A 569,454-nucleotide genomic window follows, 5' to 3' on the forward strand; every position below is an offset into this window, starting at 1 on the left:
AGCAACTAACTGGATTCAGGTCCCACTTGGTTGGAAACACTTTTCAGCGAAAAGAAAAAGAGCCAGGGTTGACATTTGGTATTTGGAGCGGGGAAGGAGGAGGCGAGCTCACGTCTTGAGCCTGCGAGGGGCCAGAGCGCCGATAGTCCGGCCTTTCCGTTCCAGAGCCTCCACCTTCTCCGGAATCCGGACAGAAGGGAGTGAGGACCCTGGAGACTGCCTGGGGCGGGAACCGCCTGGGGGAATTTAGGACTGTGCGACAGCACCCTGTCTTCCGCCTTCCGCCCCCCTTCCCCTGCAGGGCACAGCCTGATGATAAGGGATATCCTAAACTACCCTCTTCTTGCGGGGCTCTATAACTGTGCCTTCCCTGGTGGGGGATGCACTCGCCGCCGGTAAGAACTCTGGGTGCCAGAACCGACTCGGGCCCCTGGGCCTCCCAGTTGTTGGGGGCAGTAAGGCGGCGCGGGTGGGTCACTCCTTCGGAAAATGCTCCCCCCCCCGTCCCGCCCCCGCATCCCCGGAGCGAGGTAGAATCTGTAGGCGGGGCAGGTGTTACGCACTGGTCACTAGAGCCGGTCTTTTTGAAGGAGGGTGGGATCAGCCTGGTGCATTTCGGAGCTGAATGCATGGAAAGTGTGGAGCCTGGACGGAAACGAATAAATACAATAGATGAGTAACCTCAACCAATATTGCTCAAAGTTGCTGAAAATAATGTCTCTGGGCTGAAGCCAGATATGAGCGTCTTCTTCGCAAGAATTTGAAGACATTGTTGTTGACCTAAAAGGTAGACTCATTTTGGAAGCTTTTAATCTGGGACTTTCCACGGGCGAGCCCTGCAGAGAGATGTTGCTGGAGGGAGTGGGAGGAAGAACAGTCCATCCCTCAAGTGTGACCCTCCAGGACTTTCCCAGACTCCCCTTCCTCTTCCTGGGGTGGGTCAGAGGGCAGGACTTTGAGGGTCAGGAAGGCGGAGAGGGGCCCAACCTGAGCCTCCAACGGAAAGCTCCCAGCCTGGGTGTAGGGAAAGCAGGGGGACCCACCTGAAGAACTCTGGGAGTACATATTTTGCAATAGTTCTTTAAATAGGGTGGGTCAGGTTTAAACAAACAAGGTTACGCTACTGCAGTTGCTGATGTTTGACAATTCGAATGCAGTGAATGAATTTGGGTGTGGACACACTTTCCTGAAATAAGACACCTGCGGGCTGGAAGGTAACTGGCAGAGACTGCCCTGGGCCACTTCCTAGTGTGTGTTGGGGGGGGGGGGGGGAGAAGAAAAGGGAAGGGGCAAGAGGAAAGGGGACTGGGGAGGGGGGCTGAGGGGGACAGGGACAGATCTCCCCAACACTAACAGGATGTCCAGCAAAAAGGCAGGGAGATAAATGATGGTCCCATTCACACATCAGTCAGAAGTAGGTCCAACTCCACACGAAGATGGGGTAAGTTTGAGAGAAGCAAGGAGATGATATGAGCGTGGTCAGGAGAGGGCCGGGGAGCAGGCATCGTCCACTTGTTGACCTGAGGGTTAGCGGAGTGTCAGCTCTGTGCTCTTGCATTGACCTCTGCATCTGTGCCTTCTGCTCTCTTCCACGGGCATGCACCATTGAAAGGGGGGGAGGGCGTCCAGAAACAGGGCCATCCTGTGGCTTCAGCAGAACAATAATTATCAGTTTGAGATGGCTGGGGCCTTCCAGGGATCAAGTATCAATTCTGCCAGTAACTAGCTCACTGTGTGACCTTCGATAGGCCCTAACTCTTTATTCTAACGGGGGATAACAATAGTCTAGCTTCCTAGCCTTCTTGGGGGACTGATGACATCACCTGTGTAATGAGGCTGTCACAGGCCTGGCTCAGGTACCGACTTACTAGGGCTATGCTTTACTGTAGTGTGTCCTTGTCACCGAGCATGGGATCACCACCGTCTCCAGGTCATGGTTGAAATTGTGGGTTAAATGGTGCATGCACACATTCGAGCTCATGGAGAGGCAGGGACTGTAGCTTTCATCCGATATCCCAAGGGGACCTGGGCTCCACCACTGATCCAGTCTACCCACGGTGTTCACAGAAGGTGAGCTGAGGCCCAGGAGGGGAATGCATGTGGCCGGGGCTTCAGGAAGGAGCTCAGGGTGTTAGGTGGCCTGGCCAACACCACCTGAGAGGCTGTGTCCCGCTCAACTGCCCTTCCGCCTTGGGGGTGGCTGGAAGCAACAAAGTGGCCTCTCCTCCCACTCATTGACTCTCGGGACCCCTCCTAGGGTCCCATGGAGGAGAGGGGCTTGGAGGTTAGCAGCGGCATGGTCCCCTGAGAGAGCTGCTGGCCAGAAGAGGACCCAGAGCCCGCTGAATGCAGCTGCCACCGCTCCGCGAGTTCAGTGAACCATAATTGATGTTTATATTTTATACTCACCCCCTCAGGTGTTGCACATGAAGTGAGCACTTTAAAAAAATTAAAAAAAAATAAAGACACTAGAAGCCATGGATTTCTAGTGTTGTACATGTTCCAAACGGCAGCTCAAAGCACTTTTTTTTCTTTTTTTGCCAGAGGCCTGGACCAGAACTCACATGAATTCTGGAATCTATTCCTCACACAGTAAATTCCTGGGCCCGATCTTTGAACAGCGAGGCCCTGAAAGGAGTATCCCACCCAGTGGGAGCCGGGAAGCAAGTCTGGACCAGGCCTCACTTCTCCCTTTTTTTTTTTTTTTTTTTGGAATTCAGAGGAAAACACCTCTTGGTTTGAACAGGGCTCATCGGTCTCCCCTCCCCAGGACCCCTAACACTCAGTGAAGTTTGATTCCGGGAATATAGGGATGGTCCCAACATGGAATGAAAGCGGGGACCTTGACTTCAGTTAGAATGTCCGCAAAGGCAGGGAAGGGATGAAGAGAATTTCGAGTCCAGTCACGCATTGTTCTGTGTAGTCACGCTTCCCAGAAAGGCCCCAGATAACATTCTGACAAAACAAAGTTGTTTTTCTGCTTGGAAGTTGCCAGAGCCTTCAGAATGCAAATGCAAGAGTTTTATCTCAGGGTCCTTGGACCAAGGTATGTGGTCTCGGGGACCCCTTGGGTGAAGTCCCTTCTGGAGAGCTTCACTCCCTCAGGTGCTTCCTGAGAGGCCAGCACCTGAGCGACCTGCGCCCGCCCCTCCCCTGGACAGAGATCAGCTCCAGGAAAGTTCTAGAAGCTGGTATGTGCAGGGCTTGCATCCCCAATCGCTGGACAGACTGGAGCACTGTGGACATGGGGTGGCGGGCACAGGTCTCATGCTCAGTGCTGCCACTTTATGTTTGGAAAGCTGAGGATTATGGAAACAAGGCACCAGGACCCCAACCTTGTCCCAGGAACACCCGACCAGTCCCAGGCAGGTCCCCTGGTCCCAACTCAGGCTGCACTGCCCTCTAGTGGCCGAGCACGTCACTGACCCACCAGAGACACCAGATGCCCGCCTTCCTCCCCGCACAAGCACATCAAATCCTGTGCCTGAGCAGGTGGCAGAGACAGCAACAGGACCCAGCATGGGCAGGGAGGCCCCCCCTGCTGCTCACACTGCCACTCTGGGCGCCTGGGGCTCTGCAGCGTAGGGAGCCCTGCTCCTTTGCACACATAGCAAACAGACTCAGAGCTCACAACATGAGGGTAGGGGCCGCTGGGACTCAGACTCAGTACTCTCACCCCAGGTCCAGTCACCCGCCAGGGAAGAATGGCCTGCACTGGCGGGAAAAGAAGGGCCAACTCCAGTCCCTGGGCACCTGGAGCCACAGGGGCTGCGTTTGGGTAGGCGGCTGGGCCAGAGGCGCTCCCAAGGACCAAAGAAAGTCACCCATGGCAGGAATAGAGTCAAGCAGGAGATTGCATCCGTGCTGGAAAGGAAAACACAGGTGCCACCAGGAAGACTCAGCATGTCACCGTAGTCCCAGTGGAAAATAGCCTGCTTCTGTCATTACTGTTATTGCCACTATTGTTGACATTGTCATCCCCCCCTCACATCATCATGAAGCCAATGTGGGGAGCACTGCATTGTTTTTCTCCATATAACTTCCTCCTTTTTCTTTTCTTTTTTCTTCTTTTTTAAATGAAAGGAAGGGAGATAGAGAGACAGACTCCCTCATGTGCATGTCCTACATGCATGGGATCCACCCATCAACCGCTGTCTGGGACTGATGCTGCTCTCAGTGGAGCTATTTTTAGCTCCTGAGGCAGAGGCTTCATGGAGCCATCCATCCTCAGTGCCTGGGACCGATGTATTTGAACCAATCAAGCCATGGCTGCGGGAGAAAAAGAGAGTGGGGGAGAAAGGGGAGGGGGTGGGTTGGAGAAGCAAAGGGTCACTTCTCCTGTGTCCCCTGACTGGGAATTGAACCTGGGACATCCACATACCAGGCTGACACTACACCACTGAGCCAACCAGCCAAGGCCCTTCCTTTTCTTTAGAAATATATTTCACAAGCAGTAAAATTCCTCCTTTTTAAACTATTCAACTCCATGTTTTTTAGTATATTCACAAAGTTGTATAACCATCACCATGGTCTAATTCCAGAACATTTTCATCACCCTGAAAAATCAACCTGTATCCACTAGTGATCATCTCCACCCTTCCCCCCACCCGGTCCCTGGCTCAATGGGTTTGCCTGTTCTGACGTCTCATACCAGCGGATTACACATTGTGTGGCCTTTGTCCCCCGCTTCTTCCACTCAGCACAATGTTTCCAGACTCGCCCCGGCTGTAGCATGTGTCGGAGCCTCCCTCCTTCTTCCAGCTGAGTGACAGTCTCCGGCCTCAATCTGCCATGTTCATCCAGCTATCTGCCGATGAATATTTGGGTTGTTTCCACGTTTTGACTATTTTGAATACCCTTTAATTTTGAGTGGAGGGAAAAAGCGGGGAGGAGGCACTTCTCTCTTCAAAATTATACACGTTTTTGAAATTTTTCTTTATTTTTATATTTTTGATATTGTGACCACAACCATGCTGTCATTGATAGCTTATGGGGGCTTCCCTTAGGGACTTTCCTCGGTTCCTACTGAGTACAGGGAGGGGCAGTAAAGCTGCTTGAGGCAGGACTGGTGGAGTGCAGCAGGAAACCAGTGACCTCTGCCTTCCTGCCCCCTCTCAGACAGCACCACCCGCCCCCCTGATGCCGTGACTGGACGGGAGGGCCTCTGCTCCCAGAAGCCATTCAGCAGGGGTGCTCCAGCTGGGTGGTACCCTGCCCCTGCTTCTCCTTGTGACCATTCACGCATCCACGCATGCACCCATGCGTGCACTATCCAGTCAATACCGTGGTGAGCACGACAGGCAACGCCTGTGCTTGTGGAGAGATTATTCTCATGGGAGAACATAGACAGTAAACACCAGGAAATATTCCACTTCAGGTGAAGGAAATAAAGTAGAATAATGGGGAAGAGAGTGGCAGGTTGGCTACTGGTGTGACAAAGGGGCAGAGACAGAAGGGACGAGGAGTGGACCCTGGGGACATCTTAGGGAACAGGGAAGAGCCAGTGTAGACAGCCCAAGGCAGAAGTGTGTGCGTGTGTGTGTGGGGGGGGTGGCAGTAAGTGGGGAGGGTCATGAGGACCATGGCCAGGACTTGGGGTTTTCGTGGGCATCTGATGGGAAGGGGTCAGGCAGCTGAGGTGACTTAGGCTGCCAAACCATCACTGTGGCTGATTGGCAGTGACAGGGGAGAATCTGGAAGGCCACGCCTACCGCAGGCCTCCAGTGGAGGCTTACCGGGCTGCGGAGGGGGAGAATGGTGAGTCTGGGCTGGGCGTTGGAGGGGAGTCATGGACCCACCCATGGAGTGGAAGTGGATGAGACAAGAAATAGAAAAACTAAGGTTCCCCGGAGGTCTGGGCTCGATGATGAGTACTCTCTGATCCAGTTCCTCCCCTCTACTCCCCCACCTCCATGCCTTCTTTTTTTTTTTTTTAAGTGTTTTTTTTTTTAATTTATTCATTTTAGAGGAGAGAGAGAGAGAGAGAGAAGGGGGGAGGAGCAGGAAGCATCAACTCCCATATGTGCCTTGACCAGGCAAGCCCAGGGTTTTGAACCGGCAACCTCAGCATTCCAGGTCGACGCTTTATCCACTGCGCCACCACAGGTCAGGCCATGCCTTCTTCATATGACACACCGTGGGGTTCCCACACTTCTTCCGCTAGGGAGCCTTCCTGTGCACCTGGTCATTCTGGGATGACGTTTAGTGAGAAGCACTGCGTTAGGCCCTGCTGGGGGCTACTGGCAGGCAGAGATGGAAAAGCACACCCCACCCCCCGCCCCGTGTCTTCCTCAGGAGGCTCCCACCTCCCCAGGACTCCCTTGTTTATTTCTCTTACCAACTTGAAAATCATTTTGGGAATATGGGGGGAGGGGCACATTTATGTGGGCGAAAATTTTCATTGGTGATTTTGTGGGAACAAAAGAAACCCAGATAAGGCACAGGCTGTCCCCACGTCCTAATTATATTATATTTTGAAAATAAAAAGGTACAGAGAAGGCTCGATCTTTGTACCATGGTCACAAAGCCTGGAAACCAACCCTGTCCCTCCTCCTTGTCCTCTGTGTGAGTCCCCTTCCCCAGAGAGACCTCGGTGCCCCCATCTGGGGGACAAAGCATGGTGCAGGGAGGAAAAACTGCCCGTGAAGGCCCCAGCTCCAGTGAGTCGTGGCTGAAAGATCATGGCTATTTTTGCCATTGTTGTGATGGAATGTCCGCTGGCCCCAGCCCCTTAGCAACACTCAACGCCGGAGTCCAGCTACCCATTACCTGGACGTGTTGGGAACACAGCACAGGCCTCCAGGCCAGGCCTCTGGTCACCCAGAGGCAGTGGGGAGGGGCAGCTGCTCAGAGAACAGGGGAGGGAGCCAGCTAGTGGAGGGTGCTGGGGCAGGACATGGGGTGGAGAGCAGCCCCACCCCCAGGAGAAGCCTGACTCTGAGCTTGGAGGCCTTGCTCCCTCTGGGCTTCAACCCAAGGGCCAGGGGACAGGGCCATCTGGCATCGAAGGGAATCCCAAATCTCAGGGAACATGGGCTCTTCCTTGCAGGGACCAGCAGAGATCCCCAGGGGGGAAGCTGGCCTGATGCGGTCTGGCGAGGGCTCTTGGAGTCACCTGGAAGGTGCAGGGACAGTTCACTGCCCTGACACTGGCTCCCTCCCAGGCAGCAGGGGAGCCCGGGCAACACCACCCTGGGGGGAGGAGGGCCCGTACAGGGCAGGGTGATGAGTCACACCTGCTGAGGCCTGGCGAGCGTGCTGGGATGTGCAGCTCCCCGAGGACAGCAGACCTGCCCTGATCAAAAGGAACGAAGATGGATGAGGACACTGTCAATAGGCCAGTGCCACCTGGCTGGCCTTTGGGGCCCAGAGCCGGGAGTGGGAGGTGTGAGTTCTGGGTGCCCACGAAGCTAAGAAACTCCAGATTCAGTTGACATCCATGGCATGCTGCCATCTACGTCAGGGGACGGAGGACAGGAGGGGCTGCTGGCAGAGCACTCAGTTCCTGCAAGTCCCAACTCCCGTCAAAATTGGTTAATTGGATGCTTTCATGACTCAGGGTACATGTGCTTCCCTATCCACAAAATCTACTCGTTTGATGGTGCACCCGGAAAAATAGACCTGGCTTGCTTTGCCACCCTTTTACCTCTGCAGGACTGACAGTGCGTGTTTGCTGGGAATTCTGTCCCCGCCATCCGAGGAGAGTGGGAAGGCCGGGGCACGCCATTGGCTGTGGGCTTGGGCAAGTCCTTTCTCCTCTCGGGACCTTGGTCTCCTCCTCCGTGAAATGGGGTGAATTTGTTTCCTGTGGCTGATGTAACAACATCCCACAAACTTAGTGGCTTAAAAAACACACACTTGGCCCTGACCAGTTGGCTCAGTGGTAGAACATTGGTGAGGCGTGTGGATGTCCTGGGTTCAATTCCCAGTCAGGACACACAGGAGAATCGACCATCTGCTTCTTCACCCCCTTCCCCTCTCGCTTCTCTCTCTCCTCCTCCCCCCCCTCCTCCTCCTCCTCCTCCTCTCCGCAGCCATGGCTCAATTGGTTTCAGCAGATCGACCCCATGTGCTGATGATGGCTCTGTGGAGCCTGTGCCTCAGGCACTAAAAATAGCTCAGTTACAATCTTGGCTCCAGATGGGTAGAGTGTTGGCCCCAGACGGGAGTTACCAGGTGGATCCTGGTTGGGGCACATGTGGGAATCTTTCTATCTCTCCTTCTGTCACTTGGAAAAGAAGAAGAAGAAGAAAGAAGAAAGAAGGAAGAAGGAAGAAGAAGAAGAAGAAGTAGAAGAAGAAGAAGAAGAAGAAGGAAGAAGAAGGAAGAAGAAGAAGAAGAAGAAGAAGAAGAAGAAGAAGAAGAAGAAGAAGAAGAAGAAGAAGAAGAAGAAGGAAGAAGAAGAAGAAGAAGAAGAAGAAGAAGAAGAAGAAGAAGAAGAAGAAGAAGACAACTCTGCTGGGTAGTCCAGTTGGTAAGAACATCATCCAGATAAGCCAAGGCTGTGGGGTTTGATCTCCAGTCAAGGCACAACAAATCGATGTTTCCCTGTGTGTCTGTCTCTCTCCCTTCCTCACTATCTAAAATCAATCAATAAAATTTTTTTACACAACCTTATTTTTTATCCTACGGTTCTGAGGTCAGGATACCAAAGTGGGTCTCACAGGCTTTAGTACAACATCAGTAGCGCAGCATCCTCTCTGGAGGCACCAGAGAAAACCTGGCTTCCTTTCCTGTTCCGGCTTCTCAGACTCACACCTTGGCTGGTGGCCCCGTCCTCCTCCTTCAAAGCCCAGCGGCCAGCACCGTTGCCTTTCTCACTCCGTGTCACACTGAAGTGGAGGCTCTGCCTCCTGCGTCTATGGTTAAGGGTCCTCCTGAGTTTATTGGACCCACCCGGGTCATTGGGACTGTCTCCCATCTCAAGGCCAGCTGATCGGCAGCCTCAATTCCATCCGCATGCCCATTGTGAGGTGGTGCCAGAGAGCACAGGAGTAGGTACTGCTGTCCACCCTGAAGGGGCGTCTGCCCATGATGACACCTGAGGCACTAGGCTGCAGTGGGAAGTGGGCTATCCCAGCGTCCAGCCAGGAGTTTCCGTGGAGAAGAGAGGAGGCTGTGTGGCGTGGGACAGCCAGTCCCCAAGAACTCTGCTCTCTTGTTTACCATAGACTGAAATTCGGCATTTGAGAACTACTGCTTGGACTAGCACCTGGCTGGCCGGTGCGGTGTGACATCCACTGTGCTGGGTGGAGAGCCGGAGGGGCGGAAGCAGCCTGGAGCAAGTTCCAGGCCTGAGCGCTGCTGGCTGTTTGCCCAGGGAAGTGCGTGCGCTGTGTGTTTCTCCTCCTGCAGAGGGGAGGAAGGCATGGGATTTGGCTTTTGTCAACCCTCAGTGAGAACTCGCCGCTGCCCAGCTCCATCACCAGGAAGATAACCGCCTGTTGGAGAGCTTCACCGTGTGGAAAAGGCTCTCAGAGCAGGGGGCGGTTTACCAAGGATCTTGCAGCAGGAACTGGCTCAGAGCCCCTCTCTTGTCCCGCTGCAGAACCCAGGGCACCCTCAGAGAGCTTGCAGATGGCCCTGCCCGAGTGGTAAGGGGCCCCACCTGCTGCTCACCGCTGTGACCCTGTATGAGCCAGGTTCTGCCTCCAGTTTGGTTAATCTCTGGTTTTCCCCAGGGGAGGTGGGGAAGCTGTGGAACAGCGAACTGCAGCAGCTGGAAGCCCTCACTCCCATGCAGCGAGGTGAAGATGACCGTGTCGTCTAGTGGAGCAGGGAGCTAGCATCCTGTCTGTGACCAGTGAGGACGAGCAGCATTAATCGGAGGAGCCAGGATGCACCCAGGTCCCTCAAGCCACCTTCCTTCCACCCACTCGGAACTCCTGAGCCACAGCCTAATGCCAGTGATGGGGGCACCAAAGAGAAGGAGGATCCGGCTGTGGTGGGGGCAGCCAGAGGGCTAGGGCGTGCACAGAGGGAGGGCACAGAGGTCACCTGACCCTCCCATCATGAGTGCGCACACACACACACATACACAAAAACACACAGGTATGCAGATGCACACATAAATACATACACACGCGTGTGCAAATACACACAAGAAGTACAAACACACAGGCACAGATGCACACATATAAACACAAAGCACACACAGATGTACACATACAAGCACACACATACACAAACACACTTGCTTGCTACTAAGCACCGGGCCAATGCTGACCTAGGCTCCTCCAAGGTCAGAATTAAGACATATAGGACCTGTCACTTATCTATGAACTCTGAGAAGGCTGGCCTTCTTCAAGATGTCACACTGCGGTCAAGCATGGCTGTGGCACAGGATCGCAGAGAGACCCACAGCCCCAGGCACACCAGCCCGGCCCACTGGATCGAGCTCGGGCTATAGTTAGAACCTAGACCTCCCTTCTGCTACTGCAGGAAGGGTGCACATGGTAACACCCTAGACATGCTTGCCTAAGACAGGAGAGGGGGTTTGAGAACTCTAATACCGTCTACACCTCACGGGCCTGGAGGTCATGTTTATTTTTAGCTCAGCCCGAGCACCTCCATGTATCCTCTGTAGCAGGCTCAGAACAGGAACCACAAGAAACAGTACTGAGTGCTGTTTGAGGACCCCAAGTTTGGGGAGGTTATTATGCAGCCATAAGTAGCTGACACACCCCTCTTCCCAGCCTAGTCGTTACGTGAACTCTACTGCCCTTCACAGTCTGGGATCCTGGTGAACCAGCCTGGGAGGGCTACCGGCCACCCTGAGCACCAGGAAGGGCAGCTTTGGAGTAAAGCTTTGTCCCTCCAGCCACAGGTGTCAGAAACATGGGTCCCGTCTCAGAGGACTCCATGACATATCTTCAAGAATCCAACTCTGAGCCCTGGCCGGTTGGCTCAGTGGTAGAGCGTCGACCTGGCGTGCAGGAGTCCCGGGTTCGATTCCTGGCCAGGGCACACAGGAGAAGAGCCCATCTGCTTCTCCACCCCTCCCCTCTCCTTCCTCTCTGTCTCTCTCTTCCCCTCCCGCAGCCAGGGCTCCACTGGAGCAAAGATGGCCCGGGCGCTGAGGATGGCTCTGTGGCCTCTGCCTCAGGCGCTAGGATGGCTCTGGATGCAACAGAGCGATGCCCCAGAGGGGCAGAGCATCGCCCCCTGGTGGGCATGCCAGGTGGATCCCAGTCGGGCGCATGCGGGAGTCTGTCTGACTGCCTCCCCGTTTCCAGCTTCGGAAAAGTGCAAAAAAAAAAAAAGAATCCAACTCTGAGGTCACTCCCCTCCCGGCTGAAGGGTCTTCCGGGTTCCTTGTCTCTGGGCCTCTCAGGCCTGCCCTGCCCCGCAGGCCGGACTCTCCTCCACCCCCACTGCCTCCTCCCCCTCTGGGCAATTGGCAAGGTATGGCTCCTGGTCTAGTCATAGCTCATGGTCTAGTCATAGCTTGAAAGCTACTTCCTCTGACTCCACCCTGACACCTTCCCTGGCCTCTGGGCAGGCCAGGGTGCTGCTCCTATGTTCCTACTGCCCTCAGCATCTTTCCGTTAGAGCTGTCACTGTCCTATAGTGGGGTCCGTCCCCCAAAGATGACCCCTGAAGGCCAAGACCAGCTCTGACCATCGTGTAACATCAAGCAGAGCAGAGAGGGCCTGGTACAGAGGGGACCACCAATAGATACCCTGAGATGAATGAGGCTGGGGGCTGGCCTTCAGGGGAGGGGCATCTCCCCGGAGGCCAGACTCTCCAGGGACAGAGGTCCAAGCAGGGTTGGGCTGGGAACAGTGTTGTGGGCAGTGTTGGACAGTGTGTCTGGATGACAGAAGGAAAGCAGGAGAGGAGCCCTTAGGATAATGGAACCCAGACCTGTTTCTGGGGATGGGATTCTGTCACCATTATAGAGGTTCTTTTTTATTTATTTTTTTAACTTTAAAATTTTTTAATTTATTGACTTTAGAGAGAGAGGAAGGGGAGAGAGTGAGAGACAGAAATACCAATCTGTTTCTGTATGTGCCCTGACCGGGGATTGAACCAGCCACCTCTGTATATCGGGATGATGCTCTAACAGACTGAGCTATCCAGACAGGGTATAGAGGTTCGTTTAATGACGGCCAGCTTCTGAGGAGCTCAGTTAGGTCGTATCCATGCTACCTAAACAAAAGGGAACCTGGAGGGTTTCTAACTGGTGTCCCACCCAGATGGCCAACTCATACAATTCTAGGTCTGTTCCCACCACGAACACCCACAGTGTCGTCTTCCCCCCCTTCAGGACCCTCGGCACACACACACACAGGCACATTCACTGCTCTTTCTCCCGTGCATCCTCAGTGACTGTCACCAGGTCACCAGGGGGAGAGGAGCAGCCCCCACTCCATGGGTGAGCCACAACAACGGGCACTCCACTCTCTCTAAATACCACTCAGAAGCATGGGAATGGCTATGTTGGAGACCAAGGACACAACACCCAGAATCAGCTGATGACTTAACTTGACTCCTTGTCAGGAGTCGTGGTGGTCAGTTCCCCTAACATGCCAGAATGCTACCAGATTCTGGATATTGTTTGCACACATAACGTCATGGCCCCACCAAGGTCCTAAGAAAGACCACCCCCAAAAAAAGAAACAAACAAGCCTGACCAGGCGGTGGCGCAGTGGATAGAGCGTCGGACTGGGATGTGGAGGACCCAGGTTTGAGACCCCGAGGTCGCCAGCTTGAGTGCGGGCTCATCTGCTTTGAGCAAAGCTCACCAGCTTGGACCCAAGGTCACTGGCTTGAGCAAGGGGTTACTCAATCTGCTGAGGGCCCGCGGTCAAGGCACATATGAGAAAGCAATCAATGAACAACTAAGGTGTCGCAACAAAAAACTTACTAGGAAAGGTGGGTGTCTCCTGCGGGACTCCAAGCAGAAAATGAAGAGCAACCCCGATAATTTCCCTTGAGAACTTACAACCACGTCATGCTGGAGTTAGATCTCCCAGATGACCATCGCAAATCAAGGAATTAAGCGAACAGCCTTACGTTGGGAGGACCTCATCATGACTGTCAGAAGCCAATGGAAGTCCTTTCTGTAAGCCTCCTAACTTAGATCGTCAATTCCTGGAGACGACATGCCACCCTGTGTAAACTCAATCAAAAACAAAATCAAAATCCATGATGAAACGTAGAAAAACAAGCCCTCATGAGGTGAACATCAATGGAAATAGCAAAGATGGAGCTGCTCCCGAACTTTGGATGTTTAAATCTTTGAAAGAGAGGAAGCGACAACAGATGGAATAAGGAAAAATGTCCAAAAGGAACAAGTCTGTTAGAGAGGAAGACCAGACCGATTTGAAAAACAAAACAAAACAGAAAAACCCCAAGGAGCACTTTTCCAAGTGAAAATATAGATGCTGACACTTTAATCCCCATGGCTTAAACAGCTAAAGGGAGAAGCAGTGGGTCGGAGCATAGATCTGAAGAGACTTCCCGGGATGCACCAAAGAAAAGTGAGAAGACAGACACTAGGAAGAGAGGTAAGGAGGCCAGGAGGGCAGAGTGGGCGAGTCTACTGTGCACCAGACTGGAGGTGCAGACCTGCGGGGTGAGGAGGTCCTGACTGGAGAGGAAGGGAGGGAGGTACTTGGCTGTTCCAGGCAAAGGGAACAGCATGTGCCAAGGCCCTGGGGAACCTACCCTTGCTCTGTTGCCAGCCTTGTGCAGGGCAATGCTGGGGTGTGGGTGCTTCAGACACTGCTCCTGCCTAAGCAGCAGGTGCCCTGGTGGGGAGCCAGCTGCCATGAGCTGGCCATGTGGCTGTCCAGGCAGCTCATTTCCCCTTTGACTGTATGCTGCTCCCCCTCTCCGCTCCCACTCTGAAACCATGTGGTCCAGCAAACCCCAGTCCCTCAGGTTTGAAGGATTTCAGCCAGGTCAACCACAGTGGGTGAGCAACCCCCCCCCCACACACACACACACACCACTCCCTGTTCTGAAACTGTTTTTAGAATAGCCAGACAGTAGAAATATCTGGTTCTGCCAGAGCTGCTGACGAGGTAGAGGATGGGGGGGAGGGGTTGGCCTGGAACGGCCTGAGAGAAAGCCAATGTGAAAAGACACAGAGCGCTCTAGCCATGCCTGAGGGATGCTCGGGACTGGCAGGGGCAGGTGTCCCTGCGTTTCCTCTTCTGTGTGAGCTGGTCTGAGCTGTTCCTCCTGTCACACATAGCTCTGCACTCCCTCCATGTCACACAGGGAAGCCCCGAGGCCAGAGACCCCATGGAGACTGCTGGCCCAGCCTGTGCGTTGGGAATGCTTCCCAGAAGAGGCAACAGCTGCTCTTGGCCTCGATGGCTGCCTCACGGTTAGCTGGGGGAAAGGGTGTGCCCAGGCAGGCTAGAGCGGGCCGTGACTGTGTTCCTGGGAGTCAGTGCAGCTGGCTGGCCCCTGGGCACCAGCTCTGCCCAGGCAGGCTCCAGGCTCCCAGGCTGCCTGTCACCGCACCTGACGATGGCCTTGGGCCTTGGCAAGGGATGGAGGCCTGCAGGGGGCGACATCTCAGAAGTATTGCGTGGGGGTGGGGCAGACCAGAACCCAGGGGTATTGCCTCATGAGTCAGTCATGTTAGTGTCAGGACCTCAACCTCAGGATTCAACTAAAGTACGTGAGGAGAGTGGTGCTGGGTGGCTATCAGTCCATACCTGCCCCTCTCCAGCCTTCAGCCTGTCCCGGCCAGCCCAGGCCTCCATACCCAGCTTAAATGCCCCTCCTCTGAGAAGCCTTCCCTGACCACACCAGGCAGAACTATTCCTTCCTGCCTCTCATGTCCCTTGGAACCCAGGACCTCTTCCAGCTCACATGTCCCAGGCTGTCATGGGATGAGGTTACGTGTGTGAGTAGTGTATTTCCCTTGGGTTCATCTCTGTCAATCCAGGGCACAGCCAGGACCTGCAAGAGCACACGGTGGGGAAACGTTCGCTGAGTGAATAATGAATGGTTGGATGAAATGTCGGGTTCTGGTTACATTGCATGTACTGTGTGCTGGGCGCTGTTTCAAATGCTGTGTCAGTACTAACTCTCTGACTCCACCTAATGACCCTTGGTGGTATGTTCTGTTGGATCCTTACTTAACAGGCGAGGATACTTGGGCACAGAGAGGCTCAGTAACTTGCCTGGTCACACAGCCTGTCCACAGCAGAGCCAGGGGCAAGCCTAGGCAGTCCCTCTCGAGTCTGTGCTCTTAGCTCCCGGGCCACTACATATCATCACCCACATGATCAGTGATGGGCACCAGGGACCAGCGAGGCCAAGCCAGTGGCCAAGCCAAACCTTCCTCCTTCCTTGTCTGTCTCTCCCCTTCCTGAAACTGGAACCCCAGGGCCTCTCAGGTCTTGAAGGTTGCTCACCTATTCCCCAGGCTTCTTTGGAGGCTGCAGGCAAGTTTTTTTCCTCAATGTGGCAGAGCTGGTCTGGGCCCATCCTCCCTTCTCCCGGTGCTAGTTTTGCCCGTGGGACTCATGTGAGCAAAGGGGAGGCTGAGTGTGTGGTAGAGGGTGGGTGTTGGCTGATGGGTTTGCCTGTGTAGATAGAGGCCGGCAGGGTGAGTGCCCTGGGCCTCCTGGCTCCCCACTGATGGCAGGGCTGGCTGCGGAGCAGGGCTCTGGGAGGGCCAGGTTCTGTGCAGGGACAGGGAGCCAGACCTGCCTCCGGCCCTTGAGTTAGGCCCTGGCCCAGGGTTCCCAGGGCAGCAGGCAGCTCCCTGACCACCAGGCCTCCTTGGGGCCCGGCAGGAGAGCTGATTTGTTTGACTCTGCCTGGATGTCACATGGCCCTGAGACAGCTCTCGATAGGTCAGCCAGGACTAATAGCTGACCACAGGAAGCAAGGCCCTGACCCATTGGATTCATGCCCTGGGGACTGGATATCCCGGGAAAAGTACCCATGTGGAGGAAGTTTCTGGAGGGTTGAGGATGCAGAGGGAGAGTCACAGGGAGCCTGGACGTCTTAAAGGGGTTAGGGGACTTGGGTGGACCCTGGGGGTCTAGGACCCTTGGGGAGTCTGGGGTACCTTGGGAGGCCTGCAGCACCTTGGGACGCTTTGAGGAGCCTTGGGGGGCCTGGGTGTTTTAGGGGAACTTGAAGGGCCCGGGGACTTTTGTCAAGCCTGGGGTAGTTAGGGGGCCAATGTGTCCTCCTAGATATTTCCATCTATACTCTGTTTTTCTAGCCTGTTTTTTTTGTTGTTGTTGTTGTTTTTAGCAATGAGGCCCCCTGTCCTGGCAGTTGCCCGCTGTCTCTCTCACCAGGCTTAGGCTATGGAAGGACGGACCATGCTCTGGTGTGCTGTGAAGTAGCAGCTTGACCTGAAGAGCATTGTCCAGCCAGATGTCTATGGTGACGGGCCGATCCTGGGCCACGCTGGCCGACCCACAGACACTGGCCACACATGGCCACGGAGTGCTTGGGATGGAGCTAGTTCAACGGATGGACTGAATTCTTCATTTTGTTTCATCTTACTTAATTTCAATATAACTGTAAACAGCCGTGTGAGGGGCAGTGGCCACCCTATAAGGGCAGATACAGTGGCTGATTGGAGTTGGGTTCAGCATTTCTGAACAGATGACTCCATGGGTGCAGTGAGTTTTCCGTGAGGAGTCACCGCCATGTCGTGCTCTGTCCCTGTTTGTGGGTTAGGACCGACCACTGGTGGTCATTGCCCATCCTTGCCCTGGATCCTTTAAGCCACCAGGAGGCACAAAGTGATGCTACTCAAACCCTATCACTGCTTCTTCACACACTGGCCGGAATCCCACAGAGAGATAGTCCCCCTCATCAACTGTGTGGTCACCCTAAGTTATAGAATGGACAGGAAGGAGAAGATGAACGCTTGTCTTCTTGTGCTGTGCAAGTTTCAAGCTAGTGAGTTGACTCCCTGGTTTCCTGTAAATGTGAGTGTCTTCTTGGCATCATTCCAAAGGCACGAGTTCGAGCGTGTCTGATGGGTTTCTGTCCAGTTATTGTCCTTGTCACTGCTCCAGTGGCCCTTGCCCTGCTCTGTGATGTGAGAGATTGTGCTGTGGGGTCATTTTGATGTGACCCCGATGGTTCTGATTCACAGCGTCTTGCTTTCTTGGTGTGATGAGATGTTTCAGGCTCATCTTGTACACTCCCTGTCTCAGACCTGGAATTGGCCCATTCTCCAATAGGCTCTGGTTCCTTTTATGGGAAATTAGAGAACACGGTCTCCTGCTAAGGGTGCTGATGGCTACAGGGGTGGCCCTTGTTTCTCAGGCATTTTTATTGGACAAGAAAGGCAAATGTTTGTTTTGAAAGACACCACGAATCCACGCTGACATTTCCTATCCTGGGCAAATGGATTTAAAACTCATCCACCTGGCCTGACCAGGCGGTGGCACAGTGGATGGAGCATCGGACTGGTGTGCAGAAGACCCGGGTTCGAGACCCCGAGGTCGCCAGCTTGAGCGCAGGCTCATCTGGTTTGAGGAAAAGCTCACCAGCTTGGACCCAAGGTCGCTGGCTCCAGCAAGGGGTTACTCGGTCTGCTGAAGGCCCGCGGTCAAGGCACATATGAGAAAGCAATCAATGAACAACTAAGGTGTTGCAACGCGCAATGAAAAACTAATGATTGATGCTTCTCGTCTCTCTCCGTTCCTGTCTGTCTGTCTCTGTCTATCCCTCTCTCTGACTCACTCTCTGTCTCTGTAAAAAAAAAATAAATAAATAAAAAACCCAAAAACTCATCCACCTGAATCTCTTTTCTCCTACCCTACAGACCCCTGTTCTCCCAGAACACAGAGAAAATAATCTCTCGTGGGCTGCATCCCACATGGCATACACAGCCATCTCAGAAGAGCAGCCCCAACAGCAGCACCAGCACAATGGTGGAAAAGAGTCAAGTTTTTTGCATTTCTTTTGTCCTTGGGTTATATTACCTAGAGATGTGCAAGTGATTGGAATTAAAAAAACTGTATTTATTTATTAATTTTTAGAGAGAGAAGAGAGACAAGAAAGAAAGAGGGTAGAGAAGCATAAAGCTGCAGTAGTTGCTTCCCACATGTGCCGTAACTGGGCAAGCCCAGGGCTTCAAACCGGCGACCTCCGTGTCCCACCCAGGTTGACACTTTATCCACTGTGCCACCACAAGTCAGGCAAGTGATTGTACTTTAAGGTCACTTGAAAGACTTCTGTGCAGCTCTGTCACCAACAAAATGTGCAATTAGGTTATTTTATTTTACTCCATTTCACTTTTTGTTTTTTTTTAGGGTTTTTACAAATTCACTGTTTCACTAATTAGTCGATGAAAAGGGCATTTTTCAAAGACATACTTCCTACCCTGTTTCATGCTTCCTTGAGGTAATCATTTTATCATTTTTTTTAAATTTTATAAATTATTCTCTACATCTTTTTTTTTTTTTTTTTTTTTTATAGAGAGAGAGTCAGAGAGAGGAACAGATAGGGACAGACAGACAGGAATGGAGAGAGATGAGAAGCATCAATCATTAGTTTTTCGTTGACACACCTTAGTTGTTCATTGATCGCTTTCTTATATGTGTCTTGACCGGGTGCTACAGCAGACCGAGTAACCCCTTGATCGAGCCAGTGACCTTGGGTCCAAGCTGGTGAGCCTTGCTCAAACCAGATGAGTCACCCTGGCTGGTTGGCTCAGTGGTAGAGCGTCGGCCTGGCATGCAGGAGTCCCGGGTTCGATTCCTGGCCGGGGCACACAGGAGAAGCGCCCATCTGCTTCTCCACCCCCCCCCCTCTCCTTCCTCTCTATCTCTCTCTTCCCCTCCTGCAGCCAAGGCTCCATTGGAGCAAACTTGGCCCAGGCGCTGAGGATGGCTCCATGGCCTCTGCCTCAGGTGCTAGAATGGCCCTGGTTGCAACAGAGCAACGCCCCAGATGGGCAGAGCATCGCCCTGTGGTGGGCATGCCGGGTGGATCCCGGTTGGGCACATGCAGGAGTCTGTCTGACTGCCTCCCTGTTTCCAACTTTGGAAAAATACAAAAACAAACAAACAACAACAACACAAAACCCGATGAGCCCACGCTCAAGCTGGTGACCTCGGAGTCTCGAACCTGGTTCTCCGCATCCCAGTCCGACGCTCTATCCACTGCTCCACTGCCTGGTCAAGCTGTCCTCTACATTTTTAAGACTATGAAAAATGAATTCATATTCCTCCCTTTTTAAGATGAAGAATTGTTTTTCCTTAGGTGTCCTGTTTTAGTTACTCTCCATCTTTTTATTATATCTTTACAAGTGTTGTATTGGTTACTGTATATTAATATATTTATTCAGTATCTTTCGTCCACTCTGCCTGCCTGCATGCCTTCCTTCTTCCTCTTGCCTCCCCTTCCTTCCTCCTTCTTCCCTCTATTCCCCCCTCCCTCTCTCCTCCTCCTCCCTCCCTTTCTTCCTCCCTTCCTTTTTCTTCAGTTGCCTCTTGGATCCCTAGCTGGTAACCTTTGTTCCTCTTGTCCTCTTCCCCTCTCCCACCATCTGATAGAAATCATATCTTACGTCCAGTGGACACCCATCAGGCAAACAGCGAGCTGACCCTACTTTTCACACACCTTGTTCTTCCTCCCAGGTCTACATCACGGTGGTGTTCACTGCTAAGGATGAAAAGCTCTTAACGGCTCACATCATCCTTGTCTTGCTGTCTCTCCATCTTCATTCCCTGAAGTTCACTGTCTTGCAGACTTATTTCAGAAACGGCCCCTGGAAGCAATAACCCTGACCGGGAACAACTTCTCTGCAGCCTTTTCCGCCAGAGGTTGGTTTGATGTTGACCAGGTAGAACATTCTGGGCTCATGTTTTCTTTTCTTGGCTATTTGGAATATGTCTTCTGGGATAAAGATGGCTGCCAACAGTCCAGTGGTGGTCTGGTGTTTTTCCTTGTGAATAACATGACTATTTTTTCAACCATGGTGTCCAAAGGATGTTCTTTCTTTTTTCTTTGAAGCTCAATCGCTTCATTCAACTCAGTCTCAGCATTTATCACACCGAGTCAATTTTCCTCCTACGGGGTGTGTTCCTCCAATACGTGACTTCAGGGTTGTTCGTTCGTTTTAAAATACAAGAACACTTTTTTTTTTTTTGTATTTTTCTGAAGTTGGAAATGGGGAGGCAGTCAGACAGACTCCCGCATGCGCCCGACCAGGATCCACCCTGCATGCCCACCAGGGGGCAATGCTCTGCCCATCTGGGGCGTTGCTCTGTTGCAACCAGGGCCATTCTAGCACCTGAGGCAGAGGCCATGGAGCCATCCTCAGCGACCGGGCCAAGTTTGCTCCAATGGAGCCTCGGCTGCGGGAGGGGAAGAGAGAGACAGAGAGGAAGGAGAGGGGGAGGAGTGGCGAAGCAGATGGGCACTTCTCCTGTGTGCCCTGGCCGGGAATCGAACCCGAGACTCCTGCATGCCAGGCCAACGCTCTACCACTGAGCCAACCGGCCAGGACCCAAGAATACTTTTTTTGAATTATAGCTTCAACATTTGTGTGTTCCCATAATGAGTTGTATGTTAGAAGTTCCTACCTGTCTTCCAGATCTCCTGTTCTCTCTTAAATCTTGTGTGTGTGTGTGTGTGTGTGTGTGTGTGTGTGTGTGTGTGTGACAGAGACAGAGAGAGACAGAGAGAGGGACAGATAGGGACAAGAAGACAGGAAGGGCGATAGATGAGAAGCATCAATTCTTTGTTGTGGCACTTTAGTTGTTCACTGATTGCTTTATCATATGTGCCTTGATGGGGGGGAGGGGCTACAGCAGAGCAAGTGACCCCTTGCTCAAGCCAGCAATCTTGGGCTCAAGCTGGTAAACCTTGCTCAAACTAGATGAGCTTGTGCTCAAGCTGGTGACCTCAGGGTTTCAAACCTGGGTCCTCCGCATCCCAGTTCGATGCTCTATCCACTGCGCCACCACCTGCTCTGGCTCTTTCTTTTTAAAAAAGCTTTATTTATTGATTTTACAGAGAGAGCAGGGATGGAAGAGCGAGAGGTGTCACCCCATAGTTGTTTCACTTTAATTGTTCATTGACTGCTTGTCGTATGTGCCTTGACCAGACAAGCCCAGGGTTTTGAACCAGTGACCTCAGCATTCCAGGTCGATGCTTCATCCACTGTGACACCACAGGTCAGGCTCAAATCTTTTTCATGTCTCTCTCTTTCTGTTTCTCTCTCTTTTAGCAAGAGAGAGAGAGAGAGAGAGAGAGAGAGGAAGGGAGAGAGACATGAAAAGCATCAACTCGTAGTTGCATCACTTTTAGTTGTTCATTGATTGCTTTCTCATTATATGCCCTGACCGGGGGGAGGGGGGAGGCTCCAGCCAAGCCAGTGACCCCTTGCTCAAGTCAGATGACCTTAGGCTCAAGCCAGAGACCATGTCTATAATCCCACACTCAAGCCGGGAACCCCACACTGCAGCTGGATGAGCCCATGCTCAAGTCTGAGACCTTGGGTTTTGAACCTGGGTTCTCAGTGTCCCAGGTCAATGCTCTATTCACTGTGCCACCATCTGGTCAGGTAATTTCTCATTTCTTTTAGTTGAAAAACAAAACCAAACCAGACCAAATAAAAACTCCCGCTTTCTATCTTCCATTTGCCTCAAGGTGTCACCTGCTGTGTCTGTTCCTCCTTGTGTCCCCTTGAGTCCCCTCTTTGTTTCTGGGGTGATTTTTGCTTTTTCCTCTAGTTATTCCCTGATCTCAACTCTCAGATTTCTGTTTTCTCCAATTACCTATTTTCTTAGTTTTTCTAATCCTGAATCATGTTGTTCTTTCACAATTCCTATTGTTTTCCTAATTTTCTGGCCTCTATATTTTCTGTGTTGGGCGGGCAAGGTTGTCTGATGTGCTGTGATATCCCATAGCGGGCCGTGCGTATTGTGGGGCCACCGGCCACTCGTGGCTGTTTACATCTGAATTAAAATTAAAATGAAGAAGCACAATCACAAGTGCAATTTCTCATCTGCACTAACCACATTTCAAGTGCCCAACAGCCACATGAGGCCACTGCACTGGGCTGCGCAGATGTAAGAGATTTCCATAATTCTAGAAAGTTCTATGGGACAGAGCTGGTCCACAGGTCATAATTCTTACTCTCTCTTTCTTGTCATGACTTTGTGTGCTGCATCCTCCAGCCTGCCCCGTTACAATCCCTCTGGGCTTCCCCCACAGCGGCCACCTCTGCTCCCAAGCACCCCAGTTTCCCCCTCACCTACTGTGCTCACTTAGCCCCTCAGGCCGAAGGACACAGAGAGCTTCTCCTCTCCACAGTGTCCTTTCTCTGGCCTCTGCCAGGCATGCCCTCCTCCAACAAGCTTCCAGACCCCAGGCTGGGGCAGGCACTCTCTCTGCTTCCCTGCCTCACTCACCACCTGGGCAGGTGAATCACTCAGCCCTTCTGCCTCACAGTAAGGTCACTGAGGGCCAAGTCTGGCTACTGGTCGCCATGCATGTTGTGGAGCAAATGAGGGGTGAGAAGGAAGGAGGTCCCGGCCACCACCCTGCCAAATGGAGAAACAGAGGCTCAGAGAGGTGGAGGGATTCGCCAGGGTCACACAGCAGGTAAGACATAGAGCCTAGATCCAAGCCAGCAGCGGCTTAGTTCCTGTTCTCTCCTCTGGGGAGCAAAGACAGAATTGCTAAGGAGGGTGACCTTATTTGTATAGCCCTAAATGGTGCTTGAACCTTGTCTGCTATAGCACAAGGATTGGGTAGGGGACAGAGGCTGATAAGGTCTCCAACCAGCTAGCTCGGGGGTGTGGCGCTGGCCCATGCACTTGCGCATGTAACCACGAGATGGCGCACTCCATTAAGCTCAGAAGCCAGAACCAAAGTTTGTGGGGCAAGCCCCTGCCCCAGGTCTGCAGGCTGGGAGTCTGTGCTTTGCTGCCTCTCTGGGCAGGGGCTGAGTCCTGCTGAGGAGGTGCTCACTTGGTCCACCTCAACCTCTCTGAGAAGCTGATGCACCTACAACTCAGGAGAGTGGCTGATACAGCGGTGGGGGGTGAGGGGGGTGTGTGTGTCAGTTTTTCCTGAAAAGCTGTCATGAAATTGGAGCATCTTGCCAATGGCATTATAACATCAAGAACTTATGGAAATGATGTTCCTGGGTGTCATTTGCTGAGTGCCTACTATGGACATGGCACTCACAGGTACTGAAGTACAAACGTGTTGATTTACACAGAATATGGAGACTAGCACGCTTCCAGCCCCCTGGGTGGCAGGCAGGCAGGCACTGCACACTATTCTAGACCCCTCCTCGGAGGTCTCGCACACGCTTGGCCTCCCCTACAGGCTGTGCCCACCTTCTCAGTGGGAACCACGTGGCCCTTGGTAGACAGAGACCACAGTCCCGGCCTGGCTCTGAGCGTCTCACTCATTCACTTTACAGATGAGGAAATGAAGGTTCAGAGGGTTAGGTGGGTTGAGACAGCCTGGACCAGCAGCTGGAAAGAGCAGGTCCCTGAAATGTCTGAGGACTGTGGCCAGGGCTCAGAATTCAAGGTGGGACAGTAGCTCTGAGGCCCATGTCCAAGCCCAAAGGGTGGAATGGCTGGGGTAGGGGTGCCGAGAGGAAGGGAACAAACAGGGGCTTTGGCCCAGGGCCAGGGTAAATAACAAAGACCTGTGCCAGTGGCTCCTGGCTGGGAGTGGCCTGTGGGCAGGCTGGCTCTTTTGAAAGAGTCCAGGATGGACAGAATGGCCCTTGGGAAACTTAGAGAAAATGGGCAGTCTGGGAAGGCTTCCTGGAAGAGTGGGCACTTAAGGATGTGTGTGCCTGAAAAGAGCAGAAATGGGTGAGATGGTTAGAGATGAAAACCCATCCCTGGGCTTACAGAGAGGGACGGTACACCGAGCATCTGCTGTGGCCCTGGGCTAGGAGGCTGGAGACAAATGTGGCCCCTGACCTCAGGCAGAGCATGGGTTGATGAGAAAGACAGGTTCAAAGGCAAAGGCTACCCATTGGTCTTGGTGCTGGGATGGAAGATGGTGGGAAGCCCAGGCTGGCAGCTCAGAGAGGAAAGTGCCCAACTGGAGCCAGTGAAGGCTGATGGAGAGCGCTCCAGGCACAGTCTGCAGCCTGTGCAAAGGCCCTGAGGTTAGAAATGGTCATTTGACACATTTGTGTGCAACCCAAGGCCAGGCACTGCTCTAGCTTCTGAGGAGCCAGCAGGAAGGAAACAGGAGGTGCCCCTGCCCTACGGAGCTGAATGCTATTTGGGAGACAGAAAATGCACAGAATAAGTTAAGGCATTAAATACAATATGTGTAAGTTTCCTACTGTTTGTATCATGAATTGCCACAAACTTAGTGGCTTGAAATAACACACGTTTAATTCTCTAAAGTTAGGGGTCAGCAGGGCTGGTTCCCCCAGACACCCTAGAAGGGGAAGCCATTTCCCACTTTTTCCAGCTTCTGGAGGCACACCTGCAATCCTGTCTTCAAGGATAGCAGTGCAGCATCTTCAGGTCTATCTCTGGCTCTCTCTGACCTCTTGCTCCATAGTCGCATCTCCTCAAATTCCGACCCTCCTGTCTCCCTCTTGTAAATGGGGATCTTTATGAGGACATTAGACCCACCTAGATAACCTAGGATATCCTCTCCATCTCTAGATCCCTTACATAATCACATTTGCAAAGTCCCTTTTTGTCAGGTAAGGTAACATAACATATTCACAGGTTCTGGTGACTGGGCATGGATGTCTTGGGGGACTTTATTCTGCTTAGCCCAGTGTATTACAAAGTCTCGATGCCTGAACAAAAAATATAGCCAGAGAGGGGGAAAGGAGTGGTGGGTATGCAGCAATTTTTAAAAAGTGTTTTTAAATTTTATTTTATTGATCTTAGAGAGAGGAAGGGAGAGAGTGAGAGAGAGACAGGAACATCAATCTGTTCCTTGACTGGGAATGGAACCAGCAACCTCTGTTCTTCGGGATGATGCTCTAACCAGCTGAGCCATCGGGCCAGGGCTGGAGCAACTTTTTTAACTTTTTTTTTTTTTTTACAGAGACAGAGAGAGAGTCAGAGAGAGGGATAGTTAGGGACAGACAGACAGAAATGGAGAGAAATGAGAAGCATCAATCATTAGTTTTTTGTTGCGACACCTTAGTTGTTCATTGATTGCTTTCTCATATGTGCTTTGACCCTGGGGCTACAGCAGACCGAGTAACCCCTTGCTGGAGCCAGCAACCTTGGGTCCAAGCTGGTGAGCTTTGCTCAAACTAGATGAGCCCGCACTCAAGCTGGCGACCTCAGGGTCTCGAACCAGGGTCCTCCGCATCCCAGTCCAACACTCTATCCACTGCGCCAATGCCTGGTCAGGCTGGAGCAACTTTTAAATAGGGTGGTCAGGGTGGACCTCAGGAGAAGGTGGCCCTTTGAGCAAAGATAGAAGAGGGTGAGGGTGGAGCTGTGTAGAGTTTGGCTCTGGAGAATAGGGCCGCAGGGAGCAGCAAAACCTGAAGTAGTCCAGGTGTCCCTGGAGGTGGCTCAGCAGAAGGTAGACAGTAGGGCCTGTAGTCAGAGAAGCTGGTGGGCATGTGGACGAGGTGAGGACTGTGCAGGTCCCACCTGCTTTCTTGTGGAGGTAGGGGTGGGGTGAGACGGCTCTCAAAGAGAACTCTGGCTTCACCTGCATGCCCAGGGGTGACGGGGCTTTCACTGGAGATTGCTGCTCTGGGCAGAATGAGAACAAGGACCTCAGGTGTCTGAATGATTCCACCCTTGGCCATGTGGGAAGGCTGGGCAGGGGTCTCCTGTGCAGGGAGGTCACTAACCCCCCTAGTGGGCACTGAGATCATTCCTGAAATTTTGCCCTCCCACGTGATCACTGCCAAGCTGATGTGCTGGGCAGGTTCGCCCCTGATGGGCGGGCTGCGGGCCAGGTGACAGCATCATGCGTGCTTGTACGTAGCTTCTGCCGAGCCAGGCCCTCGGGACCGCGAAGCGCCGACCGCGACTGACGGGAGGACACGCTGGAGCCACCGCGCGTGCACGTGGGTGCGAGTGGCGGGGACGCACGTGGGCCACCCAAACAAAGGCTTTGCCGCGTGACCTAATGCGCGCACGCGTGCAGATCCGCTAGGGCAGGCGCGCTCCCGCGGGCCCCAGAGCTGGCCGCGCTAGGAGGGGCGGGGCGGGGGCGGGGCGCGCGGTGGGGCGGCCTCTTTAAGGCGCGGCTTGGGGCGGCTGTGCGGCGCGCAAAGGGGCGAGTGGTAGTGCGTGGGGCGGGGCGGCGGCTGCGCAGGCCGGGCCGGGGGCGCGCAGACTCCGCGCAGCGGGACGCGAGCGCGCGACTAGGCGCCGCCGCCGCCTCCGCGCTCGTGGCCGGGACCCGCGGGGCCGCCTCCTCCGCGCTCCCCGGCGCCGCTGGGCTCCCGGGCGGGCGGCAGGTGCAGCGCGGCCGGGCGGCCGGCGACGGGAGCGCCGCGGCGGCGGGTGGATGAGAGTTGGCCCCGATCTCCGCGCAGGGTAAGCGGCGCGCGCGCGCGGACGCCCACACGGACCTCGGTGGATACACGGGCACGCTCCCGGCACTAGCCGGCCGGGCCTCGACCCGACGCGCTCGGTCACGTTCTCCCCTAGCCGGGATCCAGCGGCCCTCTGAGCAGGGCCCAACGGGGGCGCGCCCCGTACACACGCCCCCGGGGCCCTCGCGGGCCGGGAGCACGTCCCGTTACCCCCCTTGTCACCTGGTCTACCGGGCTCGCCAGGGAAGGAAGGACATTGAGGGGGCCGGGCTGGGGTGGTGGTGGTGGTCGCGGGATTGGGGTGGGGTGTCACCGAGGCCAGATGGAGGCGTGGACGCGATGAATGTCTTTTTCCCAGCCCACACTTTGGGAGTGGAGAAAGGACCCTCCCGGCCCTGCGACTTCCGAGATCTCCACCAAAAAGTTGTGGGCCTTCGCCCACTCTCTGCACCCCTTTTTCTGCCGCCTCCTTTCTCTTTGGGACTGTTGACTAGTGGGGTTCTTCTGGGGCTCAGGTCCGTGTGCAGAATAGGAGGTGGGGTGTAGTGTGGCAGCCCCCAAGCCTTGGCCCTCACTTGCCCAGAGCAGGCCCAATACCCCTGTCAAGGAGGGTAGGAGAGCCAAGGATGGGTGGGCTCTGTGGGAAAAGAAGCAGTGACCCCAGGGCTGGAGACCTGGTGTGGGGAGCCTTCCTGGAAGCTAGGTCCACCCAGCAGCCTTACAGTTCCAGAGGCAGGGACGATTGCTTTTGGGGGACACTTTTGCAACATGGGGTTCCCTCCTTGCCTTCCTTGTGTCGGTTGGGGAGGAAATCCAGAGTTCTGAGCCTCTCCCACCAACATTCCACCCAGCCCTGGGGTTTGTTTTGCAGATCAGCTTGGCAGGACAGCAGGGGCAGGTCTGGGCTGTAGTTGAGAGAGGAATTTGGAGGCTTGCCTCCATCACGCACCTGCTCTGACCTTGGGCAAGAAGGCATGCCTCCCTCTGCCTCAGTTTCCTCCAGTAAATGGGAAGGCGGGATGATGAGAGGATTATTAGATGAGGTGTTGCAGACTCTACTGACTGGGCACACCCAGTGCAGAGATCAAACACACTGGCCAGGCTATAGAAGTGCCCTTTGCCCCCTCCCCAGGTGGCTATTGTTTCTTTGACTTTGCCCCTCATGTGGTCCTTTGCCCCTTTGGGGACATGCAGTTGGCTGGGCGAGTGTATTCCAGTTAATGTTCCTGCTCACCTCCCACAGTTGGTAGTAGGGACAGCTTGGATCAGAGGCCTCACTAAACCTACTCCTCCTTCCTGTTACAGACTCCCCTGAAAACCCTCTGCCTGGTCCAGGTAAGGGGCCTTGGCTGCCTGTCCTCCCTGCCTGGAACACAACATCAGTTCTTTAGCAAGTGTGACACGGCCAGGGGCTGTGAACCTCCCCCACCTCCTTTCCTGGCACCAGTCTAGACAGTGCTGGACCCTTAGTGGTGAGTTGCTGGTTTGGGCCTGGGGACTGGAAGCAGGGGAGTCCCCTGGGCTTCTAGATGGGTGCCACCCCCTTCTTTGCACCTCTGGGGTGTGGGAGGTGGTGGTGCCAGTTATGTGGCCTGGGCACGGGCAGGGTCTGTCCCTGCGCTATCTGCCCACTTGCACTCAGGAAAGGCGTTTCCTGGAAACGCAGGGGAAACTCTCAGAAAGTTGTGGTCTGCTTGGCCCTGGCCTTGGCAGTGGTTTATTCTGTTTCTAGCAGTGCGGGTGGGGGCCCTTGATGAAGGCAGAACCAGGTGGTCTGACTCCAAACTGCCCACCTGCCAGGTCCCCCTTGGCACCCTTGGCACTCTCCGCTTATCTGCCGAGTCCATCCTGGAGTTGGTGTCAGGAGATGGACTGGCCGCCAGCTCCTGTGACCTCCACTTTCCTCTCTCTCCCTGGGCCTCACCTTCACCAGCTAGAGATCAAGAGGAGGGCCAGACGTTTTCCCTGAATCACCATTTTTGCTGTGTGATAGGAGTAGTTCAGGCACAATGAAAGCAAAATGTTACTAGTTTCCAGTGCCAAGGGAGGCCTCCAGCCTGAAGCCCGTTTTCTCTTTGTAACAGTATCTGAGTGATGTTACATTGGAACAGGCAGCCAAACACAGACCTTGGCATTCTTTCCTGACGTTTCCATAATCCTGATCCGTGGTGGTGGCTGTGCCATGGGTACACCGGCCATCTCATGGACACCAGTGAACCCCTTCCAGTTCCCCACACTTCATGGTTTGGGAGTTCCCCTCTGGAAGCCGGATCTTACCTGAGCTTTGTGAGAGAATGGGGTTCCCATTCGGGAGTGCCCAGGCTCCAGCCAAGTTCTTATTTTGGAAGGGGGACTCTGTGCCTTAAGGGAGCTAGGGCAGTTTTCCCTGGTGCAAGCCTCTGGCCCCTCATCTCTGGTGTTTGGCCCTCTATGTGTGTGAGGATGGTGGGGGCTGCTGCCTAGTGGCTGTGGTGGGGACTTGAGCGTCTCCAGAGCGAGCATTAGTGCTAGGTGGGGAGGAAGACACTGGTGGTGGCCTAGTGGCCAGGTTACTTCCCTTTCTGAGTTTCTGCCTCCTTCCCTGCAAGGCGGGGCTGGGAGGCTGCTGCACCTGTTGTCAGGAGTAAAAGAGACTTTTTGTCAAGAGCTGAGAGTGTGTGCGGGCTGCCTAGTGGGGGCTGCTGCCAGTGTTGCGGTGGCAGCAGAGCATTCCTGCGCTTAAAGAAGTTGGAAATGAATTGGGGAGAATGAGACATGGGTCGTGAGGAGTGAGAGGAGGAATACAGAGGTGCTTGCCGGGGAAGCCGCCAAGGGGAATGTGACCACTCAGGTGGCGCTTGGAAGGCCTTCTTCGCTTGGGGAGACTGAAAGCTGGCTTGGGGGGGTGCTCTTTGGCACTGCAGAAGCCATCGATCTGTTTTTTCCTTGGCTTTGGTGGCATGGCAGTGGGAACCCTTCTTGGGTTTTTATCTTATTTGGCAGAATCTAGAGAACGCCCCTCATAGAAGGGGTGAGTTGAACACTCTGGTCCTGTGACCACAGGCAGAGGCCCGGGTCCTTGAAGGTGATGCTCATTTGATGACTGGAGTGGTTCTAAGGATGCCTAGCCCTTGGCGTGGGGCAGGCAGCCCAGTCTCTGCTTGGAGCTGCCGCCGACTGGGAAATATAATCGGTTCAGTTGAGAACTTCAAGGCAGGCTGCTGACTGCTGTCACAGACAGAGGTAGTGGAGGAAAGCAAGGTTCCCTAATTAAGAGAAAACTCTGGGATCTGCCTGTGGCCTGTACGCAGGGGCTGGCCAGAGACCTGGGGCGGTAATTTACCCTAATGATAGTCGCCATTGGAGGCCTATTGTGTGGCATTTGAGTGATGACCAGGGTTGTGATTACGTTTAAGCCCTGTGATTAAAGTCCTCTGTGGGTGCACAGGAAGACAGGCAGTATTGGCCTATTAACTAAATTAATAATAGTTACTAGAAATCACTCAGGATCACCCCAGACTTGTGCTAAATGTTTCTTAAGCATTGTCCCTTATGGTCCTCATGATGCACACGTTCACCCCATTCTGCATTTTAAGAAAATGAGGCAGAGAGAGATGGGGCAGCTTGCGTAAGTGCCCAGTTAGTTAAGTGCAGAGCCAGGATTGGAACTTGGGTTGTTTGGCTCCAAAGGCTGGGCTTCCTCCTTAGTAATCCCTTTGTAAAGTTTCTGGGGGTTCATGAGAGAAATTACGTGAATCTCAAGTCAGGATGAGAAGAAGCGTCTCCCCGCTTTCAAACATACTATGACAGCCAGAGGGCCCCTTCCCTGGGCCTGCGCCATCCTAACCACTTTAGATGATTGAATTCTGTGGCAACTGGAGTAGGTGCTAAGGTAGCTGCTATTATTAGCTTCACAGATGAGGAAGCCTGGCACAGAGAAGGGAAGTAAATTTCCCCGAGGCCACAAGCTGGGCAGTGGCAGAGCCTGGTTGGAACCTGGTAGTCTCGCTCTCTCTCTCTTTTTCTTTTTTTTTAAAGATTTTATTTATTGATTTGCAAGAGAGGAGAGAGAGAGAGAGGCAGAGAGGAGGGAAGAATGGGAAACAACAAAGTTTCAGTTCCTTCTTGTATGTGCCTTGACCAGGTTTTGAACCAGCAACCTCAGAATTCCAGGCTGACACTCTATCCACTGCATCACCCCAGGTCAGGTGGTAGTCTCTGTTTTTAGTGTGGGTGCTGTGCTCAGGGAGATTAGGCAGAGAAAACTCTTGGTCTTGCCGCTGTCTTCATGGGCAAGATGCTTAACATCTCTGGGCCTCAGTGCAGTCACCTGTGAACAAGGATCTTCTTGGTCTAAAACAGTGGTTTTCAACCTTCTTACACTTGGGCACAGGTGAAAATAGGAGAATTTTTTTTTTGTGCATTATCTTTTCATTAAAATGCCATAAAATGAAAATTCTCTAACCAGAGAAACAGTAAAAAAAAAATATGTATTTTAATAGAATACAGCTGAAATTTCTAGAGAGCAATATTTAATTGAAATAAAGTGAGTGCAAAAGCTGCTGTTGTTTCTTTGCAAGAATACTTGATACACGAGGCTGCAGTTTTATTTCCGGGAGATGGAGTGTTACATTGACATCCAGTCGGTTTCTCTGTTTGGTTTTTATTAGTGATAGAGCCAAAAGAGTCTCCTCACACAAGTAGGTAGTAGAAAGCATGATTAAAATTTAATAGCTTGGTAACTAGGAGATGGGTGTGCTTCTTCCAGCAATATCCAACATTGTGACCATGATTGCATTTTATGTTTGGGCACCAGAGTGACATCAGACAATAAATCTGTCAGTTTTTCTTTCTCACAATGATCAAAGGAGCGGGAGTTGATATTGTCCATGAATGGGTTATTGACCCAGAGGTTACCTTTATGGGGATTCTCATTTTTAGGATGATAATGGTCAAAGTTTTGAACTAATGCTTTTGAATGTTGATTTATTATATTAAATACAAATTTCTGGTTGAGGTCTGCAGCAATCAAAAAGTCTTGGGTGGCCCTAGCCGGTTGGCTCAGTGGTGGAGCGTCGGCCTGGTGTGCAGGAGTCCCGGGTTCAATTCCCGGCCAGGGCACACTGGAGAAGCGCCCATCTGCTTCTCCACCCCTTCCCCTCTCCTTCCTCTCTGTCTCTCTCTTCCCCTCCCGCAGCCAAGGTTCCATTGGAGCAAAGATGGCCCCGGGCACTGAGGATGGCTCTGTGGCCTCTGCCTCAGGCGCTAGGATGGCTCTGGATGCAACAGAGCGACGCCCCAGATGGGCAGAGTATCGCCCCTTGGTGGGCATGCCGGGTGGATCCTGGTCGGGCGCATGCGGGAGTCTGTCTGACTGCCTCCCCATTTCCAGCTTCGGAAAAATGCAAAAAAAAAAAAAGTCTCGGGAGCCTGACCAGGCAGTGGCGCAGTGGATAGAGCGTTGGACTGGGATGCAGAGGACCCAGGTTTGAGACCCCGAGGTCGCCAGCTTGAGCGTGGGCTCATCTGGTTTGAGTAAAAGCCCACCAGCTTGGACCCAAGGTCGCTGACTCCAACAAGGGGTTACTCGGTCTGCTGAAGGCCCGTGGTCAAGGCACATATGAGAAAGCAATCAATGAACAACTAAGGTGTTGCATGCGCAATGAAAAACTAATGATTGATGCTTCTCATCTCTCTCCATTCCTGTCTGTTTTTCCCTGTCTATCCCTCTCTCTGACTCACTCTCTGTCTCTGTAAAAAATAAATTAAAAAAAAAAAAAGTCTCGGGAAAGTGGAAACATTTTTACATCTTCTTCCTGTATGCAACCTTTCCAAAGAACAAGTTTAAATAAAATGCATCTATTTTATTTCTTTATGTAAAAATGTTTGTGTTAAACTCCTGAAGAGAAATACTTAATTTGTTGAAGAGGTTAAATGTATCTGCTATATACTCAAGCTTAGCCGTCCATTCTTCATCCAACAAAAGCTCTACTAATGCTCTCTTGCTCTTACAGAAACTGTTTCTCTTAGCCTGAAAAGGCATGAAAAGAACCTTTCCTCTGGAGAGCCACCTCATCTCTGTATAGAGAAGGAGATGTTGGTGTTGTGACTCCGTTCTTTCCCATAGTGTCATGAATAAGTTCAAACCTCAACTATGAATATCATTAACAATCTTCATTGCGTCATTCATCACTGCGTTCAATTCAGGGGAAAGGTTTTTTTGTAATTAAATGTTGCCAGTGAATCATACAGTTCTTGGACAGCATCTCTGGATGTGCAATGTACTTTATTTTCACAGTTACCCCTCAGGGATGTCCAGTCATGCTCACAGCCCTGTCTGTACACACTCCGATGCGCTTTCTCCAGTCTCAGCCCTCCGCTTGAAAGTGCTCATTAAGAGCATTAAGTATCTCTGCACTAGGGGTCTGCCAGATAGATCAAGACAACAGAGCAGTTCTTCCATAAAGTCTTTATCGTCAGTATACCTCATGAAGCAAAGTAGAATAGCATGGTTACTCATGTCAGCTAAATGAGACTCATCAAGTCTAATGGCAAAACATTTTGACTTCTTTGTCCCCTCTACAGTTTGCTCTCCATGTCAGTGATTCTTCTCTGAACAGTATTGTCTGAAAGTGGTGTAGTCTCAAATGTATTTGTGTGGCCTGAGGACCCCAAATTTCCCAAGTGACATCTAAGATGCAAAGCTTTACTAATTCTTCACCAATAGTGAATGTTGTGTGTGTGTGTGTGTGTGTGTTTGGTATTTGAAGGGAAGGTTAATGAGACTCTCAGAAGCAATGATTTGTCACGAGTCATCATTTTCTTCGTTTGAATTTTCTGACTTTTCATTTGGTTGTGTAATCTTTTGGAGAAAACCAGCAGCTTCTCAATGAGATCGCTATGCTTTGAATGCAAATGACCAGTAAGTTTGGAAAGTTTCATTGCATCATTTGACAGAATTTCAGAACATGTAACACTCAAGGGCTGTGGCAATAATTCAGTACCAGGTGCTACAGTGAAACCAAGTTTTAAATATAACTCCTTATGGTACTGCCTAACAGTGTTTCCTTTCTTTTTCTCTTCCTTTTCTTTTCTTTTTTTTGTTTCTGTTGCACCTTCCAAATTATCAGCACATTTCATTTTCACTGTTTCTTTTGAACTTGAAGCACTAATAATTGGTTTACTTTCCCTGTCATCATGACTTTTTTTTTTTCATCATGACTTTTGACTGTTGCTTTCACTTTTGAAGAAGGTTGAAATGTTTGGTTGTTTTTTCCTTTCCATTTTATAGGGTTTAAAATTTACAGCACAATGATATTAAGACACATGATAATTTATTTGCAAACAATGTGGACACATTCCGAACAGGCAAGTACATGCATGTACTGCTGAGGGGGGAACAAATGGAAACATGCAACAGATAAAGTTTTATTTACTTTTTAAAAAGATTTTTAAAATTTATTTTTAGAGAGAAAGGCAGAGGAGAGGAACAGGAAGCAGTTCATAGTTGCTTCTCACATGTGCCCCGACTGGGCAAGCTTGGGGTTTTGAATCATCAATCTTAGCATTCCAGGTCAACGCTTTATCCACTGCACCACCTCAGGTCAGGCTAGATAAAGTTTTATCATACTGCGCATGATAGTGCAGTACAGCGCTAGCTGGTACTTGGTTTCCGAACACCATGTGTACAATGCATTGAGCACTATATAAGTTTGTCTGAATGTGTTTTATCTGTTGTGCATGATTTGTAGATGCTCTGCCTGGCACAAAAGGTTGTTTGAAGGAGCCTACAACTTCTAAAGATATCTAACCTCAGTAGTATTTTCATTGATGATACAGGCTGACAAGTAGCAATCATCTTGAACACAAGCAAAGTCGACTAAGATCATTGGGTCTATAACCTTCATACAACATCAGGGTGGTTAACTCTTGTGGACTGGCACAAAATTCCTGCAGACTGGTCCACAGACCAGTGGTTGTAGAATACTGGTTTAGGGTACAGAAGCCAGAGAGGTGTGGGAGGTGACTGTGGCTTGTGCTTCCCTAAGAGGGGGGAGGGAGGAGGAAGAGGGTGGGAGTGGTGGTGGGATCCGCCCTGTCCACAGCCCTGGCTGGTGTTGGGCGGAGCAGCCGTGGTTGTCTAGGGGTGAGGGCCTCTGGAAAGATCTGAGACACTGGGCTCTGCCACGTTGCTCAATTCTGTGAAGCGGTGTTGCCCAAAAAGTACTTTGCTCTGAGTTTGTTACCTGTCTCTTGGGAATGCGGGGAAGGGTGGCTCTACCCCAGTACCTCAGAAGCTGCCATTCTCACGATAAGCTGTGGGTTGGAGAAACCAGAAGCTCAGGGTGCCGTGAAGGGCCGCAGGGGTTGGGGACCCTGGGGAAACAGCTCACCCCCTCTCTGGTGGGTTCCCATATTCAGTGAAGAGGGCTGGAGCTGTCTAGGTGGGTGGGCTCATGAGACAAGGAGTGTGACCCCAGTTTTTGCCCCAGACACCACCCAGGATAGAGGCAAGGTTTCCTTTCCCAGCCCTGCCCCCCCACCTCCTCTTGTCCAGGGACAGCAGACCCCTGTGTCTGCCATATCCCTGTTCCTTTCCCTGGCAGGGTGCCTCCTGCGGTGCCCGGTTTAGAGAAACACCTCCTCACTTGCTGTTTCCTTCCTGCTTTGTTCCCTGGAGGTGGGGGAACCCTTTCTCCTCTGTTGTTGAGCACTGTCCCCCGTGTGTCCAGAGCAGGAGCTCCCGGGAACATTTGGGGAATGAATGGACACGGACACACTCCCTGAGGGGCGTGATCCTGGAGCATCGCTATAGCTGTGGGCTCCTTGCTCTGCCTGGCCCCTCTGCAGCCTGACCTCCGAGGACCAGCAGCTTCAGGCCCTGAGAGCCAGGCTGTGTGGGTGGGGAGGGGTCAAGACAGGGCAGTTAAGGGGTGTGTGTTTGCTTTTTAAACACCTTTATCGAGGTATATAATTCATATACCATACGACCTACCTATCAGAAGTGTGGCATTCACTGATGTTTATTGTGTTCACAAAGTTGTGCAGCCGTCACCGCAGTCTTAATTTTAGAGTATTTCCATCACTCCCAAAAGAAAGCCATACCCTGTAGCAGTTACTCTGTGTTCCCCACCCCCATCCCGGCTCCGGGCTCTGATCTACTCTGTGGATTTGCCTCTTTGGGACATTTCATGTGAATGGAACATACACTATGAGGCTTTTGGGGTCTGTGCCCTTCATTTAGCACGATGCGTTTCCATCCGCGTGACAGTGTGTAGTGCAGGAGTTGTGCTTTGTGCCTCTTTCCTGCTACCAGGTGGTCCTGGAGCATCTCTTGTGTGTGTCGAAGTGGGCGTGCTTGGCCTCACCAGGCACCAGGGGTCAGCCTTCATTCATAACGGCCCCTTCTGTTGCTACAAGCTATCCAGGGACTCTTTTTTTTTTTTTTTTAATTTTTTTTTTATTTGTTCATTTTAGAGAGGAGAGGGAGAGACAGAAAGAGAGACAGACAGAGAGAGAGAAGGGGGGAGGAGCTGGAAGCATCAACTCCCATAATGTGCCTTGACCAGGCAAGCCCAGGGTTTCGAACCGGCAACCTTCAGCATTTCCAGGTCGACGCTTTATCCACTGTGCCACCACAGGTCAGGCTATCCAGGGACTCTTGATGTTCACCCACTGTGTGCAGGGACCCCCCCCCCCCAAGGCATTTCACATGTCCATTCTCATTTTCAGTGACCATTCGTGGGAGCTGTACACAAGCCACCTCCTCCAGGAAATCTTCCTGGCCTTTCCACTCCCACAGGGTGAGGGCGCCTGTGCTGGTCTGCCTGTGTGTGGCTGTCTGTTTACCTGCCTGCCTTCTAGTTCCTGGAGGGCAGGGACCCTGGTTTTCATCTGATGCCTCATGGGGACAGTGGCAAGTGTGTGGGGAGTGAATTCTTGCAGGTGGGGGGAGGGATAGTGAAGGGGTGGAGCTTCTCTCTCACTGACTGCCTCACTATTTCTGTCCCTTGATAATCTTTCTATTAAGTGTACATATCACCTCATATCACCTCACTGGGTCCTCAGAGGCTAGGTCTGGCTGTCGGTGTTGTGGACACTCAGGCAGAGCTGCTGAGTGAGCCTGGAGCCCAGCCACTCCTCCTCCACTGGGTGGCGTGCTGTTTTTTGTTTATTTCTTTGTTTTAGTAATAGACTATTGTTTTAGTACAGTGTGAGAACGACAAAAATATTATACATACTATAAGGAGTTCCCATAGACCAGGGGTCAGGAACCTATGGCTTGCGAGCCAGATGTGGCTCTTTTGATGGCTGCATCTGGCTCACAGACAAATCTTTAATAAAGAAAAAATAGTCATGTTAAAAACATAAAACATTCTCATGTATTACAATCCATTCATTTCCTACCGCTCAGGTTCATGGTTACGGGTGGCTGGAGCCAATCACAGCTGTCCTCCGGGACAACACCAAATTTTTATTGGATAATGTGTAATGTACACAGGTCATTGTATGGCTCTCATGGAATTACATTTTAAAATATGTGGCGTTCATGGCTGTCTCAGCCAAAAAGGTTCCCGACCCCTGCCATAGACCTACCTGCCTCTCCCCCTAGTTTCTCCTGTTATTCACATTGGGACATTGTTACCATCAATGACCCTATATTGATACATTGTTACCAAGTAAAGCCTGTCTTTTATTTAGATTTCCTTCCTTTTCACCTGGTGTCATTTTTCTGTCCCAGGACCCCATCCAGCCTCCTTAGGCTCCTCTGGGATGGGACACTTTTATAGTATTTTGATGACTTTGACAGCCCCGAGAAGTTTTAGGTACATTGCAGGATCTCTCTCTATTGGAATTTGTTTGGACAATTGGAATTTGTCTGTTGGAATTTGGATGTTTTTCTCAGGGTTAGACTGCGGCCATGGGTTTGGGGAGGAGAACCAACCACAGAGGGAAGAGCCTTCTCCTCACATCCTGTCAAGGGCACATACCGTCTACCTGACTGATCTCTGTGATGTTGACCTTGGTCTCCTGGCTGAGGTTTGTCCACTGCACTGGGACCTGACCCCGGCCATCCTGTCCTCTTTGGAAGGAGTTCACCATAAATGGCCCAGATTACAGGGGTGGGAGTCGGGTTCCACCTCTTGAGGGCGGAGCATCTGTCAGAACAACTTGGAATTCTGGGAGGTCCTCCGGTTGCCACACCCCCATCATGGTGGGGTGAGGGGAGTGCATCCTCCCTGTCTGGCCTGCAGGTCCTCCAGGCTCACAGTGTGTATTTCCTGCCCAGCCCTAGAATCAGCCAGGTCTCCAAGGAATCCTCTGTTGGAGAATGGTTTTAGAAGCCAAGGTCTGGGTGCTGGGTATGCCTATTGCTACTGGGGCTTTGTTGCTCTGGGCCATCTCAGTAACAACAGGGACACACACACACACACACACACACCTCTGTACCTGCGGTGTGTAGCCCTCTGTGTGTATCACCCAAATTCATCTGGGTGATATGGGCGTAGTCTCATCTTCACCACGTGGGTCCTCTGGCCTCCTTCCCTTGCTGATCAATAACTTTCCTATTTGCCGTCCGCTTATGTAATCGTTTGGTTCTAGTGTAGCTGCTCTACAGGGTCAGAATTGATACCCCGGCCTCGGGAAGTGGCTTTGTGGGCCAGAGTGCAGTGCCCATGGGCAGTTCCTTCTGCTCCCCTAGGAGCATGGGCCGGGCGGGGGTTGCTGGCAGGGTCCTCTGCAAGACCCTGCAGAGACGGGGGGGAGGGGTGCACCTGCTCTCTGAGGAGGTCCCTGACCTGCAGGGAGAGGCATAGAGGATAATGGGGGTCCCCACTGAGCCTAGGCAGCCCGGCCTGTGTGGATGGGCTCACTCTTGACATCCTTTGAAATCTCAAGTGGCGCTGACTTTGAACACAGCCTGGAGGCCTGGCCTCAGCGGGAGCCTGGAGCTCAGACTCATCACTGACTCAGATGTCTGCTGGGACTTTGCTGCTCCCTGCCTTGCTTCTGAATTTGTGCCGTTGGGTTGGGTGGGGGCGGCCTTTGGAGGGAGAGCACCCATCAGTGCGTGGCTGTGCGGAGGAGCAGCAGTGGGGCATCAAGATCACTTTCTACTCCGGAAGGGACAGCTGGGCGAATCCTGCACCTCCTTGCTGGGAGCTCCGCGTGGGCTCCCGCCTTGTGCAGGGCTGTCTGCTGCAGGTGCGGCTCCTGTTGGCTGGGAGGGGGACTGCGGTGGGAGCTCTGAGCAGACTCTTTGAGCCAGGTGGGAGGGGAGAGGTGGAGAAGGGTACGCACACTCTGTGCAGGGCTCAGAGGGTGGGCAGGGAGCCTGAGAGCAGCCACAGGTGGGGAGTTTTGCTGGGTTTGTGTTTGGGGAGCAAGTAGTGGCCATCTGGGCAGGCTCAGAAGGTACCAGGCACAGCAGTCGACCCTTTGTGCTCCTGTCCTTTTAGAGTTAAAATGGGAGGACAGTGGAGTGGAGGCTGGAATGACCAGTAAAGGCTGAGGAGGAAGGGAGTGAGGGCCCTGCAGCTTGGAGGGCACTCGGGACGGCAGAGACAGGCAGAGGTATGTCGTGTCAGTCTTGGCCTCCAGCTGGGCAGTTTAGCCACTTGAGTAGCTGAAAGAATACATGGACCTTCAATATCATAAAAACCAGAATCTAGCTTTGTGTGTGTGTGTGTGTGTGTGTGTGTGTGTGTGTGTGTGTGTGACAGAGACAGAGAGAGGGACAGATAGGGACAGACAGGCAGGAAGGGAGAGAGATGAGAAGCATCAATTCTTCATTGCAGCACCTTAGTTGTTCAGTGATTGCTTTCTCATATGTACCTTGACCCAGGGACTACAGCAGAGTGAATGACCGCTTGCTCAAGCCAGCGACCTTGAACCTTGCTCAAACCAGATGAGCCCATGCTCAAGCTGGTGACCTCAGGGTTTCGAACCTGGGTCCTCTGAGTCCGAATCTGAATCTTCATCCACTGTGCCACCTCCTGGTCAGGCAGAATCACACTCTTAAAAGAGCCGACTATAACTAGCTGCCCACAGGGCTGCCACAGAGCCCAGGGTCCCGAGTTGTCCCTGTGCCCCAGGCACTGCTGAGAAGTTGGTAGGGTGCTGTATTCTAGCAATGGCACCATGAGGTTCATGGGTGTGGGACAGGGCTGGGAGGAGAGCCCAGTCGTCCGAGTGACCCTGCCCATCGGCTCTGACAGCTCGAGGCTGTGCTGTATGCTCCTTCAAGACCTCTCTAGCCTGACTGGTGGTGGCACAGTGGATAAAGCATCGACCTGGAACACTGAGGTCACAGATTCGAAACCCTGAGATCACTGGCTCTGAGCATGGGCTCATCAGCATGGGGTTATTGGCTTGAGTAAGGGAATCGTCTATATGACCCCAAAGCTCAGCAGCTTGAGCCCAAAGATTGCTGGCATGAAAAGCCCAAGGTTGCTGGCTTAAGCAAGGGGACACTGGCTCAGCCCCAGTCAAGGCATGTACGAGAAGCAATCAATGAACAACTAAAATGAAAGCAACAATGAGCTGATGCTTCTCACTCTCTCCCTTCCTGTCTCTCTCTCTCTCACAATCTCTCTGGAAATATAAAGAGAAGACCTCTCTCGGCATGTCCTTGGTTCCTGTGCTGGCTCCAGTGCCCAGGGTTGTGTCCAGGGGCTAGTTTCTGTTCCATCCAAAGAGGAGGGTCAGAGACAGAGAGGTGGACTGGATGGGAGGTCACTCTGAGGGTCTGTGGCCTGTGGTGCCTGCTGAGTTGAAGGGAGCGGTCATTGCTGGCACACCACCAGGCCGTGCTCTGCCCTGTCGTATTGGGTGAGCATACAGCGTGCTGAACCCATCGGGATCAGGAGGAAAAGCAATATTTTGTTCAACAGCCATTGCTTTAGAATGCAGGGAGATGTGGGTCATGTCTAAGGTCACCCATCAGAGTTAAGGTGAGGTATAAGCATCTAAGGGCGTGTGGGTGAAAGGGGAGAAGTGGGGAGAATGGCAGTAGGGACCTGAAGGTGGAATTTTAAGGAGTGAGGTGTGCTGGTGGTCATCCCAGTCCTTAGGGCCCTGCCCGCTGCTGCTGCAGGTGGGACCTAGGTGGGCACGTTGGTGGAAAGGAAGTGAAATATGAGTCACCTGCCTCAAAGGCCAGGCATGTGGGGTGGTTGGACGGGTAGAGCCGTGGGCAGGATGGGAGTGTGGACTGGGAGGGAAACACAGGGCCGGGGCGTCCTATTCCTGGTGCCCTGTCTTCCACCCTGTGTCCAGGAGTCACACCCTGCAGGGAGGGCCCGGGGACAAGGGGTCAGTGCCCATATGGAGGGGCATAGGCTGCCTGGCGGGGTCGGCAGACTGGCAGTGGCGGCTCTCCCTGGGATGCCCAAGTGGCGCATTCTAAGCTGAACATCTAGAATTGTGACTCTCGGAGTGGACAAGCCCTGGGAGAACAGCCCAGCAACCCCCACCTGGTGCCAGAGAGGGTGCCCTGTGGGGAGGGCGGGAGGGGCAGACCCGGAGCCCTCTGACTGTCTAGCATCAGCACCCCCGCCTGACAGGCTAGGAGCCTGAGGGAAGGAGGGAGGGCCACTGGGAAAGCACCTTGGCGGCAGCAGTGTCCAGGATGGACGTGCCTGGCTCGGCCACCTGCGGAGTGAGTTCTGCTCCGCCTTCGCCTTCCTGAGAGGCGGTCCTGGCTGATTGGACCCAGGATTTGGGGTTCATGCTGATGACTGAGGGCTAGGCAGAATGGGGACAGAAAGGGGAGGCGTGGCCTCTCACCAGCAGCCATTCTAAGCTTAGAAAAGCCCCCACTGATCGTTTGTGGTCACGCAGCTGCCTGCTGCGTGGAGAACTGACCATCTTAAGATGAGCCCATGGGTGTTTGTGTGGGGGGAGGTGAGCCCTGGATATCGGGGACCCCTGTCTTATGTGACCCAAGGGTGGTTGGTTAGGCTGAGTGGGGGCAGTGGGAGGACTGCCTGAGGCTGCCCAGGGAGAGAGTGATTGGGTGGTTGTGGGTGTCTCAACACCTACTGGATACCAGGGGATGTATGTGGGTGGCAGCCCCCTCACCTCCCCACCCCCCCAGAAGGGGCCACACTGTCTCCATTTGCAGATGAGTGTGTGGAGGTTGCCGAGGGCCTAGCGAGTGGCTGAAGCAGCTCTGCTGCCTGGGGGCCCATACCCTCCTTCGCATCCCACTGCCCACTGCCCACTTCTTTTGGGTTCAAGTGTTTTAAGAGATTGACGCTGTCCTGTCTGTTACCCACGTGTGGACCTCATGTGAACCCTTAACTCCTCTCTCCTGGCTGGCCTGTGCTCTGCATGGACCACCTCCGCAGCCACCTCAAGAGAGGCTGCCATGTACACACCCGTTCTGCAACTGACCCCTTAGCTAGTCCCCGAGGGCCCTCCTTGCCACCTGGCACAAGATGTGTGGGGCTGGGTCCCCCCACTGGCCTGAGCCCCCTCAGGGTGGGCCTGGGTTGTGAGGCTGGGGGATTCCAAAGACCACCGTCACCCACTTGCTGTGGCCTGGGTGGCTGAGCCCCTTGGTGGTTGGTCATCAAGGTCTGTACCACTGTTGGTGGCCTGGACAGGCCTCGGGCATTGGTCCTTCCCTAGGGCAGGAGGAGTCAGGCTGGGGTCTGGTCAGTACAGCTCTGGGGGGCTGTTGTCTCTGTGTCCCCCTCTCCCCCAGGAACTGCAGGATACCTAGTCCTCTGACAGAGAGCTGAGAAAGTGATGGGGGTGGTGGGGAGGGGACTGCTTAACCCCGGGCTGGTATCCGATTGCTGACGCCTGGCCTGGCTTGGGTGGCTTGTTGTGGGGAGAGGAGAAGCCAGGGCTTGGACCACGTGCTATGTCCAGGGCAGGCTAGCAAGTTGGAGAGGCTGGGATGGAGATCCCACAGTGTCTGTCCGAGGACAGCGGAGGATGGCAAGGTTTCCAGTTTGGAGGAGCAGCTGGAGAAGGCTGGGGCCTTGGGAGGCAGCCAGGCGCCCAGAGCTGCCAGCCTGAAGCAGGTAGCCGCTTCCCTGGAGAGGGACTGTGTCCCCCTCTGCCTGCACTCTACTCAGCCATGGCCACGAGGGACAGGAAGGGTCAGGTGGCATTGATGGGTCATTGGACCTTCCTGTTCCTGCAGGATGGTCAGGCAGGGACCGTCTCACTCATCCCGACACCAGCGCTGGGCCAAGGGCATCGAGGTTCTTTGAGGCAAGGTCACTGATGGCTGACTCCCACTCTCCCCCCAGGCTGCCCTGCACATGAGGCCGACCCCAGCCTCCTGCACGCAGCTGACTTAGTTCACAGATCCAGCTTCTTTATAAGTTAGGCAAGTGTGTATTTCATAATTGACTGCTCAATTGTATGATTAAAACTAGTTAAGTGTGCTGTTTGCACTGTCATAGTGAGAAAGCTCAGTGTGGCTAATTTAGTCACTCATTCCTGGGCACGGGCTGGGTCAGTTTCTCTCCTGAATGTTTTCTCCATTCAGATCCGATCGGGGAGGAACCTCCGGCTCCCACACCTGCAGGAGACTCTGAGTTCTTTTTTCTTTTCTTCACTGTTTTAACAACTGGGTTTTTTTTTGTTTGTTTGTTTTGTTTTTTTACTTTTGACTTTTTATTAATATTAATGGGATGACATCAATAAATCGGGGTACATATATTCAAAGAAAACATGTCCAGGTTATCTTGTCATTCAGTTATGTTGCATACCCATCGCCCAGAATCAGATTGTCCTCCGTCACCTTCTGCCCACAGGGCAGTTTTCTTTGTGCCCCTCCTCCTCCCCCCTCCCCTCTCCCTCCTTCTCTCCCACGCCCCCCTCCCTCCCACCCCCGGTAACCACCACACTCTTGTCCATGTCTCTTAGTCTCGTTTTTATGTCCCACCAATGTATGGAATCATGTAGTTCTTGTTTTTTTTTCTGATTTACTTATTTCACTCCGTATAATGTTATCAAGATCCCACCATTTTGTTGTAAATGATCCGATGTCATCATTTCTTATGGCTGAGTAGTATTCCATAGTGTATATGTGCCACATCTTCTTTATCCAGTCTTCTATTGAAGGGCTTTTTGGTTGTTTCCATGTCTTGGCCACTGTGAACAATGCTGCAATGAACATGGGGCTACTTGTGTCTTTACGTATCAATGTTTCTGAGTTTTTGGGGTATATATACCCAGTAGAGGGATTGCTGGGTCATAAGGTAGTTCTATTTTCAGTTTTTTGAGGAACCACCATACTTTCTTCCATAATGCCTGTACTACTTTACAGTCCCACCAACAGTGAATGAGGGTTCCTTTTTCTCCACAGCCTCTCCAGCATTTGCTATTACCTGTCTTGTTGATAATAGCTAATCTAACAGGTGTGAGGTGGTATCTCATTGCAGTTTTTATTTGCATTTCTCTAATAACTAATGAAGATGAGCATCTTTTCATATATCTGTTGGCCATTTGTATTTCTTCCTAGGAGAAGTGTCTGTTCATGTCCTCTTCCCCTTTTTTTATTGGATTTTTTTTGTTTGTTGTTGAGTTTTATGAGTTCTTTGTAAATTTTGGATATTAGGCCCTTATCTGAGCTGTTGTTTGAAAATATCATTTCCCATTTAGTTGGCTGTTTATTTTGTTGTCAGTTTCTCTTGCTGAGCAAAAACTTTTTAGTCTGATGTAGTCCCATTCATTTATCTTTGCCTTCACTTCTCTTGCCTTTGGAGTCAAATTCATAAAATGCTCTTTAAAACCCAGGTCCAGTCCTGACCTGTGTTGGCGCAGTGGATAAAGCATTGACTTGGAAATGCTGAGGTCGCCGGTTCAAAAAACCCTGGGCTTGCCTGGTCAAGGCACATATGGGAGTTGATACTTCCAGCTCCTCCCCCCTTCTCTCTCTCTGTCTCTCCTTCTCCTCTCTAAAATGAATAAATTAAAAAAAAATAAAATAAAAAAAATAAAACCCAGGTCCATGAGTTTAGTACCTATGTCTTCTTCTATGTACTTTATTGTTTCAGGTCTTATATTTAGGTCTTTGAGGCATTACAATACCTGACTTCAAACTATATTATAGGGCCACGACAATCAAAACTGCATGGTATTGGCAGAAAAATAGACACTCAGACCAATGGAACAGAATAGAAAGTCCAGAAATAAAACCACATATATATGGTCAAATATTTGATAAAGGGGCCAACAACACACAATGGAGAAAAGACAGCCTTCAACAAATGGTGCTGGGAAAACTGGAAAGCCACATGCAAAAGAATGAAACTCGACTACAGCTTGTCCCCTTGTACTAAAATTGACTCTGAGTTCAAAGCAGGATTTTCATCCTGAGAGTCTGAATTCTGTGGCGCACATCTGCGGGCGGTGGGGGTGGGGGTGGGGGTGGGGGTGGGAGGGTAGACCCCCGATTGGCTTTCACAGGCTCCCGTGTCACTCGGCTGTCTCACCCAACCCCATGCTTCCAGGAGGGCACGGTGGCATCACGGAGGTAACGCTGGCTTCCTGCCTGTTGCTGGTTCCTCCAGACAGGCTGGCCGGCCCTGCTGTGTGGAGTTTTTAAAACCTTGGCAATAAAAAGAGCCTATTATGACCTATTTATAAAGTATTTCAGAATCCCTTCCATGAATGTTGTCCTAAATTCTGTGTAATTAGAAGGTATAAAACCTATTCCGTGATTATTTTTGTGTGCCAGTATAACCTAAATTAGAACACTGTGTAGTTTTTTCGTGTTTTTTTTTTTTAAGAAACCATTTTAACAAAAACTTAAAAGGGATTGGTTTTTACCTACAGGGTAAACGCTTGATAGTAATGTGTCTGTGTGACATGGGAACCTTGGTGACTATTTGGTCTGTAGACCCTTTCTTCTCACCAGTAGCAGAAAGGGGGCCTCGCGTAAATGTTTAAAAGCTCATGGATTCTGACTAGGGGGATCATTAGCATCCTCCCCGCCCAGCGCCTCCCCCCACAGCCACCCCTGAACCTCTGGCTCAGCCGGAAGCCGGCCAGCGGATGAGCCTGGTTCTTCAGGAGTGGTCCTCACATGGGTGCCGCTGGATGTGGATGATGGATTTGTTGCTCTTGCCCACTTAGCAAATGTTCTTCAAGCGCCTGTGAGCTGTGCAGTGGGAGGGTGGCTGTAGGAGCAGGAACGGGCCCGTGTTGCCTTGAGCAGCCTAGTTTCCGTAGCAGCTGTAGTGGGTTTGGGGGGACTTTGAGGGGTGAGATCATGGACTGAATCTTTTTCTTTCTTTTCATTTGTTTGGACCTCAAGTGCTTTGGATTGGATAAGTTGTAGCTCCTTGCTATATCACTGGTCATGCAGGACCCTGTTGTCTGTTGGCTTAATTAATTTTTAACAGAATAGGCACCTTGAGCTCCCCACCTCCAGTGGCCGTTGGAGGGGGCCCAGCTCTTTGTTTTCCTGTGAGTGTCTTTCCTGGGCCGACATCACCCTGTTTTGTTACCATGGCTTCATCCATCTGCTCAGGCGGGTCCCTCCCCTCTGTCCCCTTAGTGTGATTGCATCTTGAAGGACTGGTAGAAGTGGGTGGGGTAGAGGGGGGGCAGAGACAATGAGGGACATTCTAGGCCAGGGCAGGTATGATAGCAGACAGATGAGGGACCAGGTGTGTTCTGGGGATGGGTGGGGTGTTCAGGAGAGACCAGGAGTGGCCAGAGGAGTGTCGGGCTGAGGCTCCTGGCCCTCTTAGAGGCCGTGGGCAGAGGATGCTGGTGGCAAGGAAACTGAGCCACCAGGGTAGTCAGGTGTTTCCACAAGTTTCAGGTAGAGAAATGACCCTGGGGTGTGGGGCGTACTGGGATATGGTCAGGGCTGGTGATGGAGGCTGGGGCCGTCCTGGTCCTGGGCGAGGGGCATCTTCTAGCGATTGAAGGGGGAGGTGGAAGCCCCCCTAAAACCTGGGGGGTTTGAGAGGCAGCACGGAGAGTCCCAGAGACTGGAAGGGGACGCCTTGAGGCAAAGCACTGACAGAGCAGGTTCAGTGCCCTTCCACGTGGGGCCCACACACCAGGCCCTGAAAACTGCCCTTTAGCCCGGAGATGTGGCATTTGGAGGGCGCCCGGGAAGTGAGGAGGCTGCAGGCGCACAGGGTGTGTATTCAGATGTTGGCAAGCTTGGAAACCAACCAGAGACTGCGTGTCCCGGGTCCTGTGGAGAATCTGCCTCTGGTTTCCAGAACGACCCAGGAGGAAAATTGGATGTTGGGACAGATTTTTCATAGGGCTGCCTGCCCTTAGTGAGAGGCCGCCTCACCCTCGGGACCCTCCTCTTATGGCTGCTTTTCTGGAAAAGGGAGGTGGTGACTTGACGAGCCTGGTAGCTGCGCTGGGTCCCCGAGCGGAAAACGGGCTGTCAGGCGGCTCAGCCCTCAGCCAGGGTTGGCCTGGGCACAGTTGTGAATGCCCCCCAACTCCCCTGACCCTGGCCCAGCCCCAGCCGTCCTGTGCTGTTGCCAGGAGAGCAGCTTTCCTGGCTAAGTCCCCCAACGCATCGAGGGTCCCCTTGCTCTTGCCAGGGGTCGAGGTGTGAATTCACAGAGAACCCCTGATCCCTCGCTACACTGGCAGGTGCCACCCCATCCCGTGGAGGTGCCAGGCTCGCCAGGTCTCTGGCCTTAGATCTGGCACTTTTCCCTCTGCCCCTTCTTGGTTTGGCCAGGGAGCCGAGGGGGGGCGGTGTCGGGGTGGAGCCAGACCTGGCAAGGCCCTCGCAGCAGGTAAGTGAGCCTGCCCTCCTGGAGATGGGCAGCGCCCCCACTGTCCTTGCTGCAAGTACTGTCCTGGCACCAGGCGGACGCTGTTGGAATCATTTGAGCTTGGGGGGCGTCTCCAAGGGGGTCAGGGCTGTGGACCTGCAGGCTCCTCTCTGCTGCTGCCCTGACTGGGCCGGGAGGACTCGGCGTGTGGGGCCCAGCTCCCTGCCATGAGCATCATCCAGGCTTGGAGACTAACCTGGTTAAATCTCACTGATGAGGCCAGAGTTCACTGCTCTCCCAGTGAGAGTGTGCTTGGGACGGCCAAGGTCAGGACAGCCTTTTTGGCAGGGTCAAAGGCCATAGCACCTGTGTAATAACTGGAGGATGCATTATCATCTCCTGTGTGGGTGCAACTAGGGCCTCCTGGGGCGTGTCTGGGGTGTGCGTGCTTATCAGAGGCTTCAGATGGTCTTTCTCTTCAGCAGAAGCAGTTGACAGAATCTCATTTTCTTTTGGAATGGGGCGGTTAGCCCCCCCCCCCCCCCCCGGCAGCAGTCTTGTCTCTGTGGGGACTTTCCCAGGCCACGGGGGTCTTGCGCTGTAGACCTTTGTCTGCGATCTGCTCAGCTGCCCTCTCCAGGCGGGGTAGGAAACCGCCCTTCTCTCAGCTTGCCAACCTGTTAGTCTGGCTAAGCCGGGTCTCCACGCCTGCGTTCAGGAATCCTGCCCTCCCCGGGAAGCCACACCAGACTTCAGGCCACAGCCTGGACGTGGACAGCTGCCTAGCATTGCAGGACTTGGCCTGGCCCTAGAGGCCGGAGCAGAGCCGTCCCTCAGCCCAGCCAGGTGCGGGTGCTGGAGGCAGCCTCGCAGCCTGGCCTTCCCTCAGCTGTGGGTGGGGGTCCTGGCAGGAGGCCCACACACCGCCAGGCCCCATTAGAGAGTTTCTTCCGTTCCATGTTGGGCTTTCCCCGGGAGAAGAGGACCTGAGGCCTCAGGCGTGCGTGGCTGCGATGGTGTGAAGACAGGACCCCAGATCTAGAGGAACCCACTGAGATGTCTCTCTCCTGTTGCAGGTGACTTCAGTAGGGCTTTAGCCAGGACTGGACCAAGGGCTGCTTTGCCATTGCTGTTCTGGGGGCAAGTTTGTATAAAATGTAGGTTTTTGCCCACCACCTGGCTGCACACTTGGCCTGTCGTGTGCAGGGGGAGGTCTCATACTCTGAGTAGTTTGGGCTTTTAGTTTGTTAGGGGTTGGCAGGGGTGGCCTCTTTCTGGCCAAACTTTGATGAAAGCTCTGGTGGGGTGTTGGGTCTCCTGCTCTGGAGAGTGGGGTCCAGGACATGGCAGTGGGAGGGAGGGAGGGAGAGAGGGAGGAGAGGGGGGGGGAGGGAGGGAGGGAGGGAGGAGAGGGGGGGAGGGAGGGAGGGAGGGAGGGAGGGAGGGCCGGCCTCCTGGCCACTGGGTGTTGGCGCCTGAGGATTCTGATGATGGAAAGCATAGGACGCTGCTCACGCATCCCGACGGGCCCTCTCAGGGGCTCCTCTTACTTCTCAAGGGAGGAAACGCCCGATACTGGTCTGATTTCCTATGATGTGCTGAGGCTGGATTCTGGCCACTCGGAGGTCCAGGTCATTGGGTTCTGGTCCGCTGGCTATGGGGGGGGGGCTGGGGGCAGGAGGCTGTGCCCTCAGCTGTGGAGTGGAAGCCCCTCTGTGAGGGCAGGTGTACCAGATTCCAGAACCAGGAGCTGCTGCTCAAAGATGGGTCCTTCACCCAAACTGGCACAGGAGGTGAACACGGTGGGCCTGGTCGGGAGGGCGGTGCTGTCAGCCGCACTGGCCATTCCAGGCCCTGAGGGAAAGAGGAGCAGACGGGGCCGAGACATGGAGGCGTGTATCCGCACGCTGACCGCCACACACAGGCTTGGCCTCACTGGACGGCCCCGCGGGGAGGGGCTGGGGCCTGCAGTGCCCACTGTCCAGTGCAGCCCCCTGCTGTCGGGAAGGATGGGAGTCCCGGGAGACTGTCACAGGAAGTGTGGGAACAAAGCCAACCGAGATGTGGGGTCAAGTCAGGATGTTAAGAGACTTTGGGAGGATCCTAGCACACAGGAAGTAGATTCTGGGGACCTGGGACTGGGGACTAGATCGCTGTGGAGCTGGCTGCCTGATCGTAGGTGGGGGGACCTCCGTGTGTTAGCGGTGCTTTTGGTTATTAGTTGTGTTTTTTTAAGAGTTACTGTCACCTAGTGCCTTCACCCGCACTTAACATGTCCGCTCAGTTCTCTGGGGAGATGAAGACAGAAATGTGTGCACGCCAGCCCCAGAAGCTTCAGAGCCACCCCGGTGGACTCTGCCGGGTGTTCTAGCTGCAGCAAATCTGGCATTGTCTCTAATTACCTTTGCAGAAAAGTGACCTCTGCAGGCTTCCCGCCTGGGGACCTCGTCTGGAGAGTCCCTTAGGAGACTCCCTACTCCCCTGTGTTATCTTGCTTTCTCCCTGTGGACTGTCCAATAAACTGGGTGGTTGTGAATTAGCTGTCCCTGAAGGCAAGCTTGCTGTTTACAAATGCTTTGTCACAGCATCCTGCAGAGAGGAGTCCTTTAGTCGTAATGTTATTGTTCCCCAACTATCTGTTTTAGAAATGGACTACTTTACCCTTGATTTCTAATTTTGTTTTGTTTTTTTTGAGAGGGGGAGGAGAGAGAGAGACAGAGACACAGATAGGAAGGGAGAGAGATGAGAAGCATCAGTTCTTTGTTGTGGCTCCTTAGTTGTTCACTGATTGCTTTCTCATAGTGCCTTGACCGGGGGGCTACAGCATAGTGAGTGACCCCTTGCTCAAGCCAGTGACCTTGAGCTTCAAGCCAGTGACCTTTGCGCTCAAGCCAGCGACCTTTGGGTCATGTCTATGATCCCACGTTCAAGGCTGGTGATTTCAGGGTTTCAAATCTGGACTCTTAGCATCCCAGGTTGATGCTCTATCCACTGCACCACCACCTAGTAAGGCTACCATTGATTTCCTAAGGTCAGCGGTGCTTGTGCTCTCCTGAGAGTGCCCTTGGCTTGTCACTGATTCCTACAGGTGTCACCGGGCGCTGTCACCCTCCTTCCGTTTTGCAGGGGAGGATGTAGGCCAGTCAAGGATCTCCCCAAAGTACAGGCTTACCTTGTCCTCCCAGCACAGAGGGGCCACCCCCGGCTTTCTTAAGCAGACTGGCCTTTGTAGGCTCAGGTCCTGGGTATAGGGTCGTGGGGGCATGGAGCTGCCTGCATGGGTGCCCAGGCTGGTGTCTCTGGTTCCCCATTTTCTGAGTGTTCCTCTTTGGCTTACCCTGTGTTCATTCGTTTTCAGGCAGATTCTCTCCCTGGATGGCAGCACGCAAGTCTCATTACTAAAAAAGGCTTAGATTTGCTGCACCTCCCCCTGTGAAGCTGAGGGTGCGATTGATACCTCCTCACAGTGGGCTACTGGATTGCAGAACCACAGTCCTCAGGCACAGGGAAGGCCATGGTGCAAGGTGGTATGTGCATCCTGCACACACAGGTGTGTGAGCCCAGGTGCCCTGGTGCAGGGATATTCATGGATGGAGACATTCCTGTTTAAGTGGGCATCTGGGAGGACTTCCTGGAGGTGGCTTCTGGGGCCCTTGAAAGGTGCATAAGATCTGAAGGCAAGGAGGGCTTTTATAAACATACGGGGTAGGGAAATGATTGTGTGCCTGGGAGATGGCCATGGGACTGGCCTTGAGGAGGAAGCATGTGCTGTTGGGGCTCCTCCTCTGGCCTGAGCAAACCCCCTGAGTGAGGTGGGAAGGGAGGGAGGACGCACCTCTGTGAGGTGGGGTGTGCGGGTTTGGTGTGGTACAGCTGCGAGGCTTCCTGGGGTAGGTGCTGAGGAGGCTGTGGAGCCTGGCCAGTGTGGGAAGGGGGCTGTCCAGGTCTGGCCCTGCCCTCCAGCCCCATAGCCCATGGGGACACGGGGGCTGCTTCTCTACCTGTCCCTTTCCATCCCCAACCCTAAGAGGGCGTGCCAGGGTGTGCTGCATATGTGTGCATGAGGACCCTGGGCTGTGAGCCACCTGTCGGTGCCCGGTGCCAGGTGCCCGATGAGTGTCTCAGTGAGGTGAAGGGGAGTGATGCAGACAGGCGATCCTGCTGCAGGCCCAAGCGACTTACTTTCTCCCCATCTAGCATCTCAGGTTGCATCTGTGGGACACAGCTGCAGCTGCTGAGGTCTGGACCTGGATCAAATGGGGTCGTGGGCTCGCCTTGGGGCACAGTGTCACAGCCTGTCCCTGCACCCTCTCTGGGAATCACTGAGGTAGACCTCCGTTCTCAGGCTTTCTGGTCTGGGAGCCCCTTTCCAGTCCTGAGTTCATGAGGCCCCAGAGAGCCTCTGTGTGGTATAGCCACTGCTCCTTAGCATTATAAATTAAGTTTATTAATTTACCCCAAACTGCCAACTATAAACCCCTTCTGTGTTTACATATATAGCGTATTTTTATTTTTTTAGAAATCTATTTATTCCCCCCACCAAAAAACGAACAAAACAGGAACATTTAGTGAACGGGGCATTGGCTGTTGTGCAGCCTTGCGGGGTCCGGTTTAATCGAAGACAGATGGGTCTCTGGGCTTCTGTATCACCCAGGGGATGCCCTAGAACCAGCGCAGAAAAGCAGATGACGTCTAAGGGTTGTTGTTAAGCAGACCCAATCCTGTGGGTCACCCAGAGGGCTCTTGGTTCAGCATTGGGAGAGATTTTCCTGTAGTCGTGTCTGGGGATGGTTTTCAGGGTTAGTTTTTTTTAAAAAAAATTTATTTGAATCCTTCTTCTTTTATTTTACAATTTAGTTTTAAAACTTTGTTTACTGTGATGTATTCAGCGTATTCAGGATTTGGTGTGCAAAGGCGTCCAAGCCTGTGATGGTTCCCCAGTGCCCTCCGCCCCCTCCTCTCTCTCCTCCCTGCCTCCCTTCCTCCGTCCCTCCGTGCTCCCCTGCTCCTTCCCTTCTGCTCCCTGGCTGATGGCAGCACACACTGTCACACCTTTCTTGCTCTTGGCAGGTGCAGCGTGTGGGGGCTCCCTTGTGTGGCTGTCCCCATGGGGTGGACAGGAAGGTGCATTCAGCCTCTTTTTTTTTACTATTACAAAAACACCACCATGACAAAACAACCTCGCCCACACGTCATTCTGCGTGTGTGAGGAGGAGAGATTCCTGGAGAGGAGATCGTCGTCCTTTCAGAGGATGCTGCAAGCTGCTCCCCCACTCTGCAGATGGGGACACTTCGGCTTCCCCACCCAGCACCTACACACCGTGTCTTCACCAGTCTGTCAGGAAAAGGGTTTCTCGGTGTAATTTTCATTTGTGCTCTTCTCTTTGTAAGTGAAGGTTAATTGTCATATAGTCAAGGAATACTTATTTTTCCCTTTTTTTGTGAATTGTCTATGGCTCTTGCCCCATCTTCTCCTGACCTGTATTTATCCCTGTTAGACAAAGTAGTCCTGTGTTGCAAGTGTTTCTCTCTGTTTCTAGAGGCTCTTGCTTCACAGAAGCTTGTAATCCATCTTCTCCTTCACTATGCTTCACTCTTGTGGGGAGGCCCTGTTCAGTCCCAAGGTGCCAAGTACCCCTCCACGGTCCCTTGGCCACTTGAATGCTTTCCTCATTTTACACTGGAGTCCTTAGTCCGTTTAGAAGTCATTTTGGGAAGGCCCACGGTGAGGCTCCAACATTGTCCCCTGCACACAGCCACCTGGGTGTCCCGCCATTGTTTGTTGAATGATGTATCTCCTCACACCCTCCCCCCCAATTTAACCCTTTGAGTAGTACAAATATTCATGTATGTCCTCCTGCCTCCTGACCATTCAGAGCAGAGGTCGGTAACCTATGGCTCGTGAGCCAGATGTGGCTCTTTTGATGGCTGCATCTGGCTCGCAGATAAATCCTTAATAAAAAAAATAATAACGTTAAAAATATAAAACATTCTCATGTATTACAATCCATTCATTTCCTACCGCTCATGTTCATGGTTGCAGGTGGCTGGAGCCAATCACAGCTATCCTCTGGGACGACACCAAATTTTTATTGGATAATGCGTAAGGTACACAGGTCGTTGTATGGCTCTCACAGAATTACATTTTAAAATATGTGGCGTTCATGGCTCTCTCAGCCAAAAAGGTTCCCGACCCCAATCCAGAGTGCGATCGATTTATTTTAAAAATGTGTAAGGTAACATTAAAAAAATGCAAATGTATGTTCTTCCTGTTTCCATAAATTGGTTATCAAACAAACATGATTTTGTTAATAAAACTGTAACTGGAACTAATTTCACTTTTTGGAAAAAATAAAAGTCACTCTCGGGGATCAGCGAGCATGAAAAAAACTCACTACTCAAAGGTTAAAGTGCCACCTCAGCCACACTCGGCCCTGGGTCTGTTTCTGTGCCTTCAGGTTGTCCTGTGGCTCTGCTGTCTGCTCACACGCTGTCCCCACACTTCTGAAATGACTGGCTGTGTCATATCTGTGAGGTGGCAGGGTTGGTCTTCCTCCTCAGTCTTGCTTTTCAGAATTTTCCCAACTATTTAGCTTGTTTATTTTTCCTTACAGTCCTTAGACTCAGCTTGTCTTGCTTCTTATGAAATCTTTTCTTTTTAATGGAATCCCATTAAAGTTGTAGATGATTTCAGACGGAATTATAACATGCCACCCCACCCCCACCCTGTATGTAAATACAGTAAAGTACTGGAGATGTAACACTAAACGGATCATTTCGGCCATTTCTGAGTGGGCAGTTCAGGGACATTGATCACATTCACATCATTGTGCAGCCACCACCCCCATCCTCTCCAGAACTTGCTCATCTTCCCAAACTGAAACTGTGTTCCCTTGTAGACTCCCCAGCCCCTGGCGTCCACCATCCACTTTTTTTTAAATTCATTGAGAGGAGGGGAGGCAGAGACAGACTCCCACATGCACCCCAACCAAGATCCACCCGGCAAGCCCACTAGGGGGCGATGCTCTGCCCCTCTGGGGCTTTGCTCCATTGCTCAGCAACCAAATACTTCCTAGTGCCTGAGGCGGAGGCCATGGAGCCATCCTCAGTGCACAGGGCCAACTTGCTCCAGTTGAGCCATGGCTGCAGGAGGGGGAGGGGTAGAGGAGCAGATGGGTGCCTCTCCTGTGTGCCCTGACTGGGAATCAAACCCAGGACTTCCACACACCAGGCTGACGAGGCCACCCACCATCTACTTTCTGTCTGTAGGAATGGGACTGCATGTCTCATAAAAGTAGAATCCCACACTGTTCATCCTTTTGTGACTGGCTCACCTCACTGAGCATTGTCTTTGATATTCATCTATATTGTGGTGTGAGCAGAATGTCCTCTCTAAGGCTAAGCACTGTTTCCTTGTAATCGTTGATGATTTATTTATCTGTTCATCTGTTGCCAGATACTTGGGTTGCTTCTACCTCTTGGCTGTTCTGAATGTGGAACATGTGTGCACAATCATGTTTGTGACTCTCAGTGCTGCGGGGTGTATACCCAGAATGGGATGGCTGGGTTCTATGGCGATCTCATGTTTATTTACAATATTTGAGGGGCCATGATCTTTTCCACGCCCCATGGCTATGGTGTCTGCTCCCCTGCTGTAGGTGCTGGATGTCAGGCCCAAGTCTTTGCTTGAGAACACAGTACCCCCACTGCTTTGCTGCTGAGCAAGCCGGACCTCTGAGAGCCTGGTTCCTCTGAGCCCCCAGGCAGGCCTGTGGGCTGGTCCTGGGGGGCGAGCAGGAGTGACGAGGCCCTGGACTCCGTCTTCCACCTGGTGATGGCTGCAGCTTCCCCCTCTAAACCTTCTCTTTCAGAAGGGGAGGGCTACCAGCACAGCAGCTGATACTTAAGTTCTTAGCAAAAGCCAGGCCCAGTGGTGAGGGGCGGGAGGAGGCGCCTGGAATCCAGCCTCCTGTGGGCAGGTGCGGAAGGACTGAAGGAGGGGAGGCTGGAAACCCGCGGCACGTGCTTGTTCTCGGTAAGCATGGCCGTTTAGTAAAACTACTGCAGGTGGGGACCAGCTAACCCAGCTGCTCCTTGTGCGTGCTCTTCCCATTGGCATCAGCATGTCCTGCGTGGACCGAGACTTCCCTTGCCTGCCCCAGCAGCCAGCACCCAGCACCCCACACTGTGACCCGGGATGGACCCAAGCCCCTCACCATGGTCTCAGCTGCTCCCACTCCTCTCCACCTTTTCCTTCTGGCTGACTCTGGTGTAAGGACTGTGTCCTGAGTGCCTTCCTCTACAGCCTGTCGCATAGCCTTCACCCTCTCAGCAGGCCTCCCCCGGCCCATCGCTGTCTGTCCCCACCCACTGAGGCACAGTCTTTTTTTTTTTTAGAGACAGAGAGAGAGTTAGACAGGGACATACAGACAAGAACGGAGAGATGAGAAGCATCAATCATTAGTTTTTCGTTGCGCATTGCGACACCTTAGTTGTTCATTGATTGCTTTCTCATATGTGCCTTGACCGCGGGCCTTCAGCAGACCAAGTAACCCCTTGCTCGAGCCAGCAACCTTGGGTCCAAGCTGGTGAGCTTTGCTCAAGCCAGATGAGCCCGCGCTCAAGCTGGCGACCTTGGGGTCTCAAACCTGGGTCTTCGGCATCCCAGTCCGACGCTCTATCCACTGCGCCACCGCCTGGTCAGGCAGAGGCACAGTCTTTTTTTCAGAGCTCAGGGCAGTGCCTCCTCTGCATCCCAGCCAGAAATGGTGTCTTGAACGTAGCACGTGCTCATTAAACACCGGATGAAGATCTGAATCACTGTTACTCCTGAATGTCTAGGACTCCAAATAAGACTTGCATGCCGCCACCCAGCCCCCGCCCCGTATTATTCTGTTACTTAATCCCTGCTGGACCTGAGCCGTGTCTGGTAGCCCCGAGCACCAGAGGACAGGGCTGTGCCTTACGGGGCACTCAGACACAGCTCGTCCCTCATCCCGTGCTGTTGGCCCAGCCAGGAGACTTGTGTAGGACTTAGCAGTCACCACACTGGAGCTTGGCGGTGACTTGGGTGACAGGTGCAAAGAGGACTTTGAGGCTTTTGGGGTTTTTTTAATGCTTCATTGGACATGAGTTTCATAGCAGAGGCTGAAATCAAGGGCCCCTTTTCTCTGTCAGACCCTACCCTGGGCCGCATTCTTTTCTTGACCTGCTGAGCAGGAAATGTGAGCTCCAGCTTGTAAAATGGAAAGCTTTTGGTGGCATGAGTGACCATTCCATTTTGGTGGCAGAGCTGGGTCTACTGACAGAGTCCTGGCTGGCCCTGTGGGAGCTCTTGGCTTCAGCTGGGCCAGGTTAGAAAAGACAGGTGCTTTCTGATTCCATACATAGATGGGACATAAAAATGAGACTCAGAGACATGGACAAGAGTGTGGTGGTTACCGGGCAGGGGGCGGGGGGAGGAAGGAGAGAGGGGGGGTGGGGGAGGGGCGGGGCACAAAGAAAACCAGATAGAAGGTGACAGAAGACAATTCGACTTTGGGTGAGGGTCATGCAACATATGTCAAAATAACCTGGAGATGTTTTCTCTGAACATATGTATTCTGATTTATCAATGTCACCCCATTAAAATTAATAAAAAAAAAATAGAAAAGACAGGTGCTTGAAGGACAGTTGTCTGGGAGGCACAAAGAATCCTCTCACCTGATGGGCTGTTCAAGGCTGCCAGTTCTTTACAATGCACCTGGCCCACCCATTCCCACTGGGCGGGGGGTAGGGGCACACAGTGATAGCAGCATTGAGTGGGAGTGCTCTGGGGACTCGCCTGGGAGGGGGTGCAGGGTAGGAAAGCCTTCATGGGGGAGGGGCCTGAGGTCTTCGTGTATGAGGTCTTGGGTAGCTGTGCTGTTTGCTTGTTACTGGAGAGTACAGGCCTGCCCTGAGGCTGAGGGAGGCCACAGAAGGGCGGGTAGTGCTATTCAGAGCTGGTCTCCTTGCAGCCGGCCCCTCTGCTTCAGGTGGGATACAGGGCGGGACGCAGTGGGAGAGCCCCTGACACACGCCTAGGTGGACAGTGATGTGTGGGTGTCCTCACCGAGATCCTTCTGAGCCCAGGGAGCCGGCCCAGCCTCGCCACTGGTGACGCCTTGCCCCTCACCCCTTTCCTTAGGAAAACTGGGTGGTGGCGAGGCCCCCTGCATAAGGTGCGATGCTCAGGCCACTGGATGTAGGACCCGACTGCTTAAAGAGGGCCCAGGTTCCTGCTGGCCGGCTGGTTCCCTGTGAGTGGGCCAGTTCTTGTTCTGTTCGGTATTTATCACCTTAAGACAGGGACAGTGGCCGAGTGGGCCTTGGCCATTTGTGTTGTAAGTCATGTTTTGGCCCTCAGCCACACTGATTACAGCAGAGCTAAGTTGTGACAGAGGCTGTGGCCACCAGGCCTAAGACCTTTACGGCCTGGCCCTTTACAGTGCCAGTTCTCTGGGTCCCACAGAGGCTGCCCCTGTGCCTGCAGTAGACGCAGCATCTGGTGCTGCGGTGCGTTTGGACGGCAGCCTGTTTTCAGGCAGCTGCTGGTGGCTCCTTTCTGCTTACAGGAACTTGGGCCGGGGCCATGGCAGGAAGTCGTGAAGAATACCGGAATCTGGAAGGTGTTTTCTACCAGCTGTCTCATTGGCAGGGTCTTCCCAAGTCCTGGTTGCTAAGAGGGATGGAGAGAGCTGGGAAGTAATGAATTCCTGGGTACGGTCTCGTTCTTCGAGTATTTGCTTATCTGACAGAGGTTTGTCTGCCTGCTCCAAAACTAGGATTCCCTGCTAGCTTTGTTTTGTCCAAGTAAACATCTGTGTAACCCCTCTGCCGGTCTCCCCACTCAGTCTCCAGGGCAGAGGGGCAATGCGCTGTCATGTGGTATGATGGATATATTACTAGAGGCCAGTGCCAGGAAGGACAGGTAGTTGGGTGGCCTGAGGTTCTGAATAAGCTGTCATGTGGTGTGATGGATATATTACTAGAACCTGTGCCGGGAAGGGCAGGTGGTTGGGGTGCAGAGGCTCTGGAGTTTAGTGAGGTTGGTGTATGATCCTATCTCCCTGAGCCTCAGTTTCCCCATCTGTCAATTGGTTTCACAGAAGTTCTCCCTCAGTGTTGTGACCAGGACATACGACACCTGGGGTGGGGAGAAGAACATTTGAGGGAGCTTGTCACTCTTGCCTGAGATCTGGGGCCCTGTGTAGGTCTGGGGGACAGTGAACCCACAGTCCCCTCCTGTCCAGTCCTTAGATCCCGGGTTTGGGTCCCTTCCTGTTATGAGCTGAGCTCGCAATGATTGGGATTTTTAGGGTATCCTGGAATCTCTTACCCTTTCTGCCCTCACCCGTCACACATGCCCCAAAGGGAGAGTGACAATGGGCAGGGGCGACCACTCACATCCTTTCATAGCTGGAGAAACGGGCACTGAGAAGAGTCGTGGAACGCACCCACGGTCATGCAGCAGTGGCGGCCACGTCTGGCTTCAGCTAACCCCTGGGCCAGGGCCTGGTGACAGGCAGGAGTGATGCATGGGCGGAGCTGGGCACAGAACCTGCCACTCCCCGTGGGGTCTCCACGCATGGAGGGATTTAGCAGAATTGGAACCCACTTTGGACAGGCAGGGAGCCCCTCCCCCACGTAGTGTGTGATGATATGATGATGCTGTGGGTGGGGGCAGTGTGCCAGGTGGGCAGGAGGTGCAGAACTAGAGGTGGGAAGAAGGAGGTAGTTACTGGTGGCTGGAAAGGCCTCGGGCAGTGGGAATGGTCAGGGCAGGGTCACAGAGGCCAGGGAGATCCTGGGGCCTCATAGGGGACCCGTGGGGGGCTGGATGGTGATAAGCAGGATGTGAGGATGGCGGTAAGGGTCTGACCTCTTTGCTGCTGGCATTGGGGTCCGGAAGGGCAGCTTCAACCTAGGTGTTTAGGTACGGCATTACTCCCGTACCCCACTGTCCTCCCTGCCTGGCCCCATGAGCGTGGCTGTCTGGGTCTTGACTCCCTGGGCTGGCTTGGGCCCTCTGGTCCTCTCAGGGACTCTCATTCTGTATTTTGACCTCTGTCCCCAGAGCCGTGCCAGGAAAGGAGGAGAGTGAGTCAGGGCCCAGGTGGAGTCAGGGCCCTGAGCCCTGCTCCCTACATGGTCTTGGCAGCTTAGCCAAGAGGGGTCAGGACCAGGTGGACTGGGCCAGCTCATCCTGGCTGGCAGGAGCCATTCTGACAGTATCAGGAATTTTGTGAACTGGCCATTGATAAAAAATGAAAACATAAACTTATAATTAGATAAGTTATATTGAAAACACGTATGAGGCCCTATTGGCTCAGTGGTGGAGCATCGGCCTGGCATGTGGATGTCTTGGGTTTGATTCCTGGTCAGGGCACACAGGAGAAGTGACCATCTGCTTCTCCATCCCTCCCCTTTCTATTTCTCTCTCTCTCTCTTCCTCTCTCACAGCCATGGTTTGAGCAAATTGGCCTCGGGCGTTGAGGATGGCTCAGGGGCCTCTGCCTCAGGCACTCAAAAGATAAAAAAGGCTCCAGCTGGGCAGAGCATTGCCCCCTAGTGGGCTTGCCAGGTGGATCTCAGTCTGTGTGCATGGGCAGTCTGTCTCTGCCTCCCTTCCTCTCACTTAAAAAACAAACAAACAGGTATGAAATTCTTGGAAATTCCTTGTTTCTGATTTATTTCACTGTGTACCACTCCTGGGTTTCATCCTGGGTGATTTGCATCTCTCCTGTCATTCTGTGTGATGGTGGCCATAGGCATGTCTTTCAGCAAGGCGTGGACGTCACTTCGGCCACAGGAGTGTGACACCACAGAAATGGGCAAGTGCAGCCACCCAGGGCTTCACCCCTTGTTGTTGTTGATGGCCTAGACTGAAGAAGTGAAGCTGCTCCCGTGCAGCTCAGGCCTGCCGTTCCCTTGGAGTGGCACTGAAAACTGGGGGACGTCCTTCTGCTGTCAGCGTTGACTTCAGCAGGGAGACTCATCATGTGCTAGTCGCAAGGAGGGTTCTGATGGATGCCTCCCATTGCCACCTTGGTTCTGTCCTCTTCACGTAAATAGACGTCCACCGATACCCCTTGGAACCAGACCTGTGGGTTGCCGTCACGGCTGCCTGGGAGCGTGGCATCCGGTGGCGGTTGGTGAGGGCTCTCTGTGGGCACCCGCTGGCAGTGTGGAGTCCACATGCAAGAGTGATGTGTGCTTTATTTTTATTTGTTAAACGTGGGCTGTGCATCTTTCTATCAGTGAAGTTTATAATAAGTGACACGTAGGTTCCCCGAGAGCTCATCCCCCTAGAGTGTCACGAGCTCTCTAGGCCATGAGCAGGATTCCAGTTCACAGAGGAAGAGGTAGCGGCTCAAACAGGACCCTCCCAGTCTCCCTGGTGCGCCGTCCCAGGCCACCCTGGCCATTGATGGGGTCCCTGTGCCGGCATTCTCTCTCCAGCACCTGCTTTCCCATTATAGTATAGAACAATTCAGCCTGCACACAAGGCCGCTTTGCCTGACTTCTGCAGGACCGAGGGTCCCCGAAGACGATTCCCCGAGGAAGAGAGTCAGGCCTTCTCCTGGGGGAACCCCGCCTGCCAGGTTGTTGTAGCCTTGGAGTTAACTTTTCACAGATCAGGGGCTGGATGCTTCGGCAGGGTTCGAGGGCAGCGACCGTGGACAGTGCTTTGTTCTGAGGTCTCTGCTGGAGGAAGGCTTCCTGTAGTGCTGGCTGGGGGACCGTGGGGCCCTGGCTTTGCGGGCACTCAGCATGGTCACCTTTGTGCCTCCTTCCTTCATTCACTGACCGAAGGTTTGTGTTGCCCAGCATGTGCCGCCTGGCATTTGCAACCACAGCTGGAGAGTCACCAGAGGGCTGTGCCCACCCTCTCCACCCCCCAACCTCAGGGGCATGTGTCCTAACAGGGTGGGGCTGGGGGCATAGACCCCAAACAAGAGAGCCTAGTTGGACGTTCCAGACTCCAAACAAAACAGGACAGTGGAAGTTAATGGGGGGGTACCTGGAGGAGAAGGAGCTGGGATGGGAGACTGGAGGTGTTGGGCCCTGCAGCAGGGCTGGAGCCCAGGGTGGGGGAGGCAGGGAAGCCCCGGGCGGGGGTCTGGTTGGCGAAGGAGCTCTGTGGGGTGCTGTGGCCACCTGGGCTGGTCTGGCAGGGGCTGGGGTAGAGTGGGCAGCTGAGCTGCTTGTGGGGGCTGTGGCATGATCACGTGATTAAGGGCTCCTTAGAGGGTGATGCTGGAGCAGCTGGTGGACATGGATGCCATCAAATGGGTGGACACTGAGCCCAAAGCTCTGTGCTCAGTGTGGCGAAGTTGAGCCACCAGCAAGATGTCTGGCAGGATGAGCAAAGCGAGCTCACGGGAGGCAAGCAGGCGTGGGGGTGAGAGTCAGCAGAACCTCTGTGTTGACATCGGGAGCATTTGGGGTTCTACTGACTGTGCCCAGCCCAGAAGGACTGAGGCGGGAGTCCAGGGTGATGGAGGTGACTCCCCAACAAGCCTCAAGTTTGGGGAAACCTGTGGGTCATCAGGTGTGAGGCAGGGACAGGGTAGCAGTCTAGAGGGCCTTGTGGTTCTCAGGCTTCTAGACTGGTCCCAGGAAGCACCCAGCACAGGGGTCCTTCGTGGCCAGCCAGGGTTCTGGGGAGACGGCTCGCAGGGGTGGAGGCCTTGGGGTGCTGATTAGGACTGGGTCTTAGTGCCTCCTCTCTGGCCCTGCTGCTCCTCCTGAAAAGCCTTGGAATTTGCGGGGGCCAGTGCAGGCTGCTCTGACCTCAGAGTTTGGGGCCATCTTCCCTGAGGACAGGGGCCTGGCAGTTGTCCATGCAGCCAGCTGGGACCAGGTTGGGGGTGGAGAGCAGGGAGGCACTCAGTTCTCTCTCAACATCTGTGACTCCCCAGGAACGTGGTTTAGGAACAGGGCTGCTTCCCGTGGGAGAACAGGCGTTGTTTATCCTGGGATCAGCAGGAGAGCCACCAGATCTCAGGCAGTGAGGCCAGACCCCGGCTGAGCACTTGTTGGCATGCAGACGGGAGCTCAGCCGGGAGCAGTGTGCGCCTCCCGTCAAGAGAGGACGGCTGGGACGTGGCAGGCTCAGAGACCAGGAACCACTTTTTTTTTTTTTTTTTAAACCTTGAGCTGGGAGGGGAAATAAAGTCCTTTGTGGTTTCCAAGTCCAGTGTTCCCTAGACACTGCTGCCTTTGTCCAAAGCCATTCAGCGGGTTTCCAGAGCAGAGTGCTTATGTCCCTGGGCCAGCTCTGCTGGACTCGAGCCCAGGCGCGAAGGGCCCGGAGCCCGGTGGGTGCTGCCTTGAGCTGGGGAGCCCTGGTGCCCTCGCTGTGCACATTCCCGTCTCCTCCACTCTCTGGCAGAGTCTCGGGTTCCTTGCAGAATGCCGTGGCTTTGAGCAGGGGTCTGGCACAGCCTCAGCCGGGAAGCGTTTCCAACGTGTCTGCTTCCGTCTAGAGGTACAGGACAGGTAGCCCTCCAGGGGCTGCAGGGGCGCCAGGGCAGCAGGTCCTGCTCTGAGCTCTGGGGCGGAGGTCTGAGGAGGTGGGCTTCCTCCTGTGGGCCTTGGGAGTGAGGGGTGGTATGCAGGTTGGGGGGGCTGGTTAGAAAAAGGGGGAGTTAGGTGGGAGAATGTTGGCAGCAACCCCAATGCAGGTTCAGGTCGGGTTTGTCAATCTGACACTCAGTCGGCACTGGCCTCGTGTGGGAGCTTCTCTCTGGGTCTTGGCTGGGGTCTGAGATACGGCCCCCTCTCCCTCTCTGTGGACAACAGCCCATGTCCGTCCTCCATCTTCATCTGAAAGTTGGGGGTGCACTGTATGGAATGGTATGCACTGTATTGAACAGTGTCGCCAAAATTCATGTGTAGCCTGAACCTGTGAATGTGACCTTACTGGGAAAGGGGAACTTTGCAGGTGTAATTCAGATGAGGTCATCCTGGGGGGGGTGACGTGGAGGGCTCCCCAGGCAGCCTGGACCCATCCCGGTGGGCTCGGGAGGTGGTATGGGGTCTAGTCCTGACACGACGGCACGCTGCACTGTCCCTGCATCTGAGAGCCTAAGGCCTCTGGGAGAGGAGGGTGGTGGGGATGGGAGCTGGCCCCCTGGGAGCCCCTCACTCGAGCAGGCTGTGTGTTTGGACCCCTCAATGTGGGCTGATATGAGCAGACAGCAGGAGGAGCCCGGGGCTGGGGTGACCTAGTGGCTGGAAGGATGTCCCGCATTGGGTAGCCGAGTGCATGTGGGCCCAGTCCCGGGTGCCAGGCTGAGGCATGCACGACATTCTGATGGTGGTGGAACTGGACGCTTGGTGCTTTGTCCCCTCTCCCGGTATGGCCACCGCATTGCTTGCAGGAGCTGGATTGGGAGGGAGGGCAGCCCCAGACTCGGGAAGTGTGAGAATCCCAGACAGCACCCCTAAGCAGAGGCCTGCGGGCAGAGAAGCACTTGACCACTTTCCTCGGGGTGTGCGGCAGCCAGGGGCTCCTGCCCTGGGGTGGGAGCCCCGGGGCCTGCCCATCTGATGCTGGATGACAAGGAATCTCTTGGCCTTTCTGAAAACAAAAGGAAGTGGTTTTACATGCCTGCATTTTCTCTATCCAGTGTATTTTAATTATTATTATTTTAGTTTAGAAAGCAATAGGAAAGCATTGTAAGGTATTTTGAGAGAGAAGTGTTACCCATCAGCCTACAACCCTAATATAACACAGGGTCCTGTTACCTGTGGTCTTTTTAGACACCTGTTTGCTGTAACAGTGACCCCCATTTTATAGCTGCCCTTGCCACTCACAGGGGTATGAGTCCAGCATGATGTTCCAGAGCTCCTTGCCCTGTCCCATAGGGGACATGGGGTGGGGGTGGGGGTGTGCGGGAGAGGATGATTCATAGCACTGCTGCATAGTCTCACTGTGGGGGCGGGGCCTTCTACACCTGTTGGATTTGCTCCTGGGCAGCAGTTCGGTAGGCGGAATCCTGGCTCAGAGGGCGCCCGGGTTCCCAGGTCCTGCTGCCTCTACTACGTGGCTGGCCCGTGTCCTCTGCAGTGGGAGGTTTCCACACGGGCCATGGGCCCCCCTGCTCAGGGAGTTTGCTTGTCTGGGTGGGTACCAGGGTCTCATCATTTTTACCAGTTTATTCAGTCTGTTTTGTAACAGAGATCTCAACCCTTCACATACTATAGTTCCTGTTATGCATAACCCTGGTTTCTTTGCATCTTTTTTTTTTTTTCTTTTAAGAAATGAAAGTTTACTTTTGTTCAGTTGACCGTTAGACCTTTTTAACTTTGTACTTATTTTTTTCAGGCTCTTACGTAGACTATTACCCTCTCTCTAGGGACCTGATAAGCACTAAGTTCTCTTTTGTGTGTGTGTTTTAAGTTTACTTAACCTTTTAGTCCATCTGGAGTTCAGTGCTCCTTTGCACACATTTTTCCAGATGGCTGGCCACATGCCCCACGCCACTGAGTGCAGGGGTGCCACCTCCCCTACCCCGTTCCTGCACAGCGTTCTGCACCCCTGGACTCTCCTGAGTTCCCGGGGGCATTGAGTTTCCTTTGGTTTCCGCACCAGGGCCACTTCAGGCCCCTTGTCATGTCCTGAGAGAGCTCTGAGGCGTGCCCGCCCCAGGGGCACCTTCCCCTGCCTGACATGCCGCACACCTCACCTGTTCTCACAGACCAGAGCGAGTTCTGGTACATTCTGAGTGGGCTTCTTTCCGTGAACAGTGATGCTAAGGGAAGCAAGCCCCCTGGAGTGCAGGGCAGGCACATCAGGGGTGCAGATGGCACCCCCTGGGCATGATTAACGGTCATTGGGGAGCCTCTGTGCGCCAACAGTCGGAAACAGGAAGTGCTTTCCCCGCCTTCCTGGTTCTTCGAGAAATACCCCAACGGGGGCGGTCGGGGCTGGGCTCATGAATTCCATCGTGCTCACCCACTTCCTGCCTGCCTTGTGTAGAAATACTCGTATCATTTATTGGGTCCCAGCCCAGTGTCAGGTCGACGTGCGTCATCTGGAATTCTCAGGGTACTTCAGTCTTACTGGTAATATTCCCATTTCAGAGGGGAAGGCGAGGCTCAAGGTGGTCAAGCAGCAGAGCAGGCTTCGAGCCTTGGTTTGTCCAGAGCCCCAACTTCTATGAGGACCCAGGGCCTCTTGGAGAAACCAGGGGTGTGGGATGTGTGGGAGGTCTGACCTGTAGCCCCAGGAGAGGAGCTGTGTGTGACCAGCACTAATGTGGTGGCTGCATGGCCCCTGCTGTGAGCTTGAGTGAGGCTGACCAGACCTGCAGAGGAAGGGCCATTCACCCCCTGCCTCCTGGGCTTTGTGGGGGGGGTCACCTAGGTTTTCCTGGCTGAGCTTGGGACAGAGAAGGGGGGACTGGGCACTCCGTGGCATGTGCATTTCTGGGTGTGCACGCGTGTTTGAACTTATATGTGTCTTCCATGTGGCCACAGTGTGGCTTCCACAGTGTGACTCCCTCCAGGGCAAGGGGACGGGCTGGCAGCCACTGTGCCTGCCGTCTTGGGCCGATCAGGGACGCAGGCAGGTACCTGGCCAGCCCGTGTGCCTGAAGGCATCGCAGAGCAAGGAGGCTCTGACAGTCTTGAAGCCTAGCCCTGGCCGCCTGGGTGGGCAGGACGGAACAGCCTGGACCCTGTATTTGAGAGTGAGGGAACATGAGGCCAGAGCCTCACTGAGACTCTAGTGCCGAGTGTCTGGGTGGTTTCTGGGTGTTTGTGACTGTCCCCAGGCAGTACGTGTAGCCACAGCTTTGGCCACTGTCTTGACAGTTTGTTACGAGAACTTCTGAGGCACGTCAGCACCCTTCCTGTCCCTTGCAGAGTTCTTCCCCTGCCCTTCCCAGGGTCTCCAGCCACCCCTGAGCACCAGCTGGCCCTGTCTTTCTGGTTGGAAGGTCCCGCGGAGACACTTGGCTCCCTTCTGCCCTGTGGGGTGCACGGTGGGCTGACTTTTGTGCACAGAGGTGGCAGGAAGCCGGCTGCTGGCCCAGCCGGGTGGGTGCACGGTGGGAGCCATGTCCCAGAACTGGCTGCCCCCTGAGGGCAGGTCTTGGTCACAGCTGCCTCGTCCTTGAGGCTGGTGGGTACTCCGTACTGGGCAGGTGGCCAGCAGGCAAGTGACCCAACTGACCGTGTCTCCCATTCTTCTCTTGCAGGGACCCCGACCGTCATGTTAAGCTAAAGCAGAGGGGCTCAGTGCTGAACATGCTAAGGAGGCTGGACAAAATCAGGTTCAGAGGTCACAAAAGAGATGACTTCCTCGACCTGGCGGAATCTCCCAATGCCTCAGACACTGAATGTGGAGACGAAGTCCCCCTGAAAATACCTCGGACCTCAACCCGGGACAGCGAGGAGCTCAGGGACCCTGTGAGTGTGCCATGCTGGCCTCCTGGGCCGGAATGTCCTCCCTTCTGCTTGGCCTCGGACCCCAGGGCCCTTGGTGTGTGGGGTGCCCCATCCTCTCAGGTGGCCACGCTGAGGGTGGACTTGGGCAGAACGTGACCTGCCTGGCTGGTCAGAGACAAGCTAGGCTTGCTCTTTGTCCTCGTCTTGCTCTGGCTGTCACCTGCCCTGCTTCGTCCCCTCCCCTCACGTCACTGCTGGGGCTTTCCTTTGCCAAGGGTTTGTCCGCCAGCTGGATGTCCTTCCTCGTTGGTGTTCTGGGGGGTTAGCAGACTTCTCATGCAGAAGAGATGCTGAGGCCCCAGCCTGACTCCTGGGAGTGTGTACCTAGGGAATGGGGTGGAAAGGGCACTGTCTGGGAGATGCTAGCACCTGGCTGGTCTGCCTAGATGCGCCACGGTATGTATCCCTAACCCCCAGCAGCTGGCAATTTCCCCTCAGGCCACGTGGAGCCAATGGCCCTTGTGGGCCAATCGGTGAGGCCCTCTTCACCAGGGCAGCAAGTATCCTATGGGCACCTCAGCTGGGTACTGCGGTTCCCATGGGAGCCTGACACCAGTGGGCCCGGCCTTCTGGTTTTCTGTGGCCATCTCTTTGGCTAGGTGTTATTCCTGGGCTCATCTTGTGGTCACAGCTACCTGAGTCCTCCCACTGCCAGTAAAGAAGCCCAGAGCCATCTCACGCCACTTGCGGGTGACCTCCTGGCATGGATGCCAAATGTGGTAGCCATCGGTTTCCTCTCCAAGCACCTGAGCAAGGTTTTCTCTGCCGCTGTGGCCTGAGCACTCCCCTCCCTGGCTCCCTGTATTATTGATGCTTGGTCTGAGCGGGCCTGCGCAGTGGCTCCGGGCGGGATGAATAATTCACTGGCACTGCCTGAGAGCCGGCCACTCCCCTGCAGGCTGCTCCCCCGGGTCCCCACAGAGGCGGTGGTGGGTCCCGGGCCAGGGCCCTGCTGTTGTCTTCTGGAGCAGTCCTTTCATAGAGCCACACAGGCTCGTCCTGCAGGGAAAGTGGTGTTTTCTGTTTGGCTGGCGCCAGTCGGGGGCTGGGGCTGGGATTCTCTGATGTTCTTTGGGCTGAGGGTGCACCTCTCAGGAGCAAGACTCCCCACATGTGGTCCCAAGCTCTGTGTGTGTGTGCATTGTGTGTGTGTGCGTGTGCGTGTGTATATAACAGGGATTTCACACAGAGACTAGAATTGTATTGTTTTCTTGACTCTGTGCTCTGTCCATCTGTCCAGCCAGGGCCAGTGGCAGCTGCCTGGCTCTAGGAGCTGTCTTGGTGAAGAGCCAGACTCGACCTAGAGCGTGGCCCTCCTGTGTGCATGTGTGTCTGCGTATGGATGGTGGTGACAGCACAGAGGGTCTGCAGGCCTGGGGTCGGATCCTGGGTTTGGATCCTCACTTGGCTGTGAGGCTGTGGGCTGGTGACGCAGGCTCTCGTCTGGGTGCTGTGGAGGTCAGGTGCTGTCCTAAGAGCACTGTGTGCTGTGAGCCAGGCCCTCATCATTTTCCTCCTGATATTTCTTGGGGCTTTCTCCAGGGCGGGGGTGGCTGGGCACAGGGACCCACTGAGGGACACTCAGTGACTTCAGGCGTCTGTCAGTCCCATGAGCCATGTACCCATGTGGCCTGTGTGACCCCAGGTGGCTGCTCTGTGGACGGTGTCTGTCATCCTGGTGGCTGTTACCTGATTGCCTTCCTGTGAGGTGCCGTGTGTCCTCCCCAGCCACCGAGAGGGCCCATGTCCCACGCCCTTGCCTCTGGCACTGGTGTCCTTTCCTGTTTCCTGACCTGGCGGGGGGACTGGTGGCTCTTAGTGGTTTCAGTGTATTAGGAGGGAGGTTGGTTGGTCACCTCTGTGTGTGTGGGTAGGCTTCCTTCTTTTTATTTTATATTTTTGTTGGGGTGAAATATACATAACATAAAATTCACCACTTTAACCATTCCTAATTGTACCATTCAGAGGTGTTAAGAATATTCCCGTTAGTGTGTGGCCACCCTCTTGCCCACCGAGGTGGAGAATGGGCAGCAGAGAGACAGACTGGCTTGCAGGCAGCCATGCGCCCTGTTCCCCGGGGTCGGGCCTTCCCTCAACTCCTCCAGGCTGCTGAGGGGGCAGCAGGTGGACACGGCCTATTCCTGCTCTCTGTGAACTCATGCCCCAGTAGACAGAGCAACTGAAAAGCTAAGAGGTCAATGCCAGGACAGAGCAGCCTCAGACCAGAGGGTCTCCTTGACCTGCAGGTTCTCCAGCATCTGCTCCCGTATGGGTGGACCCGTCCAGGCTGCCTGTCTCCTTCCACCCTCACCCACCCTGGAGGGGGTCGTGGAGACTAAAGCCTGGGACTGCCGCTTTTCATCTGGTCAGTGGCAGGATGCAGTTGTGAGTGACCATGGACGTGTCCAGAGTGTAGTCGAGTGGCCCTGTCTGTGCTCCTTTCCCCGCTGTCAGCAGGACGGGGCGTGGCTGCCTCGGCCCAGGGGGCCGTGAGGTGCTGGTTTTAGTTAGACCTCTGTGGATTAGGACAGGGCTTCTGTTGGGGTTTGCTCACTCAGGGAGCTGTTGTCCTCTCAGCAGCTGGCATCACAGCCTGGCAGTGGATGCGGCCTCCCACTTTCTCGGGGCACTGCCGCTGTAACTACTGGGTTGTGGCCGGCTCCCTGGGCCCGAGTCAGAGGTCTCATGGCTGGACTCATGCTCCGGGAGGTCAGCTCAAGTTTCCATGGTTTCCTGCCCTCTGCAGCCTGGGGGCAGTATTGTGATCATCACGAGGCTTAGTGTCACGCATCTGGTTTTAATTTTCTTTATTATTTCTAAAAGTTGGCCTCGTTGGGGCTTGGAGAATATACATCTGAGATGTCCCTTCCACCTGCTTAAAAAACCAAGGTGAACTGGTGCAGGTTTTAAGGCCGAGCCCTGGCCTGCCTTCTCTGTGGGGTTCTGGCAGGCAGGGGCTCTCGGCCCAGCCCTTCCCGAGGCAGGGTCTTTGGGATCCTCGGGCCTCTTAGGGACTGCGGGTGTGGACACAGGATGCTTCGAGGCAGCTCTCCTGAGCTCGGTGTTTCCCTTCTAGGCTGGTCCAGGGACCCTCATCATGGCTGCAGGCGTCCAGGACTTTAACCGGACAGAGTCTGATCGATTAAATGAGATCAAAGGTCACCTGGAAATCGCCTTACTGGAAAAACACTTCTTACGTGAGTACCAGCCGGGGAGGGAGGGGCAGAGGGTTCGCCGTTGTCAGACGTTCAGCTGGTCACGACAGCTCCACTGGACTTGTGGGGACAGGTGTGGCCCCATGTGGACATCCCCACTGGCCTTTTGCCTCCCGAGTCTGAGTGTCTGCCCCCCCACCCCCACCCCCGCTGCTCCACCAAGCCCAGCGCTGTAGTCCACTTGGCGGCGATATGTTGGCTCTCTGGGGCAAAGGCGAATCTCACGGGGCAGGAATAAAACGTTCTTGGGAAATCTGATTATTGTTGTGAATTTGGTGCTTGGTTTCCCCAGCAGTGAACTTGGAACATAGGGGCTCCGCTGAGGAACTGAGACGCCGTGTTTGTTCTGTTCTGTTTAGTCAGTGCGTTGCGCTGGGGACTTCATTGTTTGTGTTGGCCGCACGTGTTGGAATCCGGGCTGGTCTGTTGACGCTGCTTAACCACACGTTCCTGCTGCGGGGTTTGGGTGGTGATGATAGCAGAGCTTGTTCGGGGCGGGGGCTGTGTGTGCCTTACAGACTCTGTCTCATTCCATGTGTTGCCTTCAATCCGCTCACTGCCCCTCTGTATCCCCTTAGCTTTGCAGGTGAGGACACCGAGGCGTAGAGGGCCAAGTGAATAAAGTGATCCTTGGGTAATGTCCTAAACCGGGTAGACTAGCTCCGAAGCCCACGCACATGGTCCCACTGTGTGACTCAGCCCTTCACAGCTTACACCAGGGTGTGAGCAATACTATGGGGGAAATGTGGGGACAAATCAGCAGCTATTCCCATGTGCCTAGCAAGTCACACCTGAGCCACACAGAGACCTTCCCAGGCCCAGGAGGAAGGGACACAGGCAGGTCACCTCCCTGCAGCTGTCACACCCAGCTGAGGTCTCCCTTTGATGTCCCCACTGGAGCTGTCTCCCTCCTTCTGTCCGTATCTCCCTAGTTGGTCAAGCAGTAAGTGTTGTCTGAGTGACGGTTGTGGGCACCCCAGCTCTGCAGCCACACTGGGCCCTCACCTGCTGGTGAAGGCGGGAAGCCTAAGGGTGCCTGCTTTCTTCTCCTGGGAAGTGGGCAGCGCGGCTTTCCCTGCATGTCTGCACATTGTCCCTCCACCCAGGTGCTGCGGCCCCGACTTCCCTTAAAACGCCTTTTCCTGGTCAGCAGTGCCCTCAGCAGGCGCATGTGTGCACGTGTGTGGGGAAGTTAACTGTGGTTGTGCAGGTGTGTATGTGTCTCCTGCACAGCCTCCATCTCCCCGCGAGTCCGAGGTTGTCGCCAGGCTGGCTGGGGGAGGCAGCCTGCTGGGTCTGCCCTGGGCTGCCTGCCTGATGAGGTCCTTTGGCCTGGTCAGTGCCTGTGACCTCGGCTTGTGCTGAGCTCACAGGGAGACTCGTGTGCCATCCTGCCAGCTCCTTGGCCAGCGCTGATGGTGGCCGCGTGTAAAGGATGTTCTGGGTGGCTGAGCAGCAGAGCTGGACCAGTTCTGCGCTGAATGCGGAGAGAATGCCGCCGCATCAGCAGACGGAGCCTCACGAACTTGGCTTTTGTGGGTTAGATGGCCGAATACAGACCATGTCATGAATCTCAGGGAGCCAGCAGAGCCGGGGGCTATCAACAAAAGAGAAAGGGTCTATGAGAGCATCTAACAGGGGAGCCCCGCCGGGGAGGGGTTACCAGGTGGAGGTGGGGGCGGGTGGGGAGTGAGTGTCCATCAGGTGGGCTGACCCAGTCTGTGTTGAAAAGAAGAAAGAGGCTCCAGTCCACATAGCAGCATCGCTGGCATACTTGGACCAGCCCTCACAGCCTGTCCTCAGTGTCCGGTCAAATGAGGGTGTCATTCTATTCCTGGGGCACTCATGTCATTAAAGTGGAGAGTTCAGCTTGCACAACCTTGGGGTGGCACTGACGGGCATTCTTTTTTTAATAACGGAAAATTTCAGAGAGAGATAAAGAGTGAGCAATATCTGTCCCCTCACACACACTGGCCCCCAGCTTCTGCAAAAGGGTGGGTTCACATTGCTCTGTCCCCCACGCCTACCAGGGTCCCCACCCCCTGGCAGTCCCTGCTGGCACCCTATCATTTTATCTGTAAATATTTCAGTAGGCAGCTCATTATGTTTTAGAAACGAAAGCCACGTGTCTAATGTCACAACTAAGAAAAAAATCCAAGGTTTTCTTGAATACCATCAGACATCCAACTTAAGCTCAAATCCCCCCCTCCCCCATGGTCTCATCCTGCATTTTCGGCAGGCCCCCCACAGGTGATGGCAGGTGAGGGGGGAGTGGGAGGGGAAGAGAAGCAGATGGTCGCCTCTCACATGTACCCTGACTGGGAATAGAACTCTGGACGTTCACACACCAGGCCAGTGCTCTATCCACTGAACCAACCAGCCAGGGCCTGCAAATGATGAGTTCTTTACTTAACCTCATCTGACCTTTCTCTGAATCTCTCTTTCATCCTGAAGATGCTGTTTCTCAGCAAGTTGCACCAGCAGTTACCACCACAACACATGCAGCAGTCTCAGAATAAAACACCAGCACTGCCACAGCTTGGGTTTACTTTCTGCTTCTGGTCCTCAGAGTGTGTCCCGTAGGGATGCACAGTCACATTACTGGAAAGTTACCGGGAAAATTTACTTCCCTCTTTGCGGCTGTCATCGACTCAATACAGAGTTTAATTCATTTGCTTCTTTCTACTTTAGATATTTAGCGATTGTTTTTTATAACTTAAAAATATTTTTTTAATTCAGTGAGACAGGGATGGGGGGTGGGGGGAGACAGAGAGACAGACTCCCATATGTGCTCTGATTGGGATCCACCCAGCAAGCCCAATAGGGGGCGATGCTCTGGCCATCTAGGGTGTTGGTCTGTTGTTGAGCAACCGAGTTCTTCTTAGTGCCTGAGGTGGAGGCCATGGAGCCATTCTCAGTGCCTGGGGCCAACTCGCTCCAATAGAGCTATGGCTACAGGAGAGGAAGAGAGAGAGAGAGAGAGAGAGAGAGAGAGAGAGAGGGAACGAGAGAAGAGCAAAAGAGGGAGAGGGAGAGAAGCATATAGGTGCTTGTCCTGTGTGCCCTGACCAGTAATTGAATCCGGGAGACATTCACATGCCTTGCCGATGCTCCACCACTGAGTCAACCGGCCAGGGCCTAAACACTTTTTTATTGATTTTGAGAGAGAAATATCGATTTCTTCTTCCACTCATTTATGCATTCATCGGTGATTCTTGTATGTGCCCTGACTCAGGATCAAACCCAAAGCCTTGGTGTAGCAAGATGGTGCTCTAACCAACTGAGCTACTCAGCCCATGGCCTTGACCTTCTTATTTGATGCAATTTCAGACGTCTGGGAAAGTCACAAAGAATTCCTGTATAGATTTTAGCCAGTTTATTCCCTGAAGGTTAACATTTTGCCACATTTGTCTATGCCTCTCTCTTTCATCCATCCGTCTGTCTGTACACTCAGCCCTCAGCCTTCCTTCCAGCCGGGTATTTTATTTTCTGTACTGTGTGATGGTCCTCTGCGGGTGTGATGTCTCTTGTGCTCTAAATACCTCTATTTTCTCAAAGCAAGCATATTCTCTTATCTACACACAGCCCAATCATCAAAATCAGGAAACTAGCATTTATCAGATACTGGGATCTAATCTAAGATCATATTCTAACGTCTCTATTTGCTCCAATAACGTCCTTTATGGCAAAAGAAAGTCCAGAGCACACGTTACACGCGGCTGTCATGACTCTTTGGTCTTCCCTGCCCTGACGCAGCGATTCAGCCTGTCTTTGTGCTGCTTGTCTGACATTCTGCAGAATGCAGCTCAGTAATTTTGTGGACGGTCCCTCAGTGTGGGTCTGTCTGATGTTCCTCATGATGCGATCCTGGTCAGGAGTGTCTGTCACAGGGGTGATGCCGTGTCCTTTGAGCATCATGTCAGCAGGTCTGTGATGTCATTTTGTCCCACTGTAGAGACTCTTTCCAATTAAATTTGTGTTTGTAGTTATTTACGATTGTTCACATGATCTCGAAGTCCAGGTATAGTCAGAGAAAGCAGGTTTCCCTTCCTGTCCCCCCTCCTGCTTTCCCTCCCTTTTCCCTAGAGATAATGAATTGTCTCATACAGTTTATCCTTCTGTTGACTTTTTTTCCCCCAGATTCTGTCTTTATTTACAATATACTTAAACCGCAGTGATGTGCTGGCCTTGTTAGCAATGGGACAGCCGATGGCAGGGCCGACCCCGAGGCTGGTGGGTGCATCTCCCAACCAGGACCTGGGGCCAAGCAGCGCGCTGTGACTTTTTTTTAATAGAAGCAAATGTGTGTATTGTTTTTACTGCTTCCCTCACATAACTGTCAGCACCTTCTCACTTTCTTCACACTTACGCTGTGTCCTGGAGGTCCCTCCAAAGTGGTAACTAGAGATGGTCCTCGTTCCATGTTCCCTCTGCATCGCTGTGCGGTTGTGGCCTGGTGTGACTCCGGGGCGGCTGCACCACCTCTGGCTTGTTTTGTGGTCGCTGGTGCTCACCAGGTTGTCTGTGCCTGGTTTCTATACCCTGAGCACCCAGCAGGAGCTCCGTGCATGGAGGAATGAGTTGCAGAAAGACCCAGAGTTGGAATCTGCATGGGAGAGCTGCCTTCCTCCAGTGTCCCCTGTCTCAGAGCCTGGGGAGCGTGCTGTGTACAAAGAGATGTATAATACCTTGGGGGCCCATAGAGATATGTTTCTGTTGCCGCTAAACCTGCATCCGTGTACTGGTGGGGCCCACCCCCACTCCTCCTGGTCTGTAGGAGGGACAGCGGACAGGGACAAGAAAGGCGCCTTGGCCTGGGGTTGGGACCCTGGCTCCTCGTTCTCGACTCGGCCACCAGCGAGCGGCTGGCGGCGAGGGCCCTGGCTCCCATATGTAAGACTCCTCAGTGGTCAGTGCTGGCATTCCATTTGCCTATCCATGGTGCTCCCTCTCAGAAAGCAGACTATCACTCCTCTCAGAGAAGGGGAAGTGGCCAAGCACGCAGCGGCGTTATTAAATATTGAAGGGGACAAATGTTCCTGGGAGAGAGTGACACGGGATGAAGGATGAGGGTTTGAACGGCACTCTGGCTCGTGACTGGAGGCAGGATCCTAAATTTGTTCAAGAAGCCCATGAATTAGTGAACAGCAGCAGCACACATTCTTGTGTAACCCGGAGTGCATTTCAATGGTCACAGCCCCCTTAGCGCAGGTGCAGAGACAGACGTCCACCATTTCTGGCAGGAGCATCCGTTTACTGACCACCTGCTGGGTACGGGCTCTGGGAGAGGGTTCTCCACCATAGGGAGGTGCGCGCATGGGCTCTCCCCAGAAGCAGCGTGGTATGGAATTTGGATTTTGGGGAGAAATGCTCATGGGGGCTTCAGGGGTGTATGCGCTTCCCGGCTGCTAGACCAAGCCTGGGGCCTCCTTACCCATCTTGTGTGGGTTCCATGTTGCTGATCTGTTTCTTCTCCTGTGCTGATGTGAAGGCCTGTGGCGTCCTCCCCGGGATGTGCTGGAGGGTGCCCCCCTAGGGTCCCACGTCCTGGGGTCTTCAGCCCTCATGAAGGGACTCCGTCATCTCTGGGCCACTGACACCCACTCAGTTCCGGGGACACATGGGCTCCCAGTGGATGTAGACACGTAGGCTGTGGTGAAGGTTACTGCAGTGTGTGACTCAAGGAGAGGGTCACCATAGCTGGCTGTGACACTGTGAGGAGGCTTCTCAGAGAAGCTGGGTCAGAGATGCAAACAGAAGGGCATCCAGCTACCTCCTGCGGCCTGAAGGGCCCACCTCTGGATGCCTACACTTCACAGAGGGCCCTGCATGGGAAGGAAGGCTCTGGGGTCAGTTTGCGTGACTCAGAGCAAGGAACACCTTCCTCAGCAGTGAAGTCCTGTGAAGACAGGCGGGCCTTGGGAGCTGCCTGCTGCTGCAGGTGTCCCAATGAGACTAGGCAGCCCCTGGAGGCCTGCTGGGGACCTGGTTAGGTGAGGGATTGACCAGATGCCTGTGGACCCACCCCTTTGGACTTGGGCCTAGAGATGTCCCTCTGGGGGTCTGGATTTTTATAATTTTTTTAAAAACTCTTATCCTGTTTATTCAGTTGAGCTGAGGAGATAAACTCCCCGTGTTCAAGATGGGATCAAACAGTTCTCCCCACAGTGAGGTGGTTCTGCCATTTGGGGGGAGGGTGGCAGAAGGAAGGATGACCCAGACAGACAGGAAGGGCATAAACAGATCGGATAAGCAGAGATGAGGATAGATAACAGAGATGAGGCTGGAGGTCCATATCATAGAGAATTCATCTGGAGAAAACATGCAAGTGACCCCTAAGAAAGTTACTTGTCTGACCTGCGGGTCTGGCTAGAATTTCATTTTTCTAGATCACTTCTCCTGTCTGGTGAGAACCTGCTCTTTCATTCTTCATTGCGCATGTCCGGCCTCAACTCCTTGTTGTTCAGGGCCAATCTCGCAGCACAGAGGCCCACTGATCCCACTGGGCAGTGCTGGCTCAGCATCCACTGAGCACCTCCACTGCCCTGTTTCTTCAGCTCACTGTTCAGAGGGGAGACCCCTGGTCCTATGGGTACTGGGCCTCCTCCCTGCTGCTCCCAGGGACTCGGGGCTCTGGGAGTCCTGGACGAGGGTGAAGTCAGAGAGGAAGGTGGCACATACCTGTCTGTGAGTATTATTGTTGTGGCTATGTGTCCAGGGCCATTATTGTCATCTGACAGGTGCTTTGGAGGGTGACAGACTCAAGTTCCGTGGAGAGTGTTAAGTCAGAGCTCTTTGACTCTCTCATTGTTTCCACTCATGTCTTGCCCCACTGAACACCTCATAAGCTCCCTGGGCTGTGAGAAAGATAGGTGTGATCCCCACTTCCAGGTGGCGCCCTGAGCTCCTGTGTGGGCAGTGGGCAGAGAAGCTGCCAAGCCAGCATGCCACTCTACCCTCTGCCACCTCCTGGAGTTGTCCGCTCCTGCTAAAACCCTCATTTGCATGACAAGGCTGGCCTAGTGGAGATGGGCTGTCTAGTGGCATGTGAAGAGTGCCCTAACATTCTAGCTCTGTAAAGGACTCTTCTTCATCCACATTTTGTCGCCCACACTAAGCTGGACCCCAGTGAGAGGGAGTGAAAGTAGCTGCTGCCTTATCTGTAAACTCCTGCTGCTTGGGTCCAGGGCCTAGTAGCTATGGGTTGCTCAACGCACATCTGGATGTATAGATCAATTGATAGTTGTTTTTTTTATTCAGTATGAGGTGGGGAGGCAGAGAGACAGACTCCTGCATGCGTCTGACCGGGATCCATCCAGCAAACCCACTAGGGGGCAATGCTCTGCCCATCTGGGGTGTTGCTCTGTTGCTTAGCAACCAAGCTCTTCTTAGCACCTAAGGCAGAGGCCATAGAGCTATCCTCAGTGCCTGGGGTCAACTTGCTCCAATCGAGCCATGGCTGCAAGAGAGGAAGAGAGAGAGAGAGAGAGAGGGAGAGAGAGAGAGAAGCGAGAGGGGGAAGGGTGGAGAAGCAGATAGACGCTTTTTCTGTGTGCCCTGACCGGGAATCAAACCCAGGACATTCACACGCCAGGCTGATGCTCTACCACTGAGCCAACTGGCCAGGGCCCAAGCAATAGATTAACAAGTGGGTGAGTGGATGGATGGATGGATGGATGGATCAATGAATGGGTAAGTGGATGGATAGATAGATGGATAGATGATGGATGGATGGATCAGTGGGTAGATGAGTCAATGGGTGAATGGGTCCACAGGTAGGTGAGCAAATGGATAGGTTGATGGATAAGTGAGTGGATAGATGGATGGATCAATCAATGAGTGGGTGAGTAGGTGGATAGATGGATGAATAGATGGACGATGAAGGATGGATGGATGGTTTGGTGGGTCAATGGGTGGATGGGTCCATGGGTAGGTGAGTGGACGGGTAGAAGGATGAATAGGTGAATGGATGGATGGACCAATGATTGGTAAGTAGATGGATGGGTAAAGGATGGATGGATGGATCAATGGGTCAGTGAGTAGGTGAGTGGATAGATGGGTGGACAGGTGGACAGATAGACTTGTTACCTCCACTGGGCACCCCCTTCTGTACATCCTTCAAGGACCCACTGGGTACCTCCCAGAGCTCTGATTCTCCAGATACAGCCTTCCTTGCTCCCATCCCCTCTGGGGTTTTGTCCCAAGGCACAGGTTTTATCTGTGTCACTTTTGCTTCCTAATGGGCTCACCCACTCAGTGACTTGGAGCCTGGTTAGCAAGTAGCTCGTGGGTAAAGACTGAGGCCCAGAGGGTTCCACTGCTGGGCACTAAATGCTTGGCTGAGAAGAGAGAGGGAGCAGGGATGGGGGGATGGCTGCACACACATTTCATTTCCCGTTTCAGCACTGGGCCCAGGGCCCCGAAGCCCAGACCTCGGGTGGTGAGACGCAGCACACAAGCTCTGCTGAAAGGCAGTCATCGGTTCCTGAAAGCCAGCTCTCTGCGTGACAGGCTGGCTGGGATCCCACTTCTTATTGTTTTACTTGGGGAAAATTGTAATGCACTACTGTGTACCCCACACCCCCAACCCGTTTCCTAAAATTTGCCTAAAGCACAGTGATGTGCCTTTGTGCAAGTGACAGCTGGTCGTGTGAGAATGCCAGGTGCTTACAACATCGCCGCTTCCCGGTGACCCTTCAGTGTGGTTATTGACATTTGTCCATTCCATAAACGTCACCTCTGCGTGTAGCAGCAAATAACAAGCAGCCAAGTAAACGTTACAGGGAAGATGAGAAGGAAGTTTACAATAAACGTGACTCATTTCCTGTAATGAACTGTTTTTCCCCAGTTTGGGTGGGGGGGGGACAGTTGGGGCAGAGAGATGCGGTGGGTCCGTCTTCACTGATGCTGAGAGTGAAGGTGTGTGCCCTGCTTGGGACCTGACATCTGGTCCTTTGCAGAGGGTGTGGCTCTCTGCCTTCTGGGAAGGTCCACAGTGATGGCAGGAGGGGGTGGGTCTGGCTGGGAGGCTGGAGGCTGGGAGGGTTGTGGTGAGAGTAGAGGAGGGCGGTGAAGGGGCTGAGCCCAGGGCCTCCAGGTGTGCAGGCCTCCCACGGGGCTTTTTGAGGGGTCCCTGTGTTTCCACCACTCCTGGCCGGTGGGGAGGAGTTTTATTTAAGGATTATCACTTGGTTTTTATTCTTGGCTGTGCCTGGGCCTTTTGAATCGTGTGCCAAGAGGACTCCTGTTTGAGAGTTCTAGTTTTACAGGTTTAAAAATAGGCTTGAAGCTGAGTTCCTTCCTCCCTGTGACTGACTTCCCTGGAGGCTGGGCGGTGGGCCGGGCTGTGGTCCGTGCAGCCCCGGGTGTGTGTATTCGGCATGAGCTGAGTTCTGGCCTCTGTCTCCCTCCATGTCTGGGTGCCGTGGGCTGGTGTTGAGGGTCCACAGTCACCGGTCAGCTTGCTGACTCTGCCTTTCTCCCTGACCCGGAGGCCCGATGGCTGGAGCAGGTGGGTGGGCCAGCCCCTCGTGGGAACAGCCGTCTAAAGTCCTCTGCCACAGGGTGCTGGTTTCCTGTTTTGGGGGCTCTGTGTCACTTTGTCTCGTTCCCCTGATAGCAGTGACCTCGGGCTGGATAAGGAAGTGGGACTGCAGGCAGGACCAGACGTCTTTTCTCCGATAGTATCCCCGAAAACTGCCAGAGCGTGACCTCGCTTGTTTAGACCCCGGGCCATGAGAGGGGGGCATTAGGATGAAGAAACCAAGCTTTAGAAAGTCAAGTGGAGATCTCAGTGTGTGGGTTCTCAGGGTTCCCCAACTCCCCATCCCATTCTGTTGCTGATTGTTCTCATGCAAGGTGGGCGGGCACAGGCTGGGTTCCTGGGGAGCCATCCCCGGTCTCCCTTTGGTGCCACAACCCCCACGGGTTGTGTTGAGTGGGAATGCTGCAAGGGGATTCATGCATTCCAGCACAAACTTCTCTCCCAGGTGCACCCTTGGGTCCTAGAAGGTTTGGAAGCCCCTGCTCATTCCTTGGGTAAGCATTTTGGCTCTTCTGGCCTCCCACAGGCTACCTTTTACCCGAGCTGCCCCTGTTGTCTGAGACGGGTCAGCAGAGGCCGCAGAGCCCTGAGCCCATTGTGGCCAACACCAGACCTTGAAAAAGAGCCAATCATCGGGCACTGTCCCAAGTGACCGGGCCAGCCCCACAGCCTCTAGATGTGGTTCTTCCCACCCTGCAGAGCTGGGATTTTGTGGCACAGAGGTGTGACCCCTCCTTGTGGGGACCCCGCTTGTGACTTAGCCATGGCGGGTATGAGATAACATGCATCCTGGCCCACCTGTGAGGGCGGCGGGCCGGGCATAGGGTGTCCCAAGACGAAGTGCAGAGGGGCTCAGGAGAGCAGTCAAGTGCACGTGGCCATCAGGGACATGCTGCGTAAGGTCACAGACTCGTGGCAGTGTCCTCTCACAGGTCCTTCTCACTGTGAGAGTTGAGACCTGTGAAGGCTGTCTGGATCAGGGCACTGTCCACAGAGGCATCGGTGGGGGCGTGGTGTGAATTCTGCCTAAGGGGCCTTTGGGGCACAGCTAGATTTTTTATTTTTTTTTATTTTTTTTTAAAGATTTTTAATTCATTATAGAGAGGGGAGAGAGAGAGAGAGAGAAAGAGAGAGAAAATGGGGGAGGAGCAGGAAGCATCAACTCCCATATGTGCCTTGACCAGGCAAGCCCAGGGTTTTGAACCGGCAACCTCAGCGTTTCCAGGTTGACACTTTATCCACTGTGCCACCACAGGTCAGACTCTAGATGTTTTGTGACCTGTGAATTCCTGGGCCAGGCAGAAGGATGTCATCCCTCCCCCTTACAGGGCCACTTCCCAAGAGTTTCATCTCGGGAAGTGTGGTGGCCAGAATATTGCCCCCACAAAGGGTCCACATCCTAATCACTGGAACCTGTGAGCATGTCACCTTGCGTGGCAGAAGGGACTTGGCAGATATGATTGAGTTAAAGATCGGAGATGGGAGATAATCCAGGATACCTGGTGGGTAGAAGGAGGACATTGTCATCACAAGGGTCTTTGTGAGAGGGTGGAGGAGAGTCAGAGTCAAGGAGATGTGATGATGGAGTCAGAGGTCGGAGGGATGTTACGCTGGCTGGGTCACCAGGCAAGGGATTCGTGCGCCTCTAGAAGTTGGAAACTGGCAGGAAACATTCTCCCGTAGAACTTCCCGAGGGAGCCAGCCCTGCCTACACCTTGACTTTGGCCCCAGGGACCCATCGTGGACTCTGGCCTCCAAAGCTGTGAGAGTATAATCTGTGTTTATTTGAACCACTGTGTTTGTGGTCACGTCTGACAGCAGCAACAGGAAGTTAATACAGGGCTCCCTTGGGCCTTCATCACCGGCCCTGTGTGTGGCATCACATGCCCACGCCTCACCCTGCAGGAAACCCTCTCCGCTCCCCACCTGATGGAGCGGGTCATGTCTGTGGTCCAGGCAGGCTGCCCGTGGCGGGGGTCGTGGGGTGCTGAGGATGAGCGTTGATGCGCCTGGCGTCTGCAAGCCGCTCAAGATACAGGCGGCCCCATGGTCTCAGTACGTCTCTGCAGAGAGAAGGCCGTGTGCCTGCTGGAAAGGCCTGAGCAGAGAGTGTGGGTCAGAGTCCTGCTGCCATGGCCCTCTCAGCTTCTAGAGGACAGAGTCCCAGTGGGGAGGCTGGAGAGATGAGGTCACCTCTTGAAGGACCAGCTCAGCACTTTCAGGCAGGAAATTGGCCCCTTTTTCTTTCCTTACCCAGAGGGGAGAGAAAAATCGATGTTGGGGACTCATAGCGCCTCTGTCCTGGGCGAGGAGCTGGCTGTGGTCTGCGCACTGCTGTTGACCTAAATATGTCACCGCTGGGAGGGAGCACGCCGTACGATCTGCCGTTGTGGCTGAAACCATTACTTAAGGCTCAGGGAGAGGGTTGCTCAGAGGACTGTGGGAGAGAATCTGGTCACTAAATGCCGGTCGGTTTTATTTATTTAGCTGCTTTTGTGCCCCCCATGAAAGGAGGCACTTGGAAAAGGCAGGACGCCTTGTCATGGCACTGAGATGAGCGCTTGTCAGGTTGTATCTGGAGGCCACTGTCCCCGCATTGGCTGCAGAGGGCCTGCCCTGCTGCCACTGAGGCAGGGGGCTTTGAGGAGTGCGGGGCTTCGGGACCCGGGGCAGGAAGGAGCATGTTTGTCTCTGCTCTGCAGAGCCTTGACCCCTGGAAAGCGAGCAGGGGCAGCAACTAAAGGGTTAGGGGGCTCGGGTTGTAAGGACATGACCCCTTGGGCGACCTGAGGCCCTTTGTCTCTGAACACCCCCCCTCCCCCCATGATGTGAGCTGTCTGCACACTCAAAAGCAGGCATAGTGCATCACACAGGTCTCGGGAAGGGATCGTGGGTCCACACATGTTCACATCCAGCCTGTGGTCAGCCTGGCTGATGGTGGCCACGTGGTGGAAACTGGCTGCACGTTGACCTTTCACAGGTTAGTGACACGGTGAGGGGAGTTCAGGGACAGATGCCTTAAGGGAAATGTGGTTTCCTGTCAACGATGCTGGAGGGGCCTAAATGCCTGATGTCTGTGGATGGAGGAGGCTGCTGTGACCTTCAGATGGGGCGGATACCCACGAAGGTGATAGAGTGTATGTGGGTGTTGGGGTTCAGAGGAGCAGATGGGAAAGCACCTTGACCTTGACTAGAGCACCCTGCCCTTGGCTCCCAGGAGCAAGGCTGTGAGGACATGAACCGCTCACTCTGCTTTCCCACAAGGGCCGTCTTTGTCCCCATGTGAAGCCAGTGCAGGAGATGGAAAGCTCCCTGACTCTTGAGGAATCCATCCACGGCCTGGTCCTTGTGGGCTGGGCACACAGACCCATCCTGCAGACACTGCCGAGCCAGTGGACTTTCCCCTTGGGTGACGGGTGCTTCTACCTCTGAGGGGGAATCACCTGGAGGGCTGGTTGACAGGTTTCTACGGAGACTCACTGCGAGGTTCACCCGCTTATGCATCCAGTGAGCCTCTATTGAGTACCAACTGTGTGCCGGGCTCACTGCTTGTGGGGCCCTGTGTGCAGAGGTGGGTCCTGAGGAGGAGGCCACAGGTCTCTGCAGGCACACAGGAGGGCAGAGGATGTCTGTGTCCGCTTGAGGCCCTGGCTGTCCTTACTGGATTCAAGTCTTTTCAGAGGAAGCCACTCCAGGCAGGGTGTGGTTGCCTTGTCACAGTGCTCCTTCTACTTTGACAGTGAATATTATAGGCCAGGCTTAGCATGAGGCTGAGTGGGGGTCACCATGGAACCTGGAGCTCCTGGTCTGATCACCTGTTAGGGCTGTGGACAAGGTGAATGGGCATCAGCACGTGCAAAGGCCCTGGGGCAGGATCAGACCATGGGCATTTGAAGACCTAAAGAAGGGTCCCTGTGGCTTGAACCCAGAGAGCAAAGATGAGAGAGAGTGGGAAACAAAGCCAAAGATCAGGGTGGGGCCTCCATGGAAGGGCTCACTGGCTGGGCGCATTCTATCTCAAGTCCCGGGAGAAGCCCCTGCCAAGTTTTAAGCAGAACAACAGCAAGTTCTGACTTGGGCTTCTGGAGGTCCCTCTGACTGCTGCTTGGAGCCAAAATTGGAGGGTGTGTGGGGATCTGGGGGTCTAGTTAGGATCAAGCTGAGGGACAAAAGTAGATGGATGGATTTGGGGTGCCTGCAGGAGTAATCCCAGCTGTGTGTCGGTGAGGCCCGGCCCACCCATGTCTGGTACCCTTCCCTCTGCTGTAAAGGAGCTGGGCTGTGAGGGTGAGGGTGAGGGTGGGGGTGCGGCTCTTGGCAAGGCGAGGTGGGGGGGACGCGTTGTAGCTTCCCACAGTCTGGGGCAGGGACTCTCTGCGCCCCTGTCACCTGCTTTCTAGGCCGCACTGTACTCTTTGCCTGGACCAGTCTGAAGCCTGCTTCTAAGTCTAACTCAGTGTCTTCAAGTCCCTAGACAGAGGCCACTCCTTCTCTCTGATCTCCCCTTTGTGCGACCCCTAAACAAAGCTGATTCTGTGTCCTTGGGAAGCACCAAGTTCACTGTGTTGGGAGCCCTTGGTCCTCAGGACACTTAGCCGTGAGAGGACAACACTGCTTCACCCTCAGGACCGAAGGGGTATCTGCAGGAAATTGAGGCCAACGGGAGCCAGGTGCGACCGCTTCCTGTGAGATTGTGTGGTGGTATCTCAGCCCCCCTGTGGGGAGGAGCTTCTCCCAAGGGGCCCAGTGGGAGCCAGCAGGGTGTGGAGGAGGCAGAGACACAGGTGCCCAGAGCAGGGCCCAGCAGGTGAGGATGCAGGACTCAAGCACTCCAAATATTTACTGAGTGAGCGTCTTGGCACTCAGCAAATCTAAATATTTGTTCTCGGTTAGTGACAAAATCCAGCCAGTCACGAACTCTCCAGGTGCAGACACCTCCCTTTCCTCCTCGGGCACCCACCCAGGCAGGAGTCTTCCCACCACAGGCCTGTCTCGGTCTGGTCCACCCGTGTGCTGTCGGACAAGATCCTGCCGTTCACACATGGCCGCTTCTGCAGACTGGCCTGTGTCTGGGGCCTGGGGCTGCTGTAGAGACCTTGGTCTGAATGTCATGGTCTTGGGCTTGGCCCTGTGTCCCAGGTCTGGTGAGGCAGCCAGGCCAGGAAGGGAAGCTGCTGGGTTGCCCTGAGCACCTCGCTGTCTTACCCAGGATGGCGAGAGTGTCATCGAGACCCGTGGTGAGGGGAGGTAGAGGCCTGCCTCTAGCCACTGGTCAGACCTCGAGGCAAAGTCCTGGCTCCCACCTGGGCCCAGTCCTCACCCAATTTTGGTCACATTGATCTGTCTCAGGAATGCCTTTCAGGACTTGAGCAGACATGTCTTTTAATATAGGAATTTCCATTTGCAAGGTCTCAGCCTGTCAATCCCATGATCGAGGGGTCTGTGACCCATCACCTGGACCGTGGCTACCAGAGTCCACGGTCAGCCAGATTCTACATAGAAACAGTACTTAGATGACCCTCAGCCACACTTGACGCCACCGCTGCCCAGTAACCAGCCTCACTCCCACCTGGGCAGGTGCTGACCCTGACCCTGACCCTGACACTGGGGCTCTCATGTTTGCGTGGCCGTTTGCCGCTTCCCGGGCTGGTGAGTGCTGTCCTGCCCTCACAGTTGCCACCTCCCTGCTGTAGGCTCATGGGGAGAGTTGTTCCTTGCCTGCTCCGCCTTCCACAGGAGCCTCTGTTCTTCAGCTCCTGCCCCCTCCCTCTGACTTCAGAGTCCACAGGAGACATCTTCCAGTCCCCCTCCTCTCTCAGACCCCTGACCCTCCTCCCTCCTCTTATGAATTTACATGCATGATCCTGATAATCCAGGATACTCTCCTGTCTCCAGGTCCTGAACTTCATCACGTCTGCAAGGTCCTTTTGTCCCTGTCAGGTTAGGATGTGGACCTCTTTGGGGCCACTGCTCAGCTCACCACACACTCCCATTAAAACAACTACGTACTCAGTATTGGTGTCCATCACTGCCAGAATAAATGTCAGGTCCTCCTCCTGGCCTCCACAGCTCTACGTGGTCCCCACCCCATCTCATCTGTAACTGCCCCCAGCCCTGCGGGCCCCTCCAGCCTCAGGCCCTCTGGGAGGCTGTTCCCTCTGTGCACCCATGCTGTTCCCCAGGATCCGGCCTTGCTCTTCATTTCAGCTCGCACCTTCTTGGTGAGGCTTTTCATGAGCCCTTTTCTCCTGCTGTGCTGGTCTGAGGTCATCACACCGCAGCTGGCAGGAGCTGTCTGTCTGCCCCTCCCAGGGCCAGATGTCTGGTGCACGTGCATGTTGGCGATGTGGGGTCCCTTCCTCCGGGGCATCCTGCTGGGTGGTGTGGTTGGTGAGGTGCTGTTTGAGTGTCTACTTTGCACCTGTTTTATTTGGTAAAGGAATCCTTGACCCTGCTTCACCCCAGATCCCATAACTATGTGAGAAACCCCAATTAGTAGTCCTGCCTATGGGGGTCCCCCCAGGAGAAGAGCAGCACAACTGCCATCTCCTGTCAAACCGTGCCTTTTGTTGGCACTTGCACAGGCAGAGGGGCAGGTGGCCCTGAGTGGTCACCTGGCAGTCGGTCCTCTTCCCCACAGAGGAGGAGCTCCGGAAGCTGCGAGAAGAAACCAACGCTGAGATGCTGCGGCAGGAGCTGGACCGGGAGCGGCAACGGCGCATCGAGCTGGAGCAGAAGGTCCAGGAAGTGCTGAAGGCCAGGTGAGGAGGCGTGGGGCCGGGAGAGGAGGCGTGGGGGCCGGGTGAGGAGGCGTGGGGCCGGGAGAGGAGGCGAGGGGCCGGGAGAGGAGGCGTGGGGCCGGGAGAGGAGGCGAGGGGCCGGGAGAGGAGGCGTGGGGCCGGGAGAGGAGGCGTGGGGCGTGGGGGCCGGGAGAGGAGGCGTGGGGCCGGGAGAGGAGGCGAGGGGCCGGGAGAGGAGGCGTGGGGCGTGGGGGCCGGGAGAGGAGGCGTGGGGCCGGGTGAGGAGGCGTGGGGCCTGGAGAGGAGGCGTGGGGGCCGGGTGAGGAGGCGTGGGACCGGGTGAGGAGGCGTGGGGCCGGGAGAGGAGGCGTGGGGGCCTGGTGAGGAGGCGTGGGGCCGGGAGAGGAGGCGTGGGGCCGGGAGAGGAGGCGTGGGGGCCTGGTGAGGAGGCGTGGGGCCGGGAGAGGAGGCGTGGGGCCGGGTGAGGAGGCGTGGGGCCGGGTGAGGAGGCGTGGGGCCGGGAGAGGAGGCGTGGGGCCGGGTGAGGAGGCGTGGGGCCGGGAGAGGAGGCGTGGGGCCGGGTGAGGAGGCGTGGGGCGTGGGGGCCGGGAGAGGAGGCGTGGGGCCGGGAGAGGAGGCGAGGGGCCAGGTGGGACCAGGAGAGGAGGCGTGGGACCCGGAGAGGAGGCATGGGACCGGGAGAGGAGGCGTGGGGCTGGATGAGAAGGCGTGGGGCCAGTGAGGAGGCGTGATGTGTTCTCAATGCATTGGCCATGGCTGGTGTCTTACAGCGTGCCGTCGCCCACAAGCGCGCCCTGTCTGGTGCACGCATATGTTTACATCTAGCCTTCCCTGGGGACCCTGATAGTATTGGTGGCCCTGTATGCCTACTTTCTACAGAATCTGTCTTCTGTTTCTAACCCCAGCCTTGTTCCATCGGTTTAATCTTTCCTTTCACCAGAGCCCCTGGGTGTCTGGCCCTCAGTCAGTTCTGAGGACACAGGGTCCCGTCTCCCGTGGGTCAGCTTGGGGACTGGCTGGGGTTATAGGAAAGGAGCATCCAGGCTAAGACCAAGGAAGCCAAGGGTCCCAGAAGCATCGAGGGCACTCCGTGCTCTACCTGGGATAGGATTCAGGAACCTGGAAACAGACCCGAGAAGAGAGGTATAGGGAGAAGCAGGTTCCAGGCAAGTGACCTTCAATTTCCTGGTCATTCTGGTGCCGTCTGGGATGGCTGAGGGCTGTCCAGGGTGGGTAAGCCTGTGGAGGACCCCTTCACACAGGCATGCATGCATGGACGCATGCGCACGCTTCACACACATGCACACACATGCGCACCCCACCCCAAGCTGCAGGTGAGCTGCAGGATTAGAACAAGAGAATTATGTTTACACAAACCTCTACTTTGGTTTTTAAGAAAATTTGCTGGACAGTCACCTCAGTTTAAGCTTACTTTGTAAGGCAGAAGCCTTCTCCCATTATGGATTCAAGAGCTATGGAGGAACAGAGTGCCTCTGTGACTTCCATGGCTAGTGGTCGGCCCCTCCCTTGCGTTTTCCTCTTGGTGTCACTTTTCCCCCAACGCCTGCGGCTGTGTTGAGGGCCACCACCTCCTGCTGCACCAGCCCACAGTGTTGTGGCTGTGGCCGGAGGTGCTCTGCAGGAATGCAGCAGACCCTGGTGACTGACCATCCAGCGCCCCCAGCGTGGGGAGTGGTCAGCGGCAGAGTGGGCCTGACCTGGACCCTGGCGTGGACTCCTCAGTGGCTTTGGTGTCTGCCCTTGGGTCTCGTCATTGCAGGTCAGGGACAGTTAGATTTAAATGATTAAAAAATATTCTTTTAGAATTGATTTTAGAGTGAAGAAGGGGGGGAGAGAGAGAGAGAGAAACATCGGTTTGTTGTTTTATGCATTCCTTGGTTGACTCTTGTGTGTGCTCTGACCAGGGGTCAAACCTGCAACTTCAGCATGTCAGGATGATGTTCTAACCTACTGAGCTACCCAGCCAGGGCTGGAGAAAGGTGGACTTCAAACAATCGAGGCACATTCCCCTCCAGACTATTTGGTGGATCATTGTTGGCACAGGTTGTTTAGAAACACTTTGCAGCCTCCCAGTTATTAGGATTGCAGGCAGGGAGGGCCCCTCGTTGATCCGAGGTCCCTGTGGAGATTGTGTTGCTCTGAGACCCTCCGGGAGCTGCGGTGGGACCGCCTGCAGAACAGATAGGCTGGGACATCCTGACCCAGCCGCTGACCTGTCTTCCTTTTCATTTTCAAATGACCCTGCCTGGAGCCCTGTGCTGTCACTGTCCCCTGCGTTCAGGGCACATCACTAGCCATTCTAATAGTCTGTGTTTGATGTGAGGGGAAGAAGGTGAACTCCCTGCCACAGGAACAGCCAGGCTCCATCTCCAGCCTTCCCTCCCTGAAGGCAGCCTGCTCCGTTAGTATCTTAGTACCTGTTGGTTTCTAGCAAGTCATTGTGTTGGGATGAACACACCACCAATGACTGTGCGGTACTATTATTGTGCAAACAAGCGGTAACAAGCGCGGAACCCAGGCAGCCCCTGCTGGCCACTCGGAGCAGGGCTCACCCTTGGCTTAGGCGAGACCTGCCCTGCAGGCCCCGAGTCCTCACGTTGCACACCTGGGCCTGGCTCTGCGAGGAGCCAGCCTGTCAGTGCTTCCTGGGTGAGCCGCTTCTTGCAGAACCCCCAGGCTTGCTCTGGGAACATCCTGGTCCAGAGGCCCCACACCTGCCCAGGAGCAGAGGGAACCCAGCAAGGGTCCTGGAGTCTCCTGTGTGCTCTAGGCTCCCGTTCTGTTTCCACTAAGTCCCCATTTACTTAGTAGCTGCAGGTGTAGACCCAGCCACAGGGAAGGGTGGTGTGGAGGCTGGGCTCCTCCTCCCTGAACAGGGCTTTCTTCCCAGGGACCCCGCCTCTGTCTCATCTTCTGTCTGTCACTTTGTGCTCACCCTACTCATCTCTGGTCTAGCTTGTCCTCTATGCCTTCTGCTTCAGGTTACAGTTTGGGGGTTACAATCCTGCAGACCAGGTTGGCTCCCAGAGATGTGGGCGTGAACCGCATTGTGTGAACAAAGCAGAAAACCACACCTTCCTCCTCACCAAAGCTGAGGGTGTGCACGTTCTCAGGGTCTCTTGGCCCAACGGTCCCTTTCCTGTGGGCCATTCTGTACCCCTAGGCCCCGACAGGGTTTGCCCACGGTGCCACCTTTCCCACATCCTGGGGTCCCTGCCAGACTGGGGGCTCTGGGAGCCACAGGAACAGTGACCCAGGCCAGTGCAGAGTCAGGTGGCCAGGAGGCCAGGCCAGCTCCATCGGGGACTGCAGCTGAAAGTCAGGTCGGTAGGATCCTGTAAGTCCCAGAGACGGCTCTTAGGCTGGGGGACTGCTGAGGTCAGAGGTGGTTGGGCTGCAGGGACAGGAAGCGAGATAGGTGGCTTGGCAGGGGCCGAGCTGGGACTCGGGCACAGCCAGCCAGGGGAGGGATCAGCCTATGGCCTTGCATGGTGGCCGATAATTCCGTGTTGAGTTCCTTTTTTTTTTAATAGGCGGTTTATTAGCAATATGGAGCTATTATATATTCTGAGATTAACAGTAAAGAAAGAAGCAAATGTGTGAAAACTAACAAGAAAGAAAAGAGGTTTATGTTTACGAGGCACACATTTAACTAGCCAATGAAACACAAAAAGCTATGCCTGTTATGACCAGTGCTTTTGAGCAGTAAGGGTCCCAGCGGGAGCCCACTGTGGGGCGAACCCCGTGGTGCGCAGTACGGTTCCTTCCGAACGCCGGAACACAACCCCAGGTTCGCCCGCGTTTTGAACTAACAGAGGTGTTGCTCCTTCTCCCCTCTTCAAGAACCGAGGAGCAGACGGCTCAGCAGCCTCCGAGAAGCCAGGCCCAGGTGGCCAATGGAGCAGGTAGGCCCCAGCAGGCTCCCGGCTGGGTGGGGGTGGGTGGGTGTCAACCTGTTCCCTGGGCACAAATGCTCATGGCCGGGGTCTCCGCCCGTCAGACCTGGCTTAGTGTCTGATTGTGAACTGGTGAGTCGTTACAGCAAATGCAAGTCATTCAGTCAAAACGTGGCTGTGTTTCTTGTGGACATACAGCCCAGCATGTATTTCAGTCCCTCCCTCAGAGAAGTGCTGTCCTCATCACAGTGGCTATGTGGCCACTGGCCTGGCAGCTGTTTCCTGTGGCTGGTTGTCCCGTCTAGGGGATGAGCGAGCAGAGGGGGCGGCCGTGGTCGGCATGTGTCCTGCACTCCCCAAGTCAGGATCCAGATCAGGGGTCCCCAAACTTTTTACACAGGGGACCAGTTCATTGTCCCTCAGACCGTTGGAGGGCCGGACTATAAAAAAAACTATGAACAAATCCCTGTGCACACTGCACATATCTTATTTTAAAGTAAAAAAACAAAATAGGAACAAATACCATATTTAAAATAAAGAACAAGTAAATTTAAATCAACAAACTGACCAGTATTTCAATGGGAACTATAGGCCTGCTTTTGGCTAATGAGATGGTCAATGTGCTCCTCTCACTGACCACCAATGAAAGAGGTGCCCCTTCTGGAAGTGCGGTGGGGCCGGATAAATGCCCTCAGGGGGCCACATGCGGCCCGTGGGCCGTAGTTTGGGGACCCCTGATCCAGATCCTGTTCTCTCCGCATCTCTCCTCCTACCACAGCTCACGTTCTGTAGCTCATCCCACACCTCACACTTTCTAAATCATTCTCCGGAAGGTGGTGAGGGAGTTCACCGGGTTTTCCACTTGGCTGTTGAGGGGCTGTACCGTGAAAAGTTGTGGCCTCTTGCTCGGACCTAGAACTCATTCCTGCAGGCCGACTATTCATGGGAAGCCCCCTGCCTGTGCTAGTTGAACTCTGAGAATTCCACTGGAAGGGCCTTAGGTGGTGGGGGTAGGGGGAGCCTTTTCCCAGGGGCAGCCACCAGGTTGAGGCTGAGCTTGGACCAGAGCCGGTCCCATCTCTCCCCTGCCCAGGTCAGGGCCTGCCCTGCTTGCCTTCAGCGGGAAGGTGGAGCATGCTTCTTTCTTGGGGTCCCTGGTGCTGGACTCGCAGGCCGTCTGGCCCAGGTGCAGAATTGGCCATTATCCCTAGAACCATGGTCTCCCTGGGTTCTCAGGCTTCATGTCCAGTGACCAGGTTCTAAGCCAGGAGTAGCACAGGAGACCCCTGGGGCCCCTGCTGTGCATAGCAACAGTGAACCTCCTCTGGGCATGGACATGTCAGAGAAGTGCATGGTGCAAGACCCCAATTCTGTGGGTCCCCTGTGGCTCTGGCTCCTGCCCCTCATTTCCAGGGCCCAGCCTCGAGCCAAGTCCATTGTGATAGCTGTGGTCACAGGAGCAGGGTCTCGGTGAGAGAACTAGGGTGAGGGAGGGACCCCACCAAATGCAGCCCCAGCATGAGGGAGGTGGGGACAGGTGCTCTGTGTGCAGGGCTTGTCCTACAGCCAGGGCAGAGGAGCTCAGGACCCCCAAAACCCATCTGCTCAGAGCAGGCCTGACTGATACCTGGGGGTCGGTACACTACAGCCTGTTAGCATCTACATTTTTAATATTTTTACATTTTTTTAATGGTTGAAAAAATCAGAAGACCATTTCATGACATGTGAACATTTGGTCCATAACTGCTTTTGAGAGGACAAAGCTGACCCTGCCTGCCCCTCACTGTAAAAACCCTGTCTTGCCAAGAACTCAAGGCCCTCAGCACCCCTCCTCTGCCTGGGTGGCCCCAGTGGTCCTTTCACTGGTCAGTACATGACCACCTTTTCACCCTTCTAATGGTGGTGGACAGTGCCCCCTGCAGGCGACTCAGAGACCTGCCTGCCAATGAGCTCAAAGTGCTCCCGTTCTGTGGGATGCGTCCTGGTCTGAGTCTGCAATGGGGTGGCTTTCTAAATCCTTGGCTGTGGGTGAGCAGGGTCACCTAGCTCACTGGGGATCCCACCAGGACACCATACCCAACACACATGCCCACTGGCAGGGGCACAAGGTCCTAGGGAGTGAGCCTGCCCAGCCACTTCCCAGGTGGACGCATGCGCCCAGGATCAAGGCAGTCAGGCTGGTGCAGACCCACACCTGGACAGTGCCTGTGCTGGGGGCAGCCTCCAAGCAGCTGGGGGCCGGGTGTGAGACGCACGGAGGCCCCAAGTGTGCTGGCATGCGCCTTATGGCGGAATTGGGTCCGGCTCTGGTTTCAGTGGGACCGAGCTCTTCACAGCCTGCCCTGGACCGGCACCCCTCCTCGGGGCTTCCTTGAGCCCCCACCCTGCCCTCTGCAGGCCCCCTTGGCCCCGTGCCCTCACTAGACTCCTGCCTGTCCCAGCAGACCGGCGGGGCCAGGGGCTGTGCCCCCGCGTGCAGAAGTGGTTCTACGAGAAGTTTGGGGAGTACGTGGAGGACTTCCGGTTCCAGCCTGAGGAGAGCACCGTGGAGACGGAGGAGCCCCTCAGTGCCCGCAGGTGGGGGCCTCAGGGAGGCGGGGCGCTCGCCTCAAGTGGGCCAGGCCAGCATCTCAGTGAAACCATGATACAGGGCTGCCCCGTGGCTACGGGGCCCCCCTGACCTGGCTGTGCCACCCTCTAAGGGACAGGCCTTTGGCCAATGAGCAAAGGCCACACCGATGTTCAGGATGGCCACTGTACTGCCATGTTCTCCACTCAGTGGTCTCATTCGTGCTTTCTGACAAACCTGGGCACAGTGGGCTCAGGGAGGAGTGCCCACTGCCTGGGCCTTGTGGGGTCATGTGCCCCTTGGTAAACGTGTCCTGTGCCAGGTGCTGTTGTAGTTCTCTGCGGCTCCAAGGGCACTCTGTGAGCCAGCCCCTGTTCTTTCAGACTGAGGTTCCTGGGGAGCGAGGGCAGAAAGTGAGGAATGGTTCCACAGGCCAGACCCCCCCCCCCCCAGCGCAGGGAGCATCAGTGGGGCTGATCACGGCCCGTGGCTCCCTGCATGCCAGGAGAGCCCTCAGACGGGGTGTTGGGGCGCAGTCACAGCTGAGTCTATACTGGCCCTCACCTCACTCTCCCTGTCTTTCAGGTTAACCGAGAACATGCGTCGACTGAGTAAGTGCTGAGCCAGTGGGGGTTGAGCTCTGGCGGGTGAGGGCTGGTTGAGCAGGGGTTCTGCAGTCTTGCGCTAAACTGGATATCTTCCTAGAAAAACATTCTTCAGGCATTTGCACCCCAGCCTTCCCAAAGCTGTTGGAAGTATGTTTCAGGCTCACCCCGTCTGTCCATCCCTCCAGGCTTGGAGGCCCCCTCTAGAAAGATGGTGCTTTCCCAGACACCTGCAGTTGAGCCTCCCAGCCCCTCCTGCTGTCCGTGGGCACAGACGTGGGGGTTGGGGACAGACAGCTGGCAGTCCCCCATGAGGACACCAGACAGCTCCCAGGAGGGCAGAGCCCGTGCCGGCCCAGGGGCCAGACGCACAAAGAGCCTGTGGTTGCTTTGTTTGGTTCTTCCTCAGCTGGTGTGGCCAGCCTGACCCCGCCAGGTGTCCCTGAGGGCTGACCGACACTGGCCTGACCTTGCCATCTGTTCTGTCCCCAGAGCGTGGCGCCAAGCCTGTCACCAGCTTTGTGAAGAACCTCTCTGCCTTATCCGACTGGTACTCTGTCTACACGTCCGCCATCGCCTTCACTGTGAGTGCCCCTTGGGCAGATGGGTGTGTGCCTGCCCTGAGGTCTTCCAAGGGGCCCACCTTGGCTGTGCAGGACAGTGCAGGAATGAGAGCAGCCTTAGTTTCTCCATCTGTAAAGTGGGCATGGCGACGCCACCCCACCGTGGGGTTGTTGAGAAGATCAAAGGCTTTGTGTGCTTCCTAGGGCCAGCCCGCCGGGCTCCCTGTCAGCCTAGAGGGTCTTGTAACAGCGTTCTTGAAAAGGACTCTGGCCATGCTTTGGTCTGATTTCCCAGGTGGTCAGAGGAGACGATGGGGGGGGGCTTGTGTTCCCCCATGGAACCCTGAGGTCCCTTCCAATGGGTACCAGGGACTGGGGAAGGCTTTGGGCAAACACATAGTGACCCAGGGGGCCGAGCTAGGCCTGGGAGCCACCAGTCCTGGGAAAGGGTGGGGATGTCACCCAGAGTTGAGGGGATGCTTTGGGGGAAATAAGCCTGGCTGCCTGCCTGAATTGTCCTGTGGCCACCTGTCTTCCTGTCTTACAGGGGCTGGTGGTTCTGGTGCGGGGCCCAAGCGCTATCTGCCTGGCTGGGGGAGGAGAGGGAGGTGGCCAGCCCAGCAGGACTGTCGGGGCCCCTGACCAGCTCCCTGTTGCCTCCTCTCCCACCCGCAGGTCTACATGAATGCTGTGTGGCATGGCTGGGCCATCCCCATGTTCTTGTTCCTAGCAATTTTGAGGTTGTCCCTCAATTACCTCATAGCCAGGTAGGTGAGCTGGTCTGATATATGCATATGACTGTGCTGTCTGGCTGTGTGTGTGTGTGTGTGTGTGTCTCTCTCTCTCTCTCTCTCTCACACACACACACACACACACACACACATGCCCAGCCGGCTCTGCCTGGTGCACTGGCATTTGGGAGGAGTCCTCTGAGAGGCTGTGAACCCCCAGGTTTGCTGGAGCCGCTATGGTTGATACCCAAACTCCTCTGTAGCCAGCGGGTGCCAGCTGCAGGGTCACCGCAGCCCCTTCTCCAGTGGGCTCCATTTTGGCAGGAAATCTGCCCGCAGACCTCAGCAGGGACGTGGAGCCGCGGAGGCTCTGGGCTCTGGCTGCTCCTTGTGGCGTTTGGGGGACAGGAAGGGATTCAGAGCTCCACACTGTCTTCCTCATGTTCTTTGAGCGCCCTCTTAAGGCCGTGGGGGCTCTGCTAGGTGGCCAGTGCAGAGCCCCCACATCCCCGGGTCTGTCTGGACCTGTGGCCACCCAGGGACCATGGACCTGACCCACGCTGGGCCTGAGAGCCCAGCACTCCGCACTGGACATGACCGTTCAGAATGCACTTTCACACTCATTTTCCCAGAGGCTTCCTGAGGTTGGTCCCTTTGAAATGTTTTGTGTAGAAGAAGAAACATTTAAATATTCGTGAGGGGACCGCCATGCTACTCCCAAAGGATGTGCTGCTCTCTCCCTTGTTTGAAAGGCTTCTTGTCCCATGACCTCGGGAGCTTTTAAATGTGTTCCCCCCTGGCAGGGGCCGGTGATGACCACCTAAATTATCTGCACCAGGGGGTGGCCCTGGCGGTCTCAGAGGTGAAAAGCAGGGGCTTCCAAAGGCCCTCTGTTCACATCTGAGGATGCTCCTCCCTGGCGGGTACTCGGCGTGGGCACTGGGTGTCGTCCCTGTGACCGTGTGCTGTCTCCTGTTTGCCAGGGGCTGGAGGATACAGTGGAGCATCGTGCCTGAAGTATCTGAAGTGGTGGTAAGTCCTGGGGGGTAAGGATCTTGCCTGTCTCTGCCAGGTCAGGCCTCGACCTGGGTACTTTTCAGGTCGCCCATAGGTCCCCGAGGCCTCCAGGTGCAGCTCTGTGGATGCCCACGGGAGCCCTGCCTGCCCAAGAGTGGCCAAGAGGAGACCAGCTGTCCCTAACCTGGAGCCCTGGACAGCTGGTGCCCCCAGTCTCTCCTCGCTGCTCAGGCTTGGCAGCTCAGGGAGAGGTTGCCCTGCCCCGACCTCTCCTACTGACCCTTCCCAGCTGGGATGTGATATGGTGGAGGGGATGCAGTGAGGGGGCCCTGTAGCCCCCACAGCCTCCTCTGGAGGGAAGGGAGCAGTGGGCTGAACTGGCGACGTTCTGATGGCATCCCATCTCCGGCCTGCAGCTTGACTTTGTAAATAAGGTGGCATGCAGCCATGCCTGTTCGTTGGCGCGTGCTATGGCTACTTTGAGGCTGGACCAGCTGAGTTGAGTGGCTGTGACTGACTGGGTATTCCTCAGAGCCACACCTGTTTACTGTCTGTCCCTGTATAGAGAAAATCTGACATCGCTCTGGAGGGGACTCTGGTTCTGGGGAAGGAGGGAGCCCTCAGTGCCTCCACGGGCCTTGTCGGATGTTTGAGCACCCACTGTGTGCACAGAGCACGTAGCAGGGTTGCTGAGTGCAGTGGTGCTTATAGGGCCCCCTTAAGCGGGGTCAGAGAGGATGTCTAGGGGCAGGCATATGCCTGCCAGCCCGGGCCCAGGAGGCTCTCAGGAGGGTGATGTTGAATAAACTTAGACAAGCAGGGCGAGATCAGGCCCCCCGTTGCCTCAGTTTCCCTGCCTGTAAAATGAGGTCGGGGGACTGCTTGATCTCATAGGCGCCTTCAGCGGTGAGCTGTTTCCATGTGAATCGGGGCCTCAACCCTGCCGACTGTGGGGCGTGCCCACTGCGCACCCACCCACCCTCTCAAGTGCCAGGGAGGAGGGTCCTTCTGAGCAGCCACCTTGTGCTAGCCCCTCAGCTGGGTCCTCTGGGGACATCGTGGCCCTGGCTGTAGGGGCAGCAAAGGGACCAGATCCCGGGCTGGGGAGACTGTGCCGTTTTTGTCAGTAATTTCTCTGAACTGTCAAATTTCAGTGGACATTCTCTTTCCCCTTTGACTGAAGGAGCCTCCAAAGGAAGACCTGACTGTGTCCGAGAAGTTCCAGCTGGTACTGGATGTTGCCCAGAAGGCCCAGGTACTGCCCTAGGTTCCAGCCTCGTCCAGTGAGGGGCCCTAGCACCCGAATTTCTAGGCCTGATGTGTCTGTTAGCAGCTAACCTGTCGTTGGCCTGCCTGCGATCCTCTACCCCAACCAGAAACAGCCCCGAGGTGTGGGGAGTGTCCCCTAGTTTGGTCTGACAGGGGTGCCTGTTGGAGCCCCTTTCAGCCAGGCCCAGCCAGCTCCTGGGAGGGATACAGGATTGGGTCCAACATCATGATCACTGTGTTAACCCACGATTCAGACCTGACCCAGCACCCACTGCTCAGCCTGGAGTGGCGGGGCAGGACCACTGGCTCGTGGCACCTGGCTGTGGTCTCTCAGGGACCGCCGTGAACTTGCGGCCCTCCTGGCACCGCTGTCTGAACCGGTGGCCCTGGGGTCTGCCCTAACTGTAGTTGCTTCTCCATGCAGAACCTCTTTGGCAAGATGGCTGACATCCTGGAAAAGATCAAGAAGTAAGTCGTCACCCCCGCCCGCCGTGTCTGGGGCGCCACCCTGTGCCCAGCTGAGCCCCATTTCCCTTGCAGCCTGTTCATGTGGGTGCAGCCCGAGACCACACAGAAGCTGTACATCGCGCTGTGGGCCGCCTTCCTGGCTTCCTGCTTCTTCCCCTACCGCCTGGTGGGGCTCGCCATGGGTGAGCAGACGTGTGCTGTCCGTGTGACTCGGAGCGATTGGGCTTCTGCTTCCCCCTGGGTTGCGGCGTGGGACCGCAGCCTCCAGGAAGGAGGACAGCCATGAACTCACTGTGTCCCTTCCTCTGCACCTTGGTCAATGGCTTATAAAAATGCTTAAGTTTGGGAGAAATGAAACTCATCCAAGACCCAGAGACCTTGCAGGGTCGGGGGGAAGAGGGCAGCCTCAGACAGGGTGGTCCTGCTCAGGGGTCAGCAGGTGGAGAGCCTGCCCCAAGGCTGAGGTCTTGTCCTGAGGCTGTGCCAACTCAGCTCCACTCCCCCAGGATTGGAAGCTGTACCCTCCTCCCCCAGCCAGACCGGGATCCCCTCCTGCCTCAGTGTCCCCAGCCAGGCCAGCGTCTGGCACAGGGCTGTGGTAGCAGCTGATCCGAGTTGGGGCATTGAGCACCGTGGCCGTGCAGTTCAGGCGTCTCACAGTCTGGGCACTGCTCCCCACCCCCACCCACCGCCACCCCCAATTTCAGCTGGGTCTTCGGTCCTTGTTGGCTCCCTGTCTGCACCTGTCACCAGGTGAACCAGGGCTGGCAAGCATGTGGCCTTGGGGAAATGACAAAAGCCAACATTCATAAAATGTCCCTGGGGGAGTGGAGGCTGTACAGTTTCATGGATGTCTCTCTGGGGACCTGGGCTGGCACACGAGCCCTCTGACCTGAGGGAGTCCTATCAGAGGGCAGACTGGGGACACATCCCCCAGTTTCCCTTTATGTCACCCTCAGGGGATGGGGATAATGAGAGAACCTTGTGGTGTTGGAGACAGTTTTACTGTTCATCCTGAGCCACCACTGGGTTTGCAGAAACACAGAAATGGATGCTCCCTCAGCAGGGGTCACCTTGCCTGTCCCCACTGGGGCCACTGTCCCAGGCCTAACGGGGGTGCAGGCTGCCATACTGAGCCAATGGTTTCAGTGGCCGGTCCTCGGTGAAGTGGGACTGTGTTCTCCCCCTAGGACTCTATGCCGGAATCAAATTTTTCCTCATCGATTTTATCTTCAAACGCTGCCCAAGGCTGCGAGCCAAGTACGACACCCCCTACATCATCTGGAAGAGCCTCCCCACCGACCCCCAGCTCAAAGAGCGCTCCAGCGCCGCCGTGGCCCGCAGGGTAAGCCTTCCTCCAGCTGGAGGGCACGGGGTCCCAGGGAGCCGCCTGCTGTTCTGCATTCACACGTGGTCCCCTTGAGGGGCCAGCCATCCCTGGGTGGGCGCCATGCAGCACTTGGAGACCCCTCACACAGACTCACTGGAGATGGGTCCCACTGAGCCAGGCTGGCTCCAGGGCCAGGCCGCAGGCTGTGGGATATTCGTCATGGCAACAAGAGCGTGGGGGCCTTGGGAAGAGGGAGCCCTGACACTGACCACTCTGTGGGTGGTCCCCAGCTCTGAGGCTCAGCAGTACGGCCAAGCAGCACCTGAGATGGGTCCACCTTGGGCTCACAGGCTGGTACTAGGTCCACATTTCATTCACAGTAGATAGTCATATGACACTGTGCCCCGAACCAGCCTTGGTGCTACCCTCAGGGTCTCAGATAAGTGGGGAAGTTCTGGGCCTAGTAGAACTCCCAGGAGTGTCTAGGAGGGCTTCCTGAAAGAGGTGACATTGGATTGCAGAGGCGTGCGTGCACGTGCATGTGTGTGTGCGCGTGTGCATGCTGAGGAGAGGATGTTCAAGGACCTACTGATGCTTCTGTTAGTGGGAGTAGAGCTCTTCTGGGTCAAGAGTGGGTCCACACTCCCCAGATCTGGGACGATAAAGCCTGCTGGGAGCCTGGACTCACCAGCTGCGTGTGCAGCCGGGCATGCACGAGGCAGCAGATGGGCTCTGGGCACACAGATAGAGGTGGACCCAAGGGGAGAGGCACAGAGGCAGGCAGCTGGGCTCCCTGACAGCGCGGGAGGAGCCCTGGGCTGGCTTCGACAGGGCCTTCTTGGGGACCACTTTGTGCTGGCCACCCTCAGGAGACAGTGAGGGAGCAAGGAAGTGGGCCTCCTGGGTGGCAAGTAACCCCGCCGAAGCTTCACAGAGGCCTGGGTCTGTGCTTGCAGCTTGCTAAGCTGGTGTATTTATGACCTCGTGTCACATGGACCCGTTTTTCTTTTATCATGGTCACACGTGTGTTGTCTCCTTTCCGGCCAGCTGTCAGGGCATGACAAGGTACAGTGTCCGTGTGGAACCCGCTGTGACCTAATGCTGTGCATTGCTGTGTTGTAACTCTTGGGTTTTTTAACATTGTTTTTGGTGGCCTGTTCCATGAGCAGTTCTGGTTCTGAAAATCCATCTGAAGTGCCTTGGCGCTGAGCACCAGCAGCACAGGGACTGCGTGTGCTGGGGTGCAGGCTCCGTGTGGCATTTTGAGGTGGGGACATCGCCGGGGGGAAGGGAGGGTGCCCACACTGAAGCAGGGATTCTTGCCTAGCAGGAGAGGGCTCCTAGGACAAGGACCAGGTACTGGCCCCTAGGGGAGTCTGCGCCCCACATCTGGGCATACTTGCCTGTTCGCATGTCTGCAGCTGGCCTGGGGAGGGAGGCCGTGCATGTCCGGCCCCTTTCCCCTCTCTGCGCTGGCATGGCTGACGGACGGGTGCTGTTGGCAGCTGCAGACAACCTCCTCGCGGAGCTACGTGTCCAGTGCACCCACCAGCCTGAGCAAGGACGAAGACGCTGGTCGCTTCCACGGCACCAAGAAGGGCAATTTCCACGAGATCTTTAACCTGTCAGAAAATGAGCGGCCTCTGGCAGGTATGTGGAGCGTGAGCCCGTGACCAGCCTGGCCAGGTGGGGGGATCCCGCTCCTCTGTGGGAGGTTGATGGACGGACGGCTGCTATAGGCTCCTGGCCCAGGGCCCAGTGGAGAGGGTCCTGCAGTAAACGGCTGCCCAGCAGGAACCCGCTGGGCCTGCTCCTAGCAGAAGAGAGTCCCCACAGCTGGTGCTCCCGCAGCTGGTGCTCCCGCAGCTCCCTCCACGTGCAGGCACTGCCCAGAAGTCCTCCCAGCCCGGGCACTGCGGACCATGGCCTGTGTGTAGCCTGTCTGACTCTGGGGCCCAGGCCCCTGCCTGCCTCCCAGAAAGGCTCCCCCATAAAACTGCTGAGCTCTCAGGGAATTGGACTCTTAACAATTTTTGTTGTCTTTAGTGCGATGCCAACCACGGAAAGAAAATCCTGGAGGATTTAAGTTCTGACCTCCTAGACTCACGTCCCTCTAACCTCGAACGTGTCCTCCGAGAGTCTGATTTCTGTCACTTGGCTGTTCAGCCAGTGTCCTTTTCCTCTAGAAAAAAAAAATACATAACACAAACCCCCATGTTCACATGAAAAAGGAACTCAGTGCCACTTCGTTCTCCGTGTGCCACTGTCCCCTCTCAGGTGGCGGAGGACGGGTGTTGGCACACCTCTGGGTAACCATGGCTGGTGGGTCCCCGAGGCAGGCGGTTCGGTGGGAAAACCACGCTTGGTTTTGTTCCCTCAGTGTGCGAGAATGGCTGGCGCTGCTGCCTCATCAACAGGGACCGGAAGATGCCCACGGACTACATCAGGAATGGGGTGTTGTATGTGACGGAGAAGTGAGTGAGGCCATGGTGGTGGGCGGGGCCGCCGAGGGCCTGGGGCGCTCCCCGTGGTGCAGCGGGTCCCAGCCAGGGAATAGCGTCCAGGCTCAGCCAGTCCTCGTTGCTCCCCTTTTGGGGCGCAGCAGCCCGAGGATGGCTTTGCCGTCTCTCTCCTAGGGTGAGACTGTGCAGACAGCTCAGTGTGGGGGGTTGGGGAGCCAGTCCCCGGGTGGGAGCTGTTCTCAGCTTTGGGGGCCCCCAGCCAACTGTCCCCATACTCACAGCAGTGGCCAAGGGCCCAGGCTTTCCTTTCTACTCTTTACTGAAGGATCTGGCCACAGAGACCCCTGGCCGGGCCTCAGGGACACTCTTGGATGTCCCAGGATTCTAACGACTTGGGAATATATATATTAGATTCAGTGCAGAGCAGTGGGTTTTAATCTTTAAAAGCTATGAGGCTCTCTCTAAAAGTGAAATCTTTTGTAAAAAGCCAGGACACCTTAACAGGTGAGAGGGGCTGTGTGCTCAGGATCACCCTTCCTCTCCTCGGGGGCTATGGTGGCAGCAGCCAGGTGGCCCCTGTGGTTCACTGGCTGGATTTTGCCCCTGTCCATCCCCCGGGTAGTTACTTGTGCTTCGAGAGCTCCAAGTCCGGCTCTTCCAAGAGGAACAAAGTCATCAAGCTTGTGGACATCACAGACATCCAGAAGGTCAGTGTGGGCACTCCCCACCCCAGTTTTTTGTTTTCCCCTCCTGGTTCAGGGAAAGAGAAGCCGCAGGGCCACCAGTCTGGCAGGGTTTTCTTAGAACTTTGGCACATTTTCAAGGAGGCAGGTGTCACCTGGAGACTGCAGCAGGCATGGCTTCTGCCCACATCAGGGCTCCCTTGTGGAAGGCATCCATGCAGAGCCCCTCGGCTCTTGTCAGAGTGTGTGTGCACCCAGGCCTTTCTTCCCCCACCTCCATGCGGATTGGCACCTGGCGTCCTCACACACATGGGGGCAGCACAGCAAGGTGGGTCCAGCCAGTCAGGTCCTGAGCTCCTCAGACCACTGTGCTGTCTGCCCCTCATCCTTGAGACCCCCCCACACACACCTCAGGGTAGGTTTTAGGTGAGGGCACAGATTACTGTCCCCATGTGGGCACAGGTGTGCCCAGTGCCTGGAGGAGGGGTCTGCATGCACACTTGTAGGGGTGGCTGGGCCTCCTGCAGTCACAGAGCCAGTCCTTGTCCCCTGTGGCTGGGAAGCCCAGGCCCCTGTGGATCTTGTTGCTATGGGCTCCATGGAGAACACCCTGGGTGTGGGGAGGGTGTCATGGCCCTGCCCCCCCCCCCAAACCCCAAGAGAGGCCTGTTGTGACGACACATTCTTGTCTTCCAGTACAAGGTCCTCTCTGTCCTCCCGGGGTCGGGCATGGGAATCGCCGTGTCCACGCCATCGACCCAGAAAGTAAGTGGACAGGCGGGGTGCCCGGGAGCGTAGCTGAGATCCCTGGGGCGAGCTCAGAACCACCGACCTGCCAGGCTTCCAACTGGGCAGAGATGACCCATGAAATGCCCTCCCTCCCCCCACCCCTTGTGGCCACAGGAGCCTCCTGCTACATCGAGTTGGGGTCAGGAAGCTGAGGCCCACGGGGGACGACCCAGCACAGTTACTCAGGGAGGGAGGGTGGTTCTGGGGGCCCATCTCTGGGCTTCTCGCCTCAGTTTCTCTGACATTGGTTTCTGGGTGGGAGGGTGATCTGCCCTTGAGCACCCCGATGCCATGTCTCCCCACTCGGACCTGGCCCGGGGCCAGGCGAGGCCTCGGGGCGGGTGGCCTTGTCCTGCGCCAGCCTGGCCACCAGGCTCAGTGAGGGCGTTTCTCCCACCAGCCGCTGGTGTTTGGTGCCATGGTTCACAGAGATGAGGCCTTCGAGACCATTTTCAACCAGTACATGAAAATCACGGCGGCCGCAGCGTCCGGCGGTGACAGCTAGTGCTGTCCTCCCAGGACACTTTGACAGTTTCCTTAACCGTTTGGTAGTGGGGAAAAGTTGGATGTCTTTATGATCTTTTGCAATAATCCCCCTCGACCTGTGGCTTCTGTTGTGCTGACCTGCGTGACCCCTCACGCAGGGGTTGGATCGCTCAGATGGACAGTGCCAGCCCGCCTGCGGGTGAGGCATTTCTCAGACTGTGAACACAGGGCGGAGGATCCTCGGAGGCCACTGGAAAGGATGACATGCAGGACACTGTCCCAGCCTCTGCCAAGCACATCTGCTCCTCCTCTGTCCCCACCTGGGCAGAGACCCGGCACCAGCCACGCAGCCTGGCGCTCTGGGGGCTGGAAGCGCTTCCACACCAAAGCCATAGCTGAAGGACATTGATGACAAGAGACGGGCCCCTTCACCAACTTCCATAAACAGCCAGGAGGACCTGCTCTTCCTTCAGCGGGACCCCTGCTGCGTGTCCTCAGAACATCAGCCGGCTTGTGCTCTGCCCAGCCTTTATGGGGGAGCAAGGGCTGGTGGGCGCCCTCGTGCCTCAGGCCAGGGTCTGGCCCACTGTCTGTTCTGCCGTCTTGGCCTGACAAGCCGGCCAGGGGGCCTTAACTGGCATCTGGTGTGGATACGGAGTGGCATGTCGCTAGAAGCACATTTTTTAACACTTTGTTCTTTGGAAAGGCCCGGGAGAGCATCCACCCAGCAGAGCGTCTGCCCAGGTGCTGGTGGCTCTCAGATGGAAGTCAGCTGCTGTGTAGCTAGTATTGGCCTCCAGGCTGAGCCACCAGGGTCAGTGAGGGAGGGGCTCTGGGGCTGGGGGGGGGGACAGACAGAAGTGTCCTGGGCCCGTGGTGGTGGGTCAGGCTGTGCAGGGATGCTTGGGAGGACATTTTGGGGAATGACCATGAGCAGAGCCTAGATGTTTGGGGCCAGCAGTCACGCCCGTGGCGTCTGACAGTATTCCTGGCCATCATGCACATGGCGGGAGTGAGCCCGCCCTCCCCGCGGGCATGGGCCCATCCCGCACAGGAGGCTGCGGCTCTGGTGGAGGTGGCCATGCTCGGCCTGTTCTAGATCAGCCCGAAGCCAGGTTGGCGATGAATGCGCTGGTGGGACTAGAGCGGCGGGCACGAGCACCCTCAGATCAGCGCACCTCCCACTGGGATTGCCCCAGGTCTTTGGCTTGTCCCGGATCCCTTGGGTGTCACTGAGATTGTTGTTTTTTGAAGAAACAGATTATATTTTTTACAGAGAGCAAGCTGTTTTTCTTATTTTTATATCATTTTTCAGATGTAATTTTTATCTTTGCTCTGACCCTCATTTGCTGGTGTGGGTGAAAGGTTGGTGGCATTGCCCTCATCACCCCCTTGTGGAGGGGCTGCAGGGCCACCTGCTGGGGCCTGGGGAGCCCTTCCAGGGGGCAGCCACGCTAACCAGCCAGATCAAGCACACACCCTGCCCAGTCGGTGAAGTCCGAGGGGACTGCAGCGCCCACAGGCTCTTGGGCACGCCAGCGTTGGCCTTCATGTGATTCGGCAGGTCAGCCTTTTGACAATGAGGGCAGAACCCACTCTAAACCTTGGCTTTATAGCTCCCACAGTGCGTGCAGGTGGACCAGCTCTTGTGGACTCCAGGGAACACACCCCAGAGGGAACCCGCCTTGGGGTCCAAGGCAAGGCATAGTGGGTCCTGGGCTGCCTCCAGGGACAGGCTGTGGGGGGTGACCGCCATGGGTGCTGCTCCAGCCCGACCCCTCCCCGCCGTTGCAGGGGTGGGCACGTGCTTTCTTGTCAGCAAAGATGGGATTCTGTCCCCAAGCTCAGTGGGGGGCTGTCCCTGCAGTTGCATAGGACTGTGGCCTTCAGCAGTGGGGTGGTTTAGTTTGAGTCCCTTCCAAGAAGAAAGGGAGATGAAAACTCACCACGTGACCAGGGGTGGTCACCTGGCCCCACCTCTGGAGGGCTGAGGGGTGCCGGGGTGCTGGGGTTCAGGGTGGGCCGCTAGCAGGACGAGCCCGGACCTATGCCAGCTCTGGGCTCCTGTCGAGAGAACCTGCAGTTTTATTGAATCGTGTAAATCTGAGCAGATATGTAACTTCCACAGCTAATCACTGAACTAGAACGGATGAATGTTAAATTTTTTATGTCTGAAGCTCGACTCTATTTTGTATCTGTAAATAGTCATTGCCATTGTAACTCTGTTCAGTGAAAGGATTGTCCTATATGAAGAACATGAAAAATACCCCCCTGTAACTTTTTAAAAAAACAACAAAAAACCTTGTTTGTTTAAAGGAAAAGACTTGTATAAATTATAATTTTTATTTAAATAAACCTGAAATGCTTTGTGTTAAGGCAGGGGGCCCTGTGCATTGTGGGCAGCTGTGGGGGCACCGGCTGGCACCACTGTTGTCCCCTCGGATGGACCGGGGTCCCTGCAGCCCAGAACAGGCTGTGGGGGGTGACCGCCGTGGGTGCTGCTCCAACCCATGGCCCGTCGGCTGTAGCAGGGGTCAGCACGTGCTTCTTTGTCATGGACTGGGGGCCCTGCAGGAGCACGGTGGGGATTTTGGCGCCCGGGCCACCTGGGGGAAGGCCATGCGGAGAGGTGGGCAGTGGGGTGGGGCCCATGCACAGCAGGACGATAGGAGCCAGTTTCTAGAAGACAGGAGGCTAATGACAGTGGCTGCTTGCAGAGAGGGGCACCCAGAGCCTGGCAGCGGGGAGTGTTGTCATCACCCTGAGGGGGCATGGGGAGACACAGGGCCCTGAGTTTGGGGTGCTGGTCCTACCCTACCCAGAGGTGCCTTCCCTGGGGGGCCATGGGCATCTCTGCGTGAGGGCTGGGAGGCCTTACAGGCCTTGAGCAGAGGGGTCACCAGTGGCGCTCATGGCTCAGCCTGACCCTGGACACGGACCCTGATACCACTGGTGTCTCATACTGACCTGTGCTGGACACACCCAAGGTGCCCAGCCTTCTGCACCCTGAGCCCCCCGGAAGCCAATGCCCGCTGAGGTTGTTCAGGGAGTGGACCAGGTCCCATGGGCTAGCTCCACTCGGGGATGTGGCCTGCCTACTCTGTTGTGGGCGCTGTCCTGGGGCTGGGGCACAGCCGTGACCTGACAATGGTCCCTGGGAGCCTGGCGCACGATGAGCATCCTCAGGACCACCGGCCCCTCCCTGGATGATACTCCTGACAAGACACCCAGGTTGTGATTTCCTAGCCTAAATATACTTCCTGACCCCCACCCCATGGCTCCCATTCACCCCTCGGCCATTTTTGGCAGCAGCAGATCCCAACCCTCTCCTCCACTTGGCCTTTTGTCGCTTGCTGGTGGACACAGACCTTCCACAAGGGGGATGCCCGCTCCCTGGAGAACCCTGGGTGAGGAGGGAGCTGGCTGCGTGGTACCGTGAACCTGAGCTTGCCTGTTTTGTGTGTATATTCATAACTTAATCTCTCAATAAAGTAGTACACGTATGCCTAATCACTATTTTAAAAATGATTTGATGACCACGTTTCAGTGTTAACAGGCTTCCTTTGCAGGCCTACGTGTTTTAATTTGTGCATTTGACAGCCGTATGGTCAAGCCCTACTTGCAATGGTTCAACTTACGACTGCTTGACCTGGCAATGGTGCGAAAGCCATCTGTCTTCAACAGACACCGTAATTAAAAATTTGAATTCTGGCCCTGGCCAGTTGGCTCAGTGGTACAGTGTTGGCCTGGCGTGCAGGAGTCCCGGCCTGCATTCCTGGCCAGGGCACACAGGAGAAGCGCCCATCTGCTTCTCCACCCCTCCCCCTCTCCTTCCTCTCTGTCTCTCTCTTCCCCTCCTGCAGCCAAGGCTCCATTGGAACAAAGTTGGCCCCGGGCGCTGAGGATGGCTCCATGGCCTCTGTCTGCCTCAGGCGCTAGAATGGCTCTGGTTGCAATAGAGCAACGCCCCAGATGGGCAGAGCATTGCCCCCTGGTGGGCATGCCGGGTAGATCCCAGTTGGACGCATGTGGGAGTCTATCTGACTGCCTCCTCATCTCCAACTTCAGAAAAATGCAAAAAAAAATTGAATTCTGATCTTTCCCTAGGCCTGTGAGCGACATGTGTAGCACTGTGACACTGGGCCACGGCAGCGGGATGGTTTTGTCCAGTGTTGCTCATGTGCCTGAGTGCGTGTAAGGTGGGCTGGGCTGAGCTTTGGGGTTGTAGTTAGGTGTGTTAAATGTGTTTTCGACTTAGGGTATTCTCAACTGACGCTGGGTTTGTCGGGGTGTGAGCCCACTGACAGTCGAGGAGCCTCTGCGTTCTGAGACCACCTCTGGGCTTTTCTTGGAGGGTTCAGGGGACAAGAAAAGGCAGCACGGTGCCCCTGGAGTATTTAGGTCTTTCTCCTTGGGGACACAGAGCCTTTGCAAGGTTTCCAGCAGAAGCCGTCAGTCTGGCTACAAATCACCAGGGTGGGAGTCTGGGGAACTCGGGGACAGATAGGAACACAGGGGGATGTGAAATTACTAAAAATGTTTCTGTTCTCGAAACCAAGTTCTCTTCCGACATACTTACCATTTAATTTATAACACATTTTTCCCAAAGTAACTTTATTTTTGTCTTCTCAAACACATCAGAGAAAATGGCCATTTTCTAATCTTGAAACCAGCAAGATTAGTGAGCAAATTAAGCCACCGTTTCCAGCCATACTTCCCAGCTGCACACGGTAGGAAGGACAGTCAGTGCCCATCGTGGGGCGGGTGTTAGAAGAAGCAGGAATAGGCCAAAGCGTAGCTGCTGCGGCTCTATGCCAGTGCCACGAGGAAGTTACCACACAGAGCTGCCTTCTAAATGTGCCCGTTTTCACTGACATTGGTTCTTTTTTCCTTAAAATCCCAAAGTTGCTCCATCTAGAGTCTCTGTGGAGGTCAGAAGCCCCTGTGTGGGGGTGTCTGAGAGGCCCTATGCACAGCCTATCAGGGTTTTCAGTCAGTCACACCATACCCCCCAAAAAAAAGTTCCAAGGTTTATGGTTTTGAATGTCGGCATGCAGAGGCCATCTTGAAACCACGTGGCACGGCTGGGAAACCACGTGGCACGGCTGGGTTTCTTGCTCACATAAAATGCTCTCTGGCCCGGACCATTTTCTAGAACTGGCAGTGGGTTTCAGGGCAGACCAGGGTACTGGAAACATTTCCCAGGGGCCGCAGACGGAAGACTGCTTGGGAGACCTTGTGAGTGGCAGGATTCCACTGGGCGGTCGGTCAGGAGGTGTGGAGGCCTGGCTGGGGGTCCTGCTGGGAGACCTTGTGAGTGGCAGGATTCCACTGGGCGGTCGGTCAGGAGGTGTGGAGGCCTGGCTGGGGGTCCTGCTGGGAGACCTTGTGAGTGGCAGGATTCCACTGGGCGGTCGGTCAGGAGGCGTGGAGGCCTGGCTGGGGGTCCTGCTTGGGAGACCTTGTGAGTGGCAGGATTCCACTGGGCGGTCGGTCAGGAGGTGTGGAGGCCTGGCTGGGGGTCCTGCTGGGGAGACCCTCTGAAGCTTTGTTGGGGTGCACCGTGCCCCGCAGGTGTGCCAGCTGCCCCGCACAGAGCTGCCAGTCTCGCATCTTTGTTTCCTTCCCAACCGAGGAGCAAACAGTAAGAACAGAAACAGCCAGGGTATATTTACTTCTTTAACCAGATTTCCTCCACCCACCAATCGTTAAACCACTTGAGCTGGCACAGTTACCTTAATAACGTGGTCTGTCTAAAAACAAACAAAAAACACTGTTAGAGCCGCTCTTTTGTCTGACCTGGGAGGGAGTGGGGGAAATGAAATGATGAAACAAGGAAATTTCACGTAAACTTCAAAATACAAGTCACTACAAGTGAATTCTAAACATACACGAGATATGAGGTCTGTCACATGCTAACATAATTGGCTGAACCTATTCCTGCGTCCGGTGACTGTCCAGCGTCCCCTCTGGCGCAAACCGAAGCTCAAGCTCACCGTCCCTGTCCTTGAAACAGAGCTGGTTTACACGAATCTTTGCTGTCCGTAAGCCGAGTGCAAAGCACAAGGCCACAGCACAGACAAGACCCGGGCGCGGGGATACTCGGGGAGTCCATCGGGCGGCGGCCTGCAGCAAGTTAGAGCTAACAATGAAGACACCCAACTGCTCTTCTTGTTTTTAAAGGACAAAACTGAATAAATATGTAGAAATAAATGAGAAAATAAAAAAAATCTGGACTGTGTGCACCAAATAAACCCCTGGAACGTGGGACCCCTCCCCAACCCCAGGGTAGGGTCTGAAGTTAACAAAGAATCCACAGAGTGACTTTCTCACCTACTGCACGCTGCCTCCCTCCGCTCGTGCAACCTGTCCACTCTGTAGCTACAAAGCATGGGTGTTCTAACCTTCAGCAGTACAGCCCCTGCCAGCCAGTGCTCTAATGTGGCCCCAGCTGCTGGCCGGATTGTCTCGGGAACCTACGACGACGATGGATGCAAGCTGAGGTCGTCAAGATAAAGCGTTGCTACTTGTCGTGGCTGCCCCACTAAAGTGGTCCACGGGGGCAGGCGCTGCCTGAAGCGGGGCTCAGTTGTGCTGCAGGTGCACGGCAGAAAGGGCCCAGGAATCATGCCCTAATCGGGAGCTTGGGTGAGTCATCGAGGGCAGAGCACTCCCACTACCTTCCAAAACTTGACCACGCGCAACTACAGGTTAAGTCTTGCAAAGCGGATTGGAGTGACCGGCAGATACCTTGTGTCTGGATGGTGCAGCTTTGATGGAGGGCGCTTCTATTATACTGTCCCTAAAATTATTGTGATAGAGCCACTAGTTGGCCATTTTAAAATGGGCGCTGTCCACGTTGCTGAAATCTAAGAAGCCGGCGCCCCTAATCAGCAGTTACTGTTTGCTGAGGGTGAGTTACGTGAAACGCAACCCAGAGCTTCACGTAGAGCTGAAGATGCCCGTTGCGCTCAAAGAATTGTTGACAAAAGGTACTTTTTTCCTAAAATCAAGATTCAGCTATCAAAAATAAATTTCTAAATTTGAATGTATGTATCCACGTAATTGGTCTGTAACTTCCGAGCACGGCAAGAAGGCGGGCGATGGGAGTTGGTATCTCAGCTGCGTGGTTCCTGTTTGAGGTTCTCCTCGATGCCTCGTGCGAAGAGCCGGACCAGCTGGCAGTGGACCCTGCAGGGATGGACAAAAGGCCATCCTGAAACCCGTATCCCGACTCCTGGCCCCAAAGGTGGGGCCACAGTCAACCCAGACAGTGGGCCGCAGCATGGTTGACTTTGGGTCTAGCCCCATAATGATGGGTCAGGGTACATGGTGATTTAGTTACATTCCCAGGAGACCTGCTTTGTAACAAAGGGCAGCTGTCGGCCATGGGGACATCAGCGATCAGAAGACTGGATTCTAATTCCAGCACTCCCCTCATCAGCAGAGTGACTGCAGGAATCACTGTCCCCCTTCCTGGGTCTCGTCAGCTCACTGGACCCCGTGCATGTGAGGGAGGGCCAGGCAACGCGGTCACCCAGCTGGTGGAGTTCAGGTCTGAGGAGCGGGCGAAGGCCCCCTGGACACTCCCGACTCCCACAACAGGCTCCAGGACGTGAGCCAGAGGGTCCCCGCTGGCAGGACACCGCCCAGTTCATGAACGGCATCATAGCCTCCCCAGAGACGTTCAGTAATAAACCACTTTGCTGAGTGACTGCTGTTCAGGGCTTAGTAACATTTATCACAAAATACCCGGTCCTCCGTTAACTGGATTCTACATTTCACAAAGGAATGCCTTTCCTAATTTTCAAACTCTCTTGGTTCTCTAGTAAATTAGTAAGCTAGCATTTACAAAAATTCCATCTCTTTAACTTGGAGGATGAGTCTACAGAAGATGCCTCTACACGGCTGACCAGCTTGGTGGGGTGTCCTGCAGCCCTGTGGCCACTGCTCAGCGGCAGATGTGAGCTGGGCAGTCACTGCCACATCAGGCATGTCCTGACCACAGACGGGGGTGCTTGGATGGGACTGGGGAAGACTGAAGAGCCCACCCCTGTCTGGCAGCTGATCTGGATGATGGTCCAGGCTGCACCAGGATCTAGCAGCTCGATGGCTGAAAAGTCATATAAAGTGGTGAATCACAAAGAGGCCATATGCGCTCCCTTAAACATCATGCGGGGGCACACCCATCACCCTGCTGTCCTCCACACAGCAGGCGTGTGCGTGCCAACACACTCAGCACCCATCTCATGTGATCTGCACTGGTATCGTCAACAAAGGTCCAGTTTGGTTCCCTTAGAGCAGACTGAGGTCTCAAAGACCTTTGCAAACAGCCCCAGTCCTCCCCCATCTTGTGTGACTTTTACACCCACACCTAATTTAATAGCCTTTTTTTTTTTTTAATTTTTCTGAAGCTGGAAACGGGGAGAGACAGTCAGACAGACCCCCGCATGCGCCCAACCGGGATCCACCCGGCATGCCCACCAGGGGCAACGCTCTGCCCACCAGGGGGCGATGCTCTGCCCCTCCGGGGCGTCGCTCTGTCGCGACCAGAGCCACTCTAGCACCTGGGGCAGAGGCCAAGGAGCCATCCCCAGTGCCCGGGCCATCTTTGCTCCAATGGAGCCTCGGCTGCAGGAGGGGAAGAGAGAGACAGAGAGGAAGGAGAGGGGGAGGGGTGGAGAAGCAGATAGGCGCTTCTCCTGTGTGCCCTGGCTGGGAATCGAACCCAGGACTTCTGCACGCCAGGCCGATGCTCTACCACTGAGCCAACCGGCCAGGGCCTTAATAGCCTTTTAAGGGAGGAAAAAAAGCTCCTTATATTGTGTCTTTCCATGGGAAAAACACCTTCTTTGCATTCACATTTCATCTGGTTATGTGGCACACATCACATATACACGTATGACCTATGAGACAGAATTACAGAATTCTAATACCAAATACGATGGCCCCAAGAGGTTGAGGAGGCCCCATGTCCCACCTTCCACCATCTGGAGGAGCCCCTCACCGCAAGGCTGAGAGCCTGGGCACCACCAGGATGACCCAAGGCAGCCAGCTGGGCAGCTGGAGGCCGGAGCACCTCCTGGTGGGTGCTGTGAACTCAGGACTCAGTGCCGTGAAGGCTGTTTGCAGAATGAGGAAAAGAGCATGCCAGGGAAAGAGGCCACAGCCAGCATTGGCCACGGGCTGTGGGGGAGAGAACTTCAGACCCTGCAACAGCGGTCAACATCCACATGTTCCTGAAATGAAGAGAACGGCACCCACTGGGTGTGTGACACGTGGAAACACAGCGCCTTGGCAATGCGCTCTCCCAGCTGCGGTTCCGAGTGGCAGGACGCTGAGCTCACGGTCCCTGAGAGCACCTGCGGGCGCTCTCCGGCCGCTCACACCCACCTGACCTCAATGGCAGGACTGTTGAGAACCTCCCCGTCACAGTTCCAGGAACTGCCGGAGACGGCGCAGCAGCAGGAGGAGTGGTGACTGCAGATCGGGCCGAGCCCCTTCTTCCCCTGCTCACCGGGGTCGCCGTCCTCGTCCTCCAGGTGCTTCGACACAAACTGGAACCTCTTAATGCGATAAACTTCCACAAAAGTGAAGTCGAACTGGAGAGAGAGGGGAAAGGTGTTCCCAACGTCACTGTGGGGAGGGCGGGGTCGGCCTGCACCAGCTCCAGCACATCCCTGCCCGTGTGTGCGGCCCCCTCGAGGACGCGGCCAGCTCACTGGACAGAGCTGGAAGTCTGGGACCTGCCTGCCAGGCACCTGGCAAAACACTCTGAAAAACTCTGGAAAACCACATTGCCTGTCATGACAACCTTATGAAGAATTCTGGGAGTTCCTTAGCAGTGACTTAGAAAATTCTTTATTTTTTATCCACAAGAACTTTTAAAGAGCCACAAAAAAACAAACAAACAAAAAACAAACAAAAAAAACCTGTAGTATTTTTAATGCTACAAATTAAAAAAAAAAGCAAATTTCACTAAAATCAGAGACTGACCCTCCCCCATAGTTCTCTGCACATGGTCAGATTGGGGGTCTATCTGCCCTAACTGCAAGGACACTGGTGACCAGGGCAGGGTTGCAGGAGGGTGTTCCCAGGCTCAGCTCTGGGCACTTAAAAGGTTGATTGTAAGTGACCTGCAAGGGCCACACAGTTACTCTGTTTAAACAGGGAGGGAGAAACAGGACGGCATCAACATTCACATCTCCTACTTGCTGTGCTCAAAGAGTTAATGTTTTTAAGTGAGATTTTACAAGTTTGGGTACACAACCCCCATCTTCTTAGATTGCCAGCCACTTGACTAAAACACCCATAAAGATTTGGAAAATAGAAATAAAAATAAAATAAACAAATGAGATTTTATGAGGAGTAACTGTGACTAAAGTTTAAAGAGGGTGAGACGCAAACAAATCCGTCCTTCCCTCCCACGAGCTCAGTGGCGGGTTCCCGAGGGGACACCGAGGAGACGCGGCACCGCACCCCTCAGGAGAGAGCCCCGCACCCACCTGGTCGCATGGGTTGGTGTGCCGGACAAGGAACCTCAGGAAGTTGAACCTGGAGCACTTCCGGACGAGGATCAGATCAGAAGACCCATCTCCCAGGTGGGCAGCCGGAGACAGGCCACTGGGGCACCGGGGACAAGCACAGGACATGTTGACGGCATTGATGGCCAGGAACTTGCCGCAGATGACCTTCCACTCCTCCACCTCCTCTGGAGCAGAAGCACCGGGAAGGCACGTGAGAGGCAGGGCCAGCGGGCAGGAGGGCATCCTGGGGCAGGCGGGATGGGACTGTCCTCTGCTCCCTCCCTCCCTCCAGTTTGGACATTTCTCCGGTTTCGTTCTGGCCACACATTCAGTGCAAACACTAGTGCCCTCTAAGAACACCCACCGTGGGAGCTGTGCTCTCGCCCCAGGAAGCTGACACTGGTCCCCCCGTGGGGACTTCTGAACAACGATTTGTTGTTCAGTTGTTCTGGCCTGCCCTCTGATTCTGTGTGGCCCGTGAGCTAAGAAAATACTGACTGCCTGACTTGTGGTGGCGCAGTGGATAAAGCGTCGACCTGGAAATGCTGAGGTCGCCGGTTCAAAACCCTGGGCTTGCCTGGTCAAGGCACATATGGGAGTTGATGCTTCCAGTTCCTCCCCCCTGTCTCTCTCTCTCTCTCTCTCTCTCTCTCTCTCTCCTCTCTAAAATGAATAAATAATAATAAAAAAAAAAAGACTACTAACTACCGCATTTTTAGAGATCTAAAGAGTGATACTTGATGAAACACGCAAATTACATGAAACTCAAATTGCAGCTTCTGTCTGTGGATACCAGCTGCGCCATTCCTTCCCGAGGGGCTGGCAAAACCCAGAAAGTTCCCTACAGCCCTCAACAGCAACACTGCTGACCGCTGACCTGCTTCCTGAGTGTTCTAAGCCAGAAGCACGTGGCTGGCACCACGACAGTGACACAGAGGAGGACAGCAGACGCAGCATCCAAACCTCTGCTCCTCTCTTGAACCCGGCCCAGAGGGCCACCGCTGAAGCTAAAGGGAAGGGACGCAGGAGCGCAGGAGGGCGTGGGGCAGAGGGCAAGCAGGCTCCAGCCCTTGACCTTCAAGCACACATAGGACAGAGAGTCCTCTCTACCCCGGAGACGTTACCCGTGCTCTCCAGGCCGTACAGCGACCTCTTCTGCTCTTCCTCCAGCTGCTGCCTGCTCTGCCTGCACACAAAGCACCTGAGAGAGAGACAGGAACACCCCTTCACTGCGGACGTCCAACAGCGCGGTGGACGTGCATGCCACATACAAGGGCATTTCAACTCTTCTCAAGTTACAGAAAGTTCAACCTCAGAGGCTTCATTAAAAATACTTTTATGGGCAGTTGGCTCAGTGGTAGAGCATCAGCCTAGCGTGTGGATGTCCTCGGTTCAATTCCCGGTCAGAGTGCACGGGAAAAGCAACCATCTGCTCCTCCACCCCTTCCCATCTCCTGCCTCTTCTCCTCCCACAGCCATGGCTTGGATGGTTCAAGCAAGTTGGCCCCTGGAGCTGAGGATGGCTCCATAGCCTTGCCTCAGGTGCCAAAATAGCTCGGTTGCCAAGCAATGGAGCAGTGGCTCCAGATGGGCAGAGCATTGCCCCCTAGTGGGCTTTCTGGATAGATTCTGGTTGGGGTGCATGCAGGCATCTGTCTGCCTCCCCCCTCTCATATAATAATAATAAAAAAAACTTTTATGTGTCCATTTGAATTCTCAAAATTAGATTTACTTTTAAAAATTTTATGTCAGCACGTCCTTCTCTAATATTGATAAACGCTATCAAGGCAAAGCACACCCCACGAGGCCCCAGTTCTGGCCCCTGGGCGTGGCCATCTCGGCTTTACTCGGTATAGTGCTGGCTGGAAAACCGGACACTAAGAGCGCCATTCCACCAGCGCGTTTCCGCTGAGCCCAAGTCACCGTCACAGTCAGAGGACGTCACAGTAACTTGTTCCAGCCAGTTCCAAGCAAGTGAGTAACTCGAAACTTAACTCCTTAGTCTAGAACACCTTCGCCGTCTCGGGTACCCCTGCACTCATGCCACCAAACAGGATGAGCGCTTATGCTGGCAAAGTCAGCTCACTAAGTTTAGTGACACAATTCAAATAATGTCTACCTCTGACTGTGCTGAGTTCACGGTCTGAAATTCTCCACTCAAAGGCGGATAGGACCGAGGGAAGGAGGTAAATGTCTGAATGACTTCAAGCAAAGCCCACACACCAGATGGACAAACACATCTGGTTGCAGGATCCACGTGTTCAGACCACACACGGAGCAGGGACAGACGCTCTGTGTCTCCATCGGGCCCCTGGGCCACATGACTGATCTGAGGATTATTTCAGGAACTGCTTTAAACTAGCACACTTGTTGGATATACTGGGGGTGCAGAAGCTGTGGCTCTGAGTCACATGGGAACGTGCTCCAGAGACCGACGGCTGCTCAGTGGACAGGCTCTCGGCTGCCACCAACCTCATCTCCCTCTCAGGGGTCGGCCCTCTCCTCTGCGCCCGTTTGCTCCCTGGGTGGGAACATCTGGGGGCTGCTCTGCGTGACTTCACACCAGGAGCAGACCCCCGCGTCCTGCTCTCTCCCTGCAGTCACCACAGACACGGCAGTGAGGTGCTCTGGGGGCTGCTCTGCGTGACTTCACACCAGGAGCAGACCCCCGCGGCCCGCTCTCTCCCCGCAGTCACCACAGACACGGCAGTGAGGTGCTCACCCGGCCCGGCAGGGCTTCCCGTCCCGTGGAGACCCCACCGTGTGCTGTGCAGGGAGGAAGGACACGGTTCCTTCGTAGCAGTGATGCGACAGAAAGGTCTTCAAACCTGAGGACAGGGAGTGACAAGGAGGGAGTGACAGGGAGTGATCAGCCACAAGGTCATCCCTCAGTCACAACAGTGTGATCATCAGCTTAGAAACCCTAGTGAGAGCACGTCCCTTCAAAAGGCGTTCTAACCGTAGAGCCCCCGCAGGAGGGGCCACGCAGGCCACCATCAGGGGACTGAGGTCCTGTCTGCCTGCTCACACTGGACAACACGTGTGGGTGCAGGGCCAGTGTGACCGAGAAGGAAGGAAGCTGCCACAGTGGGTGTCTTTCAACACAGGCAAGAGGGCTACCTTCGTCACCAGTGACCCCTCATGGTCTTACCAGTGTGGGTGGCCTGTGCGTTCTGACGGATTCTACCCACAGTCACTGCGGCACTGGGGACCCTGAAGGCCCGATGTTGGCATGACTCTGAGACACATTTCAGGGCAGACCCATCAGGTCCCTCTGCTCCTCTAAGAGAGTCAGTGTTCCCCCCGCAGCCCCCAGGCTTGGCCCCCACGCTCATCACGACAACTTGGCATCTTGTCAGAACTCAGGACAAACACCGAGGCAGCAATGCCACCAAAAGCCCCCTCTGGCAAACTGCCTGTGCTCAGAGCACACGGGCTGGGCAAAGCCACCTTGAGCTGGCCGGGCCTTCCATGTTCCCACCCAGAGAGCACGGCGTGACTCTGACCAGCTGTCTGGAGAAAGTCAGACACAGGGGAATGGACCTCAGGGCCACAGCGGAGTCCACGCAGGGTCCTGCGAGTCAGATGCTGGGCTGGCTTCAGTTGTGGTCACATCTGATGTGATGGGGAGGCCACCATATCCCCCCACACTGAGGTCACCCTCCTTCAACATGGTGCCCAGGCCCTACCTGTCACATGTTGTTACTACAGGGTGACCAATACTCGGCCCACTGACAGCTCCCCCAGCCTCGACGGGTCTGCCATCAGACCTGGACTTGCCCGGTGTTCTCTACAGCACCCAGCACATGGCCGGGCACCTGGCCGATGTCCAGTCACTCCCTGTCCTCCGGAAAAACAGCTTCCAATTGTCCTCTGCTGCCCTCCCACCCCACAGTGGGACAACTTGCAACTCAGTTCCTTCTGAAAGTGAAGGTAGGAGGGTATGGCTGCTCTATCCCCAGCTTTGAGCTCCAGGTGGCCTCTGGAGTCCAATGTCCCCATTTCTGTGTCCTTAGATGGGGCCACCTGCATGTCCTGCTGCACCTACAATGCCACGTCCTCTTTCCGTCACTCTGCCTCTGAGCATTTGCTCTACAACTAAACCCGGAGCCCACCTTCGGGAGAACATCTCACACTGCTGCAGGTCCCGCAGCGGATGGGGACACGGGGACGGGGATGGGGACGGGGACGGGGATGGGGACGGGGATGGAGACGGGGACGGGGACGGGGACGGGGACAGGGATGGAGACGGGGATGGGGACAGGGATGGAGACGGGGATGGGGACCGGGACGGGGACGGGGATGGAGACGGGGACGGGGATGGGGAAGGGAAGGAGACGGGGACGGGGACGGGGACAGGGATGGAGACGGGGATGGGGACAGGGATGGAGACGGGGATGGGGACAGGGATGGAGACGGGGACGGGGACGGGACGGAGGAGTGAGACGGGAACACGCCCCTGCTGGGGCACCTGCAGAGGGCTGCCCAGGCTCGTGAGCACAGCCCCCGCTGTACAACAACAGGTCATCAGGAAGATGGCACTCGCCTCCAGCCACTGGAATTTGGGGGCTTTTCTAATTTCCTCATGATTTCTTTTCCTAATTAGAGTTTTAATGGGGCATTTTTTTTCATGTTTTAATTTTAAAGCCACACTGTAGTTTTAAGTTAAGTGGATCTTTTCAGTGAGTTAAAATCACCAAGTTGCTATTTGTTTTCTCCCAAGAAAATGGTTTCGATTTAAGTACTTGGAACTACTCAATTTAATTTCATACAGATTTACCCAGAAGCACCGGAGAGGGCAGTGCCCCAGGTCAGTGTGTTCACCTGAGTGACAAGGGAGCCAGACCCTGACCTCTGTGCCCTCCCCGACCCTTTCCCCTGCAGACTGTCACCTCTGTGCAGCCTGGAAGCGACTGCGGTTTCCGGCGGCTCTGGCTCCGTGGTCAGACATGGGGAGACAGGCCTGTGACCGAGGGCAGCTCTCAGGACGCCAGGGGTCTGCAGCTACAGGGGAGCCGGTCCTCGGTTTCCGTTATGGGGGCACCTTCCTCTCGGGGCGCCATGCAGACGAGATCACCGAGGGGTGTGAACACACTTAGTTTCCCGCAGGCTGTTCAGACTTACCCGAGAAGTCGTATCTGGCGAGCCCCATCCAACGCTTCTTCTCGCTGTCCTTGATGATGTCCCCATAGAAGCCGTAGCCCAGCAGGGACACTGAGTATCGCAGCAGCTCGCCATTGTGATGCACGGAGGACACGTCCACGGGCAGTGAGTCCCCTGCAGAGAGAAGCCACGGGGTGGAAGCCGCTTCCCTCCTGCCCGTGCAGGGTGCCCTGTCTGCCCTGCAGGAGGCTTCACTGAAATGCAAGCCACCCAGACGGCATCCACGAGACTGTTCTCTGGGTGTCCAGTTCTTGAGTCAAATGACAACACTTGACTTAAATTTACAAAACAGGCTTGGAGAGCGGCTATGTGGAGACAAGTGAGGACACGCCAGTGAAGCTCGTTAGTGTCACCTATAGGAAGGGGGTGGATTTGACGATGAAGGAAATGTGAATCTGAAAATACACAGTCATAAATGGCATCTCTGCAGACACAGCATGTCCGTGGCTGTGGGGGACAGTGAGCAGCACTGTCCTCGGGGACCAGGGAGGGAGAGGCAGCCACACACCTGTCATGCACGTGCTGTGACACACCTGAACGTGTCAGCAGCCCCCGTGTCTCTGGTCCACTGATCAGTAAACCAGGGAGTTTCCTGGCCTTGGGGACGCTCGTGAGGGAGGAGGAGGAGCAGAGGAAACAGGGCGTGGAGAGAGTGTGGAAGGCAGGCAGGGACTGTGGCCTGGGAAGGCCGTGTGCCGTCTGCGCGGGTGGCAAGGGGTCACGCCGTGAATGCAGAGAAGGTGAAATGCAAGGCACCAGACAAGTGTGGGACAGTCTGGGATAGGGGCAGCCTGGCCACGCCTGGGGACACCAAGGAGCATCCACAAGGTCACAGGGTGCCTGGTGCCCAAGGCTCTGGAAGATTCTGAGCAGATTTTGTGTTTTCAAAGGGTCCCTCTGCTGGCGGGAAGACAGGACTTGATGACAGGTGGAGGGAAAGCACATGGACACTGAGGACAGTGAGTGTCATGAGTCTCTTTGTGCCTGCAGCTGCTCACTGGGTCTGTGATGGCTGACAGGGACCTACCCACGATGATGTGCAGAGCTGATGTTTCTGGGTCGTTGGTGCCAACCGTTGAGTAACACACACAATCTGTTGACCCTAGTAAGGGAAAGAGAAGGCCCTTAAAAGCATTATAGTAACTTTAGAAAACTGGGGTACATTTCCAGTCCAGGGTGCAGTGAGCCCTTCCTTTTCCTCCACAGCACAGAGTAAACAAGGAATAAATGCACTTTATCTACATAATGCATACTGGAAACATTGAGGTGAATTCAACAATAGCACTGCAATTGGAGTGTGCAGCAATGTCAATGGGCTCTTCACATGGTCCCCGAAAGTGACGCCCCGAGTGACACCAGCCGGGGTGGCTGTCAGGGCACACAGCTCAGCACCCTGCATGGTGTTCCCTCCTGGCGGCCGCAAAGACGGGCAGTAGCGGCGTCTCCAATTTGGAAAGCGCATGACAAGTGCAGGCGGCTTGTGAAGGTCACAGAGAAGCATACGGAGGTCCAAGCTCACAGACACGTCACTCAGCTTCTCCTCCCTGTGCCTGGTGAGAGAGCCAGAGTCCTGGCCCATGCCCAGGTCACGGTGCAGCAGCGCCAGCGCACAGCCGTGCGGGGTCCGGCTGGACCGGCTCTGAACCGCACTCAGCACGGTGAACACACCTCCTCCTCCTGCTGCATCCTCATCTGTAAAGTGGGGGAGACCTCAGAGCACCCAGGTGCACCTGGGCCTCAGGGTGTGGCCGTGATACTCCCGGTCCTCCCTAGGCCTGTCCTGCTTCTAACTGGGTCAGAATGCGGGTTGTTGTTCTCAGCTTGAGTGGGCAGAGGTTTATAGCAGGAGGCACTGGTTTACAGCAGATTCCTGAACCCCACGCTCCAAGGTTCTGACTTAACAGGTTTGAGATGGGGCTGAGGAACCAGAATTTTAATAAGACGTGCTGAACGTCTTATTAAATCTGGACCAGCTAGAAACTCTGGTCCAGATTTCCCAAGAACCAACCATGTGACAGTGTCTACAACTGCACAGGACTGCCGTGGACCACAGTCAGCCAGGGATGACCTGGGGTGAATAGGCAAGGCCTCTCTGGGGCAGAGGCCGTGGGCTAGGAATAACCTGCAAGTCCCATCACCAGTGACATCCAGCCTCAGTGCCCAGGACCAACTTGCTTGAACCAATCAAGTCATGGCTGTGGGAGGGGAAGAGAGAGAGATGGAGAGAGAGAAAAGGGGTAGGGGGAGGACTGGAAAAGCAGATAGTTGCTTCTCCTGTGTGCCCTGACTGGGAATCGACCCTGGGACACCCACACGCCGGGCCAACACTCTACCACTAAGCCACCCAGCCAGGGCCTAAACTGAATTTCTAATAGGTTCCAGGCATTATTTTGCTGAAAAAAATCAGATTTCTAAGGAAGGTAATCTGCTCAGCTCACTTCTGCTCAGAGTCCTTTCTGGGGCCATGGCCCTGTCCCTGCACCTCCCACCTCTACTCTGCCTCTTACTCACATGACTCACACCACCTGAGCTGCCACAGCACCTCCCACGGCCAAGCCTGCTCCTACCTCAGGGCCTTTGCACGTGCCAATCCTGCCTAAACTGCCTGCCCCAGACATAGGGTGCTATCCTCCCCTGTCTGGCCCCAGGTCAGTATCATACCAGGCCTCCCTGAGCACCCTGTCTGGACCCGTGTGCTCCCCATGCTCCGCCGTGCTGCCCTGTCATTTCTTATTTATTCTGTGTCTCTACCCAGGCTCCGTGTCTTCCCTGCGTTGTTCATTCCTGGGTCACACAGCAGGAGCTGGCCCACAGAGACGTGAAGAACTCTCTTGAGTGAACGCTTGATGATTGAGTGGACAGATGAATGGTCGGGGCTCTGGGGATGGTCAGGGCGCAGATTCCTTGTGTTTTCAGTTTAAAGAGCTCGGTCTGCTGGCACTCGGGGAACAGACCACTGCTTCCAGTCCACTCCAATGTCCTGATCGTGGGTTGTTCCCCCAAAACACCATTTCTCCCTTGTCCCTCTCGGATATAACGCCACTCCCCAATGACTTTCCCAGACATCAGTTGGAGAAGACTTGATCAAAGAGGAAGAGCCAGCTCTAGAGGCAAGGAGATCGGGTTGATCCGGCCGTCACACCTCGGTTCTGGCGTTCACTCCTCAGAAGCCTCGTGACGCCCCAGGCCCAGTTGTTGAAAAGTCAACAGGGTCTTTGCAGTTTAGATTTTTGGGGGATAGAGATGTGGGGAACTGGCAGTAAGCTGACAGTCTGCCCAACTCCCCATCTCATTTGTTTTGTGAAGTTGCTAAAGGTTATTTTGCTATGGTGCTGGATTGTTTATACTCGTCCTGTCCCGCATGTCCCTCAGAAAGACTCAGCTCACTTCTGCTCAGAGTCCTTTCTGGGGCCACAGCCCTGTCCCTGCACCTCCCTCCTCCACTCTACTAAAAGAAACTTGGAGGCAAGTTTCTTTTTACCCTTTGTTTTGTGAAGTTAAGATGTTGTGTATGGTGGGAGTTTTCTACACTTGGGAGAATTCTTGGGACGACTTGGAAATATGACTTTGTTTTAATGATCTCTTTGATTTGCTAATGGCCTCTCTTTGCCCTATAAATAAAGCAGGCTGGGGAATGGAGCTTTGCTTTTTGCAAGCTATCTCTTGCATTGTAAAGAAACCTCCCGTGCCCATCCTTTTTCTAAGCCTATTTTCTTAATTCCGCGCTGTTCCCACTCAGGACCTGGAATTACTAGCCACGCTGGTTTGTGGCACCCAGTGACATGTCTCCTGTGCTCTCAGTCCCCGTGTGGCCCAGAACATTGCCCTCACACGTGACCGAGTCAGCTGCATGGCCATCCGTCCTGGCACAGGCCGCATGTGCATGCCCCTGTCCAAAGCTGAGTCAACCAGGACGGAGCAGGCAGCAGCGCTCTTGCAAGAAATGCCTGGCACACTGCTGCCTTTCTGCCTCATCCTGGGCAGGACACAGCCCTTCAGAAGCAGAAGCGACAAAGGTGGCTCCTGAGTGGAGCCAGTCCAGTTCAGAACCCCAGGACAGTTTCCTTCTGTTCAAAATAGGGTATTTCTGATAAGCCAGCACGTGTGGCTCTTCCCACTCAGCTCGGGGCCTGGAGGCTACTGCAGTCCTGTGGGGGTGGCTGCTGTGCTTGTCTGCGTCACGAGTCTGCAGCCGGAAGATGGGGGCCGCCAGGGTGTCTCAGGAGCCCGGTGACGGCCCGTGGTGGAAGCACACTGAACTTTCCTCACTAGTCTCACATGCCGAGAGCTGACCCACGGTACAAAGACCCTCCCTAATGTTGGCTTTGTTCCTGGAAAGCTTCCACGGAGCCACGGGCACAAAGCACACAACACAAAGGCTCCTACGGGCCCCCTCTCCAGGACACACGCCCACCAGCACGGAATCCAGACTGGGACTCAGTCCCGGGCAGACAAAGAGTGAAGACGTCCCAGATGGTGTGCTCTGGTCCCTAAGTACATCTGTGTGAGGACACTCAACACCACCTCGATCCTGGGACCCTAACACACCACCCGTGGCTCCTCCAGGACACTAGACACCCACTTCAATCTCTGCTTTGGGGCCTCCTCTAGGCGCCACATCTCGAGGTCTCCATTAGAACTCGGGTCCTCTCCTGATTCCTCGTTGCATTCCCACTGGGTCGTCCCTGCTGCTTCCTGCACTCTCACTCCGCCATCCCATTCCTGCTGACTCTGCTCCAAAGCTATGCCCTAGTTACAGCCAACCACTGCCTCCACCCCCACCCCACCCACCCACTGGCCAAGTCACCAGTGTCCTCCCTGGGACTCAGGCAACTGTTTCCAGCTGCTCCTAGAACAGAACATAGGGCCTGGTCCTCAAGCCCGGTCAGAGGTCACTCTCCTGCTGACCTAAGACTTCTTCCCACCGTATTTCCTGGGATGGCTTTCTGGACGTGAGCCCTGCCTCTGTCCAGTCCCCTCTGTAACCCCACCCCTGGCATCGTTCAGCCACATGGCCTCTTGTACTGAGAGCACAGCCTGTTCCTACCACCATCCTGTGTCAGCTGACCCTCAGCGTGGCCCATGTCCATGCCCGCTGGACCTCACCTGTCACCTCTCAGGAAGGCCTCCTGGCCCCTTACCAGAACCACCACTCAGAGGCTCCTTCTCTGAGGTAGCCTGCTAGGGGAGACCCTGCACGCCTGCCTTGGGCACAGGCCACACCGTGCTCTGCGGAACCCCAAGGCCCAGAGTGCACAGCCCTCAGTCCAGGGCAGGGCCCTCCAAACACAGGGCAGATGTGAGCAGTTACGCTCTTTTCAAAGTTTAATAGCTTAGGGTTTTAGGTATTGCCGCTACCATCAGCAAATAGTGATAAAAGGCATAAAGGAAAACCGGATTACAATGTAAAAAGTAGCCCAAGCAGTCCAGAACATACCACACACAAAAGCCTAACTTGGAAAAAAGCTGTAAACCAACAACAACCAGGAATAAATACACTGAACAAACAACACTACTGCCAGTCAGAAAGGGACTTCCGGCCAGCGGCCGGGTAGAGTGGTCTCTGCTCCCTGGCCATCCACGCCCTTCTGGGTGACCCTGTGGCCTCACCCTCGTGCCTCGCTTCATCCATGAAATGGGACGATTATGGCACTGACCCCTCGGAACTGTCATGAGAACAGAAGTCCATGATGCATGTCTAGTGATGTTTGTTTACCCAGAGCCTAACCTGCAGCTGCGGGCTGGGCCTAGACACCAGGTCAGACAGAGACACCTCACCCCTGCTGAGTTGTCTGCAGAACTCTGAACCAATGAGAGGGCCCCTCCCTTTAGCTTAACACTCTCGTTTGTGAAAGGCCCGGGTGCTTCATGCAAAATACAGAGCCAGCCTTCCAGACACAGCCCCGCTGCCCAGTCAGCAGCTGCCGGACCCCAAACTGCCTGCCTGCTTAGCCCTGTCTGACACACTGCCCCCAATGCACTGAGCCCCCTCCTGTCTCTCCGCTCCTCTGGGTCTGCGCTACACAACTGCCCATGCCCCGTCTGTGTTCTGGGGGCTGGCAGTGACTTAGTGAGCTCCCCGTCCCCCACCACCAGACAGTCGGTTCCGTGAAAGCGGAGCCCGTCCCCCCACTCCCAGGCGGTCAGCATCTGGCAGGAAGCAGGACTTCCGGGAACAGGACGAGATTCCTTCCAAACATGGCTCTGTGACCCTTGGGTCAGTCACCAACCACTGCTCAAAAAAGTAGCAATAGTTGTGTAGTGATAGCAGTTTAAATAAAGAAATAAACCTGAAGAAAACGCCAAGGTAGCCCAGTGTGGGTGGCCCCATCGTGGGAAGTCGGCCAAAGGGAGAAAATCCCGACTGTCCTGAGTTCATTACAGCGGCCAGAGGGCAGGAGGGAGAGACCTGTGGGGTTAACCAGTGAACTGTGGGCCAAACCAGCACGATGCTCCCACTCCTGAGTGCACGCTGGGACGACCAGCCCCAAGGTGGCTATTTCCACAATTATCTAGAGAAGAGCCAGGCCCTCAGACCCCAGGACCCTTGCTCAGACAGGACCCTTGCTCAGACGGGAGCTCTGTGGACCCTGCTGCCTCCCCCGGAACAGCTGCTCCCTCACCTCTCAGGACATTTCCCACGTCCTCCCCATATGATGGGTAAGACCAGACCAGACTGGCTTTCCACCTGGCCCTGCAGCTGGTGCTGCAGACGCTGTGCCCCACAACCAGTCTTTCTGAAGACCCTCTCTTTTGAAAAGGCCTCCAGCCAGGAAGTGAGCACATCCGAGTCACAGGCGCCGGGGCTGCGAGGGCAGGGTCCTACCTGCGGGGATGATGCCGATGCGCAGCCGGCTGGGCACCAGCGCCGCCCGGGGCTCGTTCTGGTCCACGCCGGCACTCCTCTGCACCCCTCCTATCACGCCGTGCAGGACCTCGCTGAACATGCCGTCCCCACCAACACAGACGACTCTGCGGGAGCAAACACGGGCACGTGAGGTCCCCGCACTGCCGTCCCTGCGACCCCTTCTTTCTACGCTCCTCATGGTGTTCCTGTGAGGAGCAGCGTGTTCCTGAGCACAGGATGGCTCGGACTCCCAGGGGACAATCAGGGTGGCCCACGAGGTGGCCGACTCAGCGTCCACTCCTTCCTGAACCCTGTGCCCCCACACTCACCGCAGCTGCCTTCTGGAGCGGCCCGTTCACTGCTTCCTGCGGTCAGATCTTCCCAGACCCCAGGACGACACACTTCTAATGCCCGTCACAGCCTCCAGGAGGCTGAGGCTCCCAAAGGCCACCAGGGGCAGGACCAGGACAAGCTGCAGGCCCTGCCGTGCCCCGCGTGTCCCTTGTTGCAGAGAAAGTCTCCTTGGCCCACAGGCCTGTCCTTCCCTTCAGGCCTAGCTGCCAATACACAGCCAGACAAAGCGAAACCAAAACAGGCCTGTCTCTGCCTTGACCGAGCTCTCCAGGACCTGGGCCCCACTCCCAGCAGGCAGCCTGGAAACTGGGCCTCTGTGGCAGGTGACAGCAGCTCCTTCCCCTCCTGATGGTCTCTCCCTGTCCCCAACCACCCCAATGCCTCTGATGCTCTTTCCCATTTCTGTGGGGAACTCCACCTGCTCCTTGGCCTGTGACCCGACTCCCACTGTGTGACTCCTAAATCTATGTCCCAGAACCTCTCCTCTGGGGTCACCCCACACATTTCTGATGTCCCCAGGGACACGGGTGCAGCTTTGTTCCTCCTAGAGCCTTCCAGCACTGCTGACACGGGGGTGCAATGACACACCTGACCAGGACCCCAGCACAGAGATGGTGCAGCTGCCACAACCGCACTGCTGGGGAGGCACAGACCAGGACTGGATTCTGGCCACCCAGCCCCCTGCCGTCCCTTAACCATCTCACTGGTCAGACTAGAGCAGGTGACTCACCCTGCCAACTCCACAGCCCAGTGGACACTTTCTTCAGTGGATGTACCATCATCCTCAAAACCCTCCGCTCCTTTCTCAGCTTGACGCCCCACCTGGGCCTGAGTCAGGTTACCCTGGGCATCTTCTTCAAGAGTCAGTCACTGTGACCAGCCGCTTCTCCCCCCAGAAGTCCTGAAGACCATCCCTCTGCATGTGCCCTCTGCCACTGTCCAGCCAGCTCTTGCCCCCAACTCAGAACCTCTCAATCCCCCTGGGTCCAATCCCACTTCATTGCTACTTGCCACGGAGCTTTCAGAAATGTTACGAAACACAGACCTGATCCTTATGAGTGTTCCATGGACCTTCCTTTGCCACCTATTCCTAGGTACCACCTGCCTGCCCTGTCCACGAGGCAGAGGAAGCCAGTGCTGCAGGAGCTGACGTGCCAGCAGGTAGAGGCAACATGAACACCATCATCCACCAGGCACACTCACAACACCCCTTCTGTGTCACTGCAGCCGGACACGGCCGGTGGGGTCTGACCAAGGGGGAACATCGTACAGACTCAAACCGAGACACGCTGCAGAGTGACGGTTTGCCCTCAGCCACCCCGAGAAAGGCCAAGCTGCTCTGCCTTTCAGAAGACGGGAGAGAAAGGATGACTGATCAGAGGGCAGAGCACAGTCCTGGGTTTTCTTCTGCTATAAATATATAGTGGGACCACTGGCAGGACCTGAGGGCTGCAGATAGGTCACCATGTCAGCCCTAATTTCCTGGGCTATATCCCTGGTTCTGTAAGAGATGCCCTTATTTTTTAGGAAACATACAGTGAACTCCTGTAGGGATGACATGCGGTGAGTGTGATCACATCTGTGACATGCACTCACGAAATTCTACACGGAGTTGGGGAAGACCAAAAAGAAAACACACATGGGCGAGACAATGTTTCTCTCTGGGCCGTAGGAGAACACGGAACTCTAAATCGTCTGCTGCTTCTCATGTTCTACAAGAAGCCTGTGTACTTTTACAACCAGGGGGGAAAATGTAAGGAAAGGAGCGAACGAAACTAAGGCGGGTGGGTAAGATCTGATGAGGATGCTCTGCTCACGTATCGGGTTGGAGGACACTCACTCACCCATCATACTTGTCCATGTTCGTCTCGTACAAAGTCTCCTTGGCATGATTAGCGCTTTCCGTGACTGCGGAAGAAATAATGAGACCGTCATACAGTTTACACTAAATCTGTGACCCTACTCTTAACATGGAAGACAAGTAAATTAGTCTTTGAAAACAAGGTCCAGTAAAACCCTCAGGAGGACTTCCTGTAAGAAGCCCCTTCACAGACGGAACCTAAGGCCCCTTAGAGAAAACAGATCATGTCGACCTCAGTGCAGCACGCCCCTCTCTTAGAAGACATTCCACGGGGTGATGACAACGGCACATTCTTGGCATTTAAGTGCCAACAGAGGATGACTTTTGGGAAAGAAATTATTCTTCTATGTTACAGCTTTTCCTTACTATCCAAGTCACTCAGAAAATTTTAGAATACACCAAGATGTAGACAACATAAAATTGGTCCAGAGTCTGCATGTCCCCGCTTGAGAAACAAAACCTCTGTTGGAATTTTAGTGTGTGAACAACGCTGCATACTGTTTTCCTAACGTCACGTCACCTTCACTTCTGTACCATTAAACATTCTTTGTAAGGACCATTTGAAAGGACTATGTGCTCTTCCTTCAAGTTTGCCACATTTTTATCTGCCAGCTTCCTGTTTAAGCTGTTTCCAACGTTCTGTTATTGTAAAATGTGGCAACGGGCATCTGACTATCTCCCTAGGAAAGATGTGGAAAACTGGACTACTGGGCAGAACCCCTCATTTTAAAGCCCCTTGACCTATGTGGCCCATTGCCCAGTGCTCCTGAGTAAGTGCACAAGGGACCCTCCCCATGCGCGCCTCCCAGGGCCCGCCTCGCGGTGCCTTCCCAGCAGCAAGAACTTGCTCTGAAAACTTGGAGCCACAAATGCAACATCATGTTATGTTTCTTAAAATGTCCCTTATTGGTAAACTTATTTCTAAATACTTTTAATTGCTTGTATTGCTTTCTCGCAAGAATTTTCTGCCCGTGACTTTTATCCTTTCATCTTCAGTGTTTTTCCTGAGTGCTTTCAACACCAGGAGTTGCTAGAAAACTCTGCACTCTTTATTTGTACTGTTCTCCTGTTTTGTAAAAAAAAAAAAAATACACACGAAAAAAACCCCAAACCCATTCTATTTTGTTTAAACCAATCTTACAAAATACAAATCTCCAGTGGCCTCATTTGTGTCTTTCTCCAAGGCACTTGTGCGCCAACCCTTACCGACCACTTCGGTGGAGATGGCGGCCAGCGTGAACAGTGGTGCCACTTTCCTCTCGTAAATCCGCTTGCCTTGTCCTTTTCCCCCGAACGGGTTGATGAATACCAGTAGATGCTTCGGTCTGCAGGCTACAAGACAACAGCAATGTGTGGGTCACAGTAATACAGCAAAGGAGCAAAACCAGAAACTGTGGTACTGAGCAAAATGAAACTGCGGTGGTTTGAGAGTTCCACTCTACGTCAGCCCGCTGTGTGGAAGTCCCGGGTTTGATTCACGGTCAGGGCACACAGGAGAAGTAACCAGCACCCTTCCCTGTCCCCGTCCCCACCCCTTCCCCTCCTGCAGCCTTGGTTTGAATCATTCAAGCGAGTTGACCCCAGGCACTGAGGATGGCTCCATGGCCTCGCCTCAGGTGCTAAAAGCTTGGTTGCTGAGCAACAGAGCAGTGGCCCCAGATGGGAGAGCATCAACCAGTAGGGGGCTTGTCGGGTGGATCCCTGTCGGGGAGCATGCAGGAGTTTGCCTCTGCCTCTTCCCACTCTCACTGAATAAAAAAAAAAAATTAAGACTGTCTGTTCATCATTAAAACATGAAGACAGTGAAAATGCAAGCCATCCAGTGGGAGAAAGTATCTGTAATTCGTAAGTCCAATGAAAAGATTCAGACCCACAACAGGTAAAGCATTTCTAGGTGTGGTTAAGAAAGGCAACCCAACAGGAAAATGGACAAGAGACTTGAACTGACAGCTCAGAGGGTTTCCAAATGGCCCATAAACAGAAATGGAGATTACAGCCACAATCAAGAATACTAACAGCCACCAGAAGGGCTAAAATTTTAGGAGTGTGGTTAAGAGGCAGGGCAGCCAGAACTGATGTTCACTGATGTTCCCTGATGAACGTCAATCTACTGGGGTAGGACACACGCACCCTGTCCAATCAGCAAGCCCACGCCCAGGTAGGCTCCCATTAGAAGTGTAAATATGTTTGGCCAAAGACACACACTGGGACACTTGTGGTGGCGTTGCCTGCAGAGCCCACAACGGGAAAACATCCCAATGACTGCCAGCGGCAAAGTGGATGAATAAATGCACATCCACACCACAGAGCACCATGCGGCCACCACAGCGGCCTCTGCCGCACCCCACGCTAGGGACGAACGTCTCAAATGTCATGCTGAGCTGAATCTCCAGACAGAGCTTTTGCTGTGGGCACTATACCCAACTGGTCCTCTGATTTGAAAATGTGTAAAAGTCACAGTGATGCATCACCACCAGCATGGTTACAGGGGCTGTGACAGGAGACGGGGAGGAAAGAGCACAACAGCATGCACATGCACACGTACATGCATGCACACACACACACACATGCACGTACTCACACACACACATGTACACACGTGCACACATGTAGGTAGATACCTGGGTCTGCACATGCACACACACATACATAAACATGAGCACACTCACACACATATATAAACATGTACTCACACGCTTATGCACATGTGCATACACACCCTCACACACTCAAGCATACTGCACACCCCATGTGCGTGCGTGCACACGTGTGTGCATACTCACACATGCACTCATACTGCACACACATGCACATGTGTAGGTACGCTCACATGCATGGACTCACACATGCACACTGCACACACGTGCACACATATGCACTCACACATACACACACATGCAGGTACCGCCATCCTTGGTATTTCTGTAAATGCAAACGCTGCACATACTCAGCTCCTCCAGTTGCTCGCGGAGGGTCTGCAGCCACAGGTGGCACAGGTGCTCGTCAGCACCACAGAAAGTCAGCTGAGCACACTTCCAGCGGTGGCGCCGGGCTCTCTTCACATAGTGCACTGCATGGAAACAGGCGCATTAGTCCCTAGCCCGCAGCCTCCATGATTGACCCGCAGGAGGTAGCCACCCATGTCCACCACAGGCTCGGAGCTCCAGATGCCACACAGTTTGCCCCTGCTGACTAGTTAGGACTTCCAAGAAACACTAGGGGAAAATCCTACTTCTCAGTTCTTTTAACCCAAGTAAAAAAAATTAAGAAAAGAAAAACCAAAGCATAAATTAAAATCAAATCATGAAAATGATACAAGGAAGTATGTATAAAGATAAACCAAGGAGCCTGACCAGGCAGTGGTGCAGTGGCACAGAACCTCAGACTGGGACCCAGAGGACCCAGGTTTGAAACCCAGAGGTTGTCAGCTTGAATGCAGGCTCATCTGGCTTGAGTGCTGGCTCACCAGCTTGAGTGCGGGGTCATTGGCTTGAGCGTGGGATCACAGATGTGACCCCATGGTCATTGGCTTGAGCCCAAAGGTCGCTGGCTTGAAGCCCAAGGTTGCTGGCTTGAGCAAGGGGGTCACTCACTCTCCTCTAGCCCCCCCCCCATCAAGGCACATATGAAAAAGCAATCAGTGAACAACTAAGGAGCCACAATGAAGAATTGATGCTTCTCATCTCTCTCCCTTCCTGTCTGTCCCTATCTGTCCCTCTCTGTCTCTCTCTCTGTCACACACACACACACACACACACACACTCACCAAGGAGACACCAAGTTTGTTAAACAAGCAAAGAAGCAAAAAGAAAAGCCCTCTCTCTCATAACCTGCACAGAACTGATGAGGAGCTGTGGGCGGGAGACATCCGGGTTCTGTTACCTGTGAAAGCAAATGGTGTTTCCATTTTCTGCCATTTTCCACTGCCATAGTGTTTCCCGTGACTGTCCGTTTCCTCCACCGCGACGATCTCAGACATGGGCACCGAGTAGGCACCTGAAATGACACCGGGAACCTGCGTGTCAGACAAACTCGTCCATTCACGTGAACACAAGAAGCCCAACTCCAATATGCCGGGAACTGTCTGTTTCCATGTTCTTTAGAAACCCAAAAGTCAAAGGCAAAGTTACATGGAATTGTAAAATTCAGAGCTGAGTAAAGCTGGGGAACTCAAGTTTATCGGGAAATCGAGTGTTTTATTCAAGAGAATCATCAAACAGACAAAACTTTTCACATGATCTGCAGCCCTTCAAGTGGCATGAGCCACTGCACTCACTTTGGGGAGAGATGGTCAACAAACAGTGTCAGCCCTTAGCCTGGTTCTGAAATCCACCTGGGGCAGGGGGACATGGCAAGACCCAGATGACCAGGACCCAGGGCAGCGGGACAAAGGGGAGACTTGACTGGACCTAAGGCAGGTGACAGCACCAGACAATCTGTGCTCTGGGACACCTGTGCTCTCTGGGCATGCTTGGGGCTCACAGCTGTGATTACAGACAGGCCTTCAAACGACACCAGGTGAGGGCTCCCGGTAAAGCGGGATGGAAACCCAGCTGTGGGAGACGTTGGGGTGACAGCCTGTGACCGATACCGTGGGCCCCGAGGAGCTTGCCTCGGATTGCACAGGACTCAGGAAGCTGTGAGGACTGAAGACAAGCCTCCAAAAGCAAAGCACCCCAGAAAGGACCGAGAAGGTCGACAGCAAGTCGCTGAAGGGCACGGGAAGCACGTCTCCCACCGGGTCAGGTCCTGGGGGCAATGGTGAAGCCACCCCTGGTCCTCTGTGGACGGAATGACATGGCCTGCACTGGCCAACCTAAACGTGCGGTATGGCGAGGCACCCACTGCCCACACTGTGGGCACACATGACACGTAAATGGGAACCACAGGTTAGCGGGCGCTGGAGGGAGGTCTTGCGAAGTGCTGACCGTGGGAACGCAGGGTGCTTTCGTTTTCTACATAATACTAGCTTTTGCTTGCACTTTGCAAACTCTTGCACTGTGTGTGAGATGAGACAGAAAAGGTAAAGTTCTGTGGTAAGAGCACGTGAGGAGATGAGAGGTCATAGAGTCACCTTGAAGAAAGCTCCCTCCCGGACCAGACCGAACCTGGCAGGTGGCCGAGTCAATACCAGCAACATGCCTGAGAGAACTCCCTCGACACAAACAAAGGACCCTGAGCCCAGGCTGGTCCGGGCCATGGCCCGAGCTTCAGTGGCCTTCTCCTTATCAGCCACCCCACGTTTGGGGCCAGTATCGGCAACACTGACCCCTCCCCAGGCTGACCCCGTGCTCACCAGCTTCTACCGTGGGCGGAACTGCGCTCATGACCTCAGCTCCACTGCATTCCTGGGGCTGATCATGGCCTTGTCTGTGGAGGCTTGCGGAGTCATCTTCCTCTTTGTAAAGTAACAACCCGACACCCTCTTTTAAGCCAACTTCTGAGTCAAATAACCTGGAATGGACAGTATCTGAAGGACAGAAGGAACGGAAACTGCAGGACTCCCTGGATGCTTCCCTAGAACAGCGCCGCTCACCCAGCATCACAGGCACCTCTCTGCCAGACACTGGCCAGTGCCTCCAGCGGACGACGTCGCCCGATTGAGAACCACAGTCTCATGGGGTTAATGTGCCTCGCAACCCCTTCTAAGTTCAAAGGCAGATGAACATGGGGCCCCGCCACCGCTGTCAGGGTTACAACAGGCACTCTCCTGTGTCCCTGGTCCCCAGAAGTGCACGGGTACAGCCACAGGCATGTCCCATGAGGATTTCACACCCAACCTTCTAAATCTAAACCTATCTTTCCTACTCTGCCACCCCCATTACAGACACTCCTTCCCCTCCTCTACCCCCAGCCTGGGTAGAGTGCTCTGTCCTAGGTGCTCATTTGCTCAGCAAGCCCAGAGCCCTGACTCCCTCCCTGCCCAGCCCCTCAGGTCACCGAGGACTGGAAGACAAAAATGTGGACCTGGCATGCTCTGCCCGGATCCTTCCATGGCTGTGGCTTCTGTCCTTGCCTCCTCACGAAGGTCTGGGGCCAGGTTCCCACCCAGCCAGATCCCAGGACTAGGCTCTTCCTATTCTGCGAACAGGAGGTTCTGGGGGGAGGGGCAGAGCTGGTGCTGCTCCGTGTCCCTGGAATGTGGGTTCAGGAGACGTGCCGCACGAACTCTGGACCTGTGGACCTTGCACCAGCAGAGCCAGCGCCAGGACGAAAGCGCTGCCCCACAGGACACCCCATCTCCGATTCACACTTGCGCTCTCTCCTCTCCTCATACCACGTGCCATCCTGTGTGAGCGTTCCCATCCCAGGACCAGAGGGCACAGACAGCAGCGGGGCCTGTGTGAGCCTCACGGCAGCGGAGGGCTGGGGAATAAGCTGAATGTTGCTCTCCCCCAACCACCTGCCATGAAAGGCCAGTGGGAACTATAGAAATGATCCCCACATCCACATCCTCGAAGGGAGCGTACCCCAGGATCTCGTGTCCAACATCTAGAATGCCCCTCCCATGAGTCAAGACCTCTCTGACCCCAGAGGGCTGTCTCTGAAATGGGGACAAGAGGATCAGTCCAGGGCTGTGGTGAGGACTCTGGGGCAGGTGCAGTGCTGCAGGCATGGGACGTCAGCATAAACAAACACAGCACTGGGACTCGAGTTCCCGCCAGGCAAGGCGAGCCCATGACCACCGATCCCTCTCCCTGATCATGAAGAAGAGCTCCGGACAAGATGGAAGGGAGGCGATGAACCGAGGACTCAGAAAGCAAACAGCAGCAGGCTGCTGGCTGGAGAAGCCACCAGGGGAATGCGCAGGGTGATGCAAGGAGTCTCAAACATCTCCGTTTCCTCCTCTGTCTCCAACACTGACCCAAGGGCAGCCTGAGACCTGGAACAGCATGCTGGATGCAGATAGCAGAAACACCTGGAGAAAACCCATCACTCTGGCCAGAGGAGCCAGAGTATGGCAGGAGGGATGGAGAAGAGCGTCCTGACTGTGTGTGTGAACAGACTCACACCTAGTGGCACACTTGGTGTGTGTGAACAGACTCACACCCAGCGGCACACGTGGTGTGTGTGAACAGACTCACACCCAGCGGCACACGTGGTGTGTGTGAACAGACTCACACCCAGCGGCACACGTGCAGAACATGCCAGGAGGCACAGAGGGGCCTTGGGAGCCACGCTGCCACCTGCGCCAGCACCCGGGTTGCAGGGCAGTCCCCAGCAGGCTGGCTACGAGATAATCTGGAGTGGACCAGCACATACCCCGGGAACCCTCCCACAATATGAGATGAACTTGCCACCTGTGCCCAACCAGGCTGAGCACCTGCTAAAGAAAAGAAAATTCTCCAAAGGAATTTAACAGGACCCGGAACCTCACAACATAATATGCAAAATGTCCAGGATACAAAACTAATTAAAATACCAAGAACCAGGACACGCTGATGAACTCAAGGTAAAAACATGCTTACTGAGGTGTAGCTGAACATTATTATTTATTTATTTATTTACTTATTTTTTGCAAGAGAAAGATGGACAGACAGGGACAGACAGACAGGAAGGCAGAGAGATGAGAAGCATCAACTTGTAGTGACAGCACTTAAATTGTTTGTTGATGGCTTTCTCGTATGTGTCTTGATGGGAGGGGCTCCAGCAGAGCCAGTGACCCTTTGCTCAAGCCAGCAACCTTGGGCTTCAAGTCAGCAACCATGGGGTCACGTCTATGATCTTAGACTCAAGCCGGCAACCTCAGGGTTTCGAACCTGAGTCCTCAGGGTCCCAGGCCAATGCTCTATCCACTGCGCCACCACCTGGTCAGTCTGAACATTTTTTAATATTGATTCTAGAGAGAAACATCAACCTGTTATTTCATCCATGTATGCACTCACTGGTCTACTCTGTATGAGCCCTGACTAGGGATCAAATCCTCAACCTTGGCCTATTGGGACAATGCTCCAAACAACTGAGCTGCCCAGCCAGGACTGGCTGAATATTCTTAAAATGAATGGAAAGACAGGAGAAGAAACTATTAGAAGGAACCAAATGTAACTGAAAATTGAATGCACAGTCCACTAGGTAGGCTAAGTAGCAGAATGCGTAGGACAAAGGAGAGTCAGGGGGTTGAAAATGTGTCAATAGGAATTATCTATTCTCAAGAACAGAGAGAGAAATGACTTTCTGAAAAACGCACAGGAACCTTCCACTTCCAAGAAGGTGGACCAGATGTACGTTTCCTGGCTCCTCCCACAAGTTACATATAACACAAATATGCCAAGACTCTGAGAGGTGGAGAGAAAAAAGAGCCTGCCTACGGACCTCAGGACTTGAGGAAGAGACACCCTCTCCTGCCTCACCTATCTCAGACTGGATGTTCGAGAAGCTGTCAACCCAGAACCACCAAGGGGTAGAAGCAAAAACTCCAACAAAACCGCCTGATACCTCTGCCAGGGGACCAGCAAAGGGCAGGCCAACAAGACAGAAAATGCCTAGAGAACTAGACAAGGACTTTCTACTCCAGCAAACACACCGAAAACATGGGCCCCACCCCCACCCACCAGCAATGACCAACAGGGACCCAAGACTTCCACCCTCAGGGGTGTAATGAAACACCGCAACAGTTGTCCCCAGGGTGGTACAAGAGAAGGCCAAGTAGGAGCCAGGACTTTCCTCCCGGCCAGCTGGTAACCAGCCTCACTCCCTACAGTGCAGTGAGGGCTCAGTGGAACCAAAGAGGGACTACCAAACAGCAGGGCGACCCTCATCCTCCTTGCTGGGTGGGGTCCAGGAGCCCTAGCAGAGAGTCAGGACTTTCACCACCATCCAGCTCCGCGCACCCAGCCGTGAGAAGACCCTGAGGGGAGCAGTAGTGAGGCACACCTCCCCCTCCCAGCCAAGGAGCTTCATTCAGTGCAGGCCCAGTGGGGGGCCAGGACTCCCTGCCACCCAGCAGCAATGATGAGCCCCTTCCTGGCTGTCAACAAGCCCAGGGAGCCTGGACTTCTTCGCTCACCTGGCAATAACTAGCTCCCCTCTTCCCTGATGGAGCAGTGTCAGGGAATGTCAGCTAACAGAGAAGGTCTAAATAAGATCCAAAGTTTCATAACAATTCAAAAATGTCCAGATTTCAATCAAAACATAGTCACCACACCAAGAACCAGGAAGATCTCAAAATGAATGGGAAAAAAAAAGACAATCAATCACTAGACCAGGGGTCCCCAAACTACAGCCTGCGGGCCACATGCGGCCCCCTGAGGCCATTTATCCGGCCCCGCCGCACTTCCAGAAGGGGCACCTCTTTCATTGGTGGTCAGTGAGAGGAGCATAGTTCCCATTGAAATACTGGTCAGTTTGTTGATTTAAATTTACTTGTTCTTTATTTTAAATGTTATATTTGTTCCCGTTTTGTTTTTTTACTTTAAAATAAGATATGTGCAGTATGCATAGGGATTTGTTCATAGTTCTTTTTTATAGTCCGGCCCTCCAATGGTCTGGGGGACAGTGAACTGGCCCCCTGTGTAAAAAGTTTGGGGACCCCTGCACTAGACTAAGATGATAAAGGTGTTGGAATTATCTGACAAAGGTTTTAAAGCAACCATGATGAAATGTTTCCTGAGAAATTACACACTTAAAACAAATAAAAATATATAAAGATTCAGCAAAAAATATATATATATGAAGAACCAAATTGAAATTTTAGAATTGAAAAATACAATAACCAAAATAGAAAACAGACAGGTGGGACTCAGCAGCAGAATGGAGGGACAGAGTAAAAAATTAATGAATCAGAAGATAGAACAATAGAAATTACTCTGAATAAAAGAGAAAGATTCTGCCTGACCGGGCAGTAGCGCAGTGGATAGAGCGTCGGACTGGGATGCAGAAGACCCAGGTTCGAGACCCCAAGGTCGCCAGCTTGAGCGAGGGCTCATCTGGTTTGAGCAAAAGCTCACCAGCTTGAGCCCAAGGTCGCTGGCTCGAGCAAGGGGTTACTCAGTCTGCTGAAGGCCCACGGTTGGGCACGTATGAAAAGGCAATCAATGAACAATTAAGGTGTTGCAATGCGCAACGAAAAACTAATAGTTGATGTTTCTCATCTCTCCGTTCTCTGTCCCTCTCTCTGTCTCTGTAAAAAAAAAAAAAAGAGAGAGAAAGATTCTAAAAAGGATTAACAGGGCTTCAAGGACCCATGGGACAATAAAAATAAAAATAAAACATTTTATCACTGGACTTCCAGAGAAGAGAAAAGCTAAAAAGGTACTAAAAAGTGTGTGTGTGTGTGTGTGTGTGTATATATGTATATATATATATATATATATATATATATATATATATATATATATATGTTGAAAACATCCCAAATTTGGCTGAAGATATAACCTCAAATACAATAAACCCAAATGAATCCAAATCAAGACACATCATAGTCAAACATCTGAAAATCAAATACAAAGAAAAGAAGAAAAAAAAAGAATCTTTAAATCAGTGCAAGAGAGAAACAACTCTTTACCCAGAGGAGGAAAGAATTTGAATGAAAGTAGATTTCTCGTCAGAAACCATGGAAGCCAGAAGGAAGTGGTACAATATTTTTCCATTGCTGAAAGAAAAGAATCGTCAATGCAGAATGTTATACCCAGCAAGAATATCCTTCTGAGATAAAGGAGAAATCAAGACATTCTCGGGTGAAAGAAAATTAAGAGAATTTGTTGCCAACAGACCTGATCTAAAAGAATAGTTAAAGGTAGTAGAAAGAAGATTTCCTGGGGGGTTTGGGGGGGAGAACATGGTAAGCAAAAATATGAGACATTACAATAGAATTATCTTCCATTCTTGTCTTTTCTAAGTTATGTTTGAGGGCTAAAGACAAAAATATAAAACAAATGTGTTTCAAAATGTATGGGGAGGAAACAATTAAGATGATTACAAAACAGGGGAGAATAAGGTGATTCAGAGAGAGGTAAGGTTTTTACACTCCACTCAAACAGGTACAGTGACCATGCCAGGAGACTAAGATGGGTTATATATGTGTAAGCCAATACCTAGGGCGGCCACCCAGAGGCTATCCATAGAGGCGCACTCAAAATGACACAGATATACCACAATAAAAAAATTTAAGCCTGACCAGGTAGTGGTGCAGTGGATAGAGCATCGGATTGGGATGGGGAAGGACCCAGGTTCAAGACCCCAAGGTTGCCAGCTTGGGTGCAGGCTCAACTGGTTTGAGTAAAGCTCACCAGCTTAGACCCAAGGTCGCTGGCTCAAGCAAGGGGTTACTCAGTCTGCTGAAGGCCTGCGGTCAAGGCACATATGAGAAAGCAATCAATCAACAACTAAGGTGTCACAACGAAAAACTGATGATTGATGCTTCTCATCTCTCTCCATTCCTGTTTATCTGTCCCTATCTATCCCTCTCTCTGACTCTCTCTCTCTGTAAAAAAAAAAAAAAAGATAAAAGAATTTAAGATACATGGGTAAATCAAAATGCAATTTAAAAATTTTTTAAGAAATAAAATTTTTTTTAAGTAATCTATAGGAAGGCAGCAAAAAGAAAACAGAAATGAAAAATGGGAGAAAAACAGAAAACAAACAAAAAAATACAACGGCAGGCTTAAGCCCTAACATACCAATACTTACATTAAAAGGCAAAGACTGGTGGAGTCGATTAAAAAACGTGCCTCAACTCTATGTGGTCTACAGAAACTCACTTCAAAGAAAATAATGTAAACAAGTAGGAAGTAAAGGTACATAAAATACATGTCATGCAAACATGAATCAATAGAAAGCAGGAAAGGGCCCTGGCCGGTTGGCTCAGCGGTAGAGCGTCGGCCTAGCGTGCGGAGGACCCGGGTTCGATTCCCGGCCAGGGCACACAGGAGAAGCGCCCATTTGCTTCTCCACCCCTCCACCGCGCTTTCCTCTCTGTCTCTCTCTTCCCCTCCCGTAGCCAAGGCTCCATTGGAGCAAAGATGGCCCAGGCGCTGGGGATGGCTCTGTGGCCTCTGCCTCAGGCGCTAGAGTGGCTCTGGTCGCAATATGGCGACGCCCAGGATGGGCAGAGCATCGCCCCCTGGTGGGCAGAGCGTCGCCCCTGGTGGGCGTGCCGGGTGGATCCCGGTCGGGCGCATGCGGGAGTCTGTCTGACTGTCTCTCCCTGTTTCCAGCTTCAGAAAAATGAAAAAAAAAAAAAAAAAAGAAAGCAGGAAAGGCAATGTTAAAAGATATATGTAGTAGACTTCAGAACAAGATGATATGCTAGAGACAGAGAGGGACACTACACAATGAAAAAAAGAATCAATCAGCCCTGGCCGGTTGGCTCAGTGGTAAAGCGTCGGCCTGGCGTGCAGGAGTCCCGGGTTCGATTCCCGGCCAGGGCACACAGGAGAAGCGCCCATCTGCTTCTCCATCCCTCCCCCTCTCCTTCCTCTCTGTCTCTCTCTTCCCCTCCTGCAGCCAAGGCTCCACTGGAGCAAAGTTGGCCCGGGCGCTGAGGATGGCTCTGTGGTCTCCGCCTCAGGCGCTAGAATGGCTTGGGTTGCAACAGAGCAAAGCCCCAGATGGGCAGAGCATTGCCCCCTGGTGGGCATGCCGGGTGGATCCTGGTTGGGCGCATGCGGGAGTCTGACTGCCTCCCCATTTTCAACTTCAGAAAAATACCAAAAAGAAAAAAATAAATAAAATTCTTATCTTTCAAAAAAAAAAAAGGATCAATTCAAAATGAAGACATAGCAATCCTGAACGTGTATGTACCAAACAACAAAGCAGGAAAACATGAAGCCAAAGCTAACTGACCCACAAGGCAAAACAGACACGTGCAGTTTTGGGGGGGGGTTAGGTGAGAGGAGGGGAGATAGAGAGACCGACCCCCTGCATGTGCCCCGACTGGGATCTACCCAGCAACCCTGTCTGGGGCCAATGCTTGAGAACCAAGCTATTCTTAGCACCTGAGACTGATGCTCTCTGATCAGCTGATCTTATGCTCAGCGCCTGGGACCACCCTCGAAGCAATTGAGCCTCCCACTGCTGTGGGAGGGGAAGAGGAGAGAACGGGGAGGGGGAGGGGTAGAAGCAGATGGTTGCTTCTCCTGTGTGTCCTGACCGGGAATCGAATCTAGGATGTCCATACACCGGGCCGACACTCTACTGAGCCACCAGCCAGGGTCACAAGGGCACAGTTTTAGTTGGAGAGATCAACACCCCTCTCTCAACAGTTGGTAGAACAACTAGACAGAAGATCAGTGAGGACACGGAAGAGATCAATACCAGTGTCCATCAACAGGATCCGACCCCATTTCTACAAGGCTCCACCCAACAGCAGCAGTCTGCCCAGTCTTTTCAAGTGCCGGTGGAACATAATCCAAGACAGACCATGTCACTCCAGTATGGCTCCTTTTGTTCTTTATCACCTCACACTATGGTTGAAACAGGGAGATTTGTATGAAACTGGTTAAAGAGTTGAACCGGCCCAATTCTGGTGGTCAGTCTACAAACGTACATGCTGTTCCTCAGAGGAGGCTTAGATCTATCCTCTCCGGATGGGCTTTCTGCTACGGTCAAGTGCACAACTGCATCAGAACCCAAATGAGTGTGTTGCCCAAACTGCAGTGGCGATTTTTCCAGATGACCGGATTTGTTTGTCTGGAAGGTCAAAGTATTTTTAGCCATCTGGATTAGCTGCTCTTACATACACCTCATTGTCATTCCTCCTTCCCTAACAATGATTTAGAGGAGGGGTCAGCAAACTGCAGGCAGGATCCAGCCAGCTGCCTGTGAGTATCAGTCAAGTTTCATTGGCGGGCAGCCACATGCCTTCATTTGCATATGGTCTGCAGCTGTTTTCCCACTAAAACAGCAGGGCTGAGAAATTGTGACCCACAAAACCTAAAATATTTGCTAGCTGGCCCTTTAAGGAAATGCTGCTGACCTATTTAAGAAGAACAGATACCACTTCACCTTGGGATAATCTCAGAACAATGGCAGTTTTTCTGCTCCAGCTAAATCATGTGACCTGACAATAACTGAGGCAAGTGCCTCCAGGGAAGCTACAGGGAGGGCCACTGTTTTTCCGATATCTGCTTTGAAAACTCAAGAGCCTGTGCACTTCTCACTGCAGTGGATCACTCATGTGTGGGGTCTGGGCTTCGCCCGCTGTGTAGGAGTGTGGGGGACACACTTTATGAATACAGCTGAGACCTACCCAAGGAGTTCACCACCAGGCTTGGGAGTCCCAGGTGGGGCTGGTGGAAGGAATGGGGGTGTTCCTCCTTCAATGGTAGAGCCCCAGAAGCGCCCATGTCCCAGCCCCCACCCCTGGGGCCACACACACACACACACACACACACACACACACACACTGCTCCCAGCCCCAACTCGAAAAGAAGCCACTCCAGTCTATGTGAGTGTGTTCTGCTGCAGCTGGGGGTGTAACCCAGATATAGTTTCAGTCTGTTTCAAGTTCAACTAGCACAACAGGGCACTCTGAGAAGCCTCTGTAGGGATTTCCTGTTTTCAGTCAATCCCACTTCCCCCACCCACCCACCCACCCAGGAGCACAGGCTGGTCACTGCTTCCTTGGGAGCAGCGCAAAAGACCTTGCTCCCCTTCACACACACACACACACACACACACACACACACACATACACACTTCCCTCAAGCTCCTTTGGCTCCTGGACCCTAAGTCAAGTTCCTAGTGTGGCAACCCAGAGGACAGAGCACGTGCTGGGTCAGGAGCCAGCTCCCTGCGATGCTATGAAGAAACGGAGAGGACCAGATGAAGTTACCAATGTGGCCACATCCAGCTCGGCACACACGTAGGTCCCTGGCTCTCAGCTCCCTTCTCTGTCCTTCCAAGGGGGTCTCAATGCACCCTCCTCCACCCCAGTCACCGGAGCTGCGTGGTGGCCCTCTGCTTGGTCTCAGGGGTCCTCCTGGAGCCTGTTTTCGCACAACCTCTAGCCCTTTTCTCTCCACCAGGCCACAGTCCATCCAGGCACGTCTGGACATACCTGAGGGGGTGGAGTGGCAGGACTGAGTGCTGTATTCTACTAACTGAATTCAATGTCCGGTGAATGGGTATGTATCTGCCCTCCTGCCTTTGAGCATGAAATCATTCACAGTGGGCCTGAGGCCCTTGGGTACAGAGTTGCGAGGAAATCCAAAGAGCTGGTGTAGCTGTGTCTCCATATCAAGTTGGAGAGCAGAGGGCCCAGCCTCCCATGGAGGGGAAGACTGTCAGGAAGCACAAAAGCACCATCAGGGTTTATAAAAGTGGAGCAGCAACCGGTCCAGGAAAGAGGGCGGCAGCTGTGTGTGGGCAGCCAGCAAACGCAAGCAGACCAAAAGTGGATGCTGCCACCACACAAAGGCCAGGATCCAGTGACCAGAAGCCGTAATAACAGCTGGCCCAGGATGCCAATGCTACAAATAGGGAATGAGTGACCTCCCACTTGGACATCCCACATGGGAGGGGTGGCCTCTCAGGCCTGAGAGTGGCCACACCTCGAGCTGCTTACAAGCACAGCGCCTGGACTTGGACCCACCAAGCCTCCGGGTTCAAACACTAGTTGTGCCAGTTACTTAAGATTCTCTATAGCTCCGGTCTCTTCATTTGCAAAATCGAGGAGGTGCTGTCTTGCAGGAAGCCATCACGGCTGGCTCAGAAGTGACCCATCAAACAGAATGACAAGGGCAGTGTATGGTCACCCTTATGCCCAGAGAGGAGCGGGAAAGCTCCAAAGCCTGCGGAGGGGGCCAGTCTCCATTCACCTCAGCGTCACAGAGCAAGAACTGGATGTGGGGGCCTGGGGGGTGGGCTGTTAGGAGGCTGCAGGGTGACATTCCAGTGTGACACTTCTCCCAAAGGGGACCTCAGAAAGATCCTGTAGGAGTGAACCCTCACACAGCCAGCCACAGAGAAGCTCTCTTGGCTGATGAGACTTCTGGTGACTCCAAGGCCGGACACCAAGTGTTGGTCATTGGTCATGGGTCCAAGGCCACCCTTGACCTTGGCCCGACCTGACATTCCAGCTCTGCCTGACTTGCAGAGCCCCACCACCTCAGCATCAGAAAGCGCCTGCAGCACCTGCCCTAAAGGTATAGAAAAGACACCCCAAATTCTGACCTCCACCACCCCTACCCCAATAATTGAAACAATAAATCCCTGCTCCACCCCAGCAACTGCAGTCAGCCACAAACCTGGACCACATTCCCCTCGCTCAGCTCCTTAAGTCTATGTAGACCTAGCCCTGCTTACCATCACTCCTCCTGCCTGGACCAGGCCGAGAGCCTCCTGACTGCAGTTCCTGTCCCTCCAGGGTCTACTCTCTCCATAGGGTTCTTTATGAATGTGACACTAGATGAAGCCATCCAGGGGCTTCCATGGCACTCACGGTAAAAAAAAACAAGTCGGAGTCAAAGACCCCATTTCCCTCCCCCACCTCCCTCCTCACCCACACATCCATGCTGGCTTCCTGGCTGTTCTCAGGGCCTTGCACTTGCGGTGCAAGGACCATCTCCTTGCAAAGTGCACAGCTCTCTCCAGGTCTCTGGGCAATGTCGCCATGTAATTGAGGGTTGCTGGGACCACCTATCCCACAGTGACCTGCCTACCCTGCAGGGCTCTCCTCCTCATGCCTGTGTGCGTGCCCCTTTAGTAGAAAAAGCTCTACTAGTCTGGGAATTTTTCTTACGCACTGAGCTGGATACTGCTATGCCCTGCCCAACAGGCCTTCCATAATAACTTGAGGAAGACAAATGAATGAAGCAGAACACACCCACACTTGCCAGGCCTGGCTTTCCTGTACCTAGCCGCCTCTCTGCCTTCTCCCTGTCCAAACCTGGCCTTCTGGAATCCCTCTCTCACCCAGAGTCAAATGACATCTCGGTGACAAGCTCTGCCCATCCCTCTGCTGAGTCCCTGGGTCTCTTCCATCCATCCATTGCACAGTGTTCTCCAGGCCATTGTACACTTTCTTTTTTTCTTTTCATTTTTGTTTTAAAATCTAAATGGCACTTCCCTAAATCGGGAGGGCCTCGGGAGGCCACGCGTCCTGCCTGTCACCAGAATAACCAACCCCATCCCCCAGGACATCCGGGACAGGTCATGAACCCCTTCCTTCACTTTTCACCACAATGAACCCCCTCCCTCTGCCAGGCTGCCTCTCAGTTTTGGATCCCCTTAAAAAGATGCATCTGTCCTGGGGTTAAACTAACAACCGCAGAGCTGGTTGGGAGCCCCTTGGGATCCTAGTCAGCCTTGTCCTGATGGCGCCCTTCAGATCCTTTAGGGACTGTCCAAGGGATGCGGCCGCCACGGCTACCTCTGGCTACAGACCTCCAGGTGGTCACGACCCCTCCCTTCACCCTCCCGGGTCACATCCCGCTGCCCTCCCGTCGGCACGCCTGGCTCACTCTTTGTCACCGCGTCCCCGGAGTGAATTCACGCCTCCGGTGGGGCGTCCCCGCCACGGTGGCCCCCTCCTCCCGGCCCTCGCCCCCACCCGGCGAGCCGCGGGCCGGAGGCGACACTCACCCGCGTCCGGGACGCCGGCTCCGGGCTCCGGACTGGGCCACCAGCGAAGCAGCGCCCGCGCGGGGTCCAGGCTCACGGTGCAGCGCTGCCTCTTCACCCACAGCACCGAGCGCAGCGGTTCGGCCGCCCCCATGGCGCCAGCCCCGCGGGCGCCGGCTCGGCTGGGCGAGGGCGACCGGCGGGGCGCGGACGCCGAGGGGAGCCGGACCGTTAGCGGCCCCTGGAGCCCGGCTGGGTCGCAGCGGCGGCGGCGGCGGCGGCGACAGCAGCTCGGGGCGGGCGGGGCGCGGGGCGGCGCTGCGTCACCTCGTACGCACAGCAGGCGAGGAGGGGCCGAGGGACCCGGCAGGCATGAGGGGAGGCGCAGGGGGCCGGGCGGGGGACGAGGAGGGAGCCTCGGGAGCGCGGGCCGGGGTGGGGGGTGATGCGAGGGGCTGGGGGGTGAGGCGAGGGTCTGGGGGGAGGGATGCGAGGGGCTGGGGGGTGATGCAAGGGTCTAAGGGGAGCGATGCGAGGGGCTGGGCAGGTTCGCGCCGCGCGGACGGGGCGGGGGCGCGGGCGCGGGCCCGGGCACGTCCGGAGGGCTCAGGCTCAGCGGCGGCGGCGGCTTCCCTTCATAGGGTCCCGGCTGCAGTCGCTGTGGGCGTGGCGCTGGATAGCACCTCCCTGCCAGATCCAATGACAGGCGAGGTCCCCTGGTGCCATAGATGCTGCCTGGGCAGTAGTGCGGAGTAAGTGGGAGGCTAGGGTCCTCAGGAAGGCCTGGCCTTGCAAGTGGGCGCCAGGAGACCCACGCCAATCCAGACGCAGCGACCGTAGGTGGCATCTGACTTTGGACATCATTAGGTCCCTTCTTGGATCTTAGGCCCTTCATGGTCTGGGCTGGCCCTGCCATTGGCCCAGAAATAAGCTTGAAGGCCAGGGCAGGCACCCATGGGAAGTCTGCACCCTATAAGGCCCAGCATGGAAATAGCCACCTTCTCCCGTGCTTACAGGGCCATCCTGACGACCACCTGGGGAGGCAGGTGCTGTGGCATCCCCACTCCTCATGGGGACAGTGTTTGGCCCTGGGCAGTCAGCAGTAAGGGATGGAGCCAGCATTTGAACCAGGAGATCTGGACTCATGGGCCTGCACACTCAGGCTAAGGACAGATTCCTCCTGAGGAGGCATGTCCTGGTCACAAGTAGCAGAGGTGTGGCTCAGAAGCCTGCCAGGGTTCAGTCATCCTGTACTGCCCATTGGAGTACAGTATTTGTCCCCATCTAGGTGCGGGTGGGGGCTGCAGAGAGCCACTCGGGATCCCGCAGCCACTTCCCCAGGTGCTTGTGGCCAACCTACCACGGGGGCATGCTGGAGAGGGAGCTGCCCTGGGAGCCACCAGAGCCAAGGGGGCCTGCAGGCTGGCAGGCAGGGAAGGCTGGCTGGAAGAAAAGGTCTTCCTCCTAGGGCCCTGGGAGGGTGGAAGGCAGAGGACGGCATTCCTGGCAGCCCGTGCATGCAGCTGGTGCAGGTGTCCTCCCACCCCACCCAGCAGTGTCCTGGTGTCCAGTCTTTTGGCTGACTGAATGGGGAGGGAACCCAAACAGATACACAGGCAGCTGTCACCGTAAACAAGGCCAGGGCCTCCTGGGACAGAGAGAAAGTAGGTCAGAGAATATGGATGGGATGTGGTAGAAGGTGCTGCTGGTGCCAAGTGCCTGCTACTGCCCTGGGCTCTCTGGGCAGGAGAGGCCAGCAGGCCTCTGGCATGGAGGCCCCAGTGGGTGGCATACTTGTGGGTGTTGGAGGGCAATGCTGTATTCCTAGACAGGACCTCGGGGCCCAGGTAGCCCATGTGTGAGGTAACCTGGGTAAACAATGGGTGTTGGCCGCTGCAAGAGGATGTCTGTCTTAGACAAGCTGGCCAGACTGGGCTGCAGCCCAAGCCTGCAGACTGGACAGGGGCAGGTGGCAGGGCCTGGCTGATTGGGGCTCCCAGCTATGGTTCTGAGCCCGTACTCCCTGGCCGAGCTGGCAGCCAGGCCATGTCTAGCTCCTGCAGAGGGCTGGAGCCAGCTGTGCACTCGGCAGGCCAGTGACAGGTGGAGGCACCAGTACTGCTCTGTAGCATCACATGTAGAGGTGAGGCCACACATAGCAGCCCAGTTAGCTCCACGTGGTCAGCCCTACACCATGAACTGCCCATGGTCTCAGAGGCATGAAGGGGGAGGTGTGGGGTGAGGGGGAGGCCGAGTGGGGCTCAGTGGCAGACAGGTGGAAAGGGCACTCAGTGAGTCCCAGCATGGGCCCCATGTGAATGCCAGGGCAGAGGTGAGTGAGGTGGCATGGAAGCCATCAGGGGAGCTGGGTCTCCACAGCCTTTTGAAGGCTTATGTTGTCTGTCCGTGGGATGCTTCATAGCCAGCTCCTGGCACACAGTAGGAGCTGGCAGCTGCCTTAGGGCAAAGCTGCCTCTTCCCTTCCATGCCCCCATTGCTGTTCTCAAAGTTGTGGGCTTGACCCCTGCCCAACCCTCATCCCATCCAGCTCAACTGCAGGAAACACATCTTCTGAATACTTGGCCTTCATTTCATTCCCTTCTCTGCTGGGTAGAAGCGTAGGGTCTTGCATTGGCCAGGCCCCTCCCAACTGAGGCCAGAATTACAGCGCCTCCCCCACCCCACCCTACCCTGCCAAGATAGAAGGCCACTGTATTACTTTGTTAGTTTTACAAAATACCACAGATCGGGTGGCTTAACTATCAGAAATTGTTTCCTCATGGTTATAGTTCACAGAGGCTGCAAGTCCAAGGTCAAGGTGTTGGCAGGTTTGGTTTCCTCTAAGGCCACTCTCTTTGGCTTACGGACTACTGGCCTCTTGCTTCCTCTTCATATGGTCATCCCTCTGTGCGTGAGCACCCTGGTCTCTGCACGTCCAAATTTCCTATTATAAGGACACCAGTCAGATTGGATGAGGGCCCACCCAATATGACCTCATTTTATTGTAATCACCTCTTTGAAGTTCCCGTCTCCAAACACAGTCTTCTGAGGTGCTGGGGTTTAGGGTTTCAACATGTGAGTTTTACGGAGACACAATTCAACCCATAACAGCCACTGAGAGCCCTGGGCCTGGCCTATGAACTTGGAGTCTACTGAGTGAATAAGGGTGGGGTGGTGGGGAGCCCCACCTGGAACTTCCCCAGTGTTTTATAGTTTTGCTGTCTCCCCAACAGAGCTCCTTGAAGGTAGGGCAGGATCTGAGTCTTCTCTGGGTCTCCCACTCAGACCACAGGGTTTTAGCAGCTGACGGTGGCAACTGAAGGAGCTCGAAGTGGATAACCCAGTAAGGGTGAAGAAGCCTAGCCCAGTGAGGCTGCAAAAGAGGCCTGGCAGGGAGGCTGGTGTTCCGACTCCCTGCCCACGAGCTCTTTCCTGCCGCCCTTCACTCACAGCACCGGCTTCCAGAGAAGTTTTACATCCACATTTCCCGAGCGTCAGCAGCAGTGTGGGAGGGAGGAGGCTGGGCAGAGAGAGGAGATCAGGTATGCTTTGTCCAAGGGCGGGGCTCGGACACACATCCTACCTTCAGCCCAATCTGCGCCAGGCTCTCTGGCTCCTGCCCCAAGCCTGGAGCAGGGCTGGTCTCCCAGGGAGGAGTGAATCACAAGGTGCTGGCAGGATAAGACCTGTACCCGTGGCTACCTGGTGCCAGGCACAGGCAGCCAGGGCGTGGGCTCGCCCTTCTGCCATCTGCTGGGAAGGCTCCTGTGGGAGGACCTGAGGAGAAGCTGGGCTGAACGGAGAGAGCGGATGGGAGGCAGGCAGCTGATGGGAGAAGTCAGGCCCTTGGAGCCGGACTTCTCACCCTTCTGTGCCCTGTGGTTGTAGGCGTGTCACTCACCTCTGAGCACTTCTTCATTGATAAATCTGGGCCAGGTGTCCTCGTGTGAATAGATCCGGTGCTTGCCACGTGCTGGGACTTGCTTTGGGCACTGGGGCTGCAGGGGAAGACGTGTCATGTCCTCATGGAGCTGAGCGGGGCGGACATGCTCTGAGGGCAGGCTGGAGCCCTGCTGGGCTGCAGTGCAGCGGTGTACTTAGCTAGGTAGTCAGGGGAGTCCACCCTGCAAAGAGGGGAAGGTTGAATCTGAGTTTAGAACAGCAGCTCCCTCTCCATGGGACTGCTCAGGGGAGGAGCCTTCTGACTGCCCCCGTCAGGGCTGACTGCCTCGGAGAAATGTCCTGAGCCCGAAGAGGCCCAAACATTTGGAGAGTAAGCTAATGATTTATAAAATACCCGTCCCTACGGGGCACACATGGCCCAGATATAGGAGTTATATACCCCACTTACAGATGGGAAGACTGAGGCCGAGGAAAGTAACCTGACCTGTTCTAGTTGTGCAGAAAGGTCACTAGATGGGTGGGTGCTTCTACATCACACTGGTGTGGGAGAGTCTGCAGAGAAAAAACAGACACCCACATGAGCTGCGGCCTACACTCTCATCGGGCATTGCCCCTGGGCCCTCCAGCAAGGCCAGTCTGTTCCACCCTCCAGGCAGGGCATGCAGGACGGTCCTACCTGACCTGCTCTTGCCCCCACCCAGACTTGACTCCTGGAGGTTGGAGACCAGACCTGCCCATCTGGGAAAACCCAAGCCTAGGTTGGAGTGGAGGGTGGCCCTTGGGGTGGTGGCCAGAGGGTAAGTTTGAGCTGGAAGGGCCGATGAGGTAAGGCTATCCAAAAATAATTCCAAACATGGCCAGGAATGTGGGTTGCTGGCACACATGGGAGCCGTGAGGAGCACCACACCCAGGAGAGGCTCCCAAAGACCGCGTTTGGGTCGGGTCTGGACACTGTGGGCTCCCAGGCCCATCAGGGTGGCTGCCTCATTTGGGCCCTGACAGATACCTATCACTGTGCTTAGTACCAGCTCACTCAGTTCTCAAGGTGACTTCTCTCCAGGTGAGGTTAGGGACCTCGGTCAGGATAATCCAGTGGCAAGGGGCGACCTGGGGGCAACAAGCAGGTCTGCGGAGTTCTAGGCTGCCCTATACCAACAGGCTACCCTGTAGGCGGCATTCTGGGTTTCTTCTCCTGATGGGAGGGAGGGGACAGGCCAGTCCACGGTTCCTGGGGGCTGGCTCAGCAGTAGACGCTCCTGGGGAAAAGGCCAGCTCCTGTTGAGCGAACTTGGGGGCAACTCAGAGTGGGAGGGAGACACTTTCCGCATCCATGCAGCTGGAGGAAGCTGGACAGGGCCGGGAGGAGGGGAAGAGCAGAGCTTTGGGCTTGTTCCAGTCAGGGAGAGCTCAGGTGGGCGGGTGGGCTGTGGGGGAGTCCCCCAAGGTCCATTCTCATGGAAGCCTTACTGAGTCGGTGGTACAGTATTCACTTTGGGTTGACGCGGTGTGACTTTGACTCCTGTTAGAGGCTGGGAGCTGCTTGAGCAGGGGTCAGGAACCTTTTTGGCTGAGAGAGCCATGAACGCCACATATTTTAAAATGTAATTCCATGAGAGCCATACAACGACCCGTGTACGTTATGCATTATCCAATAAAAATTTGGTGTTGTCCCAGAGGACAGCTGTAATTGGCGCCAGCCACCTGCAACCATGAACATGAGCGGTAGGAAATGAATGGATTGTAATACATGAGAATGTTTTATATTTTTAACATTTTTTTTTTTTTTTTGTATTTTTCTGAAGCTGGAAACAGGGAGAGACAGTCAGACAGACTCCCGCATGCGCCTGACCGGGATCCACCCGGCATGCCCACCAGGGGGCGACGTTCTGCCCACCAGGGGGCGATGCTCTGCCCCTCCGGGGCATCGCTCTGTTGCGACCCCACTCTAGCGCCTGGGGCAGAGGCCACAGAGCCATCTTTGCTCCAATGGAGCCTCGGCTGCGGGAGGGGAAGAGAGAGACAGAGAGGAAGGAGAGGGGGAGGGGTGGCGAAGCAGATGGGCGCCTCTCCTGTGTGCCCTGGCTGGGAATCGAACCCGGGATTACTGCACGCCAGGCCGACGCTCTACCACTGAGCCAACCGGCCAGGGCCACATTATTATTTTTTTTTATTAAAGATTTGTCTGTGAACCAGATGCAGCCATCAAAAGAGCCATATCTGGCTCGAGAGCCATAGGTTCCTGACCCCTGTGCTAGAGTGTCCAGCTTCGGGGGTTGGAGGAGGGTCCCTGGGGTGGTCCGCATCCAGATGACATCTGTGACCCAGCCTGGAACTTGCTGAGAGGCCTTTATCCACCCAGGATAGGTTGGAGTGCGGGGTGTTGATGTGTGGAAAACCCCACCTTGTGCCCAGGGCTTCCAAGGACTCAGCAAAGGTGATCACTGCACAGGAGAGCCATAAACTCTGATTTTCAAACCGGTAGGAGGCTAGATAGCTCACCCAGCATGTTTATTTGCCTTTTTATATTTGAGGTCTATAAAAAAAATAGCGAGGAAATAGCAGAGGTCCGGAAACCAGGTGACCTGATTCAGCCAGGGTTGGGGGAGGCACCCCAGTAACTTCCCTTAACCAGGGGCGGGAGGTAGGTGAGTCTGGGGACAGTGGCAAGGGGCGGGGCGGCATGTGCAGCCTGGTGCCACTGAGAAAAGGGAGAAAACCTGCTCCAAACAAACCCACGAGGTGCAAACAACACGCTGAGGAGAAAAGACATAATAACGAGGAAGAACAAACACAGTCTGTGTTTGATTTAGAAGTTTTGCCACATAAACAAAGGATGTCGTACTGTGTCCAAAAACAACACCAAAAAAAAAAAAAAAAGGTAGGAAGAAAATTCAGTGGAATCAACCGAACCACACGCAGGAGGATCTTCGAGAACTACTGACATCAGCAGCTACTGGGAACTGAGACTATCACGCTTAGAAGGCTGCTGGGTGGCGATGGTGGTGGGTGGGGGACATGGCACGTGGGAGGACAGACGGGAAGGTTCTGAAGAAAATAAAGGACAAACTGGAGACGGGACAGAAGCATGAGAACCAGGGGAGGGGGAAGGGGAGGAGAAAGTGATTGAGCTTGAACTTGGGGCACAGAGCTTTGCCCTGAGAATAGTGCTGACAGGGAAATCCAGGAATCTAGGGCAACTTGCTCCACCCCCTTTACAGATGGGAAAACTGAGGCCAGAGAGGGGCAGTAGTCCCTGAAGAAGTACAGGAAGGCAGCCAGTTCTGCAACTCATGTTGACTGAGCTCCCCTGTGTGCCAGGTCCTGACAGGGCAGGGAGCCCACCCATGAGCAGAGCCGGAGCAGGACTCTTGCACGGAGTTGACTGTGGGCACAGGTCATCAGATGGGCCCGGGGCATTGGCTCTGAGAGTACCTAGCAGAGAGTCCGGCTGGCCTGGACCAGGTTTGGGAAGGCTTCCTGGAAAAAGGGCATGAAGTTTCTGTCTGGAAGAACTGGGGTGGGGGTGGGGGGCACTGGAAGCAGGGGTCCCCAGAGGCAATAGTTAATGTCCTCAGTCCTCACAGAGGAAGACATTTCACAGTTTGCAGAACTAGGCCAGGAAGCAAGAAATTTGTGAGGCCAGGCAGTGGCCACCGTGCCCTCCTTTAACAGACGCTCTGCTGTGTCAGTTGGGACCCAGCTCACAGAGGAAGGGAGAAAGCTGATGGTCCTCGTTTTACAGAGTAGAGACTTGAAGCTCAGAGACCCAGTCTGCTCCTACAGCAGGCTGTTGACCCCTCCCCATCTGTGTCCAAACAGACATACTTTGTGCTTCCGGGCAGACTCCCACATCCACAGGGGACAATGAGAGTGAGGTTTCTTATGATGGAAACAGCCACAAAACCCTCAAAAACAACCAAACAAAAAGAACAGTAAGAATCCTTAGGCGTCCTGACATCCCAGGGCATTCAGGGAAGGAGGGGAGGTTGACAGGAAGCTGCCCCCACCTCATTTGCATTTGCGTAAGAAACATTTAAACACGTAAGTAACATTTAAACATGTAAGAATTTTTATGAGTTTGTTTGAACCAAACTGACCACAATTGCCGGAAGCAAAATCTCTACAGGTTGAGAAAATGCTCCCGAGAATGGCGGTTTTGCACCTTATTGTACACATTACAATCAAAGAAGGAAGCGTAAAATCTACTGATGATAGATTAGGAAGCTGGAGAGAGCAGTGAGTTGGGGGTGGGGTGATCTCTGGGACTGGATAAAATGAATAGACATGTACTTCTTTTACATTTGTGGGTCCAGGATAATTGGCAGTTAACAATCAACACAGTAATAACTATAAGGGGTTTTCTGGTCCCTGCTTCCGTGCAGTAAGGAGTCTAGGAAAAGAAAGTTACCCTAACATTTGAAACATGTGATGTCCTCAATGCAGAAAGACAATAGACAGGCGCAGATAAGGGAAAGATTGACCTTTGTCAAGGAAGATACCAGCCTAGGATGTGACTACCCGCCATGACTCACTGTACTTAGAATGTTTTATTTTCAGACCATCCTATGTGGCTACTTTGTGTCTCTGAGTTTGTAAGGCGGCCGGCCATGTAGGCCACTGCTGAGGTTGTCAGATTCCGTACATGGCCCCTTTCTGGTCCGCACCAGGCTGCCATTACCAGGTGAAGGTGACCAGGGACTTAATCAGACAATCCAACTGTAGGGAAATATACATCTTGCATCATCTCCACACCTCCTATCAGGAAGCTGCTGTGGTCTAGGAGCTGAGATTCCCGATTGCATCTTGACCTGTTTACAGGGACAATTAAACAACACCAGGAAGGAAAAGGTTCCAAGGTGTTCCAACCAAACTCCCAGAACAAGTTAATCTTCCTGTTTCCCTCTGCAGCCAAAGCGATCCTTTTAACATGGAAAACAAGGTTACAGCCAAGTTCCTCCCCTCTTCCTCTAGGGCCCTCCAAATTGGCTTCCCTCCTCCTGTTTCCTGCTTTAGAACCGCCAAGCATGAGCTCACCTCAGTGCCTTTGAACTTGCCAGTTCCTCTTCTCCAAACATTCTTTCAAACCTGGATTCCTATTGGCTGTATCTCACTTCACTCCAGTCTCTGCTTAAATGACAGTGACTTTCCCATCTAACTTTCCCATCTATTCCCTCTCCCAATCACTTTTCACCCCTCCCCACTCTTTATTTTATTTATTTATTTATTTTTTAAAGTTAACAGTTTTTTATTTTATTTATTCATTTTAGAGAGGAGAGGGAGAGGGAGAGAGAGAGGAGAGAGAGAGGAGAGAGAGACAGGGGGGGAGGAGCTGGAAGCATCAACTCCCATATGTGCCTTGACCAGGCAAGCCCAGGGTTTCGAACCGGCGACCTCAGCATTTCCAGGTCGATGCTTTATCCACTGCGCCACCACAGGTCAGGCCCCACTCTTTATTTTTATAAGGGCATTTTACCACCACCTGATGCTGTTGTGGGTGTTTCTGTGTTTGTTCATTTAAGGCTCACTTATCATCCCAGAATGTGAGTTCTACAAAGGGCAGGTCTTCCTGCAGGATCCCCAGTGTTTATATAACATATACATGGACTCATGGTAACTGTGGGTTAGTGTGTCAGGGTTGTGTAATAGAATGAACCGCTTGACTTCTCTGACTCCATCTTGTTCATGGCCTCCAGGCTAATAGCTTCTTGCGTAGAGATGTGCTAATCATTAGAGAAATTCTGCTTGAGGCTTGAGTTTTACAAAAACACCCTTTAGCAGAGGAGATAAAGAAAGTATGTATTGTTTGTCAAAGATCTGCAGGACCAGACTCACATCAACTATGGTCAACAGAGTGAGCAATCTTCCTCAGACCCCTGCTGGCACCCAGAGGCCTGAGGTCAATCACCTCTTTCTCCTTCCACTTCCCCTTCCCTTGATGTAAAAGAAGTCTGAACTTTGTACTTTCTTAAGATGAATTTGAGGCACTACCAGGCCTCCCATCTTCTTGGTTGGCACCTTCCCAATCAATAAATCTTTTTTTTTATTTTTTTTTTACAGAGACAGAGAGAGAGTCAGAAATAGGGACAGATAGGAGTGGAAAGAGATGAGAAGCATCAATCATTAATTTTTTGTTGTGACACCTTAGTTGTTCATTGATTGCTTTCTCGTATGTGCCTTGATCGTGGGCCTTCAGCAGACCAAGTAACCCCTTGCTCAAGCCAGCGACCTTAGGTCCAAGCTGGCGAGCTTTGCTCAAACCAGATGAGCCCGCGCTCAAGCTGGCGACCTTGGGGTCTCGAAACTGGGTCCTTCTGCATCCCAGTCCGACCCTCTATCCACTGTGCCACCATCTGGTCAGGCAATAAACCTTTATTTACTCCAAACTCTGATGTTTGGAGTTTTGGCCTTTCTAAGTGTCAGGCACATGGAACTTTGGTTACAGTTGTACAAAGAGTTTGGGGTAGGCTAAAACACAGACCTCAAAGGTCTATTGTTATAAAGGCTGCTCTGAAAACAAAGGTTGTGAGAACAGTGAAGCAGGGTGAATTGACACCCTTCCCTCCCATGCTAGATGCCACAGGTGACCCCCTGCTTTGTGGTCTAAGATCCAGGGGGAAGATGACATCTCCCAGGACCCTCCTTCCCTGTCATCTTGCCTCAGAGGTACTTCTGCTGACACCTATGCCCCAGGCACACCCAGAAGCAAAAGCAGAGCCTAAGACCAAGTCTTTGGAGTAGGCAGTTGAGGGGGGGGGTAGCCTTCGGGGACAGGAGTAGGGACCTGGGGAGAGTGAAACAGTCCCGGAGCTGGCCAGCCCTCCTGTGGAACTGGCGCTCCCCCTGTGGGGTCCCAGGAGCCCTGTGGTTTGAGCCTTAGGCTCAGGCACTCCAGTTTCATCCTCAGCACCTCCTCCCCCACCAGCTTCCCAGATGTGAACTCCACTACAGTTCTGGGTTTTCTGTTTGCAAAGGTCTGGCCTTATATCTTGTAGATGTCACACACCTGGGGTCAGGGAAGCCTGGGCAGAACGACAGCTGAGCTTCCACTGGTAGGTTAGACCTGCAGGCAGCAGGTGACTCAGTGGCGGGAGTCAAAGGTAGGTGGTGAGGCTGTGAAGAGACGTGAGAAGTGACAGATGCAGACTGGGTAGGAGGTGTATGAGGCCTTGTCTCTTTTCATTCTTGTGTCCCTGTGGCCAATACAGAGCCTGGTAAAGTGTAGGTATTCACTAGATACCTGTCGAAGGAGGGAATGAACAAATGAATAAAAATGCAAGCACAGGGAAATTGGTAGAACAGTTTTGGGACTAAGATGAGTTTAAATGGGGGGTTGTCTATAGAAACACTGACAGGGCTATCATTAGGGCATGGTGGGGTCTGGGGCAAACCAGAGAGCACCTGCTTGTCAAAAGGTGACAAGGTTCCTGAGCCCCACACACAATCAGAGACACTTGTCAGATTGTTGGAGTTTGTGTGTGTGTGTGTGTGTGTGTATGTGTGTGTGTGTGTGTGAGAGAGAGAGAGAGAGAGAGAGAGAGAGAGAGAGAGAGAAATCTTGTGATTTAAAAATATTGGTCACTCGTTGCAATCTAAAATATAAACCACTTGGCAGGACGACAAAGCTCGGATGTAGGCCAGAGTTGGTCAGATACCAGCCCATTCATTGGTGACGTGTGGCTTCAAACCACAGGAGTAAAGCTAGATAAAAGGTTATTCTTCAAAGACAGAGATTGATGAACACATAGCAGCTATGGGGATTTTGAGATGCCCCAAACAGCACAGACACAAGATCACAAAGGGGAGGTTTCTAAAACTGCAAGGAGAAGCTAATGGACATGAATGAATTTCATGCAGGTGGATTCAGCTGGGACAGGAGCCAGAAACAGAGCGTAAGTGGCAGCCCGGAGGCCCGGGCTCAAAGTCCAGGGGACCGAGCTCACTGGGTAACAGGAGTAGGCAGTCACTACGTGGGGTGTGGGTTGAGAGAGAGTCTGAGTTGAGCCAAATAACAGGGTAACCGGGGTCCAGAAAAAGTCACTGGCCAGTAGTGGCTGGGCCAGGCCATGTGTTGCAGCCTAGCTTTTCTTTTTCATGATAGCTTTGTTGAATGAGGTACAATTTATATACCATACAATTCACTCATTTTAAGTATATAGTTCATTGGTTAGTAGTATATTTACCATAATCAATTTTAGAACATTTTCTTCCTTTTTTTTAAATGTTAAGTGAGAGGAGGGGAGATAGAGAGACTGACTCCTGCATGAGCCCTAAATTGGGATCCACCCAGTGACCCCCATCTGGGCTCATGCTTTGCCCACCTGGGGCCAATGCTTGCAACCTAGCTATTTTTAGCACCTGAGGCAGAGGCTCCATGGAGCCATCCTTAGCACCCGGGGCCAATGTTATTGGCCATGGCTGCAGGAGAAGAAATCAATCAAGCCATGGCTGCAGGAGAAGAAAAGAGAGAGAGAAGGCAAAGAAGGGGGGAAGAAACAGATGGTCACATCTCCTATGTGCCCTGACCAGGAATTGAACCTGAGACATACACATGCCAGGTTGATGCTCTACCACTGAGCCAATTGACCAGGGCCAGAAAATTTTATTATTGTAAAGAAACCTCATAGCCCTTAGAAGTCACTTCCTCTCCACCTACCCTCAGCCCTAGGCAACTACTAACCTACTTTCTGTCTATGAATTTGCTTGTTCTGGACATTTCGTATAAATGGAGTCATATAATATGTGGCTTTTTGTGACTGGTTTCTTTGATTGAGCATAATATTTCTAAGATTCACCTGTTATTATAGCATAAATTAACACTTCATTCCTTTTTTATGGCCAAATAATATTCCACTGCATGGATAGGCTACATTTGTGTTTATCAGGTGATAGACATTTGAGTGTTTTCCACTCTTTAGCTGTTGTGAGTAATGCTGCCAATGATTATCCATGGGCAAGTTTTTGTGTGATCATGTTGTCAGTCTGCTTGGGTATAGTTGCGGAACTGCTAGGTCATTGGGTAACTTTAGGCTTAATTATTTGAGGAGCTACCGGATAATTTTTGCCAGCTGCTGCAACATTTTACATCCTCAGTAGCAGGGCTCAAAGATTCCAATAACTGCCCATTCTGGTCAACACTTGTTATCACCTGCCTTTCTGATTATAGCCATCGGGTTGTATGAGGGCTTATCTCATAGTGGGTCACCCTAGTTCTATCAGCAATAAAGCTGACAATTTGTTCTGTATTTGACTTCTTTTCCTTGTCTTTCACTTGGTTCTGAATATGGAAGAGGTGTTATTTCCTAGCCCCCATATCCCAATCACTGCCTCTGTGTCCCCCTTGGATACAATTAACCCCACCCTCTTTGGGGCCACTGTCCCCAGTATAGACTTTGCCCTCAGCTCCTGGAAACCCAGGAGCAGTCATTTGTTTTCCTTCTCCTCATGAATGAACTCCTGCAAGACAGAGACCCCATCTAACAGCCCATCCAGGGGAGGGCCCGTGGATATAATCTCTGGGTTTTCGAGCTCCACAATTGATTGGTGATGTCTGCCATTGTTGGGAGCGGGGCAGATGCGCACAGGTGGACCCAGCTCCAGAATCTGAAATTGGACTCCGTAGAAAGGCTTCCACAAGATTACAATAATCACAGCAGGACTGAGACCTGAAACAGCCATCAGATAAAGAATCAAGGGTAAGATGACTATCAAATCAGTGTGACATTTTTTTCTGAAGATTTACAAGCACGTGAAAAGATGCTCAATATTGTTAGTCCTTAGGGAAATGCAAATCAAAACCACAGTGAAGTACCACTTCACACACACTCAGACTTCAATAAAAAACTGAAAACAAGTGCTGGTGTGGATGTGGGGAGATTGGGACCTCCGTGCACTGCTGCTGGGAATGTGGAATGGTGTAGCCACTGTGGACAGCAGGCTGGCATTTTCTCCAAAAGCTAGGCAGAGAGTTTCCATAGGATCTGGCAATTATAAGCATGGACTCAAATGGATATTTGTCCTAATGTTCATAGCAGCACTATCCACTAAGCCAAAATTGGCGGGGGGTGGGGAACAACCCACAGGTCCACAAGTCAGTGAATGTGCCATATACATATCATGGAATATTACACAGCTATGAAAAGGAATGAAGTGCTGACACTACATGGATGTACTTGGAAAACATTACCCTCAGTGAAAGACACACATTGTGGGGCTCATTGATTTGAAATGTCTGGAACAAGCACATCCACAGAGATAGGAGGCAGATCAGTGGTTGCCAGGGACTGGGGAGGGGCGGCTGGGAGGGACTCCTGGTGCAAACCGGACTTGGGGTGATGAGAATGTCTGAAACTAAACAGAGGTGGTGGTGGCACAACATTGTGAATGTCCTAGGGGTCACGGGCTAAAATGGTAGATTTTATGTTATGTGAATAAGACCACAATTAATACTGAATCCTGCTGTGGGCAGGTGTCCCAGAGTGACTGTGGCACTAGTAACAGAGACAGATGGCTTTGGGTCAGAGGGTCGAGAGGCAGAAATGATGGGCATAGTGATTGACAGGATGTGGGGGCAATGGAGACATTATTGCTATATATGTTGACCTATGCATATGTCATCATTATATAGGTTGACCCCCCCATCTGGGTGGATGAGCGCCTGTCACGTGGATAGGAGCACATGGGAGGGGCAGATGGACAGGCTGACTCTTAGGTGCCCGTGGGGTATCTGCAGGAAGTTGTGTGTGTGTGTGTGTGGGGGGGGGTGTGTGAGCTGGAGGTCATGTGAACAGATGGAAGTGGGTCCACTCAGAGAAGGGGACCAGGACCAGTAGCCCATGGGGACAGTCCTAGGGACAGTCCTAGACTATCCCTACCGTGCCTGCCTCATCACAGCAGGTGCCCTTTCACTGCCAGCAGGACCCCTGCTGGGTGAATAATTAGGTGCTCACCCACCACCATTTAAGGGCAGGGCAGTGGGAAGAAAACAGGGGTAAAGGGCCAAGAGAGAGTGGGAGAGGGGTGTCCCCATGCTCCCCAGCGCCACCTGGGCTAGCTCTGAGACCTTCCCTTGCCCGTGGGAGCCACAGACCTGTCTGGTTTATGTGCGTGAAAACCAAAGTGCTGATGAGAGAGCAGAGCGGCCAGAGCTCCGGGTTCCAACCGCACTCTGCCTGGAGGAGCTGAGGACCTGCCGCCAGGGCTCCTGCACCTGGGCACCAAGGACACCTGGGGCCCGAGCATTCTTCACAATGGGGGCTGTCCTGAACACTGTAGGGTGTTCAACAGTGTCTCTGGCTTCTCCCCTCCAGGGGCCAGCAGCAGCCCTTGATACAATGAAAAATGTCTTCAGACATTGCCAAATGTCCTGGGGGGGGGGGGGCGGGCAAAATCGCCTCCATTCAGAACCACGGCCTTAGAAAAAGTACATGATTTCTCAGTGTTTGGCTTAGTCCTCTGTACTAGCAGATGCTAAAGCCACCTCCAGGGATGCTATGGCGGTTAGACAGCATCACAGACGCAGAGCACTGGGCGTGTCATGAAGACTCACTGAGTGTCAGTTCATAAAATAAGAGCAAGTACCAAGCCCAGTGCAGGGACACGGTAGGTGCTCACTCAGGGGGTGTCACTTCTGGATTTGCGATGGATGGCCTGTGTCCCAGGAGGCAGCCACACACACTCGAGGTCCCAGCCTGGTGCTCAGGCAGCGTGCTTTGAGGCCCCGAGGAACAGCTCCCGTGACCGTCAGGAGTACTCCATTCTCTCTCCCTGTCAGCTCGGCCAACAACCAACTCAGCCAGGCCCTGGCCCCATGGAGCAGGCACACCAGGGTTGTCCCGTCTGTCCTTGGTGACCAGCTCCTCCTGGCCTGCTTGGGACTTCTCAGTTTTGGCACTGGAAACCCCACACCCTGGCAAATCTTTCCATTCTGATCTGGGTTCCACAGCCTTCCCCAAGCACAGAGCTGGGCAACAGAGCTCCTGGCTGCCAAGCTCTCCACTGGGCTCACCTCAGGTGACACCAGGTGGGTGACCTCATTTAGGCCTGGAGCAGAAATAGAATAGGCAGCGCCAATTAGTAGCTGCTGTGAGCTGAGGGCCAGCAAATCTGCCAGCTTCCCTGCGGGCAGACTTAGAGGGCCATGGAAAATTCCACAGCAGTGTTCCTCCACTGGTGGAGGTGGTGGGTGCGGTGTTGTGAGGGTACCCCTGAACAGCCTTTTTTTTTTTAAGCAAGTGGGAGAGGGGGGTGGAAAGGAGAGAGACGAGAAACATCAACGCATAGTTGCATCACTTTAGTTGTTCACTGATTGCTTCTCTTATGTGCCTTGACGAGGGAGGGTGGAGGGGGGTGCTCGGGCTGAGCAAGTGACCCCTTGCTTAAACCAGTTATCTTGGGCTCAAGCCAGTGACCTTGACATGGTCCCACAGTAAAGCTCGTGACTCTGTACTCAAGCTGGTGTGCCTGTGCCCAAGCTGGCAACCTCAGGGTTTCGAACCTGGAACCTCAGCATCCCAGGTTGACGGTCTGTCCACTGCACCACTACCAGTCAGACAACTTCCCAGCTTTCTTCTTGCTTGTGCATAGGCCAAGGGCAAGAGCAGTCAGGGCTGGGGATGGACACAGACCCCAGAAATCCTGAATCAGTGGGCTGGGAGCAGGGTGGGGATGAGAATCTGCAGCTTCCGCATACTCCCCTGGTTCGATGTGCTTTGCACTGTCCCGCCTAGAGTCTGGGGTCCAGACCCTGAACCTGCTCTGTACCTGGGCCTTGGACCATCTGCTCACTGCCTCTCCCTAGGGGTGGATGCCTGGGTGAGACCAGGCATAGAACCTGGCATTCTGCCACTGCTATGAGCCAGTCTCTTCCTTTCTGTCCACTTGGAACTCTGGCCTCTGGGGACACATGGACATCTGGAGTGGAAAGATAGCCTTGGCTGGGTGCTGGGGGACCCCCTTCTGGTCCTGGCTGCTCTGTTGGCCATCCAGGTGACCTTTGGGCTCTCCCACCCCCATGCTGGGCCCTTGATAGTAAGGTTGGGGGTGCAGGAGGCCAGCGGTCTATCAAATCCCAGCAGGCACCAGGGCCTTATATGTGCTCTTTGGCTCTAAGGACCCCACCTTCAAAGGAAGCTGGGGTCTCAGTGGTCAGGGCTGGGCTTCTGCATGGACAGCTGCTTGAGGACTCTGGAAAAGGAGTGGTCTTTCTTGGGACTGCCCCTCTGACCTCAGCCCCTGTGGCCCCTGCAATACCCAAGAACCAGGGTAAGAGAAAAACCTGAAAGAGGCTGCTCTTCATGGATACTTCTTCCTCCCTCGAGCAGCTGCCCTCTCAAGCTGTGCCTATCCCTCTGTCCTCTGTCCTTTGTCCCTTTGGGGGGCTGCTTCCTGTCAGAGAGGAGAGGCAGCAGACTGCACTAGCCAGGGCATCAGAAGAGCTGGGTCTGAGTGCTGGCTTTCAGTATCTCTGGTTTCTAGGCCTTGGCTTGCCCACTCACAAAATAGGGCCCCAAGGTGCCCAGTGGCCCTGGCACTCTAAGACTCTTGGGTATCTTCCTGGTCCAGGCACTCGCCTGCTTTCTCTGTATCCTTGGTGGCTTCCTTGGGAGCAGATAGGAGGGGACAAGTGTCCAGTGCACAAAGCTTGCTTTGTGTCCTGCTTCGACTCTGCAGACCAAATATCCTCCTTTAGTGACTCTTCCTCTTCTAATAAGGAATAGGCCTGAAGCCTATTCACGAGTCACAGCGTGAATACAGACACATAGGAGGACACCTGTGGATGCTCCTTTGCCAGGATATCCCCCCACCCCCAGGGGCAAACAGCCTCAGAGTCAGGTTTGCTGGTCCGGCAGACAGCCTGGACCGGAAGTCCCAGTGAACAGCAGGCCTGGTTGTAGGTTGTAGCAGGCCTAGCTGGGCTGGAGAGGAAAGTCGGGCTGTGTGTGTTGTGGTTGAGAGTGGGAAGGGCTTCAGCATTGTGCAAGCTGATTCCCAGGCACTCTGGAGGCCCTACTGCGTGCTGTGGCCCCATCCAGGCAGGCTCAGGCTGGTCGTGGGGGGAGGAGGAGAAGTTAGCAGACTTGAGTGTAGAGTCACCCAGGCCCCCAGACTAACTGAAAGAACAGTCCCTGACATTGCTGCCACACTAGTGTCTCTACAAGGCAGTTTCCCATGTGTTGCCTCATTTGAATTTTAGAAGAGCCTACGGGCTCACAGGATAGGGAAGGGGAGACCTGGAAAGGGGTTGGGCAGAGCCCAGTCCCACTCACAGCGCTGGGGCCACCTGACCCAAGCCAATTATCTGGCTGAACCTGGCATCGTCCCCATGCTTACAGTGGGGGATGTGGATCCCATGACTTGGGGGGGGGGCAGGAGTGGAGGGGTGAGGAGCCATGGGAACCACAGGCTGTGGGTCCTGGGCACCTGGCACAGTGGGTGCTAGACTGTGGACACCAGGCTTCAGAGACTCAGCCGTCCTGGGGAAACAGTGCCCAGTTCCTTTCCCTGATTTCTCTGAACCCTCAGTCCCTGACCCTCCCTGAGCCCCAGACTCGTGCCTCCAGGCTGGCCTGTGGGTGTGAGGACTCAGGGTCTCTCGGCTCATGAAGCCCACGCTATGCCACGAGCAAGCTGGCCGGCTGGTTGGACGCCAGGTGTGGCTGAGGTGGGCAGCCGTGAGGAGCGTCTGGGGTCAGCGGCTGACAGGAGTTACCGAGGAAAGGAGGAAACGGGCCGGGCAGGCAGGGCGGGGCAGCAGGTGCTGGGTGCTCGGGCCTTGGCAGGAGCCCAAGAGCCTCCAGTGACAGCTCCAGGAATGAGCCCCGGTGGAGGGCCCTCTGTCAGCTGCTCCTCTGAGGCTTGAAATGAGAGAAGTCTCCCGCCTTCCTCCTCCTCCTTCCCCTCTGCCCTGCTCCCCCTCCCCCCCTCTCTTCCTCCTTTCCCTTTCTCCCCTCCTGCTTCCTCCCTTCACCCTTGATCTTCAGATCCACATGAGACGCACAGGCTGGGGTTACAGCCTGTTTGACAGGTGGGGAAGGTGAGGCCCAGAGAGGGAGGGGATGAGACTTGCTCAGGCTGCTTCCCCATCCCGTCCGCATCCTCCCGAGCCACAGCCTGTGCCAGGCCTTCCCAAGTGCGGACACTCCTAGCCTGGACACTGGGGTTGATGGACCAAGTGGCCCAGCTGGGGAGCGAGAGCCTTCCCTCTGATGGTAAAGCCTGCCACGGCCAGTCGTCCTCTGGGCGGCAGAGCTGGGCAAAGGTCCAGAGGGGCGGAAGGGTTCCAGGCCGCTGGGGCCAGGAGAGGGTGGCCCTAGCTCTCCGCATCTCCTTTTCCTCCAGTCCTTTTATCCAGCCCACTTAACGAGTGTGCCCAGCCTGCCACTACTGACCAAGAATCACAGAGACGGCCGGGTGAGGTGGTAGGAGGTTGTTACCTACTGGAACCCCCCAAGCCAGAGCGGTGGGAACAAGTGGTGCACACGCAGCCTGCTGCAGGGACTTGCAAATTCCAGCCCAGAGCGATGCAGGAGAGGCAATGCAGGCAACGTCCGAGCCCAGCGGGTGCTGCTAGCCCTGTTGGTCGGGAAGGTTGCCTGGCATTGGCACCATGGGCCCTTGCAAGGAACCCCCTCTCTGCCTGCCTTGTCGGGCCTGGGTTTCTACCCCTGCTGGCTGCAAACCACTTCACACTGTTTGACATTCAGGCTGGGACTGTCCAGGCAAGCAGAGAGGCTGCGGGACCTGATAGACCTGGATCATTTGGGTGCCGAGTTGAGGCCTGGCTCCCACAGTCTCCTGGACCTCACTTCAAACACAGATGCATCCCTGTTGACCATACACCGCCCTAGGAAGCCTTATGGGTTCCTTACTCCTGGCCATGGCTGATCCCGGGCCTTCCTGGCCCAAATCTTCGCTTCACTGAACGCCATCTAGAGGTGGCTAGAAGGGCTGCAGGGAGGGAATCCGCCTCTGAACAGAGAGCCTCCTCTATCTCAGTGTCTGGGAAGGATCTGGCATCATGAAGGTGGATGTGGACGAGGGACAGGAGATGTGGGGCCCACGCATGAGGGGAGAGGGGTGTGGGAAGCAAGCATAGAACTGGGAAAGATTGCGCTTACTAGGAGGCTGACAGGAGCATTCCCAACAGCGGCCTCCAGAGTTGCTTCTCCAGGGCTGTCCGTGAGGCTCCTGTCCACCTCAGGCCCAGCCTGCCCCTGCCCACCCCTGCTTTGAGGCACACATTGATGGAGGGGCTAAGGCATGGCAGATGTCCCTTGGATGGTGCCCTAGGGTCATGTCATAACAGCTGCACCCTGGTTTGGTCCCTTGGTCAGATCTGTTACTGGGGAGGCTGACTCCCCCCTGAAAGGGACTTGTCCCCTGTGCCCCTGCAATGTCCCAGGGAGATGTGGTTGGGCAGCCACAGTCCTCCTTTGGAAGAACCAGTCACATCTGCTGGTCACTCAGGAAGTGGGAGGAGGAATGCACTGACCGCAAGGTATGTCCATGTGCCTCGGGGCTTGTTGCAGTGGTCGCAGGGCTGGGTGGATCCAGGTCGATTCGGAATTTTACTTTTGTTCTGTTCACGGAGCGCTGGACGGTAAAGGTCAGTGCAGACACTGGCTGGAGTCTATCAGACGCCGAGCTCGAGTGGACTCGTTCCGGCCATCACAGTCCCTCTCCTGCCTACTGCCTTTGCTTCCCATGTACCTGCTCCCACAGAAGGTTCTGGAAGGTAATGTCTGCCCAACCTTGGGACCAGGAGGCAGCCCTTCTCAGCCTGGCTGTTTCTCCCAGCCCCTGCCTCGCTCTCAGTGGAGATGGAGGAGTCTAGTGAGGGACGTTGGACATGGCAAATAGCACTTTAGGCACTGAGGAAAACTTCCTGATCTTAAATCAATCAAGCAGGCATGTTCTGAGCTACACATGCCCACTGGGCGGGGCACAGACGGCATTTGGGGTGGGGCCTGCTGGATGTTGCCTTTTCTGGAAGACTGAACAGCTCCGTGTCTAACAGGGAGGGGTCCCACTTGCTGGGACACAGGGCTTGAAGGGGCACAGTAGGACCACAGGGTGGAGGGCGGGGGATGCATTGTGCAGGTGAGCGGGAAAACAGGTGACAGTTACTTATTATTGCAATAAGACACTGAGCAGAAATAAAGAGCAGTTTTATCAGGCTCTTCTGACTTTATTGTGCATGTCTTTCAATAAAAAATAAATTTGACACACACACAAATTCCTGTATTGCACGTATTCATTTATAAATCATAAGCATGTGCCTCTATCAGTTCACATATATCCGCAAAATTGAGTTTCTTGTCCTATTTAGCTAAGAGAAAAATATAAAAGGAAGCTTGACTCTCTTTTGCCCCTCACACCCAATGACTCATCTGTGCCCTCTGTTGCACAGAGTCAGTCTGATGTGTCCCAGTCTCAAAGCTGGTCCCCTCTGAGGATGTCCAGTCCGACCTCATGTGTCCCTGCCGCCAGGCTGTTGCTGTCCCCAAGATCGCAGGAGTGGACTCCTGTGCAGTATCAGGGAGAGTTGGGCTGAGCAACTGGTTTTAGGGTCTTGAAAGCCATCCTCCATCCTCACTGCTTTTCTGTCTTTTCTCTTGCTGCTTGACCCCCCATATACACACAGCGGGGGAATGTGGCCCCTAACCTTCCCAAGTTTGTATCTTGCAGCTTCTACAGTGTGCAACCTTGGGAAGCAAAACTCTCACTCCCCTGGCTATGAGCAAGGAAGCTAGCAGCACTGGCGGCAGCTGGCAGTCATGTTGTGACCATGAGGAAAGTCATTCTGAAGACTAAGCCCCCACACAAAGGGAGACGGGATCTGGAGCCTGGATCAAACTGTGTCAGAGCCTTTCTCATACCTGACTTTTCAGTCACTGAGCCAATAAACCCTTTTCATTGTTTACGTCAGTTGAATGATGTCTTCATTTGGGAGAATCCCAACTGAGGCAATGGTCTTCTCGAGTTTTTCCGTATGTAAAACTTTTCCCCCCAACAAATGTTGTAACCTGCCTTTTTCATTTAACAATATACTGTGAACAGCTTTCTTTGTTGGGAAAAAAAAGTTAATATCGTTGTCATCATTTTTTTTTTCAACAGAGACAGAGACAGAGAGAGGGACAGATAAGGACAGACAGACAGGAAGGGAGAGAGATGAGAGGCATCAAGTCTTTGTTGCAGCACCGTAGTTGTTCATTGACTGCTTTCTCATATGAGCCTTGACTGGGAGGAGGGGGGACTCCAGCAGAACGAGTGACCCCATGCTCAAGCCAGCGACCTTGGACTTCAAGCCAGCAACCACGGGATCATGTCTATGATCCCACACTCAAGCCAACAACCTCATGCTCAAGCTGGTGAGCCCACACTCAAGCTGGACGAGCCTACGCTCAAGCCAGCAACTTTGGGATTTTGAACCTGGGTCCTCTGCTTCACAGTCCAACACTCGATCCACTGCACCAGCGCCGGGTCAGCATTGCATTACGTTGGCTTGTCTTAACCTGTTTCCTTTCCTGTTGGACAGTTACATTGTTTCCAACGTTTTACTGTTTTCAGAAATGTTAGAGAAAGCTCCTGTGGGTGTGTCTTTATTCACTCCTGTGACTGTTCTCTTGAGCATGACTCCTGGCCAAGAAACTGGAGGGTGAAAGTTTGTGTGTTTGTAGGCTTTTATCCATCTGGTCAAACTGCACTTTGCAAATATGAGCCAGTTCGTGCTCCCAGCTGAGGGTGTCCACATGCTGGCACGGTCGCCACCATAGTCCTTTGCCATTTTTGCCCATTTATTGGTAAAAAGTGGCATATCATTTATTTTTGTTATTTTAAAAATCACTAACAAGTCCCATTTTATTTGTCCACTTGTATCTCTTTGAATGTTTTCTGATCTGTTTACTCAAATATTTAAAAAATAAACTTAACAAATCAGACTGTTTCCTATTGGGGCCTTTTACTTCCTCATTTGTTAGATTTCTGTATATTAACCCTGTGTCAGACATGGTGCCTGTACATTGTTCAATTGAAAAAGATTGACAAGCAAGTTAACATTTCAGGTGGGCAACTCTGTTAGTTTTTCTCTACATGGCTCCTCCCCGGGTGATGTGGTTGACATCGGGGTTCCTCTGCCATGTCCCTGTCACCCCTTCCTGTTGATATCCTGCGACCTAAAGGTGTCGTCATCCAACAGTTGTATCAGCCCTTCTCCAAACTCAAAGTCACCTCTGGGCTTGTTCACCTAAGGCAAGCGACTCCCTTACAGTGTGACAAGAAGAAAATCCTGAGATGTCCTGGAATGACAGGGGAAGGGAGGGATAAGTTAACTGTGGGTCAAACCAACACAAGATGGCTCGCCCTCCCCCTGTGTGCGCATTGACACTGTGAATTAACTTCCAGGTGGCTGTCTCTTCCATTATTGACCTCCGGGGGCCACCACATCCTGCTTACACATGAACGTGTCAGACTACTGCCCACTAGCAATCCACAGAGCAAACAGCTCTTCCTCAGTACCCTGCCCTGCCCCACAGCTAGCTCACCTCACCTCCTCCCACCCCCTTTTCTGTAGCCAATGTCAGTTCTTTCAAAACAACTTACTTCTTTCTTCCCAAACTCATTGTAGAAAACAGCCTGTCTAGCCCTCCTGCTGGTGGTTCAGACTGCATGCCTCAGGACTTATCCTTATTCTGGCCAGCAGGCAGCTCAATAAACCCTTTACTTCAGTAGGGCTTTCCAACCTTGAAGGCCTCTGCTTAACAAGCATAAGCTGATTGGAGCTGTACCACCAACACCGTCGCTCGTGGAGAATGTAGTGCTAGGAAGTGGGTGTTGAATTGAGTTGGGAAGGGGACGTGGAGGGGGGCCCCTATCTCTCATGGGGGGAAATTGGGAACCTTGCCTCTATGCCACGAATCACTGCGGTCTGCAGAATCATGGCCCCCAAGATCTCCATGCCCTCCCTGCTGGAACCTGTGAATGCACCTTGTATGGCAAAAGAAAGCTTTCAGGTGTGGCTAAGACCTGGGCAGGCCCTCCTTGGAGAGTCCGGGAGGAAGCAGAGTGAGGAAGAGGATGGGGGGTCAGCTCTCAGGACGGAGTGAAGGGCTGCGGCTGAGGAGTGCGGGCGGCTGCTGGCGGCTGGGAAGCCATGGGAGCGGTTCTCCCTGGAGCTGTTAGAAGGAGCACAGCCTGCCCTCACCTGGACTGTAGCCTGGGGAAGCTGACTGTGGACTTGTAACCCCCAGAACAGTGAGACAATGATTTGTGGTGTTGTTTTCAGCCATTCAGTTTGGGGTGACGAGCTACAGCAACATTCGGAGACTACAGCAAACACAACATCACTTCTTTACCAGGGCACAGGCCGCGTGCCTGCAGGACTAGGAGGGGTGGCAGGGAGCTTCGCTATGCGGAGACGTGGTGCCTTCCTCACCGAGGTCCTGCTACAGACAACCGAGATGCCATAAGCCTGAAATGGGCCCATCTAAACGCGGAGAAGCCAGAAGATAACGCTTTACTAAGACCGGAATAACCTGCTGCTTAACAGAGGTGAGGAAAACAAGCCTCCATTCTGAGCAATGAGCTCCAGACCTGAGAGCACCGCAGCAGGCACAGTGGGGTGCGGCCTGCATCATGAGCAGGAAATTGGCCTGTCTCCTCCTGACTCCGTTTCCCATGTCCTCACAGCGGAAAATAGCAAACCGAGGGTGGATGGGGATGTTCAGGCAGAATGGCATGCCTATTGCTAGGAGACAGAAATTTCTAGTTTGAATTCTCCCCACTGGGTAAGGATTTGGGCTGTGGCTCCCTCAGCCCTCGGAATTGACCAGAAACTAATGGACTGAAGCTTGCTAAGATTTTAGGGTAGTTGTATTGCTAAAGAAATCCTGAGTCTGGGTGACCATAGCTCGGTCCCCCAGGGTAACCTCCAGAACCCCAGGCTTGGCCATTTGAAACTGAGCTTTAAAGTCCTTCAGCTCCCAGAGAAGATGTCCTCCCCAGTCTTATCTCAAAAGTGGCAGTGGAGGACAGGGACACAGGAGCCTTGGGGGCTGACCAGGGAGCCAGGAGGGCACCTTCTCTCTCCTCTGGTCGAGCAGAATATGACGTGTGCTCTGGGTCATTCTGCATTGGGATTTGTTTCTCGTTCCCCTCTCGCAAGCAGGAGTTTTTCTTGCTAAATGGGTGAGTCAGTCTGAGGTCATCAGACCATCTGAGAGGCTACATCTGACTTCAGCGGAGAGAGCACCACACCACCACAGCTGTGGGCATTATTACATGGCCAGCTGCGAAGGTGAAGACAGAAGGGAAGGCAGGGGTGGTGGGGGAGGGTGCATAGGGCTGGGTAACTGAGGGGTGGCAGTGCGTGGGGGCTGGGCTCCTGCTCAGCGCTCCTGTCCCTCTTTGTCTGTCAGCCTGCTCATTTGCAGCTGGTGGCCTTTCCCACCGTTATGTTTGGTTTGGCCAGATAGCGCGATGAGAGAGCCAGTGGAGAGAGATGGAAGAGGAGGCAGACAGGGCCTGGGCAATGGGGAATCCTGACTAGTGTTTCTGTGACTTTGCCCTGGCCTGTCCTCCCCTGTCTGACCCTGTTTCTCATCAGGAGGCTAATTAAGGACTCGCATCTGTGACCTCGAACCCACTGTGCCTGAAACCAATCATAAACCGAGGCTGCACACAGGCTCATGCCTTACTTCTGTGTCTCTGCTGGTGGTGCTAGTAGTCCTTTGCTCATTCTCGAAGGCTTCAAATCAGCGTTAGTCTAGGTCTCACTCCTGCCCCTAGGAGACAGCAGATTAGGAAAATTACAGGGAGCAACCCAGCTCTAGGATGTTTCAATTACATCCAACCAGTCATGACTACTGTCAAAATTTTTCTTTGTAAACACTACTTACCTGCTTCGCTTCCACCATCCTAGTCCTGCTGTGACCTCACTGATTCTTATAAGAAGCTGAACTGAACTGGAAGGACCCCCAAAGTCCCCACTGTTGTCTGTAGGGGATGCTGAGACTATTAGGAGCAGCTCTCTGGGAGGGTCTCAGGGCTGTAATCAGATTCCTGGGGTCTCCTGAGCTCCCACGAGGAGAGGATCCCAGGAGACTCCCTGAGGCTCTGTCAGGAAGGGGTCCCTAAGGATCCACCGAGGCTTGATCGGGAGGCTTTTGGAGAGTCCCTTAGGTCATGTGAAGACAGGAACCCAGCAGTGCCCATAAGGCTAAGCAGCAAAGGAGGATCTATTTAGATGTCAGCAGGGGTCACAAAGGATCTACTAAATGCAAACCACATTTGTAAGTTAACATTGTTTTCGTGGCCACGTTTAAAAAAAATGAGTAAAAAAAATAAGTGAAAATAATTTTGGCAATACAATTTATTGAACCCCAATATACCAGCCATGTAACTTCATCATGTAATCAATACAAAAATTAATACTTTCCTTCTTTGGACATCCTGCGTCCACAGCACAGGCCGTGATAGGTGGGGATCCTTCATGCCTCCAGGTACAACTGGTGTTCAGCTGAAGCCTGGCCTGACCTCCCCCTCTCCCTTCCCTCAAACAGGCTGGCGACATAGCCTCAACAGCCTCCCGCAGTGGGGTGCTTTCCGTTTTCCCTCTGTCCCAAGGGGATGCTGAGCGCAACAGCGCCGGCTGGCGGACCCAGGGCTGGCCCTCACCGCTGCAGTTCCACCGCCGCGCCGCAGGCCGTCGCTTTTTCAAATCGTCGTGCGCCCGCTCCGGCGTCACGCACGCTCCTGGGGGAGGCGGGACTTCCGGGTGCGCGGAGGCACAAACTTCCGGAGGGAGGCGGAAGAGTCTCTCGGCTCTGCGCTCGGGAGTCCCGGGACGGCCGAGGGGCTACGCAGGGTACAGGGTAGAGTCACTGGGACGGCCCGGCAGCACTCGGTGTGTCGGGGCCGCAGGCCTGAGGGATGAGGAGGGGGCCATGGCCAGCGACGGCGCCAGGAAGCAGTTCTGGAAGCGCAGCAATAGCAAGGTCCCGGGCAGGTGGGTGTGACGGGGCGCGCCGGGTCGGGGTCAGGGGTCAGAGGTCAGGTGGGCGCGTCGGGCTGCTGGGCTGTGGGTCGAGTAGGGGGTCTGGGGCGGGGTGGCCTGGGGCGAGGAGACGGCTCGGGGTGTTGGCCCTGGGTTCGGACCGCGGGGTCGAGGGCTGACAGTTCCGCCCGTCGGGGGGAGGTTGGGAGGTCAGCGGCTGGGCCGGCGGGCTTGTCCCGGGCCTGGCGGGGAGATACTGGACGGAACCGACTGGGACGAGCGGCGGAGCCAGGCGGCGACCGGACACTGGCCGGGCTCGGGGCGTGGCGGTTCGGACCCACGGGACAAGCCAGTCCGTCGGTGGCTGCCGCTGCTGCAGATGGTTTGAGACGCCTCGTGAATGACCGTGTCCCCCGGTGTGGCCTCCAGACCAGCTGCTAAATTGGCTCCGCAGCAAGAAGAAGATAAAAAATAAGAAAAATTAAGTGCCCGCAGTGAGCTGGTTGCACCCTGGATACTGTACAAAGTCTTCTTCTGACCAGGTGTCACTGAGCCGGCTATCCCGGGACACGGGGGTGGGCTTGGGGCACACCCGCCACTGGCGGGAAACAGTGGCCGTGGACGGACGCCGTGGTTCTGAACACGGCGTGTTCTGCTTAGAAGTCCAAGTCCAAGATTCTGAAAGCTGGGAATCGTGGTATCCGTGTAACTCCCGGCCCAGCCCAGCTCACGCGTGTTACATAAGGAACACCACCGTCTTGAGTGGCGGAATTGCACACTTTGGATTTCCCTGTGTCCAATGAGAGCACATGGGACGAGCAGGATTGAGCAACTGACAGCTCAGCCACAGTGACTTTGGGGGGTGGTCCCCAGAGGTCGCCAGAGACCCCCTTACTCTGTCGGATTGCGCTTGACTGAAGAGCAATGAGCTGTCATTCAAACCAACGTCAGGGTGCAGGAGGACAGTGAACATCCTGGAATGGCTGTGGACAGGAGGTCCTCCTGGTAACAGGGACAAACATCCCCAGGGCATGGACTCCTGAGCCACGCGGCATTGAAACTTGTATATTGGTTTTAGGTCTTGAGGTTTTTGGTTCCTTGTCCAAACACACCATGTTTTCACAACTGGCTGAGACATGAGAATAATCGAGCTCCTGCGTGTGTGTGGCTGTTGTGCTGAATAAAGCTTTGGACTGATGGCTGTGTCTCTGGGTAATTTATCCATGGGTCAAGTTCTGTTGTGTCCATGCCAGAATTCATGGACCTGGGAATGTGATCTTATTTGGAAATGGGGTCTTTGCAGATGCAATCAAGTTATGATGAGGTCACGTTGGATGAGGGTGAGCCCTAGTCCAGTGACCGGTGTCCTGGTAAGAATGGAAATTGGGCACGGAGGCACATACCTTGTGAAGATGGCGTTTGTTATGACCACCACGGGAGCCCACATCTTTCTTTGAGGTCCTGTGTTGCCAAAGGCAGATTTTCTTTCTCCTTTGATTTTGATGCCATGCTGTGTCCCAGGCATTTCTGAGAGCAGTTCCTGTTACAGTTCAGAGTTGGAGCGGAGCCTCGGAGAACTGTGAGGGGAAATCCCTGCAGAGTGCAGGACCAAAAGAAGGGGTTGGCTCCACCAGTGAGGCCTGCATAGCATTGGGGGTGGGACGCTTGCCTCCAGTGGTTTTGCCTTTTGCCGTGCTGCTGTTTCAAGGGACAGGAGTTGCGAAGGTTTGTCCTTTTCCTATCAGCAGATCAGTGGCAATCATTAGTCCCAGGTGCAGTCTCTCCTGCGGAAACACGGTACTGTCAGAGGTCCTTGCCAGTCCTGGGGCTTTGCCAGCCCTCTCAGGTGCTTCCCCTGATGCTTTAACTCAGAGTGAGGACCTCAACCCAGAGAAACTCAGAGGAGGAAGAAGACACTCACCGTGAAGTACAGAGCTGAACTGTCAAGGTTGTGTTTTATATGGCACAGCCCTTAATAATACTGGAATTCCCTCACTCTCCTTCCTGGGACACTAATGGCTTGGTCACTGAGCACTTGCAGTGTGCTGGCGGCCATTCTTGATGTTCTACAAGTGTCAGGGCTCCTCATGTTTTAGAGCAGGCATCCCCAAACTATGGCCCGCTGAGGCCATTTATCTGGCCCCTGCAGCACTTCCGGAAGGGGCACCTATTTCATTGGTGGTCAGTGAGAGGAGCACTGTATGTGGTGGCCCTCCAACAGTCTGAGGGACAGTGAACTGGCCCCCTGTGTAAAAAGTTTGGAGACCCCTGTTTTAGAGTTTACAGAACACATGCTCTGGTCTCCACACGATGTTCACTGAGGTCTGCTGGGTTTAGGGCCTCTGAAATGCCGTGTTGAAAAGCAGAAGTGTTTTTGCATTATTCCAAGTGTATTCCGCCATGTCTCCCAGCCTCCTTGCTGGCACTGTGCTGAGCGGTGCTGAGGGACAGTGCTGTTTGCCCTGTGTGTTTCCCTTCAATTTCATACTCATTGCAGACAAGAATGGCCTTTTTCTCCCTTTTCTCCCTCTGCCTGGTTTATTTTATTTTTTCCTTTGGAAGACAGAGAGAGGGTCTGAGAGAGGGACAGATAGGGACAGACAGGAAGGCATAGAGTTGAGAGGCATCAATTCTTCGTTGTGGCACCTTAGTTGTTCATTGATTGCTTTCTTGTATGTGCCTTGACTGGGGGGCTACAGCAGAGCGAATGACCCCTTGCTCAAGCCAGAGACCTTGGGCTTCAAGCCAGCCACCATTGGGCTCAAGCCAGCCACCATTGGGCTCAAGCCAGTGACTATGGGGTCATATCTATGATCCCACGTTCAAGCCAGCGACCTCAGAGTTTCGAACCTGGGTTCTCCCTGTCCCAGTCCAATGCTCTATCCACTGCACCTCTGCCTGGTTATGCTGCCTGGGTTATTTTTTTATGGAAATTCTGCAGCATACTTCCTTGTAAAGCTTTGCCTCTTTTTATGCATCTGGATTAACCTGCCCGTTTGCAGACTCAGTATGTTGCTTTCTGCCCATTTTCCTCATTAGACAGTGCACTCTGCAAGGTTAGGGCATGTGCCATCATCATCTTTGTGTTGTTAGGCGGTAAGTGCTAGGTGATCCTAACTGTCTTCCCAGTTAACCTAGAGTGAGTGAATGGTTTGGCTAAGGCCTCACACTGCATGAAAGTTGGTCTTGCTAGTAGACCCTGCATCTTGTTTGCATATTTGGCTGATACGATCTTAGGAATTTCTTTTCTGGACAAGGTGGGGGTATGTGGACAGTGGAAAGGCCTCTGACTAGGAGTCCATGGTCCAGGTCTTAGCATTCTTTTTATTGTCTTTGTGACCTTTGGTCATGTTGCTCCTGGCACCATCAACTTCTGCATGTGTTACTGAGGTGAGGAAGTTTCATTAGACCAGAGTGGTGTGACCTGAGGCATTAGACCAGAGTGGTGTGACCTGAGGGAGGGTGTTTGGTCCCTTTGATGAGAATGTGAGGAGTTCTGGACGTTTTGAGAGCTTGATTATTTATTCATTCATTAAATACTCTGTGCCAGTGACAGTTTCTGGAGCTGGAAATGACCATTGAATGAAACAGATCAAAGTTTGTGCTCCCCCAGAGTATGCAGTGGAGTGGGAGAGGCAGAGAGCAACTGATTAAAGCAGGGAGTTAAGTGTCAGAAGGTGGTAACTGTTGTCAAAATGTAAAGCAGGGGGTGGGATAGATAGTTCAGAGGTAGGTGTAGTGGGGAAGGGTTCATGGTGATAAGTTGGCCAGAGAACTCCTCACAGGGGAGGTGACATTTGAGCAATATTTGTAGGAGAGGAAAGGACCTGGGGGGTGGGGTGGCTGGAGAAGAGGGCTCCTGGCAGAGGCCAGCAAGTGCAAAGCCCTGGTTCAGGGTCCATGCTGGTATCTTTTTCAAGAAGAGCAAAGGAGCCATGAAGGTAGCCCAGGGCCGGAGTGAGGGGGTGGGTCGTGGAACTCGGGATTTGCCTCGTGGTCATAGTAAAGACATAGATTTCAGGCTTTTATTCTGAGTGAAGGGGGTACCTTTGGAGGATGCCTGGTGGAAGAGTGGCATGATCGCCATGGGTGTGGCGGCATTCCTTCGCTGCTGTGTTGAGGCAGATCGGGGGTTAAGAGGGCAGGAGGACCAGTCAGAGGTTGCTGCAAACATACAGGTGATGATGATGTGAAGGTGTCCCGACACATATCCACAAGTAGAGACTATGGTGTGGAAAAGGGTCTGTCTCTGGCTTCCTGGGGCCTGTTCTTTCTTGGGCCATTGACTTGCTTGGCTCCCAGGGCCTTGGCTTTCTGCCGCTGCAGTTGGCATTCTCGCCATGCTTAACTTTAGATGCAAAAACAAAACCCTGGCACCCGGGTTGGAGTCAGGAAGCCTTTCAGCACACAGCGCCCTTCCACTTGCTGTCTTCATGCGGCTCTGCCTGGCTGCGTGTTCACTGACAGAGGCTATGCAGGCAGCTGGGGCATGTGCGGGATGACACCTCTAAGTGGGATGGCAGCAGGAAAGGCCCAAATTGAGTATGGCAAGGCTGTGAGTGCTTGGGGTAGAGCTGAAGCAGAAAATGGCTCACGGTGTCATGGTTCTGACAGCTTTCAGCTTACAGCTGTCAGAGCTGCAAGAAGTCTCTGAGCAGATGAGACAGTCAGCTCAACAGTCACCTCAGCAGGCCCCCATCCCTCGTCAGTGGAAGGGAGGAATCATGGGGGGGGGGTAACTCACTAATTCAGAAACTACTTAGGAGCACCTTCCATGTGTCAGGGACCACGCTGAGTGCTGGCAAAGAGATGTGGCCTTCAGAGGCCACAGGGGTGAAGGAGGCAATAAATACATGGGTATGTAAATAGTCTGAAGTGCTCTGAAGCTTGTAATCTGGGAATGTTGGCAGAATAACTGGGCACTCATTGAGAGAAGCTCGTGTCCTCCCAGAGGAGGGCACACCTAAGCTGAGACGTGGAGTTGGAGAAGGAGCCAGCCTGCCCCAGAGCTGTGGGGTGGGGTGTCAGAGCCCTCCTGGCAGGGGAGGCGCCTGCAAGGAGACCAGTGGCCGGGGGAGAGGCCAGGCTGGTGAGCAGAGAGGGCACGCAGCTTTGAAGCCATGGAGAGGATTTGGGTCTTGGGCCTCAGAGCCATGAGACAGGACCAACAGATGGTACTACTATCCTATTCCTCCTCCTCGGAAAGCGTGAGAGAGGAAGTGGCCAGTGGGAGGTGAAGAGGAGGGCAGTGGCTGTGGGATGGGAGAGGAGTGGACAGACAGGTTCAGGGCCCACACTGCAGTCAGGACTCTTAGGATTCTCTGATGGGCTGGTGTTGGGGGGGTGAGATGACTACCAGGGTTTTGGCCCGAGAGATGGGTTGTGGTAGGTAGAATAATGGCCCCCAGAGATGTCTATGTCCTCATCCCTCGAACCTGTGAATTGTCATGTTATATGGCAAAGGGGAATTAATCTGTTGACCTTGAGATGGGAGATTGTTCTGGATTATCTGGTGGACCCAGTGGAATCACATGAACTTTTAAAGGTGGTCAGAGATATTGACGTGGCATGGATTCTATCTGATCTGTGGTTGCTGGTTCCGAGATGGAAGAGGTCCATGAGTCAGGGAATGCTGGAGGCCTCTGGAAGTTGGGAACAGCTTTCTGCTTACAGCCAGCAGGGACCTCGTTCCAACTACCAAGAGAGTGAATCCTGCCAGCAGCCTGAGTGAGCAGGAATGGATGCTCCCAGAACGGCCTCCAGAGATGAAGGCAGCTGGCTGGCACCTCGACTTCAGCTGGGTAGGAGCCAGCTTGGATTCTGATCTCTACAACGTTAATAAATGTGCCGCCAAGCTTGTGGTAATTGGTCACAGCAGCCACAGAAAGCCCACGTGGAGAGGGAAGAGGGTCAGGGAAGAAATGTGCCCGGGGGATGTCAGCTCTGCCCCTGCAGAGTTCTGCTCTTGACTGTAAACCTGGTGGTGCTTAGGTCATCCTTCACAATGCTGCTCCCTCCCTGGTGACCTCTGCATTTAGTCCTGAGGGGCTGAAATTCAGCTGGGAGGGTTTTTCCTTATCCCCTGCCTGCTAGTGTCCAGGAACCAAGTGGAGACCCTGCCTCTCTCTTAGAAGTTTGAGCTATTGCCCTCATCAGCTCTCTTGCTTGTGCTTTTATAAACCTTTTATTTCATTTCTTTTTCTTTCTTTTTTTTTTTTAAGTGAGAGGAGGGGAGATAGATTCCTGAATGTACCCCAACCAGGATCCACCCAGCAACCTTCGTCTGGGGCCAATGCTCAAATCAACCAAGTTGTTTTTAGCACCTGAAGATGATGCTCAGACCAACAAGCTATCCTTAGTGCCCAGGCTGATGCTCAAACCAATCGAGCCACTGGCTGCGGGAGGTGAAGAGGGAGGGGGAGGGGGTGGAGAAGCAGATGGTCACTTCTCCTGTGTGTCCTGACTGGGAATCAAACCTGGGACATCCATATGCCAAGCCGACGCTCTATTCACTGAGCCAACCGGCCAGAGCCACCTTTCTTGTTTTCTGAGATGGCTGTTTGCTCTTTTCTGTGTGGCAGGGAAGCAGGCACCTGTGATCTGGCAGTGGTGTGTGTTTTGTGGAGATGGGCTTCTCTGGTCGCCATCTCTACGTGGAGGTGGACTTGCTGTGCCCACTACCTCAGAAACACCAGTGGGTAGGTTTTTGCTGTATTCATAGTTCTTTTTACTTGTTTGTTTTTCAGTGGTCATATATCATGTTATTAAATACCTTTTATTTTGTCTGGAAACATTTTGAAAAATAAAGTTAACATGAATTGTACTTTTTTCCTCTTACATAGCGCTTTTGAGTGAATTTTAAGTGGGGACAAACATGAATTTTAGAAAATAAATTCACATTGATTTTAGATTTTTAAAAATTAAATATGCTTTTTAGTTTTTATATTGACTTGGAAGAGAGAGAGGGAGGGAGGGAGGGAGGGAGGGGGGGGTAAGGTGGGAGAATGGGAGAGAAAGAAAGAAAAGCATCAACTCATTGCTCCACTTAGTTCCGTAGAGTTGTGTACTCAATTAGTTGCTTCTTGTTTGTGCCCTACTGGGAATTTAAACCATGACCTCGGTGCACTGGGACAACACTTTATCCACTGAGCCAGCTGGCTAGGGCCCTTAAATATTTTTAAAATGAGAGTAGGAAGAAGCATTTCACCCCCAAGTGTTGTGAGTTCAGGAGGGGTCACAGTGGCAGTGAGTGGAGCGTGCCCTGAGCGCCCGAGTCTCTGCCTTCCTGTTGTTCCCCAGGCGGCCCTGCTCTTGCCCAGCCCTTTCGCAGCCAGGACAGGGACGGTGAGCGGCCTCGCTGCCCTCCTTGCCTCTGCTGCAGGCTCTGACCTCTGTAAGCCACTCCTCGGTTCATTCACTCCTCAGTCCAACATGAGTGGTATGAAGACAGGCCCCTGCAGGTCCTTCGGGTGTAGCTGGGGGCCTAGAAAGTGGGTCCTTGCCTGGAGGATCCTACAGACAGGCGGTGTGGGGAGTCCACTGTGCCGGCCCTGGGAATGCAGACGCCACTGACCGCCTGGTTCTGTCTGTGGAGTCTGGGGAGAGTGGCTGGGAAGAACCGTCCAGGGCAGGTGTTCATGCTGTGTGCAGATGTGGATGTGAAGCCCAGGTGGGGGTGGTGTGGGCCATGTAGTGATCCTCATACTAACGATGCTTACTGAGTGCTTTTCCTGTGCCCAGCTCTTCACCCCAGCCGCCCAGTGGTCCTCAGCCCTGGTGCTGCACAGTCCTCATTGTACAGACTGGGGACTCAGGCCTGCCTGAGGCTTTGACTGTAGCCCTCCCAGCCTACCAGCTCCTGACCTGGCCCCCTGGCTCCTCACGCTGGGCGTTAGGGACACGCTCCTGTGCACCCTGAGTTCTGCAACTCTGGGGGCTCTTCAGGGGCAGGATGGACAGCTTCTTCACAGTTCTCCCTGATGTTCTCTTGGCAGACTAGAGGCAGGGCATCAAGAGGCCCCGAGGGAGTGGGTCAGCCTGGGCCCTTCCTGTTTATGGGGCCTCGTGCCACAGGAACTCTCGTTTTGAGTGTGCCCAGTCTTTTTGTTCCCCCATTCTGATGCTGCTTCCTCCTTTCTGGGGATTTATGTGGAAATGCCAGCCTGAGTCCCAGGGTGGAGAGGCGCCTGGATCTGTCCATGAGCTCAGTTGGTCAGCAGTCATGGCTTCTGTGCACTTGTGGGAACGAGGGCTGAAAACACTGTCATGTGACCAATCTGGCCACGCACGGACTACACACAACGTGCCGGGCACTGTGGCCCACCGCACGTGTGTGCTTCTCTCTGTATGGACAGCATTTGGGAGCTTGTTTGGCTCAAGGCCCACGGCTCCTCAGAGTGAGCTGGCTTTGAGCTTGGGCTGCACTGCCCCATGCAGTTCTGGGGCCCAGCTGCCTAGGGTCTGCCAGCGGAGCAGTCCTGGCCCTGTGTATGCACTGCCCAGGCTAGTGTGGCCGTCTTCCACCTTGCTTCTCACACAGACTGTGCGCTGAGCTTGGCCCTGCTGCTGGTGGCTAGCGCTCCTTGATACAGTTCTTAAATGTGCCATGTGGCTGCTTCCCACTGGTTCTCTCAGATGCCTTGCTGCATGTTTTGCTGAGCTTTCTTTCTGTAAACATCTCTATTAAACTCACAGAATAACTTGCTGGCTCTGAGGCTCGCACCCAAATGAGACAGATGGTGTTGGGGTCCTGCCCTCTGGGTGAGCTCCTGATCCTCAGCCAAGAGCCCTCAGCAGAGTGACCAGGATTGTCAGGGTGTGGGCATGGCACATGTGGTGCAGGCAGGCGGTGGCCCCTTTGAGGGAGCTCAGTGCACTTGTTCTCGTTTCCCCGTGATTGTGTGTGCAGGTGGGACTCTTGAGTTTTGCTATTGGGGTGGGAAATAAATGGGGGTGGGTGGGAGGCTGGCCGTGATTCTCTGTGAATTCAGGTGGGGTCTGGGAGGAAGAAAGGTGGGAGATATTAGTTATTGCTTTGCAGTGTTTACAGTACAGTGATGCTATTTCCCTCCCTCGGCCAAGGTGTTGGGACTTGTTCCATTGTGGGGCGTGGGGAAGCACATGGTGCCACCTCTTCTGTTTTGAGAAGAAGCCCGCATCTGCCATGACAGCTCCAGTTTGGTGGGGAGTGCTGCGGGCTATTCTTAGGCACTGACTGACGTTTCATGGAACAGCTTATAAAACACGTCCCCTGAGGACCCATTTTGTGTCCTCTTTAGAATTAGTGTCCATCTCAGGTTAATTTTCTGTTCCAAAACCAGTCACTAGGGCCATTATAGCATTGAATGTCTCAGCCAAATGTGACTTCATAAACCATCGTGACTTTAAGTAGCTCTGACAGGATAGGTCAAGCCAGGGAAATGTAGGAGCCCTTCCTCCTGAGGACGCCTCTGGTTATGTCCAGTTGTGAGAGAACTGCTTTGTGCTTTGGCACTCCTTGCTTTAAATTTAAAATGCTCAATCATTCAAATGTTTGCATAGTAAGGAAGAGAGCATTAAGGTAGCAGGCATTGTTGGGTGCCTGGGTGTGCACAGGGCACTGATCTGATTCCTGCAGCAGAGAGACTTTCCCGTCCTCATGGGAGACATACAGCGTCCAGGGACTCCGCAGTGAGCTGTGACGTGCTCTGCAGGGGCGGGATGAGGAGGGCCCTGCGGCAGCATGGGTGGGGGGGACGGAATGCTGCTGCAGGTGGGAAGACTGACATCAGACTGGGCTCTGAGGGACCGTCCAGCCCTTTAGGTCAGCGGTTCTCAACCTGTGGGTCGTGACGCACAGGTTGAGAACTGCTGCTTTAAGTACTTACACTTACATGTAAGTGTAAGTGGCTGTGGTGGTGTTTTGTAGTCAGGGACTAGGGATGGGCCTTCTTGGCAGTGAGAATAGCCTGAACCAGGGCCGGATGAGAAGATGGACAAGAGAAGAGCCCTGCCACAGGGACCTGACCAAAAGGAGAGGATGGCCAAATGGGGTGGGCTGTAGGCCAGTGGTTAGCCACCCTCATGTTGTATGAAGGTTATGGAGTCTATAATCATTGGGTCTGTAATCTTCATACAACATCAGGGTGGTTAACTCTCCTGTGGACCAGCATGAAATTTCTGGTGGGCCCACTCTGGTCTGCGGACTAGCAATTCAAAACTACTGCTGTAGGTGACATTGTGATGAGAAGCTGGGGGGCCCATGGTTCCTGCTGTGACGGAGTGGGGGATGTGGGCCACACTCTACAGTCTTGTGCCACATAATGACATTTCGCTCAACAAGCACATAAGATGGTGGGCCCATAGATTATAATAGAGCTGAGAAATCCCCAGCGCCTGGTGAGACCATAATATTGTAACATTGCAGCACGGTGCTGTCTGCACATGCCTGTGGTGATGCTGGTGCAGACAGATGTATGGAGCAGACAGGCGTGCGGCCGCCCAGCACGTGCAGGTATGTACAGTATGTAATACTAGGTGATGGTAGCGAACGACTGTGACTGGTTTATGGGCTTACTATGTACTTACTATACTGTACTTTTTATCGTCATTTTACTCACTAAAAAGAAAGTTTGCAGTGACCCAGAGGCTGCATTATGTCAGCAGAAGCCTCACACATCCCATGGTTGTGTGTCTCCTGATGGTTGTGGTGTGTGCAGTAACCTGCCTGCTGTGCAGTCTGGCAGCCCAGCAGCCCAGCAGCCCAGTGCAGCACACAGCTGAGGGGACAGCAGAACAGGCTGCTCTGGCTCTGAGGTGAGGCGTTCATGAAGCTGACGCAGACACAGCTCCTAGAGCCCCATCTCCCTCAGCTGAGACGGTCAGAAAGTGGATGGCTGAAAACTCTGAGCCTCCCCATTCACATATGCAGTTGGCCACATGTCTCCTCCATCCAGCATAACACATAATAAACTGTTACACATACACAGTTGAACTACTGTGTTCTTTCCTGGACCCAGCTCCTTCCCAGCCCCCTTCCCCAGATCATTACTATTCTGAGCTTGTGTTTTTTTTTTTTTTTTACAGAGGCAGAGATAGGGACAGACAGACAGGAATGGAGAGAGATGAGAAGCATCAATCATTAGTTTTTCGTTGCGTTGCGACTTCTTAGTTGTTCATTGATTGCTTTCTCATATGTGCCTTGACCGCGGGCCTTTAGCAGACCGAGTAACCCCTTGCTTGAGCCAGCGACCTTGGGTCCAAGCTGGTGAGCTTTTTGCTCAAGCCAGATGAGCCCGTGCTCAAACTGGCGACCTCGGGGTCTCGAACCTGGGTCCTTCCGCATCCCAGCCCGACGCTCTATCTACTGCGCCACCACCTGGTCAGGCTGAGCTTGTGTTTCTATTGCCATGCATGCAGTAGGATTTTTGACTGCTCATGTATATCCAAAAATGACATATAGTATTCTTTTCCATTTTAAAGCTTTATATATTGATAAATGTCCGACTGTGCATATTGAGGTTACTTTCCAATGTCATGTTATAAAACTTACCAACATTCTTGTAGCTGTGGTCCTTCATGTCTTTTGTGGTTCCTATTTTATTATATGTATATATTCCTGTCTATTCATTATTCATTTGGTAAAGGACGTCTAGATATTTTTTTTCTTTTTTTTTTTATTCAGTTAGAATAGGGGAGGCAGAAAGACAGACTCCTGCATGCAGCCTGCCCGGGATCCACCTGGCAAGCCCACTAGGGGGTGATGCTCTGCCCATCTGGGGCATTGCTCTGTTGCTCAACAACTTAGCTCCTATAGCAGCTGAGGCAGAGGCCATGGAGCCATCCTCAGCACCCGGGGCTAACTCACTGCAATCTATCCATGGCTGCAGGAGGAGAAGGCGGCGGGGAGAGAGCAGCAAAGGGGGCAGGGTGGAGAAGCAGGTGGGTGCTTTTCCTGTGTGCCCTGGCTGGGAATCATACCTGGGACTTCCACACGCTGGGCCACTGCTTTTACCACTGAGCCAACTGGCCAGGGCCAGATATTTCTTAAATTAAGAAAAAAAGATTACAAACTTGCCTGGTGGCACAATGGATAGAGCATTGACCTGGAATGCTGAGATCACTGGTTGCAATCCCTGGGCTTGCCTAGTCAAGGCACATATAAGAAGCAAGCAGTGAACAACTAAAGTGAAGCAACTATGAGTTGATACTTCTTGCCCCCCATTGTAAAATCAATAAAATCTTTAAAAAAATTTACATATCTCAGTGAACCTGCCTCCTTGTGTACTTGTATGAGGGTATGTACTTAGAAGTGGAATTCTGTCATGTGTGGCTTCCTGTTGTAAGGAATGACTAAGTTTCTCTTTAAACTTGAATTACTGTCGTGCTTTAAAGCAGTATAATTTGTTAAAAAGTTTATTGGATAATATGTTTTCAAAAGAAAGATTTCATGATCTGAAATGAGGTATTTGCCATTTATTTTTCTAAAATGGCTTCAATGGAAACCTGTTTTTCTTTTTAGTGATGCAAACCCAAATAAAAATGAAATTTTAATAAGATAAAATGAGGTTCCTTTTAGTCTGAGGCTGAACTTTGTTGGAATTTTTTCTGCTCAATAAACACATGTGATGTGCCCATGAAGAATTAATGAGTTTGCTGCTGTTCTGGGAGGGAAGGGCCCGCAGTCTGTGATAAAACCGCAGCACCCGAGTGAAAACAGTGTGCAGATAGAGTCGGTACTAGACCAGACTGCCTCCCAGCTCTGAACCGTGTGAGTATCGTGAGAGGTGCTGGAAGCATGCACATGTCCCCGTGGAGATGGGCAGATAATGCTGGTCAGTGTTGTTTGTAGGTGACTTTGTAATACTCAGACTGCAGTCATGTGCGGTCCTCTCATTTCTTACACATTCTCATTCCCATTTCTGGGATGTGGAAGCTGAAGCTCAGAGGAATTGCTTGGTTAACACTATACCAGCCAGAACTTGAACCCAGGCTTTTGGATTCTTAAAATTGGGAACTGCCTGCCTTGGTCAGAGAGACCTCCCTGAAATGTCAGGTGAAGGGACCATAACAGATGAGTTGTGCTTGATCTAGGCAGGCTGACACTTTTTTTTCTTTCCCTCAAAAAAAAAAAAATGCTCATGGATTCTATGGGTCAGGAATTCAGACCTGACACAGTGGCAGTGGCTTGTCTGCTCCTTGATGTCCGGAGTGTTACTGGGAAGTCCAGAAGGCAGAGACCGCAGGGGGAAAGAAGGCTGGTTCGCTCACGTGTTTCAGTGTGGTGTGGGCTGTCAGCCAGGAGTGCAGCCCACTCTATGAGTTGTGAGGCGTGCACGCAGGCTCTCCAGTGTGGCTAGTTTGGACTTCCACAAAGCATGGTAGCTGGGTTCGGAGAGAGGACCCAAGAGAACCAGGTGAAAGTTTTTTGTTTTTTTTAAAATTTATTTATTCATTTTAGAGAAGAGGGACAGAGAGAGAGAGAGAGAGAGAGAGAGAGAGAGAGAGAGAGGGAGAGAGAGAGAGGGAAGGGGGGAGGAGCAGGAAGCATCAACTCCCATATGTGCCTTGACCAGGCAAGCCCAGGGTTTTTGAACCGGTGACCTCAGTGTTCCAGGTTGATGCTTGATTCACTGCACCACCACGAGTCAGGCTGAAAGTTTTTTTATTTTTTTAATTTTTTTTTTATTTTTACAGAGACAGAGTCAGAGAGAGGGATAGACAGGGACAGACAGGAACAGAGAGATGAGAAGCATCAATCATTAGTTTTTCATTGTGCATTGCAACACCTTAGTTGTTCATTGATTGCTTTCTCATATGTGCTTTGACCACGGACCTTCAGCAGACCGAGTAACCCCTTGCTCGAGCCAGCAACCTTGGGTCCAAGCTGGTGAGCTTTTGCTCAAACCAGATGAGCCTGCGCTCAAGCTGGTGACCTTGGGGTCTCGAACCTGGGTCCTTAGGATCCCAGTCCAACGCTCTAACCACTGCGCCACCGCCTGGTCAGGCCCAGGTGGAAGTTTTATTGCTTTAAAAAAAATTACAGCCCTGGCCAGTTGGCTCAGTGGTAGAGCGTTGGCCTGGCGTGCAGAAGTCCCGGGTTCGATTCCCAGCCAGGGCACACAGGAGAAGCGCCCATTTGCTTCTCCACCCCTCCCCCTCTCCTTCCTCTCTGTCTCTCTCTTCCCCTCCCGCAGCCAAGGCTCCACTGGAGCAAAGATGGCCCGGGCGCTGGGGATGGCTCCTCTGCCCCAAGCGCTAGAGTGGCTCTGGTTGCAACAGAGCGACGCCCCGGAGGAGCAGAGCATCGCCCCCTGGTGGGCACAGCGTCACCCCCGGGTGGGCGTGCCGGGTGGATCCGCATGCGGGAGTCTGTCTGACTGTCTCTTCCCGTTTCCGGCTTCAGAAAAATACAGAAAAAAAAAATTAAATCTGCCTGACGTGTAGTGGCACAGTGGATAAAGTGTTGACTTAGAATGCTGAGGTTGCCAGTTTGAAATGCTGGGCTTGCCTGGTCAAGGCACATATGGGAATTGATACTTCCTGCTCTTCCCCCTTCTCTCTCTTTCCCCCCTAAAATAAAATCTTAAAAAAAAATTGCATCTTTATTGAATAATTCACCCTTTTAAATTCACATACAACACCATTTAGTCAAAGTGTAATATTCAGTGGTGTATTACTACCATTTGAGCCATGGCTGTGGGAGGAGAGGGTTAGGGAGGGGAGAGGGAGAGGGAGAGGGAGAGGGACGGGTGGGGGAGGGGGAGGGAGAGGGAGAAGGAGAAGGAAAAAGGGGGAGGGGTGGAGAAGCAGATGGTTACTTCTGTGTTCCCTGACTGGGAATTGAACCAGAGACATCCACACTCTGGACTGATGTTCTGCTGAGCCAACCGGCCAGGCCAGTTTTCATTTTCTTAATGACTAAATGTTGAACATCTTTTGTATTTCTTGGCTATTTGCATATCTTCTTTGGAGAAATGTCTGTTCAAGTCCATTTTCCATTTTAAAATTAATTTATCTTTTTATTGTTGAGCTTTAAGAGTTTTTTGTATATTTCACTTGCAGTCTCGTCAGAGATGTGATTTGCAAAAATCTCCATCTTTTTTTTTTGTATTTTTTTGTATTTTTGTATTTTTCTGAAGCTGGAAACGGGGAGAGACAGTCAGACAGACTCCTGCATGCGCCCGACCAGGATCCACCCGGCGCGCCCACCAGGGGCAATTCTCTGCCCACCAGGGGGCGATGCTCTGCCCCTCCGGGGCATTGCTCTGCTGCGACCAGAGCCTCTCTAGCGCCTGGGGCAGAGGCCAAGGAGCCATCCCCAGCGCCCAGGCCATCTGCTCCAATGGAGCCTTGGCTGCGGGAGGGGAAGAGAGAGACAGGAAGCGGGGGTGGAGAAGCAAATGGACGTTTCTATGTGCCCTGGCCGGGAATCGAACCCGGGTCCCCCGCACGCCAGGCCGACGCTCTACCGCTGAGCCAACCGGCCAGGGCCTCCTCCTATTCTTGAGGGTGTCTTTTGAAGCACAAAGGTTTTAATTTTGACAGTGTCCAATGTATCTTTGTTGTAAAGTAATTTTTGCTTTTGGTGTCATTCGAAGAAGCCATTGCCTAATCTAAATTCTTTTTTTCTTTAATTAAAAAATTTTTAAAAATTATTTATTCATTTGAGAGAGGAGAGGGAGAGACAGAGAGAGAGAAGGGGGGGGAGGAGCTGGAAGCATCAACTCCCATATGTGCCTTGACCAGGCAAGCCCAGGGTTTCGAACCGGTGACCTCAGCATTTCCAGGTTGACGCTTTATCCACTGCACCACCACAGGTCAGGCATAATCTAAATCAGGAGTCCCCAAACTACGGCCCACGGGCCGCATGCGGCCCCCTGAGGCCATTTATCCGGCCCCCACCGCACTTCCGGAAGGGGCACCTCTTTCATTGGTGGTCAGTGAGAGGAGCATAGTTCTCATTGAAATACTGGTCAGTTTGTTGATTTAAATTTACTTGCTCTTTATTTTAAATATTGTATTTGTTCCCGTTTTGTTTTTTTTACTTTAAAATATGTGCGATGTGCATAGGGATTTGTTCATAGTTTTTTTATAGTCCGGCCCTCCAGCGGTCTGAGGGACAGTGAACTGGCCCCCTGTGCAAAAAGTTTGGGGACCCCTGATCTAAATTCTTAAAGATATACTCTTGTGTTTTCTGCTAAGAGTTTTGTAGTTTTAGCTCTTACATTTAAGTCTTTGATTTTGAGTTAACTTTTGTATATGTTGAGAGGCTAGTGTGCAACTTTATTTTTTTGCTTATTGATATTTCATTGTCCCTGCGTGTTTGTCGAAAGACAATTCTTTCCCTATTGAAGGGTCTCGGCATCCTTGTAAAAAATCAGTTGACTGTAAATGTAAGGAGTTTGTCTCTGGACTTTCAATTCTATTACCCTAAATGTCTGTGTTTACCATTGTGCCAGTACCTCCTGACTTGGTTTCTGAGTCTTTTAGTAAGTTTTGAAATCTGGAAATGTGAATTCTCTAACTTTGTTCTTTTTCAAGACTGTTTTGGCTATTCTAGATCCCTTGAATTTCTGTATGAATTTCAGCATAAGCTTGTCAGTTTCTTCAGAAAAGCAAGCTAGGATGTTGATAGGGATTGCGTTGAATCTGGATTGAATTTGGGGAGTGCTGCACCATGAAGTTCTGATACATTTTTTAGTGATTTCTTAAGATTTTCTGTGTCATGTCATCTTGGTCAACAGTGTTACCAATCTGGATTCTTTGTATTCTTGTTGCCTGACTTCTGTGGATGGAAGAGCTTCTGGTACAGTGTTGAACAGAGGTGGTGGGAGCCCCTCGATAGCAAGTAGACCTGAGCTGTGGGTTTTGTAGATGGGCTTGATCAGGATGAGGACAGTTCCTTCTGTCTCTGCTTTGTTGAGCCTTTTATTCATGAAAGGGGTGTTGAATTTAACACCACTTTTCTGTGATTACTTAGACTATAATGTGGTTTTTGTCCTTTTTTTCCACTACTACTATGATGTGTTGTTGTAATTGATTTTTGGTTGTTAAATTAGCCTTGCGTTCCTTGGATAAGTCCCACTTTGTCATGAGGTATAATTAAAAAAAAAAAAAAGATGTTGTATGCCTAACCAGGCGGTGGCGCAGTGGATAGAGCGTCGGACTGTGATGCTGAGGACCCAGGTTTGAGACCCCGAGGTCGCCAGCTTGAGCACGGGCTCATCTGGTTTGAGCAAAAGCCCACCAGCTTGAACCCAAGGTCACTGGCTCCAGCAAGGGGTTACTCGGTCTGCTGAAGGCCTGTGGTCAAGGCACATGTGGGAAAGCAATCAATGAACAACTAAGGTGTTGCAACGCACAACAAAAAACTAATGATTGATGTTTCTCATCTCTCTCCGTTCCTGTCTGTCCCTGTCCCTCTCTCTGACTCACTGTCTCTGTAAAATATATAAATAAAAAAATAAAATAAAAAAATGATGTTGTATTTAGTTTGCTAGTATTCTGTTGAGGATTTTTGCATGTTTATATAAGACATGTTGATCTGTCGTTTTCTTCTCTTGTGATGATGTCTTTGGTTTTGGTATCATGGTAAGGCTGGTGTCAGAGAATGTGTTGGGAAGTGTTTCCTCTGCTTTTAGATTTTAGAAGAATTTCTGAAGAATGGTATTAATTCTTCCTTAGGTATTTGTTAGAATTTACTAGTGAAACAAACACTCTGGTCCTGGTTTCTGTGGGTAGTGTTTCGATGACTAATTCAGTCTCTGTACATGTTATATGTCTATTCAGATTTTCCTTTTCTCTTTCTGGGAACTTGTCCGTTCATCTCAGTTATCTAATTTGTTGCCGTACAGTTGTTCATAGTATTCTCTCATAATAATCCTTTTTGTTTTTGAAAGGTCAGCAGTAATGTCCTCTCCTTTATTTCTGATGTTAGTAATTTCAGTCCTTTCTCTTTTTCTCTTAGTCAGTCTAGCAAAAGATTTGTCAACTTAGTTCATTTTTTCAAAGGACCACCTTTTTTATTTATTTGTACTGTTTTTCTAAAGCTATATATTTTAAAGAACTAACTAGACCAGTGGCTTTTCAGTGATTCTCCTGAACTCCTGCTGTGGTTCCTTGGAATTTCATCTTCTCTGTTTCCCTCTGAGTGGCCGGGGGCAAGCGAGTGGGTGGGCCCTGCTTCTCCTGGGCTTCCCCAGAACAGCTCTGCCTCTGTCGGAGCTGCGTTTCCACGTAAAAATTATCTTTGAAATGTTGGTTTACTCCTGAAACATCCCCCTTCGCACCCATTAACTGAAACCCCACAGGAAACAAAACTGGGCTGCGTGTATTCACACTGGCACGTAAAACAATCTCGTCAGGAAGCATAGTCACCAAAAGACATGTTACTCTATACGTCGCACACGTACAGAATAATGAGATGTGTTGCCGAGAGACCCAGAGTCTTCAGTAAAGATATACACATTTGCAGGGACTATAAATGCTAAATTCAGCGTGGTGGGACGTAGACATAGAGAGGACTGGGACGAGGTGGAGTGTCGGGTTTGATGACAGGAGCTCACAGAGAGGTGTGTAGGGGTTCCGTATGCGTTAAGCTGCCTTGTAACCTGCCAGCTGGACCAGATCTGGGACGGCTCTCCCTACTTTCTGTCCCACAGTCTCCTTCCCTGAGCACTGCTCCCTCTGACCACAGCAGGAATGTTTCCCACTTCTCAGGACAATCCAGGGTGATCCCCCAAGGTTTGTGTCCTTAAGCACATCCACAAAGTCTCTTTGCTGTGTGAGGTGGCATGACACCAGGTCTGGGATTAGGATGTGACGTCCTCAAGGGACCATTATTCTGCTGACCTCACTACCTGAATGACAGAGCTGAACTCCTTTCTTTTTAAGAAGGATCCTATAGATCAGTAAGAAAAGGGTCAACAGCCCCTTAGGAAAACGGACAACAGGTCTGAACAGGGAGTTTACGAGAGAGGTTGTACGAATGAGCAGAAGTGTTTAAAAATTGTTCCCCTTCTCTGATCCTTGAGGACATGCACAACTGGGATTAAGACCACTTTCCTCCCATCACATTTAGCAACGATTCGGCGCCTGTGGCGTGGCTGCAGACGGGGTGCCTGCTGTTGCCCGTGTGTGCCAGCAGCTCTTACAGATGTGTTCTTTATGTCCCAGCAGGGACGTAGTCTTAGGAAGCTCATAGTTGTGGATAAGTGTTTGTCCCCAGAAATGTTTATTGCTGTTTTTACAGACACGAACAGTTTCAGCAAGTCAACATTGGTTATATGAGTCATGGTGCATCCATGTGGTAGGACAGTGTGAAGTGAGAGGTGACACTGTCTAGGGACATGGCCCAGGCAGTGATGAGTCAGCTAGCTCATTCTGTTCTTACAATTTCTAAAAAGTTAAGGAATTGAGAGGTAGTGATAGGTTTACAAGGAATTGCAGAGACATGTGTGGGAAAATCCTGTGTGCCCTTCTCATTATTATGTGTTTAAATTTGTGTGGGCTGCTCGTGTTTTCTTGTAGCTATCAAATGATACACGCAAGGTAAATGTGTTTAAGTACACAGGAATGATATGGGGCAATAGATGAGACATATTGCTAAGTAAGAAGGCAGGATTTCATTCTATTCTAACAGATGAAAAGTTCATCTTTATAGCAAATAGTCTGTGTCTGTCTTTATCTGTACAGCCCACCCCCAGCTTCTGCATCAGAGTGTTCCTGTGGGTCCTTCCATGGGGACCACGTCTGCAGCTGCTCTGACTGCCAGTGCCTTAGACAGGCTTGTCTGTGCCCTGTGGTGGCATCTGAAGGGGTGTGCCCTGCCAGCTGGCAGTGGTGCAATGCCCTCAGAGACCGCATTGTTTTCCTCTTCCTACCCGCCCTCCGTTGTGGGGCTTTATTTCTCCTGCCTGTTTATCACGGTGGCACTGTGGATGAGGAGCCCCAGGCCTCACGTCTGGGTTCTAGGCAGAAGAGGGGAAAGCCAAGGGCCAGTGGGTGTGAGCTACACTGTCTCTCTCTGGGAGGCAGGAAGGACTGGCATGCATTGCTGACTGGCCTGCACTGTCACATGCTTCCCCTGTCTGGCCATCCCCAGAGGGAAGGGATGGCTGCCACATGGTTTATATTGTTTCCATCTGTGTTCCAAATTTACTCCGATGAATGTAAGACTTTTATAATAAAACCAGTGAGTGTTTAAAAAAATAGAATTTATTTTTTTTTGTACTTTTGCATTCGTCTTCAGACAGAATGGCATCTGCTAGGAGTTTCTCAATGGGCATTTCATGGTCATTGTTTATTCCTCCCTGTGACATGCAGTCCAAGTGTAGAGGCTGCTGGGAGCTTCCCTGGTGCCAGGTGGTTGTGTGCTCCCAGCAGCCCTGTCCTTGTGGCCGGTGCCTGAGGCCTTGGGCTGACGCAGCTGGGGCTGCAGCCCTGGTGCTGAGGCCCGTTTGCAGGAGGGTTTAGTGCCCCCTGGTCTGTGGGTGTGGGCTTATATGGTGCCTTCCAACCTCCCAGTCGGGCTGGAGGGCGACCGTGGCAGCTGATGGAAAGTTCCTTCCCTCAAGCATGTGGGTTTCTGGGATCTAGTATGCTCCCGAGTCTGTGGTGGGCTGGGGATGCTGCAGAGAAGCTAATGTGCTCTCCCTCTCTTTTAAAACAGCATCCAGCACGTGTATGGTGCCCAGCACCCCCCTTTTGACCCTCTGCTACATGGCACGTAAGTGCAGCGTTCACTTCCCTTTTGGGTTGGTTCTGGCGGGCTGTGGAGACCCTCCAGCTCCCGGGAATTCTTGGGGGTTGGAATGGTCTTTCATGCAGCAAATGTGTCAAGCAGTGGCTGGTGTGAGGCACTGCTGGCCTTGTCAGGCTCCTCTCTGGCTGGGGGCAGATGTGGAGGCCACAGCCACAGCCGGCTGCCTGTGCCAGGGATGTGGAGCCAGCATGCCCAGCTGTGGGCCTGGCCAGGCTCAGCCATGAAGGGTGGTTTATCTCCCTGGACCACGACCGCCCCCTGACCAGCTGCCCCAGGCTTGCTCTGCCCCGTGTCTGGCTTCTTCTGCCCCTCTCACCTTCCCTGTGAGAGGAAGGTGTGGCCCTGTTGGACTGCCTCATCCCAGAAGTTACTGGACACACGGAGAGGCTGATATTGTCTATGGTTGTACTGGGGGGGTCTCCTATTCCCATCCATACTCCAAAGGGCTGTGCTCTGTGAGCGGTTCCTCCCTCCTCACCTCCAGCACACCTCAGCTGGTTGGCAGGGATGCTGGGATGAGAGAGCATGCAGGCAAGGTGTGGGGTGGGCCTACCTACCCCAAGTGCCGCACTTGCTCCCGCACTGACCGCTCTGTGGAGCAGAGACGCTGGGCGGCTCTCCCTCCCCTTGTGCTGAGACACCACAGCTCTGCCCAGTCTTTCCAGCTGCCTCTGAGCTGTGTGCACTTCCTTGCCCCCACCCCACTCCACTGAGGCTGACAGCTGTTCCTTTTCACCCTGGGGTTCCCTTCTGACAGCTGTGGGGAGAGGCTCAGGCTCCGAGGGTCAACTAAAGACTACCTTTGCTTTGCAGCTTGCTCAAGGCCATGCCCAAGGTACCCACCACGCCTGTGAAGGCAAAGGGAGTCAGCACTTTCCAGGAGTTTGAGAGCAACACCAGTGATGCCTGGGATGCCGGCGAGGATGACGACGAGCTCCTGGCCATGGCAGCCGAGAGCCTAAACACCGAGGTGGTCATGGAGACGGCCCACCGTGTCCTGCGCGACCACAGCCAGCGGCAGGAGCAGCACAAACAGCAGGAGCCTCCAGGGCTTGGGCAGAAGCCAAAGCCTGTGGCAGAGCCCCCTCCGGTGCCCAGTGGTGACCTCCGGCTGGTCAAGTCTGTCAGCGAGAGCCACACGACCTGCCCTGCAGGTGGGATGGGGACTTGAGAGCCGATGTGCCTTCCTGCTGAAGGAGAGTCCTTCCTCTGTGGACAATGACGAGAGTCTCCTTCTGTTCAGTGGATCTCTGCCCCCAGAGGCCCTTCAGTGGCTGTCCAGGTGGTCACAGGTCTTTCTAGACAGGAGAAACAGCCACACTTACCTCTGTCTCCTGACCGAGTGCCTGTCTCCTCCAAGTGCAGTGGCAGGGCATGTGGCTTTCAGGGCCTGTTGTCAGTGGCCACAGTGAGCACAGGGCTCGGGGCCTCCTCCTCCCAAGTACACGCTGGGTGCTCTAGGGTGGCGTTTCCAGTGGGGCCCAGGCCAGCTGTACTTTCAGGGGACCTGCCTCCTTTGTCAGCTTCTGGGATGCCACCTGGGACACTTCCACGTGGGCTCTGGGTCTGTGTGGGTGGGTGTCCAACTTCGGAATTGCTGCATTCAGATTATAAAGCCCCCAAGGGCAGAGCCTGTCTGTGTTTCACACCCTCGTGCCTGACACTCAGCGCTGTCCTCGAGGCTGAGCTCACCGCTCTGCCTTTTGTGTGTCGGGTGTCCAGGTGGGGCCACCGTTCCTTCAGGAGCATCGATGAGGGTCAGTGCTGTGCTCAGGGCTGGGCACCCAGTGGACAAGCTGAGTGGAAGGCCATGCCTTGTGGTTGTCCTGTCTGGCAAGGGGCCTGTCACAGAGTCAGCTGGGGCTGCTGGAGCGGCCGTTGCGGGTTAGGCCTCATGGTCGCGGCTGGGCGTCTGAGGTCGGGGTCAGCACGGTTGGACTCTGCAAAGGCCTCTTGGGCTGCAGGTGGCTGTCTCCTCATCAAGTCCTCGCATGGTGGAGAGCGGAGCAGAGAGGGCCACAGGCCGTCTCGTGGCTCTTCCGAGGGCACTGATCCCCCTGTTGCCCCTCATGACCTCATTCAATCCTAATCACTTCCCTCAGTCCCCTCTTCCTAACATCATCACACGAGAAGGTGGGACTTCACCGTGGGAGGTTTGGGGGGACACAGCATTCAGGCCAAGGCACGTGCTGTGTGGTTGGAGGATCCTGACCAGAGGAGGCTTGGGCTGCATCCAGCCAGGGGTGGCCTCCTCCCAGAAGAGCCCTGTGAGGGCACTCCAAGCAGCTTGTGCTGGGAGAAGGGCGGTGAGTTTGCCTTTCACCCCCACTTGCCTTGGCAGTGTCGGGCATCTCCCCTTTCTTTCCGGGCACTTGCATTAATAACAGTGACAGCTGGCACTTCTTTTTTTTTTTTTTTCCGAAGCTGGAAACGGGGAGGCAGTCAGACAGACTCCCACATGCGCCTGACCAGGATCTACCTGGCATGCCCACCAGGGGGTGATGCTCTGCCCATCTGGGGCGTTGCTCTGTTGCATCCAGAGCCACTCTAGCGCCTGAGGCAGAGGCCATAGAGCCATCCTCAGCACTCGGGCCAACTTTGCTCCAATGAAGCCTTGGCTGCGGGAGGGGAAGAGAGAGAGAGGAAGGAGAGAGGGAGGGGTGGAGAAGCAGATGGGTGCTTCTCCTGTGTGCCCTGGCCGGGAATCGAACCTGAGACTCCTGCATGCCAGGCTGACGCTCTACCACTGAGCCAACCGGCCAGGGCCCAGCTGGCACTTCTTGATCCTTCACTGTGTGGCAGGTACCCGAGCAGCCCTTGTAATTCATATGCTCATTAAACTTCGCAGCAGCCCTGGGCGACGGTTTGTAGGAGAGGTGCAGAGAGGTCACGTGGCTGCCCAGGCCACACGAGCTGCGAATGGGGTCCTGTGTGGGTGCCAACTGGTGGCAGTTAGACCCCCTCTCAGGGATCCTGGAGGTGGGACGTTGCTGTGTCTTCCATTCTTGGTAACAGGGTAACCTGGTTGCCCATCTTCCTGTTTCCTAGGGGATATTGCTCTTGCTCTGCCTCCCAGATTCCACCTGCTCCATCTTAGGTGGGGCTGGAAGTGTGCCCCGCTCAGGAGCGACTGGGTCCTTGTGTGCCTTAGCAGGATTACCTGGGTAGTCTCTGTGATCGCAAATCAGTGAAACCCAACACACTCGGTCCTGCCACACAGTGTGGCCTGTGCTTCCTGCTGGACACCTGCCGTGGAACCCTGGCCTGTGGTTGAATAGTGGACTCTAAGGAGGGACAAGAGCCCTGAGGACCACAGCTGGGCTTGCCCTCTCCCCTTGGTGGGGGGGCCAGGGCGAATGGGAAGGGAGCCGAGGTGCTTTCTCCTGTATGCAGGCTTTTCTGGAAGCATATCTGGGCCAGACTCTGCCCAGAGGCGTGGATGCCCGCTCCTGGTGCCAGAGGGCTCCTGTGTTCTGGTGTAATTAGCTCGCTCTGGGGTGCAGGAGCTGGTAGGAGTGGTCTCCTTCCTGGCCTGGCAGCAGCTCCCCCTTTCCGACGGCAGTGCGTTTTCTCTGTGGGGTTTGTTCCTTATCCTGTTTCTAGAAGTTTCTTTCATTCCCCTTTAAACTTCAATTTGAAGATGAGGTAACTCAGTGGGGATCAGCCCTGGGGGTTTAGAGCCTCAGTGTCTTGTGCTGTGGGTTCCTGTTGGTCCTGTTGGCTCTTTGCTGAGTGACCAGTGGGCCTTTGGCTCTTCCCTTTGGCTATCCCTGGTCCTGGGCTACTGATGTAACACGCTGCCTTATGTCACCCCTCTGAGTCCTTGTGTACCCTCATGGGCACAGCCCTTCGACCTGTCTTGGGGAGCTCTAGATGAGGGCTGGGCTAGCTTGCACTTGGCGTCTCCCTCTTCACCTATAGTGCCTTTGGCTCTTCTTGTTTCCTAATGGGGCTCAGGATAGTCTGGGAGGTTCAGTCAGATGGTGGGGTCCTATGCGCTCACAGCATCTTGGTTACTGGTGCACCCTAGCCTTTGCCTGCTTCCTCTGTGCCTTCTTATGCCCTACCCTGATCTCTGGTGACTGGGGGCTTTCCTCCATGCTCAGGCTGGGCCGCTCCTGCAGGCACCCTTTTTCCAGCCCTACACTACAGATCCTCAGGTCGTGTCACCTGGGTAGGCCTGATGGGGAGCAAACTGGGTGCTGTTGAGCCTTCAGGTGGATGGGAGTTTTCTGGTTGTCACTGTCTTACTTTTACATGAGGACGTCTATTTTACTGATGAACACTACACCAGGGGACTGAAGGGGTAGACTCCATAGGCGTTAGCGCTCTAGCAACCAGGGTCCCACTGTCCAGTGCTGGGGGGAGGGGGCGTGGCCTTCTTAGTGCAGGGCATGGCTGTCGGCAAGGAGGCCGCCCTCACCTCTGTTCTCTCTCCCTCCACAGAAAGTGCCGACAGCGCTGTCCCTCTGCAGAGGTCCCAGTCCCTTCCACACTCGGCAACCATCGTGCTGGGTGGGACGTCTGACCCCAGTACCCTCAGCAGCTCAGCGTTAAGTGAAAGAGAGGCCTCCCGGCTTGACAAGTTCAAGCAGCTCCTTGCTGGCCCCAACACAGACCTGGGTAAGTGCACGGAGTGGAGGGCTGAGCTGTTGTATTTTTTCCAAAGGAGGTCCAGCTCTTGGAGGACCTGGTTTGTTGCCATGTGATATACTTTCTCCTCTGTGTAGTTTACCTGTTAAGACGCAATTTGTTAATCTGCTTCCAGTGCAGTTTGGTTGAGTACTTCACTCCCACATGCACCTCGACCAGGGTCTTCCCGGCAGCCCCCATCTGGGGCTGATGCTCCAACGTACCGAGCTATCCTCAGTGCTGGGCCAACGCTAGAACCAATCAAGCCACTGGCTGTGGGCAGGGAAGAAGGAGAGAAGGGGAAGAGGGAAGAGGAGAGAAGCAGATGGTCGCTTCTTGTGTGTGCCCTGACCAGGAATTGAATCCAGGACGTCTACACATTGGGCCGATGCTCTGTCCACTGAGCCACTGGCTAGGGCTTTCTTTTCTTTTTTTTTTTTCCTGCAGTGAGAAGAGGGGAGGCAGTCAGACAGACTCCTGCGTGCGCCTGACCGGGATCCACCCGGCATGCCCATTAGGGGGCAATGTTCTGCCCATCTGGGATGATGCTCTGTTGCTCTGCTGTAACCAGAGCCATTTTAGCACCTGAGGCAGAGGCTATGGAGCCATCCTCAGCGCCCGGGCCCACTTTGCTCCAATGAAGCCTTGGCTGTAGGGGGGGGAAGAGAGAGATAGAAAGGAGATAAGGAGGGGTGGAGAAGCAGATGGGCGCTTCTCCTGTATGCCCTGGCTGGGAATCGAACCCGGGACTTCCACGTGCAGGGCTCATGCTCTACCACTGAGCTAACCGGCCAGGGCCTCTTTTTTTTTTTTTTTTTTTTTTTTAAAAGCCCCAGTTGCCTTCTTGGTGTTTTGGAGCTGCCCCTGGTTAGCTCTGCGAGGCTGGGCAATGGACGTCTTGCTGTTCATAGTGTTCTGGAGTACAGCACTAGTGACTAATGTCACCTTGCTGCTGGGTCTGCCAGTCAGGGTAGAGTGTGACAGGCTGTGTGCACTGCAGGGAGCCAGGGCCGGCAGGGGCAGCATGGTCACGGGGTGATTCTGTGGGTCATGCTACCCAGTGGGTGCTCTGAGGTGCACACTCGCTGTCCTCTGCTGGAATGGCCCTTGAATGTTCATTCTTACACTGTGCATCTCCCCTTTGCAGGGTGCCTCTCTGTGTCGGGCACTTTGCTGATGCTGGAGCTCTCAGGATGGTCACCAGGTCCCACCTTGTTGGGGGGCAGGTGCCAGAGTGGAGCTCTGAGGGCTGGTTGCCCTGAGGCTGACAGTGCCCTGCTCAGCCAGCAGGTGGCGTGGGAGGCCCGTGGACAGGGCACAGAGCTGCTCCCAGTGGCTCAGCGCCAGGGCTGAGGCGGAGGCCAAGGCAGCACCTGGGCCCATAGGTCTCGTGGCTTGTGAGATACCTCTACCCTTCTCATGTGGGTTTCCCTTTTACTCTTACTTGTTTTTGCATATGTGCATGTTGATAGTTACTTTCCACTGAGGGGTACGGTGAGACCGTCCCTCTTCCTTCTCCACCCTCCCCCCCCCCCCCAAGCTCAGTCCCAGGCGTCATTGTCCGGAGGTGGCCACACATGTGCTGCAGTAAACTTGAATGTTGACGTAATTTCACACTTAAGACAATTGCATGGGTAGTGCTCTTTACCCAACGTCACATGCTTGCTCCTTGTGCTGTGTGTGCATGTGTCCCCTGAACTATTGGAGTCAGAGCTTGTCCCTCACTCCTGAGAGCCTCACTGTGTTTCCTCAGAACAAGACGTTCCCTCAGAATAGTCCCAGGGATGTCAGAGCCAGGACGCGCAGCGCTGATGCGGCTGTTCTCTGACCCTCCAGTCTATCTTCCCCATCGTGACTTTGACTTCTTCTTCCTAGTCCAGAATCCTGGTGGTCACGTGACGTGTCGGCAGGTCTCCTCTCTGTGAACCTGGAATGGTACCTCAGCCTGTGTTGTGTTCTTCCTCTGACATTTTGAAGTGCACAAGTGCCTCAGGGTGGTCTGTCTTGTGTTTCTCGTGGGACGGTGTGGTGGGCACTTGTGTTCCGGGTCTTCGTAGCAGGAGGCGCTGGTGCTGGTCTGCCCACTCTGATCATGTGGTTGAGGTGCTGTCTGCCCGTTCTTCCAGTGACAGGCTCCTCTTTCTCCTTTGTGACTCAGAAGTAATTGTAGAGACACTTTGGGGTCGGCGCCTTTCCACAATACTTTTTCTTTTTTGCACAGGAATGGTAGCACTGTTTTACGCCTCACGTTTTATAGTGTGTTTCCCGCAATGTCCTGGAGGTTGCGGCGGCCTGCCGTGCTCTGTGCGGGCCAGTCCGCGGGCCCGTCCTTACTGCTCCTGCGGCTGCGCACTCGAGGTGCTCGGACTACCTCTTGTTACAGACGACTGGTAACTGTTCTTCACATGTGTGGTCATTACCCTGTGCTGGCGACGTCCTCAGCATCCCTAGTGTGGTAGGGGAGAGGGACAGCACGGGGAACTGGGTGGACATGTCACCACAGCTAGGAAGGAAAGGTGGCCCTTGCGCAAGAGACGCAGTGCTGTGGCTTGAGCTGTGTGGCAGCCCCTTGCTTTCCCAGCCCGCTGGCACACCTCTGCCTTGGAGGTGGGGAGGTGGGGTGGGTGGAGGGTGCTGGCGAGTTGCAGTGTGGCAGCGGGAGAGGAGGTTCTGGGGACGGGCTGCTTGCTCACCATGACCTTGACCTTGAGCTGGCCTGGTGACATCCATGCCCAGTGCCCTTGTTTATCTGTAGGCATAATAGGCAAAATGATAAAAAGTACCAGATGCATAGGTAACACACACTAGGTGCTCAGAGGGCGCCCAGCTCACAGGAAACGCTCTGGAAAGTGACTCATTGTTTTCTTATGTCATTTCAATTGGCCTGTTTATCCCCAACTTGATTTCAGAATGTGGATGTACACAGTGGTGGGATTCAGCTGGTTCATACCGGTTCAGTAGAACCAATACCTAATTTTTGTTGAGTTTGGTGAACCGGTTGTTAAAATGGCACTTGTAATCAGGGTTCTCTCTAAGGTGGGTGCCTGGGCAGCCGCCCAATGTGGAAATCACAAATTTACATTCTTTACTCTATTTTAATCTTCATTTGTTCAACAGCATATTCTAAGCTCCCATAGTAATGTTCATTCTGCTCATAGGTAAAAAAAACTGTAAGTGAGGACTCCAATCAAGAAGTGGTACAGTGTCCCCTTATCTGTGGTGTCACTTCCCATGGTTTGAGTCACCTGTGGTCAGTTGTAGTTCAAAAATATGTGGAAAATGCCAGAAATAAGTCATAAGTTTTAAATTGCATGCTGCTCTGAGTAGTGTGAGGAAGTCCGTCCCTGTCCTGCTCTGTCCCTGTGAGGAAGTCCCCCCCTGTCCTGCTCTGTCCCTGTGAGGAAGTCCGTCCCTGTCCTGCTCTGTCCCTGTGAGGAAGTCCGTCCCTGTCCTGCTCTGAGTAGTGTGAGGAAGTCCCCCCCTGTCCTGCTCTGTCCCTGTGAGGAAGTCCGTCCCTGTCCTGCTCTGTCCCTGTGAGGAAGTCCCCCCCTGTCCTGCTCTGAGTAGTGTGAGGAAGTCCCCCCCTGTCCTGCTCTGTCCCTGTGAGGAAGTCCCCCCCTGTCCTGCTCTGTCCCTGTGAGGAAGTCCCCCCCTGTCCTGCTCTGTCCCTGTGAGGAAGTCCCCCCCTGTCCTGCTCTGTCCCTGTGAGGAAGTCCCCCCCTGTCCTGCTCTGTCCCTGTGAGGAAGTCCCCCCCTGTCCTGCTCTGTCCCTGTGAGGAAGTCCCCCCCTGTCCTGCTCTGTCCCTGTGAGGAAGTCCCCCCCTGTCCTGCTCTGTCCCTGTGAGGAAGTCCCCCCCTGTCCTGCTCTGTCCCTATGAGGAAGTCCGTCCCTGTCCTGCTCTGTCCCTGTGAGGAAGTCCGTCCTGTCCTGCTCTGTCCCTGTGAGGAAGTCCCCCCCTGTCCTGCTCTGTCCCTGTGAGGAAGTCCATCCTGTCCTGCTCTGTCCCTGTGAGGAAGTCCCCCCCTGTCCTGCTCTGTCCCTGTGAGGAAGTCCCCCCCTGTCCTGCTCTGTCCCTGTGAGGAAGTCCATCCTGTCCTGCTCTGTCCCTGTGAGGAAGTCCCCCCCTGTCCTGCTCTGTCCCTGTGAGGAAGTCCGTCCTGTCCTGCTCTGTCCCTGTGAGGAAGTCTGTCCCTGTCCTGCTCTGTCCCTGTGAGGAAGTCCCCCCCTGTCCTGCTCTGTCCCTGTGAGGAAGTCCATCCTGTCCTGCTCTGTCCCTGTGAGGAAGTCCCCCCTTGTCCTGCTCTGTCCCTGTGAGGAAGTCCGTCCTGTCCTGCTCTGTCCCTGTGAGGAAGTCCGTCCCTGTCCTGCTCTGTCCCTGGGCAGATGTGAGCCACCCCTTCATGTTGGCCCTGCCCTGGTGACTCAGTGCCGTCTTGGTCATTGGGTCAGCTGTCCTGGGATCTCAGGGTTTGTGTTCAGGACACCCTGATTTTACTAAACAATGGCCCCACAGTGCAAGAGCAGTGACATTGGCATTCAGATGTGTACAAAACAGTGTACACGGGGGTCGGTACTACCTGTGGTTTCAGACATGCACTGGGGGTCTTGGAACATGTGTGCCTTGTGGATAAAGGGGAGCTACTGTATGTCACAATTATTGCACAGCTGCTACTATTTTGGGTTCTTACTCTGTGCTGGGCAGTGCCACATACCCATATATTTGTATATACATACATGCACACTCTCACACAGCCCCCAAATCCAGCCTGCCAGCTGCTTGCTCCAGGCAGCAGCCTGAGCCTGTGGAGGCGGAGGGGATGAACCTCAGTCCAGTGGTTGTGCGCCCTCCAGCCTTGCAGTGAGGGCGGAGCGGGTTGTGAGCTGGTCACTCGCCCTTGGGCTTTGCTCACAGGCCCCCCACCCCCCACCCCATCACACTCATTCCTGGATAGATGGCAGGCATTCTCCACATTCTTCAGAGGACTTGAGGAAGCAGGGACGTTTTCTCCCCTTGGGGCATTGTGGGAAAACCTGGAGGAGAGGGCTTGCCTGGGGCCTTTTGCTCTCACATATCCAGGGCCCTGGCCAGCAGCGCCCAGCGTTACCCTCTGGTGGCCAGGAACCAGCGTACAGCCATAGTTGCAGTGTAGCAGGACTAAGGGGGTCTCAGGAGGGAGTAACACTTGAGGGGCCAGCCAACTCAGTCTTTCCCTCGATTCTCATTGGGGAAGGATTTCAGAAGGATAGTACGCCCCGAGTGCAGAGACCCCAGGGGAGAGGAAACACAAGGTCACTTAGTCTCAGTGGCTTACACAGTTCCTCTGTGTCAGTGCCCCACCGTGCTGAGGGAGTGGTGCTGGCCCTGGGGAGGCAGTGCCTTTCCCCAGCCCCCCACCTTGCCGCTCTGCACGCCTCTTCCCTCTCCTGCCCCTCCTGCGCCTCCCCTTCCCTCCTTCCCTCCTTTTCTCCCCCCCCGCTCTGCTCTTCCTTCCCCTGCTGCCCCCTTTTCTCCACCCACCTCCTCCTCTTGGGTCAGTACTTCCTGCCTCCCCAGTTGCTGTGTTTTGACCCACTGGCTTAGTTGCTGTTTGTATCCAGTTTCTAATCAGAGGTGTGGACAGTTTTGGTTCTTTAGTCACTGGTGCCAGTTCAGCTGCAGATGAGCTTCCTTAGATCGGCTCTGAGGACTGTGCCGATGCCAGCCGTGCCTCTGGAAAGCTGTCAGAGTGGAGGAGAAGGGCAGGAGTGGAGGCCCACTGGGTCTGTCGGGAGGCTGGGCAGGGTGCCTCTGGGCCTGCTTTTTATTTATTATTTTTAAATTTTTAAAATTCATTTTAGAGAGGAGAGAGAGTGAGGGAGAGAAAGAGAGAAGGGGGGAGGAACAGGAAGCATCAACTCCCATATGTGCCTTGACCAGGCAAGTGCAGGGTTTCAAACTGGTGACCTCAGCGTTCCAGGTTGACGCTTTATCCACTGTGCCACCACAGGTCAGGCTGGGGCCTGCTTTTATCTCAGCTCTGTGGTGTGAGGAAAAGTCCTTTTAGTGAAGCAAAGAGGGCTAATGAATGTGTGAGACAGCCTGACTTCTGTGGTCCTGCCAGCAGCTCAGCCAGAGCCCGCGCCGTGCGCGTGGCCGGGTGGCTGCTGCCCTCCGGTGCTGAGTGGGGCTCGGCACGTCGAGCGGGCATGCTCTGTGGAGTGGGCCAGTACATACATCCCCGTGTGGAGGTGCTGGGGCAGGCAGTGCTTGCATGGCACCTTACTCATGGCCTCTGCCTCTCAGTTTCCTGGTGTGAATTGGCGCAGAGCTGGCAGTGGCTCCTGCTGTGCTCATGGGACCGTCATAGACCTGATGGCGGTGGCCTGCCAGGCTGGCAGGATCAGCCCTGGTTCCTCTTGGGTCTCATCTCCTCCCTCCTCCCTCACTGTATGCTGTAGTTTCTAGAACACAGCGGCCTGCCTGTGCCCGGGGCCTCTGCCCTGCTGTCCCTCTGCCCTGGATTTCTGTATGACTCACTCCCCACAGCTCCCTGCTCTAATGTCACCTCGTTGTCAGGGTCTCCTGCCCGCCCTTCCTCCATCCTTACTCCCTGCGCAGCCTGCTTCACCGTACTTCCACCTGAGCACCTGCTCCATCTGCCTGCTTGTGCAGGGAAAGGTTCGCTTCTGCCCCGTCCTGCGGGCGGCAGGGCCTCTTCCTCCAGCACTGCTGAGTCCTCAGTGCCTGTGCAGTGAGCGGAAACCCTTCAGGTGTTTCTCCCCTTCCTTGAGGGTACACGTACCCCCTCTTGGTTTTATTTTGTTTCCTTAAAGACCATTATTCGGTGTAAATAGTAGCGGCTGATATCCAGACGGCAGCCCCGCTGCAGTGACACCCCTGTTAGCAGGGATAGCGTTTCACACTGTGGCTCTGAGTTTGCACTGTCCACTGTGTGTGGCCCCAGCGTCACTGCCACTCTGCCCTCCCCCAGGGCCGTGGCTCCGCGCATCCTCCCACTGAGGAGGGCGCTCTGTCGTTTCTCCTTTCTGCTTTCTTTTCTCACGGTGGCTTCAGTGATGTGGATGTTGGAGTGTCACTGGGATTTAGAGGATGGAAAAGGCAGTAAGAAAGCACACGTGGCAGCTGCACGGTGTCCCCATGCTGCGCTGACCACAGTCGGTTTCCTCGCCCCCTCCCCATCATTCCCTTGCAGCACCGTCTGTGGGGCTGTGGACACGTCCACTCCTCCACTCCCGCCAGCACTGCCTTGCCGCTGCCAGCATCCTTTCGTTGGGTGACACTTTCACTACTAGGTATGTGAGCTACATGTAGAGTCATGCAGCTTAAGAAAAAAAAACCCGTATGATTTGGTAGGAGTTAAGTACCATGTGTCCGTAAAGTCATGGTGCACTTTTGACCGGTCACAGGAAAGCAACAAAAGACGATAGAAATGTGAAATCTGCACCAAAAGGAAAAGTCTCCCAGTTTCATACCTATTCAATGCAGTTCGATGTGGGCTCCATTTGTTGCCCTACACACATCCAAACGATAGTGAAGTTCTTGCCACACACGGGTAAGGACGTCTGGTGTAACAGAGTGAGTAACGTCTGTGATTCTCTGTTTTTTTGTATTTTTCTGAAGCTGGAAATGGGGAGAGACAGTCAGACAGACTCCCGCATGCGCCCGACTGGGATCCACCCGGCACGCCCACCAGGGGCGATGCTCTGTCCCTCCGGGGCGTCGCTCTGCCGCGACCAGAGCCACTCTAGCGCCTGGGGCAGAGGCCAAGGAGCCATCCCCAGCGCCCGGGCCATCCTTGCTCCAATGGAGTCTTGGCTGCGGGAGGGGAAGAGAGAGACAGAGAGGAAGGAAGGGGGGGTGGAGAAGCAAATGGGCGCTTCTCCTTTGTGCCCTGGCCGGGAATCGAACCCGGTCCCCCGCATGCCAGGTCGACACTCTACCGCTGAGCCAACTGGCCAGGGCCATGTGATTCTCTGTTTTAAGTGATTAATATCGTTGATATGTTCAATGTACACATGTTGCTTCACATACCCCAAAAGTAAAAGTCTAAGGGTGTCAGATCCGGGGATCTTGGTGGCCATGGCTTGACAGAACCCATAGCTATCTACTGCTGGGGGAATGTTCTATCCAGAAACTCACGAACAATGGTGGCGTAGTGTGGAGGTACGCCATCCTATTGAAAGATGACACCTTCTGTAAATTGTGGCACTGCATACAATTCCAATATGTCAAGATAGGACTTGCTGTCACAGACTGCTCCGTGAAAAAAAATGGGCCTATCACCTTATCATGCATCAGGCCACACCACACGTTCACTTTAGGGGTGTTACATTCTTACTCAGCATAGTCATGAGGATGTTCAGTAGCCCATATTCGGACGTTATGGCGATGAACATGTCCACAGATATGGAAGGTCACCTCATCGCTAAACACAATCTTCTGCAAAAATCTTGCATTATTGTCGATCTCATGAAGCATGTAGCAAATGTGAATCGTGTGGGTCTATCCGCCGGTTTAATAGTGTACAACAGCCGTAATTTGTACCCCGTAAAACAGAGACGTTTCTTTAACACCTTATGAACTGTAGTCTTGCTTAGGTGTAATTTTCGAGCACACGCACGCACAATTTTTAGGGCTCCTTAGGTAGCTATCCCGTATAGCCTCTACAGCTTGTCACTGACTGATGGCCTACCAGAACAGGGTTTCTCCACCAAACTGCTGGTTCCCTTCAAGTGGTGGTGCTCCGTTATATTTTTACTTATTTATTTATTTTTAAATTTTTTTAAAAGACTTTATTTATTCATTTTAGAGAGGAGAGAAGGGAGAGAGAGAGAGAGAGAGAGAGAGAGAGAGGAGGGGAGGAGCAGGAAGCACCAACTCCCATATGTGCCTTGACCAGGTAATCCCAGGGTTTTGAATCGGCGACCTCAGCATTCCAGGTCCACGCTTTATCCACTGCGCCACCACAGCGCTTCGTTTTAAACACGCTGATATTCACGTTGCACTTTGGTCACAGATTCAAATTTAGCAAGCCACAGAACACACTGAACTTTCCTCTGTACCGTCCACATCTTGACTGGCATGGCTGTGGGCAGTTCCGCTGTATACATGGTGTTACGTCATCATCTGCGCATGCACACATGCTACCACATCAACCTACAGAAACTGGGAGGGTTTTTCTTTTATTTGGTGCAGATTTCACATTTTGTCTTTTGTTGCTTTCCTGTGACCGGTCAAAAGTGCACCATGACTTTATGGACATACTGTATTTCACTTAATATCTGTGGTCGAGTTGGTGGCGGTGGTGACAGCCATGGTGGTGTACATATAATTCAGTGTTGCTCTGTGTCAGGTACTTGGGAAGGAGCTCAGAGAGGGTGCGAGCACGGGCTGTCTGCGTCACGGTCACCCCCTCATGGCATCCTGTGCTCTCCAGGGCACAGGCTCCACTCACAGTGCCACTTGTCCCTGCAGTCTCTGTTTGGTTATTCACCTGTCCTAGAAATATGCACAGAAGCCAGAGCCGGCCAGGCCCCCTTGCTGCAGGGACCTTCTGTTGTCATCCGTGGTCTGCTCAGCCCAGGGGGCCCAGAGCACTTGTGAGTAGAAGGGGAAGTTGAGTATGTTAAAGATGAGAGCAAGAAAGTGGAGATGAAAAGGGGTCAGGGTGCCACGTGGGCTTTGTCACTCCCAGGCCCTGTGTGATCAGAAGGGCCAAGTTGTTCTCCTTTCCTGGAGGTCATGTGTACAGCCCCCTGGGGACTGGGGGGCAGGAGGGCCCGGTGTGGTGGGTTGCCCTCTTGAACTGCCCGGATGATGGGGGGCATGGCGGAAAAGCAGATGAAGGCTGGCAAGCCCTGGGGGCTCTGGTGACGGAGGGGTTGTGCACTGCAGCCTGACGTAGGCGGCAGTGCCGGCCGTCTGAGTGGCACTCTTTACGGGTGGAAAGAGAGCTGCTAGGGACAGTGCGTGTGTCGCCATCTGTGCTGTGCCCGGAAATGAGTTGTTGGTTTGCTTTGTCACTTAACAGGGTCCAGTGGGCTGTGGTCACTTGAACGTTGCATTCTGTTGAAAGTTCACTGTCCAGGTCCATGGGTCCATGGGTGCAGGGTTGGTGCGGCCCTCGCTGCCACCCAGGGCTGGTTGTGACTGTGGTCCCCGAGCTCTTGCTGAAGGTCTGTGTGCGCGCAGCTGGGAGGCTCAGTGCTGCTTTACTCAGCTCTTCCCGTGCCAGGTCTCTACATTCTGGTTTGCTGTGGGGAGAGAGCACAGCTTGTCCCTTGGTGTGATGACTGTTTCTTTGTCACTTCTGGTTGCCAGAACAGAATACCCAGACAGGGTGGCTTATGAGCACAGACGTGTTCTCACAGTCCTGGGGGCTGGGAGTCTAAGATCATGCTCTGCAGGATTGGCATTTGGAGAGGGCGCATGGCCTGGTTCACAAGTGGTGCTTCTGTGTCCACACATGCAGGAGGGGTGAAGGAGCTCCCTGGGCCTCTTATACAAGGGACCAGACCCCAGAGGGGGCCCTGCCCGGGTGGGAGGCAGTGTGTCACAGCTGTCCCCATGCGGCTCCGGCACAAGTTCTGCTCACTTCATGGACACAGAACTGTCACGGGAGCAGGTTGGTACAGGGCTGAGTCATACTTAGAGTGAGGGAGCAGGAAGACGTTCCTCAGGAGTGGAAACGCCAAGCCTGGGAGGTGACCAGGAACTCTTCCTGGCGTCACAGCTGCTTGTAATGCGGGCATGGAGAGCTTTGGGGAGGGCTCAGAGTCCCTGCTGGAAGCAGCGCTGGGCTTCGTCAGGAGGGACGAGGAGCTCCTCTATCCTGAGTTTACTGGAGGGAGTGAAATGTTGCCAGGTTAGGCTTTGGCTTTGTTTTTGATCCAGCTCCTGAGATATTAATATCAAGTGAAAGTTTTCTGGAGAAATATTAGACTGTTTAAATTGTTCCTAAAGGGAAAAATTCAAGTTTGCTTCAAATGCTTAAAAAAATGAATGTGATTTTTTTTTTTTTTTTGCATTTTTCTGAAGTGAGAAGTGGGGAGGCAGAGACAAGACTCCCACATGTGCCTGACTGGGATCCACCCGGCATGCCCACCAGGGGGCGATGCTCTGCCCATCTGGGCCGTTGCTCCGCTATAACCATAGCCATTCTAGTACTTGAGGCGGAGGCCATGGAGCCATCCTCAGCACCCAGGCCAACTTGCTCCATTGAAGCCTTGGCTGCAGGAGAGGAAGAGACAGAGAGAGAGAGAGAGAGAGAGAGAGAAAGGGAGAGAGGTGAGGGGAGAGGGGTGGAGAAGCAGATGGGCACTTCTTCTGTGTGTCCTGACTGGGAATAAAACCCAGAACATCCACTGCTGGGCTGATGCTCTACCACTGAGCCAACTGGCCAAGGCTGCCACCGTACGTCTTAAAACCTTGGGGGACTGCGTGGGAACAAGAGTGTGGGCTTTGGATCACACCAGGTCACAGCCACTCTTTACTGTTTCCTAACAGAGTGACTTTGAGTTTTTAAAACTTTTTTCAGCTTCTAATTTTTCATGTGTGAGATGGGCGTAGGAAGCTTGCCTGCGTCCTGTGTTGGAGACGTGATGAGGCGGCCTTGCAGTGTGCTCAGCACACGGGGGCTGCACCCAGCACAATGGGGCACCGCAGTCAGTACACAGGGGCAGGCCTGTGCGGGTGCTGCAGGTTGTCACCATCTTCCCCCTGTAGCCCTCCCCCTACCCACACACACATTATTCTCACTGAGGCAGGGAGACTGTAGATGTGATTTGTTATGTGTTTTTTTTCTAGTTAATATTATGTCGTAAGCCTTTCCCAGGCTGCTAGTCTTCATAACCATCACTTTTAATGGCTATATAATGTTTTCAAAATGATCTTTACTTAAAATCCTTATTAAAATTGTATATCTGTCTAAATCAACATTTAATTCATCCACTTAATCAAAATACAGACATATTTAATAGTATTCAAAAAATCTAATATAATCTACGCCAGGAGAAATGTTCCTTTTTGTTCTGGGGGATGGGGGGTGGAGTACACAGGTCTCGCCACTGAGAGATTGGGAACTGGCCATAGTCGTGCTGACTCTTTAATTGAAAAAGCTACATTACTCAGTGTTGAAAAGCTCGAGTGGCCCCTGAGGGCTTACATAGTGACACAGCCCTCCGGCCCCGCTACTTCGTCCCCTTTCAGAGTGTCTCTGTGTATCTAGGTGGCTCTAGGTGTGTGTATTCTCCCTTGTGACAGTGTCAGTGGAGGCCTGTGAGTCGTATGTGCCCTTTCTTCTCACTTTGCAGTATACCTATAGAAAAACGGGGACATGCAGTAGTACATTTGCACAATCATTTTATTCACAAGTGTCTAAACAGCATCACAATTACTAAATTTTCAAGTAAAATATGTGTTTTAAGTTGAGGTAAAATTCACATAACATAAAATCAAGCCTTTTTTTTTTTTTTTTCCCTGAAGCTGGAAACGGGGAGGCAGTCAGACAGACTCCCGCATGCACCCGACTGGGATCCACCCGGCACACCCACCAGGGGGCGATGCTCTGCCCATCTGGGCGTCGCTCTGTCGCGACCAGAGCCACTCTAGCGCCTGAGGCAGAGGCCAAGGAGCCATCCCCAGCGCCCGGGCCATCTTTTTGCTCCAATGGAGCCTCGGCTGCGGGAGGGGAAGAGAGAGACAGAGAGGAAGGAGGGGGGGGGGTGGAGAAGCAGATGGGCACCTCTCCTGTGTGTCCCGGCCGGGAATCGAACCCGGGACTCCTGCACGCCAGGCCGACGCTCCACCACTGAGCCAACTGGCCAGGGCCAATAAAATTAAGCATTTTAAAGTGTATAATCTGTGCAGCTGCCTAAACCAATTCTCTGTGCAAGTAGGACTGAGGTGCAATCCAGCAGGTCCACCTCTGCGTGTTTACACAAAGAAAACAAAAACACTAACTTGAAAAGGTACTTAGTGTGCATTGGGGTGAATGGAGAAAGGAAATGTACCCATGCGCACATGCAACACACACACACACACACACACGCACGCACGCACATTACTCAGCCATAAAGAATAAGGAAATCTCGCCATTTGGCACAACATGGATGGAGTTTGAGGGCATTGTACTAAGTGAAATAAGTCAGGCAGAGAAAGACACGCCATAGGACCTTGTGTGTAAAATCTGGAACAAAACCAAAGAAAAACAACCTATCTCATAGACACAGTGGAGGGAGTGGTGGTTGCCGGAAGTGGGGTCTGAGGGGAAAGAGAAATGGGTGCAGGGGGTCAAAAGGTACAAACTTCTAGTTGTAAAATAAATTAGTCCTGAGGATATGATGTACAGCATGGTGGCAATAGTTAATAACACTGTTGCGTATTTGAAAGTTGCTGAAAGAGAAAATGTTAAAAGCCCTCATCAGAAGGAAAAGAAATTTGTAATTAGGTGTGGTGATGGATGTTCACCAGGGTTATTGTGAAGGTCATTTCACAACACATAGGCATACTGAATCATGATGTTGTACACTTGAAACATATAATGGTATGTACTACATAGTTATACCTCAATGAGAATGTTCTTAATGCAAATGAGTTGTCAGAAAGTAAGTCACTAGGAGCAGTTACTTTCTGTATAACAGCAGTTACATAATTGAAGACTCTTTATTCCTGTAATTAGCGAAGAGGTAGGTAGGTCTTCCCGTGACCCCTTGGGTTGCCTGTCTTCAGGCATGCCCTATGATTAGACATTCTTCAATTAAGGATTAAATTACCTCCTGGACAATATGATGCATCAGACCTGACTTTTTGTCCATGTGTGAGTACTGTGGGACAGTTAAGGCACTCAGACTCTGTACTGCTGGTGTCAGGATCATAATGGAGGCTCGGACTCATGTGCTGCAGTGTGGTGTTATGCCCTAAGGAAGGGGCATGGTCCGGCTGGTGGGGCTGTTCCCTTCCTGGTTAGCAGGTGACTGGGGTGTATGCTCCCGGAACCAGACCTAGTATGCTGAACCCTTGGAAGTGGCCCAGGTCGGGTGGTCTTCCCATCTGACTGACGATTCCCAGGTAGGAATGGCTGAGCTGGAATTGACCCTGTCTCTGACTCCAATGTCTGTGCACCCACAGCCCCATCAAGCTGCCTCGGGGGCTCAGGACTTGCATGGTAGAGCTGGGGTTCTGCGCGAGTTCCCAAAACAGTGCATTCATTTGTTTCTGCATGATCCAGGGTCATTCTCAGGGATGTGAGACACCACCAAGTAACTCACTCTCTTCAGGGATTTAACAAGCAGTGAGAGCAGCCTTGAACCAGTCTTCAGACAATGTCTGAGGGGTGCATCTGCCGCCCACTCACTCCTCCTGACACTGTGACTCCAAGCGTTAGCCCGTCTGTCATTTCTCTGAGTTTTACACCTTTTGACCTTGTATTTGGCCAGGTTGGTGGCATTTGTGTAAGACCTGCTTGTTAAGTGTGCTCAGTGTTTGCTGGACGAAGGTCACTGTGCCAGCAGGTGTGTTGCTCTGTGGTGTGCCTTGGATGACAGGGCACACCTGATCACTCAGTCATTCCTGCTCACAGCCCTGTGTGTCCACTGCTGTAGCTGACCCCCCTGGGGCTCCTTGGTTGTCCTGTTGGGGGGACGGTTCTTAAGGAGGGGAGGCTTTATCCCCAATCTGTTGCCAAGGGTTTGGGGCTGGGCTGCTGGGATCCCCAGGTGGTGGTGCCACCTACAACCAGCCTGGGTGACTCAGCCTTGGGGGAGTATGGCCATGCTAAACTGTATGTCAGGGTTTGGTCTCTTGGCTGTGATCCAAGATGCAGCAGAGGTCTGGACGTCTTTGATGCCCCATCTTTGTCCTGTGTGTAGCCGGCAGCGGGAAAGATCAGAACTGCGCCCTGGGGAGGCCGGTCTGGCTTCTGCCCTCTATGATGATCCTGCCGCAGGGCTGCAGGCGACAGAGTGAGGGCAGCGCTGAAGTTCAGCACGACTCATTGCCAAGGTGGCCTCACGTTCCTGTGGGTGGTGTACAGTGGCATCCTGATATTCGACAAGCTTGTTTTGGCCAGATGCAGACGTGAGGCCACCGTGGAACGGCCCCGTGCCTGGCGCTGGGTTGGCCAGGAAGGTCTGCTGGGTGGAGTGGTGAGGCGATGTGGGGCACAGACTTACTGGTCGGGCCGCAGGGGGACTGCTGAGAGAGCAGGGCCCATCGATCCGTCCACTCCTCCATCCGAGGTGCTTGCTGAGGACCTAGCCCCATGCTGGCTGGTGACGTGCACTTGACATATGCCATGTATGGCTGGCGTTTGGGGTGGGGATCTTGTCCATGGGTGTGATTTTTATAGCTGGCGATGGGTCCAGCTGTGCCCTGGAGGGCTGGCGCAGGAAGGAGGCCTGAGGAGTGGAACCAGGCAGTGAGCAGCAGCGGCACACAGCGCCCCTGCACCTGTTCTGAGAGCCCTGTGCAGGTGACTGCACCCTCTCAGGGCCACCCGACCACAGAACCTGCACTTGAAGCCAGGTGTGTCCGAGGCTTCGCGGCTTCCTTCTGCCCTCTGCAGGAGTGTAGTTCTTTGAAGAGGGCATTGTCAGAGAAGCCTGAAGTGCAAGGGGCAGATTGGGAAGGCCTGCGTGCCAGCCTGAGGCCTTTGGTTTTGAGGCAGCCTTGGTGTCGGGAAAAAACACTCGTGATGGAGATGAATTCGTTCTCGGTCCTGGTCTCCCCATCGGTACAGTCAAGGGGGTGCAGACTCAGCAGAGGTCTGGACATCTTTGATGCCCCATCTTTGTCCTGTGTGTAGCCGGCAGTGGGAAAGATCAGAACTGCGCCCTGGGGAGGCCGGTCTGGCTTCTGCCCTCTATGATGATCCTGCCGCAGGGCTGCAGGCGACAGAGTGAGGGCAGCGCTGAAGTTCAGCAGCAGCTGAGTTGTCTGGAGCTCCCTGTGCCGTCTGTGGGGTGGATGGCAGCTCTGGCCCCCTGCCTGTGCTCCTCCTCCTGCCTTCTCTCTGCCGCACCAGGCCTTTCTTCTCTGTACACGCTGCGCTCACAGCGGGCTCAGGTCTAATGAGGCCATCGGAGCCGCTGGTGATGCGAATAGACATAGGAGTGTTTGTGTGCTGTGAGGATCACAGGTAGCTCCCTGTGTGGCTGGCCGTGGCGCCTGCCGGCACTGCGCTCACGTGGTCTTTGCTGGGTGCCTGGCCGTGCCTCCTCCTCCGCCACGCTGCTGGGGGCCATGCTTCTGCCTGGCATCTTACTGCGCCTGCAGCCATTCTGAAATGGGCTTTCAGGGGCTGTGGATGAGGCAGACGGCTCACTGGGTTTTAGTTCTAAAGACACACAGCCAGGTAGCTTGGGACTTTGAAATGAGTCTCTGATGTCCTTTTTATTATTGTACTGTTATCAAATTTAAGAACTAAATTTACATGAGAATTTTTCCTCATCCTTAGGAACTTGAATTTGCTTGTATCCACATACTCTTGATTAGCATTGATGTTTTTGCTGTTCTTGGCTCTCAGCAGTTTGCATTTATTAATGTTAAAGTATTAATATTATTAAATGTTAAAGTATATGATCTTATTTCGCAAAGTCACTTTCTGGTCTTTAGTACTCAGCACTTAATTCATAGTTATTTTCAGTGAGACTTCAAATTTGCTTTGGCCACTGTGGCTGCTTGTTCTTAAGGGAAAGAGAAATCTTATTTTCATTTTAACATTTTATTTTCTCTTCTGTTTTCCTTTTATTTCTGGTGATTTCATTCAGTTGCCATCCGTCATGAACCCCTAGCGGTACAGAGGCTCTGCCTCAGCAGGGGGACAGTCCAGTTGAAGACAATCATAGTTGAACAGGGGAAGGATTAGGGCTCCCACATAAACTGGTGACATTCGTGTGAAGGTAGAGGAACAAGCAGTGAGTCCCGCCTGGGGGTGGGAGCAGCGGACCCTTATGGTGGAGACACTGTGGAGATGTTCTCTCTGGGCTACCATCTCGGCCCCAGGACGGGCGGGGTGCCCCAGGGAGGAGGGGTGCCTTCTGGGAAAGGATTGAGATCTGATGACTCAAGGAGCATTGGGGACAGTGGCCTGGGTGGACTTCTGAGTTTCAGTGTGGGCAGGTGGTAGTCTGGAGGTGACCAGGGCCTCTGGGGAGCCAGGGGGGGAGTCCGGAGCGAGCCTGTACTCTCTGGGGCACCTGCATATTCAACACTGCACAGTCGTGTGGAACGTTAGGTTTGTTCATCTATGATAGTTTCAGGTATAATTAAAACTGACAATTGTGTAGTGTATACAGTTTAGCACGTACTGCAAATTATGAGAAAAATAACAGCACCACATACCTTTCGGTGCTCACCGTGTGCCAGGTGTGCTGCCGAGGGATTTCTGTGCATTTTCTGGACTCTTCGCACGATGCCCCTGGCTCTGGATGAGGAAAATGAGTCTTGGAGGGGTGGACAAACATGTCCAGGGTGTTACAAGGAGGAGTTGCAAGGCCAGGGCTCAGGTGAAGGTGTGTCAGGGGCCTCCAGGTTTGGCCTTACCTGCTGGGCTGTCCAACTTCCCAAACCCGGGTCAGGAAGGAAGAAGAAACCTCACCTGCTGTTCTGGTTGCTGCAGGGTGTAGAAAGAGCTTATCTTTGTGTCTCTTGGGGGGCCTTTAGTGCGTGTGTCTTTCTTCTGTATAGACTGGGAGCAAGTGTTTCCCTACCTGCGCATCCCTGCGTCATTTCTCTTTGACCCCGTTGGTTGCACAAAGCCCGCTGCCTGGACTTGATGTTAATGGAGCAATGTGGTTGGTCACTCGTGGTCTGTTGTCTTGTGTGGTCCTCAGTCCCTGATGGTTCTGTGAGTGTGAGCGCAGCTGTTGACCTGACCACCCTTTGCCCTTCGGTCTCACCCATGTGCGTGTTTGGATGGGAGGCCCAGGCCCAGCTCTGAGTGGATCCTCCTGACGCAGCCCTACTTTTCTCTTGTTTGCTCTGCCCAGGTTCCTGCTCCAGCCTATCTAGATCCGTCCAGGTCAGCGGGCCCTTCTCATAAGGTTGCAGCCGTTTGTTACTCTCACGATCTGTTTCCCTGAGTCAGTGCTGTACGTGCCTGTGCTGTGTGTGTGTGCGCACACACCTGTGAGAGACAGAGCTCGCTGGTGGGCCTGGCCGGAGCTGGGAGGGAGGGCTTGGCACAGTGAGGCATGGACTTTCTGAAGGTCATGCCGTTCCCCTGCTCACAGCTCTCAGTTTCTCCCCCGCTTTGGGGGAGAGTCTCAGCTCTTCATTGTCCCACTTACCGCCTCTGCACTCCTTGCTCTGAGCACCACGTTCCTGCCTCTGTGCCTGTCACTTGCCCTGTGCATGGTCATGCCACCACCCCTTTATGTGCTGCTTCCCGGCCTCCAGACCAGCCCTGTCTGGCCCTCCACCTGGCTCCCCCACACTTTGGTTGGGAGGTGTCTTAGGAGGGACGGAGCTCAGGGCTGGGCAGGGCCTCACCTTGTCATTCTCAGTGAACTGAAGGGTCATCTCTCCCTTGCCTCATGGTGTTTGCTCCTCATTCCTTGTCTCAGTCAAACTTGTTGTGAAAGAACTTCCCTTCTGTTCTCTGAGCACGGGCCATGTTGCTGTTTCCAGTAAGGCACGCCACACCTGTGGGGGACTTGAAGGAGAGTCATCATGTTAGGAACTAGTGCAGGAGTCTCACCATCATCAGCCATGTCAGATTTCCATGGCCCACTGGGTGCAGGGCTCTGTCTGCAGGCAGCCCAGTGAGGAGGCGGACAGGTGAGTCAGCGGTGTGTAGGTGATGGGACAGGGTCACGATTCCTCAGTGTCCTGAGATGAACTGAAGCGGAAAATGAGCTGGTCACAGTGGCCTGGCAGAGGATATGGGGTCCTGGAAGGGCCTTTAGGGCTGAGAGCTGTGTCATTGTGGGCATATGTACCTCTTACCTATCTCCTGGGGACCTGAAAAGAAAATACGGTGGAACGGGTCTCTGGCCTCTCTCTGCTTTAGCGCCCTGAGAACTGTGGTGTCCCCGCTGTTCTGGGGGGATATCATCAATCATGGGATTGATCATCAGTGCCTGATGTTCAGACTGTGTCCAGGGCTGTGTGGATTGGCTGCATGAGGCTCTGGGAGCCGACAGGGCCACACCAGACCTTAGTAGTTCACCCTGACCCACAGTGTCCCCAGACAGAATTAGTGAAAGGTGGGATACGGAATAGCAAACTTTGATAATACCATGTGTGTGTCAGAGAAATCTGGAAATACCCAGAACTGTCTCCGAGCCTTGCCCGGATGTCCCTGAGCTCCGGAAGTGTGTCTCTGCTCTTCCTGTGATCAGTGTCACTGCAGCCTACCAGCCCCTGAGGTTACCTGCCGATGGTGGGTCTTCTTGGAAGGTCCAGGGCCTGCAGTGAATTCTCAGGGCAGGTGGGCAGCCCCATGTGGGTATCCGGGGTGGTGTCCATGCTGGTTGGGTTCAGGACTGCAGCAGACAGCTTGGCCTCTGTCCTGGCCCCACATGTGACACATGTGGTGAGGGCTAAGTGAATTCACTGAAGGAAAGCTCTCAGCGTGGTGCATGGTGCTCAGACGGCACTCACTGCACGTGGTGGTGGCACCTGCCTTCATTCTCAGGCACTGCTGGGTGCGGTGCGTTATGGGAGCTGGGCGGCAGCTGTGCTCAGGACCATGTCCAGAACCCACCAGCACTCAGGGTGCCGTGGGACAGTGGTGCTGTGACTCAGAGGACACGGGTCCTGGTCCTGAGCAGCAGCACTGAGGGGAGGGGAGGTGTTGCTGTGAACCACGTATGGGATTCCTTTGTCCTTGTAGGCACCCTGAGAAGTGTGCAGAGATGGGAGGGCCGTTCTGTTGATGTATCTTGTTCCTCAGTCCAGCACATGCACAGTGTTACCTTAGCATGTGATAAACTCAGCATGCCCTCCATGTAAAACTGCAGACAAGGCCACACACCCTCATGCTTTGGCTGTCTTTGAGATCTGTGTATGTCACACTGGGAACATGTCTCATCTGGGCCAGATCTCAGGTGCCCAGTGGCCACCTGTGGATAGTGCAGGGACAGAGTAGAGTGGCAGAAGGGGTGCTGCCTGCGAGGGTGGTGGGGGTGGCCTCTCTGATGAGGTGACGTTTAAGGTGAGGACTCAGCGCGGCCCACTGGGGTCCTGGGAGAAGGAGCTCTGTGGGCGGTGGCCATGCACAGTGGCCCTGGCTGCCCTGGAGCAGGGAGGGAGACTGGGAGACGTGGACAGCTGCTCAAAGCCGAGTGTGCAGCCTGCCTGTGCGTGGGGCAGGGAGCCACTGGGCATTCCACGAAGACACTGACTTGTCTGAGTTTGGCTTTCCACAAACTCCCTCCGGCTTTTCTGGGGAGGCAGGAAGACTTGGAGGGGTTTTGTGGTCCAGAGAAGCTTGGTGGCATGGAGTGGGGGTGACACAGAAGATGGTGAGAGTGGGGGCTCATTTGGGGCACATTCTGAACCTCCAGGGGTGGATATACTGATGACTGGAGGTGATGTAGGGGAAGGGCCATCGGGAAGGGCCCTATAGGTTGGGGCTAGGCATCTGGGGTGGGGACCGTTTACTGTGATGGGCGGATGTGGGAGAAAGATGGGGTTGGTCTGGGGCATGTGGGACTTGAGAGATGTGAGAGGAGACCCTGGCTGTGCGGTGGGGTTGCACTGGCGAGCCTGTGGGGAGGGTAGGGGACCCTGGCTGTGCGGTGGGGTCACACTGGGGAGCCTGTGGGGAGGGGAGGGGACCCTGGCTGTGCGGTGGGGTCACACTGGCGAGCCTGTGGGGAGGGGAGGGGACCCTGGCTGTGCGGTGGGGTCACACTGGGGAGCCTGTGGGGAGGGGAGGGGACCCTGGCTGTGCGGTGGGGTCGCACTGGGGAGCCTGTGGGGAGGGGAGGGGACCTTGGCTGTGCGGTGGGGTCACACTGGGGAGCCTGTGGGGAGGGGAGGGGACCCTGGCTGTGCGGTGGGGTCACACTGGGGAGCCTGTGGGGAGGGGAGGACACCCTGGCTGTGCGGTGGGGTTGCACTGGGGAGCCTGTGGGGAGGGGAGGACACCCTGGCTGTGCGGTGGGGTCGCACTGGGGAGCCTGTGGGGAGGGGAGAGGACCCTGTCTGTGCGGTGGGGTCGCACTGGGGAGCCTGTGGGGAGGGGAGGGGACCCTGGCTGTGCGGTGGGGTCGCACTGGGGAGCCTATGGGGAGGGGAGGGGACCCTGGCTGTGCGGTGGGGTCGCACTGGGGAGCCTGTGGGAAGGGGAGGTCTCAGGGACCCTGCCCAGCTGGCCCAGTGCCCTTTTTGCTTGTGCTAACTTCCTTTGGGAACAGACTTTTTTTGCTTCAATTGTGCCTTAAAGTAAGGCATTTGAGTGTATAGCAGGCCTCACTGAAGATTTGAAGTCTCAGATGGGGTTAGCATAATAGCTGTGTAAATAATTTAAAATCAACTGCTAAACATCCATGTTACAAAAAAGAAAAAAAAATTTCCCTTTCCACCAGGACTTTCTTACAGGTACCTGGTTCTCCTGGGGGTTCCAACCTCTGGTACTGTCCCACTTGTGGTGATGCGTTGCTCTCCCCCTTCCTGGGAAGCCCAGCCCCCCTCAGTCAATGGCTCAGAGCAGCGCCTCCACCCACCCCCCAAGGCAGCGCAGAAGGGCCATGGGGCTTTGCCTTCCACCCTATCTCTTTCCCATGAGGGTGCTGAAGCGGAGCGGAGGTGTGGAGATGTTTGTTTTCTCCGTTGGTATGAGTTATGTAATGCCTCCTGCCAGCAACCATTATAATGAGTTGTTTTAAATAAAAGTTGTCCTCACATATTAAATATGCAATATGGAAAATCATTTTCAGAACAAACGTTCGTCTAGGCTGAGAGACACTTCAGTGTTCTTTCTTCTTGTAACAATAAGTTACGAGCTCTCTGCCATGATTAAGTGTTCTACGCGCAGACAGTTAATAATCGCATGTCCATCACCTGGATAGGCAGGGCTCGGTTGGCCACCCATGTTGCACACACTTGTTTATCCAGGTTTTCCCCCTTAGCACTGCCTTAAATATCCTGGGGCTCAAATGTGTGCTCTTGTCGCTGGTTATTTTCTGGGGATGATTTCTCGATATAAAAATATGGCTTCAGAGGATATGCCTCTTTCTAAGACTTGATCAGGTTTTCTCTTTTTTTTTGTATTTTTATGAAGTTGGAAACGGGGAGAGACAGTCAGACAGACTCCCGCATGCGCCCGACTGGGATCCATCCAGCGCGCCCACCAGGGGCCACGCTCTGTCCACCAGGGGGCGATGCTCTGCCCCTCCGGGGCGTCGCTCTGTTGCGACCAGAGCCACTCTAGCGCCTGGGGCAGAGGCCAAGGAGCCATCCCCAGCGCCCTGGCCATCTGCTCCAATGGAGCCTCGCTGCGGGAGGGGAAGAGAGAGACAGAGAGGAAGGAGAGGGGGAGGGGTGGAGAAGCAGATGGGCGCTTCTCCTGTGTGCCCTGGCCGGGAATTGAACCCGGGACCTCTGCACGCCAGGCCGACGCTCTACCACTGAGCCAGCCGGCCAGGGCCAGGTTTTCTCTTTTTGACATATCAGGTGCTGTGTCTCTGCTGTTGCTGTTCTCTGCCCATTTGTAATGGTGTTTGTATGTGTGAGTGGGTTCTTCCATTGTGGTGCTGGAAAGTGGATGAGGGAGGCAGGTGGGGCCCAGGGGCTGGCACACCTGGAGGGCATTTGAAGAGCCTGTGTCTGGGGCACCTGGGCGGGAGGTCCCTCTGAGAGCAGGCGTGGTTTCACCTGGATTCCCAGTTCCCACAGGCCAGAGTCCATGCCTGGTTTACACTTGAGAAAACAGGGTTCAGAGTTTACTGGTCGAAGGTCACACAGTCACTGAGGGGTGGAGTAAGGACTGGAGCCTGGGTGGGCACTCTGGGTCTCAGCCTCAGTGTGCATTCTGCTTCAGAGGAAGTGTGGACCCTGAGTCATAGCCACCCTTACGGTGAACTGCACTCACTTTTCTTTGTTTCTCTTTATTTAATGTTTCTTCATACTCCACAATGTGTTGAAGAAGAAGCAGTAACACGTTTTTATTGCTGTTTTCCTGTCTCTTTAGACTCTGAGTCTGTGCGTTGGCAAAGGATTCAGGCCCACGGTCTTGTTCTTAAAGACGTGGCTGGAGTGGCCCCTGTTAATGCTGCTTGTCAGCCTCGCTGCCGGGGCAGGGATGGTGGGGGGCGCCTGCGTCCCGGCTCCGGGCCCTGCCTCTGCTGCTGCTGGTTGTGACCATTTGCAGGTTTCCTCATCCAGTCCTGTCCTGCACGAGGTGACTGACCTGCTGCTCGTGGGGCTGCTGGATATTGCGGCAGAAAATGCGCACAGAGGCAGGAGCCACCTGGCACCAGCCAGTGGGATCTCTCATTCATCGTAAAGCCTGTGCATTGTTTGAAAAATTAAAGAGCTAATCTGCCTCATTTCAGAATTGAAATAATACAATGATCAAGTGTGTCTGGTAATGGAGTTCGCTGGAGCAGCTCAGCCGGTCACCTGGTTAATGACTTCTCTGGCACGCTGGGTGCTAATGGAAAATGCCAGCCCTCTCTGAAGTGCAGTCAGCCACACCCTCGCCACTGTCCGTTCTGGAGACTCTCCTTAGATCGCTGGCTATGGGCCTGCACAGTGGCGGCTCTCTGCTTTTCTTAGTCTCTCCCTTTGTGCGGCCACAGTGTGCTTGCAGGTTCGTCCCCTCTCCCAGCTCGGTGACACTCAGCTTTCTCCTGGAGGATGGTTCGTGACCTGCTTCCCTGAAGGTGGCAGGTGAGGGGGCTGAGGCGGCTGCTTTCTCACCACCCTGATCTGTGTGTTAGCACCAAAATGTTTTGGAGAGCCTGTGCTAATCCATCGTGTGAGATCACAGTGTGGCCCTCAGGGTGACCCTTCCTGGTCGCAGAGGGCTGCTCACACCTTCTACCCAGGTTGACAGCTGTGTGCCCGGGAGCCGTTGTTGGTCGGACCCCATAGGGTAAGCTGCGGTCGCGATGGCCAGGGCGGCTCTGACTTGTGGTTAGTACTTGGAGAGTCGCTGAATGAGTAAATGAAAACACAGATAATCTAGTTTCAACCCCCGCCCTTTCTGTGAAAGACAGATTAGCTCACTGTAAAATCTGTTTTTCTTCTTTTGCCAGAAAGCCATCAACAGAGACTCTTTACTCTGTTGGGTTGTAGGGTTGATTGACACAGTTCTTTGTGCCTGGAAAGCAAATTATGTTAAAATGTTCTTCATGATCTATTTATAAGTCACACAGTTCAGCAGTACTCTCTGGTGACAACCTGTGTCTTGCCTGTACTTAATGCCCATCGGCTGCTACTCAGGTGAGTGAGGGCTACCGGTCCAATGACCTTGTTCTTCCTGTCAGGCTCCTGACTCCAGGGAAGTGGAGGCGGCATCCCATCCCTGACCCACCTGTGCTGTCTTCCCCATCAGGCACATGCGGGCCTGTGTCCTGGGGCCGGCAGAGTCGGTGTGTGTGAACTCAGGAAGAGGAGCATGTTCTGCTGGCTCTGATGCTGTCCGTGGTCACCCTGCTGCAGGTTGTGTGTCTACAGGGTGACTCCTCACCCCCATCGCCTGTCCCCAAGACACCCCTTACCACTCCTGTTCTCCTTCCTTATGACCCACACTTTAAACATGTATATCAGGTGGCACTAATGAATGGGACCTTTCTGAGTCAAAGAGAGGCCTGGCTGCCTGCAGAATGTCTGAGCAGCGCAGGTAGCCAGCCTGCCCATGTCGCCTTGTTCTCACTGCCACTCAAAGTCAGTCATCGGCCTGGTCAGCCTGTGCAGCCTGGCCGAGCAGGTGGAGGCTCTGCTTCAAGTGGGTTGTGAGGCGTGGTCAGTGGCTTCCACACCGAGCTCCAGGCTCTCAGAGAGCCAGGTGAAATGCCCGGCTCTCCAGGATGACAGGCCATGCTGGCTGCTGGGGAAATCAGTGAGGGCTTCTCAGACCACGTGAGTAACTATAGCTGCTCTGCCGTTCTTTATGCAAATCGGGTAACATAGGCTTCTTCCTCGACCCATGACCCCTACCCTGCCCCAGACAGTCTAGCATTGGGCCAGTGTCTTCTCGTTCAGCACGCTTGGCCCAGGAGACGTCACTGTGGATCTGCTCTGTGGCTTCCATGTCTATGGTTGCCATGTGCCTTCACTGAGATTAGAAGCACCTTGAGGGGTGGGGCTGCCCTGCGCTGTTGGCCCCCCAAACCATGGCGTGGGTTCTTTTCTCGTGTGGCCAGTACTCACTTCGTCTCCTTTCTGTTTGGGAGAATGTATGAGGTGGGGCACACTTGTTCAGCAGCATCAATATATGTAAATGTGATAAAGTAAAAATATGGAAGCCTTGTGATTTCTCCAGGAAAACAGAGAAGGATTGAAAGATTAGGGGGCTGTAGCCTCTTAAAGTCCTGTCGTCCTCTTTGTTGCTCCTGTGCTGGTTTTCTTCTCAGTGCCACCCAAGCCTCTATAGAACGCGCTGTGTCCTGCGTTTCTGTCGCTCACTCTGCCTCAGTTCACATCCTGCCACTTCTGGCCTGGACTGTGAGGGAGCTCCATCTGGCTTTCTTGTGTCTTCTCCCCTCCCCCTACATCTTCCACCTGTGGTCTTGTCATACCAGTCTGCATATGTTAGCTTCCGCTCGAAGCCTGTGAGTCTCCCTGAGAATTCAAGAGTAAAATTCAGATGTTTTAGCCTGGTACACAAGGCCCAAACCCTCCCCTCTCTGGCCTTTACCTGCCCTCTTGCCTTATAATGGGCTGCTCTCTGTCACCCACCTTCACTCTGGCCACCTGGGCTTGTGTCTGCTCTTTGTACCATACACACACCTGCACACATGCATATGCATGGCATACCCGTATGCACAGACACATGCACATGCACACAGTGAAACCCTATACTGTTCTGAGGGTTTCACATCTTGTTTCATGCTCAGAACAGCTTATATGGTAGGGGCTGCTAACCCCATTTCAGATGAGGAACTGGAGACCCTGGGGTGGTGAGCAGAGTCCCCAAGGTCACATACCAAGTTCCCTGACCAGAATTAGAGTCAGGTCAGGCTCCTGCAGTGCAGTGTGCTCTTCCCCCCATACCACAAAGTCCCTGTGGTTGGGGTTCCCCTGCCTCCCTCCCTGGTGTTTCTGTGTGTTCTCCAAGTCCCAGACCAGCCAACAATCCCGTGTGTTTGTCCCAGGCTGGGAGTATGTCTTGTACATTTTCACATTCCACAGTGCTCATCGTGAGTTGGGACTTAGTAATTTAGGGGGCATTCTGAATTTCTTTCTTTCTTTCTTTCTTTCTTTCTTTCTTTCTTTCTTTCTTTCTTTCTTTCTTTCTTTCTTTCTTTCTTTCTTTCTTTCTTTCTTTCTTTCTTTCTTTCTTTTCATTTTTCTGAAGCTGGAAACAGGGAGAGACAGTCAGACAGACTCCCGCATGCGCCCGACCGGGATCCACCCAGCACGCCCACCAGGGGCTACGCTCTGCCCACCAGGGGGCGATGCTCTGCCCATCCTGGGCGTCGCCATGTTGCGACCAGAGCCACTCTAGCGCCTGAGGCAGAGGCCACAGAGCCATCCCCAGCGCCCGGGCCATCTTTGCTCCAATGGAGCCTTGGCTGCGGGAGGGGAAGAGAGAGACAGAGAGGAAAGCGTGGCGAAGGGGTGGAGAAGCAAATGGGCGCTTCTCCTGTGTGCCCTGGCCGGGAATCGAACCCGGGTCCTCCGCACGCTAGGCCGACGCTCTACCGCTGAGCCAACCGGCCAGGGCGGCATTCTGAATTTCTTAAAAGATGTGTTTCATAGTTCACTGTCCTTGATGGCCTGGCATAAGTCCAGCTCTCATGAAGAACATCCTGTGTGCCTTTTCTGTCCCCGAGCTCTGTGACTTTCATGAAGTCATCTCTGTTTTTGCTGCTGATGAGAAACAAATCTCACAGCTGACTTACTATCGTGGAGAGAATACATCTCCTTAACATCGCTGCCAAATTAATACTGCGTCTGGAAGGCCAGAGAAAAGCCAAGTTCAGAGAATCTTCCTGCATAATTTATGAACAACTGAGTCATAAAATAAGCATTTACAACGGCCTGTTTGCCCAAGGTAGAGAGCGATAATGTGGCCGTTATTCACGGCGATGAGGGCAGTGGCGTTTATATGCCTCCAAAGGTCTCTGGCTCTTAGTCCCCTCAGTGTATTGCTGAGGTTATCTCTAGCCTCTCCTTCCAGAATTGGCTTCCTTCCTGTTTGGGGATCAGAGCTTTGAAGTTCAGTGTTATGTGTTTAGATGGAAAGAACTTTATGAGAACAGAATGTGTTGGTATCTCTACACAATGAAGTCTTTGAAAACCCCCACAAATGAATAGATTAGTGCCACCTCTGCTAGGGTACCATGAGAGCAGTAGGTGCAGAAGAATGTGAGACAAGCCCCTCCCAGGGTGCTGCCAGCCACTAGAGAGGCAGGGTGTGTCCTTGACAGTGTGATGCTATGTGTTGGGCGAGGGGTGGGTCCAGTGCGGAGAGGGTGTCTGACAGCTGACGATGCAACAGGGCTTGCGGATGAGGAGCTGGGCCAGGACACCACAGGTGTCGGCACAGCTGCCCCATGGGGCAAATGTGCGGGTGCTGGGTGGGCAGTTGGGGCAGCCCTACTCCTCCTCTCCCCCACGTTGTCTCTCAGCGTCCTGCGGGCTTCCGGAGGGCAGGCCGGCCTGTCCACAGTGAATGATGGACCAGCCAGTGCAGCTTCACAGCCAGCTTTCAAGTATCTGAGGGCGAGAAGTCCCAGGGCTGCTTGCTCCATGTGGTGGGTGGGCTCTGCTCTGCTCCAGGCAGCTCTGTGTGTCCTCATTAACACAAGTCTCTATCTGGGACTGTCCTTATGACCAGGGCGGAAGCAGGGGGCTGGCGGAGCTTTGGTGCCTCTTACAGCTTTTGCCAGGATGCATTGTGTCACACCCACCTGTGTCCCGTTGGCAGAGGGTGGCATACACCCAAGGCCAGCCTCATCGGACAGGATTGTAAACCTTTAGGGGAATGCGAGTCCTTGGCAGCTGTGACAGCCCACTGGCCGGCCAGCTTGTAACTCACAGCCTGCACTGTGTGGCGGTATGGAATGCAGTGTGTAGAGGTGAGTCTGGATTCGGGGTAGTGCAGGCAGGAAGTGATGCTGCTCAAGCTGGCTGGTGCATGTGGCAAAAAGTACAAGACCTAAAGGTGTCTCTGAGGGAGATGGTGTCACCAGGATTTGGGGACCAGTGGCGTGAGGGGCCGCAGGGTCAGCAGTGAGGCTGATTTGGTAGGCGTTGGCCCTGGGTAGATGGCATGCCTCATTGGAGAAGAGGCCACCGGGGGAGGAGCAGGTGGGGCCGGGCCAGGGCACTGGGTGTGGGACACGGGGCTTGTGGCTTCATGAGAACTGAGTGTGTGGCAGGTGAGATGATCCAGAAGCTTGTGTGGGGTGGAGCAGAGAGGACTGATAGAGCCCGCCTTGACGATGTGATGGGAGGAGGGACCTCGCTGTTGAGTCCTTGTGTGGAGGATGTTCCAGGAGTCTCTGTAGACCCGCTTGCTTGTTTTTTTAGCAAATTTGCCAGCATGGATTCTCTTGGCCCCTGTTTTAAGAGTTGAGGTAACAGGCCTCTAGAGGTCAAGAGCTTGCCCCAAGGTCACCTGGCCCTCATGGCTGAGCCTGCAGTTAAGCCCTGGTGCTGGGGCACAGAGCATGTGTCCTTCCAGGAGGCCCTGTTCCTTCTAGAGTAGGCCCACTCCCACTGCCCTCTTGTTCAAGATCATATCTAGCAGATAATTTGTTTTAGGCAGTTTTTCAAGAGAGTTCACACCCATGGTGTGATTGAAACAGTAATTAGTATTCATATTGGAGCTCCCCAACAATCCCCTGGTATCTGAGCATCAGCAGAGGAACAAAGCAGCCCTGTGGTTGTGATCTTGATTTATGGCTGCTGTGCCCAGCAGGCTCTGGGCAGAAGGCTATAAATAAAATTAAAACAAATGGAAACAATGCACCTATAAATTGCGTTGCAGGAACCTCCAATTGCCTTTTAGAGGAAATCCCCAATAAAGTGCTGTCTGGCCAGGCATTTGAAGGAGAGTGGCCGTCCATCACTGTGGCACAGTCAGGAGAGTGAAGGACAGGCTGTGGGGCTGCACGGTGTGATGGGGAAGTTTGCTGGCCCCTGGAACATACTGCCAGGTGTTAGCCGTGCTGGGCAGTCCTGGGTAAGCCGGCTAACGGGACAAGGGCTGGCAGTCGGAAGAGTAGGAATAGTGGGAGGCCAGTCGGTATTTTTGCCATTCCTTTTCTTTTTCGTGTCCCTTCGTGGATTGTGCCATGGAGAACGACGGAGGCCTGTGGCCAAGTGTGAGCGGATGCCCGTGTCATCATGGCAGAGAGAGGCAAGGGATGGGGGCCCGGGCAGGAGTGGAGGAGGTGCTGTGTCCTGCACACAGAGAAGTCACTTGTCTCAGAAATCTTGCTGTGTTCCAGTGAATAGTGTCTCAGAAAGTTGTAGTGTGTGAAAAAGGGCAAGTTCCCTTAAAAACAGTTTGTCCATTTTAATAAAATGATTTCCTTTAAAAAGTTGTCTTTGCACTTAATCTGCTGAAATAGGCGATAACTGTATTGCTGGTGTGGGTACCTGGTGCTGACGAGTCACTCACCTGATTACCACAGTGACTGGGAGCCCTGCTCACTGGGCTGGCAGGCCCTTCAGCACTGTGCATTTTCTTAAGGTTTCTACGGGCTCTGTGAGGAGTGCGGCGGAGGGACGGAACATTCTGCACAGGGTCCCTGTCTTCTGCTGAGCCACATGAGGTGTCTCTTATAGAATGAGAGTGGAAATGGCCAACGAAGAGAGAACAACACAGGCCTTTTGAGACCCTTGAAATGGAGCAGGGGTCCTGGAGGGTTAGATCTCAGTGAAGGCTGTGACGGGAACTGCCAGGGCAGTGGGCAGAGTCATGTCTTTATCTCGCTGTTTATGTCTCAGCTTTAAACGTGTGCTGTCTGGGCCGTCTGTAGAAGCCCCGTTTGCAGCAGGTAAAAGCACTCATGTGACTCAGTTGTCCATACTTGTGAGAACCAAAGTGGTTTGGACTTGAAGTCCCAGCTCAGGCCCCAGTCCTGTCCCCTTGTTGAGTCCCGGTGCATTCTGTGCTGGGCAGTGCTGCACTGTCCATCTTTCTGTCCACCCAGTAAGTAACACATCTTTAAAAAAAATGAGTTTGAAAGTAAGATGCAGATATCTGTCACCCCTGAGGACCCAAGTGTGTGTGTGTCGCTCACTAGATTGATTTATTTAATTTTGGAGGTAATATTTACATTGCGACATGTATAAGTCTCTAACACAGACCTCCATGCAATGAGTCTGGACTGGACAGAGGCCTGACCTGTGAGATACAAGCTTTGCTCAAGTTGCAGAACATCGCCCTCACCCCAGAACGTTTTCCAGGTGCCTCTGGGCTGTGCACAGACTGTACAGCCATGCACAGTGGGTGGCCGGGGGCACAGCGTGGGAAGGACCGCACTTATTACAAGGCTTGAGTGGAGGGGCGCTTTCGAGAGCAAGCAGGCGGCGTGGGGTTGTCTGTGTGCCCGGGCTGGTGTCTGGACAGTGTTGCTGGTGAATCTAGCAGGGGTTGAGTCCCATGGATGAGGAGGGATCTGGATGAGGTCCGTGGTGCATGCCGTGAGAGGGTGGAAGGAGAGGCAGCGTGGCAGGGTGGGGGTGCCAGGACCACTGGAGCAGCTCTCTTTGAGCGGCCTGGGGCCTGGTGTGTGCTGTGTGTCCTGGGCTGTTGCTGGGAAATGCACACAGTCCTATCTGTTCTGTGGGGTGGCTGTGGGTTTCGGGATCTTCCTCTCCTCACCTTAATTCTGCCATTTTGAGCAAGTTCTTGCCTCTCCAAACTGTAGTGTCCTTATTTGGGAGATGGCCTGTGGGGAGTGGTGACTCAGGGCACAGTTCTGCTGCTTGTTGGCAGCGTGGGGGGTAAGACCGTTGCATCTGTGTGTCTCGGTGTCCTCATCTGTCAAGTGGGGTGATGCCACCATGTCGGTCCTGGGCTTTCAACGAGCTTGAAATGTGCAGTGTGTATAAAACCCTTTTAAACAGTCCCTGCACAGCGCAGAACTCAGGAAACGTTAGCCGGCATTCTTGTTACCACTGTGTGCATTTTTATAATAATCATGACAACCACCTCGCTGAGATAAAGGCGACAGAGATGAAGTGATGAGCCCAGATGGTTCTCTATAGGCTGCTCGCCCGATGCCAAGTGATCGAGAGGCTGTTGGCTCTGTGGTGAAGCTGACTTGCATGCTAACCGTTCCTGTGGGTGAGCTCCAAAAGGCACCCCTTGTTGCCTGTGTGCAAATGAGCGCACAGTGTGGCTGCAGCACCTGCTGGGGGAAGCCTGTGCAGCGTTCGGGAGTGAGTGGGTGCTGGAGAGGTCATTCTGTCTCTGTTTGACTCCTAGAGACTTCTGAAAAGTTCTCTGGGGAGGGGCCATGTCACTTGTCCTCTGTCTGGAGAGCGATTACTGTTAACAGGTAAAGGGGAGCAGGCGGGGAATGAGCCAGGCACCCTGGTGCTCTGGGGTGAAGGAGATCAGGCCTCCTTTGTATTAATGGAAGCAGATGACGTCTTGTTCTGGGAGAACAAATACACCATGGGTAGCACCTGTGCCGCCCTGGTCCTTGGGGTGGCTGCTGCCCAGTCTTCACGTGGATGATGCCCTTGGCAGGTTGTGCTGTGCCCAGCGAGCATTTGGGGGTGTCAGGAAATGCAGAGCCAGGTGCTTGTGGGTTTTCCAGTCACAGGTGGTTGCAGTCCCTGCTTTTGGCTGTCATTTGTAAGAGTGTGGGCACAGATTGAGCAAAAAAGAACAAAAAAATCATGGACATAGACATAGTGTGGTGACTACTGGGACTTGGAGGAGGGTGTAGGGGGACAAATGGTGGTAGACGAAGACTTGACTTGGGGGGTGAACACACAATATGGTACACAGAGATGTCTTGTAGAATTGGACACTTGAAACCTGTTTAAGTTAAACCAGTGTCATTCCAATAAAGTCAATTTAAAAAATAAAGAGTAGGCATGGACCAGGCTGGCGAGCCTTACTGTGGTGTGTGCGTGTGAGGACATGTGAGACACGCTGGGCCCTGTGCTTTTCTCACTGAGTCCCTTGAGGTGTTCGGCCAAGGGGGTGCGGCGTCTCCCCGCAGTCCTGCCCTGCTGTGCTGGGGTTTGTAGTGCTGCTTCCTCCCGTCTCTCTCCTCAGCTGGTCAGTTGATACACTGAGCTGTGACAGCATCAGAACAGCCACATCCCTCTATTCGCGTGCCCTCCAGGCATTCCTTGCACGCTTCTGTGCCAGGCCGTGCAGCTGCAAGGGTAACACTGGACAGTGAACCTGTGGCACACGGCTGCGTGGGTGTCGTCAGGGGAACCAGCCACTGTGGTCGGGTATGGAGGTAGGACAGGGGCTGGGACTGGAACTGGTGGAACTGGTGGGGGCAGTCTGGGAGAGCAGCACAGCTGGAAGGGACTGGGCAGCGTCCTGGGCAAGGATGGGCTGGGTTGGGGTTCTGCCCGGGCCCCGTGTGGTTCCCACCCCCAGTCACAGGCATGATGAGGCATGAGAGTGGTTGGCGACAGAGCATGACGGGACAGGACTGTCCGCTGGGCATAGGCAGGCTGTAGCTTCTGAGTGGAGAGCAGCAGGGAGCCCTGCATGAGGTTGGCAGGCCTGGGCAGCCTGGAGGCGTGGCACCCTTACGTGGTGAAGGAAATGTCATATGGTGGCCTGGAAGGTCCCTTCCCGCAGTTGGGCCTTGGTTCCTGGTGCTTCAGCTCTAGGCCTCTGGAGAGCAGAGCCAAGTGCTGGGAGCCTGCCGCCTCCCTGCCCCTGGCTCCTGCGCAGTCTGTGGGCCGCTTCCCGAGCAGAACACTGGGTGTTGGGGCTTCTGCGCATTGCTGAGGAGAAGCACCAGCCCCTCGTCTTCCTCATCTTGTCTGACGAGGCTCCATCTTTTCTTCAGCACACCCAGAATGTCTGTGCTCAGGCGCACGGCGGTGTCTGATGTTACTGTCAGTCTTCTGCACCCATTCCGAACAAGTCTTTTGTTCCATTGAGAAGATTAAGGGCAGTATTTGGTTGAAAAAATTTTAATGAAGCACCTAACAGAGCTATTATTCATTTTTGAAACAAGTTGCTGTGGTTACCATAGTAATATCAAACCTTCGTTAAACATTTTTCTTTCTGGGCTGTCGTCTTAGTTAAATGCTGATGGGGGAGCTGCAGGTCCATGGACTCGGCCTCGGGAAAGAAATTTCTAGCTCTGCTCAGTTAAATCATTCAAAGAATTTGTGTTGTAGGAACATAAAGCTTATAAATCTAGTTTATCATATCTATCATTTAATTGTTCATGCAAGCCAGCTCTTCATGTAGCGATTTACAGTAATCTCAGCGAAATAACAGTTTTGTGTCACAAAATGAATAATGCAGGCAGAGAAATTGTTGAGCTCCTTAAAATCATTATGCTCAAAATATTAGGATTCTTTACTTGAAAGAGAGAGAATGATGGTCGTGTGCCAGTTGTAGGCTGGGGACTTGAGGGTCTGTTGTCACTGTGTATGTTGGGTCCCCGGCTCTCAGGATGGGAATGCTGGTGACAAGGCATCTCCAGGAGGACCATGCTGCAGCAGTGACATTGCAGGCAGCAGCCCACCAGAGAGCGGGCAGCATGTCGCCAGGGGCTTGGGAGGCTTGTGGTGTTGATTTGGGGGAAAGAAAGCCATGGCTGAAGGTGGGATGCTTCTCAGACGTGCCTCTGTGTGGGACAGGAGTCAGTGTGTGCCCCTGGGTTGGTGTTGCAGCCCAGCCATGCAGGATGCCCCACGAGTGTGGAAGGTAGAATGTGCCCAGGGCTTTTTTCCTTCCTGTCATGGTGGTCTCAACAGCACACCTGTCCCATGATGTGGTGGTGGTTTTGTTTTATTTTTAACTCTTGGAGTAAGTAGTGAGTTCTTTTCATGCTCACTGACTACCCGGGAGTGAGTTTTTTCCCCAAAAAGTGAAATTAGTTCCAGTTTCAGTTTTATTAACTTAAAATCATGTTTGTTTGATAACCAATTTATAGAAACAAGAAGAACATGCATTTGTCTTTTTTTAATGTTGCCTTACACATTTTTAAAATAAAAATTTTTGTATGATTGTACTCTGGATGGTCAGGAGGCACAAAGATGTACATGAACGTTCATACTACTTGAAGGGTTAAATCCTGAGGTTAACAAGCAGTTGCTGTTGAGGTCCTCAGTGTGTGTGATCTAGCCAGCATCACCGCGCATGCGACTGTTTGTCACTGGGCATGCCGACACGGCCTCCGTGTCTCAGCTTTGGACCTCCACATAGATGCACTCCTGAACAGTAAGGTCGGAGGAGGCGGTCACAGGGCAGCGGGACACATGCATGGGGGGCCAGCGTGTGAGGGGAGGCAGCTCCTTGGCAGAGGGTGAGGGCTCTCCCCTCAGGAATTGGATGGAACTTTCCAGAAAGGAGTGTGATCCATCATTGTCACAGGTCTGTGCCGGCTTCCCCTTGGTTGCTCCAGACCAGTTGTGTGGTGAGCATTGTTGGGAGGACAGAAAAGCCAGTGTGCTTCTCGCCTGGTCCCACACTCACCAGGGCGCTGCCACGGTCGTCTCCTCAGTCCCCATTCTCTCCTCCTTTCCCACGGCTGTCGTACTTCAAAGCAAATCCCAGACATCGTGTCATTTTCATTTCACCTTCCTGCACCTCAGTATGCGTTCCAAAAAAAACACACAACAAAAAACCCTCCTGCTATTTTAAGAACATGGTGCTGATGGAGAGGCCCTTCAGGCAGACATTTTCCTTCCCAGAGTCTCATGTGGATCCTGCAGTCCGGGCTGGGGTGTCTGCCTTCCTGGGGGTCATTGACCCCCGGGGCTCATTGGGGCAGGTGGAAGGCTTTGTGGTCTGGAAAACCCACTCTGTAGTGCCCCTCCCTCATTTTTGCAGACCCTGGGTTAGGTGCGCCTGACCTGGAGGCATTTGTTGTGTTTTATGGCTAGAGTTTTGCTGTTCAGATTTCTGTTTGTGACAAATATTATAGAAGATGTTGCCACCCTAGGAGACCTGGGAGGCAGAGGGACGGGATGTCCGGTACAGTTCTAGAAATCAAAGCACAGATTCAGGAGCAGCGTACAGTGTTCAGGCTTGACACTGGCTGATGTGTGTAACAGACACACCTGGTAGTCTTCGGTAGTAAGAGGGTTGGTTGGTATTGTTTGTCATGTCCCCCATGTCTGTTTCTCAGAGCTGTTTCCGTGCACTGGGAATTCTCAGTGGTGGGCATTATGCAGCTCCTTCGCATTTTCGGAACATCCCTTTCCCCTCACAGCCTCCCTCCCCCCATGTTTATGTGACTGTGGGCAGATGTGGTATGTTGGCTATTTTCTCTTGATCTTACATTGTGCCTGCCAGATGTGCTGATGGCATCCAAGCCTCATGTTTCTCCCAAGCAGGACTTTGGAGTCCTTTTTCCCAAGATGTAGGAGAGGCGGCCAAGCTTGGCGGTGCCCTAGATCTGTAGAGAGGTGCCCCACTCATCCCAGGGAGGGAGATGGAGTTTGCAATGAGAAAAGGTTCACCTCTACGTGTAAGGCCAGGAGCCTCTGCCGTGGTTGTGGCCATTCACATGCAGGTTCTCATTGAATTCAGGCAGATGGTAAAGATACAGTGGAGTCGGAGGATGGTGGGCCGTTCTGTTTATTGGTGTCTCACCAAGACAGACAAGCCACAAGAAAAGCCACGGGAAAAGCAGAAAACCCACTTTTCCCATGGAGGGCAAGAGATCAGGGAGAAGAGAAAAAAATAAATCTTCCCACACCTCTCAGTGGTGGGACAGAATCTCCCCTCCAGTAAACATTAGCAAGACAAGGGCCCCTTCCAAGCAGGAAGGCAACCTGCAACTTCACAGACCACTATATCTGGCGTTGCCCAGCCCCCAATGCAAACTGTAAGTGAGGGAACATATACATCATATTTACAAACTTATTTGACTAACACTACGTAAACATTTATATGTGAACTTTAGAGCATGTGGAAAGGGCTGGCCCTGGCTGGGTCATTCAGTTAGTTGGTTATTGTCCCCATCATATCGTTGATCCCTAGTATGTGCACTTGTAAGAATCATCTAATGGATGTATTGATTAGTGGAAAACAAATCGATGTTTCTCTCTCTCTCAAACAAAAACACAAACACGTAAAGGGCCCATGCAGGGCCCGTAAAGGGTCACTGCACTGGCCATTCTCTTTGGGCGACGCCCCTCCTAGAGTGAAGGAGCTGGAAGCCAGAAGGAGAGTGAATTTGATCTCAGCACTTGGAGGTGGCTTTGCTGCAGGATGCCTTTGCTTATGAAGAGTGGCTTCGGGGTGGTCATTTGTGTGAGCTCCTGCAGGCGTTCCCCTCCCCCCACAGCATCCAGGGTAGTGTTAGGTTCAGAAGAGCTCTTCGAATTTTTAGTGGCACTTCCTGCCACCTCTGCACTTGTGTACAAATCTGGGTCCAGCTGGATAGTGGGGCAGGAGGGCTACAGTGGGGAGGCCGTGAGCGAAGGGCCAGCCGGAGTTGATCCGTCCCATCATTGTCAGTGCCTGACTCTGAGAGAGTAGAGCAGGTTGTGTGTGCATTCATGTGCTGCGTCATCCAGGCAGTGGCAACCTGGCCCTGGTTTCAGGCGGGCTGTGCAGAGAGCCCTCAGGGCTGGGGCAGCAGGGTTGGTCCTCTGTCTGCCACCCAGACAGACCCAGACCTGCCCATTGGTACAGGTATTTATCACTCTGCCTCAGTGACAAAGCTGAAGCTGCACGATGATGTTTCTGCTGCTATGCGTATTACCTTATCGCATACTGTTTCTGTTGCAAATAGTCATAAATATTATTACAGTCCCTGCGTTAGGTTTCCCTGAGTAGTCTGCCTTCGCACACCTTGGGTTGCAGGGCTGAGCCATTGGAATTTTCTGTGGCGTTTCTCTGAGTGTTTCAGCCTGCAGCACTGGGCCTCATCACGTCCGTTCTAGACTGGCAGACCTCCCCGATGTGGTTCCGTAACATGGGCAGCATGTCATTGTTGGTGGGGACCTCGTGGGAACCTCTGCCCACCAGCTAGACAGATGGCTTGCCCTGATCTGGAAGATGAGCGGGGTGGGCCACCTCAAATAGTGGTCACAGGGACGAATTGCTCTAATCTGTGTAACGACGAGGCAGGGCCACAGGGGAACACTCTTTCTCCCAGGAGACAGTGTCTCCCCATTGGTCTGTCTCTGGCCGCCCAGAGGTCTCTGTCCATGTGCCAGGTGTCAGCAGAGGGCAGATGATGCTGTCACTGGGATGCTGCCCTTCTCAGGCAGCTCCCTGGCCACGACCTCATGGCCCTTTGACCACCTGACTTCTCCTGGACCCGGCGTGGACAACAGTTTTTGCCCCCGGGCCAGATTAGAAAGAAAACTTTTTTCACGGGCTGGACAAAATATGAAAATTAAAAAATGTTAAATACAAAAATGATTTAAATAAACAAAATTTTATTATGTAATTTGTTTATGAATGTGAGTGAAAAAATATACAATATTACTTTAATAAAAATATAATTACATACTGTATAAATATCCAAACTGTATCGCAATCAATTGAAACAATAATTAATAGAATGAGCTTGAAGGGGTTATATTGCAAATAAAACAATTATTTTGTTTTACAAACAGCCTGGACACGTTTTCAGTTATCAACTGCAGCTATTGTCTATGCTACAGTGCCACTTGATTCAGTACATTCGACCGGAAAAATAACGAATTGTTTGACCTTGGGTGCGCGCTGGCAAACTCCGCCTAAAACAGCGGTTCTCAACCTGTGGGTCGTGACCCCGGCGGGGGTCGAACAACCAAAATACAGGGATCGCCTAAAGCCATCGTAAAATACATATTTAAAATATTAAAATATGGCTTTAGGCGACCCCTGTGTTTTGGTCGTTCGACCCCCGCCGGGGTCACGACGCACAGGTTGAGAACCGCTGGCTTAAAAGAATGTGGGTTTCACATCACCACTAAATGTCAAACAGTTCATATTGAGTACAGACAAGTACAAATGTTGTAAATCTTGTTAATGGAATTTTTTTAAAAAATAAAGAAGTATCACGAATCCATTCGACCAATTATTGGAAGTTAACCCTAGATTAGTCACACGCGGAATTCTTTTCCGCGTATCACTATCTTCTTAAATATCTCAATATCCAATAATCAAAGACACTTCCGCTTCTGAGTAGCTGAGATTTTAAAGTAGCGGAGAATATTAAATATTTAATTGTGGGCCGCATAAACTCATCACGCGGGCCGCATGTTGGCCATGCCTGTCTTAGACCCTGTGTGCATCGTGTTTCTCTAGAGTTGTGCACCGCCCCGCAGGGCAGTGTGCCTGTTTCTCCCCTGCGTGAGCTGGGGCTTGGCTCCCGTCACGCACTGGCTGCCATCCCGAGCCTGCAGTTGACTAAGCCATAGCCCCTGTCATCTTTGTTAGAGAACAGCTCAGTCAGGTCACCTGTCCTGGGCTGGATGGCCACCCGGGATCCAGCCATGAGATTCTTCCCTCATCCCGGCCCGGAAGGGCTATTGGGAATGGTTGGGCACTGGGTGGGCAGCAGAGTGACAGCCAGCACTCTGGGTCGCTGCAGCCTGTTTATGGCTGTCTCTGCCTCTGCAGTGGAGGCATCCTGGGCTGGGCCTGCAGCTCCCCTGCGCTTGTCTCCTTGGGACAGACTCACCAAGGCAACAGGAGGTGCGTGCACAGCGGCCGCCTGCGTGGTCCCTGTCACCTTGTGCCATAGGTGCAGTCCTTGTTACTCCCTCCTTTCCCTCCCTCCCCTCCCCTTCCTTTTTCTGTGGACATAGGGGCACATGACTGTGTGAACATTTGAAAAATGTCATTTCATTTCCATCAGGGTCTGAGGGCCCTGGTCCAGTGACTGCCGTGTGTGCAGCTTTGCCCTCCACCAGGTGTTTTGTCCAGCCAGCTGCAGTGCCAGTATACCACTCCTCATTTGGGGGTTTGGGTTTCATTTGCAGCTCCTTTGAGGTATAGTTTGAAACACAGAAGTATCCTATAAGTGCCTTTTTCCTGAAATCTGGATTTTACTCCCCACTTGGCTGAAATTGTCTTTCAGAAGACATCCAAGACATCACCTTTGCCAGTGGTACTTGTGAGCAGACAGAGCCGGGAAGTTAAGTAGTTCAGTTTCCTGTTTTACAGGCGGAGGCCATCGCCCCAGAGGTCCTGTTCCAGCAGATGCCATGGACTGACTTCTCTAGGCCGTTCTCTAGGCCCGAGGCCACAGTGGGCGCAGAGGTCTGCTCAGCCTGGCTGGGCCACTGCTAGGGACAGGGCAGGTGCTGTTCATTTGCCTGGTGGGTCCAGTTCTTCTGTCTGGGCTTCTGTGATACCCCGCCACCACCTTTGAACATTCCCCTGTACTCGTCCACCCTCTCCTTCTTCACACGTGTGAGCATGCCAGCGTGCATTTATCGACCTCTTTCTACCTTGCTTCGAGTCCTCCCACAGTTCTGCTCTCCTGAGCCCCAGGCCCCGTCCACTGTCGTATAGAGATGCCCACTGCACTGTCCTTGGACCTTCTCCATCTGAAACGTGTCAAGTGTGGAAGAAAGATCTGGACTTGGTTAGACTCAGGTGCTGTATGGAAAATGGGGATGAGAGTTGCCTCTTGGACAACAAGCTGTCCCTGGAGACAGACCCTGCATGTGCCTGGGCGTGGCGGTTGTGCGCAGATGACTCCTGACCCCCCGCATCTCTCTCCTCCTCCACTCTCCACAGTCATCTCCACTTATTGTCCAGCCGCGCACACAGGTCTCTTTCCCAGAGCGCAGTGTGGGGATCACTGTCAGGTCTGCACCTCTTTGTCCACATCTCGTTACTGCGGAAGCCCGTCTGTCCCATCCTCTCAGTGTCCCTATGCTGTCCCGTCCATTCTTTCCTCTCTGTCTTTGATGGGCCTGCCCTGGTGCAGACCTTTATCATCTTGGCCCGGCCATTGACTAGCTTCAGCTAGTGTCCTGGCTTCCCTCTTCTCTGGAGCCTGTCCGTGGGCTAGCAGGGGGCATCAGATGGAAACATGCCTCTCCCTTCCCCGTTCACTGCTATCCTTCTTCCAGGACAGAGATGAGATTCCTGGGGTTGGATATCCTTGGTAATCTGACCCTTAATTACTTGTTCATCTTTGCTCCATCAGAACACAGGGTCTTGCCAATTGGGGCTGTTGATTGTTAATTGTATACTAAAATATGTACTAAAATGTAAAATACTCTGCTGGCACAGTAGACAGCAATATACTACCTATTGTACTAGTTAAATAACAAGGAACAGTGTTCACATTGTCCTCCTCGCCTGCTATGCGTCTTCTTAACCGTTTTCTTTGACCTAGGAAGCTCCTCAACCTTGTGCCACCATAGTACCTAAGGCCGTGTCCTGACACAGGGTTCTGGGTGGCTGGAAGTGCTGGTGTGCTCCTGTTGTCCTGCCATGATTATTAATTATGCCCCATGTGTCTATTTTAAACAGTATATCACATGGTCCCACTATCTGCACACAATGTAGACTGGGTTCCAGTATATCCTTGGAGCTCCTTAGATTTACCTGGAGCCCTTATTTCTTGCTCATCACTTCACAGATGTAGGGTTTTGTATTATTAGTTATCTTTTCATCACCTTGTCTGCGCAGCCACAGTGCCAGGAATTAGGGGTACAGGAGTACAGTCCCTGTGCTTGGGGAGGCCATGGTTGGGGTACAGACAGACCTGAAGCCAGGCACAGCTGTGCTGGCGGGAACAGGGGAGTGCACTCAGAGGAGAAAGGTGATGGTGTTGGTGTGGTGAGGGTGTGCGGGCTGGGGGTGAGGGTGGATTAGCAGGGGACTGCTGAGTCAGCACCCAGGACGGCCGGCTCTGGACGGTGAAGCCAGCCTGACTGGCCGTATGGGTTGTGGGCCAGTGTTGCGTTTATGATCAGTCCCGGACTGTGCCTGAGTCTTTCTCACAGAGCCTTCCTGTGTGTTCACTTGTGAAAACACACTTGGGCTGTGGGATTATGTTGCTTTGCCTTTCTAACTACATTGCAACTTCCCTAAAATTAGCTGAGTTCATCACCATCAAGACTGTCCTCAGGCTTTTCCTGGGCTGTGTCCAGCTTCTTGTCTGTGGTTCCTCAGCCACGAGTGATATCTAGGAATGGCTCTGCTGGCTCTGTGTGGGCAGTGGGAGCCCCTCGGGAGAGTTGGGAGATGGCGCCTACCTTCTTCCTTCAAGAGACTTCTCCAAGGTGGTGGGTGCAGGCTGGAGAGAGCAAGTGTAGGAGGCACAGAGAATGAGAAGAGGCTGTGTGACCCTCAGGGTCCCACCAGACACACAGCCGTGGCAAAGAGCTCACTGTGGTGTCAGAAGGACTATACTTGTTGACCCCAGTCTATTATTGGCTTTGTGAAGAAGTGCGGTAGCCTGCTGCCAGGTACTGTTAGGACAAACACTGCTGACCTGAGCCTGGTGGAGCCAAGTCCCATTGCATGTGTGTGTATATTAATGCAGAAATTCTGTGTGGCTGAGGGTCTGTCTTTAGTGGCTCCTATGGGAAAGCAGAGAAGCAAACTTCAAGCTTCTAATTTGTGTGAAAGGACTTGGATTTTTAACATGAAAGAGCAGTAGCCTTTCCTTTAATTAAATGCCACATGATAGCAGCTGTGAAGTTGGTAGGATTGAAGGGAAAGCAGTGTAATGAGACCATTGGGTGAGCGACAGGTGCGGGGCTTTCTCGGTGAGGCAGGCTGCTAAGGACAGGCAGCTAGCTGCACTTTGCTTTCCTTGCTGTGGACTTTGAACTACCAATTTTCCCTTAAACATTTTGGGTGTGTTTCTCGATGATTAGACATTTAGGTTATATCTTTTTAAAAATACATAAATAATGCTGCAGTGACCATCTTTATGCATAAATATTTGCTTATGTTTGCGTTACTTCTTTGGTACACAGTCCCAGAAATGAAATGACTGGTTTTGAGGGTGTGAGCATTTGTCATTGAGGCTTGGATGTGAGCTGGGGATGCCTCCCCCACAATATCTAGTCACAGACTTGCCCTCGCCCAGCTTGCTTAGTGGAGGTTGATGTATTTCCTGAGTTCCCGTGGCCCCAGGGCCCACACACAGGCTGTGTGGACATCACTGGGTCATGGTGTTCTCCAAGCCAAAACCAGCAACACAGCCCCTTAGACAGGCCTTGCCAAGTTTGTCTCGGTGTTATGAAGGTTGGGGCCTCTGGGGGACTGTCACTGCTCTTCCACCATCCTGCCGTCTAGGGCGTGGGGCCCTCCAGATTCAGGTCTGTCCTTCCCTGTGTGGAGCCGTTTGGCACGCCTCCTCATTGTAGTCCTTATTGCCAGGAGACCTACCCCAGGTTTGCTTCCCTAGGGGCAGTGGGAGTTGTAAGTGGCCTTTAGAAAGCCCTTATCAAAGACACTTTGACATCTTTATTGAGATGGAATTCACCACTTAGATGTGCAGTTCAGTGGTCTTTAGTATGTTTGTAGAGTGTAACTGTTACTACAGTAAATTTTAGAGCTCAGAAAGGAACCCTGGACCCATCAGCAGCCATTCCCCTTCACTCCAACCTCCCTTCCCAGCCCGAGACAACCAGGAATCTACTTTCTGTCCCTGCAGATTTGCCTCTTCTGGAAATTTCCTATAAAAGGAACCAGACACAGGTCTTTTTGTGGCTGGTTTCTTTCACGTAGCGTGATGTCTTCAAGGTTCACCTATGTTGTAGCGTGCATCCTTTGGTCTTTTTTTTTTTTTTATGAATAATGTTCTATTGTTTAGATGAGTCACGTTTTATGTATCCATTTTATTAGTTTATGGGCATTTGGAACGTTTCCACTTTTTGGCTCTTATAAGTAGTGCATCATGAACAGTTGTGTACAGGTGTTTGTGTGGACATTCTTATTTCTCTTAGGTAGGTACCCAGGAATGGAATCACTGGGTCACATGGTAACTCTGTGTTTAATGTTTTGAGGACCTGCCAGGCTGCTTCATGGGGATTGCAGCCCTGGGTGAGGGTTCCAGTGTTCCACTTCTGTGGTTGGAGCCTTGTGAGTGGGTGCAAAGTGGCTCTTCCCTGTGGTTTGATTTCCCTGAAGGCTAAAGGTGTTGAACATCTTTTCAGGTGCTGACTGGCTGTTTGTGTATCTTCTTTGAAGACAGGTTAATTAAGATCATTTGGTTATTTGTCTTTTATTATTGATATCCAAGACTCTTGACACTTAATACTGGCAGCCACGAGGACCAGATTAGAGTGAGGGGCAGCAGGGAAGCTGGCTTCGGGTGGCCAGGCAGTTCCCTCACATGCTGCAGTCCCTGCGTGTCTCAGGTCTCACCCAGCTGGCTGAGCGCCGTGTGGCAGGCATGTTGTGGGAGCTCAGCCTCTGGCAAGCGCACCCCTGGTCTTCCTTCTGGGTGCCTGAGCCCTTCAAGATGCTTGCCCGCCAGGGAGCACCTGCCTTCAAGGCTGGCCTAGCCAGGTAGGGCTTCTTGGAAGAGGTAGCCTGGAACATTCCAGATAGGAGGCTGAGGAGAAGCAGGGCACCTCCCCGGTGGAGGGTGCCGTCCTTTTCCTGGCCTTGTTGACAAAGCAGCTAATATTTTAATAGGACTTGTTTTCCCCACTGTGAATGAATTCATATGTTCACTGAAATAAATTCTAAATAAAAGTAGAAGGAGGAAAAGGATTCCACTTGTGATCTAAGTTAAGTACTCTACTGAAACCAGCAAAATCAAGCAAAACAAACACTGGTGATAAGGAAAATGAGATTACCAGAACCCTTTGTGAAGTCAGTACTCAACACCATGGATCTGCACAGCCAGCCCCCTGAGCAGATACAGCGCTTCCTGGGGACGTGTTCTGAGACCACGTGAAGGAGGATCCTGCTCTGCCCGGCGAGTATCTGGGAGCACCCGCGGACTTCGTGGCCAACAGGAGGGCGTGATTGGGCTATTGTGTCGAATGTCAGTGTTCTGTGTGGCAGCGAATGGGGTGACCGAGTGCTGTGATGGGCAGCTGGGTGTAAGTCTGCCTTCTTTTGGGGCGGCATCACTGTCACAAGCTGTCTCTTTTGGTGAAGGGACATTTGGAAGCTGGTAGTGTACTTAACTTTTAGAAATCTATGTCATCTTGTTTGAATGACTTAGCAGTTCATTGTAGCACAGTTTCTAGAGTAAAATGCATTTCTGTTTTTATTTTTTTAAAACATTTGTCTTCTGGGATTGTAAACTGTAGAGGTGGACCCAGAGTCCAGAAGCTGCAGACCTTGCTGGAACTTGCAGGTTTGTGTCTGAGAAGCAGAGAGGGTACAGACTCTAGGTCCCCTTGCCCCATCCTTTTCAGAACTCAGGACTGTGGGAGCCAGTGGTCCAGCTCCTCTTGTGTGGTTATGACACCCTTCCTTTCCTGTGATGTTGCATCCTCAGATGCTGTTCCCTGCTGGGCGTCTCCTGGCCTTGTAGCCCCATCTAGACGTACCCTCTCTGATTGAACATCCCCCTCCACCCGTGCTTCCATCCTGGCTAAGGTTTAATTACAGTCCCATGAGCCCTATGAGCTCTCTTTGTACAAAAGAAAGGCATTGCCGTCATTCAGAACTGGCCTGGGTTCCTGCCTGTGTCTATCTAGGCCTTTTTCTTGAGCCTCCAGGGCTTGGATCAGATGTCCCCACAGGAGGGCCGCCTCTCCTGTCTCTGTCTGTCTGGTGGACCTCACCTCCTTTAAGGCTCCCATGCCCCTTCCGTGAGCTCTTTCCTGGCCAGCCCTCCATCCCTGAGCTCTGGCTGCCCCTCCTCGTCCCCTCCTGCTCCCGCTCAGCACTGCCCCCAGAGGAGTGTTTGTCCCTTTCTGCCATTTCTGACGCCTTTTAAAAAACACGTCTTGCTGCCTGAAGGAAAAACTTTTAGATACAAGAAACAGTTACTCTTACAGAAGTTATGCTGCAACACTTTATTAATTCTAGCGGTTAAGGGTCATCAGTTTAGAATTCCAGAGCTACTCAGAAAAGTGGTCAGGCACGGGGGCATCCTTACCTGGCCTGTCCTCTTGTAGCCAGAGCTAAGCAGCTGTTTGGAGCTGGGAGATTGCAGCAGTCACAGGAGGCAGGCTGGGAACAGGGCTCCCTGCCCCACCCTCCCGCACCCCTGCATCCTTCGAGTATTGCCTTTATACCTCTCTGCCCTCTGCACAGTCTGCAGACTTTCCCAGTCCAGCCCTGGGTATGTCCTTCTGCTCCAGGAGTGGAGGGCTTGCACTCTGGCCAGGCCCCTCCCTCTCCTCTTTCTCCACTGCTCAGCATATTAGTATCACAATTTTGGGGACTTGGGATTTGTTGTTTGTGCTGTTACAGCTGTGACTGTGGGTCACGACTGAACCACGAGTACTTGGGCGGTGTGACCTTCAGGTTGGTCCTGCAGGTGCTCACCTGGGGCGTGGTGTGCTGCCTCCAGGACCGCTGGTCCTCTGGTCTGTGCCTCCTGACCGCCCCTCCACAGGCAGTGGGTGTCACCTTCTCCTCCACTCTTCTCGTTCCTTCTGTCAGTCCTTTGGGTGTTTGTCGACACATCCTGTTGGCCCTGTCCTTGTTTGTAGTGTGTTGATGAAGTGTAGGAGAATGTCCGTTGACGAGGTGTCACTGGGCATTAGCGTGCTTCCCAAGCAGCAGATCCCTGGGACTCTTCCCTGACGTCCCTTCTTCAGAGGAGAGGCCCCGCTGCTCTGTGTGTCACCTCGCACCTTTCCCGAAGAACACTCTTCACTCGGGCTTGCACATGAACCTCGGGAGGGTAGGGGCTGGGTCTGATTGGACCTGCTGAGGCCAGCTCGTTCCTGGTCGGGGCCAGTGTGGGACCCATGTCATTGACTGGATGGACAGGTGGGTGCGATGGGCAGTGTTGAGTGGCTGCGGCTCCAGAGGCAGCCCACAGGGCGCTCAGTAATGCTGGTCCCGTGCTGATTGCGGAGACGTCCTGTGTGGGGATGAGAGATGTGCGTATTGCATAGATCCTTCCCAGGCCGCTCAGCCTTTATTTAGTTCCTGTTCTTGTGGAAGCCTAGGTGGTCGTAATGTACGTGCATTTCTTACTTTTGTTCAGTGTTTTTCTCAGGTTTTGTTGCTATAAAGTTTCAGAAGATCAGAATTAAAACCAGTTAAAAAGAGATGGAGTGTTAGAAAAAAAAAGCTTAAGTTATGGGTTGATATTTCCATTGTTCCTGGCTTTTCAGGGGGAAAAAAAAGGTGCTGCCCTGGCTGGTTGGCTCAGCAGTAGAGCGTTGGCCTGGTGTGTGGATGTCCCGGGTTTGATTCCTGGCCAGGGCACACAGGAGAAGTGCCCACCTGCTTCTCCACCCTTCCTCCTCTCCGCTTTCTCTCCTTTCTCTCTGTCTCTTTCTTCCCCTCCTGTAGCCAAGGCTCCATTGGAGCAAAAATTGGCCTGGGCCCTGAGGATGGCTCCATGGCCTCCACCTCAGGCGCTAGAATCGCTCCAGTTGCAATGGAGCAACATCTCCGATGGGCAGAGCATCGCCTCCTACTGGGCATGCTGGGTGGATCCTGATTGGGCACATGTAGGAGTCTGCCTCTCTACCTCCCCACTTCTCACTTCAGAAAAATACAAAAAAAAGTGCTTATAATTATGAGTCCTTTTTATACACCATTTTGTGTCAGATTTCTGGTTCAGTTTCAAATGTGATAATTTACATCCAATTAGGACGAATGAGTCCTACTTGCTTTACGAGTCGGGTTCACAGAGTGTGCTAATTGTACCAGTAAGCGTGACAGAGCCTTGTTCTTGCATATCATAGTGTGTCACAGTGTACAGACGCTCTGTACTATCACTTTGTTCACTGGGAAAACTCTGTGACTAAGTGAGGCAGGTGTTTTTTATTTGTCCTGTGTTTGGGGAGGAGGCGAGCTCCAGAGAGATTAAGAGGACTGTCCATGGCCATGCAGACTTTTGCTGGCTGTGCTCGGCCTCAAACCCAGGTCCAGTGTTGACTCCTCTGTCCTGTGCAGCCTCTCTGCTCCCTTTGATCACGGAGTGTCTGCTATGACTATTTCCCCAGTGGGAATTTTATTGAGAAGTTCAGCCTCCACAGTACAGATGAACATGGAATTGTGTTCTCAATATCGTTTTCATGAAAATATTTTGAAATTTTATTTTTTAGAAAACAAATCTGTCGTAGAAGAAAAGTTATTTATTTCTCATTTATTTTCAGCTTATTAAAATTTCTTTCATTTGAGTTTTGTCTCTTAGGGGATCGGTGATTCTTCTGTCTGATTCCAAGAAGAACAGGATGGGAAGCCGAAAAGGGAAGCCAAATACGAGCTTTAAACACAAAGACTCTGGCAGCTGAAATAAAAAGGGGCGAAGAGATATGCCATGCAAACATTAATCATAAGAAAACTCTCGTGCTTATAATAATGTCAGAAAAAATAAACAGCAAGACAAAGAGTTTTATTAGAGACAGTGGGATGTTTCATAATGATAAAAGGTTCAACTCATTAAGTAGATACTATCTTTTCTAAATGTGTGCACCTAGTAATATAGGTTCATAATGCATGAAGCAAACATTGACAGCAGTAAAGAGAGGAACAAACTCACAACCAGAGGCAGAAATTTGAATACCCCTCCTGAGCAGTTGATAAAATATGCATATTTAAGAATTTGTAGAGAGATGAAAGCTAGGAGCAGCACTGCCAGCCCCCTGGATCTAGGGGACTTACAGAATTCCACACCCACCACCTGAACAGTACACATTCACGTTGAGGACATAACGGCACATTCACCAGGTGAAGCACCTGCTCTGCCCAGAATAAGTCATAATAGATATCAAAGGGCTGAAATGTCACCAAGTTCATCTAAGTGCTATAAATTAGAAATCAGAGTAAAAATGAGAGCCTCAAATATTTGGAAATTTTTGTCATTGTATTTCTGTGCTGTAAATAACTTATGGAGCAAAGAAGTCACAAGGAAAATTTGAAATTACTTTGAACTGAATGATGACAACATGTCAGAATTAGTGTGATGCAACTGACACAGTACACGGAGGGAAGTTTTGTACCTTCAGTGTCTGTGTGAGAAAAGAAGAAAGGCTTCAGGTCAGTGATCAGGGGTTCCACCTTAAGCTAGAAAAGCAAGCAAAACCCTGTCAAAGAAGGGAAGTGAATAGGAATGGAAATCAGTAAACTGGAAAATGGATAATGGAGGCAAGAATCAACAAAATCTAAAATTAGTTCCCTGGAAAGATCAACAGACCTCTAGTTACACTTGTTCAATAGAAAATAAAAAAGAGAAGACAGGTTGCCAGGGCCAGAAATGAATAAGGAAGCAGTACTACAGAGCCCACAGACAGAAAGTAACAGGGATATTATTTACAATTCCATGCCAGTAAATGCAAGAACATCTGGTAGATGGATGTATACTTTGAAAGGCAGGACCTAATAAAACCATTACAAGAGGAAGCAGAAGAAGGAATAACACCCATTCTCCAAAGGCTCTTTTAGGAAAGAGAGGAGACGAAACTGCCTCTCAGCTCCTGTTATTAAGGCAACACACTCTCGATCCCCAAACCTCATAAAGAAACTAAGAAAAAGGAGCTAGAGACCAATGTCTCTAATGAAAATAGACAAAAAGTCTTTAAAAATAAGTTAGCGCATTGACTTTTGCTCCAGCCTGTGAAGGATTAACTGGCACGAGAACTGCTGTCCTATTGTGAACACCAGAAACCAGACCAAGTATGTGAAGCAGCTGCTTTCAGTCGTGGATTGCAGGCAGTGCAGGATGCGGCCCTGAGAGAAGGGAGGTGAACAGCTGAGCCCTACCTTTGCTCCCACTTACTGGTGGAGGAAGTGTCCAGGCCGCCACATAGGGAGTCTTGCTGAGTTGAGTCCAGAAAGGGGTTGGGGATGCTGAGACTGAAGGTGTGGGGCAGGGTGCTGGAGAGGAGAGCACTTGGAGACAGAGCCCAGATGTCTGCTGAGGGTCTTCTTCAGCCCTGGGCGGAGTGCCCATCTGTTCACAATGGAGAAATGCCACGAGCAGGGGAAAGACTCACCAGGAAGCAGTGAGTGGCAAGAGTTCTCAGAGCTCACACAGGCGCTGGCTGCTGGGTTTTGCTGGCCATTGGAACCGGGACCTGGAACATTACCCATTTGTGTGTAGGACACAAGCCCTGGGGAGAATGTCCTCCAGAGACCAGTGCCGAAGACAGGTGAGGACCCATGCTGGCCGAGGCCCTGAGCACTGGAGAAGCAGCACTCTGTGGGAGCCTGGTGAGGCGTATGAGAAAACCCCTTTCTCCTGGACTGTCCCTCTAGCCTCTGTTGGAAGGATCATATCATGCCAGTCGGCCAAGGAGACAGTTTAAGACCCTGTTCCCTCATCAGAGAGGCTGTAAACCGATACCCAGCACACTTGGTGTTCAGGAAAAAAGTAACCACATGCAGTGTGAAACCGGGAAATATGACCCAGAATCAGAAGCAAGATCCATCATTAGAAATGAACCCACAAATCAGTAACAACGTTATGAGCAACCTAATAAAAAGATGGGTGAAAGATTTCAATGTAAACTTCATGAAGCATGTAGAAAGCTTGCTCGCGTCCCTGGGCCTGCTGTTTTCCTGTTTTGGTTCGTCCATCTTTAAGTGAGACCTTGTTTTTTTTCCTGTGCTGTTGTCTATGTCTTGTTAAGCTTACGCCTATAGCATTTTCTGTTGACTCTTGCTGGTATAGAAAAGCTGCTGACTTTTGAATGTTCCTGTATCTAGCCATCTTGCTGAACTCAGGGCCCTGGGTCCTGCTGTTTCCTGGTTCTTCCTGCCTCTCTTTGTCAGCTTCACCTTAGGCTGGTCTGGTTCTTAATGGCTGTAGCCGCCTCCAGTCTCACATCTGACTCGAGCCCCTTTCAGAGCAAGCAGGAGAATGTTGCCTGCAAAAGAACTGAAGAGTGAGGAGGGCCTTCTCAGAAGCCCCAGCCAGTTTGCTGTCTTCTCCGCTAGTGCGGGATAGGGTCGAGGAGCGTTGTCTAATCAGTCACTGGTAGAGGCGGGGCGTAGTGCTATACCAGCCAACCAGGCCCACCGTTGCAGTGAGGTGGGCGGGTTCAGCTCTCCCTGTGCACACTGAATAGTAGTACAGAGGTGGAAGGGGGCGGGTGGCCCTTGGGCCACCATTGGGCCAGTCTGTACCTGGCACCTATCAGAATGGCCCTGCGGCTTTTGCCCCTACTAAGCTACAGGGTTGCTGATTTGGAGCCGTGTGTTTTTGCTGTGGGTTATGTCCTACTTGTTTGCTGCTCCTGGAGCACCTGCTTCTGTTTTGGATGCTGGGATCCTTTGTGGACCCTTTTGTTTGTTTTCATCAGTGAGGTTGGTCTGTACGACAAAGCCTTTTAATAATGGCAGTTTATAGAGTAGAAAGACCCTGCAATGGAAGGGCACTGTGCTGCTGTGCCACCTGGTCCAGAGACAGCTGTCCTTTCTGATTCGCTTCCCAGCTTTCCTAGTGGGGTCACAGTCCTCTGAGCTCAGGCCGCCCTGAGGACCAGAGAGACACATACAGGGAAGGTCCTGTCAGTGTCACAGCTTACGCTCAGCACTTCAGCTCTTACCACCTGTGCCGACCCAACTTGTGAGTCTCTTCCTGAGGACACAGGTCCATGGAGCATTTACACCTGAGGTTTCTCCCGGCTCTTTTCATAAACCGTACTCCAGACTCCAGCAGGACAGGCGCAGGGGTCACAGCTGGTGAACACTGAGTTCCTGGTGTTCAGATATCAGGTTCCTGCTTTTCATATGTCCTTAGGGAACTGAGGAAGATTTGATATTTTCTGAGATAGCTATAAAATGCATGTTATTGCTAGAACTGCCCAATTATTCTCTACTTATTTTGCTTAGACTTTAGTAATTGGAAAAAGATTAGATGTCAGGACTCTGTTTTTTTTTTGTTGATTATATTACCAAAGTTGCCTCTTTAATCATTTCTTTTATTCCTAGTATTAATCATCAGCTCCGAGTTGTTAGGAGAAGAACCTAATAGTAGATTCCTAACTTAAAGGAAAGAAATAATTACTCCAATTTCAGTGGGGGTGACTGGGTGTTGATATGCCTACATGCTGAAATGCATTTTCTAGCCTTTCAGGGAATGAGTGGGACACTCAAGGCAACAATGAAGGTTAGACAGGATTCAGAGGCCCTTACCTTTGTCCCTCCGTCCCCTGCTATGCCCTCTTCTGTTTCCAGGAGGCTTGGAGTTCACTTCCTCTGTCTCTGGCCAGCCCTGCCCTTGGTGACCAGGCCATCTGTTGGTACTCGCGCAGGCTGCACGGACTGGTGCGGAGAGTCTCCTTGAAGACTGTGGTCCGTGGTCTGTGTAGGTGGCCACACCCTAACCAGTGCTGTGTGCTTGCAGGCCCCTCTCCATGACATGGCTTCTCTCAGCGCCAGTCCTGACGAAACCCATCGTATAGCAGTCATGAACAGTAGTGGTGAGGGTGGGCAGGCAGAAGGATGAACATGGCTCATGAGGGTGTTCAGCTGGGGAGATGGCACTTAGGAGAGAGAAAAGCAGAGAAGGCAGGGGCAGGGAAGGGGGGACAGGGGAGGCAGTCGCACCCTCTGGTGCCCGTGTGTCCCAGGGTTGTGCTGGGGTTGCTCGGGGTGAGTGTCCAAACATGTCCTCTATGCTATTTACATATGAACAGGGGCCGTTGAGCTGTTTGAATGGGGTGGTGACATCTCTTGGATCCTGAGACATCAGTCCTGAGTTCATTGTTTAGGTTCACCAGGATTCACCCGTGGACGCCCTGCCCTGAGAGAGCTGGTGGGGATGCCAGCACACGGGGGTCTGGCTCACTGGTTGTAACCCTGTTCTCCCTGTCTCTTCTCTGCCAACAGAGGAACTGCGGAAGCTGAGCTGGTCCGGGATCCCCAAGCCGGTTCGTCCTATCACGTGGAAGCTCCTCTCAGTAAGTGTCTCATCCACCTGGGCTGCCCAGCGCTGCTCTCCTCTTGTGAGGACACCCCCGCTTCCCGACCGTCGGCCTTCCTGTGAGGACGCTTCCCTGCCCGACCGTCCGCCCTCCTGTGAGGACGCCCTTCCACCTGTCCACCCTCCTGTGAGAACAAATGCACTCGTCAGCCAGGAGTGTGTCTGGTCACCTGTGGCCCGGTGGTGCCTGGTCTTGCCATGATGCAGGCCTTTGTCTGGGCTGAGATAACACTTTCCCTCCTTTGCTTCATGTCACGCTTGGTGTGGCAAGGCTGGAGAAAGTGATAAGTAGCAATTATGGCAGTTCTATTCCTTTTCTCTGACTTTATTGTTTTAAAAAAAATCTGTGTAAGGTTTTTAAATCTGGGATGTGAAGGTCCCAGCGTAAAAGATGGTGTCAGCTCTGATGGCTCAGTGACAAGGACATGCGTTTGCGCTTTCTTTTTACTCTTAGTGACGTGTGAGGGGAGCAGACTGATGCTCTGTGGTTCGCCTCTGCGATGAGGGAGGGGTTCTGGAGGAGGGCGGTGCGTGGCAGTCTCCTACTTACCTGGCTGCTGCGGCCATGAGCGCGGCCCTGCTGGACAGGGAGCTGTTCATAGACAGCTTTCCCCTCTTCCTTTTTTATACTTTTGAAGCCAAGTCAGTAGGAGACTCTAAGTGTTTGCTCTAAATTGGTTCTGACTTTTAGTATTTAAAAGACTTTCTTGCTAACAAGTCTTAATAAATTTGCAGCTTAGTACCTACCTCGTAATCCTAAATTCAGATACAGCCTTGCACTGTGAATATTTATTGATTAAATATTCTCCTGTCTTTGAAATTAGACCTGCTGCAGTTGCTTGAGAGAGAGAGAGAGAGTGTGTATGTGTGTATGTGTTTAAGTGTTTCTGTCCAGTTTGCCAAATGTTCTCTAAGGTAGGTTGTGGGCTTTTCAGAGTGAAGTGTGGGATGTTTTGGGGAAAATACCGTTAGGACCTTCTATTGCGATTCAGTTTATTGAGGGTGTGCTCCATCCATGGGCAGGTCTCAGTGGATGACTGTCCTGTTTTTTTTCCTTCAGTGTCCAGTCTCTGTGGGTCATAGTTTAGATCCTCTAGGTGCTTTCCAGGGATCAGTTTGGGAAATGGACCATCTGGGCCTTGAGGGGCAGAGGAGCAGAGGGGGAGATGCCAGAGGTGCCACTTTGCTGCTTCGATGGGAGGGAGGGCAGCAGTGGGCAGAGCTTGTGACCAGGAGTCCTGGCAATGCAGGGGAGGACAGTCCACGTATTCTCAGCACTTGGGCTCATCTATTCTAGCTGATAACAGGGCCTTGGCCCGAGACTGACGTGAATGAGACACTAGCCCTGCCACCAGGAAGTGTCAGGTTTGGTCAGGGGTGCAGTGCAGTGGGGGCCACGTCCTTGTGGGAGGCACAGGACACAGGTAGGAGTGTGAGTGAGGGGCACAGCTGTGTGGGAAGTGGGGACAAAGCCCTAGGGAGGGAAGGTACTCCTAGGGTCTGGGATAGTGGGTCATGGGAGGGAGGGAGAGAAGTGACAGTTCTAGACATCTCCTGGGGTCGGGCTGAGAGATGAGTGAAAAACAAGTGTTAGGTCTGTGAGGGAAGCTCATCCTTCCAGAGGGGAGCACTAGGAAAGGGAGGGCGGTTCCAGACAGTGCACACTCACGTGGGCGTCAGGCCAGGCCTGTGGCGGAGCTGGGGTGCTCCTCTGCATCTTGAAGGTTGCCAGAGAAGCGATGGTGTTCCCTGGGTGCTGGAGGTGGGCGGACATATGATTGGGCACAGCGAGGAGGGTGCCTGAGCAGGAGCCATGGCTGAGTTACTACTAGATGGGGTAGGGGGTGGGAAGCCATGGGTCGCAGGGGACCGGAGAGGCCAGTGCGCAGGGGCTGGGCACGTGCTCCTGGTGCGTCCTGCACACACTGGGGGGTGAGGAGGCTGCGTTTCTGGAAGAGTAGAGCCAGGAGCCTCTTGAAAATTTCCTTGGTTGGTGTAAGGTGTTTTCTTTGCTGAGGAAGAAAGAAGGACTTAGCCACCAAATGTGGATTTAGTAAAAGCTTTATTTAGTAGAGTGCATCCTGGATGAGGTTCTCTAGTCTGCGAGATGGGGCCAGAGAAGCCTCGCGGATTCTTCCACTGGGGGGTAATTTACAGGGTCGGTAGGGTGGTCAGGTTGATATGATGTGGCGAAATTTCATTGGCTGACAGACAGTCGTTCTTTTTCAAAGGACTCCTGGGACGTTTCTTTTGGCGTGCATGGGTGTGGGCAGTTCCAGCCAAAGTTCCCGGGCGTGGTTCCTCACGTGACCTTCCCCCGTTGCCAACTGACCTCACATTTGGTTCATGTTTACTGTCATCCAGTCAGAGTTTATTGAGCCCCTTCTCTGTCTTGTACGCGGCTGGGTGCAGGGCAATAGCAGCAAAGGGGAAACGACCAAGTCCCTGTCCTGCATGGTGCCTGTAGGACAGGAAGGGGTTCCTGCCCGTCTCTGTCTCCTCAGGATGGACCTGGGGCCATACTGCACGGACGGAGCCTGTCCCTCAGGTGTCTGAGCCCCCGGTGTACTGCACACTCTGTTTTCTCTCCAGTTGCTTTTTCACTTGTTCTGTACACATTTTTTTGGCACCTCCTGTGTGCACATGTGAGAGAGCCCATGGAAGCGCTGGCCCTGGGTGCAGCGTGCATGGGCACAGAACTCAGGAGCAGGGTCCTTTGTGCCCAGGGTGCTGGGTGTGTGAGCAGGCTATGCCCTAGCATCGCTTGCAAGGACACTGGAGCTGCAACGGGGCAAGCTGGGGAGGGCAGAGGAGTCGGAGCCCACAGGTGTGGGCCTCGGACCAGCAGCTGGCACAGGATACCGGCGTGGTTCTTTGGAACCGCACTCAGTTGTCCTTCAGGGAGTGTGAGCTCATTCTGCCTTCTCTTGCTCCGGCCTGTGCTGGTGGCGGTGATGTGTCCCCGCCTTCCAAGGCTCTAGGCTGTGCAGGGACACGGCCTGTGTGCATGTGTTCTGCACCGTGGTGTATGCCACAGCATAAGGGGGCTCAGGAAGGGAACCACTGGGCTGCGGGCTGCTAGTCACATGTAGGTGTGGACAGGAGGAGGGAAGTCAGCACTGGGGCCATCCTCGCTCCTCTCATTGCTGACCCAGGGGCTTGTGCGTGGCCTCTCTCCTGGCCTCTGGTTATGCAGGCAGTCAGTGGGAGTAGCTTTCTGTCATCACTGACTGGGGAGCATAGTGAAGGATGCTGATCACGCACCTAATTGAGCAGGTGTTTCTCAGGCGTCTGCCCTCAGAGGCCCTTTGCAGGTGTGGGTCACAGGGTGTCCTAGAAAGCGGGGGGAGGAGCCCAACAGGCACTTCAGGCCCACAGGGAAGGGTCTGCCCAGTCAGCTGCCTCTCAGGCGTTCTCGGAGTAAGGGTTTCAGCAGGATCACCCTCCTCTATCCTATCTGTTGCAGCAGATTGTAGTCTCAGGTGGGCTGTGGCATCGGGGTTTCTGCCGACCACACCGTGCTGTGACATGGGCTCCTCCGTGCCCCTACCCAGGGCTGGATGGGGACGGGGCAGCAAAGAGGTGGCAGCTTCAGGGCTGCTCTTCTGACTTTGTTTTTCATTCTGAGTACCCATTTGTGTCACCTGTGGAGCTTGAGAAATATTGATGTGGGGGCTCGGTCTGCTGGGGGACCCTGCTAGGGGACTGCTGCTCAAGGCACTCGGGCTCCAGGTGGAATAGGGCGGGGTATCCCCTAGCCGTCTGGGAGACAGTGGAGGCCGCGCACCTGCACTCAGGTGCTTGGGCAGGCGGTGGGCTGGGCGTGACTCCTGGAGACCCTGTTGTCCCCGGGGCTCAGCTGTGGGTGGGTGGGGTGCTTTGTCCCACCCCTTCTGTGTCCAGGATTGTGAGCTTCAGCACTGAACCCAGGATCGAGAAGAATCTGTCATTTGTCTGTTTAAAAGGACAAATAACCAAAGCTGTACTTGAATATGAACCTATTTCGAGACCTGGAGAACTAAAACCTCTTTCCCTGATACGGTCATGATTGCCATCTACTCGGGCGGTGGTTTGTGGAAGAGACGTTCTTAATCGACGAGGAGGGGTGCTGACGGAGATGAGGGGCTGGTCTTGTTTGTGGAGCGCTAATGTGAGCTCCAGTCTAGATGTACCACTGACCCAACATCAGCTCTGCTTACATTTAAGTCCCGAGCAGGCATGGCAGGAACTTTGCAAAAATTAGCTCTGTGGAAAATCCTGTTTGTGGTTCTTTTTAAAATACTGACTTTAGAAACACCAAACAAAACCCAGTCGAACAGTTAACATTTATGCGAGTGAAGAGAATGGTTGGAACCAATAAGTGATAGTCAGTTTGTTTTCCTTCTCCCCACTTACTGAGCCGGGTCTGCGCGTGGGGCTGCGGGAGTGTTTGTGTCCCTGGGACAGTTCCCATCAGTCTGTGCACGCATTGTTTGACATTTATGATTAGTGTTTTTATAGCATGCTAATACCACAATTAAGTTTCCTGTAGTTCTGTCATTTAATATTCATCGCATACTTGGATATATCTCATTTGCATAATGCCTAGTCTTGCTTAATTATCTAAAGGCCTCAAGTTGCATGTGTGTGTTTTCCTTGGGAGCGGGAGTGTTGGGAGGATGGGGGCTTTTAGCGTGGGTGTTCCCGTTAGGACATACTTGCCTTTAGGATTTCTGTCTCAGTGAGTTAGGTTAAAATTTGGGAAACAGGGAGTTTCTGAGTGCTGTCCTGTTCACTCAGAACCCTGGTGTCACTGCGTGTGGTCAGTGCATGCTGTTCCCACCTTGCCGCTTGGTGGCCCCACCGCTCTGATGGAAGTTTGCAGCTGGAAGCTTGAGTCTGGTGCTGATCCGGGTGTGCTGCCCTGTGTGCTCTATGAGGCATGTGGCCTTCCCTAGGGCGTTCGCATTGTCTCTCCCTGCCCACCTCCACCTTCTCCACGTCAAAACCAAACCCAGCCCAGAGAAGGATGCTAACTACCACTGACGTTCCCCAGCGTAGCCCAGACCACTTCCGCCCTGGGCCGCAGGGCTGTGCCCTGCTCGGGTTCTGTCGACATCACTCTGTCCTTGAACAAGTGCTCACTGAGTCTCTGCTGAGTGTGAAGTCATGTCTGAGTCCTTGGGCGGGATCTGTGAACCGAGGGCTGAATGTCCCGCCCTCCTGGAGCTTGTGTTCCCTTGCCAGTGTGTCCTCCAGTCCCGCAGAGGTGGTAAGGGCCGCGGAAAAGACTGGGGCAGTAGGATGGATGCAGTTGCTGTTTTAAGACTGGTAGAGTGCTGACATTTGAGCAGGGACTTGGAGGAGGGGTGGGAATTGGCCATGTAGGTGTGTATGGAGGAGCATGCCAATCTCATTCCTTCTTTGATCCCAGCACCCTATGTGCCTTGGGTTGCAGTGCAGACTAGTCGCCCACCATGGAGCTGAGCTCTGCAGGGAGGGGGCTGAGCAGCAGTAACAGGCAGAAATGTTGTTTGGGTGCTGAGTGCACAGAGGAAGGGCCCTAAAGAGGGCTCTGTTGTGGAAGGGCTGCCCTGGCTCCTCATGCCCTGAGCACAGCCCTGAGGGAGAGGGGTCTGGGCAGTGACAATATTGGGCTTTTTGGCTTCAACAGTCTCTGTTGCAGCTGATCAGCTTTTCCTTTGCAGCAGGAAGAATTCCCCATATAATGACTGCTCACAGCTGTGTTCCCTTAAAACATTATGTAGACTAGCAGGCTGTGGCTGGACTCGCTGGGGGGAGTGGGTTTCCTACCTTTCACCGAGAGGAGTGAGTCTCAGCAGATGGCCAGATGAATGGAAGGGCCACGCCAGGCAGGGCCCTGAGGCCCGGGCAGGAGCGTGTAGAAGCCGCTGGAGCATTTCTGGGAGTCCTGTTAAGGTCATCTGATATTGCATGTCCATAGGGTCTCTGTCCGTAGTGTGGAGAAAGGAGGGCAGTGGGGTCTGTGTCCTCCAGCAGACAACTGTTCAGTGTCTCTGTACCCCCGGGCCGAGTCCAGGGTCTGAGATAGTCTCAGAGCGGAGTCAGTGAACACTGTGGTTGTGTGTATGTGATTTGTTCCCTGGGTTTCTGTGAACCGAATCACAGGCCCTGGAAAGGGTAGGCTCTCAGGACAGGAGCTGCGGTTGCTGTGGCCAGGCCTTGCCTTCTGTCTGCCATCAGGCCCCGTGACTCTGGGCGTGTGACTGGGTTCCCGAGCATGTCTTCTTCTGTGAGTGGGCTTGTGTCGGCCCTCTGAACTCCACGGGGCCAACTCTGTGAAGTTGGACGCCTGTGAGGGCTGTCCCTGCTCATCCTTAGCCTATGCCCGTGGCAGTTAGAACAGAGAGAAGGTATGAACACAGGTCATTTTATTGTACAGAGACCACAGAGACTTGAAATAGCAGGAGATCAAAGCTGGTGTGGTTGATGCCGTGGTCCTGCACGCTTGCCTCTGAGCCACCTCTAGCTGGAGGAAGACATGGCTTACTTGGGGACTGAGTAGCCCCTCTGCCCTCGAGACTGCGCAGGGAAGGGCTCAGGACCCAGTGGGGGCACTGCAGGCTTCAGATGGAGAGCAGAGAGCAGGAGGTGCAGGAGCCACACCTGACACACAGGGGCCCTTGGTGGGCAGTGTCCCTGCTGCCGTTAGAGCTGGGGGCAGGGCCTGCTTTGTGGAGTCCTAGCATTCTCTCATTGGGCAGAAATGAGGGCTTGGGCGGCAGCAGCCCCATCTTTCCCCTGTCTGTGGCTTTTCCAGCTGGACTGCTCTGATGGAGGGCAGCTTTCCTCCAACCTGCTGTAATTCATTGAGCGTGCTAGTGTGCGTGTTCCTCGCAGGTGGTGGTGCTATACCTGGGACAGGGCTTCTAGGCTGTACACATCTCCTGATGGAGCTGATGGGAAGTAGGCATTGGGACCCTCAAGTATATCAAGCATGCCCCTGACCTTGCACTTCACCAGCAGGACTTCCTCAGGGAAAAGTCAGACGTTGTGCCCTGTGTTTCACAGTCCTGCACAAGTGCAGGTTGTCAGTGTTCAGAAGCAGGGACGGTTGCACATGGTTCATATACACATAAATGCACGTGAGGGAAGGCTGGTAGCCTTCGGGACCAGTGTGTTAAAGCAGGGCTTCCCACACTGTATTGGGTCACAGGGTCTGCCTCATGACTGCTTGACTTGACCACTCTTGTGCACAGCAGCTGCACGAAGACAGAGACACAGGAAGTGTCCTAGCAAGATTTTATTTATACAGTGGGCGATGGGCAATGGTTTACTGACCCCTGAAGCCCATACTTAATGACTACGAGAATGTGGCCTGATTCCAAAGTGAAACCTGCAAGCACGGAATGTTGGAGAAGGGAAACTTTCTTAGAAGACACATAGAAGGGACCAGTCGCAAAGATGACTATATTGGGCTGCATTAACTTTAGGAACTTCTCTCCAACAAAGACAACATAAGTAGGGAGGAAAGGCAAACCACAGGGATTAGTAGCTAACTGTCACTGTGCCACAAGGAGGAGAAGCATTTGTAGCGGGACTCACATGCAGACTGTATAACGGGTGCCCACGAATCAGTTAGGAAAAGGGGACCTCTCTTGTTTAGAAATCTCACAGATGAGGACACATGGCAACATCCATTAGTTTTCTGGGACATTCAGTTAAAACTATGTTCTAGCCCTGGCCAGTTGGCTCAGTGGTAGAGTGTCAGCCCAGTGTGTGGATGTCCTGGGTTTGATTCCAGGTCAGGGCACACAGGAGAAGCACCTATCTGCTTCTTCACCCTCCCTCCTCTCCTTTCTCTCTATCTCTCTCTTCCCCTCCAGCAGCCAAGGCACCATTGGAACAAAGTTGGCCCAGGCGCTGAGGATGGCCCCATGGCCTTGGCCTCAGGCACTAGAATGGCTCCGATTAAAACAGAGCAACGTCCCAGATGGGCAGAGCATTGCCTCCTAGTGGGCAAGCTGGGTGGATCCTGGTTGGGCGCACACGGGAGTCTGTCTCTCTGCCTTCCTGCTTCTCACTTCAGAAAAATGAAAAAATCCCAAAACAGAACCCCCCCCCCCAAAAAAAAAACAACAACCTACGTTCTAATAGATATTGCCACTGCAAACCCCTCTCATGGGCTAAAATAAAAATGTTTGACAATGCCAAGTGTTTACAAGGATGTAGCGCATTATCAGACACTTGCTGTGGGTGTATTATTGCTTTGGGAATTTCTCCATCAGAGGTATATGTGCATAATGCTCCCAGATATGGACTCAACGAAATGCATGTCAGGTGCTAGAAAGCAGGTATGGAATGTTTCTAGTGAAAACTGCGGACAGTTCAAATGGCTGCTCACAGCAGACTGGAGTTTTTACATGGGACTGTTGTGGCACAGTGACAGTTAGCTACTATTCCATGCTACCAAGTGAATGCATTTTTCAGGTGTAGCACTGAGTCTAAACAGCCAGACAGAACACACATGTATAGCTGTGTGTGCGGCTGTAAAGACTTCTACTTCCTTTGTGGTGTGGGGGGCTTGTGAGAGGAGGCGGCTTTCTCTCTGAGCCCCCCACTTTAGGTGCATGGTGAACCTGAGCCCGCTGCGGGGTCCAGGCTGACACCTGCGGCTGCGAGGGGCCAGGGGCTGCCATGTGGCCAGTGTGCCTGTCTTTATGTCTGTCTCTCTCCTCACCGCTCACTTGTCCTCCTGTGTCATTGAAGGGGTGAGCCTTGATTACCTCTGTCTTCTCAGGGAGACTCCTTGAGTGAGCATTGACCACACCTGCTCTTTGTCTGCGTCCTCCCCATTGACCACACCTGCTCTTTGTCCGTGTCCTCCCCCCAGGGCTACCTTCCTGCCAACGTGGACCGCAGACCAGCCACCCTGCGGAGGAAACAGAAGGAGTACTTCGCTTTCGTCGAGCACTATTATGACTCCCGGAACGACGAGGTCCACCAGGACACATACAGACAGGTGGGGGCCCTTCTTCCTTCTTCTTGTGTCACTTGATGGGCTTTTACATGGTGATGACTCGTAGTGGGAAGTGTTTTCTCTTGCGTGTCCCTGATTGGGTCACAGATCTATATTTCCTAACAAATAAATGATCTTAAAAACAAATGATTGATGGATAATTCACAGTGCGCCCAGAGTTGGCTGTTAGAACAGCTCTCTGAGACTTAACTCTCAATGTCTGTGTGAGGTGAGGATACAAAGTGGCTTGTGCTGCAAACACACAAAGCACACAAAGACGTGGTTCTCAGTGGCGCCCCACTCATGTTGCTGAAGTGAAGGCCTGCTTCTCTGGACATGTGTCTGCATTGACTGTTTCCTTCCGGAAACCCTCCCTCTAGCTGGAGGAGCTTTGCCTAATTTTTCCACCCAGGTGGGCACTTTCCACACGTATCTGTCCGTTTGGTGTGGCTGTGTTTAAAAGGCCTAGAGATAGGCGCACCGGTGGTGGGTGATCAGCGGTCCTGTAAATGAACAACACCTTTCCCATGGCTGGAGTACGGCGGAGGCTCCGGAGGAAGACCTGCTCCCAGAGGGGGGAGGGGCAGGACCCTGTTTCTGTCGCCCGCCAGGGCTCTGCCACCACTTCCCTGGCTTCACAGGGCCTCCTGGCCAGGGGTGCTGCCACCTGCCACTCTGGGGAGCTGACTTGAGGAAGCATTCGCTCACCTGCTTTAGTTCCTCCGCCTCACCGGTCTTAGGGAATGGTTGAATCTGGTATTGTTTTGAATATTTTTGATGTATTTTTATTTAAGAAAGAGACTTCAAAGATGAGTAGGCATCTATCTGGAAGATTCACCAGGCTCTGTTCTCTTATGAATTTCGTAAGGGAAGGTTAATTAAAACCGGGTTGTTACATCTTTCTTCAGTTGCCATGAGAGGTAACCGTGAGCTCCCATGCTGTTGCCGTTCCTGGAGGTTTCTGTGCTCATGTGGCTGAGAGAGATGCAGCCGGCAGCCTCCTACGGCCTGCTCGCCTTGCTGCACAGTGGACCTGCCCCTGGGAGGGGACCCTGTGCTGACCTGCCGTCTGTCCGTGGCAGAACCGGCTGCATTTGGGCCTCAGGCACCTGGCCTCTCCCTGCTGCCCACTCAGGGTGCTCGACCCGTGAGCTGACCCGACTGCCTGCCTGCCCTGACACGTGTAGCCCCTCCTCCCACACCCTTGAGGCCTGTGACCCCATCCCTCTCTGTCCTCTATTCATTTGATTCTGTGTTCGCTCTGTTGCTGAAGATGTTAGGTCCAGAGAACATGGAGTCGATTGGAGAAACAGAGTCTTCCAGTGTATCCCCCTCCCCAGAGCTCTGCAGCGCCTGGCGACCCCTGCTCGCCCAGTCCTATGCATGGGGGTGGGCAGAGGCGGTCTGGTCTCTCAGTTATACGAGTGTCCAGCCTTGCCAAATGCCTCCTCCCTTGCTGCCCGTCCTCCTGATGGTGCGGATGACGTCAGGCTGAGGCTATCTGTGATGCCCATTATCCTATCTGTGCAGCAAACAGGTGTCAGCCAGCTCTTCCGGGAGATGGGCTGTGCCATCCTTGCTGTGCCAAGGACAGGTGTGTGCTCACATGAGTGAAAGTACGGGGACAGTGGTCTGAGGGTGACCCTTGAGGACACCCTGGTAAAGGGGATGAGATGTGGAGCCTGGACTGTCCCCCTCCTTGTCCTCTCCTTCCTGCAGGTTTCCCTGATTGCTCAGGGACTGGAGGAGGGGAGTCATGGTGCTTTTTTGTTGCTGTCTTATTACCTAACTTCTCCTTCCTACTTCCTTCTACTCCCACCTCAAAGCCGTGTTCCCTGGACACTTTGGCGTGCTGGCTTCTGGCCCCTGTGACAGTCCTCTCCCTGAGTGGTCTCATCCTCTCCTCCGTGCCGCCTGGCCACTGATTCCAGGTTCCCCTGAGGGAAGACTTCAGGCAGGAACCTGTCGTGTTGAGAGCAGTTCCATGTTGCAGAGCTGTAGCTGGCGGGCTCTCGAGGCTGTTGACCCACCTGATTTGGCCTTCACCAGTGCCCCTGTGAAGGGTGTGGCCGGTGTCTGGTAGATGGGGATGCTGAGCCCATAGCCTAGGGCTGTACCCACAGCCACAGTGCTGGGCTGCCAGTGAGACTTTCCCAGGTCACCTGCAAGGATGGGGGAATGAGCCTGAATTAAAATGTGTGGGTCTCAACATGGATGGATCTTGATAACATTATACTGAGTAAACTAAGTAAATCAGAAAAAACTAAGAACTATATGATTCCATACATAGGTGGGACATAAAAATGAGACTCAGAGACATGGACAAGAGTGTGGTGGTTAGGGAGGGGGGAGAGGGAGGGGGTTGGGGGAAGGGAGGGGCCTGAAGAAAACCAGTTAGAAGGTGACGGAAGACAATTGGACTTTGAGTGATGGGAATGCAGCATAATCGAATGTCAGAATAACCTAGAGATGTTTTCTCTGAATATATGTACCCTGATTTATCAATGTCACCCCATTAAAATTAATAAAAAATAAAGGTAAAAAAAATAAAAAGGTTATGAAAAACATAAAATGTGTGGGTCTTCCCTTGGCCTGTTGGGCTTTTCCTGGGTCTTCCCTTGGCCTGTTGGGCTTTTCCTGGGTGATTGGGGTGCTGAAGTGTGGGCCAGTGCGGACGTTCATGTGGTCTGTTGGGAGCCAGCAGTGAAGGCAGCCCAAGCCCGGACGTTTCCCTGGTTGCTTCTTGAACTCGCACATGTATTCCTCTGCTGTGTGGGAACTGCACTGTGACTTATATCAGGCAGAGGTTTGTAAATGCTTCCTGTGAAAAGTGCCCTGGGTCCCCCGAGGACTGTGTGAAGTGGAGATGCATGTGGCCTGGGTTCCCAGAAGGAGCTATCATAGCTGAAAACTTGGACGCTAGTGATGTACTTGAATTGCTCCCGTCAGAGGCTGGAAATTGGTGTTTACTAATTGCACAGATTGTTACTAAATCACTGAGGGCCGCTCTGCTCTGAACACACAGGCCCTGTTCATGTCAGGCTGGGAGAGCCGAGCAAGTCTAGCGTACAGGACCTGGGGGCCCTGCTCACACAGAGGCCACCCTACCTGGGTGCTCAGGGCACGGGTGCTTAGTCTCAGCCGGTTCCGATCCAGAGTGCCTTTGTTGCCGTCATTCCATGTCACTGTGTTAATTCTCATGTGTGATGTTTGTCATCTTTTGTCTCCTTCTCCTCCATCTCCAGATCCACATCGACATCCCTCGAATGAGTCCCGAAGCGTTAATTCTTCAGCCCACGGTGACGGAGGTAAGAGCGACACTTGGGAGCATCTGCCGAGGGCGCACCCTTCACTGGGGTGGGTGGCATCCCTCGCCTAGTGGGATGGTGGAAGCAGTGGAGGGGTTTGGACGCTGTCGCCCACAGCAATCACTTACTGTTGTTGTAGAAGCTGTGTTGTGTGACCCTGGTGCGTTGTGGGTGTATACTACGTGTTCATGAACCCCAGCCAAGTTGGGACTGAGACCCCTGCTCAGATCCAACGCCGGTGTGGAGGCTGCTTGGTGCCCACCATCTCGTGGAGGCCTCCAACCCCTGCACTGTCCTGACTTTGTGTTCATGATTCTTTGTGACTGGACGTGTGTCGTGCGATGCACGTGTTATGGAGAAAGTGACGGTTGGCTCTGTGGCGTCCCTGTATGGTTCGGTCTCCGCACCTCGTCTTTCTCTGCATTGTGTCTGACAGCCAGCTTGTCAGTCCAGTTGTGTCATAGCCCTGCTAAGACGTCCCACACCTTCCACTAGGGGCTTTAGGCTGTGTCTGATGTTTTGCTTTAGGGACTGGGCTGCCTGGACCCTCCCTGGGCATTGATGCAGATGCCTCAACCAGGTGTTCTCCAGGGTGTTGGCACAGGAGTGAGATTGTTGCATTGTTGGGGGTGAGCCTGTTAAACTGTCACGATGATGGTGAGCTTTCTGGACGGGTCACTAATTCAGCTCTCACCCGCAGGCCGTGGAGTTCTTGGTGCTCCACCTCCATGCCAGTTCTCAGTGTCACCAGACTTGTGGGTGAGGTTCTCTCTCCGCAGGCGTCCTCCCTGTGGTCTCCCTTGCCATTCCTCTCATCACTGAGGGAGATGCCTGTCTCTTCACGCGTTCATGGGCTCCTGTGTCCCCTCTCTGGGGAAATGCTTGGTCTCGTCTTTTGCCCATTGTTTTTTTGTGTGGGGAGTGTTGATCTAGCTGTCACTGGTTATTGATCTTTCTATGTTAGGAATTCTGTTTTTATCAGCTGTGTGCTACAAATAGCGTGTTCTGCTCTGCGGCTGGTTTCTCCCTTTCTTCTTGGTGGCTGTCAGTGGTCGGAGTTTCTGGTTTTAGTGTAGTTCAGCTTGTTCTTTCTTATGGTTGGTATCGGTGTGCTTTACCTAAAAGTCTTTCCTACACACACATCAGGAAGCCATTCTTTCATATTTTCACGTGAAAGTTTTAACAGTTGCTTTTCACACCTCTGTGTTTAATTTATCTATAGTTGATAGCTATGGTGGGAGGTGGGACCCTGACAGCTTTCCCGTAGTAGCCCTCAGCCCCTGCATTACGGCTGGGCCCCCTACTGTGTCCATACTTGTCCACGTCACACTCAGCGTGGGTCTGTTTTGTGCTCTTGGCTTTGTCCCATTGTTAGTGGTCTTCCTGACACCACATCCTGTCAGCATTCTCCTGTACAGCGAGTCTCTGGTATTTGGACGGTCCTCACACTCCCTCTCCTCCTCTTCACAGTGCGGGTGCGGTCTGAGCCCTTGGCTCCTCCGCACGCATCTCTGTGTCAGACAGCTGGTGTTTTCCCTTTGCTTTTACAGTTTGATTTATGATTGGATTGCATGGAATCTGTAGATCAATTTGGGAGAATTGACATCTTTATGAAATTTAGTCTTCGTTTTCATGAACATGCTAATTCCTCATTTTTAGGCCACTTTTAATGTCTTTCAGTGAAGTATTAAAACTTGTTTCATAGAAGGTCTTATGGATGTTTTATTAGATTTATTCTCAGTCACCATATACATATTTTGTTCCTATTATAAGTGGTATATCTTTGAAATTGAGTTTTTGTTATTGTCTGAAATATTTGTTTTAAGCCTTGACTGGAGCGGTAAATGCACTTTCAGACTGTGACGTCTCCTGTCCGTGCAGTAAGTGTGTTAGAAGAACTCGGCGTTATTAAAGCAGAAGCACCCACAGGCTGTGGAGCACAGGAGAAAACCACTTTTTAACAGAAGGAGTCATTCTGAGATAATTCTCTTTGATTGTCCTTTTCAATACCTGTGCTTATTGTATTTGGGAAACAATAGATAACCACTTTTTTAAACTTATTTTTTAAAATGGAAAATAGAGACTCTGGCTTATTTCTGTGGTTTCTTCACCTCTTGACATGTCCGTGTAGAGCCAACTCTTGGTGTCAGAGGGGAGCCCGTCACCGCCAGGTGGTGTCAGGTGGTCTGCTTATCTGTGATGTCTGGGGACCTGGATTGACCCCACTGCTGGATATGCTGTGCCCTGGCAGGGGGTCCCTCCCTCTCCTTCATGGTGGCCCCCATCCCGGCAGGGCAGTGCAACCTCAGGGCACATGGTCTTTTCATGCAGGTGGCGTCTGCAGCTGGCTGCGTGGGCAAAGCTCTGGTGAAGTCTTAAGGAGGGCTTTAGGATCAGTGTAGAAGCATGTGTTAGTTTTGTGTTAGCTAGTAGGCGAGATCAAGGTATGGTTTCTGCCTGTGGATTCCGGGCCTCAATGCGTGATGCTGCTGCAGACCCACAGTGGTGGCTGCACAAGAACTCCATTACCTCTTAGGCGCGAGTGCTCGGCCGTGAGCTGGCCGCTCCTCCGTGCAGGCTCCCACTGAGTGGTCCAGGCGGGCTGCACAGCGCCCTGCCTCATGCTTGCATTCAACCAGCAGCAATGATGCGGTTGGTACAGAGGGCACGCCTCCCTTTAGAGCGTCTCACGAAGTGGCCTGCAGTTCTGCTGTTTCCTGCACTGACATTCTAAAGGCTTTAACGTCTAAGTAGGCATTGTGCTCTGGACTTCAGGGTGGCAGCAACCTGCATATTGGTGGCAGGGATGACGGGTTAGAGGTCATTGCTGGATGCTTTGCTGCTTTGTAAACAGTGGTTTCCCAGAGCTTAATCAGCCTTAGCCCCTGCCCCCACTGCCTGCTCACCTTGTTCCCACGGTTTGCCCTGGACTACCTGCTTCACCTGCCCCGGGTGGTGCTCAGGTGAGGCCCGGGCCTTGTAGGACAGCTTGATCTCGGCTCTTCATGAGGAAAGTTAGCTCATGGAGTCTCGTGCTTGGGGACCAACCTGGGTGTTCCCTGCAGCTTTCTCAGACCTTTGGTGGCCTGGAAATCACAAAGAACAGTTCATTTTAAGAACTCTCACAGGTGGTGCACCAGTTACTCCCTTGGCATTTTTTCCTGAGTAAAGCTGGCTAGGTCATCTGTACCAAAAAGGCACTGACTGTTCTTGTGCCTTCCTGTGCCTTGGTGACCAGGCAGGCAGTGGCTGCTGCATTGTAGCCTCATGGCTGAGAGGGTTGGGGTCCAAGAGAGAGGGTTTCCTGCCGGACCTGCCTCCTTATCTGTCCTCTTGAGGCTTTTAAGGTGTTGCCCACAGTGCGGGCTCCAGGCACTTCCCCATCTTCAGCGAGGGTGACCATGCACAGTGCTGGTGCGTTGTCATCAGACACTCAGTGTCCGCACATGACAGCTATACGGTGCTGCCGGTGGTGGAAGAATTTTGGTCTTTTGGCCATATTTAAATATTCTCTTCTCTCTAGAAAGCTGTCGACTTAAAGTGAAAGATGTGTGTGAATATGTGTGCACGGATGTATTACTCGTTCAGCAAATGCTTATTAGGCGCTGCTGTTGCAGGTGCTGGTAGTGGGCCGGCTGGGTTTTGTTTCCTTGAAACAACCGCTGAGGCTGCTGTCCTCGTGTGGTACTTGGGCTGGTTGTGCCACCACGTGGCCGTGGGCCCCAGGCCCTCACTGTGCATGCTGGAGTTGGTGGGATTGGGGTGACCTAGAATGCACACATGCGCAATGACATGTAGGGATGCAGGTGATGTGGGAAGGCACTGCCTTCCTCGGGTACAAATGCAGCTGGCTTTGCAAGGTAGGCTTGCTGGGAAGGTGTGGTTCATTCAGCTTTTGAGCAGTCGTCAAGCCTGCACTGCACTGCATTGCACGCCTGGTCCTGTGAGACCGACAGCAGGGAGTGAGCCCGAGGGAGGTGGGTGACTCCGCAGAGCACTGTACCCAGGAGAGAGGCTGAGGGTCGCACAGCACAATGTGCTCCGCTCTCCCAGAAGGGGTAGGAGGAAGCTCAGCAGCTGAGTCTACACTGAGGTGCAGTGATTGAAGGGAGTCTGAAAGCCAGTTGTGTAAGGGAGGAACCGGCTTTCTGGGCAACCAGCGTGGCAGCAGGTGACAGCTGGTGGGCTTGGAGGAGCGTGCTGTCGCTCAGTGAGGCTGGAACATAGGTACTGGGTTGGGGACAAGCACGAGGTGGGTGACTAAGAGGAGGCCGGTTGCTGCGCCAAGGGCTCTGGGCTCTTGTCTGTGGGAGGCATGGAGCACATGAAGGCCTTATAGCCAGGTGTGCCTGTGAATGTGTGCACACACATGTGGTCTGGGGGTCAGGGTTGTGTGCACCTGGCTGGAATACCTGTCTGAATAAAGACAGAGGAGAGTGGTGGGCAGGAGTGATGGTGAAGAGCACGGGTCAGTTGAATGTGAGCATTGTAAAGAAAGATGAGAGACTGGGTGCTCCCACATTCACAGCCGGGACAGTGAGTGGTGGTGGGATGTGTGTGATGGGAAGGTGCTTAAGTGTGTCCGCTCGGATGGTGTTCACTTTCATGTGATTAAAGAAACATCTGCTAACAAAACCTGAGCCCAGAGATACAGAGAACAGACTGGTGGTTGTCAGGCACCAGGCACTGGGGGTTAATGAAAGGGGTAAACATAAAATAACTACCTGGGACATTGTAACTCTGCGTGATGTCTGTGGGTAATGACACTGTGCAGCGTATTGAAAGTAGCTGAGAGAGTAGGTATTAAGTCATCATCACAAGAAACAAATTTGTAACTTTGTGTAAAGATGGATGTTGCCTAGACTTACTTTGATCATTTCACAGTATAGACACATATCAAATCATTATGTTGTACATCTGAAGCTAATGTAATGTCATATCAACATTACTCAATTAAAACGGTCTATTTGCCTAATGTGGGAATTCAGAGCATTCATCCACATATTCACCCACCACCTTCCCTCCTTCCCTCCCTCCCACCTCCCCACCCACCCACCCAGCCACCCTCCCTCCCAACTCCCCATCCACCCCCTCACTCTCCCACCCGTCCATTCACCCCCACCCACTCCATCTACCCATCCCTCTGCTGACACATCCTACCCTCCGCCCAGCCCCCCCCCCCCCTTTCCGCCCCCTCTTGCCTCCTTCCCTCCCTTTCCCCCCCTCCCCCCCTTTATCCCTCAGGAGCTGTTCACTGCTAGGCCAGGTGCTGCTGCACTGCCTGAGCCGGCCCCAGGCAGTCATATGCAGATATTCCTCAGGGCATCTTTTTTGAGAGGAGGCCAGTGTGGTAGGACTGAGCCTGGGCTTGGTGAAGGACTGCATATTGCTTGTGAGTCAGTAAAAAATTAAGATACTTAGAATTTTATGAAAAAGTTTAAACAACCATTGGTATTTTGTTTATAGTTTAATGTTAGCAACAGTGAAAAAATTGATAGTATATAATTTAAGTGAAAGAACGCACTTTAAAGTTTCTGATGTGTTTACTTTTTGCTTTACCACGTGTTCTGTTTTCTTCCAGATTTTTGAAAGGATATTGTTTATATGGGCCATACGTCACCCTGCCAGTGGATATGTTCAGGGCATCAATGACCTGGTCACACCTTTCTTTGTGGTCTTCATTTGCGAGCACATAGGTAAGATCCCATCATGATGTCCTCTCTCACAAACATTAAACACGAACCTCAGTGGCCTTACTACTATTCGTAGTTATACCAATATTGAACATTGCCATGAAATTTAATGGTATTAATGATAGCTAATAATAGGAAATAAAGGTTTTCTCATTGATGCCAGCTTTTAAAAGTCTTTTAATCCATGTGCCTAACTACTGAAGTCATTGAAGTGCTGCTATTATTGAAACCTTGTTTTCAGTCATACATGAGAGGCCACGTGCATGTTTGGGGAGTGTAGTTTTGTTCTCAGCGCTTTAATGGTTTGGGTTTGAATGCTGAGGGGAAGGTGACGGGATATTAGTGGAATGTCTGGCTTACAAGGTAAGGAAGGCATCTTTTTTTATTACGTTTCTGCAGCATTTGTCACCTCTTTGCTTTTGAGGCACTAGTAACACTCATTTTCGGGAATATTAGTCACATGGACAACAGCGGGCTGTGCGGCGGTCGGGCTGGGCTCTGTGGCTGCTGTCCAGCTCCTGCATGCGTTTCCTCCCGCCTGCGTCATTCATGTCTGCCAGATGTAGGGCAGCTTTGTCTGTTTCCAGCACATCTTACGTTTTAAAAAGTCCTGATAATACAAGTAAGGGGGTCTATGTTTTAATCTCTCAATGAATAAAAATAACCAGGCAAGGCTTTGCTCTATAGGCATAATGTTCTCATTTGTAGCTGATTTTAGCTGGTCTCCAGTGACTCTGCCATTGGGGGTGTGTCTCCACCCGTCAGTGTGTGCGTGCCGTTCCAGTCTCCAGTCAGCCTGGGGTGCCGTCCCTGCGGTCCGGGGACGCCAGTGCCTCTGCCATTGGGGGTGTGTCTGCGTCCGTCAGTGTGTGCGTGCCGTTCCAGTCTCCAGTCAGCCTGGGGTGCCGTCCCTGCGGTCCGGGGACGCCAGTGCCTCTGCCATTGGGGGTGTGTCTGCGTCCGTCAGTGTGTGCGTGCGGTTCCAGTCTCCAGTCAGCCTGGGGTGCCGTCCCTGCGGTCCGGGGGCGCCAGTGCCTCTGCCATTGTGGGTGTGTCTCCACCCGTCAGTGTGTGCGTGCGGTTCCAGTCTCCAGTCAGCCTGGGGTGCCGTCCCTGCGGTCCGGGGACGCCAGTGCCTCTGCCATTGGGGGTATGTCTCCATCCGTCAGTGTGTGCATGCCGTTCCAGTCTCCAGTCAGCCTGGGGTGCCGTCCCTGCGGTCCGGGACGCAGGCCTCCTCAGGGATGGGCGATCCTCAGAGGACGAGGACATAGCAGTAGAGTGCAACCTCACACCTTGTTCCCACTTATGATGTCATAGGAGGTCTTTTCATTGCCTAGCAACTGATGAGACCACCACAGCTCACTGCTTAATGATCCCTGAGTTGGGAGAGGCCACTTGAGAGCTGCCTGCCTGCGTCCCCCCCTCTCTGACAGCTAATGGAGACGCTCCCAGTGACCCCAGAGCAGGAGGACCTCCGTCAGTTGGCTTCAGAGTTGTTAATTGAAAGAAGTTCAGCTGACATGTGATTAGAGAATTGACGTTCCATGGTAATAGACCATTTAATTGATGTAGTAAATAAGTTTGTCTTAACTGCTTTGCCATCATCCTGAGTGGTGAGACCCAGGCGATCCTGAATGCGTCTGCCTGAATCAGCGGTGGGTCAGGACGGAGGGATGTGCATGTGGCGCTAATTATGCAGAAGAGGGAACTGGAGGAGGCAGAGCTCGAGGAGGGTCTGGAGCTCTGATGGAGGTTCGTGCTGGAGGTTGCTGTAGGCCTCGGTGCCCTGAGAGTGCCGCTGAGAATTGGGTCTGGGTGAGCTTGTCTGGGTAACGCAGCGGGCGTGTGCCCCTTCCTGGATTGCCAGTGCTGTGGGGTCTGTGAGGTTTGATTTTATTTGGTTCAAATGCCTGACAGTTGTCATCCTGCCTCTAGGTTGAGGGCTTTTTCTGGGGCAGAGTCTGGGTGTCTATAGTCCAGGCTGATGCCACGGCTGAGGCGCATCACCAAGGACCCCATGGGAAGAAAGTGGGAAAGAAGGAGTTTAGAGGTAGGAAAAGGTGTTATAGAAATCAAGTGTGGGGAGACTTTTTCAGGGTGGGGAGTGGCGTTCAGTGCCACAGGCATGCAGACTGGAAACTGCTCAGAGGGTTTGGCAGGGTGTCTATTACCGTGACCTGCCAAAACCGGGCAGCGGAATGGCGGCAGGTCCTCTGTGCCGTGAGCTGAACGCCCTTCCTGAGCATGGCGGTGAGGAGTCCTACACGGATGGTGGGCGGGATGGCCCGTGGGCCCTCACAACCTCAGTGTTCGATTGAGGTGTAACTGACGTACAACATTATATTAGTTTCAGATGTACAACATAATGATTTGAGATTTGTGTATATTGCAAAATGATCACAATAGTAAGCCTACCATAGTAAAAAATTTTTTTTCTCGTGATAGGAACTTTTAGGAGCTACTCTCTCAGCAACTTTCAAACACGGAACACAGTATCATTAACTCTGGTCACCACACTGTACATTGTATCCCATGACATAGGCACTTATAACTGATGTTTGTACCTTTGACTCACTCCTCAGGTCTTTGTGGTCCCCAGCTAATCTCTGAAACGTTACCAGAGCCCTGAGCACAGGAGGTTTGAGTGGCAGTTCTGGCTTTCTGGGGGGAAGTGGAGGGCGGGGCCTGGGCATGCTGCCAGTCAGCAGCAGAGAGGGGAGGCTACTGTTTGCAGTCCCAAAGTGACAGAAGCCCGATCCCAGCATCGCCCGTGACTCAGGGGTGGTCATATTGTCTGTTTAAAAACGTTCTGAGGATGATCAAAGTAACAGATTTACTGTTAAAAAAATAAGATAATTCCATAGCAGTACAGCCCATGTGCCAGCAGCTGTCAGTAGAACGGTTTGCCAGTTTCCTTCTGGCCTTTGTCAGTGCAGTTTTTACATGGTAGCAATTATATCATGCATGCGCCTTTCTTTTCTTTTCCTTTTTTCCAGTAACTAAGCATTTTCCAAAGTCATTAAACATTTTTGAAAATATCTTTTTTAAAGTAGTGACGCACGACTTCCAGTAAGAGGAAAACTAGACAGATGACCAACCAGAAACCAGAAGGAAGAATAAGCAAAGAGAAAACCAGCTGGATCTGTGGACGTCTGCAGGGCACTGCCCTGCGTATCGAGGCACATGTCCTCTCAGGGGGTCGGACGTTACCCAGGATGGGGCACTGCCCCACGCAGCAGGGTGCACGGCCTCTCACGGGCATCAGACCTTCCCAGGATGGGAGCCTGCTGGGCCAGGAGCCCGCCTGGTGCATTGGAAAGGATGGGTGGCAAGTTAAGCATGTTCTCTGCCTACAGTGACAGGAAGTCAGGTCTGAGTCTCAGTGACAGGAAAGGTGAAGAAACGGACAAATGTGTGGAACTGTGGAACATAACCATGATCAGCCTTGTGTTAGAGAAGAAAGTAAAAGGAAAACTTAGCAATTATTTTGAATGAATGCAGATGAACACAAAACAAAACTGTTGGGGCAGCTAGAGCTGAGCTGGGAGAGAAACTTGTCATCGTGGGTGATTGTGTTCAGTAGAACAACTCAAACCATTGACTTTTCAATTTTTGGAACTAGAACAAAAACCAAACGAAAGCCAAAACAGAAGGAAGGAAGTAAAAACTAGAACAGAAATAAATGAAATAGGAAGGAGAAAAACAATACAGAAAACCGACATGACCAAAGACAGTTCTTCAGAAACATCAACAGAATTGACAAACCTTCAGCTTACTCTAATTGCCGACATCATGAGTGATTTTAGACGTGAGCAGCGTTAAGGGAGCTGTGGGAACAGCTCTCCAAGTTAGATAGTGTGGGTGCAGTAGAGTGATACCTAGTAGGACACAGTTACCTGTGATGGTTACTTTTGTATCGACTCAGCAAGGCTGTGGTGTCCACGGGTTTGGTCAAACACCAGTCTCCATACTGTGGTGAAGGAGTGTTTTAGATGGGACTGATATGTAAGTTACTAGTCTTTGAATAAGGCAAATTACCCTACAGAGTGTGGATGGCCTCATCTAATCGGCTGAAGGCCGTAAGAGCAAAGGCTGAGACTTCCTGAGGAAGAAGGAATTCTCCTTAGGTTGTGGTGGTTGTTACACAACTCAGGGAACAGACTAAAAACAGCTTTAACTGGCTGCCTGGTGTTATGTGAACTCTATCTCAGTAACACTGCTCACAAAGGAAGTAGAGGCCCTTAGTCTGCGTGGGCTGCTTGAACAAAATGCCACAGACCGTAACAGCTCACAACTGTGAAGTTTATGTCTTGCGATGTTGGAAGCTGGAAGTTTGCGACCAGGGCACTGCATAGTCATGTCCTGGTGAAGGCTTTCTTCCTGGTCTGTTGCTGGTGTCTTCTCGTTGTGTCCTCTCATGGTGGCAGGGGGTCGGGAACACCGTGGGGTCTCTTTTATTAGAGCCCTAATACTGAGGTTCCCCCTTCCCAAGACCACAGCTCCTGATGCCACCCTCTTTGGGGGTTAGAATTTCACTGTGAATTTGAGGGGACCACATTCAGGCCATGGCAGGCCCGTCGTTCCATTGTAGGATGTGTCATTAGGCAGTTTTATTGCTGAACCCATGTGTGGTCTCAGTGTTTGCACCGTCGTTGCTGATATAGGCTGTGACTCTGTAGGTAAGTCCCTGATTGTATTTAGGTTTACTTCTCTCGCAGTCTTAGAAGAGGCATTCCTGAACCAGCAGCTGGCAGTTCTAAGTGTTGATGACGTTTGCTGGGCTGTTTAGTACAAAGGTGTTTGAATGTCTGCTTTGCAGTAAGACACTACCTTCTCCCCTGGTCTTTGGATGTTCTGAACCTGAGTTGTCCCTGGGCCCTTGGTGAGACGGGACCTCTGTCTGTGTCTATGCTGATGCACTTCATTCATCTGTGGGTCCTTCAGTACTGACATGCGGGGCTGTTCCCACATAGGTCAGAGAGCAGAGAGAGTCAGTCATGTGGTGAGTTCGTTGAAGAGCCAGGAGCAATTAATACACTCTCCAGTGCTGAAATTTGGGTTTTCAACATACAGGCACCTTATCTTTGGGCCTAATGAGGAACTCAGAGAAAGCAAGGCTGTGTGTGTGTGTGTGTGTGCGCGCGCATGCAGTGAGACCCCATTCAGGTCAGAGCTGGTGACTGCAGTCCTTATGCCCGGCCTGTTGCTGTGGTGGAAGCAGTGTTTGACTAGCAGTTCCTTCCAGGTGACTGTACTCAACTCTCATTTGCTCCTGGTCTCAGAGGTATGCGTCGGCTCATTTGGAAGACTGGGGATGGGGGAGGTCCTGCATCGCAGAGAAAGATGCTGGCACATCTTATGAACAGTGAGGTAACCCCTTTCCCCCACTGCTAAAGGAAACCAGTCCTTTCTTTGGCCTTTGGGCCTAATTCGGGGACCTTGCTTTCCACTGGCATGATTCTGTGCCATCCTCACCTGGCTCCCCAGTCGGACCACACATGTCTACAGCCAGCCTTTTTCTCTGCTACCAAAAGTGATGGATTGGGTGCAGCCTCTTCTATGGCTGCGATGGTCCCTGATTGTCTTGGAGTGCTTTCCCTGGGCCGCGTGTTACACACATGGTGCTTAGGATTGCAAGGTGAGGCTACCCCAAAGTCTTTGCCATCAGGAGGACAGGGGCCTCCCATGCTCCTGTCCAGGGTTCGTCCTTCTGGTCTTGCAATCCATGCTGGCTTCCCCTCCTCACAGCCACAGCCCTTGTTGACTTTGACTGGTGTAGGGTGTGGGGGTAAAGAAGGACTCTCCCTCTTCCCTCCTCTCTCTTCCTCTCCCCTCCCCTTCCATCCTTCTCCCCCAAATCCCTGAGCTGGGTTTAGGGTTTCATTAATTTCATTGTATATTTCTTTTAATTTTAACGGCAGTCTTCTAGAGGGGACATGACTGCTTTTATAGTTTAGAGGGGGGAGCAGAGATGCACAGTCACCTGCCAGGTCCCGGTTCCGGATCTGGGATTCCCATTTGTGTGCCTGAGCCCGGCTGGCTGCCAGCCTCACGGCTGGGCATGGAGTCTTCTGGCAGCAGGCCTCACAGCCTGCAGTGGAAGCACCTGTCATTGTCCGTTCAGGCCTGCAGTTAAACCAGGGATTGGTTCTCCATTGATGGCTCTCTTACCGACCGCCTACATTCTTACCTTCCCGTCTGCTCCTTGAGCTGGGCTGCTGGGCTCTGTCCCTTGTACACACTTCTCAGAGCTGTCTTCAGAGAACACGTTCCTGTCCATTAAGATGCATTGCACAATGTCCCCCTAATTCACTTCCTTTTCTTTAAATGGTTCTCATTTCCTGTTTTAAATTGCAGTCCTTGCTCATGTGGTCTGGCTCTGGCTAAGAGGAAATTAACTGTAAGTACATTAGGGGTCATCCACCCTGTCCCCCCAGTGTTCTCCTCTGTGTTAAAAATGCTATGTAATTTTTATCCGGAAACCTCTGCACTTCAGCTCAGGGCCTTTGGAAGGAACGAATTCCTCCTGGTAGTCTGGAGCCCAGCAAAGAGGGTGAGTTTCCCGCCTCCCTGTGAGGGTGTGGAGCTGGCTGTCCTCTCCCAGGATGCCTAGCCCACACTTTGCAATGTCTCTGGAGTGTCATGGATTCTATTTCCCACATGATCATGACAGTTCCTGGAAGGTGTGGGCTCATACAGGCTCTGCCCAATACCCTTGAAGACCCTTGAAGACCCTCACCTTCCTCCTCCAAACTGGAGCTCTCTTTGGATTTTTTGTCACACACTGTTAAAATCGTGACTATTTCTTACACACACACACACACCAATGACTGTCCACATTGTTCTTGACATTGCCTTGTTTTTATATTTATCAAAGGTTAAATGTTCAAAACCATTTCCAGACCCAGTTATTTATTAATATAGCAAATCCACATGCATGTACACACATACACACACCATGCGGTTACTTGTGCTTCCAGTGCCGTGTGTTGCACGGCCTGGTGGTGAGGTGTCACGGCTCCTAAAAATGGGACTGTTGTCCATGTGTCAGTTCTGTCCTCTGCAGCCCCAGAGGGCCCTTATTATAGGTGAGGACCCCTGTGTGCAGGTGCTGGCCAAGGGGCTGGCGGAAAAGGGGATCTGGGTGTGGAAAAGTCTCCAGGTCCACGGATGTCACAGACCAGCTCACCAGCAAGGCAGGTCTGTGAGCTGTTGCCAGGGGTGTGGTCACCTGTTCCGCTGTTTAGGACTGATCATGTTACACCTTGTTTCTATTTTACCCATACAAATTTCATTGGCATTTTAAAAAAGTTGCCAGCATCTGGTTATGTATTTCTTAGGATGTATTCTGTAATCTGTTGTTTCCTTTGTATTTCCAGTTCAGTGTTAAAAATTATGGGAACAATGTCTGCTTGCAGATTGACTAATTGTTAAGGAGCCTTATCTGATGTTGTGAGGGTTCTTTCTGACTTGGGCCTGTAGCCATTGGTGAGTTTGTAGGAAGTGCGTGTGCTCTGCTGGTCACCGTGGGAGTTCATTACTAGAAGCAGCTGTGAGGGTTTGACGAGTTCTTGGCCTCAGACGCTGTGCCTGTGCTTGGACCCACTGTCACGGGTAATCTCTGCAGACCTGCAGGAGCAGTGAGCACAGGGGAGGGGACCTGCTTTCCTGGAGGTTCCTGCAAGTGCTGGCGGACTGAGATCTGCCACTCCAGAGCGCAGGTGTTTCTGCCGTTTGCCACCAGCCAGGGACAAGCCAGGCGCACCTAGGAATTCAGCTATGGGCCCACATTCTGTCGTGTTGTGCAGTGCTGTCTGTGAGTGATGCTAGTTTGCAAGATTTTTAAATTTGTTTCCCCCAGGTTTGGGTGTTAATGTCATAGTTGCTTTAGGAAAGAGTGAGGACAAGCCCTTTACTCAGTGACCCGCTCCCTGCCCTCCTTCCTCTGCCCACACTGTTTGCTTGCCAGAAAGCCTTGTGTGGGTGGGGGAGACTGTTTTTAACAGCAGTATTTTGAGGGCTGGGCATTCTTTCTTTTCAAGCCATGAGGTTGTGGTGTTAGTGTAGTTTTATTTTCCCCTCTGTTGTTGGTTTTGTTGGAGAGGAAACATGGGGGATGGCTGGTTTGGGCGGCTGCCGTTGTCTTTAGCTGCCTGCATTTCCTCCCTCCAGACATGTTTCTTTCTGGCCTAAGACCTGTCAGCCAAGCATTCCTCTCTCTGAGCTGTCAGTGTCCACCCCAGGTCTAGCAAGTGGCGTCCCTTTCAGGACCATTTTCTCCAGAGAAACACAAGTCAGGCACGATTCCAAGTCCCAGTGTCCCTCTGAGCAGCAAGCAGGGGTCAGGTGGAGGAAGGTAGGCATGGCCGCCACCTATCAGAAGGCGGGACAGAGTGCCCAGGGGCACAGCGGAGTGTTCTTCCCTTGCATACACTCTGCACAGCTCTGCACAGCCTTCCTGGCCGGGAGCTTTCCAGAGTTCTCCAAGGACAGCTCTGCACAGACAGCAGCGCCCCCTACTGTGCAGAGGGTGCCCGGGGCCAGGGCAGCCTCTGGTCCTCCTGATGGTCTCTGTTACCAAACACGGTCTGCGACAGCCTGACAAGCAGAGCGGGGACCAGGCCCACAGCGATGACTGATCTTTGGGTGTGGGAAGGGCTGTTGGTGAGCGGTTCTGAGTGAGGACGAACATGAACAGGGGCCTTGCTGGTGAGCGCACGGGTGGACGCACTACCCAGCAGAGTGGGAGGTCGGTCTGGAGCATTTACAGCTGGGCCTGAGAATCTTTTAAGTTTTAAACTTCAGGTAAATGCCAACTTGCTAACCCACAAGCAAGCTCACAGATACTGTCGTGTTGTGCAGTGCTGTCCGTGAGTGATGCTAGTTTGCGAGATTTTTAAATTTGTGGACTCATTTGGCCAGACCTGAGTGGGGGCTGCTTCACGTGCTGTGAGATGCTCTGCGTGTTTCACACCTCAGGAGCACAGCATTTGGTTTGGCGATGGGGGGACAGTAGGGCTCTTGGTGGACATGCATGAGATGAGACGGGATGCGGGTGTATCCGTGCTGCAGGCGCGTTCTCTGTTCCCTTCTGTGTGAGGATCAGCCTGTTTGACCTAGCTTTAGTTTCTGAGTTTTCCGTTTGAATATTTCAAACTATTTATAAGGGTTGATAGTGGGTGACTCTTACTCTCTTCTTCAAAGATCAGGAGGAAAGTTAACTTACTTTTGAAAAATAGAATAAAACTCATTCTGTTCTGCAACTGCCATATAATTTTATTGGACCTTTTTATAAATCTGAGCTGTATTGTCAGATCTTAATCTTAATTTTTTCTATATCTTAAAACATTTTGCTGTTTGACTTCCTAAAAATTACCATATTTTTTTGCTCCATAAGATGCAATTTTTTCCCCCCAGAAGTGGAGGGGAAAATGTCCGTGCATCTTATGGAGCAAAAAATACGGTATTTTATTAAATATTCTAACACACCATTTGGTTCAGAATATTTTTTTTCTTATTTTCCTCCTGAAAACCCTAGGTGTGTCTTATGGTCAGGTGTGTCTTATGGTCAGGTGTGTCTTATGGAGCAAAAAATACAGTATTTTTTTTTTTTCATTTTTCTGAAGTTGGAAACGGGGAGGCAGTCAGACTCCCGCATGCGCCCGACTGGGATCCACCCGGCATGCCCACCAGGGGGCGATGCTTTGCCCCTCTGGGGCATCCAGAGCCATTCTAGCGCCTGAGGCAGAGGCCACAGAGCCAACCCCAGCGCCCGGGCCATCTTTGCTTCAGTGGAGCCTTGGCTGCGGGAGGGGAAGAGAGAGACAGAGAGGAAGGAGAGGGGGAGGGGTGGAGAAGCAAATGGGCGCCTCTCCTGTGTGCCCTGGCCGGGAATCGAACCCGGGACTTCCACACGCCGGGCCGACACTCTACCGCTGAGCCAACCGGCCAGGGCAAATACAGTATTTTTATTACTCCTCAATTTTTTCTAACTTTTGTAAAAATAAAAAAAAAGACAAGAGAATTGAAGAGTAAGATCTAGAAGAATTGCCTAATGGTGAAATAAACCCTCCCTTCCATACAATTCTTTAGTTCAGGGGTCCCCAAACTTTTTACACAGGGGGCCAGTTCACTGTTCCTCAGACTGTTGGAGGGCCGGACTATTAAAATAACTATGAACAAATCCCTATGCACACTGTACATATCTTATTTTAAAGTAAAAAAACAAAATTGGAACAAATACAATATTTAAAATAAAGAACAAGTAAATTTAAATTAACAAACTGACCAATATTTCAATGGGAGCTATGCTCCTCTCACTGACCACCAATGAAAGAGGTACCCTTCCAGAAGTGCGGCGGGGGCCGGATAAATGGCCTCAGGGGGCTGCATGTGGCCCACGGGCCGTAGTTCAGGAACTTCTGCTTTAGTTCTTTTACTGTGCTTCCCAAATGAGTCCATTATCTTTTAAGAAGATATAATATGGGAACATTTTTGTTATTTTTTTAATTCATTTTTATGTACTTCTGGGTGATATATGTTATTATATTAATTTCAGGTTTATAATATAGTGATTTGATGTTTATATAACCTTACAATGTGATCACCCCACTAAGTGTAGGAATCACCCATCACCATGTAAACTTACTACAATGTTACTGACTACCGTCTTCCCCTTTCCCATCCGTCCCCTCACCCCTCCCCTCTGGTGACCAGCTCTTTCGTCCCTATTTCTGAGAGTCTGTTTGTGTTTTGTCTCTTTAAGTTCCCACATGGTATTTGTCTTTCCTTGCCTGACTTAGTTCACTTAGCCATCTTTTTTTGTTGTGGTTTTTCATTTTGTTTTGAGGTATTGTTTTCGTTTTTTATAAAGATGTCTTCTTGGCTCCCGGTGGCCAAATTTACCAGTGCTGTTGTGTCTTTAGGGCATTTCTATAAATGGTGACTCTGGTCCATTCTTTTGCTCCTAGCTAAGTCACCAATGTTAGACCTCTGAATTTTTTGCTTTAATGATCAGAATTGAATTTGTATCCAAGAAGAATTCAAAGTACATTAATATGTAAGAGCTTTCTGGATCCAGAAAGTGTCCATGTGCCCTTCTGTGTGTGATCTATAGAGCACATGGTGACAGGAAGAGGGGCATCCACCCTGGCCCACGACAGCCACCCTGTGGAAATGCGTGTCCCCTGGCACTACGTGCGGCAGCCTCTCAGGGGCATCCTGCCAGAAGCCGTGCTTTCTGCTACTCTGGTGTTCTAAATAGAGCTGTCCCGAATAGAAAGCAAAATCAATTTAATTACTTATGAAACTTTTCCTGCAGGGTGGATGAATTATGAGGAAGGAATGAAGTGTCTGTCGCCGGTGAGTGTATCTCAGGTTTGACTATGGAATTAATTCTCTTCTGAAGATTGGTGTCTGCTGGTGGAAGCAGAGGAGGCGCTCACAGGGGTGCACTTGCTTAGTCCGCTCCCAGGCCCAGTGCGTAGGGAACAGGGGTGATGGCAGCAGGAAGATGGCGCTGAACAGGAGCCAGAGGGCTTTGCAGATGTCCGAGCAGAAGAATCATGGAGGAGGAGAGAGCTAACTGCAATTAATGTAATCTGCGAAGGTGAGGGGTGCTTCCAAAGGAGCTACATGCCTGCATCTGGCTGTGCTCCTCCTGGACTCCCTGTGCTTCCTTTTTGGGTAATTGATGAGCTGGGGGGCCTGGGATCCTGGGATGGTACCTGATCCCAACTGTCCCTAGCCTGGGCAGAGAGCAGCATTGTGGTCCTCTCTACATGGCACTGTGTTATGTACTTGAACAGAAACTGGCTCAGAGGATGCAAGTTTCTTATTGTTGGAGCGTTACGTTTCTTTTTTTTTTTTTTTTGTATTTTTTTTTCTGAAGCTAGAAACCGGGAGAGAGACAGTCAGACAGACTCCCGCATGCGCCCGACCGGGATCCACCCGGCATACCCACCAGGGGGCGACACTCTGCCCACCAGGGGGCGATGCTCTGCCCCTCCGGGGCGTCGCTCTGCCGCGACCAGAGCCACTCTAGTGCCTGGGGCAGAGGCCAAGGAGCCATCCCCAGCGCCCGGGCCATCTTTGCTCCAATGGAGCCTCAGCTGCGGGAGGGGAAGAGAAAGACAGAGAGGAAGGAGGGGGGGGGGGTGGAGAAGCAAATGGGCGCTTCTCCTGTGTGCCCTGGGCGGGAATCGAACCCGGGACTCCTGCACGCCAGGCTGACGCTCTACCCCTGAGCCAACTGGCCAGGGTCACGTTTCTTAAGTATAAATAAGGAATAATGGAGCATGTGGCTGGTTGGCCCAGACCATGCAGGGGTTGTGATGGAAAGCGGAACATCAGGCAGCTCTTCCCGGCCCTGTTGCAATTTCTGTGGGGCCTGTTGACCAGTCCTTCTATGCTTGGTCATCTGTCTACCTGCCTGCCTGGCTCCAGGTGCCTTCCTCCCCTTTCACGTGTGCATGCAGCGGCTTTGGTGTGCTCCCAGAGTGCAGCCGCGTGCTTGAGCAGCTGTGCTTCTTCAGAATCTGGGGTCAGCCCAGACTTTGGTTCTTAAAAGTCATGATGGGGTCTGCCTCCTGGTCTCCTGGCAGCCGTGGTTCAGTTCTGCAGACTAAAGGCACTCAGTGTGGTAAGTTTTGGAACATGGGGATGTCTGGTCTTTGCTCTTAGGTAGCTTACATTTTGGGAGGGATCAGTGGTAACTTACTGTATTCACACATTCAGCAGTTGTGCTCCGAGCCAGAGAAACAGGTGATGCTGCTAGGTGATGGTGGGAGTGGCGGTGGCAGCTGGCCTGTATTTGTCCCTTGCTCTGTGCCGGGAGCTTTGCCCCAATGGGCTCTCATCCTGGCTGTGGACAGAACACAGGCTTCTCCTGCAGTGCTGGCGGTGGTCGGTGAGCTGGCTCGTAGGGCCTGGGTGTCCTTCTCCCTCCGCAGTGAAGTCAGGCCTGCAGCTTTGGAGAACTCTCCTTCCTGGAGGCCAGTTGTCGGGTCACAATGCTTGGAAGGTTTGAGACCATATAGTCTGATGGAGAGCAGATGATAGCGTTCGGATGCCAGGGACAGAGGAGCCATCTCACTGCATTGTCCAGAAAGCCACCCAGAGAGCTCGTGGATGGTCAGCCTGGGGCTCCCTCTGATGTGTGGAGAGTTTCACAGGTGGTTTCACTTTGGGATGAATGTGTTTTGTCTGTAAAGCCAGCACCCTGCCCCACCCATCAGTGCAACCACAGTGCCAGGGTTGAGCCTTGGGTTCTCAGAGCCGCGGGCTTGGTGGGGGAGGCGGTGTTCTCTGAGCATGTCACCAGAGGTTTTCCTACAGCATGAGCACCTCTAACCTTTGTGCTGCTGACGATGTGGCCCCAGTGGGTTCGAGAGGATCCAGTTGCCCCCTATTTCTGAGCTGTTGTGATGCAGCCTGGCTGTAGAATCATTTTCCTTGGCTGGCATTTTGAGCAATGATCTTCCCCAGGAGGAACTAATGTATTTCCCCATGTATAAGATGTTCCCATGTATAAGATGCACCTTGATTTTGGGGCCCGAAATTTGAAAAACAATGTATTACATAAAGTTATTGAACTCAAGTTATATTCATCATAAAATTCATACAACTCATCATCACTGTCAAAACTCCCATCCATTAGCTTATCCTTATCTGTGTCTGATGACAAATCACTGTCTCTTCAACAATGAGTGCAAAACAAGTGCAAAAAAGCAGGAAATGCAAGTAAAAAATCTATATAAGACGCACCCAGTTTTTAGACCCCAAATTTTTTGAAAAAGGGTGCATCTTATGCATGGGGAAATAGGGTTATTGTCAGGATTTAAACCAAAGGGGACAGTGGGGTGCTAAAGCACATACCCTGTTGTGCAGATGAGATGGTAGAGGCCTGTCCCACGAGGGGAAGGGACACCCTGTAAAGTTAGGAGGACCGCTGGTTCATGTTGAATGCATATGTCACTGCCACATGCCTTTTGTGGGTGTCAGGAGAGTGGTTTGACTTACTGTGGGACGTGCTAGTAAGTACTCAGTTTAAAGAGGGGGGCATTCGATCAGCTGATTGTCCACAAACCATCCATTTTCTTGGGGTTGCATTTGTGTGTGGATGTGGTTTCTGGGTCCTTGTCATTCCCTCTGGGCTTTAAGGATGTGTGTGAACTTGGATGGCAAATGCTAGCTGAAGTCAGTGGTCCTCCAGGTATAGCAGTTTTCGACAGTCCTTGTCTTAGTTTAAAGAGCCCCACCCATGTGGCACTCTGTATTATGGGGGTGGTCGATATTCCAGATCTCTAGCCTTCTGTATCCTTCTTTCGGGTGGGGAAGTGGGGGCATGAGGCTGCATACCCCTCCCCCTTTTCTATTTCTCTTTCTAGAGTGACACCTGAGGCTCCCAGGTCTGTCTGTGTCAGGTTGGGTGGGCGGGCTGGGTCCTGACAGCAGCCTGGCCTTCTGCACTCTCAGCCTGCATAATAGCACGGCTCTTCTCTCTGGTGACGGCACGACCTTCCCTTTGGTTGGCACTTTAGCTTTCTTCCCAAGAGAGATGCAGAAAAACCACCAAGGCCTTTAGCATCCTGCTCTTGCCTGATAAATCCACTTTCCGGGGCGGCTGTGAGTAAGGGGGGGATGGTTTTTGTGCCCTGCATCAGTGAGGTATTCAGAGCCATGGCGGGCTGTCTAGGAGACATGCCTTCGGAGGGCTGCAGGACCAAGGGCTGGAGTATCAGAGACGAGCAAGAGAGACCGACAGAACCAAGCCAATGAAACAACAAACCACATCTTCAGAAGAACGTTTTAGGTGAAAGAGAAACAAGAAATCAAAGTTCTTTAGGCAGGAGGGATTTTTCATTCCTGTTTTAGCTCTTATGTGGACAAGCAAGATGACAGCCATACATTTTCTTTCCTTTCGGTTAGTTCTATTCCAGGCAAGACTTTGATGAAGAAACAGCAGCCGTTGTTTCTAAGGAAGCCTGGAGAACCTGCGGTAAGCGTCATTCTGTACACGATCAGGACTCCAGTACGGCGCTCTGAGACCGACCCACATGCGTGGCTCCCCTGGGGCAGCCTCCCAGCGCAGCTTTGGGCACAGGCTCGGGCATCGCTCATTCCTGCCTCACCGTGAGTGCCTAACTCCTGTTGATTGCCAGCCCATAATTTGTGCAAGGCTGTTCTGTGGTGACAGTTTTGCACTGCTTGGTTTGGGAAACCTGGCGCAGCCCTGAGGGTGTCTCCTCTGTGGGTGTTGTCCTTGTGGGGCAGAAGCTGTGACTTCTCAGGTAGGGAGGAATAGTCATTTAAACTGAGCCCATCAATGCTGCTTAGGAGACAGGTAAAGCTGCCTTTTGCCACTGAAGCCATTTTGTCTTGCAGACACTACTGAATGGAGGCTAGCAGATACGGGTATAGCAGTCAGAATGTGCGGGAGACACGTAGGCTTGTCTCCTGTGTGCAGGCTCAACCCCAGGTGCCAGGCCAGTGCTCACACACGGTGTACGCACATATGCACGCACACCTGCATACACATGTATGCACACGTTCACACTCACACACAGATGTGTGTGCACATGCACACATGTACACACGTGAACACACACCCACGCAGATCAGACTGTTCAGTTAGTGTGAGCAGTTTGTCTGAGAGGACAGACCCTGGCAGGGGGCTGGGAGTCTGAGGTTCTTGCACTCGGCCCAGCTTTAAACCTCAGTGAGTGGTGAGGAGTGGAAGTCATCACTTCGTCTGATGTCCTGAGTGCAGGTGAACGCTCTGAGTTGGCCCTGAGGGTCAGTCAGCATGGGGGCCCGAGTGGAGGTTCGTGTGGCCAGAGAAGTGACGTCCAAATGGTGGTGGCCCACGTCTCGTGGAATATGTGAGCCGTTGGAAGGATGTTGGTTTTTAATGTGGAGGACAGAGGGGTCTAAAGAGAGGGCTAATGGGGCGTCAGTTGCAAAAGGTCACATGGGGAACGTGCAGAGCACAGATTTGGGGGAGAAGCCAGGTAGATTGAGGGAGACTGGTTAGGTTATTGGGTCATGGAGCCAATCCAGGTGGGACATGATGCAGGGGACTTGTAGCGGGGCAGGTGCGGTGGGTGATTGGTTTTGACTGTTTAGAAGTAGACCCCGGGAGGTGTGCTGATAGATTGGGTGAAGGTGAGAGGGAGGCTGGCAGAGGGTGACCCCAAGGTTTGCCCTCACCAACGGGAAGGATGGACTAGCACTGCCTGAGTCGCGGTGGTGGAAGGCCCTGGCTCTGCAGGGACGGCAGGAGCTCAGTCTTGGATGTGAACCCTTCAGTGGCCTTTCATTTTTTTTATTTTTATTTTTTTATTTTATTTTTATTTTATTTTTGTATTTTTCTGAAGCTGGAAACGGGGAGAGACAGTCAGACAGACTCCCGCATGCGCCCGACCAGGATCCACCCGGCACGCCCACCAGGGGCGATGCTCTGTCCACCAGGGGGCGATGCTCTGCCCCTCTGGGGCATTGCTCTGCCGCGACCAGAGCCACTCTAGCGCCTGGGGCAGAGGCCAAGGAGCCATCCCCAGCGCCCGGGCCATCTTTGCTCCAATGGAGCCTTGGCTGTGGGAGGGGAAGAGAGGGACAGAGAGGAAGGAGGGGGGTGGGGGTGGAGAAGCAAATGGGCGCTTCTCCTATGTGCCCTGGCCGGGAATTGAACCTGGGTCCCCCGCATACCAGGCCGACGCTCTACCGCTTAGCCAACCGGCCAGGGTTCAGTGGCCTTTTAGACATCCCAAGCATCCAGTGGTGCTCTTTGCTGTCTGCTCCTGAGGGGGCGGTTGATGGGGGCCCTCTTCTAAGTCCTTGTGTCCATCATGAAATGCAGGACTGTTCCCCAGAGCAGGTGACAGGGGAGGCATTGTGGCCTCCTAGTTCCCTCTTTCCTGCTCAGGGTTTGAGCTTCTGTTCTTCATTTCCTGCATGGGTTCAGTGACATGGTGGCAGGAAGCTTTGAAGACCAAGGGGACAAGAGTGGTGGCAGCTCTTCTTCACTCTAGACATGCACAGTGGCGGAGGCTATCCCTGTGAGTGCTGCTAAAGCAGAGGGGAGCACCTGCCATACCCCTGCATCTTCTGGGTGCTGCATGCACGGAAGAGCCGGAGCAGCACAGTGCCCACCTAGTTGGTCTGCATGTGGACACTTAGTTCTGCTGCTCTCTCGGGAGGCGTGTCCGGGGAGTGGGAGCCTGTGTGGATGTTGTGGCACAGACAGCCTTTCAGCACTGCCTGGATGCAGCCCGGGCCTGCCTGCCATGGGCTTCCCTGCCTTGGACTCACCATGTGCAGAACGGACAGGACTGGTAGCCCTTCATCTCTCCGCGAGGCTGCTAACTGTGCATGCACCGCTCTTTAAAGTCTTTGAGCTGAAACCACAGTGTATGCGGACTTTATTATTGCAGCTCTAACGGTATTAATATTTAAATCATCACTGTGGCAATAACAGCACATTATTTTGCCAAGACAACACAAAGCCCCTTCTGAATAACATTCTGAAATGATATCATTTTGAGGGGCTGGCTGCAATGTCTAAGTTAGGGCCTTCATAGTGGGCGTCATGGTTCATGTATTACGTATTTCCAAAGAGGAATCAAGGGGGTACTGTGTGGCCCAGGCAGAGTAGGAACAGCAGGACTGAGAGTGACTGGGTGGCAGGATTGACAGGGTTGCATTGTTCTTGGGTAGCACTGGCACCAGCCTTTGATGCTGACTTTGCACTTGCAGAGCTTGGCTTTGTGCTAACGTGTCGTCAGGGCTCTGTGCGTCCAGCTGCTGTCCGGTCGTGGCAGAGATGTGCAGTTGGTAAGCCTTTTGGTGTGATGGGTCGCCTTTCCTTTCAGGGCCACATGGAATGCATAAACCTGATCTGCAACCAGTGGAGTCTGTGTTGCTCGGGACAGAAGGCTCCATTGCGTCTTCATGCGGTGGGCAGTGTCCTTCCTCTTGGTGTCATGCTGCAGCCCTGGGGACTGCAGGTGCTGACCAGAGGCTGTGGTGTGTCTACCTGCTCATCTGTCCCATGGACACTTTCCCATGCCTTCTCTGGATGGACACAGGCTAGGCCCTGGGCTCTGGGTTCCTGGAGTGCCCCCAAGGACTCTGCTCTCTGGGAGCAGATTACAGGGCCCACCTTCACGGAGAGATGCAGTGTTTGCTGTGGGTCCATGAGTGGTGGGCCTGTGGAGGACCACAGGGGAGGAGGAGTGGGTCAGGCACGGCAGAGGGGAAGCACACTGCGAGGCCTGGCTGTGACCATGATGGGCTCATGCTGGTGAGTGGCAGGGGCTGGGTACGGACAGGCCAGAGGGACTGGGCTGGAGGGCTTGGTTTGTTGGTGGGCACTGAGGGGCACTGTGGGAGAACAGTTTTAGTTAGGCGAGCAAGAGGGTTGGAATTTTACATTGCTGTTTATCATTCAAGGCCTGTGTCATTGGATTCTTTCCTCCATGAAGCCTTCCTAAGCCTCCCGTCCAGGCCGGGTGGGCTTTCCCTCCTTGGAAGCCAGCCTGCTGTGGCCTCTGTCTCCACCCAGCCTCAGCTAGCACCTCTCAGGTGCAATGAGAGAGAGGGTGGGGAGACAGGAAAGGAGAGAGATGAGAAGCATCAACTCATAGTTGTATCACTTTAGTTTATTGATTGTGTCTCAGACATGCTTTGACTGGGGGGGCTGCAGCTGAGCCAGTGACCCCCTTGCCCAAGCCAGCGACTATGGGCTTTAAGCCAGTGACCTTGGGATCATGTTGATGATCCAACACTCAAGCTGGCAACCCTGCACTCAAGGTGGTAAGCCTACACTCAAGCCGAATGAGCTCGTGCTCAAGCCAGCGACCTCAGGATTTCGAACCTGGGACTTCACCAGTCAGGTAAAACCTCAATTCATTAATTCATTGATATGCACTGAGCACAACCCAACCAAGGAAACCTTCCGCATGCCAAGTGCAGTGCCTTGTGCCATGCAGCTCACCTGTCAGGCATCATACTACTTAACCCCACCCAAGCTGCTCTCACTGATTTTGGATGTGGAAAGATAAACCCAGCAAGGCCACAGGACATGTGCAAAGTCACACAGCCTGTGGACAGCTTGGCAGGAATGGAGCGCAGACCTGTCTGCTGGAATCTAATGCCCATCTACGCCCTACCATGGTGATGGCATTCTAACAAGACTAGGATGAGCTCAGCCTGACCCTAGAGCTTCTGCAGAGTCTGAGTCCTCTGAGCAGTGGTGAGAACGCAGACTCTGGAACCAAGCAATCGGGGCTCGGCCACTGCCTGGCTAAGTGTCATTGAGCAAATCAGTCCACGTCCTTAACCCCCAGGTTTTTCACCTGTGAACTGTGACACATAACACCATCTCTTCCTCAAGGTGACTGACAGGACTAGGCACACGCAGAACCAAGCTGAACAAAGTGCCTGATACAAGGAAAGATTCAGTACCTGTTAATATTGAAATGGGTGAACTTCTCAGGGCACTCCACCAAATTCTAAGAAGTGAAGTGAAAATAGTATGACAGCAGACTTCCCACAGAGACTACTCAGGACAGAGACGATGGAGTGACATCACTGAGAGACTAGGAAAAAAACACTGCCAACCCAAGTTCTATTGTCAGTGACAATGACTGTCGTGGAGAAAAGTGAAATAGACACTTTTTCAGACAAACAAAAGCTACATTACTAGAAATGCTAAAAAAAAAATTATTTGAGCAAAAGGAATGTATGTTCGGTAAGAAACATACATGTACACAAATGAGGAAACAGACAACATTAAAAGGGAAGGTAAATAGGAGAGGCATTTTTCCTTATTTATAATTTCTTTAAAAAATAACTATTACTGAGCAATCAGAGGAACTGGGGCTCTGGAGAAATATCCCCCCCCCCAACACATGATCTTGGGGGATGTTGGGGATCCAGATGCTGACTGATAGGGTACCTAGTGGCCACAGCTAAAACAGTTTGAGCCAGTCACCTCTGGACTGTCACCTCTGAGGTGACTTTGCATTGGGCGTCTCTCCCAGGTCTCTCAGGAAGAATGAGTGAGTGTTAACACAGTTACTTGATTATAATGTAGTTACACTTAGGCACTTGATTGTGTAACATATTGTGGTTACATAAAATACTTGGTATATTGTAGTTATACTGTATATGGCAGTATAGTGGTGTAGTTATCACAAAGGGGAAGAAAGGACTGTATGAGGAGTATTTAATAGGCTGTGGTCTGCTAGATATTCAGCAAGTCCCCCAGGCTTGCTGAGCCCCCACCCCCATATGAAATGGCACTAGTCCCATGAGAGCTGGGTGTGTCACATGCAGTCTGGCCTGTGGCATGTGGGTGGTGATGGATAAGGCAGAAGACCACAGTCAGTCTGTGGTCCTGCCTGTCATTATTACCAATTCTCAAGTGTCAGTGCCTAGGAGGCGAGCTGTCCTCTGTCATCTCTGCATCTGCCACAGCCTCAGGCTCCGGGCGGAGGGTGGGAAGGCCAGAAGCTGGGACGCTGAGCCCTGTGCTGGAGCAGGAGACAGGATTCAGAGCAACTGAATGTGGTCAGGCATTAATGTCTTCATTCATTTGGACCAGAGTGAAATGGGTCATCTACCCATTAGGGATCTAATTGAAGATAATATTGTGCAATGTAATGCAGTAGTTTCTTCACATTTTTTTGCATAAATTAGCAAAATGTTTCTGAATGTCACATGCGATTGGAGTGGAGATGACTGAAGTCCAGTGAAGGGGAAGTGGACACCACTGGAAAGCCAAGGGAGTTTCTGGTCAGCTTGGCAGTGAAGGGGTTCTCGTAGCGTCTTACTGAACCACGAAATGTTATATATAACCCATGTCAGGAGCAATTAAACTGATTGATAATTAAGAAAGTTAATAGTTGAATAATAAGATGCGGCTCTTGACGGCTATTTTTTCTCATTTTGGAAGCATATTTTACGAGTCTAATAACAGTGTGAAGGAGAGTTGTGGAGTCTGTTGTGTAATTACGTGCTGCTGGTGTGATACTCAGTCTTGTGTATGTGGTGTGTTCCTTATAAAGAATGAAAAATACCAATTACAATTTTTTGACTTATTATGGAAGTGGTTTGTTAATTTTGACTTACTCCAAGCAGGGTTAATTAGCGCATATTGATATATTTGATTCAAAGCACACTAATGTGCAGTTGAGTTAGAAAGGTCAAACAAAATGAATTATTTTCTGGCCACCCCAGAATGGAATCATGATTCCTGTTATCCCTCATGCTTATGTGAGGAGGTGGCTTCGTGCTGACCAGAGGTCAGGCTTCGACTGGCCACTCCTGCCCTTGGTGCCATTGGGGCGGCATGGACTCTGGAAATAGCTGGCGCCACTCTCATGCCACGGGCAGTGTTCATCTTTCAGGACTGTTTCTTAACATTTGTGAAGAGCAGGTAGATAGTTAAATTCTTTCTGGGAGTAAGCAGAGATGTTACAAAGTAGGGAACATAAATGACAAACTAAAAAAACAAACAAACCACTCTAGCTTCCCAAGTAATGAAAATGCAAATTAAACCAATAACACAGGTTCTATTTTTGTCTATCAAATTAGCAAAGATTAGAAAAGATAATACATACTTGCTTTTCAGGTGGGGAGAGATTGACACCTTGTGATCTCGGTGCAGCACCCTTTCTGGAAAGCACTCTGGTGCTGATGGAGAGGCGCCGTGCCTCCCGTCTTGAGGGTGTGTCACGTGGTTGGGGGGTCCTCACAGAGGCCAGCCCAGTGTCCAGCACGGGAAATTTACACCGGTGTGGTGCGTTGATTTCCAAGCAGCCTTAAACACGATTTCATAAAAAATTCTTCTCTAGTATGTGACAGTGGCCAGGCTATAAATGAGAATAATGGGATGTAAGCCTTCATCTGTAGTCTCAGTTCTGGTTTATTAAAAATTTGTGTATGAATGTGATGGGCTAAATCCCTTCTCCCCCCACACACCTAATTCAGTGTTCAGGTCTCACCCCTGTGCCTCAGAGGTGACTGTATTTGGGTCATGACAGAGATGGTTAAGTACGAGAGGTCATGAGGGTGGATCCTCATCCGGTCTGACTGGGGTGCACCTGAGAATAGGCGATCAGGACACAGACACACAGAGGGGCGGCCGTGTGAGGACACAGGAAGAACACGGCCATCCACATGCTGAGGAGAGAGGCCTCAGGAGGAGCAGTCAGTCCAGCCTCTGGACCGTGGAGAAATGCGTTTGTAGTTTCAGCCGCCACCCTGTTGGTCTACCCTGGCCCCGAGCAGCCTCATACAGTGAGGACTCCGGGATATTACTTGCGTCTTTATAGTACGTCTCTCTTCTGTACTTTCTGCCGTTCTTGTCATTTATAGGACTCTTGCCTCTCTGTCTGTAGAAAGGCTGGAATAAACAGGCAGAAGAAGGCTCTTTTCTTTGGGGATCAGCCTGTCACCCCTCCATCGAGGAGTTTGCACTGAAGTTGTTTGATTCTCAGGGTGTGACCTTGGAGAACACGTGGAGGTCGTTGTAGTCTAGGGGTGGTCCATGCAGCATTAGTGATTACAGGAGACAGTGTGGGTGGCCCAGGGGTGCAAGGGAGGGACCTGCGGCCTTGCTGAGGTGCTCCTCAGCTTTCTGATGGAACTGCGATGAGAAAACCACCTCCAGTCCTCTGTTGCTGGTGTGTCCTGGAGCAAGACCTGGCCTGTTCAAGTCCCAGAAGGTGTGAGTTGGGCGGGGCCTGCGAGGTCAGGCTGCGTGGTCAGTGGAGGCCTTGCTCTAACCCCATGGGGAACCACGAGGGCTCAGTGGTTGGTGTCATGTGGGGTCTCTGCCTTCCAGCCAGCTATCATGCCCCTGCAGGCACCAAATGCTGGGCTCGAGGGGACCCAGTCAAAGCACCCTCCTCTTCACCTGCACATAGTTTAGAGATAAAGCCTGTACATTCAGAGGCCTGAGTAGCACCTGGAATGCTGATCAGCCAGGCAGGAGAATGAGGCTCAGTAGGGACCCCAGAATGGGGACAGGCAGCCCACTGAGCTCAGCAGGTCGGTCATCCTGCAGGGAGAGGCTGCCCTGGGGGAGGCCAGAAAGGAGGCTATGTCTGGTATGAAAAGGAGCAACTGCCCGGCCCAGCACACCCCTTCCTGTGGCCCGGAGACCAGCTTGTGTCCCCCAGGAGAGGCACAGTCATCACCAGTGAGGTATGGGAAAGCAGCTCTGACCAGGGCCATGGGCGGCTCTGTTTGTAGAAGGGACTCTCTGGGCACACAGAGGATGGATTGGAGGAGGACACTCAGGACCTTGTGTCTAGCCCCTGACTATGGTAGACCTCCTGCAAAGGGCACCCACATCCCCTGCACACGGTGGGGGTGGGCCTGCATCCCAGTTTGGGGACAGTGTCCCAGAGTGGCAGAGATGAAGAAATGCTGGGCAGGAAGGGTTCAGGGGCTCCTGGAGCAGAGTGACAGCTAGGTTAGGAGCCCTGAGGCAGTGGCGCAGTGCTGTGGCTCTTCTCAGTGAGTCCTGAGAGAGTGCACAGGCCAAGGGCACTGCACTTCCCTTTCTGTTCTTGCCTGCCGCCTCCCTTGTGTGCTGGCCGCTTCCTGGGGGTGGTGTGGACTCAGCATCTCACACTGACAGGTCCCTTTGGTTCCTGTGGCTGGGGTCTAAAAGCTGGCTGCCCCATTCCCCAGTGCTAGCCTTGCAGCACAGCCCCTGCTCAGCACCTCCCTGCCCCGTGTCCCACTGCAGCAGCATCTTAGTCCGGTCCATCTTATAGTAGTGTCCCCATCTGCCATCACACGGCGGGGGACAGGGCTGCTGGTGGGCAGGGTCTCTCCACTTGGGCGGTGTTCTTGAAGGCAGAGACTGTTGTTGTTCATTCAGAATCTGTCCTTCAGCCCACCTGCTTGGTCTCTGCAGGACCCGGGATTAGCTGCACGTGTCGGCAGTGGGCTCTCTGGCCCCCAAGCCGGTGGGCTCGTCCCCAGGCTGCCAGAGCAGGTCTTCTTGGGTTCCATAATGCAGTGGGCTTTGCAGCTCCTCAACAGTTACCGCTGGGTCTTTGCCGTGTCTGTGGACACACTGAGCTTGAGGGGAGGAAGCATTTACTTCTAGAGACAAGAGCCCTCCCTGCTGGATGCCCTGCAGGTGCTGCTGCGTTCTCCTGGCTTCCTGGGAGACAGCGGGCTTTCTGGGTGTTGGAGGTCTTTCGTGAGATCCGTGGAAAAAGAATGTGTTTCACTCTATGTACCATGCCATGCTCATTCTTTTCACCTGACTGAAGTGTGGAGCTTTTCTTTTAATTAAGTATGAAATGAGATAGGTATTGGCTCCCTGAGGCCGCTTCGGGGCAAACTTGTGTCCCCACTGTCCACCCTGACAGCGCAGTGAAGCAGAGCATTTGCTGTTGTTTCTCACACTCACGTGGAGGTCCTGGCCTGAACTTGCCAGCTCCACGGCGGGAAACACAAACCACAGGCCCCGGAACTGCATGTGAGCTAGGCGTTTGTTCGGGCCCCACGGCCCCTGTGAGCTCCCAGCCAGCAGGGTGGGGGCAGCAGGAGCAGGTGGGGTATGCAGGTGGTGGGCTGGAGTGAGGGGCTGTGGGAGAGGGGCTTCCATGGAGGCCTGTCTGGACCCCGGCACAGTGCTGACAGGCTTGTGGAGGACGGGACCCGACAGCCAGACCTCTGGGGCTGGAAGATGGTGGGACTGGTCACCTCTGTCCTAGCCTTGGCCTGCTTGCCGCTTCTGTGCTGTGTGTTCTGTGGGTCCTGGGTCTGTGAGGCCTGCAGGAGCCCAGCTGTCACGCTGTTGCCACACAGTAGGCAGGGAGAGGCTAGAGGGCAAGGCCCAGGGACTCCCTCACTCCTCCCTCTGCCCTTGCCATCAGCTCTGGCATCCCTGAGCTCATTTGACACTGTCTGCTTAGGTCAGAGAGAACCAGGACTCCTCCCTGCCACTGCCCCACCTCTGTTCTGTTGAGGAAGCTAGCCGCAGTACATTTGTTCAAGTCAGTGCATTGGTTCTTTGGTGTGTTTGTATATTATGGGTTTTTTGGCACCTTTGAGTGTGAGCATGAGTTTAGGCTTGTCTGACTCCACTCATTCTAATGACTGGTGATGCTGGCTTTGATTTCAGTGGGCCCCCTAGGCCTTTGTGCTGAATTACTTGAGTTATCCTTTCAGCACTGTCCCCCACCTCCTCTGGGACCACTGAACGTCTCCAGTTTGTCAACAGGGTCCCTTTGAGGTATTCCACCCCAAACAGCCCAGCTGCTTTCACAGTGCCTAGTTCCTTAGTGGACGGTGGCCGAGCAGAAGTCTGTTCTTGCTCTGGTGCAGTGGTAGCTGGCCGCTGATGACCCTGCAGAAGAGGCTTGGGGCCTGAGCTGTCGTGTCTAGTCGAGCTGAGATTCTTCTTGCCGGCCTCCAGCAGCAAAGCCTGCTCCTTGGCTCTCCTCCTGTCAGCAGAGGCATGCTCTGTATTGTCCTTGCAAACGTCATGTGTGGGGTGCTGGGTCGATCCAGGTCTAGAAATCTGCCTGATACTTGGTTCAGTGACCTTCCACCTGACCTGAAGTGTGTAGGAGCAGCCCTGTATTGGCACCTCGTGCACAGTGTGAAGACAGAGCATATCCAGGCCTCCAAGCGTGAAGAGAACTCCATGTACCAGCCGGAGCTTTGGGCGCAGGGGCCCAGTGCAGCATGGCCTCTGCTTTGCCCTGAGGCTTCCTTCATTTCCTGCATAATTAGTGTGCGCCTGTTAGTGGTCCTTTTAATCTCAGGTAGCCTCAGTATTGACTTCTCATTTCCTGACTCCCTTTGAGTAAACACAGACATTCATTATTCCAGTGCACTGAAACAGACATTTTAAAAACTGTGAAGGATTGCAGAAAATGTGGCATATGAATGTCAAGTATCAGCTGAGGGCTTTTGAAATTCTGCTTCCAAATTCAAGTTGAACAATTACTCTGGGTTCATATTTGGGTTCTGCCACAGCCAATGCATGGAGCCCTTCAGCTCATGAAGCATTCCCGTGTGATTTTACATCTGTGTTACATTTAGCCTTTCAAGTTGCTCTAGGCCCCTGCTCAGAGCACACACCCATGTGAAACAAGTACAGAGACCTCTCAGCAGCTTGTAGTTACAGCGTCAGTGATGTTTCCGTATTTCTGCTTGCCTCAAAATATTCCATGCCCACATCCTTAACTTTGCATTTTGTAACCTCAGCACAGATGTAACAGAAAAGAAACTCAGAGTCATTTCCTTGGGTAGTTTTGTCCACAGGAACTCAGAAGACTCTCAATGGAGCCCTCCTTCAGTGACCGTTTTACACCCTGGACACTGGGGACCGCAGGCACTCTCTAGTGCTGAGCCTCCTGCAGCAGCACGTGGACTGGAGCATGTCACACGTGGCAGTGTTTGGGAGAATGTTTCCTTCAATCTGCACGAATTCTTGTTGACTGTGGCGCTGTTTGCGTTATTAGCAGAAGCCGGTTAGACTGGACATGTCTTACATTCAGCAGTAATCTGGAGAGATTGGGGCTCCATTCTTCGTTCCTCATAGAGCATCTCGGCATAATGTACACTGTGTCCTGCTTCTAATCGTTTGTGCGGCTGCTTCTCCCTCCTGGGCTGTAAGCTCTTTGACGGTGGTCTGTTCACTCCCCGGGCACTGCTGTGTGCCAGGCGTCCCGGGGTGCTGGGGACGTGGGCACTGAGGAGGGTACAGTGCTGCCCTTGGGGAACTATCATTGTAGTAGGGGCAGAGCCCTCCTGGGATGCTGGGGACGTGGGCGCTGAGGAGAGTATGTTGTTGCCCTTGGGGAGCTGTTATTGTAATGGGGGGCAGAGCCCTCCTGGGATGCTGGGGACATGGGCGCTGAGGAGAGTATGTTGTTGCCCTTGGGGAGCTGTTATTGTAATGGGGGGCAGAGCCCTCCTGGGATGCTGGGGACATGGGCACTGAGGAGGGTATGGTGTTGCCCTTGGGGAGCTGTTACTGTAATGGGGGGCAGAGCCCTCCTGGGATGCTGGGGACATGGGCGCTGAGGAGGGTATGTTGTTGCCCTTGGGGAGCTGTTATTGTAATGGGGGGCAGAGCCCTCCTGGGATGCTGGGGACATGGGCGCTGAGGAGGGTATGTTGTTGCCCTTGGGGAGCTGTTATTGTAATGGGGGGCAGAGCCCTCCTGGGATGCTGGGGACGTGGGCACTGAGGAGGGTATGTTGTTGCCCTTGGGGAGCTGTTACTGTAATGGGGGGCAGAGCCCTCCTGGGATGCTGGGGACATGGGCTCTGAGGAGGGTATGTTGTTGCCCTTGGGGAGCTGTTATTGTAATGGGGGGCAGAGCCCTCCTGGGATGCTGGGGACATGGGCACTGAGGAGGGTATGTTGCTGTCCTTGGGGAGCTCTCACTGTAATGGGGGGCAGAGCCCTCCTGGGATGCTGGGGACGTGGGCGCTGAGGAGGGTACGTTGCTGTCCTTGGGGAGCTCTCACTGTAATGGCGGGATAGAGCAGAGAAGTGAAAACATAGTATGTAGTGTCTCATCTGGTGACATGTGTTATGGAGGAAACAGTGGGACAATGTGGCACACTGGTCTTCCATCTTCCATCCTTGGCAACTCGTGGCGCAGAGCCTGGCATGTCATGGTGTGAAACTGATCTAGTCTCTGGCAGTCTTTACCAACTCAAGGAGCATCAGAGGTGGTGCCCAAACTCTGCATGTGTCCCTCGGCAGCAGTCGGGGTGTATAGACTCTTATTTGGGGGCATCTTCCCTGCCTGTCCACAGGGCCACCCCAGATCAGACTTCTCTATGTCCCTGCCTTATGCATGCAGACGCCAGTGTGATGTTACCCTGATGCACAAGTGGCCCAAGGGCTTCCTCTGTCTTCTGGAAGGGACCCAGCCCCAAACCTGGTACCCAGGCCATCATGATCCTCACGGCTTCCTCCTCCCTGAGCAGTGTGATGCCCCGTGTAGCCACCTGGATCTTGGTTTCATAGGCCTTTCCTCAGCTCATCTTCTTTCCATTGCTGTGCACTGGTTCTGCGTCCTCTGAGGCTCAACTTGAATGCTACACCTCCCATGCTCATGCCGATTGCTCTCTGAGCCTGCCCAAGTCGTCCCTTGTCACACAGCTCACGCTGCACGTGGCTGGATCTTTATTTACAGACATGGCCATGTGAGTTGCATTGCACTCTGAATAAATCTGGTCAACAAATGTTATAAATAAGCAGACCTAGAAATGGAGGGTGAATGAGTCAGTGAGACACTGGACAGGTGAGGGCACAGGTCCTCTCTCCTGTGGGACCTCATGGGTCCTTTTTCTCATCTGTGCTATTCTCCCAGCCCTACATTTTTTTTTTGCACATTAAAGTGCTTGATACATACTATTAGAATCAATCAGTTTTTCAACAAATAGCATTTCTATTAAGGAAAACTGCGGACAGCCATGTTAAACATCAAAGATCTGGTCAAGCCAAAAGAGTGTTATGAAATTAAGGTTTTTTCTTTTGCAAAAGTGACATGATAAGAACAAAGATCATTACAGATACAGAACTTTCCCTTCAGTCTGTGTAGCCTCACCCCACTGTCTGGGTGTTGGCAGAGCTCTTCTGTGTGGACTCAGACACCAGTATTATTGTACAAGCAGTGCCCCCTTCCTGCACGACTGTCCTCTTCCTGTGTGCTTTGCCTTCCCCACAAAGCACTGCGTTTTGTGAGGTTGGAGTCCCCTTGGGGTGGTGGTGGAACAGGAAGTGGCATGGGTAGTTTGTGACAGAAGTTTGGTCCTTGTCATTTGGGGTCTCATAGGATGCTGATAGTTGGGTATGGCCAAATCCTGCCATCTTGTCCGGTCGACAGAGTGCACAGTCCTGGTTTTGCCCTTGATTTGTGACTGTTGTCCGCTGACCTATCGACTGATGGAGCGCCTGTGTCTGTGGGCTTTCAACCTTGCAACAGACTCGGGAACTGTGATGGTGGTATATTCCGCAACTTTGAGTTGGACGTTATTTATATTGGAATTAAACATTCTTGCCACTAAACCAATTTGATCATCACATTAATTGTTTTTGCTGAGCCAAAGCGTCTTATGAATTTATAGTCTTGAGTTGCGCACTGCTCTCACCTGAGTAGGACTTTTTTCTCTGCGTTGGATCTGGAATCTACGTAATTAACTTCTGAGATCTCCATCACCAAACTGTCTGGGTTTCAAATTTAAGTCTCCCAAGTTGGGCAGTGCAAGAGATTAGACCATAGAGCCATTCCGGCTTGCTTACGAGGAAGAGAATACATATGATTACCAGTTAAGCTCCTAATTATGCAAAGAGGTTTATTGCTGGTTTTGTGCTGCATAGGTGATTAACATAGTCGTAACAACTGTAGTTGTTTCCTTCTCTCACCCTCCTGCTCATCAGCAAGTGCTGACTCATTTACCCACAGAGTTGTGCCCTGCAAGGTGGGCGTCTAAGTTTATGTCATGGACAGTGTCCTGGAATCCCTTAAGTCACAGGCATGTTTTACACTGGAATTCCCCCCATTCTAGTTGCCACACTGCCTGTTTGGTTCACTACAGGGGACTTTGTCTGTGTCAGGCCTCATATTTTTCAGCACCTGCGCACTCCAGGGTGCACCTCCAGCTTGGGCTGCCCTGGTGGTGGGAAATGAGCCCTTCTCAGGAGACCCAGAGCTTGGGTGGGCTTGCTCTGGTGACTGGCAGGCTCATTTGTCATATGGCGGGAGAGGGGGACACGAGCCATATTTTGTGCCTGAGGGGTTGTTGATTTCATATACAAAGTTACACTTTTCTAGAGTTGCATCTGCACAGGTAGGTTAGTAAGTGGTGGCTCATCCCTCCTGTCCTCCTGTCAGAGACCCTGGTGTCCCACCGTGTCTCAGGGTGTCAGTGAAACCCATATAGAGAGCTCAGGCTATTTTCAGATGAACCAGGTTTGCAACCTGGCCATGCCCTTCCTGGTGCAGTGCCCACCTACAGGCCCCTGCCTGTCAGATGGGGATCTTACTCTGCAGGGTTTAGGTGAAATGGGCCTGGCACAAGAGGATGCACTTGGAACCCAGAAGCTATGCTCTTGACTTCATGGTGGCAGCTGTCTGTACTGCCTGTAGCTATCCTGAGTGGGCAGCCCTCATACCACAGCATCCTTGATTTTGAGCCCATAAACATGCCCCCCCATTCACCCATCCACCTATCTACTACCTATCCACCTACCCACCTTCTTAACTACTCACCAACTCACCCACCTATTCCTCTACCTATTCATCCACCCATTCACCCTCTTGCCTATCCATCCATCCATTCATCCATCCATCCATCCATCCATCCATCCATCCATCCATCCATCCATCCATCCATCCATCCATCCACCCACCTAAACTACTCAACAACCCACCCACCTATTCCCCTACCTGTTCCTCTACCTATTCATCCAGTCACCCACCATCTGTCCTCTTAACACACTCACCTAGTCACCGACCTATCCATCTACCCTTACATCCATTTACCTCACATCATCCATCTACCAACCCATCTCTCTATCCACCCATCCATCTCTCCATGCACCCATCCATCCACCCACCCATCCATCTACCCACTTACTCATCCACCTACCTACCTACTTCTCCATCTATGTACCTGTCCATCCACCCGTCCTCATCCACTTATTCACCCAGCTACCCATCTATCCATCCATCTATTCACCCATCCAACCATTCATTCATCTACCTACTCGTTCACTCATCCATTTATCCACCCACCCACCCACATTTATCCATCTATCCATCCATCCACCCACCCATCCACCACCCACACACTCACCCATCCACCTACCCACCCACCCACCCACCTACCCACCTATTCCTTCATCTGTCCACCTACTCACATCCACTATATATCCACCCACCTCCCTATCCATTTGTCTGTTCACCTACAACCTACACATCCACTCATTTATCTGTCTACCATATTTCCCCATGTATAAGACGCACCTTAATTTTGGGGCCTGAAATTTTGGGAAAAAAATGTATTACATAAAGTTATTGAACTCAAGTTTTTTTTGTTTTTTTTTTTCCAATTTGTTTCCTCTGACAGGATGCAAGACAACCCAATTTGCTTGAGTTTTAAAAGGATTATTTCCTTTTCCCCACTTGAATGACCAATAAAGACACAAGTCCTACTGGCAAAGTGAAAAGGGGGTATTGAACTCAAGTTTTATTCACCATAAAATTCATACAACTCTTCATCACTGTCAAAACTCCCATCCATTAGCTTGACCTCATCTGTATCTGATGACGAATCACTGTCTTCATATATTGCCTCATCCTCAGTTCTATCTATGGCACTTGAAATGCCACACTTCTTAGATGACTTGACAACCACCGTATAAGACGCATCTAGGTTTTAGACCCCAAGTTCTTTGAAAAAGTGTGTGTCTTATACATGGGGACATACAGTACTTATCCATCAGCCGTCCACCTACCTACCCATCTACCCACTTACCCAACATTCCATTAATCTATCCATTTAGTCTGTTGGAGTAGTTAGACCTCTAATTGGCCAGTGTTGTTCCCACTTTGTAGGATACTCACACTGGCCCTCACCCCTGAGCTAGCAGGTGCTCTCACCCTAATCATTCTGACCCCCATATGCCCTGCAATCTTTTCACAACATTTACAAGGGCAGTACCACCAAACTTGGGAACTTTTTCTCTAGGAAGGTTTATCTGTGTTATAAACAAACTATAGTCGTATTATCTCAGTGGTTTAAACAACATTGTGTTTCTTATTGTAAATATAGATGTTCATTGTGAAAAATTCAAGGTCTCTATTTATTCTGGGCCCTTCTGCAGAAAATAAAGAGTGATAGTTTTCCACTGCATCACACACACCCTGTCCCAGGAGCGGCCACCTTTCTGAGTGATGTTCTCTCTGGGTGTGTACATACAACATGCAGTGCTGGGGCTTTTGGTGTAAATGGAATTGTTGATAAAGATGGAATTATTTTACAAATTGTTTTTTAAACAAAACATGGCAGGACAGCATTTTCAAAGAATTATTTAAATGATTCCTTAAAGCCTTTCTATTATTGAAGAAGGAAAGTCAGGTTATTTTTAATTGTCAGTTTTTATATCCCGTGCCTTCATATTCAGTTGTGGTCCACTTGGCACTTCGGTCTTCTGCCTGGGCTGTGGCATCTCTGTCTCGCCTAGGAACCCCTTGGGCTCGGCCTGTGCTCTTGTTGGCTTCCCTGCCACCCTAAGAGCTCTTTGGGATCCGGCTCATGCCTTCATATCTGTGTGTCCCCATGGTACAGGGCCTGGCGCCTGAAGGGCAGTGGGTAAGGGGCTGGTGCAGCTCCAACACGGATTGTACCTGCCAATGGTCGTGTGTGTTTGTGATTAATGGATAAAGTAAGACAGACTATACTCAAACTTCTGATGAAATGGGTTGGTTTATATTCCATTATTTGTCATAATGTGTTTGGCTGAATACCACCTTAGTGTGCCCACAGAAGCCCGTTCTGTCCTGGCTTCCAGGGCCCAGTCAGTCCTGCCTGGCTGAGGAAGGTTGTACACAGGACCAAGTCTGAGGGGCCCACATATTGCCCACCTCCTTTCGCAGCCACCTGCTTCGGGAGAGGGCGTGGAGTGTCTTCCTGGATTGAGTAGAAAAGAGCTAAGTCCATGTCCCCAAGGCTGGAGGGCAGCGCGTGAGAGCCCCTGCAATATCTTTACTTAAGCCCTGCAGGCATTGTTACTTAGATCCCTACAACATTGTTACTCAGGCCCCTGGGGCATTGTTATTTAGGTCCTTGCAACATTGTTACTTAGGCCCCTGAAAAGTTGTTACTCAGGCCCCTGAAGCATCTGTTATGTATGTCCCTGTAGTAACATACTTAAGTCCTGCCCCTTATTGACTTTTCTGTCTGCCTTTCTCTTTTCACCTGTGAATTTATCATTTTCACCTTTGAACCCTGGGATTGCCTGGAAGTCCTCAGCTTCCTTGGTTCCCTTTCACTTGTGATATTAGCTGACCAGGTTTTCTTCCTGTAGGATAGCCATCCTGTCCTCTCTCCTGTCACTTGGTGTGGCTGGTGTGTAGGGAGCTAAGTCCTATTCAGTGGAGGCTCCTTGCCCACCAGCAACAGCACCAAACTCCTCCGGCCTGCTGCCCAAGGGACTTCCCTGGAGTTCCCTCTCCAGGTGTCTTTCCCTCCTGGTGCCCTGCCTGGCCGTTTGACACATGTGTGGGCTGCGTACTCTGGTGGGAAGTGTATACCTTTGGGGTTAGATGGTCTTGAGGTAAAATCAGCTCTGGCTGTTGGCCAATCAGGGTTGTGACTCTGAGGATTCCTCCCCAGGCTGCAGTATGAGTGTCCTGGGTCCTGATGGCCGATGGCATCTAAATGGTGGAGCCTGTGCTGAACCTACTGGTTTTGCTGTTGGTTGTGCCTGGCCATGACCCTGGGGTGGGGGGTCAGCCCCAGATAGTCTGGGTGTTTTCTGCTCATGGGGACTCCCCTGGCTCTGACTCTGCCACAGCTCTGGGCTTCCAGAGTGTTCTGTGTGCTCTCTCTGTGCCAGCTTCAGGTTGGTGGATGCTTTCTCTGGCCAGATAAGTGTTTCTCTCATCCTGACAGTAAGGGTCATTCTGATTCTATCAGCTTTTCTAAGAGAAATTGATGTGTGAGGGTCTCTTGAGTTAAATGCCATTGCTTCATTACATTGAAGAGTAATGAGTGGCCTTTTGTGAGAAATGACACCTTGAACAGGCCACCCACATTTCCTGGGATGAAATATAAATAATAAGCCAGCTGAACATGAAGAGGAATCACCCAGGCTTCCTGCTGTCTGGGCTTCCTGTGGATCTGGCCTGCTGGCCCTGTTCTGTGCACAAGGGTGCTTGAGTTAAGGGATGGCTTTATTTCCCTGTTTACCTTTTATTATTGGCAAGGCAGTATCTTAGAGTGTTGAAGCCCCTTGGAAGGTCCTCTTATTGACATTGACTCAGCTCCCTGACAGTGGAAAGCCCTGGCTGTTCTTGATGGGTGGGTTGTGGGGTTCATTCTGCAGAAACTGTCTTCCCAGTGAGGTGGTTGCTGCTGTGAGGAGGCAGCCATTTATACCATGCCTGTGAACTTGATCTTGCAGCAGAAAGGCACTGTGATGGGTGGGTGAAACCTGGCACCAGGGCCTTCCCAGGATGTGCCTGGGAGATTCTGAGTTGGAGCCCACATTTGTAATCCAGGGAGATAACACCTCCCACTGAGGCTGCCTTGTTGGGCCCCCAGGCAGGGCCTGTAACCCCTTCTCACCCCCACCCTCCCCACCTTCCTATCCCAGTGACTCTCTTGACACCTTAATAGTTATGTTTTCAGTTTTAAAGATGTTTTCCTTGCAATGATGCCATGCATATTTGCAAAATAAAATGAAAGCAAATAAAATAAAAAAATAGGACACACAGTTTTTCAGACACTTATGAGTATTATGCTGGGTGACAGCAGTTCTGTGAGGACCTAAAACTGGTTTGTTCAGATGTCTGATGAGCCATTTCAATTAGGCATCTGTTTTGCACTTTAAAACTTTGAAGTTATGTTTCCTCATTTAGGTTTTTATACTTGAGGGAAGAAAAGGCTGTGGGACCCCATAGCCTACTCTTTTCTTTCAGACATCTGTGTTAACTGCTTTCTTGGGTCTTTGCTTATCATATAGGAGGGTTTACTTGCCGTGGTTTGGAACTTCTGACCTTAGAAATAGGTTTTTAGAGAAATTTTTACTAAATGGATATGTAAATATCATAGAAACAGAATTTTAAAAAAATTACAGAAAACTTTCAGATCTCTGTTAGGAATAATATGTTTTAGGTTCTCTCTTATTAGAATGTGGAATGCCTGAGAAGCAGTCATTTACAATATGTTAGGTTAATTAATTAGAGGATTCAGAATATTAATTACCTGCATCTGATTAGGTATTAAAACTGAGAACCATTAAGTGATGAGGTGGAAGAGACACGAGGCATCTCCTTAGAGCGCGAGGAGTGGGACCTGGGGCGACAGCAGAGCACAGACTGCCCCCATATCTGCCCTCCCCCGGTCGTGTCTCTGGGCTAACCTCAGTGTCTCTCCCTTGCTCCACAGAGGAGGAGGACATGGATGTCGCCGACGTGTCCTGTGTGCCCGCCGACGTGCTGCGCAATGTGGAGGCCGACACATACTGGTGCATGAGCAAGCTCCTGGACGGCATCCAGGTGAGCCCCCGAGGTCTCGGCTCAGCCACCTGTCTGCAGCTGGGGTAGTGACGCCTCTCGGGTGGTGGTGTAGGACATGCTGCATGTGTGTGTGTGAGTGTGCAGATGCCCCTGGAGACAGCTGTGGTGTCCCGCTGAGGGTTCCAGCAGAGGCCACAGTGCAGGGTGCGGTGCCCAGGGAGTAGGCTTGGCCAGGGGTCCCCAAACTTTTTACACAGAGGGCCAGTTCACTGTCCCTCAGACTGTTGGAGGGCCAGACTATAAAAAAAACTATGAACAAATCCCTATGCACACTGCACATATCTTATTTTAAAGTAAAAAAACAAAATGGGAACAAATACAATATTTAAAATAAAGAACAAGTACATTTAAATCAACAAACTGACCAGTATTTCAATGGGAACTATGCTCCTCTCACTGACCACCAATGAAAGAAGTGCCCCTTCCAAAAGTGTGGCGGGGGCCGGATAAATGGCTTCAGGGGGCCGCATGTGGCCCGCGGGCCGTAGTTTGGGGACCCCTGGGCTTGGCCCTGCGGGGTCTGGTTCCCACACTGTGCTAGGTGCTGCCTGCTGTGTGCTGGTGCTGGTCTCTGCCCTGGGGAAGGAGAGGGAAGTGAGGTGAGAGGCTTTCCTAAGGAGCGTTCTGGGGTGGAGGAAACTGGTAAGGGTGGTATTATGAGGCATGAGACATGTGCTCTTGATGTTCTATACATGGGGTAAAGTGAGGCTTGGAGAAGGGACCATTAATTTTGCTGACAGAAGATGGTTTTGGTCTGTGAAGTTTGAGGGTCCACATGTCCAAGGTTCATTCTGGTCACTCAGGAGAGGACATCTGTTGCAAGGATGGCCACTGCAGGGCTGGAGGCTGTGTGGGTTTCTGTTCTTCCAGGGCTCCTTGTCTCAGGTCAGAGAGGGCCACTTCCACCTGAAAAGAGAGATGTGAGTGGTTTCCCTTGTCACATCAGCATCTGGCTTTTTCTGACGCACTGACATAGCAGGTGCTTCTGGTGCCCCGAACAGGAGTGGTCTCAGCTCGGCGAACTTCTTGATTTGAAACCATCATAGTACAGCCATTATATGATGTAGTGTGTAGGGTTAGGCCCTGAGGTGTCATTTCAATAAATTAGCTGGGATTTTTCATAAGGAAACAGTGTAGGCTCAGTACTCTGGATAACTTAGGAACTGACAGCTACAAAGGCCTTCCTGCATGAGGGATGGAAACCTTGTATCTGAAGGCTGACCACACCTCCTCCTGGCTGCCTTTGTATCTTGTGAAGAGAAATGCACCTGCCACAGACAGGTTTTGACCTGCACATCATTTTATCATTTTCCTGGTTTGTAAATATTTTCATATTTTTAGTCTTTCTCCCAAAACTTCAGTTTTCCACCTTAGAGAAGGGATTGAATTATAACGTGAAACTCTAAATTTCACGTCACTTCTCTGATCACAAGTGATGGAACGTCTGCCATTCAGTACAAGGTTATCTGGCTTCTTGTGAACGGAATCAGCTGTGCAGTGAAATTGATGTTGGCTCTTCACTTTTTTCTGGGCTTTGTTGTCTGCTGAAGGTTTCCTGACAAGGGTGACATGTGGTGCACGTGTTTACAGCTTACAGCAGGTACGTGGCAGCCCTCTGTCTTGGTACCCGGTTACAGCTGATTTGCACGTGACCCTGATGTGAGCAGGCATTGAGGGTGCCGGCTCCCACCCTCCAGGGACATGCTCCTTGGGGGACATTGTAGCGTGGCAGGGACTATGGCCATTTAAAGTTTGGATTATGTGAGACTAGGCACTGGTTTCATATCAAGAGGACATGGACTAGGGTGTCAGCTCCCTTAGGACCGGGATGCCTGCGTCCCTGTGGCTGGCTGCTCTGCGCCTCAGCCCACGGCCCCGCTCTTGGCCTCTGCCCCCTCCTGGCCTCTCTCCTTAGAGCTAGAACCGCTTCCTTACCCACCCTTTCTGTCACATCACTGTCCTGCTTGAAGACCATGGGGAAACTCTGGTTTGGTTTTGTTTAGTGCAAACTCTCAGCCTGGCCTTCACCATTGTTCCCTGAGGTGTGTGAAGGTGAAGTGTATTATCACGTCGTGCTCTGTCCATGCTTTCCCCAGGGAGGACTCAGGAAGTTAAAGCTGCTGGGCCGTGGCTTTCCTCCTGAGCAGGGATGGGACTTCTGAGCATAACTGGTGAGCATGACGGTGACGGTGAGGACATGACACCACTGCACACGGTGTGTCTCCACTGGTGGGTGCTTCTGGCATAGGCGCAGTCCCAGGATAGCGTGGATGTCCCACCCATTCTTGTACAGAGGTGAGGCCGCTTACCCAGTGTCAAGTGGCTTGTGTTTGGACCTACACGTGAGCGCTGAAGCCTGTGGCTTCCTGCTCTGCTTTTTCTTCTCCAGCTAAAATAAGCAAAGATGACCCCACTTCTCCAGAGCAGTTGTGGATGAAAACCACCCCTCTTCCCTTTTCTCATTGTGGACACCCTGATGGGAGCAGCTGTGCTTTGGAGTTCACCTTGGGGTTTTGCTTGGAGACTACATTCTGCACTTGGCCAGATTGTGGGCAACACCCACAGTCTGCAGGTGCCAATCACAGGCTTTGGGGGCATGTGAGTCACTGTCCTCTGCTGTCCATGAGCAGCTCGCAACTTGGTGGCCAGGGTTAAGCAGAGGACACCGTTGGAGGGCAGACAGTGCTGGGGAGGAGGCTGCTGGGAGAAAGAACCCACCACTCCTCCCAAGAAATGCTGGATATGCTGGATGATGTTGGACAACAGTGGTCTAAAACGCACAGGTGAACTGTAACCAGGGGGTCCTTCAGAAACTGAGGGAGAGGATGCTGGTGGATGCCAGTACATCTGAGGGGCGTTGCCAGGCAGTGGTGGCTAGGTATTTAGGTTTTACTGCCCAAACCGGCAAGGTATAAAAATAAAATAAATGCTGGTCCTGCACAGGGAGCCCCAGATCTTCAGTTGTATCTGCAGTCCAGGTCATCCACATCAGTCTCAGCACCGCTCTGCACACTTAAAATTACCCAGGAACTCAATGAGGATGTACTTATGTGACTTAGTCCTGGCAGTATTTATTGCATTAGAAACTCCAACCGAGATAATTTAAACTTACTTAGTAATTAAAAAAAATAACATTGATAAACTGGTCATATGCTACTATAAGTAAATTTCACAATTCATTAATACGTTTTACAGCAGAAATGTTTAGTGAGAAGAAAGGCGTGGCTTTGCTTTCTCGCGAGGCTCCCGCTGTACGACTCAGTGGACGAAGCTGGGTTCTCATCCATGCGTCTGTGCGCAGTCTGCTGTGGTGTCCTACAGGGGCTGCAGCAGGAGTGGGTCTGCAGTTGGAGGAGGCACGAGCGTTCTAATCACCCCTTCACATACTTGTTAATGTTTTCTATTTAATACTGTACAACTTAACAAGTGGTAGTTTCTTAAAGGGTAGTTGCATTTTGAAACCTGAACCCGTATCAGTGAAGGTTTGCACTCAGTGACATTACAGTCCATTGGCCTGTCTGCACTTTGCCCGGGTCTCTCACCCGTGTTTGGCTCTGTGACACTGTGGTCCTCTGGCAGAGACTAGGTGTGGTGAGGCGTGCAGATCTGCGATGGGCACATTCATCACTCAGCATTAAAATCACACTGTTAGTATTTCCACCATCTCGTATAGAGAAAGTTTCTAGGCCAGATTGGCAGATAGAAGTTCTCCAAAATGTGGATTTTGGCTTAACAGCTCAAACATTGGTAACAAATACCTCCAATTGTTTTTCTGGAAGCCACAGGCCAACTTTGTCGCTGGTTAGACGATGTCTGTCAGGGACCCAGGTTTTGTGAACCAGCTTGCCTCTTGGTACCTCCTTCATACATAGGCAAGCTCACAGCCCAGACAGTGTTGTCCTGGGAGCTCGGCTTACAGAAGTCCTGTCTCTCAGTTCACATCTCAAGTGCCCTTTGTGTTCCTTCCATCTTGTCACTCAGGATATTAAAAAGATGTTTACTCAAGGTTGAGATTTAACCACAGAGTTAAGAATTTTTTCTACATCATCAAATGAAATAGCTCTTCCCCCTGCCCACCGTGAGTGCCTGGCATTAAGAAAACTGTTTGGTGGTCCTGCCTCAGTTCATGCCAACATGCCGGCATTATTGTTCACAGCCCCTTTTGTACCATGAGTACAGTTGTCAGCACGGTGACAAAAGCAGATGATATCTCAGTATTATTATGAAAGCAGTTTTGATGTCACAGATCACTCGAAAGGGTCTCAGGGACCTAGCAGTTGCTGACCACTTGGAGGACCTCTGCCCGCGAGGGAAGCTCCCACAACGCAGCCTGTGGGTTTCTCATGGAAAAGTCCCCCAAAAGACGAGCTTACTGTAGGAAAAGCATGAAACTGGGAAGCTTGTGCCAAGCAAACAACAGCTGCCACATTGGGAGTTGTACCCTGGGCTTGAGATCCTTGAACTGATGAGGATCCAGACGTATGTGGTTTCAGAGGCTTCAGGATAAAGAGTTTAATGTGAAGAATAAGACTGTGCAGAATGAGCTCACAGATTTTAAAAAATAACCAAACAGAACTTGTAGCAATCAACTTATAGCTTATAGTTGGTGGAATTTAAATTCATTAGGCATAGCAGAAGAGAGAATTAGTTAAAATAGAATGAGAAAACAACTGAGTAGGCAACACAGCGAAATGACAAAAAGAAGGAAGTGAGGTTAGGACTTGCGAGAATAAAAAATAAGTCCAGTAAGAGAAAATATTCTGGTGGAAAGCCAGTATTTATAAAGGTGGTAGCTGAGAACTTGCCAGTGCTGACAAAAGCCGTTGTTACTTATATTCACAGAGGAAAACAAGTCTCAAGAAAGAGGGATTAAGATATCACACGTAGAGAAATGAGAGGGAAACCACTAACTAGGAGAGACAAGAGGAAATCTCACAGGAAAGGCTAGTGACCTGCCAATCAGACCTTGAGATAGACGACTAGGTAACAAACAGACTGCACCGGAAACGGGGGCCAGAATAAAATGGACAATATGTTTGGTGTTCTGAAGAAAAAAGAATCATCAGGCCACATTGGATTTTTATTTTTTATTTTATTTTTTGTACTTTTTTTTCCCCTGAAGTTGGAAACAGGGAGGCAGTCAGACAGACTCCCGCATGCGCCCGACCGGGATCCACCCGGCATGCCCACCAGGGGGCGATGCTCTGCCCATCTGGGGTGTTGCTCTGTTGCAACCAGAACCATTCTAGCACCTGAGGCAGAGGCTACAGAGCCATCCTCAGCGCCCGGGCCAACTTTGCTCCAGTGGAGCCTTGGCTGCGGGAGGGGAAGAGAGAGACAGAGAGGAAGGAGAGGGAGGGGGTGGAGAAGCAAATGGGCGCTTCTCCTGTGTGCCCTGGCCGGGAATCGAACCCGGGACTCCTGCACACCAGGCCAATGCTCTACCACTGAGCCAGCCGGCCAGGGCTTTGGATTTAAAAGCAGAATTCTGTGATGTGCTACTTATAAGACTCTGGCCTCAAACATAAGATTTCAAAATGGAACAAAGAAAAAGGTTGAGGGAAATGCAACAGGGTTTGGTTGAGGGAACCAAAGTAATAATTTTGTAGCTCTCATGTAGCCAGGAGATGACATAGATTTGAAGGCAAAAGCTTCATTTGGGTTAAAGTGTATCCCTGCCTACTGGTAAGTGGCTTCATTCGTGGGAGGAGCCAATCCTGAAGTAACTCTGATGACTCATTTGTGTACGGGTACAGAGGGGTAACTCCTGAGTGTGGGATTGGTCAGGACAGAAAGGGCAAAACCTGGCTGGAATTACTAGAAGACCTTGTTAGTGCCAGACAGTAGTCTTAGTTCTTTGAACTATTAACTTGTTTCGTTGCCTCGATTTCCCCACTCCACCATACATCTTTGAGATGTGTCCCATTCTGTGACTGGTAGTTGCCGGGTTGGGATTTAGCTGCACAGGGTCAGGCTCTAACTGTCCTGCTACTCAGTAATGCGTTGGCTGCACAGATAGGAGTTGGTAAGACTCCAGGTTGTTAATGCCACAATCAGCATGGCCTGCTGGTCATCTCTAGAGCCCCACCTCCAACTCAGAGAGTATGCTGTCCTTTCCATTGTGTGTGGAACATCTATGACAACGCCCTGTCAACAGTTCCCGGGAGCCACACAGATGCAATTGGCATTCTTCTGGGTGGCAGCTCGGTGACATGGGCTCACCCCATGGTTTGGGAAGAGGAGATTGGGCTGGAGCCACTCTGTTTGGGAGGGAGTTCTGGTGTCAGTGGTTTTCAACTTTTTTACACTTGGGGACTGGTAAAAATAGAATTATTTTGGAGACTGCAAAAGACATAGATCACCCTGAGTGTAAGTGAATTTGACTAAGGTCATAGGGTCTATGATCTTCATACATCAGGTGGTAAACTCTTTCATGGACCAGCACAAAATTTCTGGTGGACTGGCTATGGACTGGTGGTTAAAAAAACACTGGTGTGGATCACAGGGGCTGGCTTTCTTCACAAAGAACTATAACTCAGACAGATGTGGGCGTTAGCTTTCCATGTGGCTTTCCACTGGGGTGTGGCCCCTGCCTCCCCCGGGTGAAGTCTCAGCAGGCAAGGCCCCTGCAACTCTTAGAGGACAGCTCCTGCTTTCGCAGTGTCTTCATTTCCCCGAGAGCACCATGCAGGGTTGTAGCTATGCAGTCGCTCCCTGAGTATCGGCTGCCACATCTGCCTGCCCTGAAGTCACACTACTGCTTTCGGATTCAGTGCTTAAGAAGACAGCCTCAGCGCTGGAAAGGAATTAGTCGTTTACATTTCCTGTCCTTGGGGAAGAATTATGCAGTCTGGAACCATTTGGTGGCACGAGAATGATGGGAAGGTTGGGGAAAGTGACTATATTATCTCAGAATTCGTGAGGGAAGGGACCAGAAATGTGGTGGTACAGTGAGTAGTAGCTCGGTTGTGGAGAGGCCAGTACACTGGGGCTGGAGTGTGGGTGCTGGGCAGGGGGAGAGTGTCCCGCAAATACAACTGTTGTGACTTCCCTATTGAACATCATGCCAGCAGGGAGAACACGGGCAGCCCGGTAACGGGAGGCCAGAGCCTGCTTGGGCTGTCCGTGGAGAAGTGTATGCTCTGAGGTGAGCTCTGTAGATGGGTGACTCAGGATCCTTAGACAAGAGCTAAGACAGCTGGACCCTGGGACAGGACCTGGTGACATTATCTCCACCTCAGCTCAAAGGGAAGGGAGGACCAGGGGCTGCTCTGGTGCTGGGAAGGTGGCAGAGGGACGGCTCAGCTGGGCAGAGAAGCAAGCCGTGGGCTGGCGCCAGGATGGACAGAGAGAGGATGGACGAAGCAGGTGTGTCCCTGCTGCACATCCGCTGAATTGTGCGCTCTGTGGGAGGAGTCTGTGAGTGACTCAGAACCCCAGTCCATAAAAATTGAACACTTGGAAACATTGTACAAAGGTTTATTACACAGGAGCGTGTCAGGTACTGGGCTGCAGCAGAAGGTTCATTAAGAATGAGTCATTGAGCAGCCATTTAAAAGTGAAAATGGCAAAAAAACTTAATTTGCAATAGCATCGAAAAACATAAAATCCATGTTGCTGCCCGAGTGAATAGTTCACTCCGTTTAATTACCAAGTAGTCCTCCTCTGTATGACTAGGTCCCCATTTGTTTGTTTGTCTTTGAGGCAGGGAGCCCAGGCTGCTCCTGGACTGTGTGCTGTTGTGAACAGAGTTTCTGTGAAGGTTCACACATGCAGTTCTTGTTGGAGTGCGCGCGCTGTATTTCCCCCATGTATAAGATGCTCCCGTGTATATGACACACACTAATTTAGGGGCCCGAGCTTTGAAAAAAAGACAAGTGTGAAAAACTGGGAAACATAAGTAAAAACATCTACATCAATGAGTGCAGAAACAAGTGTGAAAAAGCAGGAAATGCAAGTAAAAAAATCTGCAACCACTTCATAAGATGCACCCAGTTTTTAGACCCCAAATTTTTCAAAAAATGGTGCGTCTTATACATGGGGAAATATGGGTAGTTAGTTTTTCTTGGGTCAGTACGTAGGAGTGGATTTGTCCAGCCATCATGTAGGAGCATATTTTTTTTTTATGAAAAAGCTATTATATCATCCCCCCGAATTGGTCATACTGGTTTGCACGCCCATCAACAGCGTTTGCAGTCTGGCTCCTGCTCACCCCACCAGTGCTGCGTCTGTCTTCTTTGTTCCTGCTGGTAGTGGGCCTTGGTTCAGAGGCATGCTCATATATATATATGTAGTTCCACGTATATATTTAAATATTTTTTCCCAAGTTTGGTTTGTCAACTCATTTTTTGTACCAGTGTTTTCTGACGAATGGGAAAATTTTAATTTTGATGACAGGTAATTCGGCATTCTTTCTCTTCTGTGGTAATGGTTTTCTGTGTCCTGACTAAAAATCTGTTGTCTCCTGCAGGTATCTCCTGTGATTCTCTGCTAGAAGTTTTGTGATTTTAGTTTTTACTTTCAGGTCTGCCACTTAGTTCGACTTAGATTTTTCTGTGCGGTGTGAGAAGGCATCCTCGTTCATTTTTCAAGTGCAGATTTCCTGGTGAACGTGGCACACTGTCAAAAACAGTTTTGTTTCCAGGTTAGCTTGCTTTGGAAAGTTCAGTGACAATGTTAAGTGTGACGTTAGCTGTTAGCTTCCTGTAGGTGCCCTTCATCAGGGTTGCTGGCTGTGCATTCTGTGGACAGGGAGTCTACTTCTCACACGCCCGCCGGTTTCCTCTGATAGGTCTCTGAGGTGAGGGACACGAGGTGGAGGATGGTGTTCTTAGGTTTGTCAGAAGAAGAGTAGGAAGACACATCCTAGTTTGCTGAGACTTAAAAAAATTATGAATTAGTATTTCTTGAATGTGTTTCTTTCGTCTTCTGTTGAGACGATCATATGATTTTTTCTTCTTTGTTCTGTTAATGTCGTGAAGTACATTGATTAATTTTTGATTGCTAAATCAACCTGCATTCCTGAGATAAACCCCACTTTGTCATGAAATACTAGCTTTCTACCTATTTCTAGATTTTCTTTGGGAATAATGTATTTAAGGATTTCCACATCTCTGTTTGTGAGGGCTATCATTTTCTGGCTTCTTTTCTCCTGTCTTTTTCTGTCTTGGGTTTCGGGAAACAGGCTGTAGGAAGTGCTCCTGTGACTTCTGCGAGCCTCTGTGTAAGGCTGGTATTACTTCTTTCGTAATATTTGATGGACTTCAACAGGGAGCCACCCTGTCCTGGAACTTTCTTGGTGGGAAAGTTTTAACTTTAAATTCAACTTCTGCTCTGGATGGGGTCCAGAGTGTCTGTCTCTTCTCTTGTCAGTTTAGATAATTTTTAAAAATATATTTTATTTATTTATTTTAGAGAGGGGAGAGAGAGAGAGAGAGAAGGAGGGGAGGAGCAGGAGCATCAACTCCCATATGTGGCTTGACCAGGTAAACCCAGAGTTTTGAACTGGTGATCTCAGTGTTCCAGGTCGGCGCTTTATCCGCTGAGCCACCATGGGTCAGACCAGTTTGATAATTTGTGTCTTTAGAAGAGTTTGGCCATTTTAAACAAGTTGTATAATTTTTTGACATGTTGTTTAGAATATTTTCCAATTCCTTTAATGTCTGTAGGAACTAGTGATAGCTTTCCTCCCTAAGATTAGTAATTAGATTTATTGATATTTGTTTTGAGGGCTGTTACATGGTCTGTCGTACCAAATGTTTCATGTGTCCCTGACAGAAATGTGTTTTTCTCTGTTAGGGGCAGTTTCTGTGAGTGTCAGTCAGGTCCCGCTGGCTGAGAGGGTTCGTCTGTCTCCTCTGACCTCCCTGGTCTCCTGTTTGCTTTCCTACCTGCTGGTGGGCGAGGGCCTTTGAGCCCACCTCCGTGGCTGTTCTGTCTCCTTCAGTTCTGTCAGGTTTTGCTTCCTGTGATTTGAACCTCGTTTATTAGGTGCATAAACACTCAGGGTTACTGTGTTTCCTTGATGAACTCTTTATGTTTATCATTTAGGTTTATTTTGATGAAACAGTCCCCATTATTTCTGGAGTCCAGTTCATGTGATGGTAACACAGCTGCCCATCTTCCTGAGGTCGCCACTCCCAGTGCACCTTTTCCATCCCTTTGCTCTAAGTCTGTTGGTGTCTTCTTGTTGAAAGTGCGTATCTTGTAACTAGCCTGCTGCGAGGTTTTGCTTGCCTGTCTTTTTAGTATGCTGCTCTGACATTTGTTAATCTCTCATCCTTAGTTATACCCATGCTCACCCCTGCTTGTCAGAAATTCTACCATGAGGTTCAGTACAGTGTATAAACTTCCAACAACACAGTGTGCCCCAAATTTGAATATAAATCTTTTTTATTACCTGCTTTCCAAAGAGAAATCCTAAAGGCTAATTTTTATAGATTCAAGTCCAAACCCCAAATTTCTTTCCCCATTCAAGTTCAAATACTTGGAAGCTCACGGTTTGTCCTTAGCTTGTGCTGTCTCGGCAAGAGGGGTTTTGCGGTCTCACTGGGACACACAGGGCCCAGTCTTGTCCATTTATCATGAGTCTCTGACAACCCTCACTTCTCAAGAGTTTAGTGCTTAGCAGGACCCACAAAGCTTGTCACTAAATCTAGGAAACATGTCATGCCCAAGCCTCTGCACCGTCACCCCTGGGAGAGCCCACCCTTCATGCTGCCAAGGGTCACCGAGGGGCCTCTCTCTTGCCTGTGGGGCTGGGCCTGCAGCTCTTCTCAGTTGTGTCTCACAGACATGTGACAGTTTGGAGTCCAGAGCCTGTCACTTGCAGCCACATGGGAGAAATCTACCAGAAAGAGGTTACGTTTGAGTCTGTTCATTTTCCATTTCTGGAGAAAAAATCCTTGTTGCCTTGCTGGCATTTCTAGTTCTGCACCATGGCTGCGGCTCCCTCTCTAGTTAGGGGGAGCCATGGGGGTATGTGTGCGCTGTGTTAGATGGGGAGGGAGTCAGGTGGGTGCATGTGTGCCATGTTAGACGCGGAGGGAGTCCTGTGGGTTCGTGTGCGCTGCGTTAGACGCGGAGGGAGTCGTGTGGGTGCGTGTGCTCTGTGTTAGATGCGGAAGGAGTCGTGTGGGTGCGTGTGCTCTGCGTTAGATGTGGAGGGAGTCTTGTGGGTGCTTGTGCTCAGCGTTAGACGCGGAAAGAGTCGTGTGGGTGCGTGTGCTCTGCGTTAGACGCGGAGGGAGTCCTGTGGGTGTGTGTGCTCTGCGTTAGACGCGGAGGGAGTCCTGTGGGTGCGTGTGTGCTGCGTTAGACATGGAGATAGTCGGCTGCTCTTCTCATTGGGCCCTCGGCCTTTGGATATGCCACTAGCTTAAAGCTCAGCCTCTTGGCCACGTGTTATCACCCCAAGAACCCCTCTGGCAGATCCTGGAGCCGGTGACACTGTGAGTCACCAGGCCTCTTGAGGGTGACACCTGGGCCACATGCTCCTTCATCCCTCCACTAGGTGTAGATTCATCAAGTTCCATGGGCACGTCTCCTCAGAGCAGCATACCTGCATGCTTAGCCATCTCGAACGTCGCTCCCTAGCAGCATTTTCCACATCAGGTCTAGATTATCTTTCACTTCTGTCCTGGGCCATGAATGCAGAGTGACATGGGGGTGGTGGCTGTTAAAGTGCTGCCTCACAGACCTGCCCCCCCTTATGTGAGGCCAGCACCCCCTGGGGCCCCCTCCTCATGCACACACCTGCTGTCCCCGGTGTGATGGCAGCATGCATGTCTCCTACTGTCTACAATGCCAGGAAGACACTGCTCTCGTGACCTTGTCCTTGCCTGTGCCAGCCTGAGCCATCTTTCTGAGGCCTGTGCGGCCTCCCCAGTGTCTCTCCCTGAGACAACTGTGGTCCAGCTCTACCCACAGGAGCTCATGTGCACCACCAGTGCCCAGCCCCACAGGCTCGCCGGAGTTCAGGGACCCGGGGTACAGTGCCTGGCTTGGATTCTTCAGGGCTTTGTCCATCTTTTATTTCTTTGTGGTCTTAGGGGACCTGCTGAAGAGTGCTCCCAGATTTCTTGTGCCAGTGTATGCTGTGGCTGTGGTGACAAATCACCATGGACAGGGGACCTCCATGTCCCCGAGGCCAGAAGTCTGTGGTGTGTCTCTTGGGGCTGCCAGGTGTGTTGGCTGTGTCCTGTCTGGGGGCTGCAGGGAGAGTGTACCCCCTGGCCGCCCCACCACATGTGGGGCTCTGGCCCTTCTTCACTTTCGATGGAGTGAGGCCAGCAAGTCTTTCATCGTTCCACTTAACGTGATTCTCCACGGCCCTCCCCCCCTGGAAGGCCCAGGATTACAGTGGGCACACTGGAGTCATCCAGGGAACGTCCTGTTTTCCTCAGTTGGTCTGCAACCGAAATTCTCTTTGCCGGGTTCCTGGGGTTGGCCGTGGACATTTGTGGGGTTATTATTCTGCCTTCCGTAATTACCAGCGATTGTGGGGTTATTATTCTGCCTTCCGTAATTACTAGCGAGTGTCTGTTTCCATGTGGGTCCAGGTGAAGCTCTGCTCCTGAAAACGTCCCTGAGCGCTGGCTGAGATGCCGTAGGCACTGTGTGGAGAATGCCCAGCGTGGATGAAGGGCGTGCGCTGCCCTCTCTGGCTGAGCTGTGCAGTCGGTGGAGACAGGACTAGTTGCTCCCAAGAACTGTTGTCTTGAACTTTCTTACACTCCCACTGACCTGTTTTCCTGAGACCTCAGAGTGGACCAGGAAGGTGGTGTTATTGGTCCCATTTATAGATGAGGATGCTGAGGCCCCCGAGAGGCCACTCGCTTCTGACTGACAGAGCTGCTCCCTCTGTAGTCTTTGTGTCCTCAGACCTCGCCTTGGTGCCACCATGGTTTTCTTGTCTGTTTATGAGCGTCTTCACCTGAGTTCACTGGTAGCGGTCACACATCACTATCCCCACGCAGCGCCTGAGTTATTGGCTCTTGGATAGTCAACATGATGTGCCACTGCCGGCACCTGGCACGAATGATTTCTGCATGGTCGTGGTGAGTGTGCGCTGCCCTGGTGCCATCTGCTTCCCTGCGATCACTTCCCTGAAATGAGCTGTCCCTGTCAGTGCCTGTTTGTTCCATTTCCAGGTAAATGTCTTATATGCACACACAGAAATAAGTGTCCATCAAATGTTCCTGCGGTGGGCGTGCTGGCCTCTGCCACTGGGAAGGTGGGACTTGACCTCCTCAGGGCCAGACTCACGGGCACTGCATGGGCAGATGGTGTCTGCGCCTAGTGTGGGGCACACATTGGTGTGTGCATCTGCTCACCTGTGCCCGCTGCCGTGTCTGTCTGGAAACTGTGTTCTGTTGCTGTGCATGTGATACTTTTTTTTTTTTTTTCTTTAGGACAACTACACCTTTGCCCAACCTGGGATTCAAATGAAAGTGAAGATGCTGGAGGAGCTCGTGAGCCGAATCGACGGTAAGCCAGCTCCCTGAGTGGCCTCCCCTGTGGGGTGGGGGCGGGGGCGGGGGGAGGCTGCACTGAGCCCAGCCCCGGCCCCCGCTGGTGCAGGGCAGACCTTGTCCCTCTGAGGCCACATGGCTGCAGGGGCGCCCCTGCCCTTAGTGAAGGTGACAGAGCCTGAATGCAGTCCCTGTGCAGAAAGTCGTGAGTGTGCCCGGAGGCGGGCGGCCTTCCTCCTGATGAAGCCTGGTGATTGTCATAATCTGGGCGACGGCGTGCTTGTTCACGGCTGTCCTTTGTCACTGCATTCCCTGCCTGTGTGCCTCACTATGCCATTGGGTGCTGGCCTGATTTTTCCATGGAATCCCATTAATTACAGGTCTGGATATAGCATCTTTCATATAATGAGAAATTAAAGCGCGTGCTCGGGCTGTGTTAGATTGCACTTTCATATTCAAGTGGGGGCTTCAAAGTGCTTTTACCTCTGTCCTCAGAACTGCCCCCCTGTGATGTGCTGACTGTCATATTGCAGTAGCAGAGTTTAATTAAGTGAGAGTGGAGAGAGAATGTGGGCTGGTTCCAAGCCTATTCTCCTGGTAGTTTGTTAAATTAATGACCAGAGCATTAACAAAGTGATATGAAGCAGAACCAGGTGGAGATTTGTGACTCCAGCCGGCCAGTGGCGTGGTCCAGAGAAGGGGGATGGCCTTCCATAAAGAGCCCTATGTGAGCTTGGCAGACGCTGTCACAGGACGCACAGAAGACTGAGCTTAGCTAAAATGTGAATGTGGGGTCTGCGTCGCAGCGCATCCCGAGAGCCTGCACGTCCCTGTGCCGTCCCTGCTGAGCCATCACAGCAGCGACCGCAGCAGCGGCGGTCTTTGCAGGGAGGGCTCATGGCAGCGGGAACACTGGCGGACTGCACGGGGCTGTGCCTGTGATGAACTCCACTGTGCTCCTTGCTGGAGCGCTCTCCACTCTGTGGCTGATGGCCGCCACCCAGTTTCCACACTGACTAGTCTCACGCAGTTCTTCCAGTGATACTTCATTCGATTCAGCATACCAAGTGCTTTCAACCTGTCTGTCTGGAATGCTGCCTGTGCTTAAGTAATGGCATGTATGTACATTCATTGTTAATTTCACAGCGAGATCTTCCTTTGATTTGTTGGATTTTTTCCTTACCAGCAGTTTCAAACTGCTCCCCAGTCTCATTTAGTTCTTTGAAATATGATTTGCGGTGGATGTGAATTACACTTCTTAGCAGCTCCTCTCTCCCTCCCTTGTCCTGGAAGGCAGGTTTTATGTCTGCGTGGAGGTTAGGAAGTTGTGGTTAGTGCCCATTTGTTCCTGGGCTACGTTCGGGAAATGACCTGAATTGCTTTGTCCTAGCGCTGTGGGTTAGAGAGGCGCGCACTGCAGATTTGCCGGGCAATTGTTGACAAGAGCAGCCCCGGCAGCTGGCGGTACCCCCAGATCTGTGCTTGTCAGTCAGCATGCTCGCTGTGCTCTGGAGGATGGCATTTCACTCGCAGATTTCTGTCCAAATCACAGTCCTTCTCAATGCAGGATGCCTACTCGTGATAGGTCAGAGTGAGTAGCATGTTTGTCCTTCTAATGAAACCTTAGAGAACCTCTGGGGTGGATTTGACATAATGATCGCCAGGTTTTTAAAGCAATAGACCTACAGAAGTGGTTGAGTTTGGGCGCTCTGGCTGGGTGGGCGCCGTCTCCCATATCCACCCCGGAATCCATGTCCGCGGGCCTCTGCCACGTGAAGGTCCCTCCCCCGTTTCATCCACACCTCTTGGAGAAGGAGTTTGTGGGGCAAGACCCTTTGCTGGGACTGTAAAGGTTTTATTAAGGGCAGCATATACAGGGAAGAAAAGATTGCTTAAAAACAACAACAATCCACTGCCTCATTTCTGCGTTTTAGGGGAAGGACAGTATTTATCTCAGAACTGTGTGGCACTTTGATGAAGGAACACACCTTCATGGACTAATTTAGAAAGGTGAGGTTCTGTGGGTGTGTCTCAGGACAGTTGTTAAGGAAAGAGCCAAGTTGCTGTGCAAAGGAAAGCTACAGGAAGTGGGAGTTCCAGCAGAAATGGTGTCAGGATGTGTGCCCAGCAGTCAGGAAGGAGCGGGGAGGCCGAGGAGGTCAAAGGCCGTGGGGGACAGAAGGAAGCACAGGTGTGGTCAGGGGGACACACTGCACTGTCTTCTTTTCTGGTGGGTAAGAAGGGCTAAAGAATTTCTAAGAAGCAATTGTTAAGTGCACCCTCTCTCTGTTACCCCGTATCTATAGTGAGAGTGGGTTACGTGGACAGGAAGGTGTCATGAATGAAGAAAGAGGGTCATGCCCATGTGGGGGCCAATGGAAAGGAGGGTGGCTACTGGTTCAAGAGAAAGGGCAGGGTAGGGAGCGATGGTCCATCTCACGAGAACGCCAGGCTGGCTGAGACACTGCAGGGGTCTCCTGTCATCTCTGGGGCAGAAGAGGAGACAGACCTGAACCCCTTGATTTGTAATTAAAGAAAAAGGTGAGAGTGGGAAGAACAAGACAATTCCAACCGTCTCCCTTTGAAGACATGTAAAAAAACACTGGATAAGATTTTTATTTTAAAGCCAGCAAACAAACCCCCAAAATTTTCAAAAGCATTGAACTAATAGGAGAACAAAACCTTCCTGGCTGGGTTCTGTGAGAATGCTGGAACCCAGAGAAGTAAGTCCTACACAAAGCCAGTGTCATCCTGAGGGCACTTACTCATCCAGAAGAAATAATCCCAAACTCTCTTGTGGTCTGACAACCTCATAGAGTGAATGGGTCAAACCCTGGACCACCCAAGATAGGGAATCTGAAAAGTGCCCATATGCTTCTTGAGGCCTAGATGCGTGACTGTCAGGGTAAAGCTGGACGTAAATTGTTCCTACGAATCACACACACACACACACACACACACACACACACACACACACGTATTTCAATTAAAACAACCTGCACACAGTTAAAGGTTATCACACCTTCAAGATTCCTTAAAGTGAGAAAGCACCAGATGGCAGAAACTGGCCCACAAGATGTTGAGCTTTTGATTCTTAGGTCCCCGAGCCCCAGATCCTTGTTGCCGTCTCTGGGCCCAGAGCCTGTACTTCCTCTGCAACTCTAGGAAGGGTGAGCTCGGAGGGAGCCAGGTCGAATACAGTCCAGTCCTAAGCATCAGGCTGCCCGTCCCTGCCAGAGGTCACAGGTGGTGAAAATGCCGATTTCTGTGTCATGTGTGATTTGACATTAAAGCATACGTGGACATGCATGCACACACACAGATGCACATACACATGCATGTACCTGCACACTCTTAGGTGCAGTCTATTTCATTGTGTGGCTACTGTATCTGAGGCCAGTGACTGCTGTTGTCCCTAGAGCACACTGTGCTCACACATCCTACTGTCCGACGTGTCAGAGGCAGTGTGTCCTCCTGGAGACGGTCTTGCTCAGGGCTGCGGGCCTCTGCTGAGCTCCACCCCCACGAAGCTCGTTGACTGTCCACACTGCAGACCTCCTGGTGAGGCTGGTCACCAAGTCATTTTTCTGAGTGAAGTTGCTCTTCGCAGTTAGGTTTGATCAATTTCTGGCCAATGTCTGACTCATTCTCTGAAAGGCTGGCTTAGACCCTTGACTGCTCTGCTGAGCATGTTCTCAGCCACGCAGAGACTGACCGCCCTGAAAGGTGGGTTTTTCTTCACACTGACTGTGGAGGATGACCTTTTGGGATGTGCTGTGCGTTGTTCCCTCGACCACAGCCCTCTGGCCTGCTGATGGGTGATTCTGCGCTCGAGTGCAGGCAGGTCTTACTACTTGCCTGTTCTTCCTCTCTAGTCCGTCGTCCACAGCACAGCCGCCGTTCTGCCTGTGGGAGCGGTGGGCCCTCCACAACTCAGTGCTGTGGCAGAAGCGCAGTGCGGTGGCCCCCAGGGCTCTTTGCAGTTTGGTCCTACACTCTTCATCCTCCTGCCAGCTGAGGCTGCATAAGCCCTGGGGCGTCTGCACTCCATGTGCCTCTGCTTCTGCGTCAGGCCCTGTTCTTGTCACTTCCCCAGGTGTGGTGCCTGCTGTTTGCTCTCAGCAGTGGGAGTGCAGCCTCGGCGGCACTCACAGGGAAGGCTGTGTTCCCTGGACAGGGGTGGGTAAGTGGAATGTCACCCAGGACTTTGGCCTCAAGGGCTGAGAGGTGGGGGATAACTGGCACGCCAGGAATAGGAGACAGATGAGTGAGGCCTGGGACCACCTGTGGATCACACTCATCCCTGGTGTGCCCCATGGATGGGAGGCTATAGGAGGCCCCTCTGTAGGCCAGAGCCAAGAAAGTGCTGTTGACAGTCCTAGGAAGGCATCCCTGTCACACTGAGGCCCAGGGCAGACCCAATGCAGAGTTTTCTGCTGGGCTGTCTGTGTTTTGAGTATTTCTGCCATGTGTCAGCAGTGTGCCAAGGCCCGCTGCTGTGCACAAGGCATCAATAGGGGCACGGAGCACTTGGCCAGCACTCCTTCAAGGCATTTGTGGTATGGTGGTGTAGGATTGGATATAAATGAAAAGGTGACCAAGTGTCACAGAAGGACGGGCAGGCTGCATGGGCAGGAGAGGCAGAAATCCCTCGGGGAAGTTTTCTTGCCCAGCAGTTAAATAGCTGTGTCCTAGTTGGCCTGTGCCACCATAGCAATGGTGGCTTACACAGTTGTCATTTACTAGCTCACATTCTGGAGGCTGGGTGTCCAAGACCAAGACTTGGCTGATTTGGTTCCTGATGGCTCTGTTCTGGCTTGTAGACGGCTGCCTTCCTGTGTGTCCTCACGTGGCCCTTCCTCTGTGAGTGTGCATGGGGGTGGGACAGAGGGAGCTCTCTGGAGTCTCTCCTATAATGATACTAATGGTGTCAGCTCAGGGCCCTCCCTCATGGCTTCATCTCACCTGGGTTACTTCCTCAGAGGCCTCGTCTCCACATGCAGCCAACTTGGGGGTTAGGCTTTTTTGGGAGGGTTAGGGGTGGGGACACTACATTCCATCCATAACAGCTTGGAAGTGGGGTTTTATGTTTTAAAATAGTCCATAGAAGAAACTAGCATCATCATTGTCATCTGCAGGGACCAGATGCAGGTGACCCTTGGGCTGTGGCTTTGGGAAAGGTGCTTGGGCCCCTGCCTGGGAGCTGAGCCAGGAAAGGCCCGTCTTACTCATCCTTTGGGTCTACACCTTGTGTCCAGTCTGCGTGGGGCTTGTCGTAGAGCAGACTCCATGTCCATGAGCAGCAACGGGAGGCAGGTTAAAGGGACTGGTATCGGGCTGGAGGAGGGGCAATGATGATGGACACCTTAGAAATAATTCTTGAACAGTTTCTGGCTTACCCTTAACCACTTTAGCACAGCATGGAGAGTAAGACTGGACTTTGGAGGCTGGCTGACTTAGGGTTGGATTCTGGCCCTTTCACGCATGAGTGGCCTGGTGAGTGATGTCCTCACACTGGCCCTCTTTTCCCACATGTGAAGGGTTGTGAGAGTCGGTATGTGTGGGGTACTGAGGACAGGGCTTGGCGTTCACTCCAGGTTGGTGCCCATTATGAGGGCTCTGGTGGGCCATGTGGGCCTGCCTGGGCAGCGAAGGGCCCTGTCTGGCACTGGCTCCCTGGGCAGGCTCCGCTATCTGGCCCCCAGTGATGCCCGTTAGTGTGGATGGCACTGGCCGAACCCCGGGAGGCCAAGGGTGGCAGTGACCATTATAATTACTAAAACTTTACAATTTCAGCCCAGAACACTTTTCACGGAGAACAGCCCCGCCTCTGCACGCTCCGTGGCTTTACCTGCCTGTGTGCTTTCCCTTTCCTGTGTTTTTAAATTCAAGTGCAGTGTGATTGTAATGAAATCTCTCTGAAAGCTGTCCCGACTACATTATAAGGTTAAAATTGATTTATTCTTTGAAGACAGAATTCGGTTACAGCTGGTAAACTAGATTCAGCTTTGTTATCACCCAAGTGAAAATATTTTTATTACTGCTACGAGCGAGCAGGCGGAGAGCAGAGAGTGACCCGTGGTGCCGCCCTGGCTGTGGAGTGGGTCTTGTGTTACAGGGAGAGTGACGAGCCCCTCCCTGCGGGTCCTCGTGAGGCCCCGTGGTGGCTGCTGTGACCCGTGGTGCCGCCCTGGCTGTGGAGTGGGTCTTGTGTTACAGGGAGAGTGACGAGCCCCTCCCTGCGTGTCCTCGTGAAGCCCCGTGGTGGCTGCTGTGAACGTTGGCGTGGGAATGGTATCTCACACGAGATACACAGACCTGGTGGTTGGCAAAGCACACGTGGGACGGTGTGATGTTGGGACATGCATGGCAGCAAGGCCCATGTGCTGCAGGTCCACTCTCCTCCCTCATTGCAGGTGAGGCTTTGTCCCCACACCCTGCTGCTTGGGGCCCTTCCCGTGTGAGTGTGGCTCGAGTCACTGTGCCTTTCAGAGCCTGACGGGGTTCCTTGGATGCCAGCCCTCCCTGGCCGCTCTGCCTGTGTGCAGGGTGCCCCCTCGGTGGGTGTCGTGCCCCTGCACAGGCTGAATCCATGTGCCCTCAGTGAAAACCCACATGCATGTTTTGCTGCATACTGAGAGGAGCAGCGAGTTCCTTTGCAGCCTGCATCGCTGACTCTGACCTTGGCGGCTGCTGCTAATAGTGATGATAGCAGCTGGTGTCTGTGGTGTCTCCAGTGTGCCAGGCGCTGTTCTCAGGTCCTTGTCTGTGGTATTGTGTTGGCTTTTCACAACAGCCAGTGATGTGTGTGTGTTATGGCCCCATTTAAGAGCCTGGCCCCTGCTGGGTGATTCCCAGGTGGCCTCCAGCTGTGCCCACCCTGGAGTGCTGCCGCGCACAGAGCCCTCTCAGCCGCTCCCAACCACTGGGGACGCAGTGGTGTCCCACCTGTGCCCCAGGACTTTCTTGGGTAGCACCCCTGTTCCTCACCCCTGCATTTCCTCTTGGGACTCCTGGCCAGTGTCTTGTGCCTTCTGGTGCCTCACTGTTCACACGACCCTGTGAAGAGGGAGGTGTGCAGGAAATGTGCCTTCTTTAGAGGACCGGGCTACATGTTCATCCCTCCACCTGGCAGCCAGTGCCAAGCGCAGTGTTGCTCAGTGCTGATGGGTTGGCGTGCTGGTGGGTTGCTGTAGCACCCTGCGTGCCCGGTCTCCTGCAGTGATGGGTGCTTTGAGCGGTGTGGGTGCAGTTTGAAGGTAGCTGTACTCTTGACCACGTGGATGTTGGGGGTTGAGCCCTGGGTGGGCTAGGTGGGGCTCTACGTTTATGCTTGCAGCCTCCCCATGCACGGCTCGGAGGCCTGTGGGAGATGTGGGCAGAGGAGACTGTCTCTGTCCCTCTGCTTGTCCTTCTTGCAGCCTCTCAGAGGCTGTGCAGCATTGTCTCCAGATGCTCCCATGGGGTGCGTGTTCACACCAGGGGGCACGCGGTGTCTGTGTGTGCGGAGACGTGGGCACGTGAGGCCCAAGCTCGTGATTGAGAGGCTCTCCTCCTTAATGACGATGTCTTCGTGACCCTCCATCTCGAGATTGATGCTCAGAGTTTATTGCCAAATTGAGACTACTTAATTAAATTGTAAGTAGAGACTTCCAAATTAAGCAATTCTCCTTGACCTTATGAAGCAGAAGTTGTCTTGGTCTTGAATGTAGACCATCAAATCTGGTTTTGAAATGATTCCCCAAAGTCGTTTTTGTCTGTGGTCACAAGTTGCTGGAGGGAGTGTGAGTCGTTTTATCTCTCTCACCGTAAAGAGCCAGCGTCCCTCTAAAACCCTGCAGGAGGCGGCCTTGGCGGCTGCCGTCTCCACACTGGGCTGGCTAGCAGAGGACCGTGAACCTTCACGGAGGTCGTCTCACGCCCCAGGCTGACGAGCCGTTGGCCCTCTGTAAAAGTTCGTGCCAGCACTTCCTACCTTTATAGTAGGGGTCCTCTGGGTCCCGGCTGGCTGTCCCCCAGGGCATGGGCCTTTGTGGTGCCTCTCTGAGCTGCAGTCATGCACCAGCCCCCCCCCCCCACTTGGAGACAGTTCAGGCCAAGCGTGTTCTAGTGCATTTGCTGGTGTCACGTCTGTGCTTGTTGGCCCTCACCCTGTGTTGTGGGTGGGAGAGGATGGGGAGGGCAGGGGCCGCTGCTGGGCAGGGCAGTACGAGCCTGGGGCATGCAGCCCCTGCTTATCTGCCTGCTACTCAGGCCCCTGCAGCTCCTGCTGCCCAGTGTAGATATGGTGTGCAGTTACATCCTGTTGCCAGTGGGAGGGGCTCTTGAGCAATGGCCTCTGCCCTGGGTGCAGCCTGAGTCACAGCGTCCATGCGGTGAGTTCCATTGGCTAGGGCTCACCGGCACTGTCCCGTAGTCAGATTTGTGTCCTTGACCCGGTTCCCTCCGTGACCTGCCATGTGTGGGAAGCAGTCGCCGACTGGGCCTTTGCTTATTGAAGCCTCCTCTCTGCTTCCCTGGCCCACACTCCTACCCTCTGGAGCCAGGCTGCCTGTCTGTTCCCTCACTGTCCCCATGTAGCCATCTACACATGTGTTTAGATAAGTCAGCTGGTGGTGGCCCTTGGCAGGGGGTGCTGGGTACCATGTGGGGCATTGAGGATGTTGGGGCTTAGTTCCATTCAGTTCATCAGCCGGGGCCGCGTCCCAAGCCCATGGCGTGAGTGTGGCAGCCACAGCCTTGCACGGCCCTCCCGTCTGCCTGCTTTCCCCACGCGTTGTTCCAGCTCTGGGGAGCACTGGGGCTGCGTCAGCCCTCCAGGGGCCACCCGCGGGGCTGAGCACCTGTGGTTAGGACCCTCTCTTTCCAGCGTTCCTCCAGCCCTGACTCGGAACCGTGGCCTCTGAGTTGGCATGTGAATGACTGTACACACCATGGGCAGGTGTGAAATATCTGTGTGTATCGGGTCTGAGTGTGTGACAGTGGTTGGACAGCCGCATGGGGCTCCTCTGCAGTTGGAAGGCGCACTGGGACGGCCAGTCTGTGCACTGAGCTTCTGTAGTGGTGCCAGCTGGGGTGGTGTGAGTGGGGGCTGGCGGAGGTGGTGGTGTGAGTGAGGGCCGGCGGAGGTGGTGGTGTGAGTGAGGGGGAGGTGGTGGTGTGAGTGAGGGCCGGTGGAGGTGGTGGTGTGAGTGGGGGCCGGCGGAGGTGGTGGTGTGAGGGAGGGCCGGCGGAGGTGGTGGTGTGAGTGAGGGCCGGCGGAGGTGGTGGTGTGAGTGGGGGCTGGTGGAGGTGGGGGCCGGCGGAGGTGGTGGTGTGAGTGGGGGCCGGCGGAGGTGGTGGTGTGAGTGGGGGCCGGCGGAGGTGGTGGTGTGAGTGGGGGCTGGTGGAGGTGGTGGTGTGAGTGGGGGCTGGTGGAGGTGGTGGTGTGAGTGAGGGCCGGCGGAGGTGGTGGTGTGAGTGAGGGGGAGGTGGTGGTGTGAGTGAGGGCCGGCGGAGGTGGTGGTGTGAGTGGGGGCCGGCGGAGGTGGTGGTGTGAGTGGGGGCCGGCGGAGGTGGTGGTGTGAGTGGGGGCGGAGGTGGTGGTGTGAGTGAGGGCCGGCGGAGGTGGTGGTGTGAGTGGGGGCGGAGGTGGTGGTGTGAGTGAGGGCTGGTGGAGGTGGTGGTGTGAGTGAGGGCCGGCGGAGGTGGTGGTGTGAGTGAGGGCCGGCGGAGGTGGTGGTGTGAGTGAGGGCCGGCGGAGGTGGTGGTGTGAGTGAGGGCTGGTGGAGGTGGTGGTGTGAGTGAGGGCTGGTGGAGGTGGTGGTGTGAGTGAGGGCCGGCGGAGGTGGTGGTGTGAGTGAGGGCTGGTGGAGGTGGTGGTGTGAGTGAGGGCCGGCGGAGGTGGTGGTGTGAGTGAGGGCTGGTGGAGGTGGTGGTGTGAGTGAGGGCCGGCGGAGGTGGTGGTGTGAGTGGGGGCCGGCGGAGGTGGTGGTGTGAGTGGGGGCTGGTGGAGGTGGTGGTGTGAGTGGGGGCTGGTGGAGGTGGTGGTGTGAGTGAGGGGGAGGTGGTGGTGGTGTGAGTGAGGGCTGGTGGAGGTGGTGGTGTGAGTGAGGGCCGGCGGAGGTGGTGGTGTGAGTGAGGGGGAGGTGGTGGTGTGAGTGAGGGCCGGCGGAGGTGGTGGTGTGAGTGAGGGCCGGCGGAGGTGGTGGTGTGAGTGGGGCCGGCGGAGGTGGTGGTGTGAGTGGGGGCTGGTGGAGGTGGTGGTGTGAGTGAGGGCTGGTGGAGGTGGTGGTGTGAGTGAGGGGGAGGTGGTGGTGTGAGTGAGGGCCGGCGGAGGTGGTGGTGTGAGTGAGGGCCGGCGGAGGTGGTGGTGTGAGTGGGGCCGGCGGAGGTGGTGGTGTGAGTGGGGGCTGGTGGAGGTGGTGGTGTGAGTGAGGGCTGGTGGAGGTGGGGGCCGGCGGAGGTGGTGGTGTGAGTGGGGGCCGGCGGAGGTGGTGGTGTGAGTGAGGGCGGAGGTGGTGGTGTGAGTGGGGGCCGGCGGAGGTGGTGGTGTGAGTGAGGGCGGAGGTGGTGGTGTGAGTGGGGGCCGGCGGAGGTGGTGGTGTGAGTGGGGGCCGGCGGAGGTGGTGGTGTGAGTGGGGGCGGAGGTGGTGGTGTGAGTGGGGGCCGGCGGAGGTGGTGGTGTGAGTGGGGGCCGGCGGAGGTGGTGTTGTGAGTGGGGGCTGGTGGAGGTGGTGGTGTGAGTGAGGGCCGGCGGAGGTGGTGGTGTGAGTGAGGGCCGGCGGAGGTGGTGGTGTGAGTGAGGGCCGGCGGAGGTGGTGGTGTGAGTGAGGGCCGGCGGAGGTGGTGGTGTGAGTGAGGGCGGAGGTGGTGGTGTGAGTGCGGGCCGGCGGAGGTGGTGGTGTGAGTGGGGGCTGGTGGAGGTGGTGGTGTGAGTGAGGGCTGGTGGAGGTGGTGGTGTGAGTGAGGGCTGGTGGAGGTGGTGGTGTGAGTGAGGGCTGGTGGAGGTGGTGGTGTGAGTGAGGGCTGGCGGAGGTGGTGGTGTGAGTGAGGGCTGGCGGAGGTGGTGGTGTGAGTGAGGGCCGGCGGAGGTGGTGGTGTGAGTGAGGGCCGGCGGAGGTGGTGGTGTGAGTGAGGGCTGGTGGAGGTGGTGTTGTGGTGGCTAAGGAAGGGTGGCTCCAGGTTGCAGCAGTTGGGCCTGCAGGGGGCTGATGTGTTGTCCACGCAGGGTGGGTGTGTGGGGGCAAGTGGGCACGGCCTGTGGGAGCCTGGGGCATGTCCTTCCAGCTCAGTGATGGAACATGTGAGGACTGGGATTCCTCTCTTTATACCATCAGCACACTTCTGAGATGGTGTTAAATTTTCAAAATAAACCTGACTTGCTCTTGGTTTCTGTACACTTCCTGAGGGAAGCAGTGGTCCTTGCTGAAAGGCATGTGTGTGGATGTGGAATGGCTTCTTGTGAGGCACAACTGCTGTGCTGTTCCCTACACCCCTCCCTCTTGGGGTATGGCACGGGCTCCCCTTCCCCTTGTCACCTTGGCCCCTCTGTCCCCTTCCTTGCCTTCGGTGGTGGCTGCTGGCAGCCTTCGCAGGACAGGTGTCCCCCTGTGACTGGTGCTGGCACAAGCCCTGCCCAGAGCCTGGCCTCTCTCCTGTGGTCTCCTGCAGTGCTGCCCATCCTGTGACTTTGCTCACGCATCATGGTGGCGGGGAAGAGGAGTGTGCAGGGAGGCTCGGAAGCCGCTTTCTGGCCGGTGGACTGGGAAGGCAGGGAGCAGGCTTGCTGCCCTGCAGCGGGTGCTCCGTTCATCCTGCTTGGAGCCTCCACAATGGATTTGTTTCTGAACTGACATTCCCTCTGCTTGGTCTGGCAGCCAAAGGAGGGCCGGGAGGGGCTGGCACCTGTCCTGTGCCCACTGTGTGGCCACCACTGTGCCAGGAGTTCTCCTAAGGGAGTGCCGTGAGGGAGCTGGGCGCTCCCTGTTCTGCAAAAGTGAGTCTGCAGCTCTGGGATCCTGGAGCTCCTTCCAGAAGCTGCTGGGGTTTGAACCCAGGCCCTCCTCACTCTGCAACCAGAGGTCTTTCCCTGCTTTCCTGTTGCTCTCTGTCCCAGCTCTGTCATCTCGCCTCCACGACCCAGGGCCTGGGCCCGGGCCCGGAGTCTGTTGTAGCCATTAATTGTTGACATAAACTAAATCCTGCAATGAGGGGACAAGAGAGCCGGGATGAGGCCTTCATGGCTGTGAGAGGCCCATGCTCCCTGTCAGTGGGATTGGCGTTTATTCTCTTTTATCTTTTGACTGATTAGAGAATTGAAATGTTCCCCCTGAATCAGAGCCTATTCACGGTAGACACCGTGGTACCCGCACCTGCTCTCAGCCTGCGAGGGCCTTTGTGAGGCGCCCTTTGTCAGGTGTCTAAGTGTGAGCAGTTATGCGTGCTTTTGGGCAAATAAATCTAAACAGTGTCTGGCCCTACATAAACAGTACATGTTTCTTATGCCAAGTCTATGGGATGCGTGTTCCTTTTCCTTTTTAGCACAAATCCTGGGATACAGTGTGTTTGCATAATTTATTTTTATTTTTAATCGAAAAGACAAGATGTTTCAGCAAAACTTTCAGTCTGCAGATCTGCCGTTGAACATGCTGAGGAAAGTGGCCAGCAGACACGTGGCGGCTCCTCCCACAGGCCGCATGACAGGCACCCACCTTCCGGGCGGCTTCGTGGCAGCAGCACTGCCCTGCCTGCCACCAGAGGGTTTTGTGAAAAGAATCTTTTCAACCTGAAAGATGACAATAATTACATCTGCCTGCTCGTTCATTACACGTACACTCTTATTCCCAGTGAAATGGAAATTTCGGGTTCAGAGTTATTGCTAACCAAATTACCTGTATCAGCGGAAGAGCATCTGCTCACAATTACTTAGGAAACAGGAAAAATGAATCTTTGCGGCATATGCATTTGCAGCTCTGATGTCTATAAATCGAAAGCAATGCCTGGAGTTTAGTCGTCCATTTTTCAACATGTTCAGAGGAGGAGGCAGCCTTGCCAGAAATTCGCTGTGCCCACTCACAGGTGGTGGCAGAGCTGGTAGCAGGCCCTGGAGAAGCACCATGGTCCACGAGAGTGCCTCCCTCCCACCCCCAGGAGCAAGACCTGCTCTCTGGCATGTCAGGACGATGCTCTGTGGGCCCTGACTCAGTGCTAAGAGCGACTGTCCAGCGAGCACAGGCCCTGAGGCACCTCAGATTCCTAGTGACATCCCTCCAGGTAGGCACATGTTCACTTGTTCAGCCTCCTCAGGTCTGCGCTGGCAGAGGGGAGGCTAGGCTTTCAGGACACTCAGGGTTACTAATTCTGGTGACACAGACGACCTGGAGGCTCCAGGTGGAATTTCCTCTGTCTCTGTTGCAAGTGGCCGTCCTGGAGGGCAGGACACAGGTCCTGTCTGCTCTGCGGCTTCACCTTTGCAGGTGTACACGCGGAGACCGTGATGAATCCCGGAGAGCCCATGGGTGAGGAGCTCCTGTCTGGAAGCAGTTCGTCTGTGTCCTGTGAGGTTGATGCTGTGTCAGAGTCTGATCCTTCCTGTGTGTGCGTTCCCAGATGGACTTGCCTTGCTCTGCAGAGGGTGATGGCTGTGCTAGGGCGCTGATCCCCAGAGATATGGGACAAGTTCCTGCACCCACTTGGCCATGTTGGATCCTTTTACAGAACGAGACAGCCCTTAGTTCTATCCTGAGTCTGTGGCTGCCTCACATGCACCTTTGATGGGTTACCCAGCCTGCCTCGCGGGGGGGGCAGACCCTGGTCAGGAAGCTGTCCTGTGGATGGACTCTGCATTAGGCTCCTTCTGGCCAAGCCTGAGGCAGGGTCACCTCTGGCCACATCTTGGGGAGGGGCGAGGGCTGCTCCTTCCTGTACCACTGCAGGTGGAATTCACCATAGAGGAAAAAGGGTTCATCTTTACTCTGCTCAGTTACATTTCTTCAGTGACAGATGTTCCAGAAGTGTGTGTTTACTTTCTCGGATCTGTGTGCTTGAAGTGTACACTGGGAAGATGTCCTGTGCCTCATGGCACATGCTAGAGCTGTTTGTGTTCCTGCTCACAAAGGCACCCTTCTCCTTCAGTGAGTTGGGAGGCAGTGCAGGACCTGGCTGGGGAGGCTGACTGCTCGGTGTGTCACTCGCCCTGGGCAGCTCCTTCCTGCGTGGCTGCCTGTCTGTGTCTCCTGAGTGTCTGGTGCTGGGCATGGGCCTGCTTGTTTAACAAGCTGCTGGACACGTAGCACATGCCAGGCGTGGCCAGACAGGCCTCTACCCTGTTGAAGTCAGTGTACCCCGCCAGGCTGTCGGGCTCTTGCTGGGACCCCAGTGAAGACCCGGGTAAGGCTCCTTGTTGGTACATGGGCCTGACAGCTCCTCAGCTAACAAATCACTGTGTTACAGTGCAGATGGTGGCATGGACAGATGTCCAGGTGTCCTGGAATCGGTTAAGAAGCACTTGAATCTACGTTGGTAACTTGGGAGTTAACACTTCCTTCCAGTGATTTTTTTTTTTTTTTACAGGGACAGAGAGAGAGAGAGAGAGAGAGAGAGGATCAGAGAGAGGGATAGACAGGGACAGACAGACAGGAGCAGATGAGAAGCATCAATCATCAGTTTCTTGTTGCGACACCTTAGTTGTTCATTGATTGCTTTCTCATATGTGCCTTGACCATGGGCCTTCAACAGACCGAGTAACTCCTTGCTCGAGCCAGTGACCTTGGGTCCAAGCTGGTGAGCTTTTTGCTCAAACCAGATGACCCCGCGCTCAAGCTGGCGACCTCGGGGTCTTGAACCTGGGTCCTCTGCATCCCAGTCCGTCGCTCTATCCACTGCACCACCGCCTGGTCAGGCCTTCCAGTGATTAATCTGTGACAAACCCCCTGCTGCCTTGAAAGGGCCGAGCTAAGCCGTCCCACCAGTGGAGACATGATAAGGCTGGTGTTTGCTGACCTATATATACTGTGGTCTCTGTCCAGCACTAGCAGGGTGGGCACGACCGCCGTCCAGGCCGCTGGAGTTGCAGGCTGGAGACTGGCAGGGACTGGAAAGGGCCGGGAGCCCCTGGCAGGGCCTGGCACCTGTCTCGGGGGCTGTGTTTGTGGGCAGTGACTCTCTCTCAGGATGGTCACCCCTGCCTTTCCCAGGCCGCGGGCTGTGTGCTTATGGACGTTCACTGCTCCTTCTCTGTGTGAAGGAGCTGTCCTTGCTCACTGTGTCAGCCATATTTAAATGTCTTGTCACGTCAGCATCCTGGCCACAGCAGGGGCTTCTGGCAGAGTCCTTGCTGTTCCCTGCGCTCTCATGGGGGAGGCATTGGGGCCTTGCTGATATAGAAGTGCAGGGGTCTCTCATCATCTCTGCATGGGCATGTGCCAGAACTCTCAATAAAGTGAAGCAAGACGCCCCTCCCTGGCGTGGGAACTGTCCCTTCAGGCACAGGAGCCAGGCGCCAGAGGAGCTGAACAGAGGGTGAGCCAATGCCAGCTGGAAGACCCCTGCTGCCCAGTCTGCCCCCCGTCCCTGCCTGCCTCCAGGACCTGGCCCCCGAGCCCAGCCCTGTGCTCATCTTGGGGCCATCAGTCCCCAGTTTGTCCCGGCAGCGTGTGGCAGGTGTAGGGGCCTCATGGAAATGAGGGCTGCCCAGAGCTCCTCTGGTGGGATAGCACCTTCCAGCCAGGTGCCCCCGCTTCCTGCAAGCCCTCATCTGTGGGATGCAGAAGGTGTCGGGACAGCCCCTGCCTTTGGTTTCTGCAGCATGATAGTTATCTCGACCATGTGTAACACAAACCACAGCACTGACTTCTCTTACACTTGTTTGCCACTGCTAGAACTCTGGGAGAACAGGGAACACCTTTGGACTTTGCTCAGGGTGGCCTCTCAGGGCAGGCCCCTGAGGACGGGCGCCCCGCAGAGAGGCCATGTCTATGGCTCAGGAGGTCAAGGAAGAGACAGGCGCAGAGGGAAGACATTAGCAACATGTGGGCGGGCCCTGTGAAAGCAGCAGTGTGGAAAATCTAGGTCCCATCCCGTCCAGTCCGTTGGTCAACGTTCTGGGTTGCTGCTGACCACTCGCTTGGCAGAGACCGAGTTAGGACATGCAGGGCCATAGGCTGGGAATTGCCACTGCAGCGCCTGGGGACAAGCAGCTTCGTCCCTGACAGGAGATGTGTGCCCGGGAAATGCAGTTAGTAAAGCCTGGCTCTCGTCACAGACCCAGCCTTTTCTCACCTGGCACCCAGAGGCACCTGACCAGGGCCGTGCCTGCTTGGCACTCCCTGGCTGGGTCCAGAAGTAGGTGGCGTTTGCCGGAGGAGCTGCTGAGCTCATCCCTGCCTCTCTGGACCTCCCAGGACCCTCCAGGACCCCTCAGGACCTCAGCCTGTGTCTGGTGGCCTGCCCCGGGCGGGAGAAGTGCGTCTGTGGGCGTCCCCGAGGTCCCGGGCAGTGGTGGTGAGCAAGTTGCTGTGCAGTGGGCACGGAGGAGGTGGCTCCCTGACAGCCCGGCCTGTGTTTGTGTCGCGCAGAGCAAGTCCACCGGCACCTGGACCAGCACGAGGTGCGGTACCTGCAGTTCGCCTTCCGCTGGATGAACAACCTGTTGATGAGGGAGGTGCCCCTGCGCTGCACCATCCGCCTGTGGGACACCTACCAGGTGAGCTCTGCCCCTCCCATGCCAGTCTGTACGCAGCGTGGCGTTGCCTGAGGGCATGGCGTGGTGGACTCTAGTGCTTCCAAGTCCGTTTCTGATGCTCTTGTCACCTGGGCCAACGTGAAACAGGGAAAGGACTTCTGCCTTGTGTAGTGGCTGAGTTTCACTCCCACTGTGCTTGACAGTGTCCTCCCTGCTTGCTGGCATTTCTGTTGGGCAGGGTCCTGGCGGTAGGCGGCGTGAGCGCTCAAGACTGCGGCATGGGTCTGAGCCACGTCTCCCTCAAACACTCATGCTCATACACGTCTGTGCTCCGAGTTACTCGTACTATTTATGAAAGCTCACTGACAGAGCCGGGTGATGTGGAGCCCCTCCTCCCCACCGGTTTTGATGAAGCTCATTTCTTGAGGAGATTGAGTTTTCTGGAACAAACCACCTGTCCCCCGAGTGTGGCATTGCGCATTCTAGTCCCTTTCCATTTCGGAGGAGATGCTGGCTGAAGCTGAGGCCAGTCTGTGGGTGGCTGGCAGATAGCAGGTGCCCATCTGGGACTGGAGTCGCGTCCCGTGGAGGCTGCTGCTCACCCCTAAGCATGGGCAGCTTCCTCTCACAATGAGCAGGCAGCAGCCTATGGACACAGAGTGGGATGCAGGCACAGGCTGCTTCGTGCGCAGCTTAGGTGCAGGCCCTGGGCTTGGCTCTGGCATCAGAGCCTAGTACGTGGATGGCCATGGAGAGGGTGGGGGGGAGCCAGGGCCTTAGGCAGGCTGGAAGGGTGTCAGCTGGGCCACCCTGTGTGGAGGGGTCCCAGCCTGACCCCCCTGTGAGGAAGACAGTCTTGGTTTGGCTGATGCGTTCTTTCTATGGGTTGGGATGCTCTGGCTGCCGACGTGCGGGCCCCCATGCCCACGGGACATGCTCTTCACTTGTTCTCATGAGTCCCCTAGTGGAACAATAGTCCGGAGCTCTGTTCTGGTGCTGCCCGTGTGCCCCGCGTATCCCTGTGTGTTTCATGGCTCTGAAGCCGCATGCGTTGACCTGAGTTTTCCTTCCTGCACTACACTGATGGCATTTGCTGTGGACATTGTGACGAGTCAGGAGACTGCATCCCACCCTGACTTTGGTTTTCATCTTGAGGCCCTGGGCAGCCACAGAACTCCTGGCCCTGTTTGTCAGACATAAAGCCTTTCCTTGGCCGTTGGCTTAGGTGGCCGGCAGCCTGGCACTGATGGTCGGGTCTCAGGACCATCTCAGGAACAAATTTAATCTCCCATAGAATGCAGAGTTCCTTGTAATCCTGTCCCCATTACGGGTAAATTAGGTGTTAAGTCCACTGCATTTTGAGGAGCCTGAAAATGGACTGTGTGTTCAGGGTCCATCACCACTTGCTAAAACACATAATGAACATTAAAATTAAAGCACAAGTGTGTCATCTTTATTGAGTTAATTTTCCCGAAATTAAATTTTGTCATGAATTGACTCATTTGTACCATGGACTCATTCTTGGACTGCTGTTCTCTGGTCATAAAGCCTTTCCTATCTTAGAAATTGGGGGTATTTTTATTTTACAGGCCCAGTAACCATGAAATTGTATTGCATCTTTTGGCAACGAAAATGCAAAGTGATCATAGGATAGCAACTGGTAATCCCTCTCCTCTAAACCAGGGCCATGACAGGTTTTAGGAGCTCTGTAACCCCTGCGAGGCATCTCGTGGGATATGTGTAAACGAAAGGTTATTAAGAGCCACCTGTTCTGTCCCAGACCCCAAACTAGGTAGTGGCACAAAAGTGAATGAGAAAGACATTAGTACGCAAGATCTCAGAGATCACCGCACAGTTGGGAGACGGCCCCTGCTCCCTGGGCCAGCGCATGGCACTCACCACAAGTGGTGGGTTCAGCAGTTACTTGAAAAATGTGACAGAGGTACTGATTTATTTATTTTTTTACAGGGACAGAGAGAGGGATAGATAGGGACAGACAGACAGGAACAGAGAGAGATGAGAAGCATCAATCATCAGTTTTTTTCGTTACGACACCTTAGTTGTTCATTGATTGCTTTCTCATATGTGTCCCTGAGCTTTCTTCTTTGGAGCGAGGCACATTCATTAACCCAGGACTCAGTGTCACGTGGGCCCTTGTTTCCTTGTGGCAGGAGCAGGGCAGAGCAGGGGGACAGGGAGGGCAGCAGACGCTCACAGGTGGGCTCTCCCCTGGAGCCCTCACCCCACATACACAGCTTTTGGGAAATCTTTGTTTGTGTCCACTTCCTGTTGAAATCGTCTGAGCGGCAGGTAGAAAGGTTTTTTCTCTCAGTTGTCACAAGAACATTGTTTTAAGTTACATTATGTTTGCACCCTCAAGGTCAGCAAGGCTGCCCTCACCACGCAGTCCTTGTGACACCATGGCTTAACAATCGCAGTGTCCTGTAAGGATTGGAACCTGTCACAGGCTTTCTCACAGTGGGTGTTCTGACCGTTTGCAGTACAGGGCATGAGAGCCGCTGAATTGGAGTGAGGGCCTTAGGCAGGGTGGCACCATGTGGTCTTGGGTCCGAGGATGCCCTGGTCGCAGAGCCTGTGGTTTCCTGACATTTCTGCTCTGCAGGAGCAGAGGGGTCTGAATGTGCTTTAAGCAGCGGCAGGGGAAGAGGCCCACCCAGGGCTCATGCCACTGTGAGTCCACTGCTCTGTGTCATTATTCCTCAGCAGCAGGGTAGTGGTGTTGTGGCCAGGGCTCAGGCATCGTCAGCTGCTCGACCTCAGGGACCTTGTGTGAAATGATGTCCTTCTCCATTTGGAGGACTCTGGGGCTCAGGGACTCTGGAAAAAGACCCCACTCGAACAGGACCATCTGATTTCTGTGTCCTTGTCTGCTCTATCCATTGTTAAGTCTGAGGAGCCAGAGACTCCTCCCTCCCGTCCTCAGACCCCTCCCCTTTCTGAGGCAGGGCTTCTGCTGGTCCAGGACTGCACTCCTTGGTTACTCGGGCTGCAGGTTAACCCTGGAGCCTGCAGTGTGCTCCTGGTGGTTGGGACTTGCTGGGTGGGGAGGGCAGCCTGTTCTCAGGGCCCTGCTCTGTGACACCGTTGTCTCCAGCCCGGGAGGTGGGTCTACCTGCTTATTTCCTGCGCTGTGGTGGGGGTGGGGGCACTGCTCTGGGACCCTGCACCTAATAGGAAGGGTGTGGCATCCTAGGGCTTCCTGTCTGCAGCCGAGGGAGGGTGTGGGTTGGCCCTGACTTCGCTGAAGGGAGAGTCTGCATAAAAAAGGTAATGGCTTTTCTCTGAATGATTTTCAGACACTAGCTTCTTGCTCTCAGCTAATGAACCTGCCCTTGTGTACTGAACCTCTGGTCTCCATACCAGGTGTTGCCAGGAAACCTCAGGTCCTGTTGGCCACAGGAGCTGCCTGCCTAGGTCGCTGGCACAGGGCGGGTAAGCAGCATGGTGATCAGGAGCTCCTCCCAGGGCACCTGTCTGATGCATCAGCTAACAAAGTAAGCAGCCACACACAAAGAAGACCTACCTGTGCCTCAAGTCCATGTTGTTTTAAATTATATCGCATATTTTTATTTCTTGAGTTGAGTATTCAAAATTTGCATATACATATGCAAATGCAATTTAATCAGCCCATCTAAACTTTCAGCGTTCAGCTGCTGAGGGCTCTGATGGCAGGCTTCCTTCTAGGGGGCATGGGGGACGCAGCCCGCGTGACCTCAGTGCCAGGCTTTGTTTCGCGGCTGAGATGAGTTTCTGATTGTTCCACTTACCCATCTGTGCCTTCCACTGAATGAATCCTGCCTGTCCTGTTGTCACTCATTTGATTTGTGAGAGGCACTGGGTAGAAAGTGCTGGTGGGTCACCCCCTCTGGACCTGCACCTGGGCTTGGACCCTGACTCCTCGGCTTCTCCCGGAGTGGCCCTGGGCGAGTCTGTGGGCCTGTCTGGGCCCTCGGCCCTCGGTGCAGAGCGGGAGGGCCCAGTGCCAAGGGCTCGCATGTGGGCATTGTTTCTTTGGGAGTCAGCATGGGCCGCAGGAAGCCATGGCTTGAGCCTTAAATCTGGACCTGCGACGCCCCAATGATGAAGAATGTGGATCATGGTACTAGGTGCCCTCACACAGGGCTGTGCTCTGTCCCCTGATGTCCTGGAGAGTCTGGTCTGAGAAACCTCTGCCCTTGCTGTGTCTCTGCTCGCTGCCCCTCAGAGGTCGGCTGCTCATGTGATGCTCTTTCAGAGCCTCTGAAATGCTCCTGGATGGCGTGGGGACATGCAGCACTGCCCCGCTTGTCTCTGGAGCCCCAGGAGTGAAAGCGAGACCTCTTGGAACAGAGGGGACAGCCTGCAGGGATACTCAGGGGGAGGGAGGAGTGACGACCTGCATGATAAGCTTTCTTGAGCCCCTGGAACTGTTGGGCAGCACAGTCCTGGCAAAGCCGGTGCCCCTCTAGCCCAGCCTGCGGAGACAGAGGGCGGGAGAGGGTGCCCCTCTAGCCCAGCCTGCGGAGACAGAGGACGGGAGAGGGTGCCCCTCTAGCCCAGCCTGCGGAGACAGAGGACGGGAGAGGGCGCTCCTCCAGCCCAGCCTGCGGAGACAGAGGACAGGAGAGGGCGCCCCTCTAGCCCAGCCTGCGGAGACAGAGGACGGGAGAGGGTGCCCCTCTAGCCCAGCCTGCGGAGACAGAGGACAGGAGAGGGTGCCCCTCTAGCCCAGCCTGCGGAGACAGAGGACGGGAGAGGGTGCCCCTCTAGCCCAGCCTGCGGAGGCAGAGGACGGGAGAGGGTGCCCCTCTAGCCCAGCCTGCGGAGACAGAGGACGGGAGAGGGTGCCCCTCTAGCCCAGCCTGCGGAGACAGAGGACGGGAGAGGGTGCCCCTCTAGCCCAGCCTGTGGAGACAGAGGACGGGAGAGGGTGCCCCTCTAGCCCAGCCTGCGGAGACAGAGGACGGGAGAGGGTGCCCCTCCAGCCTGTGGAGGCAGAGGACAGGAGAGGGTGCCCCTCTAGCCCAGCCTGCGGAGACAGAGGACGGGAGAGGGTGCCCCTCCAGCCTGTGGAGGCAGAGGACAGGAGAGGGTGCCCCTCTAGCCCAGCCTGCGGAGGCAGAGGACGGGAGAGGGTGCCCCTCTAGCCCAGCCTGCGGAGACAGAGGACGGGAGAGGGTGCCCCTCTAGCCCAGCCTGCGGAGACAGAGGACGGGAGAGGGTGCCCCTCTAGCCCAGCCTGCGGAGACAGAGGACGGGAGAGGGTGCCCCTCTAGCCCAGCCTGCGGAGGCAGAGGACGGGAGAGGGTGCCATTTGTGTGGTTTGTTTCCTCAGGTTCAGCAACTACAAAGGAGGCTGGAGGCTTCAGGCATTTTGTCTGTCACAGCCCTGAGTGTCAGGGTGTCTGCAGGGCTGGCTCCTGATGGAGGCTGTGGGGGAAAACTGTCCCCTGCCTTTCTCCTGGCTTCGGGAGTAACCAGCATGCTTTGGTGTCCTTGGTGCCTATAGATGTTTCACCCATCTCTGCCTCTGTCACCATATAGCTCTCTGCCCTTATGTGCCTGTGTCCCCATTCTGTCTTATTTCGAGGATGCCTGTCACTGGGTTAGGATTCTCCCTTGTCCACTGTTTACCTCACCTTCACTACATCTGCAGAGCCCCTGCTTTCCAGTGAGGTCAGACTCCCAGGGCCCCGGGACTGGGGGTGCCCTGGCAGTGGTGGCTGCACTGGGGAGTAGCTGCCGGCCTCTAGGTGCACAGTAGCACTAGCCGGGCCTGCTATGTTGGTTGACACGACACAGGCCAGTGCTGCTGCTCTGTGCCAGGTCCCTGTGTCCACTGTGCTGCAGTGGACACAGGACCAAGGACGTTGGCATCCCTGTCGAGTGTCTGCATAGACTGAGCTGTTTGACTCAATATGGTTAAAGTCAGGAAGGATCAAATGGTTCAGTGTGATCCATTTCACCTGATGGCATTTTATTTTAAGTACAGAAATGGTAGTACGCTTTCAAGAAAAAAAATTACTTTCTTACTGATGTGAATGCACCATATTAAGAAACCACCATGGCTTTGGGGCCAACCTGGCCCTGGTCCTGCCCAGCAGTGGGTAGAGCTGGGCCTCTGTGCACTGTCACCGTCACCATGAGGTGGAAGCTGGAACCCTGGGCACTGCCGCACTTGGAGGTGGTCACTGCCACTCTCTTGTCTTCCTTAAACTCGGGGTCTGGTGCATTGTGGTGTCAGGAATAAGCTCCTTTTAATTAAACTTCATGAAGAATAAATGTTAACTCTGAAAGTGTCTTTAATTTCTTCCCTGCAGCTGACAGTGTCTTTTGAAAAATGTGCTGTACACTTTAATCTCTGTCATCACCAAGAGCCATTTTCCAAAGATGTATCAATGTTTTCTTAAGCGTGGGCGTTCCCAATTATAAAGTAAGGTTATTTTTGGGTCTGGGTTTGGTTCCTCACTAACGTCAGTGAAAACGTGAAGTGTCCCAGCTCCATCGTCAAAGCCGTGCCAGCACAGGTGTGGTTCCCGCTCAGCTGCTGGCCTTCTCCCCGGAGCAGGTGAACGAGGCCTCCGCAGGGGCCTCTGCTGCCAGGCTGGGCTCTCGAGGACCTGCGGGCGCCAGAGTGAGAGGGCAGTGCTCTCCGGGACTCCTCTTTTCACTGCTGTGCTTCTCTATGGAGACAGAGCAGAGCCTTCAGTTAGAAGGGCTGGGTCATGCAGGAGACCTCAGCTTTCCCCTCTCAGCCCTCTGGCTTAGGGGCTGAGAGGTTGAAGGTCTCAGTGTTGCCATGTCCCCATCTCTATCTAGGGGAGCTGGGAGAGGAAGGCGTCTGTGCTGCTCCGCCTGGGTCCCTTCCCTGGGTGGAAGCCAGGCTCATCCTCTTGTTTCCTGGGCCAGGAAGCAGCTGGTTTTAGTGTCCTGTCTTGTCCTCTGTGAATGTCTTCAAGTGCTTAGGCAAGGAGACTCATGGACTCTTCAGCATGTACTCCTGCTTGGAGAGCCTGGGCCAGCCCGCTTGTCTGTCAGGGGCAGGTGGTAGAAGGATTCTGGGGACAGCTGAGCCCCATTTGGGACCCACTGAGGAGGAGGACCTTGGACACATCCTGGGGACCATGCCCAGTGGACATAGGGATCTGGGCAAAGTACGTCACACTGCCCTGTGAAGTGTCAGACAGGACAGGATTTAAGTGCTGTGGTTTTGTTGAGCAGAAAAAAAACACCCCAACTACATGAAACAACCTCAAGGTCAGCTCGTGCTCAGTGCAGGAACGTGTGATGCCCTTGAGCCCATAAGTGGGCGGGCAGCAGAGAGGACTGGCCTTCCTGGGTGCCGTGAGACATGCAGGTGCACCTTAGCACTGTGTGTCTGTCCAGGACGTTGGTGGCAGGAGGGCTGTTCCTAGATGACTATGGCCTGCCTCTTCTATTCATCCTGGCACAGAAGAGGTGAACCTCGTGGGGTACGGAGTGAGCAGGGCTGACAGAGGTGGGCACTGCATCCAAAAGGATGGACAGGCCTTTCTACCCTTCCTTTCCTGGGACTTAGTGACCTCTAGGCTCCATGCACCCAGAGTCCATGGAGGCCGGGTCCTCAGGCTGCCACAGGAGGCCACCCTGTCTTCTGAGCCCACAGCGGGAGGTTCCTTGTGTCCTCAGGGATCGGACTGCAACAGTCAGAGATGCTGGAACCAGAGCCCTGAGAAGGACCACAGCCATTTATTCAGTAGAGTGGAGTAAGCAGGCTAAGACCATGCACACCCAGTGCACTATGCTCAGCTCTGACCTGTTAAGGCCCCTCTGGGTCTGCTCCGCACACGGAGGGTGCCTCTAGTTTCACCTCCCTGCGCACACTGGCCATCTGCTTGTCTGGCCTTCTGTTTACGGACAATGCTTTGAGCACGTGTTAGGATATTTGGGTCAGGCCTGCTGCTCCAGTCTAGACATTAGAAGACCAGTGAGAACTGCCTTCAGCCTTGGGGTGTCCTTCAGTTGAGTTGGGGGCAGAGCAGTCAGTAGCAAGCGTTAGGCAGGGACAACCAGTGGGTGGCTTCTCTGTGCAGGAGGCAGGCAGGCTCTGGGGTCTTGGTTTTTGTTTTCTCAGCCAGCCAGCAGTGGGGGGGGGGCTTGTAGCTGAAGGTGAGGTGCCCATTGGGGTACCAGCTGCCTTCTCCCGCAGGACACCTGCTGTGTGGCACCACTGGTCTCAGGCCAGGCTGTCCTCAGGTTAGGTGGTCCCTTTGTGTGGCCTGCCATCGGGCAGAGGACCCAGTACCCCAGTGCCCTTTGTCCCCCTCTATAGGCACCACCGGGGGCAGTGAAGTCAGCCTGCTCAACCAGGGAGGGGGACCAGGACACCAGCCGTCAGGAGGGGGCTCTTCCCATGTGGGCCTTGCCATTGCTGCACGCTGCAGCCTCCCCTCCACACCACACCACGGGTCGGGGGCTCCCCCTTTTATGGTCTGTACTGGGCTTGAGTAGTCTCAGGCGTGTCATGGTGTGAACACTGGCAGGGGGCTGCTCTCTATGCATGGATTCGTGTTGCAGTAGAATGTGGTAATTGATGAATATCTGTGGGAATGGATATGATTGTGTCCTCTTTAATGAGCTAACAATTTCATGCCAAAATCTCAGCAGTGCTATTGTTTAGAATAAAAGGAGACATGCAAATGAGGCCAGGGCTCAGATTGTGTCGGGAACAATGCTGGCAGCCTCTTTATTGGACCATTAATTAATTCTCCATCAGCCAGTTTCCCTGGGAATGAACTGGAAAAACAATTAAAGTGATACATGAGGTAAGGAGTTTAGAAATTCAAAAGGTGAAGGCAAGAATTAGTTTAATACGTAATTAGACATATTATTTGTGACTACATTTTTTTTTACACATGGTTCATTGAGGCAGTAGGGTCCTATTTTTAGACCTGGATCGCTAGTAAATACCATTCTGGGCTGTTTTTCAACTCAGAAAGGCTCATACATTTTCTTAATGATATTAAGTGGCTAATTACATTGTACATTGTTAAAAAAAAACAAAACCCAACTCCAATCGCAAAGTCTAATAATACAGCCAGAGTTGCAAAAGCAAGTTTTTAGAGTTCATCTGACTAAATTACCTAGTGAAATTCTGGGTGTTGAGACTTCCTTGGAGGAATTTACTTCAAGAATAAACAGATTGACATTATTTTTGTTGCAAATTTGATTCAGAAGATGAGCCTGGAAGGCCAGCCAGCTTTGACGGGAGAGGTCCAGGTGGAAGGGCGCCCCACAAGAGCCAGTTGAGGGCTTCCCTCGCAGTGCTGGCAAGCAGGTGACTGACTCTTTCCGTGTACTGTTGCTGAGGTGTGTCAGCCTGTGGCAGTGTTTCTTTCCGTGTACTGTTGCTGAGGTGTGTCAGCCTGTGGCAGTGTTACCTGCAGGCTCCGCAGCTTGCTCTTGAACCAGTCTTTGCGTGGTGCACACGTGATTGAGTCCACGGGGCCAGACCTCCACCCAGCAAGCACCGCCCCCTGTGAGAGCCCACTGCTGGACGGAGCCAGAGGCGCCCTCAGCGTCCCAGCACTGCTCACTGCACTGCTCCCTGTGACTCTCCCTTGTTCTGTATGGCTCACTGAAGACGGCCCCGCAGTTCCGCAGTTCCGCAGTTCCGTTCCCAGGAGTCACGGAGTATAAATATTTGTTAGGTTACTTACACTAAATTTGAATGCCATACTTAGGTGTTTGTTTTTTTAATGGATAACTTAAAACTCATTTTAGAAGTCAGTCTTCTGGACTATTGAAGAAAAGAATAAAAGTCATAATTAGAAAAATGCCCATTTAAGAAGGAAGCACCAGTGCTCGTTGCTGCCATGGCCCTTAGCACACGTCAGCTCGTGCGGCCCACACCACCCCACAGGAGCAGACCCTGCCTCTGTCTCCCAAGTGGTGTGCTGGGGCTTGGCCAAGGGATGCTCCCGACCAGGAAGCCGGGACACAGCTCAGCATTCAGTCTTCTCAGCAGATTCTGTGCATCTGTGCGCTACTTACTTCTGTTGCTCTTTGGTGGTAGTGCCGGCCACTGTCCCCCCAGCCCCCTGAGGTGCTGGGTCCCCTTGGCCTGTCCTGCTGCCCTCACTTCCTTTTTGCTTTTATGGTCCAAATAGAAATGGGAACCCCTTACCTCAAGGTCAGAGGCGAAGGCTCCAGCCCTGCCGTTTCCACGCTTTCCTTCTCAATAACTGCGCCCATGGGCCACCCTGTGGTTTGACCTGCCAGCCTGGAAGCGCTGTGTCTGCTCTGTGTGTGGGTTATAGGTTCTGGGAAAGGGGAGAACCAGCCAGTGTGAACTGGTAGGGACATGTGTTTCTTCATTTGGATTTCTGAGCCCAAGGAGTCAGTGTGACACAGACCTCGACTTTCCGTCTGTGAAGGAGAGCAGTGGTTGGTCTCAGGTGCGTCACGCTGGGCTTTGTTTGTCTGGCTGGTCTCAGCCATCCTCCCCTGAGACCCGCTCCTTGTACTGGGTTTCGTGCTGGGTGGCCCTGTGTCCCATGGGGCTTTAGGAGTGTTACTGTCTAAAACTTAGCATTTCAAGGTGGGCAACCATGTTGTAGGTGTGGAGGGCTCACCAAGGCAGTGGCATGGTGGGGAGGCCGCCAAGCTTCTCTGGGAATTAGGAGGGACAGGGGAGGCTGCCCAGCTGCTGGGGGCAGCAGGACCCACACCGAAGCCCAGGCCACTCTGCCTCCCACTCTGCAGCTCAGGCAGCTGCGTGGTTCTGGAGAGAGCCTGGCAAACTTTCCTCACGGTGCAGGTGTTGCTCCACAGGGCAGTGCCTGGCCCCACGTTTGGCTGAAAGGGACAGGCACATGCAGCGGCGTGGCTCTCTGCTGTTGGCTCCAGCCTGCTGCTGGGCCTGCTAGTGCTCCCTCTGTACCTTGCCTTCGGTGGCACCTGTTGCACTCACTGGGCCAGGAAGTCTCCACACCTGTACAGGGCTGGCTGTGCTGGCTCCCGCCAAGGGCTGCGTGGGTCGGGGGAGGGTGCCTGGCACTCTGACCTGAGTTACCTTGGTGTCTGTAGGGCGCACTCAGGAGCACCTACAAGTGCTTGCTTGGGGCTGGCAGGGGGGAGAGAAGTGCCCCGTCCTCTGGCCATCCTGGCTGTGCCTCTTGGTGATGTATCTCGTGGGGTTAGTAGGGAGCCCGCTCCCCGACACAGATGGGCCACCCTCTGGTGTGAAGGACGTATGACCACAGATCAAAAAGAAAGCTTTTTGGTTCTCGGGTCAGATTTGAATGTAAAACTGAAAGTTCTAAATTTATTAAAGGCTTTCTCGTGGTTCTGGAATATGCAGTAGATTTCTTTCCCTCTCAATTTTCCCTTAAAATTTAATGCTGCCATAAAAGTGATGAAGAACAAATTATTGCAGGAAAGCTGATGCTGAGACTCCCTCACTGTTGAGTCAGAAGCACAGGCTTGGTGAGTAAATAGACGTAGCCCAGAAAACCCAAGGAGGTAGGAGAGCGTTCTCCGCGGGAACCACACCGCGTAATCCTGTCCTGGGCTCAGGAAACAAATCTCTGTTCTGGGTCCCGGCGTGCCCAGGCCCCTCTGGGCTCACTGTGCGGCCTTCCCTGCTGAGAGCACCGTGGGTCCCAGCAAAGCCATGGGGAGGGACGGTCACCCAAACTGCAGTCAGAGAGGCTGCGTGCGACAGCCGGTTCCTGCTCCTTGTTCACATGTCCCCCAGTGCACCTTCTCACAGAGTTCTGCCCACGTGGTTATGAACCGGATGAGGCTGTGGTCAACACCACAGATGGCCAGGGAAGGACTCGCAGCAGCCAGACCACAGGCCAGCAAGGGGGGCATGATACGTAGAGACGAGACCTCGGTCCTTGTGTCTTGCATGTTACAAGGCTGGGTGGTCAGGGCAAGTGGCGTTTTGTTCCTGTTGGGCCATCATTCCAGGGTAAGTCTGTAGAAAAAACAGAATTAGAAGAAACTGTTTCAGATCTGATGTCCTGAATATTGTTTTTACTCCAAAGCGATAAGAGATACTGGTGCTAGCAGTGCTGACGCCCTTGTCCCTCGTCCTTTGTTCCTCCAGACTCATGATCCAGGGCAGGTGATGACCTTAGTGAGCTGACATAGCAGGGAGATGAGATGGCATAGGTGGTCTTGTTTGTTTTCCTGTGATGTGTGTCACATCTATTAGAAAAACTTAGGAGAACGGACTGGCCAGTGTCAGTGATTTCCAGTGAGAAGTATCACCATGACAACTCAGGAGGTGTTGGAAGCAGGTACCATGGGACATTGTTTCATTGCAATCAGAGCCATTCTAGCGTCTGAGGTGGAGGCTGTGGAGCCATCCTTAGTGCCCGGGCCAACTTTACTCCAGTGGAGCCTTGGCTGCGGGAGGGGAAGAGGCAGAGAGGAAGGAGAGGGGAGAGGGTGAAGAAGCAGATGGGTGCTTCTCCTGTGTGCCCTAACTGGGAATCGAACCCAGGACTTCCACTCACCGGGCCGTTCACCGGGCTGACGTTCTACGGTGGAGCCAACTGGCCAGGACCAATTCTGAGTCTTAACCCTTCCCAGGAAACTCTCTGGAGAGAGGAAGTCTCTCTCCTGCCTCCTAATCGACCTCCATTCAAGTGAATAATTACCTTTTTTATGTACGTTTTAAAAAATAGATGCACAAATTCTGTCTAATGCCCTTTCTTTACATGTTTTAGTGGGAGCTCCTTGGAGGCTATGAGAGCCAGCTCCTCAGGGGTGAGGCAGGGCCCAAGTGGTACCACCAGTTAGTCCTGTTGTCCTGCTGGTCTCCAGGCACAGAAGACCCATGCCACCAGGCAGTCCCTCTCCCATCCTGCCTAATCATTCCTGTTGGCATGTCTTTTGCCTATCTGATAAAGCCCAGAAGCCTCGGGCTGGCTGTCAGGGTTGTCTGCATCCGGCCCACCCCACGCCAGCAGCCTCTGTGAGCATCCAGCCCAGGTAGGCCTGTGCCAGCAGGGAGGGAGCCATGGCAGAGCTCACAGCCTCCTGGAGAAGTCAGACTGCACAGAGCGGTGCCATCAGGAGCCCCAGTGCTAACCCAAGGAGTCCCAGGGGGCTCATGTCACCAAGTCACTTCCTGTGTGGGTTGGCGCAGCTTCATAGGCTGAGTGTTAGGTGTGCACATCACAAAGACCTCAGAGCACCCAGGACTGCTGACAGACTACCAGAAGCAGACCACAGTGCAGGCATGCTGGCAGGAGAGCAGAGTCGTCCCCAGGCCCAAGAAAGCGTAGGCAGAGGGCACGGGCTGCCAGGCTCTAGGCTTGGGTTTCATCCCACACTTGGGGCGGGAGCTGGACCTGGTGCCACAGAGGTGGGGAGTGTGGGGTGAGGCTGGAGCAGAGCCAGAGCACTTGCGGCTGCACCCGTGGGCACCGGTGTGCTGGAGGAGGGCCCACTTGCTAGCCTGGGAGACAGCTGGACGAACCTGTCAGGCTGTCAGGTAGGACCGGGGAGGGTTGTTCTTTCTTGTCACTTTGTACCCAGAGTCACATTTAGCCTGCAGACGAACAGGAACTACATGATTTAGGAAGCCACAAACCAAGCAGTTAACATAAAAAAATGTTAAGGGCTGTTCATGCCACTGGAGCACCAAGCACTAATATAACTGGAGGTTTTATTTTTTCTGTCCCACTAATTGACAGAACGAGTAGACCAAAGTTAGGTAAGGATATAGGAAATACGAAAATATCAAGCAACTTGTTTTATCTCACAATCTGTACAGCTAGACATGTCCACCAGCACCCTTCCCGTGGCTCAGTGACCGGTGTCCAAGGTGGGGCCACACCTGGAATTGTGGAAGGTTTGATGTCATGCACAGTGTTCCCGTAGGCGCAGTGACCAGTGTCCAAAGTGGGGCAGATCTGGAATTGTGGAGGAATAGACGTCATGCACAGTGTTCTTATCTAACCATAACAATGTCAGAAATCAATGAGAATGATAAAAAACTACTCCAAAGGTTTGAAAATGAAGCAGCACCCTTCTAAAGAATCTTCGAGTCAAAGAGAAATCAGATAATATTTTGAACTGAATGACCAAAAAAAGTAGCTGCTGAATTTGTGGGATACAGCCAAAGCAGTGCTTGGAGAGCTAACATGTTCCTGTAAATGCATACATCAGAAAAGAAGAGAGATTTAAAATCACCAATGTGACCTTCCACTTTTAGAAGCTAGACAAAGAGGAGGAAATTAATCCCCAAGTCAGCAGAAGGAAGGAGATAAAAATGAAAAGGGTCGCCTGACCAAGTGGTGGTGCAGTGGATAGAGTGTCGGACTGGGATGCAGAGGACCCAGGTTCAGGCCCCAAGGTTGCTGATTTGAGCACAGGCTCATTGGATTGAGAGTGGGGTCATTGACTTGAGTGTGGAATCATAGACATGACCCCATGGTCACTGGCTTGAGCACAAGGTCACTGGGTTGAGCAAGGGGTCACTCACTCTGCTGGAGGCCCCCCCCAACTGGTCAAGGCACATATGAGAAAGCAATCAATGAATAACTAAGGTGCCACAATGAAGAATTGATGCTTCTCATCTCTTTCTCTTCCTGCCTGTCTCTCTCACTTAAAAAAAAAAAAAGGGGGTAGACGTCAACGACCATTGACGTAGAAAATGGGCAGACAGCCATGGAATGGACACATGCCTCGGAGGATGCAGAAGCTCCAACTATGCACAAGAAGGAACAGCAAGCCCGGAAAGCTCAATCCATCAGGCAAGTGGCCTTGGCAATCAGGAACCTTCCTTCAGAGATACGTGGGAGGCCCCCGTGTCATTCCAGGTGGTGACCTCCCAGACACCTAAGGAAGAAGCAACACCAGCCTCACACAGAGCCTTCCAGAATGCCAAGGACACTTCTCAGCTCCTTTTATTAGTTAGCCTGGCTGAGAAGTCAGAAGGAGACCAGGGTGTTACAAGAAGAAAAAATGAGCCGGTATCCCTCTTACCGAAGACACAAGTCCTTGAGAAGACATCAGCAAATCGAATCAGGTTTGTATAAAAATGCCAGCACGTCACAACTAAGCGGGGTTTATCGCAGGCGTGCAGGGTTGGTTTACCACTTGTAACACCATCGACCCTGTTAACAGGATAAGGACAAAAACTGTATGATCATGTCCAGAGATGCAGATGGAGTTCAGCACTCACTCATGATGAGAACCATCCATAACTTAGAAGCAGGAGGGAGCATCCTCTGTCACGAAGGGCGTGTCCAGAATGCCACATGCAGAATGCCACATGTGTCACAGTCACTGGGCAGTTACCCAATTCCCTCCCACTTTCTAGTCACCACGTACTCGAAGGCCAAGCTAGAGCATTGGAAGTGAGAACGAGACAAAAGGTGTTGTGGTCAGGGAGGAAAGAGCTAACCTGTTCTTGCTGATTATGTGTCGAGAAGGTACCACACAATCTACCAAAGAAACTGAACCAATGCAGGTGCTAGGTCACAGTTACCGTGCAGAAACCAGTTGTGTTTCTCTGTTTGCGACGCACAGTGGGAAGTGAAGTTTATAGACCAGTACCATTTATAATAACATGAAGTTCATAAAAATACCTAGGGCTGAGTTTAACGAGATGTAAGATTTTTTTTTTTACACTAAAAACTGTTGCTGAGAGAAATCAGAAATGTGTGGTGAGATGCACCATGTTTATGAATCGCTAGACTTCATATTAAAATATTCTTCCCAAATTGGTCTTCAGAGTCAGTGCAATCCCCTTCAAACGCCTGCCAAGGTTTTTTCTTTTTTTTTTCCTGTACAAACTAATAGGATTATTCTAAAATGCATATGAAAATGCAAAGGACTTAGAGCAAAACTTACAAAATTTTGTAAGAACTAAAACAAGTCAGAGGACTTAACCTCTTGAATTTAAGATGCACCATAAAGCTGCAGTAATCAGACAATAGACTGATGGGAACAGCAGAGTCCAGAATACTTAAGGAAACATTTATCACACACACATCTGACCAAGGACTCCTCCTGTCTAGGCTGAATAAAAACCCTTGTAGTTCAGTATCCCGGAGGCCAGTAGTTCCATTAAAAAATGGACAAATGACTCCGACAGACATTTCACAACAGATGTTGTGATTAAACTAATAAACCCTTGAAAAAGTATTCAACACTGCTAGTTGTCAGGGAAACACAAACATTAAACCATGGTGAGCCACCGCAACACACTCACTGGACTGGCAAACTAGAGGGAGGTGCCGGCACTCCGCGTTGGCATGACTGATGGGAATGTTAGTTGGTGCTGCCGTTTGGAAAATGGGCCGTTTCTTATCAAAGTAAACATACATCTACCCTCTGACTGAGCAGCTCTTTCGTTCTGGGTATTTATACAACAGAAGGGAACACCGATGTGTTCCACACGCAAAACTGTGCGGGAGTGATCACAGCCATTTCGCTCAGATGAGCGTAAACTGGAAACAACCCTGGGTCAGTGGGGGAATACATGAACACATTTTTGCAGCAACCACGTCGGGGTGCCAGACAAGGGCACTCACCACGAAGAGTGTGCTGCATGAGCCCAGTTCCGTGCAGTTCCAGGGCTGACGGGAGCATGGCCGCAGCTTCCCCTGGCGCTGCCGGGCTGTCAGGTCCCTGGGGAAGGGCGGCTCTGTGGTGATGGGTACGGATTGCACTGCTGCCCTCCTTGGTTAGAACGCATCTAACAGCGTACTCACATTTCTGCACTTCACCGTACAGATGTAATACGTCTAAAGTTTAATAGAAGTGTTTGAGAATGCTGGTTAGAAATACTTAGAATCTAAAAATAGTCCCCAAAACAGAAATAAACTAAAACAGAGTCAAAACATGTACCCAGACTACATGGAACTCTCAAGTCCTGATTTTCAAATCTTTTGAATTTGGGCTTCAGTTTTAGAGGCCTTAACCAAGTCCCTTGGGACTCAGCGGGAAGGTTCCCCCAGGCAGCAAGGCTCAGGGAGAGGCCTGTGAATAAATTCAGGTCAGCCGGTCAGCTGCCAGGCCCCGTGGTTGAGCAGTGTGTGTGTTCACCAGGGAGGGCTTGGGGACCCTCTGCTTGTGTGGGAAACAGAAAACACCACATTTTAGGAGAAGGGAGGGTAAAGAGCAGCAAGTGCCATTGGCGTTGCTCTAGAGCAGGCGTCCCCAAACTACGGCCCACGGGCCGCAATGCGGCCCCCTGAGGCCATTTATCCAGCCCCCACTGCATTTCTGGAAGGGGCACCTCTTTCATTGGTGGTCAGTGAGAGGACCACTGTATTTGGCAGCCCTCCAATGGTCTGAGGGACAGTGAACTGGCCCCCTGTGTAAAAAGTTTGGAGACCCCTGCTCTAGAGTCTAGAGCAGGGGTCCCCAACCTTTTTTGGGCCACGGACAGGTTTAATGTCAGAAAATATTTTCATGGACCGGCCTTTAGGGTGGGACGGATAAATGCACAAAATAAAATTACGTGACCGGCATAAAAACTGTGGTATTTTTAAGTATAGTTGTCGAACTTATGAGACAAGCATCAAGAGTGAGTCTTAGGCGGATGTAACAGAGGGAATCTGGTCATTTAAAAAAAATAAAACATTGTTCAGACTTAAATATAAATAAAACGGAAATAATGTAAGTTATTTATTTTCTCTGCGGACTGGTACTGGTCCGCAGCCCGGGGTTTGGGGACCACTGCTCTAGAGCATGGTGCTTGGCCAGTGGCCATGGCATCATTACTGGGGAGCGTGTTAGACGTTTGGGTTCCTGCGCCCATTGCCAGTGACCTGCGGGGTCAGGAATGCTGGGTGGGCCCTTGGGATGACTGGAGCACATGGCAGTTTGGGAACCGCTGCTCTGGAGAGATTTGGGGACAGGCGCGAGGACTGCGCTGCCTGGTCCTAGCACAGGATGGGAGAAGCTACGTCCGTCAGCGGTGTGTGGCTGAGTGAGCAGGGTGTGGGTGGAGCATGCTCAGTGACTCCCTGCAGGCATGCGAGACCACGGATGCACTTCAGGACACAGTGCTGCACGGAGACAAATCTGTAATCCACACTTAGCTTATGCCGCATTCATCTACGCGTCGGGTATGGGAGGAAGCAGTGTGGTGCAGAGCTGGCCATGGGAACGAGAAACACCGTCTGGGTCAGTAAGAGGCTGGCTTGGGGAAGGCCACCTGCAAGAGGCTATTCTTCTTAGCACATGGTAAGAGGAAGGATTCCTGCTCTGTTGGTATTTCCACTGTCACATGTATATACACACGTACACACGTATGTATTTATACACACAACAGTTTTTTTTTAATTAACTGTGTACTTTGTGAAACAATTTAAAAATATTAGAACATTAAAGTGTTTGGTCATTTTTTTTCCCCAAAAAGTAAAACAGATCACTAAAAATATTATTTTAAATACCCACAGGTTAGATGAATATTTTCTTTATATTATCTTAATGTATATTTTTCAGATTTTGCCTGAAGTGTCCATCTTAGCATGTATTACCCCTTTTGGGACACAGAGGGTTAGAAGTAAAACGCAGGGCAGAGTTCTCCCAGCCAAGCTTGAGCAGAAGCAAAACAGGAGTGATAATATTTCAATTAAGAAAGACCCAGGAAAACCGTATTAAGTTAATTAAAGACAGCAATTTTATTGTAGCAAAAGAATGTTAAGTATATAGGTCCTCAGTCATGGAGATAAGAAAACAGGAAGCTGCACTCTGATGGAAAGATTACAGCTGTAACGGAGAACTTAGCTTCTTTCTTATCCACGCATGAGTTATCAGATAGAAAAATAACGGCCGAGGGCCTGAACAATGTGATTTTCATGGCCAAATTCACGCCTGTCCATTGGCAATCCCAAGATGTGGGGAGAGCGGGCTTTATTTAGACGGCATCCTGGCACCGCCACGTCCACACCACGTGCGTGTGCACTGATGAACGTGCGGTGCACATCAAATGGAGTCTTGCTTACACGGGGAAGCTGAAGCCACAGACCCAGAGTCAGAGCTCTGAGCCCTCCCGTGCCTGGTGAACATGCAGCAGTACCGCAGCAGGTGTGAAAATCCAGCTGCCTGGGGCGAGAGCTCTGAGCCCTCCCGTGCCTGGTGAACATGCAGCGTACAGCAGCAGGTGTGAACATCCAGCTGCCTGGGGCGAGAGCTCTGAGCCCTCCCGTGCCTGGTGAACATGCAGCGTACAGCAGCAGGTGTGAGCATCCAGCTGCCTGGGGCGAGAGCTCTGAGCCCTCCAGTGCCTGGTGAACATGCAGCGTACAGCAGCAGGTGTGAACATCCAGCTGCCTGGGGCGAGAGCTCTGAGCCCTCCCGTGCCTGGTGAACATGCAGCGTACAGCAGCAGGTGTGAACATCCAGCTGCCTGGGGCGAGAGCTCTGAGCCCTCCCGTGCCTGGTGAACATGCAGCGTACAGCAGCAGGTGTGAACATCCAGCTGCCTGGGGCGAGTCGCAGAGCCTGTGAGTCCCAGGCAGAGCACAGGACCCCAAGGAGCGGACCGTTATTCCTGCTCCTGTAAAAGAGAAACGTAGCTGTAACTGAGTCAAGGGCACAGGGGCCTCTCTGTATCATTCCTTACAGCTGAGTGTGGATCTACAAGTATCTCAAAGCAAAAAGTTAAAGAACAATGTAACCCCTATTCCTGCATCCTGATAGTGAATGTGATGGGCAGCCTTCTCTCTCGCCCGCCGAGGTGAGCCGCCCACCTATGGTGCCTGCCCCGTGAGTTGCCGGCACTGCTGGAGTGAGAGTATGTGGAAAGCAGGGACCAGCAGGAGGGAACACACGGGTGTCCCATGCTCTCCAGCAACAACATGTGCTCTTACGTGGTGGCTCAGGAGAGGTGTTGGAGAAGACACAGCATGCTGTGTCCACAGATACTCACTGTAGCCCGTGTGTGACAGCACACAGACGCCCACCTGCCCGGGGCTGGTACATGAACTGTGACACAGCCACACGCTGTGCAGCTGGTGCACCTGCACGTGGGGAGGGGCGCAGTGCTTGCCTGTGTGCTGCATGGTTGTACAGCTTCCTGGGAGAGGCTAGGCACACATATGCACTTTTGACTGGTTGGTTGGGAGAGGATGAGTGTGAGCATGCATACACACACATGCTCAGACACATGCACACATACACACATACATAGGCATACAGACATGCACATACGCACCCACACAGACACATGCACAGATACAACACACACCCCTTTTCATGAGCATGCATGTGTTTGCTTATATTATAGACAAAACAGAAATGTTAACAAAATGGTATAGCAGGACCTGATGAGAAAGGTGGGGCCTGGGTGGCGGGGACACGAGGGGCTGGCATGCAGCCCAGAGACCCAGCCACAGTGTGCTTCAGTCTCTCGCTCCAGAATCGCGATCACTTTACGTCCTTGCAGAGCCAATCCAGTAAGCCACAGTAAAAAAGCTATGCTCAAGAAACAGGAACAGAAGTAACATTTAGAAATGAGCCAAATGACACAGATTGGTGCCCTAATTCCACAGAGAAAAGTCACTTCATGCAGACTTTGAAGCAACTCAAATCTACGGCCCTCACAGGATGTACCTCAGGCACAGAAGGAATTGCAGAAACACTTAAAAACTGTTCAGTAGTCAGATTGTCAGTAATAATATGTATACATGTACTGAAATGCATACATTACCTATAAGTACTATATTAGGGGAAAGCAAATAAGTAATTATGATAATACAGGAACTAAAATTTTTAACATAAGAGAAGAGATTCAAGCATAAAATCAAAGAAGTAAAAACCCTATAATCTTAAATATGAATTAAGACTCAGTATAAAACTATTTTTCTCTTTAAGAGAAAGAAAATTGTATCTTGTAGCTTTCTCTCCTGAAACTATTGGGCCTGTGGTTGGGCTGGTGGAGTCCAGGTTTCTGCAGTCCCCATGCCACTGCCTGTCATAGGAGCCAGGGCTCCTTAGAGAGATGTCCGAGTCCAGGTCTGGGCATGTGAGCCTGGGACATCATGTTGTGAAGAAAGCCAGGGAACTCTCAGACTCCAGGGGTCTCGTCAGAGTCCTGTTCACAGGGGCGCCCGCGGGCCAGATGTGGGAATATTGAGCACCAAGAGGATCGACAGGGCAGTGGATTGAAGCACCAACCATGTTCAAGTTTGTGGATGCGTAATGATTTCTAAGTAAACCCCCCTGGCTCGCTGTGGGGGGCTGTCAGGCCATCAGCTGGTAAATAGAAGGGAGACTCAAGCAAGCCCTGTACTTTCCTGGCTGCCCAGCAATTTTTGAGGGAAGGTTGCTCCTCATAGGGGAACGGCAGCTGTAAATGCAGAGGGAACAGGAGCATCGCATTGCCACCATGATGGCTTCGCTTGCAAGTGGCCTTGAGAACTATTAGCTGGCAGGGAGCTCCATAAGGGACGGATGCGTCTGGCAGCCCCTGGCACCCGTCAGCCAGCCTCGCAGAGCACGACCACAAGCTCTGCGTGCCTCCTGATGTGGGACACAGAGGGTCCTTCTGGGAAATGCCATCATGTTTGCCTCAGATGGAGCCTCAGTGCTCATTCCAGGCTTGCAGGGGAATCGGGAAACAGGACAGCTGTGCTGCAGCCAGCGTGGGACACACCCACAGAACAGAGACCAACCTGGGAGGAGAGAGAGAGGGAGCCTAGGGATGATAAAGACTGATGAGCTCGACTACCAGAGGTGCATTTGCTCCTCTGTGAAGCTGGACTGGACGGAGCATTGGTCAGATTCCCCTCCCAGGTCCTTGGCTGGTGCCCATTGCAAAAGCTGGTTACCAAGAGGAGGGTGCACACTTTGTTTTAAGTCTTACGTGGCACGGGAGCCTTCGTCAGGAAGTGAAGCCCTGACAAGACGGTTGAACCCAAGCGTTCTTACAGGTTTGATGAAAGCCTTGGTGCAGCAGGAAAGGACAGGGGAAGGCAAGGCAAGGTGTGCAGTGAAGCCTGTTGTCAGGTGTCTCCCGCTTCCAGGCTGCAGAGGGAGGGACGCACCTTTCCTCCTGGTGGGGGAACCTCGCCCAGGAGGGTCTGGTGACGTGGGGAGTGTCTCATCTCCTTCACCTTAAAGTACTTACCGTGCAGTGTTGAAGCTTGGGGAACCGGAGGGGCCATCACAAGGGCTGCTGAAGTTGGCAGCAGAGTGAAACCCCCTTGCAGGTGTCCAGAGCTCATGTGACCCATGGAGTGTGGCAGAGCAGCCTTCAGAGGATGTCTGGTTTCATCATAAGGGTGCCACCTGTATTTGCGCCCTGCCCCCACCCCCGTCCTACATCTCTTGGTGGCGTGTGTTCCACTGGCTGAGTCACACAGTCTGCTCCCAGTGCCTGTGCTGGGTGGGTGCTGGGGACCCGCTGTCCTGGCCCCTGGCCAGAAGAGCTAAGCCGAGGCCGTTGTATGTTTGACTCTTATCTGGTTTTCGCTGGAGTGCGTTGTTGGCAATTGAGGACCAATCCCTCTGTTAGGGCTGAGGCAGAGTGGGGGACAGGGAACAGGCACTAAGGAGGGACAAAGAGATGACCGCTTCCTGAGTATCCAGAACGCTCGGACCAGCCTGGGAAAGATTTGGTGGGCCATTTCTCATCTCTGAGCCATAGGAGTTTGTAAGTCCTCGGGGAATATTGACTTTTCTGTGCATTAATTGAATAGTTAAGCCAGTCGTTTGGCATTTAATAAGACCTAGGAACACAGTACTGAAGAATACCCTTCAAAACCGAAGAGGGATCATGGTTGGAGCAGCCATCAAACTGTGACAGTTCATTTTGTGCATCAGCCTGGCAGGGCCATGGTGTCCAGATATTTGCTTACACATACACACACACACATACACATGCACACACACACTCTTTTGGTTCTGTTTTTCCAGAGAACCCTAATACATCAACCAGAGAATAAACATTTATTAGGAGTTTAAAAATATTCGGTAGTTTTTCATGTTTTTCTCTTGCAGTACATAACTTTAAAATGTTCATCTCAGTCAGGACTCACTGTGATATGAGATCTGCAGCACCTCAGCCTGCGGGCCGGGAGCAGCCTAGGTCCCCTCCTGGATCAGCGCTCCATGGTGCCAGTGACTCTCATGCTGGATCCGAGGGGCCACAACCCTTGTCATTTAGCCATGAGGGCTATTCTCAGATGTGGACAGACACATGCCAATACGCATCTGGCCAATGATCATAGAGCCTGGCGTGGAGATAATAGATTCGTCACTCCCAGGCTGCTAGCTGGGCACCGGGCTCGTCAAGCGCCAGGGTCGGCATAATGAGCTGTGATTTACAGCTCTGTCCCTCGCCCATGCCCAAACACGGGATGCGGGTGTGAATGCTAAACGGCGCGTGCTCTGCATCCGTGGCAGGTAATCGTGGCGCGCGGCGGCCGGGTGATGAATATTTCAGAGGAAATCGTGGCGAAGATTTTGCTTGCACAGCTGAAGTTGGTGCTCTGGAATCCGAGCACAGAACGGGAAACAATTCTTGTCATTCGAATGGCCTCAGAAATACATCCACACAGCCACGCAGATGCAGGAAGATATCCCGATGCCAGAAGGCCGCTCATTTTTAGATCTGTGCCAGGAATTACAAGAAAAGTGTAATGATGCAATTAAAGGTGAAAAATAGTCCCCTTTTATTATGTTTTCTCTATTAGGAAAAAAAAAAAAAGAAGGAAAACTGTTTTCTTGACTTATCTCTTGCATTTTAAAAAGAGCATGTCATATAGTAAGTAATTTGCATTTAATTTGTAGTCCTTTTGAACTTCTAATTTTTTCGTGTTATAAGCACAACTAGTTCCACATGGAGCCTGAAATGCAGTTTTAAGGAAACTTGAATGTTAGGAGGTATCTGGGTTCTCCTTCTGCCGCTGACTAGTCACTCAGGGGAGGTGGGGAGACCGGGCGCAGTTTGGTGTCATGCCGCCTGTCCTGACTCTCCAGGATCCAGGCCAGGGCGCTGTGGTCCCAGCTGTGCTCGTGAGCACTGACACGCCTGAGAAGGAGGGTGACGGGAGGTGGATGGAGGGCTGGGGGCGGGGCTGCCTCAGCCTATGCCCTGGACCCAGGCCTGGATCCAGATCCGGACCGGACACGGACGAGGTGCTGAGCAGGGTTGTCCAGGGTCCTGGTGGCCAGAACCCAGGGATGGGTGTCCTCTGTGGCCACATGGTCTGAGTGTCCACTAGGGCCTGGGGCTGTAGAGAACGGTGGTCTGTCCACATAGACAAGCCACATGCTGACTCTGCAAAAGACAGTTCAAGTTAGTCCCAGTCCTTTTATTTTAATTATAGAGAAGAGTGTAGCTAACTAACGAATGCCTGTGTACATACTTGACAGCTTTGTCAAATCTAAATTTTTAAAAATTCATTTCTTGATTTTTAGAGCAGGAGGAAGGGGGAGAGAGAGAGAGAGAAACATCAATTTGTTGTTTCACTTATCTTACATTCATTGGTTGATTCTTGTATGTGCCCTTGACTGGGCATCGGACACACAACCTTGGCGTATCAGGACAACGCTCTAACCAACTGAGCTACCCAGCCAGGGCCTCAGATGTGAGGTTTTTTTTTCATTTTGCTTTCATACTTTATTTATTTTTATTTAGAAATTAAATTTTACTTGTACCATTGAAGCTTCCTCTTTCCCTTCCCAGAGGAAGCTTTCTATTATTTCTAAACATTCTTTAATATTTTTGCCACACAGTATATACCCCTAAACAGCATGCACCATCACAACGAATGTCCTGAGACTTTTAAAAAATGGCATCGCACTCAAATCCTCTTTTGCAACATGCTCTTTGTATTTGTAATGTTTATTCACATCGACGGATGTAGCTGTGTGGTATTCTGTTTGTTTTCACGCTTTGTGGTTTCACACTGTATGAGCGAGTGTGCCAGAACTTATACGTTCTCTCCATGAGAGACACTGAAGGGGTTTCTGAGTTTTTTGAAATTAAAAACAGACCTCGACCTAGCATTCTTGTACATGCCCTATTCCCCGGGGTGGGAGGTGCTGATTGAGGACGTGTCTGGGCTGTGGGGATGTGAACATCTAGGTATTGCCAGACTGCCTTCCGCCATATGCACAGGACGCCTCCCAGCCATGTCCTCGTCTGCATGCCAGTCCTCATAAGTTCTAGGTTGTGCGCATTTGAGAACAGGAACCTAATCTCATGTTGGCTCATTTCTCTCTGCATGCCCCTGGTCACCAGTGTGTGTGAGTGGCTCTGCTGTTTGACCTGACCACGCGGCTGCTCACATCCTTAACCCAATTCATCTCTTTCTTATTGACTCCTGGTAGATTTGTGTGCACATTCTGGACACTAACCCGATGTCTCTCATACATGTGCTGCAGATCTCTTTTGCTGGTCTGTGATTGTACCTTAGTTATGCTGTCTTTTGTCACACATCAATTTAAAATTTTTGGGAAGTCAAGTGTATTGATTTGTAGAGTTCATATGCTTTTAAGGTTTTCTGGTTTTGCACTTACTTTCTAATCCACCTTAAATTCTGGATCTGACCAGTGGCCTCGGTGTCTTTACTGGACAACCTGTCGCCACCTCCCTGACCTGACCCACGTGGACATGGCGCATCTGTCGTCTGGTCCACCGCAGCAGCTGTGCCCTGGGTCGAGCCAGCGTGGTCTTTCCTAGTCTCACAAAGGCCTTGGAACCTTACTGTTCGGTCTTTGCCGCAGTCTTGCTGCCTGTGGCCCTTTGCTCATCAGCGTTGACTTTACAGCGGGCTTCTGATTCCACAGAAAAGCCTGGTTGGAGTTTTTACTAGAAATACACTGAATTTATAAGTTAAAATAGAAGGCAGCTCACATCTTTTCAGCGTGGATTTTTTTCTGTCCATTAACCTGGTTCATCTTTCTGTTTAAAGTGGTTTCTCTATGTGCCTTTCAGAGAACTTTCTCATTCTTTCCAAAAATTACTGCTCGTCCTTGCCAAGAAGCATTCTGGGTGCCTCCTCTCCCACGGTGAAAGTTCTGCAGTCTCCCACACTGCCTGCCTGTTGTGTGTCTCTACCTCAGCTCTCCCCTGCCCTGGCTCTCCCCTGACTCGCTGGGAACGCCTGATCACCTTGGCCAGCTTTTCCCCGTCGGGGGGCTCTGGAGCACCCATATTCTGAGCGAGCATGGGCCTGGGGTGGCCTGTGACATGTGCCGGGCTGAGACCTAGCCCCATCCTGCCCATGTGCTGACATTTACTGTCCAGGTTGAGAGTTTTCTTGTGCAGAAGCCTTGCTTTCCATAAATTGCTATTTAATGTAATTTGCCAAGTCACCAAAGACAAACAGTCCACTTAGGCAATGCTAGGCTCCTGGGACTGAAATGGGCTGGGGTACAGAGTTCCCAGCGCTGTCTGCTGGTCCAGCAAGGTGGGCACAGAGCTGGCCCGTGGATGGCCATCCTCCCTGGTGAAGGGAGCGGCAGCTGGCACAGCGAAGGCAGGAACACGAGTCCCCTGAGGCCCTCCCTCCAGCCCGCCTCCGAGTTCAGCACTGCCTGTTCTGGCCCCACAGGCCTGTGAGCAGACGTTTCTGTGGGCTGTGGGTCGCCTTCAGTGTTTGAGAGGAGCAGGCGTGTCTTCTTTGGCGTGCTCTCAGCCTGGGGCCTGGGAGTGGCCTTGTGCCCCAGCATCTGGGCTAATGGGCAGGGGTGTGGTTTCAGTCTACCTCTAAACAGACCCTTCCTGCAGACTTTGCACAGACCCTTCCTCCCCTGGGGAATGGTGCTGTGCCCTCCCGGCTGCTCAGGCCAGAGGCGTGGGTGCTGTCCTCAGGGCTCTCTCTCACGCCCGGACCTCAGGTTCCTCAGCATACGTGTGGCTCTCCTTCAACACTGACCCAAGGTCTGGCCTCCTCTTGCCAGCTGCAATGGGGCTGGGGCTGGAGAGGCCCAGATGGGGGAGATGGGGCATGTGAGCCCTGAAGATGATAACACCTAGCCAGGTTCCTGGGAAGAGGAGGAACGGGAAGGACCATGAGTAATGGCTAGGGTTTACCAGGCCCGGAAAACCAGCCAAGTTTTCCCTGCTGGGTGCAAAGCTGAAAGGGTCTGGCATTGGCGAGTAAGGGAGAGGGTCCAAGGTCAGGTGAGACAGGGCCAGGAGGTCAAGGGACTGTGTGTCATTAGGGAGTTTGGATGTTGTGCTAAAGACTATGGCCATCTTTGAATAGCACAGTGACATGGTGCGAGTCCAGTGAGTTAGAACGGGAGTCCTGGTTAAAGTGTGGGGACCAGCCGGCTGGGGGGTCAGCACAAATGGGTGTCCTGGTTATGGTGTGAGGACCGGCCTGCAGGTGGGTCAGTCTACAGACTGGGTTGGCATCACAGAGGCCTGAGCCTCACTGAGTTTGAATTGTTAGTTGAATTTACTTCCAGCACAGACAACACTTTAAACTTCAACGCTGTGTCTACTGTTAATGGGGACACACAGGCCTGTATTTTACACATCAGATCTATACTACAAAGCTATAGAAGAGATCCACTTAAGGTTATAAGAAGCGAACTGATTTAAAGAAAAGTAAGGGCTGAGGCTTCCCTCTTGGCAGAGTGATAGACTCGGCATCCAGAAGGCCCATCCTGCCACAGAATAAACCAAAGGATGCTAGTGTTATGTTGAAAAACAAAACCATGACTTCAAAGGAACAGCAACTATTACAGACCAGAAAACATGAGAAAATGTCAATCAAGAGAGATTAAGAAGCAACATCAAAGCTGGAATTTACCTGGGGGCATCTGCCAACTAATTTCTAGGTCCAGAGCCCGGTTTTCACAAGCTGCGGGCGGGAGACACACCTGGGGACCTTCAGACTATGCAGGTGCTAGAGTTTGCCTCTCCTGGCCTTGGCTGTGGGCGTTCATCAGTCTCGATTTGAACAAGGAAGTTACGGAGGAAAGTAGAACATTCTTAGACCACCAGGGTGAGGAGGACACTGCTCACTGACACTGTGGAGCAGTGAACATGGAACTCCAGGACGGGAGCGCGGCCTCAGGTTTGTCCGAATCAGAACTGAGGAAAAGCCAACGTTAACAAGCTCATTCTGGAGAAGGAGCGGAGGGCTCCCAAATGAGTCAGGGCCACTCTACATGTTTGCATAGAAAACACCCTCAAGGAAGAGGAAACATCAGGATAAGAAAGAATACAGTAAAGACAACCCCAGAAACGAACAAAATATGCAGACCAGCCGATTTATAACCGAATCAAAAGTTGGTTCTTTGAGAAGATGATGAAGTGGACCAATGTCAGGCATGGCTGATAACTGACAAGAAGAAAGGCCTGCGAAAGTGGAGCAATAACCCCACGTAGGGCGTCAGTACAAATGTGGCAGAGGCTTAAGGGAAAATAGATAGCTATTGGCAGATGTGGAAACTTAGATGGCAAATACCTAGAAAATAAAGATTTCTAAAAATCTGAAAAAGTCTGAAGCATTTCATAACCGTATAGAAATTGGATTAGCAGCACTGAAAACATCTGGGCAGCCCTTTCTACAGGACACACGGGACAGACCTGCAGGGAAGGACTCCAGTCTGTACGGACGCTGATGTGGACACAGGAGGAGTTCAACTCCACGAGCAGTTCAGGGAAGGGAAATGCAGAGATCCTACGGGAAAGATAGCCCGTAGGACCTGTCTGCAATTAAAAAATGTGATGCGTTGTGACCAAGTTGCACTTATCTGGGAACCAGAGAGGCTATACATGGAAGAAACTGTTGTGTTACTGTAACTCAGGCATCACCGAATTCAGGGAAGGCAGCTGCGTCTAGTCTCGCTGATGCAGGGAAAGCACTCGATGGAATTTTGCAGCCTCTGTGGCAAGAGCTCCAGCAAGTGAGAGTGGAGGGAACTGTCCCAACCTGCCAAGTGCTGTCCACAGGAAGGCCCAGAGCAGAGAACATGGCATTATCAGGGTGTGACACTCCAGCAGATGCAATGACACTAGAAACAGGGTGCACTCCTGTCCCTGGTGTCCCTCCTTGTCATCTTCTCTGACATGCTCCAGGCGGCCCTCCTGCCTGCCGTGACCTCTGTGCTGCTAAATCCCGGCTCCCTGCCCCTGCTCCTCTCACCCTGACCTTCCTGCAGCGTTTCATGTTCCCGCGTGTCCCCTGGCTCCCTGGCCACTCATTTGAGGTTCTTTATCCTCCATATACTTGTGGCCTGGGCCACAGGGCTGCCCTCCTGCCATCTGGACTCATCTGTCCAACTGCCTATCTGATGACTCCAGGTGGATTCTCACTGGCGTCTGAAGAGCAGTCCCCACTTTCCACCTGCAGACTTTGCACAGACCCTTCCTCCCCTGGGAACGGTGCTGCGCCCTCCCGGCTGCTCAGGCCAGAGGCGTGGGTGCTGGCCTCAGGGCTCTCTCTCACGCCGGACCTCAGGTTCCTCAGCATACGTGTGGCTCTCCTTCAACACTGACCCAGGGTCTGGCCTCCTCTTGCCAGCTGCAAGTTGCCCTTTGGTCTGAGGAACTGACACCTCTTCACTTTATGGTTTCCAAGGTCTCTGAGCCCACCCATCCAGTCCCACATCTGACCTCAGCCTGCCAGCCAGAGGCACCCTTTGGAGGCACGGTCTCCCCTCTGCTCAGTGCTGCGGTGGTCATGGGAACCAGCCAGTGACCATGAGGCCCTGAGTCTGGACCTTCCCCTGCACTTCAGCTTCCCGCCCCACTCTGCAGCCTCATGACCTCGCTGTTTCTGGGACACCCAGGGCCGTCTTGAGCTGCAGGGCCTTCACGTTCCTCCCCGCTTTGCTGCATGGTCCCCCTGTGGGTCTTTGTTCACGTGTCACCGTGGGTGATGACCTCTGTATTTAAATGGCAAGTCCCCCCAGCGTCCCTGGCATTTCCCATTCATCTCCCTCACCCTGTCTTCCAGAGCCTGTCTCTGCCTGTGCACTGCACGCTTTACTTATCAGTAGCTGCTGACAGCATCCCACCGGAGCCTGCAGACACGGTGGAGCTGGGCTGGCAGCACCCTGAGAGCCCAGTGCAGAGGGGACGGTGTGTGCTTGAGCTCAGGTGCCCCACGGAGGGGCTCCGAGGAAGGGGAGCCAGCCAGAAGGGGAGAGCTGAGCCACCAGGAGGGCTGGGTGGAGGACGCTTGTAGGGTGAGGACTCAAGGGGGGCGCAGTGTCCTCCCCGCCTACACTTCAGTCAGCTTCGGTCCCTGGGAGCGCAGGGAGAGCAAGGCCCTGGATGTAGGACGGGCCCGGCCACAGTTGCTCTGCGTCCCCTTTCCACCAGCTGCGGGACAGGGGCAGGGGTGTGGGCGTGGGCAGGGGCTCCTGTGCCACCCAAGACATGGGCGCCCAGCTCACGGGGCCTTCTATCGCTGGATGCCATTTGTGCAGGAGAAACAGATGGCTGGTTTTGAATTTGCCTAAAACTGGTCTGCTGTTCATGTCCTGTTCACTGTATGGCTGGTATTTAAGGAGTAAATCATGCTGATTTAATGAGACAAGAACATGGACATTCTGGCCTTCAGGAGAAGCGGTCAGCACCCCCGACTCTGGTCCCCTCGAAACCCCACAGCCCCGAGCTCTGCACCGGCACCACCTGCACACTAATGCTTCGCCTTGTCTTTTCTCCTGTAGTCTGAGCCCGAGGGCTTCTCTCACTTCCACCTGTACGTCTGCGCAGCTTTTCTCGTGAGATGGAGGAAAGAGATCCTAGAAGAGAGAGATTTTCAAGTAAGTAAATGCCTTTCAAATACCCAAGTTTGATTTTCTGCGTGGAGAGAGTTTATCGCTTCTCAGCGCGTAGGGTTGTTTGTGGAAGGGCTTAGGAACGTGTGGCTGCTCGAGTGCTTGTCAGACTGAGGCTGCCGGTCTGGTGTGGTCCCGTGGGCAGTGTCATTAGTGTGACTGTGTCGCAGGCTCCCCGAGACACCCCCTGAGCCAGTCTTTGCATGTTCAGTGGTGTCGCTGTGCCCTGGGGGCGTGGCGGGGCTGTGTGACTTGGGACGTGTGTTGTTTAACCTCTGAGCCACCATTTCCTCAGCAACATAGTGGGAGAGCCACACTCACACTTTGTCAGCAGCTCTGCGCCCCACCCAGGGGCTCTGTAGTTTGCGTGCTCAGCTCCATCCTCACGCCTAGCATGCCTTTGGGTGATGGCCCGATGCCCTGTGGGTTCTGACCGCGTCACCCGATGTGCTGGGTGGGCCGTCCCTCTGCCCCCTGCCCTGGGAGGGTAGGGTGCCATGCAGAGAACACAGCAGTGGGACCACTGACAGGCTGGTCCACTGTCCACTGCACGGCCTCTGGAGACCCTGCTCTTTCAGATGAGGGCAGGCCAGCAGGCCGGCTCCGGTCACGAGGCGGTAGCTCTAGGCAGCTGCCTTGACATGGTGGTACCCTGTTCCATGCATGTCCCTGCTGAGGGCCATGGGGAGCTGCTGTGTTTGTCCCACTTTTTAAAGAGACACACGGTTTGCTGTTTGGAGACACTGCCCTGTGGTAATTAGGGGTGTGACTTGGGCAGCTGGCGAAGGTGTTTGCTGGTCCTCGCAGCTCTGCTCCAGCGTTGAGGTTGTCAGAGGCAGAGGACAGGCGCAGCCCAGCAGCACCGCGGCGAGGACTCCCAGGGCTGCAGAGTGCTGGTGAAGGAGAGCGGTGAGCCTGCCTCTCCCGGAACTCGGTGCAGTGTGTATGCCGTCATGGGGCTGAGTGAGAGCGAGTGTGAACATCCCAGTGTGTGCTGGAGAATGGAACTAAGTGGGACAGGAAGTGAGGAAACAGAAATTACATAAACAACCTGGGCCTCCGGGTGAGCACCGGGGGATTATGCCTGTAATTGTGACATTTTAGGAAAGTGACTCTGCCTCCATGGAAGACAGCAGAGTGCCTGAGGACCTGGCCCAAGTCTCCAGCATCAGAACATTCAGGGAGGGGCTCTAAAAGCCCCTGACTTTGCAGAGTTATAATTTGTCCTGTGGGAAATGATGTGGTTCTCTGAGTCATTTCCATGGGAACAGAATCATTTTTGGAGGAGGAAGTATTCCCAGAAAAAGGCACCCCTGGTGTTAGCATGGGCCCAGCATGGAGGTGCAGGTGCTGGATGGGGCCAAGCTTTGCTAGGCTCTCAGGGGTGTGGGCGGGCAGGGAGGGTGCGGTGCCACCGCTTTCTTTCTTTCTTTTTTTTTTTTTTGTATTTTTCTGAAGCTAGAAACGGGGAGAGACAGTCAGACAGACTCCCACATGCGCCCGACCAGGATCCACCCGGCACGCCCACCAGGGGACAACGCTCTGCCCACCAGGGGGTGATGCTCTGCCCCTCCGGGGCGTCGCTCTGTCACGACCAGAGCCACTCTAGCGCCTGGGGCAGAGGCTGGTCAGCATGTTCACAAGCATCTGAAAAATAAACCCACCTTTTAACTGGAAAAGTTAGATATGGAGAAAATAAAGTCAACTTATGATAAAGACAAAAGAATTAGTAAAAATGAGTGAGCAGATTAAGAAACCGAGTTAAGTAAACTTTTTTTTTTTTTTTTTTTTTTTTTTTTTTTTTTTTTTTTCATTTCTGAAGCTGGAAACGGGGAGAGACAGTCAGACAGACTCCCGCATGCGCCCGACCGGGATCCACCCGGCACGCCCACCAGGGGCGATGCTCTGCCCACCAGGGGGCGATGCTCTGCCCATCCTGGGTGTCGCCATATTGCGACCAGAGCCACTCTAGCGCCTGAGGCAGAGGCCAAGGAGCCATCCCCAGCGCCCGGGCCATCTTTGCTCCAATGGAGCCTTGGCTGCGGGAGGGGAAGAGAGAGACAGAGAGGAAAGCGCGGCGGAGGGGTGGAGAAGCAAATGGGCGCTTCTCCTGTGTGCCCTGGCCGGGAATCGAACCCGGGTCCTCCGCACGCTAGGCTAAGTAAACTTTTAAGTACGTCTCAGAGGAGTGTTTAATAATGTCTGTAAAACAGACCAATATTTCTTAAGTAGAACCAACAACATGAGTGAAAATAGCAATCCTTCACTGTTTTTGAGCAAAGGAGAAATTTACAGATTTGAATAGAAGATAAATGCCAAAATTGCCTCAAGATGAGGTTCAGAAATTATAACCTGAATGGATCCACAATTTGGGGATAAATTCCAACATTGTCAGAAGTCTTACTTTTCATTATAGTTCTAAGGCCAGAGCATGTCTTGCCAGGGAATTCTTTCAGTCTTGCAAAGCGCATTCTGCTGTACGAGCTGCTCAGCTGGAGAGAGAAGTAGAGAACGCAGCACAGTGTTGACAGCCGGACCCTGGACTCTTGTCTCCCCTACTCCACCCGGCCTGTTTCCATCTAATCATTAGTGACCCCTGTGGGCGCGGTGCTGTGTGTCTGATTCCCATTCTCCATGTGGAGAGGTGTGTGTATGAGGCTCTGTGAGTTTGGGGTGGGTCATGCTCAGCAGGCCCCCCAGCCCCTGGTGCGGTGCCTGGCCTGGGAGGCGCAGGTGTGAGCATATATTGAGTAGAGGAATTGTTTATATTCATTAACATGAAAGTCGGCACCTATAAAAATGATATTGGAATCTAATTTCACTTACAGTATAAACAAACATCCTTCATAAATTCTCGAAAACTTAAGCCATTACTATATTGAATAAAAATATTCTAGGCAAATATTTTTTACACCAGGAATTTTGAATTGGTGTATGATTTATTAATCACTTTTGTCGGGGCCTCACTTCGTTAGAAGGGCCTACGACCTCGGCCCCTGGTTATGCTTATGGCTGAGATATGTCACTGTGACAGGACAGGCACACAGCTCGGTTGGTGAGGGGACAGAGCCCAGGCTCCTCGGGGCCACGTGGAGTGTGCTCCTTTTATCAGTGGGGGCACTGCCATGTTTCTGCCCAGGGAAGCCCCGTGGACACCCCGAGCCAGGGGTTTTATTGGGGGCAGGTCACAGGGGCACTCTCCACCATCCCAGAAGGAAAGCTGAGTCCCTAGAAGCTTGTTGTTTGTACAAGTAGTCTGGGCAGGCTGGCATGGAGGCACAGCTTTGTCACTTAGGGACTGTCTTAGAGCCAAGTTCCAGGTGCCAGCCAAGTGTCAGCCTTTACCCCGCAGCTGGCCCCTCGCAAGCCAGGTGCATGGTACCTCTGCCCTTCTCGTTGCTGCCCATGCCCAGCACAGAGTAATGCTGGGACAGGTGGTACCTGGAGAGAGTCAGCGCTGCTCTTCCCGAGTTTACCAGACGGGAAAAAACAACTCCGCTCTTAATGAAATAGGAATAAAAGAGTCCTGCCCTTAACATCCTGAGGAATATCTCAAACCAGCAACCAACAAGCCCTGGGGAGACGCTGGGGACGGCTGCTTCAACCCCACTACACTTCTGTTCTGCAAGACGAATAGCCAGTGTCCAGTGCAGGGTCCTCTTCCCTACCATCCAGCATGAACAAACACAGGCACACACATGCACACACACACGCACACACTGTGGATGTGAAAAATGGGCTTTCTGAACATGGGGCCCTTCCCAGCGTGAACTAGTGCTGTAACCGTGTGTGCCCTGAAGGCATTGGCAGGTTCCACTGCCTCCCTGTGCAGACAGCCTGGCACAGGGTGCAGGAGGAAAGGGGGCCAGTGCAGGTCAGTCAGAGACCCTTTGCCTGGGTAAGACCTATGAGCCAGGTGAGTGACCAGAGTGGACAGACTGGCTGTGGTTCCTGCCGTCTGAGACCCAGGTTTGAATGCACCAGGCATGAAAGGAAGCCCCCTCCCCCAAGAATTCCCAACCACTCATCTGGTCAAATCAAAAGAATTTAGATTGCTTTTGTGACAGGAGCACCCAGAGCCCAGGACCTCACTCGTGACAGTGCCAGCGCTCTGTGGGGCGGCCTGTTGTGAGCACAGCCTGAAGCCGCAGGTGTGTCTGAAAGGCAGGTGAGAGCAGAGAAAGCTCTGTCACAAAGAACCCACACAAACCACAATGAAAGTGTCCTTGTGGAAGCAGCGATGAGGACAGTAACGGTCTAGCAAGCATAATGCGTCTTCCAATTCGTAGTGAAGAACTGGAGATGGAGACAGACGTGTGCCCTCACCAGTGTGTCTCAGTGAGGCCGACCCAACACAGGCCCGTCCTGTGCTCCTGCAGGGCACAGTGCTGCCTGACCTTTCTGGAGAGCCCGTGACTGATTTGTGTCAGGGGCCTTGCCTTCCATTTGGTAATTCCCTTTTTTGTAATTGTGGGAAAACAGGTTGTCAGAGCTGTCAGTGCTTAAACAGCCGCCTTAGGAGAGCAGTTTACTAGGTTATGAGACCCTGCTGGTTGTGATGTAATGACCGGAGCTCATTATATATCTGCGAATAATAGTTAATGACGTGAGAAAATGTTCTATGTGTGCATGAAAGCTTGATCTGCAGTTATATCCGTCTACATAGGTATGTTCACTTAAACACGTGCAAGTACATCTGTGTACGGATATGCATGTAAAATACACACATTCCACGTGTACATGTGTCTAACCTGCATCCATGCATGCCTATAAGGTGCACACATATATAAAGTGCACACATGATCTACACACATGTAAAGCACGCACACTATCTTCTACATACATATAGATATAAAGCGTCTGTGTGTACATGCGTCCAACATCACACATTCAGATGAATCTGCACACACCTGCATACATGCACCCATAGAAAATACACCTATCTGTGTACATATATTTGTACACACATGTAAATGACTCCAATTTTGCTTGTGTTATGTGCACAGAAAAGCAACAGAAACAAACCAGCTTTAGCATTATTTCATTTTGGGTAGTACAGTCATGGACATTTTGTTTCTGTGCTGTCACAACCGTGGCAGAGTCCACATCCTTTCTGTCTGGAGAGCATGGTTTCTTCGCTTGGGCCAGCGCCCAAGGGAAGGAAGGAAGGCCCCTCAAAAGGAGCCTGGCTTGGGGTGGCACTCCCATGAGGCTGGGCCTTGCGGTCACTGACCTTCCTCTGGGCCCCACGGTGGGTGTCCCTTTGTCCTGAGATCCCTTGGCTGATACACGTATGCTTACACAGACACATATATGCACACATTGTGTGGCCCTTAGAGGTGAGAAGTGGGTCCTGCTTGCCTGAGGACCCTCAGTGCCCAGAGGTGCCTGTGTACACTGGGAACTGTTCATAATTCTTCCTGGACGAAGGCTGAAGGCTGCAGCTTGGGATGTGTGGGGAGGGAGGGGAGTGGGCTCTGCGCACAAACATGCATGCACACATACATGCACGCACTCACACAAATACATACTCCCCTCACACAAATACATGCTCCCCTCACACATGCATACACACACACACAAATACACTCCCCTCCCCCTCATATGCACACACACATGCGTGCATTCACACACACAGGTACACACCCCCTCACACATGCATACACACATGCACGCACTCACACACAAATACACCCCCCTCACATGCACACACACATGCATGCACTCACACGCAAATACATGCCCCCTCACACATGCATGCACACATACACATATACACCCCCTCACATATGCACACACACATGCATGTACTCACATACAAGTACACACTCCCCTCACACATGCACACACACATACACGCACACACACACACACTTGCGCGCCCCCCACCCTTCACCCCACCCTTGGTTCAGAAGCTGCATAGTGCTGCTGAGACCGCCCCTTTCCTTGGCTTAGCAGCATGGTGGAGGCTTCTTAGTCTACTTTATCCAGCCCATTGGTCGCTTTCGGTGTCTGCATTTCCTCTGTGTCATCAGGGGTTGGATGAGGTAATTTCTGAGTGACCGGGTGGGAGCTGTGTGCAAACTGGGCTGGGTCCAGTAGGCAACCTTTGAGCCTTCTCCCAACTGGCCTCCATGTCCCTGGGACCAGCCCTCCTGGGGGTCCTCCACAGCCCAGCCATGGCCCCAGCTGGCACCCTCACTGTGCCAACCACAGCCTCCAGGGGTCTAAGGTAGAGAAACTGGGAAGAATGCTAAAGAACTTTCAGGCATCTGTGGTTTGCAAAGACAAGAGGACAGGTGGCAACACAGCCTGTTCCTGGTGGACAGGCCTTGGAGCAGGCACTCCCTGGGTGGTCATTCTGCTGGACATGGGCTCTGACGGTTCACTGCAGCTTTAGAGTTTGTGTGGGGAGTGGAGAGAAAACAGCACTGGCGCATCTGTTGGGGACCTGTCCCTTCTAGCATTCTGTCCTTGGGAGTGTGCTGTTGACGACCCTGAGGTGTCAGCATCTCGGGTAGGCCGAGAAGCGTCCCTCTGTCATCTTATTAGCCAGGACCTCTGGGAGGACAGGGAAGCATCTTTGTTTCTCTTTGGCCACCCCAGCCCACTGTCCTGCGCCGTGCATGGTGGGGGTGTGGGTGGAGGGGCATGCCCCAGGGCACGGGAGTCTTGGATACATAGGTGCCTGCTCATGCCGGCACCTGGAGGTCCAGCCTCCTCTTGGACAAACCGATTGCTGCCTGACGCCCTGCTGCACCCTCCCCTCCACTACAGGCACGTCCTGCCCATGGGGCACAGGAGTGGCCGCGGGCTGCCTGTCTCTTTTGGGATGACTCCCCTGCAGTGCTGGGTGGCCCTCAGTGGGTTAATGGCTCTGTTTGGGTTTGTATTTCATCCTGTGCTCGTCTGAAGCAGCAAATGTCATGAAATGCCAAAGTAAAGATCAATTGTCTCTTTCTTTATGATTTCAAGACATTTTAAAGACAAAATTGGGTCAGTTGAAAACTAATCTTTTAAGTGGGTGGTTCTGTTTCCATGGGTTGCTGCAGTTTTGTGTGAGTTTTGCATGGCTGCGTGGGGCGTGGTGTGGGTCCACGTGGCCATGTGAGGTGTGGTGTGTCTTTAAAATCAATAAAAAATAAACATTAAATAAAAAGATCTAATATTTTAAAAAGAGGAACATCCCGTCCATTTTATTAACTGTCCAACTTTGAGTTCATATAAATTTGATGATGTTGAGCATAAATGGTGGGTTATAATTTGTCGTGGCCACTTTTAAGTAAAAAAAATAGCTTGCAACTAATTCCAAAGCAAAATTATAAAAATCCTTCCATGTTTTTATAAGAAACTGTATGTGATGGCTGCATGTTAATATGCTTGTGGTGGTATAGGGGAGCCTCTGCAGGGTCGGCCCAGGACTGAGCAGGCGGCACGCCCCTGCGGGGGCAGCCCAGGGTCTAAGTGCCAGGCGCAGGCCCAGGGCCCACTCTGCCGCTTCCCAGGGACCCTGTCCCAAGCCCCGATGCTGTCGTCCCGTCCCGTACTATCGCACCACTGGAGCCCCGGACGCAGCCAGCTCCCCGTGAAGCAGGGCTGACGTGCTGCTGGGACAGTGCCCGTGGTTCTGCTAGGTGGCTTTTAGGACACTCCTTGTCTCAGCGGGAACAGGTCAGGCTCCTCCAGGCTGTGCCTTGTGGGCTGCTCCTGGGCCTGCGCCCTCCGCCTGGGCACCTCCTGCTGCTGGCAGGTCACTCCAGGACAGCGAGCGTGGCTGCAGGGATGGCTGTGGTGTGATGCCCGTGCGCCCTTGTCAGCGCTGCATGTGCCACGCTGTGACATTTCACTGCTCAGCAGTGTTAGACAGGCTGCGCAGGGAAGTGCATCCTGAGTACCACCGTGGGCTCCGAACATCCTTCCTGGAAGGGACCCAAAGGATGTGGCCTTTTCCCTCCCTCCCCCTTCCTTTCATTAAAGGAGTTTCTCTTGTCTAGTGGGCGGTTGACATTTTAACCCAGGACTCAACCCTCTTCTCTTGCCTGGAACACAGCCCCGGGCACAGCACTGTTCTTTCCCAGAGGGTTCTTGCCTGTGCCTCCCTCAGGTGACTCCGCCTACAGGTGGGGTCAAGGGCAGCCGAGAGCTGTACTTCCACAGGCCTTTCTCTCCCTTGCTTGTTTCTGCCCAGGAATTAATCTTACTGTTAAAGAAAAAATTAGGCCCACCATTCAGATCGTTTATTGAAAGGCTCTGATTATCTCATTAATGGTATTTGATATCTACAGCAGATAAACTTGGAGAGGCTCATCTGCTCAGTCCCTGAAGCAATGTAATTACATCTTGGATCTTATTGCAGTGTTTCCCTCTCAGCTGTCACATGCTCCAGTCTGCAGCCTTCTGTGGACACCTGCAGGAACCTGGTCTGGAAATAGCATTACACTGCCTGAGGGTGGGCCCGAGCACCTTGGGAAGTGCTTCTGACCAGAGGTGTAGGGAAGGCTGCCTGGCAGAGATACTGTTGTAGACAGCCCCCTGGGCTTCCAGGGCTTATGGCCACCCTTCTGTGGAAGGTCTGACTGAGGGTGAGACTCGAGGGTGTTTCTAGGTGGTGAGACTTGGAGGGATGGTGTCACTCTGATAGTTTGTCACTTACATGGCTGTGAAGGCTTGAGCTGTTTTGCATAAATCTTGGATGAAAGAGAAAACAAATGGGAACTGATGGCCCAGGAGAGTAGTTGTCCCCTCCCCCGCCCCCATGTCCCCCAGTTGTGTTCCTAGGTCTTGTCCCGAGGCTGCTCCTGTTGAACCAAAATCAGCTGGATTGACCACCCAGCTCCTGGGCCTTCTTTATGGAAAGTACCCATTGGACCCCCTGGTGGTTCCACCCACTCTCCTGTGTGCTTTTCTTCTCATTTAACCATGGCCTGGTTTCTGATGTGACTATCACACATTCCCAGGCCTCCATCTAGACCTGGCTGATCGGGCCACGAGGCCCCTTTGGGAAGTGCACTGGTCAGTCAGGTAGGAGTGTGTAAAGCCTGGGCCTGGGCCTGGGCATTGGGAGAGGAAGTAGTGAGTGGCCTTGAGGTTCTTGGATCCCAGCTTCCGGGGGAAAATGAGGCTCAGTGAAGTGAAAAGACCCTAAAACACAATGCTGGGGGCAGTCCAGTTGGGCTGGCACTCCTCTTTTGTCTGACTCTGTAGCCAATGTGTCTGTCCTTGTCTCCACTGCTTGCCTTGCGTCCAGTGGCCTCACGTTGTGTCCCCAGGGCCCATCTGGGTCCTTCCTAGGAGATTAGGTTCAGTGGCAGGAGACCTCTAGTGTCTGAGGCTGTAACGTGCCTCTGGCAACCAGAGCCTCGGGCCACAGGCACAAAGAGCCCCGGCTGCTCTGGAGTCTGAGCTAGAACTTCATGGCCACCCGCCCCTGTGGGACTGTGCGGGGCCACTTAGCTCTTTGAGCCCTCCCTTTTCAGGACCAGAATGCTTAAGCCCAGAGAGTGCCAGTGAGCAGACACCTGTGGGAGTTGCTTTCTGGCATCCAGCTCACCTTGGTCAGTGGGAAAAGCCGTTGACCAGCCGGTGTGATGACAGATGTGCACCAGCCCCGTCCCGTCACAGCTCCCAGGTTTGGCTCCCCGTCAGGGCAGAGCAGCTCTCGGTGGGGGCTCCGCCTGTGCAGGGTCCAGCGTGAAGGAAAGAATGCAGCCACTGGGTCCCCGCTGGTCCCCCCCCGCCCCATGCAGGCATGAAGAGCAGAACACAGTAAGCGTGTGACCCGAGCTGGGATGCACGAGGAGCGTGGGCTGCCCTGCAGCCACTGTCAATCCAGAGAGCCCTGGGTCTGTGCAGGGCGTGCGTTTTGTTACCTAATTAGTTTGAGGATTTTCAGGGCAAACACGATAGGATTTCTCAGTTCAATCTTGGGGTGTTTGTTTTTTGAGATAAAGCACACGAAAGAAGTTGCACTGATCCTTTAATTCCTCATGCAAAGAAAAATATTTGCTCTTTTCTCATTTAATGTATCTGGTTCTCAGCTGGGCTGGCGGGGCGGCCAGGTCCAGCCAGCCAGGCCACCGGAACACTGCGGGCACCCCGGCTGGGCTGGCTGCCGCTCCTGAGCAGGGAGCTGAGGACCCCGCTCATCCCTATCTTTCCCAGGGCTCGCTGACTTCTGGGGAGCTGGATGCCACTGCCCCAAGCCCCACCCTCTGTGTCCCAAAACAGGGGTCTCTCCCCACTCAGTGCCTCCGGGCCCAGCAAACTTCGCAGTCAAGACTACACCGCCCCCTCACTGGGCCCAGTGTCTCAAGGTTGTCACTACTGCGAGGGAGGCACAGGTGCTCCATGGAGAGTCACCACTGTCATCCTCACATCATGAAGTGGGAACCCCGTAGATCCCCCATGGGAACCCGCTGTCCTGGTCGAGAGATTGCTGAGGCAGGGCACCTCAGGGTCACCTCCCGCCCTCGCGTACTGAGGCATGGCTGGTGACAGTGGCAGTGAGTGTCCCTGGCCGCTGCTGGCTGTGTGCTGTGTGAGTTCCAGCTGAGGACATGAGGACACAGAGTCCTACCCCTGGGTGCTTGGCCTTGCGGGGCATTGGGTCAGGCAGTGGACAGCGGTGACCTCCAGTGGGGCCTGGTGTTGGCATGTTCTCCCTGAGAAGCTGTGAGCAACGTGTGTCTGCGGCCCTCGGGCCCCTGCCCAGCAGACTGTTCCTCTTGTCCGGGTTGGCACGTCCTTGGGAGCCTCATCAGGCAGCTGTCCAGGTGTTTGTGGACAGCTCTCTGCCTCTCAGATGCCTTGTTCAGCCAGCTTCGAGGCCTCTGGTCATCCCTTCTGGTGGCCCAGCCTGAACTTGGGCCCTTTGGCCGGCCAAGGCCCTTATGAGTCCCACACCAAACTTTGCCGGAAGCCAACCTCATGCGTCTTACCACTGCGGGTGCCTGGTCATCTCTGGGCCCATCTGGTGACCAGTTAGACACCAGGACACTGAGGCTTCTAGAGGCTGGTCCCCCAGATCCATGCTGTCCATGTGACTGCTGGCTCTTCACTGAGGAAACATCTTGGAGGAACCCTTCACACTAGCCTTGGGCACTGGCCACATCGCCCAGATTGCCCACCCACCCTGTGCAGATGTGCACCTCCTGGCAGGAGTTTATGCAGATGTAAACCTCCCGTGCTTCTGGCTGGGGGGCCCCATCCTGTGACTCAGGGCGTGTGTGTTGCCCTGGGGGTACCAGCTCCTGCACTCCCACCTGGGTGTCTCAGGGCGTGTGTGTTGCCCTGGGGGTACCAGCTCCTGCACTCCCACCTGGGTGTCTCAGGGCGTGTGTGTTGCCCTGGGGGTACCAGCTCCTGCACTCCCACCTGGGTGTCTCAGGATGCCGAGCCAGCCCCAACCTCCTCTGCAGCCCCCTTTGGGAGGCAGCTTCCTGACAGGCATCAGTGTGGTTGGACACATTGGTGGCCCCATATTGCTGGCACCTTCGCACACAGGCATGTCTGCATTCTGGCAGCGCTCAGTGCTGAGTTTGTGTCCAGATAATCCCATTGTGATAAACTTCCTGCTGGAGTGTGCACACCAGCCTGTGACCTGTCACAGAGTCCAATACTGTGACAACACCTGTTAACATCATCGCTCCTGGTCAGACCCTCCCGCTCAGCACCAGCCTGTGCGTCTGCATGCACATCCACACAGTCATGTCTTCATGCCTACCGTGGATGGTGCCTCTGTCACTTTGGAGACGGGTAGCTGGCAGTGCAATGATGCTCCAGATGCGGCCCAGCAATTTCTAACACAATTTCCCCTCGTTGGAAGCAGCAGACATAATTTTGGGCAGAAGTTGAGCTGTGTGTATTTAGAAATCAATTGAAAACATCAAATCGCTCAGTCTGAATGGTGTTTCTCCTGGCTGGCCAAGTTGTCTCCACTTATTTTAAGATGGATATACCTGCTTGTGAGACTTGTGTGTGAGGTTGTTTCAGGAAGCATCTCATCACCTGCAGATGTCCCTTGGGTGGCCTCTGGGCCAGGCCTGGGGGTGCTCCTGCCTGGCTTCCCTACCTGCAGCCCTTAGCCTGGGAGCGGTGGCTTGGCCCTTAGGCCCTGGGACTGGGTCTCTGCATTGCTGCTCTGGGCCTGAACCCGGGGCTGGGCCACATGCTGTGTGGTTCTGTGCTGAGATGGCTCACCCGTCCGTGACAGCTTGACCCACACTTGCTGGCCCGCAGCAGCCTTGGTGCTGAGGTGGCAGCAGGACTTGGGATGCCAGTGCCAGGGTCAGGGCCCACTGTCACTTGTTAGCCTGTTCTCACCACCCAGCTCTGAAGTGAGAGGCTGGGCTGAGTAGTCCATGGGCTACCTGGTGCCATGTATCTCCTATGGAGCACATGCACCAGGCGCTCCCATGCTGTCCTGGAACAGTTGGGCTGGGCCCTGGGCTTGTCCCCAAATCTGGACACCTCCTGGCAGGGGTCAAAGAGATTGACCCCTGACCCCGGCAGTCCAGCTTCGTGCTGGGCTCTCTGGACAGATGCCTCGGGGTCCCTCCTGCTGCCCTCATCGGGGGCATGCGCCAGGATTCTGCAAGATAAAAGTCAGCTGAGGCTTTTACCAACTGTCTGTTTCAGGGGTTTGATTTCCCTTTGTTGCTCATGTTTAATTATGGGGAGTTTCTTTGACAGTTGGATTTTTTTGTGGTGTTTTCTTGGGAAGTAGGGGGAGGGAGTGACTGGTATCTTAATTTAAAGTGTCAGAGTCCTCTAGTTTCCAAAGAACTCAGCGGGAGATGCTCTGTGACTAGGACGGATGTCCCTGCTCTGTGAGCTGCTGGTCTGGCGCCTGTTCAGGTCTCTGAATGTTGGTTTTATCAGCAAAGGTGCCAACTGAACATAAGCTGCCTGAGCCCTCTTTATGCCAGCCGCTGCTGGGCACGCACAGCCTGGGGTACGTGGGTGTCTCTGCCCCGCTGCGGCCTGCGGAGCCCTGCTGGGCTGGCTGCTCATGGAGGGAGCTGGCTGGCTGCTTCCCAGCAGGAAGAGCAGAGCCATGGGGCCTGTGGTCAGGCCCATCTGTCCATCTGCCGACCTGCCCACTCATCCACTTATCCACCCCACTCACCCATCAAACCACCTGCTCACTCATCAGCCCACCTGCCCACCCACCTAGCTGCCTAGCCTCCTGCCCATCCATAGCCCCGCATTTGCTGGGACGTGTGCCCTCCTTCCCTCTGCTGAGCAAGATGCCTGTGGGGCCTCATCTGTTGCAGCCTTAGCTGCAACAGGACCTCAGAGTCAGGTGATAAGGGCCCTGAGGGCCCCTGTAGTGACACTGTAAGGCACCCAGGGCTTCCCAGAAGGAGGCAGTGCTGAGATAAAAGAAGACGAGCCACAGACCAGGGGAAGTCTGTGTGAGCACTCTGATGAAGGACTGGTGTCCAGAATACACAAAGAGCTCTTCACACTTGACAATAAGAAAACAACTCATCTAAAAAACTGGGCAAAGGGTCTGAGCAGATGCCTCACAGAGATAGTAAGTGAGCGCACGCAGTGCAGTGGTTTATTTCCTGCCTCGTCTACGGCACATTGCCACGTGAGACGACGCTCACGTCCTGTGTCGTCAGGGAGATGCAAATGAGGTCAGCGGGACAGCCCTGCACACCTGGCGGAGTGGTGAGAACCAGAGCATGGATGGCGCCAGGTGCAGGTGAGGACGTGGAGCAGCAGGACCCTCACCCACGGCTGGGGGGAAGGCAGCGTGGTGCGGCTGCTCTGGAAGATGGGTTGGTGGTTTCTTACAAATCTGAGCATACTGATAGGGAAGGAAAAAAATCTGAGCATACTCTTACCATACGTTCTAGCAAACGCACTCCTTGGTATTGACCTGAAGAAGTTGTATCATATCCATATAAAAACAGACTTACCCACCCCAAGTTACACACTGTGTGGCAGTGCCTTGTAGGGTCAACCAGGACTGGCCTGCTGCATCCACAGGGGGCTCTGCATTCCCTGCGGCCTCTGTGGGGCTGTGTGCACTGTGGGGTCAGGTACAGGTGCCGGCTTTACTCACGGGTACTGCACCATGAGTGCAGTTTGAGGACCTGGAACCTCACCAGTGCCATCACTTTGAGCCCGTTAGATGCTTTGTGACAATTCTGTGTGACACTTGGCGCTTTCCAGTGCTCTTGTCCTTCACATTCTCCCCACATCCCCCTGCACAGCACAGGTCAGTGGCCCTGGCACGGAGGCTGCCCTTAGCTGGGCTGAGCCAGGCAGCAGGAAATGGAACAGTTACAGTGTGGACTACAAGGAAAATGTACTCTGCTACGATCCAACGTCAGCTCCACTTAGACATGGCCTCTGAAAGTGTGTTCCACGTGTGGAATGCCCTGCCGTGCGGCTCCCAGTGGGGAAAGCCTGTGTCTCAGAGCTGTCTGGGGCTGAGCTGTCCCTGTGGGCAGGGGACCTTGACCTTCGTGGTTGCCAGTGGCCTTCCTCACTCTGGATGCCCCCCCCCTGCCCTGTGGTGGCAGAGGACCCTGAGCTCCAGAGGGTCGTAGAACCACCATGAGGGCCTTTTGCAGCCACTACTCCAACCCCAGTCCCATTCAGAAGGACAGAGCTGTATGTCTGACCAGCTATTCCTGCTCTTCCCTCCCATCCTGTCCCAAGGGAGGCCCTATGGCAGCCAGGCCCCCGCTGTCTGTCCCTGCCCGAGCCCGTGGTGGCCGCCCAGACTGTAGGTGGTTCATGCAGCGGTTAGACATGGGAGTGAGGACCGTTGTGGGACACAGTTTCCACCTCTAGGCTGCCAGGGACCTCAGCCCGCAGGTGCTACAGGCTCCTCTCACTTCCCCTCTGTCACAGGGAGCAGTGGCCCCCAGACTTCTCATGTCCCCACTGTGCCCTCCCCAGGCCCCTTCGACAGGGCTGGCTTGCACCCTGTAGATAAACCAGGGGACCTTTCTTCTGTGTGTGATGTCCTTCTCAGTGGGCCCTCCTCAGGGCAGTGTCTCTACAGTTTCTTGTTGGTGACACTGCCTGGCCCCACGATCCACACCCCAGAAAGTGGAGTCTCCACATGTGAGTCAGCTGGCACTGTGCCAGGATGGAAGCACCCGTGTTGCTGAGCGCATGCCTCCCACATGCAGACGGGACAGGCCCGTGCACCGGGCTCCGCGTCTCATACTTCCAGCATCCGGAGGGGTCTCCCTTCAGGGTCCTTCCTTTGGAAAAGAAATAGAAAGTTAATGACAAGGACATTACTCCTCAGGAGCCATTGGGGCTCCCTGGATGACCATCCACTGCTCTGTCTCCAGTTATCTGCCTTCCCAGCACTGTCACCAGCGCTTTGTCCAGCTTGGAAGCTGGCCGTCCATCCCAGCCGGCTGTCACCATCCTCCTATTTTTAGGGCTGGTTTGGTTCAGAACTTGACAAGGTTTTCAGACTAATAACTGGGTTGTCAAAGAACTCGCCCATCACAGATGGTCAGGGAGTGGGGAGGCGGGGAACAGCCCAGAAAGCCCAGATGGCACTGGGGGCTCCCAGCCCACACCCCCTGGGGAGGTGCCACGGCCAGTGGGACCACAGCCATGGGGATCTGACCACATGGTCACCAACTGGACAGCAGCAGATCAGAGCCCAGGAGGATGCGGGAGTGGACCCGGGGAGTCAGATCCCGAGGGAATCACCAGGAAGGAGCGGTGGGACCGTGAGCTGACTTTGTGGGTACCGTCGGGAGCCCGCCGGGCACTAGGTTGCGTTCTGTATGCTTTGGTCTGCTGACTTGATGGGTGTCAAGTATGGCAGGAACAAGGTACGTAAGGTGAGCTTGCACAGGTAGTTTTCTTACCAGGGCCACGGGCCCCTCTGGCGCGTGGCTGGTGCCCGTGCAGGTGCACCGACTCCTCCTGTCATCACTACGGCCTTGGAGGGAGCTGCCCCCAGGCCCCACCTGTGCAGAGAGGACAGTGGTGACGACAGTGTGATGCATGGGGACCTCCTGGGGTGTTCCTCTGTGCCATGTGTAGCTCCAGGTCCTTGATCCTCTGACCCTCCCTCCCAGCCTGGAGGTGGTTGCTGTCACTGTCCCTGCCGCTAAGCTGAGGGACCTGACTTCCATGGTTCCCGGCTGCCTATGCTCTGACCTTGCCCAGCACTGTGGGGACGGTGTGTCTGCCGAGCCAGCCACGGCCTAGTGCCGGCTCCCACCTCCTGTGCCTTGGTCTCCTTACCTGAGGCCTGTCCCCTGGCACAGACAGCAGAGTGGCTGCGCAGCACATGTGTGTGTCAGTGTGCAGTGGACTGTGAATCCCACCACCTTGTCCTGCCACCTGACCCATGTGCCCGCTCGGGGCTCCTGCCTCCCGCTGTCCCAGGCAGACAGTGGAGGTGCAGACGGGCCCAGGAGCCCCATCAGGATTAGTGTGCTCTCTGTGTGCTGGCCCTTGTGAGCTGGCCTGTCTCTTCCCCTCGAGGAGGAGCCCAGACGTGTCCGTATGCCCTTCCCACCGCTGGGCCTCCAGGCCTTCTCTCCCCCACAGGGCCCAGGTGGGAGGCTGTCGCAGGCAGGGGGCCCAGGTCGGGGGTCGGGGGGAGGCAGGTGCAGGACTGTCAGGGTTCCTCAGTGACTCATGTCCAGGACCCTAAGGGCTTATGGGTAGGAGGTTTTCAATATTATGGCAGCCTCATAGGAATGGAGGCAAAAAGATGAAATTAATGTTTTACTTAACCCAGTATCCAAAATACCGTTTTCAACCTGTAATGAATATCAAAATTAAGAAACATCTTACACTTTCCTGTTCAGACTAAGTATTAGATGTCCAGAGGGTTTTCTACTAGAACACGTGCCCACGGAGCCCCGTGTTGGACAGCAGGCAGGAAGGACACAAGTGTCCACGGAGCCCCGTATTGGACAGCAGTCAGGGAGGACACAAGTGTCCACGGAGCCCCGTGTTGGACAGCAGTCAGGGAGGACACAATTGTCCACGGAGCCCCGTGTTGGACAGTAGTCAGGGAGGACACAGTTGTCCACGGAGCCCCGTGTTGGACAGCAGGCAGGAAGGACACAAGTGTCCACGGAGCCCCGTGTTGGACAGCAGTCAGGAAGGACACAAGTGTCCACGGAGCCCCGTGTTGGACAGCAGTCAGGGAGGACACAATTGTCCACGGAGCCCCATGTTGGACAGCAGGCAGGAAGGACACAAGTGTCCACGGAGCCCCGTGTTGGACAGCAGTCAGGGAGGACACAAGTGTCCACGGAGCCCCGTGTTGGACAGCAGTCAGGGAGGACACAAGTGTCCACGGAGCCCCGTGTTGGACAGCAGGCAGGAAGGACACAAGTATCCACGGAGCCCCGTGTTGGACAGCAGGCAGGAAGGACACAGTGTCCATGGAGCCCCGTGTTGGACAGCAGTCAGGGAGGACACAAGTGTCCACGGAGCCCCGTGTTGGACAGCAGTCAGGGAGGACACAAGTGGCCACGGAGCCCCGTGTTGGACAGCAGGCAGGGAGGACACAAGTGGCCACGGAGCCCCGTGTTGGACAGCAGTCAGGGAGGACACAAGTGTCCACGGAGCCCCGTGTTGGACAGCAGTCAGGGAGGACACAAGTGGCCACGGAGCCCCGTGTTGGACAGCAGGCAGGGAGGACACAAGTGGCCATGGAGCCCCATGTTGGACAGCAGGCAGGGAGGACACAAGTGGCCATGGAGCCCCATGTTGGACAGCAGGCAGGAAGGAAGGCCAGGCATACACTTGGTGTAACTGTGCAGGACTAAATATCGGCTGATTCCTGATCGTTTGTCCCTCTGTGGACTGGGCCCACCCCACCCTACCCCAGCACGTGCACACCCTGCTGGCTGGGGGCCGAGGACAGGCTGCCTAGTCTCACTGCTTGGGCCCAGAGCATGCAGCGTGCTGCACAGGCCGTTTCGGGGTGTGGTCACCGAGGGAATGAACAGGTGAATGTGTGAGCGGATGAGCCAAGATCAGGAGATGGTGCCTGTCCCGTGGGCTCTCTGCTCTTTGTTTTGTCCCTAGTGGTGGGTCCCGACTCACAGTTCCATGAGGCACCTGGTGCCAGCAGACAGGACGCTGTCCAGGTCACTTCATTTCTTTGGCAGACACACTCGCTTCCTGTTGTCCGGTGGAGGGCATTGACCTCTATTGAGAACGGGGGTGCTCTGTGAGCCTAGCTCAGGGCCCAGGCACACTCCCTCGAGCAGTCCTGCTTCTGTCAGCTGCACCTGAGGTCGAGAGGTTTTCGTGAGGTTCCAAGAGCACCTGAGTGGTGGTTTTGTGACATGAGCACATGCCCTAGTGCCGCTTAGGGACAGGTCACCTGACTTAGAGACAGACGGGTGATGAGTGGCCTTCCGTTTTACACACTGAGCAGCTTATGGTCGAGTCAATTACTGGGAAATATTTAGGTTAAACCCAGTTCGCTCTGTGTCAGGCCCTAGGCGTTGAAGGCCTGGTTCAAAGATGTTACAGAGCTGTGTCCTCTCCAGCTTCTCGTCAGTCCTCAGAATGACCCGACGGGGCCCTGCCACGTGGGCTCCGGGGCCCTGGGCTGGGGTCCCCCGCAGCCCATGGGTCGACAGTTCCTTCTTTGGACATTTGCCCCAGAGCCACCGTGTGCCAGGTGTCACAGCAGGACAGTAGGGGCCGTTGCTGCCTGCTCTGGGGGTGCTATCAGAGAGAGTGCGGCTTCCCGTTAACTGGTTTGCTGAGCTGTTGTTTCTGGGGTGATGATTTATTCAGCATGAATGCTACCCATGTGACAAGTGTCACCGCCACCCTAACAGTGGTTATAGCAGCCATAGTGGCAGCAGCACCTTGTTCTCTGTATTCTGCGGTAACATACACTCAGCGTGTGCTAACCACCCAGTGAGGAGGGGCATTCCTGTCCTCACAGGGGAAGAAACTGAGGCACGGAGGTACGAGGCTTGCGTCTCTAATAGTGTCTAGGGACGTACCTGTGGAGGTTGTGGGGTCAGGATGGCAGTAAAGCCAGTGCTTGGACCCTGCACCTCGGAGCTGTGGTCTCTCTGCGCCTGCTCACGTCTGCGTCTGTGAGCAGCTGGACAGAGCTCTGGGTTCCTGAGAGGGGACTCGTGCCCACTTTCCTGGAGCCCAAATGCCAGGTGCTCCCACTTCGTTCTTACTGAGGGGGTGGTGTATGCATAGAGATTGTCGTACTTTGCATCTGGTGGTGCAGCTCACCTGAATCTCTGGAAAGAAGCACCCAGAGCACCAGTGTACGTGCACTCCAGTGTCAGGAGGCTCACCTCTTGGAACCTGCCCAGAGGTAAGTCTGCAGCAGGAGGTTTTGTCCGCAGGGTGTCCCTGCAGCCCTGGTTATGGTCATAAGGATGGGGAAGAGCCGGCACAGGACACTGACCTTCCCCTGCTGCCTGCTTCTTCTGCCCCGTGGCTGAGCGAGACTCAGGCCTACTGTTGGCAGGTGGCTCTGATGGGGCCTCCACCGGGATCCATTGGCTAAAAAGGAAGAGCAGCTACACCCACACACTTGGGATGCAACATCCAGCGTGTGCAGAGGACAGTCAGAACTGCCGGTCTCACATAGGGCAGGGGGCAGTCGGAACTGCTGGTGTCACTGAGGATGAGGACATTGCGAGGCCCCCGTCCCGAGATCCTGCGCTGGTACCTGCAGGTTTCCACAGCTCACCGGGCGATGGTGGCGTGCTCAGGGCTGAGACCGCAGACTTCCAGGGGGTGTAGGTGGGGTGGTTCCATCACTCACGGGCCTTCACCGACCGTATGGGACAGTACGTGCCAATGTGGAAGAGTGCATGAATGCGGGCTAGCTGTGGGAGGACGGGTGCCGAGCTGCGGTGCCGCTTGCTGTGGCTTCGTCAACGTGGCGGAATCTCTGGACAAGGGCAGGGACAAATGACGGGGACCTGGCTCACTGATGTCCTACAGCAGCAGTTCTCAACCTGTGGGTCGCGACCCCGGCGGGGGTCGAACGACCAAAACACAGGGGTCGCCTAAAGCCATATTTTAATATTTTAAATATGTATTTTCCGATGGCTTTAGGCGACCCCTGTGTTTTGGTCGTTTGATCCCCGCCGGGGTCGCGACCCACAGGTTGAGAACCGCTGTCCTACAGCGTCAGTGTTGTGAGCAAGCCTCACTTTCGGTTAGATCTGCCAACGTGGTCTTAGTGTTGTGTGTGGGAAAGCGGAGGTTGACACTAACCTGACCTCCATGTGGACTGGGCTGAACATCGAGGGCCCCTCTCTCCTGCCACTGCATTGGAGGGGTCTCCCCTAGGAGCTGGTTCTGCAGTAGTACCCTTGGGCTGTGACCCAGGGACAGGCTTCCGAGCGACAGTCCTTCACTGGAGTGAAGCGGGTACTGCAGAACCATGCACGGCCACCACATGTGCTCGGTTCCCAGATCAGAGACCTCTGCCCAGTGCTTCAGCAAGACCGGCCTTTTGTAAAGAGAAATCTGTACTTAAGGACGTGTTTGACTGTGCTTCCCACCTCCCGTAAAGGTCACCGGGATAGATTTTCCCTCCTTTAGCATTGCAGGCTGGAGGCACTGGGCATTTCTATTCTCCTTCCGTCCCGGGAGCCTGGGGACTAAATCAGGTTCAGAAATTGAGTGTGCGGCGGAATCAGCGCGCTGCTGTAATGGGAGGGGACCGCTCCTCACCTTGCAGGCAGCCAGGTCACGATAATATGAAGCGAAGTGGATTAAAAATAAAACCAAAGGTATTTATTTATGACCCGCTCAGAATTGGATTGGCATCTGTGTAAGTCGCGGCTAATGGTGAAGGACAGCAGCATGATGCTGATATGTCTCCGGGGACGCTGCCGGGGAAATCTGCTCTGCATTCAATTTAAAGGCCCCCAAAGTATCCAAAGTGCAAGAGGAAATGGGATTTAGGGGGAGGGAGAGTGGCTGCCGGGAGACAACACTGGCGGAGCGTGCGAGAGCGAGGGGAGGACCGCCGTGCACAGCTCCCGTGGGAGCCAGAAGCTTGCTTTTGGGAGGATCCGGATCCAAGGCCCCAGGGCATGCAGTGACCGGCCCAGGCCTGGCGCTCGAGTCTGGGCCCTGTATATTCATGGCAGGCGGGCTGTGCCAGGTGGCTGTACCACCCACCATCTACATATGAGGGGGCTCAGTGGGGGGAGGCTCAGAGGGGAGAGGTTCCCTGCCTAAGGCCACACAGTAAATGAGGGCCAGGACCAGGATGTGACCACTGAGCCCTGCTCTCCACCCTGTCTCCCCCGCCCCCCATACCAACCTTGTAGGAACAGGAAGTGCGGTGGATAGAGGCTGGGAACTGCCGGGACTCTGAGTCACAGGTTGCTCCTTTTCCAGGAGGGAGGCATGGGGTTCCTGAGTCTGCCTCTGTCACTCATCACCTGCTGGGAGCTGGTACCCCTCAGAGCCCAGCCACCCTCCTGACTTCTGCAGATCCAGCTTCTTCCAGAAGAGACTGAGGACTCCATCAGGATCGGGGCCCCAGGGCTATGGAACAACGTGGGCCCCTCCCTGGGCTTCTCCTGCTTCCTGGGAGGGAGTCTGGCCGTGGGCTCACCCACCATTCATTCCCCTCTGAGACCTGCTGCCCTGACCACACAGCCCCCAGAGCCCTCCCTGCTCCTGTCAGGCCCTCTGGGTGCCAGGCTTGTGCTTCCCAAACCTACCCCGTCCTTGGGGGGCCACTGGCTGCATTGGGCGTGGACTATGGGGGGGGGCTGGTGTTGGGCACGATGCTGGCGCCTGGGCCTGAGTCTCACAGTGGTGCCTTTCCACAGTGACAGTGTGTTAAGTCACCATCTCTAGGGCCCCTCAGCCTCTGAGCCATGAGCTCACGGAGCAGGCAGGTCCTGTGGGCAGCTCAGTGGCAGCCACCGCGCGAAGGCACGGGGCGGCTGGGAGGCTGGGCTAGGGATGCAGGGCTCCGGTGCCGTCTTCCCTGGAAACACTGGGTGTCAAATGGGTGACTGTAGCAAGGGCTGCCCGGTGTCTGCCTGTCCAGGGTGCGCCCTGTGTCCCTGCCACAGTGTCACCAGATGCACAGAAACCTGGACCTAAGGACCCCGGGGTTAGTGGGTGGCACCTTTCTTTGGATTCTGAGTGGGCTGGGTGGTGGGAGACTCTTGTGCTGTGGCAGCACAGCTAACCAGCCCCACGGGACCAGCGCCTGTGCCCTGGGGTGTTGGGGACACTAGTGGAATGAGGTCACAGCTCCCAGCTTCCCAGCAGATGTGCCTCCCAGGTCTGGGCCTCCTCTTGGCTGCCAGACTTGGGGCATATGGGCCGAGGGGTGGGGACATGATTGATCTGTGGGCTCCTTCGTGTTGGGGGCCAGGAAAGCGCACCGTCCTGTGACTCAGCCCGGCTGGCTGGTGCATTGTCTCGGTCCCACTGAGAGGAGCCCTGTCCTGCACCCCACTGTGTCACTTGTCTGACTTGGCTTGTCTGTCTCCCCAGGAGCTGCTGCTCTTCCTTCAGAACCTGCCCACGGCCCACTGGGGTGATGAGGACGTCAGCCTGCTGCTGGCCGAGGCCTACCGCCTGAAGTTCGCCTTTGCCGACGCCCCCAACCACTACAAGAAATGAGTGTGGGCCCGGCAGCAGGCCCCACAGGTCCCGACTGACTGCAGGCCTGTGGCCAAGGAGACGCCTTGCTGGGTGGCCCTTCCTTCAGGGTGCTGCCAAGATGGTGCCAGGCGCGGCCCAGGGCCTGGCCAGGGTGGGCTGCCCATTGTCTGAGATACCAAAGAGAGCCTGGAGAGGGTCCTGGCTGTTCAGGGGCCAGCGAGTGGTCAGGTCCTGGAGCATCCTTGCCAAATGACCATGTCCTGGAGACCCCAGCTCACGGCATCCCTTCTTGGAGAGGCCTGTATCTGGGCGCCAGGGCAGAGGGAGACGGTCACCATCTTGTACCTACTTTGAAGTGCAAAAATTCTATCTCTGGGTGAAAGAGAATAAAATATAGGAACTAGTAAGCGAAACGTTGCCCTGAGCTGGGTCCGTGTCCTCACACAGCCGGGCTCCGTCCCTGGGCAGCTCTGAGCCTGGCCGCGCACAGTCTGCTTCACGCTCCGCTAGAAAGTGGCCGCGCCCAGTGCAGGCTGCCGCCAGCCAGGCGGGGGCCTCGAAATCACTTTACTTTCTGTCTCCAGCCTCTGAAAAGAGAGCCCCCGGTTCTGCTGGTCCCAGTCAGGTGACCCGCAGGGTGAGAGGTGAGGAGCCCACACAGGCTCAGGTGGGGCTGCTGCTCGGACAGATGGACAGACGGGGTGCAGCCCCTGGGATAGGATCTGTGAACCAGCTGTACCCAGCCTTCCACAGCAGGCCAGAGAGGACTGAGCTTCTGAGACTCCCACGGTCTGCTCCCCTTGCCAGATCTCCACCTGGGGCTGTGGAGGCTCAGTGGATTCCACTGGGGCGGCGAGCCCAGGTGAGGAGTCCTGGACAGGCTTGCTTTCCATGCTTCCTATAGTCACAGAGAATCACCTGTCACAGATGAGCAGCCTCTGACCCTGAGCCCAGGACAGGCACCTGTCCTCAGTGACACTGGCCAGTTCTGGGGCAGCCACACCACCACTGTCCTTGCATGACCGGGAGGCTGCAAAGTGGAGGTCAGGAATACATATGTGTACATATGTGATGTGTGTGTTCCTGTTATTATGTGTGGAATGTACCCTTAGCCCAAAATATGGTGCAAAGAACAGGTGCTCCCAAATCAGTAGAGGGAGGCCTGGCTCCCTCAGGCCAGATGGAGAGCACACCCCTCCGCGGTTATGCCCTCACCCCAGGGTCGGGGTTTCTCTGAGCAGCGCCCAGCACCCCCAGCTTTGCTGCCACTTTCCTTGCTGAAAGCTGTCTGCCCATGCAGAAAGCACCCTCGTTTAGCTCAGAACCCCCGGGACTGCTTGGCAGGGCCCAGCTTCCAGGTGTCAGGCACACAGGGCTGCCCCACGTGGCAGGGGCTGAGTGTGGAGGGTCCTTGGATGGGGAGTGGATGGGTCTGAAGTGAGTGGAGTTCTGTCTGAAGTTCAGTGTGGGGACAAGGAATGAAGGTCCCCCCCCCTTGCCCTGGTTCAGTGACCCTCCTAAAGGATGGGGTGCCCTGGACCATGTGACTTTGGTCCTTGGCTCTCTGGGCACTGCTGGTGAGTCCTTGGCCTTCCCTACAGGCCACCAGCAGCATGCCAGACCTTGCTGGGGCCCTGAGGAACTGCGTGGGGGTGGAGGTGGGAGGCAGGTGGACTCAAACCAGACTGAAACCCAGCCCAGACCCTGCACTGCTGGGGCCAGGTCCTGGCTGGCCCTCACTTCACTCTCTGCCAAGTCTAGGACAGGGGGGCCTTCCCATCTGGGTCCCACACCGTCAAGCACCTGCTTTGGGTAGGCACATGGGTCTGGGGCCCACTCTTCTTGTTCCTGGGACTCGGGACATGCCCAGCACCCAGCTCAGCCATCCCCCATCTTCTGGTGTCATAAACACTGGTTTTGACAGCCCCAAGTTTTTAGAGCTGCTTTGCGGTGCCCCACACCCTGAGTGCCCCTGCCGGCACTCCCCCAACCCTAAGGACCCTGCAGGCACACTTTTGGGCTGTCTGCTGATGGGTGGGGTGAGGTGCTCTCCCCCTGGGGGGGCATTCACTTCTCCCTCCTCCTATTGCCCCAGTGCAAGCTGAACTGAGGTTGGCTAAGAAGGGCTCACAGGAACAGCCTGTGATGGCCGCTGTCCCTCTTATGGTAAGGATATGGGGGGGGGGCTCAGCTCCACATGGGTGTTTTGAGTTGGTGACCACTGTTGTTTGCTGTCATGATTTGTTGACATTTTGCAGCCTAGCAGTATGTTCCTTAGGCCCACCTTGGGGATCTTACAGCCTCCAAACTCCAGGGGTCCTGAGACAAGCCTGACTGGGTGACATCTGTCCCTGTTAGTGTAACCCTACCAGCCACCAGGAGAGGCTCTGCCCGCTGGTGGGAAGTGCCAGGTCAGATGTGCAGGGGTGGGTGGGCTCCTGGGGATGGGAGGCAGGGAGAGGGGTGAGTGATGATGCAGTTGTATCTGTCTGTGAGCAGGGAGCCCCTTGGTCAGTCACAGGTCTGCTTAGAGAACAGAACCCCAGTGGAAGCAGAGTGACACAACAGTGGTCAAAGACCCACCTTTCCACAGCATGAAGGGACATGTTAACAAAGCTCTTGAAGAAACTGTAGACCAAAGGGGGGACATTTTTTATAAAGGTCTAAATAAAAATGATTAGGTTTGATTTAATAGAAGTTTGCTCTCCACAACAGAATATGCATTTATTTTTAGCACATGAGAAATATGTACTAATGCTTGATTTATTAAAAGGGAAATTTCAATAAACCAGAAGCCTCTACAGTGTACAGACCCAAGGCAATCATGTAAGAAACTGAGCCCAGAGAGGAAATTTAGATGACAGAGCCCCCTCACACATATAAACAATCAATGGAAGGAAAAATTGAAATCACATTGAGATGGCAGTGAAGACTAAAATATCAAAACTTGTGGGGTACAGCTAGCACAGTAATTAGAGGAGCATTTATAGCCTTAAGTGTTATTAAAAGGCAAACATTTAAAAGTCTAGGCTCAACATTACACTTAATTAGCTGGAGAAAGAGTAGGAGCAAGATTGCAACAACAGCAACAAAACTCGTAAGGATCAAGTAATATGGGAGCAGACGTTGGAGTAGAAAAGAAACACAAATAATTGAAATGGTTGGCAAAGCCAAGGTCACTTTTTTAGAGTGGACTAAGGGAATCTCCTTGAGAGCAGGGCTCTGTCTCTTTTGCAGTAAGGTGTGTCTCCAGCATCAGAAACAGCACTTGTACATTGTCGGGGCTGAAGAAAGCTTTGTTGCATGAAAAACAGAAAAATTTTCAAGGGACAAATTCGACCATATAAAGAAAAGACGAAAAAGATGCAAACATGATGCCGAAAAGTTTTGAAGACTTATAGGCATCAAGAGAATGAGTAGACAAGCCATGGACTGCGAGAAAAATATTTGCAGAAGAGACATCTGAGGAAGGATCCAACCACAAATACCAAGAACTCTTCACACTCAACAATAAGAAAACAAACAATTTGATCAAAACATGGACAAAAGAACTGAGCAAACACCTCGGCAGGGAAGACAGACAGACAAACAGCAACTAAGCATATGAAAAGAGCTCAGCACCACATGTCATAGGGAAACGCGACACCACAGTACACCTACTAGAATGCCCCAGATCTGAACACGGATGACACCAGATGCTGGCAAGGGTGTGGAACCGCCGGGACTCACACAGGGCTGGTGGGAAGGCAGCGTGGTGCGGAGGCTCTGGAAGGCAGTTTGGTGGCTTCTAACAGAACACGTTCTTACCGCACAATCCTACAGTCATACTCCTTGGTATTCACCCAAAAGAGTTGAAAACTCATCTCCACACAGAAACCCGAACACAAGTGTTTATTCATAGTCGCCGAAACTTGAAAGCAACCAGCATGTCCTTCAGCAGGTGAATGGATCAACCATGCTGCATCCAGACAATGGAATATTATTCGGCATTAAAAAAGAAATGAGCTATGAAGCCATGATAAGACGTGACAGAATCTTAAATGCATTTAAGTGACAGAAGCCAATCTGAGAAGGCTGCATGCTGTGTGACCCCAAATCTATGACGCTCTGGAAAAGGCAGAACCATGGAGACAGTAAAAAGATCAGCGGTTGGTCCTGGCCGAGTAGCTCAGTTGATTAGAGCATCATCCTGATACATCAGGCTTATAGGTTCGAACCCTGGTAAGGGCACATAGAAGAAGGAACCAATGAATGCACAACTAGCTGGAACAACAACTCTGTGTTTCCGTCTCTCTGTTTACAATGAAAAAAGAGAAAAAAGAAAAAAGACCTGTGGTTGCCAGAGGTTAAGTGGAGAGATGGACAGGCAGAGCACAGAGGGTTTTAGGGCAGTGAGCGTACTCTCTGTGACACTGTAATGATGGGTACCTGTCGTTGCACACTCGTCGAGACCGGTAGGATGCACACCCAGCACAGAGCGACCCCTCATGTGAACTGTGGACTCTGGGCGGTGATGGTATGTACGTGCAGGTTCACCAGATGTAGCACATGTGCCCTCTGGTGGGGTGTTAATGGCGGGGAGGCCATGCATGTGCAGGGTGGGACCCGTGGTGGGGGTAAGTGGGCAACCCCTGTTACCTTCTACCCAGTTTTGCTACAACTGCTCTAGGAGACATAGTCTGTTAACTTTTTAAAAATTATAAGTGCGTCCTATGAGCAGCTTTGTACCTATGCATTTGAAAATCTATATGAAATGGGACATTTTCTAGAAAAAAATACAAATTACAAAAAATGACTCAGGGAAGAAAAACTGAGTAGTCCACAGCCCCCCACCCCACGCACCCTCTGTGCTTTGGGCTAACAAGACGCGAGTGAGCCCTCCTCTGGGGTCTGTCTCCACGCCCCAGGCTGTCGCTCCCTTCCGCGTTCCCCTGCGCGGACCAGGGTTCCAGGGCAGGGTGGGGAAACCGTGCTCCTGAAAGACTCCCATCGGCCTGCTGAGTTAATGCTCTGGTTCTCCACATCCTGGGAACTGTAATGAGGTGTCAGCGGGAGGAGAGGACTGAATGAGTGGGTGAAATTATTTTATGGTGTCATTAAACTTTCATGGTAAGATTTACTTGTCAAGTGAAGATGTCCTCGTGTCGTAATGTGTTTGGTAGCCCAATGGAGATGTGTGGATCGAGGTTCAGGGGAAATACCCCGGGAAGGTTGGGGTACCTTCTCCTGTGTCACCCCTTGGTGCTCCCCAAGTCTTATGGGAGGGCAGTGGGCAGACTCCTCCTGGCTGACCAGAGTGCAGGGCGAGGGTTCAGTCCACCCCTGGGCTCCTGGGGCTTTCTTAAAGGGTCACTCTCTATGAGGTGTGTCCTAGGTTTCTGGCCTGTGGAAGGCAGGTGACCGTGCACATTTATCTCAGGAAATCATCCTGTCAAACAGTATACAGTAAAGGGACCCTCACGTGTGATAAGCAGCCAGAGACCTCGTCAGCGTCAGGACCTGTTTGCTGCTGGCCCTCACCCAGCGCAGGTGTGTGGCCTACATCTCTTCTGCAGGCTGGTTCCATCCTTGCTCCCCTGGGAAGGACGGTGGTTCAGGGTGGGCTTGAGAGTGTGTGAGGTATGTTGGCTCCTCACAATGCAGTCATACCAAGGTGTCAGCAGGTCACCCCTGCCCAGGCCGTGGTCCCTGAGCAGAGGTGAGCTTGCCAGCCCTCTTGTTAGCGGGCACGGCTCTGTGTGCAGGGGACACCGGTTGCTTATGGTTGCTCTTGTGTGGTCCCAGGCCCCTCCCTGCTCTGTGTGGGTCTAACCCTGCAGGTGGGAGCATGAGACCCAGACTGCCCCTCCCAGGTCCTCCCTACAGGCCCAGGATGGCTCTGCTGTGTGGCCTAGGACCCTCTGCTGGGCCTTCCAGGGTCACTGCCATGAGTTCTGCATTCCCTAAGGATGCTGCACACTCGGGAGGTGACCCCATTGTCCATCAGTCACTCCGAGTGCAGCCAGGGGGCAGCCCAGATTTCCCGTTTATCGCCAGCCGTTCAGCTCGAGCCTTTGCTGTAGAATTCATTAGGCATCTGGTCAGTTATTTGGGGACTTGTCCTTGAGGAAAGTTCCTGGCTCATGAGTACTGTGTCTCCTTGCCACTATCGAGTCATCCTATAAGTGGTGTGTCCTCAGCCCATTTTGGGGACTCTGCTGACTCAGGGATGATGTCCCTGAGGGAGGGGTGCAGGGAACGACCAAGCCATGAGCCTCTCAGGGTGTGGTGTGTGGGTTTAGTCACAACTTCTAGACAAGAAACCACATTAACTACACATGTGAAGGAACCCATTTCTTGTTGGGGGGGATTTCATGAAATGTAGACTGATGTGTAAATCTGGGGGCAGTGGCAGGATTAGAAGTTGCCCTTGAGCATAGTCCTTGGAGCGAGAAACAAAGGTAAATGTCTCTCCACTAACCTTTGGGCCGGTCACTTCTCTCTGGGCCTCAACCTCCTCGTCTATAAAACAGGGTGTGTCTGTCACATTGAGGGGCAGGGAAACCTGGCAAGGTTTGTCAAATGGTAGCTTCTTGGAGTTGGTGGGGTGGTTTGTCACCAGGATTCAAGCTGAAGGGAATACTAATGGGTGGTTTCGTGTGGGCACATAGTGTGGTATGTGTGTGTGGTGTCTGGGGAACTAGCAGCTCCCAGGGCCAGGGCTGAGGACCGGTGTGTGCCATCTGGTGTCAGCTCGTCCTCTGAGGCCCGCCCCTCAGCACCCACCCCCAGGTGAGGTGTAGAGGCCCAGGGTGGCATTGTCTCATTATCGCCTGACAGGGCCAGGGCTGACTAAGCCACCTGTCCCTGCACCTGTACCTCTGCTCCCCCAACCCCCACGCTGGTAGCCCTATGTCCAGGCCTCCGTCAGCCTTCTCAGCTAAGGGTAACTGAGTCCCTCTGCCAGTGTAAATGTTATTCATTTCTACACTGTACACGTGTGCGCATGTGTGAACTATTTATAAGGAAGTGTGAGAAGCAGGGATAAAAAGGAAGTAACAATACTCCCTTTTTAATTTTCTGTTAATCGTCCTGAAACCATTTTGTTGCCACTACACTATTACTAAACATCCTTTTAGTGCATGCGCTCTGATGGCACGTCGCTGCTTGGGGAGCGCTCAGAATCCTGTGGCTGAGGTCCGAAGGCCTGGTTCTGAGGCTGTGGTTCCCGTTCCTGGTGTTGTGATCACTGCAGATGTAACAATCCTCATGGCAGTTGGAGGGGCCGAGGGCCACGGGCTCCCCCACGGGGTCACATCTGCCTCCTGTTTCCGTTCCCACGCCCACACGCACGAGGGAACGTGGCCGACGACCTATTTTCCCTGAATGTCCGGTCTTTCCTTGGAAGCTCATCCGAGGTGTCATAGACACATAAGCATAAATTTGTTCAGACCCATGGAAACGTCTCACAGAGAGGTTTTTACACTGGTGAGAAAGTATTTCCCAGTGTTTGAAGCGGGCAGGCACGAACTTTTATAAACACGAAACAGCCTGACCAGGCGGTGGCACAGTGGATAGAGCGTTGGACTGGGATGCAGAGGACCCAGGTTCGAGACCCCGAGGTTGCCAGCTTGAGCGCGGGCTCATCTGGTTTGAGCAAAAAGCCCACCAGCTTGAACCCAAGGTCGCTGGCTCCAGCAGGGGTTTACTCAGTCTACTGAAGGCCCGCGGTCAAGGCACATATGAGAAAGCAATCAATGAACAACTAAGGTGTTGCAACATGCAATGAAAAACTGATGATTGATGCTTCTCATCTCTCTTCGTTCCTGTCTGCCTGTCTCTGTCTATCCCTCTCTCTGACTCACTCTCTCTCTCTGTTAAAAAGAGAAAAACAAAACAAAACATGAAACACATCACAATGCAAATTTCCCAACAACCAGCACCATTTTCAACACGTGTCTCTGTAGCTTGGAAGAGCAGTAGCTCTCCCCGCACTGTGGAGACCATCATCCCTCACTTGGGGATGCGCTAGGTCGTTTATAATTTCTGTGCTGTCTGCTGGGTGGCTGGCACGCGGCAGGCCTGGCTTCGTGGGGCAGGCCCGCCCATTTCTTCCCTGAGAGGACAGTGCTGGGTCGTCCCCAAGTGTTGGTTTGATTGGTGTAAGGCCAGTGTGTGCAGGTCCTCATTGGAATCGGGCAGACGGTAAAGGAACTGTGGAGCCAGAAAAATGGTGTGCTGCTCTGTTAAAGTCTCGTAATTGTGGACGAGCAAACAGGGAAGACTGTTTCCCTCTCACTCGGGGCTCCCAAAGCCCCAGCTCATTCTCTGGATTCTCCCTCTGGACTCCTAGGCCCCCCACCAGCCTCAGCACTCCCCAGCCAAATTTCAGCCCTTGCTGAAATCCCAGGGCTCCGAAGCCCCCCAGTGCGTGCGCGTGCTCTCTCTCTCTCTCTCTCTCTCTCTCTCCCCCCCCCCCCACCCCACTCTGGATTCTTCTCAGCCAAAAATTAGGGGAAAAAACCCCTTCTCCAGCAAACAACGGCCCCTCCCAAGCAGGAAGGCAACCTGCCGCCCTGAGGGCAAGCACCTGCAGCCTTCCACAGACTATACACATACGGCACTGTCCCAATACAAGCCAGCAAACTTAAAAAACATTTGTTTACCCAACAACTGGCAAGGTGGGAGACCAGACCTTACACCCTATCTGCCCGGAAGAGCCCGCCCCCTGTAGTCCACAGGTGAGGCCCGGGACCCCACCCCCTGCACGTGCACACGTGAGGCTCAGAGAGACCCCCCCAGCTCATCCTGGAAGGTGGGGTTTGGGGCCAGCTTCTCACCTCTCCCCAAGTCCTGTGCGGTGACGCTGCGGCCCCCACTTGTGAGCACTGCTTGGCCCGCGTCTGGACCTGAGCCAGGGCCCTGAGCGGGCAGTCAGCAGAAGCATGGCCTCCTGGGCTGTCAGGGTGCGGCTGAGGGAACCGAGCAGGGCCGGGTGGGGCGGAGCCCAGAGCTGTGAGCCCGCAGAGACGAACAAACGCAGTGGCGGGTCCAGGAAAGTTGGGGCAGCTGGTGGAGGTGGGAGTCCCAGGGGAGGCCTGCTGCTGGGAGGTGGAGGGACCGACCCCTTTGTGTGGAGGTGGGTGTGCTCCTTGGTGCCCAGCACCCCTGTCCAGTGCATTCTGGCTAGTAGTCGGCAGGCTTGTGCTCTGAGAATTAGCCCTGAGGGCGTTGGGCTCCGTCCCTGTCCCACAGTCCCTGTCCCACAGACCTGTTGCTGGGGAGCATCATCACACACCTGCACCGCACCACACCCACTTCCCAGGTGAGCAGAGCGTGCTCCATGGTTACATTTGCGTGCCTTCGGAGAGGCCTGACCGGGGCAGAGGGCGGCCGGCTCCAGGAACGGGGTGTAGACAGGAGTGTGAGGCTCCAGCATGTGCTCGGGCTGTGGTTGTATCCAGTCCCCAAAGGGCCCAAGGCATGGATGGTGCCCCCTGGGTCTTGTGCCCCCCCCAGGCTACCAGGAGGCTGAGACACAGCACCAGGAGGGGCACGCTCACCCTCCTCACCCGGTTTCAGAGCACAGCAGGCAGATGTAGCTGGGGTGTGTGGGGATGGGTTCAGGGCTGGCTGACGTGGCACCAACAGGATGCCCCGTCCAGGGGACATCAAGTGTTAGAAACCAACATGGCCCAAGGACAGGAAGATATTCTCTTGGCCATTGCCAAGTGGGTGATTAGTCGGGTGGCCTCTCTAATGGGGTGGCCAGAGACCCTGGTCGCCATGCTGCACCCTGACTGTGGCTCCTGGGAGCTGGCCAGGCTTTGAGATCTGCACCCAGGCTCTTCCTGGTGGTATCTTTAAAGTTTGTCTGAGCAGCCAGGACACGTCCTAGGAGCTAGGCTGAGAAGCTGCAGGGGCTGCCATCTCCTTCTGTGGCTCATGGCCAATGGGGGGACAGACAGGAGCATGTAAGACAATAGGACATTGGATATGTTGCACTGATGCCTCCAGAGCACAGAGTGTGGGAAAGAGGATGTCAGGGGCAGCTGTCTGGGAAGGGCCATTTGGGCTGAATAGGAAGTTCAGAGCAGGAGCTGGCTTCAAGGAGGAGGAAACGGACAGGTGGAGCGAGGCCTGGTGGCATGACATCAGATGGCACGGACGGGCCTGCAGCCTGGCCGGCAGGTGCTGGTGGGCGGAGAGAAAGGTGACAACTGAGCCATTTTTGGGTTATTTTATAAGTCACAGGAATGGAGGGAGATTGGGGAATGGGGTGAGACATGGTTCTCTCTGACCAGCCCGCCTAATCTTGCCACGCCGCCCCTGCCAGGCCAGCACGGCCTCCCATGTCCACCCACACCCACACCCACACCCACACCGCCATGGGAATCTGAAGCAGAATTGGAGCTCATGCCTGCTCTCTGGTTGCGTGTGTCACCAGTTTGGTCACAGTCTCTGTCTATTAGCTCTGCGCACCGGGACAGAGTCCCTCACTCAACCAATACAAGTGGGAGGCCACCCTGGACCAGGTTCTGGCTGGGCTGGGTATTTGAGGGCGGGCCATTATCCCAGAGGAGCTTATAGCCCTAGTGGGGTGACGGTTCTGGAAGCAGATGCTTAGGAACAGGTGCAGATGCGGGATTAAGAGCCCAGAGAAGGTCTTGGCCCAGCCTTGTGGTCAGGGAAGGCCTCTCAGAGCAAGCTTATTGGTCATTGAAGGGTGAGTAGGGAGGACCCATCTCTGAAGGTGACGCTATGAGCTGTCCAGCTGGCCTCCGCAGCCTCAGCAGCCCTGCACACAGATTCCTGGCTGGGCCAGCAACTCTCTTCATGGACAGGATGCAGTGCGAGTGACAGGTACACTGTGCTGGTTCCGGCGTGTCAAAGTGGCTGCAGTGCAGACACGTGCAGAGGGACAAGGGCCCCGCCGGGTGTCCCATGATGGTAGCCACTTGAGGGACGCCAAGCTCAACCAGCAGGACTGCCTGCAAGGCCCAGCCAGGTGAACAGCAGAACTGAGGCCACAGGTGGTTGTTGGTGTAAGTTCCACGGCAATAGGTGCACCAGAGTGGGCGTCCCAGAGGTGATGTGCAGCAGAAGGTGCCCCGAGCTGGGACAGCGGCAGCAGAGTGTGGGACACATCCTTTAAACAAAGGTTGTGTCTCCCGGCAGTTTTCCGCGAGAGCAATGACAAGTGCTCTGGAGAGAAGACAGTGGCCGTTGCCGCTCTGAATACTGGGACTTTCAGATCCACTCCCGTGCAGCTTGGCATGGTACCTGGGGGTCTGGACCGTTTGTCAACACCACATGGTTTTGACATGTGAGAGTTTGATGTCCCTTTCTTGCCAGACCTGGAGACACAGGGATGTCTGCTTTGCTCACTGCTCACCAGCCCAGGGCCCAGGGACGCTACTGGCTCTGCTCCAAGGAGCTGCCCACTGGGGACACTCAGGCCATGTCAGTGCCTGCCCCCTCCTGCAGCTTCCCAGATACGCGAATGCACCAAACTCCTGGGCCTGGTGTTGGGATAATGCCCTGGTGGGCAGCGCCTTCCCAGCAGAGTAAAGGTTGGAGGAGTGAGCACAGGAAAGCAGTATATGTGAGTGTGGGAATGAGGAGGCTGCGGTGGTCACTGATGAGCTTGTGTGGCCCAGCACCCCTTTTCTGGCACTCGACTGCCCTCACTGACGTCACTGGGCCCTGGTCAGCCATGCAAATGAGGCGATCGTGCCCTAGGGCTCCAGCTGATTGATTGATTTGGGAGTGGGTGCCTGCCACAGTCATTCCTGCTGAGAGGGTTCGGAACTGGAACTAAGAAAGGATTCCACACTCTATCATGTGCCCATGGAGTAGAGGTTGTCAGTGCCATGTTTACAGGGGAAAAGGGGTCTGAGCAGCACAGGAAGCCCACTTACCAGCGAGAAGGGTGCACCTGCGCAGAGGTGAGAGAGTATGAAGACACCTTCTCACCTCCTTCTCGGGTCCTGTGAGACATCCCTGTGTCCTGGGTTTCAAGCTGGGTTGAGTTGGGTTTCTGTTCCATAAATACTAAAATACAAATTTCTTCAACTCTAAGAATTCATTAGCGTCCACAAATTACCACTTGACTACAAGGCATTTGGCACAACTGTATGTCGGTTATTCAGAATTTTAGCTCCAGAATGGTATTAAATTTCTTTCCCATCATGTCAGTTATTTTAGGAACATTATATCCTGACTATTTGGGGAATTATTGTTTAGCCACCACATCCTCATTTTCTCAGCAATTATTCGGACATTGCTGTAAATGTTAATGGTCTGTTTGCTCACCATTGTGTCTTGTGCCCAGTGCCACCCACCCCTCTCTCTGCTTGCTTTCTTTCTGCTGAACTGCACCTCACCGCCACCTTTCCCAGAAGGGACAGCTCGTGGTACACTCTCCGCATCATCCTTGAGAATGGATAAACATGTTCGTTTATTTACCTAGTTCATTGCCGCAAATGAACCAACTGTATTTTGGCTGGACGCAGAATACCGGCTTTGAAGCGAGTTAACCAGAACTTTGCAGCCGGTGCACAAACATTGGCTTCTGGCCTTTTTTTGTCTTGTCGATGAGAATGACCAGTGCGGGTGGACATTCATTCCCTTTTTTAACCTCCCCCCATCTTTTTTTTTTTTTTAACTCTGCAAGCTTAAAGGTCTTTTTATTTATTTATTTTTTTATTTATAAATAAATTTTTATTTTAATGGGGTGACATCAATAAATCAGGGTACATATATTCAAAGAAAACATTTCCAGGTTATCTTGTCATTTAGTTCTATTGCATACCCATCACCCAAAGAGAGATTGTCCTCCGTCACCCTCTATCCAGTTTTCTTTGTACCCCTCCCCCTCCCCTTCCCTCCCCCCACCCCCCATAACCACCACACTCCTGTCCATGTCTCTTAGTCCCGCTTTTATGTCCCACCAATGTATGGACTCCTGCAGTTCTTGTTTTTTTATGATTCGCTTATTTCACTCCGCATAATGTTATCAAGGTTCCACCATTCTGCTGTAAGTGATCCAATGTCATCATTTCTTCTAGCTGAATAGTATACCATGGTGTATATGTGCCTCATCTTCGTTATCCAGTCTTCTATTTTTTTTACAGTGATTAAAAGCCTGCTTAAAGGTCTTTTTAATCCTGTGAGTCAGAAATGTCAGCGGGATGTATGACACTGTACATAGAGGGCGCCACTTCCCATGCGTGCTTGTCAGTGCACCCATGTCTGAAGGCTCATGAGTCTTTTTCCGTTTCAGAGAAAGCGTTTATCTCCTGTGTTTAATGACACTTGCCCCTCCCGCTCCATCTCCTTTGGGACCCCCCTGGAATGACACCGCTTCCCCTGGGGCCTCCCATCCACGTCCCTTAGCCGGGTTCTCACAGTTCCCATCTCCCCCTCCTGTCTGTGTTCCAAGAGGCTTCGCCTCCTAACCCGCCCGCCAGGGCTTCGGCTGTGTGTCTGCCTGCCGCTTCTTTGGGGCTGTGTTGTTCTGTAATCATGTTGTCTATACTGCTCACAAAAATTAGGGGGATATTTTATCGCTTCATATTCATTTTGAAATATCCCCTAATTTTTGTGAGCAGCAGAATTGCAAAGATCTCCTTCTTGTTCTTTAACCCCCATTTAAAAACCTGGGGTGAGTTCTCCCTTTGTGGACACAGTATCCTTCGTGTCTCCACGGGTCCTCGCTAGAAGTGGAAAATTCCCTTCTGTTTTCTGCCTGAGTCCTGTTTTGTTGCAGATTATTCGGGAGGCATGATTGGCAAGGCTTCGCTGTGCCCCGTGGCACCACGTACTCGGTAGATAAGTATATTTTTATCTGTGTCTGATAGAGTGGCCTGGGGCGGCCCCTGGCTTTCCTTGCTAACCCAAGGGCTGAAAACTTTTTTTCTGTGAATATTTTCAGCTCTGTAGGCCACGCCATCCCTGTCACAAGTGTTCAGCGCTGCTGGGGTAGCTGGGAAGCAACCGGAGCTGGCGTGGGCACAGGTAGGTGCAGCTTGTGCCAACGTTACTGTACACTCACTGTGGGGGTGGTCTTCGTGGGTGCCCTCCAGAGCATGTCCCAGCTCTCCTGCAGTAGTTGTTCCCACTCGCTGTGCATGGAGGGAGGTACCCCCCCTCCCGGCTGTGGCGAAGGGTCAGGGCCACTGCCACCACGCCACCTGTTCTCTCTTCTGTCCCACCGTTGCATTCTCTTCCAGCTTTTGTCTGCCAGGTTCTTAGGGTGTGGGGGTTTTGAGGATAATGTATTGGAAAGCCTTGTGTCTTCAGGGGTGCTCCTCCAAGGCCTGAGTCGCCTCCCCAGACCTCCCTTGCGGCCCATTCCTACATCCATGTGGCGTGTCTCACACTTTTCTCAGAATCTCTGATCCATCGACTCATTTATTTCCCCGATTTCCAGTGCTGCTGTTTATTTTTATGTTTTTAAAATAATTTATACGGGATCTGGGGTGGGTGGGTGGAGTCCTTAATCTGTGGATTCCGACTCCATATTGATCTGGAAGACTCCTGGAATTTTCCCCCCACTTAAGAAACACAACATGACAGAGGCACATTTCATGTGTCGTGTAGAGACCACCCTTCCCAAGGGCACAGTCGATGATTTAAGTTATTTTACCAAATAGCGCAGCCGTCTCCATAAATCAGTGTTAGGGCGTTACCTCATCTCCCAAAGCCATTCCGATAGATTACCTATCAGGTACCGAGTCTTTAGACACATGAAGGCTTGTTTCAGGCTTACCTGTTTTGGTTCATGGGTCTAGCTGTTGTTTCTGAGACGATACCGAGGCCTTGATTCCTACAGCTGTAACTACATGTTTCAGGAGCTGGCAGGGGAAGCTGTGGTGATTCACCCTCCATACATTTCCTTTACAGTCCCCTCAGCCGGTACACGAGGGGGTCCCGCAGAACAATGCCGCCAGGTTCTGTCGTCATTGTTTCCAATGACAGGGCTTCTCTTGGGATTGAGCCAAGTATTTGAAATATTGGGAGAAGGGACATATTTACAATGCACAGACTTTCCGCTATAGCGGGTCCATATAGATCTCTCTATATTTTATAGACTGAACTCTGTCCTCAGGACAGCTGATAGCTTTTCACACACGTACAGAATATACATTGTGTTTAATTCTCAGGGTTCACAGGCCATGTAGCGACCGCCTTCCAGGAGTTTATGGGGTGGGGGCCGGGGGACAGGTAGGAAGGTTTCCTTTGTGAGCTGTTGATGGGATTGCTGTCTGCCCTGACAGGTTCCTATTTGGAAAGCATCCTGACCTGACAGGACAGAATCAAGCCCCTTGGTTGTGGCGTTTGTCCGTGTTCACTTGGCTGACACACCTTGGCGGGAGGATGGCCCTGGCCCCCATTCGACTTCTCGGGGACTTGTGTTAATGATTATTTCTCTCACCCCTAAATCTTGGACCTTCTGCGCCATTGCCGACTGCGCCTCCCCTCTCTCCCTGACCCTCTCAACCCGGCCTCCCACCCGCGTCACCCTCAGACCTGGCACTCGGGGCTCAGAGCCCATGGTGTCCTGGCTTCCTCTCATGTAAGGCATCACGCTGGGCGCCGCCAACCCCGCCTGGTGTGGCTGCTCTCTCATCACGCCCTTGCATGAGAGCTTCTGAATCAGCTCATCTGGAGTCATTCTTCAGGAGGGCAGTTGACATCCTGGCTCGCTAGCCTTCTTACCCCACAGCATGGTGTGTGTGTGTCCACACACGTGTAAGTCTTCCTGTACGTGTAGTTCCGTTTAAGGGTTCCTTTTCCCAGTAGAGCTCGCACTCTTGGGTTCACTTGTTGGTATTTTCATCCGCCTTTCTTTATAACTCCCAGCTTTGTTTTCATGTGTTGAAACTATTGACTTCCATCTACCAATTTTATGTCAACACCGTTGGTGAAGGCTATCTTTACTTGTACTAGTTTTTTCAGTTAACTTTCTTGGAATTTTCAGATTTAACCCTATCTGCAGCAAATAATAATTTTTTTAAATCTCTTTTCAAGTTTGATGTAGCATTTCTTTCTCTTGTTTAATTGTGTCAGTGAGTAGCTTTAAAATACTATTGAGTCAGAGTGGCAAGAGTAGATACTGTTGTCTTGACTTAACTTTACGGGTAGGTGGTTTGTAAGTTTTTTTCTATTAAATGTACTGTTGACTTTTGAGATAAGATGAATATATTTTATCACATTCTATATCAATCTAGTCATTTTTGCAAGGTTTGAAAAATAAAATATGGGTATTGAATTATATCAGTGCTTTTCCACAATAAATAGTGATGATCAAAGAAAAAACTCTTGAAGACACAGATGAGAGTGTGTGGGGATTGCAGGAGCGAAATGAGGTAGGAGGTGGGGAGGAGGGTACAGGGGTGGACGATGAGCGAGGGGGCTTGACTTGGGGTGGTGAACACACAATGCAGCGTACAGACAACGTATTATGCGGTTGTACAGCTGAAACCTGTGTGATTTTATTAACGGATGTCACCCCAATAAATTCAATGAAAAGAGATGATCCTATGATTCGTCTTTTGATCTAGCAATATGATGAGCTATATTAATGCATCTCCTAACACGAGACATCCAGGCATTTCTGGAAACCAGTGAGTTGTGTTTCTCTTTATTTTTCCTTGACTTTCCCAAAGATGTTGCTTTATGAATGTTGATGCCTTTTTGTTTCACGGATAGATATTGGCAGGGGCCAGGCCTTCCCTGTGGGTGGCGCCCTTTGTTATAGTGGGTTCAGTTTCCCTCCCTTTAATGCCTTTTATCCTGAATGTAGTTTTCTCTGATATTAAGGTTTTAAGATTGAGAGCCCTGTTCTATTTTTGCTGCCTTTTAACTGTTACCCCCAACCTTTTTGAATCACTTTGTCCTGAGTGCATTTCTTGTCTGCAGCGTAGACGCGCGCTCTGTTTTGTGATCTAATCTTAAAGTCGTTTGAATGGAAAGCATGCCCTTTGAGATAGGCCATTAGTTATTAGTCTAGGTGCCTGGTGGACGCCCATCACATCACAGCTTGGCCGGGATGCTTCAGGGGGTGCCCACCCCTGGAGTGTCTAACCAATGTGTTTTAGTTGTTTTATAAGTATAGCGGATATAAGGATTAATATGTAGGCATTGATAAGATAGTTTAGTTTTAACTGTCATGGTTTTGTAGTTACGCCTTTTGCTCAAACTGTAATTATCTTTCTGTACGGCCTGTGTTGTCTCTGTTGTGTGTGTCCTGTTACTTTTAATAATTTAGAATGCGCATGTTTTGGTTGAATGGTTCTATTTCTCTTTTATTGAGGTAGAATTGATATAACATAACATTAACTATTAGTCATTTGAAAGTGTATCTTTCAGCAGTAATAATTTTTAACTATGCATCTATTAATTATTTATAATTGTTCTCCATTTGCTTTGAATGAGCAGTTTTATAATTTTGGGGCCCCCTTTACATGCTCAAACACCATCACAGACCACAAAGAGCTTCTGTTTATGTGGGCTATATCTGTCAGTACTTAAAGTATTAGAAATGAAAACTGAGAAGTTAAAAAAAGCGTCTTATTTTATTTAAAAATAACTATGATAAACCTATTACATGCTAACACAAATAAGATGTTTTAACAAAATGTAACTAGGTTTCTAAAACAAAGAAAAATTTAGTAAAGAGAAGGGCACCATTTTACATTTTTGCAAATCTCTTTAGTGTTTGACTTAAGAGGGCAGGTTCTTTTCTCCGGCAGTCAATCTGTTGTGCTGTTTGTTTTGAGGTTTGAAGGAAACCTGGTTTAGCACAGATATGTAATTGGAAAAGGAGGAGTATTTTAATAGTCTTTTCAGATAACTGTGGCTATTTTTCTTACGCAAGTAGTTTGTTTGTTTGTTTTTTAAGTGAGAGGAGGGGACATAGTGAGACAGACTCCTGCATGTACCCTGACCAGGATTCACTTGGAAACCCCCATCAGGGGCCAATGCTTGAATCAACTGAGCCACTGGCTGCAGGAGGGGAAGAAGGAGAGAAGGGGAAGAGGGAAAGGGAGAGAAGCAGAGGGTTACTTCTCATGTGTGTCTTGACTGGGAATTGAGAAAATATTTGCAAATTATGTATCAGATAAGGGGTTAATATCTGGGACATTGAACCTGGGACATCCACACACTGGGCTGACACTCTATCCACTGAGCAAACCGGCCAGGACCAAGCAGTGTTTTTTCTTTAAAGTTTGGTGGCGTTGTGGAATCTGAAACCATATCAATAACCTGTCATACAGATGCACCGATATTTATGCATCTGTATGACATTTGGATTGGTGCTTTTATCCCTTTACAAGTTTGTAATGCCATGCCTTGGCCATTTGGAAAATGACCCTGAGTCTTACAGATATTAAATGAACCACATTTCCTAAATGTAACAGAAAAGGTGAAAGACCTGCACACTGAGCTACAAAGCATTGCTGACAGAATTAAAATAGACACACATAAATGGGAAGACATCTCATGTTCATGGATTGGGAGACAGTACCGCTGAGATGCTGATACCACCCAAGTAATTCACAGACTCAACACAGTCCCTTCCAACATCCCAGCAGCACTTTGTTGGCAGAAACAGAAAAAAAATATTTAAAAATTAATATGGAGCCTAAAGGAACCCCAAATAGCCTAAGATATTTTTGAGAAAAAAGAAATTTTAAGGATTAACTCTTCCTGATTTCAAAACATATTACAAAGCTACAGGAACCAAACTGTCATACTGGCAAAAAGATAAACAGACCAATGTAATAGAACAGAGATCCAGAAATAAACCCTCTTGTAGATGGTCAAGTGATCATCAAAAAGAGTGCCAAGACCACTTGACAGAGAAAAGATAGTCTCTTCAACAAATGACGTCAGGAAAATTGGATATCCACATGCAAAAGAATGAAGTGAGGTCCTCATCTTACTCCGTATGCAGAAACTAACTCAAAAGGATTAAAGATTAAAGACCTAAACCTATAAAACTCCTAGTAGGAAATATAGGCATAAAGTTTTATGACATTGCATTTAGCAATGATTTCTTGGATATGACATCAAAAGCCCAGGAAACAAAAGCAAAAACAGAGAAAAGAACTACATTTATTTTTATTTTTATTTTGTGCATCAAAGATCAAAGTCAGCAGAGTAAAAAGAGCAGCTTACAGAATGAGAGAAAATATTTGCAAATTATGTATCAGATAAGGGGCTAATATCTGGAATATATAAAGAACTCCTTCAACTACACAACAACAACAAAAATCAAATAACCCCATTAAAAAATGGACAAAGGACATTCTGCCCATACCTCTTCTCTGGATGGCTACGTGGTCAGGTGTTCTTTTAAGTACAGAGTGTGTGTCCTGTGGAAAGGGAGCTGGCTGAGCTCAACTCACACATGCATATAAGAGGTTTACCTGAAGACACTGCACTCCGGTTTGTAGTGATTTATCCTTTTGGGTACTTCCCTTCCCGTCACTCACATAGTGTCTCAGTCTGTTTCAGCTACTGTAACAGACTAGTACAGAAGGGTTGATGCACAACAGGAATTTCTCCCTCACAATTCCGGATGCTGGAAGTCAGGGTGCCACACGGTCACGTTCCTGTGGAGGCTCTAACTGGTCCATAGCTGGCGTCTTCTGGGTGGGAGGGGGTGGGGAGCTCTGTGGGGTCTCTTTTTGAAGGTCATTAATCTCACTCATGAGGGCTCCACCCTCATGACAACCTCATCACTTCCTCAAGGCCCCACCTACTAACATCACCATTTTTGTGGGTTAGGATTTGAACAGGAATGTCAGTGGTAGACACTATCATTCAGACTGTGGTACATAGGATGTTGAAAAAGATGTGTCTTCAAGCACTAGAACTGAATAAATGAATAGGTTTGGGGCTCATCACGGGCCTTGTCTTCCTGCCGGCATGTGGCGGTGAATGATGTGACAACAGCTGGTGCAGTTTGGTCACTGCCCAACTGTGCTGAGGACCCTGCTAATGTCATCACAGTCACTCTAGAACAATCAGTGGGAGTCACAGGGTTGGTTGGCAGCCTCAGTATTTCGGCACCACTTGTGTTCTCTGGTAAGAAGCCCCACAAAGGCTCTTCCTAGATGGTAAGGCGGTATTGACGGGCCACGGGAGCCAGCAGCGAGCCCGGCCCTGGGTGAGGTCTCCCATGTGACTGCGTCCTGTCTGCAGCCGCACAATTACAGGACGCAGTCCCGTTTTGTCAGAAGGTGGCAGTGCTCTGAGTTCCTCCTCTGACCATCATCCAGTGGCCACTCAGCACTGCCCATGGCTCTGGGCTCTGTCACTCTCTCAGCTGTCGTGAGAGTTGCTCTGATCAGTACAGCGGTGCGGCAACTGTGAAACGCTTCTGTGGCATTTCTATCTCTATTTGAAAAGCTGTGACACACAGGTTTGGCTTTTAGACCTCTCATCACCTCCACATTGGAAGTTTTTCATTGCTTTTCCTTTTAAACTCTGGTCTCAGAACGGTGCCACACCTGGCGAACAGGTCGTGGTGCTGCTTCATGGCCGCACGGGGCTCACGCGAGTAAAGATGAAGCTCTCCAAAGCTGAGAGGGAGTCTCAGCATGTTTCTGACTTTTCGTTTCATCTGATTCCCTCCCGCTCATTGTGCTTAGCGTTTTCACACATTGACGGTGCCGGTGGGGGCTGAGAAATGGAACCTCCTGATCTTCCTCGTTAAGCCAACGATTTTTTAACCGTAAGGAGAATGGGAGAATGAATATGGTTCAAATGTCCATGCTACCCAGAGAAAGCAAAAAACAACAACAAAAAAACCCCACCAAAAACCTGAAACACTTATTTAAAAAGATATCTGCACCCTTATATTTATTACAGCATTATTCACAGTAGTCCAGATTAGGGAAGCAACTAAGTGCCTGTCGATGGATGAATGGTTAAAGAAAAGGTGGTCTGTATACACAATGCAGTATTGTTACAGTAGTAAAAAGAATGAAATCTTGCCATTGCAAGAGCACGGCTGGCCCTTGAGAGCATTATGCAAGTGAAATAAGTCAGCAAAAGACAAGTGCTGTATGTGCTCTCTTGTGTTGGAATATAAAAACAAAAAACAAACAAAAAATGCAAGTGTATGGATACAGAAAACAGATTGGTGGTTGCAAGTGGCAGGGGGTAGACATTTTTAGTTTAAAGAAATTGAATAAAAATTTAAAAATATAGCAAGTAAATTTTAATTTTAAAATACAGTGTGTCCGTAAAGTCATGGTGCACTTTTGACCAGTTACAGGAAAGCAACAAAAGACGATAGAAATGTGAAATCTGCACCAAATAAAAGGAAAACCCTCCCAGTTTCTGTAGGATGATGTGGCAGCATGTGTGCATGCGCAGATGATGACGTAACACCGTGTATACAGTGGAGCAGCCCACGGCCATGCCAGTCGAGATGTGGACGGTACAGAGGAAAGTTCAGTGTGTTCTGTGGCTCGCTAAATTTGAATCTGACCAAAGTGCAACGTGAATATTGGCACGTTTATAATGAAGTGCCAACACATAGGAATAACATTACTCGGTGGGATAAGCAGTTGAAGGAAACCGGCAGTTTGGTGGAGAAACCCTGTTCTGGTAGGCCATCAGTCAGTGACGAGTCTGTAGAGGCTATACGGGAGAGCTACCTAAGGAGCCCTAAAAAATCTGTGCGTGAGCCCATATCGAACTGCACTGAATAGGTATGAAACTGGGAGAGTTTTCCTTTTATTTGGTGAGTTTTCACATTTCTATCGTCTTTTGTTGCTTTCCTGTGACCGGTCAAAAGTGCACCATGACTTTACGGACACACTGTATAATGTTATTTAATTCTAAAAAAATCCATTTTTGAAAAAAAAATTTTAAATTTGAAAAATTTTCCAAAAAATCCTTAAATATTATTGCAAAACAAGGCAATAAAGAGAAATGTGTTTGGGTTAAGGGAAAAGGAAAATCTGTGTAAGAATTGATTAGAGTTGCCCAGCCATAGGGCTGTCGTCCTTTGGGAGGAGTGAATTGATTGTCATCAGAGGTAATCAAGTTTTAACTGTACAACAATAGGCTGGGCTGCAGTGGAGGAGAGCATCGCCCAGTGGGAACCTGGCCCCAGGGACTTGGTAGGCTCCTACAGACTGGCGGTCTGCTGTCTGCCGTCTGCGCCCGCCACCCAGCCCTCCTTCTGTGGCCTCCAGCTCCCCAGCTCCAAGTCTGGTGTCATCCCTGAAGCTTTCTCACAGCCCGGCCTTTCGGCAGCTGCACAGAGTGTGCCTGGCGTGAGTGACACCGCCCTCCCTGGGCCCTTTCTCGCTTTGCCATGGTGCTCCGTCGCCTTCATCCTCCCTCTCCAGTGCCAGGTCCTCATCAAGCTCGGGCCTCGTCCTCCTCCTCCCTCCACTCCTCCAGAGAGGCCACCCTTCCTCTGCTGACTGGAGTCGCATGAGTGGATGCAAAGAAGTAAGTCCTTCATGGACTCAAATCCTGCTGGAGACAAAAGCTGCCCACAGAGGGGAGGTGGCCTTTAGGGCACACTGCCCCCCCTCCCCCGAGGGGGCAGGGCTGGAATAATGGTCACTGCCCTCCAGCCCTCCCATGAGCCATCACTGGGCACAGTCCCGCCCTCTGCCTTGCCAGTCCTCTCGGCAGCGCCCGTCACTGCAGAGCTGAGGGACAGGGTCCCAGGGGTTAGGGAGTCTGCTCCTGAGTCCCCGCTGGAACGGGGCAGAGCTGGAAAACACTCCAGGCCAAGGAAACCCAGGCGAGGGGTGTGTGTGACTGGAGGGGGGACCTGGTAAGCTCTGCAGAGGGCACAGGGCCTGCCCGAGGGTCTGGACAGAGGACTAGTGAGCCCAGGTGAGATGTCCTGGCATGTGGTGGAAGGGACAAAGGGACACTGGAAGACAAGCCCTGGGTGGCCCATGGTTTTGGGCCACTTGGGTGGAATTCCATCCCGCTGGTTCATTGTTGCCAATCCAGGATGCAATCTCTCCTCTTGTCCCTTACCCAGGAAATGAGACTGGCACTGCCACCCCCCAGGTCGGGTCGCTGTGGGAATGAAAGTTCAGGCTCTGTGCGGAGGAGCTAGCCGGGCTTGGAGGGGCAGGCACACAGCGCAAGGCCGTTTGCCTCCTGCCTGGATGTGTCTCTGTCAGAACACGGCCCTCCTCCCTCGGATCTGGGTGCCCTGCATGTCAATGACAGCCCTCATGGGATTTCTCTTGCTTTAGCAGTGAGAAAAATAGCCTCCAATTACTCTGCGTGCATTTCCATTCAAGACGCATGGTTGCCATAGCAAAGTTCAGCGACCCAGAACTAGGGCAGATGCGGGATGGCCGGCTTTCCCAGGCCATGGGGACTGCTTGGCTGCGGACAGACCACAGACCACTGGGCGCTGCTCGGAGCCGGAGCAGAGCCGACCCAGGAGGCTCTGCGGGCAGGCATGTTCAGGGCTGGGTGGGGAAGTGGACCTGCAGTGCTGGGCTCCAGACCCACTCCCTGCCTCACCCAGCTGTCCCCAGAGTGGACCCTGGGCAGTGAGTCTTCTCTGATGCTTCCGCGGCCCCTGACGTTTCCACTGGTCCCGACAGAGAGGCCGCGACAAGAGGGTGCATTCAGTACTTTTTCTTAAAAGGAAGGAGTCACAGAATAAAGCTTCATTCTTGTCTTTGACCTACAGAGACACGGAGACTAAAGAATATTTCTAACAATGCAAAGGCAGCTCTTAACTGAATTAAAAACAAGATTGATACTTTCAAAATCACTACTTAAGAATGAAAGCCACAAATGACCATATTAACACACACAGTTTTTTTTTTAAAAGAAAAGTAAGAACACAAGAAATAAGCACAACACCCAAAAGTCATAAAACAAAGCTATAGCACATTAAGCATATCCATTTGGGTCATAAATATAAAGGCTTAATGAATGTTTTTACTAAGAAAAAAAAAAACCCCTGCCTGACCAGGCAGTGGCACAGAGGGTAGAACATTGAACTGGGACATGGAGGACCCAGGTTTAAAACCCCAAGGTCACAGGCTTGAGTGTGGGTTCATCCAGCTTGAGCATGGGCTCACCAGCTTGAGCGAGGGGTCACTGGCTTGAGCATGGGATCATAGACATGACCCTGTAGTCGCTAGCTTGAGCCCAAAGGTCACTGGCTTGAAGCCCAAGGTCGCTAGCTTGAGCCCAAGGTCACTTGCTTGAGCCCAAGGTCACTCGTTCTGCTGTAGTTCACCCCTTCCCCCCGTCAAGGCACATATGAGAAAGCAGTCAGTGAACAACTAAGGCGCTGCAACGAAGAATTGATGCTTCTCATCTCTCTCCCTTCCTGTCTGTCTGTTCCTATTTGCCCCTCTCTCTGACTCTTTCTGTCTCTGTTAAAAAAAAAAAAGAAAAAAAGGAAAAAGGAAAAAACCCTGCTATCAAATTGGACTTAAAAATATTTACCTACATATTCAACCACTCAACCTCCTACCTGCCCACCCACCCATCTACCTATTCGTCCATCTACTCATCCATCCACCCACCCACCCACCAGTTTATTCATCCATCCACCAGTCTATCCATCCATCCATCCAATCATTCACTCATGAAACACTTCCTGAGCATCCCTCCGTACCAGGCCCTGGGATTCAGAGATGATTCTGCTGCAGTTTTTATCCTTGAGTCTTTCAGAGTGTACTTGGTGAAGACAAGACTGCAAACAGATACATTAACAAGTCGTCATTATGGTGGGGGTTTAATAGGGGGTGTGTCTGCTGGGATATGAGGGAAGTTTCCCAGAGGAGGTGAATTGTGTCAGGTTCACCTTAAGAAATGATTGAATGCTGCTTTGTGAGCAAAGAGGGTGAGGAAGAGGGCCTCCTTTCCTGTCGCTATGGAGTCTGGAAGGAACCTGATCAGGCAAGGCATAGCAGGAAACAAGGCTGAGAGATTTGGGGTTGAAACACAGATTCTGAGGCCCCTGGCTTCCAGGCTGAGTAGTTTTGGCTCTATCTGTGGGCAGTGGGGAGCTCTGAAGTCTTTAAATACAGAGTGACCTGATTACATTTGCCTTTTATAACTGTCACTGGGACAGTGGCAGCATGGAGGATGGGCTAAAGGAAGCAAATCTGGAGCCTCAAAGGTTGGGAGGAGGTGGTTTCAATGGCTTGGGTGAAAGATGGCGGGCCTGGGTCATGGCAGGGCAGGGAGGGTCACAAACCTTCAGCATGTTAGGAAGACACATCTGGCAAAGGCTGTGAATGTATGGGTCAGGTGGTTGCTATGGAAACATCAGATCTTCCCTTTATCTGAAAACGATGTGCATGGAGCAGACCGACAATTACCTTGGGCTTTATAGGCATGAAGATGGACCTGTGCTGCCCTAAATGAAGATTGCCAATGAGATGTGTGTCACCACTCTCCTCTGAGTGACCCTTTGCCCAGAGGAGGCCATTGTGTCAGGGATGAGCAGAGATGGAGCAGCCCTCTTTATCCTGAGGGCGGGATGGGAAGGCACCAAGTTCATTAAGACTGTTTAGGTCAATTACACCCATGGGACAAATGACCTCACATAAGTGTGCAGTGCAGTCCTCCCTTGGCAGCAGAAATGTGTGATTGAGACTGAGAACAGAGGGTCTCTCAATTCCAGTGCCGGAGGATCACTTCAGAGCAATTACTGAAGCCTCATTTGATGAGTGAAAAAGTAACAACAGCAACGTAATAATAATCATGGTCATGATGGTGATTGTGATGATGGTAAAAATGGTAATGGTGATGATGATGGTGGTGCTGCTGCTGCTGATGGTGGTGGTGAAGATGGTGATGATGGTGGTGGTACTGATGATGGTGGTGGTGATGATGGTGATGATAATGGTGATGATAGTGATAATGGTGATGATGGTGGTGATGGTGATGATGATGGTGGTGATGGTGGTGATGATGGTGGAGATGATGATGGTGATGGTGATGATGGTGATGGTGATGATGGTGGTAATGATGGTGGTGATGATGGTGGTGACTACTAGCATTTATATTGTGCCTACTATTTGCTAGTCATTATCCTAAACACTTTACCTAACTTAATTCATTTAATCCTCACAAAAGCTCTAGGAGGAGATGTTATTATTCTTACTTTACATGTGAGGAATCTAAGGCGTGGTGGGTCTAATGAGACTTGCCAAACATTCACAGCACACTAGGGGAATAGCCAGGGCTGGACACTGACCAGCATATTCATTATCCAGTAGTTTATGCAGAAGGCAGAAAACCTAGTGGAAAGGATGAGCACTGGGATTATTCTAAGTGACGGGATTCTGCAGAAAATGTTTTTCTCTGACATGTACCCAGTCTGGGTACCACAGGCAGGATTGGAAGGTGGCAGGGAGATCTGGTGAGGATGGCGAAGGCTTAGGAGAGTTGCTCCAAACCATATGCATTCTGTGTGGTCCCGGGGAAAGGAGGGAGCTTCTGACTCACTGTGAAGGAAACCTTTTCCCTTGTAGACCTGGGGTGAATGGCCTAGGAATAGAGTGAGCCCTGTACCTTTAGAGGCATGCAAATAGAGCTTAGTGATCATGGTCTAAGGGTTGGGAGTAGTACCTTCTGTAGTCCACTTCAACTTTGGGATTCTAGTGTCCCGTTTCACAGATCAGGAAACTGAGACTCAATGAGGAGACCTGTCCATGGATGCAGAGACAGTAAGAATAAAATGTCATCCATACCCAAGGCTTTATCCATTTAGCCAATGCTCAGAGCTGGTAGATGGGACACTTCATCCCCACTCCTTATGTTTCCACGTGGAAGGATCTCTATTTATGTAACACCCCTGGACCCAGGTGGGGAAGGATATGATTTTTCTGTAAACCTAACCCACCAGGTCTTAAGGACCTGCTTGGCCAGGATCTCAGGCACCAAACAGCTTATCAGGAAGAGCATCTCATGGGGTGGAAAGGGCACAGCCTTTGGGGTCAGATGCTGTGCGACCCTGGGTGGAATAGTTACCTGCCCTGAGCATGGGTTCCTCACCTGTAAAGCAAAGCTGTCATGAGGAGGAAGCACAGGCTGTGGGAGCTCATGGACTGTTAGCTGAATGAAGAAACAATGGCTTAGAGATAAGTCCATACAGCAGTGCCCTGGTGGGTGACTCTTCCCACAGACTGTGCTCCCCAAGGCCCCCAGAGCATCCCAGGCTGAGGGGTCCCTCCCGGGATGGGCACTTGTGTGAGGGTCCCTGCCCCCGCTCCACACTGGTTCCTGCATAGATTTGCAGAATCCATCCTTCACGTCCAGGCTCCTCTGTTCATTGAAACAGCTGGTGCTATCTGTTCTGGTTGATTTCTTTTATATATTGACACATTTTTGGGAGGCACATAACTCCGTCTTCCAAGCATTTTGCTGCAGCCTCTTTAAATTGAAACAATTGATCAGGCTTTTGCTTCTCTCCCTTTTCTTTTCATCCCTCCTCTCCAGCTGCCCACCCCACCCTTTCTTTTTCAAGCCGCGATTATATTAAATCCATTTTCTCTAAAGAAAAAAAGAATCACAGTCCCAGGCCCAGGAAAGCCCCAGAGTCAAGGGGACATTGCTGGACAGGTTGGGGGTGGACAAGAGGGCAGCTGACTGCTCTTTTGGAGTCACAAGGCTGCTGTCCTGCTTGGGCCCAGTGCAAATTCTGACCACAATGGGCTGAGGCTCTGCAGGTCACAGGAGTGTGACCAGCACTTTGCTGGATTGCAGTTGTGCAGTCAAACCAGGGTTGTTATTTTTGTTAGTTTTATCTTGGGCGAGTCACACCACCCCCGTGCACTGGGGTCCTCGCTGTCAGATGGAAATGGTGGCTCCATGCTTGTCTGAGTTAGCTGTAAGGTCTCTGAAGCAGCTCACACAGAATCTGGTCTTGATCCTGTTACTCTTACAACAATCATGATAACAACCTATTTTACTTTATTGTTTTATTTATTTTCTTTTTTTCATTTTTCTGAAGCTGGAAACGGGGAGGCAGTTAGACAGACTCCCGCATGCGCTGGACCGGGATCCACCCTGCATGCCCACCAGGGGGTGATGCTCTGCCCATCTGGGGTGTCGCTCTGTTGTGACCAGAGCCACTCTAGTGCCTGAGGTAGAGGCCACGGAGCCATCCTCAGTGCCCGGGCAAACTTTGCTCCAATGGAGCCTTGGCTGCGGGAGGGGAAGAGAGAGGCAGGGAGGAAGGAGAGGGGGAGGGGTGGAGAAGCAGATGGGCACTTCTCCTGTGTGCCCTGGCCTGGAGTCAAACCCGGGTCCCCCGCACGCCAGGCCGACGCTCTACCGCTGAGCCACCCGGCCAGGGCCACTTTATTGTTTTATTTAATGCTCATCTTTCCTTGTGGGAACAGCATTGATCATGCCCACTTTACAGACGAAGACACTGAGACACAGAGACCCAAGTGAAAACTTAGGAGTCCTTGGTCCAGGTGCTGCCTCCCTTCTCCAGGGAGTGCCCTGCATGTGTATATGTGAGTGTGTGAGTGTGCATGTGTGTCTGAGCTCTGGGGCAGCCTCATCATAGAGCCCCGAGTTCTTGGAGGTGGCACCAGGAGCCAGCTCCAGGATGAGGACTGGCGTTTCCTCTGAGCCATGCAGACAGGAGGAGCCAGAGCCGGTGCTGCAAATACTCATCTCGGAGGCCACACTCGGTCTCGGTTCTATTGGGACTCGTCAGTTCATTTGGGGGCAGATGGAGGAGCTGCGGAGTCGTGGTCAGTGGTGGTGGTCGTCATTCCCCAGGAATTAGGAGAATGAGAGCCAGACAGGAACGTCAGGGGACTCTGCTTGTCCCGAGCAGTCAGATGTAGAGGGAGGCTGAGCCACTCTTTGAGATGGAGACTCTGGGCCACCATCAGCCTCCCGTCAGGAGTTGTCACGGGGGGATGGGACGGGTGCGCAAACAGGCTGACGGGAGGCAGAGCAGTTGGTCACGGGGGACTCTGACAAGCAGGACTTCCTCTTCCCTCTGCACCAGCCTGCAAGGCTAATTTATTTCTGCAGACAGGCATTCGAGAGACGAGATGTACCAAATGAACAAGCCACGAGAGTGCAGGGACCTGGGGCCACCCCAGACTTGCAAACAGTCTCATACTGAATAGCGCTTCTGTTCGCGTGGCCGTCATGAAGGAGGGAGCTGTGACCGAGTGTCCATTCTAAGTGGAACACTTTAATAGAAAAATCCATGTAATTTATTTGAGTAAGATTGCGTACTCCTTCAGCACCCAGCTCTCTCACCAGACTTCCCACATTAATAGATCATTAATACTCCACGAATGCATCATCATCTTTCTGGGAAACAAATGCGAGGGCATTCAAGGGAAATAGTGGTGTTTAAACTTTAAGAAAAGTGTGTGTCAGGGAAGGGGGTGCTGTGCTCACAGAAACAGCCAGCTCCTGTTACCGGCTTTGGCAGTGGGGACGTTGGCAGTGCTGCACAGGAGACTCGTGGAGTGTACAGCCACCACCTGGGCCCCTGAGAGCCCCCTGCATGCCCTGACCTGCAGAGGGTGCTCTAAGACCCCTGAAGATGTTGTTGCCCAAAGAACAGGCTTCAGTGTGCAGTCAGCCTCCCAAAGCAGGGCTTGCCACGTCAGGTCCAGGTGAGCAGGTCCATGTGAGCAGGCCCAGTGAGCAGGTCCAGGTGAGCAGGCTCACAAGCAAAGGAGCCTGAGATGGGTGTGTTACCACAGATCAGGTATCTGGAGGGCGTCTGGGCAAAGCCTGTGCTTTCTTGGCTTCTGTGTTTTAGCCACACCTCTCACCTGCAGTGTGGGCTGTGTCGGGTCCAAATGACCTTCTCAATTTTCAGACCTTCCACTGGGAGAGAACCCCAGCCCTGGTGCTAACATTCTACTCATCTCTTGCCAGAGACTTCCTGGGTCCAACTCTGTGACAATCCTCCTTAACTCTGGGAGAGACTTCCTGCTCTGGGCCTCAGTTTGTTCCTTTGTAAATGAAGGCAGTTGGATTGGATGATCTCCCTCCCTCCCTCCCTCCCTCCCTCCCTCCCTCCCTCCTTCCCTCCCTCCCTCCCTCCCTCCCTCCCTCCTTCCCTCCCTGCATCCCTCCTTCCCTCCCTCCCTCCATTCTACAATCAAGTCAAGCTCCAAGCTCAGCAGTGGGCTCTGCTCCTGGGCCAGCCTCTCTGCAGTTGCAACTTTTACAAGGGGATGAAAACTGTCGGAGGTGAGGACAAATTGCAAATCCATTTGTTGTGTCTTTCATTAGCCTGGTATCGGTCCACCTCATTATTCGTTTTGAACAACACTGCACCTGCCCGTCCATCTGGTCTTTTGACGGCCATTTGGAACACCGGGGTGTTGGCACTTCCATGAGAACGTGGTGTGCATCCACCAGGAGCCCTGCACTGGGGCCAGGGGGAGGGTTCACGAGCATTCGTTTCCATCTGCACCCAAGTGCCCCTGACTGTGGGCCCTGCAGTGTGGGCGCTGTCGCCGGTGCGGTGTGGTAATGTGACATGCTGCACCCGGTGGTTCTTCTACAGCATGTACCGGGCATCTGCATGTGCCAGGTGTGGGGATGGGGCTTGGAGATGGATAAGAATGTAAGCCCCAGCCGGGAGAGCTGGGGTGGGGGCGGTCTACCTGAATTTGCTCTCACTGTATTTTCAGCACCTGGGACAGTGCCACGTGAATGAGACCCTGCTCTCACTGCATTTTCAGCACCTGGGACAGTGCCACGTGAATGAGACCCTGCTCTCACTGCATTTTCAGCACCTGGGACAGTGCCACGTGAATGAGACCCTGGTCCCTGCTCCTAGAGCTTCAGACGCAGAGGAGGAGCCAGAGAAGGCGTGGGCTGGTGCTGAACATCCTCCTTCTTCTTGTCTCGTCTCCCCTCCTCCTTCCTCCTTGCTGCGATCTCCCCTTCCTCTCCCCTCCCCACACCCTTTCTTTTCCTCTATTTCCCTCCCTCTGCCCCGCCCCCCACTCCGTAGTTGCTTCCTCTTCGAAGACTCTACTGAATTCAGCGTCTGCACTGTGCAGCCCTGTGTGTGTGGTCACCGTTTCTCTGTGTGTCCATCCCTCAGAGCGGGGTTCCCTGAGGGCAAGTTCTGTATCTAATTTGTTTCTTTGATCCTAGCACATACCCCAGAGTCAGAATGAGTGCTATACCAAAGATTTGTTTTTGGAGGGAGGTGGCCAAGGAGGGCTTCCTGGAGGAGGGGATGCTCATGTGGTGTGTCATGTACCACAAGCAGGGGCTGAGGCAGCATTTCAGGCTGTGCAAGCCTTTCTAGGAGTTGAACACTGTGTGGTTCTGAGCAAGCTGCAGTAGCCAACATGCTTGGATTTATTGGTGTGAATATTTATGGAGTCTGGATGTACAGATTAATTAGGTTCTGGTCTGGCTACTAGAGCATAAATTAAGGACCGGCTCCTTCTTGTCTGACACAGTGTCCTCTCTCGAAACACATCATCCAAACCAGTCTCTGTGGGGAAGCTGGCAGAGATGGGTCCTGGTCAGCCAGGGCCTCTGCACCTACTTCCCAGTACCTCCCCGTACCGACCTCTGGAGCACATCGATGTCTGAGTTTGAAGGAGAGAAACTGAAGCACATCACTGGATGGAAAGAGCAGGGCCAGGTCACTGCCTAAGTAGTCCAGATGAAGACCAGCTCTCTGCCCTGGGCACAGAGCCCACAGGGTTGAGGCTGGAGATACACCCCAGCTCTGCCATATGACAGGTGGACAGTTACTTAAGTCTTCTATGACTCAGTTTTCCCATCTGCGAAACGGGGAGGTAGTGCTTTCTTCATGGGGTTGTTGTGAGGATGAAAGTTTAGTGAACACAGGTCGAGTGCTTGTAATGACTCTGGCTGGAGATCTGTGCTCTATAGTGATGGCCTCCACCTGCCACTCTTCCCCAGGCAGGTAAGGGAGCAACCCCTGGTATCTGTTGAGCAGTCATCGTCTCTCAGCACCAAGTAATTTACATACATTGGTCTTTTTTTTTTTAAGTGAGAGAAAGGGTGATAGATTCCCACATGCGCCCCAACAAGGATCTACTCGGCAACCCCTGTCTGGGGCTGATGCTCAAATCAACTGAGCTATCCCTGGTGCCTGAGGCTGACATTCAAACCAATTGAGCCACTGGCTGCAGGAGGAGAAGAGAGAGAGAAGGGGAGAGAAGGGGAAAGAAGCAGATCGTTGCTTTTTCTATGTGTCCTGAGAATCGAACCTGGGATGTTCATATACTGGGCCAATGCTCTATCCACTGAGCCAACCAGCCAGGACCTACATACATTGGTTTTGAATTAAAACATCCCAACCTGCCTGTGAAGAGTTTCTAGGCTGGTGGGAAAGGCCCATAGACCTGTTGGGTGCAAGGATGTTTCTGGGCCTGATTCTCAAGCAAGTAGGCTCACAGATTCTTTCCTTCCACATCCTTTTTGTGCTGTGGCCTTTGCAGCCCATCCCTCCCCTGAGCAGCCTGCAGTCACAAGACTCCTGATGGATGTGGGTTGATCCCCTAGGCTGCAGTGTTGCAGTGATGGAGGGACCCCTGCAGAGGAGAGACACTATTGGAATGCCGCCTGTGGTGGTGTTGCTGGCTCAGCTCGTGGTCCTGCTGACCAGCCTCTGTTACCTTCTCGAACCACCCCCAACCTGGACGTGTGCCTAGAAGACGGAAATAATCTCAACTGTCCTCCACAACTTTTCATAGTGAAAACAGGAAGAACCAGCAGGAGGGCTGCAGAGGGGCTGGTGTGGTGGACCTGACCTCATGTGGTCCTCATGCAGCCCAGGAGGGATGCCAGCACTGTCCCCCTGTCTGAATGAGGGGACAGTGCTTATTCTGGGTCCTGTTAGCATCATCCCAATTTTCACCTTTTACATGAAAGCAGTACCATCGCGTGTTGCACTGAAGTATGGGCTTGATGGAGGCCATGTGCGTGCCCATGGTGACCAGGCTTTTGCACCCCGTCACCTTGGTCATCTGATGTGGGGCCAGTCTATATGTGGCCAGTCTGCCCTGAGGGCTCTACAGGCCCTCAACCCCTGTGACAGGATGGACTTCTTTCTGTGAGGAGGTAACCGGCTGCTGCGTTGGCTCCATTAGCAGAATTTGGAATCGATTAAATTATTCCAGTGTTTGGTCCTTTTTTTTAACCAGTCTTTTTTTTTTTTTTTGGTATTTTTCTGAAGCTGGAAACGGGAATAGACAGTCAGACAGACTCCTGCATGCGCCCGACCGGGATCCACCCGGCACACCCACCAGGGGGCGACGCTCTGCCTACCAGGGGGCAATGCTCTGCCCCTCCGGGGCGTCGCTCTGTCGCGACCAGAGCCACTCTAGCGCCTGGGGCAGAGGCCAAGGAGCCATCCCCAGCGCCTGGGCCATCTTTGCTCCAATGGAGCCTCGCTGCGGGAGGGGAAGAGAGAGACAGAGAGGAAGGAGAGGGGGAGGGGTGGAGAAGCAGATGGGTGCTTCTCCTGTGTGCCCTGGCCGGGAATCGAACCCGGGATTTCCGCACGCCAGGCTGACGCTCTACCACTGAGCCAACTGGCCAGGGCCTTAACCTGTCTTTAAAAGGAAATCGGTAAATTGCGATGATCGTCTGATCATCTTCATCTAATTTATGGAATCAAAGCAAAGCTTTTGAAATTTCCACCCATGGCTGGTGGGACAAGGGTATGTCTTTGGCAAAGTGAGTGTCAAGGTGAAAACAACATTCTTGGTAAATTAACCCAGCAGGGGCTATTGTCACAATTTGCATCTGTGGTGGGTGGACCCAGAATCACTGAAATAAGCAGACGTAGCTAAATGTGGGGGGAAAACCCCAAAAAACTACAGTTGAATTTTTCGGCATGGAAGCATTACTTCCTCTCATTTTTCTTATCAGTCAGATGTGAGAACTGTCGGTGCCTTTGTGTAATTACTTGGCAAATCAACTCCAGTGTCCTGTAATAGCATTGGACCTTTTTTTATAAACAGACTCTCTGAGTTTTGGGTGCTGTTGGATAAAATTGGCCAGAAATCTTTAATTGAAGTGTTTCAGGGGTTGGAAGCTGCAAAATGTCAGTTATTAACATTTTCCGCAGATTTTGATTTTTCGGAAACAAGGGAGGGAGGCAGCGGAATGCGATCTGCCCGAACGGGAGGGAAGGGTGGGGCGGGGCATATTGTCTGGGCAGCTCACGAGGCTACGAAGCTAGTGTTTGAATTCTTGTTTAAAGTCTTTCAGACCTTGACACACGGGGAGAAACCGATGCTCCTGTGTTTAATTGGGTGAGTCAGTGAGGCAGACTAGAACCGAATCCATCCAGCGTGGAGGAGAAGGCGTCGGACTCTGCAGCCCTACAATCACCAGCAGGGATGATGTATTTGACATTTTGTTATGAAAACAATGTGTCCAAAAAAGGCACCTTCTGCAGTGGAGGCAGAAGCAGTATCTGTGACAATGTTTCTGCTGAAATTGGTGCACCTTTCAGAGTAAAAACATGAGAGCTGGAAATAGTCTCCATGGGATCGACCCTGAGTTTGCCAAGTGCTCCAATCCCTTTAGAGACCAAGGCTCCTAAACGGAAAATATCAGTAAGGCAATTTGAAGACCATTACATTGCAATTTGGGGAAAAATTTAAAATAATAGATTAAAAATGTGTGCTTCTGAAACCATGCTACTGACACAGTAGGAAGATGCATGTAGGAAGGGAAATAACTCACATATGCAAATTTGCAACACAATGGGTAATTTTATTGTCATTAATTTTTAATGTTTAGATAACAATGTAAAGAATTTTAGAATTTTGCTTAAATGTACATAAATGTTCTATTTACATCTTTCTTTCTTTTTTTTTTTTACAGAGACAGAGAGAGAGTCAGAGAGAAGGATAGATAGGGACAGACAGACAGGAATGGAGAGAGATGAGAAGCATCAATTATCAGTTTTTCGTTGTGGCTCCTTAGTTGTTCATTGATTGCTTTCTCATATGTGCCTTGACTGCGGGCCTTCAGCAGACCGAGTAACCTCTTGCTCAAGCCAGCACCCATGGGTCCAAGCTGGTGAGCTTTGCTCAAACCAGATGAGCCCACGCTCGAGCTAGCGACCTCGGGATCTTGAACCTGGGTCCTTCCGCATCTCAGTCCGACGCTCTATCCACTGCGCCACTGCCTGGTCAGGCTATTTACATGTTTCTTAAAAATTGTTTTTAATTGTTTAGCTTTTGACTAAAACTATGTAGGTCCACCAATCTGATAAAATCAATTTAATGGTCAGTAAATGCATACATCATCTGCCTCATAGAAATACATGTGTACACATGTACCCAGGAAGCATTCAGGACATACGTGTGCATAATTGAAAGGCCAACAGAACCTTACAGGTTTGGTTGCCGCTTAAGGAGACAGAGGCTCGGGGTGTTCAGCAGCTTGTCTGCGATGACGTGGTGGCAAGGGGTGCCAAGGTAGTGGCTGTGTGTTTTCTTTGTATCATTCTTAGTCAAATTCCTTAAAAATATTATTAACATTTTATTTTATTTTTTTGTGAAGGAGACAGAGGGAGACAGAGAGAGGGACAGATAGGGACAGACAGGAAAGGAGAGAGATGAGAAGCATCAATCATCAGTTCTTTGTTGCACATTGCGGCTCCTTAGTTGTTCATTGATTGCTTTCTCATATGTGCCTTGACCGTGGGCCTTCAGCAGACCGAGTGACCCCTTGCTGAAGCCAGCGACCTTGAGCTCAAGCTGGTGAGCTTTGCTCAAACCAGATGAGCCGCGCTCAAGCTGGCGACCTCGGGGTTTCGAACCTGGATCCTCTGCGTCTCAGTTCAGTGCTCTATCCCTGCACCACCGCCTGGTCAGGCATTAACAACATGTTTTTATAACAACATTTTAATACTGCAATTTTATACCCATTGAGCAACAACACCCCAAGTCTCAATTATGCAAAACGAAGATGTTCTCGGTCTGTGCCCTGCTGTGCCGTGGCTCCTAGCCCTGCACTGAGAACGTAGAACGTTGTTAGAGGCTAAGAGTGCTCTTTACACCCCCCCCCCCACAAAAAACAAAGCAAACACCAAGCCAGAAACCCACAAGGGGCACGAGGGAGCCTTTAGAGGCGACGCATATGTTTTCCTCTCCGATTGTGGGGCGCACACGTCCAGTCTCATCAGACTGTGTGGATGGTTGTCGTACATCAGTTTTGTTTACTGATGTAGGCAATGGCTTCTGTTCTTTTCTCCATCATCCCCAAATGTTTGTCGTTTTTTTTGTTTGTTTTTTTCTTTTTTTTTTTCAGAGACAAAGGGATAGATAGGGACAGACAGACAGGAATGGTGAGATGAGAAGCATCAATCATTAGTTTTTCGTTGCATATTGTGACACCTTAGTTGTTCATTGATTGCTTTCTCATATGTGCCTTGACCGTGGGCCTTCAGCAGACCGAGTAACCCCTTGCTCAAGCCAGCGCCCTTGGGTCCAAGCTGGTGAGCTTTTTTTTTTGCTCAAGCCAGATGAGCCCACGCTCAGGCTGGTGACCTTGGGGTCTTGAACCTGGGTCCTCCGCATCCCAGTCTGATGCTCTCTCCACTGCGCCACCACCTGGTCAGGCTGTCGGGTTTTTTTAAAATCACATTTTTCTTAATGATGGTACATTAAATATTGAATAAAATCAGAGTACTCTTTATCAGGTGTCTGTGGAGCACCCAGCTGACCATGACCTTAGGGAATAAACCGCTGTCCTGAGGTTTGTAGGCATCGTTCGCCTGTTTTGCTCTTCCGTTGGACCACAGGTGTGTGTCCATCCACAGTGTATCCCTTGGTGTTTGGGATCCCAGGTACCCAGTGGTGTCTGAGAGCTGCTCGGTGGTGTCCCGATAGTCACATGGCTGTGCTCACTTTGCTCATGAACTTGACCCCATATGGGACCATACTAAAATGTAATATGCTCTTTCTCCTGTGGACAGACCCTTTGGTGAGTCGAGGTTTGTTTGATTTGGGTTCCTGTTGGGAGCTGAATGGTCCTGGTTTCTTTGGGGAATTGCTGAGCTGTTGGGATGACAACTCGCTGAGCTTCTTTCCTACCCTGACCCCCAGCCCCTGCTCTGATTCCTCACAGCCCTGGAGGCTGTGTCCAGCCCATCTCTGGGCCTCACCAGCACAGCCACACCCCTCTCAGCTTCCCATGGGGTCCATCCCTGCTGGGCTGCCATGAGCACAGAGCCATGTCCGGGCTCCAGCTTCCCATGGGTCCATCCCTGCTGGGCTGCTATGAGCACAGAGCCATGTCCGAGCTCCAGCTCCCCATGGGGTCCATCCCTGCTGGGCTGCCATGAGCACAGAGCCATGTCCGAGCTCCAGCTCCCCATGGGGTCCATCCCTGCTGGGCTGCCATGAGCACAGAGCCATGTCCGGGCTCCAGCTTCCCATGGGTCCATCCCTGCTGGGCTGCCATAAGCACGGAGCCATGTCTGGGCTCCATCGACCGTGCTTGTCTATGGATGCAGCAGGTTCACTGAAGGCTGTTGATCTTGGCCATGTGGAGATGAGTCAGATGTGTGCTCTCCGCCCGGCTGCACCTGAGGCTGTGGATCTCAGACCCGGCTCATCCCAACAGGGGAGGTGACCTTGATTGACCTTGAAGGATGCCAGCAGCTGGGGTGGAGATGATGAGGCCAGGGTCTGGGAGAAGGGGCCCGGTAGGCGTGGACCCGCAGCATGCTCTGCCCCCCTCCAACCCTTTTTCCTCAGCAGACATAGGTGCCTTTGCAGGCACAACAGGAGCTCAGGAGACACCCTGGTCCCCCTTCTGATGCCCACCTGTGGGGCGAAGGAACTGTGCTGAAGGCGCGCCCACCCCAGAGACGGCAGGAGGCAAGCCAACCCCGTGTTCTGCAGAGGACACATCTGATCACGCCCCTCCGGGGTCAGTTCGCATCTTACTGAAAAATTGTGATCGTCTCCAAAGGCTCATTTCCATTTCTGGCGCAAATGGGGCCTGTTCTTGTGGAGATGATGTGCAGGCAGCTGGGGTGACATGAAAGGTTTCACAGGCTGGCCCTGGCTGGTTAGCTCAGTGGTAGAGCGTTGGCCTGGCGTGCAGGAGTCCCGGGTTCGATTCCCGGCCAGGGCACACAGGAGAAGCGCCCATCTGCTTCTCCACCCCCCCTTCCTCTCTGTCTCTTCCCCTCCTGCAGCCGAGGCTCCATTGGAGCAAAAAGATGGCCTGGGAGCTGTGGATGGCTCCTTGGCCTCTGCCCCAGGCGCTAGAGTGGCTCTGGTCGCGACAGAGTGATGCCCCAGATGGGCAGAGCATCGCCCCCTGGTGGGCGTGCCGGGTAGATCCTGGTCGGGCACATGCGGGAGTGTGTCTGACTGCCTCCCTGTTTCCAGCTTCAGAAAAAAAAAAAAAAAAAAGGTTTCACAGGCTGAGGACAACTGAGAACCCAGCGTCTGTGGTCAAGGCCTTGGACATGGTGAGGGGCCTCCTGCAGGGGGAGCAGGAAGGTGGAGGGAGATATGGGGGACATATGACCTTTGAGTCCCTGCAACACCCCCCTTTAGTCCCTACCCATTTGTGACAAGGACGGCACTGAGGGGAGCTGGACAATAGAGAATTCATCCCAGCCCCCAGCTCCTGCAACACATAACATCCTGGCTAGGGGCAGGGCCAGCTGAGGCTCCGCCCACAGCAGTGCCCAGGCTTCCTGACCTGGTCAGCTGGAGTATGTGACCTGACACAGCTCCTGGCCCCACGTCTGAGATGCCGGTTGCCGGGGGCTGAGGTGAGGATCTTAGTCTGCTCCACCTCCTGGAGCTCCGGACCCTTCCCGGGGACTGAGGAGGACAGGGAAGTGCCCTCCTTGGTCCCTGGGAAGGGTGACTGTCCCTCCCCTGGGTACCAAGGCCTCTTGCTCATTTCCGAAGAGCATTTGTCATAGAACTGCCCCTGTGTGTCCATGTGGCTCTCAAGGGCATGGCCTGTGTCTGCTGCCCCCAGATGCCAGCAGGGACTCCTGACCATCACACTGTGGCCATCCTAGATCTGAGCCCGTGCTCCCAGCTCTGAGTAGGTACAGACCCTGTCTTGTAGTTCCCGCCCTTCCTGTGGGCTCCAAGCTCCCAGCATCCCACTGAGGCTTGGACCCCCCTAGGGCTGGTCTGCGGATTAGGATGAGGATACCTTTCGGGACCGTTATTCAGCCTCCAGAGTCAGGGCCAAAAATATTGGGAAGCCACTAGGCTAGAAAATCCTGTAAGCCCAGAGCTTCCATGTCCTCAGCTTTTATTGACTGGAGAGAAAGCTCCAGACCAGCTGCCACTGTGGTGTTGTCCACGCCATCTCCCCCGTCACCGCATTCATGTAGTGGAATAGAACCTGCTGGGTTCAGCCATCAGCTAGCTCTCTACCCAGCCTCTCAGACCTCCCAGCACCTCTGAGGCCTGGGCAGCTTCCTGCTCACTAGTGAAAAAGGCCAGAAATTGGAGAGCCTTGTGCAGGTGTGGGACCCTTGTCCCGGTGGGGAGCCTTGTCTGAGGCCTCCCACTGCTGGCAGAGTAGGGTTTGGACTACACTCAGCTTCCCTGATTGAAGGCCAGTGTGAAGGCAGGTGGGTGGTGGAATGTGCTAGAAACAGGCTGTTCTGTCCCACCACTCATTAGCTGTTGACCTTGGCCAGGCTGCTTCCAAGAGTCTCAGCTTCCCTGTCTGTAATGTGGGAGTAATAGTGCACCTCTGGTGGAACGAATGCACAGCTTCTGTGAGGGGGTGTGCAGCACATAGGGTCTTCAGAGGGTGCTCACAAATCGTCCAAGCTCCTGGTGAGAGTTTCTTCACTTCACCCTTCCTGCATCCTTACCCTTGCTGTGCCTCGTCATGGGGGTGGCTCCCTACTGGGACTTGGCCAAGTGACTTGTATGAGCAGTGACACACGTACAAGGAAGGTGTGGCCGTCCCAAGCCTGCAGAGGCTCCCAGGGCCTCTGCTAGTGCCCCTGGTGGGGATGCCTGGCCAGCCTCCTGTCTGTCTCGTTTTCTTTAAATTGAGAAGATATACAATTACAATATTTTAGACTCAACCACGTAAAGCCCAGTCTAGTCACCGATGAGAACACTTATCATGTGGGACCTTGGCAGCCAAGGCCCCCCACTTCTGCGGCCTTGCTTCACCGGGTGTCGTCTCAGTCGGTGTGCCACGGGCTCGGACAGCTCATTTTCACTTCTAATTTAATCATTGATTGATTCTGCCTCAATGGCAAAGGGTCTCTGTGAAATGCAATTACTTCCTTGTACCCAAGCGTTTTGATTGTCTAATGATTGCTTCCAACATGAGCTAAGCATCCATCCTGCTTTTAATTAAACCAACCTGTTAGCGAGGCACCAGCCTGCCTCCCAGCCTGGCTGACTGGCCACACCTGGAAGGGCTGTCTCTTGCTGAGCCCCCGGGTCTTTGTCTGTAGCCCGGGATGCCGAGGCAGGTCCGCACTAACGAAGCCGGAACTCCTGGGGCCAGGTGGCTGTCACGTGTGAGAATTGTTACTCTGCATTTTTTGAAAGGCAGTACAGCGCCTATGACACATTTTTAAGCTCGCCAGCGGGGGTCCTGTGTAAATACCCCAACAGCGATTTATTATTTAAGTAGCAAAACGTGACTTTGCAGTGACGGGGGCACACCAAGGTGAGAAGTGGTAGGTGAATCCAGTTCAGGGTTTGTTGCCCTATGAGCGGCGAAAGAGCTTTTGGATTCTGGAGCTCTTTGCACTTGACTTTTAGAGTGGAAATAATAGATGTGTGTGCCTAACTCGGCAGGTTCTTGCAACGGTTAAATGAGACCCTGTGGGCAAATCTTTCAGCTCAGCACAGGGCACGCCGTCAGTTTTCTGTAAATAGTCATTTCCACTCATCTGTCCACTTGGAGTGTGCGTGGATGGGGGACACTCTGACGCCGGCCCTGCTGGGGGTCCGGGCACATGGGGCACAGACCCCTGTCTCCGGGCTCATGGACTCAGTGTAGAGGGGTGCAAGGCCACAGGATACATTGTACCAGAAGGCGGTGCTGGCTCCCAGACAGACAGCTCCGCACAGATGTCAAAACCAAACAGCTGGGGGACACTGGAAAGGTATACCTCTCCCCAATAATTAAAGAATCCAATGAGGACACGGTGAGTTAGGGTTTCAGTGCTCAGGTTCATAGGAGTTTTAAATAATCTGATGTCCAGGGCTGGAATGGCCATGGGAATCAGCTTCCTTAGACTGTCGGTGAGATTGGAAATGAATCAAACAAGGTACTGCTTCTTTTAATGAAGGCCATCTTAGTGTCCACCAAAGACTGAGCATGCATATCTGTCCCTTGGCTCTTTGATGTCACTTCTGGGGTGCCACCCCATAGACGTGGCAACTGAAGTCTGCAAGGACATGCAGGCAGGGGCAAAAGTGGGTTTACAGGTGTGAGTACGCAAACACAGTTTATTAATGGTTGTGTTATTTTCCACATGGACAACTGTACGCCTGTTTCTGACCCACCCCGTACGTGTGACAGGATAGTCACTGCAGCATTGTTTGTAACCAGGGTCGTGGAAGCCTGAGGTGTTCACTGACCGGGGAACGAGCATGCCCCTCCACCTCACTCAGACTGTGGTATGTTGTGGAGATGTTAAAAAGAATGAAGCAGATCTACAGTATATTGAAGTGACATGGCATGAACCGGTCTTCTCGGCTGTCGTGGGAGGGCTCGGATCTCTCCCACTTCACAGGGTCACTGTGAAGACATGACGGGGGCTGGGATGCACGCCACACCGTGCTTGATGCGAAGGACACACTCAGTCGTCAGCTGTCGGCTGTCCGAGTCTTGTTTTTATTGTGACCTCACAGGTACTTCCCACGTTTGCACCTGGGGAGTCCCCTGGAGAAGCAGTCAGGGCCTGGAAAAGGTTGGGGGACCTGGGCCCCAGTCTGGGCTCTGCCACCAACTCACTTGGGACCAGGAGCAGGTCATATCACCTCCCGGGTCCTGACTTCTGTATCAGTCAGTTCAGGCAGAGTTCTGGTGCCGCAACAAACGTCCTTCTGATTCTCGCTCACGCGCCAAGTTCATGGTGAGCGGCTTTGGCTCCTCACCCTTGGGCCTGGCTGAGGGCACCCCCTGACTAGGGCGTTGTCGGTGTTGAGGCAGAGGGTCAGAAACACAGCAGAGCCGTGCAGTGGTTCTAAATCATGCTACTTCAGGAAGCAGCACACGCTTACCTCCCCCTGGCATCGCGTTTGCTGCTTCCCACGTTGCTCCCTGTCACCGTGCCCTCTGCCAGGGCCTAGACCAGCACAGAGTAGGTGGTATGGGTGCATCTGTTGAGTAAGCCATTCACTCAGTATGTACTTGGCAAGTGCCTGTACAGCGGGCTGGGGACTGTTCTGTGCACAGGGGACACAGCCGTGACCCACACAAAGACCTTGGGGTACCTCCTCTTTCATGGGTGGACGGACTGCTGCTGCCCATGTGGCAACAGCATGGCCTTTGCTGGCTTTTGGCATCGGCGGGTGCTGCCCAAATACAAGATAGCTTCTGAGTCTGCTTGTGAAAAGTCACATTTTGCTGTATTTCCACCTGGCTAAAGATGAGAGAGAAAATCAATCTGCCGGCTCTGGACCTGAGTCTCTGTCAAGGTTTAAACAATGCCGTTTCATAGACAGTGGTAAGTGGAAGTCGCCACGTTTGCCAGGAGCGGGCTGGCTCTCTGGCCGTCCCCTCGGTGTTGTCTGACAATCCTGTCCTCAGGTCCAGGCTCTGCAATGCCCACGGTGGCCCATGGCAGCCCCAAGCCCCACTGTCCCCATCCACATCCCTCTCCAATGTTGTGTCCACGTCCTTCCTCCAGCTGTTTCAAGTTAGCACAGTTTTGAATTCAACTTTGAGATGCTGCCAAGGAATGCGCCAAACAGGCTGACTTCAACTTTCCTTTTCTACAGGGGTTCATGTAGAAAAACCAGACCCATGAAGAGAATGCTAACCTCAGTCGTCCTCAGGAAGTGACAAAATATTGTCACCAGAAGGTTTCAGCCTTCAGAAGAATATCTTGCTCGGAGGTTGTGCCTGAACTTTAAAGTGAAGGAAACGGGGCTTGGAGGCGAGTTTTGGGAGAGACAACAAAACCTGCTCTCCTGAACCAGCTCTGGCTGAAAGGTCGGCACCACCTGCCTCAGTTTCCTCGCCTGTCAGAGTTGGTGGTGGCCAGGATGATCTCAGGGACGTTCCTGCCCCAACCGCCTAGGACTGTGGCTCTCGGAAGGAGTTGTATCTGATTGTGTTATAACCAGAGACTCCAAGGCTGGCCAGGAGTGACCTTGCCCTGGAGGGAGGTCAGTGAGCAGGGAGTGTCAGCCGGGCCAGGAGGGGACTCTGACCAGAGCTCTGGCCAGCAGGACTCCCACGAGTCAGCCTTTGAAGGCCAAGTGTTCTTGAACCCGTCCCTCACTGACTTACCTCCACACCTGAAACTGAGTTTGAGGACTTGGCACCCCAAGGGGCCATCCCCTTCCCACTGGCCAGGAGCATAGAGGTGGCGGGGGCGGGGCAGAAGGGCACAGGCAAAGTGACCGGGAACCTGGAAGTTTGTCTTCACGTGGCTCAGGGCATCCTTTGAGGGGTGCATCTGCTCTGCTGATGAGGGGGTTCCTGTCCCTTCTAAACATCAGGACCACCGGGAGCTTTAGAAGACCAATCCCTGAGCTTCATCCAACTAGATCTTCTGCATCAAATGCCTGCCTTCGGGCCTGGACCCTTGAGCCTCTTCTTCACTCTGCGAGGGGCCTTCCTGGCCTGGTCTTCCCATTGTCCATCACCGGGGCATCAGCCACGTGGAGTTAACTGAGAATTTCCCCTTCAGCCTATTCACCATGGCCATGTCACGACACCAAGGACATGAACATGGAAGCCCTGTCCCCGGGCATCTGATAATGGTCTGGGGACGAGGTAGTTAAGCACTCACACAGCTACAGTAGTGTGATGTGACCGTGATCGAGGGGCACAAGAAGGACATGGGCATCAGGGGGTTGACAGACTTCACCAAACTCAGGCTCCTCTGAGTCCCACTCTCAACCAGGCCTTGACCTCGGCATGTAAGGACCGTGGACCCTTAGCATAAACCATTTCATCCACTCCGTCCCCCACTAAGCGACTTGAGCAAGTATGGTATCATTTCTAACAGCCCTGGTCCCTCTGGTCCCGCCTGGGAGAGCTCCTGACTCCAGGAAGTTCACTGCCTGCTCGGGCCAGCACCCGAGGATGGGCCATCTTCCTCCTCTGTGGGAAGGGCGGGGCCTAGCCGGTTCAGTGGCAGCCAGCAAACCGAGGTGGGTTCCTTGTGGGCCACCCTCCTGCCTTTTGTAAACTTCTGCCCCTCTGACTCTGCTGCGGTTGGCTCCTCCCCCCTCCTCTCAGTCTCCTTTAAAAATGATCGGGCACCCGCCTTGTGCACAGATCATCAATGGGCCCCATGTCCACTGGACTCTTCCTCGATGGCACCAGACAGAATAAAATCTGTCCATTGCCTTCCAGTCATGCCCAGTGCTGTCACCCAGGAAAACTCGGGGAGACGTCTCAGACAGGAGTGTGGTCGGGTCTGGGTTGGCGTCCGGGTGGCTTGTTCATCCTGGCAGTGAAGATCCTGTTCATGGTTTCCTGATGAAGGTAATGACACCCTGCCCTGGGTGTCAGAGCCCGCAGTAAACTGGCTCAGAGAAGGGCACTTGACTAAAGGCTGGCCAATCAGAGCCTGCAGGGACTGGCTCAGAGAAGGGCATGTGACTCCAGACTGGCCAATCAGAGTCTGCTTTGGAAACTTTCTCTGAAATAATTAGGAAAGAAGTATTTTAAAGAATTTCAGTGTTAGCATTTATTGAGCACTTACTGTATGCCCTACACTGGGCTAGATGTTTACCCACAAAGTTTGCAATTTTTACAAGTACTGTTCCTGGTTGTCATGATTCTCTCTTTGTTATAAATGAGGAAATTGAGGCACAGGGAGGTTGTGACTGTCCTGAGGTCACCCCATATTATTTTGCAAAGCCGATGCCATCCCCAGCCTGTCTGCCTCCCATTGGTTTTTAGACTCCCTTAGTACCTAATACTGCATTCCATGGCAGCAGCCTGTGAATGCCCAAATGAGAAAAGTCTGTGGTACGTTTGTCTAACATGAATGTCTCCAATAGACACATCTGGAATTTTAAAAACTCTGAAGGTCATTTCTAGGTATTGATCCTAAGAAAAAAAAATGGAAGTCCACACAAGGACTTAGGGAGAGCACTGTTTATCATCACGGTAATTTGTGAGAGTCAGAAATCAGAACCTGTCTAAGTGTCCTATAATGATGAGATGATTAAGTAAATTATGCAGCCAAAGATGCTTACAATGAGTTTGTAACAACACAGGGAAATGTCTGGCATATTAAGTAAGAAAAACAATGAGGTAAAAAATTATATTTGGAGGCTGATCTCAACCAGGCAGAATTACAGATGGGAAGATAAGTATATCTTTTCCAAGATTGACCTATGCCAGTTTTTTTGCAGGGCTTTGTTCTGAGGAGTGAGATATTTTGCTGGCTTTTATTCTCATTGCTTTTTATTCTTAGTTTTCAGATTTTCCAAAATGGGCAATTATTTTGTTGAGAGCCAGCACAAAAGAAAACATGTTCTTAAAAATTCTGGTAAGAAAAATGTCAACAGGATTTTTTATTCTCGACCAAACTGATTGTAGTCAGCCCCCCCCCCGGGGGGGGGCAGAGCCAGAGACATGACAATTTGCCCTGGAGTGAGGCTGTCTCCGAGTACAACGTCCTTTCCTACATGCGACCTTGACTTCTGTGCCGTAAATGGGGGGGGGGGGGCTCTTTTTCTCACCCTTATTTGTATTTCATTTGTTACTGTTGTGTATATCATACATTCAAAAGAATGCATAAAATATAAATACTGCTTACAGAGAAGTAACAAGATGGGCACCCCATCTATCCCCCACCCCCACCAGGATGAAGTGTTCCAGAGCCTTGGGGCCCCTTCCCAATTCTCCCCACCCCACCTTGGCCCGCCCCTAACATTTGTGGGCTTGGCACAAGAGAACAAACACAACCCCACATACCATATGTCGAAGTATTTATAAATTATAAATCAAGTTAACGAACTGTTAAATAAAAAATGTTCTAGCCTCCTGCTTTGACAAATGTACCTTCATAATAATGAAATTGGAAAGATGTATAAAATTATGGGTTGTGTTTTGATAACAGAAAGCTGGCAAACTATCAAGTAGACGTGAATGTAATGAGTATGCTCATGCCTGGGTGTTCCGCTGATGGGCCCATAGTGCCTAGATGAGTCATAAAACAGGAATGTGCCTGATCTATAAATTATTGTGCGTTTATTCTATAAAATTTATTTTCTTGCCTTCATTTCAGCAATATTCACTAATTACGTTGTTATAATTAAGGTTTTCATGTAATTTGCGTGGTATCGACGGGGATGACAAATGAGCAGCCCTTTCTTGAGTCACTGTAGATCTTAGTTTTGAAAAATGAATTTTGGTTTGGAGAAACTTTGATCTGCTGAGGCACTAGCAGCTGGGGTTTTCAAAAGAAAAGAACAGTTCTTCAAGGGATGTACATGTCCACTTGGAAATTAACGAAATGTCTCTGAGATTTTCCTGACCATGCCGTACAGTGTCGGTTAACATGGGAGAGGTCCTGTGACCTTTCCGTTTCATGCTGTGAAGTCACCCTCTCCTCTGACCGTTTTCAGCGTCTTGTGGACGGTGTCCCAATTCCCGCGACAGCACAAAGAACCACCATCGCACTTTCTTCTGTTACATCTAGTTCTATGTTAAATGTAAATGTGAGAAGAATCCTCTCTTTTATCACTTTTTAAATTGTAAAAACAGAATTTTAGAAATTAAAAAACAGAAATGAGTGATCTAACATTGCAAAAAGTCTCCCAGCTTCCGTGTGTAACTGCCCTGTGCCCCAGGGAGTGAGGACCCCAAGGACCAGGGAATACTGCTCAGGGACAGGCTGGAGGGGGCCCTCACCACTCCCGGGAGCGACCTTCTTAAAAGCAGAGGTGAGGAGACGGATAGAGTGACGGGCACACCAGAATCTGCTGCATCTGCACTGTTTGAGGAGAGGAAGCTGATGGTTGCTGAGCCTTGCTCTCCCTCTTGCGCTTCCTCCCCTAGAGCCACGCCCCCTGAAGTCAGCCTCTGCCTGTGATGGGGTGATGGGGTGCAATGGGGCCACGGGAGGCGGCACCGTGCCATCCCTGGGCGTTTGAGGCACAGGTCTGCTGGCACGGGGCTGAGGGCTGACCAGGACTCTGGAATGAACGACTTTGGGAGATGTTTATGATACCTGGGCCCTGAAGCACTAGGGACCAGCATAGGGACCCCACTCCTGTGGAGGCAGGAGGGACTGCTCTCGGCCCTTTCCTTGCCTTTCGGATCGTTCAGGATGATCTTTCCTGCAGGACCATGGGGGTTTGGATGTGTAAGGAAGAACACATCATCCATCAGAGCAAGAGCTCCAGAGAAGACGAAGTGAACCTCAGGGGCACTGTCTGGTTTCTGCTTCCCTGAGGGTTCCAAGTGCCCCTTGGGGGACTCATGGGCAAGACCTGTGCTGGGCGTCCTGGGGCTCTCCGTGTTTGCAGCATCTGGAAAAGCTGCCGGGTGGCTCTGTGTTTGCTCTGGAAGAGGTCACAGCAGAGCACCAGAGGGGAGCCAAGGCGCCTGCAGCGTCCTACCAGCAGAGGGGGCAGTGGAGGTCAGGGTCCTTCCCACGCCAGCGCAGAGCCTGGCTGGGGCCGGTATCCCAGGCTCTGTTCTAGGTTCCTGGGAGGCGTGAGCACATCAGACATTGTGTGGGGTCCATCCCAGCACGCCTGGGTGTCGTCACGCCATGCCAGGCGGGACTGTCGCCCTCTGCGCTCACTCCCGTCACCCTTCTGGGTGCTCTGCATTGCTTCTCCGGGGCCCTGCGCCTGCCTTTCTGCTTTCTCGCTTTTGTTTGGTGGGATTGCTCCTGGGAGCTTCTTGAGGATCAATGCAGGGAGGAAGTGAAATGTCTGAGGGCCCGTCCCTGTCCCTCGGAGAACTCCTCTGAGAATGTGGGAGGCTGCCTTCTCTGCGTTCTGGGTTTCAGGCTTGTCGGCAAGGTGTCTGAGTCCACTCTGCTCCCTGGTCCTTTGTATGTGACCTGTTTTCCTCCCAGTGTCTACCCCCTCTGGAAAGCTGAAGAGCCTTCGTCACGTGTCCGGGTTCTGACGTTTCCCCGTGACGTGCCCTGGTCCAGTCTTACCTGTTGTGCGGGACACTAACTGTCCTTTTCAACTTGTCTGTGAGTCACCTTCCCTCCCAGGACATTTTCATGCCTTTTTGATAATACCTCCCCTCCATTTTCTTTGGAACTCCTGGTTTTGTGTCACGGACGCCTCCTCTTCTTTCTCTAAGGATAGTGGGGTATTTGCAGAAATTCTCTCCTCCCCTGCAATCCTGGCTGCCTCCTGGCTCACCTTTCGGTGTTTGGCCTTAGCATCTGTATCCTATGCCGGAGGCCGTGCCTGCCAGTCCTGTTTGAGAATGACCCTTCCAGCTAGGGGGCCGCCTAGCAGCAGTTAATGAGAACTTAGAGTCCTCCACAGCCTTCCCACCAGCCATAAACGTTCTAGATGCTTGAAGCCATGACTCAGTAGCCTGGCTGCCTGGGCGTCCGGCTGGCCCTGGGTCCTAGGCTGGATCAGCGCCCAAGTCCTCAGCCCCCGCACTTCATTGGCCCCGGCCTCCTGAGCCCACAGCATGCGCTCCAGTGTCCTGACTGTTTTCCTCGGTACCTGCGGTCCTTCCTCTGTTTGCAGCTCCCCAGCCTGAGAACCTGTGCAAATTACGCTTTCATTGTTCCTCCCTGGGCCATCTTTACGTGGCTTCAGCTTTCTTATTCTTTTCTTTCAAGTAAGACTGAAACCAGTTTAAGTGAAGAAATGACTCTTTAAGGGAGCCGTGCCTGTGTTTGGTATTGGAACCCCCTGATGTCAATTTGGGATCAGCAGACTTAATTGTTCTTTCTGGAATGCAGTCGGGAAGCGAGCATGAGACACGTGGGTCCCCTGAACCCCCAGCAGGGAAGGGACGGGGCTCTTAATACGCTCAAGCGGCCTGGTCCAGGAACAGCATGCTACCAGCTCCGTGCCAAAATTTCAAACCACTCTGTCAGCGAGCAAAGGCTGGGAGGTCCTCAGCACGGCTGAGAGTGAAATCTTGACTAGAAATGGGCCAGGGAACACGGCACCCGCCACCCTAGGCCGCCAGTGCCCGGTGGGAGCGCCAGCTTCTAGGTCGAGGTCTCTGAGCAGTCGAATTGCACACCACACAGTGGGACCTCATTATCATGGGGATGCAAGGGCTGTGAGCTCTTCCGGGCCCTGGGGCTGAGATTCCGGGCTGGCGGGGACACACACACACACACACACACACACACACGCACGCACACACACACACCAAGGTGCAAAATTTCTTTTTTTTTATTTATTTATTTGTTTATTTTAGAGAGGAGAGAGAGGGGGGCGAGAGAGAGAGAGAGAGAGAGAGAGAGAAGAGAGACAGGGGGAGGAGCTGGAAGCATCAACTCTCATATGTGCCTTGACCAGGCAAGCCCAGGGTTTTGAACCGGCGATTTCAGCATTTCCAGGTCGACGCTTTATCCACTGCGCCACCACAGGTCAGGCCAAGGTGCAAAATTTAAGAGGGTAGTGAGTGTCAGCTATCAGGCTAAATCATATTTTGATGCAATAGTTTAACAAGTGCTGGTGAGGACACAGAGAAATTGGAACCCTTCTGCCCTGCTGGTGGGAATGTCAAATGGTGCAGCTATTGGACTCCTGCCGCCTTCAACAGAAGTCCTACCTGGTTTGGGCCATATGAGGCAGAAAGACACATGGGTCACCTGTCTGCTCGATGCCTTCCCAGGAGGCTGTGGCTCCCAGGGGGAGAGGTTGCCAAGGGAGATGTAGCTGTGGAACCCATACAAGGTGGAGGAGGCTGAGCACTGCCTCCCTCCCTCCCTCCCTCCCTCCCTCCCTCCCTCCCTCCATCTCTCCCTCCCTCCCTCCCTCCCTCCCTCCCTCCCTCTCTCCCTCCCTCCCTCCCTCTTTCCCTCCCTCCCTCCCTCCCTCCCTCCCTCCCTCTTTCCCTCCCTCCCTCCCTCCCTCTCTCCCTCCCTCTCTCCCTCCTCCCTCCCTCCCTCCTCCCTCCCTCCCTCCCTCTCTCCCTCCCCCCTCCCTCCCTCCCTCCCTCCCCCCTCCCTCCCTCCCTCCCTCCCTTCCTCCCTCCCTCCCTCCCTCCCTCCCGTGGCTACCTCTCCCTTGTGTTCAGATCCCACCCACCTCAAGCTGAGTCTCTCTCTGGGGTGTGGTGTGAGCAGTGCTCGTCAGCAGGCCTGGGTCCTTGGGGCAGACATGGCCAGGGGTGAGCTCGATGTCTGCTGTGGGAAGTGGCAGCTCCCAGCTCCCTCTGAGGACTTAATTTTTGAGACGTTTCTTCTTGTGACTTTATTCAGGGCAGGGAGGAGTTCTTGCTCAGTGAGTAGCGTGTCTGTTGGACTCCTATAAGGAAATACCGAAAGGCGTGATGGCTTCAGAGCCACAGTGAGCATCTCTCTGAAGTTGCTGGGCCTCTGCGGCCATTCTGGAAGGGAGCCAATGTCGGCTCGACAACTGGAGCAGATGCTGCTGGAAGCTGTTAGGGAAAGGGTGTTTGTTTTGGGAAGAGACCTGGACCACAGGAGAAGAATTAGGATTTCAGTGAGCTAGTGGAATGCTTGTACTTGGGGCCTGGACTCGAAACCCAGCACCAAGGCTGCCCTGAGTTCCCTCCTCTGCTCTGGGGAAGGTGGGGCCGTGCGCTGCCCCTCTGTCCCTGGCAGTGATTATGCAGGACTCCCTCCCTGGCCAGCGCCATGCCAAGCACTTTGCATATCTTCATGGAACCTGCACAGAAGACCGAGGTGCTAGCATCCAAGTCCACAGGGTTGTGGGATGCAGCTCAGAGGTAGGCCATGACCTGCCCAAGGCACCAAGATGTTCAGTGTCATGACCAGCTTTTGGACTCATTACTGTCTGGCGCTCAAGTTCATGAGCATCTTTCCCCTTTAGGAATCTCAAGGTATTTAAGTCCTTCAGGAATTTGAAAGAGATGTCTTGGAAACAGCCCAAGTGTCCGTCAGTGGACGAGTGGATTAAAAAGCTTTGGTACATATATACTATGGAATATTATGGGGCAATAAGAAATGATGACATCGGATCATTTACAACAACATGGATGGACCTTGATAACATTATACTGAGTGAAATAAGTAAATCAGAAAAAACTAAGAACTGTATGATCCCATACATAGGTGGGACATAAAAATGAGACTCAGAGACATGGATAAGAGTGTGGTGGTTATGGAGGGGGGAAGGAGAAGGAGGGGGTAGAGGGAGGAGAGGGGCACAAAGAAAACCAGTTAGAAGGTGACGGAAGACAATGGGACTTTGGGTGATGGGAATGTAGCATAATCAAATGTCAAAATAACCTGGAGATGTTTTCTCTAAACATATGATTTATCAATGTCACCCCATTAAAATTAATAATAAAATAAAAACCTATAAAGGCGCTGCTGTTCATTTATTCATTTAAGTACGTTCAAGGAGGTTCTGGTATGCTCCGGAACATCCAGGTCATGGTCAAGGCGGGGCTGCCCCTGGTGGGTGGGTGTGAGTTGGGTCCTGCCCCAGACTGGGGGGGGGAGGTGGAACCACAACCAGACTGTGGGGCTGGCTCCTCAACGTCCGTGGTTTGGTTTCTCATGTGCACGCGGGGCAGTGTGAGTTCTGTCTGGTAGGATGCTGTGAACGTTAGATCACTTAGAATAACCCCTGTGCTTACCCTTGGGGTGGACAAGTACTCGGGAAGGCCGATCGACTACGACAGATCTATGGCATGCCCTGCATACGGACCTGCTCTATAAATTCCTCTTAGAACTCAGAACCATCAAAGAGCGCGCTGATCCCTAAAGCTCAGCCGGCTTCATTTTTATTCAGAATGTCAATTAAACACAAAAGGTGTTGATCTTTCTGCCCTGGCTGCCAGGAAGCTCAGAGCTAGGTTTTGGTGTCTAAGTTAGCTGACACTTTTTGCAATTTTTATCTCTCTACTCATTTACAGATTTTGGTATTTTTAAAACACTCTGAAGGAAGATTGTTTGTGTGGTGCTCAGCCTGAAACTCTCCTCGGCAGTCCTTGATGGCGCACATCCCCGGATCCGTCTCACGTGGAAACAGGTAAGGGGATGTGCAGTGACTTGGATTCTGGTTGTCTGCAGACATGGCAGGACCCGGGGTGGCCGCTGTCGGGGCCGCGGAGCCTGGAAGGTAACGGAGGATGACAGCTTGATCTGGGAGCAGCGGCCTGCTGTACCTTTCCTCACCTCTACATCAACTTGGGAAGTCTCTGAACCCTCAGGGGGGAAAGCAGAGGCTTCAGGAGACAAAGTATATTAACAGGAAAGCAATGATTTCTCAGGTTATTTGTCACTCCAAGTGTTAATACGTTAACAAAGTGGTATAATAAGACGAAAGCTACTAAAAAATGATTTATTGATACTTCGGGCCTGTTAAAACAGGTTAATGTCAATACAATTAGCTCCTGGATCAAGGCAATCCCCTGCCCGGGGAAAGTTGATAAAACGGCACTGAATACCTCTCTGTCGAGGGCTGGGAGGGGCTATGAGGGTGTGAACCACGGGGAGGGGAAGGGGAAGGAAGGGAGACACTTTCTCACTGTCCACTCCTGTCCCTTCCGTGGCCCGCGTGGGCCCGCGCCCCCCAGGACTCTGCAGGCTGGGGTCGGAGACCTGGGGCAGCTCTCAGGAATGGTCGGTGTGTCTGGGGGCACATTGGCTCTGCTGTTTCAAGGACTGCTGGTTCCTGAACAACTGAGGAGGGATATGGAGCAACTGTTGTGCTGGGAGAAAAGGCAGAGAATAGAGGAGTCGCCAGGGGCCTCTTCAGCCGTGAGTGGAACTCAAGAGACCCTGGAGGAAAGGGTCAGGGTCTGCTGCTGGAGTCCCCTCGCTGTCCGAGCCTGGGCTCTTCCCGCTCAGGTCCTGCGGCTGCGGCACTGAGCAGGGCGTGCCTGGTGTGGGCGGGCCCTCGGCACCCGCTGAGCCCTTTGGTGCCCACCTCCTGCTCTGAGGGGCCTTCAGGGAGCTGGACTGAGGCTGTGTGGCCTTCAGGGTCCTCTGGTTGGTCATCAGGTCTCCTTGCCACTGGGTGAGCTCTGACAATGTCTGTCACTGTCCCTATCCTCAAAGAAGTGTTTGTCATGGTTGGCGCTTTGGAGAGTGTGGTGGTGTCCATCTCCCCTCCACCCCTGCCCCGGCCTCTCTCTGTGACTGGGTCTTGTTTGCCTTCCAGAGCCATCAGGCCAAAGGCTCGGTCCCTCTCCCTGCTGGAACAAGGGAGCCGAGGTGGACATAAAGGTGAAGGTGGCTCCGATTCCCAGGGACCCAGAGGACCCAATGGTGGAGACCCTCGTGTTCTTTTCTTTGCCGGGAGCCCAGGAAACTGAAGCCTGGGTTTCAGGACAAGGCACAGAAGGTCCTGCCGCCTGTTCCCCCTGAGAATCACACGTTGCAGCACTTGGTGGTCATTTCTTATGTCTCATGTCTCATTTCTCATGTGGAAGTATGGTTAAGAATCCTGTTTACAGTGTGGCCCTGGTCAAGATCACATAGCTACTCAGCAGAGGTGCTGGCACTCAACCCAGTAGCTTTGCCAGTGTCAGAGACTTTGGTGTGTCACCCTGTCACCTTGGACACAGAGCCTGGCTCAAACCCTGCATACACCTGAAACAGTGACCTCTGAACCTCACCTCAGCGAGCGCTGCCTGGGTGGGGACAGTCTGGGCGACCCCAAGGAGGGGGACATGCCCCCTAGGTGCTGGCTGCAGAGGGAGCTGGCCTTGTAACCAGAAACCCCTGAGGCCAGAAGAGGGCTAGGTGTTTCGTGGCAGCACCTCTGGGCATGTCGGTCCCTCTGAGACCCCCAAGTGCCGACGTCCCCTCTGGGGCAGGCAGTGTTTGCTGGGGAAAGAGATTGTAGCAGTGACCCAGCAGTCACAGCATGGGAGGCACTGGGAGGAGACGGGGACGTGTCCCTCCAACATGTGAAACAGAGAAGCACACAGGCGAGGCCTGTCCAGTGGGATGTGCTCTGCAGAGGCCGCCCGGTCTCCAGGCAGGCAGATGTGCCCGTCTCCAGGCAGGCAGATGTGTCCGTCTCCAGGCAGGCAGATGTGTCCGGTCTCCAGGAAGGCAGATGTGTCCGTCTCCAGGCAGGCAGATGTGTCCGTCTCCAGGCAGGCAGATGTGCCCGTCTCCAGGCAGGCAGATGTGTCCGTCACCAGGCAGGCAGATGTGTCCATCACCAGGCAGGCAGATGTGTCCGGTCTCCAGGAAGGCTGGCCAGCAGGGCGAGTAGAGTCCTTACTGTCCCCACACTTCTCCAGGGGCCCTTGGCTATGTGAGCCGAGCTATGTGACACTATTGACCAGATGGCCCCTGAGGCCATTGGTGGGTGCTCAGGGTCCTCACCGGTGCCCTGCTTCAGTCCAGACATGGGACGGCCATCTGGTAGACAGGGGACCGCCCCGCTCACAGGAGAAGGAAGCACGCGTGTCCCGGCTGGTCTCTCTCTCTGTTTCTGTCTCTCTCTTCCCTTCCCATTTACTTTTTCTAGCTCCTCAGAAGGAGCGTTCCCTGATGGCCTGGGCAGGCGTCCATGCCCGACTAAGCTGTCTGGCACCCCTCCTACCCAACGGAAGCTGCTCTGGCGTGGAGAGCCCTTGCAGAGACTGAAATGTCCCTCTGGGTTTGGATAGTTACAGCTCCGGAGGCACATTCTGTTAATCTCGTCAGTGACAATGACCCGGTGCTAACTTCAGGGTGGGGGGACCATGCTCCCAGAGGTGGCCTTGACCCTGCTCCTTACCCAGATGAGGGCCTTGGAGTGGCCACGGACCTTTGAGGGACTCCGTGCTTCGTACACCCCGGGGTGTGAGGATGCGTCTGGGACAGGAACCTGGCAGGGAGTGAAGTCTTGCCTCCCGCCCCTCCCCCTCACCTGCCCCTGCAGCCATGCTGTCCTCTGGCCAATAGGAAGTCTGGCAGCGTCTGTGGGATGATTGATGGGCAGAGGAAGAGTGGGGAGAAATGGTGACCTCCGTCAGCCGTTGTTGTAGGCGTGGGATGCATGCCGGGCTTGTCTTGGGCTTTGAAAATGCCCATGGATGGGCCGTGATTGGCAGTGTCTGTCTCTCGGTGCTGGGCAGCCTCTTCGTTAGAGCACGAGGCTGGGGGAGAAGGTCCTGGTTCTGCAGGATCTGTGACCTTCCCAGGCTCGAACTGCCCACAATCATGAGACAGATCAATGATCTCACCTGGGGAGCAGGCTATCCAAGGACAATGACCACTGGCTTCTTGGCTGGCAGTGTGGTAGCCAGGGATGCCCACAAGGGGACAAGTCAACCAGTAGCCTGGACATCAAGCCCAGCTCTGGCCCCTGAGGCCCCAGGCTCCTTCAACATGGCTAATTCTTCTCAGGAGAGAGAGTGTCCATGTTGAACAGCTAGCTGCCAGTGTTTCACCGGGGACGTACAAGGACAGCAGCATGTGCTCTCCTGGATGCTTCAGGCAGGGGCTGGGGGAGATAGGTACGGGCCCCAGAGGAGCCACACCTTTCTGCGATGTGCCCAAAGTGCTCCCGGATGGCCTTGGATCCAGGCCTGAGAGAGAGGCAGGTTTGCATCAGGCAGGTGTGGGAAGGGCTTTTCCGGCAGGTGACGTGGCCCCAGCAGGGTCTGGAGGCAGCAGGCCCTGGGCATGAGGTAGTAACACCTGTGTGGCTGGAGCAGAGGAGAGGCGGGAGGGATGGGGGCAGCCAGAGCAGCAGTGCCCAGGGTCAGGTGACCTGGGGGCCCTGGAAGGCTCCGGAATGGGTGGCCCAGAAAGATGGGGCCATGCTTCCTTTGTGCAGCTGCAAATTCCTCTATGGACTCTGTACCTCCACATACGGACCTTGGAGGTACGTGGGAGTGTGGTTAAGAATCCTGTTTACAGTGTGGCCCTGGTCAAGACCACACAGCTACTCAGCAGAGGTGCTGGCACTCGACCTCTGATCCTGGATGGGTTGTCCCTAACAGCCAAAGGATGGGGCACATCTCCATGTGTTTCACTTGGAATAAATAGTGTAGGCTTGGCTGCGTGCATATGGTCTCGCCAAAAACTCACACATGTGGTGAGGGGGTCTTGTTGGCTCTAATGCTGCCCCTCTGTGAGGGGCCGCTCCAAAGCCACGGCTTTAAGGGGCAGCGCAGTGGGAGGTGTTGGTTTCTCATTCCAGTGACAATCAGCTGGGTGGCCCTGTGGATGCGGCTGGTTTGTTCTGTAGAGAGCCAGCTGTTGTGCCCACCCGGCCTCCCCCGTTCCAGTTGTTGTTTGTTGTGAGGCCATATTTAACGCCTTGTACTTTGGAAGGCACAGATGTGCTTTGCGTGTATTAATGAGCAGCCTCCATCTGCCCGTGGAACCTACTCCATCTCATTCCATTTCGGCAGCTCCTAGGGAGGCCGTGTGATGAGGTGGGAAGACCTGGGTGGGAAGTCTGCAGCCTGGCTCTATTCCCATCTATCTGTGTGACCTTGAGCAGCTTCCTTCCCTCCCCTGGGCCTCAGAAAACTCACTAGAAATGAAGGTCTCAGGCTTGACGTTCTTCAAGGTCCCCTTCAGCTCTGACAATCTGAGTAGCCATGGTTCTCTCTCCTTTTCTGTTGTGTAAGAGTTGGCACACAAGGAATGGAGGGTTCTTCTCTGGGGGCCACATTTCCTTGGTGACCTCTAGCACCACTTTTTGTAAAAAAAAAACACCCCACAAAAAAATCTTCTGCTCCATTAGATTGTTACTTGAGCTATGTAATCAAAATCTCAGGTCTACAGCCAGCATCCTGGTTGACTCCATCCAGGCCAAACACCTTCAACCACCTATCCAGACACTCATCCATCTTTCCATCTAACCATCTCTTTAGTCCACCCCCCACCTCACCTCCACCATCCATCCACCCACCTTCCATCCACCCACTGTTCATCCATCCATCCACCCACCCAACACCCACCATCCATCCATCTACCCACCATCCATTCATCCACCCACCATCCATCCATCCATCCATCCATCTTTCTGTCCATCCATCTATCCATCCATCCATCCATCCATCTTTCTGTCCATCCATCTATCCATCCATCTATCCATCTGTCTATCTGTCCATCATCCACTCATCCTTCCACCATAGCACATGTGCAGAAAGAATGTGGGCCTAGGGTTCAGAATGACTGGAAATGGGATTCCAGATGTTCCACTAAACATTGTTACTTTTGTCTATCAGAGCATCTCCCCACTGAAGCCCTTCCCGGGCAATGTGTGCATTCCTGACCAACAGGGTGGTTCTCAGTGCAACTTGAGGCAACTAGACTCTCCTCTGTGAGTCTCCGGTGAAGGAAGGGGTGCTGGGCCATCTGGAGGCTGTGCTGTGATGAGGGGCCAGCTAGTGCCCACTGCCCTGGCCCCGAGCTGCTCTTTCTCTGTCTGAGCTGCTCCCACTCACCCTGGGATACTGGGGCCTCCCCAGTCTCCTCCAAAACCCCCTTCTTTGCCCAACTTAACCATGATTTCTGTTGCTTGTGACCACACTTAGCGATCCATTTTGGGGGGACTCTGCCTGATGGAGTGCACACTCCATTTGAGGGAAACAGACAAATGAACAGACGTGAGGGAGAGTGAGCCCTGGCCAGGAAAGTGCCACAGTGGGGCAGATGTCAGGGACCTCAGACCAGCTGGGGAGGGCGGCTGGGGAAGGACAGCTCCGGCCACATTCCAGACAGGATGCCAGGAGAGGGAGCATGGACTCAGGGATCTGTGGGGACCATGCCCTAGGGCTAGGTGAGGAAACAAATGTGATTCCGTGGCACAAATGAACCCCTAATACCAGTGTAACTTCCGGCTACGGGAATGTGAATTTCACCAAGGCAACTGTCGGGCAGGCCCACCATCTAGTCCGCACACCTGAGAGTGTGGTGCAGGGTGCTGGGGAGGGGTGGCCAACAGGCCACCTGGCCAGAGGATGTCCAAGCCTGTCCCATGGCCAGCAGGAGACAGGGTCTCCACCAGCCCAGCCCAGCCTGCTGGTGGGGCTGAAGCTGCAGACCCTCTCCAGCCTGTGAGCAGGTCTGGGTGGGCTTGCAGCTGGGATAGGGGAGGTGGGGGGCAAAAGCCACCCTCGGCTTGCACACCCTGGCATTCCTGGTGTTTCCAGTACCCTGTGCTGGGCATGGCAGGAAGGGGCGTGAGCACGCTGCCCCGACACCCCAAGCTCAGGGCATTAATATCATACTTATTATTAATAAATAACAGCTAGCCTGTGTCTCTCTTTATCTCCAGACTCACCTAGAAACACTTTTCTTTAAGAAGGTCTTTTTCAACTATTGAAGTTGGGCTTTCCTCCTTCAGATGAGCTTGTTTAGAAGAGCGAAGTGTAGCAGAGACAGTTCACCAATCATCGGGTGTTTATGTCAAACCAGATTACCTGAGCCTTGGGTCTGCCTTATACGCCTCTTCATAAAAAACACGTATTAACCAGTATTTACTGTCATTACCCCAATTTTCAGACAAGAAAGCTAATGTTCAGAGGAATTTACTAGCTTCCCGAAGGTTGCAAATCCGGTCCCGGTGGAGTGGGCACGCAGATTCAGCATTGCCGCGACAAAGTCCCGGGTCTCGAGAGCGTGAAAGGAGGAATGTGTGCCACTGGTCACCCCGCTCTTGGGAGACCCCGTTCTGATCCCAGTGGGTCCTCGTGCCCACCCAGCACTAGCCCGGGTCCAGCCAACCAGTATCTTTGGTGGGAGATCCACTGTCTTCTCAGCAAGTGATGTCATTTGTCAGTGTGCCCAGTGCCGGGACCCACTTTCGAGGGTCCCTGGGGGTCACACAGATCAGGGTGAGCGCAAGGGGGCGGTGCCTGGCCCCAAGCCACGCCCTGCACAGGTGTGCTTCTGTGGAGCCACGCTCTCGTTTCCCTTTCCTTGAGCTCACGCGGAGTAAATGGTTTAGAAGCATGCCATAGTTTCTCTCCAATGAAAGATGCAGGCTGATGGCTTCTCCTTCTGCCACCTCAGTGGGATGTGCCTGTGGTCCTGGATCACAGCAGACCCCGCCTAGGACGATGCCGGGGCGAGGGTGGGGGGCAGAGGTGCAGAACACAAAAGGCTCCCCACCCAGGAGCCCGACCCTAGTCCTGAGGGCGGGGCCCCAACGATGAGAGCTCCCCAGGAGGAGGAGGTGTGTGGGTGGGGCGGGGCAACCCTGGGTGGAGGCATGGGCAGCTTGTCCACTCTCCTCTTCCAGCACAGGGACAGTGCACGGAGCACTGACTGTCCAGGTGACCAGGAAAACGGCCTGGAGACAGTGGTGTCTGTGCTGGGTCTCAGGGGCCTGGGGTGACATCAGCAGGGGGCCAGGGGTCTGTAGAGGAGGCTCCCCCACAGAGTGGTGAGGGGCGGGGCTGATGTGAGTTCTGGGCATGTCCAAGGTGTGGAGCCCAGTTTGGCCCAGGTGTGGTGAGTGAAGGTGACCGGCAGGGGCCTAGGGAAAGGTGCTAACATCCCCACTTTCAGAGGGGGGCTCAACTCTGGAGAACTCGTCTGAAATAGATATTTCTCTCTCCACTGCTGGAGGGATTTATTGGCACAACTAACCATCTATTAACATTATCTGAGGACTCTGCACCGCTGAGAACGGACCCTATAAATCTTCGTTGTATAAAAACCCAGAAGCTGGAAGGCTTTAGTAGACGGCAAATAAAAAAGCCCAAACGAGTTCAAACCTGTTTATTTTACTTAGAAGGAAAGAACATTCCGTACCCAGCCAGGCAGGAAATGGGTTTTGGGGACGGTCACTTACCCCAGCTGTTGGCCCTGAAATGGTGGGAGTAATTGCTGCCTACAATTAGAGCAGGCGTCTCCAGGGACCGCGTTCTGTAGCTGGGGATGGAGGGTTCTGGAAAAGAAAGGCTTGCGACTTCAGGCAGGTGGCCGTGGGTCTGATGGGAGGGTAGGCTCCAGTGACAGGATGCGTGTTCCGACTCCAGTTTACGTGACCCGGCGGATGCCAGTTGCCCAGCTGGCTGGAGCCTGGGGTCATCAAAGGCCCAGAGTTCAGCCCACAGATCCTCCCTCTACCCCAGCCTTTGCATCTTGGGTGTTGGGGAGCCAGCATGGACGAAGTGGGTGGGCTTTGTCTTTTCTTCATTTCCTGCTGAATTCCTAGTGCTCAGGACAGGCAGGGGCGTGATGGACACATGCTTGGTAAGCCAGTAGTTATATCGGCAGCGGTCTGGGGGGCGGCGATGGGGGGCTCTGGCTGCCCCGGGAACCTTGCTGTCCCTGACCCCCCTGTCCCGCCTTACTCGGACCTGTGACATCCCACAACCCTCAGCATGTTTTCTCCTCACATCAGCTGGCTTTATTTTCTCTGACTGTGGATCTGAAGGCGAGGAGACACCGTGCCCCCAGCACCTGGATGCAGAGAGCTGGAGAAGCATGGATTACAGGGGTGAAGGCTTGCAGGGTGGCCAAGGGAGGGAGCCAGACACCCTCCACTGGTCACTGAGGAACCGCCTGCGGTGGGGGGGGCACAACTTTCCTAGACATTCGCTGGGGAGGGCTGAGCTCGGGGCCAGTGCCCCAGAGAACCCGCCCGCCGCAGAGAGTACCCTCCCAGCACCCTAAAGGTGAGGGGGGCTGAGATCGGACCTGCGTTAGCTTTTGCTGAGGCCGAGAAGAGATCTAACCACGGTGCTTTGGGACAGCGTGCCTGAGTTTCAGTCACTGCGGGGACATCATGTGTGTGAGCCCTCATGTTCTATGTCCCAGCCTAACCCCTCGGTGACAGTGTTAGGAGGTGGGCCTTTGGGGGATGATACGGTCATGAATGTGGAGCCCTTATGATGAGATCAGTGTTCTTATAAAAAGAGGCAACAGAGGGATGATCTCTCTGCCAAGTGAGGAGGCAGGGCCTCCTGCTCCCTGCCCCCCACCCAGGCACCGAGTCTGTGGGCACCTTGATCTCGGACCTCCCAGCCTCCAGGTGTGAGAAATAAAAGCTTGTGGTTCAAGCCCCCAGTCCAAGGCCTTCTGCTAGAGCTGATGAAGATGGCCAGTCTAAGGGCTTTGCTGCACTCACCTCCTCTCTCTCTGTGCCCCTGAGTGGTGGCGGACACTTGGGGCAGCTGTCTGGGTGGCAGCAGGAACCATGACAGCAGTTGGACAGCACGTGGGCCCTGCTTATGAACACGTGGTGCCCACTCAGGCGCAGACTGCAAACAGGTCTGAGTGCCCGTCCCGCTGATGGGCGATGGGAGATGAGGGCTCAGCCCCTGAGACCCCTGCCCAAGCCTGGCCTCAGCCTTCACGGTCACTTTTCTGTCCTCCTAAAAGAGCAACATGACAGGCCTGGGGCCCTTGGTGGCAATTCTGAGTTACCGTTCTGCAGAAATGTCAACAGAGGACCCTTCCGCATCTCCTGAGGAATGACGACAGACTTGAACGGGAACATGGAGCTGCTCTGTCCCTGCTCCGGTCCTCCACCCCTTTCCTGGGTCCTTTCTTTGTCCTGTGAGATGTAGACTCGAGGCAGGATGCACAGGGCCGCAGAGAGGGTGTGGCCGGCGTCGGGGCGCTGCCCCTCGCTTGCTGGGGTGCTGTGAGACCTAAACAGGCTTTTCTCTCCGGGTCTCAGCTTCCCGGTCGCCAGGAGGCCAGGCTGCACTCTGAGGCTCTCCCAGGTCTCCCAGCCTGCCTTTGGCCACCCCAACTCTGCCGCTCTGTCTGCCTGTCTTTGAGAAATGGACCTGCCCTTTGCTGGGTGAGCGGGGACGCAGACAGAGGCCGCGATAATTAATATTGATGCAGCTTCAAATGTTAAAAGTTGGAATTAAATAAAAAAAAATAAACCACCAAAAAACAAAAGGAGAGGGTCACATGTAACCAATGAAACGGCAGCTTCTCCACGGCCTCTCGCCCACTTTGGACCTTGTCTCTGGTCCTGCCATTTGATGCCCCTCCCATCCCCGCCCTTGGCCGCCCCGGCTCAGGCTTTCTGCAGATTGAAGGGAAAGGGGGAATCAGCGCGCTGCAGACTCAACGTCTCCTATTGTGCAAATGCCAGGGAGGAGGAGGTGCGATCAATTTGCAGGGCTGAGCTGCAGACGCCCCGGGAGCAGAGGCTGCCGGGCGGCTCCGGCGTGAGAGCTAATGAAGGCGGCGCAGAGGATGAAAGCGCACGGGCATTTGAGATGAAGCCCAGTGGGCCGCGCGGGTTCAGGATGAATTTCAAAAAGCAGAGAGTGCGTGGTCATGGATTAATTACCTCGGCCGCGCGGACTGACCGACGCGGCATCTCTGCAGCTCCCCGTGTCCAGGTGGGAGTGAGACAGGCGGCTCGCTGGGTCCACTCGGGCAGAGTGGGGGATGGCCTTAAGCCCCCAAGTGTCCCCAATTCCTCAGCCACTCATTTTTTAGGCCCCAAATTTAGAAATTGGGTTAGGAGGGTCTCCCGAGGACTACTGAGACCTGGGCCGGGAGGGGCCTCTCTGTCCAGCATTTATTCTCCACTCGTTGAAGGCGGGACCTCTGGGCCAGCATGTCCATCATGAAGACAGTCCCCTGCTGCATGGGGACAGCAGGTAGGCCAGCTGAAGTCTGACTCATCTGGTCTCCTGTCCACCAGCAGTGTGGTCCAGGCCCTCCACATGGCAGCTGGCAGGGAGCGGAGGCCAGGAAGCCCCCCCCATCCCCCAAGGCCAGGCTCAGAATGACTGATGTCACTTAACGCTGATGTCACAATTCTTTGGCTGAGGAGGCACCAGGCCCACTTATATTCAAGAGGGAGGTCAGACGCCACCTCTTGTGGGTGACGTTGCCAGGTCATATGGTGCGGGGTGTTTGCGAGGGCATAGGCGGAGAGGGACTTGGGCCGGTGCCGCACTCCAGGCTTGCGGTGGACTCAGGGGCATCAGGACGGGTGTGGCTGGTCGTGGAAGGCGCCGTGGGGGTGGTGGGGGCTCTCCAACCCCTCAGTGCCAGCGTGTGTTATCAAGTTCATGTCTTTGCTGAAATTCAAGCCTCATTAAACTTCTCTTTGAAAGCCGGCATGGCAGGAGGCAGGCCTCCTCACGTCTCAGCTGAGTGTCTGTGCAGGCCAATTGCAAGCTCATAATTAAAGGAATTTGACAAGAATCAAAGGAGACTGGTTTCCACGGGAGGTTTGGGAGTTAATTACTGGTCCGTACTCCGCCACGATGGGTGGGTGAGAGGGGTTTGAGGTGGGGAGGGCGGGGGATGGGCAGGGAAGGCACGGGGAAGACACAGGTGCCAATACTGATTTGGTTGGTGGAGGTCCACCTGCGAGACTCCCAGAGGTGGGGGAGGCACGTTATGCCTGGTTTTATCATGTTGAGTGTTATTTTTTTGGGTTTAAGGAGTGTCACTACCAGGCCCCTAGGTCCCCTGGAAGCCCCTCTGGGATGCAACTGGGTGCTGGAGTGGTTTCTAGGTGGACTGAAGTTGATGTTGGGGCGCTGGACGCATATAAACGAGTCCCTCTGGCCCAGAGACCATGTGGGACAACCTGGTGGTCTCCCAAATCCTTCCTCCAGGTGGCTCTCCTGCTCTTAGAAGAGAGGCCATGAGCCCTGGCCAGTTGGCTCAGTGGTAGAACATTGGCCTGGCGTGCAGAAGTCCCGGGTTCAGTTCCCAGCCAGGGCACACAGGAGAAGCGCCCATCTGCTTCTCCACCCCTCCCCCTCTCCTTCCTCTCTGTCTCTCTCTTCCCCTCCCACAGCCAAGGCTCCATTGGAACAAAGTTGGCCCGGGCGCTGAGGATGGCTCCTTGGCCTCTGCCTCAGGTGCTAGAATGGCTCTGGTTGCAACAGAGCAGCACCCCAGATGGGCAGAGCGTTGCCCCCTGGTGGGCATGCCAGGTGGATCCCGGTTGGGCGCATGCGGGAGTCTGTCTGACTGCCTCCCCATTTCCAACTTCAGAAAAATACAAAAAAAAAAAAAAAAATGAAAGAGAAGCCATGAGCAAGGACATGGGGCCTGGCTCCTCCTGACCCCTCTGAGCACGCTCTCATGCTTGAGGCCTCACTCGCTTCTGTGTTCTCTCTAGCCCTGGGTTTTCATCCTCACTGGTTCTGTTGCCCAGAGCATGCTAGAACACTCTGGAACATTCTGGAACGTTCTTCTCAGCCTCTCCCTGCCTCTCCCACCCCACGAACAGCAGGCCAGCTGATCTGACATGCGTTCATTTGGCTGGACTTGCCCTCTGTGCTCATGTTCCCATTGCAAGGTGCTCGGAGGAACTATCCTGGACCAACCCACAGTTGCAGCCCAGCCGAGCACAGCAGGACCCATCTCCAAGCCCAGCCTGGTTGGCCAGTCTGCAGGTGACCTGAAGACTTGGGATTATGAGAATATATGCCTCTGGTTGGAAGTGTCTGAGTTTCAGAGCCATTTGTTATGCAGCAAAGCTGACTGATACACTCTATTTCATATAACACATTACTTCCTCCAGGAAACCTGCCTTCATCCCATGGTCTGGATTGGGTGTCCCTCTGTGTGCTCCCCATCCTGGTCCTTCTTCAGCTATATTGTCACCATTTTTGCCATGGTGTCCATGTTTAGCTCATCTGCAGACCCAGTCTACCCTGTCACCTCACACTTGTGTTTGCTTCTGTCCTCTTGTTCTTTGTCCTGCTCACGGCTTTCTGCACAGAATGCATGAGAGACTGCACCAGGGCCTGAGCTGGGAGGAGCTAGGTTTGTCAACCTTCCTGGATCTGACATCTGCTCTGCTCTTGGCCAGCTGTGTGACCATGAGCAAGTCACTCACCCTTTCTGAGCCTCGTGTTTCTCAAATAAAAATGGGGATAGTAATGCCAGGTAGCAAGGTGGGGTTGCATGCACGAAGGTCTGGCCAAAAGCCTGGCACACAGTAGGTTCTTGACAAATGATATCCCCTTTACCTCTCACTATGTACAAATCTTCCCCCTGCCACTGTCCCCACTGTGAGCCCATGGCTGTCTTCTGTCTCTCTGAGCCTCAATTTTCTCACCTGCAGGGTATAGGAGAGGTCATTGCAGCCACCTGTGGTGCTGCTGTTGAGAGGGGGTCTCTCTACTCTGAGGGACACTCACCTGCAGGTCATAGGTCTCTGCCACCTCCTCTGTGGTCCATCTTTGTATTCTGGTTGCTTTTTGTCTTGACAGGGTGCTGCCCACCCTGGCCTGGGTATAGGAGAAGGCACGGGGCTGGCACCTTCCCATGAGTCCCCTCAGCTGCCACCTGAGCTCTCCTGAACCTCCTTGCATCCTGGCATAGGCAATGCCTGGCTTCCCAGCTTCAGAGGGTGCAGGTGCATGTGAAGGCGAGAAAGCCCACATTCCTTGCAGGGGTGTTCCACGTGGCAGGGACCATGTCAATGGGAGTGGCCGGGACAGCCACTTCTCATGAAGCAGGGCCTCACGTCCTTAGCCCAGGGACCTGCCACATGCCCTAACCTTGCAGAGAAGGGAGTCAATGCCCCGGCCCCTTTCCCAGAGTCTGCCACTTTCTCTGCCTGGCCCTGAGCCCCAGAGGAGACACCTGGACCCAAGGTCACTGCTGCCACCTTGGGCCAGCGCCTCCCACACTGCCCGCAGCAATCTTTTTCTGACCTATGTGGGAAGAGGGACTGGCTGCCTGCGTCACCTGGGCCAAGTCACACAGCTCTCTGTGTTCAGGCCACTCATGTGGAACATGGGATGGTGAGCGCCTCCCAGGTGGAGCTGGAAGGTACCCATCAGGGAGTCGACCTGTGAGCACAGTGCCCAGAGAGGGAGTGACATGTGGGCTGCCGCTGCGGCTGCTGGGGTGTGGGCGGCGTCCTGTGTGTGAGGCACACGGTGGTGTGCACACACCCTTCATTTGGGGCCAGCATCCCGACACCTAAGAGGAAGTTGTGGTGTGTTGCACAAACTAGACTCTATCAATGTTTTAGAAAACCTGTGTTTCGGGTGCAAAGGTTCTGCACCCTCACTAGATGCCGTCTAGAGAGTATAGTTCTCAGTCAAAAGGAAAACAAAAGCCCTCTGCATTTTCAGCATCTGGGCAAACAACTGCTAGCGTCTGCCCAGCACCTTTTCTGGTTTATTTTTCCTTAGATACTTGTGTGCAGTGCTTATGCATGCATATGGACACACACACACAGGCACACACACATAGTACACACATCCGTGTTGAAAACTTAATTGCAGAGGTTTCGAGGTTGCATTTTCACTTGACTCTGTCTCCTACACTTCCCTCACGTCCCCCGCATGTCCGCAGCTGAGCTCTGATGGCCGTAGTCACCCATCGCACGGACGTGCCGTGCCCACTCCTCCTGCCTTTACTCCTGGTAAAGTTGCTGAGTGGACTCTTCCTGGGTATATTTTTATGTAAATCTGAGAATTTGAGAGTTCTTTAGAGTGAGTTCTTAGGCGTGGGTAGGTTGGAATAGAAAGTGTGCACATTTAAATAGTTGGATACAAAGGGCTCAGTAGGCCTCCAAAAAGCAGGGGAGGGCTGTGGGCCCGCTGTCCTGCACCCTGGCCAGCTGCCTACAGGGGTGTTGCCACAGCTGTCCTCTGGGCTCCTGCTGCTCCTCCCAGCTGGGCAAAGTCACACAGGCCTGTGGCATTGATAGATGCTGTTCCCTGCCCACCTGTAGCCTGCACCCCCAAGGCAGGGACTCTGTGCCATTATCACCTGTGTTCTTCCAGCACTTAGCGCCCAGCGCCCAGCTCCATCCCTTGCACTGGGAGGCACTGCCCAGGGTCACATTTCCCTGGCCTTGCCCCTCCCCCTGGGGGGGGGGATGGTAAGCAGAGCCAGTCCAGTGTTCAGCAGGTCTTTGGAGCTCTGGGCTTGGCAGGAGTTTAACTGAACCAGAAACATCTCTGCTTTAGCTGATCATAATGTTATTTTTTTTTTTTATATTTGCCATAAAAATGAACCCTGCCTTGCCAAGCTGATGGGCAGCTGAGTTGGGCCCTTCCTTTGCTCTGTGACTTTGGGCAAGTGGGTTGATCTCTCTGTGCCTCTGTTTCTTCGTCTGAAAAGTGGGGATCATCCTAACTCCCACCCTCACCAGTTGTGAGGTGATGTGGGAACAGAGTGGGTTCTTAACAGTGTAAAAGCCTGACAAATAATGATTGACACTATCATTACTGGTGGACAGGACACCTGGGGACTCTTCCGTCTTAGGGCTGCAGGTGTGTTGGTCCGTCCCCTCTGGCTCAGGATGTGCCCATTTAATGTGGACAAAACTGTCTTAGGTTAGCTGTCCCCGTTTACCAGTGGGGAGGCTCTGGCTCAGGAAGGCCCAGGTGCTGGCCCGGCTGCCCGTGGAGGAAGTGGGTCCCCTCCAGCTCTCTGTGTCTGGGCCGGAAATGTAGAAGCTTCCTGGCAGACCCAGAACACATTTGTGCCCACGCTGGGGCACACTGCGGGGAGCCAGCTTCGTCAACACGGGGCTTGGAGAGGATGCCCAGATGGTCCTCTGTTATTATACGACTGTAAGAGAAAATGCGAAGCGGTAGGGGAGGTTGAACACAGAATTTCTGTAAAGCTTCCAAATGAAACCCTTTTGCAAATGTAAAGTCAGAGAGAGACAGAGCTAGGTCAGGTTTATACGGGAACCAGCCTCAGGCCACTGCCCGTGAGGACACCAGCGACGGCGGGGAGCCCGTGGCCAGAGACCCTTGCCTCCGCTGGCGGTGAAGGGTCCTTTCTCACCGCTGACCACAGCTCGGGGATCATTCCCAGGGAGCCCTCATCCTTCTCAGCTAACCGCCGTCTTCTCCCGCTGGCAAATATAATGTTGGAATTTTTCGTGATAATGCAAATGGATTTTGAATCTAATTGAACTTTTTATATCAAATATTTCAACCTAACGATGGCATTTCCCCCAGCACCCACAGATGTTACTCCCAGAGTCTCAATAATTCTTCCTCGGGATTCAAATGATCGCCCCGCCGTGGGTGAGCCGCGGTGCAGTTCACTTTTCCAAAGTTGACAATTTTTCCTTGGAATCCATAAACTTTGTCAAGAAATGGTGGTCCACTGTTCATGTGGTTCTTGCAGTATTAGATTCATTTCATGGCTCAAAATGCCGGCGGGGCCAGCCATTGTGGAAGCTGGTGACTGAGCCTCTGCGGGCCGGCACGCTGACCCCATTCCCCATGGAAAGCTGAGGACAGCAGAGACCTAACAAATTCCCCAATGCGATGTTTGGGTCTGCAGGCAAATTCTGCACCTAAGAACTTGCGTTTGGGGGTTAGAATCAACGCCTTCCTCCTGATGAGCTGCACCCTGCGTTCCTGGCCTGTTTTGAACCCGCTTACAGACCACGTGGAGAATTTCATTTGGTCTGTTGGTTTGTGTTTTTTTTTTTAACACAGATAATGTACTTTTAAGCATTTTTCTTTCGGGAGCGATGTCTGCAGTCTCGGGTGACAACCCCTGGCTCTCCTTTGACACTTTGGGCTGGTGGGACGCTGTTCCTTATGGTTTTAATGGGCATTTCCCTGATAACTAAGGACTTTGAACATCTTTTCACGTGCTTGCTGGCCACCCATGTATCTTCTCTGGTGAGGTGACTGATTAAGTCTCTTACTCATTTTGAAAGCAACTTATTAAGTTACAGTGTGTACATGTGATAAATTAGTCACTTTAAGAGTACAGACTGATGACTTCTGACAAAGGTACACATGCATGTAACCACCACCACCACCACCACTACCATCAAGACACAGAATACTTCTGTCCCCCCAGGTCCCCCCGGCATCCCTTCAGCCAATTCTCTCCACCCTCCCTCCCTCCAGTCCCTCGCAGCCCCTGGTCCACTTTCCGCCATGAGAGATTATTGTGTGGTCCAGCACTTCCTGTAAACAGAGCACACACCTTCTGTCCCGGGCTCCTCCATTCAGTGTGGTGACTTCACACTCATCGTGTTGCCTGTTCATTTCTCTGTGTGTGGTTTTGTGGTATTCATTTTTGTAGTGTTTTGTTGTGTGTCTAGAGACCACAAGTTGCACACTCGCTCACCTGTTGATGGCCATTTGAGTTGTAGTCTATGATAAGCTCTCATGACTAAAGCTGTGATGAACATTTATGTGCACATCTTAGCAACCGTTTTCATCTTAGGTAGATACTTGGGGTAAAATTTCTGCATCTGAGGGCAGGTGTATGATTAACGGAGAAATTTCGAGGGGGTTGTAGTGTTTTGTGCTCTTCCCGGTAGGTGTGCGGTCCACGTGTTCGCTGTCCACGTGGCACCCTTCCCTCTGTGGCTGGAGGCTTGAGGCTGGTTGTCGGCAGGGGCGCTGTCCATGATGTTGCTCAGTGCCGCTGGGAAGCGGCCCGTCTTTCTCCAGAGTGAGTGTGATACCAGAGAGCAAGGTGGAAAACCGCGGTCATTTCCTCCATCATTTCCGCAACCTGTAATTGGTCACACACCCCGTCCGTCCTGACACAGGAGGGCAGTCCACGGGATGCACATTGAGGAGGGGAGACCCGCTGGCACCACCTTGAAGACTGGCTGTCACCCTCAATCACTCTTTAGGCTTCACCCTGTTTTATTTTTTTAATGAGCCCTATACCAACCCAAATTATATTGCTCGCTGATCTGTTTCTTAACTGTGTCCAGCTCTCACATTGGAATATTTACCCCTAGAAGCCCATGCCTTTGTCTTTTACTCTTACTCTAGCACCTAGGAAGGTGTATGCCTCACAGCAGCTGTGCCGTGATTATTGGTTGGATAAATAAATGAAGGTTTACTGGGAGCTGGCAGGGGATCTTGGGTAAAAGGAGGAAAAACTCACAGTGTGACTAACAGCCAAGGATCTGGGGGTGCGGGCAGCAGGAAGAGCTGGAGTGGGGGCTGTGAACAAGGAATGGGAGGCTCTGTCGCAATGTGGGGCTGAACGGTGAGCTGAGGGCAGAGATCGGGCAAGAAAACAGATGATCACTGTAGGAAGCTGAGCTATTTTTCTTTGACATCAAGTCAAAGTGCCTAGTTAGTTCTTTGGCTCCACCGTTAAAGAGGAGCAAGCAGAAATGATGCTGGCATAGAAAATTTCATTAAAAAAAAAAAAGGCCTCTTGATGAAGTGCACAGCCTGTGACATCCACACGGGGAACCAGAGCGAAGCCAGAGGCCGTAATGGGGACGGGATTTACAGATCTGCGATGGGGCTCTGCGCGGGCGTGGTGCTCAGACAGGCAGATTGTCAAGTCAAGAGTTCGAATGGCTTTGGTGGCTAACCTGTTGTCACTGCCACCGCGGATGAGTATTTAGTCAATTTGGGTAAGTGTTTGTTTCTGATTTGCAGCTGGGAAGAGCTTCCTAGAAGCTATTCTTGATGATAACATAAATATCTATTTCTATAATCTCCAGAAATCAGTATTCAACCTGCGTCCCGAGGACTCCGCACATGCTCGCTGTGCACTTCTTGTGGGAAAGCATTCCGACTCTGCTGCTTGGCGGGCTGCTTGCCGGGGGTCCTGTGTATTTTAAACGAGTGGTTCAAAGCAGACCTTTTCTGAATTTATCTTTCCTCCTCTTATATACACTTAATAAAAACACATAGATTTTTTTTGGCGGGGAGGAGCAGTTATGATGTTAGCAGAGCTGGTTAAGCACTGTGGAAAGACGACGGAGCCTTGGTTCAAATTCCAGCTCCTTCCCGTTCCAGCTCGGTAACCTTGGGAAAGTGTCTGAATCTCTCTTTACCTCAATGTCCTCATCTGTAAAATGGGATGAGAGCCAACTGGTCATAGACGTGTTGGGAGGATTAAATGAGTTGTACCGGTCAAGCTCTTAGACTGACAGAAAATGTGTACATGATAGGTATTATACATTATATGAATGTTTTTGAGAAATGATATTTATACTCAGGAAAGTAGTGAGACACCAGACAGAAGTTATGATTCAGGTCCAGGGTGCCATCCACACTCCAGGTGCCACTGCTGGTTGCCTTTGAATTACCCACCTCATCCCACTTTCTTATCAACAGAATTCTGAACCTGTTGGGTGGGTATATGTCCAGCTTGAAAAAAACCACCACCACCACCACCAACAACACCAACAACTCTACAGTATTTTCTATTCTTTCTTGTACAAGACTCAGGTGAGGTGACCCAAGTTATTCCAGTGGGATGTCAGGAGAAGTTGCTGGTTGGGGCTTTTGGGATGGTTTTGCAAGAGGAAGGCAGATTTAGCAGGTGAAAAGCTTTTGCCTCTTACGTTCCCCTTCTTCCTACCTGGAAAGCAGATGTGATGCTGGTGCTGGAGCAGCCACTTTGTGACTAGTGGTCAAGCGCATCACAAGTGTAGGAGTTCCCCGGGGCTGCCATGAGCCGAGTGCCACAGACTGAGTGGCTCTGCAGAGCAGGCATCAATCCTCTCACAGTGCTGGGGGCCAGAAGTCTGACATCAAGGTGTTGCTGGGGCCGTGCTCCCTCTGAAGCCCTCAGAGAATCTGTACTATGCCTTTCTCTTAGCTCCTGGTGCCACCAGACAGCCTTGTGTTCCTTGGCTTGTAGTTGCATTGCTCCGGTCTCTACCTCTGTCCTCAAATGGCCTTTTCTCTGTGTATCTGTGTGTCATCTCTTCTTATGAGGACACCAGGCAGGATTTAGGGCCCATCCAAATCCTAGAGAACCTTATCTTAATTATCACATCTGTAACGGTCCTGTTCCCAGATGAAGTCTGCGGTGCAGAAAGGTAGAAGGAGGAAGCGTCCCTCATGTTATCAGAGAGCCACTCGACAAGCTCTGTGGACTTCTGAAATCTGTCACCACTCCTGACAGACTCCTGACAGATGCAGCCATCCCCTCCCATCTCCTCCCTTTCCCCTCTTCTCCCCTCCCCCTCCCCTCTCCTCCCCTTTTCCTCTCCTCCCCTCTCCCCTCTGTTCCCCTTCCCCGCTTCTTTTTCTGTTCTTCCCCCTTCCCCTCCCCTCTTCTCCTCCCCCCTCTTCTCCCCACCCCTCTCCCCTTCCCCTTCCTCCTGCCTGGCTCCAGCTCCTCCCTGGTCCCTCCTCCTTCTCTCTCCTGTTTTGTTTCTTGATGCCTGTAGGTGTCATTAGTTCTGCACTGCTATTGCGTTGCTCTTCAGTTTCCTTTCTTAGTGCCTTCATCTGCCTTTTAATTTCACTCAAACTCTCCGTATTTGAGCCCCAGTCTAATGAACCTTGTTGTATAGCACAAAGCAGTCTGAGGCTCTCTTCCAAGACCTAACTAGTTTTCTCCAGGCCAGGCTCCCAGTTTGCACTGGTCACTTCCTCCTGGAGCCCGTCAGCCAAGCTTTCTTTTATTTTGGGTCTGTGTGTGCCTGGGCAGTATTGACTTAAGACTGGTGACTTCTCAACTTCGCCGCTGGGAGCAGGTGAGCGTTGCCTGAGCCTGGGCATGGGTAGACATGGTGTGGACACCCTCTGCTTTTCTGCCGTCTGAGGGCGTGCTGGGGGAGGGGCGGAGGGCGAGGTCCCTGAGGTTTTGTGTGAAGTCCAGCAGCAGGTGGGATGTACTGCTCAGTGGGGGACCCCTGGACTCTAGGTTGTTTCCCTAAGTTGGTGTAGGGCCTTGAGCCTGGCTGACATCACAGTATGCCATGTGACTCTCTGTCCAGAACCTTCTGTGTCTTCCTCTGGCCTCCAGAGGTTTCGGGCTTTCGGGTCAGCTCCTGGCCTGGTTTTCGTGCCAGTGGCGAGGCCACGTGGCCACAGGGCTGTTGTTTTCACACTTTTATTCAATTTTCTCATACAACATGGGCAAAAAGCTTCCACGAGGACTTTGTCTGCCATGTGACTGAGGGACATTGGCTTGGCAATGCCTTGCCACCTCAGGACGACAGCCCACCAGCCAAGACCACACCAAGCTAAGGCCACAGCCGGGCTCCTGAAAGAGTAGCGAGATCCCTGTCTGCAGAGGCTCCTGGACTGGTTACATCCCCAGTTCTTACAAAGGGAGGCTGCTCTGAGGGTATTGGGGTACGTGTGCATGCGTGTGTGTGTTGTGTATGTGTGTGTGTATGAGAGAGAGAGAGAGAGAGATAGATAGATAGACAAGGTATTAGAGTGCCCCCACGAGCAATGTGGAAGCTGGGGCCTTGGGACCAGGCCACTGGTGGTGGCACCGTGTCCTCTGTCTGGTGCTGGCTCAGCCTGGGGCAGGGGCACACTAGGCAAGAGCTGGCATGGGCTCTCCAGTCTTCTGCTTTGACGCTTTGCCCTTTGATTTCCTCATCCATCCTTCTCCTGTTCTCCCTCCCTCCCTCCTTCCTCCATAACCATCAGGAGGCGGGCATCCCTGATGGTGGTGGTGACTGACCCCCACTCTGGCTTCACATGGGGACGTGCCATTGGACATGCGGGATGGGCTGCCTGACCTCCTCCAGGTGTTTGTAAGACCAGGGGCACCATGGTTGGCAGATCTCTGATGCATTCCTCCCCCTCAACGCTGACAGTCTCCACTCCTGAGAAGCTAAATGAACCCCGACGCGACTTACTTAGCTGGTTAATCCACGCCGACGCCACCAGAAATGACTTATTGGCTTGCTTAAATGAGAAATCCCGGAAGGAAGACACTATCAATTTTTTTCCAACAAATCCCGCATTCAGCCTGATAATGAAAAGGTTTTCAAGGTAAGAGTTGAACACAAGGATTTCACACTAAAAACGGCTCTCTACCCTCCTTGTCTTTAAGGGATAAAATTATTTGATGATTAAAAATAAAATCTCCAACAGGAGCAATCAGACCGGTACCCTTTATTTCAACATCCCAGTTCTAGTCCTAGGTGGGGCCTGTGGGTGCCAACCCTGGACTGGGGACAGGGAGGCTGAATAGCCACACTCCGAGGTCAAGGGAAGGGGGCAGGGCAGGAGGGAGGAGGGGGCCCAGGGAGGCCTCCTAGGCAGGGCTGTCAGGTGGTGAGGGCCTCCTGGGCAGGGCTGCCAGGTGGGGAGGGCCTCCTGGGCAGGGCTGCCAGGTGGGGAGCGCCTCCTAGAGGCAGGGCTGCCAGGTGGGGAGGGCCTCCTAGAGGCAGGGCTGTCAGGTGGGGAGCGCCTCCTAGAGGCAGGGCTGCCAGGTGGGGAGCGCCTCCTAGAGGCAGGGCTGTCAGGTGGTGAGGGAAGGGCTAGGTAGGCTTGGGGAGTAGGAGGAAATCAGGGAAAAGTGTGAACCAGCCTCCCCTGAGCCACCCAGGGTGGTCCTCTCTTCTGGGACACTGCCCGTGCTCACTCGCCCTCCGAGCGGCCAGTTCTGAGGGTGAGCCAGTGAGCTCAGCACCTCCGCAGGTGTCTGACACATAACGAGCTCAGGGACTGTTTGTAACCAGGCAAACGAGCAACCGAGTCCATGAGCCCTGTCTCTGGTCGTGTTTCTCTGTCGGGACCCTGAATGGCTCATGTGGATGAGGACACTCTGGGAAGACCACTGGGGGTGCCTCAGCGCTTCTCCTCTTCGCAGGTGGCCGCATTTATTAATAACCCACCCGTTTTGTTTTCCATGGTAATGAGACCGCAGGGAATGTTCTTGAATATTAATCCCGATACATTTCTCTGATTAGTTCCTAAAATAGCATCCCAGACCCACGGGAGCGAGATCGAATGCTTTCCAGGGAACTAAGTTAGGATTTTGATGGTGTTGGGCACGACCCAGAAACCCGGGAATGCCCACCTCCTGCCCTCTCACTCACTGAGAAAACCCGGAAGCACCAGCCAAAAGAAAACGTCATCCCTATGACCAGGGCCTGGGACCCTGGGCCAGGTTCTGCCGCACTGGCAGGCTGGAGTGGGAAGCTTGGGCTGAGGGCTTGGACAGGAACCCTGCATTGGACGTTGGTGGCCTGTCACAGCCGTCTGGTTGCTGGGTGGCAGGGGAATGCCAGCAGTGGGCTGCCCGAGCAGGTGCGTGTTGACTACGGAAAGGATGCTGATGGTGCAGCTCAGCTGGGGGAACGCACCCTGTGACGCGGAGGAAGAGGGAGTGGGAGAGAAGGGAGCGGATGGCCAGGCTGTCCCTCGGGCTCAGCTCACTCCCCTCTGCCTGGAGACAGGGCAGGAAGAGGCAGAGCGAGAGTGGACATACAGTCTTTAAGAGACAGAGACCCCATGCATTGGAGAACCATTGAGTCAGTTAGGTTTGGCTGGTCTCCAACCACACCAGAATAGAGTAGCTTTTAAAACAACCACTGGGTGTTTATCTCATGATGGGGTGGGGGTCAGCTATTTGGGCTGGGCTCAGCTGGGAGGATCTTCAGGCCTTGACGGGGCTTCCTCATGTATTTGTGGTCAGCTCTGTGACCTAGGTGGCTCTGCTCCTGGGGGTTGGCAGGCCGTCAGCAGGAGCAAGGGGAGCCTGGCCACAAGCCTGTCTCTATCCAGCAGGCTGGCCCCAGCTGTGTGTCGGGGTTTGCAAGAAAACAGGTGACTTCTGGAGGCCTTGGCCCAGACTGGAGCACTGTGATATCCCTTCCAGAACAATCTACTGGTCCAAACGTGTCACCGCCCAGCTTAGATCAGGGGGCTGGAGAAGTAGACTTCACTTCCTGCTGGGAGGAGCAGCTGTGTCATGTTGCAAAGGAGCTTGGATCACACCGGGAGGGAGGGAGGTAGCATAGCTGTTGTCACATACAATCTACCAGGCAGTCCCATCCACGTCACCGTGTGACCAGAGGTGGATTAAGGTTGGTTGAAGCCCTGGGGGGCAGAAAAAAATATTGGGCCCCTTAAAAAAAAAGAGAGAGACAGGGAAAATAAAAAATACATGTTAACCATATTTTTCAATAAATAAAAAATATTATGCCCTGGCCAGTTGGCTCAGTGGTAGAGTGTCAGCCCGGCAGTGGAAGTCCCAGGTTCAATTTCCCAGCCAGGGCACACAAGACAAGTGCCCATCTGCTTCTCCACCCTTCCCCCTCTCCTTTAGGTTGGCCAGGGTGCTGAGGATGGCTCCAGTTGCAACAGAGCAATGCCCAGATGGGCAGAACATCGCTCCCTGGTGGGCGTGCCGAGTGACTCCTGTTCGGGTGCATGTGGGAGTCTGTCTCTCTACCTCCCTGCTTATTACTTCAGAAAAATTAAAAGTATATATATAATGTACTATTAATGTTAAAATTGCACATATGAAACAAAACTTGGTATCACTAGAAGAAAGTGTAAAGTGGAGGTTTTGTGGCGCCCTTCAGAAGTCGGGGCCCAGGGTGTGCACCTGGTGTGCCTGCTGTTAAGTCTGCCTCTGCGTGTGACAGTCATACCAGCAGCCTGACCTTCTTTGTGGGAAGAATGGAACAGGAGGCAGTCTCTGCAAAACCAGGGACCATGTTTCAACTCTCCGCAAAGTCTTGGCAACGTTTCCTTGTGGGAACGGAAAAGTGGGCGGGACTCTCCTTACGCTGGCTGGCTACCCTCCTCCCTTCAAGTGCCATCTTTCTAAAGGGCCCCACTAAAGAGCTCCTGCCTGCAGGCAGCTCCACACTAAAGTAAATGGGAACCACTTAGAAGGCAATCTGCAAGCATATCAGCCTGCTTGGACTCAGCCTCCGGGAGTCAGGCACTGAATGAAATCCCTTCCAAGTAATGGGAATGGACATGGTAAGGGCCCAGAATTCCCTGCCCAACTCCAGCCTTGAATAGGATAAAAAATTAATCTCAAAGAAAACAGTCAGCAGACACCTACATTCATCTTGGTCTTGATATCCGTGGGGACTGAGAAACAGTGCATGGTGTAGGAGCTGGGGCTGGGCTTTGGTGCCCGGGGCCTAGGTCTGCCACCTGTGAGTTGTGAGATGCTGGCCATGTGCTCACACTGCCTGCCTGGTCCTGTGTATTCTAAAGGCCAACGCAGAGATGGGAACACCTGCCTCACTGGGCTGCCGGAAACGTGAGAGATGACATGTAGTGCTTCCTGTGCAGGACGGATGGATGCCTGGCAGCCACAGGCACCCCTGCCCTGGGAAAGGTCTGACATCTGGGGAGCCGTCAGGGCCCCTCGCCACGGGGTGGGGGGTGTTCCATGCTGGCTTTTGGTTCCTGTAACTTGTCTTGTTACATAGCTTCAAGCAAAGCATATAGGACTTTGGCTTTCCTGCTTTGTTTTACTAAATATTGCGAGCGTTTTTCACATTGCCAGAGCCTGCAGAATTAAAGGGTGTAATTGTTGTGCACAGTACGAGTAGACACACCAGGTAATATTTTTGACACTTAGTTTGCTTCTAACTGTTGTTACAGCTAATATGACAGTGGCGCCTCCACTCCCCACCCCCTGCCGGTATTGCATTATGACTGTTTTGTCCAATTCCCAGAAGTGATATGAGGGCTCCCATGCTGTTCCAATCTGGTTGATCCAAATTATTGCTGTTCATAAGTCTGCACCAATTCATCCCGTCACTGACTACAGGCGATAGTATCAATTTTATTCAGCCTTTGCCAGAATTAAGACACTGCTCAGTGTGTTTAGAGTGGATGTAAAGCACTACCACATTTATCCCAAAGTGTGGTGGTTTTCACGAAGTGTCGGCTTGGCGAGGTGAACCACACTCCCCAGAATCCCCTTCCCTGAGTTTACCAGTCAGAGCTGCCACAAGAGGGTCTGACGCGAGCGTGGAGGGAGGGTGAGGCAGCAGCCGTTGGTGCTCCCTATCTGTTGGCTGGTCTCAAGGGTGGGGCAAGCCTGACTGCTCCTTGTTCCCCTGCGTCCTCCTCCAACTCCTCCAGCTGGTCTGGCTCCGTGTGTTCCAGTCCACGACAAAGGGCCCAGTTTCTGTGGACAGCCACACTTCCAAGGTCAGAGGCCACCAGAAGGATGTGGTTTTTGATTCATCCTTGTGGGCTCCTGCTTGTTCTTGCTCCCCCACCTGACATCTATCTTCCTTGGCACTGTCTGCCCCAGGGACTGTACACTCCCCTGGGAGACTACTTTGCCAGCTCCCATGATTGTGTGAGGTCAAATCCCTGTAACAAATACGTCTATTTCTCCATCTCCATCTCAACTGCCATCCCCCCCTCCACCTCCACCCTCACCCGCCTCTATCTCCACCTCCATCTTTGTATCTGTTGGTTCTCTTTCTCTGATTCAACCTCAACTCACGTAGTTTATTATTTGTGATTAGGCAATACAAAAAAAGCAAACGGTTTATAGAGAGCAGGGTGACCCTCCTGGTCAGCCCTGTTCCCACATCTCTCTAGACTAACTATTCTTGCTGTTGTAAAGTAGATTCATGCACAAACCAGGTTATTCACACATGATGAGTTTAATTGTTTTTACACAACTGTATGCTTTTTACACAAATGGCAACACACTGCAAGTACCATTTTGCTGTATTCACTTGACAATGTATCTTTGAGATGGAACCATAGCTCTCTCTCTTATGTGGAATGGTCTCATTCTTTTTAATGGTTGCCTAGTGCTCCATGATGTAAATACGCCATACATGATTTACCAGTCCTACATCAATGGGCTTCTGTGGCATTTCAGTACTCTGATAGCACAGACAGAGCTATGAACCATATCTTGGTGTGTGTGTCATTGGGCACACATGCTAAAATCCCTGTGGGATGAATTTCTGGTGGTGTAATTACTGGATCCAAGGGTCACTTGGATGAGTGTTGTTATCCAGAGAGTCTCATTCCAAATTAGCCCACTTTTCTGGATGATCTGCTCTTATCTTCTCTTTGTTATTTTTTCTCCTTTCTGCGTGTCCCTCTGTTGTGCCGAAGGGGTCAGAGCCCAGATTTTAGGTCCCCAAACCCCTTTCAGCAGTGATCTTACTCGGTTCCTGCCAACAAGAGCCACTGCCATGACGTTCAGAAGCCCGGTGGGAGGGGAAGGTGACGTCTGGTGCTGGTGGGCAGCGTGGGGGAGCTCCGCAGGGCTCAGATACGCTCCCTGCACACCCCACAATGCGCAGTTGAGGTCTGCAGTGGTGGTTCCCTGCAGCTTCTGCTTCCCTGGGTTCCAGAACGCCCTAGAAGCTTCCCTGACCTTTCCTCTTCCCAGCAGGGTTGTGAGCCTGCAGTTGCCTTACGAATCGCCTTTTGACGGAAGTACCTGGACCGCTTGCTTTCTGTTTTCCTGGCCGAACCTGATGGATACACACCAGCGTCACAAGCGCACCCACAGCCCCACCTGCTAACCACAGCGCTCGTCGGCATCGTGTCAATTATGTGATGATATCGCATTGGAAATGACAGTATTTAAACTCAACAGGGTGTCTCATTGTAGCTTTAATTTCAGAAGTGTGTGTGCGCATGTGTGTAAGGTTGAACACTTTTATATGCTTAATAGCCATTTGGATTTCTTGTTCTGTCTGCAGGGTTCATAGCCTTGGATTATGTTTCCGTTGTTTTATTGGTCTTCTTATTGATCAGAAGAACTCTTTTTTTTTTTTTAATAAAGAAATAATACTTATGGTAAATTGCAGACTCTTCCTACAGTTTGTGGTTTGTCTTTGATGTCGTTTGGGGTCTATGTCTGGATGTGAAGGTCAAGATAACTTTCTGTGTCATTGAAGGAGTCTTCTCTTCCAGACCCTGGGTTTGTGCTGACCAGCGTGGCCGGGGCAGTGTGCGCTCACCAGGTGTTCCACGTGCTCTCGGACGTTTCTCGGGCTCCCCTGGCAGCTGGAGACCAGGGCTGTGGTCCCTCTAGTCTTCAGTCCCTGTGTTCTCACTCAGGGCCTGTCTTGGTTGGCACAGACAGGAGATGTGCCTGGGCATTTCCTGCCCTAGTAGATGCTGCTTCCTCTGCTCTTCCCTGGGATTCTGCTGTGTGAACGTTCACCTGACATCATGGCATATTGACCCCATAATTGCTTGACTTCTCTGGAGATCGCACCCTCTCTCAGCAAGGGTCTTTTTTTTTTTTGTCCGATGCCTTTTGTCCTTCCATAAATGGTCTGGTGGAGATTGTTGTCCCATACTTTCTATGCGTTTGTCTTGTACATGTCTATCTGTCGCCTCTCTGAGTTGCTTTGTTTTGAAATCATCTTGGGGAGACGTGACTTAGGGTCATGAACTCACAATGTCATGCACAGATGGTGTACTGTAGAATTGTACTCCTGTAACCTGTATAATTTTATTAACCAAATAAATTCAGTAAAAATTAACAAAGAAGAAACTTGGGGAATCATTTTCTTTTTGAGGACTACGCATTGATCTAGATTCCACTTGGAGTGTTGTCATGGTAACATCTCAGGCCAGTCTAAAGGTTTTCTTTTTTTTGTGTGCCTGAATTCCCTGCTGCCTCCCCCCACCCTCCTTCCTCTCCCACCCTTGGCTGTTGAAATAATTCTTTATCTTTAAAGTCCAGTTACACCATTAACATCTTTGCCAGTGTTTTTTGAGCAATGTACCTTTCAGTTTGCAGACACAAGTCCTTTTCACTTATAAAAATGGTTCCTGAATGATGATATCAAATGTCTTCCCACTGCATTCATTTGGTTCTGGTCTCTGGACATCAGTTTTGTCCGTGTCAGATCTCCCGCCTGTCTCCCATGACTGGGCTGCTCCCTCTCATCCCTCTCGGTCTTTGGGGATTTCTACGTCACCATCCACTCCCCTCCGTCCATCTGTCTTCCCATTCCTGCTCCCTGTGCCGCGTCCAGCTGTGCTTGCATTTCCAGCCAGGCATCCTGTTCCCTCATCCTTCCTCCCCCCACCCCCTGAGCTTGGCCACTTCTTGCTCCATCTCTTTTCTCACAATGCATTATTATCTGCTTCGAGTTCTTGTTTATAGAACTGAGTCCTCTGTTGAATGTTACATTTGTCCCAAGTGTGGTGGGTATGGGGTGCGCCTTGCAAGATGATGCAGGCTGTGCGTGTAGGTGTGTCATTTTGGTTTTGTTCCTCCCTGGCTGCCCTCGGCCCCCGCCTCACCCACCGCAGCTCCATCCAGCTCTGTGAGGACCGGCTTCCTGCACGCGTGGCTGCGGGAACAGTTTCCGGCTCTGGGCCGACCCTGCCTGCTCCTGGGCTCCTGCAGACTGCAGGCCTGGACGAGAGGTGTTTGCCACAGTATGCGTGCCCGTTCCCCTTGTTCAGACCTGGGGATGTGTATCCTCTCTGTGGTCCCGGCTTCCTCCGCAACGTCTCTCTTGGCCTGTCTCTGCTCACAGTTGGCCTCACTGGGCGCGGGCAGTAGCCTTCCTCACTCACTGAGTGTGCTTTGCTCGTTTCCTTTTGGGCTGCAGGTGAATGTCCGCTAGGAGGAGGGGAACCATGGTCTTTTTCTTCGCACTTTGAAAACTGTTTTAATTGTTATTTATAATTTGAAATTTTGTTGATTGTTGATGAAGCAGAATGTGGACGTGTATTCTATATGAGAATTCACAGCAGAGCCGTGGGAGTGCCCTGTGGAGCCAGGCAGGACTGGCTTCGTGTGCATCCTGTTTATACGTCCCGAAGCTGTGACCCTCCCGCTTGGGAAGCCATTCCAGCGTCCTCCTCAGACCGCAATAGCACACCTGTAACCACAAACAGGGTTTGTTCCGTATGGCCTTTGTGAAGACAGCCACCAAAGGGTTGGTTGCAGTGACTGGCCTGCCCGTGAGTGAATTATACACCACTTCCCAACAGCAACATCACATAATTACATCTGTGACAACCTCAAGGATATTCAAAGAGTTTCCTTCATCCTTCTTGCCGGGAATTCATGTGACTTGAGACACGTTTCTGCATGTGGCCCTGACTCCCTGTCTCTGTCCTGACTCCAAACCCCACTGGTCCTCTCCCGTGCTGCCTGCCCTGTGACATCACAGCGGGTCCTCCCCATTCAGGGGCAGGCCAGGGCACTGAGATGAATTGTGACACCTCTCCGACTCCTCCACAGAGTACTGAGTTCACACTGTCACCCAGAACCTTCGGCCACGTCCTCCACGTACCAACCCCGATCCGTGCCATGCTGGAGCTGATGGGACACGCTGCAGGGTGTCTGGGAGCCACCCGCTTCCGGGGCTCACCTGTTCAGAGCCTGCGTGTGTGTGGCTCTGGTCTCCACAGCAGCTGCAGAAGGAAGGACTTAAGCTGCCCTTGCTGTTTGGGTAGCTAAAGCCCTGTGTCCTGCCTCATGGCTGCCCATGAGCTGCAGTGTAGATGCTGCATCCTGGGCTGTGTCCTGGTCTCAAGTGGTCTCCACACCGCAGGCTTCAGCCCCCAGCTTTATCGCTGATCCACTCTACGAGACGTGAGCCTCACCAGTCAGTGGCTGAGGTACCATGTGTTGGCTGCTGCGTGCCTTCCAACAACTGCCCTAAATAGACTGTGGCAAATCTAAGGAGGTTTTGTGACCATGCCCCTCCCACCCCAAATGCCAGTGTCTACAGTCACCTTTCACCAGGGTCCAGAGACCATGATGAAGACACTGCTTGCAGGATGGGTTCACGATTGGGAGCTCACCTGCCCTCAGAACGGGATGCAAGAGTGGTCACACTGGGCGCTGGGAGGGAGGACAGAGGCTCACAGGCCCAGCCTACGAGGGCTCCCTACTCCTGGGGAGGCGACAGATGCCCAGGCTCTCCTAGTCACATGGCACTGCGTGCAGCCTCCTGGGCATCTTAAGTGTGCAGAATGGAGTGGCAGTTATGCTTGAGTAAGCCGTACCTGAAGGTGTCATCACTCTAAAGCATGCTTTGCCAAGGAAAGGCTCTCCAGGGAGGCAGGCAGATACCAGGCAGGCCTGTGTGCACAGGTGGCCCCTGACTCAGGTCCTCAAAGGTAGAGACACCTTTGACTTCGCCTTCTAATGGGCCTCCTACCTCCCACTCTTTTCCCTGCACCTCGTATGCAGCAAGATCTGCCCAACACAGAACTCTAGGCACCTCTAAAGTCCTTTTGGGAAGTGACTCTGGATGGAGCTTGGCCAGCATGTTGGGTTGAAGTTGGCTTTGGAACTGATGGCTGGATCCGGGCGCTGCTGACACCTCAGTGACTGTCAGACGGGCTGCTCTTTGGAGAAGCAGGTTGCGGCGAGCTCTTGAGAAGGGCTTCCCTGGTCAGGGGTTGGGGAACTTGCGACTCCCTGGATGCTGGCCTCGGCTTTCCCCTGGACCATGCCTGACACCTGCTTCACCTTCCCTGTGTCCATCACCAGCTCCAGCCTCCTACTGTTTTCTGCTGGAACTGCTAATGTTAGAGGCCACAGTTAGTACTGAAACAGATGAGAAAGTTTTCAGCTTCTAGAAGATCCTGGGCATCCCTGCTTCCAGGTTCTGCTGAAATGAGAGGTATGGAGTCCGCTTCATGTCTCCAGGCTTTGCCTAGCCTGTTCCCTCTGCCGTGACCAGTGCCTCCCTGTCAGAGCTTTGCTGACCGCTGCAAACTCTGCTTATCTGAGGCCCCAGCTGAGGCCTGGAAGCCAGGCTGTAATGAACAGCTTTATCTCAAAGCCCCATTCCCTCTCTGTCCAAGCTGGGAGAGCTTCCTGCGAATTCTTCTCTATAAAACAAGAACTTCGCACTTTACGTTAGATGTGACACTGGAGGCCTGGGGAAAAGTTTTGCTGGAAGATACAAGGGAGGAGAAAAAGCAGGTGGCTGTGTCCACTCACTGGCCTATATTCATTGAGTCACTGTCATGTGAGGCCCACGTGCTCACTGTATGGATTCAGGTGGCCCCAGAGACACCTCATGAAGCCAAGTCAGGACCTGTCTTTCATTCATAGCCTAGCCTGGGCACTGCCAAGTACATTTGCCTCTGTGGAGCACCTGTCCTCAGCAAAGTGTCTGTTAGAGGGAAGACACCTTCAGGTACAGCTTGATCAGGCACTGTAGTCACTCCATTCTGCACATGACCCTTTGTACTTTTGGCTGACTGCCTTGTTCCCAGTAGAAACCACATGTGCCACTCCACTTGCCAACCTACAATCAGCAGACTTTAAAGGCTGATGACCCTTGGCAGTGTGGGTGGGTCTCACCCAATCAGTTGAAGGCCTTAGGCTCCAATGCTGAGGCTTCCTAGGAAAGAAGACATCCTATCTTAAGACCACAACATCCACTCCTGCCTCGGTTTCCAGCCTGCCTGCATACCCAATGAATTGCAGACTTGCCAGCCCTCAGAACTGTGAGCTGATCCCTTAGAATAAATGATACATCCCTCTTGTAGGTTCTGTGTCACTGGTGAACTTGGACTGATTCCGTGGCCATTCATGGTTTCTCTCCTGTGACTTGCTTATACGTCTCTATGTATTCCCAAGTGCTGATACCCGGGCAATTATGTCACCTGAGAGCCCCTATAATGCCATATATGTATTTTTAAATTTTTATTTATTCATTTTAGAGAGCAGAGAGAGAGAGAGAAAGAGAGAGAGATAAAGGGGGGAGGAGCAGGAAGCATCAACTCCCATATGTGCCTTGGCCAGGTAAGTTCTGGGTTTTGAACCGGCGACCTTAGTGTTCCAGGTCGATGCTTTATCCACTGCACCACCACAGGTCAGATTCCCATATTTTTTAAAAAAAAAACAGTTTGCCATTGTCCTTTCACCCCGCAGGTCTCTCATCCAATAGAAATGAACTTGTATGTGCTGTGTGGTGGGGTTGTGTGAGGGGCAGCCCTCCTGGGCGTCATTGACAACTCATTGCACATGTCGGGCTGATTGCTGAGGGAGGCTGTGCATGCCTTGGTTTCTAGGCAGGATTCCACATTCTACGAGGCGCTCAGCCAACGGGGTTGGTGATGTTGGAAAACACTACCCAGAAGAGGACGTTAGATTCTGAAGGGTGGCTTCTTAAAGGAGGTTTCTTCAACCCTATAATGTATTTATGCTGGAGTTCCAACATGATGTATTTAGAGACTATACACAGCACAGTGGCTCTAACCTGGGGATGTAGCGATGCAATCTGCCCCCATCACCACCGGCCCCAGCACATCCCTGGCGAGGACATAGGAGGCACAAGCATCCCAGCCTTACCTGCCAGCAGGATCCACTGAGAACATATCATTTGAACTTATAGAATCAGCCTGTTACTGCCGTGAAATATTTCAGCCAAGCCTCCAGCCTCATACTCAGCAGGACTACATCAGGGTTCAGATTTTATTTTATTTTATTTTATTTTTTGTGCATGAACACTCATTCTGGCGACAGTTACAGAATAACTCTGTGTTCTGTCCTGCTGTGCGCTTGGCTGGTATGGGTTGGCTGTTGGGGGTTGTATATGGAAATCTGTAGAAATAGTGTCAGGTGTAGGGTCTTGCTCTTTTCCTCTGCAGAAGTTTCCTGAGTTTCTGGCTGGAATCAGGGGCACTTGGCCTCCAGGATGCTCCTGATCCTCTCTAGAAGAATGAGAGGTGCAGAGTGGGTCCTCATCCATGGGAGGGTTCAGCTCTTTCTCCACCCCCAGGTACTGGGACAGGATGGAGCTCCTGCCTACTGATTTTCACATCATTCTGTCCATGTCAGAGTCCACTGATGTGTGGGTTCTTTCTGTGCTGCATGTCCTGTCCAACTGGCTCATTTTTCTGTCTCTGTGCTAATCTCACACTCCTCTAATTACTTTGCCTTTTGGTGGGACAAATCTGACCCCTTGTGTTGTACTTAAAATTTTTCTTAGCTGGTCCTGAGCCTTTGCTTTTCCAGGAAAATTTTAGGGTGAGTTTACCAGGTTCCACAAAGCACCCTGCCAAGGTTTGGTTGGAATTGTGATGAAAATTTTTGCATTGACTTTGGAGAGATGACACCTTCCCTTGCTCGAGCATGGCACACTTTCAAATTATTGTGTGTATGTCCTGCATGTATGTTATTTTTTTAAAGGAATAATTAATAGAGTTTTTTTATTTTGACCAGTTTTAGCTTTACAGAAAAATTGAGCAGATAGAATGATGAGTTTCTTCCTATACACCTCTGCCCTGTATTTCCCATTTTTTTCCATCTTGCATTTGGGTGATGCATTTGTTACACTTCATGAACCAGTATGGTACATTATAGTAAATGAAAGTCCATCAGTCACACAAAGGATGGCTTCGTGTTGCATATTCTGTGAGTTTGGACAAATGTGTACAGAATGTCCCCACCATTAGTCTCATTCAGAATAGTTTTACTGCCCTAAACATCCCCCATGCTCTGCCTAGTTATCGTTTCTCCCTCCCCCAAACCCTGCCAATCACTGTTTTTTATTTTTTTAACTGTCTGCATAATTTTCCTGGAATGTTATATAGTTAGAATGGTACAGAATGTAGCATTTTCAGATTGTCTCTTTTCTTATCTTATTGCTTTGTTAAGTATTTCTAGTATGATGTTCAATGGTGGTGAGAGGGAAGCATAGTTCCAAGTATTAGGGGGTAAGCGTCTAGTTTATTAGCATTGAGCACAATATGCACTAGCTGTTAAGTTGTGTTTTTTTTTGTAAATGTACTTTATGAAGTTATAGAAGCTCCCTTTTGTTCTTAGTGTGCTGAAAGTTTGTATCATGAATAGGTGTTGGATTTTGTCAAGACCATTTTTCTGTGTCTATTGACCATACGATCTTTCTTCTTTAACTTGTTGATGTGATGGCTTCATTAGGTGATTCAGGACCTGGAATAAATCCCACTTGGTTATGGTATATGATTCTTTTTACACAATTGTTGGGTTCAATTTCCTAGTATTTTGTTGAGGATGCTAATGTCTTTGTTTGTGATGAATATTGGCCTGTAGTATTTTTTCTTTATGTCTTTATCTAGGTTTAGCGTCAGTACAATGGTAACCGTAACCTCATAGACCGAGTTAGGAAATGTCCCTGCTTCTGTTTTATTGAAGAAATTTGAGAGAATTAGTATATTTCTTACTTATATATTTTGTATTACTCACTAGTGAAACCATTTGCGCCCAATGCTTTCTCTATTGGAATGTTATTAATTATTGATTCAATTTATTGAATAGCTTTAGATTGAGATAGTCTCTTTCCTGTTGTGTGAGTTTTGGTCGTTTTTTTGTCTTTAAGTAATTGGTCTATGTCATCTATGTTATCAAATTTGTGGGCTTAGAGTTATTCATAAAATTAGTTTGTCTGTGAGATGAGTAGAGATGACTCCTTCATTATTCATATTAGTAATTTGTGTCTTCTCTTTTTTTATTTGTTAACCTCACTACAGTTTAATTGATTTTACTGATCTTTTCAAAGAAACAGCTTTTTATTTCATTGACTTTTTCTGTTGATTTTTAAAATTTCCAATATCATTGATTTTTGCTCAACATTTTATTATTTCTCTTCTTTGCTTTAAGTTTATCTTACTCTCCATTTTTTAGTTTCCTTAGGTTGGAAGCTTAGGTTATTGATTTTAGATTTTTTTCCTCCTTTCTAATATATGCATCAATACTATAAATTTCCTCCTAAGTACTGCTCTCATTGTATCCCACCAACTTTAACAAGTTGTGTTTTTAATTTTCATTTAGTTAAAAATATTTTAAAATTTCTTTTGAGAACTTTTTCTATGAAGAAGATGATCCAGGTGTTATATAAAATCTATTTAATTTTTCAAATACTTTGAGAGTTTTTGGCCATCTTTCTGTTACTGATTTCTGATTTGATTCTTTTTTTGGTTCATCAGAATATTTTATATGATTTCTATTCTCTTAAATGCCTCCAGGTATGTCTTATGGCCTGGCATGGGATCTACCCTGGTGAATTGTGAGGCCGAGTAAGTGTGTACCCTGCTGTTGCTGGATACCTATTCCAATAGTGTCAATTAAAGCCAGTTGATTGACAGAGCTGTTCAGTTCAACTTCATTCTTCCTGGTTTTCTGCCTGCCGGCTCTGTCTGCTGCTGATGCCGGGGTGCCAAACTCTCCATCTACAATAGTGGATTTATCTGTCTTTTCTATCTATCTGTCAGGTTCTGCTGCACATATTTTTTAAAGCTCCTTTGTTAGATGCACACCTGTCTATTATTGATATGTCCGGTAGGGAAAATCAACCCCTGATAACTACGCCATGCCTCAACCTATCCCTCCTGTATTCCTTGGTGTTCCCTGAAATTCCTGGAACTGTGGTTTGGTGTTTGTTATTAATTTTAGAGAATCCTCAGCCATTATTACTTCAAATATTTCTCTGCTCTTCTCTGTCATCTCCTTTCGGCATTCCCATTACACATATATTATACCTTTTTGCTATTGTCCTGCACTCCTGGGGAGGTTCTGTTCTATTTTTCATGATTTTTTTCTCTCTCTGTATTTCAGTTTTGCAAATTTCCATTCACACATCTTGAGGCTCCTGGACGCTTTCCTGAACTGTGTCCAGTGTACTGATAAGCCCACAAAGGCATTCTGTTACAACGCATTTGATGTGTAGCGAGCGTAGCCATTGAATTCATCCCTGGAGTTTCTGTCTCTCTGTTCACTTTACCTGTCTGTTCCTGCCTGCTGCCTACAGGCCCTTGACCTGTTAATCATAGTTATTGTAAATTCTTGATCTGATTATTCAAAAATCTCTGTAATACCTGTATCTTTTCTGGGTGTTTTTTTTTTTTTTTTGCCTTTTAGCATGTGTTTTAGTTTTTTGTTGAAAGCCAACAGGATGTATCAGGTAATAGAAACTGAGGTAATTAGGCTTGTAGTGTGAAGTTTTATATAAGTCTGGACCTTCCAAACAATAGGAGAGGACACACCCCACTCATTGTATGAGGCGACTGTTACCCTCACATTAAAACCAGACTACAACATCAAAAGAAAAACGTGTGAGATCATATAGTTCTTGGCTTTTTAAAAAAATTTACTTATTTTATTTAGTATAATGTTCTCAAGGTCCATCCATATTGTTGTAAATGGCAATATGTCATCATTTCTTATGGCTGAGTAGTATTCCATTACATATATGTACCTGGAACCTATATACTCTTATTGATTGATCAATGTCACCCCATTAAATTTAATTTTCTAAATAAAATTATAAAAACAAAATAAAAGGGGAAAAAAGGAAAGTGAACTACAGTCTCATATAACAAATATAGAGAGACTGTCTAAGAAAACACTCGGATACCAAGTTCAGCAATATATACAGAAAAGGAGGGAATGTGGCCAAATGGGACTTCTCCCAGCAATCAAAGGTTGGTTTAACACCTGAAAATCAATTGTTTCCATACTCTTTGTTAACAGAATCAAAGATAAAAAGCAATACGTTATCATCTCAATGAATGCGAGAAACAAACGCCTTTGACAAAATTGAACTCCCTTGCATAAAGGGAAAAAAATCCCACCTCTCAACAAACTAGGATTAGAAGAGGAATCCCATAACCTGATGAAAGGCATCTGTGACACCACGCTGCTGATGTCTCACGTAATATTACAAGATGAAATGACCTCCTCCCAAGTTTCGGGACATGGTAGTGACTTCTTCTCTCATCACCTTTATTCAATATTGTACTGGGAGTTCTTGGCAAGGCAATTCAGATAAAACAAACAAATGAAAAGCACCTCGATTGGAAAGAAAGAATTAGCACTCTCTCTACTAGCAGGTGGCGTGAACTTGTACACTGAGCACCGTGAGGAATCTCTCTCCTCAAATCATTAAACTAGGAAGCATGTTTGCCAAAGTTGCAGAACGTGAGATCAATATATAAAATCAATTTTACTTCTAGACTCTTGCAAAGAACAACTCAAAAATGAAATTAAGAATATAATTCCACTTAAAATAATAGAATGAAATGGAAATATTTAAAAAATTTTCTAATAATTGAGTACAAAATGCATACTCTGAGAATTACAAAATGGTCCTGAAAAGTTAAGGAAGACCTCAGTCACTGGAAAGACGTCCTACTGCCATGGTGGGAAGCATCCGTGTGGGTCACTGATCGACACACTGAACGCCATCCCCCTAATCACCTCCACTGCCTTTCCTGCCATTCTAGAGAAGCTGATCCTAAAACTCACATGCAAAACTCAGGGACCCAAATAGACAAAACTGCCTTTAATAAGACCAATAAAGTTGTAGGACTCACACTCTACAATTTCAAAACTTAACCCCAGTGCCACTGTGATCAAGATAGCATGGTCCTGGCACAGGACAGCCGACCTGGGGGATGGAACAGAGAGCCAGAAATAAACCCATACGTTCATGGTCTGTCAATTTCTGAAGAGGCTGCCACAATAATGGAAAAGGGGGAGAAGAACAGTCACTTCAACAAATGATGCTGAGACCCTTGAATCTCCACGCACAGAAGAATGAAGTTAAACCCCCTACCTCACAACACAAGCAAACATTAACCCAAAATGTAACTTATACCAAAATCAGCTCTTGTGTAGAAGAGCTAAAACTAAGAAACTGTAAGAAAAAAGTCATTGACGTCAAGCGCCCCACCTTGGATGAGACAGGCTGTGGTGTCATAGGTGTCACATCAAAGCCCAAGTGACAGAGCAGAAGCAGGTGAGTTGAACATCAACAGAATGAAAAGCTTTCGTACTTCAAAGAACACCACGAAGAAAACGTAAAGAGAGCCCACAGAATGAATGAAAATGCTTGAAAACCATCAATCTGAGAAGGCATTTGGGTCTAGAATATACAAAGAACTTTTCACTCAGTAGGAAAAAGATAAATAGCCCACTTAAAAAGGGGCAAGTGTTTGGAGAGAACTTTCTCCAAAAAAGATGAACAGATGGGCAGTAAGTGCATAAAAAAATGGAAGTCAGAATCACAGTGAGCTGCCCCCATAACCCACGGGGGTGGCTGTAATAAAATAAAAAGGTCGGCAATTACCGATGTTGGCGGTAATGTGGAGAAAGTGGGACCCTCATACATTCCTGGTAGGCTGACAACATGGGGCAGCTTCTTTAGTAAGCATCTTGTCATTGCTGTGGACAGAGTGCCTGTGTCCCCCACAGATTAGTGCGTTAAAGCCCTCAGCCCCAGCATGATGGTGGTAGGATGTGGGCCTTTGGGGGGGGTGATGAGGTCACAAGGGTGGGGCCCTCATGATGGGATCAGTGCCCTTATAAGGGGACACATGAGAGAGATGATCTCTATCTCTGTCACATGAGGACCCAGTGAGCAGATGGCCGCTGACAAACCAGGAAGAGGGTCCTCCACAGAACCTGGCCATGCTGACACCCTGACCTCGGACCGCCCAGTCTCCACTGAGAGAAGGACACGCAAGACCACATTGTGTCATTCTAGTTCAATGACAAGCCCAGTGCAGGCAAATCTATAGACAGACAGTAGGTGAGGGTTTGCTTAGGACGGCAGGGAAGAGAAGTTGGGGTGACTGGGAAAGACAACTAACAGGTACCGGGGACTTCTTTGTGTCATGAAAAGAATGTCCTAAAAGAGATGGTGGTGACGGTTGTCCAACTGTGCACACATGAACAACCATGGGATGGTACACGCCACCAAAGGGAATGTGTGCTGTATGAATTATATCCCAAGAAAGCTGTCGTGTAAATTTGTAGTGACAATGTCGGCCCCTCCTTTCTAACCTAACATGTCTGTGTCATTAGTTTTCCCTTGCTTGTTTGTTGGTCTCGCCTGTTGACACTTCTGGAAGGTAGAAGGAAGCGGCAAGGAGCAGCATCCTCACCAGGCCGTGGACGGGAGTGAGACAGCCCAGAGGCTGGCTGTCATCTCTGAGAGTCTCCGTCACCTCGTGGAGGCCCCTGCTATTTTCCACTAAGCTTTTTTTATTTCCAGATGGGTGTTGAATTTTATCCAGTGCCATTTTCGTCTCTATTTAGGGGAGTACGTATGTTCTTTAATTATTATTATTATTATTATTATTATTATTATTATTATTATTATTCTGTTCCTTTTGTGTGTCAGAATAAGAGAATTTTTCTTTTTATTTTCTCTTTTCAGGTTTGATTCACTTCTATTGCCTTTTAATACTCCACTGGCATTTTCTGGGTCACAAAAAATTCCAAGTCCATGGAATTTTATGTTTAGATTGGTGTGAACACCCTTCCTATGTTCACCACAGGTGCTAGGGCTTCTCCTGCTGGACAGTGAGATTAAGGAAACCCAAGCCTGTCTGGCTGCTGGTGAGCAGGAAGGCATGCCAGGAAGCTGATGTCCTGGGTGACAGACTTTCTTGTATGGAACTGCTCTAGGGTTCCCAGGAGAACCCACGTGGTAGCGATGTGTGATGCAGGGCTATGTGCGAGTAGCTGGCATATTTTTTCCTTGTGATTCTGTGTACATTTTTATGCAAGACTGCTTTATACTTTTTTCTTCTTACAGTTTCTTGTCCAGCTTGGGAGTCTGAGTTGGCCATATTTTCTTCTTTTTTAATTTATTTTATTTCTTTATTTTTTAAGTGAGAGGAAGGAAGACAGAGAGACTCCCACATGTGCCCCAACCAGGATCCACCTGACAAGCCCTCTTCAGGGCAATGCTCTACCAGTATGGGGTCATTGCTTGGCAACTAAACTACTTTTAGCACTTGAGGTCAGAGGCTCCACAACCTGGGGCCAACTTGCTCAAACCAATTGAGCCATGGCTGCAGGAGGTGAAGAGAGAGAGAGGTATATAAAGAGAAAAGAGGATGAGAGAGAGGGGTGAGAAAGCAGATGGTCACTTCTCCTGTGTGCCCTGACTGGGAATCAAACCCAGGACATCCACATGCTGGGCTGATGCTCTACCACTGAGCCAACTGGCCAGGGCCTTTTTTTTTTTTTTTTTTTTTTTAATGGACAAATTCTTTTTATTAATAACTTTTTTTTTTTAAATTTTATTTTATTTATTTATTTTTTTAGAGAGGAGAGAGACAGAGGAGAGAGAGAGACAGAGAGAGAGAAGGGGGGAGGAGCTGGAAGCATCAACTCCCATATGTGCCTTGACCAGGCAGGCCCAGGGTTTCGAACCGGCGACCTCAGCATTTCCAGGTCGACGCTTTATCCACTGCACCACCAGAGGTCAGGCCAACCAGGGCCTTTTTTTAAAATAAAAAAACTATGTATAATAAAACTGACTTTTTATGACATAGAATGAGTTTTACAACTAGCCAGTCATTTAGGCATTATAGTAAAGATATAGGGCAACTGCTACCTCCCCTAGTGCTGTACTTTTGTGGCCAACCTCTCTCCCAATGGGCAGGCCCTGGAGCACACCTGACCTGCTCTCCATCCCAGGACATCTGCTCTCTGAGCATATGATTGACATAGAATGCTACATGTGGCCTCTGGAGTTAGGTAACACTGACTTAGCAGGGTGTTCACAAATCACCGCTTTGTTGTTGTGAATCACACCTGGTTACTGTTTCTTTCTGGGCTGTGCTCCATTGCACAGTTGCTGCTGACATTGGTGGGACGACTTCTCCCGTGGGCGTTCGGTTTCTGAGGGTTGTGACTGCATTAAAGAAGTGGCCTTTGTCTGCTGGTATCTGCTCACCTGTGGGAGGACATTTGGGTGGTTTCCTGATTGGGGCTGCCATAGATACCTATGTGCAGCTTTCTGTGTGACTGCAAATTGTCATGCCTATTTATACCCTAGAATGAGTTCCCAAGTGTCTGGGCCATTTGGGGACTATGGAAGTTCATGAGAGACTGCTTCTCGCCCACAGGGGCTGCCCCATTTTACACTCCCTGTAGCAACGAAGGAGAAATCTAGTTGCTCAGTCTGCATCCTGACTGCCACTTGGTGCTGTGGTTTTGTTGTTGGTGGTGATGGTTTAGCTTCAGTATTAATGATTCTGGTGGTGTGATGTGGTACTGCCCTGTGGCTTAGATTGGCGTTTCCTTGATGACAGATGATACTGGGCATCTTTTCCTGCACTTGTCTGACACTCAGATATCTTCTTTGGTGAAATGTCTGCTCAGGTTTTTTAGTGTGTGTCTGTTTTTACATGGGGTGTTGTTTTCTCATTGCTCAGTTTTGATAGGTTCTTCCTGTGAAGATACACGCCTTTTGTGGGTTATGTGATTTGCAAATATTTTCCCCAACCCTGTGGCTTCTTTTTTCATTCTTCAAAGCATGTCTTGCCCGGAGCAAAAGTTTTTCATTTTTGTGAAGTCTGATTTAGGTATTTTTTCCCTTCTCCTTGTTATGGATTGTGCTGTTGGTGTTGTATCTAAAAACTCTTTGCCTAACTCAAGGTCAGGCGAATTTCCTCCTCTGCCTTCTTTGATAGAAGCTTTATAGTTCACATCTAAGTCTCTGATCCTTTTTTGAGTTAAATCTTGTGGAAGAGGCAAGGTCTGGGTCAAGCCCTCCGCCCCTCTCATCTCTGGTATGTGGCTGTCTGGTTGGATAGGCAGCCCTTTATCCATCCGACTGCCTTTGTACCTCAGTCAAAATCAATTCACCACATTCCTGTGGGTCTGTTTTTGGACCCTGTTCTGAACTGTTGACCTGAGTATCAGTCCTCTTGCCAACACCATGTTAGCTCCATCACTGTACTGTGAGAGTGAGTCTCAGAATCAGGGAGAGTCCTTCCACTTGGTTCTTTCTCCCCCACCCCCACAATCGTTTTAATTTTTCTTGTTCTCATTCCATTTTGTATAGATTTCAAATGCTTATTCACTTTTATTTATTTGCAATATTAATTTCTTTATAAATAAGAAAAAAAAGCCACACTCTTTCATAATAATTGTGGATTTGGGAAGTTCTCCCACAAGTTCATGGTGGTCGTTTTTTTTTGGTTTCTTCTCCTTTTTTTCCTGTGTGATGCTCCTTTTAAATCCTCATGAAAGCTTTGCACCTTACATTCTATTCCCTTGTCTCACTAGGTCCCTTCCTTTCATGCGGTATTTTACTTGTATATATTTTTCCTCCTTTTATTTTCAGCTCTTTATGTGTGGCTTGCTTTCAGAAATGCCTCTTACCATCAGGAATTCACTATATTTAAACATGCGATATACTATTGTTGGGCTTTCATGCCATGGTTTTAACCCCTTTGCATTTACTGTGGTTATTGTGTGTTTAGACTTGCCTTCAGATTATTCTAGGTTTATGGGTTTTTTGGTCATCTTTTCTTTTATTCCTCCCTCCCTCACTTTTTTCTTCTTTTGGGTTTTAATAGTACTTCCTGATTTTTTTTTTGCTGGTTTGGAGGTTAGGTATTATAATTATATGATTTTGGTGTTCTTTTCTTGACATTTTTTTTTTGTATTTTTCTGAAGCTGGAAACGGGGAGAGACAGTCAGACAGACTCCCGTATGCGCCCGACTGGGATCCACCCGGCACTCCCACCAGGGGTCAGAGTAGGGCTCAGCCTACCAGGGGGTGGTGCTCTTTCCCTCTGGGACGTCACTCCGCTGCTACCAGAGCCACTATAGCGCCTGGGGCAGAGGTCAAGGAGCCATCCCCAGTGCCCGGGCCATCTTTGCTCCAATGGAGCCTTGGCTGCGGGAGGGGAAGAGAGAGACAGAGAAGAAGGAGGGGGAGGGGTGGAGAAGCAAATGGGCGCCTCTCCTATGTGCCCTGGCTGGGAATCGAACCCGGGTCCCCCGCACGCCAGGCCGACGCTCTACCGCTGAGCCAACCGGCCAGGGCCTATTTTCTTGACATTTTAAACCATAAATATTTAACTGTCTGTTTATTCCAGTGAGATGCACGCAGTTAGCAGGTCTCTCTCTCTGCATGTCTGTCATCCTGGAGCTGAGCCCGGTTCTGGGTGAACCTGACAACCAGGCGTTTAACTCCTGTTATTCAAAAAGGGGAAAAAGTTGATAACCCATCCCAAAAGGTTAGACCAGTTTCCCGGGCTGCATCTAAAACCTAGAAAAGTGTCTGTGTAGCACTCAAACTGAACGTGTGAGGAAGTCAAGCGGCCAGGCCTCCCTCTCGTCACCATGCTCGCCCTGGCTGCCTGCACATGCTGCTGGCTGGGCAGTGGTTGGTCCCGCCCACACGCTGCCCCACAGACGTGATGAGTGCCATGCGGCGTGGTGAATAACACACAGCAATACATACACTTTTAAAGAAAAATGCAGACTAAAATTTAAAATATAACTCAAGGCGAATTTCCAGAAGCTCAACGTTAGCTGAGAGGCAGAGGGGTGGGTCGTGGAGGGGAGGCGAGGGAGCTGGGGAGAGGAACTATGGGGGGCACATCTGCTGACTCAGGACCTGGAGGGTTCTCCATGGTTTGGGGACTGCTGCAGAGAGTCCCGTGGGAAGGGCCTGACAGCTCTTCAGGGGAGTGGGTCAACGCTTTGCATGAGAAAATGGCAAAAGGCAGTCTTGCTTCTTGTCTTGAGGTCTGCTCTCAGAAAGTCATTGGTATGAAGCTTTAGGAGACACGAGGAGGGGCTTGCCTTCCTCCTGTGGAGCCTCCCATCACATCACGGCACAGTGAAATTCAAGGTTTGTACTTAGTGCTGCATCAGCATGGTCCCCGGGGGCGAGGCCCCTCTCGGGACCAGGAAGCCCCCCCCATGTCCCACCCTGCCTACCCTTGCACACACAGCCTTTCAGATGTTTGCACAAGAAAGTCTGACTTTTCCCCATTTGTGTTTGGAATGATCCCAGAAACTTCCTGTATGTTGTTTTATTGAAAGTGTTCAATGGAGTTTTAGGGCCAAGACTATACATGGTTCCCACATAAATAGTAGCTGAACATACTGTCTTGGGAGAGATTGAAGTTCCGCAGAGTTAGCACATGAAACCCCAGAGTTGTTCTCCAGGGGGAACAGGGTGGGGGGCTATGCGGCGGGAGGTGTGGGGGACAGTTTCCCTTTCCCTACCAATGGACCAGGACCTCAGTACCCCGCCCCTGCTCGGGGCACTCTGGTGTCCCAGTTTCTGCCACCATCCTCTGCAACTTGATGTCACCTTTCCAACCCCCCATGCCTACTGTCCTCATGTCACAGGTCCACATGCGATTACGTTCCTCCATTGAGACATCATCAGTGTCCAAGCCCACATTTATTTCTGGCTGCTGGAGCCCTCTCTGGGGGAATGGGGACGCTTGTAAGAATCTTATCTTGGTTCTCCTGGTACATGTTGGGTGGAGCCTCTTTCAGTCCTTTCTTGCAAGTTTTCATTTTCTCTATTTCCCCCCTCCCCCCAAATAGCTTTTGCCTCGGTATGTGATATAGAATTTTGATTTTTATTTGCCTTTGACATTTTGAAGATGTGACACCCTTTTCTCGGGATAAGTCCACCATCAGTCTGGTTCAGGATCCTCAGCAGCTAGCTGTCCACCGTTCCTCCCCGGCAGCTGCTGAGACGTCTTTCTGTCCTGTGTCATGTAGCATCTCTACATGTGGGCATTTCCTGGCTTACCCTGCTTTGTGTGTGGGCTGCAGTTCTGAGCTGATGACTCCAGTCTTTCTCTGATCGTGGAAAGAATTAAACTGTTAGTTCTACAGAGCATACATCTCTCATCTCTTCTCCTGGAGTAGTTGTTAGATAGATACAGGGTCTCCTTGAATTTCTCTCTCTCTGACCTGCTTGTGTGTGAGTGTGTATGGACATGCAGATAACCACACCTCATCAGGCCTGAGATGCCACAGTGGGGGTAGGAGGGAAGGAGGAGACATGTTTGGATGAGAAAGGAACATGTTCCAAAGATAAGGAGTCCGATTCAGGCCCCCCACATGAAGCTGGGGCCCCCAAGGGCTGCAGCATCACTTTAAGAGTAAATGAGGAATGAACCTGTGGTGTCAGAGGAAGGAGCCTGCTCCCTAAGATGTTAAACCCCAAGTCTGAGCACACTCCAGTTTGCAGTGTGAATTTAAATCTTAACCACACAGATTTTAACATCAAGTGGTGGAAAGTCAAGTAGCACTTTCAGGTGTCCAGGATGGCCCCTGGATTTGCTCAAAATTCAAGACTAAGAGTTGTTGTCATTATCTTTAACTATAATCTGGATTCCTAGTTCAGATAAGTTAAAGTGTAAAAAAGGGATATGGAATGGGTGAAATGTATTTGGTTGTGTGTGCGTGTGTGTGTGTGTGTGTGTGTGTGTGTATGTATGTGCATGTGAGTACATAAATGTCCACAACTATCCACATAAATCATCTGCCCCTCTGTGCAGTATTCTAGGTGAGTTCCTCAATGTTCTCTCAAATTCACTAATTAACTCTGTTCTGCTACAAATGTGTTCCTATTATCACGTATTTTATTTCAAGAACTTAAAAAAATGCCCCCCTTGGGAAGGGCAGGAGCCCCGGAAGGGGCGGAGACCCACCCTTGAGCAAGGGCACAGGAGCACAGCCTTGCCTCGCCCGTGGAACCGAGGCTTATGGTCTGACTTGGGAGCTGGCTTCTCCTGCAGGGTTGGAGCCAAAAGCCCAGAACAGGTGGAGTCCCGCTACTGAGTGTGGGCAGGCAGTCCCACCCAGCCTGTGGAGCCAAGGCTTGCAGCTGTCCCATGAGTGGGCTCCTCCTGCAGGGGTGGGGCAAAAGCCCGGAATCAGGTGGAGACCTGCAGCTGAGCAAAGGTGCTCATCCCTGCCCTCAGGGCCAAGCATAACACCACCAGTGGGGGCAGGGCAAAGGCCAAGGCCACCAAGCCTTGTACACCCGAGCACGTGATCACAGCCACTTCCGTGAAGGAGAGGTGGAAACCACAGCAACAGCCCCAGTGGGCAGGCACCGGCAATGCCCATACCCAAACGCCCTAGAAAGCAACAGCAGAGGAGGTGGCAGGCCTGCAGACAGACCACACATAGGGAACACAAGGGCACACCCAGTGGACTCCAGTGGCCAAAACCTTCTTTTACACAGACAAAATGAAAAGGCAGAGAAATGCAACACAAATGAATCAAGAGAAATCCCCAGAAAAGGACCTGAATGAGTCAGATATAACCAAATTACTAGATGCAGAGTTTAAAATAATGATTGTTAGGATGCTCAACAATATTAGAACAACAATAGATGGTCATTACGAACACCTAAATAAAATAGCAAATATAAAAAAGAACATTGAAATAATAAAAAAGAATCAGTCAGAAATGACAAATACAATATCAGAAATAAAGAACACAATGGAAGGAATTAAAAGCAGGATGAATGAAGCTGAGAATCGAATCAGCGAGTTAGAGGACAAGATAAATGAAGGCACGGAAGCAGAGCAGAAAAAAGAAAAGAGACTCAAAAAGTCTGAGGAAACTCTAACAGAGCTCTGTGACAACTTGAAGAGAAATAACATTTGCATCATAGGGGTGCCTGAAGAAGAAGAGAAAGAACAAGGGATAGAGACTTTGTTCAAACATAGCTGAAAACTTCCCTCAATTAAGGCAGGAAAACATCTCACAAGTTCAAGAGGCACAGAGAACTCCATTAAAGAGAAACCCAAAGAAATCTACACCAAGACACATCATAATTAAAATACCAAAGCTAAATGATAAAGAGAAAATATTAAAAGCTGCTAGAGAAAAAAAGGCTATCACCTACAAAGGAGCCCCCAAAGGATGACTTCTGACTTCTCAACAGAAACACTTGAGGCCAGAAGGGAATGGCAAGAAATATTCAAAGTAATGCAGAACAAGAGCCTACAACCAAGACTACTTTATCCAGCAAGGCTATCATTTAAAATTGAAGGAGAAATAAAAAGCTTTCCAGACAAAAAAAACCTCAAGGAATTCACTACAACCAAACCAATGCTGCAAGAAATGCTAAGGGGCCTGTTGTAAACAGATCAAAGGAGAAAAAGAATATAGCAAAAGAGGAATACAGTTTTAAAGAATAAAATGGCAATAAACAACTAAATATCAATAATAACCTTAAATAAAATGGATTAAATGATCCGATCAAAAGACATAGGGTAGCTGTGTGGATAAGAAAACAGGATCCATACATATGCTGTCTACAAGAGACACACCTTAAAACAAAAGATGCACATGGACTGAAGATAAAAGGATGGAAAAAATATTTCACGCAAATGGAAATGAAAAAAATGCTGGGGTAGCAAAACTTATATCAGACAAAATGGACTTTAAAACAAAGGCTATAGTCAGAGATAAAGAAGGTCACTACATAATAATAAAGGGAGCAATCCAACAGGAAGATATAATTGTTATAAATATCTATGCATCTAATATAGGAGCATCTAAATATATAAAGCAGATTTTGATGGATTTAAAGGGCAAGATCAACAGCAATACTATAATAGTAGGGGATTTCAATACCCCATTAACATCACTAGATAGATCCTCAAGAAAAGAAATTAACAAAGAAACAGCAGACTTAAAGGACATACTATAATAGATCAACTCGATTTAATAGATATCTTCAGAACCTTTCACACCAAAGCAGCAGAATATACATTTTTTTCAAGTGCTCATGGTACATTCTTTAGGATAGACCACATATTTGGCAAAAAAGTGGTCTCAACAAATTTAAGAAGATTGAAATCATATTGAGCACTTTCTCTGATCACAATGGCATTAAACTAGAAATCAACCACAACAGAAAAACTGAAAAATACTCAAACACTGGGAAACTAAATAGCATGTTATTAAATAATGAGTGGGTTAACAATGAGATCAAAGAAGAATTAAAATAATTCCTAGAAACGAATGATAATGAGCATACATCAACTCAAAATTTATGGGACACAGCAAAAGCAGTACTGAGAGGGAAGTTCATAGCATTACAGGCATACCTTAAGAAGCTAGAAAAGTTCAAATAAACAACTTGACCCTGCATCTAAAAGAACTAGAAAAAGAACAGCAAGTAAAGCCCAGAGCTAGTAGAAGGAAGGAAATAATAAAGATCAGAGCAGAAATAAATGACATAGAGGCTAAAGAAACAATACAGAGGATCAATGAAACCAGGAGCTGGTTCTTAGAAAAGGTAAACTAGATTGATGAACCTTTAACCAGACTCACTAAGAAAAAAAGAGAGAGGACTCAAATAAATAAAGTTAGAAATGAGAGTGGAGAAATAACAACTGACACAACAGAAATACAAAATATTGTAAGAAAATACTATGAAGAACTGTATGCCAAAAAACTAGACAACTTAGATGAAATGGACAAATTCCTTGAAACATATAATCTTCCAAAAATTAATCTTGAAGAATCAGAAAACCTAAACAGACCAATTAGAACAAATGAGATTGAAACAGTTATCAAAAAACTTCCCAAAAAGAAAAGTCCTGGGCCTGATGGCTTCGCAAGTGAATTCTACCAAATATTCAAAGAAGAACTAACTCCTATCCTTCTCAAGCTATTTCAAAATCAAGAAGAAGGAAGACTTCCAAGCTCCTTTTATGAGGCGAGTATAATTCTGATTCCAAAACCAGGCGAAGACAACACAAAGGAAGAAAATTATAGGCCAATATTCCTGATGAATTTAGATGCTAAAATCTTCAACAAAATATTAGCAAACCGGATCCAACAATATATGAAAAAAAATCATACACCATGATCAAGTGGGATTTATTCTTAGGAGGCAATGCTGGTACAATATTTGCAAATCAATCAATGTGATTTATCACATAAACAAAAAGAAGAAAACCATATGGTAATTTCAATAGATGCAGAAAAATCATTTGATAAAATCCAGCACCCATTTATTATCAAAACTCTCAGCAAAGTGGGAATACAGGGAACATACTTCAACATGATAAAGGCCATCTATGACAAACATACAGCCAACATCATACTCAATGGGCAAAAATTAAAAGCAATCCTCTTAAGATCAGGAACAAGGCAGGGGTGCCCCCTTTCACCACTCTTATTCAACATAGTTCTGGAAGTCCTAGCCACAGCAATCAGACTAGAAAAAAAAATAAAAGGCATCCAAATTGGAAGAGAAGAAGTAAAACTATCATTATTTGCAGATAATATGATATTGTATATAGAAAACCCTAAAGTCTCAGTAAAAAAACTACTGGACCTGATAAATGAATTCAGCAAGGTGGCAGGATATAAAATTAATACTCAGAAATCAGAGGCATTTTTATACATGAACAATGAACTGTCAGAAAGAGAAATTAAGGAAGCAATCCCCTTCACCATTGCAACCAAAAAAATAAAGTACCTATGAATAAATTTAACCAGGGAGATTAAAGACATGTACTCGGAAAATTATAAAACATTGATAAAAGAAATCAGGGAAGATACAAAGAAGTGGAAGCATAAACTGTGCTCATGGTTAGGAAGAATAAACATCATTAAAATGTCTATATTACCCAAAGCAATTTATAAATTCAATGCAATACTGATTAAAATACCAGTGATTTACTTCAAAGATATAGAAGACATATTCCAAAAATTTATATGGAACCAAAAGAGAACACGAATAGCCTCAGCAATCTTGAAAGGGAAGAATAAAGTGGGAGGTATCACACTTCCGGATATCAAGTTATACTCAAAACAGCCTGGTACTGGCTTGAGAACAGGCATATAGATCAATGGAACAGAACTGAGGACCCAGAAATAAACCCACACCTTTATGGACAACTGATATTTGACAAAGGAAGCAAGAGCATACAATGGAGTAAAGACAGCCTCTTCAACAAATGGTGTTGGGAAAATTGGACTGCTACCTGCAAAAAAAATGAAACTAGACCACCAACTTACACCATACACAAAAATAAACTCAAAATGGATAAAAGACTTAAATGTAAGCCGTAAAACCATAAGCATCTTAGAAGAAAACATAGGCAGTAAGCTCTCTGACATCTCTCGCAGCGATATATTTGCTGATTTTTCTCCATGGGCAAGTGAAATAAAAGACAGGATAAACAAAGGGGACTATATTAAATTAAAAAGCTTTTGCACAGCTAAAGACAATGAGAACAGAATAAAAAGACAAACTACACAATGGGAGAATATATTTGACAATACGTCTGATAAGGGGTTAATAACCAAAATTTATAAAGAATTTGTAAAACTCAATACCAGGAAGACAATCTAATCAAAAAGTGGGCGAAAGAAATGAATAGACACTTCTTCAAAGAGGACATACAGATGGCCAATAGGCATATGAAAAAATGCTCAACATCACTAATCATTAGAGAAATGCAAATTAAAACCACAATGAGATATCATCTCACACCAGTCAGAATGGAGCTCATTAACAAAACAACACAGAAAAAGTGCTGGCGAGGATGTGGGGAAAAGGGAACCCTCCTGCACTGCTGGTGGGAATGCAGACTGGTGCAGCCACTGTGGAAAACAGTATGGAGATTCCTCAAGAAATTAAAAATCGAACTGCCTTTTGACCCAGCTATACCACTTTTAGGAATATACCCCAAGAACACCATAGCACTGTTTGAAAAGATGAAATGCACCCCCAAGTTTATGGCAGCATTGTTCACAATAGCGAAGATCTGGAAAAAGCCCAAGTGTCTGTCAGTGGACGAATGGATTAAAAAGCTTTGGTACATATATACTATGGAATACTACTCAGCCATAAGAAATGATGACATCGGATCATTTACAACAACATGGATGGACCTTGATAACATTATACTGAGCGAAATAAGTAAATCAGAAAAAACTAAGAACTATATGATTCCATACATAGGTGAACATAAAAATGAGACTCAGAGACATGGACAAGAGTTTGGGGGTTACGGGGTGGGTGGGAGAAGAGGGAGGGGGTTGGGGGAGGGAAGGGGCACGAAGAAAACCAGATAGAAGGTGACGGAAGACAACTGGACTTTGGGTGATGAGAATGCAGCATAATCAAATGTCAAAATAACCTAGAGATGTTTTCTCTGAACATATGTACCCTGATTTATCAATGTCACCCCATTAAAATTAATTAAATAAAATCGCCCCCTGGTTTTCTCCTATTTTAAATAAATAATTGCTCGATTGCTCACATGCCAGTTTCATGTTTTTACTGTTTCTTGTGCTTTTAAAATTACCTTCTCCTTGATCCACCTCCTGTTGTTTCTTTGAGCAGCTTAAACATCATAAGTTCTGTCTTAGACAGACTGTTGCATGCAGTCCGTTTCATCTGGTGTCACTCCATGTGCTGGTACCAGCTGTGTAATCTATCATTCTGAGCCTTCGATCCCTCCTGTGCTCTGGGCGAGGAGTTTGGCTCCTGTTCCTCCACCCCATTTTCTCTCCTCCTCCTCTTTTTCTTCTTCCTTTTTTTTTTTTTTTATTAAGTGAGAGGCAGGGAGGCAGAGATACAGACTCCTGCATGCATCCCAACCAAGATCCACTTGAAAAGATCCACTTGGAAAGCCCCTGACTGGGTGATGCTCTGCCCATCTAGGGCTGTTGCTCTGTTGCTCAGCAAACAAGCTATTTTAGCATCTGAAGTGAGGCCATGGAGCCATCCTCAGTGCCTGGAACCAACTTGCTCAAACCATTTAAGCCATGGCTGCAGGAGAAGAGAGAGATAGAGAGAAAGAAGGGAGAGAGGGAGGGGTGGAGAAGCAGATAGTTGGTTCTCCTGTGTGCCCTGACTGGGAATCGAACTCAGGACTTCCACATGCCAGGCTGATGCTCTACTGCTGAGCCAATTGGCCAGGGCCACCACCATTTTCTTCCTCTGTGTTTTCCCTCCCCCTACAGCAGCTTGTCAGTGATCCCTGTCATCCGCAGGATGCTAGTCCCACATGTGCCCTACGTGGCTATCTCTCCCTCACGGCAGGATCATCCCTGCTTCTCACTGGTTCTCACATCAGCATCTTGGTGGTCTTGCAGATTCTTCCCTCCCCACATCTCTTTTCTCATTTATCCATGTGACACATATTTTTTGAACTCTGACAATGTACCAAGTTCCAGCTCCTCTCCAGTTTCCGTTGTTTAGTGATTCATTTTGGGGGGAAATGGGTCCTGTGTCATTTATTACTTAGAGTCTTAAAAGCTGCGCTTTCATTTACAAGAAGGAAGTTTCATTTACAACACTTCCGTGTTCCCGTGAAGTGTCTGTCTCACTCTGATTCTCCGGGAGCCTCTGTCGTCCCTGTACACTGCTGGCCTTCTGTCATACGAGCTCCTTGTTCCTCTACAGCACTTTGCCACCTAAAGTGCTTTCTTACCGGTGAGCTCAGTCATCACCTCCATTGACTGCAACATGACACAGATGGGTTAGCCCTGTTTTGCTCAGTGTAGCCTGAGGTCAGAGAGGTGAGGTCTGTCCTAGGGCCGCTAGCCCACAGAGGCAGAGCAGAACCCTACATCTCAAACTGTCTCACGACTTGGACGCCTGCTTCAGATTCTTTCTTTCTTTTTTAGCGTGTGCGTGCATGAGAGAGGGAGAAGGACAGACAGGGACAGACAGACAGGAAGTGAGAGAGATGAGAAGCATCAACTTGTAGTTGTAGCACTCTACTTGTTTGTTGATTGCTTTCTCATATGTACCTTGACCAAGGGGGTCTCCAGCCGGGCCAGTGACCCCTTTCTCAAGCTAGCAACCTTGGGCTCACGCCAGCTACCATGGGGTCATGTCTATCCCGCTCTCAAGCCAGTGACCCCGTGCTCAAGCTAGTGACCTCGGGGTTTCAAATCTGGGTCCTTCATCAGTTTCCCAGGCCGACACTGTATCCATTGTACCACTATCTGGTCAAATTCTTCAGATGAGATGTGAACTGTTGCCTGAGCACAGGCCCCCTCTTCTTCCCCGGTGCCCCTCATCCGACCCGGCACAGCCTGGGCGTGTGATGTGTCTATGTAAATGCTATGTGTACTGAAGACTCCTGAGAGGAAACCAAGTCTATACATCTCAGGCAGGAGCTGTGGCCAAGCCTGCTGCCGGCCCCTGTGCCCCTGCTGATCCTGAAAGGCACTGGCTCAACGGCTCACCCACAGGACCTGCAGGCAGACATGTGAGGGGGACGGCTGTCACCTACCCTTCACTCTCTAACGAAGCAGGATTGATGCCCCTATCACGGTAATAGGGTTTCAAGGACCCTCGCCACATTCATGCTCAAAACCATCAGCGGGCATCGATCTGCACTGCCATGCCAAAGGGAGGTGGAGGCGATCTTTATCTGGAGTTGTGTATCTTATGTAATAGCACTTATATTACAGTGTTTTCTGTAATTACTTAAAAATGACAATGCATATTGGGTTAGTGATAAATCAAAGGCAGTTTAAATAATGTCATCGGAAATCAAGGAGCATAAATTCTGTGAATTTCACCCTGGCCAACAAACCACTGCTTCCCAGGATATGCGATATTCAAGCCCTGGCTAGAGCCTGGGGCACAGACAGTGCCCAGCACCCATGGGAGGCACGGCTGGTGCTGAGAGATAGACGCTCCCGTCCCTGGGCAGTAGCTGGTGAGGGAGGAGAAAGCTCTGCCAGGTGGCCTGAAGCTCATGAAGGTTCAGGCCACCTGAGCCACCCTCCGGCCTGGGGACCAGGGTCCTTCTCACCTCCTCTTGCCCATGCCTCCTCAGTGGCAGCTTCTCTCGGGGTGATTTTCACAGCTTCGCAAGGACCTTGGAGCCTGCTCTAAAGAGAACTCAGTTTCTCTCCAAGAGCTCCACAGGGCACACGTGGGTTGGGGATCCCCACGGCAGCCTTGCTCAGGGCAACAGCCCCACCCCTGGGGCTAAGAGCTCCTGTGCTGAGTGGGTCCGATTCCCGTGGGTGGTGGGGAGAAGGGGGCGGTGTCTGCTGAGCCCAGTTGTGAGACAGGCGCTCCACGGGCTGCCTTCTTTATGACATTAATTAAAGCCATTTGCTTGCAAGTAGCAGAATCAAACTAAGGTGGGGCGGGCAGATGTGAGATGCGCCTGCTGGTTATGGGGACCCTTGAGTGTCTCATGTGCCACAAGGCAGGAAATGCAGGCTGGACCTCGGGAACTGGGAGCAGGTCTGGAGAAATGTCCAGAGTCTCTCTCCACTTTCCTCTTGGTCTCCTTGTGCACAGAAGGTTCACCGTCCTTCTGTCTGAAGTGTGGCTCTCTCTGCTCGTTCCCTGAGGCCTCCTGGGGCTCCTGACCTGGCGGTTCAAGTCCAGCCCCTGGAAAACGCAGATTGTTCGTAGGCCCAACTCCATTCCTGGGGAAAGAAGGGGTCAGGGGCCCGCCCTGGTTCAGTTGGCACAGTGTTGTACTTACAAAATGACTGTCTCATTGTCTCTTTATGGGGACCAGGTGTCACCCAAGGGGGTCTCTGTGAGCTGGCACACATGTGACAGGATGTCCGAGGCATGGGTGCCATGTCCCTGCGTGATCAGGGCCTGTGAACTGATTTCCAAGGAGTGTGACGAGTGAGGGCCGTGCCCAAGGGAGACTGGAAGGAATACCCAGCGGGACTTGAACTCACGGATGCAGGGTCCAAGGTCGGGGTCTGTCTGTCCTGCTCTCCACGGCCTGCGTGCTGCTCCATGTTCTAGCTGGAGGACGTGGCTCAAGCAAAGGGCTGGGGGCTGACAGGCTGGCCAAGAGGTGGTCCGGCGTTTCCAAGTGTCTCACCTCCAGGACAGTTCAGTGAGGATGGCCCTTCGTCCTTCAGGTGGGGCTCCGGGAGTGTACAAGATGGGACCACTGGCAGAGATGTCCAGCCCAGGGATGAGGGTGGGGTGGGACTCCAAGTGCCCACTCTGCCTTGAGGAGAGAGAAAGGTGAGAGATAAAGACAAGCCTCAGAGCAAGGAGACTGTGAAGTTCAACGACGAACAAGATAAGACTATTTCATTTTTGTACCGAAGACCCTGGATTGGTTTCCTCTGCCCATCCCCCCGACCACACCTCTGTGGTGCTGGTCACATCAATGCTCCCAGTACTCAGGTCTCCCACCCAGGGTGGTTTGAAACCAAGTCTGCCAGGTGCCGAGCCAAGAACATTGACAATTCTAGTCAGTGACCAGACTGGTGTGTGTTTGTTTTCCCACTGTGACGCCGAGTATCCGGGACACATTTGGGGGTTCTGCTCAACCCTCCATTTCCCATCCCAGCACCTGGCCCCCAGCAGCATGGCTCTAGCAGCCTTAGTGAAGAGGAGGAAATAGCAGAAGGTTCAGGGATGCTCAGAATCAAGGTCAATCTGCTTCTTTCTAAATACTTGGATTTTTTTCTTTTTACCTTTTAGTGGTCAAATTTGCTAAACCCCTTGATATTCATAACACATTAAAATGACTCTGATTTTGGGCCCTGGCCAGTGGCTCAGTGAATAGAGCATCGACCTGGCATATAGATGTCCCAGGTTCGATTCCTGGTCAGGGCACACAAGAGAAGCGACCATCTGCTTCTCTCCCCTTCTCTTCCTCTTCCCTTTCCATAGTCAGTGGCTTGATTGGTTTTAGCATCAGCCTCAGGCTCTGAAGATAACTTGGTTGGTCCAAGCATGTCAGCCTCAGGTGCTAAGAAGAGCTCAGTACTCGAGCATTGGCCCTAGATGCTGTTGCCAGCTGGATCCTGGTCAGGGGGCATGCAGGAGACTGCCTTACTATCTCCCCTCCTCTCACCTAAAAAAATCAAAAGACTCTGATTTTGAAGCAATCTCATTGGTCTTAGAAAAAAACCATGTTCCACACTGAGAACACCCATGGTCAGGACTGAGCTTGAGGGGACCAATGGAGGGGACATCTGAGCTTCTCCCAGCACAAGGGCCCACTCCTCTCACACCTCACAGTCATCGGAGCTTGGAGTGGGATAGATCCCGCTTCAAGGGGCAGCTTTGCCTCATGCGGTGTGTTCTCTGGTGACTGACTCCACATTCTGGGTCTTGGTTTTCTCATTAAAGCAATAAAAAGGGGTCTATGCAGTTCTGGATCAGAGGGTGGTTAGAACAAAATGAAATGACATATGCAAAAGAGCTACGCACCCTTGAAAATCCTCTGTGAATGCACTTTCTCTATTAATGATACTATAATTCGTTCCTCTCCCAAGCATTTTCTTTGGAGCCTACTGTGCGCCGGCTCCCTTGTGTTTGGTGCCCAGAGGAAGAAATTGGGTAGAAATTGCCTCCTTGCAAAATTTATAGTGTTCTTACAGGCTTGTTGTCCCGGAAACAGACCCAATATTAAGTACCTGGGACATGACAATAATACATTTTAATAAAAACTTAATTAATTTGGAATGATTGCTTTGTTGTTAAGTAGAAGAGAAAAATCATTAGAAATTGGCAAACGGGAGAGAAAATTTCTTTTATTTATGTGCATAGGAAAGACATAGAAAGGCCATGAGTCATTCTAAAATAAGAAAACCTAAAACTTGAGTTTGTAAAAGTTATTTCCTTAATTTGGAGGGCTGTTTCAACTTGTTCCCCAATAAAAATGAAAGAAACGAGCTGTGCAGCTTGCGCAAATGAATAGGAAAATCGATGTGGGCTTTTTATTCTTTCTAAATTGTTTTCTGATGGGGTTTAACAACCTGAGTTCATTTGGGGATTCTAGCATTTATTTGTTTGGTTTGGTTCTTGTGGTTCTTGGTGGGAAAAAAAACACATCTCAGGGCCAAGAGCTCAACGGAGTCCCTACAGCCTATTCCGCTGTGTCCCAGGCTCAGCACAAAGTGAGTCGCATCCCTGTTCAGACATCGACGGGGCGTCTAGGAAGCCTAGTGGGTACAGAGGGGTAGACAGGAGCGGCACATGGGTGATGAAAGAAGCAGGCAGGGTAGTCAGAGGAGTTAGGCTCGGGTCTGGCTCTGCCATGCATGTGCATCCATCTATGTGTCCTGAGCTGGCCCCGGCTCTGTTGGGAGCCTCAGGTTTCCTGACCATAACACGGGAGAGTTCAATCCCAGCCCTGACTCTGCAGCCCACGCCCTGACCTCTACACTATGTGGCACGTGCCACGAATGAAGAGTGAGCGAATGACTCCTCATTATGACATGGTCTGACCTCAGCCATCCAGTTCTGTAAAGGAGTCCTCTAAAACTTTTTCCATTTATCTGTCTTCTGTTGGATCCAGAGGTGTGCTGGAAAATACTTAATGCTAATTTAATGGGCGGGGGGGGGGGGAGCCTGGTTTATGGTATTTGCCAATTTCTGTGGTAATTGATGCTCCCTCATGATGCCGCTGCATGTTTGCTGGGAAGAGTTGCTCATGGTTGGGAGTTGAGCAGGCTGGTACTTTCCAGGAAGTGGGGGACTCACTCGCTGCCTGCTGAGTGTAGAACTGGAACAGGTACTACTAGAAAAGCTCATGGTCATGGGAGCTTACGGTGGGGCAGGCTATGAGCTCAGTGCTCTACCTAGACTGTCTCATGCAGTTACCAGCCCAGTCCTGGGATCCAGTCCCTTGGCACAAATGGCTGTGTAACCTGCCTCAGGTTGAACCCCTGGGATGTCTGACTCATGCACGGCCCGGGCTTTTAGGCGACATGCTACCCCAGATGTCATCCTCAGCACCTCCAGCTCCTGACCCTTCTTCCAGCCCACAGAAAAGTGCCTTCAAACATCAAGCAAGTCCATTTACATCTGATTCCTTCATTTTGAATTCATTTATCTAATTTCCTGGGGATTACTGTGTACCCCGTTCCTGCGCCTGACCCATTAATAAGCATATTTGTGAGCATAACTTTGATGGTGTTTTTCTCCACTCTGAGAGCTCACAAGTCTTTGCCATTTATGTGTATTCCTGTTTTGTTTTGGGGGGGCTGGTTTCGTTAATAGTCTAGAGTGCAGACATCGGGTCTTCTATTAAAAAAGCTGACTTCATCACAGTTTTTCTTTGATTAGGGAAGGAAGCAGCCTTCAGTAAGGGGAGCTATTTGGAGCAGAGAGGCGTTCAGTTAGGGTGACATTCCAGTGTGTGTGTGTGTGTGTGTGTGTGTGTTGGGGGGAGAGTGCTTCTCAAATTATAGATGCTAGGACAGCTTTGCATGGGAAGGGGCCTGCCATACACCAGCCTGGCATCTGGCTTCCCAGAGAACCAAGCCCTCAGACGCAGTGGTAGAGGTGTGAAGTGTTTGTCCACCAAGCACAGAACAAGTGGTTTGGAACACAGACAATGATCGGGAAGACCAGGCCACACACATTGCCACGCTGGCTCCTTTGTCCAAGTCTGTGGCCTCCTCTCCCCAGGCCCGCATAGAGTGCCCCCAGTGGGGTGAGAGTCTTGTGTCACTGGAGCCAATTTTAGATTAAGTCAAGATATGGGAACACAGACTTGCAGAGAATGATTTTTTGGGCAAAGCCAGCTCTCCAGTGGACAGCTGCATGGAGCAGGAAGAGCAGGAAGAGCGTTGCCCATCAGTCATGGCATTGCTATTTTCATAAAAGCACTAGCCACTTATTAAAAAAAATCAGGTAATGTATAAGAAGCATGCCACAAATGACCTAAGACCCTGCCACTCAGAAATAACCACAGAGCAGGAACCTTTTTGGGTTAACTGCCGTCAAGTATCAAACGGCCCCACAGAGCACTGCATAAAATAGCAGCCATCTCATTCTGTGCATGGGTTTTGCCACTCAGGAGTTTGGACTGGAGATACATGTCTCCCCAGTGTGTCCAGGGACTCTGTTGGGATGACCACATTGTCTGGGGTTGGCTCAAATGTCTGGGCGCTAGAATCTTCCACTTACTAGGGCCTTCACTGAAATGCTTGGGGCGTGAGTGCTGTCAACCAGATGTCTCTCCACGATCCAGAGGGAGCGCCCCCACAGTGAGGGTCTGGGCAGAGGCTGTGGCTGTGGCCAGCAAGGCTTCCTCTGACCCCTGGGGTTCACACCGTCTCTCTCCACTACAGGTGGTCATGGAAGCCGGTCCAGATTCATGGGAGGGGAGTTAAATTCCACTCCTTGTGGAGGGGAGAGCAAGACCGCAGTGCCAGGGAGCTTTTTTTGGGGGGGAAGACATTACTGTGGCCATCTTTGAAAACCATGGTCTGCCCTGAATGACCCTCTTCCAGAACACTCTTTAGGCGCACGTCCGAATGAGCTGTAGCTGGACAGTAGCATCTGCAATAGATGAAGGATTTAAAAAGGCAAAGGCATGGACAGAGACTCTTGTAAAGGAACGTAGTTAGCTCATCTTGCTTTTAAGAACACAGCTGCATGGACTGAACTCCACTTGAATTTGACAGAAGAGAGTGACCCGATGTCAAATGGAAAACCCACTGAGCAGCACATTGTGTATTTAACTGCAAGACAGATTCGTTCCTAAATTATATCTCTAAGAATAAGGAAATAAATGACAGAAACCATTAAACACACAGAGTCGTGATTTTTTTAGCATTTTTTTTTTTTCTGAAGCTGGAAACGGGGAGAGATAGTCAGATAGACTCCCGCATGTGCCCGACCAGGATCCACCTGGCATGCCCACCAGGGGGCGACGCTCTGCCCACCAGGGGGCAATGCTCTGCTCCTCCTGGGCGTTGCTCTGTTGCGACCAGAGCCACTCTAGCGCCTGGGGCAGAGGCCAAGGAGCCATCCCCAGCACCCGGGCCATCTTTGCTCCAATGGAGCCTCAGCTGCGGGAGGGGAAGAGAGAGACAGAGAGGAAGGAGAGGGGGAGGGGTGGAGAAGCAGATGGGCGCTTCTCCTGTGTGCCCTGGCCAGGAATCGAACCCGGGACTTCTACACGCCAGGCCGACGCTCTACCACTGAGCCAACCGGCCAGGGCTTTTTTTTCATTTTTAGACAGTGAGGGCTACCTCCCTGCTTGGGAAAATGTGGTGACCTCAGGGTTTACACCTTCACCCACTCTTCCTCGTCCTGTTACTCATGTCCTGTGGCTGATATTGCTTTTACTTTGTCAGAGTTTATGACATGGACGTTCTAGTGCAGTTGTGGATCCTCAAGGTATTGGAAAGCCTTGGTTTTGTGATTGTGTGGACCCTGAGCTGTTATTTCAGGTGTGTGTGCATGCACTATGTAATTGTGCATTTACTCACTCACTGTGGTTTCTTATCCCTCATCACATTTGTTTGTGTGATTTTTATCCAGAAGGGCTTGTATATGCTTTAATTGTAAAACCCTTCAGTGTCTGGAATGTTCACCTTTATTCTGTGGTTATGTTCCGTCTGGGTCAACTTTCCCTGGTCCCAGAGGCTCCTATCAGTACTGTGCAAAGCGCCCGGCTCCAGCACAAAAGTGACCGTGACACCTTCGTTGAGCCAGCTCGCCAACCCTCTGCTGCCTACAGCTTGAGGGAGGGTCGTACCGGCCACCCTCCGCCATCCGTCAGAGGGTGAATATGGAACTGGGACCGAGGGGGCCTTGGTGCCTCTGTCCGTGGTGCTGGTCCTGGGGCTGAGGCCGGGAGAGGACCACGTTAGGGCTGCCGGGAGCCAAGAGCCAAGCTCTGGCCGCTGCGTGGTCTGCCCCCAGCTGACAAAGGACAAGCTCCATGGAAGGTCGTGTGGAATCTAGGACTGTGACTCCCAGCCTTGCCTGGCGTGCTGTTGTGGGCGGCGTGTCTCTGTGGGGTCCTCTGGGTGGTGTGGGGACTGAGGCAGAACAGAACGTAGAGGTTCACAATCCTTGTGGCACCTGAACAGGCCTTGAGAGGGATGTAAAACTTCCTCCATAGTTCTCTGTGCCTCGGTTTCCTCCTTCGTAAGATGAAGGCATCAAAATCTCCAGGTAAAGGGTGGCTGTGGGCACCAAATGAGTGCCTACATATGGATGCCCACAGCAGCACCTGGTGCTCAGGGGGGCTCCATCTCCATAGGTTGTCGTCATGGTTACTGTGTCAGGGTTCTAAAGCATCATCACTAGCATTGTTACACTAGGCACCCTGCCAGGGGCCCTGCCTGCCACAGCGGGGGACCCCAGTGGCAGCTGTTCCCCTGCTGCTCCTTCCTGCCTCTCCCCAGTCTGAGCTCGGATGTGGGCCTTTCCGTTAGTCCGTCTGCTCCTGAGGTCTCTCTCCCCAGTGGGACCTGGGTGTTAGCCATCCTCCCAGGCCACCCGCAGCCCTGCCATCCCTGGGCTCCGTGCCTCTCTCTGAGATGTACCCTCCTGTCACCTTTGGTCCTAGGATCCTCCCACTTCCCACTCCGGGCAGCTGCTTTCTCGTTGTTCCAGGCAGTTGCGTGTTAGCCTTTTCTCAAATGCTGGCATTGAGACCCGCTTCCACCACTGAGGTCACAGTGTGAATGGATGCTGTGGCCTTTCCCCCCAACACCCCTCATCAATTATTTGCCCTGATGGCTGTTTTAGAAATTTTTACTAAGTGTCTCTAACTAGCTTCCCGTAAAATAATGGAAGGAAAAATCTCACTAAAGAGCAGTTTATTTGGTTGTAGATGCGGGGCTGCTGACCGTGCCCGGAGCGAGGCTGTTTATTACTGCGATTGAGAACAGCTGTGTCACATCTCAGGCAGGGCCACCAGGAGGCGATGGTTCATCCAGGGACTTCTAAAGGGAGCAGAGGGAACCCATCTGCTGGCTCAGGATGCAGGCCCGCAAGCGGCTCAGGTGGGGGAAAGAGCCCAGAACTGAGCGAGGAGGGCTCCCCGAGCTGCTTCGTATGCCCAGAGCACCGGGCAGGAAGCTGGCCTAGCCAAAGTCTCGGTGACTCCTTGTGGGACGGTGATGTAGCCCAGGCCCTCTCTGGGAGGCAGAGAAGCTGGGGGCTGTCCCTGCAGCTTCCTGAGCCAAAGATCTGAGTGTCCGTCAGGAGTCATGCCCCTCAGCCTCTCCGAGCCCCTTATTATCTATAAATTCCAGTAATGACACCTATCTCAGGGGGATGTTGTGTGGGCTACAGGCCACCCCCAGTGCTTGGCACAGAGCAGGCACTGACTTCTGTGGTACCAGTACATGTCTCAGTCCTTCATTAGGAGACTTCAGAGCATGCAGTTGGTGCCAGCAGTGCCGACCTCCATGGGAGTCCCTGCCCCGGGCACGTTAGGTTCTCGCAGAGGCCACGGACAGTAAATGAGCAATGGGTAAATAGCAAAGGTCATGTCATGTCACTGGACGCCCGTGAACTGGGAGGGACACCCGTGAATGGTGTTAGGGGACAAGGCTATTTCACCTCTGTGGAGATGGCACTTAAACATCTCCGCAGACAGCCCCAGAGGGGCTGAGTTCCCACAATCTGAGACCCTAGTGCTTGGATCACCCCAGCTGGGCCCTCAGGAGAGCCTGGGTGGGGGGAGCCTTCCCAGCATCCTGTCCGTCCAGCCACTCCCCCACGGCAGGAACCCGGGACGGCTCCTAAGAAGGAGAGGCTGGGCGTCAGTCACCACCATTCATCTCCAGAACTCGCTTCATCTTGAAAAGCCGGAACTTGATGTCCATGAAATAACTCCCACTTCTCCATTTCCCAGCTCCTGGAAACCACCATTCTTTCTGTCTCGATGATTTTGACAACTCTAAGTATCTCAAATTAGTAGAATTGTATTATAAGCTTGTCTATTTGTAAGTTGTTTTATTTAACTTAGCATAATGTCCTCAAGATTCATCCACATTGTAGCATGTGTCAGAATATCTTTCCTTTTTTAAAGGCTGAATAATATTTCATTGTATATTAGATATGCCACATTTTGTTTATCCACCCATCAATGAACACTTGGTTGATTCCATGTTTTAGCTATTGTGACTCATGCTACGAACATGGGTGTACAAATATCTCTTCAAGACCCCGCCTTTCATTATTTTGGGTATAGATCCAAAAGTGGAAATTCTAGATCAAATGGTAGTTAGACTTTTCTTTTTCTAGTGAGGGAGAGGAAGAGAGAGAAGGGGGGGCAGACAGGCAGGAAGAGAGAGAGATGAGAAGCATCAACTCATAGTTGCATCACTTTAGTTGTTCATTGATTGCTTTCTCATATGTGCCTTGTCTGGGGGGGGGGCTCCAGCTGATCAGTGACCCCTTGCTCAAGCCAGAGACCTTAGGCTTTAAGCTAGTGACCCTTGGGCTCAAGCCAGCAACTGTGGGGTCATATTTATGCTCCCATGCTCAAGCCAGTGACCCTATGCTCAAGCTAGTGAGCTCGTGCTCAAGCCAGTGACCTCGAGGTTTTGAACCTGGGTCCTCAGCATCTCAGGTTGATGCTCTATCCACTGTGCCAAAGCCTAGTCAGGCGGTAAGTTTGACTTTTAATATTTTGAGAAACTTCCAATTTCTACAGTATCCGCACCACCACTTTACATCCTCACCAAGGATACACAGAAGTTCCAGTTTTTTCACAGCCTTGTCAACACTTGCTAGTGCTTGTTTTCTTGATGGTAGTTATCCTAACAGATGTGAGTAGTAGAATCCTGTTGTAGCTGTGAGTTGCATTTCCCTAATGACTGGTAATGTTGAGTATCTTTTCATGTGCTTTTTGACCATTTATGTATCATCCTTGGGGAAATGTCTATTCAAGTCCTTTGCTCATTTTTTAATTGAGTTTTTTTGTTGTTGCTGTTGAGTTTTAGAAGTGCTCTATACATTCTATATTTTAGTCCTTTGTCAGATATTTGATTTGTAAATATTTCTCCCATTCTGGGGGCTGCCTTTTTATTCTGTTGATAGTATCTTTCGATGCACAAATTTTTAAAATTTTCATGAAGTCTAATGTGTCTTTTAAAAAAAATTTTGGCCTATGCCTTCAGTATTATACGCAAGAAATCACTGCCAAATTTAGCATCATGGAATTTTTGTCTTATGTTCTCTCTCAAGAGTTTTATTATTTTAGGTCTTATGTTTAGGTCCCTGATCCATTTTGAGTTTTGATTTTTGTATATGGTGTGAGGTAGGGGTCCAACTTTATTCTTTTTATGTCGAATGTACAGTGTTCCCAGCACATTTGTTGAAAAGACTGCCCTTTCTTCATTGAATGGTTTTGGGATCCTGTCAGAAATCATCTAACAATATATTTGAAGGTTATCATTGGGCTCTCTGTTCTATTCCACTGGTTTGTCTGTCTGTCTGTCTATATGCCAATGACACATTGTTTGGACTACTGTATAGTTTGTGATGCAATTTGAAATGATCAAGTGCATCTTCAAGATCTGTTTTCTTTTTCAAGATCTTTTTGAGGGCCTATTTGAAGTCCTTTGAGATTCTATATAATGATAGGATAAGTTTTTCTATTTCTGCAAAAAAAAATTCTTGGGTTTTATTAAGTTCTGCATTGAATCTGTGATCACTTTAAACAGTATTGATATCTTAAAATTATGAAGCCTTTCAACCCATTGATATGGCATGTGTTTCCATTTATTTATGTCGCTTTTAATTTCTTTCAGCATTTTCTATAGTTTTTATTGTACAAGTCTTTCATTTCTTAGTTAATTCTTAAGTATTTTATTCTTTATGATGTGATTGTAAATGGCATTGTTTTTTAAATCATTGTTCACAGTTTTTTAAATCATTCATTGTTTTTTGTGGGTTGACTTCCTATTTTGCTACTTTACTGAATCCAGTACATGATTTACTTAGAAGAAATGTTTTTGTGTGTGGAATCTTTAGGCTTTTCTACATGTGAGATGTAATTTTACTTATTCTTTCCAATTTAGATGTCTTTTTAAAAATTTTAATGGGGTGACATTAATAAATCAGGGTACATATGTTCAGAGAAAACATCTCCAGGTTATTTTGACATTGAATTATGGGGCATCATACCCATCACTCAAAGTCCAATTGTTTTCCGTCACCTTCTAACTGGTTTGCTTTGTGCCCCTCCCCTTCCTCAACCCCCTCCTCCTCCCCCCGTAACCACCACACTCTTGTCCATGTCTCTGAGTCTCATTTTTATGACCCACCTTAGATGTCTTTTATTTCTTTTTCCTTGCCTAAATAAGTTGGCTAGACCTCCCAGGACTATGTTGAACATGAGTGATAAAAATGGCCATCCTTGCTCCTGGCTGCGTCCCTGATCTTAGATTTCAGCCTTTCATCATTGAGTATGAAGTTTACTGTGGGTTTTTGCATATGTGGTTTTTATTATGTTGGGTGGGGCAGTGTCTATTTATTCCTAATTTGCTGAACTCACCATCAGTAAGTCCAGGGGATGGAGGGAAAGGCAGATGACACTTTTCACTGAGCCTTGGAGGAAGGCTCTGATTTGCCTCAGGTTTGCAGAGGGTGGCACAGAGTTGGGGTGGTTTGCAGAGGGTGGCACAGAGTTGGGGTGACACTGAAGGACAGGAGAAGCAAGCATGGCCCAGGTAGGGGTGGAGTGGGGCACAACCACTATGAGCTCACAGTCTTGACTCCCCCAGCAGGACCTTCTGTGAAGCGGGTTGTTCAGCTGATGTGAAGGAGTGGGTGGCACATAGCATCCTCCGGGGGAAGGGCTGCCCACGGAGGTGAGCACGGTGTTGAGGGCAGGAGAGTGTCTCAGAATCAGTCCAGTGGAAGTGCTGGGGTGGAGAAAAGGGATCTCCCACATCAGGCCCAGCCTTGTGTCCAGATGGACTTGGCAAACAGACAGAAAGTCCTTTCTGAAAAAGGGTCAGACATGGCCTTCAAAGGTGAGCTGATGGTCCAAGGAGACCCACGGACCCTCCCCCATTGCAGCACATTTAAGTGGCACAGCCCTGAACATAGCCTTCCATATTTTATTTAATTGTGTCTTTATAAACTTCTTACATGACCGACCGACGAGGAAAGCAGGGCTCGGAGGCAGCCAGGGACTTGCTGGCAAGCAGCTGAGCCAAATATGAACCCCGATTCCCTGGGCCCCGAGCTCTCCGTGGCCCACAACCCCCTTCCTGCCCAGCTGCCAGGTGGCAGGGAACTGGTTGGAAACAGAACAGCGAGTGCTTTCAGAAGTGGGTGCTGGTGGTTATTTTGGGTACATCGGGATATGGCTGGGATTTAGATGTCTAAAGTATCTCCCATGAGGCAGAACCAGGTTTCAGGCTGAGCCGTGGATTTTAGCCCTGAGTATGGCTCTGAGATGGCCTCATGCAAGTGAAACCCAGCACTGGGAGCCCAGGGCTCTTCTCACTCAGTTCAGCCCCGGCCCACTGCACAGCTGAGCCACCTGGTGTGTCCACATTCGGGCATTAATCACAGCACAGTCTGGTTGCACCTTTCCGTTCCTGCAGTGAGTGTGTTGCGATTTGGTTCCCCAGACTAAGACCCTGGGGCTGCAGCTGACAGGGACGAGGGACCGTGGGGAAATGCTCCTTGCATCTGTTCTGTCTAGGCAGTGTATGCATCCCATGGTAGTGAGGAAGGTCCTCCTGGTCCTGGACCCAGCATGCATGAGTGTGTGCATGTGTGTGCATTATGTGTGTGTGGCTGGTGCATGTGCGTGTTGGCTCAGCCTGGATTAGAAAGGCAGTGTGAGGAAACCCAGGGAGAAAAGACTTGTAAACATCGTGTCACCTGGTACCCTGCAATTGCTCTCCTCGCCAAGTTCTCTGTCGGTGCAAAGTTTGTCCTCCAGGTAGGCAAGTGTAGTTTAATCCTGCTGAGTGAGAAGAAGGAGAAGGCCTGGACTTTATTCTCATCACCTGTGGTGCCCTCCTGGCTCTCCAGGGTCTCAGAGCCAGAGGAAGAGCCCAATTCCAGCCTTGGCGCTTCACTCGGGGAAACCCCCAGGTCCCGCGTCTCCTGCAGTCTTCTCTCCCTTGTGATTGACAGTCACCCCGGTTTCTGTGAGCAGAGGAGGTGGAACTTCAGCATGGAAAGTGCATAGAAACCGGGGTGACTGTGAACCACAAGCTTCTCTGATGCACCTGCCACGATTCAAGTGCACAGTCGTCACCTGCGGCCAGTGGCTGTCATGTTGGACAGCCCAGATCTGGAACATGACCGTCATGGCGGGAAGTTCCATGGAGCCCTGCTCTGTGGTAGCTAGCATGGGCACCCAGACCATTTCCACGTGGGAGGGAAGAAAGGAGCTTCGTGCACCTCCCTCTGTGTCTGGTCTCCTACCTGTACAGCAGTGGCAGGTAATTGTTCTGTAAAGGACCAGGCAGTCAAGATTCTAGTCTTAGCTTGCCAGGAATGGTCTCTGTCACTTCTCTCCCTCCCCTTATTCCTTCTCCTCCTCCTCTTTCTCACCTTCCCCTTCTCCTCCCACACTTGTAAAAAATGTAAGAACCAGGCCCTGGCCAGTTGTCTCAGTGGTAGAGCATTGGCCTGGCATGTGAAAGTCCCAGGTTCAATTCCCGGTCAGCACACACAGGAGAAGTGACCATCTGCTTCTACACCCCTTCCCCTTTTCCTTCTCTCTCTTTCTCTCTCGCTCTCTCCCACAGTCATGGCTTGAATGGTTTGAGTAAGTTGGCCCTGGGTGCTGAGGATGGCTCCATGGCCTTTGCCTCAGGCTCTAAAATAGCTCAGTTATCAAGCTACGGAGCAGCGGCCCCAGATGAACAGAGCATCACCTGGTAAGGGGCTTGCCTGGTGGATCCTAGTTGGGGCATATGCAAGAGTCTGTCTCTTTGCTTCCCTGCTCTCACTTAATGAAAAAAACAAACAAAAAAACCCATAAGAACCATTCCCAGCTCAGAGCCTGTGTGGATTCAGCCTGTGGACAGGTTTGCCTCGCGGGCTGTGGGAGTTGTGATCGAGGCCTCTTTTCTCCCAGCTTGTTGCAGGGTTACCTCTAGCTGTCAGCCAGCTCAGATCCCGGCAAGCCCTTCTTTGTTTGGCCTGGACTCAGGATCCTAACATACGCTCAGAGGTGGGCTGAGTCCTGGCCGGTGTTTCCCGCTCCGGTGGGTGCGTGTGGATCACAGATGCTGGCTTTGCTGTTGTTGCCACCTGGGGTCCATGCTCCTTCTGCCTCCTCCCATCTGAGGTACCTTGGACGAGTTACTTAACCCTCCAAATTTGTTCCATTACTAGTAAAATTTTGGATAATCACATCCACAGAGTGGCAACACCAGCAGGCTTTCATGAAACGACACAGGCCGGCCTCCCAGGATAGGCTGTCCCAGAGCCAGGGCTCAGGATAGGTCGTCCGGTATCACGTTTGTCATTGTTAATTGCTGGCGGCGTCCCCACTTGCTCCCGGCAGCCCCAGCCAACTCCAGGCTTATTAATCACCCTGGTCATTGAGTACTCAGCATGGGTGTGATCAGGGACTCGCGGGGATGCAGAGAAAGCGCAGTCTCCCCAGTGAGGAGAAAGCTCAGATGGCAATGCACTTGATCCAGATCTGTCTTGAGTTTTTAAAGAAACATTTGTCTGCTTTGATCCTGAGGATGAAGGAAGTGAATAGAATGGAACCTGCTTGGAGAGCCTTTCAGGGGGAGGCGGGCTGGCTCAGGCTCGAAACCGGACAGTTCTAAGTCTGCCTGCCCCGAGAAGAGTCTGGAGAGACCAAGAAAACAGCCAGTGCTGGATCACTGGGCTCCCGCTCAGCCCTGGGTACAATGGCGGCCTGGCTGTCTGGTCTGTCAGAAGCATGGGGGACAGTGTCCAGAGGTGACTTGAGTTGTCTGTACCTGCCCTGCCCTGCTCAGCTCTCCCATTTCCTGAGGTGACCTCACAATAGGCAGACTTGACACTGCTGTGTGTGTATGAGGTCATCCTGAGCCTGCCTCCCCTCCTCCCATCCTAAGCCTTTCCCCGCTTTGCGGGTGTCAGCAGTGACGGGGCAGCAGTGCCCTTGTTGGGGGCTTGTGTCTGCGAGGACTGAGTCTGCCCTTCCAGTGGGAGAGACACACCATGCAGGTCCCCGGAGCCAGCGACCCTACGGCTGTTTTATAAACTGCCACCCTGGACATCGTCCTCCCTAGGGATGCCCCCGCCCCTTCTCCCCGTCCCAGCTCTGGCGGCATCACACGCAGACGGGGACGAAGACAGACATTCACTTCTCAGTCTGGAGGCTGGAGTCCAGGGCCGGGTTGCTGGCAGGGTCCAGTTCTGGCGAGGACCCTCTTCCTGGCTTGAGATGCCCGTCCTTTTGCTCTGTGCTCCCACGGCCGAGAGAGAGATTTCGTCTCTTCCTCTCCTCCTCAAGGCCTCAGTCCCATGACCTCATCTAACCCCAACCACCCTCAGAGCCCCACATACGAACGCCACCCCATGGGGGTTACGGTGTCAACATACGAATTTGGGGGCTAGGACCATGCACCCCTTCCTTCCTCAGCCCTTGTCACGTGGGCAAGGATGGTCATCTCTGCAATGTGGCCTCTAATGGCCGCAGATGGCTTCTGGCAGGACTTGCCTGAGCGCTGGCTCCTCTGCTTTCCCAGGGTGAGGTAACTGAACCGGTACCAGGGGCGGCAGGAGCGCAGAATGTGCTTGCTGCCGCCCTCCGAGGACCATCCTGGTTTTGCGATAGAGGCACGAAGGTTGTGGTCTTACCCTTGCTGGTTGCCCTGGAAACTGAGTTCCAGAAGCTTCTCTACAGTTCTGTGTGGAACAGAGCAGGTTGTGCCCTTTCCTTGTGGAAAAGCGGGCAAGTGTTCATTCCAAGTTCTGATTTTACTCTGTGGACGGACAGACAAGTTCCCGTACCTATAAACTCGGGATGAGGACATCTTGTCCACTGGTTGTGAAGATCAAACGACACGACCTCTGACAGAGGAGCAAATGTGAGGTGGCACTCAGGTCGACCCAGGATTGGTGCTTTGTTCAGCATTGTCACCACATGGGACACATCAAGTGCCGATATGTCTCCTAGTGTATATGGCAAACTGAATTGAGACAGGAGGCTCTCCTTGCTACATACACACTTACAGAAATGGTGGATAAAATATAACCTAAACTATAAGTACAGGTTATACCTGGTACCAGACGGAGACGGGGCTCAAGCTGGCGTGGGGACGGTGAGTGGATGATCAGTGTCACGATTGGGAGTGGGGAGAGGTAGGATGGAGTTCCCAAAATAACAGGTCTGACCAAGGTTTGACCAGGTCTGACCAAGGCTGTCACCTCTGTGAATGGGACAACCAAGCGGCACCTGCTGTCAGCTGCAGGTCCCTGGTATTGGAATGAGTGCCATCCCTGTGAAGGAGGCAGTCCCTATTCTCACTGCAGAATCCCTGAGTTGGGGTGTTTGTGCCGGGTCTGGGGATACGTGGTTGGAATGGGTAGCAGCCACTCGTCTCCCCCAGATACCAATGCCAATCCCCTGCAGGGGGGACACGTCAACCACCTGAGTTGCTCAGGATGCCCACAAAACAAATTCCCAGGGGAAATGCATTTTGAGTAAATGAACAACAGGAATGCACAACCCACGAGAGAATTGACATTGCAGAACAGCAGATCATAGAGCAATCTGAGGATTTTAAAATAGGTCCATTTGAGTTTTTCAACACGATGGAGGAAATGGACGACATAGGCCAAAGTAGGCTGCTGTGAAGAAAATGCACGGGTAGTTTTAAAGAGAGGACCAGAGGAAAGTTCTGGGCAATGGAAAAGACAGCCATTGAAAGAGAAAGGTTTTCAGCCTCTGTTTGCAGCCTAAGGCATATATAGACAGTCAGGCTGTTTCCAGTCCTTGGACACCAGACCAGGACGTGAAAGGTGTGGCAGACAACAAAGCTCCCATCTGCCTTCTCCACTGAGAATCTGTGACCCGAGGGAGGTGCGCCTTAGGAATCAAAACCAAGAGGGAGCACGTGTCTGTCACTCGCCCTGTCCAGGTGCAGGGCTGGCTGTGGACGGGCATCATCACAATCATCACATTCACTCTGAGAGTAGCTGTGCATGGAGGGATGCTGCTGCCTGGCCCAGGGGAGGAGGCTGAGGCTCGAGAGGGAGTAGACTGTGTGGTCCCCTTGCAGGGGTTACATGGTGCCGGGTTGACCCCTGGGGCTGTGGACACGTCTGTGATGAAGGAATAAAGCCCGGCCACCACAAACAGCTTCCGCTTGGACCACGACTGAAAGGTCAATTAATAAAACATTAAAATGTTTTATGAATGATTTTTTTTTTGCATCCATTCTTTCCTCTAATTCTTTGTCCTTGCCATGCTTTCCTTTGCCCTTGACCTTGTCAGCGATGGTTTCCCTTCTCTCCATCTCCAAGCACTCCAGGGCAGTGGGAATGCTTTTCAGTGAGAAGCTTGCATTCCTGTGGGCAACAGCTCAGTCAGTCAGGGACCCACTCCGGTGGCCACCTGTGCTCCAGGGAGACTGGCTGGCTCCTTTGCCCCCAGGACCTGGTGATGTGCTTGTGGGCTGCATCCATTATGCAGACGGCTGAGGCTTCAGGGAGCGGGCTGAGAATGCATGGAGCATAACAACTGCTGGAGTTAATTGTAATTAATGGCCAAGAAGCCCTTTAAGATTTCACAATTAATTAAAAGAGACACCTAGAAGGATACAAAACAGGCCCAACCATCTTTAAATGCTTCACATTTAACACATAATTATCAGAAGTGGATTTTTTTTTCTCAGATGTGCTTTTGGAAAAATAAGTGGAAATGTTCTTGAACTAGCTCAACATGCAATCCTGTTCCCCACCAAAGGAAGACAAAAAGAATAGGACTTACCAAGGCCTATTAATCTGTTACAGAGGATGTTGAAGTTCAGTTCAGCTGGGAATTAGCTAGGGACTATTAGGATTGCCTTAAATTTGGTAATTTTAGGTAGGTTCCCATTCTAGCCTTGCTGGACATCTTATTTTAGAAAGAAAAGGAAAAAGAAAGGAAAGATAATTTGTAGTGTAAAGGAGGGTAAGATGTGGGGACTGTCAAATACCTTTCCAGTGAGACGTGTTTTAAAAATATAGAATACAGAGAAAAAGATTAGGGTCATGGTGGATTAAAGGTGGCTACAAAATCTTGGTTGACCTCCCATTTGGAGGCATGACCTCTGTCCCCTCCCACTGAAGCAGGTCCAGCTCTGTGACACTTGACAACAGAATACAGTAGAAGTGACCGTGCACCAGTGCTCAAGTACAGTCTTTAGTTTCCACTTCCTGTTTCTTAAATTACTGGCTTTCAGGACTAGGTTACCATGTTGTGAGGAAGCTCAATCAGCTATGTGGAGAGACACCTTGAGGCCCCTGGTGGTCAGCACTGGCTGAGCTCCATCCTTCAGGCAGCACAACTCACCAGACATGCCAGTGAGTGGTCTTAGCAGTGGGTCCGTCAGAACTATGAAGCCACCCTCACTGACCACACCCAGTAGAGAGGAACCATCACTGTTAAGCTCTGTCCAGATGACAGATGTGTGGGCCAAGAAAAGGTTTGTTGATGGTTTACACCACTTTTTGGTTTTGTGGTTGTATATTATGTAGAAGAAGGTAATCAGAAAAAATAGTGGATTGAGCTTTTGGCCATGGAGCCATCCTTAGCACCCGGGGCCAACTTGCTCGAAATATTCAAGCCATGGTTGTGGGAGGAGAAGAGAGAGAGAAAAGCAAAAAAGAGAGAGAAGGGGGAGGGTAGAGAAGCAGATGGTCACTTCTCTTGTGTGCACTGAAAGGGAATTGAACCCAGGACTTCCACATGTCGTGCTGATGCTCTACCACTGAACCAACTGGCTAGGGATGCACTCTGGGTCTTGAGTGAAGAATAGAAGACCCAGCATTTAAAAAGGAGGTAGAGTTGGGTTGCCAGAGGAAATCTTAAGGAAGGACTTGTGAGATTTATTATGGGAACCAGAACAATTCTGCTAAACAGGCTGGAGACACAGACCAGATACAAGCTGCCTTAGGCAGAGACAGTGTCTCCCATGCCATGAGACCCCCCATCCCCAAGCTCACATTATTGTAGAGTCTAAATCCACACAGGACTCCTGTGAAAAACCCTGACATGGCAAGGAACAAACTAATTTAGAACTAGTAACTCAGGAAGTACTTCTAAACCACCGTTCCACAGAAACTTCTTCAAGTTCTAGGGAACCAGTAGAATTACGACAGAGGAAAACTCTGACAAAATATGAACTGACAAAAAATGTACAAAGCACATTTTAAAATAAATATAAAAAAAATGTACAAAAGCCCTCTACAGCCCTGGCCGGTTGGCTCAGTGGTAGAGCGTCAGCCTGGCGTGCAGAAGTCCCGGGTTCGATTCCCGGCCAGGGCACACAGGAGAAGCACCCATCTGCTTCTCCACCCCTCCCCCTCTCCTTCCTCTCTGTCTCTCTCTTCCCCTCCTGCAGCCAAGGCTCCATTGGAGCAAAGATGGCCCGGGCGCTGGGGATGGCTCTGTGGCCTCTGCCTCAGGCGCTAGAGTGGCTCTGGTCGCGACATAGCGACGCCCCAGAGGGGCAGAACATCGCCCCTGGTGGGCGTGCCGGGTGGATCCCAGTCGGGCGCATGCGGGAGTCTGTCTGACTGTCTCTCCCCATTTCCAGCTTCAGAAAAATACAAACAAAACAAAACAAAACAAAACAAAACCCCCAAAAAACAAAAGCCTTCTACAAAGTGAGTGCGCGCGCGCGCGCACACACACACAGAAATCCATGATCAGCAGAAAAACATAGGGGAGAATTCACCCCTGAGGAACTAAAAACTATAAAACATCCTAACAGGGCTTAAGAGGAGCATGGTGAAAATGGTTGAAGAGATAAATAAAAAGATAGAGTTCATAAACAACAAGAGGGCATTATTAAAAACAAAAGGACACTGTTAAAAATAGATACAAGTTGAAATAATATCATTGGGAAATTCAGATGGATAATATAAATAGTATTTTATATGAAAGGCTTTTCACCTCTTTAAGAGAGAAACAGCACAATGGAAGGTACACACGAACACAACTGGCCCAGACACAGCTCAGAGGGGACAGGAGGCACCAGGGGACGACTCCACTACAGCCGGCTGCCCTCAGGTCTCTCTGACTTCTGTTCCTCCATGGTCTCCCAATGTCAAGTTCACATGTAGCTCTGCAGTTCTCTTGACCCTCTGACACGTACTCATACTCTGACTTTGCACTTCCTGGGTGCCCTGGCAGATGAGGGTTTTCTTTCTTGTATTCAGTTTGGCTTCGTTTTAGAAATTATTTTTCCTTGTTGGGACTTCTTCTGCATGTCTGTATGTTTGGAGTAAAGAGGACCTTGAGTTCAGTTCATCCTTTTGTTGTTGTTGTTCTGGCTTTCTAGTAGAAACAGGAGACTATGTGCATCTGAATGTAGATAAATCAGCCCAACAGGCAATTAGAAGTTCAGTTCCTCAGGTGCCCCAGCCACGTCTGAATTGCTTTGATAGTTAACTGGGCAGTGCTATGGTCCTCTTTGTCACATATTTCCCTGTCCCTCCCTCTTTCCAGCAGATACAACCATTACCTTGGATTAGGTGCTACTCATTTCTTTGTGGGCTCTTTACTATAGAAATAATACATTACTTAGATCTGCATGCTTTTGGACTATATAAAATGGAATGGTGCTGTGTGAATTCCTGAGTGGTCTCAACGTTGTGGGATGAAGTCACAGAGGCTCTAGCACTGCCGACATGTGGCACTAGGAAGGGGGTAACACCTTGAATGTCCCCTCCTGGCTCCTGGCCTCCTGCCAGTGCCTCCCTTTGGCTTAGTTCAGTTGGAGTCCCAAGGACCAGGAGCTCTGGGTGATGTCCCCTGGGTGACACAGAGGTTATTTTAAACAGCACAGAGATGAGTCTTGGAAGTGGACAGGAAATAAGCAAGACCAGCACACACGACTTCAACCTTCCTAGACAAATGGTCACTAAGTGGTGGTACCAGTTTAAGTGTTAACGGCTGATCCATAGCCCCATGGATGCCTGGCATTGTCTGTCCTCCAGTCTTTGCACAACCCATGGACATGAAGTGGCACCTCATGGAGGTGTTTGCCCACCATTCTTTAATTCCTAAAGAGGTGGGCATCTGTCATGTGTATGGGCCACTTGCATTTCCTCAGTGGTAAAGGGACCAGTCAAGCCCATGCCCACATATTTCCATCATTTTTTGACATTTTGTTTTTATTTTGATTGAGTGATTCATCCCAAATGAGCACTTCTGCATGGTGTCAAGTCCATCTCGGAGATGTAGCAGTGGACAAATGTTACTATAACCCTGGCCCTTATGGAGCTGAGATTCTACCAGAGAGAGGCAACAACAAATACATGAAGCATCGGAAAATGAAGTGTTCTACACTTCATTTGTAATTACGGCAGGAGTGCTGTCATTACATATGTGTGTGCTCCTGATTATAGCAGAAGGGTTATTGAGAGAAATAGATGAGGAGAGGCACAGGGAGTGTTGGTGGCACTATCTAGTGTTGCCATCCAGGGAGGCTCATTGTGGAGGGAAGGTGGTCAGAGCAGGTGCCCCTGACCCCTGTCCCCTGCCAGGACCACGTCCTCCCCCATCCTACCCAGATGGTACCTCTCACCATCTCTCATTCTTTTCTTGCTAGAGTTTTGCCATTTAGTTAGTATTCTTGAAGCATTGCTGATCTTGCCTGTTGTTCAGTGACTTCCTATTCACTAATATCATGTTGAAAATAATTTCCTTCCTTTCCTCTATTTTCTGTGCTGCATTCTCACGTTCAGTGTCTAACCTGTCATGTGGATATGTGTTTCGTTAGCTTCCGACCTTCTTATTCTCCAACATTCATTAATGCTATATATTTCCTTTAAGTACCAATCTACCTGCATCTGGCAAGGTCTGAAATGCTGTTATTTTGTCATTTCTAATTTCCATTATAATTGTTCTCTTTTCTCCATTATCAAAAAGTGTGCTTTCAGTAGATTTTTTTCAAATGCATGCCATCTTTCTAATATATTTCTATTTCTAATTAACTTTGAAATACTTTCTGTTTAAAATTTTTGAAATTTGCTTAAGGCTTAATTCTTTGAGTAGTGAGTTTTTTTACATGCTCACTGACCCCTGGAAGCGAGAGTTTTTTTCAAAAAATGCAATTAGTTTCAGTTACTGTTATAGATATTAACTTAAAATCATGTTTGTTTGATAACCAATTTATGGAAACAAAAAGAACATACATTTGCCTTTTATAAATGTTGCCTTACACATTTTTAAAGTAAAATTTTTTTCTACAATTGTACTCTGGATGGTCAGGAGGCATGAGGACGTACATGAATGTTCGTACCACTCAAAGGGTTAATGGTCTTGTATGTGCTGATTTCTATGAATGTTCCAGCTGTGCTTGGAAATAATGTGTATTCTCCAGTTGTTTTTATGTTTCTGTGAGAGCAAGTTTGTTAATGGTGTCATCTAAATATTGGGTATATTTATAGATTTTTATCTGTTTCATCTATTAGTAGCTGCCATAAGGTAGATTTCTTTTTATGACAGAATATAGTTCTGTCGATTGTAGCTTTACATTCTGAATTTATGTTATCACATATATTATTAGCAATGTTCTTTTGAATCTGTGTTATTCTTATCTGGAGTTGTATATATCCAGGCATATTTACCAGTAACTTTGTAACTTTATATTGTAGTTACCTTGTTTATCTCTCTGCATTTTGCCTTCAGTTCTAAATTGTTTGAAGAGTATATGTGTATACATACTCCAAATATAAACAAATATAGGTGTGCAAGTAAATACAAAAGGTAAATATATATAAATAAATAGATAGATTCACCCATATATCCTATATAGTCCAGGTTTCTTTTGGTTAATCTTCAGTTGATACATGTCTCCTCCTCCTTTCTTTCATCCTTCCTGCATTCTGGAGTTTTACAAGGTTCCTTGTAAATAGCACAGAGTCTGTAGATCTATCATCTGTTTAAAATCTGGTTTAACCATCTTTGTCCTTTAACTAATGAATTTGGGCCATTTACATTTATTTTAATTAGTGACAATTACTGATTAATCTCTGTCATCTTCGTCCCTGCTATTTTCTCTTTCCCTTTCTGTTTGCCCTCTTACTATTTCTTTGTGTCTATGGCTTGAGTGTATTTGACTCATTCCACTTGACCTACTGCTACTGTTGGAGGTTTCTGCACTTTTGTTCATTTTCAGTTGTTGCCCTAGAAACCTTTATCTGTTATACCCAACAAACTGAAAAGTAGTCAACAATTTACCCTTCTCTCCAGACACACAAGGTCTTGGAATATTTTAACTTCCAGAAACCCCTCTTTAGCTAGGTGCTATCTTGTCTGTGTTAGCATTTTTTCAGTTGTCTCTATTTCTGAGCCCCCCCCCCCCCCCAAACTGATTCCGTTGGTGCTGTTGGTGGTATTTTTGCTGATTAGGCTTTAAACAGCTTAATTTTGTTTGGATTTGTTTGCATAGTTTCCAGTCTCTCACATTTCTTCCAGGGTCTCTCAGTTTCTTCTAGATGTGGTTTTACTCACATCTGAAGTAGATTCTTTAGACTTTTCTGTGGTAAGTTCAATTGACAGCAGGTTATGTTGAGTTATTGTACATCTGAGAATGTCCTTATTTTGCCTTCACGGTTTCATGGCAGTTTTCTGAGCCTTGATGCTTGTATTTTCCCTGAGACACACAGAGGATATTACACCCACATTTTGGCATCCTCTTTGCAGTTGAAAAATCCACCCTCCTTTGCCTTCTCATTGCCACTGTGTAGGTAACATTTATTTTCCTTCTCGCTGCTTTTAATATCTTCCCTCTGTCTGATACTCTCCTTGCCCGTTGTAGTTTCACTGTGATTGATTTGAATGTAGGTTTCTTTCTTTCTTTCTCTTTTATAATGTATCTTCCTCGTGTTCCATTAGACTGCTTCAATCTGAGGATTAGTGCCTTTCGTCTGTTTTCGAAGGTTCTTATCCAGCATCTGCTAAACATTGCCTCTGCCTCGTCCTGTTAGCTCCTTTCAGAGTTCTGATTAGACGTCCCTGCTCCACTCTGTTCCCCTCCTCAGCTGCCTCTGCCACCTGCCACGTCTCGTTGGGCTTGTGCTGCCTTCCACCTTCCAGTTCAGTAATTGTTTCATCAACTGTGACTAATCTGCTGTATCCTGTCCATTAAATTAAGTTTCTTTTTTACTCCAATTATTATATCTATTATGTTATTTCTAGAACTTTTACTGAGTTAGTTTTTTTTTTTTTTTTTAAAAAAACTAAAGCATCTTTCCCATTATTTCTGTACTTTATGCACAATTTAAAATATTCTTTCTTAAAGCACATTCCACACACGTGTTTTAGGTTCTGGAGTGTAAAAATGCCATTGCCGAGGTGTCCACAGTGTTGTGCTGACTGCTCTCATGCATGTAGCTGGCCTCTGTTTATTTGTGATTTTTTAACCATGGCTCACTTTTTTCATAACGATGCATGTGGACAGCATTTGAGGTCTGCGTTAAAGACCTCATATTCCAAAGAATATGTATTCTTTGGAAGACAATACATATTCAATTCTGTTAGGGACCTGAGATGGCTACCAACTCAGGTTAGGACAACTTTTTAAATAACTTGAGTGTTTTTTTTAAATATTTTATACAGTGGGATGAGTTTAGGCTGCAAACCACGTGAGGACTGGTAGGGGTTCCATATGATCAGGAGCAGTTTTTTTAAAAAAACTTTCCATCTGTTCAGCACCAGGTTTGAGCCAAGATGAGTTCTTTATTTTCTCTTTCTGAGGTCTTTCTAGGTCCCCCTGGCATGGAGGGCATCTCTTATGAGTTCAGGCTATGTGAGGTCCCCTTATGAGAAACCCCTCCACGTGCTGGCCTGGCCTTGTCCCTGGTACCCCAGGCCTATGCAGCTATCAGACCAGAAGGTCAAGACCTTTAGGGGTTAGCTGACGTCATGGAGTGCAAAGTGAGCTCCAGGGTTCGGTTCCCTCTCTGCAGTCCCACACTTGCGGTTGTAGGTCTCTGAGGGTTTGTTCTCCCTTGACCCCTTAGCAATGCATTTCCAGAGAGATTTTTTAGAATAATTTTTCATTTGGCACATTTAGTTGCTATTAGAAGGGTTGTTCATTTTATATACTTTTTCATAAAAGTATTTTTTTATTACTGTTTCTCCTCATTTCTATTTCTCTGTCTCCACCTCCATTCTGACTCCGAGCCTCATAAGCAGCACAAATTTACTTGGTTTATGCCTTTGCATATGGTAATGACCTGGCAAAATATTTGTGTTGCTACAATGTTATCTAATTTCCCCTAAGTGGCTGTTGTGCTGTGGACATCTTTGTGTCTCTGCATCTCCCACAACCCTGCCACACTCTGTTTTAGAGACTCGTTCCTGCCGAATAAGCCTCTGGTTCACTTCTTGTCATTGCTGCATGTGATTTCATAAGGCTCTACCTCATGTCATGCCTCTGTCCCTGCAGATGGGCAGTTGGGTGAGCTTGTGACAGGGCCAAGCTGGCATTTTAAGCCTGTTCTTTAGAGGCAGAATGGAGCTTGGCTTTAGTGGAGTGGGACTTGGACACAGGGATCCTCCATTCAATTTCCTGACGTCAGGTTTATTAATGGTTAGTTGGAATTCTGGCTGGGCCAAGGGGACATAAGAAATCAGCCATCATGTTTACGGAAGCCAGGAAAGGTTGGTGGGAATGGGAGGTGCTTTTCATCAGCCAGTGATGCTTGGCCTGATGTGCTAATGCAGGTACCATGTCTGGTAGCACATCCGAGTATCTCATGGTCACTTGTGTTCCTGGTCTGTCCTCTTTGCAGACTGAGGCCCCTTGAGGGCTGAGTCCATGCCTTCAGAGGGCCCTGCAGGGCTTGCTCAAGATATGAATCTGTGTATTTTGATAAATATACATACAGATTTTCTTAGAATAGACTATCTGACCTTCCAGCTGCTAAGTGAGCTCATTACCCATCTCCGGCCCAGAGAAAGGGGATGGTGTAGGGCTGGCATCCCCTTGCTGGGGGCACTCAGGCCTTTGCCTTTCCCTGGGCCCCTGGCTTCTCTGCCCTCCCTGCTCTGCGTGCTGCCAGCTCTGTGACGTGGCAGGACTGGGGCCCTGGGGGACAGGTGTGTGTGGGAGGGGAGGAGCCACTCCCCTTTTTTACCCATTGGTGCCATTCCACATCCTGGGGGAGAGGCGGGGAAGGAGTGTGTGGGCTTCTGTTCAGAGTGGCTATCACTGGACTCTCCTGCACACTCAGGTCCTCTTGATGCCTGGGCCCCAACCAAGCATCTGAGGCTGGGCACAACCGGCCACCGCTGGTCCAGTCTCCTTCCTTGGGGCCCTTGCTCGTCAGCTTCTATGTGATGGCCATTTATTGCTCCTGGTCTTCGAGCTGAGCTGCCTGCTGCTCCCAATCTCACTCAGACTCTTGCCTTGGAATTCCACCTTCTCTTTACCTGGGCAGAGTCCTGTTCATTTCTTGAGAGTGGTTCCTGTCTCCTCCAGGAAGCCTTCCATGAATGCCCCAGTTGGATGGAGTGTCTTTCTCTGAGCCCCACTGACACCGTGTCCTTCCTCAGTAATGGCTGTGTGTGCTGTATTTTCCCTGCTTACCTGTGTGCTCACCTGTGGGATTCCAGAAGGTGGGGACTGTGCCTTGTTCCAGGGCCTCTTGGGAGACAGGCCTTCCATTCGCGCTTGCTCAGTGAGGGGGCGAATGGCTCATGCGGTTCAGAAGGACAGGATTCAGGAGGTGGGACTGCTGGAAGGAGTGCTCGTCCCCATGATGGGGTTCTCTCCCTCTAAGAGTCAGCTTCTGAGGGTGTCAAGAGCTGGGGAATCTGAGGAGGAGCAACAGGGCCTCCCCGGCCATCCTGGCTTGGTCCTGCAGGCTCAATCGCTGGACACCGCGGCATGGCACTTTGGGGATTCTTACTTGTCTCAGAACCACAGAAATAGAATCTGTTTCCTCCCTTACATTTGTGAGTTAAGTGTCCTCTTCAGTTGTTCAAAACAGGAAGTTTTAGACCATTAACTTTTTTTATTTTACCTTTTATTGGAGTTTAAATAACAAGGTGAACATGGAGCACCACATGGGGTGATTATGAAGCAATCAAGGCGTTTAGAGTCCTTGTGGGGCGTGGAGGGGCCGGGCGGGAAGGGTTGGCTGCACAGAGTGGAGCCGCATTCATCTGCCCTCTCCCTTTAATGGAGTGAAGGCGAGGGACCCGCCTGCTGGCTTGCAGCAGCCACCCAGGCTGTCAGTGAGGCTGCTGGGAGGCCGCAGGGCAGAGCTGGCATTCTGCGGTGGGTGCCCCGTTTCTTCCTGGTGGTGCAGCCAGCAGGGAACCCTGTGATGGTTGGGTGTTGGGACCTGGGACTCCAGTCCCAGCCTTTTAAATGCTGACCACTGCCTTGGAGCAAGTCCCTTGCTGTCTCAAGGCGATGGGAGTGATGCTGACACCTGTCCCACAGGTGTGCTGCGACAGGCCAGTGGGATAACAAATGTAAAATTGCCTTGGCAATAAAAAATAAAAATATACAAGTACAAATTATTATTTAAAATATCATTTTAAGGCCCTGGCTGGTTAGTGTCGTCCCAAAACACCAACATCGTTGGTTCCATCCCTAGTTAGGGCACATACGGGAAGCAACCGATGAATGCATAGCTAAGAGAAACAACAAATAAATGCTCCCTCCTTCCTCTCTGTCTCTCTAAAATCAATCAATTAATCAATCAAATATTTAAATAATAAGATATTTTAGCACTTTTGTTATCAGCACTAACACCTGTTGAACAAGCGTAAGGAGACAGCATGAGGGAATTCAGGGTACCTGTGCTTGGCAGGCGCCTGATTAAAAATAAGGAATCTCTACTGATTCTTGGTTTGCCTTTGCCTGCTCTCCCCCTTGTTTGAAAAGCTCCCCATTTGAAGTCTTTGCGGTGTGAACACCTGCTCCGCCATCCAGCCTTGGCTGCCTGGAGGCCTCTGAGCTCCCCTCCCCCGCAGGGAGTGGGAGAGGCTCGCACTAGCCGTCTTTACTGCATGGCTGTTGGCACCTCTGTGCGCATCTCGTTTGGATGGGCTGTGACGATAATCCTGGGAGGACATATGAACTTGGCTTGGGTCCAAGGTGTAGGAGCGCCTGAATCTACGTGGAACAGCGCAGAGAAGTGTAGGGGCTCAGCACAGCGTGGGACACCAAGCCCCACGTGAAGGGGAGAAGAAAGCTGAGTGCTGACGGCAAGGGAAGCAGCAGACCCCAGCACCCTCCTTCCTCGCAGGGCCTGCTCTGTTTGTGCTGTCAGGGAAGGTGTTGCCCTCATGGGAGGGAGGACCGAAGAGGGAGCGACTAAGGGAGAAGGTGGGGATATCCTGGGGTGGGAGATGCTGAGGGGGAGGGACGTTCAGGGACAGGGTGGGGGGGATAGCAAGAGGAGAAGGTGGGTGAAGCCCGGCCCTTTCACACTGAGACAGGCCACGCTGTGCCAGTGCCGCACTAGGTCCTGAGAAAAACCCATTTTGGGGTGGGGGGGCACCTCGTCTGTTCTGGCGAATTATGTAGCACTTTTCAGGATTCAGTTACTCATTTAACAAATATTTGCTGGGTCCTTTCTCTGCCTGGTCACCGACAGCCAATGGGACACCAAGATGACTAAGACATGGGTGACACTGACATGAGCAAGTAGTTCAAGTAAAATATGATAAATGTTCTGAACTGTTAATAACAGGGGCTGGTGCTGAAGGCAGAGATGAAGGAGATGGAGGCGTTCTCTTAACTTGATAGTCACTGGGCTCCCACTGTGTGCAGGAGACCGGAGAGAAGCAGAAAACAGACAAAAATTCCCACCTTCTCAAGGTCTACAGTCTAGTAAGGAATGACGTATACAGTAGGAGACTGAGACGTGTTCTAGGAGGAGGTCAAGGAAGGAAAGGAGGATAGGAGTTGGGGTGGCTTTTAGCTAGGGTGGCCGGGGTAGCCTCCCTGAACACAGGTCTGTGAGTAAAGACCTCGGGGAAGTGAGAGAGCGAGACACAGGACTTCTGCAGAAGAGTGTTCCAGGCAGAGGGCACAGCCAGTGCAAAGGTCCTGAGGTGGGTGTGAAGTGCCCCACGGAGACAGCGTGCCTGACCTGAGTGAGAGACTGACTAGGAGGAGCCGCCAAGGTTGCAGAGGAGAGGAAGGACTAGGTCACGTGGGGAGGTTTTGAGGCAAGGTAAGAGTTTAGGTTCAAACTAAGTGCTTTTGAAGCCATAGATGGCTTTGAGCAGGAGAATGATGTCCTGTGACTTAACTTTTTTAAAGGATCATGCTGAGTATAGACGAAAATGAACTTAATAAGACCTGCCAGTAATCCCAGCAAGAGATGGTTGTGGTTCAGACTAGTGTGACTTGGTGTGAAGTGGGTGGATTCTTAATGTTATTTATTTTGAAGAGCACTACAGGACTGGTGGATGGATTTAATATGGAGTTTGAAAGGTTGAAAGGAATGAAGGGTGAGTCTAGGCACAAGGTGCTAGAAGAATGGAGTGATCACTTACTGAGACGGGAGAAAGCACCAGAGGACAGGGTCAAGGATGGTGAACACTGGGATGTGGACATATCGCCTTGGACATGCTCAATATGGTCTTGCAGGTGGGCAAGCTGATGAACAAAGCTGGACAAATACATGGGGACTCATGTAGGTAGAAGGTAAAGCCATGGGGTAAGATCACCCATGTAAGGAGTATACACAGAGGAGAAGAGGGTCTGAGGACCGAACCTGGGTGTCCAGCACTGGGTCTGAGGACCAAACCTGGGTGTCCAGAACTGGGAACTCAGGGAGGTGAGAAGGAGGCAGCACAGGACCAGCTGTGACTGGGGAAGAGGGAGCAAATGCATGTGATTATGGAGGGCTTGGGCGCCACCGGAAGAAAATGAATGAAGGAAAAATGAGTCACCAACTGTCATTGACGCTGCTGAGGGGACATGTCCAGGAGGACCGGAAATCACCCTTGGATCTTGCTACACGGGGTCCTTGGACACTGTGATGAAGGCAGCTATGTTGGAGTGATGGGGAGGACTCAGCAGAGGAAATGGGAGGAGGCAGAGTAGAAATGGCAAGCAGAGAGAATGTTCCCATGGAGCTTTGCTGCACAGGGCAGAGCGGGCGAGCAAGGCAGCATCAAGAGAAACTTTTTAAGTGGGAGAAATAGTAGCATCTTCATGTGCTGATGGGACCGATGCATGCCCAGCAGAACCAGGAAGAGTGGAGAGCTAGGAGTAAGAGGAAAAGGTTGTCGGAGTTGTGTCTTGTAGGGGAGAGTGCACGGACCCCCGTGGGTGGGTGGGGACGTTACCGTAGGGAGGAGCAAGGAGAATACGCCCACAGGAACCATGCTCCCTCTCTGATAAAGGAAATGGTCAGAGGTGAAGGCTGGTCGTTCATGCCTCCAGTTTCTCAGTGAGACTTGAAACTGGCCACCAGATGAGAGGGAAGACTAGGTGGAGGTGTGGAGGGGCGAGGAGAAAGGAAGGGATGAAAACCACTGTTGAGAAAAAGTGGGAAAGAGAGTGGATGAGGCAAATGTGGTAGAAATTGCTGGGCACTGGAAGTTAGGTGTCAAGAACTTAAAGTGAGACCTGGCAACATGGCCGTGCATTTTCCTCTGCTATGCTATTCTGAGCAGGTACAATCGTGAGGGTGTGGATAACTGGATACAATCAGAGATGAGGTTTGGACCCTGAGAATGACACCATAACAGAGGCGGTAATATTGAAGACAGTGGTCATGACAGCATCATGAAACGTCATGAAACATCAGCTGTGTAGACAATGCGATAGGAGCCGAGATCTTTGAGGACTAAGGGGGAGATCAGGGGAGGAGTCGGTAATGCCAGTGAGGAGGGGTGGGGGGTGGGTGACCCAGCACACGGAATTCACAACTGGTCTAATTGATGGAGGAGGGTGGGGACTTGGTCTTGGGGGCAGGATGACAAGGACACCTGCCTCACCTCCAGGCACAGCAGCACAGGAGGGAATATATTTTTGCCCCCTGTGAATGGACAGGGAACCAGGAAATGATGGTGCTGAATTGGGGAGGAGGAGGTGGAGTTCTCCATGGGTACTCAGAGAGGTCAGCTCCCTGGACCTACAGACCTACCGGGGTTTGCTGGAGTGTCCTAGGAAGATAGTGGGCTTTAAAACCAGTCATGTTTGGGCCTAAAACCCAGATCTACCACTTGCTATGGATATATCTTGATGGATTTCATAACATCTCTGACCTTCTGGTTTCCATGTGAAACTGGTAGATAATCCTTCCTTCCTAGGATTGTTATGAATGTTGAAGAATTACATATACACTTATTTGGTGTCCAGTAACTATTTTTGTTCTCTTTTACTTCCCTCTCTGGGATCAGATGTCTTCTATAAATATATAATATGAACTATCATATGAACTAAATTAGATGATGTGCTACGTATTTACTGGTTCATAAGAGGCACTCAATAATTTTTTTCCTACTTTTCCAAGTGAGAGGAGGGAAAATAGAGAGATAGATTCCCACATACACGCTGACTGGGATCCACCCAGCAACCCCCATCTGGGGCCAATGCTTGCAACTGAGCTATTTTTAGTGCCTGAGACAGAGGCTCCATGAAGCCATTCTCAGTGCCTGGGGCTGATGTGCTCCAACCAATTGAACCATGGCTGCAAGAAGAGAAGAGAGAGAAGGAGAGAGAGAAGGGGGAGTGGGAGAGGAGGAGAAGCAGATGGTTGCTTCTCCTGTGTGCCCTGACTGGGAATTGAATCCAGGACATCCACACACCAGGCCACTGAGCCAACCATCCAGTGGCACTTAATAATTTTTAAAATTAGCCTTAACATTTCTAAAACAGATCCTTGTTTATAAAGTAGGGGTAATACATACTTCCATGGAAAGAAATATTTACCTTAGTGTATTCTCACTTAACTTCATTGTTTGAACTAGCAGCTTACAGGAGGCAGAGAAAAAAAACCACACGGCAATTTCCAAGTCTACTATGATAGTTGTGCTCAATCTAATTGCAGTGAAATTGGAGTTGATTTAATTATTGGCATTTAGAAAACGAAAATTTTTGCCTGATACACGTGTGTGACATGGAGATCCAAAAAAACTCCAAATTCCAGTAAGTGATTAGTTCATTATGTAGACTAATTGCTTTTACAGTTATAAATTCAAGCTATCGCAGAGCTCAAGTACACACCTGTGCGCTAATTGCTTTTCCGAGAGCTGTTTCCATGGCTGCAGATGAGACATGCTGCCACCCACAGATAGGATGGAACAGGTGGGTCCCAGAGATGCACCTCAGAGAGGGCACGTTCGTGCCAGGCTTTGGCAACAAGGAGCTTCGGCACCGCCTGTCTCTGTACAGCGCCGCCATCAGCTTCTGCACTAACTCGGAAATTTCAGAGCATTCATCGGGTCTGACAGGATGCTTTTTTTGTTTTGTTTTGTTTTTAAACTGGCAAAGACCCTGAGTCTCGGAGACTTGAAGTAGCATCCACAATGCCCCACAGTGTATAAAGTGACAATATGGAGCTGGTGCCCTGGTTCTTTTGAGTCCAAATCTTCAGCTGTCTTTCCAATGGCGATGGGTGGAAACAGTGCTTTTTTGGGAATAGTGTTAAAATAAACTAATGGCCGAAAACTCTAGATGCTTGAGTTGAAATATGTGCATTTTTTAAAAAGCTTCCTTCTGCCTTAATTTGCATAATGGTCGTTTCCCACAGGCCAGAGTTACCATTTACTCTGTGTAATAGACTCAGTGTTGCATTATTAACAACCACACGCAAAAGGACAACCTCAGGAGGCTCCTCTCCTCCCCCAGATTCCTTCTCTGATTATTCACCTGTGACCTCTGTGGCCCAGTCAGCTTCCTCACGGGGGCCGTAGCCATTTTTTTGTGTGCAGGTGTCTAAGTGGAGCGGTGCTTGCCCGCTAATCCCCGGGGCTGGGAAAGGAAGTCTGAAGGAAGTAGGAATGACCTTTCTTTCAGAGCCTTGAGCACATGCAGATCCTTTCATCAGAACTTGATACAATTAAAGGCTGTCTCTTTGATTTTTTCCTTTCCTTTTTTATTTTGAAAGAATTTTAAAACTTACAAAAAAAATGTTGCAAAAATATTGTAGTTATACTTCACTCGGAGACCCCATGCGAGTTTTGCTAATTGTCCCAACGATGTCCTTCATGGCAGAACAGCCCACTCAAGGACCACGGCAGCCTCTTGCCGTGTCTCTTGAGTGTGTTTCTGGAACAGTGCCTCCATCTTTCCTTGACTACCATGACCTTGATTTTATTTATTTTTTTCAGATGATAGGCCAGCATTTTGCAGAATGTCTATAGATTTGGGATTGTCTGATATATTCTCATGAATGGGCCCAGGTTGTGTTTCTCTGTGTGGCCAGGATGTCACACTGTGATGTTGTGTGCTTCTCATTACATCCTATCAGGTGTTATATTGTCAACGATATCAACTCTCGTCTCCAGTGCCAGTCAGCTATAGCTTTGTGCAAAACCACGCTAACACCTAGCAGCATAAAACAACCTTTTTATAACCCTGGTGGTCTCTCTGAATCAGGAACTGAGGAATGGCTCAGCTGGGAATTCTGATTTGGGGTCTCTGGTGGTGGCAGTGTGCTGGTGGCTGTAACTGTTGGCTGGACATTTTTTCTTTCCCTTCCTGTAGGCTGAGTATCTCTTCACGCCAGGAAGTTTGGACTGTTCCAGAGCTGTGGGACTCCTGGGGTGGTGGCTGGCTTCCCCAGAGTGCCTGTTCTAAGAAAACAAGGTGGACAGGCATGACACATCGATGACCTAGCTTCAGGTGTCCTTCCACCATACTCTGCTGGTCAGAGGAGGCACATAGACCAATCCATATTCAAAGGGACAGGGACAGACCTTACCCCTTAATGGGAGGAGGGTCACGGTCATGTAAGAACAGCAACTAGAATAGAGATATTGTTCAAGTCATCTTTGAAAAATATAATTTCTCAAAATTATTTGATTAAGATGCTCTCTGCTAGGTTTCTTTCCTATAAGGTTACTTTTATTTATTTATTTTTGCAAGGTAAATGATTCTGTGGGGAGAAACTATGAGACTCTATTAAATACCATTCCTCACTCCAGTTTCACCCTGCGTTTTAGCATGCCTTGCTATTTCTTGCTTGAATTACTTATTACTATGCAGGTTAATAAATGGTGATATTCTAACTTCATCAATCTTTATGCATTTATTATTTGGTGTCTTCCTGTAAGAAAGGAATTAGACTGCTTCTTATTTGGGAATTAATTCATAAATATCAGTATAATAGATTCTGACGTATACTTGGTATATACTGATTATAAGGGCTCAGAGGTTCCAATGCTATCCAGAGATGTCACTATCAAAATTTAGTTTGATGTTGATGTGGTCCCCAGTTTGATCAGTGGGACTCCCCTTCAAGCTGTTTCTTAACTCCTTCTTTAATGGCTTCATTGAAGCGTAGCTGGACATTACGAAGGAGGGGTGCTGTGAGCATCCCTGCACACGTTTCTGCCTGGGCACAGCCTGCCTCGTCTTTTGGGCAAACACCTAGGAGTAGAAGGAGGGGATCATAAGGTTGATATGAGGTTAGTGTTTTCAGAAACTGCCAAGTGGTTTCCATAGTTTCCAGTCCCCATCTCTAGAGGTCCCTGTCCCTCCAAAGCACCCTCAGCACTTGGGGGGGGGGGGTCAGTCTTTTAAATTTTAGCCACTGTTGTGTCTGCAGGGGTATCTCATTGTGGCTTTTCCTTTTCCTTTCCCTGATGACAGTGAACGCTCAGCATCTCCTCATGAGCTTGGTTGCCATCTGCATATTTTCTTCCATGAAGTGTCTGTTGTTGACCTTTTAGCTTATTTTTTTTTATTATTACATTGTTCAGTTTCTTGAGTTTTCAGAGTTCTTTACACATTCTGGATAATACATGATTTGAAAATATTTTCTTCAAGTCTGTGACTTGCCTTTTTATTCACTGAGGAGTGTTTTTCAAGAAGCAGAATTTTAATTTCACTTTTTCTTTTTAACTTTTGCTTTTGGAGTCATATCTAAGCAGACCTAACCTAACTCATGCTCACAAAGCATTTTTCCTTCTAGAAATTTTACAGTTAATAGTTGTACATTGAGTTAATTTTTGTACATGGTAAGAATTGAAATAATTTTTTTTGCATATTTTTTAGCACCATTTGTAAAAAAGATTATTCTTTCTTTACTGAATCAACTTTATGTCTTTATAGAAAATCAGTTGCACACACATATGGGTCTGTCTCTGGGCTCTTCATTCTGTTGCGTTTATCTATTTGTCTGACTTATTAACATCCATTGTCTTGATTAGTGTACCTTATTCTTGAAAACAGAAAATTCTAGTTGTCTGCCCCTCTTTGTTTTTGTTTTGTAAAGTTGTTTGTTAATTCTAGGTCCTTTGAGTTTCTGTAAAATTTTAGGTCAGTTTGTCTACTTCTACAAAAAGAACACTGATTTTTAAAAATTGATATTGTATTAAATCTACAGGTCAATTTGGGCAGAATTGGGATCTTAACAACATTGAGTCTTTCAATTAATGAACATGGTGTATCTCTATTTATTTGTTTTCTTTAATTTCTCTTGGAAATAATTTAGTTTTCATTTTAAAGGTATTTTTGCATCTTTTGTTAGGTTTATCTCAAAGTATTTCATGTAAATGTCATTGTATTTTAAAACTTCAAAACGTGATTGTTGCGGCCCTGGCCAGTTGGCTCAGTGGTAGAGTGTCGGCCTGGCGTGCAGGAGTCTCGGGTTCGATTCCTGGCCAGGGCACATAGGAGAAGTGCCCATCTGCTTCTCCACCCCTCCCCCTCTCCTTCCTCTCTGTCTCTCTCTTCCCCTCCCGCAGCCAAGGCTCCATTGGAGCAAAGTTGGCCCGGGCACTGGCTCCATGGCCTCTGCCTCAGGCGCTAGAGTGGCTCTGGTCGCAACAGAGCGATCCCCCCCCATGGGCAGAGCATCGCCCCCTGGTGGTGTGCTGGGTGGATCCCGATTGGGCGCATGTGGGAGTCTGTCTGATTGCCTTCCTGTTTCCAACTTCAGAAAAATACAAAAAAAAATGTGATTGTTACTAATGCACAGATATACAGTTGATTTTTGTGTGTTGATATGTAACCTTGCTAAGCTCACTTATTAATGTTATTAGTTTTTCTTGTATTTTTCATCCAATTTTCCACACAACCATTTTTTTTTTCTGTGAATGAAGTCAGTTTCCATCTTTCCTTCTAATCTGGGATGACTTTTGCTTTTTAACTTATCTTATTTTACTAGCTAATATATCAAGTAAAATGTTGGATAGAAGTGGTCAGAGCAGAAATTCTTGTATTAATGCCACACTAGGTGGACTTAGAATTTTGGATTGGCAGGTTTCTTATTTCAGTACCTGAAAAATGTTGCTCCTTTGTCTTCTTGAATCATTATTTTTTTTTTGGAGGAATGGAAGTTAAGCGTTAATTTCACCCATCATTTTTGATGTGAAATTTCTTGCTTGCATCTTTTGTGAGGAGAAATTGTCTCTCACACTTATATCTTTGTATGTAACTTGTCTTTTATCTCTGGGTGCTTTTGAGACATTTTTATTTATTGCTGGTTTTGAGCAAACTGCTTATGATGTGCCTTTGTGCTTTTTTCTTCATCTTTCTTCTGTTTGGGATTCATTGAGCTTGGACCTGTGAGTTTATAGTTATCATCAAGTTTGGAAAATCAAATATTATTTTCCCCTTCCTCACACACCACCCTCTTCTTCAGGAATCCACATTACAGTTTTTATTAGGGTGGCTGAAGCTGTCCTGTAGCTCACTGATGCTCTGTTCATTGTCTAGAAATCCCTAGACCAGGGGTCCCCAAACTATGGCCCGCGGGCCACATGTAGCCTCCTGAGGCCATTTATCCGCCCCCCTGCCGTACTTCTGGAAGGGGCATCTCTTTCATTGGTGGTCAGTGAGAGGAGCACAGGATGCGGATGCTCTATGTGGAGTACTGTATGTGGTGGCACCGCAAAAGCGCGGCGTTGCTCACGTACAGCACTACTTCCAGTGACACGAGACACACGCGTCACGGCTCCGGAAGCACGTCATATCACCTGTTACAGCTAGCAGTGACAAATATGGACCAGGACATTGACCATCTCATTAGCCAAAAGCAGGCTCATAGTTCCCACTGAAATACTGGTCAGTTTGTTGATTTAAATTTACTTGTTCTTTATTTTAAATATTGTATCAGTTCCCATTTTGTATTTTTACTTTAAAATAAGATATGTGCAGTGTGCATAGGAATTTCTTCATAGTTTTTTTTTTTTATAGGTCCGGCCCTCCAACAGTCTGAGGGACAGTGAACTGACCCCCTGAGTAAAAAGTTTGGGGACCCCTGCCCTAGACAATCTTCCCTCTGCCTTTTATTTGGGATAATTTTTATTGCTGCATGGTCACGTATACTAATCTTTCCTTGTGCCTTTCATCTAATCCAGTGTATTTTTTCATCTCACACTTTGCAGTTTCATTTCTAGATGTTCAATTTGGGACATTTTGTTTTCCATCTTTAATGAACACAGGGAATTAACTTCTCGAACATATGGAACACATTCATAATAACTGCCTTAATGTCCTTCTCTGCTAATTCTATTATCTGTGTCAGTAAGGAGTTCATTTCAATGGATTATTTCTTCATCCCGGTTTATATTTTCCCACTTCCCCACACACCTGGTGATTTTTGGTTGGATGCCAGGCATTGTGAATTGTATCTTGTTTGATGCTGATGATTTTGTATTCCCAGCAATGTCCTTGAGCTTTCTTTCTGGGATGCAGTTCAGTTACTTGAAAGCATTGGACTCTTTCATGTCCTGCTTTTTAAGATATGCTAGGTGGAAACTTGAACAGTGCTCAGTTAGAGCTGATTGTTCTTCACTACGGAGGCAAGATTCTTCCTAGGAGCAAACTCAATGTCTGGTAAAAAATGCAATTTTCCTGTCTGGCTGGTGGGTCAGATGCTATTCCCAGTCATGTGTGTGCACACTCAATTGGTCATTGTCACCTTTAATGCCTGCTCTGACCTTGGGTCACTTTCTCACACTCATGGGCCAATGAGTCACCTGCTGAATAATGGAGGGGACCCTCCGCACCTCTGGAATTCCCTCTCTGTGCAGCTCTCTTTTCTCTGCCAATACCTCTCGCCACCTTGGTTTCCTCATTGGCTGTGCCTGGGTGCACCCTCCAGAATTGTGACCTGGAGTCTCTTTCAGAGTTATAAACTGAGGTCATGAGCGGGCGTCCTCATTTGTTGTGCATTTTTCTCTTTTTGGTTGCTGGATGCCTGGTGTCTGGCAAATCATTGTTTCCTATATGTTGTCCATTTGGGTCTTTTTGGGGAGTGGGGTTGGGAGTATAAATTCAGCCCCTGGTAGCAGAAGTTGTTCATGTGTCTTTCTAACATGTCCTCTCACTCTTTAAGCACTTCTTTACATTCTGGCCCATTGACATAGTTCAGCCTCAACTTGTCCTTCCCTTCCTCTGTCCTAGCCCTGGAACCTGCCATTTCTCTAAGGAGCCTAGTTGCTTCCATAGGGAGTGGCACTCTGACAAGATCTGGGCATGAATGGCCTCATTGCTACTGGGCGTTCACAGCTGTCAGATCCTCTCAGTGGACAAAAGCTTGGAGGTTCTCTAGCTATATAAACGTACATTGATTTTCATTTGCAAGTCTCTGTATTGGAAAACGCTGAGTTTACATTACGTCACTTCCCATTCTACAGCACTGGGCTCCATCCCCTTCTCCTTCCATATTTGGACTCCCTCCAGAACTTCCATGTGAATTTTAGAGCACCATCCTGGACAGAATGGAAAGTATCAGATTGCCACAGTGCATCTGAGTGTTTCTGTGAGGGCTGCTGTGTGTCTGTAGGACAGCAAGCTGCTGTCTGCGGAGAGCAGGGTACCAGGCAGCGGCCCTGGGTTTGAAATTGAGCTGCAACCACATGAGCCCAGAAAGCCAGGGATTTGGCAGAACTTCTGGCTCATCTACAATATGAAGACAATACCCCAGCTGTGTAAGTGTGTATTCCTGACTGTGGCACCATGCTGGTCCTAAGCTTCCCCTGTGAGGAGACAGGTGTGAGTGTTAGGGGAAAGGGTAGGCAGGTGAATGGATGGGAAGGTACTGGAATTTGCTTTATAGACTCTGAGAGAAAGCTTCCTCTGTGGGGTTGTGTTATTGAAGGTGGCATCTTCAGAAGCTTGCAGTTGGAGTGGCAGGGGGCGTAGAAAGCAGGGTTTTTGTGCCCCCCTTTCCAGACAGTCACATGCTTCTATGAGCCTCAGTTTGCTTATCTGTAAAATGCTGGCTATGGGGGTGGGCATGCTAGACCAGCTGAACCACAAGAACCCTTTAAACATGAATGTTCCTTGTCTAACAAAGTGCCTGGAATATTCTGATGAATGAGTGAATGAATGAATGAGTGAGTAAATTTTGAAATTTCAGGGCCCCCATCTAGGCAATTATATAATCCTTAATGGTCACTCTAAAACCAGTAGCCACAGCCACCATCATAGCCGTCTGGCCCGTGTAGGTTCAGGTTTGATTTGGACAGATGGTAATGAAACAACAGAGCCAAGAACTGGTGGGCTATTACCTTTAATCCTAGCTCGCACTCGGCAGGCAAGGAATACACACAGTGGGAAAACACTTCTCTTTCCATTCAGGGCTCCCAAAGCCACTGACTCATCTGAGAATTCCTAGAATCAAAGGTTTCTACCTCACCAGCCTTATTCACCTCTGTTCCCCATCTCCTTCTCTCTGCACGAACTGCACAAACTGGCTTCTCCTTCAGCACTCCGCCATCTTGGCTGCCTCTCCTCTGCAATGCTAATTTCAGGAAGAGAGAGAGAGAGAGAGAGAGAGAGAGAGAGAGAGAGAGAGCGCCCCTGGTCTCCCTTATTTTATAGTGTAGAAATTAAAGCCTTTAAGCCAGTATACAAATAAAGAAGTCTCTGATACAAAGCCACTTATCTGAGGCACAAATGGGATTCCTCATAAGAGTGCACCACTCCACATCATGCAACAGTCAAGGGTGTGGGGAAAAGCTTAGTGTTGAGAAGATCTTAGTATTAAAAGGGTGGGAAAGGCTTAGTCTTAAAACTAAGCCTTAGGCTATAAGGACCCTGCCTGCTTATAGCCTGTCCCCCACACCCAATGCAAACTATAAGCAAACAAACATATACATCATATTTGCAAATGTATTTGACCCACAGTTACCCTGCCTCCATCTGTGGAAATTCCTGTCCCATGATTCCTGCTGTTCCCACTGTCCCTTGGACAAGCAGCATGTTTTCTGCACACCTCAGGGGATATTCTTGTCCAGGGTGAAAATCGACCCTGTTCCATTCTTGACTGCAGGTTCTATGCTGACATAGACTCACGGACACAACAAGTGGCAAAGAACCCTCCAACAGTTTCATGATCTCATTGACTCTCCAGATCAGTTTTAGGAGATGACGCTATTTTCATTTTCATTTGGAGTCAGGGAAACTAAACTGAGGCACAGAGAGGCTAAATAACTATAGGGGTGTGGTCAGGAGGCCAACCAGCTAGCCAGAGGTGGTTTGAGGACAGGTCTGTGAGTGTCCCTGGTTCCGAGGCTGCTAGGACTGCCTGGCTTGGAGAGGGTTGGGCAAAGGTGAGTGGGTGGAACAGATCTATGTCAGAGGAGCCTCAAGCCCTAGGGGGTGAAGCTTTGTGGACACTAGGAGCTGGATGCAGGAACTCAGAGAGGATCAGAGCCCTTTAGAAATGCAAAGTACTGTAAATATGCACAACAGGAAATCGGTCTTTATAATCTCCCATTTACCATTGTGTTGCGAATTCCTGTGCATTTTCTTGCTCTCTGGGAAAAGATGAAGGCGGCCTCTTTAATAACTAGTATTAGCAAGTTATCAAGTATTTGATTGCATTTTCCAACAAGCCCCTTGGTGGCCGAGGGGGGGATCATTTCACATCTGCCTTTTCTACTCACACTCAGCATTTCCAGCCTCACAGCCAGGACTCCTCAGTGTAAAATTGTCTGTGCATCGCGGTTGAGGGAAATTATTTTCTAATGGGAGGGAAGGAGTATCCAATTTACAGATGTCTTGTGTAATGCAAAGGGTGAGAATGACTTTTCCGGGCCCCAGTGCAGACAGATTTAGCAGGCCTCGACAGAATGCAGGAAATGGGTGTCAGATGCACGCAGCTGTATTGGAGTTCTCAGGGAAACTCTTGCTGTTAACTTTTCATGTAGGGCATCGGTTCTTCCTCCTCCCCTTCCTTCGTTGTGGTGGCTCTCAGCCTTTTCCAGAACAGTCTGGAGAAGGGGGGCAGTGGCCTGTCCTTTCCAGGTGTTGGGCAGATAAAATATATTATGCTCACTTTGTTAAAGATGGCGCTGCCCACATGGAAGCCCGTCGCCAAGGTGATAACATTAGTTGCTCTTCTTGCTTGGGATGGGTGTGATTATATCATATATTAATGTGTGTTGGGGAAGGGCTTTAGTGCCAAAAGGTTTTAAAAGGAGAGAGCAGTTGTTCCAGGGAAGAGTGATTACGTTCTAGGAGGAGCCCATGTGGTAGGAGAGCAGAGAAAGGCCACGTGGAGGAGAGGAGAAGCAGCCAAGATGGAGGAGTGCTGAAGGAGAAGCCAGTTTGTGCAGAGTTTGTGCAGAGAGAAAGAGATGGAGAACAGAGGTGAATAAGTTTGGTGAGGTACAAACCTTTGATTCTAGGAAACTCGGATAAGTCAGTGGCTTTGGGAGCCCTAAATGGAAAGGGAAGTGTTTTCTCACTGTTTGTATTCCTTGCCTGCCAGGTGCAAGCTAGGATTAAAGGTAATGGCCCACCAGTTCTTGGCTCCGTTGTTTCATTACCGTCTGTCCAAATCTAATGGGAACCTGCATGGGCCAGGCGGCTGTGATGGTGGCCATGGCTACTGGCTTTACATCAGGGCACACCAGACTTTTGGTGTGGTCTCCCATCTCACCTTGTTTTGCCTGGTGTCATGGGTAAATCTGCTCCCTTCCTCAGCACAAGCAAGCCCCAGTGCGTGTCTCTGCCTGAGACACACTTATCTCACTCTGTAGTGGGGTAATCTGTTCACCCAGGTCTCAGTGGGAATGTCTTCCCCTCGGGCAGGCCTTTGTCCTTAGAGTGAGAAGTGAAGTCTGCAGGTCCTAGTGGGACCACTGGGAGCTGAGAACCTGCTGTGTATAGGGTCTTTGCTGCACTGTTTTCAACCACATGTGACAATGTGTGTCTCTGCACGTCTCTCTCTTGGTGGATGGCCAGGTTTCCAGGGCAGGATTCTGAGCATTTTCTGGACCATGCTCAGCACATGGGGCCTCAGCAGTCACTTACATGAGGGGTGTCTGACACCAAGGAGCACCCAATGACTATCTTCCTCCGACCCCTCCTCTGTGTCCTATCTTGCTGAACAGCTCAGGGTCTTGGGTACCATCACTCTGGAGACCGCGTTGTGTCTGGTTCCCAAATCGGTCCTGCGTTCTCAGCTGTGGGGTCTTTTCTCTTAATTGAGTAGCTAGATCCTCTCTGCTTATGGGAGCAAAGAAGATATGGTGTACAATAATTAATCCCATTTTTTTCTGTACTTTATGATGGTTTGGCCTCGTTGGGTCCTTGCTGGCTGGGAAGAGACTGACCCTTCTGGGCTGGCTAACAGGTGCTCCATATACACACCTACTGTACAGCCAGTAGTCACAATCATTGTGACCATTCACATGCAGGTTCTCATCGAATTTGGGCAGACGGTAAAGAAACAGTGGAGCCAAAAAATGGTGGGCCATTCCTTTATTAAAGTCTCACACTGGCAGATGAGCAAACAGGCAGGGAAAAAGCTGCCCTTTCACTCAGGGCTCTCAAAGCCACTGCTACATTCTCTGGTCCCACAACCAGTAGAATCTTTTCTGGTTTCTCCTAGGACCAAAAGCCTCACAGTCTCAGTAAGGCTCACAAAGCCCCTCACCTCTGGTTCCCCATCTGCACAGGTTCTCTTTCCCTGCCAACATGGCTTCTTCCTCAGCACTCTGCGTTCTCTCCTCTCTCACTCTGCAAACATGGCTTCTTTCTCCTTCTCCTCTGCTCTCTTTTCAAAAACTTTCTGGCATGAAAACCTCTTCTCCAGCAAACATTAGCAAAACAATGACCCTTCCTAAGCAGGAAGGTAATTTGCAATTTCACAGACCACATATACCTGGCACTGCCCAGCCCCCCATGCAAACAAACTATAAGTGAGCAAACATAAAAATCATATTTTACAAACTTATTTGACCAACACCTACCAATCTGAGTTCATACTCCCAACCACCTCCTTATCTGAATTTCACACACCTGGCCAGTCCCCACTGTCCTACACCCAGGACCAGTGCCAGACCACTAGGGACCACCACTGTGCGAAGGCCACCCGAGGTGATTCAGACTAGCCGTCCTAAAGCTAGCCACCATACCTCACCCAGTCTTTCTTATGGAGACCTCACAGAAGCTGGGCCCAGGCTTTCCCTTGCTCCATTGTGTCCTGACAGACTCCTGCTCTCCCTGTGACCCTGGGGAGGGAGGTCATGGCTTTTATTTCTAGGCGAATTGTAAGTAATACTGTACTTTCCTTTCAATGGAATGGCTTTGGCCTGTCCCTGTTGTCACTTTGTCACTGTCAACTGATGGCTACTGGTACCAATCCACCATCAACCGGAGTCCCTAAGTTGGGGTGTGGTGAAGAAGGAACCTTTGTTCAGTGCAAACAGTTCAGCTGTGACACAGCATGGCTATGAGGACAGCTCTGGGGACAGGCCCCCTCTCTGGCCAGACAGCTCTGCTCTGCTCTGCTCCTCAAGGGGCTGCTCCTTCCTGCCCTGGGGAGACATCCTCAGTGTTTCAGCTCAGCCAGGGAATCACAGGCTTCAGTCCTGGGTGGGAAAGGAAAGGAGCTCTAAGAGCCACAGGAGAGCTGGCTTATATACACAGAAATCCCTGCCCCTGGTCCCTGATTGGTCCATCCTTATGCAAATGAAGACTCAAATCCTTGAAGTTTAATTGGTCCAAAGGGAACTATCCTGATTGGTCAGGATGGATCTGTTCTGATTGGTTGGTGAAGATGTTGATAGACATATAGCTGGATAAGGAAAGTTTCAATGCTATTGGTTGACATAGGACTCCAGGAGCTCCTTTATAAGTACTGCTCAGCTGGCAGGGACACAGTGAAGGGGGACAGGTCAGTGCAGACTCTTCCCTGAAGGGCCGTTTGTTTGAGATGCCCCTGTACTGAAATAGCTGCTAGGCTCTGCTTCTTAAAATTTGAGCCCAGTTAGCCACCAGGAGCCCTTCTTCCTAAGTGTCTTCTTCCTCAGGGTCCACATCACCTTTACAAATATAGACCTGGGCACAGATTGTGTTGGGTCCATTATTCTTAGCACCATATGGTCTGAAAGGAAATAAAGCAGTCTTGGGGGAGAGGGTGAAATCTTCTAGGAAGGTTGACCTGGGGTGGGGAAGGCTGGAAGGGCCCACTGAGTCCTGCACAGGAGTTTCTGCCCCAGGGTGAGACTGACCCTGGTAGTGGGCCCTGCTCACAGTCCTGGGCCCCATCTGCAGCTGAACCCTGCTCCTCATGGGCTCCTTCCATGTTGGTCCCGCAGTGTCCCTCCTAATGACGTCGCTATGTCCACAGAAGACAGGCATCTGTGCTTGAGAGCTGTCTTTGTTTTCTGGAAGGCAGCCGGGCCTGAGAACCCACAGAGCCTTTCCCGCACCAGTTCGTCCCCTGCCTCGCTTAGGAAATCAGTGTATCTCCTTATGATAATAAGTAATCAAAATTCAGTGAATAACATAGTGAACTCTGCTAATAAAATGCAACGTCTGCATCGGCAGAACCATCAGCCAGGCACACTGGTTGTTTGTTCTGAGTTCCCCAGGGACAGGGAAAGGGGGGAGGCGTTGAACGGCCGGCACTGGGCTGCTGAGCGCAAGTGGGGCTCCTGCTCCGCTTGGGGGCTGTCCCACCTGATGGCTCGCCGGGCCGGCTGCTTGCCATTTGATAGCCTTGCCTTTCACAGAGTAACCCCATAAAGGAGTCTCTTAAAATACATCTTTGAAATTCTGGCGCTGTCGCCCCCAATAAAAGCCGTAGAAGGGAAATTTCAATAAGATAACTCAAGAACATTTAATTTTCTGCTCCTTTGGATTTGCTATCTTATTACAGCCATTCAGTTAGCTAATAAATGTCCAATCCTGTCCAATCTTCATGGCAAGCGGAGAGGCTGGGATTTAAATAATTGGATGAAATGTCTGGGGGCAGCTTTTAGCTGAGCCTGCCAACGAAATTGGTGGGTGCGACGTCAACCCTGTTGCTGAAGAAGCTGCTTCCTCTCATTCCAGGGCATCCCCCCACCCTGCGGGCTGCTGTTCACCTGGAATGAGGGGCCTGTGTAGGAGAGACAGGGACAGGAGTGGAGAAGCCTGGGGTCCTTCTCAGATGGGAGGAAGGGTCCGGGTTCTGGGAGCTGAGGAGCCTGGTGAGACCAGCCATACGGAATAGGCTTTATTTTCTGGTTCTGACACAAAATCTGGGCCCTGCTGCCTTGGTGGTGGTGGATGCAGGCTGAGCTTCTGCAGCTCCCCCGGCCACTGCTCTCCTGGAGACAGCAGGCAGGCTAAGGTCTCACGGTGACTAAAGCCCGTGTATTTCCTGGGCCTTTGTCCTACGTGCTTGTTCCATGTCTTCAGGGCCGTGGGGGGTTCTGGGTCTGATTGTGTTCCCAACCGCCTGCTCAGAGCCAGTAGAGGCTCCCAAGACAGGTGGACCTTCTCTCCTCTGCCCTCCCCTCTCATCTCCTTGCTTCCCCTCTATTCCCTTCTCCTTCTCTTCCCCCTTACCTCCCTTACCCCATCATGAGGCCAGGCTTGGCCCTGGGGGAGCCAAGCTGCAGGGCTGAGCTTCCATCCAGAGTGCTGCCACAGGACAGGAGCACAAGGCACTGAGTGTAGGGTGAGTCCCAAGTGCCAGACCTCGCACCACCTACGGTCTTAGGCCACCCTCCAGTCCCAAGAGGAAGGTCCTTCTGAGGCACTTTGAAGAGGCCTGTGGTTCAAGCTGCACCCAGAGAAGGTTGGGCTGCTCCTGGGCACTCAGCCAACATGGCTGATGCGGCTGAGTGACAGCCCGGTGCTCTGGGAATGCAGGGCAGGGAAGGAAGGGCTGCCCTTAACCACTTACAGTCTGACGATGGAGAAGGGCTCAGGACCCAGAAGCTCCACCCTGATTGGTAATTGTTAGAGGGGACCCAGGGAGGCACTTTCTGACTGGCTGAGCCTGGACCCTGAGCTGCATGGTCAGGAGGACTTAGCTTGGTGAGAAGAGGTAGGAATAGTTGGATGTGAATTTGCTCCCATACCCTCTCTGCTCAAGTCCTGGGTGCAGTCCAGCAAGTTGCACCTGCACAGGACACGGCACTGAGGAATGAGAAGCCCGGGGTCTGCACTTCGTCAGGGGTACCGTCTGGGAAAGGTTTGGAGAGAGAACAAAGGCAGCAAGCTCTACCCCTCCCCTTTTCCATCATGGCTGGAGCATTACCTGTTCTTCATTGTCTCTGTCCAGTTTCCTGAACTTGAGACAAGCAAAAGCCTTCTCAGCCACATTTGGCAGCTGTATCGACTGACAAGGGGCCAACAGGGCTGTTGTCTGTGCAGCTCCCGAGTCTGGTCCCCATTGCCCAGGTGTGTGCATGTGGACACGGCTCCCCGTCCATGACCTCCTCTGTATATGAATGTAGGAAGCTCACAGACACATGTGCCCCTTTGTGTGGGCTTGTCGGTTAAGTTTCTGTTGTGTCACCGGTAGGCTCAGGTGGCAGCCCACTCCCACTGATTTACACCCCCTGATTTACAGGTCAGAAGTTTGGTGAAGCTGGGTGTTCTGCTCAGGATCTCACAAAGCGGAAACAAGGTGTAGAGGCTACAGCCTCCTCTGGAGGCCTAGGAGCATGTGCTGTGTTAGGGCGTTGGGTGGGAACAGAGGGGCAGGTGGGGTGGGAAGACAGCCCCCCGGCAGCTCTGCTCTGGGCCTGCAGCCCTTCCCTGTGGATGGGAAATACTTTCATCCGACTTGAGCCCCCTACACAGATGTGGAAACCGAGGCTGAAGGAGGGCTCCACTTGGGCCCCACAGTGGCTCGTCCCTCAGAGGCCGCAGTGGGGAGCTGGAGCCCAGGTCTGGCTTCCTGTCCATGCTTCACAGGCGTCTTGCACTGTCCCCATGGACCCCCCTGCTGTGAATGAGTAACTGCACAGATGCATGCTACATTTTTTTTTGGTCATGTTTTCCAATAACAGCCACGTAAACAGCCTGATGCATTAAACCCAAATCGATGTATCCCTGCCCTGCGAAGGTGCTTAATGCCCGGCCACAACTCCTGCTATCTGTTTGGGCCAGGAAAGAGATGCCTTTATTTCCCTCATAACTCTCTGTAGCACAATCCATTGTTTACTTTGTGACACAAACATGCGGTCATTAATCATGAGGGCCGGGGGCGGGGTGGGAGTCAGGGACTAGCTCTGAAAGGAGTCAGAACTCAGGAATGTCCCCACAGCTGTGTGGTGGGCGGGGCATGCTTACTTAGCATGTGAGGAGTCAGGGGATTTTCGCTATGGTCACCTTGCTACCTGTGTGTGGGCTCAGCACGTCCCAGTGTGTCTCTCCACTCTGAGCAGTTCTTCTAGAAAGTTCTGACAGCCAGTTCACTGCCACCCTACAGAAGCTCTCTGCTTGTCCCAGGAAAATAGATAACCATTAATTTGTAACTATGTGGTGGCGACAGTACTGCTCATTGGCAATAAGAAATGCTAAATGGGGCAAAGTTCTGTATTAATGAGCTGCTTATCAATACTGCCTATCAATATGCAATCAATGGATGTTGCTCCGTCCACCCCTTGATTGGCGCTGGGACGTTGTGTCACAGAAGCTCTCAGCCTTATTGAGCCGTGGCAGTTGCCCCCAAGCTTCCCCTAAACGTTCCCCCAAAGTTCTCAGTGGCCCTGGGTGTGGCTCAGCCTCCCCTCCCTCCTGGTCTTGTAAAGCTCTGACCTGAATGGGTGTCTCCCTCTCCTCAGGACCCATGTTAACACTTCTAACCCTTAATCCTGTGTAGACCTCAGAAGCAGAGGTCCCCCAAGTGATGTGAGTTCTGGCTTTGAGGATGGAGTGTGGCTGGGAGCTCTGACGTGCTCCACCCTCAGGGCCTACAGGACAGGATGCTGGCCCGCGGGGAGTGAGATCCTCGGTGCACATGCGCTGAATGACTCGCTGACTGTGGGAGCTTGTGAATGTGGGTTAGGAACTCTGGACTGGCAGTCCCAAGTTCCACGGCGGGGTTCGGTCCAGCATTCCAGATGGACACCCATCCAGCCCCACTCAACACGTTTCCCAGAACCTGGGAGGCAGGACAGGGGGGCTTGACAAACCGTGAGATGGCCAGCAGGGGGACCAGCGTGAGGGGACCCAGGTTAACAGACCCACGATTGTGGTCACGCCTGACCCTGGCTGAGGAGGAGGCACCAGCAGTATTCTGATTAGCTTGTTTTCTGGTACAGGCTGGTGAGGCTTGGAGAGAACATATGACTTGCCGCGGGTCCATGCGACCTCCGGAATCCCAGTCCAGTGTTGACCCATCCTGACCAGGCGGTGGGGGGCCTGGAGCCCGGAAGAGGCACGGTCCTGGGCAGGTTTCTGACTCTGCTCCGCCGTATGCTCCGGTCCCTTCCCCAAGTCCCTCCTGTTGTCTCTGTACAAGCATGGAAAGCCACATAGATCTGCGAACTCTGCTAATGGGGTAGGGTGACCGGGGACAGTGTGAAGGTGCAGAGAGAAGCCGTTAAGTTGAGAAAGCCGTCACTGAAGGGTCTGAACCAGAATTTCAGACAAGATGGATGTTTGGGGAGAGAGGGAAACAAAAGTAATCAGGGCCCGCGAGTTGCATTTTTAATGAAACCTCACTGCTGGGGAGTGATGGAGAGACCATGGGCCACGCGAGCCCGCGCTGCGGCTCTGCAGCCGCCGCATCCGTCACGGGGCAGGGGCGGGAGGACGCCCACCGAGTAATTTATGTTTTAAACTATCCTTTACTCACCTTAAATTATGCTGGTGGTGGGAGCAGAGCCCCGATCCTGCCGCTGAGCTGGGCAGGCGGGGCCACGTGGCATGTCCTCTCTCGCCAGTCACTTCCTGAAGGCATGTGGTGGAAGGCAGGCAGAGGGCTCCCTGCCTCAAGGAAGGTCAGGACTCAGGTTTGTGCCCTCGGAGCCCCTTTGGAAGGAGGCAAAGCCCCGTCCTGAGATGCCCCTTACCCCGTGCAGCCCCTCACACCTGCCACAGCCCCTCTTCCTCACCTCAGGAGCCTCTCATCTGCTGCGAGGGGCCCAGGCCCCAGAGGGGACCTGTGTTCAGAATCTACACCTGAGATTTGGCTGAAACCTTAGGATTCTCCCTCCAAACTGCTCTGCTGTGGCCCCTTTTCCCGGTTGTCCCCGTTACACACTGATTTACCAACAGAGACGCTTGGCCTCATCTGTAAACCTGGGGGAACAAGGCCTACGCTCACAGCCATGGTGAGGACTCCCTGGGGACCTGGGCCCAGGACTTGGTCCTGTCCTCTGCAAGTACAGTCCCCCTCTCGTCCCTTCCCCAGCTGTCACTCCCTGGTGGTGGGCAGAGGCATGCTCCCTCCCTGTCATTGACCACTGGGAACCCTGGAAAGTCCCTCCACAGGCTTTGCTGGGCTCTGGGGAGGGGCTGGGAAGGAGACACACAGCACCTGTGGTCTCACACCTGAGACCTGAGGGGCCTTGGGGAGGACCTGCAACATCTGCCTGGGTCAGTGTCCCCCTGAGGTTGTCGGCATTTTTGAGGTTTCTCCAGGTAAGAGGGACCTGGCTACTCTGTGGTCACAAGCCCTCACCCACCCATGCCCTGCCCTGTGCCCACGGGACCCTCTCCTGTGGGTGGCCTCCCCCAGTGGAGGCAGCCATGGACAGTCCTTGCAGAGGATGAGGAGGGAGCAAAAAGAAGTGGGGTCCCCCCTGTCCCAGAGGAACCTCTGGCTGAGGCTCCAGCACCCAAGTCCCTCCCACCTGCCCTCCCATCTGCCCTCCCACCAACCATAGAGGCTCTGTCTCCAGGGTGGCCGCCCGCCTTGCCTTGGTTTCTGTAAATAGTCCTCATCAATTTCCCCTCTGCCTCTGAGTGGGATTCTGCTCCCTGCTGGGGACCTGATTTTTCCAAAGTGGCATCGTGATTAATTTGATGTATTTAATTACTAAAAGGACATCATCTCTCTTCCCCTTCACTGGCAGCCCCTCCTCCCAGGCCTGGCTTCTGTTCCTCTCCCTGCGAGAGAGCAGTCATCCGCCTCTTCGTCCGCCTCGGTGGGGTAAGGGCCACTTCTTGTGTGACTGTTATAAAATGAAGACCACTTTGTGAGTGACTCACAATGTATTCAGAAAACCTCATCCCCTGATTCAGCCCCTCTGAGCAGAGCCACCATGCGGATACCGGGGCTCCTGAGGGTGCCACTGGGAGTGGCCTCACACTAGAGTCCCCCCCCCCAAGATGTGTGCTCCTTGAGGTGCCCCTCCCCGACCTCCCTTTCCTGTGTGGTCCCGGCAAACATTCACCTGGTTGGACATGCCCACCTGAGGTGCCCTCATCTCTTGAATGATGGAGACGCCTGGAGCTCACCTGGTCTCTCTCATGGATGGAGGGCGGTAGAATTGCCTGGCCTCCACCTGCCAGCTCAGGGTCGCTATTTCGAGCTTGGTCTGGGGTTCTGGGGCCAGTGGGGATGGCAGCGCCCACGGCAGAGCAGGCAGGGTATTTGGAAGCCCATGCCCTGCGTTTGCTTTGCCCCAGACTGGGTGCTGTGAGCGGGGCTGCCATCACTATTAGAGGCTCCTGCTGACTCCCACCCCTCCCCGGTTCTGGCCCATTTCCTGTGGGCACAAGCGACCCTGTGCCTTCTTCCCAAGCGAACCGCAGCAGAGCCTTTCGGAATGGATAATCAATTTCCGTAATAAGTTAAATGGGTTTGCTTTTGTCTCCAGAATGTCTCCCACCGAGGAAGGAATTTTTAAAAAGACTCCTGGGTTGGGTTTTACTTCAGAACTTGGGCCTCCAACTGCTTCTGAGCTAATTGAGTGTAGAACATGCATAAACATGGCAGAGGCCCGCTTCTCACACCCACTCCGCATGCGTGCAGGAGTGGGGACATGCAGGGTGATGCCCGGGAGTCTGTGGGGACAAGCTCCCGCAAATGCCTCGGGACTTGTGTTGTGCAGGACACGTGGTGGTGTCAGTCACTCTCCCCTGCTTGTGTTTAAATGTCACTTCAGAGTCAGATGGCTTCTCCTAGAAATATAATGCCTGGCTTCCAAGACATGGGACAGGGTTTGTCAAACATACCAGACCCTGAGCCATCTGAGTGAATGTGACAGAAACAAGCCCAGAAGCCGATGGCGTCACAGGTTGGCCCAGGATTGCAGCCGTGTGGAATGCACACTAGGGGTGTGCATCTTGTTTCCACCTTTGCCTTCAGGGCTGAGAAGGAAGGTCACATCAAGATGTGTTTACTGGACAAGTGAACGAAGGAAGACAATGTCTGCCGGATCATTGGTTCCCTATTAGAGGATGTTATTTCTTTGGGGACACCAGTAAACTCTTTACTGGGCATACATGTGCTGCCCTTTCATTAGTGTGCTTTCTGGGCACCATGCACGCCCAACAAACACCAGCTCAAAGACCCTCCGTTGCATGCCTGCCACAGTCAAGGACCTCCTTGTGTGGGATTTGCATTCTCTGTGGTGACAGGAATCTTGAGCAAGCCAGCTTTCCTTTGATAATCCTTCAAAACACCTGTAAGCATCTCTGCCGTGGGATCCCGCTGAGTCCGCAGCTCTCTAACTGGTGGGGATCGCTTCCGTTGAGGACTAGAGTCGTTGGCTCGTATCAAGGGGCTGTTTTATATTGAAAGGCTAGACTCAGCCATAGCTGACGAGTTGCTCCGGCTGTGAGGGATATGTGTGAATGGGAGGAAAAACCGTTTTGGTCTCCTGCGCCTTGCTCACTCGTTTGGTGGAAAGACAGGAAAACAAACCACACTACTTAAGGTCTTTTCCTTTCTTTCTCTTTGATACCAAGAAAAAAGAGCTGACGTGGTATAAATTAGATCCGTCTAGAATATGTCTTCTCTGTAAATGTTAATTCAGATCCTCTCGTTCGTGCAGGGAGAGTTTTCTGCTGGATATAAGGGTAAAAAATTTAGCATTTGGGGATAAAAGCAGTTAATCAACCCAACTGTTCACCCACCCATTCATTCACCCATCAACTAACCAACCAACCAGCTAACAAGTCAAACCAACCAACCAACCAACCAACCAAGGAAACAAGCCAACCAAGTCAGAGCTAACCAACCAACCAATTAACTGACCAACCCAAAAACCAGCCAGCCAGCCAACCAACCAACCAACCAACCAAGCAACTAAACCAACTGACTAACCAGGCAACCGAAAACCAACCAACCAAGCAATCAACCAACTAACTAAAAGCTAACCATCCAACTAACTTACACTAAATTAATTAATTAAAAACTAACCAACCAACCATCTGGTTGACCTATCTTGTCCGACTTGACTAACCAGCAGGGATATGGCAGTCACATGGAGCCCTGGGAAGGGCTGTGATTGGCCAGCTGGGAGATGCTGTGGTGATATGAAGCTAGTGAAGGCCCTGGAAGAGGAGGCCGGCAGCATTTGGTGCTGCCCACTGCCCTCTCTTCTTTTCTCCACACTTGGCGTCTGTGGTGATGTGTCCTTGTGGTTCTTCATCTACCTCCCTGCTTGCTCATTCTGTCTCCTTCCCTCAGTGTTCCCTTCTCATGCACTCCCCGTGGTGCTGGCCTGTGTCACAGCTCTTGGCAATGATATTTACTTTTTTGGGTCCCCTGGCTTTTGCAACAGAAGTGATGTCATTGTCTGCAATGGAGGAGAATAGGTGGAGGGGAGCTTTGATCCACTCAGGTAGGAACATGATGAGCTTGACGTGTCCTGAACACCCACGTGGCATCCGTGCCTGGTCCTGTGCATGCGGAGATGGCTGCTTTAGAACTGGGCGGATGCGGGTCTGAGCCCCGGATTAAGCCACAGGACACTTGTGTGACTTGGGGTATTTTCTTACTCTCAATTTTCTCATCTCTGAAATGGGACTAACAATGCAAACATTAGAGGGCTCTATTTTGTAAATTCAATGAATGTTTCATTTGAAAAGTTCTAGTAAGTGGTCAGGTGCTGATTGATAGTCACTGATATGGCTCCTTCTCTTCCTTTGTGTCTGACCTTGATTTCACATCTTTGACCTTCAGAATCTGTGGAGCACCAGCTACATTCCTGGAATATGTTGAGCACTGGGGACGTGCAGGACCATGGGACACTGACTTGGACAAGGCAGCAGACGCAGATGTGAAGTGCTCAGAAGGCAGGGTCCGTGGTGAGCACCTTCTCCTCCTCCTGCCCACCGCTGGTATCATGCTTCCTTGCTTCTCAGAGGTGTCCTGACCTGGTCTTTGCCGGTCTGTAGCTAACCATGTGTGATGTCCTCCTACTCCCCGGAAGGTCCATTTCAGCCTGTCTGTCTGGGCAGACTAACTCTCTGTGATCTGCTCTCCACTCCCGGTTCAAGCCGCGCCTCTCAGACTCAGCTCCTCGCTGCTGCCATCATATGTGGCCTCTTTGTCTTGTTGGCTGTTCCTTGAGTCTTTGGGATCTGTTCCCACATGTGCTGTCCCCCACGCTGCTCCTACTACCCAACATTAATGCCCTAGTCTAGTCCCCACGACGCTGCCAGGCCTCTACTCACTACTGCCCCAAATCTCACACCTGTGGTTTCTGGTGGGGGTTGCTGGGCAGGAGGACCCTTGCTCCAAGGGGGACAAGGAAAAGTCACCTTGGGAACTCTGAGCTCCGCCTGTCAACCTGGGTCTGTGCAGTGTCTGCCCTCAGTGTGGCTTCGGCTCTGCCATGCCCAGACATGTCCTTCTTTCATATTTAAACTCCAGCTGCAACAGTGACTGTGGCTCCACGCCTCCACGATGCATTTGCACCCCTCCCCCCCACGGCAGGGCCACGTGCCAGTAGACCTCTGACCTAGACACCAGGGTCCTTCCCCCTTTCTCTGCCCCAATCCTCCGCCTCTAGTCCCTATCCTATACAGTACGACTAGTATGGTCTGCGTCCCCCACGCCCATGGCGGTGGTGTGTCCGGGACTGCAGCACACTTCCTGGGCCAGCAAGGGTGCTGACATGTCTGTTTCCAGGTTTACCCTTTCAGTGATGCTCTCTCCCAGGCCACCAGGAGGGACTTTGGAACAATGCAGCTCTGATCCTATGGCTCCGCTCTGGGTGCTCCGTGTCTCTGTGGGCCTTTGCAGCTAGCTCGTTGGCAAGATGAACAGGTGCTGTCTGCCTTCTTGTCACCCTGCTCACATTTTATGTTCCTTAAACACAGAGCTAGCAGCGGTTCCCGACCAGCCCACGCTGCTGCCCCTCCACCTTCTGATCGCCGCTCTCTGCCTGAAACGCCCTCTCCCCCATGCCAGGGCCCCGAGGAGATGCTTTTCAGTCTTCAAGCCTTATTCAGCCCTCACCCCCGGTCTGAGGTCTCTCTTGAAAGCCCCAGACAGAGATAATTACTCCTCTTTATAGTCTTTTGTGAGCCTCCCACGTCCTGCGGCTCCAGCACGAATCACTCTGGACATAATTAGCTGTTTACAGCAGAGCAGGATCTGGTGCAGAGTCTCGTTCTACAGTCACCTAGGAGGTGGAAATTGCCTATAATCAAAATTACCCCTGACCTCTCCCCCCACCCTGAGTGGCCCACAAAGAGCAGTGCACGAGGGTTTGTGTCAATAGCTCTCACACACTTCTCGGACTCGGCTGGCCAGGGGCTCACACACTGACCCTCAGTGAGACCTCCTGTTTGTATGGGTGTCAGGGGGACCTTGGCCTGCATGTGTCCTACATGTAGGGTGTGTCTTCCTCCTGTCAGTGGTTGGGGACAGAGTGAAACCCAATGTTCCCTCCAGGGGTTGGCCTTGGCTGGCGCAGGCTCATCCGCGGGGACATGTTCCGTGGCACATGCTCACTGAGAGCTGTGGCCAGTGGGCCTCTTTCTGGACACCTCCTCTAGTGATTAATAACACCCCTGAGACAGCCATACTGCCATGCATGAGGCTGCTGCAGACCCACGATGATGGTGGCTCGGACGGGGCCGTATTTCTGTCCTTCTCTGCCCACACTCTCTTCACAGCTGGGTTCTACTGCTCCCTGCAGTTGTGGGGTGCTCGCTCTTTATTCCTCTAAATCTGTGTAAGGCTCCCAGATTCAATGATATATTTACTGTGATAATCTCATTGAATTCCCTTACACAGTAGCGATTCCTGATACATGAGCATTGCATGGGCTATAAATATGCTATCTATTTCCAAATCCACTTCCATGAGCTTTATAGAAATGACCCTGAGCCCACTGCAGACCAGGAGGGAGAAGGTTTTTGTGGGATCCTTAATAACTGCGGTGCTCGCTTCAAAAGGTGAGGGCAGACACACCCTTCGCAGGATGCAGCCCTGCAGCCTGTTCCTACACAGGAGGCGATGGTGTCCTGTCTTCAGTCTGCGGACCAGAGCTCATGGTCTGAGGATTTTCATGACACACTTTGAGATGAAAGAGGAGTAATCTTGTGAATGCACACCAAGAAACTCTTATCAATTCTCAACTTGAAAGTTTATTTCTGAATGATGTGTGTGTGTTTCATTCTGAAAATACAGTAGATGGAAACATGTGATTGGTCAAGACCGTCACCTCCCTCACTCTGTTTGCTCTACCTTGATTAATGTAGCCAGTAATCACACGAGCCTCTGGGCCATGTTACATCTGCTAAGTCAACAGATTTCTTAATAGTACACCAGACTTAAAGAGTCTTCTTTGGTTTGGTTTGGTAGAGACGTCTAGGCTCACGGGCATTCTCCTTCTGGACTTTTGTGAAGATCTGACATGTCTGTCTTCCAGCCGAAGTCATTGCTGATGAGAAAACTGTTAGGCCTCCACCTCCTCTTCTTCTTCTTCCTCCTCTTGTTCCTTTTCTTTCTCCTTTTCCCCCCTTCCTCTTTGTGGGTAATCTCTATTTTCTCTTTGGTTGCTTTAGCAATGTTCTGTTTGCCTTTTTGTTCCCATTGGTGGATGTTGGGTCCATATTTCCATATTTCCTGATTATCAGTCACCCAGTGAACATCTTCAGCATGAGAACCAGGACCTTTCTTCAATTCTGAAACCACATAGCTGCTTATCATTTATCTCATGGTTTTTACATGTGTATCCTGGAATTCAAATTTGACCCATGTCAGAATCATGTGAGTTTATTCTCAGTGTCCTGTAACCTTTCCATTGTATTTTGAAAGCCTTTGCCTCTCTGTGCTACACTCTGGGCTATTTCCTCATTTCTATCTTTCAGTTCACCGATTCTCCCTTTAGCTGCTTCAACTGACTGTTTAAATAATTAATTGGTTTTTCAATTTATATGTTCATTATTTTTTCTGAGAAATTCTATAAAGCTCTTTTCTTTTTCTTTTTCCAAATCACCTTGTTCTACTTAGACTCTCATTCTTTAAATATGGTTCCTACTCTTTATTTTATCTTTTTAAGTAAAGGGGGTCCTTGGGTGATGACACTGTTCCATTTCTACAACAAGACATAACCCGAATTTTGGTGTAAGTCGAAACACACCCTAGTCTAACACAAATGGAACACTTGTTCTTTTAACAGTCCAAAATGGCGTAGGTAAGCGTGCTGGGGGATGCCAGCTTCCTCATTCATATGCCTGGGTTACTGCGTATTCTGCACGTAACCAAACTAGTTTGCCCACATGAGTATGACACTAATGGCATAAGCCAAAACAGTCACATTTCAATTTTTTTTTTTTTTTTTTTTTTTAGTTTTTATGGGAGTGAGCATTGTAAACTCAAAATGTCATATGTTAAGACTGTTGTAACCCAAGGACCCCCTGTATTTTAAAGTTAGTGTTATGATTTCACAGAATTCTAACATGTCAGGTCCTTTGGGTACTGTTCCTAATTACTCTCTGCCCTTTATAAGAAGGTCAAACATCACTGTGATTGGCAGTGCCACCCTGTGAGAAGAGATACTTTCCCACCACGCTGACATCAGTTTGGGAATTACTTCGGCCAAATGAATGTAAGCCAAAGAACTGCATTTGGGCAGTCCCCTTCAGAGTCCCCATCACATAGTGTGGCTGCTGCACAGTTCCCCTTCAGCCATGAGAACATGTCCTGAATACTGGCTGTTTGTTCAGAGTGGATTTGGGATGAAGGCACATGGACCAGAGCCAGACAAAGCCTATTGCCATCTGCTACCCCTGGTGTTTAAAGTAGGTGAGGCAAAACTCTCTTTTGTGTAAGCCACTGGGAATTGGGGTTTGGTTGTTACACAGCATCACTGAGTATAAGCTGGCTGAAACAGGTACTAACTTTTCCTTTTGTGGGGTCTGCTGGCACCGGGTTCATGATGGGTTCATTATACATGTGGTTTGCAGGTTTTTATTGGGAATTTATCTTCTTTGTGAGTTGTTTTCATTTTGGTTGTTTGTTTCTTTATTTAGCGAGTGAGCAAGAGAGAGACAGGCAGACAGACAAGGACAGACAGGAGGGGAGAGAGATGAAAAACATCAATTCTTCATTGTGGTACCTTAGTTGTTCATTGATTGCTTTCTCATATGTGCCTTGACTGGGGGTCTCCAGCTGAGCCAATGACCCCTTGCTCAAGCCAACAACCCCTTGCTCAAGCCAGTGACCTTGGGCTTCAAGCCTGCAATGTTTGAGCTCAAGCCAGCAACCATGGGGTCATGTCATGTCCATCATCACACACTCAAGCTGGTGACCCTATGCTCAAGCTGGAGACCTCAGGGTTTGGAACCTAGGTCCTCAGCATCCCAGGCTGATGCTCGATCTACTATGCTACCGCCTGGTCAGGCGAGTTGTTTTAAATTTTGCAGTGGGAGTCTCATGATCTCTGGGTAGTATGCATGTCTCATTTGATATGTATTTTCTTTTCCTTTTTTGCTTCTGACAGGGACCCATGTTTTCACTGGTCTGAGACCTTCGTTCCTCTGAGACTTTTATTCCACATTGATCCTGTAAGTTTAGACTCCACAGTTATTTATGGCCAAGGCTTATGTGTTTAATTTTCATGAGATTTTTTTTTTTCACCCAGAACCAAGGGCAGATGCAGCCTCTCCCATCAGTTCCCTACTTGGTGGGCAGCATCTCATTCACTTTTCAGGGTGGACTGGCCCATCATAGGTCTTGCCTTCTTCAGGGGTCTCAGCTTCATTGTCCTGTCTGATCTCAAGACCATGTCTTCTACCCAGTATGGACCTGAAAGCCCGAGGCCCTGGCTGATGACCTGGGTTTAGACCTGGTCAGCTACCCTGCGGCATCTGGTCTTGAGTTTCTACTGTGTCTCAGGTCCCTGGTTCCTTTCCTTTCTTTTGATCTGGATTATGTTTGTAACTTTAGAAACTTGTACATTACCCAGCTTTTCTTCCATTGTCAGTGGAGGCTTTGGGAGCTGTCCAAGTCAGCTCTCTCTGCTCATTTAATTGTCTGTCTGCTCACTGAGGCTTAAACACCATGAAGACAGGGACACTCATGTCCTGTTTGTGGTCATTTCTTGGTGCCTGCAACAGCTCAGCCACTTGGCACTCTGCGCCCAGGGCAGCGATGTCACCTCTGAGGCACGGTGGTGACTTCCCCCTACAGGGGGGCTAACAGGACCTCCTCTTGGGTGGGCTGTTCTAAATGCTACGGAACACAGGTGTGTTTGCACACAAACAACATTCGTCAAGTCTTAGTTTTTATTATTATTATTACTGAAACATGTTGAACTAGGTTTTTCCTCTTCCATTCTTAATTAACCTATTAATGTTTTATGTATTTTACTGAAGCCTACCTGTGAGGATATAAGTAGCAAGCCCTGGCTGGCTCTCTCCTCTCTGGGGTCTCTTGGAGGTGGGGGTGATGGTGGCTGCACTTCCTGAGTGGGCTGGGACCCTGTTCTAGGGAGCCACACTGTCTGCTGTCCTGCAGGCTGGACAGGAGGTCAGGGGGACCATGACATAGTCACACACACACACACACACACACACACAATTTATTAACTTTGACTTGTAAATTAAAACACCCATGATATAGATTAGGGGTGAGCAATGGGGAAATGATGATTTGCCGGAGTCTGAACTCCAACAGCTCTAAACAAAAATTAAAAAAAAAAATAATTCAATGACTATGTGGATGGGTTCCAGGTGCTGTGCCTTTTCTGTCGTCTTGGTTGTAAGTCCTACATGAGAGGCCTCAGTCACTTCTGTGGGGATGGACTCTGCCAGTGTCTGGCCTGCCCCAAGGGGAAAGGTAGCAAAGGGGCTGGCGAGGGAGACTGTCTGTGATGTGTTTGTGAAGCCAGCACATCGAGATGGGACATCCCTGGGCTACTGGGTGCCGTGCTGATGGGAGGGAAGACGCAGAGGAAAACCCTGCACTCAAACTCCACAACCCCCATTCCCATCCTGGAGGAGCTGTGGCCATGCTCCGGGACAGACTCACAGTAAGCACCCTTGCAGACATGACCGTGTGGTCAGCGGCCCAAGGGCCATTCAGAATGTCCCAGAGCTTCTGAGCAGGGCTGTGCCGGGTGTTCTGGGTGATGTGGCTGAGAATGGAGAAAGTTCTGGAGGGTGGCCTGGAGCTTCTGAGGTCTCTCCAACTAATGCACATTTCAAAGTGCTCCCTGTATATGTGCATATGTGTGTACACACCTGTATGTATGTGCATGTGCAAGCATATGTGTGGGCCAGCAGGTACCCCTGCAGTTCTTTTTTTTTTTTTTTTTTTTTTTTTTTTTGGCAGAGAGAGAGATAGACAGGAACAGATAGACAGGAAGGGAGAGAGATGAGAAGCATCAGTCATCAGTTTTTTGTTGTGACACTTCAGTTGTTCATTGATTGCTTTCTCCTATGTGCCTTGACCGGGGGCTACAGCAGACCAAATGACCCCTTGATCGAGCCAGTGACCTTGGGCTCAAGCCAGTGAGCTTTGCTCAAACCAGATGAGCCCGCACTCAAGCTGGAGACTTTGGGGACTTGAATCTGGGTCCTCCACATCCCAGCCAAAGCTCTATCCACTGCGCCACCGCCTGGTCAGGCCCCTGCAGTTCTTTTAGAAGGCCACCTCCCACTCTGGGGGGTGTCTCCAGGACACTGTGTCCTTGCGGGCCCTACTGAGTCATTTTCCATCCTGTCTCTTCTTGAACGTGTGCTCAGAGATTAACAAGTGCAAGTCCCTACCAGGTGGACGTAAATGGAGAGATTAATTGGGCCTGGGCCTGCACGACTCTAGGGAGGTGAATCCAGGATGTGCGGAAGGGAAAGGACGTGTCCCTGAGAATGAATGACTCACCTAGTGGGGATAAGGCTGCAGAGCAGGTGGATGAACTGTAATGAGAAAAGGTGCTGGTGGGTGCCAGGTGGTCAGAGTCCCCTTCCTCAGGGGCTCATCGCTGACCCTGCTCCACCACCATCTGTAGAGGCTCAGGCGGATTTGGGAAGATCTGGGCACATTCCTCCCTCCTTCCACCTTCTGCTGCCATGCGGACAAGTGCATTCATGCATCCCCAGCATGGCCAGAGGTAAAACTGCCCTTTCTTTGCCCCAGAATGCCAGGTCCTGCACGTGTCCTCAGGGCTCAGCCTGGCAGAGATGGGACCTTTGGGGGAGGGACAAGCTCACTCTGGGTGACACTCACGGTGTGTCTCTCAGACTCTGTGAGTCTTGGGCCTGAATTTGGTTCAGATGCTGGCTCTGTCCCCTGTGAGCTCTCATCTGGTCTCTTGGGTTTTCTCCGGGGACCTGTGAGGCACCTATCACAACCCCTGAGGGTTCATGAGATGGCATGTGTGACTGCAAAGCCCGGTGCGGGGCACAGGGAGGACGTGGTACAGAACAAGGGGCTTCCCTGGCCTGGCACCGACCTTCCTCCAGGCCATCCTCTTCCTGCGTTCACTCTGGCTTGGACCCACCCACCTGCATGTCTGTGCCAGGGCAGCTCCTCAGCCCCCTGGAAGCAGCCCCTCCCCTCTCTGCTCTAGCCGTCTGGCGCCTGCAAGAGTTAGGTCGTACATCCTTTGGGCAGCATCTGACCACCTCCGCCCCGGCCCTCGTGGAGCAGGTACCTCCTGGGGGTTCTTGGACAGAGGGCTCCGCCGAGTGTGCAGCTTTCTGGTGGAGCACAAATTTTGAACAGCTGTTCTCCAGGCATTCAGAGAAATCAGGTGATGAGCAGACTCATTCGTTGCAGTCCCACCAGTGCATTGGGCACTTGGGAGCTCAAAACTCCCATGACCGCTAATCCCGAGGGCCTACTCTGGGGCCCCCGGCACGGCTCTGCATGGGAGGCCTTCAGAGGAGGCTGGCCCTGTGCTCTAGGAGGCAGAGGAGCAGTGTAGATGCTCACCAGAGCCGGTTGTTAGATTTCCAGGAACTTTGCAGGTTGGTAACTTAAAACTGGCCACAGTGGCAGTTCTGGCTCCGCAGGTGTTGGTGCAGGTATGGATGCTTGTGAGGCCTATAATCCCACCCACTTCCTGACAACAGAGAGCTGGTTGTTAACCAGCTTCCCACTCACCGCTGCCAGGCCGTGGCGGCTTCCAACAGAAATGCCATCTGTCTGTTTCTCTCCTGGTCTCTAGCATCTTGTTCCTAACAGCCTCCATGCACCAACTTGCCATTTTTCTGGACTTGGTGTTCTAAGAAGCTTGCCTCTTTCCTCCACATCCCTGGCCTGCAATGGCCCAGATTGGTGGACAGAGGGCCAGCAGTGGCCCATCCAGGGAACTGTGGGAGGCAGGTGGCCTTGACATCAGGACAGAGGTGGGTCCCCAGCTCATCCCCTTCAGCGAGGCTGGGCCCCCACGTGACTTCCATTTGGCTCAGCTACCTGGGGTGGCTGGTGAAGCCCCATGGCACAGGTGATGTAATGGAGCACGCCTTTCCATTTCCGGGCATGACAGTCCGTGTGGCCTGCCTGGAACCCGTCTTTCCGCACAGACCTGGCACAGTCAGGACTTCTGGGGCCTTCTGTGAACAGGCCTCTCCCCACCCCAGCAGCCCTGGTGTCCTCCTGTCTCTCCTGTGATGGAGGCCGTCAGTGTCTGTCTCCTCTAGGTGGTAAACCCCTTCGGGATGTGACGTAACTCAGCTTTACTCTTTATTATGTCACCGGTCATGAGCTGCAAGCCTGTTACCCAGCAGCTCTTGCAACACGTGTCTGAGTCAGTGCTGGTCCTGCTGCTCCATTGTTGTGTGTGTCCTCACTCCTCCTGCTGCTGGGTGTCGTTGCCTCCACGCTGGTGGGGGCTGTTTCGTCACAGAGGTTATCTCAGCTCTGGTCTCTGGGCCTGGCATCTCTCCCTCACAATTTGTTTATAGTCTCAACCCCCTGTCTGGGGAAAAAAATATTGAATCAATTGTTTTTAATTATGTCCATCTCATATACTTTACATTTCAGGAACTGCTCAACAATACTTTACAATCCCCATAGCCTTGGAGCCTTGCTCAATATCCCAGAATGGATACAACACTTTTCTTTCTGTTTACCTCGTAAACTATTCTTAAAGTGCCATGGCTTCCCTGATTCAATGGCGGTTCCCCCTCATGGCTCTGTGCCTTGCCCTGTGTAGGAAGTGAGGCCATAGTAGTTGCTAACTGTGGTGTTTATTGCCTGTGGACCTGCCTGCATGCAGGTGGCCAGCCAGGGGGTGGGGGAGAAGAGCCCCTGGACAGAAGGCAGGTGGTCGGTTGGGATCCTTCCACCCTCCTCTCCCTGCTGTGTGTACCTGGGCTCCTGGAGAGCCTCTCTGAGCTCAGGCTGCGGTTCCATGAAAGGAGGAGCAGGCCCTGAGCGGGGCAGTGAGCAAGCACCCAAGAGGTGTGCTTGGGCCAGCTGTTCAAGACAAAGCCTGGCTTGGTGGCTATAGGGAGACACACTGGGGACAGAACCCAGCTCACAGCCTTCCTAGCCCATATGCCGGGAAAGGACATCCCACATCCTTGTTCTCTGAGTTTAGATTCCACCATTTATAAAACAGGCAATATGGACTCACTCCTCAGGGCTGCTGGTGGAGGAGATAAAAGGACCCCAGGTCAGTTTCTCACATGGCATAGATCCCTGGGGGCCTCTGTGGTTGTTACTGTTGTTCCTTTAAACCAAATCCAGGACCCGGAGGGACCACTTATATCTTTTATCTGTTAGAATTGCTTTGTTTCCCAAAGTAGCGAGGAGTTTGCTTTGACCTTGACTCTGTGTGCGCAGTTCATGGTTATCTCCGCAGGGAAGAGGGTACTGCTGGAGGGGTGGCCCTGGAGGGGCTGGCAGAGACCTAGCCTCTCCCCATCCTACCGGGAAGGCAGCAGTAGAGAACCCAGAGAGAGCCTGTCCTATCCCCCAGGAGTGCTGCCCCAGCCCTGCAGATATGGGGGGCACGCTCACTGCGGGTGTCAGGATTCTGCACACAGACCCTGCAGCCCCAGCTGCAAACAAAGCGCCACCAGGATCCCAGGGGGCAGATCTGGCCCTGGAATCATGCCTCGCCGGCAGCCTTGGCAGCAGCCGGAGACTGGAGGCCAGGCCCTCGTTTCAGAGAAGAAAAATGCCTCCACAGCTTATTAAAAGGCCCAGTAGTCCCCTGCCGCGAGCCTGGCTGAGGGAAGAGAAATGCTTCCGCGGAGCTCCGGCGCAGACTGGTTCCCAGACCCACTGCTCCAGACAGATGCTTCTCCGGGAGCGCGGAGTGGGCACAGGGCACAGAAAATAATCAATGTCATCCCCCCGGGAGGGCCAGCAGGAGAGCCCGCCTCTGTTTGCTTGTTTGTTTATTTGTTTATTCAGTTTGGAAAAGAGGCCGTGCAATGAAGTGTTAGAGCCATGGCCTGCCCTCGCCCTCCTGGCCAGGGAAACCCAGGACATGCCGTGTTTTTGGTCAGCCATGCCATAGACGGATAGGACCCCTAGCTCCTTTTCCGGGCTGGGGGATGGGCAGTGGGCTCTGCAGGGGGTGGGCAGCCCGGCCACGTTTCCAGAACAGGGTGGAGGAGAGCACCTCTGCAGAAGGGAAGGGGAACGCAGGTGTAGACAGGTTAGGGTCCTGCAGGGTCAGAGCATGTGCACCAGGCCTGCCCGAGGAGCTCTCTGGCTAGGGGACTTAGAGGCTCCCCAGGGCTGACAGCATGCCCCCGTGCCTGGTCCCTCCCGTGGGTCTCCTGTGCAGGAAGGCTGCCTGTCTGCACCTCAGCTACCAGGTGAGGTACACAGCACCTGCACTTCCTCCGCCCTCCCTGGGACCCACCTTTGCAGGATCTGCTGCTGCACTTCCTCTGCCCTCCCTGGGACCCACCTTTGCAGGACCTGCTGCTGCACTTCCTCTGCCCTCCCTGGGACCCACCTTTGCAGGACCTGCTGCTGCACTTCCTCTGCCCTCCCTGGGACCCACCTGCACAGGACCTGCTGCTGCACTTCCTCTGCCCTCCCTGGGACCCACCTGCACAGGATCTGCTGCTGCACTTCCTCTGCCCTCCCTGGGACCCACCTTTGCAGGACCTGCTGCTGCACTTCCTCTGCCCTCCCTGGGACCCACCTGCACAGGACCTGCTGCCGCACATGCCCCACCTTTGCTTGTCCTTGCTGCCTGGGCTCCCCAGCACCTACTCTTCCCTCGGTGTCTGCTTACTTGACTCCTCCTTGCTAGAACCTTCTCAGCCCCTTCCTCCTTCAATCCCTGTCAGAATAAGCCCAACCTGCTTTGTGCTCCCAGCATCCTTTGTAACTGTACTTGGTTTCTCAGAGAGACAGACAGAGAAACAGAGAGAGAGAGAGAGAGAGAAACAGAGAGAGAGAGAGAGAGAGAGAGATGAAAGAGATGAATGGAGACAGAGGGAGAGCCAGAGAGATAGAGACAGATACAGAGATGGAGAACGAGGGAGAAAAAGAGAAAGAGAGGGAGGGTGGGAGAGGGAGAGAAAGACAGATGGAGAGAATGAGAGACAGAGGTTTCATTGGTCTCACTGTCAGCTAAACTCCCACATGGCCGGTCTTCACTGCCCTCTCTCCTCCCCCCTGCTCCTTGGGCCATGTGGCGGCGAGTGCCCCCCAGCACTCAGGTCTGCCAGTCCTCGATAGCCATGACCACTGGACCTCTCCCCTTCTCCATCTCTCCTGGACTTTGGAACCCCAGTTAGTCCTGGAAGAAGCACTCAGGACCCAAGAAAGGAAAGTGACCAACAGCTCACCCCGGTGCACAGCAGGTGTTGGGCGAGCACGAGTTCCTCTCAGCCGGGCTCCGGCACAGGCCAACGTCGCCGGCGTCCTCGGGACGGGTGCCTCCCCTGCCTGCACTCCGGCTTTCCCATTGGAAAAACGGATATGGGAACATAATTTGAATTTATAAATCCAATTCCAACTGGGTTATTGATGTGCAAAGAAAAGAATACATAAAAGTGTGGCCAGGTGTACACTCGATTACCTCCCTGATTATTTATTTATCCCTAAGAAGTGCTTACTGGAGGATGACAAACATTTGTTTTACAGATGGAGCCCAGAGGACTGACCCTGCTGAGAGGAATCGGATTATTAGTGCTCTGACGATTGAGTCAACAGAAACTTTTACTCGCAGTTATTAAGAAAAGCGGTGAATTTATATGCATGAGGCCCCGTGGTGCTGGAGGAGCACAGCCTGCCCAGTGCCCGCCCTGTGGAGGGAGAGACGCAGGCACAGACGGAGAGAGAGAGACGCCATGGAGCTGAGAAAGGGGAAGCGGGCTGCCCCTCGGACCCTGAGATACAGGACCAGGTGCAGGTGTCAGCCACCTGCTCACTGCCCCAGAACTCAGTCACATTCCCAGCCCTTCCCCTCCCCCCTGGCCTGTGGTGGTGTCACATTCCATCACCTGGAGTTTATGGAGGGCCAGCTGCAGGCTGAGACAGGGCACCCACACCTGGAGGGAGATGGTGAGAAGGGAGACATAACTCCTTCCCCAATAGGGCATCACCTGCCCTGCGGGGCAGACACCGTGAAGGCTGTTTGAGTCTCAGGACAAGAGAGAGAGACGCAACACAGTTGGTCCAGCCCAGCACACCTCTGCGCCCCCTGCTCCACCGAGAGTCGCTCACCACTCCCCTCCCAGCCCCAAATATCCACGTGAGCACTCCTCAGTTCTTGGTCCCTTGCCTCAAGCGGCTCCTCTCTCCTCGGATTCACAGACTTCTCCTGTGTTTCAAGGTTCCTCTCAGACACCGCCCTGCTGCACAGCTAGCTCTCGAGGCCCCCGAGGCCCACCCTTCCCCGGGAACCCACCTTGGCCAGGCTCATCCACACATCTCCCTGTAGTGGGGACTGTTGCCATCTTCCCCGTAGCCCCTGGGAGTCACTCTTCCTGGGCACACGAGGGTCTGTGTGTGCAGACTGGCCACCTGGGCTGGCTCTGTCCACGACTGGACAGCTGAGGCCTGGGGCGATGTGCAGCAAGTGCCCTGGGTGGGGCAGCCCTTGGAGGTCCCAGGATGAGTGGATAGTGGTTGAGATGCTCATGAACACCATGGGCTCCAGGGTGAGGGGCTTTCGGTTTTGCAGGAAGAGTTTCTACTAACACTTGTTTCTGAGCTCAGAGGCCACAGCACAGGAGTCAGGGCGTTTGAAAGGGGAATGCTTACTGGCCGTGACCCTGAGGAAGCTGTTCTGAGATTTCACCATTCCTGAATCACTTCATTACTCTGCTGGGTGCTTGTGACCAGCCAGTGTCCTGAGGAAGGGGCTCTGGGCAAGGCAGGATAGGGAAGGGGGGCCGCGGTGGCCCCTAGTCCTTCCCATGGGACCCCCCCCCCCGCAGTGGACCCCTCTGTATCCAGAGGCCATGCTGCCTGTATTCATCTCAGCTTTTTGTTTCCACCTTGTAAAATTTGTCATTTGCTTTTAAATGTTGTTTATCGTGTTTTATTTTCAGGGATAAAAATCTTTTATTTTTATGTAGCAAATCAGTAGAATCTGTGTATCTTCCTCTTTACGGCTCCTCCCGTTGATGTTATGCTCATGCAGGGCCTCCTATCCCGAGGTCAGAAGGACGTTCATCTCCATTTCCTTCCAGGTGAGTGGCTCTGCCCCCTCCCGCCCCCACACACTGACATATTTATTTGCCAAAGGAGGTGAAGTGGGAATCAGGCTGCCGGCTTCTCTGAGTCGGCAATTACACGGCCCCTTCTTGGCCCCTGTCATTTTCACCACCGCATGTGCCCTGACCCGATCCTTACCTCTGAAGATGTCTGCTTCTGGCCTTTCTCTCTACTCCTCATGTTCCTGCAGCTTCGACGGCTTTAACTAGTGTTACTGTCTGTCTGGTGCCTCTCCCTCCCTCTCTCCCAAATTCTCACCTTCCCCCCACCCCAAATGCAGCAGGAGCAGGGAATAGATTGTACGACCAACACCCATGTTCCACAAACCAGAATGAGCAAGTGTGAACATTCTGTGGCTTCAGAAACCACTCTTATAAAAACTGGTGCCCATCCTGGATAAAGTGGAGCTTCCTGTGGTTTCCTTCCCCGTGGCCCGCCCTCCGTGTCTCTGCCTAGACTCCGCCATCACTGTGAAGTCCGTGTGTCTTTCGCAAATCCATGCTCTATGGTTGTGTTACCCGTGTAGGTAGAGGTGGCGATCATGATGCAGTTGTCAGGCTCTGAAATGTATGGATGGGTCCATCCTCTTTTATTGGCTTTTAAAGTTGTTTTCACTGGTATGCTGAGGTCTGTAATTTATTGCAATGGCTCATCATGTTGTATCGTAGAGCTACATGAAATGCAGTCATCTGTGTCATGGTTGACTGACATGGAGGCTGTTTTTAATTTTATGACTTGTATACAGTTCTTCAGTGGACGTCTGCATGAGGCCAGTGGCCAGAGCTCCCTCAGGGGTCTCACCTGCCGAGCACACATCCTCAAATCAACCCTGTGCGACGTCATCCCGCTGTACTCCAGGCCGGCTGTGGACATGTGCCTTCAGCGATGGTATGGGGGTCCCCGTTACTGCCAGACACCACCCTGCCAGCCTCTGTGTTGTAGGAATCCTGGGTATTTTCTATGATCCTGTTTGCTGTGGTTTAGCTGCTCTTTCCCTGGTCACAGTCATCATTTTAGTGATAAATGAAAGTTTCACCTTCTGCAAAGTCCCCTCTGTGTACTCTCTGTATTCTTGTGATTGGGCACGTAACCCTTTTCTTACTGATTTGTAGATGTTTACATATTCCAGATACCAATCATCTGCTGGTCTCAGTGAAAACATCTTTCCTTACGTTATTATTTTTGCTACCTCCGTCGTACTCATGAGCCATCTCTTGCATTTTCTGCATGTCTTAGCTGTTTATTTGAGATTGACTCTGAGGCGGATACATACCTCTCTGGTCCATTCATGTAATGGCTTCAGGGCAGTCCTTCCTGGGCACAAGCTACCTTTTACTTATTTATTTTCTTTTTGTTCAACTTTTCATCTGAGGCCTCCTTTATTTTTCTCTCTCTCTTATCAACTGTCATTCTTTTTTTTTTTTTTTTTGTATTTTTCTGAAGTTGGAAATGGGGAGGCAGTCAGACTCCCGCATACGCCTGACCAGTATCCACCTGGCATGCCCACCAGGGGGCGATGCTCTGCCCATCTTGGGGCGTTGCTCTGTTGCAACCAGAGCCATTCTAGCGCCTGAGGCAGAGGCCACAGAGCCATCCTCAGTGCCTGGGCCAACTTTGCTCCAATGGAGCCTTGGCTGCGGGAGGGGAAGAGAGAGACAGAGAGGAAGGAGAGGGAGAAGGGTGGAGAAGCAGATGGGCGCTTCTCCTGTGTGCCCTGGCCGGGAATTGAACCCGGGACTCCTGCATGCCAGGCCGACACTCTACCACTGAGCCAACCAGCCAGGGCCATCAACCATCATTCTTACACGAGTCTCCTTGTGAGCCTATGTGGTGTTACTCTGGTCAATTTTATCTGGAGGAGCAACTTTGATGTCATAAGGTGCAGATAGCCTCACCTTTACTACTGCTGACTCAGCCTGCAAAGTGGTTGCTCCAGCAGACGCTCCACGGGAAGCCTGTCTGAGTCCGTGCACAGCCCTCCCTGCGCTCTCTCTCTCCGTCAACTTGTTCGTCTGAATGACTGGGCTTTTTGAGAACTGGGTCTCAGCTTGCTGCTCATTTCCGTTTTACCTTTGCTTGCTGTTCATGAACTTGAGCTCTTGACCTCCTTCCTTTCCTCTCTTCTACCTTCTTGAGTTCACGCTGTTCTTTCTCAGCTTCTGAAGCAGAACACGTGGTTCCCTTGTGGTCAGCCTGCCTTGACTTCTCCAGCATTGGAGGCTGACGCGTCGCCCTGTCAGTCGTCCGGCCGGGCCTTGGTCCCCTCATTGTAAAATGAGGATGCAGATAAATAAGTTGGTGTGACAGAGTTAGCGCTCGTAACTTTGATCCTCATGAATTAACCTGAAGTTCCCTCTTTCTCATGCTCTGCTTCCTTCTTGGGAATGCTCCTTCTGAGATACTGAGTCACGTGTCCTCAGCCTCTCTTACTGGCCCGGCACATTCCATGTGACCACTCCCAGGCGCACAGCCCCCTCCCCATCAGCAGTGGCTTCTGTTTTCTGCCTCCCTCCCTCACCCTTCCTGACCACCCCCCAGCCTAGACCCCCTCACCCCCCACCCCCTGCAGGGACTATCTCACCTCTGTCACTGTGGGTGTCTGCGCTGTTTGTTTACCACAGTACGACCCTCTCACTGGGTGACGCTGCTCCTGTGAGACCAAGGCCTCGGCAGCCCAGGTCACCCACGTCCCGGTGCTCAGCGTGCTTCCTGATGTTTCACAGGCTCTTGAAAAATGTGTGAGAGATGCGTGGCCGGGTGGGGATCATGTGGCCGCGTGCTGGATCGCCTGCCAAGAATAATAATGGTGATGATCATAATTCCTCACTTTAGATAACTCTAAAAATTGTTATGTTTCTTTATATGGTCGTAAAATACACAGGACATAGAGCTTCCCATCGTGGCTGTGTGTAAACATAGAGTTCGGTGGCCTCTAGCACAGTCACAGTGTCGTGCGGCCGTCACCCCCATCCAGTCCCGGAGCGCTCCATCCTCCTGAGCAGAAACACCGTCCCTGTCAGAGGACAGCTCCCCACCCCCGCCCCCAGTCTGATCCTGCTTCCTGACTCTGTGAAACTGTCTACTCCAGGAACCTCGGCTAAGTGGAAGTGTAGAGTGATTGTCCTTTGGAGGCCGGTTGTTGCACTGAGCGTAGTGTCCTCAGGGCTCATCCATGTTTCCTTATGTATCAGAATTTCAACCCTTTTTATGGCCGATAATATTCCAGGGTGTGGATGCGCCATGTTTTGTGTATTTATTCCTCCATCTGTGGGCGCGTGAGCTGCGGCTGACTCTTGAGGATTCTGAGTACTCTGCTCAGAAATTTACCTGCTGACACAGCCCCAGGTTCAAGTAAGGCCATCCGAGTCACCACGGCCTCCATTTCCCAGTGAGGGACTCGAGTCCCAGGGATCGAGTGGCCAAAAGCCCCAGCGGGCCCCCACCCGAATGTTCACTCCAGGGGCTCAGGGACTTGGTTGGGCTTATCTATCCCGCAACCCTGATGCTTCTCAAAGATCTGGGTGCTGACTGACTGCCTGACCTGGCCTCCTTGGGTCCCTTGCTCCAGAACCTTCTACTGAACCACGCCCTTTTCCTGCGGGGGCTGCCCGACTAGTGCCCACACAGAGTTCAGGCCCTCAGAGATCCCATGCCCCAGCTGCCTTCCTTCTCCCTGTGCGTGGTTGCTGACAGGATCAGCAGGCCGTGCCTGGCAATGTCCGGGGACTGTGCAGGTTTACAGACCCGCTCTCAGATGGAGGCTGGGCGGTGTCCTCCCCCACCCCCCGAGTAACTGCTTATTTAATTAAACTCAGAAAACATGACTGACTCTGGTCAAACTTACAGCTGACATTGAGCCACCACCCGGGAGAGGTTAAAGAGAGTGGTGGTTTCTATGGTAACCAACAATGTCACATTTATTATAAGCCACTGTGAACAGAAATGGGGTTGCTTAACCAGTCGGCCGTGAGCCCCATTGGCAGCCTTGGGTGGGAGCCATGGTTTTATCCCAAGACCTCTCTTTTGTTCCGCTTTTTCCTCAACAGTCAAAACAAGGTCATTCTGGCCAGGTGACCCCCCCCCCCCCCAACAGGAGGTGCTGTCCCCTCAGAACTTCCCAGTTGGTCTGATCTGGCTTGTGCTGGGAAGTGGAGGGGACTTTTCCCTCTGCGGAAAGGCGTCCACCTCCCCCGGACACTAGATGTCTGGGAACACTGAAACCAGGGCAAGGGAGAAGTTTGCTACAGTGTCACCCCAAATGCTGTCTGAGGTGGCATCCGCATGTGGCCCCTGGGACCACAGGTACGTGGTTCGAGCTCTCCTCCCTGACTGCATGTTGCTTCCTGGCAGCTGCTTCAGGGGCTCTCAGGTGTTGGGTCCTTCACTTGCTCTGCTCTGGTGTCCTCACCTCAGTCCTCTCCCAGCTCCTGACACTCCCCCCAGCCCATCACCTTGCCCTGAGTCCCAGGCACAACCCCTCGCACCCGTTTCCTGCTCAGGGGAGTGCTGAGATAATTTCTACCCGAGGCCAATGCCTTTCCCATTCCTTCTGCCAATACAGTTCTTCCAACAGGGATTCTAAAGGCTGGTTCTTTCCCAACATTCAGGACGCACATGGAACAGCACCTTCTGACCCTCTCCAGCCAGCCCCGTGGTCCCCATCCTTGCCTCCACCGTGGCTGTTCGCTGTGAGAGGTGCTGTGTACAAACACATGTGATTTCAAACACTTGTTTTGAAAAAAGAAAGAAAAAAAGAATATAAAAACAAATGGCTCAATAATTTTTTTTCACCCTGGCTCCTTATAGAAATACCATTTTGTATCAATGAGGTTTAGTGAATTACATTATTAAAATTAATTTTACCTGCTGCTCTTTCGCTTTCAAATCTGGCTGCTACGAACTACAGAATCGCACACATGGCTCCCGCTGTGGCTCATCATGTCCGTGCCGCCGGTGCCTCAGTTTCCTCCTCTGCCCAGTGCGGGGAGGGGGGGTGGGAAGCTGAGCCGGCCTGTGTGCTCACATGACGTGGGCTTCTGGTGATGTTGATTTCATTTTAATCACCTTGTCCCCCTTCCGCATGTGTGTCACACTTCCCAGTGTCTGGGCTGTTCTCCTCCTGCACGCCTCCCCGTGTCTTGCCTCCTGCCACCACGTGTCAGCTCACAGTGGGTCCTCTGAGCCTGTCTCGGGGACCCCACACACCGTAGGGGAGCTGGCGTTGCATGTTGGATGAATGAATGAGGCTGAGCTGTCCTCCCTCAGGCCCCTCCGTCCTTCCCCTCACTTCCAACCACACTGTTGGGAAGGAGCTGTGGTCGTGTGGCCTGACTGCACATTTGCTGCTGGGATGAACGCACGGACCATGTGGGGGTCGCTGGGGGAGGGGAGGAATGCAGGATGGGGCTGGTGGTCTCAGGGCCGGTGTACAGGAAGGAAGGGGTGGATGTGGGTGAAAGTGGATGTGGGTGGACAGGGTGTCACCATCCAGGATGGTCTGTCCAGTTTCTATCCACCCCATGCTCCCCCCACTGCCCCCATACACACAACAACAGCTCTCAGCCTCGGCTCTTTCTCTGGACTTCGGCACCTACCTGATGAGGCCGATGTGAAGAGTTTAGAGGCAGGAAATGGGTAGGTGGAGCTCAGCTCAGCTTTGTGGGTCGGATGTTGTCCCCTCACCCCGGCATCCTGTGTATCCAGCACCCGGCCCTCAGTGAGGTGTGTATGGAGTGAACAAATAATCGGTTGGGTTGGTTAAAGTGAAACCACTCGGACATGGGTAGGTAATCCTGTTTTAAAACCCAAATGATAAAGTAATAATGTTTAGCAATTACACCCGAAAGATGCTTTTTAATTAACCTGCGTGAATATTTCTTTCTCGCTGATTGACTGCTCTCCCTATCGCTCCCCGAGGGTAACTGTTAGCACATTGCATCTGCTCTTGTGTGCGGGGGGCTTTCCTCACGGCCCCTGGTGCAGGGCTGGGCTGGGTCACTCAGCCTTGGTCCCTGGTTGGGGACGGGGTGGGGCATCAGGACAGGATGTGGGGTTCCGTGTGAGGAGGGCTAAATTAGCTGCAGGGTGAGCCAACGCCTGGGAGACCCCTCTGTGGTCAGGTCACCTGGGGAGTGTGCCCTACGCTTGTCTGGGTGGCTGGTCTAGCTGCTAGTTCCCTCCTCTGCCCCTGCCCGCCCCCCGGTTATTGGTGGGGCTCGCACCTGCCCTCCTGGATTGCATCTTAACCGTCTCTAATCCTTAGCACCCTCCCTGAGGGTCGGCTCCTCCTCTTGACTTTAGAGCCCCACCACACAGCAGCAGCAGCTTGGCCCCCAGGCAGGTACCCCAGCTCTGCCTCCCACCAGCCTGGGCTGACTGGACTGTGTTGAAGCCTCTGCCTCCCCTCCCCTGCCCCATGCTCGTCCAGTCTCAGGGCCTGACATTGGCTGCTCGGCATCAGGACACGGAGAACAGGACGTCCCCCACCGCCCTGGGGCTCAGCCTGTTTGTGACTGCACCTCAAGGGGACCCTGATGCTGGGGGAGGCTGGGAGAAGGTTGCAAGGGACCTCGCTGTACCTTTCTCTGCAGCTTCCTGTCCTGCTAGTTTTAATGTATCTGGTGAATACATTTCTTATTACAATGTGAAAGCGATGGGGAGGAGAGGCAGTGAGGGGCAGTGGAGAGGAGTGGGGCGGGGCAGGAGGAAGTCTGTGCAAGGCAGAGCTGCTGGTACTGCCTATAAAGACCACAGAGTGCCTCGCCCTGAGTTAAGTGCTCAGAAACTTCCAGAAGGAGCAAAGCAGACCTGAGGTAAGGAGTGGAATTGCTGGTCCTGCTTGGAAAGAGCCCTAGTGTGAATGAGCCCCAGGTCCCCTCCCAAACTGCCCCTGTCTCTGCCCACCTGGGCCTCAGCCTCGCTGGGTGTAAAGTCCCCTGTCTCTGCCCCGCCTGGGCCTCAGCCTCGCCGGGTGTGAAGTCCCCTGTCTCTGCCCCGCCTGGGACTCAGCCTCGCCGGGTGTGAAGTCCCCTGTCTCTGCCCCACCTGGGACTCAGCCTCGCTGGGTGTGAAGTCCCCTGTCTCTGCCCCACCTGGGACTCAGCCTCGCCGGGTGTGAAGTCCCCTGTCTCTGCCCCGCCCGGGACTCAGCCTCGCCAGGTGTGAAGTCCCCTGTCTCTGCCCCGCCCGGGACTCAGCCTCACCAGGTGTCAAGTCCCCTGTCTCTGCCCCGCCCGGGACTCAGCCTCACCAGGTGTGAAGTCCCCTGTCTCTGCCCCGCCCGGGACTCAGCCTCGCCGGGTGTGAAGTCCCCTGTCTCTGCCCCGCCTGGGACTCAGCCTCGCCAGGTGTGAAGTCCCCTGTCTCTGCCCCGCCCGGGACTCAGCCTCACCGGGTATGAAGTGACCCAACAAAGAAGACAGCTGGCACTTGCCGACTGTTGCTGTCCAAGTTCTTCCAAACACTCACATGCCTTGAACGTATGTCACTGAGAACCTGTGACTTTGTAGTAGAATAGACGCTGAATCTGGGAATTCCCCTCTGTCTGACCTCCCCTGGCACAGTGAACCATGGGCAGGGGGTGTCGTCATTCACAGACAGGAGGTGGGGCCCAGAGGTGGAGAGCCTGCTCAAGGTCACATAACCACTTAGTGGTGGGCAGCAGGCCTGCAGCCTCCTCCGCCCCACAGCTGGCCCGCCCCTTATCAGCTACCCAGCAGATGAGCCCTGTAACCCTGGCTCGGATATCACATCAGGCCAGCGTCTGACCCTGGATCGCAGCCACTTCTCTCTGTAACTCCATCAGAATGTGTTATTACTTCTGAGCTGTGACCCAGAAATACCCTATTTGTGGAGCACAAAGCTTCTCGCCTGCCTGGAATTCACGAAAACATAATCGCTTCCTCCGGGTCCCTGGAGTGTTGGGCTGAGAAGAGGCTGGACTGGCGGGAACCAGGGCACCATGTGCTCAGAGGGGCTCAGGACCTGGAGAGAGGCAGGTCCTGATATGAATAAGCAAAGGCTGGATGGAGCCTTTGGGGAAGAATGGTGTGGATAGCTGGGGAGCCGCACAGCAGTCTGTGTCTTAGAGCTGAGCCTCTGGGACATCCTGGTCACCGGGTCAGCCCCTGCCTTACCTGGCCTGATACACAGCTTCAGAAAAGTGCTAGGGTCAGGGCAGGGATGAGAGGGGCCAGGGTGTGCCCCCACCTGTTAAGAGAATTTCTAGGAAACGGGGTAAACCTCATGCTGGGCAGGGTGGCTCCCCTGCACTGAGGACCCACAAAGCCTCATGAAAAACCAGGGTCCTTACTTGTAACCCCTCAAACACCAGCCACGTGGTCTTGGGACCTGGACCCCTGACTCCGCAGCTCTCAGTTGCCCCAGTTCTTACCCTGATAGCCAGGGATGCATCTTACAGGCCATGTGGACACAGGGACAAGGGCAATTGTAGCCGTGTAGATATGGGAGACCACAAGATCCCCCCCAATGCAAAACAGGTATAATTGATTTTCTATGAATATTAAAGGAAGAAAAATACATCCATCCAGCCCTTCCCAGCAGCATAGCCCGGGGAGGGGACCCTGGGCACTGTGAGGGGTGGGTAAGCATTGCTGGTTCATCCTCACTGCCCAGGTTACCTCTAGCACCTGCCTTCAGTGTTACCCATTGAAAGAGAAAACCACACAATGTCTGACCTGCCAGGCGCCAGGGAGAATATGGGGGTCAATTTCCTCATTTTGTAGATAGTAAAACTGAGTACAAAGACAGGTTTTGACACAGGGAAACTCCCGCAAACAGTGAGAGGCTGAGTTGGGTGCAGGACCCTGCTTCAGACCAGGTGTCCCCCCCTCACCTCTCCCCCGCCACACACACACTGTTTCCCAGAGAGTGGCTGTGGAGACAGAGCCCAGGATCAGAATCACACAGACCAGCTCTGAATCCCACTTAATCTCCCAAGTGATCCTGGGTTAATTATGGAACTAAGCAGAGCCTCAGCCTCCTGTTTGCAACGTGGAGATAACAATTACTTTCCTACAAGATTGTTAAGCAGATTAAAATAT

General features: G+C 52.2%; 3 protein-coding genes and 1 non-coding gene across 9 annotated transcripts; 2 read left to right on the forward strand and 2 right to left on the reverse strand.

The window, feature by feature from the left end:
- The first annotated feature begins 26,209 nt into the window (after positions 1-26,209).
- Positions 26,210-103,787, forward strand: GRAMD4 (GRAM domain containing 4). 5 transcript variants are annotated; one of them, XM_066358697.1, is made up of 19 exons: positions 26,210-26,468; positions 66,408-66,618; positions 69,734-69,854; positions 86,057-86,177; positions 90,042-90,103; positions 92,536-92,671; positions 93,249-93,274; positions 93,761-93,852; positions 94,507-94,598; positions 95,546-95,594; positions 96,763-96,834; positions 97,273-97,316; positions 97,389-97,498; positions 98,507-98,661; positions 100,152-100,296; positions 101,027-101,120; positions 101,731-101,815; positions 102,488-102,556; positions 102,981-103,787. In XM_066358697.1, exons 1-19 carry the CDS (start codon positions 26,440-26,442, stop codon positions 103,083-103,085), a joined length of 1,818 nt encoding a protein of 605 aa, XP_066214794.1. In that variant the 5' UTR covers positions 26,210-26,439; the 3' UTR covers positions 103,086-103,787. The 5 variants fall into 5 exon arrangements, with proteins under 5 accessions (XP_066214794.1, XP_066214795.1, XP_066214796.1 ...); XM_066358698.1 differs by having other exon boundaries at positions 92,539-92,671; XM_066358699.1 differs by lacking the exon at positions 26,210-26,468 and adding an exon at positions 47,995-48,251.
- A 5,612-nt stretch (positions 103,788-109,399) lies between these two features.
- On the reverse strand, positions 109,400-145,595 carry CERK (ceramide kinase). Of its 2 annotated transcripts, none has more exons than XM_066358702.1 (13): positions 145,341-145,595; positions 131,700-131,813; positions 130,765-130,887; positions 129,024-129,149; positions 127,801-127,864; positions 125,582-125,727; positions 119,783-119,857; positions 118,717-118,869; positions 116,315-116,420; positions 114,717-114,793; positions 113,572-113,777; positions 112,460-112,668; positions 109,400-110,257 (listed from the first exon to the last, which is right to left on the reverse strand). In XM_066358702.1, exons 1-13 carry the CDS (start codon positions 145,471-145,473, stop codon positions 110,185-110,187), a joined length of 1,605 nt encoding a protein of 534 aa, XP_066214799.1. In that variant the 5' UTR covers positions 145,474-145,595; the 3' UTR covers positions 109,400-110,184. The 2 variants fall into 2 exon arrangements, with proteins under 2 accessions (XP_066214799.1, XP_066214800.1); XM_066358703.1 differs by lacking the exon at positions 145,341-145,595 and adding an exon at positions 133,114-133,187.
- Positions 145,596-172,010: 26,415 nt separating this feature from the next.
- TBC1D22A (TBC1 domain family member 22A) lies at positions 172,011-386,965 on the forward strand. Its single transcript, XM_066358713.1, has 13 exons — positions 172,011-172,224; positions 192,863-192,919; positions 193,769-194,109; positions 197,402-197,578; positions 249,731-249,801; positions 258,679-258,807; positions 262,050-262,112; positions 267,694-267,808; positions 302,983-303,092; positions 316,526-316,601; positions 333,142-333,269; positions 363,852-363,947; positions 386,448-386,965. Exons 1-13 carry the CDS (start codon positions 172,163-172,165, stop codon positions 386,574-386,576), a joined length of 1,554 nt encoding a protein of 517 aa, XP_066214810.1. The 5' UTR covers positions 172,011-172,162; the 3' UTR covers positions 386,577-386,965.
- LOC136389907 (small nucleolar RNA SNORA27) lies at positions 298,921-299,045 on the reverse strand. Its single transcript, XR_010748460.1, has one exon. It is a non-coding gene; the product is annotated as a small nucleolar RNA SNORA27 (small nucleolar RNA).
- Positions 386,966-569,454: the final 182,489 nt, after the last annotated feature.

This window comes from Saccopteryx leptura, chromosome 1 (assembly GCF_036850995.1).
Source record: "Saccopteryx leptura isolate mSacLep1 chromosome 1, mSacLep1_pri_phased_curated, whole genome shotgun sequence".
Lineage (NCBI taxonomy): Eukaryota > Metazoa > Chordata > Mammalia > Chiroptera > Emballonuridae > Saccopteryx > Saccopteryx leptura.

Excerpts from the sequence above, each read along its gene's own strand:
- GRAMD4 (XM_066358697.1), top strand. The coding sequence starts at position 26,440 with ATGAGAGTTGGCCCCGATCTCCGCGCAGG. Across the intron at positions 26,469-66,407 it reads GGCCCCGATCTCCGCGCAGG|GGACCCCGACCGTCATGTTA; the intron begins GTAAGCGGCGCG and ends CTTCTCTTGCAG. Across the intron at positions 96,835-97,272 it reads ATGTTGCCCAGAAGGCCCAG|AACCTCTTTGGCAAGATGGC; the intron begins GTACTGCCCTAG and ends TTCTCCATGCAG.
- TBC1D22A (XM_066358713.1), top strand. The coding sequence starts at position 172,163 with ATGGCCAGCGACGGCGCCAGGAAGCAGTTCTGGAAGCGCAGCAATAGC. Across the intron at positions 249,802-258,678 it reads TCACGTGGAAGCTCCTCTCA|GGCTACCTTCCTGCCAACGT; the intron begins GTAAGTGTCTCA and ends TCCTCCCCCCAG. Across the intron at positions 262,113-267,693 it reads TTCAGCCCACGGTGACGGAG|ATTTTTGAAAGGATATTGTT; the intron begins GTAAGAGCGACA and ends GTTTTCTTCCAG.
- CERK (XM_066358702.1), bottom strand. The coding sequence starts at position 145,473 with ATGGGGGCGGCCGAACCGCTGCGCTCGGTGCTGTGGGTGAAGAGGCAG. Across the intron at positions 130,888-131,699 it reads AACACCATTTGCTTTCACAG|TGCACTATGTGAAGAGAGCC; the intron begins GTAACAGAACCC and ends GTTTCCATGCAG. Across the intron at positions 114,794-116,314 it reads GGGAAGCCCTGCCGGGCCGG|GTGCTTTGTGTGCAGGCAGA; the intron begins GTGAGCACCTCA and ends TCTCTCTCTCAG.